We start from the raw sequence: 472,550 nt of genomic DNA on the forward strand, positions 1-472,550 counted from the left end.
ATCTAGCATGAAAGTAGAAGCCATTAATAAACATAAATAAAGCTTACAACTATATATTATGTGCAGCAGAAACAGCGTTAGCAACAAGAATTAACCAAAATTGCGACACGTGGTGGCGTCTTTGTGTCAACCGTCATATATTTACAGCGGCTTGTTCACGCTAGCTCATGCGCGTGTTATATAAATCTGCTTAAACTAGGCACATTTTCTCCTGTAGCGAAGGCATATCTGGTTCGTACTACCAGTCAACATGTTGTATATATTTTGCTGCATGGATGGTGAACCTTCATGGACGCACGAAGTTCCATAACACTGGTGTGTGCAAGACCGCTTGCTGTGGATTTCGGCCTCTAGAATGTCTTTTCTTTCCTCACTACAAATGAGTATATTACAGCTAATCTGTTGGCCTCTAGTTGGTCGGGATTTTTCGCGCGCTCGTTCTGTGCTCACCCAAAAACAGTACCTCCATCTAGCGTCCGCGGCCACTCAGACAGACCTCAAACGGCCGCTGGAAAAGGGCTTCGTTTTTTTGAGTTTACGCGTAACAATTGTATTTACTCGCATATTCGATTTACAATCCAAAGCTACCATGTCTGCAGCTTGTGTGTAAGTCGTACTTTACAAGTTTGCTGACGCAATTTGCTTTGAGAAATTCAATTGGCTCAATAACGCACCTGCGCTTAGTGGAGGGCCTATAGGAAAATGAGGATGTATATGCTGCACTTCGGCACACGTGCGTGCGCGCGTGATGTACGTCGCTTGTGGTGGTGGTGCTTGTCTAACGTCAGTTGTGCTTGTCTAACGTCGGCAACAGCTTCGCTGTAGATCTACTTTCACACTGTGGAATGGAGGCGGTTTTTTATTTTTTATATTGTGGATTCAGCCGATGCCAAAAAGAGCAGCCGTCATCGTATAGGGTGACTGCCATCTGTTTCTTTTATTGTTATTTGAATATATAAAAAAAGAAACCGGTAACACTGGCACACCACGAATTCTGCATTACCTTCAGTAAAAAAATACTTCCAAATTATAAAATGCAGCAAAACAAAAAGAAAAAAAAACGGGAAAAGAAACGAGTGCGTGTCACCTATTATTACGACGGGAAACACCATTAATATGGCAGAAAAGCAGGGTGACACATGCAGTTCTGAAAATTGAAAGCGAGGGAAAGCGATACGAGCAGAACATATTCAATAACACCTCAGTCGGCACAAAGATGCCTGTTTCGATGCGAATGAAATTATCACGGAAAAAAAGAGAGAAAAGTCGAAGCACTTCCGCATGAAGAACACGCATAATGTGTCAACGTTATGCAGAATAAAAGCTGGAACGGACGAGGGCTGATTGTAAGCCGGACTTGTTTTGCAAGACTGCCGTTGTTTATTAGTCACCAGGCTTCCGTGTGAAGGCCAGAGTTTCTAACTACACAGAATGCAAACCCGGCGTATTATCAAATTGCATGTTGTGTAAGATTTGGCCTGCCTTACGTATTGTACTCAGCTTCAGCTTAATTAGGAAAGTGGCATAATATGTTCGAAATAATGACATAATAAAAAGGAAGCATAAAACTCTTGATAGTGTAAAATGTTAGGCGATGAAGTTGCATACATAGAAAGGAACAAAGAGAGCTACTACGGAAATGGCTTCCTTTAATTTTTATTTCTTTCTTTCTTTTTATTTGGTACCCATAGTGCCCATGCAGGCGTTATAATGGAGGAGGAGGAGGAGGGGGGGGAGGGGTAGAAAATAAATAAAAATACATAAATTGCAGAATGCAAATTGATAACGTAAACACTGCTGTAAAAGTTCTGTGTTCAGTCACATATTTGACGGTGGACAAAGACGCGAAAGTGCAAATTAATCAAGGACATAATGACGGGAAATGGACTGTGCGCTGAAGAAATAACACTGAACCACACTGATCACGCATACAAAAGGCCACAAGGCATCACGCACAGTGGCCATCGCTAACCAGGCGCTATTTTTTAGACGCATCACAACCAGGCCAGATTTTTGCACATATCCTTCCAAACAACGGATCGTTACCGACTGGCTTCCCAAAACATGAATCATCACGTCAGCATCATATCAGGTTACCCCCCCCCCCCCCAAAAAAAAAAAAAAGTTTACATCAGCACTATATCTAAAGTGTGAGATTTGATGCAAACATTAATGAACGTGCGACAGAATACCTTCAAATTATTATGTTGGTGTGGTTCTGACTGTTACACTCACTCGAAATTACGGCAGCGTTCACTACAATTTTCTTACTTTAACAGATGCGGCACCCCTGCGCAATCTTAAGCGCTATTGAATGTGCTGCGCAAAACAATGCGTAAACATCGACGACAGTAAGAGCATAATTTCGGTGCAGAACGAAGACTTGTTCACTTAAACACGTTACGGAAGGCTTCTTCGACGCATTACCGTAACATGAAGTCGCGTTCCCCTTGTCCGCTACGAGCGAATAAAACGAAAAAAAAATTCAACGCCCTTTGGCAACGAGCCTCGCTGTACAAGATTTTGCTGCTCCGCAAATTACCGTCCTCTTAAGACGAAGACAATTTAAGGAAGGGAGCGCCAGAGAGGGCTAATGGGATTGCACTCATAGCACGGGAATCGCGCCCAGCCTCCGGGTTAGAGGTTCTGCGGTGTTTCAGTGGGGTAGAGAATTTTCGCTTTACGCAACGGGCTGTTTTAACGAGCGCGCGCGACTGTTGCGTAATGGAAGTTGCACTCCGCGATTTATAACTCGTGACTTTCACGGGCAAGGCCGTCCGTGTATACGCCATCTGCAGCTTTGACGTTCTCGCGCTAATTTAACGTCAACACATCGCTGTTTGAAGATGAGGGGACACCTTCTAAGTAAATTAGATTTCCAGTTACTCTCGGCTCTTTCAGTTCCGGTAACGAGCCATTACGGTGAACCAGAGTGGTCGTAACCTGCACCCCTAATTTGACGTTGAAGCACGCTCTTGTTCGACGAACAGGGAAACGTAAATTCGTGAGTAAATCCGTTACGAGAAAAACCTGAGCCCCGCACCTAAACGCTGGCCACCCTTCCTATTGTCACATCAACCTTGTATTTAGGACAAAATGAGCCGTGCACTTATTTGCGCCTAATTTGCATATACCATGCATGCTGACGAAATGCAGAGCAGAAAGTTCCAGTTTCTGAAATCTATGAGTAAATCTATAATAAAATATTTTATGTTTTGCTCATAGACAAATAAAAAAGAGAAAACAATATATTTCAAAAAATATTTGGTGGATTTTTTCGCAATACATCAAAGGCCTCCGCCACGCCACGTAGATTGAGTAATTAAGTTTACTGCATGTCACTCACGACTTTTGAACATCCTAGGTTCGTCATCATAACTGTGAGAAATAATGATGAACAATTATTATTGGGTTTTTCTTGCCGCATGTAGCTCGTTGACATGACACTCAGCATACTGCAATAACGCGTCACCGGCCTAACTTCGACGACTCCCGGAATTTGGAAAACTTCAAATAACACTACTTTTACTTGCGGTACCAGGCCAACGTATATTAGGCTAATTAACTTGCCGGCGTCATAATGCTGGCGCTCAATATAATCATTGTTGCCCAGTGTGCAAAAAGAACACATCACCAGTGCTCGTTGATGTGTGCGAAAGCTTCCACAAGCAATCTTGTCGCAAGAAATATGAACCACAAATTCTAGTAGCTCTTATATCCATGGAACAGTTGTCGAAGTGCAGCTCGTAGTTAATTCCTCCGTTCACCTCCTTGTTTATTGCCAACTTAAACCAGCAGCGTAGAAGATATAAGTCAAGCTTGTTTAAAAAAGAAATTATGGGGTTTTACGTTCTGAAATCACGATCTGATTATGAGGCACGCCGTAGTGGAAGACTCTGGTATAATTTGGACCACCTGGGTTTCACGAAGCAGCTGCGTTCATAGCATGGCCAACAACAAAAGATGAGCCTCTTTAACCTCTGCCTACATTTATTTTCCCACGCGGAAACAGCTCCTAAACCATCTCGGAGTCAGTATCTCTAATTATTTGGTGTCCATAGCATGTAAGCGGCTCACGTCACGTGTCAGGTGCCCGAGTGGGCGTCGCACTAAATAAAATTACGTACGTCATCACACTGGAACGGGATGTCTTCCTGTGAGTATTATTAGTGTCCAACCACTTTCGCTGACGTGCAGTGGTCGCCCAACAGGTATTGCCTCAGTCGAATCAGAATCTAATAATGCCACGGCGTCAACTCGACGCCAGTGAGGGTATCTTTGGTCTCACTTCACGTGGGCGCAAATGCCATTGTAGACTGCGCCTTTTTCTTTTTCTTTTTTTTTAGCCGCTTTGCAGAGATTTCCATTGTTGATCAGTCAAGAAGTTTTCGAGCGGTTGTGAAGAGGGTAGAAGGGCGGCTCAAAAATGAGTTTTTGGAGCTCTGGAAACAGAACGAAACGTGCACAGTAGCATCGCGTTTTTTATTGTTCAGCGCTGTTCTCATGCAAAGTTTTGACCAGGCCGGAGGCCGACACATTGAAACTAACCCGCAATGAGACCTCAAGCAAAATAGAAGTTGAAATGTCAGCGCCTAATAATAATAATTCGTGAGGCGTCCCGGCTGTTCGTTTGTTGTCTGTGTCTCGTGGTCACAACGCTCTCCACCGCTTTTGTCCATCTGCAGGATGGACCTGAAACATCGTGCTGATCATATCGTAAAGGTCACGAATGGCGCGCCCAGCGCGCCAGTGGCTGCGTTCTTTCCGCCGCGGCTTCCGCATTTACGCTGCGTTCATCCCGACCAAATAATACTAACGACAAATGACTGCCAGGCCCGCCCGAAAGCAGATGTTTTGCTGTTACATCGTTGAGATCAACACTTAATCTTTTTTTGACGTTTCTTAATGTTTCCCTCCCCTTACTTTTTACCCCGGTGCACCGTATAGTCAACCAGTATAGTCAAACAGTTTAACCTCCCTGCCTTTCATTTGTGTTTTCATTTGTCCTTCCATTTCTCTCTTTCTACATGTCTTCCGGCCTTCTTATACGATGTCCCAACAAGAAATCAGACACGCGAGTAAACAGCACATGTTGTGCAGCGTCCCGGAGCCGTAATATGCAACGTTTCTTTTCATATGCCATTCCAATGCCTCCTCAATTTTTTCGAAAAAAAAATAGAGGAGGCGCTGGCCATTCCTTTAGTCCTTTAGCCGACGTACGCCACGCCTACGTTGTCGCCGGTATAGGCTATTCGTTGCAATGGTCGACGAGAAAAAAATGCGACAGAGGTGCGCGTATATCAACTTTTTCGAATAAGGCATACTAAATATCGAATACTAAATATCGCATATTGAATTCAATATCGAATAACTGAACGCAGACAAGCAATCTTGTCGCAAGAAATATGAACCACAAATTGTAGTAGCTCTTATATTTATGGAGCAGTTATAGATATATGGGGTGGTTTATTTTATCGCTAACAGAATTTTTAAAACTCGCCCGTGGCAAGTAGCACAATTCTACTAAATGAGGTAGGTTACTCTCCAAGGCAGACATTATTTGTAAAAAAAAATAAAAGAATATTTAACTAATTATCCATTTGCTAATTAACCTTTATTAATTAGTTTATACCAGCCACGTATTGGCAATTTATGAATTGCCGTCCGCGTCCTTTCAAGTCATATATATCCACTGGCAACGAATCTTGAGGTTGACATCAGTTTCGAGATATGCGTTCCTAAAGTTTGCGACGAAATGGCTTGGTGTTCCAGTAGCTTTTGAGCTTCAATGCATAAAAAGGCGTTTTGTCAAAAAAGTTAGTTTGATTGCACTTAACTAACACTGGTGCTAGTGTAAACATTCGTTCCAAGTGGAAGCGGCTTGTGAAATCACTGACTTCAATTCGTTATTGCAATACGTGCGCTAAAGTATTTAGTTGAAAAGTAAGTTGTGAAATTTTCCTAATTATTCAATTATGCGTATTTACATTTAATGTACGTATTGTGTACTTTTTTGAATATTTTGAGTGGAGGAAGACATTTGAAGTGATAATAGGCTATTGCAGAAATTCTTTTCTGCAAAAAGTACTTCGATGCGTCCAACAGAAGCGTAGTTATTGGCAATCAAACACGGCCTCCGCCCCTACACCCATTCCTTCTTCAGTGCTTTGCACTGCGAAGGCTACGGCGGAGTGGGGAGGGCCACAACACTCCGCCTTCGAAATGTCACCGTGGCGCGCAGTTCAAATTTCATTTTGGATGTTAACGTAGACGCCACCACTTCCGATTTTGGTGCCGACGTCGCGCTGAACCTTAGCCAAACAAGTTGTCCTCAGCGAGCCGCAGTGCACTTAGCCAGTGGGCTTGTGGCGGCACCCCTCGGCGGCCGCGGTATCTATACGCTACCCTGCCGACCGCAGCTACCAATAGCAGCCGCGTAGGGAATTCGCTTTATTAGGATATAAAGCGCCCAGAAAAGGGTAAGGAACGTGGCTTCTGTAGAAAACAGAGCGTTTGAGAGAAAGGTGACTTCGCGCTCCACTTGCGAGATCCACGCGCAGCATACGACAGCAAAACTTGGCTGAGATGTTCATAGAAGCGTATGATACCCGCGCACTATGTTATTTCACCAAACCCGAGGGGTGGTTTAGGGCCCCTCTAACATATTTACAGCCTGGTTGCGAACAAGCTTTTCTAACAATGAATGGCTCTTGTATAAATGGCTTTACAAACATGCCTAATAAATGGTTGTCGAACAACATCAGAGGTTGTGGGAAAAAGAGAAGCTGCTTTAGGATTTGTGTGCTATAAACACATGAAAAAATGCAGAGCCCTTCCCCTGTCTAGAAAATGGGGATAAGCGAAGCTTGAGGCAAGACGACGCTGTCGCAGGCATTCCGCTTCAGTTGCCCAAAACTCAGGGTCGGCGGCTATTCGCCGACGTTTGGCCTCAACATTGCGCTCCCACAACTCGGGGTCTGCTGCTTTTCGCAGACATTTCGCCTGGGCTTCGGAAGCCCTCACGCTAGAATCGGCACGTCGACAATGAGCCCTTTCCCGAGCGAGTTCACGGTGCCGTGTGTTGCTCAAACGCCGTCTACTCCTCGGCGGAACGCAACACGCGCGGCCTTCCCATCTCCCGCCGAAACTGGGGCGCTATGACGTAAAGTGATTCCAAACTGTTTTGATTCCAATTTCTGCAATCAGCCTCCATGATTGGTCAAAACATTTTCGGACCACTCCCAACTTCACCTGTCTGTCACGCGACGTCTCGAAAACCACGATAGCTCCGTATCTGATATAATGTGTACACATTGATTATGCATAATCAAACCAAACAAAAGAAAAATTATCATTCCTGATTCGACGCCTTCTCACCATTAGTCCTCTGCTATTGGTCCAGTGTTTTCTGGCTACGCCCACTTGGCTGTCTGTCACGCGACCTCACAAAACCGCGAAAACTCACCACGTCAAAGTGACGTGTACGCGAAAAAGATGCATTAATATGCCGAACAAAACTGAAAAAGTTTCTGAATAGCCACAGACTGCCCCGTTCCGAAAGGAATAGAAGATGGCTGCTCGCCGATTGCTCAGGCCCTCGCTACTCGCACCTGCCGGTGAGCATGTATTTATTAGCGCATGATAAACCTTTTTGCGTGGCAGTAAAACGTTATCGAGCCCTTTCGGCATGCATACGACATCGCTCTGTCAACTCTTCCTTGCTAAAGATCCGTTTCAGCGGCATTCTTATCCTTCCGTTGCATGCCGCCGCGATGTTCGACCAGCCACCGCAAGTAAGGCGAAGCGGACCAATTGGAGAAGCCGGCACCACCTTCTTCATGAGGTAATCTATTTTTACTGTGCTGGCTCGGCCCCATCAAAACCCTTCCCACTATAGCGTGCTCCTCGCCTCTTGTCAGCCAATTAGATAAGAATAACCGCTGAGTGCAGTCAATGTTATTGGTTTTGAAAGCGAACAAAGGGCTCTTTAACGTAAAATGATTCCAAACTGTTTTGATTCCCAACTCCTGACGTCAAATTTACGTAACCACCGACGCAAGCATCGGGCGGTGACCCGCAGCGTTGCCTGAACAACCCAATCAAACACTCTCCTCGTTTATAGGAGGTCACCTTTGTTCGCTTTCAAAACCAATAACAGCTGGTGATTTTTCTTTCTTTCTTTCTTTCTTTCTTTCTTTCTTTCTTTCTTTCTTTCTTTCTTTCTTTCTTTCTTTCTTTCTTTCTTCCTTTCTTTCTTTCTTTCTTTCTTTCTTTCATTCTTCCTTTCATTCTTTCTTTCTTTCTTTCTTTCTTTCTTTCATGTCCCTAGCTCATACCCGCATATCCCTGGCTCATACACGTATATCCAATGCGGGTATGCGCCACACGTGATTTTAATATTGTTAATCGTGACGTGACAGACGAGCATGTGATGTTATTGATGTCATGACCTCTCAGTCATGTTAGTCATACATTCGTACCTTTCCATGCTAATTTTGGTGTATACCAAATGAACAACAGGTGAGTTTTCGACCGCTTTTCGATAGGGTTTTATCGTGACACCACCACTACCACCACCACCAGCGCCGCCGACACTTGCGTGGCAATACAAGGTTCGCCCGAAAAAGGTCCCGTTGCAAGTAAAATATCTCTGATTGTAGCGTAAAGGAAAGCTGCTACATTATTAGACCACCAAATCATGAGACTACAAGCAAAAATCACAGGTTGTCAGATAAACTTCTGCCACAAAACCAAAAACCGCGCTTGCCCTACACACTTTGTTTCTGCATTGCTTCTAAAACTTTCGTCTTCGTTTCACTTCTGATAATTCGCGACGCTTTGTTTAGTATACGGAGAACGGTACGACACTTTATTGGTCAATTCTTTCGAAATGAGCTGTTAGATTCGAATATGCGAAACTACCGAATGGTTGGTTTTCTAATACGATTACGAAAAGTGAGTGGGTAAGATTCGATTCATATGCGATACTCCGAATATTCGCCCACCTTTAATAAATGATGGACACCAATTGTCACATAACACGACCTCTGACCACGGCTTTATTTCACCTTATTTTCGGTGCGCATCAATGAGGTCCAACAGTCTGACCTTGCCCATATGTTTAATGTTTTCAACAGCAGTGCTAAACCATTAATGCGTTTCTAATTCTAAAAAAAACTATATGTATATCAATGTCTCGCGTGACAGGGAGCTTCTTGCACACTTCGACGATTTTTTGCTGTTTTTATTTATTGAAGACTTCTAGCAAATGATCGGGTGATGAAATTTCAGGTTCTGAACGATCGCGGTAGGACGAGGAGTATCGCAGTGCATACAAAGTGCCAGCTAAAATAGCGCTTGTTGAAAAGAAAAAGGGTTTCGGCTATCCGTGCACGCACTGCTCTCAATGTCTCGTGGCATAAGCTTGCCTGGGAAGCTGAAACGTCCTTCATTTAGAAACATTGCTTTGGCCGACAGGATGCCTTTATTAACTGTTTCACCAAGTGTGTTACAGCGCGAGACTGCACGAAAGACAATCCTGGTTTGAGCGTTTCCCAGAATATATCCGGTACAGACTATCACCCGTATTCTAGAGCGCTCCTCCATTCAACACTTCACATCGTCTCAACTAAGTGGACGGCAGAGCTGCCCCTTGACAAAGTGGTCATTTCAGTTCGTTGACACTTCAGGAATACTTCTGAGAAGCATGGCGCCTTCTTCAGTCGAGGGACGGCGCTTAGAGGAAGAGCTTAGTGTTGAGGATGGTTTGAGAATACGCGGTTAACTTTTTTTACTGCGAATTTTCGGGGTCATTTTTGTGTACCGGTGGAATGCATACTTTATCCGGTGTGCCCAATCAGACGCAGTGGTTGCCGGTGTGAAAGGTCTGAACGGCTTCTCCTATCCATTCGGTAGCGACACACACCGGGATTGTTCTGAGCACTCATTCGAGAAAATTCATTTTATATCTGCATTGCCCCTCCAAAGACTTGTAATGTTGTGAGCTGTCTTTGAAGAGAGAACTGACAAAGTGACAGCGGTTGTTCTTAGGAAGCTTTATAGGATATAAATAAATTTATAGCCCGACCACAGCTGCATTAACGGGAGTGCGCTGCTCTGTTATTCTGTTGTAGTCATTTAATGCTTATTAGTAAATGACAGAAAAAAAAAGTTCACGGCAGAAGAACAATCGATGTACCATGTCTTCGAAAATACAGCACCACCCACCCGGAAAGAAGCGCTTAGAACCATTCGGCAGCATCCTCGCATAGCAACAGTTTCGTCAGCTGGGCCTTAAATAGACTCACTTAAACCTAGCGACAGGGAAATCAATTCGCGAAATATAGTGCCCGAGAAGAGACTATAGTGTGACGTTAAGGGAGCTGTAGACGTCACTGTAGACTTTCTTGCGAACGTGGTTGGTCCAGTCAGCGATGGACCGGCACATCGTCACTAATATCGGCGCCGCTACCGTTTCGTTCTTTATAGCCACCGCCGATTGCTCAACGAGGATAAAGATCCACTGGTATACGTTTGTGGAGCGTGCGTCCGGCATGCTCGAAATGGGAAGCCTTGCTGTGGAGAGATGCGGAAAGAATAGGTTATCGTAAAGCAGCGTTGCCATAACGACAGCACTGCTACGTCGAGTAAAGGCCGCGACTACTTTCTGCTGCTGCGCCATCAAAAAGACCTGAGATGCGCTCGAGAAAATTATGATTGTGGTCGAATGACGCTGGTATCCTGCCATTACATGACTGCAGAACCTCTACAATGCAATAAGCTCCTTGGCTTCTGCAGTATTGAATTGAATTGAATTTTATTTCTCGTTCATTCAAACGAGGGTAGACTGAGACTAAAGGCATAAAGCCTGACAAAGGGCTCAGCCCCCACGAACGACAGGTTTGACAGCAGATCACACACATATGCACAATTTTGCGCGTTACAACAGCGTTGGTAACTGTGAAAGTTCATGGTTGCACTGTACATGGTCATTAGACTCTTCAAATTTATAAAAAATGTACAGCAACAGCTAAGTGCAACTAACATTTCAGATTCTAATGGTGCGATATAACTGTACAATTATACACAAAATAAACGTCAGCGAATTTATAGAGTAATATAGAGCAACAACATGCGCAAAAAAAAACGCATCCTAATTGTGTGCCAAAAATAAAAAAATATTAAAAACTGGAAACAGGACGTGGATGCAAACATATTTGTGTTAATACGAGACGCAGTTATTAGTATAAACGTCTCCGACTGAACGACATCAGGGGATGTAGTGCATGATGCAGGTAAGTTTGCAAGCGAACGTAGGTTGTAGGCAACATACAATTCCCCTATAAGATACTACATTCATGCTTCTGTACTGATGATTTGTGGTAGTTATTTGATGTTCATGTCTTTACCTTACGGTAAATTTTACCTCTCTCAGGTTTACCCCGTAGATTCAGAAGACGTCTGGCAGCCAATCCATATTTTCATGGCTTAGAGCTTTGCAAAACAAGTGGAGAAAATGAGAAAAACGAGGTGAAATAGCGCTCCCAAAGAAACGTTGGAGAACAAAGAAAAGTTCGCGAAATATGCGCTTCTTTTGCCTGATCTAACCAGACTTGTCGCAGTTGTGTATGCCCAAATCACAGGAAGCTTTGCTAGGTGCTAAAAACACTGATGCAAAAAGAGAACTTTAGTCAATATGAATTCAACGCAAAGCAATCTCTAAAGCGTTCAGGATTCAGCGAAAGCCAACTTATGTCATGGGAACAAAAACATGCTACGGAAATTCTGAGGATTCTCTACTAATGCTCGGCTGTTACTTCGCGTTTGCTGACTTATTTAGCTAGCTTAGGCATGGCTACCCATTTCTACCAATCACCTATTATTATACTATTAGAGCAAATACATGTGTTAACTTGATCAATTATTCATTTATTTAGCTGATATATCACATCAGCTGAGCCGAAACATCGTCACAACCGCTTTAATTGCCGCACTACAGCTCTTTTTTATTTTCTTTTTTTTTCCTCTTTGTTACGACCTTGACGCGGCGACGGCGATGTCCCCAGGTTTTTTTTTTTTTTTTTTCTAGCGTTACACTATTACACTATTACAACGATTACATGTGTCAACTTCTTTATTTTCCTTTTTTTACGACCTTGACGGGGTGACGGTGACGTAACCAGTTATTTTTTTCTGACGCTAGCAATCACCTAATATTACATTATTATAACTATTACATGTGTTAACTTGATCAATCATGCATTCATTTAGCTGATATATCACATCAACTGAGCCGAAACGCCGTCACAACCGCTTTAATTGCCGCACTACAGCTCTTTTTTATTTTCCTTTATTTTTCCCTCTTTGTTACGACCTGGACGCGGCGACGGCGACGTCACCAGTTTTATTATTTTTTTCTAACGCTACCAACCATCTGCTATTACACTATTATAACTATTACATGTGATAAAGTCTTTATCTTCCTTTTTTCGTGAGCACTTTGACGTGGCGACGACTACATAACCAGTTCTTTTTTCTTTTTTTCTTCTTCTTTTTTGCTAACCCTACTAAACATCTACTACCACACTATTATAACGATTACATGCGTTAACTTCTTTATTTTCCTTTTTTTGTTACGACCTTGACGCGACGAAGGTGACGTGACCAACTGTCTGTCTATTTTCTTTTTTTTTAACTCCACCAATCACTATTACAGACATCCGCCAGCCACGCTGAGGTCCACGGTTGGAATCCTGGTCAGAAGTATTTTTTTTTCTAAGGCTACCAATAATCTACTATTACACTATTATAACGATTACGTGCGCTAACTTGGCCAATTATGCATTTATTTTGCAAATATAAGGCGTCACGGGATGGACAGATCTTGCTGGGGTACTCGCCAAAGAATATTTCTCGATTAAAAACAAAAAAAGAAGAGAAAAAAAAAAGAAAAGTGAGCCTTAGCCGAGTAGCATATATGCCAGAGCAGCTAAACAGGATCTCGAACAAATGCAGCTTGTTTACACAGTCTACCAATCCTTATATTTTCTCCCGTTTTTCTTCATTACACTTCCAGAAGACATTTCTGGCACCTTGAAGTTATTCGGTGGAAAATTATACGAACAGTCATGTACCAAGTTAAGATGAAAGTGTGTGCTCGAACGCGTGGTTCGTCCTTCTTAGGATGTCTCTTAATTCCACACTTTCTATGCACGCAACCTTACTAAGTTATCGAGCTCTCCGCCTCCACGTTGTACGATAATAATGTCCCCACGTAGGCCTATTTAACAAACTCACAGAAAAGGTACCTAATACGAAGGACAATGTAAATATGGAAGACAGCTAGGACACTTGCACCGAGACTATAGACTACACAGCGTTTACTGAAACACGCAAGAAATTGCAACCGAAATATGCGTGGCCAGCTCGTTACTCTCTTAAAATTATTTGCTTATTGGCAGGAGGTCTTCCTTCAAGAACTGAAGTTTGAAAAGCTGCCATTTTATTCCTGTTCCGGTCAAGCACGATTGCAGTTGGTCTTCCTGAGCACCTGCGGAGGCAAACCTCTCCCCAGCACCAAAAAAAAAAGACAGAGAGAGAGAGAGAAAGAGAGTCATCCTCCTTATTTGATTTATCGTGCTAGTCAATCACTATCCTTGCCGCAGCTAGCTGGCTTCGCTCTTCAATCGCCTCTGCCAGTGATCCAGCTGACGGCAATCGTTGCACTGCGTCGGCATCGTTGGTGCCAACCCGTCCGCTGTGCTGGCTCGGCGGGTTATTGCGCTCTATAAATTGCGGGACCGAGGCCCAGCAACCGCTTCTGCCTTGCTTCTCAACGTCAAGCCATCGCGCCGACAGGAAACTTGCTCCACCTACTTTGCCTTCTCTGCGGCGTTTCGCTTGACCCGGAAAATGTCACGCAATATACCAGAGGGGAAATTAGGGGACGGTTGTTTAGAGAATAAATGTATATACAGCAATTTGGAGGAGGGGGGGGGGGGGCTGCTGTCTAAATAATGATCGGATTCTTGTCATTAATCCGCTAATTGCAATGACTTTATAGATATAGGTAACCTGAGCGAAGGTCTCGCCGGTGCACTTTCGAGATTCGAGATAATCAAATTTCAGTAATTTAGAAGAACAAACATTATTTCTTAGTCATCTGTTTTCTTTTTCGTAAGTGGTACATCGATTCTAGTCTGTTCTATATTTGGCTACTTAGCTCTCTGTCCACTTCTGAGATTATAACGGACATTTGCATTAAAGTGGTATATGTAACCGGCCGCAAACATGTTCATGAAAGCGTGCACGCTTTCGTAACTCATAATGAGCTTTACGTAAACTTGTCTTCTCCACAAAAACCTGGTGTTTGAGATGAAGCCTGCTTCATAATTTTTTTTTTTCATTTTGACTGCGTGCATTAGATAATTTCAAGCGGGCTTGTAAATGAACCAGCAACCATTCTATCAATAAATTAGGTTACATATACAAAGAAACTAAAAACAAGTGACCTGAAAAAGGCAAATCCAAGAAGCATCGACTTTGGTCATTTGTACTGCAGTTCTGAGAGGGAGAGAAAATGACATTATTTTAGAAACAGCTCTTTGTCTAGCCGTTTCTTGCTGGTAACGCACACTCTAAAAAGGTTTACACTCTTTAGGGAGAATCTCGTCCCCAAACAATATTCGTCATCTGTCTCGCGTGCGTTTACTTTCTTGAGAACTCTGTGCTCGCAACTTTCCTTTCAAAAATGCCATGTCATGCTAATAAAGCGCAAGTCGTATGCGAACATGGAAGTGCCACGCGCACACCCTTAAAGAAAGGAAAGTCACGCAAAATAGATGCCAAATATTATTTGGGACTTAATAAGCCCCAAAGGGTGCAACATTTTTTTTTTTTTTTTGGGGGGGGGGGGGGGGGGGGGAGGCGTGGCATGTGTTGCTTTGAACTGAGGAAGTTCCCTGGAAGTGCAGCCGAAGGCTTCGTCAGAGCATGCGGCGGAGGTGTTCTGCTGGAGTGGTCCAGCTAGCTCGCCCACTAGTGAAAAATGGATGGAGGCAGAAAGAAAGAATGGTGGCCGCATCTCACCGTATTCTCTGCAAATCAAAGTACATCTCATCTCAAGTGACAGGCTCCGCACGTACACGAACCTTTCCGTAAGTTGAGATCTGTAATCTCACGCATATGCTGCTGAAAGGGCACGGAAAGTTTATAAACATAAATCTACAAGATCAAGTGTTTCGCTAAGGATAATAGCAACGAGACACCAGGTTCCTACGAGTGCTACGACTTTCTACTGCGTCATATCAATGCGTGCGCTGAGAGGGAAGCGTGCCGCACGCGGACACCAAGTGCCGCTTCCATAAGAGACAGAAGGCGAGCACTCAAGATTTCGCTACTGAGAGGAATGCGTGCATGCATCTGAAGTTTGCCTCGACTATGAAGGTCAATAACCGACATTTAAGAAATAAATCCGAATGCTGTAAAATAAACAGTTTTTTTTTGTCACCTAATCATTCACCCATGCACCTATGCACCCACCCACCCGCCGACCTTCCCACCCAAGCCCACGCACCCACCAATGGTCAGGGATAATCGTTCTGCTAGTTTTTGTCGCATGAATTACACTTTTCGTTCGGACTTTACAATGCTCAATGATTCGAGATTTGCGAGTGTCTGGTTTTCACTGAAAAGCATGACATTTTGCGAAGTTTTGTATACCATCGTGTAACATCAATATCATAACTTCTCTTGATCAAGAGAGTAGGGTAGCACTCGGGACCCCACTCCTGCCTTTCCCCTTTCTTCTGTCTCTCTCTGTGTTGATCAAGAAAGCCTCTACGTTATATACATAACGAGAGATGGAAAGAAATGCCTCAAAGCCTTGCACAACCACTACTTGTTACGCCTGCTCTGCAGGCATTGTTTCACGTCCTTCCCACTCACTTATAAGGTTCGGTGTCGTAAACGAGAAAAAACAAGATAAGTGAAATGCGCATCAAAGTTACCGAAATATTTCTAGAAGCTTTTCACACGCACAAAAGAAAGTGTCGCATAACAAGAAGCCATAAGCCGTCACGAAGTCGGGACGATACGAAAAGGTAAGGGCACTGCCATGAAGAGTAATCTTGTTTATAGAAGCATTGCACGCCGGTCAATGTTCCGGCGTCTCGAGGAGCGCGACAATGAGCTGCATTCCATTACCGTGTGCAATGAGATTTACAAAACTCGAGATCCTTAAGCTATATACCTGGGTATCGTGAAGAAAGAGCTCGATATTCGATCAGCGCATCAGCGCTGAAAGATAAAAACTTGAGAAAATCGATTACCTTGATAGCTGTAGTTATCCAAAAAAATATGCATATACAACGCACATGTTGTAATCTATGTGAAGCGACGCTTTCATGAAACGGTTAATAAAAAACTATAAAATTTTCAATTCGTTCCATCGTCTTTGGCGTAAAGGAAACTGGCGCATGCTTTCGTTCACCCGTGCTATACGCAACGCGACGAATCATATAATGGATTGTAATTCCTCATTTCTTCTTATTTATTTTAAATATACTGGCCGCTTCTAGACAATCGCCCGCTGTAGGTACGCGCCAACGAATGAAAATCATAACCATCATTAACAACGTGTGAATGCGCTTCGTACCCGATGCCCCGTTGTGGGTATGTACCCATAGCATGAAAATCATCATCATAATCAACATGGCGCAACCATCTGAACGATCTAGTTGATGTTGGCACAAGAGAAGTCTGGCAGCGGGCGTGTTTTTTTTTTTTTTTTTTTTGAAGTGAAGTTGAATCTACTACGCCAGAACCGGACCAGCGACCGACGGACCGACAGAGTGCTAACTGACCCAGACCAAACCATGGGATGGTCGACAAAGGAAGATTCACTTGAAAACGTTGAATATTCTTGGTGTGGTCTTTGTTATCCTTGCCGTGTGTCTGGCATGTGTTCATAGCTGTGTGCGTACAGCTTATACGGCGTTGCATGTTACCGACCTGCCAGTCGCGCTTAAAGCGCGCCTGCTGTTGTAATTCAATATTGTTGCATTAGCATACTGCTGTGAGTTCTCGATATGCCCGAATAATGGAGTGACGGCCGTGTCCTATCGTGTATGGCTTCGCAAAGGATGGTCATTCATTCGAGAGGCGAAGAGGAGAGTAATGAGGGAAATGCAGGGATGTTAAGGCTCAGCCCAGCTGGCTACCCTGTTCTAGGTAAGCATGAAAGGTCTAAAATACTGATAGTATTACGTAAATACGGCAGCATGTACTGTATATGCGAGCTCGGATGCAGTTTCGAAACTTTTTGTGTGTGCATAGCCAACAACTTTTGTCAAGGCTAGCATCTACGCAATTATAGTCTTTGTGGGGACGCAGATGCCTTCTAATGAGGCATTAGAAGAAACTTGAGCCTGCGTTCTTTGGCTTGAAGTGCTAATAATTCTGGCTAGCCCAACTTAGCACATATATTGATTTACTTTGCATTGATGATTATGTGTAGGTTTGATGAACGAGCGGTAATTCAAACCCTAGTCGCTATATTCTTGTGGCATGAAACGTTGCCTCTTCAGCATATTTTCTTTTCCTTGCTCAAAAAAAGCTAGCGTGTGCGAGCTCTCTATTCAGTGGTGATTGTCCTCAGCGTTCGTAAGTCTCTTTCGTGACGTTTTAGTTTTTTGGTTGGCATAGATTACCAAGGTGTCCTATTCACTTGATAAGCTCTACATTTCGGCTAGTAAAACACCAGCGTGTCTTCTTTCAGAGTGGCGTGCTCCGTATTTTATGAAAGAAATAACAGCTCAGGGTGCGCTATTGAAACTGGGAACATTCTGTGAAATGTGCTTTTACCGGTTGAAATTTGCTTTTAACTAGAGTTATCAGGCCATGAAAGGGCGTCTTTTCTTTTTCGCTCGGGCATTACTTGTCGCAAAGAGTTACAGCTTTCCTCGCAGTAACGACGTACCGCATTTTCAGGAGTTGAATGGTTTCGCTTTATTTGCAAGGAAGCGTAAGAAAGTTTCATTCTTTTTTTACCTCGACATCTCGACCTTTCGCATCCACTGGCGCAGAATCTCGTCTGGCAAGAAGCATGATGGACAAACAAAGCGTTGAATTATTTTGATGACTATACCATTGACGCGAAGGCATAAAATATTTTTTCCTAGTTTATTACTCTTGGGCCTCTCTAACGCTCATCCCGTCGTATGATCACAGGTTCTCACACAATGCCTTTTCTAGCTATTATAAACTTTTCACACTTCAATTATAACTAACCTGTCACAGGGGCCTACCTGGCAAGCGCAAGTCGTTCACGATAAATTGCAAGAATTGCTTTCGTAAGGTAAATTATGTAAACGCTATTAAATAGCTAAATGGTCAAAGCCGACCCGAGCTCTTCATTGCTGCTCCTGTTAGCCGTATTTTTGTTTAGTATACCCTAACTACTGTTTGTCAATGAACGAATCAAAATTGACTCGCCTAATATTCAGTCCGGTTCAGTTCAATTTATTATGTCGAAGATCACTGCGCGAGGCCCAACTTAAAGGGCTGAATAAAATGGAGCATGAAGTCTTCCACGTGTCAATGCGCGTGCACTCAGAGGAGTTGAATTCCAGCATTTTAGTTTATTGAGAAGCGCTGACGGTGGCACCAAAAATAAAAGAAAATACAAACGGGCTTTATTCGATCAGAATCATTCTTTCATTTGCCATAAAATGCTAATACGAATGCCAGACCAGGTCTGAGCTATTCGTTGCTGTGAATAACCACTTAGATCCCCTTAGCGAGTGCACCATGCTCACTTATTCAAGAATACGTAAAGGCCATGCCGGGTTGCATATAAAGGGAATCTTACGTAAGCTTCAGTAGAACCTAACTGCGCCGATGTCACGCTAAAACGATGAGACAATGCACAAAAGCAAGAAATGTTTCAAACGTCTTAGACATAATATAGCGTGGACAAGCTATAGAGTAGAGAGAGATGGTGAGGAAGGCAGGGAGCTTAACCAGATGTTAGAATCCGGTTGGCTACCTGCACTGGGGTAGGAAAATAGGGGTTAGAAAAATGACAGAGATAGAGTGAGAAAGAAAAGAAAACACACACAGCGCAGCTTGTGACCACTGCGGCAATGAAGAATCGATAGAAGATATCTTGTGCGACTGCCCGCAGTAGAGTGCGCCGAGACAATCTCTTAACAACGTGTTCAACCAATTGGACGACCGGCCTCTGTCGGAAGGAAGAATCCTCCACCACGGACTGGACTTAACGTCACAGAAGAAGGCCGTGCAGGCGCTTCTGCACTTCTTGCGAGCCACCGGCCTATCTGAACGACTGTGATTAGAACGCTCTTCCGGCGTGTGTGGACAAGCTATAACAATTGTAAAAGGTATATGTGATGGTGTATGGCAAAAGACCCAAGTTAGACAAAATAAATTAGGTATACATTTAAGCTCGGTGCATGAATTTGGCACAAATTTAAAGCGAGTAAATACGTGTATACTCTTAGCAGAAAGGTAATGGTGGCCTGGCGATGTCGAAATTTCATAAAACAAGTTTTGTTTTAGCTCTTTTCAGAACTGACAAGGCCGGCCTTTCACACACACTAGGCAAGAATAAAGGACATCTAAAGAAATATTAGGAATATCAAGAATAAATGTGATGGAAAAAGCTCGTTTTCAATATTAAACGATGACTGTTGGGACGGTGAAGTTGGTGTAATTAGCTGATGTATTGCCTCCCAGTGACTTGTATTAATTACAACACACGCGAGAATACGCTATCGGAATGCCATCAGTTGGCGAGAGAAAGGATCGACAGTGATATTAACTAATGCCTTCACATTCAGCGGTGTTCGAGGGCTAATAATTAGTTAGCGATGTATGCAGGAGAGGATACGGTGCCTCGTGGCTTTCTGTTATTCGCCGGGAGGCGGTGAAGATACAGAGCCATCAGGCAGAAAATTGCTGTCTAAGCTATACAATATGGCTTTACGGCTAGTAGTGCAACGTTCAGATAAAGTAATGTGCTTTCAAAAGTGTATACTTTGATGAAACCGAAAACGAGTTGTGACTGTGTTTTGACGGCTTTAGCGCTAACGCTTGGAAGCGGTTACGATAGGTGTGTTCGTATACGAACTTATCAAGTGTCCGAGAGTGGGCCAGGGAAATATATGATGGTTTCTTTTCCTGAAGTGCTTTATGAGAGCATCACAATATCAGTGGTCGGTATGCGACGCGCTTCGACGATGTTCAGTGTCCACTAAATTTATTCTTGTCGACGTCTTGCTACGTTACACCGTAAATCTGTAGAGAAAGGATTCGGTCGCCTAAGAGAAGACAGGCCTAAATTATAAATTTTACGATCTGAATTTCCATGCCCAATTTCGGCGTGTACAGTTGTTAGCTGCGTCTAACTGGCAATGACTCCTGCAGGGGCGAGCTGCTTTGCTTGTCTGGGCTGAGAGGCAAATGTGAGGCGACAGACATTAGCGAGAAGAAAAGCTGTAAAACTACGCTTAGCATACTTGTGGCCTTGAAACATTGCGGGATTCTATTCTTAAAAGCAGCAAGGCAACCTGTTCTGAAAAGTGGCATTCGCTCATTTTTTTAAAGAAATGTTTATAGGAAAGGCAATGCGCTTCCTATACCAACATCTCATTGCTTTCATCTCCGTACGTGCTGAAAAATAGTATTAAACATTTATTTTATTCCTTCAGTCACTCGTTTTATTCGCAAGTGGTCACTTGAGTCGCGAATCTGTGCCGCAATGAAGGCTGCGTAGAATTTAGTCGGCCGGAATTGAAACGTCGGAATGGTTGAGCACCAGCCGTTTCCGTTTACATTCTCAACAAAGCGGGCTAAGTTCCTGGCCAAGTTCTTATACTTGAGACACCAGCTTTGCATTTCGCAGCTCAACAGGTGCCTAGCTTTCGTCACTGGGGTTACATTATACCAAATATGAAAAAAAAAAACCATGTTGCACTGCACCATTGCATTTTCGAAGCCATAAGTTTGCATGTACGTGGGACGGTAGCTAGGTTTTCACAGGAACCCATTATTTCTTAAATTAAAAGTAGACTGTTGTGCTGTTTGAAGTTTTAATCTCCCTTAGAATATGTGATGGTTAACCTAAATCAAATCGCTAATCGGCTTCTTAAGTGCAGACGATTTCCTTGAACAAGTAGCAATGTTGCTTTATTGTTACAATGGCAGTCCTTTAACAGGCAACGCTTCCATTTTTTTTTCTTTTTTTTTTGGTGCAACTTATAGAATTTCAGCAAACGAAAAGAACATGTAAGATCAATTACATTTCAATCAACTAAGAGGAAAATGAAGTAGTACAGTTATAGGAACTTGTGAATAGACAACACACAACAGCTAATATTGGCAACTTGTAAAGCATTAAAAATTATGCCGGATCCAATGCACTTGTTGGACTGTACGGTAAGTGGAGCTGAGATCATTTCAATTGAAGGTTACCGAAATAGGCACATAATGTGTGCAATTTTATTTTATTTCCAACTTGTGTCATTGTTAACACACATATTACTTAAATGCACACACGTTCACATGGCCGACACGGATACTGGATGAATCACCGGTTGCGATTGGTGAACGAAGCATTAAGAGCAAAGGCGCATGTACAGAGAAGTATTAAACATATCGATACATGTATAAGGCTTCAGCATCTATGATGAACACGTCATAAATCAACCACCACTACCCCGCCAACCGCGCGACCACAGAGTACTATCCGACTGATAGACCTGGGTCCATCTGTAGAGAGGTCATTTGTCCCTAATAAATGCCATTTGTCCTGTAAATGTAATTTGTGCGTACTTTTTCCGTGACACTGCTTTGTAGAGAAGCCCCCGCTACGTGTGCTCGACGAGACCCCGACGCCAAATCAGTGAAATTTGAAACAAGGAGCAATGAAGCTGTAGGTCCGCATGTGCTGCACAAGAGCAACTGTAATGTGACTGCATTGTCAGCATTATCAGGATTGCACTGCCAGAAAGATTGGCTCGCATTACAACCCCTAATCAATTTATTGGAAGGACATATATTGTGGACTGGTGTAAGGATCGGCCCACCAAATCACTACCGTTGTTTACAGAACCTCCGTGATAGGCCCCGTTTCGATTACATCATGTCGAGGATTGACTTTTTCTAGTACACTGGCTGCGCGGTTGGCCCAGGTTTAATTACACCATCGCCGCAGCAAACCCAGCATTTAGTACAGCCCCTCCAAGGTCGGCCCACTTTACTCGCCAACAAACCAAAGTAAGAATGCGAAACGTAAAAAAAAAAGAAAAAAGAAGAAGAAAAAAGACAAATTTTTGTGAATCGGTGATCAAAATCTTTCTTTAATGTTTCCTTATGTTTCTTCTTAACGTTAGCCCTAGCATTTTTTGTTCCATCGCTCTTTGTGCAGTCCATACCTTGTTCTCGAGCTTCTTTGTTGACTTCCAAGTTCCTGCCCCAGATGTTAGCACATGTAGAATGCAATGGTTGTACATTTTTTTTTTTTTCAATGGCAGTAGTAAGCTCCGTTAAGAGACATGAAGAGAGCGGTGTGGATCAGAGAGTAAACGGGGATAGCAGATATTCTAGTTGACATTAAGAGACAAAAAAAAATGGAGCTTAGCAGGCCATGTAATGCGTAGGATGGGTATCCAGCGGGCCATAGAGTTACAGAATGGATACCGAAAGGAGGCAAGCGCAATCAAGGACCGCAGAAAACTAGGTGGGGTGATGAAGTTAGGAAGTTTGCAGGCTCAAATTGGAATCAGCTAGCGTAAGACAGGGGTAATTGGAGATCGCAGGGAGAGGCCTTCGTCCTGTAGCGGACATAAATATAGGCTGCTGATGATGATGATGTTTCTTCACTTCACTTCACTTTAATTTTTTTTTTTTTTTGCCAGCTCAACACTCGTGGCTCAATGCACGCTCCGGTCCCATTCTGTTCCCCTCACTTCTTTCTCCCCGCTTGGCTGCTTCTGGTGCCGACTTCTTCACTACTTGCCTCTTGTATCTTATTGTCTATTCGGGCAACCTATCCATTGGCGCGTATCGATTTTGAGAGATTGGCCAAGAATGTGCGCCCAGCCAGTGGCCCGCGCCCGGTTGCGCAAACCCAGTGTCCCAAGTTTTGTCTATTTGGGCCCATACCCGGTCCCAAGTGCCTATAGTGGCGAATACTCCGTGGCCCAAGTTGCTGCATACTCAGCACGACAGCAGTCAACAGCCAACAGTCAATAGCAAGCAGCCAGCTCCCGCAAAGTGGAGGCAAGCGGCAAAGAAAGATTCGCATTACAAATATTTCAAATCTCTGTGGAGTTTGTTTATTTGCAACCTAGTGAAAGTGAAAGTGAATATCTAAGCGGGCTGACTATTTCCGTCTACTGAATGGCTAATATTTCTACCGACGATGTACGAGTAGTGTAAAGCTAGGGTTCATGGCCACGCACTCAATAAGAGTGTATTAGCGCCAACCGCCCGGGTGTCTCAGTTGCTATGGCGTTGCTTCACGTCACGGCTTTGATTTCCACCCCCGACGGCCACATATCAATGGGGGCGGAATGAAAGAGAGAGAGAGAAAGGGGCCGGTGTGCTTAGATTTAGGGACACGTTAAAGAAGAGCCTAGATAGACAAATTTAAGACGGATCCCTACACTATGGCTCCCCAGTGTTGATATTTCAAGTTCAATTCAAATAAAATTTTATCTTAATATCTTGGATGCTGAAGGTCGTAGTGAAAGAACCGCTATACACCTGCTCGATTATCACCGCCACCCATTCGGGACTTTAGACCGATCCGAATAAATAAATTAATTAACTAATGGCGTCTAAGCACACCTTCAAGATGGAACATTTATCCCTACATCCGCTTGAACAATGTTGGCCTTCTGACGTGCGCTGGTCAAGGAGTGAAAACGCAGAATTCCTGCGCAGAGCAGATGGCGGAGCTACTTCCCGCTGTTCAACCGCCATGTTGATTGGAATAGTGTAACACAAAAGAAAGTATTCGCCAGCGAGCGGAGCTACTCATGAAGGGTCTCGACACCACCAGTCAACCTTTCGGTTCCCGACAAGAAAGGAGAAACAAACACAGATCAGAAAAGTATAAAATATACGTTGGTGACAGTGATCGTTACCGCGGTCCTAGCGGCGACAGAGGCGCCGATGGGCTGACAGGAATGAAGAGCGCAACAAATGCACGTGTGGAAGCAATGGAGGGCGACCCATGCATAGGAGCACGAGCCTATGTAAGCTGCCAGTTTGCCGCCTTCTTGGCACCTGCTGACTCAGCGACTGGTTCCCTTGATAAAGCTGTAGTAAACACCTTCTCTGGGAAGAAAGAAGAAAGGCGAACTGTGCGATGAGAATGAGGAGCCCTGAAACAATTTCTTTTAATTATACAAAGAAAATGAGATAAAAATATAAAGAGCAAAAGAAACTATGACGGTGTAACGCTATCAAAGCCTGCACAGGGAAACGTGAACTGAAATATAAAGGATGGAAAGAAGGGTGATACACCTAGTGCTTCGTTCCTCCGCAATCGATCGACAAAGACTTCGAGGTAATCCATTGGGCTGTCCAGTTTGCTTGCTACGCAACATAGACATCAATAAAGAGCTGGAGGATTACCAGGTTTACTTACTTCCAGCGTCTCCGCAATCCTCGCAACTGGAGGGCGTAAAAAGATCCGACGGGGTGTTATAGATCCCTGGCCCACTCTCGAAGGAAATGAAGGATAAGGTAGAGACGATTGCAACAGCCAAAAAGACAAAGGAAAAGGGGTCAGGACTGGCAGACAAACTACGGTAAAGATTCACTCTTTTTATCTTCGGAGAGTGATGGAAGTACGATTCCCCGCCCTTTACATGACATGGTAATTTAGCGCCTTAGAAGATTCGGAACGACGAGAGGATCCCTCTTCTATCACTGTTTGTAAAAGTTTCGAGGATAATTCTCTAAGGCAGTGATCTGAGTTTCACAGAGCCCGGTATCGAACAGAGCTGTTAGAAGCAGGCTTGATTGCGAGAGGCCCACGTAGCTGCAGTTTTATCGATAAAATTCATGTGAAAGCTCCGTCGTTATTATTTAGTACTGCGTGACTTTGTTTGTAACCGTGCAGAAGTTGGGGATGTTTTATGAGTATAATTCGCTTCGAAATTCATTGTCAAAAACGATCCATCAAGCACTCCACAAATGCCGCAGGATAGTTGAAACAGCATAGCAGCTCGTCTCATTTCGCGTATACAGCACCGTGTAACTGCTCTCGGAGGCCTTATTGCTCGTTTTTAACATATCGAAAGCCTAGTATTTCGACTCGCTTCCTGTTTGTTTTCTTTTTTTTTTTTTTTTGGGGGGGGGGGGGCTTTTTTAACTATGTTATTAAACAACTAACCCTAACGGATTGAGAGTGTCTGCTTATACGCCGAAATTTGTTTTCGTCTTTTAAAAAGCAAGAACAACAAGGGAAACCAATGAACTCAATTTTTTGCTGGATGTTGGTTACAACCACACAATTACGAGAGATAATGTAGCCAAAGTAAGGATAGGATAGTGGACTGTGCTCTTAATTGAAACGTAGAAATTCTAAGGAAAAGAGAAGTGAAAGTGGATGAAACGACAACTTGCCGCCGGAAGAAGCCGAACCCACATCTTCCGCATTGCAGGGGCAATTACCATCGAACTACAGCGGGAGCTGTCCCCCCCCCCCCCCCCCCCCATTCCATTCCCTTTCATTTTCACGGGTATCTGCTTATAAGCGTATCAAATCTCGCCTCTACTTCTTGGAAGAACAGCCAGCTCGACCGTTCTGCTCGTCCCCCATATTTCGCTATCACAACGTCTCTCGCTATCACAAGCTTCATAAATTTCAGGAGTAGGCGGGCCCCGGTACATGCGCAACATAGGCGCCTGGTGAAAGAAAGGCGTGCACCCGCATTCGGCGCAATGAATAGCCTGATTGCTGCCTGTCTTCAAGTTATTGGCGTGCTCTCGCAGACGGCCATTAAGGCAACGACCCGTTTGTCCGACGCATGAGGTACAGCCTGGCGTGGGGATATCATACACGACTTCGCCCTTGCAGCGAACGAAGCGCGTGGAATGTTGTTTATTGCCGGCCTTGTTCTCGGAGTGGTTGGCGTTCACTCGCTTACACAGGGAATCTATTGTTGATATGCACCGAGTAGACTACTCGCACGCCTACACGCCCGGTCGCCTTTTTCACGCTGCGGGAAACACGGTGCACGTAGGCCACCATCCAACGCCACCTAGACTAGTTTACATTACGAGGCCCCCGCAGTCCCTACTCTCCCAACCCAGTGACGTCACCCCAGTGAGATGGGCGACGCAGCGGACGCAGCGGCGAGAATCGACCTCGCGGCTCTTCCAGGCCACTGCCGCAGGGCTTTGGGGGAGCAATATGCAATAGCTGTGAACGCTGTCCTTTATATTGAGATAGCTTTAGCTAAGCTTAGCTGTGAGTGGCCTGCCATCAAGCTTTTTGGCTTTCCTAACTAAAAGGAAGCACTTTGTTGCACTTATCCGTAGTGCCCTCGATGACTTCGGTCCCTTGACGTCTTTGATCATGGGCACTCTCCACAAGGCGCCATGCATAATGTTTTGAGTGCCATTGCAAACACTCTACTGAGGAACCTGTGCAAGTCAGCAAATGAGAAATTGCCCGTACCAAAAGACTGTTAGTAGTTGGTGTGAACGTGGATGCAGTATGTAATGACCTAAGCCCTACTTCTATTGTACTTTACAGTATTACGTTATTTTGTGTGCTACGGGTGTGTGCGACACACAGCTCTTGCCTTTCTACTCTTCACCACTGTTTTGCCCAAAGCATCTCAATAGGCTAACCTGTACCATACCTAAAATGACCGTGTGCTGTTTTATATATGTACCACTTTCGAACATTGCCATTTTACAAAAGCCGTGTACGTAATTTTATACACGTAAATTTTCTTTTCACATGACACTCAAGTAACACATGACACCATGACACTCACATGACACTCAATTGCCGACGTGCAGTAGGTATTTTAATAAAGCACACTGATTTTTTTAATTCATGTGTATGCCTTCGGTCATTTTTTTTTTTTTTTGTTCTGGAAGCTTTATTTCTTTTCAGTTTCCGCATTTCTTATGCATCTCTCGCGCGCTCAAATAAATTATTTGCTTGGAAACTCAGGTTTTGAAGTTTCATTCGGTGCTTCTGTTTCATAAATAGTTTTTCACAGACTGCTATCGTTCCCGTAGCTTCCAAGCGAATAAATCGTATGGATTTGATTGAACGTGCGTTAACGTGCTTAAACTTCGACTGCTTTGTTCCACAGCTTTTCCTAGCATCAATATAGAAGAACGAGCTGGAAAAAAATAATTGTAGCCGATAGCGTCTCAACCTTATGCGCACTAGCGTTCAGAGGCGGAAAAGAGCAAGGCGTGGGCGGACGGACCTCCAATGACCATCCAGCCGTGAAGACCCCCCCGCACGTCACCACAGCGTGCGGGGGGGTCTTGCAAATAGTCTAGGTGGTGTTGGATTAACGCTACCTTTGCCTTGTCCACTTCCGGCCGAACATTGTTCATTTGGATTCGGACCTTCGGTAAAGTGACTTCCGCGGGTCCCCACAAGAAGTGCGCTGGACACCCTGCCATCGTAAGCCATCGAACTTGCATGTTGAAACTTCGCGCTGCATGATGAGGGCATGAACAACCCAGGGCACTTAGTGAGCGCTTCACGAGCGTTGAATGTTGAGAAGTGAAAGGATCAGGTTCTTCGTGCGTGGGGCATACAGCCAGCAGGGGTGCCTACGGCCCAGGTGTGTAGCGTTAGGTTACAGTGTAGTTAGGTCATGAAAACGTAGTTGGCCATCCTGGGAATCCGAAAGCTTGTCTGAAATTCATGACAATCTCGTCAGCCTTTTCGATTACTTTATCGGGCTTGGCATTGAACAGAACAATGTAGCCATCAACAAAACGAAAAATTTGGAGGACGCTTAAGCTTCACCTTTAAGAGTGGAACGCAATAGCATTCAAAGATCCCTGACTGTTTGTCAGGCTTCCCGGCAACTGCGGCTTTCTTTTTTTTCTCTAACTTTGCCTCCGCATACGGATGCCTTAAAAGGCTGCCAAAGAGGCGAGCGCCATCTGGATGGTGTTCTTGCAGGGTACTCCGACCGGGGCGCGCCGCTGTATGAGTGGTTGAAAGGCTGCAAAATGGGTTTGTATTTGAGTTTCTGCGTAACGGAATTATGTTTTCTCGTGTATTAAAATTATCATCCGACGCTATCATACCTGTAGGTTGTGGTTAAGTCGTACTTTACGATTTTCATGACGCATTTTACTTTGAGAAATTTAATTATTTCATCGGCGCCTCTGGGCCACGCGGTGGGCCTGTGTCGTCGGGGTGGTTCGGGATGATTTTCTTGGCTACAGACGCTGCACGTCGAGACCGACACCGACACCGCATTTTCTGAGATGCGGGGCCCTTAACGCTATCGCGTTAAAATATTCACCCACCTCGCATACCTAAGGGGCTCCTGTAGATGCCTGTCGGAGCGCGATGAGAATTTCACTTAAGATCGGGGCGATGCACGAGCCGATGCATACTCCTGCTTTCCTGTCCTTTTTGCTCTTTCTTCTCCCGTGTTTTTCGCGATCTGCTTTCGCCGTGAAACACTACCAACAAGCTCAGGTCCAGACCCATTTAAGATATTCGGTAATACAGCTCTTTAAGGCGCACGTGCTGCGGAGCGAGAGCTTTGTGGCGTCTGAATGTTTACGCAGTCCGCCGTTGGTGTTCCACTGTGTCCTTTTTCTTCACTGCTCAATATTTCCTTGCTTTCCGGTCCGCGCTGTCGAAAGGCACTCTTATTCCATGTGGATAATAATGCACATTTCAATGTCATATGGATGCTATACCAATACTGTACTATACTGCTGTATAATATACTGTATTTTCTTGATATACCATACCAACAAACCTATTTGTGACACTACTTTCACTGTTCTTAATAGTACTAAGTGGCTGCGGTTTCTTCGGAAACATTGTGTAGCTCAGAAATCGAATAGTCTTATTTCCTTTCATTTGGGAGAAGCGTCTCATCGCCCCCATCCCCCTTCTTCCCTATTTAGCGTTCTTCATCACGTGACCTCCAAAATTATGGTACGCTCGAGTTCAGCGCGCCACAGTCCACCATCCTTCTCGACTCACCCTCGCACGCTTTCTCTCGCATCCATTGCAAACTGCGCAGGAGACACAATCTTCTTGAACTTGGACTTAACACAGAACCTCACGCCGGGGCACCGATGGCCATGACGACGGCGGAACTTTGCCTTCAGTGTGCACATAATTTCAAAGAGAAAGTTATATGCACGATGCTATAGCAGTACATTATTGAAAAAGAGTTGGAAGTTTACTCTAGTTGATATGTCAATCTTCCTCAGCAATGACGGAGGTGAGAATGGGGTGTATGAACTAAATAATTTATTGTGAGGCCAGCAGCGTCTGAAACGACCATGTCTGCACCTTCGATTATGAGGCGTAGCGCCTCTAGCGCTCAACGCTAGCAGTCATGTGGGAAGATTGCGAGAACGCTCTACTTACCACCGGTACCACCACACGGCTGTACCGCCACTATGCAGTACTACTGCACGATGGTACCACCGCTACCGATACCACTTGGAGCACCGATACCAGCAATATCATTCGTACCACCACCGGTAAAAATACCTCCAGTACCGATACCACCGATACCGCACGGGTAACACCGGCACTGATGCCATTGGAAGCACCGGTACCACAGGTTCCAGACCTATCTGCCAGATCCACGCACATTTTTATATTCCCCAGTCTCCGAGATCGGCCCAAGAAAAAGGCTAGAAACATAGTTACCCGATACGGAATGGGAGGGACAATGCCCCTACAAGGCCTTCGCCTTATAATTAATATGAGCAGACGTGATGATCTCAAAAGGTATTATTTTTTCCTCCGATCTGGAGGCTACTCGGGCACACTACCACACTCTAATGTGTCATCGCTTGAACAATGGATTTGACACCCGACACGAGCCAATGCTACTCGAGTCCTGCAGTCACTGTGGCATTTAGCCTGTGAAGCAGCAATCATCGCAAAGATAGAACTTTAAACTATTTATTGCGAAGCATTATTTTCCGAGTGCCGCCACATTTTTGCATGCGAGTGGGCGGGCGCGGTATGTCGTGGTTTTGTTGGGCTGATCCCGGTAACAGTGCAGTCTAGCTTGCCGATATCGGGGGTCGATCCCGGTGATAGCGCAGGCTAAAATTATGTGCCACAGGGGCGACTTCGTATGTGCACTGGCGCCACAAGGTATACGCTACTGGGTTTTTAGCTTGGGGACGTATTCTGAAACATTACACTTTGGCGATAGTTCCCCTAGGCGACAATTTTGTCTTCAGATGCGCGCCGATTGGCTAGTTGAGTAAAATTGGATGAGCTGTTTGGCTGGTTGAGCCCGACGTCATTCAATTTTGCTCAACCAGCCAATCAGCGCGCGCCTGAAGGCGAAATTGTCGCCAATGCGAACTATCGCCGAAGTGGAACGTTTCAGAATACGTCCCCTGGTTTCAATGTGATATATCTTGCACGTAGAAACAGTTCGTCTGATACAAATATTAACAATACAGCACATAATCTGTACATAACCGTTTGCTACACAACACTTACATTACTCATGGAACCGTGCGTAACAAATCATCAATGCTTCACATTACGTAGACGACAACTACAGTTGAGTGTGCTAAATTAGAGCGCAGCCCTTAGGCGCCTGTTCCTGCGTCCAGCGTCGGTCTCGGCGTAACCGGCAATACTAACGAGCACACTGAAGGATGAAAGGAGAGAACGAACGCGGAGCGCAGCGGAGCGCAGCGGAGGATGAAAGACGGCGATAGCGAAGAAAGCACCAGGATGAAAGCGGAGGAGGAGGGTGCAGCGGAAGCACGAGGAGTAAAGCGGAAGAAGAGAGTATGGCGAAATGGTGGGGAGGAAAGTTGAAGGCCACACGATACGTGTTCCACGGCGGCGACCCACTACGAGATGGCGCCATAGTAGCCTACGCAGTCACCCGGTCGCCGATGTTGTCATTGCTAAGGCATGCGGCGAGCGCGTCCACTGATACCATATATGGAAACAAAGTGCTGGCGTTGGCGTCGGGCCCACTGCGCTTGCGCTTCTTCCCCTGCGCTACCGCCGCCGGAGAATGCGCTCCGGGCGAACCACGCGTTCCCGTGTCCACGCTTTCATTCTGAGCAATGAGCGACGCAACCAGTGGAAGTGTTTCGTCTGCCGCTGTTGCTAAACGAGCTGGACCGAGCTCAGCGCCTCCGCTGAGAGGAGCCTGCCATTCAGATTCAAATTCTTTGCCCCTCAATACATTGCGAATTTAAAACACCTAAACAGCTGCGCTCAAATTTCGCATTTGGGAGTATCGTAATCGCCGGCGACTTTCTTTTTTTCTGTTCCCCCTTTCCCTAACATTGGCGAGCATGCCCTGGACTTGCATATGAAAGCTTTTTTCATTCAATTCCATTTTTCCACTTTCAGTGTGTGAAACGTTCAAGGTGACATTCAACGAACTACAATTTGCCTTGTTGTAGAACCGAACCGACGACATCTCACATCCTTCGCATCAAGACGCTGAGCTTGAACAAAATAATTGGACCTGAAACCGCTGACAACCGTCTGTAAGGCTTAGAGCGTAAGTTAGAAACGCACTCGGCAAGCGTGGGTTAAATGAAAGCAATCTAGAACGCAGATCACGATTCGGGAACTAGTTTGGAAGAAGAAAGAAGCGCGGTTCTCCTTATTGCGTAGACTGTTGCACGCAGCGTTCGATATACTTCGAAAGAAAATACGAAATATCTCCCAAGCGCCTTTTACCATCAGCTGCTCGTCTAATATGGGAGAACCAAAGGGAAGTTTTTCTGGCAACGTCAGCTTCACTTTTGAGGCACAGCTGTGTCGAAATTCCTGCCTGCAGTCATGGAAAGTTGTGGTTTCATACAAGAAGCAAAGTTTTTTTTTAGCAAATTTATTTGGCCCGTATGGGCAACAAACTCCCCACGAGTGGTGATGCAGTAGAGTTGCGATCTGGGTCAGTTGGTACATCTTATTGAGTATTAAACCAGTCAAAATACTGATTTTCCGGGGAGACGGGGTTTTTCAATAAAGCACAGTTGTTAGTCCAGTCGTTGTGCGTGCCACGTCTCTTCTCTGTCCTTCGTTTTTTGACTGGTTTGGTACTCAAGAGCGTAGATTTTTGGAGGTGAATATGATTTTCTTTGACGCTGTGCCCTTCCATCTGCCCTTAAAATTTGCATTTGCTCTAAAGTTTTGCAAGCAAGAAAACTGAGCAATCTGAACCAAATATGTCGGGTGAACTTGGGCGGCAGTTAAGTATTCGTTCCACCGTGAAGCTATTCAAAAACAGGCGCTGATATGAGAACGAAAAATTCTAGGCGAACAATTCTTGCCGTAAACAAACAAGATACCTTTTTTTGTGTTCTTTCGTGTTCTGTTTTTCGCTCTCTCTCTCTCTTTGCACTCTCTCCAACCCCTTTATCCCCCACCGCAGTTTAGGGTAGCAAACCGGAAACTCACTTCTGGTTAACCTCCCTGCCTTTCCTCCCTCACTTGCTCTGTCTCTCTCTTGAAAAGCATGGCGATTAAGTGGAGCGCACACGAAGATTCAATAGACCAAGCTGGTGCTTTGGGCAGTTTGGTATCCCATAATGTTTTCTTAAAGGAAACAAGAGAAACAAGAAGAAACAGGTGACAATAGGTGCGCATTAAGTTCCAACTGCTTTTTAAGTGGAACCTGTGAAACGCGTTCATACAAAGTGAACAAAATAACATCAAGCAAAACCTTATCCTATATGCGCCGGCAGAACAAGAAACGTCAATTCCTTGCTTGATAAAGCTATATAACAGCGAGATTACGCACAGCAACCCTCCAACAGATGTGATGTTATTGAACATTAGCAAAAAATCAGTGGACACGCCAAATAACAGAACCTGAAGCAATGGCAAGCTTTGGAGGGATGTGTGCAAGCTATATATATATATATATATATATATATATATATATATATATATATATATATATATATATATGAGCATGACCATCAAGTCACAACAATTCGTAGTGCCACGCACGCGTAATGCGGAGGTTTTGGATTCGGCTCCCACCGGCGGCAAGTTATCTAGTCGTCCACTTTCATTTTTCTTTTGTTTATTACTTTCTCTATTCTACGTTTAGATTTCAACCACATCTAATTTACACGATGCTTTCTTGGCTTCAACGTCTGTTGGCTTTATACGGTCATGGTTAACAAAAATCGAGCCCCTCGTATATATATATATATATATATATATATATATATATATACGAGAGAAGAAGGGAAACCGAGGGGCTCGATATATATATATATATATATATATAGATATGTATATGCGCATACAAACATGCACGCTCTTCCGCACTTCACGCACATACACTTTTTTCTACTTCGACTCTCCTAATTCTAACGCATTAAAACACACGCGGAAGAGCCTTGACAGCTGCCTTCTTCATTCTGTACGGAGACGGAAATAATTGTATTGTCTGGAACGAGAATGGGGACTGCGCTTCTCTATGTGTCAATTCGTTATACGTCTTATGGCAGTGGACAAATTAACCGCGAATCCTCCTAAGGTGGGAATGCTGTCACGTAAGCGACGAGATGTTGCGCAGCTTTGTAAAAGTTTGTCTTCATGGTACCCATTTTGGAATAAATAGCGCATCTCGCATAACAAATTGATTTCGCATAACATTCATCGTAGATATGACGTACATGTACGTATGCCACATGTGGATTTCTCTGGAAATTGCTTAATCATGTTCTTGCTGTCTGCTTTATGTCCTCCTGGTACCCATCTTGGAATAAATCGCGCATTTCGCTTAACAAAGTGATTTCGCATAACATCCCTCTTGGATACTCTTGAAAATGAAGTGCGTATACCACATGTGGAATTCTGTGGAAATGGGTTAATCATGTTCTTGCTGTCTCCTTCTGTGAAAATGTACACCAATTGTATCTAGACCATGGTGCGGTCCGAGACGACAGAAAACACCCGTCAAGTAATTGGTTAGAACACGATGAGATGACTTAAAGATCAAAGGCACAGCATCGACATGCCAACGTTCCCCATTATGTTACATTATCTCCATGTTAAGACAAAGAAAGAAATGCTCCTTTTATTACAGGACGCACGAGGAGATGGTTACTTAGTCCATCTACGTGGACGTGATGTTTTCAGCATCTAATCGCGGTTCAAAAAATCGATCTTTCCCGTTTCTAAACATACCAGTCGGTAATAAGACTTCAAGAACGATTATGCACTTCAGCTCTCTTCGGATTTCAGGAGGATATAAAGCATACGATATCAATGCAAGAAAGTGGACTAGATGTAGCCAGAATGGTTTCATTTGCCAGATTACTAACAAGGACGCAATTGCATTTTGTTTCAGACACATCGATTTGCGACACCGGCTGGCGTAATATGTCGGAGCCACCACTGATTGCGGAGACGTAGCGGAGTGTGCAGTCACAGGCACTGTAGTGACGTCATTGGGACATGGGAGGCGGCCGCTGCGGCCAGCGCGGACTGGGTGGTGTGCCGCTCCCGGGCACGGTGGCGAGCTGGACCAACGGGTCAGCCGAGGCCGTCGTGTTCCCGGACGCCGTGGTGTGGGACGCGTCCTTGGTACAACGCGTCGTCCCTCTGTCAGTCATCATGTTCTTCACGCTAGCGGGAAACGCAGCTATTGTGGCCGTGTTGGCTCGACCACGGGCTGCCAAGCGGGCATCACGTGTCAACCTCTTCATTCTGCACCTGGCTATCGGAGACCTGGCAGTTGGCCTCTTCACGCAGTCGTCCGAAATGCTCTTTGAGGTAAGCAAGCTGTACTTACTAAGCACGCTATGCAAATAACTCTACGTGTGAACTCGTGTTTAGCACGAGAAACATGAATAATGGTCGCCTGGACAAAGGCGTCTTCGCTGTGTCACTATTCTTGCCAGGCAGCACACCTGGCCACCGAGTGTTGAAAGTGAAGCGGGACCATCAGCCATAATGTCCTGTAACCGCTGAAAACGAAATGTTAATTGCGGGTGTGCAAACTATGGTTAAACCGAGATTATAGTATAATAACGGCTTAAAGGCTCGTGCGGTTCCCCTTGCGCTAAGTGTGCTCGCGCACGCACTTATTATAGCGTTAAGAAGTCCCGTACCGCAGGAAATCCGGTGTCGGCATTATGGCCGGTGTTGGCGCATTGTGAGCGAAAAGTGCCGTATGTAATCTATACGGCACTAAAGTTTTTCTGTCACCAAAGTTGATCATAACTTGTCTTGCATTCTTTACAAAGTTATTCCTCGAAATTTTGAGAATGACAGCCCACAAAAAAAAAATGTCGCGAAACAAAACACCAACAGCGCATGCCTTTTATGTAAAATTTTCTCAGACTGTAATATTAAAAGTGCGAAACAATAACAGAAGATCGGTCCACGCAAGAGGCCGCGTTTCTACCAGAAAGCTTGCCTTCGTGCATAGCGTTCGCCGCCAGCGTTTCCCGGTAAACATTGCAGAAGCTGCAGTTGCCGGGAAGTGTGAGACGCAGTTAGGGACCTTTGAAAGTTATCGCGTTCCACTCTTAAAAGCAAAGCGTTATCGTCCTCCAAATTTTTCTTATTTAGAAGAGGATGCAGGTATAGATCAAGTGTTAGAGAATTTCTTCATAAAAGTTACTAGCATAAACACAGCAGTTTATGCCTTCTCATCAGTGCCATGAACGTAAAAATATATACGATAGGCCCCAATCTCGCTTCCACTTGCTGGCTTGGGAACCGTCATGATGTAGACTGGCATACTTCGCGAACAACAAATACGAAGCACGATATCACATTGTTTTACGTCAAAATGTGAATGAACACTGAGCACTATACCTTTTGAACGTCAGCGAAGTAGGCAACTGAGCCATTGGTCATGGGGGAAGACTGGCTCGCCTATTCATGCTATCCTAAAGGGGTTTTCGCGGCCGTTCTTACATGGAATAACCGACCGAAACGACAATTTCATCCTTCTTCTCCTAATTTTTTAGATGACGTTCGAACCGTATATTGTTGAGAACACTGCTGTCTCAAGCAACCGACTGTAGGTGAGCCCGTGCGTTACTGTGATTCGCAGATCTCAGGAGGCTGGGTGCTGGGTGGCCCCGCGTGCAAGGCGGTCGTGTACGTACAGATGGTGACCCTTGCCTCGACCACGTTCATCCTGGCCTCGATGAGCTACGATCGGTACGCGGCCATCTGCCGACCCCTCGAGTCACGCTCGGGTCTGCGCCGCGCCAAGGCTATGGTAGCTGTCTCTTGGGCGCTGGCATTTCTGCTTGCCTTGCCACAGCTATTCATTTTCGTACAGGTATGTCTGCGCTTGCTTTGACAATATAATAGGTGTAATATGTGGCGCATAAATGTGAGTCAGGTAAATGTGGCTTGCTGACTCGTTTACATGCTAATTTCGCACAGAAGTATTTTGAGATGCGAATATCCCTCTCTCTCTCACACACACACTTTCTCTCTCTCTTTCTATATATATATATATACTAGGATATAGCATTTGACTGTTTCGTAAGGAATAAACGGAACAGGTAAAAGAAACAGGCAAAATTAATTCGGAGCTTCCGAACGATACGCGCAGATTGGCTTAGCAACAACCCGCCGTGGTTGCTCAGTGGCTATGGTGTTGGGCTGCTGAGCACGAGGTCGCGGGATCGAATTTTGGCTACGGCGGCCGCATTTCGATGGGGGCGAAATGCGAAAACACCCGTGTACTTAGATTTAGGTGCACTTTAAAGAACCCCAGGTGGTCAAAATTTCCGGAGTCCCCCACTACTGCGTGCCTCATGATCAGATCATGGTTTTGGCACGTAAAACCCCATAATTAATTAAATGCTTAGCAACGAAATGGTGGCGCCAACAGTAAGTGTTCAGATAATGGTACGCGGCACCGTGCATCGACAGAATGTTCAAGCTTCTACTTGTGCCTTCTATGAGTATCACTTTTAAATTATTTGCTAGTGTAAAAAAAAGCAATGCCACTTACAGCAGAACGAAAACAAGGTATAGCGGGACAGCTGTAGAATCCTTGTTTTCTTTCTTTTTTCTTTGTGCGTGCCGGATCACCAAAAAACTGCGGTCATCTGAGAAAGTGCCACGTACGTAGAGTGAGAATCAGGATATTTAGGGCAGGGTACCACTGGCACGTACCATTGGCAGACGAGGTCAAAAGTTGTCTGCGCTCCAGAAACAATAAAGTGGTATGGTATGGTATGGTATGTTATGATAAACTTTATTCAGGTCCTGAAGATCAACCCTTAGGATGACGCAGGCGGCTCCCACGTCGGGATAGTAAGGCTTAACCTTAGCGCCGTGTCGTGGGCCTTCTGGACGGCCTGTACCTGATCTAAAAGAACTCCACTGTGAAGCACTCGCCGCCACCAGTCTCCTTCCTTGTCGCAGTCTGTGAAAGCCACAGAACATTGCCAAAGCATATGATCTAGAGTAATGACGCCATTACACTTCTCGCAATTGATTGGTAGCTCTCTTTATGGATATAGCTTGTTAATAAAGTTTGGACTAGGATAAGTTCTTGTCTGTAACAATCTCTGAGTCACCGCTTGAGCTCTATTGAGCTTAGCGTGTAGCACTGGGAATTTCCTTCTGTTCATGTGGTAATGCTTCGTGACTTCATTATATGTAAGTAATCGGTCCCTGTTCCCCTCCTGCATATTATTGGGGTTCTGGTCGCGTAGTGCACGGATAGTAAGTCCTCGTGCAGCTGCGTTAGCCATCTCGTTCAAATTCCTCCGAGTTCGATCGACAGACCCCATGTGTGTAGGAAACCAGCGGATTTCGATCCCTTGGCTGTCCATCTCACCGATCAGCTGGGCAGCCCTTTTGGTTACAAAGCCTTTGGTAAAGTGTCTAATAGCCATCTTAGAGTCACTGTAAATTCGCGTCCACTTAGTATTCCTTAAAGCCAATGCTTTCGCTACGTGCTCCGCGACTGTCACTTCTTTAGTCATGATTGTAATAGCATCCCGAGTGAGTCCATCTGCATCTACTACTACTGCCATAAAGGCTTTTTTTCCTCTGACCCATGCAGCATCTACAAAAGCCTCATGTTCTCTGTTTTGTTCTTTCTCTTGCAGGAGAGCTTTGGCGCTTGCTTTTCTTCTTTCCAGGTTGTGCACTGGGTGCATATTTCTGGGAAAAGGAGTCGTCTTGATGATCTCTCTTATGCTATCTTTTGTTCTACTGTGTCTTCCGAATTTTTGGATTCGCTTGGGCACCACCTTACCTCTTCGAGTATTGCTCTACCTGACCTTGTTTCGGAAAGCCTCTCTCGGTGGGCAATTTGCTGAGCTTCAATTATTTCGGCTATTGTGTTGTGGAGCCCTAGTTTCATTAATTTATCATACGGTGTGCTAACCGGCAATCCCAATGTTGTTTTGACAAGCCTTTTAATTAATCTGTTGAACTTCTTTAGCTCTGTCTGTGTCCATCTAAGCATCCCTGCTACATATGAGAAGTGACACAAGGCGAAAGCGTGGACCAGTCTCAGTGGCGCTCTCCTCTCCCAACCCTCTGTGTCTGTTAGTGATTCTCCTTAGCAGTCTTATCACCTCCTCAGTCTTGCTTGTGATGTGTTGTATTGTTTTTTCGTTTGCCCCGGTTGCCTCCAGGAATAACCCTAAGACTCTAATGGATTCGACTTGCTTAATAGTCGAGGAAGAACCCAGGTTAGTACTAACCACGAAGGCAGACAATAAAGTGGTGCTAGCAAAAGTAACAGATGGACTCGTTCTTAAAGGCAGCTATAAGCTACAAATTCATACTTCACTTGTCGATACCACTCTTGTTGATGCTAATGCTTTTTCTGGTATCGGCGAACACCAAAAACGTCAAAGCTGCACTCAAGCCATCCCTATATGTTAGTGGCGCCACTACCACAGTTGCAAAGACGGCCGCTTCTCATTGGTTAGCCAACGATCCGGCAGACACAGAATATACAGGATGCTATGGTGTTATAATATACGGATTGCAACAAGGGGGACCTAATTCATGTTTCGTCCGCGTACTGCGCAGGTGCAGACAGGCGTGACGACGTCCGGCCGTCCACATTTCGAGTGCCTCAGCGTCGGCTACACTCGTCATTGGCAGAGGCAACTGTATTTCTCCTGGCTGACCCTGTATATCCTGGTGGCTCCGGGCATTCTCATCTCGGCCTGCTACCTGCGCCTCTTGCGTGCCGTGTGGGCGGCATCGGGCTCGGACGGCTCCAGCTGCCTCGTCGCCACAAGCACGTCGTCCCAGAGGAGCAAAGGAAGCGACAAAGCCAACGGGAAGTCGTCTCCACCCAGGCTTCGTCGATGCGCTCAAGGACATCCGCTACTGCCTAGAGCACGAGCGAAGACGCTTAAGCTCACAGGTATGCTTCAGTTGCTTCAAGGTTTAGTTCCCTCCTAACAAGGCTGTGATTGTTCATACTGAGGTTTGCGCTCCATGTTAAATATTGTGTTGACCTTCAGTGAAACATACTTTCAGCAGTTTCTTGCAGCCGCTGTACTTCTGGATGCAGCTTGTAAAAGAAGCGAAGTTTGGTCATACACTTGACTTCAAAAAATAAATAAATAAATAAATAAATAAAACGTCTGTAAGCCACCTTTAATCAGCAAGCCACCTTGCACTATAAAGAGAGACAGGTGCTTTGAAGCCAACATCGAGCTAGCTTCAAAGCACCTGTAAAACGAAAACCTAAAAAAAAAAAAAAAAAAAACAGACACGCAAACAAAAAAGCTTTTCTTTCTCGTACATTTTTCCGTATAAGGGCGCATGACATTTTCGTTTGTACGACTTGGTTACGCAACTCGCTAAGTGTCTACTCACTATCATAAATTTACTATCAGCAGTTATTCAACAAATAAAAAGTTACAATCAAGCATTCGCGCTAGAAGTTTTCAATAATCCGTGGTAATGCCTGAATGGCGGACTAGATGCTCTGAGGTAAACGTTGCCACTGAGGCTGTACAATCCGTTAAATTTCTGTGATGAAAAATCCTCGTGTAACGAAAAACATCGCTAACGAAGACTGTTCGGCAAGTTGGCGCATTTTGGAATTCTAAGACAAACTTGTGATTGTGAGAGGAAGAAAAATCCAGCAAGCAACATCGTCTGCAGCCCGTAAAGGTTCTTCAGATGTCAAAAAAAGTGCACAAGGGACGGAACATACTCAAAACAATGGGCGCGCACATACGCTAAATCATGCCGCACTTTCCTTCCATGCTTTCACGCTTACCTTCCACGGGTTGTCGTCTGCCCCGCTATTGTGATGTAGAACAGCCCTCAAAAAGCTTGTGCAACGCTCTTTTGCCCCTGAACGCGGTTTGTAGGAGGAGCAGCTGGTATGATAATTTTTTTCTGTCCTTGTAGCTTCTGAGCATGCATTCGGGTGGCGTCTCATATTTCATCGCGTCGCGCAGCTCAATCTTATCGGTTTGCCTACATTACCGGCAGGAAGCCCTATAGTAAAAACTAGGCAGCCCTGCTCTTAGGCGGTGCTTTATCGTCGCCAGGACGCTGTCATTCATCGCTGCGATGGTCACCACTGCTCTGCCGGTGGCGCCTACGCTAGAAGGCTCTGACACGCTCTCCCGCGCTCTAGACAAGTGTGCCCGCGGCTGTACTCGACAATGAGGTTTTGTTCAGGGCTGTAAACTGTAGCAGTCGATAAGCGCCTTGCGTTAAAGCTTTGCACAGTGACAGCAGGGCCAGAAAATACGTCCTAGTGAGCGGTGGAAAGTGCGCAATGCCCATTCGCCATGACAAGTACGATCGCTCATCTTGAGGCAAGAGCGTCCGTGATCTGAAAACATCGAGAAGCCCATGCTTCACATGACTGGGCACGTCTTCGATCGGGACCATAAAGCGCGAACCCTGAAAAGCTTGATCTCAGCAAGGCTCAGCGCTTGCTTTTCAGAATGAGCGATCAAACTCAAGTCGTTGTCGTCTGAAGTGTCATTTCATTTTCTTCGTATCCCTAGCGGACACACACACACACACACACACACACACACACACACACACACACACACACACACACACACACACACACACACACACACACACACACACACACAAACTCTATGGTACAACCAGTATTAGCTCAGTTCCTTGCAATGAGAGCTTAGAAAGTTTGTTGTATTCGCTCTCCTAAGGTCACTTTCCTTCGTCCGGAAAGCACATCATTCAATATTTCCTGCGAGAACGCCGAGTGGTTTGTGGGAACCCTGCCTGAAACGACGACGATGAAAATTCTAAGGGAACGGGGTACGAGCCATGTTTTGCGGCAACAACAACAACAACACCACCACCACCACCACCACACAACAACAACAACAACAACGTCAGCTTCGTGGTTATTTCGACTTGAATATGCGTCTTGCTTTGCTTATCTCCTCCTAAATGTTTTGTTTACTGATTGTTGTAGTGCCCCTCACGTACTTGTCTGTCAAGAAACAAGCTCTGAGCCGTGCTCCCTCAAGGGCTGCCGAAGAGAGCGCCAACCTTTCCCTTCTCCATAAAAAACGACTTCACTTTGTCAAGAAACAATACTCACAAAAGCAGTTTATTTTTTATTGCGTATAGTCATGCGCGTTCCTAATAAGCTCAGGCTGCTCGTGTGGCTGTTTCGGGTTCATTCCCGCTATGAGGTTTCTTGGATCTTTTTGTCCCATGTGGCAAGTCTCCGCTTCTCTTCATGAGGTATACAAAGACAGTGAGAAAGAGATGTGTTGGTTTACAAACAATGAAACGCACTTACATGATGGTGGATATGGCTGTAAAAACCGCACGCACGCACGCACGCACGCGCACAAGCACGCACAGGGAAAGCTATGCAAAAGCATGACACAAAATTAATTCAGAGCAGGGTTCATTTCAATTGCCTTTTCTTTCGTTTTCGCATCGTCCCGTCAAAGCTAAAACACACATTCATTGTCGGCAAAAGTTGCTAAGACTTTCTTAAAGCGAAATCGTCACGATGCATTCAAAGCTTCGTTGATAATGACTTTCGAAGCGTCTTTGTTGTGACCGCTTCACGTATTATTCCACAACGAAATGCTCTCCTCCATTGAAAAACAGCGCAATAATTAGGTACCTGGTGAAAGTTAACTCGGAATCTCATAAAACTCACTTATTCCCTCTTTCTGCCTAGCTGTTTGACAGCTAGGACAACAGGGTGGTTCCGATTAACTTTTAAGACATTGCGCGCGAGTTGACTACATAATTAAGTCATCGCTTTATGGGTGGCTTCATCACTAAAAGCATTTGCACGTTTCGTTATGCCACCACAAAAGGCGCATACGTTAACCTTAATTGCTCGCTTTTGAAGAGCCAAGTGACCGATTTATATGCTATCGAGGGAAAGGGATGAACTATTCACGTGGATACAGACCTCTGGGTGGCCTCGAAGCCATACCATAATTTGTTTTGAGGTACCAGCGAAAGCAGTTCGTCAGACGGAAAAAAAATGGGCGTGGCTTTGCTATCGCAAACACCAATGACCAGCCGAGCTGAGGGGAAGCATCAGCAAAGTTGTGCAAAGCTAGGCGAAGAAGAGTTGGCTTCGAACACCTGCATCTTCTCTTCGGCAACGATTAGCTTCCACTCTCCCTTGCCCGTTGCTCGGGATCGGCTCTCCGTTTCCTAGCATGCTCATGAGCTGCTTCTCTATACGGCGTTCCAATCGAGCGGCTTCTTCTTCGGGAGTTCTAGCGGTCGGCTTCGCCATTGTGCTACGTCGAGAAAGTCCAGGGCGAGAAAGAGGCCCGCCGATGTGAGAGCACGCCTGCTACTCGGGAGCGCTGACGTCATAACTAGCGCCATACCACGTGCGCTCGGCGCGGCTGTGCATTGACTCCGCTCCTGCTCAACTCCGTCCTGCCACCTGTGCCGCCGGTCATCCCCTCCACTCACTTCCCTCCTCCCCCCTCGCCACACTCTCTGCCCTTTTGAGCTCTCGCTTATACACTTGCCCCTCTCCCGACTTGGCTATGCTGCGAACATCGCTGCGCACATGAATAAGCAAGCGAACTCGTAATTACTGGGGAAAGCGGTAGCGCGAAGCAAATGAGAATTGGAAGGTCGAGAGCTCATCCTTATTTGGCTCGCCATAGAATTGTTGTTTTGCTTTGCTCGCTCTACCCCTCTACCCAGTAATCATGGCATACCAACTAGCCCAAACCGCTGCCGTTTCAAGCAAACTCAATTGAAAACAGAAAAAAAAGAAAGTAAATATTGCACTGCCTGCCCCTGGCCGACTGCTTTGGCTACTAAGACGTTAGCAATCATGATTAAGTGAAGCCTGTCTTTAAACGCTTTAGAGTAGAAACTGAATATGCGTCCTTGCTTGTATTCAAACTTGGCAACATAAACAAATGAAGCTGTTACCTAGAACGATAAGGGACGGGTATATGGAACATTTGTAGCGAACTCTATAAGGATTACATTATAACTTGTTGTTTTGTACTGGAAATACAAGCATGCAACAAGTGCAGTATTTTCCTATCACACTGCTGTTCCAACTCGTAATTCGCCGCCTAAAATTACGGGGAAGCAGTGGATTTCATAAGCAAAAAAAAAAAACCTTGCGCTATACTTGTTACGTTAGACCTAGCTTATAGTATGCGGCAGTCATTCTGGACCTTCGCAAAAAAAAAAAGGAAAAAATAGAAAAAAAACAAAACAAAGACCATGTAGCAGGAAAGCGTCCAAAGAAGAGCACAGTATTCACGTGTGTGCTGGTATATGCAAGCATATTGTGGTGGCCGCAATAGACTGTCATGTGCATGTCAGTGCTATACATTCTAAGTTCTTTAGTTGTCCCCAGCTGCCGCTGTTTCTTCACGGTAAGAAAACTGGCAGCCTCTGTGTACCGCTTCCTATATCGTTTTTCCTTGGAGTAATCTAGTCCTGAGTAGACGCATCATGAGTCCGTAAGCTCGCTACATTCACAAATTCAATTATTGTGCTGCGCTCCTTACGCCAACATCCTCATCTTTCCAAATCGCAGGTTTGCATCATAGCAAGCTTCATGCTCTGCTGGATCCCGTACTTCACTGTGCATAACATACGCATCCACAGCCACTACTGCATCAAGGTGCCACGGGCCGCCATCGTCATCGCCGAGACGGTGGCCCTGCTGAACAGTGCCGTGAACCCGGTGTTCTACGGGCTCTTCAACGTGCACATACGCCGCGGCATCTGCGACATCCTGCCCTGCATCCGTGGTCACCGCCGTGGTCGGCGGTGCAGCGCTCGCGACTCGACGATGCGTCAGCGCACTGGCCTGCTCACCACGACGTCGTACGCACCCGATGCCGGTTCGGTGAACAGCCCCGCATTAAGTGGCAAGGGGCGTTCGCTCTGCCACCAAAGCGGGCGGCCTTGTGGCGACGTCACGACGATACCCATGGTTGCTATCAACGGGAGCGCTGTGGTGGCGTCTGTTGTGTAATCAAGTGCACACGTGGCCATTGGTTGGTGTGCATGTCTGGTGGTCACGCACGGAGAGCAGGGTTTCAAAATCCCCGATAGGTGTTTTGTTCGTGTGTGTCTCCGTTCCTCGCCATTGTAAATAGACTGGAAGAACCGAAGGTGTATAATATTTGCAAATGAGAAAAGCTCAGCGAGGGAAACTTGTGGTACAGCAGTGGTGATTCCACGGAGGCGGCGACAGTTGCGCTCAAGCGGAACATTTTGGCTACCGGTGATGTTTTATGATTGCCATTGTACGCTTGCGATTTCACTCGTATTGCGTCTATGTCTATGAGTGTCTCAGTGCCCAAGGACTGAGGGAGCCCTCACCGGTTGACTGCTGAATGTTTGCATCTTTCAACCCACCTGACATGTTGAATGATTGAACGAAACGGCTGCAACTATATGTCGTCGATATTCTGTCGGGTGAGCATGCGTCGCGATGTTGTCACTATGACACTGGTAATGCTTATGATGAACTGGAACAACGTGTATAAACTCAAGAGGGACGAAATTTTGAAGCCTGTGGGTTGTGTGCTTGTGCTGCTCCTGTTTTGATTGTTCGTCTTTTCACTGCGGGTATTACTTACAAAAAAAGAAAAGAAATCTTCACACCTGTTATGTGGTCCTGCGCCATTGCGACGTGCATGAAACAGGCATGCCGAACGCTTAGAGCTTGTAAATCATTCTTCGAGCACTGACATCGTGTATAGATATCATTTTACATTGCCGCCTCATCTGCAACACCAGCTCAAGAAGTTAATCTGTATGCTTGTGTAGTATTAATAACGCCGTCTTAACGGTATCATTTATGAAACCATAGTCAAATGCCTCTTCGATCTGTTTTACTGCGACTATACTTGATTAAATCGTCTACCTCTTTTCAGAACCAGACGTGTTTTAAAATATCACCGTTACAAAAACCACCTTTACAAATGCTTAAATGTGCAGTTCGGACAAATAATAAAAGTGGTTACACAAAACGTCCTTAGTCTATTCTGTCAATCACCTGTTTGTTTTATTGCGATAGCAATTAAATGGACACTCCAGGCGCATTCCTGCCGTCGCCGTCGTCATAAGGCTAAGTTTAAAGTACAAGGGTGATAAAAGTTTCTCCGCGCGCCGTATGCTGTATGTGCGAGTGAAATCAGTGCGAAAGTGAGCCGGCGATCGCGGCTCAATCTCGCGCACGCAAGGGAGGGAAGTGGGAAGGTAGCGCGCCGTCTTCAAGTCGCGCGCAACGCTCCGGAGGGAGGGCAGGGGCGTTCTACTTTAGGCGGCCCCAGCAGCCACGCGCACCCGCCGGGGCCGCAAGGCTCAGGGTAGAGGGTACGGAGGCTAGGGAGGGGCGAGGAGCGTTCTACGCCACGCACGCCCACCCGGGCGCGTATTTACAATTGCTAGTAGGTACAGCGTTTGACCGCTGACGCTACGCTGCGCCGCTCGCGCGTACCATGTTTGTAGCCGCCGCCGTTGGAACGGAGGAGGCGTTGACGGAGAAAACGCTGGGCTGGTGGTGACTAGCCTGCTGTTGGGATCGGTGGTATTATAAACGTATCACTGTTTTGATGATCCAAATATAATCTCACTATCAGGGAGGGAGCAGTCTACCTGACTGGAGCAGTATTTTTTTATTTGGGGTGTTGCCACGCTGCGCTCCGCAACACCCCAACGACCGCCGCTTCGCGTCGGCGCCCGGCACCACGGCTGCCGCCGTGGCGCCGGGGTTCAAGCGACCGCGCTGGCAAACAGTGAGAGAAAAAAAGGGAAAAGCGTGATATTAAAAAAAAATGTAGCCAGAGCGCGTTTCGAGCCCGCGTACGCAAGATCCCGAAGCGAGCGCCGTAACCACTCAGCCATACAGCCACTTTTTTTTTCTTACATGGTATTTATTGCATCACGTATATGCGAGAGAAATACTATTTGCGGAAAACGTGCAAGCCATACAGCCACGCTTCCATGGGTTGCATTCGTGCAAACCATATCATTGCGTTCGAGCGCCCTCGGTGAACGGAACCACCTAGAAACGCGGTACGTGCGAGCGGCGCAGCGTGGCGCCAGCGGTCAAACGCTGTACCTACTAGCAAATGTAGTGTTGCCACCCGGGCCGCTGTATCTGCGGCGGGGACAGAGTCCGCCCTGCGCTCTGTTTTCGCGGCTTAGTTCGCGTTGACGCGAGTGGCAGCACCAAGGTCAATTCGCTCGCTACTGCCTCGCTTACTCACTCCAAAGTTTTCACAGCCAGTTCCCGCGCTCGTCCAGTGCGATGCGTTCACGTTTGCTCGTGAGCGCGTGACATCATGCTTGTTAATGTAGTTAGCATGCCTATGTTTATAAATTTACACGGACGATAAAACTACTATCCTTACCTCGTATAGCTGTCCACTGGTTTGCTATCGCAATCAATGCTTCGCCATTCAGGCGAAACTGCGACTTCTTTGTTTACACCTTCGAGACTTCGGGCATGAACATTCAAAATGAATGTTTCACCATATCCTGCTGTGGCGTAAGCGTCGTGTTAGAATAATTTCGTGTAATTACTCCTCAAATCTACAGGAACACTTATTGAGGTAGTGGGCTGAAGAAGAAAATATATTTCCTGATTAACCAGAGTGGTACTGTTGCTGGCTAAGAATGTTTGCCGAAATGCTCCTTGCCTTGAATTGTTTAGATCTCTTTTGTAGCGTTAGCTACACTGGCCTAGCCAAGCCCGTTTCGCGCGGCACATCAACAGCCGTGCTGCGTATGCGCAAGGATCAGTGATGTCACACGGCTTGCGCGCCATCGGAGCCGGCACCTCTCGCGCACTCCGCCGCCGCCGGTCTGCGCATTCCAGAGGAGTGACGTCGTAGCCGTGGTAGACGCACTGGCGCCGGCGCGCGCTCGCTCGCTGTGCAGTCGCCGTCTGACACTGCGCTGGAGCCGCTGCGCTTCTGACTGGCGTTTGCCAGTGTGGTATAGCCATGGAGAAGGAGAGCGCAAATGCTGCTCAACAGCGCAGAAGAACGGAGAAGCTTGACTCATCGGATCCCGAAGTAGTTGCCTGGCAATTAGCGGTTGAGCGTAGGAGGAATGAATACATGTGCCACATAATACGTATACCGCGTGTGTGTCATTGGAGCAGCAGTAAGCATGACAATCAAGCTAATCCTTGACAATCTAGACAACCAGGAAAGCTAAGAATAATCAGCTGAACCTTTGCTAACGCTACGTATATCCTGGCATAGCCGAGCTAAGCCACTGCAACTTTTTTTTCTTTTCATTTATTATTACTATAATTTTTTGCGAGTGGCCCTTTCATACGTGGTCACCGTACAACGGAGGCTGTAGCCATAAATTCAGTTTTTGTCAAAAACGTTTGTGGCCACAGTCTGTGATGGGAACTGGACAGCTAGCAGCAGCCTATATACAACTTTATGTTTTGCTGGATACCTAGGTGTTGAGAGAGACTGAGCCTCTCACTTCTGAGTTTCGAAGAGATAATCTAAAGAGGCCTTGCTGCAGTCTCCGTTGACAGATTTTTGGTCTCGAGGAGTGATTTAAAAACGAGGAAGACTGCATAAGGTGAGGTCGCCTGTAACTACATCTAGTGCATAAGTATTTAGCGCAAAAGTTGTGACTTAAATATCAAGAGACGTACACAACACGAATAGTCAATTCCGTTCCCATCAGCTCTTGTGTTGCGGGCTCTACGCATGTTAACGCTGTATTCTGATACACACTTATGTTCATTGAAGAACAGAGGTATGTTTCATGGAGAGGAAGCACTTCTACATTTATGCAAGATTTTAAAAATAATTTTGGTAAGAAATATATAAGTACGTACATTTTTTATTGCCCATAATAGGCCATGTGCAAGACCATGAGAAGGCATTGGGCAAGTCGCAATGCTTGCGCTCCTCCTAAGTTTCCCGATGGGAAGTAAAAGACTACTTTTTTACAAACAGCTAACTGAAAACTTTGTGGACGCACTTACTCCTGCGTAACAGCGAACAAATGCAGAGTGCGGGTTCTGCGTATTCGCAATATCGCTTGCCTTGTTGCCTGAGTGCGGTATAAGCCACGTGAATCTGGTATTTCTCAAACTTTGTGAATGCTAATCTTTCCGTTGGTCCTCCTGGCGGGCACATATCTCGAAAGAAACGCCCCCTTCTCTGCCTCAAGGGGAAGAAAGTAACAGGACATGCCACTATGGCATAACTTTTTTTTTTTTTTTTTTTTTTTTTGCGCTCACTGACGGAGTCGGCGGCAAAAACTGCAACATCGGCATTAGCAGGCTTTACTTTTGCCCTCTCGCCGTTCTGAAAGCAAAACTGCCTCGCAGGCTCGCACTTTCGAAGTAAGCGTCTTTGCCTCTCTCTTTAGTGGGACGACCGGAAATTGGAACAGAAAGGGTGCGAACAGAAAAAGCAAACGAAGTAAGGGGAGAAGAACTTACCCGTGCGCGTGCCTCTCTTCCTTTTTCGCCGAGTGGTATCATGAACAGGATTGAAAAGCTAATGCGCTATGTGGGACGGCTGCCGACAAGTCTGTTTTCCTAGTGCTTTTAGCGCCACCCGTACATTCGTTCACGCATAACAATGGCCGTTGACAGCTGCGGCATCTGCGGCATGCGGCTTCAAGGAAGGGCTTTCATGCATGCCATGCCCGCGCTCTAGTGACCACGATATACCAGCTTCAGCACGTCGCATGAACTAGCACGAAGTTTGAAACAGCCCTCAGAAAGAATGATCTGCCACGAATGGAAATAATACAATATCTGCTCGGTAAGCGTACACACAACAAAAAAAAAAGATCAAAATGTTCTCCGTTCTCTCTGCGGAAACGATGAAAGTTAGTTTTCTTTCGCTGCCGTTAATGCGAAAGGTAAGGACGACTTTATGTTTAATGATAAACTGAAGAGATTTGGCTAGCGGGGAGCATTGCATGGCTGCGTCACAGTGATGCAATGAAATATGAAGTACGTGCCACACATAAAATCACCACATTCACACAACATACATACTCGGCCACCTCGGCGCATGCACGGGAATCTCCTTGCATACCCCACAACGTAGCCTTGACTGCGCAGCGCGCAGACCACTGATGCCTTATTGCCAGCGCCTGACACCCAGGCTTTCTTTTCGTGAAACAACCTTAGTCGGTCGCCTGTGGTCAGGCTTCGCGCTTACTAACGCTTACTCATTTCCTGAGTGCGAGGTTGCCGGTTCTACTCCCTTCCACAGCGGCCACATCCCGATGGGGGCGGAATGCAAAAATACCAGTGTGAAGCGCTTGGGGTACACGTTAAAAAAACAGGTGGTCAAAATTATTTCTCGATCGATGGTCGATGGTTCGGTAACTTAAAAAAGTGCATCTTTATGGTATAGAAGGCTTCGAAGAACTTACGTGCGAGTGCGTCATGAGTTACTACCATGGAGTTACAGTTCGTCCGATATTCGACGGGGTTTCGTTAATCATTGGTAATTCAGGTTCCCCCTGCTCGCTCAGTGATGAACCAGTCACTCGTGTTTAGGCAAACCATGGCACTTGTGAGGGGGATTTCCTAATCCGCTTTAACAATGCAGGCGACGTGCGGCTTGTCATGCTTCCTGCCACATGATCACTTCTCTCGTTTTGAGAATCGCGCGCATTAGCGAGCGAACTTTCGGGAACATGGTGTTCTATAGAATATCACTGGAGGCCCCACGTTAGCGCGACACAGCACGCAAGGCAACTTCTGCTGCGCACCAGAAACAGCCCCCCTGGCAGCTGTTAGGCGTCTCACAACGTGAACGTGATGAGGAGCGCCGAAACCGGCGTTACCAGCGTCGCACCTCAACGGTGTACGAGCTGAGACAGAAGAAAAGCCACCGGCGTTTTGTAGCTCAAAGCGTAATGTCCATTTCGCTCGGACGCACAGTTTTCTACAATAATTGTTTCGTAGCAAACTACGACCGCACGTACCACGGTGTGATATGCACACAGCTAAGCATCAGGAGCGCTAGTGTTTGCGGGCACAATGATCACGTGAGCAGCCGAGAGGGAAAGAGGGAGAGGAAGCTCTTTAATGAAATACAGAGAACTCAGCCCGCGTGTGCGTAAGCGCCTACACGCTACTCCGCATAGAGAAAGTGAAGGGGGACAGGAAGGTAGTACGCGCCATACATGGTATGTATACAGGTGACATAAATATGGTGATGGTATTGATGTAAATAGGGTAGAGTTTGCTAATTAGGTCGATGAACCAGCCACTCTAGGCAAATAGGCATCAAGCTCAGGCATTTTCGACCTCTGTCTCGGTTTTGCCCTCACCTCTTTCTTTCATCGGCCAGTTGAGCTGAATTACATTAAATAGCCAAGGTTTTCCGATGCTCATTTTGTCATGTGACTCGGCGGGTTGTCAAAATTTTAACTTTCAGGTGGTTGTCAAATAAACGTATATAACCAGAGCTTGCGGTTGCGCTGTCTTACATGCGCCTGTTTTTTGGTTTATTTTTTTCTTTTTATTCCGCGCGTATTTTGGGGCATTTAGTAATTCAACATGAAGCAAAAACGCGCCAAATAGGATACGGTGTATGGTAACTTCAGGAAAGAGTAGTAAACTGAAGCAAAATCATTTACCAATACTAGCCACTGTTATCGGGATAAGATGTATTAATTTTTTATTGATATTCATTGACTGATCGAACATTTGGCTTATTGGGTTCAACGTCCTAAACCTACAAAGGTAGATATGAGAGCCACCGTATACTGTGCAGGGCCACCGCCTTAATTTTGACGCCATGTTTTTTTTTTTTCTACGCGTATTCAAAACGTTAAACACGAGTTCTTTTTTTCTTGTTTCTACATTTTTTCCACATCGTAAGGTGGTCATGGCCGCTGGGAATCGCACCCGCGATCTCGAGCTTAGCAGGACACCGCCGATGCCACTCAGCCATAGTGCCTCTCCGGCTTAGATTGTGTCGAGGCTTAAGAAAACACCGCGTTCAATGAATCGGCTATTTAAAAGGGAATATCGCGTCACAACTTGTGTGACGAAGAAAACATACGTTGAAGTATACAACACAATCAATGCATTGCATTGGCTCTCGCCCCTTTCATTTGGAGGATTTCCGACATTCTCTTCGCAGTCCTACTGATAATTCACCGGAGTGTGACGACTATACGATAGTTCCGATCCATAAGTTCGGACAGGTGTTATCCCAGTACAGAATCTCTGCTTCTGTCCAACAAAGCATGAACCCTTCAAGGATTATGTGGACTGCTTTGCTTGAACAGCAACAAACAAATACCTGAGGAGGAGGCGGAGGAGGAGGAGGAAGGAAAGGCAGGGAGCTCAACCAGGCAGTGAGGATTACACATTGACGTATGAGGCAAGCTTATCTTGCTCAACATTTCTTGCGTTCTTTCCGGCTGGCCCGTTCGAAGTTCTCGTCGTCATCTTTCTTTAGTTAGGCACTAACACACTTTGTACGTGTATGCTTCTTTCGCGCATCTATCGTCCTCTATATCACACTATTTTTTTAAGTCTTCTAAGAGCGCTAGTATCAGCGCCAGCAGCCATTTTTTTTTCACTTGAACAAGCAATCAATATACTTCGCGCTGATTATTTTTGTCCAACATAATCCAGTAAGTTAAAACAGATCTTGAAGCCCTGGAAACAGAGCACATGTGTACGAAGTTGAGTAAGCGCTTCTGTAGTTCATTAAAACACAAGGATAATTAGGTGAGTTTATCAGTATTTCAACAAATGCTTATTCTTATTAAAATTTTACCCTGCAATTAGAACCTAACCCTAATGAACCTTTAATATTATTTATATTTCTTTATCATCACAGACGCCTAGATTGGCCTTTACGTTGCTGTGTGGTCTTCACAGTCGGCTAGTACCGCGTGGAAAAAAAACGTGAAGAGGATGCCACCAACAGCGGTTAAGGACACAAATGTGGGGCTCTCTGTATGTTGTCATCGTTATCCTTGAGGGTGGAACAACAGCAACAATGACGACGACGACGATGACAGTGCGCACACAAAGAACGAGATTCGCTTCGATGGCGCAAGGCAGCAGACGGGGGGAAAATTCTTTTCACATACAATTTGACTATATTTTTCCGAATAAGGCAAAACACCTACCTTACCGAATGTTAAGTGCTATGCACAGGATGACCTAATGAAATCACAAACAAATGTGGTCATAGCGACTAATGCCACGCAGAACCTAGAAAAATGTGGTATATTGGTATATTCCGCCCCTATTTTTGATTGGTCATTTCCCCTGCGGCTTCCAGATTTTGTACCATCTTCCCTGCAGAATTTTTAGTGGTAATACTGGCCTTTTCTAAATTAAGCCCAACAATAAATTATGTAGTCATTGAAACTGATTGTTTGTCCTTGTGTACTTACCTCTCCGCACCTAATGAATCTCAGGTATTGCGAGTGTTTAAATACTTATTACCTGCAACACTTAACTAATATGCATTTAGTTTGGGTACCTGAGCATACCGGCCTAGTTCTAAATGAAACGGACGATTCATTGGCGAAGGCATTGATAGACAACCCACCCATTCAAACTCTTCCTACATCAGCCTTGATCAAGGCTGCAAGATTTCGCAGGCAAATGATGCTGCGAGAATTCTTTGTACTATCTGTAACAAATTCCTGAAATTTTAAACACTTATTGTACCCCTGGAAGAGTAATCATGTCAATCGAGAGAAATTAAAGTAACTATAAGTAGACTTCGCTGTCGCATACCTTCTTAAAATTTTTATTTATGCATGATTGGTCTGGAACCCGTACTGATTTGTCATGTGTTGGGAAGATGACCAATAGAACAAATTTTTATTTTTTGTCGATGATTTATTAGCTGAAGAAAACGAACCTTAGAAACACCATTCCGCCTTCTTGGATTAGATTTAACTGTTCAAAACGTGCTATGTTTGGGTGCCTCTATACTTGGGTGTAGTGACGGGAAGGTTAGCGCTGCCATCCAAGTTTTTTTCTTTCTTTTTTTAGGATCAATGAGATTCCAACTTTGAATACAAAATTTTAGGGCTTTTTTTTTTCTTTCACCAAAATTGAATTTAAGTTGTTTTATGTTTACGGTTCGATCTGGTAGAATTTTCATTTTCATAAAATCATGCATGCTCTCCAATCTCTATTTTTCGACTGCAACTTACCTATCATAAAATTTTGACCTCTTATTTTACGCTTTAAATTAACCTACCCGATTACTGGCCAATCCCATAGAGTGGGCACGTGCCAGTAGATCACAGTTAAGGTTCTATACATCTACAGCAGGCGCCGCGCTCTTAAAGCAGCGCCCATTCTATAAGAAGTGGGAACGTGACAGCTATAATTTACCGAACAGATACTTACGAAAGCCACCTCTTCGCATCCCAGCAAAACGTTAGCTTTTTGTAACGCCATTATAGGCCATATAAGGGAAATATCATCAACCACCCGACGTAGCTCCTTTGGCAATGCGTGACATGTGCCGCTTGCAGTAATGGATGTCTCTAGCTGTACAGTTTCTGTTAGGGCAAAAAAAAATTATTTGTTTCACACAACGTCAGCGTCGAAGCTATATTAAGTTGAAGTTTTCTTAAACAAAAACTGGTAGGGTGCATCGGCATGGTGAAAGGACTGCTTCTCGCACGTTTTGTGATCCTCCTGAGACGCCTCGTACATACCTCGTACATTATTTTTGCACATTGCCGTCAATCTTTTTTTTTTTTAAGTTGACTCCAACACGAGTCGGTATATATTTATCCCGAATGGGAAGTCAGATGCCTACCAGATATCGTGGTATTATGTTTTGCACGTTCATAGCGTTCCAGTCGGTAATAAGAATCAACTTGGAAAGCGGTGATGACCTTGAGCTGCGTTCAGGCTTTAAAGGGATACGTGTATGTCAGCCAACTCTTTTTGCTGCGAAATAAAAGGGGCGAGATGCTGCGGAATGAATAAATGCTGTGCGCGTAAGAAGTAGCTGCTTGTTGTGTGATCCGATCGACTCTAATAAGCCGGACAGGTTGGTGGAAGTGATGGCGAGAAAGAAAGACAAATGTCACGTGCCGCGCTTCTAAGTGCTTCCGAAGTGCCTGCCTCTGCCATTATGCAGGGACTGTAACAACGGCAGTGTTGACTGGAATCTTACCTAATCCGTGTGTTTGCATATGTTATCGCAATTAACTGAAGTAGAGCCCAGCTCCTTGCCTGCATCAGTGCACGCACTGATGCAGGCAATTTTTTTTACAAACTTACTAAGCCTTGTCAGCTGTTTTTATCATCGTTCCTCATTCTATAATAGAGGCGCATGTTTTCAAACTTTGTGGACCTATGCGCGCTACTTTTCACTGTCAGGAGAAGTCAACGGAAAAGTTGAAACACCAGGTGGGGGGGGGGGGGGGGGGGGGCAGTACAAGCTAAGAAGGTTCTGACGAGTAATGATGATAATGAACAATAGCCGTCACGTGTGGAAGCGCATGGTCCTCTTTACAAAAAACCTTGAACCTGCCGCTTCATTGTCTTCCTTGGAAAGGTTAAGGACTAAGAATGCCTTTCTCCCTCTTGTCTATAGAGAGCCACTTGCAGTGAACAAAAATTGATCTTGCTTGTCTCCAGACCTCACGCTTATGTCAGATGCAGCACATTGGCCACATAATACGGAGATCGTACCGACAGCGTATATTCAATGGGAGCCCTGTCGGGTAGAAACAGCAGCCTTCCTCATACTGTCACAAGCACCTGCTTTCCAGAACATGGATGGAGCTATAAAGTGAGTTTGCACGTCAATAGACATGAGGATTCATAATGTTCAGTCCATGTAGGCAGACAAAGAGCGTTACTATACATTCTTTTTAATGTCGTGAAAGTAAGACACCAGTGCTTCTGTGTGGACGCCTTGGCGCCATTAGAGACAGCAAAAAAAGCGCCATTAAAAAGACAGTATATTAAAGCACACCAAAGTGTCCAGGAATACGTCCTTTGGAAAGAGAAAGAGATAATGTTGAAGAATGCCAACGTGAGAATACCTGCCACAAGCAGGCCACGGGTCCGTCCCTATAATGCGGCAAACATCCGTGCCATGTCCGTTATGGTGGCGGCCTGGTGAAATTGTCTTGGTAACCTACATATACGGCAGCGCAGAAAGGCGACGTTGCTATTTATTCTAGCGTATAACGAGTCTACAAACGAAGCCAATACAAGTTATTTAAGATTCCACAGGGTTCCAACTCAGTTTTATTTCATCGATGTTCAAGATTATTTCTTATCCGGCGACATTTTTTTATTAGACTGCGAAGGCTATATTTCTTAAAAAATGGCCAGCTTTCTTGGCTTGTAGCTCGTGCCCTCTTTCTGTGGTGTTTCAATTTTCCAAAGCCTCTATATGATTCACTGCGAGATGGCTAGACAACCTCCCTCCTCGCGCATAATAAGCAACGGTGGCGTTGCGTATATCCTTTATTCTCTTTTCATTGAGCCGTCCATGAAATCTTATCGCCAAGATTGAGCCAGATCTGAATGACAGCAATGCGAGAGCAGCCTCACGCCGTATTACACGAGTTATTACACCTCAAAGGACGGAAATGAAATCCAGAGGATAGTTCTCACGATTTCTTGCGGTTTCAAGTTACGCCCGTGGGTTACGCAAAAAGAATAAAGGCTATAGCAACGTACTTACAAAGGAAGAAGACAATGCGGAGGTTTTACGTGCCAAAACAACAATCCTGTTATGAGGCAAGCCGTAGTGAGGGACTCCGGAAAAACTTTTGACCACCTGGGGTTTTTAACGTGCACGCATGCACGGTACGCGAATGTTTCTGCATTATAGCCTACATGGAAATGCGGCTGCCGCTGCGGGAATCGAACTCCCGACCTCCTGCATAGCAGCGCAACGCAATAGCCGGTAAGCCATTACTGCGCATATATGTACTTTCAAAAGCTTAGGATCTTCACAAGGAATCAACAAGAAAAAAAAGAGAGAGAGAGAGAGAAGGAACTACATTTACGCAGCGGCGTAAGAAGGTCTCTTTTTACTTCTTTCAAGCAAAATCGCTGGCGTCGCTCCCAAGGCCCGACTGCTTCTTTGAAGCTGTGCACTGTTGCTGAAGGTGCCACAAGCTTCATTTAGCTCGAGCCATTTGCCGCGCTGGAGGATGACACGTTGAAAGCACAACGCGCAGTATTTCAAGCGAATTTATGGCCTCGTGTGCGCCTTGTGCGGCATCGGCGCAACCTAGGGGTGGGGTCACAAATGCACGTCCCGGTCATAATACGGCTGGACCAGTCTAAAGGGTCCAGTTGTCCCTTCAGCCCTTGACACGCCGGACAAGAGCGGAATTATTGCATCTGCATGCACCATGCTTTGAGATCTAAAAAGATAATAATAAAAAATACAACACGATATGGCGATGCTTGAGCAGAGGTCCTGGCTAACCGTCATTTCTTATAGACAGAAACAAGTGTGCGCATGAACCGACCTTCTTTATTGCTTCATATTTATGATGAATCGACGCCATCGCCAAGATAGACTCTTATTCTGTGTCTAGAAGAGCAAGTATTCATGCAAAGAGGTCCTTAGGGGTCTTATTCTGTATTGATCTAATTCCTTTTGCATTATTTTCTGATCATCTTCAGGCTTATCCTGAAGACATCATGTATGTGTACGTATGTGTGTGCGTTCGGGTGCGTGTGAGCTTGGGTGCATCCGTCCGTGCATCCGTGCTTTAAGCTTACTGGAGTGAGTGGACTTTTGTGCTTACAATATGTAATCCAGAAGTTGGTGTGCAAACTAAAGGGCACGTGATTTTGATGGTAAGAAAATATTGACAATTGCAATAGCTGTAAACTTTGGTCCTCAGTCCACAAGAGATCGGCTGATTGGACTTGACACATAGCAAAGAGGTGCGTCGCAGACACGTAATAGATCACTTGCGTTGACCCAGCATGCGCATCTCGGCCGATGATGGGAGGCAGGGCAAGAAAAAAAATACTGTGTTGGATTTACGAGGGGGAGACTGCAAGCGATGCGTGCATAGTGAAGAAACTTAAGATAGCCTAGTGAGATTGCATGTTACCGCTGAAAAGAAGCGAGCAGAGAGAGGAAAAGGAGGGCCTTGCTTGGAAGCTATTTACATATGTTTTGCATGTGCATATGCTTGCATATGATGCTCTCCGCCGTCGAAGCCGGAAGGCTGGTAAAACCGTGGCCACGCGGGAAGTCGGGATGCACGCGCATGTATACGTATAGAACTCGCTGGTGTTGGTCTTATGCGAGCGTCATTTCTTTGACACCACATGATTCAAGAATAAAATATCAACCTAGATATGCCATTGTAGGAGCTCCCAACATCTGGGGAAACTCTGCAAAAGTATGCACGAGGCGTTACGGTGAGCTTCCTCAGCGTTTTCTTTCTCACGCTGGCGTCCATAGTTCAGTGGTTTTCTTCTTTTCTTTTTTTTCCCTCTCGTTTTTTCCCAAGTGCATGGAATGGCTGTAGAACGATAGAAAAAAATTCGATTTTTTTATGCGTCTGGCACCGCAATATTGTAGAGATTATTTTTCTGATGCGATTTCTTTTCGCGCTTTTCCTCTTGGTCAGCTATGGCCCGCGTTATCAGTGGGAGCAGCCGGTCGCGAGGGGTGGACGGTAAGATTGGCATTGAAGCAAATGAAAAGCATCGCTTCAAAATCACCGCCGTGGAGGGCTTAGTCGTATTATCACATATATAACTGGAATCCTGACTGTAGCCTCATATTTTTTTTTTTTTTAAACCAGGCATCCTTTGTTTCTTGCCTCGCAAACCGTATGATCACTTCCATGTACTTTTCCTGCCCGTGCAGCTATATCCTGCGAAGGGGTGTGATGTTAGTTTTAGCAAGAATGTGTAGGCCAAGTTTTTCCGACATGTCATTACCTTTCAGAGATTCACCCCTCCTGAAAGAGCGACTCCATAAATAACACTCTTGAAACGCCCACTGCGCTACTCGAAATCTTCGATGTCTAACTTGTCTGAATTATGTCATCTGCGTCGCCTTCTTTTTTATTTTTGTCGGCATGATCCCTCATATCTTTTATGTATTTCCCGTGTGCATTCATATGTTATTAGATGCGATAGAATTGGTCGGATATCAGTTGAATTGGCTGCTCAATGCCATGAACCTTGTAGCTTAGAGGAACGAGAGAGGTCAGCTTGCAGTTTGTTTCAGTGAACAAACCTAATAGACCAGTATACCCTTCATATTCAAGGTGTTTCATTCACGAATTTTTTTGTTCGTAAGTGCTGCTTGCCATTTGTCAGCCGCCTTCACCAATGTTTCATCTTACATCCCAATTGGTGGCATTAGCTCTTACGAACTGTAACAACGTAAGCACTTTTGGTGACTACGGGCCCAGGTTTAAAACGCCGCCTTTCGCACCACCGTGTGACATGCTTCGCATTTATAGTTCTAATTGCTTTACCTTCTCTTAGCATCGCATGTTTCCTCATTTAGCACAGCGGAAGTGACGAAAACTGAACCTAGGAAAAGTGCATGCAACCTAATTTACTTCATCACGAATGAGGAAACGGCAAGCGTTGCAGCCAGTCATGTTTTTGCCAATCAAATTCACGCAAGCAACTGCAATTTCATTCAAGCTGGCAGCAGCCGCAGCAAATTGAAATATTGAGAAAGGAAAATGTAGAAATATAAAGGGTGAGGCATACCTGCAGTAAACCACGAGAATCATTTCGCAAGTGGGCGCTGCCGCTGCATCCAAAATGTGAAGCCGTGGAATCGGAACACGCCCTTCACAGCAATGTTCGAGCATGTAAGTGTTGCCAGCCGCAGTTTTCGGGTGTCCGCAAAAAAACAGCCTTCTTTCCTTTTGCTTGCCAAATGGGGCGATAGGAAACATGCGACGTACTGGTAGGAGGCCGGGCATATTTTGGGTGTTTATGAACTTTTCCACAGTAACCGAACCGCCTTCAATACCCGTCTATTTCCAGCATTTTCAGTGTTTCCAGCTTTCTGTTGACCCTGTGAACATTCGTTTCGTTGCTAGCACGCTGAGTGTTTCATTCATTTTCTGATGTCTTGTTTTGCAGCGTCGCCAGCTCCACTTACTCACAGAACTCCACTGTCGTGTCTAGCGTAAGGTTCTTCCCGCGCAGGAGACAGGCGAGCAGCTTCTTGTCACGTATACCGTAAACAAACTCGTCTCGAAACATCCTAATCGCGCAAGTCACCAAAGTGGCACGTCCTTGGCTTGAGCTACACATCGCGCGGAAACTGTTCTAAGGGCTCAGCTTCTTGTTGGCACGAAAGGAACACGTAACGTTCGTACGTTGCGTTCGTCTTGGGGATGCAGCAGTATTCAAATGCCGCTGAAAATAGCATCGTAGTCTTCACGATGTGCTTCCGAAAAACGGGAAGTGCTAAGCACACAGATAGCTTGGGTCCCGCGACGTGCAAGAAAACGGTGAATTTATGGCCTTACGTGCGCTTCTTGCCTGGAGCCACCAAGCGCTTCTTGCCTGTTGAAAGCGTTTACAATTCTTCGCGGCGCCTTCGGAGAGCACGTAGCGTTCAGAAGGCGGCTGCCTTTCCATATTCAGCGGAGGTGAGCTGCTGCCAAACAGCACGGCGGGTCACACTTCTGACACCGGATGCAGGACATGTGCTATGTGCAAAAAAAAAAAAAAAAACAATCTATTTGCCTCGTTCTGCAAGAGCTCCACGGTTCATTAAGTTACAGCTGGACGTTGGCGTAAATGCGCTTAAAAGACGAGGATAATAGGTGAATATGAGGCACAAATAGGGCTATGTGTGTCTCGTCTTCACCTATCGTCCTTGTATTTAAAGCGCATTTACAGCATCGTCATGTTCAACAAACTCGCCCAACTATGGTGACTGCACAACTGCACACTCGGGGAGGGCGGTACAGAGCGACAAGCAGGCGACTCACCGGAAGACTTTGACATTATGAAAGTGCGAATTGACAAATCAGCGAGACTGGATAGTGAACGGTCACTTGGCTGAACTCCATACGCAGCTGAAGGTACACATAGGAACACTGGAAAATGTCCTGCTGTATGCAGAAAACTTCTCCGCCCATTCAACACTGTGCTGACGAACTACGACATAAATACCATAGAACACTTTGGAGAGGGGATACTGACTCTTCGCCTTTAAAAGAAGCAAGAAAACGTAACCCCCCCCCCTTTTTTTTTTTTTTAGTAAGAAAGTGTTCCTCGGCCTGAAGTCATGTGAACGCTTTGGATTCCTCTCGCCAGTCCACGACATTGGCAGGGCCGAGCAGGACTATCTTGAAGAGTTTCTTTCCCTGGTTCAGAGCTAAGGGTGTGCTCGGAATCCGTACAACCTTGACCTGAGCGAGGATGCATGACCTGTTGCCGTGCCTCCCCGGCGAATGCCCTACGCACTCAGGGAACCGCTTCGGAAAGCGCTTGCTCGGATGAGGGCGGAAGGAATTATCATCACGATAACTGAGCCCTCGAACTAAGTAAGTCATCTGGTCATAGATTGCAAGGATGGCAGGCTGATAATCTGCATGGACCCGGCCGTCAGTTCAACCGGAACTTAAACCATGAGCGCTACCACTCCCACGACGAGAGGAGATCTAAGCTGAATTAGCTGGTGCTACCCTATTGATCAAACTAGTCGCCAACAGTGGGTTTCATCAGATCCCTCTCGAAGAGAGATACTCGTTGACATGCACGCTCACCACCCGATTTAGGAGATATTGGTTCCTGCGCCTGCCCTGTGGGATTGCGTCTGCCCTCAAAGTGTCCCAAAGAACGATGACCGAAATATTCAACTGACTGCCGGGAAGCCGAGTCTATATCGATGATATCCGTGCCAGGGTAGTGGCGAAAGAGCAGCATGATGGGCGTCTTAGAGCGGCATTAGAAGCGGCAACGAATACAGGACTAGCCCTAAATAAGGGCAAATGTGAGTTCGTCAGCGATGAAGGGAGGTTCTTTGGCGATCGCATAAGCAAATCTGGGATCACGAGTGAGCCTTATCTAATCAGCTGTATTGCTAACATGCCCCGTCCTTCAAGCAAGCAAGATGTTGAAAGGTTTCTGGGGGTGGTGATCTACTTCGGGAAATTTTGCCGAATCTCTCGCTGAAAATTGAGGCTTTGAAATCCCTGATAGAACAAGAAAATGCGTTTGTAAGGTAAGCCCATCATGACCGGGAATGGAACAATCAAATTGATATGCTCATATGAGCGTGCGTGGTTTTCGACCTAGCGAAACCGACAAAGGTCTCGGCGGACGCGTCAAGTTTTGCTTTCGGCGTATAGCTCTACGTCAACAGCACGAACAAGACTGGCTTATATGCTTTACGAGTGTTGTATATAGTGTCGCAGCGAAGTACGCAGAAATTGAGGAAAAAACTCTTGCCATATAAATTTTTTGTACATATGTCTCGTGGCTAGTGTACCGAAATAAAAAGAAATATAAAGAAAAGCGCTTGCCGTGAGCTTTGCTCACGGGCAAAGGTCGCCACACAGCATCCAGCCGGTAGAACACTGCCGTCATAGCTGCTGGTCGGGCGCAGTATCTTAGTGTCTCTTTCACGGCATATGCCTCTGCAGTATAGCCCAAAAGGACGAGTTAACAAAAGTGTTGCAGCCTCAGCCACCGCGGCTATTGTGTGAATATTTCTCAAGTGCCGAATTGGCATATGCGGAGTGCGAGGTATACATATGTGATACAAGAAAAAGTCGAATGCTTCACGCAAAGCTAGAGGATTTCTATGCACATTGCATGAATACACACAATACGAGGCATCACTTCTTTACAATAAGTGGCTAATGACGACAACTGGCGAGGAAAAAAAAGCACGCAGATAGAGGCCGCAATACCCTTTGTACAGCATTTGTTTTATAGAGCGCGTACGTTCTATGTGAATGGCGTAAAGTGCACTTGCACACTCCAAACCTTTCATTAAACCTGCAATATCTCCCTATTATGGGCGGAACCTAGGCGTTAATGTTTACGACCGGTGGAACAAGTTTGCTAAGATCAACGCGACTCATTAATACGGAAGCGTATCTTCGTTTGCGATAGAAGCACAGATGGCTGTAGCAATTTCCTTCCCGTCACCTAATCCAGTGGACTGCAGTGATTTTGGAACACCACTGTATATGCTACCTATAAAGATCCGAGTAGAGGAGGTGAAAAAGAAAGGGATCTGCGTATAGTCGGGTCATATCTGTACACCGCTCTCGAGCTCATGTGCAGCCGGAGACTCCCACGCTCTCTCATCAGCCCCCGTCTTCACGCAGGGCATTGTTGCTGGTGAACACGGGCAGCAAACGAGACAGGAGGTATACGCTCAACGTGGCATTGTTTGCTTTTCCGACAAAGAATTCCTGCAGTACGCACGTAGCGCTGACGCAGTGAAGAGCCTGACCGTTGTACAAGAAAGGTCACGTCTCGCCACCACGGTAATATGCACTGCAAATGTTCCTGCACCCATATAGTCAGTGCGTCAGAACATACTGGAAAAAAGAAAGTAAAAAAAACTTTCAATTGCGCTTCCAAAATCATTTCTGTAACACTAGAATGCGAAAAAAAATTAAATTGTATACTTTTAGATAAAATTAACCTTCTTGCTTTTACAGGGGGCTTGCCCAACAAGGACCATAGATGACATTTTATTTCAGTTTCCGGTCAGGAATTGTTGTAACAAATCATGGAACGCGAAAACTTTGTATGGATGAAACATATCGGAGAACCGGTATTCTAAGAAAGGAACAGCACAAAGTAAATCAGGTTCTCAATGGAAGGTGCATGATGTTCTTACTAATAAGCCCCAATTGGGATGTAGCGCACATCGTATGTCGACATAAAAGGATTTTGTATGGATTTTCGGCACGTAACGCCGTCTGTTCTTGTTGTGGACAGTACAGCTTTCAAGAAATGTTACCAGATGGCGCTTGACTAAAGATAACATTTAAACAGACGGACCACTGAGCAATAGGTGGAGACAGGTGACTGAGGGACGGAACTGGCGAACGGGTAGCAGTTTGCGGTGGCTTGCCGAGAGAAGGCTCACGGCAGTTGATTTGTAAATACATGGCGGTGTGGTGCCGCTTTTTACATTTTCCATTTGTATGTTAACTCGGATTCCTTCACTTATTTGTTGTCTAAGTAAAAATTTCGCTTCATGTTTGCCTTGCCTCTGTGACTCCGTACCGGGGAAAGAAGAACTACTTCAAACTCCGGATCAGCTGGTTTAAGGACTATTACCAACGTGTACATTGTACGCTGCTCCGCAAGAAACACCCTGGACAGTATATGTTGGCTCTGATTCACGGACACATAAAAAAAAAAGAAAGGTAGTGTGGGTCAAAAGTTTTCTGCATCATCTCCGATTCCCTCGGTTTCTGCTGCTTCTTTTTTCCCAGCTTTCCTTAATCTAACCTTACACTGACAATGGGAAATGTTCACTGCCACAGCACAACTATCTGCTTTGTATACACCCTGCTTGCTGTGGTTTCTGGATGGGTGCGCACGGTTGGTGTTTCTATAATATATGCGGTTGCGGTGACGTCGCACACTCATGTAAAATGTAAATGACAGTGATATTAGTGATTGAGTGAATAGTGGGAATCTTACGTGATTCCCCAGTCAGCTTATATTGTGTTTAAACTGAGGTAACATGACGGAAGAAAAACACATCGACATATGACACATTTGGGACTATCTCTGGTCATAAGCGATTATAAACGTGAGGAAAGAGTTTATATTACCTACGCCTTGCTTATTTCGGTAATTTAATTGATTCGCATACTTACTTTGCGACATATGAGACGCTGATTTTAATTTAAGGGCAGTGTTAGTTCACGGCGCACACTGCTGCAGACGGCCACTCTTCGCCACGTTCCCTTGAACCACAAGATTGCCGACATATGACAGCTAACTTTGCATAAGGTATATTCCGTAGTCACCATTTACTACGAGCTCTTCTTCGGTTTACTTGCGGAAACCTTACTGAGCCTCCTCATATACTTCCCTGCGCTGCCCACCTGAGGAGAGAGAGATATATATAGGGTAACGTTTATTGGATTCAGACCCCTTGACTGGGGCTACTGGGTTTTGGGGTGATGGTGAAAACAGACAGCAGACGGAGGCGAAGGTGTGACGTTGATCTTTTCGCTGTTTGATTAGGATTGGTCCGCTTTCTCTGGCATGGCGGTCCCAAAGGCAGTGTTAGCCTGATTTGCCGCTGCCAGGTTGGCCGGTGTTGGGTCAGTCTCACGTCGAAGGAAATGAAAAGGCGCACCTTATTGTCCGCGCAAACATCCCGGGGCCCTCTTCCCAGTGGACAAAGCTGTTCACACCTCGTGTGAAAGATGCCGTGTTGCCTTCTTTGAGCTGCCGAATGCAAGTGACACTGATTCCCTTGCCTAAAAAGAAGGACCGGTGTTTGTAGCACTTTATGGCTTCACTTTACAGAATCATTGTTTTTTATTATGGTTAGTGAAAAGTGTTGTGATTTGACATATATGAAATTCGCGCAGACGTGAAAATATAAGTGCGGGTGTGAATTTTAAAAATGAAGGGTTGGCGCTAGAAAGAGCTTACGAGAAGCATTTTTTCTTCGATACAGAAATTGAGATAGCATATAGGACCCAAAGTATTCGGTCCTGCTAGTGCAATTTAGCAATTTAGCGTTTACCTTTCGTGTCCCTTGAGGCTTCGAATTCATCCTCTGCTCGAAAAGGACAACATGTTATGACGCAAATAAAAGTGTGTTGACCTTACACCACCCAGTTCTTAATTTAAAAAAAGAAAAAAAAAATGCTTTCTTGCTCCCATAAATGAATTTCTCAATGGCATAAAGCTCGAATTTTTTAAACGCCTCTCATGTGAGTAACGTTGCTCGCCTTGTTTAAAGTGAGTAGCTATCGAGAGAATACTGAACAAGTACAATTTAGAAATTGCACAGCGGGGTAAATTTTCCCGTCTGAATCGGGCTAAAGGCGAAAGCGACCTGTAAGATTCATCGAACTTTCCACTGTGCCTGCATGGCAAAATCTCTCGGCTTGGCGAACTGCCTTTTGCCACCACAAAAAAAAAAAGAAAAAAAAATCTTGCTTCGTCTAGACGTTTCTCAGTCTAGACGTATACTATTAAACGCACGTCTCACTCGTTCAGAAGCAAAACATGGGCTGTGAAGTAGCAAAGCTGTTCTATCATGACTAACACATAGTGTTTAGCATTTCCTTTGCGTTCTGCTTGGAGGCGCACATTTACACTTCAAGTGTACTACTGAAAAGAAACAGCTGTCTTTGCGGTATGGCTGCTTCGTTTTCTGTATTCCTGCATTTAGAATAAGCTTATTTTTTGTTCACCCTGTAGGAGTTTCGATTATTCCTGCAGGGCTGAATTGACGCATTCGCCTCCTAAGTTACTCGCGTAACCCAACGAAATTCTGCTTCCTTGTGGGCACGTGGGTCCGCAAAAGGAAGCTCGCTGATAATGAAACGTCGGGAAGTCTGTATCAGGGACGCAGCCGCAGTTGGGTACGTGAAACGTCTTGGATGCGCTGCAGATGGTGTTTTGGCACGAGGGTACAGAAGTGACGTAATAAAATACACAAGTCACATGTATTCACGCATTAGAACGCTTACATGCATAATTTATGGTACAGCAAGTGGGGGGTCTTACGGCCTCATTTTGCAATCTTGCTTGCTCCCTATTTTTAGTGGGCTCGTTTGTTTTCCAGAGTGTGTTCGAGTACTAGGGTAAAGAAATGGGGAGCTCTCTATTGGTGGTGCCCGAGACCGCCCGGCACAGCTCGAGTCAGCCGCACTCGTAGACGGTTGTGGCTTCTGCGCTTTCCTGAATCTCTTGCGCTTGTGATCAAAGAGGTTGAATATCTTTCTATCTTACTGCCCGAGTCGCTTCACGCCATTTCTGGACCGTACGCGTCAAACGCAGAGGTACCAGTTGTGAAATGTCTGCACCAACTTGCTCACCTGTAAGCCTTACAACCACTGATGAGCACCAGCCTGAGCTTCATGATTTTTACCGGATTGACAAACTTACTGCTGAGCTACGCCGCTGTGATCGTCACGCGTAGGCCAAATTTAGCTCCAATTGCGTCATTAGTGGCGCGACAGCGTCGCCATCTGCGCATGCGACACATGCATGATCGAGTAATGGCGGCTTCCCTCTATACAATGATAGCGAAGTAAGGCGCGTAGCATACTTACAGTTGCGAAGGTATAAGCGATAAGGCAATACCATGTTTTAGTTGCATGCGGTTTTAGCAAGTGACTCCTTCTGACAGATTTTAAAAGTGTTTCATGTCAAAGCGTTTCTTCTGGAGAATTGTAGCGTAAGGGTCACCGCAATAACCCTTCTTGGAAGGCAAAACACAACTACCATTGTTTGATTATTTGCAAGTGGCATTATCGCTCAATGATACTGAAGAAAAAGGCTGCAACACTACCTTTTTTATTTTTCTTCCGCGGTTTATATTAAGGCGGGAGCCATTTAAGGCATCACGGTACGGCACTGCGCAGGGGAACTGTAAACGGTCACCGAGGCTGGTGCACTTAAAAAAAAGGAAGGTATAAATTGAAGGTAAAGCGGACAGATTGGTATACGAGCTACGATGCCCTTGCCAGAAATTTTTAGGTGCGCAGCACCTTATGCGCCCGGGCTGTCGGCGTCTCCTGTCGTCGTCGTTACGCTAAGCAAGCGTCTTGTGCTCACGCTCGGCACGCGCTCGTTCCACTGCTCCCGCGTTCGTCGTAACAATGAGTGGCGACGCAGCCAGCTGTGGAAGACGACGATGACGACGAACGCGGGAGCAGTGGCACAAGCGCATGCCGAGCGCGAGCACGAGCCGCTTACTTTGGAAGACGACGACGACTATACGAACGCGGGAGCAGTGGCACAAGCGCGTGCCGAGCACGAGCACGATCCGCTTGCTTTGGAAGACGACGACGACTATACGAACGCGGGAGCAGTGGCACGTACAAGCGCGTGCCGAGCACGAGCCGCTTGCTTACCTTAACTACGACGACGGCGACAGAAGACGCCGACAGCCCAGGCGCATAAGGTGCTTCGCACCTAAAACTGCCCTACAATGGGCGAATATCTTTTGCGCCAGCAACAAATACAGCCATGGCTTCAGTATTCTATATATAGACTCAGAAAATTGTTCGTACTCCAGCCAGCTTAAATTTGTCTGGAGAGAGAGGCGCATGGTTGCCGCTGCGTGCGCGCAGTGCTCGCCCTTTCCCACTTTTCCCCTCTATATTATCCCTCTCCCTTACTCCTGGTAGCAAACCAGACGCTCATCTGCAGAGTAGACCCTCCCTATCTATATATCCTTATATACAGACCTATGTCTTTAAATATCTGTCTATATATTAAGAGAAGAGATATCGTTGGATATCGCCGACGTAGTGACAGTTTTCTGCTCTATATCACAGATGGTCCTAAGTCCAGATCACAGACGGTCACTCAATCCGGTAGCCTTCAAAAATTCCGCTCAAGGATTACAGATACGCTACCAGCCACAGAAAAAAAATCTTCCATCCTAAAAAAAAAATGCACCCGTGTATTCATTCACTAAAACGCGTCGCAAGCCGTTTCACAAACATATGAAAACATACAAGCAATGAAACAAGCAATAAAAATATTGTATTGTTCGCATATTTTTGGATATGTTTATGCACGTGCTTATGACGCATTCTGGCCAATAATGTAAGTGCAGTTGCTGTCCAAATACAAACAGTTGGACGTTAGCGCCGTGTGTTTGTATTTGTGTCTGCTAGGGGGGGGGGGGGGGGGGAGGCACATGTGTACTTGCACCACTAGAATTCCTCGCGACGTGATACCACCAAGCCCTCATTGCAACTCTGCTCACGGCTCACTTCATTACAATTGGCTCGCGTTTATGCGGCAAACGTCAGCTAATATTTCTTTTTTTTTTTTTTTTTGCTATTCTACCACCCATATCGCTCCAAAGCATTCTTCTACCTGTTTAGCCCTTGTTCCAGTGATTTACTTTCTATCTTTCGTTACCTTTTATCCTTTCCGTTTTTGATCTTCCTCAGTGCTTGTAGAAAACCGGATATTCCCATTTGGTCAACGCCTAGCTTTCCCTTTATTCCTGTATTTGTCATTTTCTTTTCGCCCCATAACCCTTTCCCCCTGCGTAGGGTAGCAAACCGGGCACGTGCCTGATTGACTTACCTAGCTACCTTTCCTTCATTTCCTCCTCTTCCTCCTTCTCCTTCTTAGCATACCGCTATAAACGGCTTTTGCTATTTATTACTACATTGTGAATGGTAATTAATTTTTAAATGTACGTCTATCCGAAGCCAGCAAGCCAGGTGAAATTTGAAATGATATTAGCCGTTATAGGTGCACTTAACAAAGAGATGTGCGAAACCCTAATTTCACTAGCAAGCTGAATAGGAACGTGTCGTACTTTTCCAATATAATTACAGTCAGTTATTTTACAATAGCAGCCATAGGAAAGAAAAAAAAAAAGTGGTGCTTGCACCATTATGAGGTATATCAAAAAACACTACAGTACCTAAAAAACTTTTGTGTCGGTTTCAGTTGTTGCTCAAAGCGCGGCAACAACGAAAAAAAAAAAAGCGCGTTTGGAATGCTATCACAGTTGCCTCAATACTCAAGTCTTACTTTTGACAAACTTTCTGTTGAGCTTTACAAGATTTAGTGCATTCCTCGACTCTCTATTCTCGAGAGTTCGCGAATTTTGATTCCGGTCCATTGCCTTGATGGGGAAGAGTGCGTTGTTCACCTAAATGGTTTCCGGACGCTCTCTGCAGGTGACTGCCGTTATTTTCTTGAGTTTGTATATTTGCAGCTCGCTGCCCACTCTTTGACGCTCCCAGATATACGCACCCACATGAGCTCAAAACATTGCTCTTTCGTGCTTACGAGTGTTCCGAAGCTGCGCTACTGCATCCCATTTTCTTGCATTTCGTAGCTTTTCTCGGTGAAAACCAAAGAGAACTAGCCTTCTTTATGAAGCGTTCTCTTCGTCGCGTTTCATCATCCGAATCCAGAAAAACTTCTCCCATTCAGTCAAGGGTGCGGTGAAAATGTTGCTATGATTTTATTTTGGTTCAGACTTTGTAGCTTATTTTGTTTCCGGTTTATCGTCGGAACTTCAAAGGCCACAAGTCGGTAGTGGTTGGCGAACGAGTTATTTGACATCGTCATTGTTGTGTAGTGTCTATGGTTCTCAGAGGCATTTTCCTTTTGTTGAAGATACACTCGTGTGAGCATTTTCTAGGCATTCTCTCTTCTTGCTGTTAAAGAAGTAAACACGGTAAATATTCTGCATCAACCGAACTTTTAGCCTGGGATTGAGGCAAGCGGTCCACTAAAGTTTGAAAACATTAAAGCCTATCGGAACAAGCAGAACACAAAAGAGTAATTTTAACGCAACGCGGGGTTCTTCAAAATGTCTTGCGTCGCATTTTTTCCGAAGGTTCAAGCTTCTCAAAAAATGTCTGAACTCCACATCTTATCTTTTGGCCGGTAATCAAGTCCTGAAATTAAAACCTGGCGACGTGACCTTAATACTGAAATTTCAGCTTCTCGTGAGTTCACTGAAGAAGAAAGCGTTCCTCCTGGAGCAGAACGGAACACGTGTAGCCAGCTAGATTTGGCTTCCTATTGATACACTGCCCTGACTGCATGAATATACACCCACTTTAACGCAGCCGTCCCTTAGAGTTTCGCATGATTCTGCACATCATATTATGCAACCTTCGTTGCCTGTAGCCACTCGTTCCACAACGCGCTGCATTTACTGCCAGGTTTCGTTTAGTGGTAGTCAAATACCCCAGCGTAGACAACTGGCATCTTTCCCACATTCTTTCACACAGCCAGTTGTTCCCACTCCAAAACGCACGCTTGAGTGGCTTCACACATTTGTTCTTGAGACACACTGAAGTGAGGCTGAAAAAACTTGTTTCGCAAGGGGGTGGTCCTCTGTGAAACTGCCGAGTCGTACAAAGCTGTGGTCTGGGCCCTTTGTTGAATATATTCTGTGCGTCTTACATGCTCTGGTGGCTACAGGATTACCCCTACATGATTCCGACAGCACTTTCCGCATGCCAAATAAGCGGTTTTGAATTGAAGTGTACGCTCAGCGGGTCTTCAAAGATTCAACGTTTTTGTGTTGCTGATGTTCATTGATGTCTTTCGTTCATATTACTGGAAAGCTTCCCCTCCATAACACGAGACTTTGGCCAGACGCTCGCAGCTGTGTGCCTGGATGCTAATATCAGCCGTGCCCGTCGCGCGACACCTGCAGTTGTAGTTATCATAGGAATTGTGGTGGAATTATGCCTTTGTCTGTTGTATGTTTTGGTTTGCTTGCGTGCTTGTTTTTCAAACCATAGCGCTTACCCACTACGGGGATCAGACAAGACACTGGTGGTTATAGGGTGTAAGAAAGCTACACGTTTAGGCAATAGAGAATGCAATACAATGAAAAGTCCAAATTGTACAAATATTTTTGTGCGTACTAATTACGATAAGTCTGACAGCAGTGAGGAAGACCTATTCTCTTCTAAAGGACATCAAATTTATACGTAATAATTTTCAAATATAATCGGAAGTTTTGAGAAGGATCCAATTATTATTTGAGGAAAATAACGAGGTTGAAAAGTGGCACATATTACAAATCCTATGTCGCGGAAAAATTCACTTTTCTATCTATATGTTTCTCTATTTCTGAAGTTAATTAAAATTTTCACTTAAACACCTTGAATATGTTGCCTTACTGTGGAACAGTAACACGGTTTAATAAAGTTTCATAATAGTAGGGCTTAATATTAAACCTTGTCGGGATACTCTCGACCTTCGACATTAACTAGAGCCTTAATTAACTCTATCCTAATTACCGTGCCATAACTTCGCCCTAATTAACAACAAAGGTCGTGGGTTCGACTCCCACTAATGGACGTGGGTTCAAGGGCAGTAATGAACAATATCCTAATTAAGCATGCCTTATTTACCTTTGCCGTAATTCACTCGGCCTTAATTAACTTTGCTTTACTTGACGACATCAACTGCCTCGATTGGCTGACTTGGACTCGCTTGACTTTTGGGCCCATTGTGCGGCCCCGCCAACGCCGCGATTTTCCGCCTCATGAGGCGTATAATGCTTTCGCATTATTAAACGTTTGGAAGAAAAACAACAAAAATTAAGGGCCGATGTCGCGCGAAGTTGATGCGACATTTATTTAGTGCCATGCGCAAGTTATGATGCTCATAGAATTAGCGCGGTTAAACGAAGAGGAGTATGCAATAGATATAGTTCGGTTTCCCTTGTAGCAAAGTGCTAACTTGGGCTGGTTGGAGCATGTTGTATAAAAAAACGACTAACAGCGCTAGACATAGGGCATAAGAAAGAGACGCACAGCGAGCGCATCGTACGTCTCCTACTTGTGTCCTTCGTCTTGCGCTGTTACTCGTTCCTTTGTGGCTTCGTGATACAGTCGAGTGCATGAAAATGTTTCCCTTCCTTGTTGGCGCCTCAACACATGTCTCAATCTGCGAGGGCCATTGGCCGCACTGATGGTAACCAAAAATACAAACAAACAACAACACCACCTCCAACAAAATACAATATAAAGGAGACAACTTAAGCGTAACAATTATTATTATTATTATTATTATTATTATTATTATTATTATTATTATTATTATTATTATTATTATTATTATTATTATTATTATTTAGAAAGACGTATGTATCCGAAAACTGCGCAGCGTCACCGTGAACTGGTCGTTTGTTTTATCTCCACTACTTTTCACTCCGCGTCTACATTGTTTTTAAAGAAAGAGAAAAAAAAAAACGAGAAAAGGCAGGGAGCAACGTTACTAGAATAGTCTAGTATTGTTGGCAGGGAGTTTAAACATAGAGACTTCCGGTTGGCTATCGTGCACGACGGAACGTGGAATGAGGGGTTGAAAGGCAGGAAGTAAAGAAACTTTATTTATTTCAAAAATAAATTTAGGCGAGCGTAGTTGGGCCCTTAGTCCAAGGCTCCACTGGCGCGAGCGGCTCGCTGGGCTTGGTCCAGGAGAGCCACGTGGCTCTCCGTCACCTCGTCCACAAGCCATGCCTCCCACGGCCTATTTAACATGAGTGGTTGTGCTATTATATATGGGCTAGCAATGCGTGAAGGCCTTTCCAGGCGCTCCCACGTAATATGTTGTAGTGTGGGTATGTTAGAACACCATGAACAGACGTCAAGAAATCTAGTTTGGCTTATTTTACTGAGGTGATGCAGGTTGGGGAAGCGGTTTGTTTGAATGCGTCGCCAGTCCCTGCTCTGCTGTCTGTTAGGGGCCTTGTGTGAATGACTGCAGACTGCGTTCCTCCCGTTGTTGTCAAAGAATATAACGAGTGCTTGGAAGAAATTCCGCGTTAGGCCTGGCCGCAGCTCGGTTGTTGAATCCTCGAGCTATACGCTCTGCGGCAATGTTACCACCCAATCCCTCGGGAGCCGGACAGCAGATAATGTCGTGCTGTTCTGTCAAGGTCCTGTCCCAGAATTCTGCATACCATTTTGGGTGCCATCGCACTGAGAAACAGGCGGCATGCGTCTGTGAGTCGGACAGAATGACTGCCGACTCGTTTTTGTGTTCCGCGTCTGCAATGACCATGGCTATTGCAGCCGCTTTGGCCGCGCACGTGCATCGAGTTACGACTGTGGCCGTTATGATGCCTTGTTGTTGGGTAACCACTAGCGTGTGAGTCTCTCTAATGGCTATGCTAGCATCTGTGTAGTACGCGGTCGAACCTTTCCCAAAACGATTCCGCAGGGTTACAGCTCGTGCTCGTCTTCTTCTGGCATGGTATGCTGGGCGCATATATTATGGTATCGGTGCCACCATGGTATGAGATCTCGTCTCCCTCTCCAGTAGCACTCTATCCTCGTCGCAGTATAGTGGTCGCGATGTGAGACCCACCTTTTCTAGAACTGCACGTTCCTGGTTCGTCGAGCAGAGCCGCTCTCTTTGATCTATGGGGACCGCGCTTGCGTATTCCTCGAAGGTGTTATAGAGGCATAGTTTCTTGACTTTCTCGTTGTTAGCATTTTCGGAGATGCTAAGAGCTGCCTTGAAGGCTTTCTGTACGATTTTGGTGACTTGTTTCATCTCCTGGTTTTTTAGTGCTTGGTTCGGGAGTGATCACGTCACCCTGATAATTATAAAAGCGTGGGCCAGCCTGATCGTTTCTACTTCAGTTAGCGCATCTTCACTGTTAGCTATCCTTCTTATACGGGATATGTTCCCTGCTGTTCCTCTCAACGTTTGGATGGTGTGTGTGGTGCTTGTGTTCTGTTGTACCCGCGTTCCAACAATGCGATTGAAAGAAAGGCTGAAAATGCCAAGCAAGAGAAGAGAGAGTTCACGTGCACAGTAATATATCTATACAGGGTTTCTAAAAGCATCGCCTCTGGTGCGTGGTTCTTACGAGTCGTTTGAGCTTGCGTATATAGTCTCCTTCTTAGGCTAGTGTAGGTCATTTATTGTTTTGGTCATATCGGAGTTCTGGAGTTCTATAGACTATTTTCATGCTCACATAAAGCTGCTTGTAGCCCTTTAAGCATGCCCAATATTTAGCGGGTAACGAAGAGAGTAGCACGTTTCAATAGATAGTAAATATGCATGCCCCTCTCTTTAACTGTCGCCAGTTTTCTACGAACGCAGATTGATAAATTAATTGGCACTCACTATAGTGAAGGGCCCCCTCATAGTACTTTAATTACGACGGGCCCGTTCACCGTATAGTTGCTAAAGTGAGGGGGGCCCTTTATTTCATCGCATGATATGTGCACAGACTTTTGCTATTGAATGGTTGGGGCCATTTCACTGGGGATCACAGTAGCAACGTAACAATGCGTCATTATCGATTGGTCTGCTGCCGCTTCAGCGGCATTTACCTAAAGCCCCCATGCCCCTTCCTCTGGTCTACGCAACGGCTCGTTTCGCTTTCCTTGGCAGGAGCCCTCCGTGTCATTCATGGTGGTGAAACGTAGCACAAAACAACAAATAGTGTAGAAGTCAAACGAAGAAAATAATTAGGCAGCAATGTTAAAAAAAAGCAATGAAAAAAATCATGAGCCATTCCACTCTGTGAAGGTGGACGACCAGCGAAGCTGTTTAGCACACGACACAGAGGTGACACAGAAATTTGAACAAAGGTACAAGCACATTTATTGTCTTGATCTGTGGTCATCGTGACGATAGGTACGTACACACATTCTCGCATCACCTCTCTTATTATTATATTATTACTATCCCGAGGAGGAACGCGCCTACGGAAATCGACGGAACAGGAAGAAGAATGCAATCGTCACCGGCGGGCGGCAAGCGCCACCGATGAAGATCGTGCACAAGAAAGTCGCAGTTTCACTCGAAAGGCGAAGCATCGATTGCGATAGCAAATTAGTAGACAGCTATACGAAGCAAGGATAGTAGTTTAATGGACCGTATAAAGTTGTAAACATTCGCTTACTGACTGAATAGACAAGCACGGTGTCACGCGCGCACAGGTAAACATGAAAACATCTCGCTCGATGACCGCGACAACTCACTGTGAAAACAACAGCGTGAGAAAGCGTGCCAGAAGCAGCGGGCAAATTTACCTTCGCGCTGTCTCTCGTCTCACTTAAACGCGAACTAAACGTGGAAAGCACAGCGCATACGAAGCTACCGGCACTCGGCGCAGGCACTTTGTCCCCATCGTTGATTGCTTTGAAGATGAGGCCTGCCTGCACGTGCGCTTCGCCCACACCACAGATCGCTTTCAAGATACGGCCCCGCGCGGCCGCGCTGTGATCAGCAACGGAACAGAACTCGTCCCCCCCCTCTCCCTCTCCATCACCTCGCCCCCGCGCCTCGCGCGCGAGAGAACGCGCGCTTCCGGCATGCCTTTCACCCTCGCGTGCGCTACATTGAGCCACGATTGCCTGCTCAACCTCGTACGCTTTCACTCGCACACACAGCGTACGGCGAGCGGTGACGATTTTGTTGCCGTTGGACTTCGTCGACGAGTTGCTCCTCGGGAGTCTGGACTATACACGGCCTCCCCATTACGACGATGGAAGGGTAGTGAAATTCAAAATAGAAAACGGCAACTTGTCTTCCTGGTTTTTTTATATGCACTCGCGTGAATGACGGGACCACCGCCGCGAGGAGCCAGAGGAAACTAGACAAGCTTGACGCTTCGACGGCACCACCACCACGGGAGAGCGGAAGGAAAGAAAGGAAGGCACGCTTGGAACGCCGACAAAGAGAGGGCGGTGCGACTGTAGACGTTGCCGACGCGGGTTCATCTTTTGAGCTAGGATCTGATCCTGTCGCTCTGGTTTCATGGCACTGCGTAAAAGCGTTAGGCTCATGACTGACGGTTACTTTGTTCAAATCGCGTCTTCGTCAATTTTAATAGTGACGCTGTTGGTGGCAAGAGTTCCGAGCATTTTTGTTCTCTGTCAACAAATATGTGGGATGGTCAGGGTGGTAGTGCTAACCTCATCGAACAGTCCCCAATATTTAGCGGGTAAGGAAGAGAATAGCAAGTGCCAATAGAAGGTTAAACATGCACGACCCTCTAGCTGCCAGCAGTTTTCTACGAACGCAGATTTATAAATTTATTGGCAGTTTCATTGGACTGTTGTGTTCATTATGATTGCTTTCTCCATTTCTTTCTTTTCGTTTTTTCTGATCTAAAGAACTGATCTTTTCGTTTTTTGAAGAACTGAAGAACTGAAGTTGAAGAACTGATCTTCTTATCTTTTCGTTTTTCTGATCTTTTTTTCTGACCTAAAGAACATAAAAATAATTTAAAAATTACGGGCGATGCTTAGAACTTTCTAAGAATGCGAAGGCGAAAGCCTAGTTGGACCCATAGCGATGTGGAATTAAGCTCCGAGCCCACGCGGCGACGTACACAAGGCACGCGAACGTGCGCCGCCGTTTCCAGAACGTTCTACGGGCGCCGCCGCTGACATTTCCCTCTTCCCCAGCGCCGACGCCACGCTTGCCCTCAACGCCCCTACTGCGCTGCTGCTGACATTTCCCTCCTCCTCCCCAGCGCCACCATTGCTCTTTCCGTAAACGCCCTGCCCTCCTACCGCTGATATTTTCCTCCTCCTCCCCAGCGCCGCTGTTGCCCTGGGCTTTGAGCGCGAGGGACAGTATGGGAACGCTGGCCTGATGAGCGGCGTCGGAGCCAGCTGGGGAAGAAGACAATGACCGCACGAGCAGTGGCACGAGCGTGAGGCAACTGAGAGGCGCGAGGCGAGCTCACTCACTTTTTCTGCACCTCACAGCTACCTTGACAGAGAGAGAGAGAAATAACATATATTTCTGCCAGTCAATTAACGCCGCAGAAGATGGTCTTTCTGAAACAGAGATTTAAGGCTTGCGCCTTAAAACCTCTGTTCTTACTGTTGTGTCTGGGATCTCCTTGGGTACCAGGTGTGACAAGGGTAGTTCAAGGGCGCGTTACAGGTCATAAAGCCCACCACCAGTTGCCCACAGGGGTATGTGCCATTGCGCTTGGACCCTTACTGCACAGTCACCAGGATCGGCCCACATTTTTGTTGACGGAGAACAAAAATGCACGGACCCTAGCCATAAAAATCTACGCTGTAAATATTTCCCTCCCCCCCCCTAGCGCTACGGTTGGCCTTTCCGTCCACGCCCTCCCACCCCGCCGCTGACATTTAAACCCTCCTCCCAAGCGCCACCGTTGCCCTTTCCATCCACGCCCTCTCGCCCCACCGCTGACATTTACATCCTCCTCCCCAGCGCCACCGTTACCCTTTCCGTCAACGCACTCCCGCCCCACCGCTGGCATTTGAACCGAGGAACCGACAATCATGAACATAACGCTTTTACGCAGCCTCCCGAAACCAGAGGACAGGTCTGTTTTTACACAGCTCTTGCATCGGCTGCTACTACACCATAACTATAGTGTTGGCTATAGTGAAGCGCCCCTTCACTATAGTCAGTGACTGTTTCATACACGAGATCGATGCACTAGGCATGCTTGAACACAACATGTACGTATAGTTGAACAACAGACAAAATACATGTTTCTTCACAAACGAGCTTACCCAAGAAAGTTTAAATCAAGTTTTATACACGCACACACTGACACAGAACATGGCTAAAAGTGGCTGTGCATTACTATATTGTGTGCGGTAAAGAGATCACGAACAAGAGAAGATACAGGATGGGCGCAGGTTCGCGATGCTGTTTTTTTTTTCTTTTTTTTTACAATGTACAACATAAACCAACACGTTAGGTTTTCAGTTCAACTTTACACTTCACGCAAAGCCACTTTTGTGCCGGATACTGCAACAAGGCCGATAACGTCAAAGATAAGTAATTGCCCAACTCGGACAATTTACGAACGCTGTACGGTGCTGCAGAGTTTAGCGGTGAAGTAGTACATACACCTTGATAGCGTAGACTTCACCCATCCGTCACTTCCCTTACGGAGTAAGAATGCTGCTCACCGGAGCAATTGCTCACTGCCCCATGCACAAAACGCGTGCCGCTTCCGCACTCTCTAGCAATCTGGGCTAAACTACAGCGGTCGCAGTAAATAGAAAAGCCACGACACAAGGACGAATCCGCTTTTATAACGGCGTCATTACACACGGCCGTGGTCCTGGAAAACCATGGACAACAAGTACATCAGCTGGCTGCAGGGTTCCGCGCGCCACTTGGGCTGAACCCACGTCATTGAGCTGTTCAGCAGAACAACTTTCTTTTCTGCTTCCGTGTATAGAGGCCATTCTTCTGTAGCGGAAATATGCCCCGGATTCCTGTAAACAGATAAGGCCGTACATTATCATCTCCTAGCACATGTAGACATTACATGCCTCCACAAGCTTCTATGGCAGTATCCGTGAATGTGAAAAAGAAGAAACTCCAATTTGCATAGGTAGTCCTAAGGTTACATACTGTGCATACTGTGAACTTTATTGCTGTGCCTCCCGCCGATCCTATATACACGAGGTATTTCAGCTTATCGGCAGCGCCCGCAAACAAAGGTCTTGGGTGTATGTTGGGTATTAAGCCTGTCCATCACCCACGAATGCGCCAACAAAACCTTCCCAGTACGTTTGTTGCAGGGCTTTAATGTGCTATAAAACAGGCTTCATACCGAAAGCAGCGGCCATGTTCATCTCTATAAAATAAAGAACATGCCTGAAGGCAGTAGCGAGACCTCGGGAACCCGTTCAAAACCCCACCCTGACCTCTTGAGAAGAGCGGCGGAAAGACACGATGGTGACTGGTCAGCAACGGCTGGTCGACCGTGCCGAAGCGGTGGCTGCTACCTATGGGGCTCCGGACTAAGGGCTCCACCTTCGAGGCACAACTGGTCTCCAGAATATGTCAATAAAGTTTATTCTCTCTCTCAGGAAAGCGAAAAGTGCCCTGAGTAGGGCTCCATCAAATGAAACCAGAAATTCATTGCTCTGGTCCTGCGACCGCAACCACACCTTCGGTGGATTAAACGACTGTGCTACAAGCGGTGGGGACAAAACGCGTTTGCGGCTTCGTTAGGCAGCAGCCTACAAGCGCGAACGTAGCTGTTCTTGCGCTGCGTGGCTGCAGTTATGCGGCATTTATATTTTGGAAACAGAGAGCCAGACGGTTGCACCAAGGACGTGAGCGAAGCATACCACGCAATGCGCGGTAAGTCATGGTCGAATGAAGCCCGTTAACGGTTGTAGATAACTGTGGTCCCAAAACAAACACGGCGCGTAAAGCGAACTGAACATTGACAACGCGTTCGTCCTTACCCTGATCTCGCGAACGCCGCCACGTAACCTATCATGGTGTGGGACAGCCTGGTCTGGGCAGTCGTTAAACTCTGGTCAGTCTGGTCACCCGACAGCAAGCGCAGGTCATCCCCGTACGTGGCGATCCCATCGCCGGTGGCGACCCCGTGGCCGATGGTGACCCCGTGGCCGATGGATCGATCAATAGCGGCCATCTTCTCTTCTGCCAAAACCATGAAGTGGACGTTCGCACCGCCCTTCGCCGCTTCTGTCGCATACTGCAGCATGGGGCACTGGAACGCCCCCTTCGTGAACAGATCGTTCAGCTTCTCCAATTTCTCGGACCGGGATGTGCTCTCGTCGTCGAGGCCCAAATACGCACTTAAGTATTTCAGCACTGTATCTTCCGGAAAGCCGTTCTGGCGCGCCAAGAACTTGATGATGTCGTTCACCCCACTGTCTGACAGGTTCTGCAACTCTATGCCCAGTGCCAACACGCGGTCGGCCTCGTGAAGCGTGTTCCCGAGCAACAGTTCTCTGCCGGCGAAAAAGCTCCGGTCATCAGGAAGTGCACTGGAATGGGCGAAAAGGAAAGGTTTGCCCTCGAGGTTTATCTGCGCCAACGAAAATCTTAACTCTAACAAGGTCACCAAGTCCGCCGCTGGAAGGAGAGCCAGGCATCGGACGTATACTGTAACGAGAACAAGAACGATCGCCGTTATCAGTATTTCACGGATTAGCTGGTGTGATTATCTTTAGCTTGGACGTATCACCTGGCACGAGCGCTTGCGCTTTCGCAAGGTAATTTAGTTCGAAAGACATTCAGCCCGAAGTCGGCTCGAAACCTTTTGTCTCAAACAGCACAAGCTGACGGCCCTCCGTGGTAGCCCAGAGGCTATTGCGTCGTACTGCTGGTCCTGCGACCGGTCGCAGGATTGTTCGCTGGATCGCTCCTGGCTGGGGCAGCCACATTCCGATGGGTGCGGAATACCGTAATGCTCGTGTACCGTGCAGTGGGTGCACGTTAAAGGACTCCAGGTAGTCAAAGTTAGTCCGGAGCGCTCCCCCCCCCCCCCCCCCCCGCCCCGCCCTTCTACTGCGTGCCTCGTAATCAGACCGGGGTTATAGCATATAAAACCCAAGTTATCTTTGGTCAAGCTGGCAGCGGCAAAAAGTGTTCTGCCACGTGTTGCAGACAAGAAAAAGTGAAAACGGGGGACGGAGTAAGATACACGCCATCCATGCGTGCGCCCTTTTTATAAAACAAACTTTTATTTCTATGCCTGATATTTATGAGCAAACACATAACACATTAAACAGTATCTAGAACCTAAAACGCAGAGATAGGAATCTAAATGCACGCCATTACAAGATCTGGGAGATGCCATGGGCAAGATATATTTACACTTACTAAATGTTGTGCTTTAGAGCAAAAAAAAAATCTACATTGTCTAACATTCGTTATTGCGCTTTTTTTCTTCCACAAAAATGGAAAAATTGCGTTTTTTGTTTCGCTGTAGTTGCCGAATTGTACATTGTGCTTTGTAGTATATATCGCGTAAAACATTTGCTGATTTCATTTATGTATAATGTGCATTCGTGATTAGCGGTATTTCTTTTTTTATGCTTCAATTTTAATCCTACAGACGTGCACTTAATATGCGCTATATATGCATTAATAAAATTATGGGGTTTTACGTGCCAAAACTACGATCTGATTATGAGGCATGCTGCAGTGGAGGACTCCGGAATAATTTCGACCACCTGGGGTTCTTTAACGTCTACCTAAATCTAAGTACACGGATATTTTTGCATTTCGCCCCCCATCGAAATGCGGCCGCCGCAGCCGGGATTCGATCTCACGACCTCGTGCTCAGGAGCCCAACACCATAGTCACTGAGCAGCCACGGCGGATTATGTTTCACTTTTATTCAGTATGTTGGTCGTTCATCTTATTGGTACTACGATGACTACTGAATAAGTAACAGCTCCCCTTATGCACTGCTAACTGCCTGTCAAAAATGGCTGCGGACCATGTCACGGCTTCGAAGGCTTTTAGAGCGTAAGCTGTTATGGGCTCATTCTTATAGCCGTTTCGGATCGCGTTGTTGTCCGCCGCCGCCGCGCCGCGTAAGTGCTATCGCCCGAAATGCGAAAAAAAAATAAGTACCAGTCTCCGCCGGGATCAAAATCAGTCTCGCTGCGTGGGAGTCGGATACTTCACCAATAAGCCACGCAAGTGCTTGATATCAGCGCCAGAAAAAGGCCCTATAAACGCGCCCTAGGCAGGCGTGCTGGCGCAGACGACTCGAGCCCTCGCCAGTGTGGTGGCGCCATCTAGTTAAGGCACCTGCGAAAGCCGCATGCACAGGCGCAGACGACGAGAAGCGATTCAGACGAGACGCGCAATAAACGCGATCCCGATGTGAGATGTGCGCGACGTATTCTCGGTACCTCTTCGATACCCGTTATGGCGTCTCCTCGCAAGGTACGAACCGCTGCTGAAGAAGCGAATCGTAGAGCTACGTGCGCGGCTACAACTAAGCATCATCGGGCTCAGCAGACTGCTGTGCAGAGAGTATTACAAACCACAGCTCGCCGTCGACGCCGGGCGGACAGTTCAGATCGCTCTCGTCAAAACGACGCGAAGAGACTTTGCCGCGAAGACCCTGTTGTGCGTGGTTCCGAAATTGCTACTCTTAAGCCGCTCGCTCCACCAGCTTACGCTGTGACTGTGCTGTGTGTGCAGCGCAGGCCTGTGACTTTTTATTCGAGGTGCCCAACATGCTGGTTATGAAAAAAAGTGAATTGAATTGAGTAAGCAGGAGCGCCGATTCACCTAATAAGGCGTTCTAACTTGTATTCCGGTGATCCAGCTGTTTTGTGGCACAAATCATAGATGGCGTTAGAACTTGCTACTAGCTAGAGTCACTGTATACGCTCCCCTTGGGGAGCTGGTGGAGCATCTGATTGAACGCGCCGTTTGCACCCCTATTCGCGAAATCTGGTCACATGCGCAAAAAATGGCATTTTCTGGGAAAGCCAGCTTCACAGCTGCGCCTGCATCATAGTGTTTATATGGCCTGCACTGCCGGCCGCCGCGCCACCGTCGTCGCGAGCCTCTGTGCGCTACCGCCCGCCATGCCACCGCTTTCAGGGAATGAAGGAGCAAGCACACTCTGCAGCTGAGCCGCACCGTATTAGGCATTCAAGTGGCTTTTCTGCTTAACACGGATGCGTCGGCGGGCAAGATGGCAGACCTATGCGCAACTCTGCTCGCGTAGGGAGCATATACACTAACTCTACTACTAGCAACCAGAGGTTCGTCGCCTGCAGCGGCGCAAGCCCTGTGTGGTGTGCAGCAGGCATAGTGGACTTTGTTTGTTGAGTAGTTCCTTTGTTGTAAAGAAATGCGCGCATTTCCGCAATTGCCCGCGGAGAGCTCTGTGTGCGCACGCTAGCGGGTGCCAATGTCCTCTATGGAAGTCCCATATTGAAGTCCCCTGTTGCGGATACATATCGCACTAGTGATGCCAAGCATGCGAAGCTGATCAGTGCGAATGAAATCTTCATTATAAATCAACATAAATGAGTTCAAATCCGCGGTGGACAGCCTTTTTGTGGGGAATTGAATCCTTCGCACCTGTACACGTTATTTATGCGACAACTGAGACTGAAGCTGAGTACGTGTTGCAGCTAGCGTTGATAATGGAAAATGAGGGTGCATCGCCTTACTTCCGCACAGTCGTTTTCTTACTTATTATTCAACGATTGCGTACCAAAGTTATTCGGTACTGAGAAACTGCCATTGGGATATCTGCAGAGATGTAGATTTCATTTATCATTAAAGTACCCAGAAAGAAAGAAACGCACGCAAATGTTTACATTCGCTGCTTCCCGTATAGCATCAGCGCTGTGATAAGGAAAGAATGCGAATTACCAATCAACATGTTGAGGGCGCGGTAAATTAAAACTTGCCTGGAATTGACCGCTCTGCGGCGCAGGACGACTTCTCGCAGCAAAGTTCACCGAGGTACTCGGTTTTGCGCACTCCTTTCACTCCACTGTTATCCGGAGATACAGTGAGCATGCTCTGTGCCAGAATCACCGACCGGTTCACATCGAGCAGTTCAGGTCTAGCAAGCAAGGCGGAGACTACAAAGCCGCCACTCGAGTGACCCAACGGCACCACGTTGCTGGCGTTGCCACCGAACGACGCGATGTGCTCCTTGGTCCAACGCCAGGCGAGCAGGATGTCCTCTACGCCCACGTTCTCCGGGCCGGTTCCGTTGCGGTGCAGGAAGCCGGGAGCGCCGATCCGGAAGTTAGGGGACACCACGATCACGCGGCCATGGCTCGCCATGCTGCTCCAGTCGAAGAGGCCGTTCCAGCTGACGATGTGGAACATCCAGCCACCCAGGAAAAACAGTACCGGCAGTGACTCCTCTTGCTCCATCGAGCAGCGGCTGGGAGCCCAGACGTCCAGGGTGAGGCAATTGTCCGACATGACCGTGACCGGCCGCAGTACCGGGACGTGTATTGACGGCTGCAAGCATGCTGCCGGATAAAGGCCATGTTAAAGCGTTGCTATACCGTTCCACGTTGGTAGCTTTGGCCGAGTGCGTTACTTTATAGCCATCGCAATTATATGGACATTCGCTTGAAGGAAATGAAAATAATAAAGAGCTAGGAGAGAGCGTCACGGGACAATCACGAAGCCCAGAGATAAATAACAAACAAAAAAAAGTTGCAGTGGCTTAGCTCGGCTATGCCAGGATATACGTAGCGTTAGCAAGGTTCAGCTGATTATTCTTAGCTTATTCTTAAGATTATTCTTAAGATAAGATTATTCTTATGAGTCAAGCTTCTCCGTTCTTCTGCGCTGTTGAGCAGCATTTGCGCTCTCCTTCTCCATGGCTATACCACACTGGCAAACGCCAGTCAGAAGCGCAGCGGCTCCAGCGCAGTGTCAGACGGCGACTGCACAGCGAGCGCGCGCCGGCGCCAGTGCGTCTACCACGGCTACGACGTCACTCCTCTGGAATGCGCAGACCGGCGGCGGTGAGTCACGCGCGGCGGCGGCGGAGTGCGCGAGAGGTGCCGGCTCCGGTGGCTCCGGTGCGCAAGCCGTGTGACATCACTGATCCTTGCGCATGCGCAGCATGGCTCTTGATGTGCCGCGCGAAACGGGCTTGGCTAGGCCAGTGTAGCTAACGCTACAAAAGGAATTGAAGGCCCTTGTCACGTGATACGCAACAGGTTTCTTCTAGTTGTCTTTCAGTACGTCTACTGTGGTGTTTTTAAGTCGTTTCTTTTTTTTTAGGTTCGAAGTCAATGGGTTGGAAATTAGCAAGAAAAATGCACCGAAGCTCAACGTACAATGCGCCTAATATGAACCTTAAAAAGTGCGCAACTTGGTTAGACCACGCTTGGGCGTTCTGTACGGGCTACGAGGCGAGTGCGCGGTCAGCTGCATTAACCCTGGCGGTAAGCGCGAGTGATGCATTGAAAACTGTATGGTCTGGCGCCAGGTTCCCTAGCTTTCCTCCATACATCAAGGCAATACACGTGAAGCATAGTGCGAAGCGCATGGCCCTTAACAACCATCCTCCATGCTTGTGAGTGTGATGGTAGGCGCCCCACCATAGTTAGTCCCTTGAATGATTTGAAAACAAAAACCAAGTTCCCAAGAGCCATCGCGCCGATAGGCCGTGGAGAGAGGGAGGGTTCATCCATGGTCATCACCACTACACATGGTCCCCAAGCCCTCCGGTGACTGGAAACCGTGTGACGACGACTACCGTGCCCTCAACAAAGGGACCGTACCAGACCGGTACCCCATCCCACACATTCTGGACTTTACCGCGTTGCTGCACGGGTGCACAATATTGAGCAAGATAGACCTCGTCAAGGCGTACCACCAAATCAGTGTGGAGTCTCCTGACGTATACCAAAGGCAGCCATAATAACACCTTTTGACATGTTTGAGTACTTCCGGACGCCATTCGGTCTGCGAAACGCAGTATACGAAACGCATTAACGGTTTGTCGATCAGGTTCTTCGTGGTTTAAACTGCTGTTTCGCATACATCGACGACATCCTCGTCTTGAGTGCTTCATGCAGACTAACACGCGCTTCACCTGCGCCATGTGTTCGAACGATTACGCAAGTACGAGTTGGTCGTGAACGGCCCGAAGAGCGAGTTTGGTGTCGGTGCTCTGGACTTCCTGGGCCATCGCGTCGAGGCACGCGGGATATCTCCTCCTGCCACTCGTGCGGAAGCCATAGTGCAGTTTTCACGAGTATCAACCACCAAGCAACTATGACAATTCCTTGGGCTTGCCAATTATTACCGGCGGTTCATCCCTGAAGCAATCTGTAGACGGTGGGGAATAAAGTAAACAGGCTGGAAATAGGCAAGCATGGAAGTTCCAAAAAAGGCCGGAAAATAGTGCAGGTGCAACGGGCAGAGTCAAAAGGAAAATCATTTAGGAATGGCATGTGGAAGAATTCAGTTTTCGGAAATGGGGATAGACAGAAAGTGTTGAAACAGTACCTACGTTTAAGATAGATGTTCACTTCGGATAACTTCGATCTAGTGTGAAACGTCAAATAGAGTGTATATTGGATTTGGAGTACTGTGAAATATGTTTAATAACCTTACACACTTCCGTGTATAAAGTGTGTAAAGTGTTTGGAACATTGAACTAGTGAACATTACGAAGAGTTGAGTGCTGTGTAAGATGTGGCGAAATGTGAAATGTGCGCAACAGTGTGGTGGTGAGTAGTGAGCGACGATTACACGAGGAAAAGTACGCAAGTCACCGCAGAAGAGTCCAGTTCGCAGCAGAGAAGGCCGACAGAAAGCAGTTTTTCGATAAAAAACTGTTGAAGAGGGGGCCAATGTCATGAGTAAAGGGACAACACACGCGGAAGAACGACGACGACGAAGAGAGCACGCGGTGCTCCAAACAACACGAGCGCTCAAGACGCGTGACCCGAGCCGTGATCGAGAGAAAACCAGCGATGAGCTGTTATCGACGTGGCTGTGGGCCAAGAAGGTTGCATCGTCAGCATCGCACTGGCGACGGGAGCCATGGAGCTTCGTTCAAGACCATGACGTTGGCAGTCCAGGGTGTGGCGGTCGACCTCAGAGACGTTCGAGCGAGGCTCCTTGGACCGGCTGCAGCCTCTCACGGCAGTGCCGGGCATTCTAGGAAGGCTCCCCTTCAGCGTAAGACCAGCATGTACGATAGTCCCCGGGACGCCACGTCGGCACTTGAGTAAGGCGCCGGACGGAAGAAGCGGCCGAACCCGTCGCTAGGCCCAACCCGTCGGGCCTCTCTGCCACATGAGCGACGGCGACCAGGATACACAGGCGTCTACCAAGGCGACGAAACCTTCAGGATCGTCGGTAGTAGCAACTCCGGAAGAGAGGCGATGCGACTTGGACGAAGATCCACATGAGTTAGCGTCAACGACGTGAGAACATACCACGTAAGAAGCGACGCAGCCCGATAGGCTAAAGTAGAGCACTGCACGGGCTCGGGCTTACCCGAAAGCCCGGGCCCGGCCCGGCCCGTGGGCTGGGCCGGGCCGGGTAGAGGAGTTTTTTCACGGGCTCGGGCCGGGCTTGGGCACGGCGTGTGCTTTTTGACCCGGGCCCGGGCCGGGCTCGGGTTTTTTGACGCGGGCCCGGGCCGGGCTCAGGCTTTCTGCGAGTTATTCTCGGGCTTCTCAACTCTGAAAAACATGTATTTTTCGGTCTCGGGCCGGGTTCGGGCCGGTTTCGAGTCGGGCTCGGACCGGGCTCGGGCTTAAGGTAAAGGGGTGGCGGGCCGGGCCGGGCGGGTAACATAGATTATTTCCGGGCCCGGGCCGGGCCCGGGTCTCGCCATAAAGGTTTTGATCGGGCTCGGGCGGGCCGGCCAATGAAAAAACGGGCCCGGGCCGGGCCCGGGCCGCAAAAATCGGCCCGTGCAGTGCTCTAGGCTAAAGGTGTCAGACTGTTAGAAGTGTAGAGGCACAGTGCTTAGAATATACTTACAAAGTATATTCTAGGCACTGTAGTAGAGGATAAGACTGGGTCAAAGTACAGCCTAATTAGCTGAAGTTTTGTGTGCGACTGAGAGCCGCCTGTATATGTTACACTTATTTTGTTTGTTATTATTAGTTACTTTTTATTGGGAATGTTTGCTTTTTGGGTTTGTTTCATTAAATCTTGTGTGCTGTGCCGTCATACGTCTCAGTCCATCTCTTAAACATCCGCGCCCCCGAGATCTGTGACACCAGCCGACGACAAACCACTTCGATGAAGCTCGTTCATTTCACCAACACACACACAAAAAAAATGCGTCGCTCTGCTATCGCAAACGCCAGAAACCAGCGGAGCTGGGGAAATCTTAGTAAAGTAGTGGCAAACCAGGTCGTTGCATGTTGCGAAAGTTCCTGAGCACCCGCAACCCATGATCTTCCAGTCTCCTCTGTTTCTTCGCGAAGAATTCAACCGGCCACGTTCACGAGCCGCTGGATCTTTATTTCTTCGCCTACGGCACGGAGCAGGAAACCTTTAGGAGTGGAAACTCCGCCAGTTGCGGTGACCAGAAAATGTCACATGCCCGCGGTGCCACTATCATGCTGGTGGCACCTGGCGGCCGAGAAAAAATTATTGCCGTCTTGGGTTCCCAAAGGATGGTGTCTCCCAAAGCCAACCGGCCTACTGATCTTTGGTTAACTTCACAACCCGACAATATATCTGATTTTAAGCATAGAATAGCATTTGCGAATGTTAGCGCTGGCACCATTGCTCCTTTCCAGATTACACGCACCACCGCATACTTATTGTGGCCACACAGTGCTCAGTGTTTCATTATTGCTGCATTCCGCTTCCCCTTTATTATCAGGTTATCTTGGTGGTTGTATGAGTAATTTATGTGTACGCCGAGGTACTTATATTGCTTCACTATGGGTATTACTTGCTGTTGAATTGACACCACAAAGTTACTCGTCTCTTCATTAAAGATAATAATTCCTGATTTCTCTGTGCTAAACTTAAGGCCTAGATTTGTCGCTGCATTGCCACAGATATTCGCAAGTATCTGTAAATCTTTTTATTTGTCCGCTAGTAGCACAATGTCTTCAGCGTACATCAGTCCAGGGACCTTCCGTTGCACCATTTGTTCATTACGCATGTAGGATAAATCAAAACCTAATTCGCTGTTTGCCAGTCGTATTTCTATACCATTAACGTAAAGCATGAACAACCATGGTGACAGAGGACATCCTTGCTTCAATCCTTGGTGAATTCCCACCGTTTCATTACCTCTTTTCGACCTTCCCATACCACTTGTACTTGGTTTTCTCTATATATCTCCCTCAGCAACTCCACGAAATCGTCATCTATGCCTTCGTGCTGAAGAATGTCCCATAACAATTCCCTGTCTACGTTGTCATAAGCTCCTTTAATATCTAGAAATGCTATTGATAAAGGTCTTTTATGAGCGACTGAAATCTCTATGCACTGAGTTAGTACAAACATATCCTCTAAGCGTCTGCCTGGCCTAAACCCATTGTGTAGTTCTCCCAATACATCGTTTTTCTCCACCCACTTCGACAGTTCTAATTTTATGGCTTGCATTGTCATTCTATATATCGTCGACGTTGCTGTAACTGGCCTGTACGAGCTCGTCTTATCCTTATCTCCTTTGCCTTTGTAGATGAGGTTTATCCTGCTTTCACGCCATCCAAAGGGAATTTCATTTGTTCTAATCACTTGCTCTATGGCATTAGTCAGCAGTGCCTTGCTTTTTGGACCGAGGTTTTTGATTAGCAGTATTGGGATTTCATCGGGTCCTGCTGCCGTGTTATTAGGGACATCTTCTGCTGCATTTTTTGCAATAAAAGCTTTCTATGCTAAATTTTGATCTCTCAGGCCTCTCTGCTGTTGCTGTATATGTTGTCTGAAGTACGCTTTTTCTCGTGCCGAAGTTAGCCCTAATAACGTCTGTGATGTGCCGCCGCGCATCGTCTCCTTCGTAGATGTTACCGTCTTCATCACTTATAGCCGTTTGCGAGTTTTTAGTTGGAGCTCCGAGTGCTTTTATATGGTTCCAGAATCTTTTTTGGGGCGCCTTTGTCTCTTTTGTGAATGTTATGCACCCAGCGTTCACTTGCGCACTTAATTTTCTCTTGCACGAGCTCACTCGCCACCCGTTTCTTTTCTCGGTATCTATTCCATCTAAGGAGCACCTCTTCTTGTAATTCCAACTTTTTGGCTTCTCGATGAGCCCTAGATGCCTCTTTACGCTCTTCTATAGCTTGTTTTATTTCCTCGTTCCACCACTTACGTGGTTTCCTCTTCCCAATCCAACAATTGTTTTGTCGTGTCTGCCTTGTTTAATGCTGCATAACGTCTACCAGTTCCTTATATTCACAGACTGCTGAAGGAAAACCCTCAATTTTCTTCTATATTCTTATTGCGATCTCGGTTATTTGCTCTTCATTCATTTCTAAAAATTATGAGGCTATAGGTTCGTATTCTGCGTTGGTATCTCTCCCCAACTTTAATTCTAAACGCCTATGATCGCTTCCCAGGCTATTTGTTTTTCATTTTCGTCTATTAACATTTGGTCTCATTGTTCGTAGACCATTTATGAGACTAAGGCGTAGTCGTGTTTCCGCATTGCGTTACCTGTCCATGACACTTATTCTCCCTGTTAACTACTACAAGGTTCTATTCATCACACAAATCCGGGACTAGAGAGCCGTTGTAATCAGTATATCCGTCTAAATCGTCCATGTGTGCGTTCATATCTCCCACTAATATCACCTGGCCCCATTTACTGAACTCCTTAATATCGCTTCTAATGCAATCAAACAATTCCTTATTTTTTTCTCTGCTATCACTACCTGTCCATGGGTAAGCTACTCCCAGCCACGTCGTTTTGCCTTGCCATGTGCCGCTCATACATTAATGCTCTTTACATGTCTCGTTTACCCTTCGCCACTTCAGACCTCGTCTAATTAGTACGCCTACGCCTCCGTCTTTCGTTGACCTGATAGTGAGAACTTCGCTGGGCGAAACCAAGGGAGCCGCCGTTGAGACCAGCAAGGTCTCAACCAGCCGAGGATGCGAGCGCCATCTCGATATGGCGTACCCGAGCACGCCGATGTTGGTATAGTAGCAACTGCTGGAAAAGGGGTTTGTGTTTGAGTTTCCTTGTAACAGAATTATGTGTCTCGCGCATTCAAATTACAATCCGACGCTACCAGTGTCTGTAGGTTGTGGTTAAGTCATATTTTAGCATTTTTCGGACGGATTTCACTGTGAGAAATTCAATTTTGGTTCACTAACACCTTGCGCCACGCGGACGGCCTGCACGGTCGGGGTGTTTGGGGATGATTTTCTTCGCCACGGACGCCGACATCTACGCCGACACTGACGCCTACGCCGGATTTTCTACGACACGGGGTCCTTAACGCTATCGCGTTAAAACCGCCCCTTTGTGGTACTGGAATGAAAATCGAGGAATACAATGACAGTGCGTACCGGGACCTTGCTTCACCGCCGCGAAGGGAGAGCGCAGCTTGGTGACCTTACTGGCGAGGTCGAAGCGCCGGGCTCCTGTCGTGCCTTCGCCGAAGGGAATGCCGAGGAAGACGCGTGCGCGCAGGCCACTCCTGGTCTCAACAGCGGCTCCCTTGATTTCGCCCAGCGAAGTTTTCACGAACAGCTGCTCCTCGGTGTCAGAGCAGGTACCTCTTGGCTGGCTCGCCTCTTGACCGCGCGGAAGCATGAGGACGATAAGCACGGAGAAGAAGACTGCAGTGGCGAGGCAGAGTATCAAAATATGTTTAGTCCCAAACTTTGACCTCTTGTCTGTTTGGGAGGCCGGGCCAGAGCCATCGGTGGTTCCAGATTTAGCGAGGGAAGGAGCCGTTGGTGCGGCGGCAAGTGCAGCATTGGGATCCGGCGGAGAGGCGGTGCGGGCTATTTCTCCCGAGTTGACCCCTGAGCCAGCGTGCTCATGACCAGGTGAAGTCTGCATCGCTTCAGGCTGCAAGGAAGCAAAAGTAGTGCAGCGGTGCAGGTTAAACGCCGTTGCATGCGGCGCGCTGCAACAACAGTTGCTCCCGGTGAGCATAAAGTGATATTAAATATAACACAAACGCAGAACCTGTCATGGTACACTTTCGCCAAGTGGAGAGCGCTTTCTCTTTCGCAAGCATAAAGGGTAATTTACAACGAATGTTCCACAAATAATTTATTAAGTGTTATCACTGAATGCCTCAAAATACCGCGGCATCAAAATGTTAACGTAGGACTATACAATCGTGGCTGTCGCCAGTAAATCAGATGTCCCACTTAGCATGAAGCACATTTGAAGCACCTCTCTGTGCGAATGAAACTGCATGTTTTTAGCGACCTTCTGAACAAGCCGCCTGTAAATCTGCATCTTAGAGCGGAGCTCTTAAGCGCCCGTTTCCGCGGCGAGCGTTGTCGGTGTCAGCGGCGTAACCGAGCGAAAGAGCACAGCGAAAGATTAAAGCGAACACAGTGCGCAGCGGGGGTATGAAAGACGGGAGGAGGAAAGCGGATAGGTGGGTGCAGCTCAACCAGGAGGGGGAAAGCTGAGGAGTGTTCGGCGAAAGGGTGAAGAGGAAAGCGGAGTGCCGGCGGCGAACACGCATGCAGCAATGGCGGACACAAAACGCTGGCGTGGGCTTCGGACCTATTGCGCATGCGCTACATCGCCTGCGGCGCCACCGCCGCTAAAGAATGCGCTCCGCGCGAGCCACGCGTTCCCGTGTTCAGGCTTTCTTTCTGAACAATGAGCGACGCAACCGGTAGAAGTGCCTTGTCTGCCGCTGCTGCTAAACGAGCTGCTCGAGAAGAGGCTCAGCGACGTCGCTGAGATGACCCTGCTATTCAGAATCAAATTTGTTGCCATATTATATCGCGAATTCAAAACACCTAAACAGCTGCGCTTGAAATTCGCATTTGGGAGTATCGTAATCATCGGTGAATTGTGTATATTTTTGTCTTCTTAACATAAAAAGTCGCAGTTTCGCCGTCGATAGGCGAAGCATCAATTGCGACAGCAAATTAATAGAGAGCTATACGGAGTAAGGATAGTAATATTATCGGCTTTATAAACTTGGATACATTCGCTAACTAACTGAATTAACAAGAATGGTGTCAGCGCGCACAAGCAAACATAAATAGATCACACTCGATGAGCGCAGACAACCGCTGTCAAAACGCTGGCGTGAGCAGGCGCGCTGCAGCAGCGAGCGAAGGATCGTGCGGTCTACCGCTTCACTGGAAACTGAGCGGTGAAAGCGCAGCCCATACGAAGGTAGGAGCCGTGTGCTGATCGCTTTCAAGATACCGTGCGCGCGACCGATCGCAGCCGTGCAAAGTACAAGTACGCAGTTGGTCGCAGAGTGGAAGCCGCACCCCCTCCCTCCCGCGCTGCCTTCCCGCTTTCCTCCTTTCGCGTACGAAATTGAGTCTCCAGCTCCAGCTGCGCCCGGTGGCAAGATACGCAGTAGGTGCCGCAGCACAGCGTCACCCCTCCTCCCTCCCATCCCCCCGCGGATTTTCGCATGAGAGAAGTCGCGTTTCCGTGAAAGCGTGCGTCCCAAACACGCTTTCACTCGCACATACAGCTTACGGCACGCGGCGACGATTTTATCGCTCCCTGGACTTCCTATGGAACCTCACGGCGACGACGACGGCAGAAATCCGCTTGGAGTGTCCAAATAATTGCTATCGCAATAAAAGCATTAGTAGTTATTACTCAGAAATATTTTAAATTCGCAACATTTTGATCACAATCTTAATGCAAGGAAACTTGTAGAGCACCTTCAAAAATATCGCTTTCTGTTTTTGACACGTTACCATATGCGCAACTCTTATCGTTAAACGAAAGCCCGCGAAACCATTAAAAAGCCGCTGCAGTCTACCGCTTGCATACCCTCCGCGGTGGCTTTCATTTAATCTCGGTAAACATAGCTAGACAAACAGTAACATCTCGCAAAATTGGTGCGTTTGAATGTGATCGACAAACTTCGCACTTACATTTTTGGCCGTAAACTGAAAATCTCAATATGTTGTTAAACAAGCAGCACTAATTACTCTTTTCATAGGAATGCAAAACATACCCGAGCCTTCTCCAGGAGGTTATTAACACGATACAGTCCGTTTCATCGGCAAAGACAGCTTTTTTTTTTTTTTTTTACTTAGAACTTCATGTTAGTTGCGATACATATTGCGAATTATAAGAACCATCTAGACATTTATATTCGGTTTAATCGTGAAACCACGGTAAGCCGTTGACTAAGACTGACCTGACCAAACAAGTATTGAGTGCGTTCGTACAGAACAGCAGATCAACTAGCTCGCGGTTCTGCTTTCGGTAACATATTAAGTGCGCTTCACGCACATATGAAAACAGTCACGAGTTAAAACTTAGCCTATGGAAATGAGAGAATAAGCACATGAAAGACTAGTGGTATACATTCGGCTGGTTCCTATCGAGCTCTTACTTCGACTGAAACGATGCGGAACCCACTCTAGGTAATAGAAAGCAAGCCAGAGCCTTACCCTAGGGAGCGCGGGAGCAGAAACGCGTCAGCGTTTTTTCTGTTGTGAACAAACAAGTCGCGCAGCTGCCAAATGCAGCCGGCCGCTACCGCACAGCAGACTCCACGGAAGTTGCAGGAGCCATGCGACCGTAACTTTGACAGATCTCGGCTTCCAAGCGCTCTCACCTGGAGCAGGGCGCTGTCCAAGAGCCATACCGGTGTGTTCCGAGCTCTCGAATCCCGAGAGTCGAAGGTAACGCGCGCTACCACGAGCGCCCACAAACGACCAGCCGAATGTATTGTAACATCGTAAAATTGGTGCTTACGCTGCTTTCGTTCTGAGCTCCGACTCCAGGTAGTAGAAACCTTGGGCAGGTGGAGAGGCCGTTTGCTGGAGCGGACGCAGTAGTCTGGTGGAGCAGGGCGAAAAGCGGCGGACCAGCGAACAGAGGCCGTTGCGAGCGAACCTTCTTCTGTTAGGACTCGTCACGAGCGGCCGCTGACACGCGCTCCTTAAGCGCCACCCGGTGTGGCTCCACGCCACTTTTACAACGAAAAAGTTGAAGATCGAACTTAAAATTATGCAGTCATGGAGAATTATCAATAGGTTGTTGCAGATGTTTTCATAACCGTCCATAACTTCACCTGGTTAGCCTTAAGGTGTGCAGGCAAAGGGAAGGCCGCTCACCACATTGGAATTGAATTTTATCCTGGGCTGTTACGAGCCAAAATTAGGGTTTGTTTATGTGGCACACCGTAGTGGGGGACTCCCTATTAATTTTAGTCACCAGAGGATCATTAACATGCCCACAATGCACGGGACACGGGCTTTCTTGATATTCGCCCCATTCGATCCCGCGAACTCGTGGTTGGCAGCGCCAAACCATAGCTGCTAAGCCACCGCGGCGTGCGCTCACCACACTTGCGACTTATTGTGAAAAAAAAAAAGAGAGAGTATACAAAACGCGGAAACGAAAAGCAATTATTTAGTTTTATTTGCGGTACTTTTTTCATTCGGGACGAGGGGATGTAATAAAATATTTAAATTATCGCTTCCGTGATAAAATACGAGATAGAAGTGAGATCTTCCTTGGCGGGATGTTACGTCCAGGTATCCAGTTTTCTGTGCTGTCCCTCGTACTTTTCTCTAACCTCATTTAGAACCGTGTGAATCAAGAATGGATGTCTCAAATCTTCTGTGCCGCTGTCGAATCTGACGCAGATTAATTTGGTTGTTGCAGAGTAGTGTTCCAAAACTCAAGCAGGCAACAAACCATCCTTTTGTTTTATATTTATTGATTCATTATTTGTGCTGTGGTACGAGCATATGGGAAAACCTTTCATTCACAGCAAGCCTTCAGTAAAGTTATTTAGGAATTGATTTTTTTTATTTTGATTTTCTAAGTTATACCTACTGCTTTTTTGTGTCGCCTTGAACTATGCATCATGTACTAGGTAACGGTTTCCACTCATCAAGCTTCTTTAAAGGAGTGTTGAAAATTATTTATCAACACTAACTTATCTATAAACTGCAGCACATGCTTCCCACACGTAAACGAATCACACTTAAGTTGTAATTTCTTTTTCGGTACTAAAGTTCACCTTAAATATGACAGACCTGGAGTCGTCGAAATTGTCGGGGAGTTAGGACACGGAGCAATGCTGGCGCACGCGAAGTAGTGACTAGGCTACGTATGATGTAGTTAATTGAAAATAATAATATTAGTGTACTCATGAACGTGCAATGGCGCTATTAGATTGCAATATTTAGCATTTTAAGATGGTTAGCTAATGTTTTCGTTGGCATAATTTTGGATGCAATAGTCAATTCCAGGAGGCCTATCAAAGCTGGTAAAATAATTTAAGTCTTGTTTCCATCGCAGCCGCTCGCATCAAAACAAATACCAAAGGTGCACGATCATTACAATACAGGGTCGTTAGAACAAAGAAAGTTGACGTGCTTGTGAATTAATTATAGCGTGTTAGTAAAACTGTCAGGAAATCTACTTATTTAGCGCTGTGTCACTGGTGAATTCATTGTAAACATTCTTAATGTCATTGTTAAGGAGAAAAGAGGTAGAAGATGCGGGGAGGCACGAGCTGATCTTGCGAACCTGTTGTCCTTGTGCGTTGATTGAATAAATACATTTATTACAATGAGGATGGCTCGACGGCCTAGTTTTTTGAAAGGAAGTAAGGAGGGAGAAAAAAAGAAAAAACAAAAAAAAAAAAACATTCCGCGGTAGACGCTGGTTGTGTGCACGAAGGCCAATGCATGAAGAGTCGTGTGTGGATTCTTTAACTTTGTTGTTGTTGTCGCCTCAACACATGACTCAATCCGCGATGCGTATTGGCCACACTGAAGGCAACTAAAAAAAATACAATAAAAAGGAGACACTGCGCAACTTAAGCGTAGCAATTATCACTATTAGTATTTAGAAAGACTTATGTATCAGAAAATGCGAACGGCGCAGCGTCACCCTAAGGTGGTCGTTTTGTTTTATCTCCGCTACATTTCGATGCCAGTCTACTTTGTCTTTAAAACGGAGGATAATTGAGAACAGGCAGGAAGCAACGTTACTAGACTAGTCTAATAACTTTGGCAGGGTGTTTAAACAGTTTACGTCCACAGTAATATATACAGGGTGTCTAAAAGCATATCCTCAGGTGGGTCGTCCAGGACTGGTTAGAGCTGTCTTATCTATTCATTCTTTGGCTAGTGTAGGTCATTGTTTTGGTCATGCCGCAGTTTTGTAGACTATTTTCATGTTCACACAGAGCTCTTCGAAGGCCTTTAGAACAGCCCTCATTATTTAGCAGGAAACGAAGAGAATATCAAGTTCTAGTAGAAACTAAATATGAGCGACTCTCTAGGTGCCACCAGTTTTCTACGAACGTAGATGGATAAATTATTTGGCACTTACTACGAGGAGGGGTCCCGTCTAATTACTACGGGCCCCCTCACCGTACAGTTTAGAAGTGAGAGAAGGGCCCCTTTAATTCCATCGCAAGTTATAGGCACAGAGGTTTGCTATTTACAGGTTGGGCCTAACTCACTGAGTCGCGCTGTAGCAACGTAACAACGAGTCATTATCCACTGGTCTGCATTCGCTAAAGCGGCAGTTACCCAAGGCCCCCTGTTCCCTCCCTCTGGGCTACGAAACGGCTCGTTTCGCTTCCCTGGACAGGAGCCCTTGGTCTAGAAAATGACAAGTACTGCAGGCGTCAGGCTTAGGGAAATAATTAAGCAGCTATGTTAATAAAGAAAAAAAATTAAAAAAAAAACACTATCGCAGAAGACGCTATCTGAACGGCGGAACCGACAACGAGCCTAAATCTTTTTCTCAGCGTCACAAAAGCAGACGGGATAGGTCTGCTATCACACAGGTTTTGCATAGGCATTACCCCGTAACTATAGTGTTAAGGCTACAGTGAAGGGCTCCCTGACTATAGTGACTCCCAAATTAACTCCGAAACGCAAAATACTGCTGCATACACCTATACACGAGATCGATGGACTAGGCTTGTTTTAACACATCAAGGACATGTACCTATAGTAGCAGTGTTTGTTAACAAACACGGCTACCAAAACAATTTAACTGACATTTAATTTAAAAAAAAGGCCATTGGAAGTTTTCTGGGATAATACGCACAGCAATGCTGCCAGAGAACGAATAAAACCGTCTATGCATTACTATATTGTATTCGGAAAGAACCGTATCACTAACAGACGACGCATGTAGAGGAAAAAATACTAACATGGGTTCGCAATGCTCTTTTTTTACAATGTACAACATAAACCAACTTGTCCAATTTTCACTTCGACTTTACATTTAACACAAAGCCGCTTATGTGCCGGATATTTCCTGCAACAAGGCAGCTATCGTCAAAGTTATTGATTGCCCAATTTGGACAATTTACAAACGATTTACGGTGCTGCAGAGTTACCGTGGTTATGTATAGTACCTACAACTTGATAGGGTAGGCCTTAAGCCCAGAATACATGGAGCGAACTTTCTCGAAGAACTTCACGTGTCAAGTAACGACGCGGCGACACGACGCAGGATGTTCGCTGTGTCTTGATACATGCGGCGAACGCCGCCGCGCGTTGGCCGCCGTGTTGGCGGCGGTCCCGGCCGCCCGCTTCGAACTGAATTTGGCATTGTCCTTGTAGAATTCACTTCGTTGGTAGCAAATGACTGCGGAAACAGCTTTCGCTTAGTCTCAGGCCGCTTCGACGACAGAGTATTATGGATAACCTTGAGTAGTTTTCGAGATCGCTTCTCGTTTCGAACGCGTCTAAGCCTAACGAAAGAGATATCCGATGCCAGTGCCATCTATCGGGGAAGTCGAGAGATAGGCATGACGACAGCATGCGGCCTCTGAGATCAGAAGATTTCTGTTGAGGGTTATTGTAGAGAGTTTGCACTGTTTCTCTGTTTCCCCGCAGATCAGCGGATATGGGATGTACAAATACAACGCGATTCCCGAGAGATCACATTGGGAAGTACTCAATCAGTGCAGAGACATGCAGACACGGCAACACCAACGCGATTGCAGACGATAGGAAAAGGCACGCGCACGCGAAACACCAGCATGCATTGCGACCGGAACTAGTGCCTCCTGATTCGCTGTCGTCCACCGCTGCGCGCTAGACGCTTCCGGCGGCGGCGTTCGCCCGACGAAATTGTCTGGACAGGCAGATCGGCTGCGGACGGCAAATTTCTTGACGCCGGCCGTCTGACGTTCGCCGCCCGACGAAGTTCGTTGCTCGGACGCCGGTTATTCGCTCCATGTACTCCGGCCTTTACCCAGCGCCTTACACATCCGCCACATCCCGAACGGAGTAAAAATGCTGCTAACCGGAGCACTTGCCTTTCGCTACTCTCCCAGTATTCTTGGCTAAACTACAGCTGTCGCACAAAAAAGAAAAGCCAGGAGACGAGGCCGAATCGCTTTTAATAACGGCGTGCGTGGTTATACATCGCCGTCGTCCTGGAAAACCTTGGATAACACGTTCATCAGCTGGCCGCAGGGTTCTTCGCGCCACTTGGCCTCAGCCCACGTCATTGAGCTGTTCAGCAGAACAACTTTCTTGTCGGCTTCCATGTATAGAGGCCACTCTTCTCTTGCCGAAATATGTCCCGGATTCCTGCAAACAGATACGGCAGTCTATTATCTCTTAACACACGTGGGACATCATATGCCTCCACGAGCTTCTATGGCAGTTTGAGTGAATTTTGACTTTTATTGCTGTGCATCACGCCGATCCTATACCCGCAAGGGATTTCAGCTTATCGCCAATGCCCGCATGCTGAAGAGACTTGGGTGCATGATGGGCATTAAACCCGTCCGTCACTCACCCAAGCTACAGCAAACTTTTTCGCAGTACTTCCATTGCAGGGCTTTAATGTGCTAGAAAACAGTCTTGGTAGGCAATTATCGGCAGTGTTCATCCCGACAAAATAAAGAACATGCCTGACGGTATTAGCGAGACCTCGGGAAGCGAAAAGTGCCCTAGGCAGGGCTCTACCAAATGAAACGCGAAAGTGATTGCTCTGGTCCTGCGACCGCTACTACAACTCCGGTGGATTAAACGGCCGTGCTACAATGTCACAAAAGTGCGCATAATCAAAGCGCGCCGCGTATCGCTCAAGCCAGCGAAGGAGCACGTCGACCCCGTGGCAGCTTCGACAGAGGGAAAGAGCGCATATACGCCACAGACCGCTGAAGCGATCAACGGAGACTATAGAAGCTTCGACAAGATACGCGAAGTAGCATTGCGGTATTAATACACAGGAGGGAGCCGGCGCGCGCTGAAACACCCTCTCCGACCCCGAAACACGGCGAGCTGCGCGAAAGAAGGGGGGCTACCACCCGGGCGTGCCCCAACGGATGAGTCAACACCCTCCTCGAAGACATTTCGGCAGCCGCGGTCGAAAACGCGCGAAATGTCTAGAACTAGATTCCTAATCTTTGTTCGTGTAATGGGAGCCCGACTCCGTCAGAAAGTTCGAGAAACGCCGGCGAAGGCGATCAAAGCGCCGACCGGGAATCACTAACTAGGATCAGACCGCGCCCGTGAAATGTGAGGTGAAGACCGACCATCTGCAGAAAAAGGGGATTCCCCGGCAGGCTAGTCCACGAGTTCCTCGAGCGTCTGCATTTCCGGAAGAAGTTCCTTCTTCGAGTTTGCCTCGATCTACGCCGAGGTCGGCCAGGTCAAGACCAGCACGGGTGAATACGAGTGGACACTGTTCCTATTAACGCGATAGCGCTAGGGGCCTCGCCCCGTGTCGCAGAAAATCCAGTGTCGGCGTCGGAGCCGGCGTGGGTGTCGGCGTCAGTGGCGAAAAAAAATCATCCCCAACCACCCCGACCGCGCAGGCCCTGCGCGTGGCGCAAGGTGTTAGTGAAGGAGAAAATCATCCCGAACCACCTCGACCGCGTAGGCCCTCCACGTGGTGCAGGGTGAACACCACGTGGAGGGCCGCGGTGAACAAAAGTTGAATTTCTCAGTGAAACTCGTCACAAAAATGGTGAAGTACGACTTTACCACCACCTACAGACATGGTGGCGTCGGACGGTAATTTGAATGTACGAGAAAACAAATCTGTTACGAGGAAACTCCTTTTCCAGCATTTCTACCATACCAACAGAGCACGTTCGGGTTATTGGCCTACCCAATGAGTTTTGGACACGCGCGCGTGTCGGGGCAATAGCAAAGAATAAAATAATAAAAAAGGTGCTTGGGCCTTCACATTATATTATAAGACGAGTTATATTGCCGTAGCTGGAAAAACGTCTTCCCAGCAATAATTTCCGCTTAAAAGTAAAGCCCACTTTAAGGGCATCGGTGTAAGCTTGCTCGTTGTAAGCTTGCTTTCCACGTTCTGTGTTGAGGTGAAGCCCACTGAAACAAAAATGCGATGCGAACGGGGCCCGACTACGCTGTCGCGTTCCACTCCTTAAGGCGAAGCTTAAGCGTCCTCCAATATTTCATTCTGTACTGCACGTGTTGAACTCTTGGTGCTTGTCGTCAATTATTTTCCGGAGGTTTATTAACACAGATCTGAATTGCATTGTGATGTGCCTAGCCGAAGTGTGCATGTGTGTATGTAGCTGCCTTATTTGAAGAATATACTTTGTAGCGTTATGAATACTTTGGGCTCTGACTCGGTCTTTGGACCACAACCGACGTTCACTAACGCACCAGAAGGCCCCGATCAATTGTCCATGCTATCGTGAAGTTATTTTCGGAAGCTGATAAGTTGGCTTTAGAATTTGGCCCAGCATTGGCGCCTCGTTCACGGGGTGTGTGACATACAAGCTGTGGGGACGAAGTCCGCGTTCGCGCTATAGTTACTCAGCAGTCTACACGCGTGAACGTAGCTGTTCCTGCGCCGCGTGGCTCCTCCTATTCGGCATTATCGCTGCTCCGATGTTTCGGAAACCGAGAGCCAGGCTGGTGTACTTAGGACGTAAGCGAAGGTTACGATTCAATGCACGCTAAGTAACGGTCAATAAAACCCGTTAACGGCGGTCTATAACTATGGTCCCGACACAGACGCGGCACGTAAAGCGAACAGAAGAAATGTCCACAACGCGTTCCGCCTTACCCTGAGCTCGCGAACGCCGCCACGTAATCCATCATGGTGTGCGACAGCCTGCTCTGGGCGGTCGTTAAACTCTGGTCTGCAGGGTCACCCGACAGCAACCGCAGGTCATCCCCGTACGTGGCGATCCCGTCGCCAGTTGAGATGCTGTCGCCCGTGGCGTGATCAATAGGTGTCATCATCTCCTCTGCCAAAACCATGAAGCGGACGTTCGCACCGCCCTTCGCCGCTTCTGTCGCATACTGCAGCATGGGGCACTGGAACACCGCCGTCGTGAACAGTTCGTTCAGCTTCTCCAATTTCTCGGACCGGGATGAACTGTCGTCGTCGAGGCCCAAATAGGAGCCCAAGTATTTCAGGACTTTTGCCTCCGAAAAGCCGTTCAGGCGCACAAGGTACTTGATGATGTCGTCCACCCCACTGTTCGTCAGGTTCTCCAACTCTATGCCCAGTGCGATCACGCGGTCCGCCTCGTGAAGCGTGTTCCCGAGCAAGAGATCTCTGCCGGCGAAAAACCTACGGTCATCCGGAAGTCTTTTGGCATTGGCGAAAAAGAAAGGTCCGCCCTCGAGGTTTATCTGCGCCAACGAAAATCTTAACTCCAACAAGTGCACCAGCTCCGCCGCTGGAAGGAGGGCCAAGCATTGGACGTATTCTGTAACGAGAACAAGAACGATCGCTGTTATCAGTATTTCATAGCCGCTGTGATTTCTCGCGCACCACGCATCTACTTCAATTATTGGGGAATTGCAAATTTCCATCTGCTGCATCAGAAATATCTCTAGTAGCAACGTATCACCTTGCACGTGTTCTTGCGCTTTCGCAAGGTAATTCCATACAGCCCGAAGTCAGCTCGAAATCTTTTGTCTCAAACAGCGTAAGCTGGCGGCCATCCGCGGTAGCCCAGAGGCTATAGTGCTCGTGCTGCTGAGGTAGAGGTCACTGGTTCGATCCCGGCCGGGCAGCCGCATTCCGATGGGAGCGGGATGCCATAACCCTCGTGTACCGTGCAGTGGGTGATCGTTAAAGGACTCCAGGTGGCGAAAGTTTGTCCGGAGCCCCCTTTGCACTACGTCGTGCGTCGTAGTCAGATCGTCGTTATGACACATAAAAGCCGACAATGTATATAACTCAAGCTGGCAGCTGAAAAAGGCGATGTACCACGTCTTGTAGTCGAGAAAAAGTGAAAGCGCAGAGCACAGAGTGAGAAACACGGCATCCATAGGCACCTCTTTGTAAACAACAAAATTTCATTCCTGTGGCTCCTATTTATGAGCCAGCACGAATTAACCGGTGTAAGAGAGGTATTGATAGAAATAAAAACAATTTAAACATTTTCTAGAACCTAAAACAAAGTGAGAGGAAGATCAATGCATGCTATTGCAAGCTCTAGGACATGCCGTGCACAAGGACTAATTACTCACTAAATGTTGCTCTTTAGACTACCATCTTGTGTAAACAAAATCTACATTGTCTAACGTTCGTTATCGTGTCTTTTCCTTTTATTTTTTCCACGAAAATGAAAAAAATTCGTTTTTTGGTGCGGTGTACTTGCCGAATTGTACATTTGTGCATTGTAGTAAATATCATGTGACACATTTGCTGATTTCATTTATGTGTAATGTGCACTGGTAATTAGCGCTATTTCCTTTCCATTTTGTTTAAATTTTATCAGAACACCTGCATTTTGTATGTTCTAAATATGCATTATATTTCACCTATATTCATTCTGTATATGTGCATTATGTTTGTCGCTCATCTTTTGCGGCTACGATGACTATGCAACAGCTCCCTTATGCTCTGCTAACTGTCCGTCAAAAAGGGCCGTGGACCACGTCAAGCCATGAAAAGGCTTTTTGTTCGAGCTCCTTAATATTCTGGTGTTGAAATAAAGTGAATTGAATAAACAGGAGTGCCGACTGGCTGAATAAGGCGTTCCAACTCATGTCCCAGCGAGCCATTTGTTTCTGGCGCAAATCATAGCCCGGTGTGGTGGGCAGTGAGTTCATTTGTTGTAGAGATATGCGCCCATTTTCGCTATTACCCCCGAGGAGCTCTGTGTGTGCGCACACTAACGGGTACCTCTGTCCCCTGTGGAAGTCCCCCATTGTAGATAAATCATGACCCATTCCACTCTGTTAAGGTGCATGACCGGCGAAGCTGTTTAGCACATGATACAGAGGTGACAAAGAATGGGGAGGTCGCGTATAACCAGGACTCACAAGGAGCAACGCGCCTATAGACGACGAGCGACGGCAGCAACAGAGACGGGAATGCAATAGTAGCCGGGAGTGCACTACACGTGGCCTCCCCATTACGCCGAGAGAAGAGAAGTGAAACTGAAAACGGAAAACGGCATGTTGTCTTATATACATGCGTGACGGTGGCACCATCCTGGGAGAGCGACAGGAAACTAAGCACGCAAGCGGTTGGAACGCCGACAAAAAGAGGGCGGTGCGAACCTAGACATGCCCGACGGGGGTCGGCCTTTTGGGCTAAGATCCGATCGTGTTGCCACCCTGCATGCGGCCAGCAGTGACGTCCCAGCTACCCCATCTGAGGAGCAGTCAGCAATTCCTGCTGCAGCAAGTCCTGCTGCAGTCAGCGTCGCCGGTGGCAGAGGCGCGCAGCTTCGCGGTCGTCGATTGGCCCGTCCGTTGAGCGGTGGGCGGTGCGCCGGCCGAACTGCAGTGTACTTTGGACACCTCTCGCGCGGCAGACGTTCTACAGCACTGGGGGCCGGTTCGCCGTCGGTGTATTTGCCGCTATCCCAGACGTGCCTTAACCGGAAGTGGACTTTGTTTTGAGAAGGGCGTTGGCAATGACGTATGTCACGTGACATTTGGAGGAGCACTCGGCGAGGAGGAGAGACCAGCCGACGAGGAGAGTAGCGAAGGAAAGAGCGAAACGAGCGAGGGCCGTGTTGCGACCATCAAACGCGTGCAACTCCGCTATTACGGCACCATTTCGAAAAATTGTCGCAGCTACGTGTTCGTTGTAAACTCGCGCACAACTGCAACACCACAACTAAATTTAAACCACTGGGTGGTTTAGGGGCCCTTTCACAGATACATTGCTGTCCCCCTTCCTGACACCCCTGGATCTATCGCGGGAGATGTGCCAGGACCAACTGACAGTACGTGCGGCGACAGACCCGGATCATATTGCCCTTGATGACGTTGATGACGGCTCGCCAAGTACATACATCTCCGATACCACCAGACTGCTTCGTGATCAGGCCTCCACGCGGCGGCTCCTCACCAGAGAGCCCCCTTTTCCTGAGGGTTGGAAGAGGGACATGCAGGTCTGGGGCGAGGCCATGAACATCGTGGCCAGGGCAGTCAAGCTGCCTCCAGCCTCTGGCGACCGCCCCCCGCGTCCCTTCAACCCTCACAACGCGCGGGACATCATGAGGCTCTACAGGCGCAACCGGAAGCGTGCCGTCCGACTCATCTTTGACGACCCACCCCAACTTTGTCCAATCCCGCTCGCAACCCTGGAGGACCATTTCGAGATTACCTGTTCCCGGAGGTCCACAAACACCCCCATCCTTCTCGCGCGGACCCCTGCTGCCGATGAGATCAACCTAAATTTTTGATCCATTCACGGCAGAGGAGGTTGCCTTCCGGCTCAGGCACTCCGAGAACACAACACCCCGGGATGACCACCTGGGACCTTTGGGTCCCAGGTGTGACAAGGGTAGTTCAAGGGCGTGTTACAGGTCCCGGAGCCCACCACCCGGAGTCCACAGGGGTATGCGCCATTACGCTTGGACCCTCTCTGCACAACCACCAGGATCGGCCCACATTTTTGCACACGTACACGAAAAATGCACGGAAGCCTAGCCATAAAAGCTTCGCTAAAATACATATCGCACTCTTGATGCCACGAATGGGAAGCTGGTGAGTGCAAATGAAATCTTCAATAGAAATAAACAAAGATGAGTTCACCCTTCTTGCAAATAAATCCGCGGTGGACAGTCTTTTGTAGTGAATTCAATCTTTCGCACCTGTACACGGTATACTTAATCGATAAAGGAGACTGGAGCCGAGTGCTTCTTGCACCGAGCGTTCATAATAGAAAATGATGCAACGACCGCTTACTTCCACGCAGTCATTTCTCACTTAATTTTCAGCAATAGCGAACCAAAGGCATTCGGGATTGGAGAACGGCCACTGATAAATTTGTAGGTATACGTAGATGTTCAGCATTAAGCGTAGAGAATCATTCATCATTAAAGTGCCGAGAAAGAAACAGACACGTAAATGTTTCCATTCGTTTCTTCCCGAGGCATCTGCGTTGTGGAAAGGAAATAGTGTAAATTACTAATTAACATGTTCAGGGCAAAGTAATTTAAAACTTGCCTGGAATTGTCCGCTCTGCGGCACACGACGACTTCTCACAGCAAAGTTCTCCTAGGTACTCGGTTTTGCGCACTCCTTTCACTCCACTGTTATCCGGAGTTACGGTGAACATGCTCTGCGCCAGAATCACCGACCGGTTCACATCCAGTAGTTCAGGTCTGGCGAGCAAGGCGGAGACTACAACGCCGCCACTCGAGTGACCCAAGGGCACCACGTTGCTGGAATTGCCACCGAACGACGCGATGTGCTCCTTGGTCCAACGCCAGGCGAGCAGGATGTCCTCGACGCCCACGTTGTCCGGGCCAGTTCCGTTGCGGTGTAGGAAGCCGGGCGCCCCGAGCCGGAAGTTAGGGGACACTACGACCACGCGGCCATGGCTGGCCATGCTGCTCCAGTCGAAGAGGCCGTTCCAACTGGCAGAGTGAAACATCCAGCCGCCAATGAAAAACAGCACCGGCAACGACTCCCCTTCCTCCATCGAGCAGCGGCTGGGAGCCCAGACGTTCAGGGTGAGGCAGCTGTCCGACATGACGGTGACCGACCTCAGTACCGGGGCGTCTATTGACGGCTGCAAGCATGCTGCCGGATAAAGGGCATTTTAAACCTTTGTAATACTGTTCGACGTTGGTAGATTTGGTTGAGCGCGTTAATTTATAACGATCGAAATTATATGGACACTCATTTGAACAAAATTAAAATAAAATTCCTTCCCCTGTCGAGAAAATGGGGGTAAGCGAATTAAACTTACGGCAATACGACGCTGTCGCAGGCGTTCCGCTTCGTTCCCCCTAAACTCATGGTCGGCGGCTCTTCGCTGACGTTTCGCCTGGACTTCGGAGGCCCTCACGCTAGAATCGGCATGCTAGAAATCGGACGACAAGCTTCGCTTGCCCCCATGTTCTTGACAGGGGAAGGGCTGGTGATTTTTGTCGTTGGGTCCCCCGTGTGACAAGGGTACTTAAGGGCGCGTTACAGGTCCCCGAGCCTGTTTCTGCACTATCACTAGGATTGGCCCACATGGCAGGGGTATGTGCCATTCAGAATGGACCCTTTCTGCACTATCGCCAGAATCGGCCCCCTTTTCAGCATGACACAACCACCACTACCGCCCCCACCATCGCCACCGCCGCCGCCACCACCACCACAGCCGACCCTTGTCAGGCAATACAAGCTTCGTTTAAAAAAATGCAGCCAGTTCCACGAAGTGAAATCTGTCGAAACAGTGGAGCTGTGGTCTTTCTGTTTCTGCGATTGTCGCGTATGTTTCTCTTAAATGCGTAAGCATTTCTATGGTTACCCAACCAGAAATCTGTTCGTCCGTTTTCAAGTTTTCAAGATGGAGCTACCAGCAATGTGTTACCACAAAAGTTGCTCACACGTTACCTTGCATTATTTACAAACTTATTCCCTCGTATTTTTGAGTATGAGATCTCACAAACAAATATCAATAAACAAAACACTGGCAGCGCATGCCTACGTTAAATCTTCTTGAAATAAATATTAAAAGTGCGAAACAAAAAATTTGCATTACTTTATCATACGTCACACAGGGTGAAGGCGAAAGCCTGCATGTTCAAGAGACATTAATTAAATTACCTGACATTCTTATTCGAATGCATTTTTACTTCTTATTTTTTTAAATGGGTAACCATTTCTATGATTACGCAGCGAGAAAACTGTCCGTGCGTCCGGCCATCTGTCGTATAAGACGATCACTTTCAAGATAGAGGCCCCAGCAACGTTTTCGCCAGCTGTGGAAGAAGACGAACGCGCGAGAAGTAGCACAAGCGAGTCTCTGAGAAGGATGCGCTTCTGCACAGTGCAAACCTTCAAGACCAAATCCTGATCGTCCAGCATGCGCGACAGGGCCGGTAGGCTAGACCTGCCGGTCCCCACGTAGGAGTAGGCGGCTTTCACTGGGCAACCCTGCACTAGAGTTTGCTTGCCTCATCAGTTCACGTTGCACTGCCTTCCGCAGCAGTTCGTGCCGCTGCCATTTCGTCGCCGCAGCGCTGTCACATAAACCGTAATGGCGCCATGACGACCGCAGCCGCTGAGCAGTGCTAGGATTACCAAAAGTGCTAAGCGTGAACACTCAACACCACGTCGTTAGTATGAAAGGCTTACGTATAATCAAGATAACTCCCTTAGGAGATTGTACGTAATTTTTTTTTGCTGTGGTAGTCTTCGTTTTAGACTGAAGAAACGACCACATATCGGCTCTTTCGACAGTTTTCACTTCGTGGCACGTGTTGTGGACGCCGCTCGTGCTTCGTGGCCTATGGACGCCCCTCGCGGCGAGCGGCGTCCATCGTGCGAAGAGTGCGTGCGCGAACACCTGCTATTATACCCCGGCGCCTCTCCTCCTCCTTCACAGCGCGCGCTCCGATTAGTCGGCTCCTTTCCTCCCGGCGAGCGGGTCACGTGACCTCTGCGGCTCTGCTCCTGCGTGACGGCGCCGTCGTCGACGGCACACGCTCGACTAAGAACAGCACCGCGATTAAAAAAAGGGCTAGGAGAGAGCGTCACGTGACGATCATGGAAGCGCCGATATAAAAAAACAAGAACGAAATGGAGGCCCTCGATACGTTATACGCAAGAGATATATTCTAGTCGTCTCGCTTTGAGTACGTTTACTGTGGTGTTTTATGTCGTTTCATTTTAGGTTCGAAGGCAGTGGGATGAAAATTAGCAAGAAAATATGCACCGCGGCTCAAGGTGCAATTGAGCTAATTTGACGAGCCTTTAAGAGTGCGCAACAAGCTTAGACCACGCTCCGGCCGTTCTGTACGGGCTACGAGGTGAGGGCGTGGTCAAGTGCAGTAACCGTGGCGGTAAGCATGGTTGGGCGTCAGATGCCCTAGCCTTCTCCTACATCAAGGCAATACACTTGAAGGATAGTGCGAAGCGCGTGGGCCTAAAAACTAGTATGTTCTTTCCTACATGCTTGTGAGTCTGACGGTAGGCGCCCCACTAAGGTAACCATGAACCGAACAATCCCTTGAATGGCCCGGTAACAATGAAAGAACAAGTTCCCAAAAGCCAACGCGCCGATAGGCTGGGGAGAGACGGAGGGGTGGCGTCAGGGGAGGTTGACTTGCCGAGGCTAGCTATCTGACGTCACCATCCATTTGCGAGTTAAATTTTGTTGTCTGGAACAACTATTTGGTGACTAAATTATGGGGGTTTTACGTGCCAAAACCAGTTCTGATTATGAGGCACGCCGTAGTGGGGGACTCCGGAAATTTGGACCACCTGGGGTTCTTTAACGTGCACCTAAATCTAAGTGTATACACGGGTGTTTTCGCATTTCGCCCCCATCGAAATGCGGCCGCCGTGGCCGGGATTACTATTTGGTGACTATCTGGCAACTATCTCACTTTTTGCTTAGGTCAATGCAGCAGGTCATGAAGCACATAAAAGTCTGCCAGTCTCGAAGATAGAGAAATCTAAAAAATACAGCTCGATCGTGAAGATTGTGCAGTCTAAAAAATTCCGAGCCCTTCCACTACTCTGAAGATGGAAGCCAGCGAAGCTGTGGCATTGGTGGGTCTGCTATAGTGAATATTGTCCCCACGATGAGAATGGGCGTATGGTCGTTGGGCATCATCCAACTGAACATGTTTTATCGTGAACGTTTTGATGTCTTTCATAGGCGTTGCAGGGGGAACGTACACAGTCGCGATCACCGTTCCGTAAACGCATTTTATTAAAGAAGGCTATGCCAATCGCGGCCCGCACGCAAGCGCTATCGCGGTCACGTGGTCGCCGTGGTGACCTACGTCACGTAATGAAGAAGCAAACGTAAGATCCAACGATAATCGTGGTATAACGCGCACTTTTTACAATCCTAAGTTTGAAAACGCGCAGCTGAGCACACGTTTGATTCCTTTCAGCTGCAAGCGCACCGTTGGATAAATCCGAAAACACTCCTACGGTGAGCTGCTGGGATGCGTTGTAAGCGGAAAGGCTAACGTTGAGTGTTTGTATTCGGTAATTCGCAAGACCATTTGTTGATGTGAGACGTAAACCATGCTTAAATTCATTGCAACCGAACCATTTTTTAGCGACTACAGCGTTGGTGACCTCTCTCATCACTATCTCCACAATATAACAAAAATATCATTCCACGCTGCTGAAATTCAGCGAAGGTAACCCGGCTTTTACCCTGATGTTGACGATTGCTGATTAGTTAAGAGAGAACATAGAAAACCTCGATTGTCATCTGGGTGCAAAACGTCTCCTCAATGTATGGTTACTGAATAGCGTAAAGCCTTAATTTAATGACAGGACAAGGAAGAGGCGACTCTACACACGACTGTCCTCCTAGCCATGTGTCGCGTCGCCTCTTCTTTGTGCTCTCCGAAAATTTAGGTTGTAAGCTACCATATCGATGCTTAAACCAAGAACCTCAGACTAAACCAGTTCTAGCAGCTTCGTGCCGGCGCTCGCATCAATGCGATCTTAGCCGCGAAAACACAACGAGGGCGGACTCTGCCCCCGCTGCAGATGGCTGTCTAGATACAGCCGCGCTGGCAGGCGCTCGCGTTGCAAAACGCACCCCCCCCCCCCCCTCACCCTGCCCGTCGAGCCTTGAGCCCCTACGTGAGCACTCAGGCACAGTAAAGCGCGGCCCTTCCATCTTCCTACCCTGTGGCCGGAGCTTTGTGCGCGACTGGAAGACTGCGCGCTTCCTTCCCGCTTGCCGCCCTTGCGTGCGCGAGTCGCGATGTCCGGCTCACCATCGCCTGCGTTCCCTCCTACATACAGCGTACGGCGTGCGGCGACGATTTTATCGCCCGTGGAGTTTATACAGAACCTCACGGCAACGGTGGCGGCACAGATACGCCTGGAGTGTCCATATAGTTGCTATCGTAATAAAAAGAAACGAATATAAATATCCACGTGGATAAGAAAACCACTGCTATGCGGCACTGGAATCAAAATCAAAGAATATATTGACAATGCGTACCGGGACCTTGCTTCACCGCCGCGAAAGGAGAGCGTAGCTTGGTGACCTTACTGGCGAGGTCGAAGCGTCGGGCTCCTGTCGTGCCTTGGCCGAAGGGAATGCCGAGGAAGACGCGCGCGCGCTGGCCATTGCTGGTCTCAACGGCGGCTCCCTTGATTTCGCCCAGCGAGGTTTTCACGAACAGCTGCTCGTCGGTGTCAGAGCAGGCCCTTCTTGGGCGGCTCGCCTCTTGACCTCGCAGTAGCGTGAGGACGATCAGCAGGGAGAAAAAGGCTGCAGTGGCGAGGCAGAGTATCAAAATATGTTTAGCCCCAAACTTTAGCCTCTTTCCTGCTTGGGAGGCTGGGCCAGAGCCGTCGGTGGTTCTAGATTTAGCGAGGGAAGAAGGCGTTGGCGCAGTGGCAAGCGCAAGATTGGTATGGGACGGAGAGGCGGTGCGGGTAATTTCTTGCGAGATGGCCGCTGATCCGGCGTGCTTATGACCAGTTGACGTCTGCATCGCTTCAGGCTGGAAGAAAGCAAAAGCAGTGCAGCGGTTCAACAATTGTTCGCGATGAGCATAAAGCGATATCAAAAATAAATTATCGCAGAACCTGTCATGGTTCACTTGCGCCAAGTGGAGGCAACGTTATCTTTCACAAGCATGAGGGGTAATTTAGAACGAACGTTGCGGAAATAATTTAAAAAGTGTGACCTCCCAATACCACGGCATCAAAATGCTAACGTAGGGCTATACAATCGTGGCTGTCGCCAGTACATCAGGTGACCGAGTTAGCATGAACCAAGTTTCAAAAAGAAAAAAAAAAGAAAAGAAAAAATAGCGCACCTTTCTGTGCGACTGAAACTGCATGTTTTTAGCGACCTCCTGAAGAAGTCGTCTGTACATCTGTATTTCTGTCTCTTCTAATGTAAAAACATGATTTAAAAATACCTTACAGGCCTGAATTGAGGCATTGAGTAAGGAGGGAACTACACAGAAAACACACAGAAAATACATAGAATATATGACAGCTATTACCACTTACATGACAGTAGCTATTACTTCGATATATTTTAAATTTCTAACTTTTCAATGCAAGGAAACTTAATGTATGGGGTTTTAGGTGCAAAACCACGATCTGATTAAGAGGCACGCCATGGTGGGGGACTCCGGACTAATTTAGACCCCCTGGGGTTCTTTAACGTGCACCTAAATCTAAGTACACGGGTGCTTTCGCATCTCGCCCCCATCGGAATGCGGCCGCCGTGGCCGAGTTCGATCCCGTGACCTCATGCTTAGCATCCCAACACCATGGCCACTAAGAAACCACGGCTGGTAACGCAAGGAAATTTGAATACATTGGAAAATATCACCTTGTGTTGTTTTCTGACACGTTACCATATGCGCAACCTCTTATTTGTGTGCACGAAAATCCCGCGAAACCAATAAAAAGCCGCCGCAGTTCACTGTTTGCATTGAGGCCGCAGTGGCTTTCATTTAAGCACGGTAATACGTCGCAAAAGTGGTGTGTTTGAACGTGATTTACAAATGTTGAAATTTCATTTTTGGACGTAAAGTGAAAATATGAATATGCTGTTAAGCAAGCAGCCCTAATACAAAAATACCGCAGCCTTCTCCAGGAGGTTACTAACACCTTACACTTACTTAAAAAACAGCGCTTCCGACGCAGGACACCGAAAACAGTGGTCACACATGCAAACTGACTGTGTACTGTGTCGGTAGCGCTGTTTTTTTAAGTAACATGGAACACCAACTGGCTCAGTCAGACGTTCTTCTACCGTACTGTTAGCTTCGTCAGCAAAAGCCAACTTCTTTCTTTAACTTAGGGCACGGATACTGCGAAGTGCAAGACACATCTTGACATTCACATTCATTTGAATCATGAAACCACGGTATGCTGTCGACTAAGACGACCTGACCAGACAAGTCCTGAGTGCGTTCGTATGTGTCACCCGATCAACTAGCTCGCGGTTCCACTTTCGGTAACATATTTAAGTGCGCTTCAAGCAGATGATATGAAAACATAGCGACGAGTTAAAGAAGCTTAGCCTATGGAAATGAGAGAACAAGGACATGAAAGACTAATCACATACATTCCGATTTCTACGATGCGGAACCCACTCTAAGTCAGAGAAAGAAAGCCCGAGCCTCGGGAACGCTCGCCAGTGCAATCGGAGGGGAGAAGCAGAAACGCGCCAGCGTTTATTCTGTTGTGAACAAACAAGTCGCGCAGCTGCCAAATGAAGCCGGCCGCTACCGCCACAGCAGAGTCCACGGAAGCTGAAGGAGCCATGCGACCGGAATTTCACCAGATCTCGGCCTCCAAACACTCTCATCTGGAGCGCTGCGCTGTGCAAGAGCCATACCGGTGTGTTCCGAGCGTTCGATTTCCGAGTGTCGAAGGTAACGCGCGCTACCATGAGCGCCCACAATCGACCAGCCGAATGTATTGCAACATCGTAAAATCGGTGCTTACGCTGCTCTCGTTCTGAGCTCCGACTCCAGGTAGTAGAAGCCTTGGGCAGGTGGAGAGGCCGTCTGCTGGAGCGGACGCAGTAGTCTGGTGGAGCAGGGCGAAAAGCGGCGGACCAGCGAAAAGAGGCCGTTGCGAGCGAACCTTCTTCTGTTAGGACTCGTCACGAGCGGCCGCCGACACGCGCTCCTTAAGCGCCACCCAGTGTGGCTCCACGCCACTTTTACAACGAAAAAGTTGAAGATCGAACTTAAAATTATGCAGTCATGGAGAATTATCAATAGGTTGTTGCAGATGTTTTCATAACCGTCCATAACTTCACCTGGTTAGCCTTAAGGTGTGCAGGCATTGCAAAGGGAAGGCCGCTCACCACATTGGAATTGAATTTTATCCTGGGCTGTTACGAGCCAAAATTACGATTTGTTTATGTGACACACCGTAGTGGGGGACTCCGGATTAATTTTAGTCACCACAGGATCATTAACATGCCCCCAATGCACGGGACACGGGCTTTCTTGATTTTCGCCCCCATTCGATCCCGCAACCTCGTGCCTAGCAGCGCCAAACCACAGCTGCTAAGCCACCGTGGCGTGTGCTCACCACACTTGCGACTGATTGTGAAAAAAAAAGCGAGAGAGTATACAAAACACGGAAACGAAAAGCAATTATTCAGTTTTATTTGCGCTACTTTTTTCATTCGGGACGAGGGGATGTAATAAAATATTGAAATTATCGCTTCCGTGACAAAATACGTGATAGCAGTTAGATCTTCCTTGGCGGGATGTTACGTCCAGGAATCCAGTGTTCTGTGCTCTCCCTCGTACTTTTCTTTAACCTGATTTAGAACCTTGTAAACCAAGAATGTATATTTCAAATCTTCTCTGCCGCTGTCGAATCTGAAGCAGATTAATTTGGTTTTGCTGAGTCGTCTTCCAAGACCCAAGAAGGCCACAAGCCATCCTTTTGATTTATATTTATTCATTAATTAATTTGTGCTGTCGTACGACCGTATGGGAACACCTTTCATGCACAGCAAGCCTGCAGTATAATTACTTAAAAGGTGCTTTTTTGTCTTGATGTTCTAAGGTATACCTACTGCTCTTCTGTGTCGCCTTGAACGATGCATCATATACTAGGTAACGGTTTCCACTCGTCAAGCTTCTTTAGAGGAGAGCTGAAAATTATTTATCAGCACTCACTCAGCTATAAACTGCACCAAATGCTTCCCTGCACACGTAAACGAATCACACTTCAGTTGAAGTTTTTTTTTTTCGGTAATAAATTGCACCTTAAAAATGACAGACCTGGAGTCGTCGACATTGTCGGGGCGTCAGAACGCGGAGCAAACTTGGCGTACGCCGAGTAGCGACTAGGCTACGTATGATTATGTCATCATCATCATCATCAGCCTGTTTTATGTCCACTGCAGGACGAAGGCCTCTCCCTGCGATCTCCAATTACCCCTGTCTTGCGCTAGCGTATTCCAACTTGCGCCTGCAAATTTCCTAACTTCATCATCCCATCTGGTTTTCTGCCGATCTCGACTGCGCTTCCCTTCTCTTGGTATCCATTCTGTAACCCTAATGGTCCACGTACTGGTTATCCATCCTACGCATTACATGGCCTGCCCAGCTGCATTTCTTTCGCTTAATGTCAACTAGAATATCGGCTATCCCCGTTTGTTTTCTGATCCACACCTCTCTCTTCCTGTCTCTTAACGTTAGTCCTAAGATTTTTCGTCCCATCGCTCTTTGTGCAGTCCTTAACTTGTTCTCGAGCTTCTTTGTTAACCTCCAAGTTTCTGTCCCATATGTTAGCACCGGTAGAATGCAATGATTGTACACTTTTCTTTTCAACGACAGTGGAAAGATCCCAGTTAGGAATTGGCGATGCCTGCCGTATGCACTACAACCCAATTTTATTCTTCTGTAAATTTATTTCTCGGGATCAGGGTCCCCTGTGAGTAATTGACCTAGATAAACGTACTCCTTCACAGACTCTAGAGGCTGACTGGCGATCCTGAATTCTTGTTCCCTTGCTAGGCTATTGAACATTATCTTTGTCTTCTGCATATTAATCTTCAACCCCACTCTTACACTTTATCGGTTAAGGTCCTCAATCATTTGCTGTAGTTCGTCTCCATTGTTGCTGAATAGGACAATGTCATCAGTAAATCGGAGGTTGCTGAGATATTCATCGTTGATCCTCACTCCTAAGCTTTACCACTCTAAGAGCTTGAATACTTCTTCTAGGCATGCATTGGAGAGATTGTGTCTCCTTGCCTGACCCCTTTCTTTATAGGTAACTTTTTACTTTTCTTGTGGAGAACCAAGGTAGCTGTGGAATCCTTGTAGATGTTTGCTAAGATATTCACGTATGCCTCCTGTACTCCTTGGTTACGCAATGCCTCTATGACTACTGGTATCTCTACTGAATCAAATGCCTTTTCATAGTCTATGAAAGCCATATAGAGAGGTTGAGAGAGGTTGAAAGCCATATATATATAGAGAGAGGTGAATCTGTTGTAGCGTGTTAGTATAACTGCCAGGAAATCTACTTATTTAGCGCTGTGTCACTGGTGAATTCATTGTTAACATTCTTAATGTCATTGTTAAGGAGAAAAGAGGTAGAAGATGCGGGGAGGCACGAGCTGATCTTGCGAACCTGTTGTCCTTGTGCGTTGATTGAATAAATCCATTTATTACAATGAGGATGGCTCAACGGCCTAGTTATTTGAAAGGAAGGGGGGAGAAAAAAATAGAAAACAAATAACACATTCCGCGGTAGACACTGGTTGTGTGCGCGAAGGCCACAGCATGAAGAGTCGTGTGTCGATTCTTTAAGGTTGTTGTTGTTGTCGCCTCAACACATGACTGAATCCGCGAAGGGTATTGGCCACACGGAAGGTAACCAAAAAATACAAAAAATACAATAAAAAAGGAGACACTGCAGAACTTAAGCGTAACAATTATCATTATTAGTATTTAGAAAGGCGTATGTACCAGAAAATGCGAACGGCGCAGCGTCTGCAACAAGCAGCTACGACTACTGCATTGGGCCGGGCTGCGAGGAGCATTAAAACGCTCACACAAGAATGGGAACACTACGCATCGTTTATTCAGCGACAACCTTTTTAACCAGTTATCAAGCAGCTATAGGACATGTGATGACGTCAGCCCGATGTCACGGCAAACGCGGCTTTCTGTCGTCGTTATCGCTTTCACTTTGCAGCAATTGTTATTTAGATAGACTTATCCGAAAATGCGAACGGCGCAGCATCACCGTGAGATGGTCGTTTCTTTTAGGTCCGCTTCATTTCGATGACTGTCTACTTTGTCCTTAAAACAGAGAATAATTGAGAAAAGGCCGAGAGCAACGTTACTAGACTGGTCTGGTCATTTTTGCCGGGAGTTTAAACAGTTCACGTGCACAGTAATATATACAGGGTGTCTAAAATCATCTCCTCAGGTGGGTTGTCCAGGAGTCGTTAGAGCTGTCTTATCTATTCTCATTCTTTGGCTAGTGTAGGTCATTGTTTTGGTCACGCCGCAGTTCTATAGACTATTTTCACGTTTACACAGAGCTCCTCGAACCCCTTTAGAACAGCCCTCATTATTTAGCAGGTAACGAAGAGAATTGCAAGTTCCTCTAGAAAGTAAATATGAGCGACTCTCTAGGTGCCACCACTTTTCTACGAACGCAGATTGATAAATTGGCACTCACTACGGTAAGGGGCCCCGTCTAATTACGACGGGCCCCCTCAACGTACAGTTGCTAAAGTACCGGGGCCCCTTTAATTCTATCGAAGTTACGTGCACAGGGGTTTGCTATTTACTGGTTGGGCCTAACTCACTGAGTCGCCCAGTAGCAACGTAACGCGTCAATATCCATTGGTCTGCAGCCGCTAAAGCGGCACTTACCTACGGCCCCCACTTCCGTCCCTCTGGCTACGCAACGTCTCGTTTCGTTTCTCCGGGCAGGAGCCCTCGGTGTAGAAAAGAATAATAAAATTTACTATGTACAACATAAACCAACTCGTCCATTTTTTACTTCGACTTTACATTTCACACAAAGCCGCTCATGCACCGGATATTTGCTGCAACAAGGCAGCTATTGTCAATGATACTTGATACGAATGATTTGCAGTGCTGCAGAATTCCGTGGTTATGTGTAGTACCTACAACTTGATAGGGTAGGCCTTACCCGGCGCCCGAACGGAGTAAGAATTCACTCTCCCAGTATTCTGGGCTAAACTACAGCTGTCACAGTAAAGAGAAAAGCCAGGAGACGAGGCCGAATCGGTTTTTATAACGGCATGGTTACACACCGCCGCCGTCCTGGAAAACGTTGGATAACACGTTCATCAGCTGGCTGCAGGGCTGTGCGCGCCACTTGGCCTCAGCCCACGTCATTGAGCTGTTCAGCAGAACAACTTTCTTGTCGGCTTCCGTGTATAGAGGCCACTCTTCTCTTGCCGAAATATGCCCCGGATTCCTGCAAACAGATACGGCAGGTTCTATGGCAGTACGAGTGAATGTTGAAAAAAAAAAACAATTTGGAATTTTATTGCTGTGCCTAACGAAGATTCTATAACCGCAAGGTACTTCAGCTTATCGCTAATGCCCGCATGCTGAAGGGTCTTGGGTGCATGATGGGTATTAAGCCGGTCCGTCACCCACGCATGCGATAGCAAAACTTTTCACAGTACTTTGGTTGCAGGGCTTTAACGTGATAGAAAACAGTCGTGATAGCGAAATTATGGGCAGTGTTCATCCCAAAGAAAGTGCCTGTAGGTAGCAGCGAGACCTCGCGAAGCGAAATGTCCTCTAGGCGGGGCTCTATCAAATGAATGGATAAAGTGATTGCTGTGGTCCTGCGACCGCTATACACATCCGGTGAAAAACGGCCGGGCTAAAATGTCACAAAAGTCCACATAATTAAAGCGCGCGCCGCGAATCACTTTAAGCCAGCGAAGGAGCCTGTAGACCCCGCAGAATCTTCGACAGAGGTAGAGAGCGCATACACCACAGACAGCCGACGCGATCAACGGAGACTACAAGCTTCGACAAGATACGCGAAGTAGTGTTACGTTATTAATACAGAGGAGAGAGAGGACGCGCGCCGACACCAAGACATGGCGAGCTGAGCGATAGAAGGAGGGCGACCACTCCAGGGTGCCCCAACGGATGAGTGGCCCCGCTCCTAGAAGATGCTTCGGTGGCCGCGGTCAAAAATGTCAGGAGATTCATACTATGGGAGCCCGACTCCGTCGGAAAGTTCGACAAACGCCCGCGAAGGCGATAAACGCGCCGAGCGGGAATCAGTAAGGAGGGTCAGACCGCGACCGTGAAATGGAACGTGAAGACCAACCGTCTCCAGAAGACGGGGATTCCCTGAAGCATCTGCATTTCCGGAAGGGGTTTCTTCTTGAGATTTGCCTCGAGCTATATACGCCGAGGTCGTCCAGCTCAGTAGCAGCATGGGTGGATACGCGTAGACACTTTGTGTTCCTATTAATTCTGTATTGCACGTGTTGAACTCTTAGTGCTTGTCGTGAGATTTGTCGTGAAGATTTATTAACACCCATCTGAATTGCATTGTGATGTGCTTAGCCGAAGTGTGCATGTGTGCAAGTAACTGCCTTACTTGAAGAATATATTTTGTTGTGTTTTGACAACTTTCGGCTCTGACTCGGTCATTGGACCACAACCGGCGTTCGCTGGTGCAACAGAAAACATCTCATTAATTGTCCGGACTATCGTGGAGTTATTTTCGGAGGCTGATAAGTCGGCTTTGTAATTTGGCCCGGCGTTGGCGCCTCTTTCACGGGGTGTGTGACATAGAAGCAGTGGGCACAAAGGCCGCGTTCGCGCTATAGTTACTCAGCAGTCTACACGCCTGAACGTATCTGTTCCTGCGCCGCGTGGCACCACGTATTTGGCATTCTCGCTGCTCCGATGTTTCGGAAACCGAGAGCCAGACTGGTGTACCGAGGACGTAAGCGAAGCTTACCATGCAATGCACGATAACTAACGGTGGACAAAACCCGTTAATTATGATCGATAACTGTGGTCTCGGCATAGACGCGGTGCGTAAAGTGAACAGAACAAATGTTCACAACGCGTTCCGCCTTACCCTGAGCTCGCGAACGCCGCCACGTAACCCATCATGGTGTGGGATAGCCTGATCTGGGCGGTCGTTAAAGTCTGGTCTGCAGGGTCACCCGACAGCAACCGCAGGTCGTCCCCGTACGTGGCGATACCGTCGCCGGTGTCGATCCCGTGGGCGCTGGAGGTCCCGTCGTTTGTGGCGTGATCAATAGCCGTCATCTTCTCCTCTGCCAAAACCATGAAGCGGACGTTCGCACCGCCCTTCGCCGCTTCTGTCGCGTACAGCAGCATGGGGCACTGGAACACCGCCCTCGTGAACAGATCGTTCAGCTTCTCCAATTTCTCGGACCGGGATGTGCTGTCATCGTCGAGGCCCAAATAGACGCCCAAGTATTTCAGGACTTTTTCTTCCGAAAAGCCGTTCTGGCGTGCCAGGAACTTGATGATGTCGTCCACCCCACTGTCCGTCAGGTTCTCCAACTCTATGCCAAGTGCCATCACGCGGTCTGCCTCGTGAAGCGTGTTCCCGAGCAACAGATCTCTGCCAGCGAAAAAGCTCCGGTCATCCGGAAGTCTTTTAGCATCGGCAAAAAAGAACGGTCCGCCCTCGAGGTTTATCTGCGCCAACGAAAATCTGAACTCCAACAAGTTCACCAGCTCCGCCGCTGGGAGGAGAGCCAGGCATCGGACGTATTCTGCAACGAGAACAAGAACGATCGCTGTTATCTGTATTGCATAGATAGCTGCTGTGATTTTTTGCTTGCCACGCATATACTTCAATAACTGTGTAATTGTAAATTTCCATCTCCTGCGTCTGAAAGATACCTGGTAGGAACGTATCAAGTTGCACGTGTTCCTGTGCTATTCGGAAGGTAATTTAGTTTGAAAGACATCCAGCTCGAAGTCAGCTCGAAACTTTTTGTCTCAAAGAGCATAAGCAGGCGGTCATCCGGGGTAGCCCAGAGGCTATTGCATCGCGCTGCTGAGGTAGAGGTCGCTGGTTCGATCCTGGCCGGGGCAGCCGCATTCCGATGGGAGCGGGATGTCGTAACGCTCCTGCACCCTGCAGTGGGTGCACGTTAAAGGACTCCAGGTGGCCAAAGTTAGTGCGGAGCTCCCTATGCACTACTTCGTGCCTCGTAGTCAGATCGTGGTTATGACACCACATAAAACCCGACAATGTATTTAACTCAGGCTGGCAGCTGAAATAGGCGATCTACCACGTCTTGTAGTCGAGAAAAAGTGAAAGCGCAGAACACGGAGTAAGAAACACGGCATCCATACGTGCCTCTTTTTAAACAACAAAATTTCATTCATGTGCCTGATATTTATGAGCCAGCACGAATTCACCGGTATAAGAGAGATATGTTGATAGAAATAAAAACACTTTAAACATTTTCTAGAACCTAAAATAAAGAGAGAGGAAGCTCAATGCATGCAATTGCAAGCTCTAGGGGATGCCGTGGGAAGGACTAATTACACTCACTAAATGTTGCGCTTTAGACTACCATCTTGTGTATACAAAATCTACCATCTTGTGTAAACAAAATCTACATTGTCTAACATTCGTTACCGTGCTTTTTCTTTTTATTGTTTCCAAAAACATGAAAACATTGCGTTTGTTGTTGCGGTGTATTTGCCAAATTGTAACATTGTGTACTGTAGTAAGTATCACGTGACACATTTGCTGATTTATTTTATGTGTAATGTGCACTGGTGATTAGCGCTATTTTCTTTCCCTTTCTATTTTAATTTTATCACTACACACGTGCATTTTGTATGCTCTAAATATGCATTAAGTTTCACCTATATGCATTCTGTATATGTGCATTTTGTTTGTCGCTCAATTTGAGACTGATGACTCTACTGAATAAGTAACAGCTCTGCTGTTATATATGGTATGCCCTTATGCTCTGCTAAACGTATGTCAAAAAGGGTCGCGGACCACCGTCAAGCCATGAAAAATGCTTTTTTTTTTTCAAAGTCCTCAATATCCTGGTGTTGAATTAAAGGGAACTGAATAAACAGGAGCGCCGACTGGCCGAATAAGGCGCTCTAACTCTTGTCCCAGCGAGCCATCTGTTTCTGGCGCAAATTATAGCCCCGTGTGGTGGGCAGCGAGACATAGTGAACTTTGTTTGATGAGTAGTTCCTTTGCTGTAGAGATATACGCGCCTTTCCACTATTGCCCCTGGGAGCTCTGTGTGCGCAGGCTAGCTGGTACCACTGTCCCATGTGGAAGTCCCTTACCCTATACCACTATCCCATTTAGAACTGCAGTAGGGTTTCCGCTTGGGCTTGTTGGTTTTCCATATAAAAGTGTGTAGCATGGCACGCAAACAACATGGACAAAAGGAGGAACACGTTTTATACACACGAAGCGCAAACTAACAGCAGTTTATTGCGAGAAGAATGGGACCATATTTGCACCTAGCCACAGGCAGTACTGCGCATGACACCAAGGGCGGAACCACGCCGACAAAAAAATGTCACCACGTGCGTGTCGTGCCATTCAAATACGCTATTTCCTTAGCTGATAATGTGTTAGAGGCCATGCTAATAGACCTTCACTTTAAAGTTGTGAAGCAGTGGGCCTCAAAATGAGGCGTGTAATCTCATTATTCGACTTTTCAATGATCATGCGCTCTTTGAGCCTTGGTCTGCAGCCGTATTCATCACAGTGAAGTGCCAGCCACCGTCCCAGGGGATTAGTTATTCTGTATTCAAACAGCGATACCTCTTAGCATGTATACCCGTCTTGTTCTTTACGTTGTTTGCTTGCTCGCGGAGTCGGTCGATGATGCAACGGCCCGTTTGTCCGACACAAAAACGCTTACACGATAAAGGTATCTTATACACCACGCCTACACTACATTTCACCAATTCGTTTTTGTTTGTGAACATCTTACCCATACCATCTATGTACTCTCACTCTCTATTCACTGCCTTCGCGTCCTTTCGTAGGGTTTCTTACCCTTTCTGTTTTTTATGAACATCTGAATAAAACCCTCTGTTGTGTCCCTTGTTTCTACGACCTCTTTGGGTACCACGTGTGACAAGGGTAGTTCAAGGGCGCGTTACAGGTCCCGGAGCCCACCACCCGGAGTCCACAGGGGTTTGTGCCATTACACTTGGACCCTCTCGGCACAATCACCTGGATCGGCCCACATTTTTGCACACGTACACGAAAAATGCCCGGAAGCCTAGCCATAAAAGCTTCGCTGTAATAGATATCGCACTTGTGATGCCACGCATGGGAAGCTGATCAGTGCGAATAAAATCTTCATTAAAAAATCGACAAGGATGAGTTCATCCTTCTTGCAAATAAATCCGGGTGAACAGTCTTTTGTAGTGAATTCAATCCTTCGCACCTGTACACGGTATACTTAATCGATAGAGGAGACTGGAGCCGAGTTCTTCTTGCACCGAGCGTTGATAATAGAAAATGATGCAACGACACCTGACTTCCGCGCAGTCGTTTCTCACTTAATATTCAGCAATAGCGAACCAAAAACATTCGGGATTGGATAACTGTATGCCACTGGGACATCTGCAGGTATACGTAGATGTTCAGCATTAAGCGTAGAGAATCATTCATCATTAAAGTGCCGAAAAAGGAACAGACATACGCAAATGTTTCCAATCGTTACTTCCCCAAGCATCTGCGTTGTGAAAAGGAAAAAAATGCAAATTACGAATGAACATGTCGAGGGCCCGGTAATTTAAAACTTGCCTGGAATTGTCCGCTTAGCGGCACACGACGACTTCTCGCAGCAAAGTTCCCCTAGGTACTCGGTTTTGCGCACTCCTTTCGCTCCACTGTTATCCGAAGTTACAGTGAACATGCTCTGCGCCAGAATCACCGACCGGTTCACATCCAGCAGTTCAGGTCTGGCGAGCAAGGCGGAGAATACAAAGCCGCCACTCGAGTGACCCAACGGCACCACGTTGCTGGAGTTGCCACCGAATGACGCGATGTGCTCCTTGGTCCAACGCCAGGCGAGCAGGAGGTCCTCTACGCCCACGTTCTCCGGGCCGGTTCCGTTGCGGTGCAGGAAGCCGGGCGCCCCGAGTCGGAAGTTAGGGGACACCACGACCACGCGGCCATGACTGGCCATGCTGCTCCAGTCGAAGAGGCCAGTTCCAAGCTGGCGGAGTGGAACATCCAGCCGCCAAGAAAAAACAGCACCGGCAATGACTCCCCTTCCTCCATCGAGCAGCGGCTGGGAGCCCAGATGTTCAGGGTGAGGCAGCTGTCCGACATGACGGTGACCGACCTCAGTACCGGGGCGTCTATTGACGGCTGCAAGCATGCTGCCGGATAAAGGTCATGTTAAAGCTTTGTAATACTGTTCGACGTTGGCAGCTTTGGACGAGTGCGTTGCCTTATAGCGACCAAAATTAGACGGACACTCGCTTGAAGAAAATGAAAAAAAAAAAAAAGTAAGGATCCCTTGCCCTGTCGAGAAAATAGGGGTAAGCGAAGCTTGTGGCAAGACGACGCTGTGGCAGGCGTTCCGCTTCGTTTCCCCGAAAATCATGGTCGGCGGCTCTTCGCTGACGTTTCGCCTGGGCTTCGGAGGCCCTCACGCTAGAATCGGCAGTCTGGAATCGGACGACAAGTTTCGCTTGCCCCCATGTTCTTGACAGCGGAAGGGCTGGTGATGTTCTGTCTTTGGGTCCCACGTATCACAAGGGTAGTTCAAGGGCGCGCTACAGTTCCCCCAGCCCATTTCTGCACTATCACCAGGATTGGATCATATGGCAGGGTGTGTGCCACTGAGCTTGAATCCTTTCTGCACTATCGCCAGAATTGGCCGACTATTCGGCGTGAAACCACCACCACCACCGGCACCACCATCGCCACCGCCGCCACCATCACCACCATCACCACCGCCGACACTTGTGAGGCAATACAAGCTTCGTTTAAAAAAATGCAGCCAGTTCCACGAAGTGAAATCTGTCGAAACAGTGGAGCTGTGGTCTTTCTGTTTCTGTGATTGTCGCGTATGTTTATTTTAAATGCGTAAGCGTTTATATTGTTACCCAACGAGAAATCCGCCCGTCCGTCCTTCGCGTAGGACGATCGCTTTCAAGCTTTCAAGCTAGAGCTGCCAGCAATGTTTAACCAAAAATTGCTCACACCATATCTTGCATTATTTAAAAACTTATTCCTCGGATTTTTGAGTATGAAAGCCTCCAAACAAATATCATAAAACAAAACACCCTCAGCGCATGCCTTTTATGTTAAATATTCACAAACTATTAAAAGTGCGAAAAAAATACAGTAACTTTAGCATACGCCGAAGAGGGTGAAGGCGAAAGCCTGCGCGCTCAAGAGACATTCATTAAATTACTTGACATTCTCATTCGAATGCGTTGTTACTTCTTATTACTTGTCTCAAAAGCGTAAGCATTTCTATGGTCACGCAGCGAGAAAACTGTCCGTGGGTCCGGCCATCCGTCGCATAAGACGATCACTTTCAAGATAGAACCCGCAGCAATGTTTTCGCCTGCTGTGGAAGAAGACGACGAATGCGCGAGCAGTAGCACAAGCGCGTCTCTTATACCCGTGCCACACGGGCAAAGTAAAGTGCACTTGGAGCGAGTGCACTTCAGCGCGCTGAGTATCACTTTGGCGGTGCGCTGCTACACGAGAAAGAAAAGTGTTCTTTCAAATTGATGGTCATGGCAACCGGGAGTCAGACGGGAAAGCATATATTTATTAATATAAAAATGTGTGCACAAAAACAGTTTATTATTGTTAGAAACAACATTTACAATCCACCTTTATAAGCGCCGGCAACGACGGCAACTTGACTAGCAACAGTCAATACTACTCGATCCGCCAAACAACTGCGCAGTCATTATCTGGCGTGGTCGTGAACAGCCCGAGAGCGAGAGTTTTTTTGCTGTTCTTGCAATTTTTTTTTTGCAGTGTGGCACATTTTCTTATCTTGTAACGTTAGCAATTTAAAACAATGTTGTTAAAAATTACTCCTGACCCTTCTTTCAATATCACTTAATGTATCTTCTAAGCATTGCTAACGAGGCTACACACTTCGCCGCCGCGAAGTGAGTTCGCCGAACACACTCGCCGGCGAGTGCACTCTGCAGTGAGTGTCACTAAGCGTTCCCGTGTGGCAGCCTGCGAATGACACTAGCCGCGAAGTGCACTCGCTCAAAGTGCACTCTACTTTGCCCGTGTGGCACGGGTATTAGTGGGATGCGCTTCTGCACAGCGCAAACCTTCAAGACCAAATCCTGGAGGTCCAACGCGCCCGCTACAGGGCCGGTAGGCTAGACCTGCCGGTCCCCACGTGGGCGTAGACGGGTGGCGCGGGACAACCTCCACGCCTGCACTTGACCCTAATAAATTTGTACTCACTCACTAATTTACCACGTGACGTGTGCAATCAGGCACGCACTAGTCAAACCTTTAGTAAGCCAGAACTGTGGAGCAGCCGTGGCTTCGGATCGAAACGTCATTAGCGCACCCCGCGCCGCCACCTGCAGTAATTAAAATTAAATTATGGGGTTTTACGTGCCAAAACCAGTTCTGATTATGAGGCACGCCGTAGTGGGGGACTCCGGAAATTTGGACCACCTGGGGTTCTTTAACGCCACCTGCAGTAGTTTGCTCGCCTAATAAGTTCACGTTGCGTCGCCTTCCGCAGCAGTTCGTGTTGCCGCCATTTGGTCGCCGCAGCGCGGTCGCATTTACCGTGACGGCGCCAAGACGACTGCAGCCCGCTGAGCAGTGCAAGGATTACCAGCAATGTTGAGTGTTAGCACTCAACACCACGCCGTTACTACGAAATGCTTACGCATCATTCAGATCACTCCCTTAGGAGATTCTACAGAAAATTTTTTTCGCTTTGGCCGTCCTGGTTTTACACCGAAGGAAAGACCACATCTCCGCTATGTCGACAGTCTTCACTTCGTGGCACGTGTTCTGGACGCCGCTCGTGCTTCGTGGCCGATGGACGCCCCTCGCTCCGAGTGGCGTCCATCGTGCGAAGAGCGCTCGGCGCAAACACCTTCTATTATACCCCGGCGCCTCTCCTCCCCCCCCTCCCCCCCCCCACCCCGGCGCGCTTTCCGATTAGTCGGCTCTCTTCGAGGCGAGCGGGTCACGTGACCTCTCCGGCTTGCTCCTGCGCGACGGAGCCGTCATCGACGGCGCACGCTCAACTAAGAACAGCTCCGTGGTTAAAAATTGGCCTAGGAGCTAGCGTCACGTGACAATCATGAAGCGCAGATATATATATATATATATATATATATATATAATGTCACAGTTTCGCCCTAGGGGCGAAGCAATGAATGCGATAGCAACACAGCAATGTGACACGAAGTAAGGTGAGCGGCTCTGGTAGCAATATGAATTGTAGTAAACATGAGCTGATTAAGTAAGCAGGTGTGCTGCGGCGTAAGTAGACCGACATGAAGAGAGACTCGATGATCACGAGAAGGCGCGTGTAAAACGGTGGTGTTGATGAGAAGCGCTGCCCGTGATCAGCGCGTGCGAAGGGACACACCTGTAGCGCTGCACTGCCGATCCGGGCAGCATTGCATGTGTAGCGTGCGTTGGAAAATGTGGACCATTACTAACTGAATGAACAAGCGTGGTGTGAGCGTGCACAAGCAAACATAAATAGATCACACTGAATGACCGCAGACAACGACTTTCAAAACGCTGGCAGCAAGCGCATATACGTCGCAGCGGGCGAAGGCACGTGCGGTCTATCGCTTCAACGGAAACTGAGCGGCGAATGCACAGCGCATAGAAAAGGTCAGAGCCGTGTGGAGATAAGAGACAGTGCGGCCGGCGAGCGACGAGCGCGGTTGTTGGTAGAGTAGAAGTGCGCCCCCCCCCCCCCCCCCCCCGCTCCCTCCGGCGCTGCCGTCCCGCTTCCTTGCTTGCGCGTGGGAGATGGAGTGGGAAGTTCCCCTTGCACCCGGTTGCAAGATAGGCCTTTGGTGCCGGAGCGCAGCGTCGCCCCAGCCTCCCTCCCTCCCTCCCTCCCTCCCTCCCATAACCCTACGCGCGACGGTCGCGTTTGCTTTCCGCCGTGCGTTCGCTCTCCGTGGTAGCGCGCGTCCCCCGCACGCTACCGCTCGGGCATAACGGCGCGCGGCGATGATGTTATCTATACGGAACCTCACGGCGACGGCGACGACGACAGCGACGCCGACGGCAGAAATCCAGTTTAAGTGTCCATATAATTGCTATCGCAATAAAAAAAGGGAAAGATAGGCCCTCGTCACGTTATACGCAGGAGATATCTACGAGTTTTCTTGATTTGAGTACGTCTACTGTGGTGTTTTTACGCTGTTTCATTTTAGGTTCGAAGGCAGCGAGATGAAAATTAACAAGAAAATATGCGCCGCAGCTCAAGGTGCAATTCGGCTGATTTGACGAGCGTTTAAGAGTGCGCAACAAGCTTAGACCACGCTCGGGCGTTCTGTACGTGCTACGAGGGGAGCGCGCGGTAACCGTGGCGGTAAGCGCAAGTGATACCTTGAAAACTGCATGGTTGGGCGCCAGATGCCCTAGCCTTCCTCCATGCATCAAGGCAAGACATTTGAAGCATAGGGCGAAGCGCGTGTCCCTAAAAACTAGTATGTTCCTTCCTACATGCTTGTGAGTCTGACGGTAGGTGCCCCACTAAAGTAACCATGAACCGAACAATCCCTTTAATGGTCCGGCAACAATGAAAGACCAAGATTCCAGGAGCGAACGCGCCGATAGGCTGGGGAGAGAAGGAGGGGTGGCGTCAGGGGAGGTTGACTTGCCGAGGCTAGCTTTCTGACGTCGCCATCCATTGGCGAGTTCAATTTAGTTTTCTGGAACAACTATTTGGCGACCATCTCGCAACTATCTGACTTCTTGCCTAGGCCAATGCAGCAGGTCATGCAGCACAAAAAAGTCGGCCAGTCCAGAAGATAGAGAAATCTAAAAAATACAGCTCGATCGTGAAGATTGTGCAGTCTAAAAAATTCAGAGCCCTTCCACTACTGCGAAGATGGAAGCCAGCGAAGCTGTGACTTTGGTAGGTCTGCTATATAGTGAATATTGTCCCCACGAGGAGAATGGGCGTATCGTCGTTGGCCATTACCGAACCGAACATGTTTATCATGAACGTTTTGATGTCTTTCGTAGGCGTTGCAGGGGGAACGTACACAGTACTCAGTTCTCAGTACGTACTACATAAAATTGTTTTTTCGAGCGTGAAAGAAGCCCGCGAATTGACGCAAAGTGCCTCGAGGGACCAGTCGCGCGGCAATTCTGCGTGTATTCGCGGGCTCCTTTCGCGCTCGGAAAAACACATTTATGTAGCACGTACTGAGCCACAGAAAGCTGTATCGGGGGGTTTTCATGTAGCTCTACAATTTTCTCATGTACACTTTGACAATTAGTACAGTACTTCTCGAGTTAGATAATGAATTGCAATTAGCTAATTAAATCTCAGTAACGAAAAAAAAATTACTGGTGGCTACTAAGTTGTACCGGAAACAATACGCACAAGCTTTCGTTCGCTTAACGCCGTTCCTCTTATATAAAATCTTGATAGCTGGGACACCCTGATGTGCCGCGCGAAACGGGCTTGGCTAGGCCAGTAATGTGGATAAGAAAACCACTCCTATGTGGCACTGCAATCAAAATTGAAGAATACATTGACAATGCGTACCAGGACCTTGCTTCACCGCCACGAACGGAGAGCGTAGCTTGGTGACCTTACTGGCGAGGTCGAAGCGCCGGGATCCTGTCGTGCCTTGGCCGAAGGGAATGCCGAGGAAGACGCGCGCGCGCTGGGCATTGCTAGTCTCAACGGCAGCTCCCTTTATTTCGCCCAGCGAGGTTTTCACAAACAGCTGCTCCTCGGTGTCAGAGCAGGTACCTCTTGGCTGGCTCGCCTCTTGACCTCGCCGTAGGATGAGGAAGATCAGCACGGAGAAAACGGCTGCAGTGGCGAGGCAGAGTATCAAAATATGCTTAGTCCCAAACTTTGACCTCTTGTCTGTTTGGGAGGCCGGACCAGAGCCGTCGGTGGTTCTAGCCTTAGCGAGGGATGAAGCCGGCGGCGCGGCTGTGAGCGCAGCATTGGTATGCGACGGAGAGGCGGTGCGGGTAATTTCTGGCGAGATGGCCGCTGAACCGGCGTGCTTATGACCAGGTGACGTCCGCATCGCTTCAGGCTGCAAGGAAGCAAACGTAGTGCAGTGGTGCCGCAACAGTTGTTCGCGATGAGAATAAAGTGATATCAAAAAAAATCTGGTTGATCCCTCTTATATAGGAATCGGTATAGAACACGAAAGTGAAACGTGTCTTCACAGAAGTAGTGTAATGTTTATTGCACATTGATATATAATGTCTATTGGTGTTTTGTGGCTAAAGCGCCCTTAGGCGTTGTTGCACCCACGCTGACGCCTGGTGGCACGTCTCCTCCATCACGACTACCAACGTCGATGACCATGAGCAACCGTCGTGCATATGGAAGCTGCACTACGCTGCACACGCTAGCACAACGCGAAAGACGAAGCACGTAACTGACACACTAATACAACGCGCAAGACAAAGCACGTAACTGAATCGTCACCGAGTCAAATCAGCGCGTACAGCGCGTCGTAATTGCAGCCTCCGCGATCAACTTCAGAAACATTTTCAGAGCTAATTGCGGAGGCCACGCTCCGCTGTGCTGAGTACGGTGAACGCCACCTAGGTGGCGTTGGTAGTGCTTCTTGATGCCAGCGTCCCTTCGAATGCTGGCATCGAGGCGTCGTAGTGCTGAGACCACCGAAGCGTTCACTGTCGGTGCGCGTTAGTGTCATAATGCAGTACTTCTCTTTTCTGCTCGTAGGCGGCGGCACCGCCCCGAGCAAGAGCGCGGGTACACGGAGGAGTGTTAGATATATAAGGCGCGTCTGTGTAGCTCTCTGCAAATGCGTTTGTGGCGCAATGGGTTAAACGCTCGGCGATCTATCGTCGCGGACCGAGAGGTCGTGGGTTCGATTTCCAAATTTTGCATGTTTGTGGAACTTTTTCTTCTGGTTTCTTTCTTTGTATTATGTTCTATGACGTATTTCCGTGACGGAAATACGTCAGTGAAGTCTTGGTGGACCCCGGCATAAAACACTTTCGTGTTAATAAAAATTATTGGAGAACCTGTCATGGTTCACTTGCGCCAAGTGGTGTCCACGTTATCTTTCGCAAGCATAAGGAGTAATTAACAACGAATGTTCTGAAAATATTTTAATAAGTGTGACCAGTGAATTCCTCCAAATACCGCGGCAACAAAAGTTAACGTAGGGCTATAAAATCGTGGCTGTCGCCAGTACATCAGGTGGCCGAGTTAGCATGAATCATGTTTGAAAAAAAAAGAAAGCGCAGCTTTCTGCGCGAATGAACTGCATGTTGTTAGCGACCTCGTGAACAAGCCGCCTGTACTTCTGTATTTTTGTCTGTTCTTAATGTAAAAAACATTAGTATTTATTACTTAGCAATATTTTCAATTTCTAACTTTTGGATCACAATGTTTCCAAAAACACCGCATATCCACGGGGTGAATGATGATGAGTGGGCGAAGCTCCGGAGGGAATCATCGGTAAACCGTGAATCTTCCGTGTAATTCGCCCAGTCTCGCCGCACTAAATCGAACGATTGACTTCCACCAATGACACGCGCCATATGTGACGTCATTCCTATTTTATAACAGCGCCCTTCATTATAATTGCACCATCTCCCGCTTAAGGGGACGCTAGCACAAACGCGTTAGAAACGTGCAGTACTCTCTAGTAAGGAGGAGAGGCACAGCGTCTTACGCAGCCGTTTACACATGCCGGAACGTGCACCGCGTTTGCCGACGCCATCACATGACTGCTGAGAGAGTATAACCCCCGTATTCATAAACGCTCCTCGACTTGAATTTGACTTGCCACCGCCTTCAACGCGTTTCGAACGCGCTGCCCAAGGCGGTGGCAAGTCAAGTTCAAGTCGAGGAGCGTTTATGAATACGGGGTAAGGCGGAGAGGCCACAGCGTCTTACACCAGCTTCTTACACGGGCCGTAACGCGCTAGCACAAACGCGTTAGAAACGCGCAGTCTTTCGTTAATGTTGGGTATTTATTGTCATCGTGGTGCGTGTGTTCATGTGCGTTTCGTGTCGTAGTGGCTAGCGCCGCGCGTTCGGAAGCGAGGGGTCCCTGGTTCGATTCCGCGCCATGGACACAACTTCCGGAATTTTTTTTTCATAAAAGTAGACGTGGCTACCTACTACGACGACTACTACTACTACATACTACAGAGGAGGGACAGACCCACACCCTATGGAGCTTGGCCCCTAAAAAAAAAAAGAGCTAGCCAAACAGTAACACATCGCAAAAGTGCTGTGTTTGATTGTGATTTACAAATGTTGCAATTACATTTTTGGCCGTAAAGTGAAAATCTGAATATGCTGTTAAACAAGCAGGCCTAATTGCTCCATTAAGATGATGATAAGTGGTTCTTGAGGGAAAGGGAAAGGTTGGCGCTATCTTCTGCAGCCCTTGAGGGAGCACGGCTCAGCGCCAACCATCGGCCATACCATGCTGAATACGCCGGTTCTCGTCCGATCCCCGAAGCTCCATTAAGAGGAACACAAAAAATACCGCATCCTTCTCCAGGAGAATACAAACTTTGTACAGTTACTTAAAAAACCGCGCTCCCGACACAGGACACAGAAAAGAGAGTGGCAACTCACGCAAGCTGAGTGGTTACTGTGTCGGTAGCGCTGTTTTTCAAGAAACATTTAACCGCAACTCGCCCAGTCAGACGTTCTTCTATCGTACTCCTAGTTTCATCATCAAAGGCGGCTTTTCTTGAACTTAGGGCATGGATATTGTGAAGTGTAAGACACATCTTGACATTCACATTCGGTTCAATCGTGAAACCAGGGTATGCTGTGGATTAAGACTTACGTGGCCAAGCAATTACCGAGTGTGTTCGTACGCATCAGCAGATCAACTATAGCTCGCGGTTCCACTTTCGGTAAAGTATTTAAGCGCGCTTCAAGCAGATGCTATGAAAACATAGTCAGGAGTTAAAGAAACTTAGCCTATGGAAATGAGAGAACAAGCATACGAAAGTCTAATGGTATACATTCGGCTGGTTCCCATCGAGCTCCGACTCCGATTGCAACGATGCGGTTCCTCCTCTAGATCAGAAATTCCGCAAACCCGAGACCTGCCCTCGGGAGCACTCGCCAGTGCGATCGGAGGCGAAAAGCGGAAACGCGTCTGCGTTTACGCTATTGCGAACAAGCAAGTCGCGCAGCTGCCAAATGCACCCGACCGCTACCGCCAAGGCAGACTCCACGGAAGCTGCAGGAGCCATGCGCCCGGAAGGTCGCCAGATCTCGGCCTCCGAGCGCTCTCAGCTGGAGCAGGGCGCTGTCCAAGAGTCATACCGGTGCGTTCCGAGTGCGCGAATTCGGAGATTCGAATGTAACGCGCGCTGGCATGAGCGCCGCAGTGCGCCCAGAATCGACCAGCCGAATGTAATATAACGTTGTAAAATCGGTGCTTACGCTGCTCTCGTTCCGAGCTTCCGAGTCCAGGTACGATAGAAACCTTGGGCAGGCAGAGAGGCTCTTTACTGGAGCGGACGCAGTAGTCTGGCGGAGCAGGGCGAAAAGCGGCGGACCAGCGAACAGTGGGCGTTACGAGCGAACCTTCTTCTGTTAGGACCCGTCACGAGCAGATGCCGACACGCGCTCCTTAAGCGCCACCCGGTGGGGCTCCACGCCACTATTAAGACAGAAAAGTTGAAGATCGAACTGAAAATTATGCAGTCTTGGAGAATTATCAATCGTTGTTGCAGACGTCTTTATATATCCACCCATAACTTCACCTGGTTAGCTTGAAGTTTTGCAGGCGACGTGAAGGCCGCTCACCACATTTGAATTGAATTTAATGCTGGGGTGTTACGAGCCACAGTCACGATTTGATTATGTTGCACGCCGAAGTGGGGGACTCCGGATTAATTTTGACCACCAGGGGATCATTAACGTGCCCCGAATGCTCGTGAAGCGGGCGTTCTTGATTTTCGCCCCCGAAAGACAGCGTACAAAAAAAAAAAAAAAGAAAACGGAAACGAAAAGCAAATATTCAGTTTTATTTGTGGTGCTTTTATTACAGCGAAGCTATTATAGGCTATGTTCCAGGAAATCGCGTCCGGCAACAGACCGGAAGTAAATAGATCGGAAGTAGATCAACACTTTAGACGCGTCGAGCCACCTTTTGCGTTGTATGAAAACGTCGCGATGGCGGCGTTCTTAAACTTTGGGATCGCATAAAAATTTGCATTACACCGCGATAAACAATTCTGACGCCGTACTCTTGGTAGCCCTGAAGAACCGCCTTGAGGTTCTTCCCGCCGTCATTCCACTCCTCTGCAACCACAGCCTCGTCTAAGTACGCCTGGACGCCAAGCAATCCGTTCAGCACGTTGGCCATTGTTCGCTGAAAAATAGCTGGGGCAGAATACACCAAATGGCAGGCTATTATATCAGAATAATCCCCGATGTGTGTTAACGACAGTCCGCTTCTTTAACTGCTCATCCAGGGGAACCTGGTTGTAGGCGTCTCGAAGGTCCGATGTGCTGTAAACGTCACTCTCGTGCAGTGCAACAAAAAGGTAATTGATTACCGGGAGTAGGTACTGCTCTGTCACACAGCTGATATTTACCGTTAGCTTGTAATCGCCACATAATCGAACTGTTCCGCCTTTCTTCATTACGGGAACTATCGGCGTCGCCCACTCCGAGTGAGCCACTGGGGACAGTGTTTCAGATTCACCAAGCCTGTCATGCTCGTTAGAAACCTTTTCTCGCATGGTATACGGAAGTGACCTGGCTTTGAAAAACTTTGGAACCGCATCCTCCTTCATGTATAGATGGGCGGGTGGAAACTTGAACCGACCCAGTTCCGGTAGAAACACGTCCTCTTTCTCACAGAGGATTGCTTGCAAGTTTTGCTCCTGTTCCTTAACGCTGGACATGCTAAAAACGGCAGCTCCTTCGTTGTTCAGTGCCTGGGAGAGATCATGGTCGCACAGGCTCTGTCGGCAGACGCGAACTATGGTCAGTGACGCCATGATAGTCGTGCCGCAGTATGAAACCGGAAGCATTAGATTCCCAGCTATAGGCAACGGCCCAAAGTAGCATGACAACTTCAAGCTGCAGTATTCAAGGCAGGGCCATCTTGTGCGACGTTGGCAGTAAACATCCCAGGACACCTCGCAGATGGGTGAACCGGTATGACTCTCCATCACGATGTCGGCTCCGCCCCAGCCAAAATTGCGTCGTATGGGACTGGCGAGTCCATCGTCTGTCTTTGGTTCTGGCTTTAGTGTATACAACTACGTGGAAAGCTCAGTTTCGGCATTTTCCTTTGAGCCGCGGCTCAATGCCAAGCTCTGCTGCGGTTGCTCTCCTTTAGATCGACACGCGGTAGCTGAAGAGAGAATTCACATGCGCAGTAATATATACAGGGTGTCTAAAAGCATCTACTCAGGTGCGTTGTTCTTAGGGGTCGTTAGAGCTGTCGCATCTATTCTCCTTTTTAGGCTAGTGTAGGTCATTTAATATTTTAGCAATACCGCAGTTTTATAGACTATTTTCATGTTTATACAGAGCTGGTTGAAGTTCTTTAGAACAGCCCCCCAATATTTAGCGGGTAGCGAAGAGAATAGCCAGTTCCAATAGAAGGTTAAATATGCACGACCCTCTAGCTGTCCCCAGTTTTCTACGAACGCAGATTGATATATTAATTCGCACTCACTACGGAGAGGGGCCCTGTCATAATAGTCAACGACAGGCCCCCTCGTCGTATAGTTGCCAAAGTTAGGGGGCCCTTTAATTCCATCGCATGTTATGTGACAGAGTTTTGCTATTCACTGGTTGGGCTCATCTCACTGGGGCGCACAGTAGCAACTTAACAACGCGTCATCATTCATTGGTCTGTTGCCGCTAAAGTCGCATTTACCTTAGGCCCCCACCCCCCTTCAACTGGGCTACGTAACGGCTTGTTTCGCTTCCCGTGGCAGGAGCTTTCCGTCCACAAATTAACATGCACTGAAGGAGTCAACCATGGAAAATAATTATGCAGCAACGTTAAACAAAAGAAAAAAAGACATGAAGGAAAACTGCCGACGAGGCGATTTGAACCGAAGAACCGACAACGAGCCTAATGCTTTTACGCAGCGACATGCAACCAGACGGACAGCTCTGCCATTGTACAGGTTTTGCATCGGCTGCTATTGCCCCGTAACTATAGTGTGAAGGTCATAGTGAAGGACCCCCTCACTGCAGTTAGCTCCAAATTGACTCCAAAACGCAAAAGAGAGCTGCATACACCTATACAACAGATAGATGCACTAGGTGTGTTTGAACGCATCAAGGACATGCACCTATATTTGCATACCAGACAAAACACTTCATGTTTGTTCACAAACGCGGCTCCCCCCAAAATTTAACTGAAATTAAATTTGACAAGAAATCACCATTGGAAATTTTCTGGGATAATACGCATACATTGCTGCCAGACAACTAATAAAAGTGCATATGCATTACTGCATGTATTCTGAAAGGCAAAAACAGTATTGCATCCGCCGTGATTGCTTAGTGGCTTGGGGTTGGGCTGTTATAAGCAAGAGGTGGTGGGATCGAATCACGGCCGCGGCGGCCGCATTTCGATGGGGGCGAAATGCGAAAATACCCGATTTAGGTGCACGTTAAAGAACTCCAGGTGGTTCAAATTTTCCGGAGTCCGCCACTACGGCATGCCTCATAGTTAGATTGTGGTTTCGGCACGTAAACCCCCATAATTTAAACACAGTCTCGTGAACAGAAGACGCTTGGAGAGGAAAAAATACAGGATCAGCGTTCGACTTTGCACTTCACGCAAAACCTATTTTGTGCCCTATGTCTGCTGGGACAAGGCCGCTAACGTCAAAGACACGTAATTTGACAATTTGTGAACGACTTACGGTGCTGCAGATTTAAGTGGAGATGCACACACAGCTTGATAGGTTAGGCCTTACCCAGCGCCTAACCCATCCGCCACTTCCCGTACTGAGTAATATGACGCTGCTCACCGGAGCACTTGATCGCATGCACACGCGTGCTGCTCTACTCTCGCTTCGCTACTCTCCCAGTATTCTGAGCTAAGCAACAGCTGTCGAGGTTAAAGAGAAAAGCCAGGAGACGAGGCCAAATCGCTTTTAATAATGGCGTGCGTGGTTATACATCGCCGTCGTCCTGGAAAACCTTGGATAACACGTTCATCAGCTGGCTGCAGGGTTGTTCGTGCCACTTGGCCTCAGCCCACGTCATTGAGCTGTTCAGCAGAACAACTTTCTTGTCGGCTTTCATGTATAGAGGCCACTCTTCTCTTGCCGAAATATGTCCCGGATTCCTGCAAACAGATAAGGCAGTCCATTACCATCTCTTAACACACGTAGGCATTATATGTCCCACTTGTTCCTATGGCAGGGTGAGCGAATGACGAATAGAAAAAAAATTAAGCCAGTTCCACGCTTGTGAAATCTGATGAAACAGCGGAGCTCTGCAAGCGTGGGTGTATATCGTAGTGGCTATCACGCTGGCCTTCGGACCGTGAGTCCCTGGGTTCAAATCCCGCCTCTCTCTCTCTTTCTCTCCATCTATGTTTGTCTCTCGCACTCTCATTTTCTCTTTCTCTCGCCCATAGCAAGTTCTTAGGACCGAGGGTGCCCGGGCTCGAATGCCGCGTCGCTAAGCAAGTTTATTTTGTTTTATTATTTCTCTCGCTCTGTCTTTCTTTCTCTCGACCTCCTCTCCTCATTTCCCTCTCTCCACTTCACTCGGAACTGCGAACACCATCGCTCCGTAGGGATCAACCTCGACCTTAAACAGCTCCGCTGTTAAAAAAAAGTCGCCGTTTTGCCCGAAAGGCGAAGCATCGATTCCGATAGCAAACGAGTGGACAGCTATACGCAGTGATAGTAGCCTTATCGGCCGTATGAACTTGTAAACTTAGGCATACTAACTAAATCAACAAGCATGGTGTCACGCGCGCACAAGCAAATATGAAGGCATCTTCCATTAGATGACTGCGGAAGCTCACTATCAAAACGCTGTAGTGAGTAAGGGCGGAAGCAGGAGCGAGCGCATTGACCTTCGTACCGAAAACATAGCGCAGGGAGGAAGGACTCTGCCCCCGTCGCAGATGGCTTTCCAGATACAGCCGCGCGGGCGACAGCGCGCGTGTCATACGTGGCCTCCCATCTCCCCCTGGAGCTTGCTGCTCGGCGGGCGTGCGCGGTCGCTCGGGCGGCGCGGAGTAAAACGCCCATCCTACCCTCCCTCTCGAGCGTAGCACACGACTGTGAGACGCTGCGCTTTCTTCTGGTTTTGTTGGCTTGCGTGCGGGAGACTGAGCCGCGATCGCCGGCTTACCCTCGCATGCCTTCACTCGCGCATAGAGCTTACGGCACGATGCGACGATACTAGAGAGTATTAGCTTGTCCGGTAATCGGGTAAACGCGAGCGGGCCGGGCGTTGGGGCGGTTTGCCGGAACCGTAAACGTGAGCGGCCTGCATGGTGCTACCACCTGGTGGCGCAGAAATCAAACAGACAAAAACAGCCTATATTGCAGTAACCAAGTGTATTCTACTTCGCTGCTGGTGTAAATGTTCGACAGTGGCGTAATCGTGTTGCCGCCGAACATTTACACCAGCAGAGAAGTAGAATACACATGGTTACTGCAATATTAGCTGTTTTTTGTCTGTTTGATTTCTGCGCCACCAGGTGGTAGCACCATGCAGGCCGCTCACGTTTACAGTTCCGGCAAACCGCCCCAACGCCCGGCCCGCTCGCGTTTACCCTATTACCGGACAAGCTAATACTCTCTATTATCGAAAGTGGACTTTACGTGGAACCTCACGGCGACGACGACGCCGACGGCAGAAATGCGCCTCAGTGTCCATATAATTGCTATTGCAATAAAGACTATTCTGAATTTTATTGCAGTGTCCGCATTCTGAAAGGTCCTGAGAGCATGATGGGTATTAAGCCCGTCCGGCACACACGCATGGGACAACAAAACTTTTCGCACTACTTTGGTTGCAGAGCTTTAATATGCAAGCCTTGATAACGAAAATATGGACCATGTTCATCTCTACAAAAAAGAGAAAAGGAAAAAAAAAAGAAAGAACGTGCCTGAAGGTAGTAACGACACCTCGGGAAGCGAAAAGTGCCCTATTAAATAAAATCACAAAGTCATTGCTCTGCGAGCGCTACCATAAATCCGGTGGGTTAAACGACACTAATATAAGTTGTGGAGACAGAGACCGCGTTCGCGTTGTAGTTACTCTGTAGTCTACACGCGCGAACATAGCTGTTATTGCGCCGCGTGGCTCCACTTATGTGGCATTCTCGCTGCTCCTGTGCTTCGGAAACCGAGAGCCAGACTGGTGCACCAAGGACGTAAGCGAAGCTTACCATGCAATGCACGATAACTAACGGTGGACAAAACCCGTTAATTATGATCGATAACTGTGGTCTCGGCATAGACGCGGTGCGTAAAGCGAACAGAAGAAATGTTCACAACGCGTTCCGCCTTACCCTGAGCTCGCGAACGCCGCCATGTAACCCATCATGGTGTGGGATAGCCTGATCTGGGCGGTCGTTAAACTCTGGTCTGCAGGGTCACCCGACAGCAACCGCAGGTCGTCCCCGTACGTGGCGATACCGTCGCCGGTGTCGATCCCGTGGGCGCTGGAGATCCCGTCGTTTGTGGCGTGATCAAGAGCTGTCATCTCCTCCTCTGCCAAAACTATGAAGCGGACGTTCGCACCACCCTTCGCCGCTTCTGTCGCATACTGCAGCATGGGGCACTGGAACACCGCCCTCGTGAACAGTTCGTTCAGCTTCTCCAATTTATCGGACCGGGATGTGCTGTCGTCGTCGAGGCCCAAATAGGAGCCTAAGTATTTCAGGACTTTTCCTTCCGGAAAACCGTTCAGGCGCGCAAGGTACTTGATGATGTCGGCCACCCCGCTGTCCGTGAGGTTCTCCAACTCTATGCCAAGTGCGATCACGCGGTCCGCCTCGTGAAGCGTGTTCTCGAGCAACAGATCTCTGCCTGCGAAAAAGCTTCGGTCATCCGGAAGTCTTTTGGCATCGGCGAAAAGGAAAGGTCCGCCCTCGAGGTTTATCTGTGCCAACGAAAATCTCATCTCTAACAAGTGCACCAGCTCCGCCGCTGGAAGGAGAGCCAGGCATCGGACGTATTCTGCAACGATAACAAGAACGATCGCTGTTATCACTATTTCATAGCTGCTGTGATTTCTCGCGTGCCACGCATCAACGTAATTCAATAATTGTTGAATTTTAAATTTTCATCTTCTGCGTCCGAAATATATCTGGTGGGAAGGAGTCACATTCCACGTGTTCTTGCGCTTTCGGAAGGTATTTTAGTTTGAAAGACATTCAGCCCGAAGTCAGCTCGAAAGCTGGGGTGCTATGCAGGATGCCCCGAGTTTGGCGAAACTCGGGATCTTCACGAGCTCTGGCGACGCCCCAAGATCAAAGAACAAATGGTAACAAGACGAAGTTTGTCCATCGGCACACCTCCAATTTCCTTGGTTTATCAAGATTCACTCTGGGTGGCTATTAAAAAAAAATTAAATTATGGGGTTTTACGTGCCAAAACCAGTTCTGATTATGAGGCACGCCGTAGTGGGGGACTCCGGAAATTTCGACCACCTGGGGTTCTTTAACGTGCACCTAAATCTAAGTACACGGGTGTTTTCGCATTTCGCTCCCATCGAAATGCGGCCGCCGTGGCCGGGATTCGATCCCGCGACCTCGTGCTCAGCAGCCCAACACCATAGCCACTGAGCAACCACGGCGGGTGATCTGGGTGGCTATTATCCCTTGGGCGTTGCCATATGGGCGGTCGACAAACTGGGGCTCACGTGATCATACGGTCGGTGCATGGTCGTGCCTTCTTTCACTTGTTTGTCGTTCCACCGAGTGCAATACAGGCACAAGCAAGTTATAAAATAAATTCATTTAGTACAATATTATTAGTCACATTAACGTGGGTTGTAAGCATTTTAATGTTTCCACGATGTACACGGAATGTGTATTAGACTAATTTGTATTTAAATACGTTTCGCGTTATGCCACGAGGGGACGCTCGCCCCCCTCTTTTTTTTCTGGATTCGATTGGCACGGCTCGATACGTGCTTGCTCTAGCATTTCCGAGCACCGATTGGTGTGCGCTTGCTTTTCTCACTGGGTTTCCAACAGATCGCTCGTTGCTCCTTTGCTCTAGATTGGATTGGTGCGGCTCGCTACGTGCTTGCGCTCCCATTTCCGAGCAGAGATTGGTGTGCGCCTGGTTTTCACACTGGGCTTTTAACAGATCGCTCGTTGCTCGCGCTAAAGAAAAGCTGCGAGTAGCGCGCGCATCCAGCTACAAGACGAAGTGAGCGTCGGCTAGCGCATAAGTGGTTTGCCGCGCGCTTACCGTGTAAGCACACAGGAATGCCGGAAAGCACACATACAAGGGTCAGAAAACTACGCTTTATTTTCTTTTACTTTGCGATACACCTCCATACTGGCAAGCGTCGAGCGATGGCTTCTAACAACCGCAGGAAAGAGTCTTTGTAGTGGCTAGCCCGAGCGATCCGTGGCTTCTAACAAACGCACGAAAGGGTATTTGCAGCGCACGTGGATGTTGACTGCCACCACATGCATCCCAGGTGGGACTCCAGCATCGGTGCAGTTACCCTGTACCCATCGCTGACGAGGGAGCGCTCCACTTTTTGACAATAACTTTCTTTTTTTGCGTGTGAACGCCCGTGATGGGGTCCACAAAGTGCACGCTTTGGTTGACTGTCTACCAATGCGGATTGAGGCATAGCCCCGTTAGCATCCACTAAATTTGGGATACATTTGTATGCGGCCAATTCGTCACTATGAATAATGGTCCCCGGTTGAACATTGGCTGCAATAATGGCGCCTAGCGTCGCCGCCTTTCGTCGGTAGACTTTGAAAGTCGCAACACCCCTCTGGTCGTGCAGAACATGCTGAAGACCCAAGGGCCCCCAACTTTAACACCACCGTAATTTTGGCGGCTGGCGGAAAGTTGTCGCCCGTTATTAGGCGGCCTCGATTGTATACTTTTTCTCGCCGCGAAGAAGGCACTCATCAATTTGCGCTATCTACCCGGGGTACCAAATGGAGGTCGCGCCAGCAGCTCGTCCCTCGTGACCTTACGGGGGTAGTTCGTCCTGTCGGCGATGGTGTGCTCCTATAGAGGAAACAAGTCGCCGGTCATCTCCTTCAACAGCCATATGTCTACGCTTTTGCTCACGCAGTACGTGAGCCAAATCATTTGCCGCCTGGAGAGGTGGTCGTTCGGATGGCCGAGGCGGTCCGTGTTGGCGAAGTAACGTCCTTCGCCTCTCTGACCGTGCAGTGCAGCTTTACCGTGTAACTGCGAAAACTTATTTCGGCACCTGTTGCATCGGAAGGCAGCCCGGCTTCCATTCTGAGTCTTCCAATATAATGTGACCACTTCGCCTACGCAGGTTGGTTGGCCCGGGTTGAACCCCAGGTGCTCATAGGTGCCCCAGTACTCCGATGACGACGCCGGACCTGGCCTGGGGCTAGGGCGCGGTGGACGAGCAGCGCTTGAAACAGGAGAGAGCCGAAGCGATCGCAAGAACTTTTCCTCCGCAGCCTAGTCACATCAGTCTGTGCTCGGAAAGCATAATATGCCCGCCACGCAGTCTCCGCAGACAAGGGCGCTCGCCTAACTCGTCACACAGCCAGCGCACTGACGTTTTGGAAAGGCAAAAACGACGCTGAAACTCTACGTCGGTCATGTAGCTGAACGGGTCCAGATGGTCATATTGACGCTTGCCGCGATTGATGCGATGACACAGGCTGCTGCTGCCGCCGCCATGCTCCCGAGTTTAACTCGAGGGGGGTTTCGCGATGTACGAGTTTGGCCCGAGTTCGCGTGTCAATCAAAACCATAGGTCACGCCCCGAGCGAGGCATGTAACTCTTGTGCGCGCCCACCACGGTTGGGCCACGCCCAACTTATTTTTCGACAACAGCGACGTGGTGCGGAACTGAGAGGCATTAACAATCTTGACCGGCGAAACAAAACACGCTCAACGCACTGTCATCGGTGATGTACTCAGCACCACTATATAAAAAAAGCGTCGACTTTCGCTGCCTTATGCATATGTCTTCTTGGGCTGTGATGACCCCACAACACGGTTCATTGCCTGCGTTGTGGCTACGTAGCGCACAGCAAATAATTATCCGCACTTCACTGTAGCTGCTTGCAAGGCGTCGATGCGCCGTGGTGGACGACGATCTTGAGCAGTGCGTAGTGTTTTCCAACGACTACGTATCGCAGCTGTCATTTGAGATGGCTGCTCTGTCAGTGATATAATGCAGCAAACACGGTCAGCGGTCAGCGCAAACACACCCAGTGCAATGGCATTTTGTCATCACAAGCACGGCACACTAAACAATTGCAACACCTTCCTGCGTTCGAAGTCTAATTTTCTAACTGCACACAAGAGCCCTCATCCACCAAAATGCGATTGCTGCGCTGTCGTTACGATATCCATCTGCGATCGCTGTTAGCTCAGCAGCAGAGGCAATCGGCAAGCAGATTGGAGTGAACAACACACTCAAATTCTGCGCACATGCGCAAGGAGGCACCTTCAATGGGCAAGCGGTGACAAGCGATGAACTGTGTCGCTGGGCAGCACGCTCGTGTTCGCAATGCATCGCGGAGACTTCGCGCACGCAGATAAACTGGTGCATTTTCATTGTGCTGCGTCGCTACGGACCCAGAATACCGCACAGCCATTTTGCAGCGACAGCCGTTGCTCCTGTCTCTATGGCTAAAGTGTCGTTTCAGTTGGTAAAGCGGCGGCCTTAATAGCCGGCGCAGTGAAGCACCTGCGGTGAACAGCCATGCCGCAGCGCTGCGTTGCCATTCCCCTATTAGACAGGGAATGGGCAGATCGTTGTCATGACTGCAGCGCCCCTGGCGACTGCTCACCGCATGAACTCCCTCGTGCGTGTGACCCTCTAGAATGTATCCGCTTGTAAGCTTTCGCCTCACTGTCGCCACTCGCGGCAAAAAAGTACAAAATTTAATAATTCATTATATGTCCGTTTGTCATCACAAATTTACAGCATTCAAAAAAAAAAAAAACGATACTTTAAGAAGTAAAATGTTGGTTATTTTATTTGTTGTATTTCAACGTATTCGATTGAGGGAAAGTATAGGTGCAAGAATGCACCGCATGTGCCCTGTTCGCATTCGACGGAGGATAGAAAGATAATGCCCGAAAAAGGAGGCACGCCCTTGACGCGCCCAAGAAAGGCGTGGCAAGCGGCTCACGGCAAGTGTGCAGACAGACAGCGGGACAGTGACGGTATTGCTAAATTGCGATAATACGTTGACAACAATACGCGGCGCTGGCGCGTTTTGTTGCGCAGTCCTCTGTGCTTGAAGCCCGGCAGCACTGTGCCGCGCAGGGTGCGCGCATGTTGTCATACGCGGCTTTATCTCGACATTTCTTTTTGCCTGCTGTTATTGCACGTTCCTTGCTATCTCCGTTCACTGACTGCCATCGAGCAAACTCGGGTAAAACTCGGGTGAACGAGAAACTCGGCGCATCCTGCATAGCACCCCTGCCGGATCATACAGCACAAGCTGGCTAAACTCCGCGGTAGCGCAGAGGCTATTGCGTCGCGCTGCTGAGGTAGAGGTCGCTGGTTCGATCCCGGCCGCGGCGGCCGCATGCCGATGGGGTCTGGATGCAATCACGCTCGTGTATGGTGCATTGGGTGCAGGTTAAAAACCTCCAGGTGGACAAAGGTAGTCCGAAGCCCCCCCCCCTACTACGGCGTGCCTGGTAATCAGATCGTGGTTATGGCATATAAAACCCGATAATGTATTTTAGCTCAAGTTGGCAGCTGAAAAAAGCTGTCTGCCACGTGTTGCAGACGAGAAGAAGTGAAAGAACAGTGCACGAAAGAAGATACGCGGCACATACGCGCCCCCTTAAAAAAAAAAAAAAAAAAAGGCGATAGCTTGCACTAGGCTGCGCAAAGTTCAAGACACAACGAGGCTGGCCGATTGATTGCGTCTTTTGGTTGTAGCTAGGTTATCTCTCTCTCTTTCTTTCTTTATCTCTCTTTCTTTCTCTATTTCTTTCTTTTTCTTTCGCTCTCTCTCTCATTTTCTCTTTCTCTCTCCCAAAGGAACTTGTGTTGCAATCGCCAGTACAATGCAACCATCTAGTTCCCATAAATGCACGTTCTGCAAGCGTGGTTGTGTGGCGCACATGAAAAAAAAAAAAAAAAAACGGTCAGCCCCTCCACTGGGGTGGAGATGGAAGACCAGAGAAGCTGTACTACGGTGGGAATTATGTATTTCGAATTATGACTATTAAGATGTGATGATGTAATTGGGTATTTGAACTATTAAAGAATGAGAAATATATATGATCCGGTCGCTTTCATTTATGTAGTGACCACAGGGACCACGGCGTTATGGTCGCTACGGCCCACCGCCATAGGGCGTACGGCAAAGGTTGGCACCTTCTTCATAAACACGTCACCAACGCCGGCGCGTTCGGTGCGAACGGGGGCAAAACGCCGCCGCCATCGACAACATTTGTGCGCGTTGTTTGTGTGCCCGCACACAACTGCTGTAAAAACGCTGGCTACGTGACGCAGAGAGAGAGAGAGAGAGAGAGAGAGATTGTGGTTGTGAAGAGACACGATCGGCTAAACGCCGTTGTCGACACTGTTAAGGGCAAGATATAGTCCGGCTTAACGGGTGCGCGCGGCCACGTGTGGCTCGGTTAGGCAACGCTGATGACAGAGTTTCTCACTGTAACATCTAGAGGGTAATCTGGCGCCGCCGTCTATGCGAGTTTCTTAAAGGGTGCCGTGCCCTCATGGGAATGACGGGATATGTGTCAGCGAGGCTTGTCTTGGCTGGTGTTGAACGGGGGTTCGTCTAAAACGTGGATATGGCTGCACAAATACCGCGTTCCTAAAATAAAATCTACATAAACGGCTTTCATTCACCCATATTACATCTCTCAATAAAGTTTACTCACCTACAATGCAGGATCAAGCGAAGAAAAGCAAGAACAGACAAGTTGTTCGAAAGCGAGCGATAATCTTGTCTGCCCTCCAACTTTAGCGGCCAGCTGATACTTTTTACGTTTCATATAATTGTGCATCGTATAGTAAGTCCTCAAAACTAATCAAAACGTGTTTTTGTGTAATAATAAAGCTAAAGCAGTTTTTTACGTGCTGTGTTAGCAGAAAATGAATCATTGTGAGAGACGGAACGGTGCTAGCCAGGCGCGTCTTCAAGGCTTTCATGGCTCTCCGAGAACGATGCCAATCCGAAGTCACAAATATATACCGGCATTCCCATAGATACCACAGCGCAGCAGCGCCAGTTTTCCCTCTAGGTAATATAGTGAAAAGCTCTATGGCCGGTGAAAAGTGCACAATTTACAGTCTGACGTCACGGCGTAGCCGGCGTACCCAGCTGCGTCGGGCGCGCTCAGCGCCGCCGGCGCATGTTCTATCTCACGCGGCTGCCGCTAGACCAGAATGCACTGCGCGCTGTAGGGGCAGTGGGCAGAAGACAAAATGGCGGCTTGTGGCGCTCGTAGTGAAAGCGCGGCTGTGGCTAAGTCCGTGGACGATGACAGCGCAAGTGAGGATGTATTGACATAGTCCGCTTCCGCTTTTGACGTAGCCGACGCACTAGCAATAGTAGTGCGATCTTCTGGCTGTCAGGATAAGTTAACGCCATGCCGTGAAGGCAGTCAAACAGCACGCGGAGCGAGAGCTGTGTATAAGGTATTTTTTTGTGTGTTTGCGATGTAAAAAATCACGATGTGCTTTCTTTTCGAACTTATGTTCATATTTTATGCATGACTGGCTATCCAGGTGTCTGCATCATGCCTAACCATATTCATGGTAATGCATGACTGGTTATTTATTGCCTAGCTTCGCCCCCACAGCCGCGCGGGGGCGAAGATAGGCAATGACGACTAAATCAAGGGGCTTTATTGACGACACTTCAGACTATATAGCTCCGCCTCGACGAGGCGCAGGGACACACTTTGCCACGTGAGTTCGCGCCGAGCACATGGGTCGTCCGAAGAAGATCGTCACGCCCGAAGAAGAGGAGCGGCGCGAAAAGCGCCGCACTATCACTCGAGAGCGACTCCGAAGACTTCGCACCGATCCAGAGTTTCCCGGGCACTACCACCTAAAGCCTAGAAAAGTCAAGCTAATAGAAAGGCCAAGTTAAATCTAATGAAAAGGTCAAGTAAAAGCCAGGGAAGGGCCACCAGCTTCACTGTTTGCTCAGCCTTCGCACCACTAGTGTGAAGCTGCCCGCATTTTTTTTTTTTTTTTTGCGTCCTCAACATTCTGGTGTTGAAATAAAGCGACTTGAATAAACAGTAGCGCTGACTCGCCGAATAAGGCGCTCCATCTCGCGTCCCAGCGAGCCAGAAGTTTGTGGCGCAAATCATAGATGGCGTTGAAACTTGCTACTAGCACCCAGAGCTGCGCCGCCTGCAGCGGCGCAAGCCCGGCGTAGTGTGCACCGAGGCATAGTGAATTTTGTTTGTTGGGTAGTTTCTTTGTTGTAGAGATATTCGCGGAAACGACTTCTGCGCAGTCGTTTCTCACTTAATTTTCAGCAATAGTGAACCAAAGACATTCGGGATTGGAGAACTGCCACTGGGACATCCGCAGGTATACGTACATGTTCAGCATTAAGCGTAGAGAATCATTCATCATTAAAGTGCCGAGAACGGAACAGACACACGTAAATGTTTCCATTCGTTTCCTCCCGTAGCATCTGCGTTGTGGAAAGGAAATAATGCAAATTACTAATTAACATATCGAGGGTGCGGTAAATTAAAACTTGCCGGGAATTGAGCGCTCAGCGGTGCAGGACGACTTCTCGCAGCAAAGTTCTCCGAGGTACTCGGTTTTGCGCACTCCTTTCACTCCACTGTTATCCGGAGTTACAGTGAACATGCTCTGCGCCAGAATCACCGACCGGTTCACATCCAGCAGTTCAGGTCTGGCGGGCAAGGCGGAGACTACAACGCCGCCGCTCGAGTGACCCAACGGCACCACGTTGCTGGAGTTGCCACCGAACGACGCGATGTGCTCCTTGGTCCAACGCCAGGCGAGCAGGATATCCTCGACGCCTACGTTCTCCGGGCCGGTTCCGTTGCGGTGCAGGAAGCCGGAAGCGCCGAGCCGGAAGTTAGGGGACACCACGACCACGCGGCCATAGCTGGCCATTCTGCTCCAGTCGAAGAGGCCGTTCCAGCTGGCGGAGTGAAACATCCAGCCGCCAATGAAAAAGAGCACCGGCAACGACTCCCCTTCCTCCATCGAGCAGCGGCTGGGAGCCCAGACGTTCAGGGTGAGGCAGTTGTCAGACATGATGGTGACCGACCGCAGTACCGGGGCGTCTATTGACGGCTGCAAGCATGCTGCCGGATAAAGGCCATGTTAAAGCTTTGTAATACTGTTCGAAGTTGGTAGCTTTGCACGAGTGCGTTACCTTATAGCGATCGAAATTACAGGGACACTCGCTTGAAGAAAATGAAAAAAATTTTCCCCTGTCGAGAAAAGGGGGGTAAGCGAAGCTTGTGGTAAGACGACGCTGTCGCAGGCGTTCCGTTTCGTTTCCCCTAAACTCAGGGTCGGCGGCTCTTCGCTGACATTTGGCCTCAACACTGTGCTCCCACCACTCGGGGTCCGCGGCTCTTCGCTGACGTTTCGCGCGGGCTTCGGAGGCCCTCACGCTAAAATCGGGAGTCTAGAATCGGACGACACGCTTTGCTTGCCCCCACTTTCTCGACAGGGAAAGGGCTGGTGATTTTTTATCTTTGGGTCTCACGTGTGACAAGGGTAGTTCAAGGGCGCGCTACAGGTCCCCGAGCCCATTTCTGCATTATCACCAGGATTGAACCACATGGCAGGGGTGTGTGCCAATGAGCTTGGACCCTTTCTGCACTATAGCCAGAATGGGCTTCCCATTCAGCGTGGTAGCACCACCACCACCACCACCATCGGCACCGCCGCTACCATCACCACCACCGCTGACACTTGTGAGGCAACGAGCTTCGCTTGAAATTATTAAGCCTTTCCGGCCATTTTCCTTCACTTATAAAAGATATATATATATATATATATATATATATATATATATATAGAAAAGAAACAGCGATATAAAAATAGAGGCCGATCGTGAAAATTGTACAGTCGAAAAAAGTTGCAGTATTGCAAAAAAAAACAAAAAAAAAAACAAGTGATTGCTAGTAAAGGCAAATGTTAGACAGATACGAAAATGTTCTTAGGTTTATAGGACATATAAATCGCATTGCACATGATATAACGTGATATACAACCAGGGGTTTATCCAGAATTTCGATTTTTTTTTTGGGGGGGGGGGGTGTTACCAGAACGCGAGGGGGGGGGGGGAGGGTAGTGGATACGAAGTTCTTGGTTATATCTTTTTTGAGCGAAAGGCGGGGGGGGGGGGGGGGGGAGGAGGTCCGTGGGGCTGGCGCTCTTTTTAGCATGTTGTTTTATTTAAGGCGGAACGCTCTTTTACTTTTCAACAAATGGTGGCGGAAAAGCTGCTACTTAGCAGAAGTACGCTAATAAACCTTTTAAGCAAGCATATAACACTATATATTACAAGGGAGTTCGTCCTTGTTGGTGCATGTCGAGCTATGTTGTTTCACAGACAATACTACCACGAAGGTGCAGACAGGCAGGCACGAGAAGAGGCCGAAATGTGTGCCTCGTTTTTCGCAATTTTAAATTCAATACTATATGTAAACACCAATGGCATTCTGTCACTACGTTTGAAAATTGTATTAACATAAGGGACAGCGTTTCGAGTTTTCATTCGATTGCACAAAGTTTATTCTTTTTTTCTATGCAGAAAAAAGTTAAGCAAATTCCTAATCTAGAAGTCTTGAATGAACAAAGTGCAGACGTTTTCAAAACTAAGTATTCACAATGAAGCAAGTTCTTAATCTACAAGTCTTGAAAGAACAAAGTGCAGACGTTTTCAAAACTAAGTACAGGATCACCTTGCACGAGAAAAAAAAAAGATACCAAGCTCAATAGACACGGAGCAGCCATATACCTTAAATAATAAAGTTAAAATATAACAACTAAGAACAAAAAGTACATATGCGCATGATGACCGCTACAATCCGGTACGTACAATATCCAAAGAAGCTACTAGGCCAGCTGTGGCTGCCACATTCACGAAATAATAATAACAATAAAACTGGGACTACACAAACTCTGCAGTTGCACCGTGTCACCTCGCACGTATCTACAATACCCGACGTGGTTTGTGGGCCCGCATCATGCAGGCTCGGTCCACAAACTTCAAGTATTCCTCCTCTTCTTCGTCTGTTGCGTTCCCAATATGAGGATACTTGGAGCTTCGATAGAAATTTTCATCAGCGCATCGACATGGGCCGGCGTCATGTGACATATCTATCTGATGTTAGGATCCTGTTCATGCTGGAAACACTTTTATTGCGATAGTAATTATATGGACACTTCAACCGGATTTCTGCCGTCGGCGTCGCCGTCGCCGTCGCCGTGAGGTTCCCTATAGATAAAATCTTCGCCGCGCGCCGTATGCCCGAGCGGAAGCGTGCGGGACGCGCGCTATCACGGAGAGCGAACGCACTCAATCTCCCACGCGCAAGCAAGGAAGCGGGAAGCCAGCGCCGGAGGGAGCGGGGGGGGGGGGGGGGGGCGCACTTCCACTCTGCCAACAACCGCGCTCGTCGCTCGCTCGCACCATCTTTTATCTTAAAGCGCCGTGCATTCGCCGCTCAGTTTCCGTTGAAGCGATAGACCGCACGTACCTTCGCCGCTGCGGCGCATGCTTGCTGCCAGCGTTTTGACAGTCGTTGTCTGCAGTCATTCAGTGTGATCTATTCGTGTTTGTTTGTGCGCGCTCAAACCGCGCTTGTTCATTCAGTTAGTAATAGTCGGGTCACATTTTCCAACGCACGGTACACATGCAATGCTGCCCGGATCGGCAGTGCAGCGCTACAGGTGTGTCCCTTCGCACGCGCTGCCCACGGGAAGCGCTTCTCATCAACACCACCGTTTCACACGCGCCTTCTCGTGGTCATCGAGTCTCTCTTCATATCGGTCTACTTACGCCGCAGCACACCTGCTATACTTAATCAGCTCATGTTTACTACAATTCATATTGCTACCAAAGCCGCTCACCTTACTTCGTATGACATTGCTGTGTTGCTATCGCATTCATTGCTTCGCCCTTAGGGCGAAACTGTGACATTTTTTTCAACGGTAACAGTTCCTACGCGAAGAAGCAATATCTTGATTGCGGTTGGTGACAAAGCAGGGAACACTCTTTTTCTCTCGACCTCGCACGCAAGCATTACCAGTGCTTGCTGTGAAGCCAGCTCTCCACGATACCGTCTGTAAATTCTACTCCTTCCCCAGTCTGGTCATTCGGAGCTTAAAGGGGTTGAGACATCGAATTTGTGGCTTGTGCGTTCTTTGTTTCAAACGCTTCTTATTGCTCCAGGAAGCATGATACACGCTCGAACATTCCTATATTCTCGGTAAATAATTTAATATCGCATTATTTATGTGAACGATTTTCGGTTTCGGTTTCTGGGCGCCGATTGGGACAGTGACGTCGCTCTCTAGGAAGCTTGGTCACGTGGGCCCACAAAGGTGTGACGCACGCACTGCTGCATCGTCTGCTCTCCCACACGCGTTCTGTACCAGCGCAGGCAAACAAAACCACGCCGACAGTTGTCATGGCTAGCTGCGGCAGCTCAGATTCCGACTCTACATCTGAGTCCGATGCGGCTCACTGTACGCTAGACTCGAGGCTCTCTAAGGCTTGCCCGGCACTGCGGGTCACCGCTCGTTGTACGTCACTCTAATGTGGTAAGACGTCACTAAAACTTTCGTTACGCTTCCAACATAGTGACGTTGGCGTCAATCGCGATAGCGATGAGTCTCGATCGCGAGAACGAGCATTTAGGCACTCTTTGGAAGCGAATTAAAATATATTTTAAACGTTTGCTGTGCCCAACACTTCATGTTGAGTGTCCTTGCATACAGAAGAAGCCTACAGCATGCTTTTTATAGCCTAAAAATTTGGTGTCTCAACCCCTTTAACGATAACGAGAGAAATGTGCCACATTGTAAATTTTACGACTAAGCACAGGGGTAGTGCTCGTACTGTACATATTGTGCGTACGTTGACATAAATATGGAAAGATATAAAGACCAAACATGCATCTCCCATCTCATCCATGAGCAAGCGTTTACCGCGACGTCAAGGTTTAACCGCTTCTTGCAGGTCGCAGTGTAGCACTGTCGTCTGCGCCCTCAACATCGAAATTGGGCCTCAAAATTAGGGTCACGTAGCGTCCACCTCCACAAATAGTAAAGTGATTACCACAGTGCATGGATTCAGCTTCATTTTTGTCCAATATGAGTACCTCTCTGTAAGAGGGTAGGGGGGGGGGGGGTTGGTCCGGAATAACTTTTTGGAAGGGGTCCAGATATTCCTGGAGGGGTGTTGGGGGGGGGGGGGGAGGGTGTTAGGGGGTGTGTATAAATCCCTGTCTCCCAACAATAGGTGTGCGTGAAAGCAGCACACGAGAAGCCACTAGCCATCTCGTCTCGCCGAACTTTGCTCCTATCGCAAATGACCACCAAGACGCGCGCTCAACAACGCATCCCACAAGTTCTCTTGGGGCAGGACTATATAGGCTGCGAATCTAGTACGCGCAAGTCTTGCCACTCGCTCGGCTAACAAGCGCGTTTTGCTGGCGGCAGGGAAAGTGCGGGAGAGACAGGACGCACACACTTGCTGCTCGCTCTGCTCAAACCGGGGACTTGGTTCGGCGTCGTTGTGTGGCTTTTAAGCAGCGCGGGAGTCTATGCCGTGCTGCCGTCACGCGTATTGAGGTCGCGCCGATGGACGAAGTGCTTTCAACGCGACACACCATCCGTCCCCTCTCAGGATTACCCAACCGAAGATAGTGCAGTCTAAAATATGTACCATTGTAGAACGGCAGTGGCCACAAAGTATTTGCCACTCCATGAGTATGTATACTACTGGGTATGTGGCGCTCTCCAATGAACCTCTTTGACGGCAATTTGTGACACCGGCTATCACAAGCACACACAACACCATGCGCGGCACTCCGCATCAGTTCGCAACACGTCGCAATAGCATTGCCGTTCACTGCAAAAGAGTTATTTGATTCATATGCACAGTTCTTTACCAAGCTGTAACGGCTTCACATCACGAGTGTCAAAGCGGGAAAGAAAGTAGGTATAGGAAGTGTGAGAAGTCGGTCACGTGGTAGAGAGGAGATGGGAGAGCTTAGTAGAGCGTGATATATATATATATATATATATATATATATATATATTGTTACTTGAGGTGGTCTGCTACGGACGATCGTCAGTTGTACTTCACACCTCGAAGGGGCAGGACGTGCGTCGAGTGAGCTGAACAATACTTTGCAATGTGGTAAACGCGGCAAACTCCGGACCTCAAGGAGCTGCGACGTAATTCTGACGGATTTCTCTCGCATTTACCGCTAAATCACCATTGATTTTCTTTCCTTCCTTGATGGATACTCGAGGCGCTTTCGCGTCGTCAGCGCCGGTGGCGCCGCCGCGCTGTGAGGCTATCAACAGTGTACGCGCGACCCTTGCGTGAAGAGTTAGAAGCCACCCATAGACGCGAGTGAAGCGCAATGCGTTTAGGTACGAAAACGACGAAGCCACGTGGACTCAACGTCAGGCTGCACTAAATCAGCTCTGCATTTGTGCCAGGCGGCGTTCGGCCTGCACCTGCTGGCATGAGCGTTGTGCGTAAAATGCTATAGTCTTCCTGCCGATCCCCTGTGCGCATATATGTATATATATATATACCACACCGTGGAGCGTACATTGGCCCGAGTGGCACCAACAGTATACACTTCAAGCTACACACGCTGATGGTATTCTTCCGCGGTCGCGCACCTCGTGCCTCGGTGAGCCGCGGCGCCTGTAACGCCGGTGGCGGCGCTGCTCATCGCGCCAGCGTTGTGGGACGCCTGGTAGTTGTCAGAGGGGCTGTTTCAGGCGCGTAGCACAAGTTGCCTCGCACGCTGTGTCACGCCAACATGTCGACACCGGGTATTTTCAGAACACCGTCTGAGGAGCTTTAGCGAAACGCTAATCCTTGCTGCCGCTTTTCGTGCTTCGCCCTTCGGGCAAGACTGTCCAGTTATCTTGATTTGTGAAGTGCATTCTCACAAATGGACAGGTGACACGAGCGCTGCGACAGTATACACTGAAAGGAGCACTCGCCGGGTGCCATCACTATCTCCACGAGATGGGCCGATCAAGCGAGAAAGAAAAATATCATTCCGCGCTACTGAAAGTCGGCGAAGGTAACCCGGCTTTTACACTGATTATGACGTGTGTCCATTAGTAAGAGAGGATAACGAAGAGCTCGATTCTCACCTGCGTCCTACTGGCCTGCGTCACCTGCGTCCTACGTCCTACTGTCCGAGCCAAGCATCGTGTCACCTCTTCGTTGTGCTTTCCGTAAATTTAGGCTGTAAGCTACAATAGCTATGTGCAAAACAACTACCTAAACCGTTGTAGCAGCTCCATTTCGTGGCCAGCGAAATACCCGGTCATCACATTTTGCCAACGGCACAGTCGTTACTGACGCTGCTAATTCATCCAATCATCCCGCGGCTGTAAGATGCCAGCGCAATATGTTTGCATCACGGCAGAGTGATAATGTGAGCTAGTTTTGTCACAAACTGCAACCTCTTTAAAATTCAAAGACAGCAGCTGCGAAGTGATAAAAGGTTGAGCTTAAAACTGGTTCAGCTTGGTCTAGTAACTCTTTCTTGTAAATTACATTGTAAATGAGGTAAATTACGTGGCACAGAATTTAGACAACGCATGTTTTTGTTGTAATTTATGCGGCGAGGAATTTTTTATTGTCTTTTTGTCTACGTGACGTTGCGTAGTCCCATGCGCCTCTGGGACGCCACAGCACTTGACATATCGCACACCGCAATCTTTTCTTTTTTTCTTTCCTTACAGCAAGAGGCTGACAGTCCCGAACAAGTCAGTACAAGGTGAGTAGGTATAAGAGCTTTTGAGTTGAATATGTTACCATATTTTTTCGCTTATATTTGTCTGAAACGTGGGTTATTTTGAGCAAGTCTGACAATAAAGAAAACATGAATAGCTGGTGTCATCTGTAGGCGCCAACAAATTTAGTTTAATTTCATTTATGGTCTACTCGAGGTTCCCATGGCGTTACACGATGCGAGGCATCCCCTTCTTTTTAAATAGCTCAGAAAATTAGGACAATAAAAAATAACACAAACAATCCGAAATGCAAGAATGCATGTTTGTATAATTATATATTACTAGTCAAAGACTTTTCTAATTCGCCATATATATTATACAGGGCTTACTTAACAGTATTGATAAACATGAAAAGTGGAACATACAACAATTTGCACAGGATTTGAGGTATGTGCACAGTGCACATTGTGTGTGCTGTATCTTATCTTGCGATATGTGCCATCATTTTCCGTGATTTCTGGCGGTTTGTACATGCGACAATATTGATTGGAAGAGATCTAGTGTCATTCGTAGCGAGTTTCAACATTTTTTGAGGCCAGACTAAAAAAATGTCGCAGTTTCGCCCGAAAGGCGAAGCATCAATTGCGATAGCAAATTACTACAGGGCTATAAGGAGTAGGGATAGTAGTTTTATCGGCTGCATAAACTTGACACATTCGCTTACTAACTGAATTAACAAGCGTGGTGTCAGTGCGCACAAGCAAATATGAATAGATCACACTCGATGACCGCAGACAACCACTGTGAAAACGCTGGCGTGGGGAAGCGCGGCGGCCGCAGCGAGCGAAGGTTCGCGCGGTCTCTCGCTCCAACGGAAACTGAGCGGCGAATGCACAGCGCATACAAAGGCCAGAGCCGTGTGGACATCGCTTGCAAGATACGGTGCGCGTGACAACACCGAGAGCCCAACAGCCTGTACCGGGGCAAAGTACAAGAACGCATTTGTTGGCAGAGTAGAAGATACCCCTCCCTCTCGCGCTGCCTTCCCGCTTTGCTCCTTTCGCGTGGGAGATTGCGTCGCCAGTTCCCCTTACGCCCGGTGCAAGATACGTATTTGGTGGCGCAGCACAGCGTCTCCCCCCCCTCCCTCCCTACCTCCCATACCCCACGGCATTTCGCGCCACGGAAGTCGCGTTTACTCTCCGCCGTGCGTTCGCTCTCCGTGAGAGCGCGCGCTCCCCGCGCGCCTTCACTCGCACATACGGCGCACGGCGACGATATTATCGCTCTTGGACTTTATACGGAACCTCACGACGACGGCGATGGCGACGCCGACGGCAAAAATACACTTAAAGTGTCCATATAATTGCTATCGCAATAAAACGAAACGAATTTAAATGTTCACGCGGATAAATGTGGCACTGGAATCCAAATGGATGAATAAATTGACAATGCGTACCGGGACCTTGCTTCACCGCCGCGAAAGGAGAGCGTAGCTTGGTGACCTTACTGGCGAGGTCGAAGCGCCGGGATCCTGTCGTGCCTTGGCCGAAGGGAATGCCGAGGAAGACGCGTGCGCGCTGGCCATTGCTGGTCTCAACGGCGGCTCCCTTGATTTCGCCCAACGAGGTTTTCACGAACAGCTGCTCCTCCGTGTCAGCGCAGGCCCTTCTTGGGTGGCTCGCCTCTTGACGGCGCAGTAGGCTGAGGGTGATCAGCACGGAGAAGAAAGCTGCCGTGGCGAGGCAGAGTATCAAAATATGTTTAGCCCCAATCTTTGGCCTCTTGTGTGTTTGGGAGGCCGGGCCAGAGCCGTCGGTGGTTCTAGATTTAGCGATGGATGAAGCCGGCGGCGCGGCGGCAAGCACTGCATTGGGATGCGGCGGAGAGGCTGTGTGGGCAATTTCTCGCGAGTTGGCCGCTGAACCAGCGTGCTCACGACCACGTGAAGTCTTCATCAGTTCAGGCTGCAAGGAAGCAAAAGTAGTGCAGTGGTGAAGGTTAAACACCGCTGCAAGCGCTGCAGCAGCAGTTGCTCCCCGTGGGCATAAATTGATATTAAAAATAACACAAATTCTTGCAGAACCTGTCATGGTTCACTTTAGCCAAGTGGAGACCACGTCATCTTTCGCACGCATCAAGGGTAATTTACAACGAATGTTCCACAAATAATCTAATAAGTGTGACCACTGAATTCCTAAAAATTCCGCGGCATCAAAATAAAGTGTGTTAGATAAGTTTGACAACGCTAAAAAAATAGAAAAGCGCAGCTTTCTGGTCGTATGAAACTGCATGGTGTTAGCGACATCCTTAACATGCCATCTGTAATTATGTATTTTATAGCACAGCTCTTGAGCGCCCGTTCCTGCGGCTAACTTCGGCGGTGTTGGCGTCGTAACCGAGCGAAAGAGCACAGTGAAAGATGAAAGCGAACGCGGAGTGGAGCGGGGAGGATGAAAGACGCGAGGAGTAAAGTGGAGAGGAGGGTGCAGCTCAACCAGGAGGCGAAAAGCGGAGGAGGGTATGGCGAAAGGGTGAGGAAGAAAGCGGAGTGCCGTCGACGAACAGGCATGCGGCGAACGCGTAAACAAAGTGCTGGCGTGGACTTTGGACCCAGTGCGCATGCGCTACATCGCCTGCGGCGCCGCCGCCGCTAAAGAACACGCTCCGCGCTAGCCACGCGTTCCCGTGTTCGCGTTTCTTTCTGTACCATGAGCGATGCAACCGGTGGAAGTGGTTCGTGTGCCGCTGCTGCTAACTAAACGAGCTGCCCCTGCAGAGGCTCAGCGCCACCGCCGAAAGGACCCTGTTGTTCAGAATCGAATTGCTTACGATAATATATCGCAACTTTTATTTCCGTGGATAAATGAAAGCACGCGAAACCATTAAAACGCCCCCGCAGTCCACCGCTTGCATGCCCTCCGCCGTGGCTTTCATTTAAGCAAAGTAAAAAAGAGCTAGAGAAACGGCAACACCTCGCAAAATTGGTGTGTTTGAATGCGATCTACAAACTTCGCACTTGCATTTTTGGCTGTAAAATGAAAATCTCATGTTGTTAAACAAGCAGCACTAATTACTCCTTTCATAGGAATAAAAAAAATACCGGAGCCTTGTCCAGGAGGTTACTAGCTAACACCGTACAGTTAGTTTCATCAGCAAAGGCGGCTTTTTTTCTAAAACTTAGAACATGGTTCATGTTAGATGGGACAGTCTGGATATTGCGAATTATAAGAATCATCTTGACTTTCATATTCGGTTGAACCGTGAAACCACGGGATGCCATCGACTAAGACTGACCTGACCAAACATGTAATGAGTGCGTTCGTACGGATCAGCAGATCAACTAGCTCGCGGTTCCGCTTTCGGTAACGTATTTAGGTGCGCTTCAAGCAGATTATATGAAAACATAGCGACGAGTTAAAGAAACTTAGTATATGGAAATGAGAGAATAAGCACATGAAAGACTATTGGTATACATTCGGCTGGTTCCTATCACTCTATGATTCCGATTTCTACGATGCGGAACCCACTCTACGTCAGAGAAAGCAAGCCGAAGCCTTGCCCTCGCTAGTGCTCGCCGGTGCGATCGGAGGCGAAAACGGAAACGCTTCAGCATTTATTCTTTTGCGAACAAACAAGTCGCGCAGCTGCCAAATGCACCCAGCCGCTACCGCCAAGGCAGACTCCACGAAAGCTGCAGGAGCCATGCGGCAGGAACTCCGCCAGATCTCTGTCTCTGAGCGCTGTCAGCTGGAGCGCTGCGCTGTGCAAGAACCATACCAAAGTGTTCCGAGCGCTCGAATTCGGAGAGTCGAATGTAACGCGCGCTGCCGTGAGTGCCCTAGAGCGCCCACAAACGACCAGCGGAATGCATTACAACGTCGCAAAATCGGTGCTTACGCTGCTCTCATTCTGAGCTTCGAGTCCAGGTACTAGAAACCTTGGGCAGGCGGAGAGGCCGTTTGCTGGAGCTGACGCAGTAGTCTGGTGGAGCAGGGCGAAAAGCGGCGGACCAGCGAACAGTGGCCGTTGCGAGCGAACCTTCTTCTGTTAGGACTCGTCACGAGCGGCCGCCGACACGCGCTACTTAAGCGCCACCCGGTGGGACTCCACGCCAGTATTAAGACGACAACGTTGAAGAAGATCGGACCAAGAATTATGCGATTGAGGAGAATTATCAATAGGTTGTTGCCGACGTCCTTATAACCACCCGTAATTCCGCCAGGTTAGCTTTAAGGCGTGCAGGCAACTTGCAGGCCGGTCCCCATATTTGCAACTGATTTAAAAGGAATGAAAGAGAGATTATAAATAAATGGATAGGAAATACGATCATTGCGTTTTGTTTGTGATGCTTTTTTTTGTTGTTGAGAAGGAGGGGGGGGGGATGTAATGAAATATTTGATAACCGTTTCCGTGACAAAATACGAGATAGCAGTGAGATCTTCCTTGACGGGATTTTACGTCCAGGAATCTTGGGCAAAATTCCCAAAAACGTTCTTGCGCTAAAACTGTTCGTAGAGGCAGGTGTCAGCCAATCGTGGTGCTGGACATATATCATTAGCGAAGGCGGCTGGCGAATGGCTAGCAGCACTCACGAACGAAAAGCTTTGTGAATTCGGTCCCTTAGTGTTCTGTAACTTTTCTCGATCTAACCTAATTTAGAACCTCGCACACCAAGAATAGATGTTTCAAGTCTGCTGTGCCACTGTCGCATCTGAAACAGATTGCTTTGGTTGTTGCTGAGTCGTTTTTAAATACGCAAGCAGGCCACAAACCATCCTTTTGTTTAATAAATATTTATGCGTTCGTTCATTTGTGCTGTCATACCAGCGTACGGGAAAAGCTTTTATTTAAATCAAGCCTTAAGTATAACAATTTGGATGGTGTTTTTTGTTTCGACATTCCAAGCTACCTGGTTCTCTTTTGTAAGGACTTGAACGATGTATGATATACTAGGTAACGGTTGCCGCTCGTCAGACCTCCTTGAAGGAGGGGTGAAAATTATTTGTCAGCACTCACTCAGCACTAAACTGTAGCACATGCTTGCGATACGTAAACGAATCACACTTATGTTGGGAACATCTTTCTTTTTTTAAAAAAAATTATTTGGTACTAAAGTTCACCTTAAAATGCCAGACCTGGTGTCGTTGACATTGTCGGATAGCCACTACACGAAGCAATGTTTGCGCACGCCATGTAGTGACTAGGCTAGGTATGATGACCTTGCTTACTGGCAATAATAATTATAATAAATGAACATGTGCGCTGTGCTAGTTTTTTTTATGGTGGCACCTATGTGCATCGGCCGCAGCGATTTCGGCAACTTGTCCAGCTAATGTATAATACCGTCATGACGCATCCACCTGTCGGGTATTAAATGTGAAATTGCGACAGAATTCCCAAAAAATTTTAGTACGGTTCTTTGCTATTGAATGGCTGTGTTCGCTAATATGTCCGGCATCAGGATTCGCTTGAATTTTCTCTTCCCGACAATTCTAATATTTTTTTTGTGAATATGGGCCCTGGTTGGCAGAGAAAAAAAAAAGGTCTTCTAAATTATTTAGGGTGCTTCGGCGCTTGTCAGTATTTCTTGCTAGTTTGGAGTGTTCATACCTTCAGTTAAATCAGTAATATGACCAGAGTCTAAAATGTCACTAGAGATGATGTATTTTCTGCATCAAATATATGACCAGAGTCTAAAATGTCACTAGAGATGATGTATTTTCTGCATCATTGCCCGCGTTCTCCTTTAACGAGAATGATTGAGTGAGTGTTGTTAATGTTCTGCACATCACGTTCCTGTTTTAGTGAATGCGTTCAAAGCCACAGGATCGAATCAATGAAGTCTGTTGATATTGTCTAAATTAACAGCGTCGCTCACACGTGTGTGCATCGAAGTGGAGTTACGAACAGCGGTAAAAGCGCGGTGAAATAGTTTTAGCTCGTTTCTCCGGCTCTTGCTTTCTGCCTCTCACACCCAAAGATGAAGGAATAGCTTCTCACAAATGGCTACTTTCATTGCATTTAACTTATAACTACAGCTCGCGGCCAAACCAGCCTTGCCCCAGTATGTGTTTTTGTTCCGTTTTCATAAATATTATTATTATTATTATTATTATTATTATTATTATTATTATTATTATTATTATTATTATTATTTTGGGAATACGTGTTCACAACAACTTGGCAACGTTTTCAAACGTCTCGTGATTCCCCATTATGCTTTGCAACGGGGCGGACCTCGCCGCAACTTGCAGTGCACGACTTTAATTTGTTTCGATGGTCTTTGACGTCACTCTGATGCCGTTAGGCAAAAATAGTGATTCAGCCGCGAACTTAACTACATACTTTGATTTAGTTGGTAGCTTATGTTGGTCAGATAATTTCAGAGCGTCCATATATATGACACCTGCTGTCGAGCACGTGGTCACGGATTCGATTCCAGGCCGCGATGCTGGCATTTGCGATAGGGGCGAAATGAACAAAAAAAAAAGAAAAAAAAAAGAAAAGAAAAGAAATTAAAATCGGATAGAGACACTGAAGACTGCGTACGTGTTCGAATGCGAAAGCATTACGCCGTTTGTAGACCATGAAACGTCATGAATGCGCTCATTTTATACATTCACGACGTGGTGCCACATCCTCCGCACTGTGTGTGCCTTCACGGGTCCAAGGACGCACTCACTAGGCCACACCTTTAGTAATCCAGAACCATGGAGCTGGCATCGAGTCGGAGAGGCGGGCTCATCTCGCACTCCAGACGCCCGGTTTTTATTCCCACCCAGACCGAAACGTACTAAATGTACTTTTCAAAGCGATTAATTTACTTTGTTGACAGGAACCTCCCTGAGAAATGTGACGGCACTCTGAGCATTTCTTGACGTGTTTTTACTCTTTGTGGCGTCGGTCATTTTTGGTACCACCTTTTGATCACGCCAACGAATTTTCGCGTAATGGGAAATGTAATGCTCTTGCAGTAAAAAAGAAAAAAAAAGAAACACTCGTGTACTCGGAATAAGTCGCACGTTATTGCACCCCGGGTGGTCAAAATTAATGAGGAGTCACTGCTGCGGCGTGCCTCATTTTCAGATCATGGTTTTGGCTCGTAAATACCTAAAATTTAATTTTAAATTTTAAATAGTGAATTCCATATTTTTCCAGAGTACATAAAGATATAAAAAATATATAAGAAATAATGCAACTATTTATCAGTTGAAGGTGACCGCTGCAGTCTGGAATAAGCGCGGGACAGTAATTTCATGAGAAACCTTATTAGCGAATTTTTGTTACATGGACGAGTGTGTATTTCAGTTTCTCGTGGATTTCCGCCTGTTTGGGTAATTCAGCTCGATGACTAGAATAGTGCCATCTGCCGCAAGCGATGTTTGAAGGTTTCATTCCGTTGAAATATATATACAACGTGATGAGGAAAGCGAAGACTTTACTCTCGCGATTCGTATTTTTCTTTCGTTTTTTTTCCTTTTTATCACTGTGCATGCCGCACATGAAGCAGCCGCTAGGGAACGAACCCCTTGTGTCGATTCTTGTACAGAAAAAGAACCGAAGCGGCTCGTAACAAATCAGGGCAACGACCTTTTCTGAACCCCCAGCCTAAGTTTATTACGCTCTCAGAGAATTTAAGCTCGTAACGAAAGGGGCGGGGTAAAAGGTGGAGAAGCTGCAAGAAGGATAAATGCTTAGTGTGGCAGAACAAAAAAACATTGGAAAACAACGTAAAGGCATTTCAGGCATTCCAAAAACTGGCATTGTGAGAGTCTGAAGTCGTTATTCCACATATTTACATAAGGTAAATTACGTAAAGCGTGCCAATACATCGTTTCTCTGTGCCTCTTACGCGGTGCGTTTTGAGAACTTCGAGCGTGAGGTCATGGGAATGGTACTTTCCCGTACTATATTTAAGATAAAACCTTTTAACCTTTTAATCTTAATCTTTCTGTCAGTGAACCCCCCCCCCCCCTCCCCCCTTTGTCCCACCCTAGGACTGCAGTGACCATTAGTCGCACGTTTTCCCCTGCGCCCTCTTTATTATAATAATTTTACCTTAAACCGTAGAGGTGGAGAGAAGGGGGGGGGGGGGGCAGGGAGTGTAGATGTTGGGTTAAGCACATAATAATTATGGCGAACCTTCCTAGACTATTTCTAAAGCTTTACAATGCACAACAACCATGAAACAAGTTATATGAAAGCAGTCAAATTTTTGTAGCCGCAGTATCAATGACTTCACAACTTGGCGCTCTCACTTCATTATTAAGAATGGTTCACTATGAAAAACACGTACCTTGCCAGGAAATAATCCTAAGAAGCCTCCAGTTTAGCCACGAGCTGTTTCTACCTTATTAGTAAGCGCGGAAGAATAACCTGTATTGTTTTCTTAAATTGAGCAAAAAAAAAAAAAAAAATCAACAACTGCATTGTACGATACATAGTCAAGTATCCCTATTTATAATGTGCGTGCTTATCAAGCAGGCTGCAAGAAGTTGACCTATAAAGAAGTTTCTACAATGCAATATGCCTAATCCTCACAATTCTACTGTTAGGTGAGGTAGCCAGCCATGAGCTTGTGGTAAATAAAGGACGTTGAGTTGAATTTTGTGTAAATGAGTAGACAGCCTACACGCACACTAAAATAGTAATGACAAAGTAAACCCACTCATCTTTTTTGCACGTGTGACCTCGTCTTAAATATTGTTTTCTTCGCCCTCGCTTTATCTTTTTTTTGCAACTACCACCTAACATCAGTGCACCTGAGGCCGCGAAAAAAGTTTGAAATCAGAACTATCCTAACGAAAGAAAAGAGTGCGAACCACGCGCCTTCTTGCTTAACCGCAATGTTCCTGCTGCACTCGACAAGAATGGGAAGTGGAAAAGGGGAACGGTGTTCACAAGTTTTTCTAAGGGGAGCAGAAGAAGAAGCTCTTGATGTTACGGTCATTGCACGGTTTGCTTTAGGCGATTGGTCATGATCGATCCAATTGCTGAGAACTTTAAAAGCCTTGTATCCTTTATTGAAGCCCATTACTTTATATTGTGTATTTCTTAGCACGCTACTCTGGGTCCGCATTCACAAAAAGCTCTTACTATAGAATAGTTCATAAGAGGGAATTGCAGTCAATCCAGTTAATTCAATTCCAATCGAGGGAATCATTATTATTGATGGCGGCCGGCCTAGGGCAAAAAGCATTTACGTAATGAAAGCTTTGCGAATTCGGCCTCTGGAGTGTTACATGTATCTCATTTCTTGTCACTTTGTCGTGCCCTTTACTTCTGTCATTTCTTGATGCTTTTCTTCCGACAAATAACAAGGAGATGAAGCCATTTTTAACCAGTGTCTCGGCTACCATCGAACACAAGGAAGCGTTAAGCCTCAGAACTGAATACGTTGAACGAACCTCCCACTTTCGCGGTTAGTGAGCGGTTACAACAGCTGGTTAGCGCAGTCGAGCCTGTTTATTTAAGCGACGCGAGTTGTGTCGTGGCTGGTACGACACGGTTATCTTCGAAACTAGCTCGAGGCAATACACTGAAAACGCGAGACCGTAAATTGTAGGTTTAAATTATTACGTCGTGGGAAACGTCATGGGGCCTCAACCTAGGTGGAGCAGACGACTCTGGCTGAGTTGCTATTTTCTACCGCTTGATCATTACGTCAGAAAGAACCTCACACCCTGCCATAAAGATTTCGAGGCGTGCATGTTTAGTTACTTTCGCCCACCATTTTAATGAGCAAGTGCAAGCGAGACGAGTGAGATAAAAGAATGCGGATTGATGGAACAAGGAAGTTGAATTCCCGTTAGAGCATGTCATTGTGGTGCAAAAGAGAGAATAATTTTCATAATAGTCGCGCAGGTGCCTCCGAAATGTCTATTTTTAATTCTGCGTCGACCCTCTCCACTTATTGCACTGCAATAAATTTTCTGTAAAGCTGATTTAACAGCGCTGTTTTACATCTTACCAGGTGGCACCCCGGTTGCTTAGGTCTCCAAAGCTGTCGGAAGATGCCATGAGTGTAGCCTGAGAATAGAGCTTTTGAAATGGAGCTTTTGAAAATTTAAGATGGACTTGCCATACACCATGGTTAGTGAGCGGCTATGACGCTGTACTGCTGAGAACAACGTGGCGAGTTGGGGCCTAAATTCATGGCCTAAATGGTTGCAATAGAACGCAGTAGAATGTTATAAGTGTGCGGGATGAGATTACGGGGTACGCTGAAGAGTTGCAGAAAGTGAAAATTGGTGTACTTTCATTCGAGACCCAAGGTTTAGGTGTAATACCCAAAACAGCAACTAAACTTGTATTCACTCTGCGCAGTACCCGGTAATGAGAAGCCTGCAGTCGAAGAGCAAAATTAATTGTGTGTTTCAATGCGAAGCACCTAATGCTTTCCATATACACGCGAACAATTCTACGCTGATAAAATTATCACTTGAGGATCAGTACGTATGATCACTACAAATGATCACTAAACGTTCGATTCTCAAACAAATAATATCCTGTGGTTCGCTGGCATCTAGTGTCCCTCGCTATGTGAATCCAACATTGTCTTTTCAATTATCGCTTACCTTAGCATGAAGCAAGATATTTAATCCGGATTTAAAAATACACTTTCGGTGTCAATGCACAGAAAACGTCAAAGATAAAACAAAACAAAGTAAAATGAGATTTTGTGCCGAATAGATTCAATGTGAGGTCGAATGAAAGAAAAGGAAAGGGAATTCGATCGTGGAACTTCAAACACGCCCAAATCTGAAAGTTATGAAGGACAGGAGAAGGGCACGGTCACCCTGTAATATCGTTGAAGCGGCTTTCATTAGAGCCGCTTCGTCGCCCCATTCACGCTGGCAGCAGTTCATTCCTCCTAATGGCCTCAAACGAAGTTCTTTTTTGAGCTTCCTCGTTATGGCGCCCTACTTGGACTTGCAGGCGCGACTGCAGCATGAGGTAGAACGACCTAAAGGAACGTGGCGACCGCTCTTTAAATTGAAGCCTCAGAACTATTATTTGTCAGGATCTGACGTCAGGCTCTAAACGGCCGTATACTTTGCTCGTACGAATGCTGGGCACGTGGACCAGAGCCGGAGGTGCTCAAGCTCGGCCGCCGTCTTTTTGGTTTCTGCTATATCTTACTGCGACCATTGTTGTGGGCTCTTGAATCCCTTTAATTATACAGCGGAGTCGGCAATTGCGGAGTCATTGCCGGCGTGTGTCTTAACGGGTTCATATTAAATGTATGTGGATACAGGAGTAAAGAGCGTCTAAATAATAGCCCATCAATGTTTTCTGAGCAGTATAGGTAAAACTTTCACGTGAACCTTGCTCGTCACTAACGATTAACCCCCTACATGGTTGTGCGCGACACTTGTCCTCTTGACAGCGCTCGGGATTTAGGATGCTTGTGAAAAGTAACGGCAAGGCACCAAAGAAGGCAGGAAAGTCGGCATGTGTGCTCACAGAAACGGTGGATAAACCATTCGCGGAGCAGAGCATTCGGAGCTGTAGAAGTGAACCGAAGCCTAAAACAGCCGCTGTTGGCACGTACAACCCTGGGGCTAGTAATACGAGGGTGGTCAAAAAAAAAAAGAAAGAAAGGAAGAAAGAATGATAACATACCACCTAAAATATTTGGAGGACAAAGAGGAGAAAAAAATCTTCTCAATTAAGAAATAAAATCGACAAGAAGATCAAGATTCACCAGTGGTTGATGGTTGAGAGTTTGGGAAGCTGTCTCCGCTTCTAACTATGACAAAACTGCAAATTTTGATTTTGGTTGACGTCTAAACTGTACACATCAGGCTTATCCATAATGCCATCACTGAATGGGCTATATCAGCTGCATGCGCTATGACAGCGGCTACGAGAAATATGAACACATATATCAACACACACGCCGGTTTCGTTATGTTCACATGATAACTCAACCCTTTTCGTCATAAAAATGTAATAATACTTGTCCTGTAACTACGGGTAGCATGCAAAAGTTGATTAAACCATTTTGTAATATTTAAACAACTAGGTGTAGTCTTATAATCGGCCTGCGGTGTCCACTAATGGGACAAAACCGATATTACGAAGTAAAGTTTTCTGATCATATTCAAAACAAAAGTACTTAATATTCACCATCGAGAACAGCAGGAAGCTAGAGGAGATATTGGAGGAACTAAAAAATAGAATTGAGTGAATTTATTTTGTCTCTTAGCATTCGGTTCCTGAATATGGACTCCTGCCCTAGAAAGCACAAATTTTATTATTGAATTGTTCGGAACTTCGATGCTAAACATTACCAACTCCTCTATCTTTCTCTTTTTATTTTTTTATAGGGCTATATGCAGCGAAACTACCGGCGCCAAGCGAAGTAAACACAAGGAGACGTAAAAAAACCTTTTCTCAATGTTAACTGCTTTAAGCTGAAAATGTTAAAGCAAAAGAGTACCATATAGACTCCTGAATAGCATGCAAAATACAGGACGCAGGCTTTCCATTAGGACAAAGAGAGTCATAAATTTTCCAAACCTTTCTTCCTGCATTGCGGACACATTAACTTTATTTGATCTTTTGTGAACATTGCTGGTAATAGTTGTGAAGTTCGTGCTTTTTCCTTCCCTGCTTACCTGTGAAGCGCACTTTCTGCGACGCGCTTTAAAATGATTTTGGTTTCGTGGGACAAAAAAAAAAAATCAGTGAAACCACAATTATTATTATTGCGATAGCAATTATATGGACACTTCAACCGGATTTCTGCCGTCGGCGTCGCCGTCGTCGTCGCCGTCGCCGTCGCCGTGAGGTTCCCTATAGATAAAATCTTCGCCGCGCGCCGTATGCCCGAGCGGAAGCGTGCGGGGACGCGCGCTATCACGGAGAGCGAACGCACTCAATCTCCCACGCGCAAGCAAGGAAGCAGGAAGCCAGCGCCGGAGGGAGCAAGGGGGGGGGGGGGGGGCGCACTTCTCTGCCAACAACCGCGCTCGTCGCTCGCTCGCACCGTCTCTTATCTCCACACGGCTCTGACCTTTATGCGCCGTGCATTCGCCGCTCAGTTTCCGTTGAAGCGATAGACCGCACGTACCTTCGCCCGCTGCGGCGTATGCTTGCTGCCAGCGTTTTGACAGTCGTTGTCTGCTGTCATTCAGTGTGATCCCTTCGTGTTTGTGCGCGCTCACACCACGCTTGTTCATTCAGTTCGTAATAGTCGGGCCACATTTTCCAACGCACGCTACACATGCAATGCTGCCCGGATCGGCAGTGCAGCGCTACAGGTGTGTCCCTTCGCACGCGCTGCCCACGGGAAGCGCTTCTCATCAACACCACCGTTTCACACGCGCCTTCTCGTGGTCATCGAGTCTCTCTTCATGTCGGTCTACTTACGCCGCAGCACACCTGCTTACTTAATCAGCTCATGTTTACTACAATTCATATTGCTACCAAAGCCGCTCACCTTACTTCGTATGACATTGCTGTGTTGCTATCGCATTCATTGCTTCGCCCTTAGGGCGAAACTGTGACATTTTTTTCTGAACCCAGCAACATTTTCAACTGTTTTACAGTGAATGCCAGCAGTAGGAATCACCCAATCTTACACAGAATGCCACCCTCCACACAAGCTCATGAGCTACAGAAAGGAGTTTGTGATCTGTGGACAGCACATTGACTATATCATCAGCCCTCACAATGCCTTATGGTGTTTTTTTGTCAGCAATTCTTCGTTGTCTCTGAAAATGCGTGGAATTTCAACAGAGCGGTAACACACTAGTAGGCGCCGCTTACTTGCAGAAAAATGTTTATTGGCTTCAAAGAGCTTTCTTCTTTTTGTCCCTTGCGCAAGGTCAAGCAACAGTCGAAGCTCGTCTAACAATTCCTCGCGGGCAACAACACCGGGATGCCGTATCTTCTGCCTGCTAGCGGCTTTACTGCCACACATTTCTGAGCGCAGTCATTTCAGAAGCGCGCGAGAGCTCTGCACACAACCAAACCAAATGAAAGTGGAAGGAACCTCGTCGTCTCTATTCCCACAACAGCCGTCATTTGGCGTTCTGCACTGGTGATTTCAGTGTTGTTTTTTCCCCCCTTTATTGAGTTGCGGATTAGGTCCCCGCAGACGAAAGAGATTGCGTGAACGGATATTGTGTCTTGCGGTGAGTGATTCAGACCATGGGCGTAGGAAATGGGGATGCCGCAGTACCGACAGGCTTTCGTCGTCTGCAGGAAAATAAAATAAAATGTGTAAGCCACATGAATAACAGAGAAACAGCATTGATGTGACTACTGACATAGAAGGGAACAGCCGGTGAGACGGATATGGGACAGAAGGCCCGATAGCAGAAATATACCTACACCAATAGAAGACGAGCTTGCAAGATATGAACACCCCCGCATGGAAGCATTCCATGTAAGATGGGCATATGTTCACCAAATTGCACCAGCGCATACAACAATGGCGGTAGGAAAAAGATTGCAAAATACGTGTTAGTACATGCTAATATATAAATCTTTAGATATATTTCACGGTGCGAAAGCTACCATCCTTGAGAAACCTCTGCTAGCCATAGAGTCAGTATGTTAACTCTATACCACTACCGTTGACTATTCATACCGGTTTACGCTACCTGCAATGGTGTCACTAACCGTAAAGGTTAGCGACTGAAAATGTGGTGGCAGGGTGAAATGATTATTCTTTTTTTGTGGTATTTGATACTGCTGACAGAAAAGGATATAATTAGTTATGTGTTTTTATTTGGAAGCGATGACGTGCCTTGAACATAATAAAGGCTGCCGATAATGATTGTCATCATAATCAATGGGAATCAACGATAATTAGGAAGTGGATGAAGCAGCATGTCATTTAATATAAGAAAACTCTCTGAACACTGACACGTATGGCAATATTCGACGTCGGATAGCTTGAAGGCCACCGAAAAAAAACTAGTTCAGAACTCAGCAGCGCAAACTCTTCAAGTATGCGATAGCATATTTAGGTGCGATGATTGTGACGTGTCGACAGCGGCGCGCCAGTGCACAATGGGCGACCTCGCACACTATTATTTTGTCATTATAGTATGGCTGATATTTTATTGCGAATACTCGAAGCGCATTTCTGCCGTCGTCGTCACCATCGCCGTGATGTTGCGTATTAAGTCCAAGGGTGATAGCATAGTTGCCGCACGCCGTATGCTGTATGTGCGAGTGAAAGCATGCTAGGGTGAGGCGAAAATTGTGGCTCAACCTCGCGCGCGCCAGGGAGGATAGCAGGGAGGAAGCGCGCTGTCTTCCGTCGCGAGCAATAGGCACCGGGGCTAAGGGAGAGGAGGGGAGGCGTTTTACTGCGGTGGCGGCTGCGTATTGCGCGACCGCGGGGACTCAGTCTTGAAAGTGAGCTGCGATGAGGCCAGCATGCGCGGAGTGCTGATAACTTCGTGTGCGCTGTGTTCTCGCCGCTTAGTTCGCGCTGAAGCATGCGGCAGCACGAAGGTCAATTAGCTCGCTGCTGCTGCAGCGCTTTCTCATTCCAGCGTTTTCACGACGGCGAGTGCTGCGCGGTCATCGAGGGATATGTGTTCATGTCTGCTGGTGCGTGCGTGACACCATGCTTAGTTTAGTTATAGTAAGCGAATGTTTACAAGTTCATACAGCCGATAAAGCTACTATCCTTACTTCGTATAGCTATCGACTTATCTGCTATCGCGCTTTCCCCTTTTGGGCGAAACTGCGACTTTTTATACAAACTTGCCGGTTCGTGCACACTGTGACACAGCTCATGTGCGCTAAACGCACCTCGAGTTTTAAGTTACTAGATACCTCCAAAGTGGGTGAAGTCCGCATACGACACTATTAACCCTTTTCGCGGAGCAGTTTGTTCTCCAGAAACCAGATGGTGCTTTTGGCTGCGCGCCATACGTTTCCTCGGCGAAAGCGCACGAATACGAAACCATTGCCACTTCTTCCCTGTTTCCGTGCGATTAGCTGTCGGAAATGCAACTGGGTTTTCGCTCACGTACTGTGCTCCATTCATACTGCAAAATGTGGAGCGGTGGATTGAAGACGGGTGCAGTAATTGGCTGCAAAAATAGTGACTGGTATATTAATGAGTGGAATGAATATGTGTGATGAAGTTCACGGAGGGTTGCTACATAGAGACAGCCTGTGTTGCCGGACCTCTTCAATGCACGACTTTCCTCGTGGATAAGAAAAAAAAAATTCACTCATCCGCAACGCCGCTGAACTTGCGCGCCGCTGGCGTTGAAAAAGATGGCAGTTAAGTGATTAATGCACTGCATCTGCCTTGTGAACGTCGCTATTGGAAATGACAGAAGAAATCAGACAAAAGAAAACCATCGGTGCTTGTCGGCGTCCAAATAAAGTACTGTACATACATTTAGCTTGATGTTCCCTGAACGTTCCGCTCATCACACCACAGTATGCACCACGGTGTGCTATGCACGCAAATGTTCAGCAGAAACGTTAATGTGCGTCCCAACAACGCTCACGCCAGAAATGGAAGCCAGAACTTTGCCTGCCCTGGCTCTACATTACAATACATTATAGGGTTTTACGTGCCAAAACCACCGTCTGATTATGAGGCTCGCCGTAGGGGGGGACTCCGGATTAATTTAGACCACCTGGGGCTCTTTAGCATTCACCTAAATCTAAGCACACGGGTGTTTTCTGCATTTCGCCCCCATCGAGATGTGGCCGCCGTGGCCGGGATACGATCCCGCGACCTCGTGCTCAGCAGCCCAACACCTTATCCACTGAGCAATCACGGTGGGTAGCCCTGGCTCTGCCAGGGCCGACTCAGCCGAGCATGACGGTGGTGCCACTTGGCTTCATAGCTCTTGGAGCCAAACACACTGGGTGTTTCTCAAGGCCGTCTAATCCTCCACACGCTGGCCGCGCACGCACCGTCGATAGCAGGACAGCATGGCAACACCAAAGCCAACGGCGGCACCAACAGGTGACGGCGCAATTGAAATGCGCCTCGATCAGCCTGTGTAATCACTTTCACAATAATAACGCACTTTGACGTGTTATGGTTAAATAAGCTTGCAAGTCAGAGAGATGCGCCGAGGCTGATCGGTGTGGTAGACGCACACGTCCTTCCCCTCTTGAGTATCTGAACCATGATCATCAAATCACCTTTCAATAGCGCGTTGTACAAAGCACATCTTGTGCCACAAATTTATAAAAAAAATGCGTTTATTCGTCAATAATACGGTAGAAATGCTGGCTCTTCCGTAATCGAGAGTAGATGTAAGCATGAAATGTCTACCATGTGGCGTATTTTGTTGCCTGTGGTGCCGCTGCCTTCAACCACTTTTCTTCTTCCAACAGTGCAGCGCGCTCAGCGTCTGTCGCTACTTTTTTCTTCTTGTCGCGCACCGCTCACAGCTCACGGACCGCTGGCGTTCAAAAACGCACAGAGAATACCTCTCTATCTCCCTTTTGAACGTCGCTATTGGAAATGGCAAATAAAACTTCAGCGTACTAGAAGTTACAGCTTCAGTGATATTGTGAACAAACATTGGGAAGAAGTCGAAAACAACATTTTTTTTGTAACTTGTCTGGCAAGTACCTAGCGTATGTAATGAGGTCCTGTACAAAGTGTAGGGGGGCAGAGACCGCACTTTCCTAACTTTTGTCTGGTTGCGCGGAGGATCTTCCTTTGTTCTAGCAACGATGCGCGAGACATTATTAGCTGTATTAAAGCACAGTCGGAAGCAGTGACTGCATCGCCACTGCCGCTAGCAGAAAGGGCTTTCTTTATTAAGAATGTATTGTGCAGTAAACTGTGGTTTGCTGCAAGAGTGGCTCTTCCGGCGTCACCAACAGTACGCGTAGTAAACAATATTATTAAAGACGATAGTCTTTCTTGGGGAACTTAAACGCTGAAATTTGTTCTGTCTGCTGTCCTGTCTGGTCTGTCTGTCGTCTGTCCCTTTCTCTGTCTGTCTGTCGCGTCTGTCTGTCTGTCTGTCTGTCTGTCTGTCTGTCTGTCTGTCTGTCGCTGTCTGCTGTCTGTCTGTCTGCTGTCTGTCTGTCTGTCTGTTCTTGCTGCTTGTCTGTCTGTCTGTCTGTCTGTCTGTCGTCTTGTCTGTCTGTCTGTCTGTCTGTCGTCTGTCTGTCTGTCTGTCTGTCTGTCTGTCTGTCTCTGTCTGTCTGTCTGTCTGTCTCTGTCTGTCTGTCTGTCTGTCTGTCTGTCTGTCTGTCTGTCTGTCTGTCTGTCTGTCTGTCTGTCTGTCTGTCTGTCTGTCTGTCTGTCTGTCTGTCTGTCTGTCTGTCTGTCTGTCTGTCTGTCTGTCTGTCTGTCTGTCTGTCTGTCTGTCTGTCTGTCTGTCTGTCTGTCTGTCTGTCTGTCTGTCTGTCTGTCTGTCTGTCTGTCTGTCTGTCTGTCTGTCTGTCTGTCTGTCTGTCTGTCTGTCTGTCTGTCTGTCTGTCTGTCTGTCTGTCTGTCTGTCTGTCTGTCTGTCTGTCTGTCTGTCTGTCTGTCTGTCTGTCTGTCTGTCTGTCTGTCTGTCTGTCTGTCTGTCTGTCTGTCTGTCTGTCTGTCTGTCTGTCTGTCTGTCTGTCTGTCTGTCTGTCTGTCTGTCTGTCTGTCTGTCTGTCTGTCTGTCTGTCTGTCTGTCTGTCTGTCTGTCTGTCTGTCTGTCTGTCTGTCTGTCTGTCTGTCTGTCTGTCTGTCTGTCTGTCTGTCTGTCTGTCTGTCTGTCTGTCTGTCTGTCTGTCTGTCTGTCTGTCTGTCTGTCTGTCTGTCTGTCTGTCTGTCTGTCTGTCTGTCTGTCTGTCTGTCTGTCTGTCTGTCTGTCTGTCACCTGATTCAGCCTCCCGGCCAAAGTTGGACCACTTGCTTACCGCCTACACTACTTAAACTGGTACGGCTGTTCATACTTGTGAACGTTATCGATCACAAAGTAAATATTACGCATATCTGAGGCGCAACATCACTAGGTAAGTATTAGGAGGTGTGTTCCTTTAATATAAAATACATAGATACGTAACTCTAAAGACCCTAGTTTCTTAAGCTGCGCTGAAAATGCCATGCTATGCGCGCCGACGAACGACGTTCCCCGACTGCGCGCCGACGAGCGCCCTCGGCCATGGAGGAAGAAAACCCTCTGCACAAGCTCATGTTTCCCGATGTATTGCCAGATGGCGTCCATGTCTCACGCAGCGCCTCCTCAATTTTATCAATGCCAGCCAGATGCGGCCAATTCAACATAAAGGAAGCGCTGTCTGAGGCAGGGCAAAACATAAGTGGCCGCTTGATGAAATAATGCGGTAAAATGAAATCTGTTCAAACAAACCTTCATGCCAGTACGGAAATGGTACGAGAACAGCATCACGGGTGGCCGCGGATCAGACCAGCACTCATGTAGTACGGCCGGCAGAAGACTATCGTCTTTCGACGACATTTGCAGCGAAGCACGCAGATACGCGGCAAATTTTTTTCTCATGGTTCTGGCTAAACAAGACACAATACGTAGCACAACAATTTATGCGTCTGCCGAAAGCCAGCGGAGGATGGAGCTTGCCGTGTATAGTTACATTTGGTGGGCTGCTGTGCACTAAGAGTACATGTGACCTACTTGATGATGATGAGCAAACAGGTAGGTCACTTCTCCTTTATTGGCTGGGTCATTAACGTCGAACGCTCATGCAGCAAAGTTCAGGCAACTTGCTTCCGACAGCGGTAACGCCAGCACCGCAGTATGCGGCGGCTGCGCGCTTACAGAGCCAGCTTGTGCAAGTAAGGAGTACAAAGTGGCGTACGACACCAGTTTCAAGGTTTTGTGAAATGTTGTGTGAGACGGCTGTGCCTTAAGGGACAGCTACTACAAAAACATGGACAGCCGTTTCTTCACCTGATTTGCCTTCTAAAGTGAAGGATTTTCACTGGAAATATTAGTGGGGCATTCTACCTACAAGAGACAGGCTTGAACGCTGCGATATGGTAGCGAATGATAAATGCATACATCGCGCACAAACAGAGACCAACACACATGTAGTAAAGGAGTGCGTTGTAGCGCGCACCTTCTGGAAGCTGGTTGGAAGATTATTTGGAATATCCATCGTGCGGGCACCACGGCGGCGAGATCGGTTTGCGAGTCTCGTCTACTACAGCGTTAGCTACGTTTTGTGGTGCTTCCGCAACATTGCAGAACGATCCCGGCAGCCAAATAGAGCCATGTACCCCGGAGTGCGCAAAACACGGGTGATTATATGGGGTCATCTTGAAGAACAGCTCTTCAAGGTCGGTGAAGCCGAGTTTCTTCGCCGCCGGTCTACGCGGTACCTAACCGTGTTTCGAGGCAAAGTTTTGCTACAGCCAGAATAATGCCCAAATTTTGTTTGCCTGAGTAGAAACTGTACTTGTGTGTGCTTCGGGTGTCGTTCATGAATCCGAGGCTGACATTTATTATTTTGCATGTAGTACACTGTCGTAGTGTTTTTGATGTGTGGCAAAGTCAATGTCAAGCAGACGCAATTTACTATTTTGTTTGTTCATCTGTTCTGTTTATATCAAGTACCATGCATTGCATGTGTGGTACGTTATATTGTACTCTACGTTCATACAACAGTTGTACGCGTGCCTACGGGTAAATAAATTTCCTTGTCAGCAACGATGCGCGGATGTTCTCGTTTGAGTGCCCGGATAACGGCCCTGGCTTTTGGCTCAAGGTCACTTGAAGGTCGCCGATAACGGGAGCTAAAACCATTTCATGCTTAAATATACTTTGTCATTCGTACAGCAATCGTTCGTGTGAGAATGTCTCTATCAACCTATGACCCATCACTGAGAAATATATTAACCCCTCGGAATTAATAACGCATAAGCTTCGCGACTTCAGAAATAATGAGACTGCAGAGGGAATCCACATAAGCGGAGACCGGATGAAAGAAGTCCCTTCGGCGCAACGCGATGCGAAATTGAATGCGTTTAAACTCTCGATAGTGAATCATGCGAACGACGCTCATACCGGCTCACTGTGCATTCATCTGGTTGCATAATAAAGCTGAGTTTGTATTCGTACGTTACCAATGGCTCATACATTCACGTAAGGCTTCGCGTTTGGTAGCACCTATGCGGGCTACATGGACGATGGAACTCATATGGCTTGCTTATATAGCATAAGAATCTAAGGCTGTGCGAGGTAATCAGTGAGATTCATATCAGCCTTTTCGCTTGAAACCCGACCTGCTTATGCAGTTTCAGTATTGTATTGCCATTCCAATAACTTGAATATGAAGCACTGGTACTTTCAAAATTGTCGAAATTGGCCAGGAGTTTGAATTAAATATGTGTATATGCATGTCGAAGAGGCGCAGCATTCGTGATAGCACATGCCCGAGTTATTCGAACCCAGCAAGACTACCTCACCCACTAGCAGTAAGGCGTGTTCAGCACCTGAACTGAATAAGGCATGCACAAAGTAAATATGGGCGCATTATTAGATGGCTGGATTGTAGATCTGTTCTGCTAAAGCAAATTCGAATATTTTCCTCCGTGTTAAAATAAGCGTTTTTGCCGTTATAGAAAAAGAATGTTCACGTTTTACCTCCAAACTTTTTCCTTGCCGTGTGTATGCCCTGAAGACAGATCCACGAAAGATGGGTGCTAGAATAATCACTGGCGTTTTCTCAGATCGATTGATGGGAAATGAAAGAGTCTTTGGTCGGCGTTTACTGAGCCACACGGAGCCGTCAAACTGGACAACGTCGCTGTGTGATAAAAAAATTGTCAAAAAGCCTTGACACACTTTGTTAGAAATCATTTATAGGGAGGGTTGAACAGCAGAACGTATGAATCCCTTCTCATTGCCGCCGGGTGCATGCTGTCAAGAGAAATGCATACATACTATGGATGGCGATTTTAACCTTTCTGGTAGTGAAACTTCTGGCAGACGCGAAAATGATTACGCGTACATAGTACTTTGATTTCAAAAGTCATCAAGCTTTCACACGCGTCCTAAGGAAGCGAACCAGAAACAACCCGCGTGAAATGTTCTTCTTTCCTTTCTTCCAAAATGTTCCCGTCAAGCATGAGAAAGACTGCGAAACCTTGAAGTGAGGTGCGTAGTATCTTCCCTTGATTGGCTTTTGGCATTGTGCTTCATAGAAAACAAAAAGCTAATCGAACGGATGTCTAAGGCTCTTTGATTTATCTGGAGTAATACGAAAGGTCTCTTTCGAGTCCTTTTCGAAGCAGGGAACATAATATAAAAGAAAAACGGGACCCTTGATCAGGGTAAGAAAAGTAAAATGTTGAAGAATTGCTCCTGCTTCAACAGTTTTAATCATCAGCCTCGAAGAAGAGGCCGATGATTACGTTTACATAAAGTTTGGTGCACTGCGCAACGATCGACCCATGGACAACGTAGGTATAATTCTCTAAAGCATCATATAACATACGGGATCGCATGCGCTTTTTCAATAAAGAACCAATAAAAATGTATACTATCTGCTATGAGAAACGACATTATGCGGTCGTTACAGCGATTATGTGTTTTAATACGGAAGTCAGTTCTTGCGTGATAATAGTGATTGATATTGTTAACAAAACACGCGTATTAACCCTTCAGTGTCCAGGAGGGAAAAAAAAGATGTTATGGAGAGGCGCATATAAGACTCTTCTTTTGCGTCAGTTTTTGGAGCATATCGAATTGCATCTTTCGGTGTCGAGTGCCTAAGCAACGAGTGGGCTCTGTTGACAATAAACAAGGCCATTACACCACCTCGTGTATAATGACCGGGAGTGGCCCATCGCTAATCGGTTTATCGCGCTTATGAGCCATTCCCTTCTTTGTGATGAATAGATCAGTGGCGTTAGTTCAGCAAGCTTCCTTTTCATTCGTGGTTATCGGATTTTGTTTCAGAACGATGGCTCTTAAGGTACTACGTTTGCCGCAGAAGTTGCCAGGCGAAAGCGCTCACTGTCAGGCCAGCCTTAAACATGCGAAACGGCGCTGCGGTCCCTTGCACGTGGCTTTCATGACAATATACAGGTGTCCAGGCTTCTATCTTTCGTTTGAATAAATAAAATTAGATGAGTACGCACTAGCGAACATAGGATCGTCGATTGACAATGTATCCAGCCTCGCACCAGTGCTCAGGCTTAGGTACCTTTTGCTGCAGATGGTAACAACTTCATCCACATTTCGTGGCACCAGTCGTTGGCGAAATCATTACGTTTTTCATATATGTGTCTTTCGCAGCATATATCTGTCACTAGAAATGAACGCTCCATTTGTACTGACCCGGGATTTGGACATTCGTCAACGACGCTTGACCAACCGTGCCGCAAAAGGCATTTGCCATGCGTGTTGCTTGCATTTCAGCCGGTTCTCGTAATATGTTACTCGCAATACTTTTACTGTATTTGGCAACTGGTGCAATATTCTCTTTACCGGTTAACGCTGATCGCATGACGGCGCCTTGTTAATGACCGCCGAACGTCTGCGGTGTCACTGATGTCGGCGACCACCGGGACAGTACCAAATCCGTTATCTCCGCCATCGAGCGATCGTTCGTTTAGCAGGCACTAGCTCGTAATATAGATAGCTGCCAACAATTTGACCCTGGCTTCCTCGCGCGCCTCTCCTGTCTTCGAGCTTGCCTGTTGTCAGAAGACATGCCATTCGTTGCTGGCGGTGAGTACACGAAACGAAACTAATTCGGGAAGCGTAGTACTGTACCTTGGGTTGGAACGATGAAACCACTAGAGGCTATACACTTTACTCCAGCAGTTTGTCTCGTCATGGGGACGTGATTAACCTCAGCTGCTGTCCCTGCCCCTCCCTTCTCTCTCTCTCTCTGCCTTTTTTTTACTCCCCCTTCCATTCCACACGATGTCGGGTCTGGTTAACTTTCCCGCGCCTTTCATCTCGCTCCCTTCTCTCTCGCTTGACAGGAAATTTGGCAGGCGGACTAGACTCGCGAAGTCACAAGCAAACTGTAAATACACAGGGCGAAAACGTGTGTATTCCACTAAAGAAAAGGACAATTCGGTGACGACGATAGCGTCTCGCACTTTCGGCGGTAGCCATAAAGACACGATGTTGTGCAATCTCACCTCTGGTTTACAACGCGTCGTCTTACGTTCTGATTAAGCGGCGGATGTTGCATCATTTGCAGAATGGTACAAGCACCCCGGTGAACAAACACGTTGGCATAGCGAGTGTGCTTTGGTGTTGGGGAGTGTAAGTGGGCGTTACTATGAACGTGAATGAGGGCTGATGAAAGTGAGCACACGCGAGGGTCAGTACATACGTATGAGAGAGAGCAGAGCGCCTGCGAAAATATTGGTTAGTGACTATGATTGAGCGTTAGCCTAACGTGTCGACCTATGGCGCCAACTTTACATCGAAAAATGAAAAAAAAAAAAGGTTTATGGTCCTGAAAGACATTCGTTCGAACACGGACACAACTAAAACAAAAAAAAAAAAAACAGCATAAAGACTGTTCTATAGTTGTGTTGATGTTTCCATGCCAGCCTTTCAGTTCGATGAATCCTTATGAACTTGCTAAAGGTCCAGTTGTTCAAGGTTAACCCTTGATCGATGCAATACGAGGGCGAACCACAGCATGTATAAATGAGAAGAATGAGAACAAAGGAGACCAATTTTCATTAGTTACAACAATATAAAGCAACAAATAATGAAGCCAAGGAAAGCATGGGAGAAACTATTTGTAATTTTAAGTGAATTGCAGGAACAATAAGGTAATAGGATATGAAAATGGACGAAAAAACAACTTGATGCTTGTGGGAGCCGAACGGACAGCCTCGGCATCATGTAATAACGCATTGCCAGTGTGTTCTTGATGAGGTATTTTTCACGAAGTAGCAAATGTGAGAATTGAGAATGACTTATTTGGCATCTTTAAATAAATTTAAACGCAGAAAGGACAATGACAACCGTGAAGAACACGCGGGTATTATATGGGACTTATATAGACTGTGGGGATAAATGCTACTACTTTCTCCACGATAGAGAGAGAGAAAGAGAAAGGAAAGACAAGGAGAGTAACCAGAAGCAGATCTCCGGTTTGCTATTCGGCACGTCGGTTGGGGGAAAAGGGTATCAAAAAAGAAAAAAAAGGCAGGGGAGAAGAGTTTCGCCTCTCCTCCACAGGTTCTTGAGGTGAAACTGTAGGCTAATAATAGACAACACATTATTTGTAGACGTGAGTTGATTTGATTTGTAACGTCTTTATTTAGAAAAGAAAGAATAAAAAGAAACCACAATTGTCTTAAGGATCAGAGGCATGGGCGAATGCACCCTAGGGAGGCCTTTGTTTTTGGTATCTTCGTGGGCGGTTCCTAATGAAGCGATGACCTGGTCCGTCTTCATCATAGATGAATTCGGCGAGCTTCATCCACAAAAAGGACGCGTCTTTCTGATTGCTGTAGCGAGCTCGAATCCAGTCATGCCATATGACTAGCTAGATTTCTTGATGTATTCCTTCCTTGAGGCGCTTACTAATTGCCTCGTGTCTAGGAAAATCTCACATAAAATGTCTTGTAGTGGCTTGTTGCCGCCATGTCGCGCAAATCCCTTCGTTTGGCTCGTCACCACAGATGTCTCTTGAGGGGGGGGGGACATTATTGTATTTGTGGCCAGCTTTCTCACAAGTACTTGTGTACCCCGTGGTAGCTGCCTCGGCATTTGCAAGAAAGGGGCATTGCATCGCGATTATAATTCCTGACTTGCCCTACGAAGTCGCGTGCTGGTGCACTGCTTTAGTATTGGTGAGTGAACATGGGTAATGCGTACATGTTGCGTCCAAAACAGATTGCCGTCGAAGGGCCACTCGGGCCTTGCTGTCAGCCCATTATTTCCAAATAGTCCGGAATGTGCTGGTACCCACTTAATTCGGAGCTGACTTCCGCGTGTTTGCAATAATTTGCAGCCGATATGTTGAATTGCCTCACCAATCGGCACGTGAATTCTTTGTAGGCTAGAGCAGAGCACGCATTGTATGCTGATTACAAGTTGGTGTAAATGTGAACGCTGTTATTTGTATTGAAAGGCTTAATAATGTTGTTCTGCCCATCGATCTGCTTGGACCATGACTGCCAACGCCCCGATAGTAGTGTCCGCGGCCAAATATCCTTCTATTCTGGCCAAATGGGCTTCGAGAACAAGGCGTGCCACCTACGATACCGCTGCTACTCCTTTTCCCCTGCTTCAGAGGAAATCTTAGTCGCGTCTGTATAAATGATGGCGAATTCTCCGGCATTTTCGTAGCAGAGCGCCCGCTCATGGGCTCATTCGCCTGTCGGTGTCTTCTTTCTGCGTTTTTCTTTCCAACATTTTGCGGCGCAGGTTTGCCGTCAATGATGGCTATACCATTTTTTTTGTTTAAATGTAGAAGCGTGGAAAGGTAGGCTATGTCAGAGCCATCTATCCCAAAATCTCAAATTCGGCACTCCAGGGGAAGCAAACAAGAAAAAAAGCAGAAATATTAAAAAGTGCATTACACTCGAATATACGGGCACAAAAATTGTCTCGTCTAGGGGCACCCACAGCAAAAGCACAGTCGCGTAACTATGGGATGGTCGCTCATTACACAGGAGTAAAGGAGTCCACACAATTTTTTTTTCATACACACATAAGGACAACACCACCGCGAGATCAATTCGTTAAAAAAGGTGCACATTGTAGGAGACACAACACAAATTATAGGCAGTCTATAAGATTACCTTCCAGTAAAAAAATCGCGAAGGGCACTTATAGCACGTGTGTCCTTATCAGAGCATGACCACACTCCAATCACTTTGCTCACTGTGAAAGGACGTCTGTCAAGGGTGTTCAAAGGGTTACACAGGAGAGCACACTGTTGGTCGTGTTGAGTGAATGCTATGATAATATACTCCACTGAAGCGTGGGAGTTATCAAAGTAACTACGATGGGGGGACGCTCGTCTATTGATGCGACGCAAGTGAGGCGTGTAGTCTACACCTAAGCGTAAATTTAAACGATCGGGAGAAGCGTGTCGAACATGCGGTCAATCCTTTGGTTGGGTGAAAACCACAAGAATATTGCAGCATTCCAACTAGGAGCCCTCGCGGTTGTCGAGTACCCGAGGATTGTCGCCGAATATAGCCAGGCTTGGCGAGAATCTCTCGTCCTGATGAGGTAGTTCGCACATCATTAATTTGTGCCTGTTTTGCTTCATCGGCGGGAGCTCTCCGAATGTGCTCGAGTTCCTTTGTTTGTACAGGTCTTTCTGCTTCGTGTGCATGGGCATTGCTGTGGCGAGCCGCCTGCCTTTGCGATGTAATTTTTCCCATCTGTTCTGTTCGTCTCGAAAGCAGGCTGTGCAAGTTGTGCCCGTTGCAGTATACATTGATGCTGTTGTTGTTTTGGGCAACGTTAGGCTAGGCCTAACGAGTGCAATTCCCGTCTGTCTCACATCATAATCTCCCGTCTTTCGCGCTTCACCGAACTCAAATATGCATCACCAACTGGCCCAAAATTCCGCCCTTCTTAGTCTTGGCCGGGTATATACGAGTATATTTTCACACCTATCAATGAACGCAGGTAAATCCTAAATTGCAAATCACCCAAAGCAGCCACAACAACAACAACCGAAAAAAAGCTCAAGGCAGTCGTCAGCAGACGTGCAGATAATTATTAAATAATTTTTAATTGAATTAGGGAGCTCCTATTTTGAACGTACTCATATGAGGGAGGGTGCATGGCCTCAGGGCTTTCGTATACCCTGACTTTTAATGCAGAAAAATAGAAATTTTGTTCGACAGAGCCTTCGTTTATTGTAGCAGCGGTGCGACCTCTTACGCACATCCCTTCTCTCCCGTCTTTACCGACGCCGCGGGGCATTGACGATCTGATAAATAAAACAGGAAAAGAAAATACTGACTAGTGCCATTTCGACAGTGAGTGCATTATCATTTAGGTCCGTTCTTCATTTTGTAAAATGTATGAAGTAAGCGGCCACTGCTTTTATATGCGAGTTCGTCTCGGTGCTTTCGCCAGTGAACGAAAAAAAAACAAACGAATACCAAGAATTGTCGTGAATTTTCCCAGAAGGGTCACACAGTGACATGCTGGATAACTTTTGTTTCTACTTCTTTTTTGCTATTACTTTCCTTTTTTTTTACAATAACGGGGAGGCACTCGAGCACTTTCGCAGCTGCGTTTAGAGCGAGTGTTTCCATGCGGAAGAGAGCGAAGACAAAGACATTTGGGCCTGCGCATCCGAAGTTGACGACAAATCTGCCTCTTCAGCAGAACTAGTCTGCAAGACGAGTACTCGTCGTTAAAACAAGGAACTAAGGCACATACACACGCACCTATTTTGCGAATGGCCTCGTTCGGGAGCGGAATATCTCTGCTTCGGAAACCGCATAATGGGAACTGCCAAACTTTCTACCAGTTTGAGGAGCTGAGAGCTCCATCGTCTCGTCTCGTTTTATTCCACACCGACCCCGCTGTCACGCAAATCTGGCCATCGTCAACAGACAGAGAGACATGGAAATAAAGAGAACGCTCGTTCTCTTAGTGCCATTATAGATAGGACGGAACCGGATCCCCTTTAGGCACAGCCCGTATTGTTAGCAGATGGAACTCGCGAAAGTGGCAAATTATAAATATCATTTTGTGCGCTTCGACTTGTATTTCAGCGCAGAAACATTCAATGAAAGCAGCTCACCTCTTGAGTTTTCGCAATTCGAAAAGGGACTGAGAAACACGGTTCTTCACCTTTTACTTCAGATCAGTCCTTCGTGGCACCTCGTATGTTTCTTTTCCATTTTTTATTTACCTCGCGACGACGCGCATTACTGCCATTGTGCATTTGAATATGAAAGGCCGCTTTGGGCGGGTTGGTTTGAACGTTTGAGGGAAATATGCCCGTCTTGTGGCTCGTAAGAAAGAAAAAATGTATCAGGCAGGGCTTTTCATTAATGCGAAGGTGCACCTCTTCAAGGGCGAAGGAAGCTGGCGGGAGAAGACGGCGAACAGCAAAGTTGACGAGAGTTATTGCAGGGTGGCTCTCGTTTAAGGACACGAGCTTAAAAGCCTTTCAGTTCGAAATTAAATTTCTCGAACCCAACACAGGGTGCGCTTTATAGAAATTTTGAAGGTGCTACCATAAAAAGGATGAGCGGAGAACCAGCTGCTATACTCTCGTGAGGAATCGACAGAAGGCATTGGCTCTACAATAAATCATTTAGATTTCTCGACTCTTTTCGTCCAACTCTTCTGATCCATCGGTGAGGGGCTCCAAATATTAAAAATTCGGAATTTGATGTGCGCGTGTTCTTACTCTTGTAAAGCAATGATTTTAATGCGTACGAAAGGTCCGCCGAATATTTTCAGTGGTGTGGCTGAAAGGAGCTACATTGGCGTGCGCGCACATTTAGCCATCGGCTCTCCTAGGGCTATAAGTAGAGGTTCCATATTCAAGATTTGTCGCATTGGTGGGTGTCTGGGTGCATTGTCCGAATATCGCCTTAACTTCGATTTCTTGGAGACAAGGAAATTGCAGACAATTGCTAACAACAAAAATTTCCGTAGCTTGCACAATAGGCGCAAGGCAAAAGAAACAGCATAGCTGATCGGCATCTAGCATTACCAAGTCATCCCCAGCATTTCCCGGAATTTATTGATAATTTATCGATTATCGATTAGCTATTGATTGGCTATCGATTAGCTATCGCAAGGTATTGGCCACGTATTGGAGCCATAGGCTATGCACTACCAAGTCATCCCCAGCATTTTCCAGAATTTATTTTATTATTGATCGATTATCAATTAGCTATCGATTGGCTATCGATTAGCTATCGCAAAGTATTGGCCACGTATTTGGGCAGGGCTTAAACACCCTCGCTAGTTCCCATGGAGGGGTATGTGCCATTGCGCTTGCAACCTTTCTGCACTACCACCAGGATCGGCCCACAATTTCTGTTCGCATGTTACGGACTAACGCTCCGCCTAAACAGCTCCGCTGTTAAAACTGCCAAAGTGTTGTGGCCTCCCCAAAATGCGGGCAAATACCGACTACGCCATTGTAATAACCTGCGTGGAGCGCATGATACTTGCGCAAAAAACCAAGCTTCCAAGCTTCGTCATATAGCGTGATATGTATATATATATATATATATATATATATATATATATATATATACTAGCGCAAATTATAACATATAGCGTGATATTCACGTATACTGAGAATGTCACTGCGCCCTCACCTTCTCCTATATTACGAGGTACGCCAAGGACGTCACCCCATTCATTTCTTACAGCTGGGCGAGCTGAGTGGGGCCACAGAAATATCTCCGCTAGCCTTGGTGGCTGCACCTGAGGTGTCACATCCACCACATGCAGGAGTCGACGTCCCCCAATGCTATTTCATCACCGGGAAGTGCCAGCTCAACGAACAAAGAGGACTCTGACTATACGATTGGTCATTTAATAAAGCTTTCTTCTTTATCCCAAATTCACTATTTTCATACGGTCATGAAATTAAATCTTAGTGGTGAAAGGAAAAAATCGTCCTCCACCCGACTGTAACAGGAAGTTACAAAGGAAACCCACGCACGTTTCTGAGAAAGGAAGCTGCGAAGTTGAAGGAAAAGTCGTCCTTGTTCTGGGATCAAACGCATGCAGAACCAGCGCCATTCGGGGGCGGTTGGTCCACCATATGATCTAACCAGGATGCTTGGATCACAGAGCAAGTCCGAAATAAGCGAATACTCGAACTCAACAGTATTACAATTTTTCCATTTCATGGATGTTCGTCCACCTTGCGGGCTTGCGCAAAGCTGACTTGCCAGATCTCAGTGGTGGTGAGCAAGGTTTCTTCTTCTACGCCCTAAGGTGAGACTGAACCTGACAAGCTGGCCTGACAACGATGACACGATAATGATGACAACGACGCCATAAAGACGACGGCCGTTATCATCGGCCTAGTGGAAATGCCGGACGCAGAGATAGGCGGACAGCAAACTCCGTTTCTAGTATAATAATAGCAACAGTTTAATAACATGTTACGTAAAGTACAATTTCTGTCCATGGTATTAGCACATTTTTAAATTTTATTGCTAAATGTTATTGTCAGTTCACTTGCCATTGACTTAAAAATTGATGCAGATAACAAGAACCCTCAAAGGCAACTTAGAGCGACTATTTCTTGCGATCACTAGTTATAATAATGCTACCAAACGAGCACTTTCTGAGCGTGAGTGAGCAGGCTGGCCAAGTTCTCGCTTCCGTCTTGCTGGTATGGCACATATCAAGGCATAGCATATTGCTCAGCACTTCTCCACTTACAACCGCGAGAATCCCCTTTCTGTGTTCAAAGGGGGAGGGGGGGGGAGGCACCACTTCGCGGCCAGCTACTGAAACCCATATAGTTGGCAGATTAATAGCTGGGCTGACTGCCCCTAAATAAACTTTTTTGAGCTGACCGCTGCACACTATTATTCGAATAATAGGCATAATAATAATAAAAATTCGCGCACACTTAGATGAGCACTGTCTGCCTTCCGAATCACTTATCACCTGTCCAAGCTTGCGCCTTTTGTGAGATCTGTTTATAGCTCTTCAGCGTTGTTTCTTTTGTTAAGATTTGAACAAGCTTGCATAGGAAACTGTTCAAACTTGAACATAGAACTTTATTCCGCTTTCGTACAGCATGCAGATGACAGAGACACAGATACAAGGCCACTGATTCGGCTTTACTTTGTCTGTGTCTCCTACTGATAGTTGGTAAGACGTAGCATGTCAAATTTGCATACACGATAACTAGGTTCATAGAGACGAAATACATGGCATCACCTCTACAGGAGATGACAGGTCTTGCATCCAAAATACATCATAAAGGAAGCTAAGATCTCGTAACAAGTGCCGATTAGTCAGACACGACTACAGACTACTGACTGTGTTTCCGCGTTCTCGGTCGTGACCTTTATACGGTCGAGACTCTTTTCCTAGCGTGCCAGAAGCTTCAGAATTATATTTAAACAAGAGCATTCACGAAAATAGATTGGTTCATTGAGTTTAAAGTCCCAAGGCAACACTGCGGCTATGACAGGCGCCGCCGTAGTGGGCTCCGGATGAATTGCGACCACCTAGGGTTCGTTAACGTGAACCTTATTCTAAGCACACGCACGTTGTTTCCATTTGGACCCCATCGAAATGTGGCCGCCGCATCGGGGGATCGAACGCGCGACCTCATGCTCGACAGCAGAAAGTCATCGCCACTCCGCCACCGCGGCGGGTATGTGCAAAAAAAAAAAAAGTTGTCGCAGTTTCACCTGAAAGGCGAAGCATCAATTGCGATAGCAAATTTGTAGAGAGCTATACGGAGTAATGATATTAGCTTTATCAGCTGTATAAACTTGGACATGCAGCAGCACCGGCAACACGCAGAACTGTTGTCGACGCCGTCGGCGTTTTGCCCACGTTCGCTCAAAATGCGTGCGGCGTTGGTGACTGTTGCCGGAGCCTCTGATATAAATAGGCACTTGGTGCCGCAGCTAAACGTCGCCTCCCTTCCCTCCCCCTCCCCCACGGCCTCTCGCGCGTCGGAAGAAGGCGCGTTTGCTCTACATATATGGTGATGTAATGGATAAAGGAGAAAAGAGACGCCTACTTCTGCAGCCCTTAAGCGAGCACGGCGCAGAACGCGCGTTTGTTCTCCGCCGTGCGTTCACTCCCCGTGAAAGACGCGCCCCTCGCGCCCTTTCACTCGCACATACAGCGTTCGGCGCGCGGCGACGATTTCATCTCCAAATGACGTCATACGAAACCTCACGGCGACGGCGACGGCGACGCCGACGGCAGAAATCTGCTTTTGAGTGTCCATATAATTGCTATCGCAATAAAAGAGACGCCTACTTCTGCAGCCCTTAAGGGAGCACGGCGCAGAACGCGCGTTTGTTCTCCGCCGTGCGTTCACTCCCCGTGAAAGCGCGCGCCCCTCGCGCCCTTTCACTCGCACATACAGCGTTCGGCGCGCGGCGACGATTTCATCTCCATTGACGTCATACGGAACCTAGCGGCGACGGCGACGGCGACGCCGACGGCAGAAATCTGCTTTTGAGTGTCCATATAATTGCTATCGCAATAAAAGAGACGCCTACTTCTGCAGCCCTTAAGGGAGCACGGCGCAGAACGCGCGTTTGTTCTCCGCCGTGCGTTCACTCCCCGTGAAAGACGCGCCCCTCGCGCCCTTTCACTCGCACATACAGCGTTCGGCGCGCGGCGACGATTTCATCTCCAAATGACGTCATACGAAACCTCACGGCGACGGCGACGGCGACGCCGATGGCAGAAATCTGCTTTTGAGTGTCCATATAATTGCTATCGCAATAAAAGAGACGCCTACTTCTGCAGCCCTTAAGGGAGCACGGCGCAGAACGCGCGTTTGTTCTCCGCCGTGCGTTCACTCCCCGTGAAAGCGCGCGCCCCTCGCGCCCTTTCACTCGCACATACAGCGTTCGGCGCGCGGCGACGATTTCATCTACAAATGACGTCATACGAAACCTCACGGCGACGGCGACGGCGACGCCGACGGCAGAAATCTGCTTTTGAGTGTCCATATAATTGCTATCGCAATAAAAGAGACGCCTACTTCTGCAGCCCTTAAGGGAGCACGGCGCAGAACGCGCGTTTGTTCTCCGCCGTGCGTTCACTCCCCGTGAAAGCGCGCGCCCCTCGCGCCCTTTCACTCGCACATACAGCGTTCGGCGCGCGGCGACGATTTCATCTCCATTGACGTCATACGGAACCTAGCGGCGACGGCGACGGCGACGCCGACGGCAGAAATCTGCTTTTGAGTGTCCATATAATTGCTATCGCAATAAAAGAGACGCCTACTTCTGCAGCCCTTAAGGGAGCACGGCGCAGAACGCGCGTTTGTTCTCCGCCGTGCGTTCACTCCCCGTGAAAGACGCGCCCCTCGCGCCCTTTCACTCGCACATACAGCGTTCGGCGCGCGGCGACGATTTCATCTCCAAATGACGTCATACGAAACCTCACGGCGACGGCGACGGCGACGCCGACGGCAGAAATCTGCTTTTGAGTGTCCATATAATTGCTATCGCAATAAAAGAGACGCCTACTTCTGCAGCCCTTAAGGGAGCACGGCGCAGAACGCGCGTTTGTTCTCCGCCGTGCGTTCACTCCCCGTGAAAGCGCGCGCCCCTCGCGCCCTCTCACTCGCACATACAGCGTTCGGCGCGCGGCGACGATTTCATCTCCAAATGACGTCATACGAAACCTCACGGCGACGGCGACGGCGACGCCGACGGCAGAAATCTGCTTTTGAGTGTCCATATAATTGCTATCGCAATAAAAGAGACGCCTACTTCTGCAGCCCTTAAGGGAGCACGGCGCAGAACGCGCGTTTGTTCTCCGCCGTGCGTTCACTCCCCGTGAAAGCGCGCGCCCCTCGCGCCCTTTCACTCGCACATACAGCGTTCGGCGCGCGGCGACGATTTCATCTCCATTGACGTCATACGGAACCTAGCGGCGACGGCGACGGCGACGCCGACGGCAGAAATCTGCTTTTGAGTGTCCATATAATTGCTATCGCAATAAAAAGAAAGGCGGCTGAAACACTAGATGAATCGCTTGGCAAGCTGAAAATGCACTAAATTACACGGCGAGAAAGAGCACATATACGGAAGAAAACTAGCTGACGAGAATACGAGCCTGTGAACAGGACGACGAAAGCGGCTGATTAAAAAATATCAAGATCAGCTAAAAATGTATTGTAAAAATTTTGAATTCACAGACAGCAAAATGTTTGCTGTTACAAGCAGGAACGAAGAACGGCCAGTGCTCCCTTGTGGCCTTCTACGAAATCTGAGGCGCTACATAATTAGGTAGCTCAGCACAGTTCAGGTTTCCGTGAAGGAGCTTATACAAAAACAGAATGTCGGCGCGAATAGGCCGCCAGGTAATGGAGGCTAGTGAGGTTGAAGCGCAAGGGCTACAAGATTGTCCAATTCCAGCTCAAAAGTGATGGCCGTAAATTGCTACGAACTTTTCGTGAACTCTTTCTAGTCTATCACTGTGGAATTTGGAAGTTCCATTGCACACCACAACGCGTATTCGAATTGGGAAAGACATCCAGCCTGATAAAGGAGTGCGAGATTTGAATTCCCGTGAGAGGCGGCAAACAAAACCTAGAGAGCGGAGAACACACATAGCAATGCTTTCAGTATGAGATGAAAAGCTTAACGAGGCATTAAAGGGTACACTAAGATCACTGACCTCAGGAACTATACTCAGCGGAAAAGAATTCACGGAATAAGAAAGCAGCATAACTTCGGTATTGCGATTAAAATAATTTTGGTCTTAACTAGAGTTAAATACAGGGAAAACACTAGAAGTTTTCCAAATGCGTGGAGAGATGGAAGCATTTAGACAGCTGTTAAATGTAGCTGTAAATAGCAGTGCAAATTTATTGCCGTAAGCTTTTAAAATGACCGAGGGAATGCCATCTGGACCTCAAGACAATGAGAGTTTCAATCGTCGGATGAATTCATGGATGAACTTCTCCTCTAGCAACACCGTGTTAGGCATGGTAACTGAAGTCTGCTGCACTATCGTTGATATCAGAAGTTTTATTATATCGAAGAAAAATGAGCAGCAAAACAGTCATCAACCGCTGAGACTTCTATGCCATTTGACACAAGCAGGCGAAAAGGCTCTCCGCGTTTACGGGAGCGATTCCGGATATATTTACAAATATCAGCCGGCCGTTCAGAGGCGCTCTTTTCCAGGAACGCTATATAGAAACGGTGATCTTTCTAGGAAAGACGGTTGCAAAGAGCTCGAAAAGGACGCCCCCGATCATTATCTTGTAGTTCATTGCAAGATCATTATCAACGTAGTTCCCACGCTTGAAAGCAAAGCCGGGCAATCTGGTGATACTTATGCAGGTGCTGTGCCTAAGGACCGACAGAAAGGCTGGTATTTCTAGTGGCGAACTTCTCGGGCCGAACAGGAATGTTGGAACGGGACCCCTGTACATCCTGCGCATTCGTAAGGCATGCATCTATCACTCTGCCACATCAATTCATGATCGAATTATAATAACAGTAATAACCATATCAACCAATCAATGAATTATTTATTATAGTACCCAGGAACAGTTACGGAGCCTTCGTACTGGTGCCCTTAAAAAGTAATGCGAAAGACAGCCTGTACCGAGAAGACAGATGTGGTAGACAAAACAATGTGAGAAATAAATAAATAGAGAAACACAATACAAGGAGGCGGGCGTAAAACGGAGGTAATCACACAACATGGTTATTTACATATGTGAAAATCAACTGAAAAATGTCAGTACAGGCAGAATACTCATTACATGGTTTTGAAGTTAAGCCGTAGCACAGTTCTGATATGCAACAAGGCCACGCAGAAAACGTGGAATGCTGCCTGCTACACTTGCGGCACGGAAAATTGTCCATGGTCAAGAAGTTTTGGGCAACGTATAGTGCTGTGGACCAACTTATAGAGGAGCCAAAGTTCTGACTTATTGCGTCTTGATTTTAGAGGTGTGAGTTGAGGTATGTTTGAGAAGGCGGGGCTGTGGTCGCCAGAACGGCAAAAGCGGTGCTTGGAATTAGATATCACTGTAGTCTGCACTCGTTCAATGAGGTCAGAATTAGATGTGCACGTTCTTCGCAAGACAACAGAGGCATACCCTAGTAGCGTAAGGCACATTGCAGAATACAATTTTATAAATGCAGACGGGGAATGGAAGTCATGCGATGTACGACAAACAATTCCAAGAGCGCGAAGGGGACGTTGCTTCGTATATTTAGCGTGCGAAGCGAAGCATAGCGTTTTCATAGCCTTCATTGACGAGTGTTGCCTACAGGCAACATACCAGACAAAAAAGTATTTTCTTTCCAAGTTTCAGTATTGAGTACGAAGTTACCGGCTAAATGTCTTCGGCCGACACTGAATGATAGGCAGCAAGCGTCATTTGTTGGTTTACAGCAGGAACACGGAAGAGAAAGAATGTAGGAACGTGACTCACTGTGTTTATAAAGCAAGGTCAGAGGAGACAGGCCGATGCAAGATATCCAACTGCAGTGGTGTCACACATGTGATGCAAAGCAAATGAAATGTATACCTATGCTTCACATATGATGAGAGCTGTGTATATAAATTAAAAACGAAGCCTTAGGTGGCTAGGGGTGAAGCCCACTTACAGTTTCCTGCCTGGGGTTTTCCCCGTATTGCTGAAAAAATTTCCGCAAAATATTTTTTCTTTTTGTAGATTATGCCTATTCTGTATGTGTTTTGCAGATTTAGGTAGAAAATGAACATTTTTTTCTGAATTTTTATATGTCTCGTCATTAAACAGTTAAATAGCTTTACCTCGTCAGCATATAGAAGGAATGAAGAGTGTTAAATTGCTGACGAAATGTCATTTATGAATAGTAGGAAGAGCAGAGGACCAAAACCAGATGCTTGAGGAACTCCGCTCGTGACCTCATAGCTAACAGTGCTCTATCCATTATTGCCAATGAAGCGCGATCTATTGATTAGGTAAGTAGATACCTGGGCAGTAATGGAAGAAGGCACGTCCATTTGCGAGAGCTTTGTAATGAGGAGCTGGAAAACAACATGAAATGCCTTACTTGGTTCAGAGTAAGGAGCGTCGCATTGGCCCCTACTTTGTACTGCACTAAAAGCAGGGGTCATAAATGTGACCAAGTTCATTGTTGTGGAGTGCCCTGATACAAAGCCACCCTGTTCATCTACTAAAATGTTCTCAGCACTAACACAAAAGCAGGGAATGTAATGCAGATTCTGACACTTTGGACGCAGCGCACAGGATATAGGCCGTTAGCTAGTAAGTGCACTTCAGCTGCCAATTTGTGTACGGGCACTACTCGTGCTACCTTCCTAGCTCTAGGAAACGTACCCGACTTTAGGGATCTATTGAAAATGCTTGTGAAACAGGTACAAGTATGCTTCCATGCGTCTTAAGGGGTGCGGGAGAGATACCATCAGCGCCACAAGAAAGGGTAGGTTTGAGGCGCTTCATAGACTTGAAAACGACGTCTTCATTGACTGATAGCGTGCCCACTGTACCAGACTGAGAAGGAAGTTTACTTGAAGTAGAACATTTTTACATCAAGTACAACCATAATAATAGCGAATCAATCAATCAATCAATCAATCAATCAATCAATCAATCAGTTGCTTACTCACCATGCCCCGGAACAACCCTAAGGTCTGAGTGCTCGCGCTAAGGTAAAAAAATCAATAAATTATAAATACAAATACAAATACAGGAACAAAATTTGAAAACGAGATCGACAGTTATGAATGGGAAGAGTTTGGCCAACAAAGGCCAAGTTGAATTTGCAACAGAAAGACGGAGAAAGACACGAACAATGCGTGAGAGCCAACAAAAATGAATTACTCAATCCTGCCTTTAGATTATGTTCACAGGAAAAACCGTGAGGTTTTAATACTGGCGCACAGGTAATCTAACCAAAAGACATTGCACAGTTTAAAAAAAAAGATGAAAATATGCCTGTATTAGGGCGTAATATTGGCACACAACAAAGGACAAGGAAAGTTGCTAAAACAAGCTCTTATTTATCGACAAAGATAAGGTAAACCAAAAATGAACAGAAGATAGTGAGCAATGACAATGCAAAAAGAAAACCAGTACAGCTAAACATGCAAATGTAAGGAAAATGAACAAAGAAAGCGCAACGATTCAGGTAAAATACATGTAAATGCAATGCACCAAGAACATTAAATGTACAAGAAAAAAGAAAGAAAGGCAGCTGAAACATTGGACAAATCTCCTGGCAAGCTGAAAATGTACTAAATCACACGCCGAAATACAGCTCGTATACCGGGGAAAACTAGCACACGGCAATACGAAGCTGTGAACAGAATGACAAGAGCGACTGATGAAAAATATCAAGATCAGCGAAAAAGCATTATACACATTTTGAATGCTATACACAACAGAATGTCTGCACAAACGTAGAATGCTCGGTGCTCCCTTGTGATCTTCTGCTGAATCCGAAGCGCGACATAATTACGTAACTGAGCTCAGTTCAAGTTTCCGTGAAGGAGCTTATACAAAAACAGAAGGTCTGCGCGAATACGTCGGCAGGTGAGAGACGGTGGTGAGGGTAAAGTACAAAGGCTACAAAGTACACCAATGCCAGCGCAAAAACGGTAATAATTTAAATAATAATAGTAATAATAATAATGATGGTGATGATAATGAGAACTGTGCCGGTCGGTAGTGGTGCACTCCAATATCCATGGCTTTACTTCGCGCTCACAGCGGCCGCATCCCGACGTGGTGCAATGGGAAAGCGCTCATGTGTCGTTCTTTGGATGCACGTTATAGAACTCCGGGTGGTTGAGCCTCGACAATGGCGTTCTTTATTGTCCACTAGTGTCGCTTAGGGACTTTAAACACAAAGTGCAGTCTTACTCTTTCATACCAACCATTTAACCTCTCACGGCTGACCTTCAAGGCTTCAAGATCAGTCATGTAAGTCCTGTCTCTGTATTTTTAATGCCAGACTTCATACTTCTTCAAGATGAGATTTTTGTTCCCTGTTTTTACGTACTGCTTTTCCGAACCATGTCAGTCGTTTATACGTAATGAGATAATCTAGGCTTTTTAGTGGATTATATTGAAATTTGAACAGCGCCACTCAGAACAAGGGCAGAATGGGACCGCGCTGTTTGTGTTCTTTCCTTCTCTGCTCGTTTTATTTTGCTCTGTTCGAATTTACCCAATGTCGTTTTTGCCCTATCAGTGAACCTCACGCAAAACTGAAACTGCAATCTTTCTTTTCCTGGTCGACATTGAAATCATAGCAGCGCTTCGCCCCCAATTTTGATGTCTTTCAGGAGCCAATGCTAGTCTAAGCAACAAGCGCGTCGAAGACATACAGAAACAAAAGAAACCTATCAGGATTGGAAATGGACAAGAACGTCCCGGATTACAAATCTTGAAACCGCTCGTCGATTTGAATTATGGTTATCAGTACAGTATACTGCCGTCGAATGAAAGGCAAGTCATACAGCCGCAAAAATAGGGCTTCTGCAACGGGGTATCAGCGAGAAAGCGCTGCGGCATACCAAGTCTGCCGCAAATCATATTAGAAAGCTCGCCTTGCCTGATGTATGCGACGTGAAAGTAGAGCTGGTGTCCGTCTCAGCGTACGTCATTATCTTCAACCCTTGAGAACGGAGATTTCGTTGTTTGCAAAATCATGATCAATACTAATATTGTGAAAGAGATCAGTTAACCACTGGGAACATAAACCCACCGACAAGTATGAGTCCTTTCTAACAAACACCTGTAGCAGTGAGAATATGCCAATTCGTCCCTTAATTTTTTTTCTGTTTACATAGCGTTAACGTACCACTAACTCCAATCAAATCTTCGAAGAAGGGCTGTTTCTTTGGCTAATTGCTTTGTAGTCCATATTGCCAGGATGGTTCATAAATTTCTGAAGAAGTAAGCAGTCGTAACGCGCATAAAGGAGATTGTAAAAAAAAATTAGTAGATGCCTTTTCGCTTACATGACTTCTGTATTCAGAACCATTTCTCGTCTATCAGAGGGCGCAGGAGCCTGCATTGTATTGGCGACTCCAAGTAAATGCTCGCTGCCTGGCGCCACGCCGAGAAACATCCAATCCACGATCAGGTTTCAAGTGAAAGAGGGTGTCCTATCACGAGCGTGTGCTGAATGCCTGGTAGTTCTCTTAATTGTCGTGATGCCGCCATGCACAAGACCGAAAATGAAAAAAAAGACGGACGTCGAAAGACATTTGTTGCGTACCATTATGCGTGTCATCGCGATGGAAACACAGCAATGTGGGATTTCATCGTTTGTAGAAAGAAGCAGACGACGCGCATCGGAGAGCGACTTGGATATCAAACTTCCGCATTGGAAAAAGGTGATGATACTATACGTCGTATACCGGCTTGTTCAAAACCCTTCATTCGGGTCGACTTCTTTATTCAAGGCGAGTAGACCATTGTCTTCCTTTTGTTTATATTACATCTCTTGCTGGTGTTTCAAATCGCGGGGTATACTTTCTTCAAATTCTAGTGATGTACGCTTAGGCTTCATTTGGTTTTTGCTCGTTTAGAGTTTTCTGCCCCAGCGTTAGTGTTACTAATGCTTTAAGCAGCAGGATTATTCTCGCTAATGTTCATTTGTATGCAGGCATGGTAGCAGAAATGATAACTAGCATGCGTTTGTTGAGCGCTATATACAAGCATAGGATGCTGTTTTCTCAGTCCACGCGCTGAGCTTTCCGTTTATTTGCTCGTAAGAAATTTAGAAGCAACTGCAAACAGTGTTCGTCCCTGTTTTGGAGCGTTCGACCTGCACACAGCGCCGATAGTTTTCTTCCCGGCACTGTGTACACAGCTAAATTCCATTAGAACTGGATCAATTCGTTCACAAGTCATGCATTTGCACTAATACAACTTACTTTCCAGAAGAAAACCCTCGCTAAATTTGGAACCCTGTTGGAAGAAACTCAACTTGTTTCGATTTGTTGTTATTTTTCACGTTTCACCAGGTTTGACTATTTCTATGGGCGGCAGGTGTTCGTTGCATTCCCAAGCCGGGCCCTATAACTCGGACACTGCGTAGCGCGAGCATGAACAAGCGCCAGTGACCGGACGCAGACGACCTTATCACACGTATAAGCTAACTATAAAAAGAAGGTGCACTCCGACTCGCAAACGTAACTCTCATTTGTTTTTCTGCCAAGGTGCACTGACCAGCTAACTTTACAGTTTTTAGCCTCGTTCAGTCATTGCACACTATCTGTATATAGCTAGTGAACGCACGATAAAGGTTACTGCCTATATATTGTGAGATGCTATTTGTGATATACTGAAAGACGAGTCTCAATGTGGTGTTGACTATGATGGTCTAAAACAGCCAAAGCAGTGGTTCAATGCCGCGAACAAGTGCTTACACGTTTTGGAGGCCTGCCAAGCGCAACCACTTCCTTTTTTTTTAACCTCCGGCTTGTTTAAAAGGCTCTTTGTCTTTAAAAAATATCTGATGCGGCTCGCTGGGCAGTCCGGCCGTTTGCACGGACAGCGCAACTATTTCCGTGATTGGTCGCACAGATCCCTGAGGCCTACCAAAGTCAGACGAGCGGCAGCCCTTTCGGCTTCCACAAAACACCTCGATTCGACGCCAAAGGAAAGAAACGTGACCACAGCACCAGGCGAAAGAGCCGCCGTGATTCTGGATGTCGTAGCCATCTTTGTTTATTTGGACAGTATTGCCCAATGAAATAGCAGATTCTGGAGTTGCCAATATGAGTGAAAATGTGATGGCGAGGGGAAAAAAAAACAAGGAAAAAAGCAGAAAAAAAGTTGTGTCTTGTTCATTTTTACGCAGCCCCAACTGATCTGCTTTTTGCATATTTGTGATGAGCAGATTTTCTCTGTTTCCTTCCTCAGTTTGCCTCGATACAGAACTGCCAGCTACAAATATAAATTCGTAAAACTTCTTATGCGCAATTTACAAAATGGCAGGGAACGCAACCGGAAGTAAATAACGCAAGCTGCATAGCGTACATTTCTCAATAGAATGTGTGTTTTTCTTCTAGCATTTACAACGTTTACAGCTGTTCAGAATTTCCTTCCCTTACTGCATTTGTATAAGGATTTTTTTTGAATTTTTTTTTATATGGAGGCACATGTCGCCAGAAAAAGAATGTTTCTTGTATACTTACGTATACGTATACTTTTTTTTCTTTTCGACAACCCTAAAATTATCCTTTTGATATGTTCAGATTCCTATTATGTGCGGGTTTCTTGCACGAATTATTCAATGGCACGACGTATCATGATGTGCATCAGCAAAATAAAAACCGCATACTTTCAATTCTGTCGTTGTAAATTTTTACTTCCTAGTTTTGTGTGCCGACAAGTGGATGTCTAAGCTTGTATCATGACAGTGCAGGAAATGCAGAACCGATGCTTTCGCTATAGCTTAAGTGGCCGTATTCGACGCGACAGGGACCCCATAAAAACCGCAAATCTCACCTGGGGATCGAAAGGAAGATGCTGCGTGGAGTCATTACGCGTTGAGTGCAGCCGGATCGTTCCAACTTTGACGACCCCATAACACGGCTCGTCTAAAGAGCGTATAACCCGAAATGGTCAGGGCTTTCCGTCGGGTCCCACGAGCGAACTGGGTCTGGTTATCTTGGTACTCGAAAAGAGCCTCTTTTACTTACGTATGCAAGGCCAGCAATAAAGACTAAGTGATCGACACGGCATTTTATGATGCGGGACCCAAGATTTTACAGAAAACGACAAGCATTCCTGTAGAAGTCATGCCTTGCTCTCTCTTTCTCTCTGTAAAATGACAATATCTTTTGGTATTGTATACGTTACCATAATTTACAGAGGAGTACGAAGAAGGCTGCGCTGAGAGAACGTGATTCTCATTTTTATTTCGCTTCTAAGGTGCCGTACGGAAGGCCGCATTTGCAGCGCTTTTCATTTGTGAGAAATGCCTCGGTCTGTCTCGCGCCTTCGCCTATGTTTTGCTACAGCGACAACGACCACGTGCGACCGTTCTTACAAAACTAGCAGTGCTGTACGCGTGAAGTGCAGGAACCGTTCTCAGGGCTCCTTCCAATTGTTCTATAAATATACCTAATCCCGACCTCCACTGAATTGATTTAAACATTGGTAGGGCTGCTTTTTGCAAGAGAAAACGTGGCACAGTTAACCATAATTCCGCAATCATCACGTGTGCAAAATCAATCATAGAGCGCAGTAATATTGCCGCCACGCGCACCTATCATTTTCGCAATTTTTTTTTTCCTGGTCAACTCACGCGCGTCTCCCGGAAGTCAGAAAATTGTACCTCCTAGTTTCTGCTTGCGAAGTTCGACACTTGCCTTCATCTTCTGACTGTAGATAAAAACAGTTTCACATTCAACACAACCTGCCAAGAAAATCCCAACGCTTGGGCCATAATGTATCGGCGATATTTTGTTTCGCTCTGTAGGAACGCTTTCTGCTGTAATGTGAATGAACGACTAGAACGGCAGCAAGTATCAGTTCTATACTTTGTCGGAATCTATCGCGAAATCAGCGACAAAGAACGTTAAGTCACATCACCAAACTACCCTGTGTAGTTGTTTCGCGATATAGTGATTAAAAAACGTATTAAAATTGATTTGACGAAACACTACGCATAGAAAATCGAAATGCACTGGGCACGTTCAGAACTTGCAGCGCGAGTATAGTCAAGCTTCGTCTTTGTAAACAAGAAAGCTATGACGACGCTAGTGCGCAGGCGCATAGGCGGATAAGAAAAGAAAAAAAAAACTTTTTTTTTGCTATTTCTCAGCGAGCCATTTCAATTCGTGGTGCAATAATTTGTGGCTTCCTGTACAACGATAAAAAGCTCAGGACCAATCGAATCATGTGCATCTACAAGAACAAGCAGGCTCGCGGTAGGTAATGGCGGGAAGCTATGCGTATGACGTCATGACCTGGAGCAAGCCTATATTGATTTAAAGGAAACAAAAGAAATGCCCACATAGAATAAATTGTTCCATGCACAATAGAAGAAAAACACACAGAGAGAGAGAGAGGGGAAAGACAGGGAGATTAACCAGAGTAGACTTTGCGTTTGCTACCCTGCAATTGGGGTGGAGGATATAGGGCGTGGAAAAAGGGCAAGGAGAGAGAGAGACAGAAGAAAAAGAAGAAAACGGAACTGGTCACAGAAAACGCGTTCCCGTTCACATAGGCCGGTAGATCTCAAGAAGTGCCGTAGCGCTTGCATGGCCTTCTGATGTGATCGATGTAAAATTCTTTGTTCCGACAGAGGATGATTGTTCAACTGGTTCAGCATGACGGAAAACGTTTGTCTCGGCACACTGTACTGCGGGCAAAGGCAAAGAACAGGCCGAATTGGTTCCACGTCTCCACAATCGCCACATGCTGCGGTGTCGGCCATCGGCCATCCCTGTCCGGAACGCGTAGGCATTGGTAAACGTGACGGCCAACCATAGCCTACACAAAAGGTTCGCATCTCTTTGAGGAAATCTTGCTGGAAGTCTAAGGCTTAAGGTTGGAACCAGGGTTTATAAATTAGCGCGGTTCATTCCGCTCTGATGTAGTGCATTCTGGTGCAAGTATAGGCGGAGCATCCTTGCAGCATCTGTCCTAGACAGCGGGATCGATAGGCGGTTGTCTTCTGCATGAGCTGAACGAGCAGCTTGATCGGCACGTTCACTGCCGATGATTCCACAGTGATTTGGTAGCCACTGACAAATTATTTCATGTCCTTTCTCTGTCAGGTGGTGTATGGCCTCTGATTTCAAATACCAACTTTCATGCGGACCGCACCGTAAGGCTGACAGTAAACACAGCAGTGCCATCTTCGAGTCGCAGAAAATAGACCATTTGTGTGTGGGTTCGTCATTAATAAAGCTGGTAGATCCCACGCCCTGTGGGACTTGATGTTATGCGAAGCAGTGTGCGGGGATCCTACCCAGTTAACGAAACGACCATGAGAGCACCAAGACGTAGGCGACTGTTTCATGACCTACATGACACGCATGTCATGACATTCATGTCATGAGTTCCTCAGGTGTCTCTTTAGCCAGGCCTAAGAGAGCTTAGTCGTGCTCATGACAATGACTTCGACCATCATCCTTTAGTGTTTCTTTAACTTAGCACCCACGACAGAACCAATTTCAGTGGGTTCTGAGCGTTAATGTTTTCTCGCCGAGTCATTGCCATTCTTGCTGAGTCATGCTCATGACTATGACTTATAGCATCATCATTTAGTGTTGCCTTCACTTGGAACCCACGTCCGAACCCATTTCAATGGTTTTTCAGTGTTAATATTTTTTCGCTGGGTCATTGTCATTTTAGGCGGTGGTTTATGACCTACATGGCAGGCATGTCATGACATTCATGTCATGTCATGACCTACCATTTCTGTTCGTCATACGCTGTTGTCATACTATGCTAATTTTGGTACCTACCAAGTTAAGGAAACGACCATGAGAGCACCAAGACGCAGACAGCTGTTTCATGACGTTCATGACATACATGTTATGCTATTCAATGAATGTCATGATCTATGATTTATATTCAGCCTACACTCTTGCCATAGTATGCCGATTTCGGTAATTATCAAGTTATGACCATGAGAGCACCAAGACGTAGGCGGCTAGATAGATAGATAGATAGATAGATAGATAGATAGATAGATAGATAGATAGATAGATAGATAGATAGATAGATAGATAGATAGATAGACTCGAAGCGCGGCGAGTTACGCTGTCGTGGACTTTGTCAAGTGAGTCGTTTTCAACTTGATAGTGGTTGTTTTTGCAGGAATGACGACTGCTGCGGTAGAGCTGCTCGGCAGGACGGAGCCATCTGTGTATATATGTGGGTGTAATTGCAATACTTCTCATATAATAGGAGTAACGTAAGCTGTTTGAGAGCTGGCGATGACATATCTGCTTTTTTTCTGGGCGCCAGGTATTGTCAGGTTGATCTTACCCTGAATGAGGCACCATAGCACAGGCCCAAAGGACGGATGGTGTAAGGGCCGGCCCAGTCCCTATATAGTCTCCGAATAGCGATTTCTCACGTCCGAACAAAAAAAGACGACTGCAGGAAGCAGACACATGGACGGATTAAGGCATGTGAGTCCCGAAGCAGAAGTCTTTGGGCTAAAAGGAGAGACCAGAGATCTGTAGAGACTGTATCAGGAGGGATATCTGTTTCGCAAGTATGGTGTGAATTTATGCACGCTAAATTGCTGTACCTGTTCTGACCACGTCCCTGCCCTTACCACTGTACTACATTGTCGATGAACGGGGAAGACCTGCAAAATTGTATAGGCGTTCGGATATTTGTGGCGTCTTCCAAACTTACTTGAATCTCTGTATACAATGCATATATAGTGATGTGCACAGCTCAATGTCCTATCGTTAATGCCATTAGCAGTTCATTCTTTGCCAGCTTCAGATATCTATCTATTTATCTAGCCTCTTACAGTTGACCCAGTGACCCAAGTTTTCTGATAGTTTGGGCCACTAATATTGTGCTTGTGGTCGTGATGGCATCGCGGTCGTTCAATCATCGTCATTCCGGCTTCGTAATCCGATTCCATTCATGCCATCATCCCATCATCGTCGTCATACCGCCGTTGCCATCCAATTGTCATCATTGCGTGAATGCTAATAGCATTAACGTCGACAGTAACTGTGAGATGGGTTCTGCCGGGACTTTTTGTATTTCACCACTAGCTGAATACAAATTAAACTTCCGTCTGGAGGTATTCAAAATGCTGTTGACAGTCCCCAGTTTCGAGCGCTGGAAACGAGACAACGAGTGGAATGGCGCAGCATTTCTTGCTTATTAAGTTTATCAAGCTTGCATGACAGCTCCGCAAGGTAACTATCGTAATGAATCTGGTGCATTAACGCTTATGAAGCCAGGATAAAACCTGGATATAATTAGTTGGAAATAGCTTAAACGACGTCTCTTACCTGTGCCTTTGCAAGTACAAGTTTTCATAAAATCACTCTCGTTACAGGAAAGTTCGAAGTCGTTAACCATTTTTACCAGTATTATAGTTGAGCCTCTGAAGCCTCTCCCAAAATATGCAAATTTCATTATGTGGTAGGAAGCCTGACGTGTCTTTTGTTGCTCTTAATAAATAATCAAGACGCCTTGTCACTCTTTCTTTTTTAAATCTCAACGTTCCGTCCAACTTTCCTTGGTGTCGCAGAGCAACCAAAGAAGAAACTGTTCGCGGCCTTCAGCAAGACCAATTTATAACCACTGTTTGCTCAAGGACACAATCAAGGTGTACCAGGCTTCTATGCCTGAATAATGGAAAGATGGAAGAGCTCGGCATGGAAATTAATTAACGCCTGATGTCCCCGTAAAGGACCGGTGCTGCATCTGCAGTTGACGCTTACAAAGTGAAGTGAAAGTGCAACGTTGTCTTGCTTATAATAACGTGCTTGTACGACGTACGTACCAGACTCCTAAGAGACTGCACTGAAAATGATTGTCTGTAGTTGCTGCTGCTTATGTATTACGTGTTTGCTTACTTCAATGTCACAGACTTAGTTTGTTTTGCACTGTTCCGTGTAACTTCAAATTTCACTCGTGAATAGCAATAAAGTTGTTGTAACAAATCTTGGGAATTTCAGCGTTTCTGAGATCGGTTCTTAAACGCTGATAGCCCAAGGGGAACATGCGAAGGTTTTGTCAGATATAAAGACATATTAGGGACATGAACAGCATTAGCACTGCAGAATCGGACATTTAGGGCCATAAAAGAATTCTTGAAAGGGACCAGAACTGCGTAGAATTACTAGAACGATGTACGTTCTGCATTACCTATTTTGGTGGCATATTCCTTTGATGCAATGGTGCTCATTCGAGTTTTATGTGAGGAGACAGTCGAATGTGCTTCAACTATATTTTATTGCGATAGCAATTATATGGACGCCGAGCACAAGCACAGAGGCTGCTCATCAATCCCGAACGCGAGTATTCTGCACCCATATCTGTTGGAGAGAAGGCACCAGGACATGTATAACGTCATATGCGCTCACGAGCCACGACTGCATTATAAGGGCATACACAAACACTGAAACACGCTTTCAGCAGGTGCATTAATATTTAATAGAAACTAATGAGGTCATTGTACACGAGAAGAGCAAGGTTCTGAGAGCGAATCTTTGTTTAGCTCAGGGCGCGCTAAGAGTTCGTCGCATATGGTCCACCCTAAGTGCCTCGCAAACAAACGGGCACTTTCCAAACACTCTCCGAAGGTATACATGCAGCAGAATGCACACTCGCATGGGACCTAACTATATTTTATCAAGGACACCGGTATGAAGCAGCTGGGTCTGCATTCCTATTATTAGTACGCGTTTGCGTATTAATTATGCGAAGCTGAACGAAGACATTCTCTAAGGCATCCTCGCTCCTCGACCAGCACACTTCTTACTACGAACTACGCATTGCAAAATAAGTAACTAAAGTGTTAGGAACGCCGAGCAGACTCTTTAGGCTACACGAAGGGCTAAGACAGCGAGAGAAAGTTTAGGGGAGGTCGATGGCCTGACTCGTCAAATATGAAGCGGGTGCGCTATCGTTAGCACTCAGTATCTGAGAACCGAAAGCTTTTTAATGACATTAATGAGACGCCTGAAACATTTACCTCGCCCTTTACGGCAGCCTACTCGGGCCCTCAGCTTTGCAGACGGAGTCTATTCGCTTCCTGTAGAATAAAAAGTCGCTGCGGCCTTTTCATGTGCACGGAAAGTGAGTTAAGCGCTTTGAAGGCTTAGGTGTTCTGCTTGTGTCATAAGTGTAGTACAAGTGGAGAATGAGGGAGATGTGGAGGGGGTCAGGGTGACATGCGATGTAATGCTGAGGGCTTCTCAAGGCTTTCGTCGATCATGAGGGTACTCGCAAACTGAATGAATTTCTTCAATTAGACCGGATGGGAAAAACACGACGAGCTCAAACTTTTCGGCAACACAGTAATGCCGGGCTTAATAGCTTCATTGGTTATTCATACTCGAAATTGTTAATACAGGTTCTTGATTTTTTTGGTGCATTGGAGGAAGAATTATTCCTATTAATTGCATTCATGATACGTTACATTCGTTCTCGTAATCGGGTCAATAAAATAAGCAAAGCTCATTCGTAAAGTCGGACTTTGCTGTATTGTTTTTGTGTTTTACCACGGAAGAGAGCACATTGGGACCTTTGACTAGGGCATCATTCACACGCAAAACCATTAGAGCCCTGATGCACTTAAAAAAAAATGACTGCTCTGTGCGACCGCCTTTTAACGCGCAGTGAACATGGATGTGTGCGCACACATCACATCTGCTCGCTTTCCCTTTTGCCCTTTTCTTCCCCCGCCGCTAATGCAGGGTAGCAAACAAAATTTGTTAAACTTTCCTGCCTTTCCAGCTCTCTCTTCCTCTTTCTAATTTATATATTTTATCATGTTGCGACACATTGCGTTTCGTTAATATTTCAGAAATGGTTAATGCGTTAACATAGTTTTGAGGGAACATAATGCGGTCGTTCCTTACTGCCGGTGGCCCTGCAGGAAAACAAAATTAAGCTGTCGGCGCTAGTCAGTGAAGCCGACGCGAGACTTGTCGAAAGAGCAGCTGAGAAAGGTATGCAAGGACACAATTCCTACAATGAATGGTTGGCGACCTTCAACCATTCCGCAATTTTCAAGCATCGAAGGGATGATTGGATGCTGTGATTTTATTGTACTATACATGATCATTTCTTAGTTCCCATCCCCTTACTGAATTCGCCTAATACGCCTAGAGCTATGAAATAGATATATTATTCTCTCTTTCTTGGTGATAAGCTTTGCTTGGTGATAAACTTCGGGTGGTCCGGAACATGCTACTGTGTAAAAATGGCTGCAATTTATCATGGTTAATAGTCTCAGGATCGTCACGTAAGCGTTAGTTAACGTAAATTAATTCTGGTGCAAGTGAATATAAAAAAAAACTATTTGCCACAGGTGGGACCCGGTCTCATCTCTTCACAGATTTAGCATCGCACAATAACGCAAGTATGAGCAAAAAAAGTTACCCTGTGTTGATACAATAAAAAAAAGGATCAGGATGTCATCTGGTGCCAACGTATTGACTCTACTATGAAAGTTTTCGCAAAAGCTTCTCTTTAATAATTGGAAGTTTCATTTTATTTTCGTTATTTACTATAAATGTAAAAGTTTAAGTACGCTAACAATAATTTGTATAACAGATTCTCTGTTATTGTAGTTCATAATACTTTTAACTGTTAAGCGTTTCAACCGTCATTGCACTGTCACTGTCACGGCCGCTGGATAAAAAAAAAAAAAAAAAGGTGCGGCCTGCCGCGTGCTTCTTGCAGGCAATCGCCGCAAGAAGCACTCCGCGATCGGCCATTTTGCTTGTACACTGTCTTGAGGGGCAGCCAACTTTGCTATTTTCTTATCTCAGAAGGTCATTCCACGTAATGAGAAACTGACCGAGCAGACGTGCGAAACCTCGAGACAGGAGGCACAGATAGCCTCGCTGAAATTATGCGCCTGAATGCGTGTAGCGTTGCACTGAAGATATTTAGGTACCGTTTGTTGTTTCATTGCCTTGCCCATTCTGTTGACAACGGAGTCGGAAACCGGCACATCTGTAGAGGTAGTACCAATGGGGCTACGTATAAGGTCATTCCTTATATATGGGCGCGGTCCTGTGTATGAGCTATTAGGCGAGACAGCAGCAGCGGCAGCATCAGAAGCATCCACGGTTAGGCGATTCTGGGAGTGTTCACAAAAAAATGTCACAGTTTCGCCCTAAGGGCGAAGCAATGAATGCGATAGCAACACAGCAATGTCATACGAAGTAAGGTGAGCGGCTTTGGTAGCAACAACACGCAGAACTGTTGTCGACGCCATCGGCGTTTTGCCCGCGTTAGCTCAAAATGCGTGCGGCGTTGGTGACTGTTGCTGGAGCCTCTGATATAAATAGGCACTTGGTGCCGCAGCTAAACGTCGCCTCCCTTCCCTCCCCCTCCCCCACGGCCTCTCGCGCGTCTGAAGAAGGCGCGTTTGCTCTACATATATGGTGATTGTAAAGGAGAAAAGAGACGCCTACTTCTGCAGCCCTTAAGCGAGCACGGCGCAGAACGCGCGTTTGTTCTCCGCCGCGCGTTCACTCCCTGTGAAAGACGCGCCCCTCGCGCCCTTTCACTCGCACATACAGCGTCCGGCGCGCGGCGACGATTTCATCTCCAAATGACGTCATACGGAACCTCACGGCGACGGCGACGGCGACGGCAACGGCGACAGCGACGGCGACGGCGACGCCGACGGCAGAAATCTGCTTTTGAGTGTCCATATAATTGCTATCGCAATAAAATTAGGGGTGATGCTTAGAACTTTCTAAGTGTGTGAAGGCGAAAGCATATAGTTGGACCCATAGCGACGTGGAATGAAGCTCTGAGCCTATGCGGCGACGTATACAAGGCGCGCGAGCGCGCTGCGAGCGTGCTGCCGCCGTTTCCAGAACGTTCTGTAGGCGCCGCCGCTGACATTTCGCTCCTCCTCTCCAGCACCGCCACCGCTCTTGCCCTCAGCGCCCCTACTGCGCTGCTGCTGACAATTCCCTCCTCCTCCCCAGTGCCACCACTGCCCTTTCCCTCAACCGCCTCCTGCGCCACAACTAATATTTTCCTCCTCCTCCCCAGCAACGCTGTTGCCCTTTCCCTCAACGCCTTGAGCGCGTGGGGCAGTATGGGAACGCTAGCACAAAATTGCATTTGCAAACGTTAGCGCGGGCCCCATTACGCCTTTCCAAATTCTGCGCACCGCCTCATATTTGCTGCAGCCCCCAAAGTCGTATATGTTGCCTTATTGCTGCATGCAACTTCCCCTTTATTTTATGATGAGCGGCGTCGGAATCAGCTTTGGAAGAAGACTACGAATGCACGACCAGTGGCACGAGCGCGAGGTGCGAGGCGTGCTCCCTCTTAACGCGCTGGCGTTAAGGGCCCCTGTCGCCGAAAATCCGGCGTTGGCGTCGGTGTCGGCGTGGGCACGGGCGCGCCGGCGTCGTTTGCGGTAATAATCATCCCTAACCACCCGACCACGCAGGCCCTCCACGTGCCGCAAGGTGGCAGTGAATAAAATTGAATTTCTCAAAGTAAAACCCATAAGAAAAATCGTAAAGTACGACTTAACCACAACCTTCAGACGTGACAGCGTCGGATTGTAATTTGAATATACGAGAAAACATAATTATCTTATACCGAAACTGAAACACAAATCCTTTTCCAGCATTTCTACAATTCGTACAGCGGTGCGCCGCGGTTTCTTCCTTGCAAATACACCATCCCGATGGCGCTCGCCACCTCGGCAGCCGTGCGCACGGAGGCGAAGTTGGACAAAAAAAGCTGCAGTTGTCGGGAATCCTGATAAGCAGCCAAGGATCTTTGAATGCTATCGCGTTCCACTCATAAAGGCGAAGCTTAAGCGTCCTCCGCAATATTTCTGTACCTCACAGCGAGCTTGAAACACAGAGATTTAAGGCTTTCACCTTAAAAAACACTTCGCTTTAATCATTATCGCATCCTTTTTAATGTCAGTTCCACTATTGTGCCTCGTAACAGACGAACGAAAGTTCCACGAAACTGGAGGAAAGCGAGCTTATCCGCCACTCGAGGCGCAAAACCAGATGCGCATGAAGAGGCCGAGAAAATAGGATCAGCCTTACTGGCGGTCGTTGCTCTTTTGCGCATCTTTGTAATCGTATTCCGGGAAACTGCATGAATTTCAGGCTAAATACGCTGCAAGTTCCCATACTTCTTCAGTAGTCTTCTCGCGAATGGCCGACAACGCAATTCTGATTTCATAGAAAGAATTAGGCGGCGCAAGAGTATACTGTTTATTGCCCTGGACGTGGCGAAGAGCAGTGTCATACAAGCTAGAACGGATTGCACATCTACACTAGAAAATGCTTCGAGCGCTATATACTTCCCAGATAGACATCTCGCAAATGCAATTGTAAACAACAAAAGGAAGAATTCCATCACTGTGCTGTCACGTGGTCCATAGGCAAAATGAGGAAATAAGAAAACTCAACCCCATCTGGTTCCTGATGGAGGGCAAACAGGTGCGCGTCACAGAGCAGTATATTGCCACGTAGGTGTTGAAACACTCGGGGCGCACCCAATATCGTTCAGAGAGTTAATAAAACAGCAGAAAATTTGTTTCATTAAGCTTACACGTCAACCCGCCGACACGGTTTTTGTGCAAGACTATTAAGATTACGCAAACTCATTGCCTTGCTGCAGACTCCGCGCGAGCTGGATTCAGTTTCTCTCCTGCATTCTTTGTTTTTTGATCAGCCTGATACGCAAATAGCTTGCGTGGCTCCAAATGCGTAGAACCGAAAGTTTTGCAAAGTAGTAACCCTTGCAAGGTAGAGGAAATGAATATAATGTGTGTATGTTTTTACTACCTCCATAAGAGTTACTATGCCTATGTGAACCGATATAGGGATACCTCATTATTTTATTGATTTTAATAATATTTTTAATTATTGTATTTCATGAATGCGTTGTTCAGAATAGGTGTCTGGCGCCTTTATTGTGAACTGCTTCGAAAATGCAGACGGCTCTATAGTGACTAAATATGCCTTGCAAAATCGCATGAGGGGAAGGTCTCAACGTAAGAGCGAAAGCGCCCGCCCCCGACATTGGTTATAACGCAACCTAACGTTCAGGGATCACGGATGCAGTGGTGGGCTCTCTTTTCCTACGTATCTGGTTTCCATTTCAATGTCACGCGCGTTACCCAACGCTGGGGTCTGGGATGTTTCGCGTAACGTCTCGGTTGTCTTTAATTTTGAAGGAATATTCTTTGCGCACAGTCTACGATAAAAACCGGCTGCGATATTTGGCGCTTGTGCTCATTACCGGGTTCTTCACCATAATGTGGCTGATTCGTCGAAGGCGAAAACGTCTTTATCTGCGCTTCGCATGGCATTAGATATGAAGGACGTGTAATCAAAGGGGGATCAAGGCTGATGTCATCGTAAGTCACCGTGAGGGCTTATTCGCACACCTCTCCAGTTTTCCGGGATAACTGGTGGAACAGTTTCTTCTCATGCTTTTTTTTCCCGTTTTTTTTCTCTTTTTTGTTTTTTCTGTTGTTTTTTATTCCCAACGACGTAATGGACGGACTGGAAAATTTAAAAGGCAGAATTTACGATATGAGGATGCCAAATTCCGAATGAATATTCGCTTACCTATAGCCTGTTTGCTGTACAATAATAGAATAGTATACACTTTCTAAGCAAAAGCGTGCCGCGAGGGATAGAAGTTGAACGATACCTTTTTTTAAGACGATTTTATATCTATTTTTATTCAGTATGGAATCAACCAACAAAAGTACGCTTACAATTTTTTTCATGAATTAACTTTTGAGCTCACCAAAGCACTATCCTGAGAACGACATAGAAAGAGGCGGAATGACAGATTTTCAGGACAAATGCATATTCTGCAGTGTTGCCCACGTGTTCAATAAAACGCATTTCAGCGCGTTTGTCTCTAATTCGACTAACTTGTAGCGCAGCCGACTCGAGCCATCGCGACATCCCAGGAAGAAGCAGCACCTAAAGCTGGGCGATATCTAGAAGCCCGACACCACTTCCTCTGGTACTGCCGCCCCAATCCAATTTTTTCATCACCTTCAACGTGAGCAGCCATCGGTGAGGTCACACGTCATTCTATACCGTTCCACCCCATATGTGCGGCGCTCCTTGCTAAGCACTGCTGACTTCCGTTGAGACAGCCCTTAGGCGATGTGATTATTCAGCAATAATTGGATTGGGGATGATGGTTAGTACATGAATTTGCCTTACATAATTTGCCTTGGCAATAATTATGGTGTGGTTAATAATTACACTTAAGCTTTCTAAGTTTCCAAGAACTCGTACGTATGTAAACTACGAGTGCGTGAAAATTTACAAAGACTGATTTTTGCGGGTTATAAACAACGCACGGCAATTAGTGTTTGTGCACACGCGTGACCGTAGCGAATCGTATATTTCGTTGAAAACTGCCAATCTGCAATGTCACAAGGCTGCTTGAAGCCAGAAGGGCGAAGTTGAGACCAATACATGGGTACTTCGTTCCTACGCTGGCTGAAGCGCTGCATCTACAGCTCCAATTAACACCCAGTTCCTTCAAGTGATATTTTTGTAGGCAATTCGATGCTTCATGCATCTGACCACCGCGCTTCGCCTCCTTCCAGTACTTCTACACCGTTCTGTTTCTTGCCAACTGACGCCGCGTTCTCTCTTCCACGTCACCGGCTCTCTAACGCATGCCCTGCTATGATTTAGAGCAGAAACACTCTTAATTACTTTTAACTTCTTCAAGCGGCTGTTGAGACCCACGTCCGAATGTGCAGAGCTTCAACTAGCGTGGCACAATATTTAAGCCGCCACCACATTACTCCTCCCTGCATCAATCGTTCACAAACTGCGCTTACTTCTGTGCTAGGTACATAGATGGGATCACAATTGTTTTACACACATGGAAGCTTTAGCGTTCTTGTTTTGCTCGTTCTAACTGCCCACCTCGTCTCTATTGGTTGCAGTCTCCAGAGTTCTATCTGTCGCATTTGTTCGGAATTGTTGAGCAAGTTGCGGAGGCTCTGCGGGCATGCGCTAGAGACGGACGCGGGTCGTGGCAGACACGGCTTGAAACTTGTACTAAGGGATGACACGCTGTTTCGTGATGCGGAATTAGCTTGCGATTAGTAAAATTTAGCAGACAAATTTAAGGGGCCTGTGTCAAAAGGTTAAAGTGGATGGCTAGGGGGGGGGGGGGGGTGGCATAGTGCGCTCTATGGTCTGAAACTAAGAGCTTGCGCCCTGTTTCGCCCCGCAGTGAACGTCGTCTTATTCACGCTTGCTGTGCTTCGCTCCTGAATGGTCCAGTGCGTTACCATTCAATCTAGTTCTTGCTTTTCTGAAGCTTTCCCGAAGGACGGCGCTCGGGCAGAGGAACTGCTGGGTAATATCGCAAACCGGGATCAGCCTGTAGCCAACATCCCCCTACCTTCCTCCTTCTCCTCTTAAGGCTCTGAAGTTACGCAAGCTTTCGAGGGAAGGCACAAGTTTATCATTGAAACGTCAGCTTCTGAATTGCATATTGCGTTAGTGTAATTATGCGCGTATTTTTTTTCACATTCTCTCAATACGGCGCGTTGACTCAATAACGCTACAAGTTTCGCAATTCACTGCTGCCGGTATTCAAGCTCCTAGTATGCGAGAGCACCGCTTAAATAGGACTGTGACGTCCTACCTTGCAGTGATCGATAAAGATAGAGCGTTAACTTGATTAGAAAGGGAGATAATTTATTATAGGAAAAGCACGGCGGTCGGCCAGAGCTTGTATGCTCTGGCCAGCTGGAAGAAAATGAGCAGGTAAGTTATGAGCTCCCGACTCCCGGAAAGACCAACCAACCTTGTGAGGCACGCGAGGCAATCTCATCCCCTCGACCAACATAGAAGTGCCGCTTCGCTTAGCTGAATCCCAATGTGCTTTCGAGAAGCTTCGTAATCACGTTTATCGCGAGGCGTGCGGTGCAGCCATCTTAGCTGTGCTCCGCATGAAATCAACATTCATAAAGCCTTATGGGTGCAGAGACATAGCACGCGCTCTAGCAATGAGACAGCTACTTTTATATATGCTAATTAGTGTAAGATCGATATGCGCATTTTATATCTCAGTAAAGTGGGACACTTCCTTCGCATACTTATTTCGCTGCCACATGAAACGTTCTTTGCTTGTGTAAAATTTAACTCGTTCCTAAAGAGCGACGATTTGCTCAGCCGTCGATATGCAAGCCTACAAAAAAGATTGAAAATGCAGAAGTAGGCAGACAAATGCATGTTGGCTTTTAAATGTATATATTGTTATTCGTTCGCATGTCTTCTGAATATCGTAATCAAGGGTTGAATCAGGATGCAAACGCTGATTCCCTACAAGCGGGCCTGTGCGCTTCTGAATAGTCTTGACTATACGGGGTTAGGTATGTTCCAAACTAAATTAAAATTACTTAGCTGGATGTCAACTTTGGTATTGCAAACAAAATTTTTAAACAGGGAATGAAGCGCAGGAATAAAAAAATGGAGGATGTTTAAGCTTCGCCTTTAAAAGTAGAACGCGATAGCGTTATCGGGACCCGTTCGCATCGCATCGTTCGCATACGGCAAGTAGGCTTCATTCACTGCAACACTGAACGTGGGAAAGCCAGCTTACAAAGACCAAGCTTACACTGATCCCCTTAAAGTGGGCTTCACTTTTAAACTGAAATGCATTGCCCAAAAGAAGTTTTCCCAGGGGCAATATAAGTGGTCTTATATTAAAATGCGAAGGCTCTAGCACCTTTTTTATTATTTCTTTATTTGTTTGCTATTGCCCCGACGCGTGCAGGTCTGGTAGAAATGCTGGAAAAGGGGTTTATGTTTGAGTTTCCTCGTAGCAGAATTAGGTTTTCTCGTACATTCAAATTACAATCCGACGCCGATTGGTAAACAATCCAACGGCAAATCCGACGCCGACTGGTAAAGTCGTACTTCACCATTTTTCTGACGGATTTCACTGTGAGAAATTCAATTTTTGTTCACCATATCATTGCACCACGTGGAGGGCCTGCGCGGTCGATGTGGTTGGATGACTTTCTCCACACCCACGATCACGAGCCGATCACGAGCCGGATTTTCTGCGACACGGGGCCCTAAACGCTATGGCGTTAAAAAGATGCGCACATTTCTTAAAGAATTATTTCGTTCTCCAGCCATACAGTGCGGAGTATTATTTACCCATACACTGCGCTCTGTTGTCGATGCTCCGTGAAATTCGCACCGAAGTATGCAAAGGAAAGTTCTTGCCTGTAACATGTAACAAATGTAAAACACGCAGAAAATGTAGTAAATGCAGCAAATTTAAACAAGTGCAATAGTTATAACGAATGCTACGTGTTTTTGATGGCCTTCAGGATCGTATGAAGAAGATTTTTTCTTATATCTTTGTGCGTCACTTTAGCTGCAACAACATTCATTTCGTGTTCTCTCTCTCCTCTAAGTTGGAATCCCATTAAGGATCAAGCTGCCGATTATGTCAGCAGTCAGCAGTCAGCAGACCGGTGGACCATTAGAGTTACAGAATGGATACCAAGAGAAGAGAAGAGTCAGCGGCACTGATTCACGCATACCATAAAAGCACCGCATGCCTACGGTACTGTTCAAATTGTGATACCATGGAGATCACTTCGTGCTGCAAATATATGTTTAGCAGTTAGTCTCCAATGCTATTCACTGCATGCTTAGAAGAAGTATTCAAGCTCTTAGACTGGGAAGGCTTATGAGTGAAGATCAATGGCGAATATCTCAGCGACCTTCGGTTTGCAGAGGACATTGTCTATTCAGCAACAATGGGGACGAATTACAACACATGATGGAGGATTTTAACTGAAGAATATTAATATGCAGAAGACAAAGGTAATGTTTAGTAGCCTGGCAAGGGAACAAGAATTCAGGATCGCCAGTCAGCCTCTAGAGTCTGTAAAGGAGTACGTTTATCTAGTTACTCACAGGGGACCCTGATCTTGACAAATAAATTTACAGATGAATAAAATTGGGTTGGAGTGCATACGGCAGGCATTGCCAAATCTTGACTGGGAGCTTACTACTGTCGTTGAAAAGAAAAATGCACAATCATTGCATTCTACCGGTACTAACATAAGGGTCAGAAACTTGGAGGTTAACAAAGAAGCTTGAGAACAAGTTAAGGACCGCACAAAGAGCGATGGAACGAAAAATGTTAGGCCTAACGTTAAGAGACAGCAAGAGAGCGGTGTGGATCAGAGAGGAAACAGGGATAGCCGATATTCTAGTTGACATTAAGAGGAAAAAATGGAGCTGGGCAGGCTATGTAATGCGTTGGATGAATAACCGGTGGACCATTAGAGTTTCAGAATTGATACCAAGAGAAGAGAAGCGCAGTCGAGAACGGCAGAAAACTAGGTGGGGTGAAGAATTCAGGAAATTTGCAGGCGCAAGTTGGAATCAGCTAGCGCCAGACAGGGGTAATTGGAGATCACGGGGAGAGGCCTTCGTCCTGCAGTGGACATAAATATAGGCTGATGATGAATTATGTAGTTAAGCGCGTACAAGAATTAGTATGACTTGCTCCAAGCCACGCGAAACATTACCCTGGTTCTGTCCAGCTACGTGGCACTTGCATATTTTTACATTTTAGCACAAGCTACTTGGGACAAATGATATGTAGTCCCTGCGTTGAAATAAATCCGCAAAATTCTTATCGTCATTTCCTGAAATTTATTTTTAGGCACAATTCTTTGAAGTCCAGTGTACGGGATAATACCGCTTGAGTGCGAGCATGACAAGCGAGGGCTATGTGTGCGCAAGCTACTTGAACGGCTGCTGTCACTTAATTAAGAAGGCTTAAACTTAATGGACACGTTGCACCGCCTGCCGGTAAACTGCAAGACCTAGACAGTGGCTTGAGAGCCTCGGAGATTCAAAGTTCAGCGAAAATCCCGGAGAGGCGCGAAGAAATCGATGCGTCGAGAATCTCGAAGCGTACACGGAGTCTTAGAAACCATGGTCTCGGAGGTGATGTATGCGATTACTCGACCACAGGCGCCCTCTACGGGCAGCCTGCGCCACCATCTCGCTATCTCTCAGAGCGCTACACTTGAGGGCGCTGTCGCCCTTTGCGTGATGAAATACCCAAATGAAGTAAAAAAAAAAAAAAAAAAAATGGCGTTCTTCAGCTACTCCCTTCTACGCTAGGTTTTCACGCTCCGGAACCTCGACCTCGACTTTGGCGCCGCCAACACTGTTGCAACGTAGCAAACCATCCGATGTACAGGGTTAGCCTGAATGATTCTTCGGGTTTCAAAGCACTGTTTATCTACAAGTATTCGACGTACAATGACGGGTGATACATGAAAAGATACATACACTCACAAAACTTCTGGTACATTCTAGAAATGTTAAATGGGTGCGCCCTTGGTCACCCGGAACACATCCAAACAGTAATCCAGTTCCGCCCATGCATTCACTAGCATGTTTCCGTCAATGTCCGCCTAAGCAGCAGTGATGCGTTCCTGCAGTTCTTGCAGCGTTGTTGGTATTGGGGGTACATAAACAGGCGAGGCATGATCGTGGCGGGCTTTTAAAACTTGGTGAGTATCTTTTCATGTATCACCCGTCTTTGTATGTCGTATACTTGTAAATAAACAGTGCTTTGAAACCCGATGAATCAATTAGGCTAACCCTGTAGTATACTCTCATTCAAGCCGAATGATGATTTCGACTTGCATGCTGGTAATTTCACAATGGTTTTCTTCGTTTTTTTGTTTTTATTTTCTTCGGAAGTTATCTGTAGGAAGTTTACTTAGGCATAACCCCACAAGGCCCAATGTATCATTTCTAGAATGCGGTGATACCTCAAAATCCTGGTTTAGGCCCTTGAAACCGCGTTGTTGATACTTTGGAGCCAAATTACAGCTGTGTATAGTCCAACAAATCAATTACTACATAAATAATTACCCTACTAATAATGGTTTTTCAACTACTGGTTAGCCTTTAAATAAAGTCACTACGATAGGCACACTCTGAAGTGTCCTTACTCTAATCAGAAATTGCCTATCTGTCAGGGAAAAGAAGCTGTTATATTGCCAACCCTTACTATATGCTGATGATACTATACTATCTTTACTACTGACAGGTCCATAGCAGTAGAACGAATAAACCTAGCACTAATTAATCGAGAAGACACACACCAAACTGGTGCACATCTAATGGCCTAGAAAAGATCCCAAGACCTGTAGGGTAGCCTAGTGGTCTATTCTCTCTCCCCCCCCCCCCTCACCCCCCTTACAGCCATTCCACAAGAAATAAGTTTTCGAGCCTTTCTTATTCCAAATAGGTTGACAGCAGAGTGCCAGCTACGTATGTTAATCCAACACATATTTACGCCAACGACCGCGAGAACATAAAAGGGAAAGACATCTGCAATATAATGATGACCTCGGGAACACCTTCTCTTTTGCCTACTTCTTTTCATTTTACGTGCGCGATTTTGGACAGAAAAACAATTACGCGACGCCAGCACTATTTCAGAGATTGTTCAGAGGCAGATCTAAAAATTTGATCAACCGTGGTCTAACAAAGAAAGCGCCCACCTGGAGCCGACGTTTCGACGAGGTGCTTTCAATTCGTGAAGGTCCCCTGCCCACTGTGTATGTTTGTGTCCTGTTACGCAATTCCAGGACAGCTGTGATTCTCGCTCTTATTTTTTTTTCGATGTAAAAACAGTTTACAGTGGAACCCCCATGCTCTCTTTCGCGCGCACTGTGACTCTTCGACAGTTGTATTGAATGAATTCTTGCTACGGGGCGTACTAGTCAAGAACTAACATTTTTTTTTCCTAATTTGATTTTTCATTATTCTTTTTTTGCCGTTCAATCTTTTTAGCATTGTTGTGTTATTACGGTCTTTACCTTTAAAAATTAAACGAACAGGTCTGAAGCATGTTTTTTATTTTGCTTCTATACATCCGGTACCTCAAGCTAAACGTATCCAAAAAAAAAAAAAAAAAAGGTATACTGCACATTTTTTTCTACATACATATTATAGTTGTCCAATGGAAGAATAACCTTTCAGCTCCTGCACTAGACGAACTGGCTATCAAAATGCTATCTCCAAAGTAGAAATCCAAGGCATTACAATAATACTTCGTAATACAAGTATTAAAGAGCTGCGGACTATGATGCAAACGGGATTTCTTCGGCTTGCGTACCCTAAACTAAATATCTGAATTACCGTGTAAAGAAAAAATAAATTAAAATGTGCGTGCGTCACAGTCGATGATACATCTCTTGCACCATGCGATAAAGCGGACAAGATGTAAACAAGACGAGATATAAACAAGACAGGGAAGTCGCTGCCGTAATAGTTAGCACACAGATATCAGCTCTACATAAACAAGCAGAAAGATGGGTTTGACTATAGTGGCCTAAATGAAGGAGAAATGAAGATGGAGATAAGATAGCAAAGGAAGAAAATAAAACCGGGGATCTCCTTTCTTCTCAGTCCACTCCTTCACTGCCTCACTTGCATCTAGCGAGACACGCCAAAAGTAATTCTGCAATTCACACCTTTCATTATATAAATATACGTGTAGGTAAAGTTGACTGTCATCATGAGTAATGCAGGCTACAACTTCTCGCTTAGCTGAACCATAGATATCAAAGATAGGCCAGGCTCGAAGAAAAAAAACGAAAGAAAGAGAGAAAGAAGGAAAGAAATGAAAACAGAAACCAAACAAACGAACAGGCTAACTAAAAAGAATAATTGACTTCGGTTCCATTACCTCCATCATTGAATGATATCACAATCACTCAGAAGGGCACAAAAGCTGCTATTGATAGTCCTTTTAACAGATTTGCTCCCGGTAAAGACAGAATCTGTCAAAAACTACTAAAAATAACTGAACCAGTGATATCTCGCATTTTTGCGTGTCATATTGAACAATATATTGATTCAGGATGCGTTCCTGACGGATGGAAAATAGCTAAAATAATTCGAATCTTTAAGTCCGGTGACCCATGATATTTCTCGAAGTACAGACCCATTTTATTGAGCAATATTCCATGTAAACTATTACAACAAATTGTATCATCAGCAAATATGAAATTCCTATCAGAGCACAATTTTCTCTTCATTAACCAACACGGGTTGCAACAGGACCGCTCACGCGAGATGCAGTTATTCGAGCTAGTCCCCCACTTATACCAAGCTATGAACGATTAATCACAAATAGGTTCCCTATTTATAGATTTTGCGAAGGCTTTCGAAAAGGTAGCTCATAGACGTTTATTAATGAAACTTCCCTATTTTAATATAAATAACAGGACTAAGAATTGAATTAGTAACTTTTTAACTAAGCGGTACCAATTTAACTCCTAATGAATTTTCTTATCCACGATCACTAGTAAAATCCGGGGTGCCGCAGGGCTCTATATTGGGGCCGATTTTATTCCTGCTATACGTCAACGACATCAGCAATAATATTCAATCTACAAGACTGTTTGCAGACGATTGCGAGGTCACCGTTCCTTATTTATTGTACCCTTAAAGGTTCCGTCAGGGACAGTGCATAAGGGGGGGGGGGGGGGGGGGGAGGCAGGAGTGTGAAGCGGTCATACATAGGCATGGGAAAACAGAATGCGAAAAACAGCATAATTATAACAAGAAGAATAACAAAAGGGGTAAGTATCACAAACAAAGCAGCAGTATATAAAAGCAAAAAATCTCGCCATGCGGCCAAGCCGTCACTAATGTTATTTTAGGGCAAGCTTGATGACGTCTTTTACCATGAAGTATTAGCGAAACCATTGTAATTTTGTTTGACTCCCTCAGCAATTTGGCCATTATGGACGCCTTTCCTACTGTTTTAGTTTTTATTAGTTATTACAGTTAGCACGAGTTAAATCATAGGCTCGCTTTGAGCGGTGAATTAAATTTTATGCGTAAGTGTCAAATGACCCATTGAGCGAAATGCAACTCCACTAACGTGAAACCTGGGGAGGTGCGAAGCACGCAGGGATGCACCGCTAATGGGCCCGTAACCCCGTAAACCCCGTAAACGCGGCCTCCCCATTACGACGTCAGAAGAGAAGTGAAATTTTACTCTGGAATGAAGAGCGGCAACGCAGTCAGCTGTGGAAGACGACGACGACGACGAACGCGGCAGCAGTGGCACGAGCGCGTGGCGAGCGCAAGCACGAGCAGCTTGCTTACCGTGACGACGACGACGACACTGCAGGACACACCGACAGCCCGGGCGCATAAGAAGATTCGCGCCCAAAAAAAGAACAGAATCGTTTCAATTTCATCAGTGCTGGGAGAACTCAAACCAGCGTCATATATATTGAGACAATCTTGTCTAGCCGGCGCTAGAAATGCGCAGCGTGTCCTGAAGAAAACGCGAGAAAGCAGCCTTGCGTCATATACACGCCTCATACATTCCTCATGCATGATGCGTTTCAGATGCGAGATAACTGAAATGCCACGTGTGAAACTGGAATTTTGTTCAATGTATTAGGAACATACCTGCGTTTCGTTACTCGTGAGAACTCTTAAAGATCGAATTGACATTTTCTTTTCTGTATTTGTTTGCGAAATATAATGACACTGGAACATTGTCTTGCTGCCATCGCTGCCATCGCATTACCACTCAGCATCGCAATATATTTCAATGTTGCCACATACTCTACAAGGAAAGATCTTGTCTAATCAGATACCGCGCGGGACGCAAATTCTGTTGTACGTTCTCGAACGTAGGCGAGCCCCAGCAATTCGTCTCGATTGTGCGGCAGAACACGAAATATAGCGGACGGAGTTGACCCGAGAAATTAAAATTTGAAGACCGACGACTGTACTTGCCGCTATTGTTGTGTTTCGAGGGCTGCTTATATTTCTGGGCACAAGTTCCTCCAATAAAAAGATAAATTTTTAAGCTGACGCTTCTGGCGGCGTTTAATTCTTCGCCACCACTGCAACGTGACGTCCGAGTAAAACTGCGTACGGATGACAAGATATCTCTTATCCATGCACACTTCAACACTCAACAATTTTAGTTAGACATATGGCAATACATCTGCTTGGACTCCAATGTTGCTTTCACTATTATAAAGCGATAAGTGCTTATACTTTCTGGGTCTCTGAAACGCTAAGCGAAATGAAAAAAAGGGGGGATAGTTACAGGTGGCCCGTAATAGCGAATTCATAGGAGGCCTGATACTTTCGAGCTGTTTGTAGAGTATCTGCCTTCACGGCACCACCACAAAGCTTAAGGAAGGCATAGGAAAGTGGGCCCAGCGTCATTTCTCTGGAAGAGAAATGACTTATTTCTCTTCCAGAGATCGATTTCAGCGCGTTTGAGAGACGGCAAACTGTACTCATCGAATGGTTTTGTCGGCTGATTGAGAGTGAAGGGGTTGGAAAACGAAGTGATAGTTGCGGGTCTGCCTTTGGCTGCTGTATTTCGGCACCGAGTTCTTTGATGTCCACTTGAAGACACCCTATACTGATTAAAATCTAGAGGTATACATGTTAATTCGTAGTTCCCTCGAGAATAGGTGTAGGAGTTGAGAGAGACAATCACCTTTCCGATGTTCCGGTATAATGTGTTTCAGGGTCCTTTTAAGGCATTTCCGTAAGGATAATTAGAGCGAGCTGATGATCGTGGCATTGCCGTCCACTTAGTTTGACTTCTAACTTCGAGTAAATACATGACAAAATGGGTGTTCAGATAAGGACAGACTAAAGGGTGTCTCGACTATATTTAGTTTTCAGCGAAATGTTGCTATAACGTGGGAAAATGTCTGTCCAGAAAGAAATCGACCTTAGTTTTGCGAAACTTGGCACGGATTTCTTGAAAAAAATTCTTATTTAACTAAAGGCGGAAAATAGCGTTTTAACGATGTTCAAATTTTACAAATTAGAAGACCTGTCAGTAAAATTATCACGTTGTACACCGGCAATATTTTTTTTCAGTAAATGTACACTATTATTACTATTTGCCGGCGGGAAGCTATATTTATGTCGCCCAGAACATGTTTTTCTAAAATTGACAAACTTGGTTTTTGAGCAACTCCTCTGACTGACCCCGAAATTGAGGGCTTATTTTGAGCCATTTAAGCAAAGCCGATGAAGCTGAAATAATTTGACAAATCTTCAAAAGGTTTCTTGCAAACTGGAAAGTATGGAACTACACCACATATTTATTTCGTTATAAAATGCCAAAAACGCAAAAATAACAAGAAATAGCGAGAATTGGAATATTTTAGAGATTTTAAAAATAAAATAATCACCGCTGATTTTGATGAAAATGTTATAGAATACTGACTCAGGACTGAAAAATTCAGTACTGCAAACACAACTTGCATTATTTTATTGTGGGAAAATTGAACCTATTATAAGACCTATGTGCAGACATCCCAACGATGTTTCTCGTTCTATTAAGAAAATAAAAATCACATTCATATAAGATTCTGACCCCATTCTTATTCTTGTAGTAAAAAAGAGACTCAGAGTGCGTTACTTTTGCATCTCTTTACCCATGAAATGTGTTCGACGTAAGTTTTCAGTGCTCCTGCATCCGTATTGCTGCTATTAAGGAAACAAGCACGCGAGAGCGTACAGCAAGTTTTTTTAAGAATAGTCGGGATAACCTATTCCTGGCATTGATCTCTAATTATATCTGCTATCAGAAATGCTCCTCGGGTACATGAACGATGCACTGGCCTAGTTGGAAAGCGCAATGACGCCATTGTAGTGGATGAGGCAGCTGGGTAGGTTCAGATCAGGACAGGCGCAAAACGGGTCCCGAATGTTTTTCATTGTCACTTTAATTTTTATATTAGGCATAAAAATCATTCCACATCACAGAACTGCAACTACTTTAACAACACACCATTTTTTTTCGCACAAGAAATCTTAACGGAGACGAAGTGCAAAAATCTCGTTATCGAGCCGCTAAACGTTGCAAACCTTAAAAACGCGTCGTATAGAGAACATGGTTTTCTACACGTTGACCAGTTTACTCCAGACACATTTTTACTCGACAGCATCAGGCGCGCATACGCCGTGACATAATCGAGCCAGCTTACTCACCGCGCAGAGCCCGCTTGGCCAGTGATGTGCCACACAGTAATGTGCGCAACTATATTGTTCAGAAAGTTCGGCGCATAAGTTTGGCGCGTCGCATACACGTTGGAGACCTAAATGGTTCCCGTTCGCCGTTCGCGCGATGAATTTCGTCCGCGGAAATGAGAATTGCACTGCGCAGCCCGCGCATGCCGAGGCAGACGCAGCACGTAATCACTTCAGGCGCCGGCAGCAATCTAACATCGCCAAGCGGCGATGCTCGCGCAGTGAAACACTTTGTGTGCCCGCTTTCTCCGCCACATGCGAAAGAATAAATGCTCTTTACAGAAGCCGTCCGGAAAAGGCGTGGCGTCGCCAGCGAATCGCTGTGGCGAAATGATCAGCCTCCGTGCCAAGCCGTCGCGCTCAGCTCTCGCGCTATACTGAGGACATCACGCAATGTATAGCCCTGAAACGGAAAGAAGAGTGGGCTGTGAATCTCGGGAATGCTCCGCAGTCACACCCAAACCGCACCACTCTGTGGCCTCCATACGCGACGTGAATCATTGCCAGGTTGCAGCGTATAGCTTGGAAATTTCCCTAGCTATGACATTCGTGGGAAATGAATGAATGAATAAAGCCTTTATTTTAAGGAAGGGGACGGCTCTCGACCGCTGTTGGGGATTAGGGGGGAAAGGAATGTAGGTTCCTGGATTGTTGGTAGAGGCACATCTCCATCTCAGTCTTTGATCTTCCGCTTCATGCAGACTCTGGTATTACTAGGTGCATGTTCAATTCCGTCGTTCTCGCATGGGCTGGTCGACCTCTCCTACACTACTCGAAACAAGGCACTTTGTCTGCCATATGTCGCAATGGCTTTCTGTGTTTCAGGATAAATAAAGACCGTAAGGGGACTGAGAAACGCAGGGAAATTAATCCACTTGTGGGAACCCCCGTTAGGCAAAGCTTTGTTGAAATGGTTCAGTTAAACGTCATGCAAGGAGACACGTGATGCACGCAATTTTATTTGCTTTCCAACTATACATACAAAGAAAGAAACCAGAAGAAAAAGTTCCACAAACATGCAAAATTTAGGAATCGAACCCACGACCTCTCGGTCCGCGACGATAGATCGCCGAGCGTTTAACCCATTGCGCCACAAACGCATTTGCAGAGAGCTACACAGACGCGCCTTATATATCTAACACTCCTCCGTGTACCCGCGCTCTTGCTCGGGGCGGTGCCGCCGCCTACGAGCAGAAAAGAGAAGTACTGCATTATGACACTAAAGCCCGGGATACATGGAGCGAACTTTCTCGACGAACTTCACGCGTCAAGTAACGACGCGGCGACACGACGCAGGATGTTTGCTGTGTTGCAATACATGCGGCGAACGCCGCCGCGCGTTGGCCGCCGTGTTGGCGGCGGTCCCGGCCGCCCGCTTCGAACTGAATTTGGCGTTGTCCTTGTAGAATTCACTTAGTTGGAAGCAAATGACTGCGTAAACGGCTTTCGCTTAGTCTCAGGCCGCTTCGACGACAGAGTATTATGGATAACCTTGAGTAGTTTTCGAGATCGCTTCTCGTTTCGAACGCGTCTAAGCCTAGCGAAAGAAATATCCGATGCCAGCGCCATCTATCGGGGAAGTCGGGAGATAGGCATGACGACAGCATGTGGCCTCTGAGATCAGAAGATTTCTGTTGAAGGTTGTTGTAGAGAGCTTGCACTGCTTGTCTGTTTCCTCGCAGATCAGCGGATATGGGATGTACAAATACAACGCGATTCCTGAGAGATCATACTAGGAACTACTCAATCGGTGCAGAGACATGCAGACACGGCAACACCAACGCGATTGCAGACGACGCGAAAAGGCGCGCGCGCGCGAAACACCAGCATGCATTGCGACCGGAACTAGTGCCTCCTGATTGGCTGTCGTCCACCGCTGCGCGCTAGACGCTTCCGGCGGCGGCGTTCACCCGACGAAAATGTTTGGACAGGCAGATCGGCTGCGGACGGCAAATTTCTTGACGCCGGCCGTCGGACGTTCGCCGCCCGACGAAGTTCTTCGCTCGGACGCCGGTTATTCGCTTCATGTATTCCGGCCTTAACGCGCACCGACAGTGAACGCTATGCACGCAATTTTATTTGCTTTCCAACTATACGCGCAAAAAGCTGTTAACTTTATTCTCTCATCGCAGAATACCTTTGTCATTTGGCTTCGAGGTAACACGCTTCCACTAACTGTCCTGTTGTGCATCGCGTCTTTCCATTGTCGTTCTTAGACACTCTTTCCAGCCCACGCGCACACACGACAACGCAACCGCGGAGACCCTTACCCAGCGACCAACGTGAGAGTCGCGACCTGATATTACAATCTCCAGGATCGGCCCCGTTTAGATAACGAGCAATTCTTCCCTGCAACATTCATTCACCTATTCATTACACATCTATATATAATATTTAGACACTGAGGATATTTAACGGGGATATTTAGTTGCCATTTCTTCTGGAATTGCGCAATTTCGCAGAGAAGAGTGCTGGTCACCCGCGCATCTGCAGCGCCAGTAGAGATCGATATCTAAGCCGATTCGTCAGCCACGAGACTGTTCCACCATCTCCTCGGCGAGAAACCGTTACACGCAAAACACCGGAGGGGCAAGCAAATAAATCTTCGCTTAAAAAAGAAAAAAAAATATGTGACGTGCGAAAGCGTATCTTCGAATGTTATAAGGGCGTCGTCTTGCAATAGCTTTCATTGCTTACCATACTCTGTCGACTCTCGCTCCAGGACTCTCGCACCGGCCTTTACATTCGTCACAAATGAAGTCGGTCAAACGCACTACATAGTTCTTAAGATCGAGTGGCTAGTGCACGCGACTACGGCACTACAAATAAGGAGCATTATTTTGTGGGAATGCGTTTTTTATCCCCTCATTTTTCGATCCTTGTGTCTATTCACCCTCCTGCTCTGGAATTGGGTAGCGAACCGGATCCTTCCATGCGGTTAACCTCCCTGCCTTTCCCCTTACATTGTTTTGGTTCTTCTCTATGAGGAAATTGCTAACGCCGGCTAATAGATGTATTTGATTGAATGATGCTTCAACTGACAATAATAAAATTCCTGTTCCGAACAAAACATCACGTGAAGCGCGTCATCTTTAACTCCGCTTCAGCCCGAGATGTTTGGAACTAGATAATCGTCCGTCCGTCCGTTTATTTAATTTATTTATTGATTTATTTATTGATTTATTTATTTATTTATTTATTTATTTATTTATTATTTATTTATTTATTTATTTATTTATTATTATTTATTTATTTATTTATTATTATTTATTATTTATTTCATTTATTTATTCATTTATTCATTCATTCATTCATTTATTTATTTATTTATTTATTTATTTATTTATTTATTTATTTATTTATTTATTTATTCATTCATTCATTCATTCATTCATTGACAACAGGGAGAGATGGAGTAGCCGATGTCCGTCTAGCGAGCACCAAAAACATGGCCCATGGAGCGTTTGCGCATTCTACTGCAAATCGAATTGCGGTCTCCGGAACCAGAAATCCAATCCGCGACTGTTGTGGTCCGTAGCAAAACGACACAGCCAGCGAGCCAATATATTTCTTCCGGAAAAAAAATGAGGGAGAAATCGGTAGGGTTTGTAAACAGACGAGATTCAATGAAATCAAGGATGGTATTACTTGAAGGCTCGCGTATCAAATTACTGCGGAGCGCCAATCAGCTGCACTGTTTTTCTCTTCAGCTGGTCGTTCGCTTCCGCTCTCGCTGCATCTGAGTGCGCGGACGGCAGTCATCGCTCAACTAAGCGGACTTGACATTTAAGACACGCGAGAGATCTTGGTAAGAACACACGTGCTGCTTTCTTCCAGTCACTTCGCCACATTGAATGACTGAATGAAACGCTAGGGCGAGAAAACAAATCAAAGGCGAAGGCACACTTTCGTTTCCACATTCGTCACTGCGAGCGATATTTGTGCCAATCATTCATACGTACGTTTAGTTTAGGACCAAAACGAATTTCGCGCTCAGTTACGACGCCGCGATTACGCATCGCGAATACAAGTGAGCACGAGTTGTGCGGGTGCGCGTGCGTGGGTGCGTGTGGTGTGTTTTCTGTATACAGGCTGGTTTAGCCTAGCTAGCGATTGAGGCCGACAATACATCCGCCTGAGCGTCTCTTGGAGTGTGACTGAGGCGTTTACCACACGTTCATCAAATCACTGTTTCTGAGGAATGCGAGAAGGCGTGAACCTTCCTTGCGCAATGGCCTGTGTGTAACCATCTTTATCAGTCCATGTACATCATGACAAAATGCTGTTGCCTTTCATTTTAATTTTTTTTGTGCTTTTACAGATTTTTTGTTTTATGTAGAGTGATCCCTATCAAATCGGGAAGTGTTTTTTATGCCCCTCCCCTCTACAATGCTGCAAAACTTTGAGGGTACAGTAAGTAAATCAAATAAATAAATAAATAAATAAATAAATAATACAAGTACGATGTAGTGCGAGTGAAAAAAAAAGTAAAAAAAGAGGGGGGAAAAAGACCACAACATGCCGTACATAATAATATAGTAACACAACATGAGCAATGAACATAGAACAACACATATCTGGGATTATGGGCTCTCAGACTTCCTCTCGAGAAGTGTTCGAGTTTCTTTCAGTTCTTGCTTCGTTCCGACGTGATAGTGCGTTCATCGGCACGTATAACTCGCCTGTTATCGCGATACGCGCCGAGCTCGTTGCTCGTTGTTCAGCACGTAAACGCCCGGCAAAAAAACACTCCAACTTTATACTCCGCGCTCACCACCAACCGAATGTATTCAGCGACGCTGCTCCATAGGTGCAGGACGGTTTTTGTTTTAGCGCCTCTAGAAAACGGACGACCAAAACGTGCCGTATACACTCGGCGCACAAGCCACTTCTCTTACCTACACGTAAGCAGAAAGAGAAGCAGATCGTGCATAGTTTATGCAATGTCCTGTCCGTGTTCTCGGCCCTTTGGCCATGTTATCACTTTGTGTTCGTTTTTTTCATCTTCGTTTTATTCCGTGGACACTCGTTTCCGCTAGGTCCAGTTTGCCCGGATGTGTGGTCGATATCTTGGCCAGTCCGGCGTGTGTCTTCCACAAGCTGTATCCGGTTACCGACGCCGCGTATCTTTCTTTGAATATTTTACACGAAGTAGGAGAGAATCCGAAGAAAACTTTATGCTCACCTCCCTCAGCGTAATGTTCAGAGGAAGACATCCACAGATTTTCGCAAAGGGCAGGTGTGGAATTCTGTGTGAGCTGTTCAGTTTATTTTCCTACGCATGCACATTACACGTGCACATTTGGGGGTATCGCCGCGTATACGATTTGCGATAAGCAAAGGTGTTGGACTAGCCGGTCACGTATAAGGAACTAAAATGCACATTGAGGACCAGCTTGAACGTAAAAGAAATTCTGCGGCAGGGCACTTTGAAAAACTAAGGTCGAAAAAGCAGCGAGCCGTCATAATATTCGCGGTACGCACTTACCACAAATTTATGGAAACGCAATACACATCCTGGAAATTATGTGAAGTGAAGCTTCAATGAAGAGGTTAAAAAATGCTTTACAACGGTGCATACAATGGCGTTGGAAAGAAACCAACACAAGAACAATCTCCCGCAATGCTTAGGTAAATGAACTTATAGGTCCATAACTCTACTTCATTATTTCATGCAATATTAATGCTTATACAGTACAGTGCTAACAAGCTATGCGAAAACGAAAACCCCAGTTGACGCGAATGAACAGTGTAGGACGTATACGCAGCGATGTCACAAGGACGAAAGCAATGCATTATGCTTGTTGTGGGAAGTATGGGGATGAAATCTGTACGAAACAGACGTACGAGAGATATCTTATGTTTGAGGATTCTGTGTACCTTGTGTGACAGTGGCACATACCCATGGACTTAATTAAGCATCGGGTATGCAAGTGTTTATTTTAATTATTAAAAGAAAACAAGCTGTTGAACAATTACGCGACAGCTTCGCTTTACCGAAAGTGGGCATAACTAAAGTCACCCTCTTGATCATGCGTTTCTGCCGGACCATATGCTCAAGGGCATTAGTTCTAGGCCAGAACGTTAAGTAAGTGTTCAGTTACGCAAGCCCTTCTTACATACTTGTAAGTGCTGTTAATATCACCAAAATCGATGTAATCTACGACGCGCGTCGAGTTTCCCCCGTTTTCTCTTCTAAGCTGGTGATACCGCAATTTATTACTCAGTTATAAACTGAAAACTTGCCACCTAAGTTTGTGTTGTTTATTTCAATTGTGCATTTTTCAAAGTGTTTGAAAACTAACGGCCAAATGAAAACTTGCGTGCGACAGATTTCTCCCGCTTTTCTTCTTTTTTACTTTTTTCGGAGTGTCAAGTGCGTACGAATTTCCACAGGTTCTGAATTCTTTCAGAAGATGACAAGGACCGCGTCAGCGTGGCGTATAATTAAGATACGTGACGCAGCACTAACTTTCTCTCGGGTAAATCTGGCGCAATCTCAATGAACTCCTAAGAACAATTTAACTGTCGTTGCCAAAGATAAAGACAAGCGAGATGAAGAAAAAGGATGGTAGCGCTTCTATGCAGGGATGTATCATGCAGAACCAGGTTTACACGTCACTCGCACATTCCTTTCTGTCACTTAAGCTTGGGCACATGAAAAACGAGTCACGCGCCGCGGACACGGAGGAATTTCTAAATTAAGAGCGAGGAACTGTGTGGCGCTAGTTTTAACGACCGTTCCTTGCACTTTCATCTCTCCTCTGCAACAAATAAAGCGTGGAAGGACTTTCATTCTACTAACAGGACAAGATGGGTGCACCTTAGTACGCAAACAATTTCGTGAAAGAGTCTGCAACGAACGTCAATATACATGCATGCTGGCCGAAGCAGTAAACAGGACATTAGACGCAAAGCTGAACACTGCATCTTTTGGGCACTGAGTTATGCGGCTGCGCTCGACTCGTTATTATCATAGTGAACCTTTCTTTCAAGTTCAGGTATGCAAAGCATTGTTTGCTAGGAGTCATTACCAGCGTTCAGAACTAATTTATAAACGCGACATGGCGTGACGTTTTTTTTTGTTTATTTTTTTAAGCTTTTGAGTACTAGCATTTCGCCTTCATTGGGGCAGTCATGAGTAGCTAAAAATCAGCAGACTTTAACGACTGATGCTGCTGTGACCTTATTTTTTTTTTGCAACCGCATCAGGTTCTCGCCGCAGATATCACCATTTGATGGTGATAATTACGAGCCTTCAAAACATGACACCTATACCCACATTGTTGTTGGATAGTGCAGGAACAAAGGACGAACTGTAAAAAGTGAATATGGGAACAAAAAGCGCGTGTAGCTGACAAGTCACAACACATCAATAGATGATTACATTTGAAAGAAGCCAGCGTTTACTCAAGAACAATGTACAATTTCCTCTTTCTTTCTTCTTTTTTTTGGTCGATTCACAGAGCGACGCCTTCAACCACTGCAGTGTTGTTTCTTGTTGTGTCTGAAATACATGAAATGAAGATCCTAGGACCATGGTCATACGCGTTGATGGGACAGAAAGCCACAAAAGCGTTGTTGCAATACCTTAAGTCGACAGGTCATGGTGACCGTGCGTAGACTCAATGCTAACTTCCAAATGTGATCGGAACAGTGCTCTCTCTATATCCTCTCTCTTTTAATCCCTATACCCTTTTCCCCCAGTGCAGGGTAGCAAACCGGAAGTGCGTCTGGTTAACTTCCCCGCCTTTCCTCTCTTCTATTTCTCTCTCTCTCTCTCTGAAATTCATGCGCAGACGCCACCTCTCCCACAATACGGATTCGGTGAATTAACATTTCTTATTTGTCAACCGCACAACGCCGTTCTTGTCCGCTGCAGCAATTTTTGTTGTTGTGGCCTCGGAAGAACGTGCACAGACGCAGACACTCTCAGAGTGCACGCGCTGTAAATATCCCCTACAAATTGCCAAGTACCAAAGCTGCGTGATATCACAGTGACCTGAGTGTGCGGCTTCTGTTCCCTCCTTACTGAGAAGTAGGATGGCTTTGTATCCCTTCCGGTGGCAGTTGCCAGCCCGATCCTTGATTTCATTTCTGCTTTTCATGTGTGTATAAGTTTTCAAACAAACAAAAAACAAACAAACAAACAAGAACAAGCAAACAAACAGAGAGACAGATCAACAAAGTAATAAGCAAACAAACTAACTAATTACCGAACAACGAAGAAACTAACAATATAGAACAACCGAGGCTATAGCATGATTTGATTAGGACAGATGAAACTAATGTAGCCGCCCTGAATTTCTGCATCGCAACATTTCACTGAAGATAACAAGTGTCTTCACTTCGCATGTATGGTTAGGGACTCTGAATGGAACGCCATACGAGGACAGTGATTAGAAATTAAAAAAAGGAAAATTTGGAACATTATGAGTGTTTTTATGCTCTATGTGCTTCTTGCACCAGGGTGGTAGTTTGGGCACGTTGGCATTCCATAAGGACGAATAAAAAAGCGCGAACTACATGGTATGTGCATGTGTAATGTGTGCGTATGTGCTTTTTTTTTTCTATGTCTACTTCGCGTTTCTTTAGTCGCTCTTGTTGCACCACCTTTCAGGAGGCGACCTACAGGTCTCAACAAAGTCCTGTCATTGAATTGCAAATATTAAGCAGCTCACTTTGACGGGACTGAATCGGAGGCACTGACGTGTGTATAAGGCACACGGTAGTGCCTCATACACTGTCAAAGCGCCCGCGCTCACGCCTGTAGGATTCGGTGACAGCTGCTCTTATGCCATTGCGGAATTCTCCTGTCATGAAATTCTTCCGCCCAGACGGCACAGGCGGTGCTGTGTGAAGCTTGCTGTCCAATGCTTCATGCAGACACATTGACATTGGGGGTGTTACCATGCTGTATTGCATGATCGCAGCTGCTTCTTTGGTGTTTTGCGCAATTTGGTCCCCGTGTTGCGTTTTTTGTGGATTATTTTCGTACGTTGTGGTGGCCAGAACATGCTACGAAGTAATGCAAAGTGGACGTGGAAAAGAAAGTCTCAACGTAATCAGTCCATGGAGATATTTACCGGTAACTACAAGAGCAGCAACAACGACGTATGTCGTAGCGCGCGCTTTTAAAATATAGGTAAAAGTTCTCCATGTGGCAGTTTTCACGTCGCCGGAGGATAGACGACGGGGTTTCGTTTTATTGATGTTAGGATGCCTCGGGAATTTTTTCAATCACGTCCTGTGTGCAGGAAATGCAATAAAGGTGCGCTTCACCTGGAAGAAGACGGGGAGTTGAACAGGGCTAGGTCCTACATAAAATGGTGCGTTTCTCGGAAATGACATTTTTAAACGAATTTGATGTACCCTTTCTCGAAAAGTACTTATCCGATCACCGCGAAACACTTGCAGCTTAAAGTTCATTGTGTTGCCAACAACCTGATCCTCTAATATTGTAAGAGTATTAATATAAATTACCCAGAAAATAAATCTTCAGGTTCGGCTCTAATTAGACATAATGATGATGCATGCACAAATAAACATTTTTTAGGTTGCGCTTCAAGACAGCCATATATGAAATACAACTATCAATTTCGGCACTTACCCTGTTATTCATTACTGAGAAAAGTTACAGCTAAACATAAAACTCTAGCCAAAATTTGATAGTTATTTGCGAACATTGCTCAGAATTTTTTACCAAAAGACAGGTGGACATTAAGCCAAAATGCGTCCCCTTCCATCATGGGTATATTCATTTTGCTTTATTCAGTAGCTTTTACGATGGAACGCCTAAATATTCTCACTGCAGCAGATATATGCCTTCAAGCGCAATCATTCCTATATTAAAATGAATAGATTTCTAGAAGCGTTCGGCAACTCGCTTACATTCATAATCATCGTAGGTAGTTCCTGCGCATTTTTTTTATGGCTGATGTTGCGAAACATCTAATTGACATCTTAGAATATATTACGAAAACTCTCAGAAATTTTTAAACTATGATAACTGAAATTCCAAATTTACAACTCTCTCAGCAACAAACCCCGATATGCAGTTTTATGAACTAAAGTCTAGATAATTCAAAGCCCACGGCAGTGACCATAGAGCTCTTCACTCTGACCTGTCTCAGTAGTTCACGAACATGACTTTTGACAATGTCATGTCACCGTGGTATAATGAATATATTTAGTATTTCAGAATTTGGTTTTGTTGTGTTTAAGCCTCTGTATGCGGAGCAGTTTACAGACATGCGATATCCATCTCGTTTAGTTACGGAGTTACCTTAGCCACAAAGTTGGCGCCCAATTTCCTGTGTTTCGTAATATTCACCAGCTTTTCGAAGCTATTGAGTAGGTCTCATTCAAACTGTAATAAAGGTGAGCCTGTGTTCAGAAAGAAGTTCATACGCTAGAACTGTTCGTTATCATTAGCGAAGCTGGCAAGCCAATGGCAAACAGCTCTTGCAAACGAAAATGTTCCTGAATTTGGCCCCTGATAACTAGATCTCAACATCTGTCCTAAATTTAAAATATGCCATCATAACCCATTCAACATTGGCCTAATGACAGAAGAGAGCAATTATCCGTTTTACAAATGCAGAAAACGTAGTGCATAGAGGTTGAGGACCATTGCTTCCTGCTGCTCCACTTAACTTGTGTGCTGGTTAGGGGAGCTATGAGTGGTAATTAAGTTATTTGAAGGAAAAAAGATTTAAATCTACCGAAAGGTATAAAAAATGAAAGAAAAAGAAAAAAATGCTGATGACGCAGTGTCCCACCTAAGAAATTGTAGTTCGCGGCGGCCGCATTTCGATGGAGACGAAATGCAAAAACGTCCGTGTGCTTGCGTTGTAGTGCACGTTAAAGAACCTCAGGTGGTCCAAATTAATCCGGAGCCCTCCACTACGGCGTGCCTCATAATCAGAACTGGTTTTGGCACGTAAAACCCCAGAAAGAAGAAAAGAGAAGAAGAATAAATTGTAGTTGGGCCGGCGCTGAAGCTTCCTGTTAATACGTCACATGCTGGAAGCTGTTCGTGTATTTCTTTTGCTTCTTCCATAGAGGCAGAGCCATGAACAACAGTAACGCATAAAGTAACATATGGATTGCTCTTAGGTGACAAAGAAGCAATTGGGAAAACACAGTATACAAAGTAAAGGCAGCGAAAAAAAAAGACAGCGCTTTTATCGCACACATTTTTTATGTCTTCTTGGTGGAGAAGATGCCACGCAGTTCAATTCCAAGAGCCGTTGCATCAGGGTCGATAGGACAGACATGGATAAGCTCTTATGCGAAAGATACCGTGATGCCACCATATAGGCATGTCTTTCATTCTGTATTGGAATCGAAGAATGCTGATACATTTGACCTAGCAAAAAACGGCCGCAGGGAGCGCGAGCAACGACTCATTGTGTCGACCGACTCGAACAGTACTGCAGGGTTAAGGCTGCTGTTTCATTTCATTACCCTTAATACGTAGTTCGCGAAATGCGAAAACACTAATAAGCAAAGCTTGGTTGAATTCATCATTTTCAAAGTGCCAATTCTTCAGCGATTCGTACAGTGTGTAGAGAACTTCAGGCTATGTTTGCACTTTATTTCTTTAATACGTGGTGTACCAGGTGACTCGTAAGCAAACTTTTCTCCAATTATCCGTGCCAAAGTGGCAAATATTTTGTGGTTCGCATCGCGTGTGGCGGAGAACTGTTTATGAGCTGCAAGGATATAAAGCATGCTACCGGGGTTACTTCGTTGTACAGGATGGAAATTGATCACGCATGTCTACGTATATATTCTTCTTTCCCTTGTCTTGTTGCCAGGCTTTAATTTTGCAGCAAGGATACAGTTGACCTTTGCAAACGTTATGAGGATCCGCAACCACCATGAATTATGCCCGCAGACAAAAGTTTCGGCAGAGATCGAAGGTATGAACAGGAAATATGAAGGTTTCTACCTTACTTTCTTACAGATTGCTTTGATTCATCTTAACGAGAAGCATAAAGTAGAAAACAAATTTTCTCAGACGGGTCTCGTATTCACTATGCCTCAGCGGGCGTCATTGTAACTCGAGCCTAAGACGAGCAACGTCTACTCAACATTTCTTGACATCCGCAGGCACAGCACATATTCGTGCCATATTGGAAGCAACGAACTTCAATACCGAAAATTACGAGTGTGAGAACTGTGGGCTGCGCTCGGACTCGAACTCGACACAGAAGCTTCTTGATAACATACACGCCCGGAGTTCATACAATGCGACAATTGTTTCGATCGCAAACTGATCCGGTAGCTGAACTAAAATTTGTACTATCTGTTAAACTCACTGAGAGGTCGTTGAAACTGTTTCATCGACATCGACTGTGTGTAGAGGAAGTAACATATTTGGAAGAAGAAAAAAAAAGAAAGAATGGAAAGGAGGGGGTAAAATTGCGTATGGTAGACACAAGTGTTAGTGCGGCAAGTAAGGCCCAAAAGCAAAAACAAACTGGGGTTCCAATGTTTTTCAACGGTAACCTTTTCTTCGAAGCTTGATCAATAACAGCTGTAATTTCCCTATTTGTTTGGCAAGGCAGCCGTCTCTTATGCTCTCCTCTGTTGCCCTTTTTCAGGACATAAAAAAATAATTTGTTTTGGCGTTGGATATTACAAACTTTGAGGAGATCTGTGAAGCTTTCAACAGCGGCAAATTACGCTCAAAAATAGCAGTTTGCGCTCACCACAATAAGCTTGCTGTTGAAGGACGCCGTCGACCCCCTCCGTAGGCCCCCACCTTAAGTTTCACTTCCCTGAAGCTCTTTTAAATTCTTGGTTTCTGCATGCCAAAACCGCGATTTGATTGTGGGGCACGCCGTATAGAGGGCGACTCCGGAGTAATTTTGACCACCTGGGGGTTCTTAACCGTGCGTCTAGAAGTTTTCGCATTTCGCCCCCATCGAAAAGCTGCCACCGCAACCGGGATTGCATCCATGACCTTAAACTCAGCAGCGCAACGCAATAGCCACTAAGCTACCACCAACGATTATAGATATCTATTAATGTTGGCTACAATGGCGGGCCCTGAAGCTCTCTATCGTGCGCCGTATCGTACACTTCCTAGTTTAGTCGGATAAGGTTGGAAGTGGTGCGTCCAAGAACGTGTATTTACTCTGCTTATGACTTTTACGAGTCAGTTCGCTTTCAGCATGCACCACTAGGTCGGCAACTTATCACTAAGCACTTATTTCGCTCTACACGTGGCGCGAACTTTTTGTTTAAACCACACCAAGGTTTACTCAGCAGTTGCCAAGCTGCAAAAAGTAGGCCGGATGCGTCACTGGGCTTTGCCAATCGCTCTCCGCGGTGGCCATCTTAGCACCCTAACAGTGCGAATACATTGCTTAGTCCACGGTTTTTGCGCTCTACACCAGTGAGCTGGGTTATACGCGTGGTGTTCTTGAATTCTGCGTCCTACTAATTACGGCTGGTAATTGAACTTTCGACCTTGTTCATTGCAGCATAGAACGCTATAGAAGCTTTTTTATCGTTATTATTAATGATATTATTATCATCGTCATCATCATCAGTGCTCAAGGAGATGCTTGTGCCTGTTAGACGAAGTCAGCTTCTCTTTTCTAATTCATTGATTAGCTCAAAAGTGTCATAAAGAGAATAGAGAAAATAATATATAGTGACAAAAGTTTAAACTTCACGCATACACACATTAAATATACAAAGACTTAGTCACTGCAGCGAATCCGACTACGCAAATGAAATCTAAATGGCTGGCATGATCGCTATAGCGGAGCAATACATTTCAGAGGTTGATAATAAACTTAGCACTCTCAATTTCCACATATTTCCACATTTAATTCGCCGCATGAACACGGGAGCCTAGATTCATTACATAATGGTCAATAACAACAAAAACCATAAGGGAATAATCACTGCGACTCTTCCAGGTCTTCAGATTTACGAGGCTGCGTGATCGTCAATAGTAGGCAATTTTGTTCAAACACTTAGGTTGGACGTCTTTTACAACAGCAGGAAGTGCAAGATAAGCTTTGTGCAGGCAACAACATGACATTCATATTCTTTCGCGGGCTTCCCTGTGATTACCTGATAGCTCGTGTTGGCGCCAGATTTTTGGCTAAGTCGCTTTGCTAGCTCACGTGGCTTTTGCTGCCTGGAGAACAAAGGCGTTACATTATACGAAGTGATCTACTTTGAGAAAGAGGTAGTGGGACGAACGCGCTGTTATGTTATGAGACCATGTAACATTAAATGCGCTACACAGTCCTTTCTTTAAGCTTATGTGATATGCGTTCCGTCAGAGGGATCGTACAGTGGCGCCGTATTTGCGTACGTGTCACACAAGATATGTCCCATCAGCGCAAATCCGTAAGCAGGCCATTTGCTATATAACAGCTTGAGAGGTACGCCCGGATGAGTCGCTCAACGAGCTTACAGGGCAAGCGGAGGTTATCTTTCAGAAACACGCGGCAAGGCAACTTTATGCAAGCGAGTTGGAAGGCATGCTTATCGCTTGTGCTATGTGGGTTCCGTGCTCGGTTTCACAGCGGCATCAGCGACACTCTGCGATTAGTCATACGCAGATTCGAAGCATCGGCCACGGGCGGCCATAGTAGGCAAAACTAGATGTGAGCTATTTCATCGTAGCCTTAAGGAACATGTTATGCTTTTAAAACAGAATGACTTGTGATTGCGACATTCAGTTCAAGGAAAATATTTTCGCCGTAGCCAAAAAAACCAATATAAAAGTGCGCCGTATTAGATTTGAAATGATGTCCTGAGAACAGTGGCATGGTTCGGCGCTATTTCGCGGATGTACATGCGCCCTGCGCCTTACACTCTTTCTTTAGAAATTCTTGTTCTTTCCAGAGCTCTTTTCATGATATTTTTTTTATCTCTAGGGTCTTAATGTATGTTTAACCATTTAGCGCTGTTTTGTTCACAGTATATTTTGGTGTTCTTTTCTTTTTTTTCTATCGGGATGCTTCTAGGCTGTCATGAGCACATCATATGTTGTGGGTTAAGTGTTCAATGGTATCAGGGTTATGTATAAGCTGTTTAGTAGCAGATTTGCAAAAAAACTAACCATTTATGAGCAAGGAGAAACTGCCGCCGCAATCGTGCCCCCACAGCTCTCTTTATCATGTAAATAAAGAGTAGCCAACTAAACCTAATGCCTTTTATAATCATGTGTTGCAATGCTTCGAGTCTATTGAGAATTATAGGCCTTCGCTCCACCAATGAACATGCTTCTATGCCATAAAACTGCAACTCCGTTTTCCTCGGGTGATTGGTAACCATACGCAGATACTGAGAAAACGCGCAAATACATCTCCGACATATCCGCCTTTTCTACTCAACTGTGTGTGAAATGCCGAATTGCTCCCAAGAAGAAAGCGCTGAACAGGTTTCAATAAAATTTCATGTATAAGAAAAGCTAAATCTAAATGTTAACATTTAGACAACACTTCAATTTGGGGCCTGAAAATTCTGAAAAAGATTTCGCTAGCTCTCTATATAAAGAAACAACAACATCAAAGTACGATGTTCACAGCATTGTATACTGCCAGCTAAAATATTGTAAATATTGTAAACTGTATCGCAGAGCATGGTCTAGAGTCGGACAGTTTTAATTTATAATACGCCACTCTTCGCCAAGTGCTCGGTAGCGGCACCTTGCGCGTAAGTTGTTCGTACTACCAGGGTTTTACTAAACTCGCTTAGTTTCATAATGTTAATGAAGAACCCTGGTTCTACTCGATAATAATATACTGATATAAAGCACTTCTGAAAACAGCGTAGTTAGCTTTGACTCATTAGCACAAGCAGGTTTCAACTCACTGTACGAGGTTTAACAACTCAATGAGATTATTTGGCTAAACTTCGCTACCACGAGCGGGTTAAAAATTTTAGTTGACACGGCGCAAGTGCGTCCAATGTTGTTGTTGTTATTGTCTCAAAACATGGCTCGTACTGCAATGTCACAGATGATTTCTCTAATCCTATTCTTCACTTGTAACACGCACGACTTCTTTGTTTTCTAAACCGCATTAGAAATTGATCTCAAACAGGATAATGGGCGCCAGATCAAGGTGCTCACGTAGTAATTCTACTTGTTACGACCAGAATGTTGGCGTTTAAAGGCACAAAAAAGGGAAAATACTAAGCCAAGTTAGATCAATAGATTATTCTCATAGACGTCTGTCATCGTTGTCTGCGTTCCAATATATAACTTTATTGCGTAGACAATTGCTACCGAAGGTCCCGCAGCTGTTTATCTAATTAAATAGTCCGTTTCCAAACAGACGAGTTGGCGCAATTCTCACCTGACGTCCCATCTCTGCCACTCTATATGAATCGGTCATTGATAGCGTCACATAAGAGGTGTCATAGTACAGAATAGGTTGCACGTAGATATTTTTTTGTCCTTTTCTCGTTAACAAAAACTCTTCCCGCTATCAATGACAAATTCGTTAATATACAGAAACCTCATTGTTCAATCGAGCTCAACCCAATATTTCAGTTTAGTGTCCCTGTAAGCACTCGCTGACTCGCTGTGTTCAAACACCATAATTATCTATCTTTCCGTTTGCCGCGGCAACACTCTTACAAAAACTTCAACTGGCAGTCCTACAGTGGGGTGAAGCGTTTAGCAACGTCTTGTATTGCAAATGATAACGCAAACAACATGCACAACCAATCAAGCTAGTTCTTTCCTTAGCCATGTTGCCGGCACTCATTGACCCTGTAGCGATACGTCAGTCCGCAACCGTATAATGTTGAGGACCCCTCAAGCGTCTGTTTTGAGCTCATCTTTACGCTAAACCCCACGGCAAGTAATTGAGTATTTACCCCAAAATTATAATGTACAACGCCTCTTATTGAGTGGAAACACCCTGCTGAATACAGATATCGTTTATGCAATAATTGGTAATTAATTAAGAGCGTTATCCCTAACGTGAGAACATTTCTCATCTTTTGCTGAACTAAGCATACATAAACAAGTTGAAGCTCTACGTGCTTCCTTCTCCTGAGAAGACAGCGCGCGGAGAACGCCCCCGAAGAGGCCTTTTATCATGAAAGGTACCAAGTCGGTTGAGTGTTAACCAGTGGTCGATAGCATCCGGCAAAATGAGGAGCAGCCTGTAGTTTTTCTTTCACTTACGTTAGCAGTCTCCTTCCGATTTTGTCGTTCCTTCGGAAAGCAAATTAAATTACCCGTTTACGCCCAGCTTTAAGAAGTAAAAAGAGAGCGGTGTGAATTTTAGAGAGCGCCCCCACGCTAATGACCGCGGCTGCTTAATGACGAGCGCCGCTCCGCTCTAAGCAGGTGAGCGTGGAGGTCGGGAGGAAATGAGACGAGGTGATGCCAGGGCGACGACCGTGGCTTCGGCAAGAGGGTATAGGTCGTGGGTTAAGCGCTATAGGCTCGTCTGGATTTATACACAAAATAGCATATTGCCCTAAATAATTTCTCGCGAATGTCTGTTCGCCTTAACAACGTTTGCCGTTCCACGCTTTGTGTGTGAAGAGAAATTTTGGCGGCCGAAAGGCGGCGGACTTTTTTCACTTCACCCGCGAAAGACCTACGTAAATGTTGTGTCGGATGTTGAGGCCGATAAGTGTACAAAAAAAAAAAAAGAAAAGAGAAGAGCAGGATAGAGTAATGCGAGGAGTCGCTTTGAAGGCCAGTCCGCTTGGTCGAGCAGCTAATTAGCCGCGAAGGATTAGGAAGTTTGCGCAAGTATCGCAGCTCCATGGGGAAAAAAAAAAAAACAAAGGTGGCAACTTGAGCGCGAAGAAGGTGTGAAAATGAAAAAAAAAAGATATGCATATATACAACAGCTTCAATTTAACTTTGTCGCTATCTTCATATACAACGTCTGTGACCACGCCTTTTCGCTTTATGTTTTGTTTTGTCTGAAAATTAGCTCGGAATGGTGTTTTGTTAACAGCTTGTAATTTAGGAAGCTAACTTCTGTCTGTGCCAATAATGTAACAAATAACGCCAACTTTTCCAGCAGGATAGAAAAGGATCTTTCACTTTTTTACTGGGACGCTTCACCTGTCACGTTGCAATATTTAGTGGAGTCGGCTCAAAAGCGCTACAGGCATAGAAGGCGTGAGCACAATTCTTGCACAATGCGTGCACATGACGGCAATGCAAAGTGCCGTATGACCTTAAGATAGAAGGCATGTAAGTACGGGAAAAAATGAAGAAAGCCATTCGCTGGAATTGATGTTTCAGTTATATGAGTATCATACACCCGCAGGCTTAACAGTGTACTTGAAGACTACAAAACAAAAAGAAAAAAAAAAAGAAACACAGGAGACAGAAGGCGAAATAACAAAAGAATGTGAATTTTTTCGTGTCTCTCGCTATGCAGCTGATGTGGTAAATTGGAATACAGGCGTGTTCGAGTTCTAGGAGGTGGAAATGAAGTATTTGTAAATGTGACCATATTTGTAATAAATCTGGATGAAATGTGTTTAGCTGTGATACGAAATTCATTATGAGATAAGCGGAAGACCAGAGTGGTTGTAGGACAAAAAAATAAAACATAATATATTGCAACTTTTATAATTGCGAGTATCTGTGCAAAATTGAGACATGACAAGACTTTTCATAAGGTGGTGCGACATAATACCTACAGCTTCTCAGTGTTTCTATACATGCCATTAAGCTTAAACAAGTCCTTATAGAGTAACATCCTATTTGAAGCTGTTGCACAATTGCTGCGTCCGGGAGTTACAATAGTATGGACACTTTCATCGAGCGTTAACATCATGGTATCAAAAAGCAAGTACTGTAGAAACCTTAAACTTCGTAGCTAGAGCACCCTTTTGACCAGGCACTGCTATGCTTTATTTGTAATCACTAATACTATGTTTAATCAATTGAAATGACTGCAGTATATGTATGAAGCAATAACGCAGAGCTGCGGTTAAATTGCATGCTTGTCGAAGTGCACATGAATACATTCAACAGTGAATATTTTCAAAGCGCAGGTGAAACCTTCGAGACACAGTACGCTGATGCAGCTAGCAACTATTTTTTTTGACGCTACATGTAGATCAGGACTGCATTCACTCGCTTCACTGCACTTTCGACAAACGTGCACACCGCTACAATCTGGCGGCTGTCCTGCTCTATAGTGCCGCTCATATTATACGACTGCTAGAACTACGAGAGATCAAGACTCAGCACTAATCAAGATTTCCTCGCGGGTGAGCGACTAATGCTGTCTTTATTCTCTGCCTGCAAGGCAACGCATTCACGAGAATGCATCAGCCTCTCCTGGCGCAAAAAAAAGAAGAGTCCCGTTGTTCTGGGCCAGCGATCTCAGCCACAAGCGCTCGGCCACCCACACCATGAAGGGCGGAAGCACAGCGAGAGGTTCCTCATAAGCACTATTCCCGGAGAAGGCAAAGCGACGGCATTTGTCACAGGTGGCTCGCTGCGTTAATATCGGTAATCAGAGCTCGCCGACCCGGTTCCGTGAACCTGCTTTCCTTCGCAGAAGACTCCGTCCCACCGCTAGGTCTCCGAGCAAATACACTCGCAGCGGCTTCACCGTGGAGAATGCATGCTTGGTGAAGCAGACGAGAGAAATAAGCAGATGGACCGAATGAACGGGATAACTAGAAGAAAGTCGCTGGTTTGTGGAGGCAAGCAGTTTCCTTGGTCGCTTGTGTAGAGCAGGGAAGGGCATAATTTTAGAAAGAAGCGCGGGGCGGTTCTGCCAGAAAGCACAGATGGAAACAAAAATGCGTTGCGGCAATCGTGGCGTCCTAAACGTCTCAATAGCTTCGTGATAGAAAAGCATTTGGGAGGAAATATCTCTGAGAGCCAAGAACTGTGAGAAGGTTCAGTGTTGGTTGAAACTTAGAGATAGGAATCCTACCCAGCAGAAATATTTGTCGTGTTCCTGCGCTACAGTCTGAAAACGAACAAAATGATTGATGTTTGTTCTGTCGAGAATAGAGAATATAGCTTATGACCTGTCAACTATATCTGAACGTGCAGTACAGTACAGTCATTATTGTAGCTTCTCTCTCTTTCTTATTGTCAATGCTTAATATGATCACCCGTGATGACTGAATCAGCGAAGACAGTCCGCAAAGAAGACAGCAGTTCTGCATGCGCATACGATGCACTTCTTGTAGTTCTTTCTTATCTGAAATCACGAAAAGAAGGGGGCGAACATTAAGTAGTAGGCTGTCTTACTTTCCTTTTGAATACAGACATGCAAGAAAAATGAGTTTGAAGAGACATAACACGTGTTTTGTAGCAGACCATGATACACGAGTTTTATCCATCTATTTCAAGTCATTGACTTCATTCAGTGGTTGTCGTGCTCGTGCGAGCGCTTTTGACTCTGTAGTGCTGTCGGTGCACGTCGCTCTACCTCCATCCCTCTCCCTTCCTTCTCTCTCTTCCCCTTGTTCCTTCCCCCAGCGTAGGGTAGCCAACCGCACTCTTGAGTGGTTAACATCGCTGCCTTCCTTTCATCTGTCTCTCTCCCGAGCCTTCCTGCACAAGCAATTTTTAAATTTCGTTCCTGCAACAAATGCTGACTTCAATATGTATTATAGAGCACTAGTAGTAAACGCTAATATCAGTCACCTTCCAGCCTTGGGCAAGGCTGGGAGCGTCAGTCTGATTTAGACGTGGCTCATAAAATAACGGCTCATAATCCAACCGTCTTGAGACATACGGCCTTATTTCTCACAGCTGCTTCATCACTGAGAACGCTTTCTGGTGCTGCCTTGGCTGTCGCAAACATATTGGACATATTACAGCTCCTAGAAACGTCCAGGCACGTGTGTTATGAGTGTATTACGTCGGAACAAAAAGCGGGTTTTAGGTTGTTCTGAAGTGCGGAAGACCTCTTTCTTTTGCGTTTTCAGATAAAAGAAAGACGAATAATGCCTAGAGACTAATACTTAGATTTTTTTGTATAGCTTGCGACAACTTTGACTTGTTAAATTATGATCATGTACCGAAAAACATTGTTCAATATCTGCAGGCTTCTGTTCTAACGCACTATTGCTACTCACCCCTGTCGTTTTTGCCCATTAACTTTAGTGGCAATGTCATTGGGCAAAACTGGAAGCCACTCAGTGCCTTGTTTGTTAACAGCGAAAGGGTCTATAAAAGGGGGAGACGGGGTTTGCTATCACATGACGAGAAATGTGACTGTAGAGTTCTAGCTTAAGCGTGTATCATGATGTCAGGGTTGCGAAGAGGAAAACAAATTTGCCACCTGCTCTCCCTCTAGATGACTTAGACGCACTACTAACATAGATCGTCCCTAAGAAAATGTTCTAGAGGAACTTCTTATCCTTCCCTTCTTTCTCTATTATTCTGGAAGCTTACTTGTTGTTGCATTTCGATGTCGGGCTCTGTGATTGCCGAACTTACTTGAACTGACTAAATCCTAGAACGAGATTTTGAAGATCATGTCTCCTTCAAGTCTATTACTCTGGTAGAGCTGTAGTACGGTGGACACTTTCAGCACCTTAAAGGATGGTAAAACGGAATACCGATTCAATATGTCTACGCCCATAATATCGATCTTAGCTCCATCTTGGAAAAAAAGTCAGCGTCATAAAAGTGACAGCTGTGCGTGTGCACTCCTTCGAGAAAAAACGAAAAAACTGGGTTCTTCTAGCACAAAGAAAACGTGCCATGGAGCTGATCATCTTCAGAGCAAAAGAATAGTTTTCATAATCGGTAGGTAAAATTATGAATCAGGGAGTGAGTAACAAAGTTAATTATCACACAGTTCCACAGAGTTTCACGTAGCCGACCAAAGCATCTTTGTGCAAAGATAGTTCTTTGTGTTCCTTTTTATCTCGTTATGCTGGAATGTCATAGGTCATCTTTCCCGTGCTTCAAATTTGCCGAAAAAAAGAGTTTATTTTCGTCTTATGTTCATGATGCCTTAGAAAATTTAGGGAATTTTGCACCCGTAGCAATACCACACTATAGTGGCATAGAGAAAAAAAAACTGCCGAACAGTCTAGGGGCTGAAATAAAAAGAAGCTCTTAGTTTGTTAGTGCTATTTTGTTCTTGGACGGGCGCCTCCGCTAATAATATTCTTACGGTGAAGGGAAAGAAGAAAGCGACACGAACTAGAGGAAGACGAAGACTATGGCCGTTGCCTGAACGCCATATATATCAGTTGCAATATACATTATTCTACACTCGGTGGGCCTGCTTATGCAGGCTGGCATGTTCTATTGCGAAGTATTTTAGTGCAAGGAGCTGGTCTGTAAATAAAGGCCTCGGTAACTGAATGAGACGTCGAATCAGACAAAACAAAAATAACGATCATCACAGAGCGGAATCTTTAATTAACAGCACACCTCATGTTGAAGTGCTCAATTGCACTGCACAGCAAACATTTTTTAGCTATGTCTGGAGCACAGTCAGTTGTGCAGTTTCGAGCCCTGTAATGCACCTTCATGGATACGTATCGCCCCAGTTCCGCAGTACTTTGAACTACAGTACTGCCACCGTTGCCCAAATCTACAGAGGGCAGCATGGTATCGTGAAGAAAACTCATCTTATTAAACGCTGCGTGTCGCTCAATTGAAAGGTCAGAGTGACAGGCCATACCTTATTTCAATCCGCACACTCCAAGTGCGAAGTGACAGAAGTTTGCCGGCTCAATGTTACGTTTTCAGCAACAGTTGTAAGACGTATAGTGCTTGGCACATCTGTGACGTTCGAATTCAATATCGCTTTCGAAAGACTAGAGCATTCGAAACACGTTTCAGGTCCTTTATTGACCGGGTTCTCCAAGCGTATTGTTGCGCGCATTTGGCCCCGTGTCGGTATTGTATTTATTTCATATTGCTCTGCCTTCTTATATTAAAGAATCAGTGGGAAGTGACATCAAGACCAAGACAAAGAGCAAAAGGTCGGACTTTCAGCAAACTGCTAAGCTGTCTAACGGTTCATCTCACAAAAGAAATGAAAGCGGGTGAGTTTCGGGATTGAGCGATTTTGCTAAGCTATATGTGATCGACGCTGTTGTACTTAACTTCGCACTTGAATTCAATATTCTAACACAAAAAAAAAGGTGTGGCACAGGTGCTGTGTGCCGTAGAGTTCGAGACAGTGTCAGTGAAAAGACACGCGGACGCACTTTGTAAACATTATGATAACCATGCACGAAAAGTGCGCACTTGTAGCGCTTGCAGCTGAAGTTGTCACACGTTGACCGGCATACGCACAGTCACCGATTGGGGTCATCTTGAACTCTTGACGGCTGTTAAGCAACTCTAAAATAGCAGTTTTACAATTTTCCTACACGAGGAGTAGACTGCAAGACATTTGATGTCATCCCCTCATTCTCACACTTAATTGAGAATAAAAAAAAATGTCGCAGTTTTGCTCGAAAGGCAAAGCATCGATTGCGATAGCAAATTAGTAGAGAGCTATTCGGAGTAGGGATAGTAGTTTTATGGTGCGCATAAACGTGGACACATTGCATGGCTTACTAACTGAAATAACAATCATGGTGTCAGTGCGCACAATCAAACATGAATAGATCACGCTGAATGACCGCAGACAACGACTGTCAAAACGCTGGCAGCAAGCGCAGCCAGCCGCTGCAGGGGGCGAAGAATCATGCGGTCTATCGCTTCAACGGAAACTGAGCGGCGAATGCACACCGCATAGAAAGGTCAGAGCCGTGTGGAGATAAGAGACGGTGCGGGAGACCGGCACCGCCAGGCAAACGGCAAAGAAGAAGTTGTTGGCAGAGGAGAAGCTGCGCCCCCCCTCCCCCCTCTCTTCTCGTTTGTTGCTTACGCGTGGGAGATTGAGTGGCAAGATACGCCTTTGGTGCCGGAGCACAGCGCCGCCCCGCCTCCCTCCCTGCCATACCCCCTCGGCTTTTCGAGCGACGATCGCGTTTGCTTTCCACCGTGCGTTCGCTCTCGGTGATAGCGCGCGGGGGAGTTCACCCTCCGTGATAGCGTGCGTCCTCCGCGCGCTTTTGCTCGCGCATACGGCGTGCGGCGACGATTTTATCGCCCTTGGAATCTATACGGAACCTCACGGCGACGGTGACGACGACGGTGACGGCGACGCCGACGGCAGAAATCCGGTTGAAGTGTCCATATAATTGCTATCGCAATAAAATTATAAAAAAACGATTAACTACCGCATTCTTATTGATTGCGGTATGCATTACCGGGGAAGTCGGTGTCGCAACATATAAAGAACTGTGAGATAGAGAACTGCGCCATAGAAAGAAGAAATTTAGGATGATACGAAACAGCAGTTACAAGAAATTTTATGCATGTACTTCAAATTAAATTTTTATTCGGAAGGAGGAAAGTAAGAAGGCAGCGATGTTAACCAGAAATGCTTATTTGATAAAAACATCTATTTCACTATACACTTATTCGGTTATCCCTTCTTTCTGGGGTCTTAATTACGTGCCAAAACCAGTGCTGATTATGAGGCACGCCGTAGTGGAGGGCTCCGGATTAATTTTGACCACCCGGGGTTCTTTAACGTGCACTACAACGCAAGCACACGGGCGTTTTTTCATTTCGCCTCCATCGAAATGCGGCCGCCGCGGCCGGGATTCGATCCCGCGATCTCGTGCTCAGCAGCGCAACGCCTTAGCTGACTGAGCCACCCCGGCGGGTATTCGGTTATCCCTGCTGCATTAAAACAAAATTACAATTAAGGAAGAGGCAGAAACGTGGCCGGTCTTCAGTTATTTAAAAAAAATTTGAAGGCTCCACTGTTTTTGGCGTGGTATACTTGAACTTCACGATGCGCTTTAGGAGGCAAAGTGGGCCTGACTGATGGAACAAACTGGCATGTTGTTTACATTGTCATATATAAAGTAAATAAAATATGGCTGTATTGTTCTCAACAATACATGAAATAATTGCCATTTTTATTTATGAAAAGCAATACGATATAAATTGGATGCCAAATAAAGCATTTTTTTTCTTCCAACTAGACAGATTGATCTTTTCTCTTAAACACCTCGGTAATGTTCAACTTGAAGTAAATGAACTCAAACGAATGTCACATCAGCGCTCGCGAACGAAAATGAAAAGCCAGTCCTCGGTGGGCATCAGATGCTTGGGTATCAACTTCAAAAGTACTGTAAGAGGAGTCGGTGCGAAGGAAGATAAAGTACCATCTGATGTGCCCGCGAACGGTCACCTGAAAGAATAATAAAAAAAAAACTTAAAACTAACGGCCTCAGAACACGGCGACATACGATGTCTTAGGAAAGATGAACAAGGCGAAGATCAAGAAAAATAAGAAGCAAGATATCGAGGCAAAAGTTTGCGCTGAATCCAAACGCGAAAAGAAGTGGCAGAGAAGTCTGTAGCCCCAAGCGAGCTCTGGCAGTTTATTTCCCTCGAAAAAAAAAAAAACTTTCATCCTCGAAGCTGGCAGGCTGTGAAGAGCCTCGGCGGGCAGCGTAACGGATGTGTGGGGCGAAGAAGAGTGAGCGTTGAAATGCGAACGGGAGGGAAGAAGATGTGGGTGGGTGGAGGACGTTATACAGCCTGGCTCGAGGAACGCCACCCGCTCGAAGGTGCGTGTGTTGATAGCTCCTTTGCGCCACGGGCAGTCATGCCGCGGAGGCCTGAGCAGGCGCAGAAGGCGGAGGCAGCGAGAAAACTTTACCAAAGCATGGCAGCTGCTGGGCGAAGGCTTTGCCAGACTATATGCCATGTCTGGCTCCGCAATCTCCATCGCCGCCGTTTCGTCGCGCACTCCGTTACGCCGACCGCGGAAGAGGCCCAAGACACGCGTCTGGGACGACGCTGATAAAAGCGGCCCTGATAGATGGTGCGGCTGGGAAATACTGCCGTGCAACCCTGCATCTGGCAGTGAAGAGGCCGTTGTGTGACCACGCAAGAAGAACGCCGCTGGGAGGTTGTCTTTCTTCCTGGAAACCGCGCGCAATAACGTACCCTCATTAACGAGAAAGCACAAGGCAGAGCGTGCTTCGTGCGTAGATCGGGCTGTGGATAAGACAGGCTGGTGTAATGAGCTTCTTGTAGAAAGAAGACTACTGAAGATGGCAGAGTGGTCTTCAGAGTGGCGTTATCACGCTGATCGCTATGATGCGTGTTGGGCGTCCGAACGCCAGCCAATCAGGACATTATCTTCCGTAAGAGGTGTGCTGGCGCATGAAGTAGCTCTCGAAAGTTGTTAGAGTACATGGCACACTGGAAGTCCAAGAGTAATATTGTGACGCATAGCTATGTAGTCGAATTTACTCTTCCGAAATGTGTAAAATAATCTCAGCAAATTAATAAACGATTGGCTTCGCACGAATAAGTATATTCGACCAACTTAGCGGCAGTTATCTTGTGTACTGTTAGAGGCAAAGTATATTAGAAAGCTATTTCACTTTCAGCTTTCTCGTTACTATGCTGCTTACGTTAAGCGCCGCTTCGATAAGCGGTTGCTTGTATCCACCAAAGCTGCCCTGCACCATGGTGCTAGTGCAGAGCAGCATGGTGTTGATGTGTCAGGGTGCTGTTGTAAGCCCAGACGAGACAGGTGCTACTGATGACAGCGGTGGACGTGTTTTTTTCTAACCGTTCTATCGTTTAGCAGTCAAAATGCGATTCAGTGATGGCGTCCCCTCTTCTGGATCAGCCAGTGCTCTCCCTCCTTACGTACGTGCTGGTGGCATTGCTACGGCCGGGGTAGCCTGACAGTCGGTGCGGGCACGACAAGTGTTCCGTCTGAGTGAGGCGATCCAGAGCACATATCGCTCCACCATTGAAATCAGATTAAATATGTGTGATCTAATGACGGACTTAAGAGTGAAACACGTATGGGCGGTAAATATTTGATATATCTGCCTGTTAAGTTTAATACACTAAGGTTTTAATGATTTCTTTATGTTTATTAGCTCAGGTAACAAACAAGAATACGACAAGGATATAATAAAGAACTGTTATGGGGAGCAAGAATGAGGCCACTAAGTGGAAAAACGCACACAAACCTCAGTTTGCTCAACAGCATCCTTTAAAAATTATTTCGCTCTAAATAATAGAAAAGGCTACTGCGCAAAACGCAATGAAATAAAGCATACTGAGCACAGCACAAGCAAAATAAATTGCGCAAGTGAAGGTCAATGCAAGTTCTAGAGTGTTGCAATCTGTGCCTGAAGGCAGTTTTTAAATCAGCTGCTATGGATCTGGTGCTGCAAAGCCGGCCACTCAAGACACGTAGGATAAAAGGCTGACAGAAAAGACATACAGTAGCAGCGTACACCATTGTTCAGTGGCTGCCCAGATTCTTTAGTGCCAAAAGAACTAAAGAAAAGAGAAGGGAGGGCACAATCTGACAAGGCCTGGTGATCTCCTAAACCGAACAGGAGAATGCACGGGCTGTCAGTGCATACAATATGTCAGCTTGAGGTACGAGGCCTGTCCGAAAAGTGCATGCAGTACTTTTTAAACAAATTCGTTGCACCATCTTCAGTTACATTTAGTGTGCTGACCTTTAAATATTACCCATTAGACGCAATGCACCGGTCCCACCTCTACTCTCATTGCTGGAAGCACTCTTGGAAGCCTCTTTCCTTTTTAAGTGCGAATCACTTCAGGGGCCCGGGCTGTCGGCGTCTAATGTGATGTCATGTCGTCGTGGTCCCGCGCAAAAACACGATCTGCCGAAAACTCGCGTCTCGTTCACTTGGAATGTGCCAAAATTGCCATGGAAGCTAACGAATGTATGACTAACATGACTGATAGGTTATGACATCAATAACATCACATGCTCGTCAGTTACGTCACGATTAACGATAATAAAATCACGTGTGGCGCATACCCGCATTGGATATGCGGGTACGAGCCAGGGGATATGCGGGAATTAGCTGAAACTCGTGAAAATCACTTCCGAAACGCCAGTCTTGTACCAGCGCAGCGCAAGAGAGGGCTCCACCACCCCACAATTGCTCGATTCCTCTTTACTTGTGCAAGATTAACACAAGAAGAACATAAGAAAAGCGGGAAAACACCGGTGCATCACTGCTTCGCACTTCCCCAGGTTTCACAATAGAGGAGCTGCATTACCGCTGGATTTGAATTACACAAGCGCAGAATTTGAATCCAGCGCTTAATGTAGCCCCAATCCTGCTCAAATCCTGCGCTTGTGTAGTTCAAACCAACGGTGAGTTAACATAAGGGAAACACCGGTGCATCCCTGCTTCGCACTTCCCCAGGTTTGACGTTAGTGGAGCTGCATTAGCGCTGGATTTGAACTACACAAGCGCAGAACTTGAGCAGGATTGGAGCTACGTACATTAAGCGCAGGATTTGAGCAGCGTTTAAACAACACAAGCGCAGGATTTTATTGTTAGAAACTTTAGCAGTGGTGTCGTTTTCTCTTGCGTTGTCATATCTCTGAAATGCCCCTCCCGGAGCACTGGCGTGCACTTGGGGAACAAAAAAAAAATAATAAAAAAGAAGAGTTCTCCGAGAGTCAATAAGGAGGGTGTTCCAACACAGTGACTACATCGCGTGCCAAGAGTCCACGCATTTATAACGCAGGGTGCACAGGGGTATTATCGCGGTGCAGAATACAGCACCCCTCATTCGACATATTTGACCACATGCAGCGCACACGATCCTTCAGACTCTTCAGGACCTCCGTGTAGTAAGCTGCATTGGGAGTTTGACCTTCCGGTGCAAATTTGTGGTGCACAATTCTATGGCATTTAAAAACACGTTCGACATGACGAATTTTTGCATTGATCTTCCGTGCTTTTTATGGCCTTAGGCCATCTTTCTTTTCCCTGTGCGATTTAAAAGCTCGACGTCGCATTTGTCAATCCAAATTTGGTCGCCGGGGACGGCCCTTGTCCAGAATTCACCTCTGTCTTTGGAAGTTTTCCATTTAATGCAACATTCTCTCCGTCACAAGTCTTTCATAGGAGTCAGCAGTTTGGGCACCATCTCTGCGCAAACCTTCATTTCTAAATTTCCATTAAAGATCAGGCGAACGGACAGCTTTTTCAAAACAAGTGCTTCTTGTATCATGCTAAGAGTCCTTTGGCGGTCACTGAGCTCAAGAGAACGCACGAAATCGGCGTTTTCATCTTCGCACGAGGTGGAGAGGCACCCTGATCTGCATCGTGTTCTGGGTTTTCATAGCCTTCTCGGAAACACTGGACCCACTTGAACACGGTTATTTTCTTCAGGGCATCCTTTTGATAGGCCTTTTGCAACGTTTGATGAATTTCTGAATCGCTCTTGCATAATTTCAGAAGAAATTTGAGTTTGATCCATTGTTCGGTCTCTCCGCCTATCTCCATTTCAAGAAAGACTAAAAATGAATTACACAAAAAGCTTACGCATAAAGTTCTGCCTTGTCATACAACAGTTACGGTCATACTAGTGGTCAGCCGAGTTCTTTCGAGGGGAGAGAAGGAAAGAGCGTTCCCTCTGCACGCTCTTCGATGTTTTTGCTGACACACTGTATAATTTTTTGGGACAGACTTCAACACCCAACGACCGTACTTATTTTTTCCCACCCGCTGCAATTCACTATTAGGGAGTCGATCCGTTGGCGGAAGTCATACCATCTGAGCTATTTAGCACAGTAAACAAATGACACCTCTCCGTATGTATTCATTTTCAGATCTCCACACGTGTTAGGAATACTTTCCTTACCAGTGAAGTAGTTCAGAGCATAATTACTGCTTGCTGGTTACGTGTTCCCTCTCTGTAACACGACAGTGACAAGGAATGGGGGTAAATGTAGACTGAGCTCAGATGGCCACGCTATGTTGTGAAAGGTGCAGGGCAGTATAGACGAAGGTGCTTTATCGGCATATTTGGAAAATTTTTTTCAAAGCATTGAGCATGAGGCAAAGCATTCACGTTTGCCTCAGGTTAAAAAAAAAATAGTTGAGTGCACTTGAGAAATAACGTTCCTGTATGGCGTGGCAAACTTTCTTCGTGCAGTTTTTTAACAGAAATACGCCCATATTTACTTCAAGCTGATTACTACGAGGGGCTGGTATACTTCTGCTAATAAATACGTTGAAAACCTGCGGAGTTTGCTTATGTGAGCGAAGAAACGCATTTCATCAAAACTAGAAGCAAGATATTCGCATCTAAGACTCAGATAACAGAAAAGATATCACTGATTTGATCTATTTTGGCTTCTATCGGGTGACATGACCTATAACTCCAAAATATTGCGCGGCGGCAGCGACGGTATATGTGATCATTTCACTTTCAGAGCTTGTCAATTCATTCCTTTTTTGGAACAGCAAAAAATGATGACCTTTCTCGTTTCTCATTACAGGCGTGGACCAGAAAACCAAGTTGTTGGACGGGGGACATGGTTCTCAGAGAAAGCATAGTCAATGTCTGAACATATATTAGAAAATAATGAGAACTACTAAAAAGAGGTTTCGGAATCATCTACATGTTGATAAAGTCACCAACGGGCTGCGTATACTGCACCTAACAAAACTGAAAGAAAACTGTTCGAAAGTTAGGGCGAAGAACGTTTTTGCAGACGGGAACAGAGTTCATGAGAGTGGCTTGTTGGGCTAGTGGGTACATGGTTATACTAGGAGAATGCCAGCAAACAGTCTTTCGAGAGAAGCAACCACTATGGTCGTCCCTCCATTTTCTCCATCTATATGTACACAACCTGCCTGAAGTGACACGAAGAACGTTGTTACCCTTTAAGGTTTATAAGCTGTTCGGAATAACGCCGTAGTCATTTGGTTCGTATATCATTGGTCCTCAGCAACTGTGTCACGGATATACTGCACACAGATGCCAGCATCGTAAACATGATACAATAGCGCGGGTATCAGGTGTGCTTGTGTCGACATTCTCAATAGGCGTTTATATCACGCGCCTGATGTCTAACAAAAAGAGGGCCCTGATTTTACTTACGTCCCACGCTTTCTTGAGGATACGCTTCCCCAAAGTTCATTATTGAGCTAATTTACATCGAGACCACTCGATCTTTCAAAGTTGGCTGTTGTTTGTGCCTAAACGAATGTGTTAAATGATCTCCATGGGCGGAGTGCGGAGTTGTCACTTGCTATTAAATAACCATTGAGTATAATCAGCATTCGCGGTAAACCTCTAAATGTAGAGGACAAAATAATCGCTTAACATGGCACCGTTATGAAGGAGCATCGACCGAAAATTGCAGCAGCACACAAATACGCACCTGCCCACGGTACCCTTCAGGTGACGACAGTTTATGCCAACTGAATTTCAGCAAACGCTATTGCGTGGTTTTGTTCAGCTGTATCATTTAGACTGTTGTGTATCCTGTATCCCAATATTTTGCTACGAAAAGTGTTGCAGTTCAGTTCACACACAACACAACACACACGCATGCAAACACACACACAAACACACACACGCACGCACGCAAGCACGCACGCAAACATGCACGCAAGCACGCACGCAAGCACGCACGCAAGCACGCAAACATGCACGCAAACACGCACGCACGCACATTGTGGTCCTTGCTAGAAGTTTATGACAGACGAAAAGATGGAAAAGGAACTTGCTAGCAGCAGCAGTTTCTCGTAGGCTTTGTCGAATTTTCACTGAATACCGTCCTTGTGCGGCGCGCAATCATTGATCTCCTAACGTTGTCTCACCTCGAAAGAGCGTCTCGAAACGAGGGCCGTAATTAGGGGCCTTTGCTGCGAACGTGCCAGCGTTCAATCGTTATACGAGAGGGCTGGTTTTCGCAGTTCGTTTCTCCCTCGCTATTTCGTTTTTTTTTCTCCTCTCGCCCATCTGCACCCGAATTAGAGCGGCATACGGCTCGTTTGCGGCGATCAACATCGAGCGAACACTGTTTAGCTTGGTGGCCGTGCCCTTCGCCTTGCGCAGTACTTCCTGCATGTCGAGCCACGTGGCTGCGAAATTGCGCGGTATGACCTTATGCCCCAAGTGGTGACAGACTCAGGCTCAGGCTTCATCTATAGCAAGAACCAATCAAGATAGAGACTAAGCAATTGAGGACGTACTCAACGACGAAGATGATTTATTCGATGAACCGACCGATCGTCTCTTTTGGTTTATGGTCGTTCTGTCGTAACTTCCTGGCTTAGCCCCAGAAAGCCCAACGTACTATATTTGGTACGCTGAGTATGATACCTGAAACGTTTTAATAAAGGGCGGGAAATTTAGCACAAAAAACCATAGTATATTCGCATTTCTGATTTACTTGAGCGAGTTTCGGTTGTGCATTCTTCAGCGATGCAAATACAGGAATATAAATTACGAAATTAATGACTTTTGCTGAAATAGCACGTTCTTTTTTTTTACTCCCGAAGAATGCGCATTCTCCATTACCATAAATAAAAGTTAAAATGTTTATTTTCTTGATGGAAAAGTGCGCTTGGATTTTTTCACTTTGTCTGCATTGAAACAAGATTGTGTTTCTGTTGACTGAAAAACTTGTCTTCACTAATTAAAGTTCGTGAGATAAATGCTTCGTTCGTGGAATGTCACTGTATTGCCTGTAAAAGAAATGTTAGGCGTGCTAGTGTGCGAATGTAAAGAACGTAAGGCAAACGTGCAGGCAAATGTTCCAAATACAGATTTTGCATGCTTCAAACCCTGTTGCAAATCAGTCATAGGCCATTCCCGTCAGAATATTATCCGCATATTCGCATGCCAAACCGAGTGCTGCAGAACTAAAATGTTTCCTATTCTATATACGCTTAATTGAACGAGCAAGAAAATACCGCAGCACAGAATTTTATCAATAGAACAACATTGCGTGCGGATGTCGTATTTAACAACGGATCATCTATATTCAGAGCACGAGACAGCGAAAGTCAGTATAACGTGATTGGATTGCGAATTGTGTGAACTAGTAACAGCCAGAATGTGGATGTACAAGTAGCCGACAAGCTAAACGTTTTCTTCCAGCATATTCCTGGAACTCTTGCCTGCTTAACAGACGATTGTCACTGCCCAAACTGCGCTCCCCATATTTTTAATTTGTTCATTTCCATAACCCATCTGATAAGCATAAGCTACATTATAAAGCGCAGCTATTCTAGAAATGGTCGTGATCTTTTCATCGATGGTATTAAACTCATTCATTGCCCACTCTTCATTGCGCATACGCTGGCAAACGAAGACAAGCTGCAAGTTTTCGTTCTGACCTATTTGGGACGTATGAATGGATAAAAGTTATTGAAAGCCATGATTCGCCCGTAGCTAGAACGTCCTTCCTCCTCATATTATTCAGATCTGACGTAGCAGAAGGCATTCAAGGAATTGATTTAATAAAAAACGTAGGTACAAAACGCATTGTTTAGTAGAATAAAAATGTGAGGCAATATTTCGTAACATATCTTTCGTTCAATTTCAAGCATGTCTAATCAATTCTCTTGCCTCGTGGCGTATGGCAACGACAAAGGGCAAGAATTTAGGACAACGAGAAGAATGGCAACAATACTCACATGGGAGCGAATTTTAAATCTTTCAAAATCACTTTGTTTGTTTCATAAAGAACAGAAGGTGGACCCCTGATTGCCAGATAATGTGCAAGGTATTCTACGCAAGAACGTTAAACTAAATGCGTGACCCGTTACGAATAGCACATCGGGAGGTGTTTCGTAATGATTGTCTTCCTTTTCCATTGTTTTTAATTTTCGTCGTTGGTTTGCACAAAACCTAGCCCACGATAGCTCTGCGATCGTCCACTTAACGTGTTGTTTAGATAAAATGACTTCTGTACACTCTGCTACCCTACCTACTTTTCTCTCGAATACCGTGACTGTCCTTTCAAGCAACATGATGTTCTGGGCTCGTATTCACAAAACGCGTTTTTATGGCAAAAAGTTTCGTAAGAACAGGTTTCAGTCAATCGTGATGCGGGACACATTATTAGCCAAGGCGGCTGGTCAAAGGAAGACAGCTCTTACCAACACAAAGACTTGTGAGTTCGACCCCAGGTTCTTTGCTATCACATTACTAGAGACGTATTAAAAATTAGAATATTGAGTCCATTAAATTAAGCCTTTGTAAATTAAAAAAAACGAGCCTCAATTGAGGGTGTCACAGGGGTTCGCATGCGTCTTCCTGCAGGCGATTAGATCATAGATGCAAGCAGAAAACGAGAAGCTTTAGGCTCTGCTTCGGATTTCGGGCACGTTGTGGTTTAGTGCTACAGAAGAATTTTCGTCTTAACTAGAAAAGCGAAATGCACATATACGCGATTGCACGAGGGCCCGATTACTTGTTGTATTGTTTATGTTATAGGATATACCACCATAAACCGTGTAAAGATCTTCTCATGACATCCTGTTCCGCATTTTCTCTTTTCTGCGACGAAGGATAGCACAGTTTCTAGCTGTGAACGTATGCGTAGAAGGCATCACATCAAAGGGGACGTTATTATACACCGGCGTCCTTATGGAGCGTCATAAGACGCACAGGTCCTAAGGGGTGAATTTAATTATTAATTATACAGAGAGTGACAACGACCTAATCTGGAAGAAACTAGAGTGTCGCTGCGTCAGTGCCACTGCTAAAAAGAATAAAATAAAACTTGGAGCAAACTATTCGGTAAACGCTCTAGCTGAACATCGAGGAGATGAATCAACTAAATACAAATAAAAAAGCCGCAACCGTAAGACGCAGCATCACATGTAATCGATTTAAGTGGGCACTATAAGCCCGGGCGGAATGGCGCAGGAAAGGATCAGTTTGGCTGCCGTGAGGGCGGGTAGCCGGCAATACCGAACGAGTGTTCGCGTCCACCACAAGGCCTACTTACAATCGAGACGGGAGGTTGTGCAGATTCCTTTAGAACCACCAGATTCCAAACCATGGCTTTAAATTAGGATGGTTGCTTCAATGGGATGGCCTCAGTAATTCCTTTCGAGACAGGCAATTTATATTACAGCCTTCCATCTCTGCCTTTCCTCTCGTGAGTGAAACCTTCTCTCTACCTTGAAGACAAGCGACCACGGCTAGAACAGAAAGCCGGACGTTCGTAGCATGGAAGTGCTTGGCTGAGCATAGGAGTAAAGGCAGACATTTATCGACAAGAAGGTGATGCACGAACAAACGCGACAGTAACACACGATTTGAAAGACTACAGATGCCGTTTTTTAACTATGAAGACATGACCGTTCTTGTGCAGTGGGCGGTGGTCACTGATGCCGCTATCTGACCCACAATCGAAAAGTGCAGGGAAGAGGCGGTCCTTCTGGCAGAGCACTGGAAGGAAGATTTCTTATTTGTTGAGGGATTCCTAACTTGTGGCTTTTAAATTTGTAGTCGGCAATCGCAGGTATGTGCTTTTTGGTGATCTCGATTGACTCAAAGGGCTGATGGATATCATCTTGTATTTTTTTGAGTTAATTCTAAAAGCAATGGGAAGAAATAAAGTTAAGTGCTTCACTGGGACTCCATCAGCAATCTTTGCTGTCATTCTGCTGAACTGTTTTAGGGATACTAATGCAAAAAGCAGAAGAAGAAAGGAATCACTTCTGATGCTATCACCCTCTGGAGTGCAGTCTTCGGCATGATCATTTCAAAACACTTTGTTTTAGTAAGAAGCCTCAACAACACGTCCCCGCACACTCGGTTGCTTTATGATTTTTTTTTTGCTGGTCAATATAGGAATAACAGAACGGTACCGTGCATTGCGGATAGTTAGGATAATAAGATGGGCTATTTGGTTTTTGTTGAAATGCATGTTTACTAGATCAACAAGCTCACACACAGGTCACAGACGCAATTGACAAACGCTAGACTTTCACATATTAAATTTACAAGTGGAAGCAACATCCTATAAGTACAGCAAGCACTTGCAACAAAATGAAAAATACAGATGCGACTACGCATGGGTACCAGGCATAGCTTGACGGAGATCTGTCTCTCAGAGATATTGAGGCCATGCTTACACACTTGTCTATAATTCTTGGTGGATACTTAACGCCTCGAATATTTCTCTTTCCGATTCCTCCGCATGTGTTCGTTGCACGCGTGTAGCTACAAGTTCCGGAGTATACCCACATTTTCGGAAATGAGCGGCTAGATGTCCCTTCGCCATCTGCGCCTTTGCGGATGCGCAATACTCCCTGAGCCTATCCTTGAAGCAGCGTCCCGTCTCTCCGATATGAGCCTTTCCACAGGAGAGTATCATGAATACCACCCGTGTTGCACAAGCGGCAAACATTGCACTATGCCTGTTTTCTTTAGCCGGTTTTCCAGCCACTTTATTTACTTTTGGGCACACTTTCGCTAGCTTTCCCAGTGCTGAAAACACGACAGGCAGATAGCTTTGCCATGTTGTAAGCAACATATAAAACGGTCCTTGCAAAGGTCAAGTTAGAAAGTCTCTAGATAGTCAACAAACTTCAACTAGACAGCTTTGTTTTCCCATAGACAGGTCTTTATGGCAATAAAAAGTACACGACTGTTCGCGCTTCAATTTCCTGAGCAAGTCTTCGGTCTTATGCACGAAAAAATAAGTATTTCTTAAATGTGTTTTTAGCTCTTGCATGCTGAACTCTTAGGGTCCGCAGATATTAAACGCTCCCTTAGTTCTTCAGGAACGTGGGGATGATACACCACACTGCTCATAAGTGAGATGGCGGTTCGAGAGGTAGCATACCCGGTGCGATTCGCGAGGTGCTTTTATTTTGGTCGACCTATGCCGTCATAGCCACCGCATGGTGCGTACATTTGCAATCAGTGTGCCTATTGTCACGCCTTCATTTTTGCGCGAACCTTAATCAGGGTGTGAGGCGGGAAGCGGAGACGTAGTTTTATCTCTATCTCTTTGTCCTTATCTCCTTTCCTCAGGGCAGAAAGCAGACATGACGTGCTAGTTCGTAACCTCCCTGCCTTTCCTCTTGAAGCCAAGCTTTCTTTCCCGACGCCATCAGGGGTTTCCTGGTCTCCCGTCAGTTTCTTGCCAAGTAACGTGAGTCGATCACGAAGACTGCGTGGTAGTAATGTGGATCGATAACGTAAATGATTTAATAGTACGCTTAACCTAGCCGCGATATTGTATCATCAAGACTACGCCGACTTCTGAGGTGATGTTCTCAAAACTGGGCCAATTCAGGAGACTGTGTAATTAAAGGTGGGCCGATCGCAGGCACAAGTTGAAATCAGCTAGCGCAAGACAGGGGTAATTGGAGATCACAGGGAGAGGCCTTCGTCCTGCAGTGGACATAAATGTTGGCTCATGATGATCCTTACACAAGTGCAAAATAACTGTCTTCGCAAGGGTTTGAATGTTGTTTGTAACATGATTTGACTATGCGGGTAATGCAATCCGAATAATCCTAATAACGCGAACTCATTACAGTAGCTCAGGTGTAACATATGAACACAGCTTCTTAGTCCTTTCCTTGGGGTTTCGCATCACTCGCTCTCCGAGTAGACGTTGCGGGGGCTCTTCCACAAAGGTGTGGAAAGGAGAGGTAGAGTAAAAACAGATTTACAGAACAAAGGACTTTTATGGCGGACAAAGTACATCCACCGTAGACGTTCGGCAGGTCTGCGTGCTCACGTGTGTCACTTGAGTCATGTGGTAGGAGGGATTGACTGATCTCGGGTTCGTGTCACACGCGCTGAAGTATTCAGCAGGCATCCTAACAATTTATATTTCTCAGAACACGCACGTCTGCTCTTAGTACTTCGATCACTCCTCGGAAAACATCTTATTAGCCTGCAAGTCCTCACAGCATCCACGTCTCACACCAAGAAGCCATGCGAACTTGTGTTTCCGTTTAAGCACAAGGCGTAAACAATTAGTCAAACTGGAAATAAAGCACAAGTACACGCATCACGTCTGTTTTTACATACCATTTCATATAACTGGTTTAATAAAGTTTCACCGAAAGTAGATTTCAACAAGTTCGTTGGATCTGTAATAAATTTATTCTCTATTTTTCTGCCTGTCATGTTGGTAATGACTTCGGTACTGAAATTCAGTGGCACGACAATTTCGGTAATCATTATGTGTCACTCTGTCTTTCCGCTAAGTGACACCTTTATTTTCTTTTCCCTTTCTTCTTTTCTTCGTCCGCTGCTGCCGCTCAAGTTATAGTGGTTTATTTATATCCGTCATGGAATACAATATCTGTGTAAAAAAAAAAAGAACTCTGACTTCCGGCAATGTGGTACACGTTTGCTGTTAGGATCAATGCATGCTTCCTAAGCCTTTCAGTCCGCAGTCCGCACATTGGAAAGCGTAAAAAAGGAGCGACCGAATGCCCTTGCTTCTTTACGCCTGCCTAAATAACAGATAAAAATGGCTCTGATTTTTAATCCCGCCTATAGGTGCGCTTTTGTCAGATTTCCAGCGGTGCCTACCAGATGCTAAAGCCATGACATTCTTCCTTGGATATACGACTGCATTGCAAGGCAGAAACAGAAATAAAGGAATGATACGAAGGGTGCACCTGATCCTACGCACTACGTTTCTGTGGCACTGCCTTATCTCCACCAGTCGTATCCGGGAACTCTTCCGGAAACTAATAGCGTACGTGGCAATTCGCGAATAAAAGACGCCGCCCGAGGGCGTATATTTTGATCACGACGGCGTATCAATACTCGCAAGTTGGGGCGAAGGAAATGATGCAGCTAAAGCTTTGTGCTTGTGTTGTCCCTGTTCTATTCACCGCGAACATTTTTTTTTCTTACCACTATATTCCAATTCTTATTTTAACTTGAAATTTGTGGGTGGTAGAACGTACAGATTACTTAAAGCCATGCATTAGCGAACGTGATGCTAATCAACGAAAGAACTTCGGCGAAACAACTGACGAAAGAATAAAATGTACGAGAAATGGGGACGAGCGCTTTCAGGGTAAAATCTTCGAGAATGAATAGGTGTGCTTGTTGAGGCTGAATGTAATCTCATATATTCTGTGCGAGACGTACAAACAATGTCCCAGTTGTTACTGTAGTTTCCGTTCTCGTAAGCTACACAATTTTATCCGGCTAGTTTGTTGCCTTCCACTGAATGATCGTCGGCGATGTTGGTTGGAATACTTGGTCAGATTCACAGCACAACGCAATGGCAAAGGCTCGATTGCGAGTTCTTTGTTTACAGCACACAGTGCAACGGTAACAAACATTCAATGCTTGAAGAACACGCCCTGAATGCCTGAGGTCTCACTTCTTGCATTCGATGTTTATCTTGATGAAGGTCGGGCTTGTGCCGGCAAATGTTAGCGAGAAGTGTTCCTGAATCGTAGTGAAAATCATCACGCTGCGAATGTCCTCCGAAAATTTAAATATGCATTAAAAACCACATGAAGCCTACAAACATTACAGCGAAGAAAGCATATGAGGATATAACTTTTTTTAAATAGAAATACAGAAGTAAAGATGGGAAAATTAAATAAACGTCGATGAAAAGGCAACTTGCTCGCTGGTGAGAGCCGAACCCACCTCTTCAGCGTTACGCGTGTAATGCTCTACCGATTGAGTGAGCTACGCCAGCTGCTAGTGAACACTTCAGCGAAGAAAGAGCGTTTCTGAAGGAACCAGACGCAGCAACGACCAATACAGCATTCGTCTCTACCTGTGTCCCTTTCTAAAGCGCTGTTTTTTTGTTTTTTTGTTTTTTGATCAAGTATGTATCTTACGCCCCAAGTTAGCGCACTGTTAACGCAAGTCAACATACACAAATATCCAAGATAGTGGACGGGCATACAACAACCGCCGTAGTTTCATTGTTAATGCATCGCACGTGCAATCTGAAAGACATGGGGTTGGCTCCCACTAGTCGCAAGCTACCTTTTAACGGACTTTATAATTTCCCATTTTCATATTTCTACATTTAAATTAACAGTGAACAGCTTTTTCCTCTGCACTCTCCTTCTCTTCATTGTCTGTTGACTCCATTCGGTTGTAAGCAACAAAATACTAAGCTCCTCGATTTCACTTGTTCTTTCCGCATGTTTTAAGTACTCTGTGTCTCACACAAAGACTGCGAAACTCGAAAAGGCCCCAGTAAACATAAAGGTAACACGTGGAAACGCTTATAATGAGCTTGCCCTGGTTTCGTATTTCTTCTGACTTACTATTTTGGAACAACGTGTCTCCAATGTTATTTTTCCCCAAATTACTTTAGATTACTATTGAACAATTCGCCAAGTTAAATATCTCTTATCTTTCGCTTGGCTTATGTTGTGCGGTTGACACAAGTGAAGTCAGATTTACAGGTTCCAGATGTTTAGTCGGGTCTTTTGCGCATTGTGGGACACAGTTGCCCTACAAACGTGACCCGGGAAGAGACGAACAACAGCAGCTGTTTCTTTATTAATTTTTTTCTTTTATTTGGCAGACCATTCGGAACGTCTAGCATCTTCGACTACTGCAGAAAGTGCCGCAATTGCTGCTTCTTTTCACAGAATAGAATGGCCCCACACAGAATGCCGTCATACTCTCGGATCCTCGCGGACTCGAAGTCAGCAAGTCAGCAACTCTCTCGTGGGGTGCCTCCGAACAAGTTATGTCGTCAGTTACTGGCTACATTTTAAGAAGTCGCCAAGAAAGGGTTTGGGACAACGTTTCAGCGGATTCTCATTCGCATGTTGGTGTCACTGGCAACGAAATAGCAGATGCCCTCGCCAATGAAGTGCATTTAAAAGGCAGCCAACACTGAGACCTCCGGGGTATACCCAACTTAATGTAGAGCCAATTTTCTGCCACTTCCTTTCGCTTTGGAAACCACCGCATCAGCCCTGTGTAGTAAATTGACTTACACGCATGGAAGCCACCCTCCTACGCATAGTAAGAACAGGATCAGCCTACACTACTGCATAGATGTTCCAAGTCAGCGATGCTGTTCCTCCATCTTGCACTGAGGTTGGTGACATAGAAGATTACATCAGGTCATGCAAGCGCTTGTCTTGAAAGGAGGAGGCCTCTGGACAGCATGGAAAGAAATGGGTATCCTAATTAAAGAGTAGAACAGTTAGTTTTCCCGGAAGGAGCGCGGATAGTGCACGGGGAAGTGTTGCGCATTGTTCTCAGATTTCTGTACGTGATTGGATTGATTGACTCATGGTGACATATTTGACGCGGAAAGAGACGCACAGGCGGAGCGATTACCGGCCAGGTCTGCAAGGCAAACCCCGCCTATAGTAACATCATCACCACCACCACCACCGCCAACAGGCCTTCATGCTGAGTTTGAAAATTAAGATGGATTGCTCTAGTCTCATGGACAGTGTTTACCAGACCAGACTTAATCTAATCGACATGCTGGATATCATCAAGGCTGCGTGCTTGTTGGATGAGCGATATTTATCTATGGCCTTATACCTTCTTCCTTTTTTTCTAAGCTCTTGTGCTTGCTCGTGGGATATTACTGAGCAATTGTTCAAGAAAACATTTTGCTCTTTCAGGATTCTCGTCATGCCAAATTTCCAGATCAAAAATAAGCTAATGGTGCGTCAGCCAGTAAGTTTGCGTGCTAGTAAATCTGGTAAACTTGGGCACCAAGTGCCTCTTACGCTATTATTGCGATAGCAATTATATGGACACTCAAAAGCAGATTTCTGCCGTCGGCGTCGCCGTCGCCGTCGCCGTGAGGTTCCGTATGACGTCATGGAGAAGAAATCGTCGCCGCGCGCCGAACGCTGTATGTGCGAGTGAAAGGGCGCGAGGGGCGCGTCTTTCACGGGGAGTGAACGCACGGCGGAGAACAAACGCGCGTTCTGCGCCGTGCTCGCTTAAGGGCTGCAGAAGTAGGCGTCTCTGTTCTCCTTCACAATCACCATGTATGTAGAGCAAACGCGTCTTCTTCCGACGAGCGAGAGGCCGTGGGGGAGGGGGAGGGAAGGGAGGCGACGTTTAGCTGCGGCACGCAGTGCCTATTTATATCAGAGGCTCCGGCAACAGTCACCAACGCCGCACGCATTTTGAGCGAACGCGGACAAAACGCCGATGGCGTCGACAACAGTTCTGCGTGTTGTCGATGCTGCTGCATGTCCAAGTTTATACAGCTGATAAAGCTAATATCATTACTCCGTATAGCTCTCTACAAGTTTGCTATCGCAATTGATGCTTCTCCTTTCAGGTGAAACTGCGACAACTTTATAGAACGTTTCTTAAGAAGTGGCGCCTGTCAAGCATGACATATGGTGGCCAGCTATAGTGACAAACAGTCTATAAACGAACATTTCCCTGAGTTAAGCTTCCGTGACGAAGACGATGACAATCACAACAAAATTATTAATAATATCAATAATATTATGATGAAGATGAGGACTGTAAAAAATAAATCTGACAAAAGGTGACAAACGGAAGATAACAAATTGTACTTAAACAGCACAGCAAAATGTGCTTGGCAGTTGTGGCGTGATTTCATTGTTTCATTTTTTTAGAGTGCCACATTTCACACTCTTAAAGAAAATGTCGGTGCTAAATGTAGGGCTTTATTGATTGATTTCGTGTCAATTCCTTTCAACCGATGTAGCAATATGAAGCCAAAAATAAAAGTTTGCATAAGAAAAGTGTAGGTACACACTAGAGCACTGCACGGGCTCGGGCTTACCCGAAAGCCCGGGCACGGGCCGTGCCGGGCCGGGTAGAGCAGTTCTTTCTCAGGCTCGGGCCGGGCACGGCGTGTGCTTTTTGACCCGGGCCCGGGCCGGGCTCGGGTTTTTTGACGCGGGCCCAGGCCAGGCTTTCTGGTGGTGTGCATGTAACGTGCAGCGAGTTATTCTCGGGCGTCTCAACTCTGAAAAACATATTTTTCCGTCTCGGGCCGGGTTCGGGCTGGTTTCGAGCCGGGCTTGGGCCTAAGGTAAAGTGGTGGCGGGCCGGGCCGGGCGGGTAACGTAGATTATTTCCGGGCCCGGGCCGGGCCCGGGTCTTGCCATAACAGTTTTGATCGGGCTCGGGCGGGCAGCCCAACGTAAAAATGGGCCCGTGCAGTGCTCTAGTACAGACTACGCTATCCTTCGGGTGATCCATCTTTCTTGAAACGAGGAAAGGTATAGCTGCGGAAAGAACATTGACGCGTTGCCTTTTGTTATAATAAACTACAAAAACCATTAATGCCCCCCTATAAAAGGACACCTTTTCCCCCGTATGACTCATTCCTATACGATAAAGCGGCACATTTGCTAGTACCAAAGTTATTTGCAAGTGTTTGGAAGCTTATTACTGGGGTAGTGTTGGTCCTGCATCCTGTGGCAGATTTAGCGGGAAAAAGAACGTGGTTCCGGAGGAAGGATGAAAAGCCAGAGATAAAAAGAAAATGGTGGGGCCGACAATTTAAAAAAAATACTCAAGAAAATAAAGCTGCAAAATTATTTGGAAAGTGCTGACACGGTCATAAGAAAACAATGTTTGCAGAGGCCGACGACATATAAGAAGCAACAACAGTGCGACAGAGCACCTGATCGATCATTTTGCCTCTGGCACATTTCTTAGTATATTTTCTTCATGAATGATCCGCAGCAAACATGATAAGCGCGTTATTAAATTACATGGGCGCAGCATGATTGATTAAAGCACGTTTCCGCCAAGCTGGCCTCTGGGGGTGAAACAACGGCTTAACAGAGTGTCCACCTAATTTCCTTATTTCCAGCACGAATGAACACATTTTGCATGCAGTGTGAATACAAATGTCGAAAACTTTAAGCTAATAACTGTATTCTGTTAACTTCAACTCGTCACGTGAAATTAATAAGTACTTGGACTCTTTCGCGCTTTCTTTTTATGGAGCGGTTTGAAAACACAGGGCGCTTTTCTACAAGTATCTGCAAATGGCGAGCCTGAGATACTCAAGTTAAACAAAAGCAGCAAATAACCATCCTTTTTGTCACTTTCCTTAGTTCTTTTGTTCTTTAACTTTGTGCAGAACTTAGACATTTCATTTCGAGAACACTGTTGTTTTGAAGCCCTTGTTTTAATACTGCATATTTACAGGCATTTCCTAATGGACTCCTTGGTGTGCCAGCATCGCAACTAGTTCACGTGGAGGGTGTCATTTTCTCCCGACGAAACCAGAGTCGAGTCGTGGCCGGATCGCTTTCTGTGGAATGAGCGCAGGGAGCTGCACTGAGCGGCCGTTTGAAATGGATTATTCCGAAAAAAAAAGGTACTGAGGTAGGAAGAGTCTGAATGGACCATTTAGTTTCTGCGCTGGGACAATCAACGAAGCACAGCGCTGGTTTCTTGCGTCATTAGTTGAGAGGAACGGGTCGTCGCAGTATAGGAGACGAAGAAGGCATATATACCGACAAACATTAGCACCACCGACGAAAAAGTAATACTGAACAAAAGAATCGAAGCTTTCGGAAAGTAGTTTCACTGAAGTAAACGAGTGTCTTGTAAGATTTCGACGTGTACTTACGTGCTTACATATTCCTATGGCTGTTTGTTTAATACTGGAAAATTTTTGGTGTTGATATTATAGGAAGGGTGCGCCGCGTCTTTGGTATAAATGGGAAAAAGAGACCACGTGAATACATATACAGCTAATGACAGCAATCGAAACTGTCTTATGAAAACTAGCATTGTCAGCAAATATTATAGCAAGTGTAACAGGTGATATTGCGCCTTTGAACAGATTTCCTACGCATACACATAAGACAACGAGAAAGAAAAAAAGGGCACATTAGACGAGTGTTCCAGAGGAAGATGGAGGCCTCACATGGTGTTTAGTGAGCAAACAAGCAATGTATAAGGAAGGAGTCATGAGGAAGGAGTCAATAGATGGAGACAAGAAAAACAGGCTTTCTCCGGACATGGGCAACACTGCAGTACACTGCTATGTCACTAACTTAAAAAAAAGAGTGACAAGAAAAGAACGAGTCATTCACTACGTAGCAACGTCGTTGCGAATTGATGACGACAAATAATAAGTTGGTACACACTGAAGCAGCATGTTTATTTGGCGTGTTTGTCTATATCGGTTCCAGCTTTTCCGTACGTTACATAATCCTTCCCACCGTTTCTGCATACACTTTAGTCAATATACCACGTTACCCTATAAAATGACGGGAGCGAAAGCTAAGTCCACAAGCTCTACATGCTACAATTGCTATTTTCGCTTGAATATCAGAAGGAGAAAAAAAGTTTCAGAATAAAGGTGCATTTCTTTTTGACATCATACATTCTTGCTTTGTTCCTGGATACAAAGTTCGTTATAAGTCATAATATTTAAAAGCATTATCCAAGTATTAGAAATCGCAGTTCACTCTAGTGGCAAGTTCTCATAGCCCTACAATTCATGATCAGGTTAACTAAACGAGACAAGTCGATAGAAGTTAACAGCAAGCTTCAGGCTTTCTGTGGATATGCACCGGAATGTTTCTCATGACGGGTGGTGTATGAGATGTTCTTTTCGTAAAAAGTGACTCTGTATTGGTGTTTTAGAGCATTTATTTGACAATAATGAGCGGTCATTAGTAGTAACTTTAGAAGATCTGATTTTCGGAAACCTGCGCCCAATTCACAAAGCCTTTATTACCTAAGTTGTTTTTGTCACTCGCTTCCTGCCTTCGCTAATAATTCGTGCAGCTCCACGGTTCGCTGACATTCTCTTACGAACAATTAAAACATCAATACTTTCTGGGAAGTGTGAATTGCCGATTCGCAAAGCACTAACACTAAGACGCCTCGTGAGAATAAAGAAAGGCTAATACTGATAGGTGCAACTTGGAATCAGCTAGCGCAAGACAGGGGAAATTGGATATCGCAGGGAGAGGCTTTCGTCCTGCAGTGGACATAAATATAGGCTGATGATGAATGCTGATTGATAACATATTTTAAGCCAACGTAGCCGGTCTGGGACAAAGACTACCTACTCACGAAAACCTTTGTTTATCCCGCCACTAGTTATTGGCAACAACTGGTCAGCGAGCACTGATTACAGTCCTAAACGCACTTTCAGAGCAAAAAAGGATTATCATGCAATACAAAGAAGGAGCCCGAAACTTTTCACGCGGTCCTGGGGCAATTCTCGCTTGCAATATACAGTTTTTTTGCCCCCCAGCAATTTTCACACACCGGGAGCATAAAACTGCCATTCAAGCAGAAAGAGCGGGGCTATACATAGAGGCTACGAAAATGCGAACAACGCAGGGATGAAAACAAAAAACCACGTTAGCCCGGCGTGAAGTGTGTAGTGTCGTCGCCGAAGAAAAGAAAGCCATCGCCAGCAGAAAGAAGCCGTTTCTATAATCTATGGTTCGCAGATGGCGCCACCATAGAGAGGAGAAAAAGAAAAGATCGAGAAGAAGTATGACTACAGGTTCGCAAGAAAGCGAATATATATACAACAAAAAAAAATGAAACAAAGAAAACTTGCCCACGAGTTTCCATGTGCTCGCACCGCTGCCCCACCTATAGAACCGGCAGCGTTAGCGATGATTCCCGCGCGCCGCCTTTCTTGCGAGCTCGCCTTCCCTCCTCATCCAATAGGGAGAGAGCAAAAGTAAAGTTGAACAGGGAAGCGAGGGATCCTCGGGAAGCGGGGACTCGCGAACGCGGGAGCGCAGACCGCTTCGCCGCGCCGAAAGAGGCACGTTGCCGGGCAAGCGTCGTAGCTCACGTTCCGTTTCTGCGCTACCCGTGCCACGCGGTTGCCACGTTCTGACGCTGGCCCCGTCGGCTTCTGGCTGAGCTGTCGACATTACTTGCTGTTCTTCAGTCAGTGCGTGGGAGATACGTGCAGTGCGAGAACTTCACCAGCGGCTGGTCGTGGCTTAGCCTCCCTTCCAGTAGTGCGCAAAAAGCTGCCCTCCGGATGGCATGTCTTAGCTGTGGTCACGTTAAGGGTTGCGCGTGACTCACTCTTAACATTCGATGGTACGTATGCCGTTAGTAAGGCGTCAGCTGCGGCAGTAGGCTTCAATGGCCAGTCTTAGCGTGCATGTATGTTATTTAGACACTCGTTGTTGTGCAGCTGCCGAACACTGTAAATGTAACACGCCTTTTTAGCAGCTAGCGGAGGACTAGAATATCGCTTGGTGTTACAATAACTGATGGGCATGTCATTCAAGCGTGCTCTATTTCATGTTCATGATATACATCACTTGCGTGGCGGGGTTCCTAATTTCCCGTCGTTAGCCTAGCCCTTAGCTAACTCCGATCTGTTCACGAATGTGGCGCGTGAACAATGTGTGGTAATGGTGTTAAAATTGCCAGAAACCGATTTCGGTCTTGACAACATGGCCAGAGACTTAAGTCGTTCGATGGGCACTTGTATACATGGCAGCATTCGTGCGTGTGAGTGGAGACTGAACTAACAGACCAAAGTTTCTCGGACACTGTTGCGAATGACCATGTTCCGGTGGCGAAGTGGATGTCAACGGCTGTTTCCCAGTGACCACAAGATGAGAGACTTCGTTGTTTTCGCAGCGTGCTTGTGCTGGTTTCCACATTTTGGTGAGTTGTTTTTGCCATCGTTGATTCGCACGTGAAACAACGCGTTTGCCGTATTTGACGAGGAACATACTGGGACCCCCTTTGTTATGGGAAAGAGAGTGAATTGACAAAGATTTTTGTTCCTAAGAGCTGTTTACTGTTCTTGAGCCACCATCGTTTGTAGTAAGTCTCTAACCACTGGTTTGCAGAACAGTTCTAACGTAAGAGCGTTTTTTTTTAATATGGGCCCTTATTCGTATTCGAAGAAATCCAGTTTCTACATTCATTAGCCGTTAAGAGAGAAGCCGTGTGCTATACGTAACTTAACACAAATGCCTAACAAAGGCCGCTTCTTTGCGCCTAAATAATGATATGATGTTTTCCCTAAGAGTGTCCGACCGCGTACCTCAGGCGATACTCAGCGTCAAGGGCTGAGTTTGAGGCTTTGGTTTTGCCTTTGGTAGGAAGCGGTACGCTCGACTTTGCGTTCGACATTGGTGATTTAGTGATCGCGATGTGCTGGCATCTACTGCAGGAAAAAAAAATAAAAGACAAACGAAAAACACGCTTAAACGATGTCTTCTAACTGGACGTATGCAAAAAGTTGGTAAAAAGGGTGTGATACATGAAAAAGGCTGCATCTTTGCAGCAGGTGCGCTGGGATACAAATCTGTAAATTGGTTGTAGTTAATAGACGTAAAAAGATTGTCGCAGTGTCACCCGAAAGGCAATGCATCAATTGTGATAGCAAATTGGTACAGAGCTATACGGAGTAAAGATAGTAGTTTTATCAGCTGTATAAACTTGGACATGCAGCAGCACCAGTAACGCACAGAACTGTTGTCGACGCCGTCGGCGTTTTGCCCGCGTTCGCACCGAACGCGCGTGGCGTTTTTATATAAATACGCATTTAGTGCCGCAGCTAAACGTCGCCCCCCCCCCCCCTCCCCCTCCCGTCCCCCGACGGCCTTTCGGGCGACGGAAAAAGTCTCGTTTGCTCTCTATGTATGGTGATTGTAAAGGAGGAAGGAGACGCTTAATTCTGCAGCCCTTCAGGGAGCACGGCGCAGAACGCGCATTTTGTCTCTGACGTGCGTTCGCTCCCCGTGAAAGCGCGCGTCTCTCGCGCCCTTTCACTCGCACATACAGCGTCCGGAGCGCGGCGATGATTTCATCGCCATTGACGTCATACGGAACCTCACGGCGACGACTACGCCGACGGCAGAAATCCGCTTTGGCGTGTCCATATAATTGCTATCGCAATAAAAGAATGTGTCATGACATGATGGTGAATCTTCGTCAATGCGTGGAAACATTTGAAAAGAGCGTTATTACGAAACTTCACTGCTGTAATTATTTCGTCACATTCATTTACGCTTTCCGCTTTCAGTAGTTCTCCCTATAGCGTGCACAATGTGATGTCATGCTAAGCGCCCACGAGAGACGCGTGCATTAAAGTTCTGAAAAAAAAAACGGTTGCTGTTGCGCACAGCCCATTTAACGCCCATTTTCCTTGTTCAAAGCTATATTTGTTAGTATATACAGTCAACCTTAAATGGCGCACAGTGCTACGTGCCAGTCTAACAGCTTGTAATTTCGGTTGAGTGAGAATTCTCGGTACATTTTCTTCGTGTCCAAAGCATAAAAGCAGCAACACACCAGCATTATTCGTACATTTCCTCAGCACCTGCAAAACACAGCACGACACGTTTTCAGCGCCATGTTCTGTACTTCAGGAAAGTAAAAAGAAAGTGTCAGCACAGCAAGTTATCTTAGCATCACCGGTGCCAGCTCTTACCACGAACACAGCACTTGTCTTCCCCTAAATGTCCATCACTCCGAGGCCCATCTTTGTGACCGAGTATAGTCAAACTGTTATTGTGCGAAAAATTCCGAAATTTTTTTAACCGGGGCGGCATAAAAAATTGTTTCGGTGAATATAGGAATTCATACCATACAGCACCAAAAATAACACCATCATCTGATGAAACCTAGGAGTTCCGCCTTCCCGTACGCTGTTCAAGCTGCTGCGTAGCTAAGGCCAGCCGTTCTGCAATGTACTCGAAAAACATCAACCACGATATGATTTTGAGGCACGCCGTAGTGGGGAGCTCGGGATTAACTTTGACCACCTGACATTCTTCACCGCGCATCCAATTCCCGGTTCACCTGCGTTCTTGCATTTATTCCTCATCGAAATGCGGCCGCCGCGGCCTGCATTCGATTTCGCCCCCTAGGGCTTTGCAGCGCAGTGCCAAAGCCTCTACTCCACCACAGCGGGTAATGTACTAGAAGCCAAAGCTAGTTTCGAATGTTCACGGTTCTATACACTCTTCTAGCCCCTGAAATTGAGATTTGAGATGGGATATTTTGGTTTATTTCACCACATAAGTGCATCAGTACACAACAGAATGTATATAAATAGGGAGGACCGCGGGAAAAAAGCATCTGTTAGTTTGAAGTTACTTAGCACTCTGTGGAGATAATGCTGTAGAAATTGCAGTCCATATCTGGTACGTGGTCATGGAATGTGCCAACGATCGGTATGTCCTGTTAAGCGTGAGGATGAACTAGAAGGTAAATTTGCTAAAGTTCGTATGTGGCGGCCAATTTCAAATATTTCGGACCTAAACGTCCAAATCATTTCAAAAAGGCCATGTACCAGGTGACACTCATACCTGGTTGTAAATTTAGAACTTTCAATTTAACAAATAATTCGGACGTAAGCGCTATTGCACAGTATATAGACCCACAAAGCCGCGCAATGAGTATTTTTTAATATGGCTAACTTGTGCATTGATTTCTTGGTACCTGTAGCCCAAACTAGATGAGAGTAACGCAGATGAGGAGAGAGGAAAGCATGGTATAAAATTTTTTGCCGCTCTGGCAGTATACGCCTACATTTTTGTAGGATACACATGACTCAGCAAAGTTTATTACGTAATCTGTATGGCGTTCCCAGGACATATACTTGTGAAACACAGCACCCAGTGTCCTTGCAGGACGTCGACACTTCTATGTTGACATTATTAGGTATATAGGGCGATAAGCATTTTGCAAGATATGAATAGGGCCAGTCCTTTTATGTATAACATAAACGGACTGAGTATACGTATAACATATACTCATGTATAACAAATTATTTACTGTCCACTTGTGTAGTCTGTTCAGTGTGTCCTTCGCCGACACTATGATGTTATCAACATTTGTTCCTGAAGAAAAAAGTAAACTCGTGTCGTCTGCATAAATTACAAATTGTATTGAATTGTCCATTCCTAGATTGTAATTTATAAATGTAATAAACAGGGACGGGCAGAGCATACTGCCCTATGGTACACACCTATAGTGCGCACAGTTTTTTTTTAGAGATACATTGGTACTGATCAAACAAGCCTGATCAAACAAGCACTAAATTTTAAGACAACAACGTGGATTCCGTAGCAATTTTGATTTTGCAGTAACGTTAGGTGGTTAATTGCATGAAATGCCTTGAAAAAACTATGTTAACGCCTAAATGTTTAAGAATAATACTTTTTTGATAAAGTAACGTGCTTTGTGTTGAAAGGCCTGGTACGTCTAAACCCATACTGTGATGGCGTTAAAACCGAGTGTTCGCCAAACATTTAGACAGTCTCGTGAATATAATCTTCTTTAGACCCTATGAGAATACTGGCAATAATAAAACTGGCCTATAGTTACCCAAGGTATTTTTGCCAATTCCCTTGTATATTACGGTTACTCTGGCAGTCTTCATGCGCTGAGAAGGTCGATAACAAAAATATTAGGCTGTTGTTTTAAACCGACGGTGTCCTTCCTTCTGCTCACCTTAAAGGTGTCTGAACATATTGATTACCTTTTGTTCAAACGTTGGTTCAGAAAAAAAAATTCAGAAAAGGAAGAACCAGCGCGCTAGACCAGACAGACAAACAGGGGCTAGCGCCTGTTTCTGTGTCTGCTCTTTTAGTACGATGGATTTTGTTTTCCTTTATTTTTAGCTAAAAAAATTATGCCTTATAGTAAACATCAACTCGCCCAGGAAGAAGTTACATTGCTGTAATTAGAAATTCTGCTTGGAACGCGTAGGTAAAGAGCGGTCGTCATTACATGTACTTTCAAATAGTGCAGTAAAATGCTTATAGAATTCGTTAGCTAATTCTATTCCTTTGCACGCTTCATTGCCTATTACAAGTTCATCTATATTCTTAACAAGTGCCCTTGCTAGCATGACTGCGTTCAACGTGTTCCATATTTCTTTCGAATTTCGATACCCGGAAACAAGGCGACGTTTGCAGGTGTTGTATGCGTATGGTAGACAAAGAACTGACGCAGAAGCGAAGTCACCGGTAATAGTCCATGGAAGATTTACAGCTTCTAAAGCTAGGTATTATAATTTATAGATGATTTTCGTTCACTGCCGTATCCACAAAAAAGTCGCAGTTTCACCTGAAAGGCGAAGCATCAATTGCGATAGCAAATTTGAAGAGAGCTATACGGAGTAATGATAGCAGCTTTATCAGCTGTATAAACTTGCACATGCAGCAGCACCGGCAACACGCAGAACTGTTGTCGACGCCCTCGGCGTTTTGCCCGCGTTCGCTCAAAATGCGTGCGGCGTTGGTGACTGTTGCCGGATCCTCTCATATAAATAGGCACTTGGTGCCGCAGGTAAACGTCGCCTCCCTTCCCTCCCCCTCCCCCACGTCCTTTCGCCCGTCGGAAGAAGGCACGTTTGTTCTACATATATGGTGATTGTAGAGGAGGAAAGAGACGCCTACTTCTGCAGCCCTTAAGGGAGCACAGCGCAGAACGCGCGTTTGTTCTCCGCCGTGCGTTCACTCCCGTAAGCGCGCCTCGCGCATGACCGCGTTCATGCGTGATTTCGTTCAACTGCGGTACCCACAAAAAGCAGCGCTTTGTTCGACCAAGCATACACAGGTCAGCGAAGCCAGCAAGCTGTTTTGGGCCGTAGCAAAAAGCAGATCGAACTACAGGCAGCGGTAACGAATAGAAAAATATCAGCACGTAGACCATGCGCGTTGCTGGGTTGTGGTAGATATAGGACGACGAGTAACATTGTTTCTTTGATTGCACAAGAGTTGCTGAACAGCGAAGGTCTCTGATTAACAAACTAAAGGGTGCACAGCCTCCGTATTTACGAGATATGTTTCTTACATTCATCCCGCCAGGTAATTTGAATTTGGAAACAGAATGTATCACCTCTTAGTGTAGTTTCCGGGGAACCTTAGTTTCTGACTTAATTTTCAGCAAGGACGATGAAGCCGAACAGTTTGCCAATGAATCACAGATTGGCTTGACGGGGCACAGACTACCGCTGTGACTCACTGTGTACGGACATGGGAGGAACGCAGGACAAGCGTTCTTCATGTTTACTTCGCGCTGTTTTTTCAACAATGGATTCGTACCAACTATCTCGCATTCATACCCTTTAAAGTCACTGAGTCTATTTGCCTTTCCCGTGTCGTAGTTGCTGATGCGGAACGATAGGTGATCCAACTGGTAAAGGAAAAAGGCAGCGTTCTAGTGCGAAAACATTGCTGGGCAAACCGCATAGTAACATCAAAATTTTAGCGGGAAGGGGGGGGGGGGGGAGTGCCCCCCCCCTCTCTTCTTTCGAGGCTACGCCACTGTCCTCGCGTACAAACCGAGATAAAGGACGTATTCGCTTCCTGCATCAATGTTATTGCTCTTACAGCGCCGCAGTTCATCCAGCTTCGAATTTTAGAACTACAGCGTTACCGACGCTGACGTAAGTGACGTCGAGGCAATGCGTACTTCCTACCTCTAGCTTAAAATGCCGTCGCAAGCTTTTTTTTTTTGCATCATTTCTCTCCCGGGTGTATCGTTTAGTGCGGCCTATAACTTCGACGCCCTGCTATAACTCTTAGCGCCGTGTAACGGCGATTGGTGGTTGCGTTGCACCAAACCCAGCAACGAAACCGAGCGCTCGACTTTTATATACGATTCGAGGCTCTTATCGTCTCAGTTCGAAAAGTCCTTACTTCACCACGCGAAGAGGGAAGAGAGGAGGAAAGCAATGGGCAATTTATAGAGAGCGCCTGGTGCCGACAATCTCGTCGAGATGTCGGTGGATGATCTGTCCTTTATTGCCTCGTTACAATGTTCCACGTCGCAAAAAGAAGCAAATAATCAACGCGCTACGAATTCACTGGTAGTGCAGACATCGATTTCGGCGCGGTTGTGAAATGGGCAGCGCCACTTGTCGAAGCTTATTGAAATCTCTGTTGGTGAAAGGAAAGCACGGTGGCGATAGAAAATAAAAAGTAATAAATTGAGAGTTTACTGACCTGATTTCACCGAGGGTCCAAGGCCCGCTTTTTATACACGAGGCACGCTCGAAGACACTAAAAAAAATCTGAAATTCGCTCCACTCTGAAGCGCTATATACGCCGTCGGGCTTTTCATGAGAGTTGTACGAGCGGCGAACCTCGTCGTGAACTTTCATTGAAAAGTTTATGCCGGTCGCCGTTGCGTAAAAATCGGCGTCTGGGTTACTCCTACGAGGCTTTGAATATCAGACAAAATTCTGTGTATTTGAGTGCTTTTCTGCGCTTTAATTTATTGTGGGACGAGTAGTAGCGAGATAAACCTAAAGGCGTGAACCTCTTCTTTAAAAGATAAGGCGCTAGCAATAAATGTTTCTTTCCATTTGTATATATATATAGGGACATTTATTGAGCTGGTATTGCAAGTGACGTCAGCGTATAATTTTACGCCTTTCCGCAAAGTCATTTTCTGCTAGTCCTCGACAAGGAAGCCCCCGAAATTCAGAATAGGTGTGTCTAATAAATTTCACACGCCAGGCAGGCAATCATCTGTTCTTACAAAAAAAAAATAAGACAGATCATACACCACCCGTGCGTGCCGAGGTCTAAGTAACGTTAGCAAGCCTAGGCAGACTCGCCGTGGAGGCTTAGCAGCTATGCCGTTGCGTCGCTAAACACGATGTCGCGGATTTGATTCCCAGCCCCGGCGGCCGAATTTTAAGGCACCGAAATGCGAAAGCGCTCGGTATGCTCAGATTTACGTGCACAACAAAGCACCCCAGCAGGTCAAAATTAATGCGGAGTCCCCACTACAGCGGGTCTCATTATTGTATGGTGATCGTGTAACATATGAGTCCAGAATTTAAATTTTAACCCTAGGCATAACCGCTTCATCTTTTGGAAGTGCGTCTGAGTCGAAGGTGTGTTATTCCATTTACGCTCGATGACTGACATTTAGCCTGATATTTACGCGCGCAAATCAATGACACATGACTGCTTGTGCCCATAAGCTTATTTCTCCGGCGTGCTGTTGAGTTCGCAACGCACAAGCAGTTTGATAGCTACAAGGGACGGTTGATGTTAAGTTAAACGTGCAAGACCGCTTCACGGTCCCCTAAAGAAACAAGCGTTCGTAAAGAAACAAGCGTATCGGAAACGCCAGGCTGTGTTTTGCAGGCTCAGGGTCTTTCCTAAATTTGCGGCCTCGTCCACTAAACTGAACTTATCAAACAATTAAAACACCTACCAGTGCTCAGTGAGACGAACTCAGCTCCTCTCACGTTTTGCTTGGAAGGTTATTTCAACGCGGAGCGGTAATACTTCATACGGATATCGGATGTGTTCTTGTTTCTTGTAGACTATTTTCCCATAGACCATCATAATGAACTACCAGCACGAGAGGGAAAATCTAACTGAAATGCCTTTACTTGCTAAATCTTCAAAGTGCGAGAGTATTTGTAAGTTCTACAACAAATGGTGTGGTAATTTCGAGAATAATGGCGCTGCGACGCGATCTCTAAAGTTCTAAACTAGCAGTCTTATATTCATAATTTAACCTATCAATTGTTTGGCGTTTATTAGGTGTGACAGCAGGGGACCTAAGATACCTCATTCTCAGAATTATACGGGATCACCTTTTTTTAGTTTTTCAGAATTTTTCACAATCGCCATTGGCAGATAGGATAATTCTTGTACTTGAGCTGGATTAGTCTACGAGGCAGACGTTAATAGCAGGAGAAATCTAAACAAATATTCAGGTAATTGAAAGAAATACACAAGTAAACTTCTTAATATTTTACGCACATGCTGCAATTTACGAACTGCAGATGGTGCGTTTGCAAGACGTATCTACTTGAAATGAATCTCCAGGATCCCACCAGTTTCGAGATATTATTTCTGAAAGTGTGGAATGAAATACATGCGCGTTCCAGTTATTTTTGTGCTTCAACAAATAAAAGAGAACTTCGTTAAAAATGTAAGCGGAACAAAAGTGCATGTCTCGAAACTGGTGTCATTCTGGAAATTCGTTTCAAGGGAATCCACCGTCCAAGCACAACGGCTAATATTTGTGAATTGCAATATGTGCCTTAAAGTAATTAATTAGGACGTTAATTGGTGATTTTATTTAATTCGTTGAAGAATTGTTCGATTTCTCCTAGAAGTGACGTCTGCCTCTGAATAATCCAGCTCAAGGACTAGAACCATGTTATATGCGACAGGCTATTTTTAAAAAATTCAGCAAAACCTAAATATGATCACCCCATAGGTAAACACACACAACAAACGCTAAAGGAAGCAGCAATATAAAAAGAAAAGAAAAGAAATTGTCAAAAGCTTTCACAATCGCTTATAATTAAAGAAACGTGCAACATGCATTCTATAAACTTTCGACGAGCTTGGCATGAAGTTGCTCGTCTATACAAATCAAGCGCAATGCAAAGTCGGCGTATGAACTGCGACAATCACGAGTAGTTCCTGCTATGTTGAATTAGTTCGAAGGAAAGCGCATAAGCCGGCACTAACGAGGAAAACCTACGATAATAAGCTCAGATGACAGAAATTGTTCTTCGTTTTCGTTAATTGATATATCAGGAGAGGCTGCAGTCTAGCCGCTGGCACACACAAGTACAACAACAAGGCTTCTACAGATCTCTGTGAAACATTGAAGCTGTTTTTGTTGTTATTTTTTATGATTATATACGCCATGTTGTTGACAAAGGAAAAGCTGTTACGTGCTATCTATCCAGCCTCAGCACGCCGCGGTGCTGTTTTTGCAGCTGCTACAAGGACAATCAGCTCCTGGAAGCTCTGCTTACATCTGCAAACTTTTGTTCGTTCTTATTTCGACGTGTGCGTAGATCGAATCCCACTGTTTCTGTGAATAATTTGTATAAAAGGGGCGTGAGTGAGTAACCATAGCACTCAGGCCAGAGATAGACGTTGTTACCGGGAGGTTGCTTTTTTCTTTTTGTTTCTCGGGCGGTACCACCTACTTTCTACCAGGACGTATATCCTGCGACGCTACTTATCTTGCTGCCCAGAAGTGCCGGGCGAAAGAGAAGTATACTTGAAGTGGTGGTGGTTGTGAGCGTATTGCACTCAGCTTCTTCGGCAACGAGATATACCGAACCGTGTGATGGAGGCTTAGTACGCCGTCCGAGGATACTGAGGTGAGCGCGTGTGCAAGCAGCGACACAGCCGCAAGGTGCATGCATACATTATGCAACGCGCTGTCCATCTTTCTACACCGGCACTGCGGTGCCAGGCTCTGTTTCCCGTCATTTGCTTTCTTCATTTTCTGCGCTTGTCCCGATTCTCGTTTCTGCCGCGCCTGCGCGGTCGATATCTCGCCCAGCCCTGCGCGCAGTACGCCTGCATATCCCATATCGTTTCTCCGCGGTCACGTATCTCGTTTTGAAAGTTTTAAACAAAGACGGAGAAAATGGCGAACACTGGTTTTCTTCGCGGTCGTACAGGCCATCCACGTGATGTCCAAGGGAGGGATCTCGGTAGGTTGACCGCTATGGGCAGGTGTGAAATTTATATATTTATGCAATCGCTTCATTCTTCTCTACAATCTTCACTTATGTATGCGCAGATGCAGGCAGCGAATGCTTGGTGATCAGAGCAGGTGTCCAGGAAAGGTCATCACCAACGCAAAAGAATGGGCAATGCACGCGATTGCGAGGAAATGAACTCCACTGCATTTTTAAACATTTCTAATCTTTCACAGATCAAATGTCGATGATGATCCACGTACATGTTAGATTCTCAACCTCATATTCTTCACAAAGGCTGGCCAGGTTCCCTTTTTGGTAAAAATAAATGACAGAAAAAGGCAGACAGTTATGGCCCAATCTCTGTTTTATACTCCGCACTCGAACAAATAATATATCTGAAAAGGCAAACAACTAACGCGGAATGCAAATATTCGTGCTTCACTATTCTCTGTTCTGACTGGGAGAAGCGCCCTGTAAATCAATTACAAATTCATCTGCAGCGTCGTATAGTCTCCACGCTCGCTCCGCGAGCTTCGCGACCGAGTCAAGACGGCGGTGCAATTTCAACAAACGTCGCGCAGCCTTTATCTTATTTTCCTGCGAACGCTTGCTTCAAGCTCAATCAATTCCGGAGAACAATTTAGCTGTCATTCAGGAAGTGAGAACGTTAACGAAAAATAAGAAGAAAAAATGAATGTTTGCTATAACATGGTGTATCCACATCGAAAAGACACGTTCACGCATGTAACACGCGCAAGCAAAAAAAAAAAAAAAAAAAAACAGGACGCCAGGCTTCACGGTCACCGAGGAATTTCTAAATGAAGCGCACGTATATAGTGAAACGGAAGGCTTAACGACCATTTCTTCTCACCGGCATCACCCCACAAAAACAGATGCGTGCCACGGCAAACTTTCATTTTACAAACGGCGACAGGATCGGCTGCGTACAAGCGCGAGAACAAACTCGCGACTGCTTGCGCGAGGGAAACAACGAACGCATGCGTTATTGCATGCGCGAGTGCCACAGAAATGTGCCGTCGGCACTGAATGGAGAGCACAGTGCGCAGCATTCGTGAATTGTTTGTGCATTGCCGGCGCAGCGCACGCAATTTGCGTTCTAAATGTACATATCCTCCTCTTTCATTCGCGTGACGCTTCCCGTAATGTTTGCTCAAAGCGCTATCTGAAGCGCTTCGTTCAAATTTATGTATGCGTGGCGTACGCATCAGTCTTCTCGCTCTGTTTATTTGCGGTATTTCCGTTTCGTGCTTAAACAGCATCCCCAGGAGAAATCGGTCGATGAGTTAATTATGAGGTAAATCTAAAATGGCAGACTTCATTCTGTAAAAAAAAATGCTCTGATTGCGCACGTCCTCCCCCAGTAAGCACTATATGGCTGAAAACGTGCCTTGTAAGTGTGAATGAATTGCGAGATGGTATTGATATAGAGCAAATATCTTGCTTTCCTCATGCAATGCATGTATATGTTGAGTCAAAGAGAACGTAGCTCCATTACAAGGTTAAACGGACAAAAGAGCTGGCAGTTACAAGAATTACTGGCGTGAACTTGGCTGTCCAACGTCGCAAGCGAGCTCACTGAAACGACGGCTACGCTTAAATTCGATGTCCTTGAAACTATAGGCTGTAGCACGGAGCATAAATTAAGAGTATTACATGTATCACACGCCCCAGCTTTTCGTGGTTCTACTGGAAAGCAGCGAAGTAGGGGCTGAAATGAGAATGCTTTTTGTTCGTAATAGCCCTGGGCTATTGGCTGGGGACCTTCGCTATAATAAGCTCAACATCATGCTTGGCTGGCAGCTGATCTTACAGTTTCACGGGTAAGAATGTTTTTAATGCCGAAGCATTCTCTGCGTCATTCCACCCATATTGTGGGAGGTTGACTTTGTAACATTCCCTTCGTAACAGAAATAAATGTATGACCGAGAGTGGAGTCGAACGTCCGCCTTCAAGAAGACATTCGAGTTGAAGCCCAAGGCTTTAACTACTAGGCCCCGGTCACACATACACTTCTCTCGTGCCAAAGACGACTAGGTCTTTGAGACGTTTGGCGCGTGTGTCACGTGTCAGTTTCCTGTGTTCTCTCCTCGTGACAACTCGTGCTTTGCTTTCTTAGACTGCACGATCTCCGGGATCGGCTCGTATTCTCCATGTACTTCCCTCGAAGCACCTAACGCTACGTAGAACCTGTGGGACCCTGTACCGTCTTCGTGATCGGCACAGATCGAACAGTTTTTAACGTTTCATGGTCGGAGTGCAAATGCCATCGTCGGTTTAACATACACGACATATGACATATCCGTAGGTATACGTACGATTGTATAACACGTAGTCGTTGATGTTGTCACATTCGGCGTTTCTCGATTACGGTCTCAAATAGTCCCTATATATAGAACCGAACACTCTGTATGTCGTAAGCTCGCGTTGAATGGCTGGAGTAGAAATCATGCCGTCGGCGTCACATGATCGTCGTCATTGTCGTCTTGCTGCGGGCCTCACACGTGGCGAGGTTGTGAGGCCCGTCAGACGCGTCAGACACACAGCTGCTCGCCTGACACAAATACCTTAGCCCACCCGGTTACGCTCTGCGTTATTCCAAACAATGATTGGTAATCAGCTACCAGCAAAATGTGTCGCATAACATTGATTCCCACAGTGCGTGGGATCTGCCTCATCTTTTGTTAATGTGGGTCTAGGTGATTTATAAAAGAATAGTGCAAAGGATTATGAGTGTGTTTTACTAGTATTTTACCAATGTTTTTGGATAGCAAGGACTGCTTCTATGTGTTTTTGAGAAAAAAGTCACAGTTTCGCCAGAAAGGCGAAGCATCAATTGCGATAGCAAATTAGTAGAGAGCTAGACGGAGTAAGGACAGTAGTTTTATAGGCTGCCTAAAGTTGGACACATTCGCTTACTAACTGAATTAACAAACATGGTGTCAGCGCGCACAAGCAAACATGAATAGATCACACTCGATGACCGCAGACAACCATTGTCAAAACGCTGGCGTGAGCAAGTGCGGTGGCAGCAGCAAGCGAAGGTTCGTGCGGTCTATCGCTTTAACGGAAACTGAGCGGCGAAAGCACAGCGCACACAAAGGTCAGAGCCGTGTGGAGATCGCTTTCAAGATACGGTGCGTACGAGAGCCCGCAGCCGCGCAAAGTACAAGTACGCATTTGGTGCTGCAGCTAAATGTCGCCTCCCCCTCCCTCCCCCTCCCTCCATTCTCCTACGGCCTTTCGCCCGACGGAAGATGTCGCGTTTGCTCTCCGCCGTGCATTCGCTCTCCGTGAAAGCGCGCGTTCCTCGCGAACTTTTACTCGCACATACAGCATACGCCATGCGGCGACTATTTTATCGCCCGTGGACTTTATACGGAACCTCATGGTGACGGCGACGATGACGATGCCGACGGCAGCAATCTGCTTGAAGTGTCGATATAATTGCTATCGCAATAAAACAACTGTCAATTCCCAATTCCCAGCGAAGACGCTGCAGCGATTATATTAATTGTACGAGTAGTCTGATTTCATTGTAAAGCTCTAGGTTAATTTACGTAGTGGCATTTCCACCGAAAGTGACAACAAAACGCTGGCGTTGACAGCCCACGTATACATACCAGTAAAGTGGAGGCACCTCTACGGTGATCATTATATATTATATACAGGCTAAGATACTGTTACATATGATATCATTGATTCTGAAGAGCGGGTCGTGCTTTTCTTTAACTCTGAGCTGTTTTTGCGTCATAAATGAAGCACGCTGCATCGCACTTTTCGAACAGTTGCGGTCACGACGAATCAGAATAGTATACGAAGGCCAAATTTGTGGGAAAAAATATCGTCATCATCATCATCATTATTCGCAGCAGCAGAAGTCAATTTTTACGTCTACTGCAGCACGAAGGCGATCTCAATTACCCCTGTCTTGCGCTATCTGATTCCAACTTGCACCTGAAAATTTCTTGATTTCATCACCCCACCTAATTTTCTGCCGTCCTCGACTGCGCTTCCCTTCTCATGGTATCCATTCTGTAACTGCAATCGCCCACCGTTTATCTGCACTACGCTATAAATGGCCTGCCAACTCCATTTTTTTTCTCCTCATGTCAACTAGAATATCGGCTATCCCCGTTTTCTCTCTGATCCACACCACTCTCTCTCTATGTCTTAATGTTACGCCTAAGATTTTTCGTTGCATCGCTCTTTGCGCATCCTTAACGTGTTCTCGAGCTTCATTGTTAAGGTCCAAGTCTTTCCCCCATATGTGAGCACTGGTAGAATACAATGATTGTACAGTTTTCTTTTCGCCGACAGTGGAAAGCTCCGACTCACGATTTGGTAATGCCTGCCGTATTCAATCCAAATCATTTTTTTTCTTTTTATAAATTTCGTTCTCATAATAAGGAACCCCTGTGAGTAATTGGCCTAAATAAACGTACGCCGGCACAGACTCTATAGAGGCTTAATAAAACTTCTCGGGCAAGTTGGTGCGATTCGGGAAACATGATTTTAGGGCACAAAAGAGACACACGCAAGGGAGAAACACACACAGACACACATAATGCCAACTACGTGTTGATTTATACAAATACAAGATGCGGCATAGTGCAGTTCCTGCGCATGCGCAACACAAGAGATATGACGTGACACTGAAGGATTATCTCTGCGGTTTCATCTGTGCGTAAAATCTAGAAGCTCAAAAACTCGTTTTGACCAATTTCCTGATGAACCATAATATAACTAAAAGAGGAAAGGACTAGCTGGTGAAACGTTTACCTGGCGCTCTGTGCTTCATAAGTTAAAAACTTACAAGCGATTGTTCGAAGCATTAACAAAACATGCAAATTTGGGGAGGCTAAGTACCCACGGGGACGAACTGACCTGGGCGGCATGGCTGCCGTTGACACCTAAGGCTGCCTTGGATGACATTATCGGATGTCATAGATGGCTCGTTGCTCCTTGTGCTGTTGTAGGCAATTGTGGGAAATTCAAAGGTTGCTTAGTGATTCTAGCGAAGTGGTAGCCTGGACGTATGGATGATATACGTACGAAGGGCACACAAAGACGATATATAAAATAACACGTATTTCCATCACGTGTATATATCCACGTGTGTAATTATACTTGTAATGTTTCGGGCACGAATCTAAAGAGCAAATGTCAATTTAAATGCCTCCCACGCAAAGGAGCACGACGTTGTCTATGCTAACCGGCATTTCTTTGCCGACACATGATTCCGCAATTCACGACTTGATCGTAAACATGCGGCTTTTACATGTTTAACAAGAGAAGCGGTCGAATCTCTAAATGCATCTCGCGAATTCACGCAGGAGGCCGCTCTCATTCAATGAGAGGCGTCAATGGTATTGGCTCTGAAATTCCTCACACAAAGCGCCTGGCCGCATCGCGTTGAGCCCTTGCCATTTCTTTTCACATATATTGTATCCATGGAAACAAGCGCCTATTTGTCGACAACTTTCTAAGAAAGAGACAGAGGATTAGGGGCAAGAATAACAACAGCGTGCGTTGATGAATGGAGGTTAGTTGGTTGTTGGCACACAACTTCCCTAAGCGTGAAAGTCCAGCTAAGTCCAGGTCTTCCATATGGCGCTCTTGTCGCCTCATGTTAAGAGTCTTCGAGATGCCACCTCAAGTGCGACAAGCTCGCTGCCATAACGCTCCACCAATGTTCCGCGTCGCGTGCCTTACATGTGGCTTTACGCAAGCGGATCCTGATGTTCCTTTCACGCAAGGCGTCTCCGAACGTATTTAGAAGCCCTGCGCCCATCGCTGTCGCTTTCGTAGAGTGTGGCTTTATTTTTACTTTTTACTCGTTCATCGTTTCTCAAGTGCTGGCGAAATAGTTGGCCTAGATAGAAGCACTCTTTCGCCTCCTAACGAGGCCGCTTGTCAGATAAGAACGCGCTGTGATAGAGAAGCGCTTGTTGGAGCTTCAATTCTCGGCCACGTGACGGAAATATATGCTAGCGCTTAAGAACTTTCCGAAAAAAAAGGCAAGTACGAAACGGGGGACAAATACAACTTGTGGAGACACTATACTGCAAGCTCTAGACGACAAGAATGTAGTTCGATTTTCAAGAAAAATGCTGCCGGTATTTATGGACTTCATGTTCTCATCGGTATTCAAGAGTAGTAGTTTTTGATAGAGCCTTGCGGTATATTGTAAGAATAAAAAAAAAATGGCCGGAACTGCTTTGACGAACAAGATGTCAGATTCTGCGATGCAACTATGGTAGCGAAAAAGACCCATTTCACCATGTTCCGAGCATGTGCGCAGTGACCCTGCTGGTGCTATTAAAGCAGGAGTCCTCGCCGCTTTGCGCTTTACTTGGGTTGAAAGCTCGCATTGAAGGGAATGCCGAAAACAATGCTATCGCAGACTTTTCCAGGAAATTTTAAGCGGAAGTTTAGTGGGTGCGTTGGTTGAACCCCGCTTTTACCGAATCTTTTCATTCTCACATCTATGTTTTTTTGAGCTCTAGGGCCAAGTGGGCTTATGGTGGTACAAACACAACATGCTTCATACCAGAGTTGCCCTTCAACTCGCTAAGTACTACTACAACCAGCATTCCTTGCGGCAGCGGTGGTGTAATGAAAGTCGTCGGGAAATTGTTCTATTCAGGCATGACGGTGCTACAAATATAAACAGAAGAATTAGAGCGGCTTGCCGTCGGGTAGAAGTGCACCCCTTAGCCCGAGCCTTCCGAATTTCAGCAGCTTCTCATATCGCATCAATTAAGGTTACGGAGTACTTAAAAAAATGGTGGTCCCAATTCCGCTTCGAACAACCTTTCTTCAATAATTTACTTCATTTTAACATAATCATATTCAATGTTTGTTGAGTTATCAGCAATATTCCAAATCTGCTCACCAATGTGTACGCCTACTAATGATTTAGGACACTGAATATAATGTTTACATGCATGAATTAAAACTATTTAAATATTGAGGCACGTCTGACGGAAACAATGCTTATAACACTTCCAGACAAAGTGGAATTTTTTGAATATTTATTGCCTCTTAAGTACTTCTGACGCTCATCTGGTTGACTTCCGTACGTTTCCTTTCCTGGCTTTATTTCTATCTCTCAAATATAACACGACCCGTGATGCTTGTACAGGACATCCTCGCTAAACTCAGAGCACCTTGTCACAGTAGCCCACTTTGGTGCAGCGAGTGGCCTAGCGCGCGCAATCTATTGGGTGCTTGTTTACCTCACCCTGCATTCTCTTCCCCAATCACGACCTGCGATTCTACTTTGGTCGATAAATGAATTTATTGTTGCTATTTTAAAACAAATTCTCTTTGCGAACCCACCCAGACTTTTCTGACTGATTGGTAGGTATTGCTGCTCTCTTTGCCAAATAGCCAATGCGCTGGAAAGCACTACCATCTTTACTACCCTTATAGGTGTCCTGGATGCAGGCCTAGTTTTCTGCAGAATTATCAAGGATAATAAAACAAATGATGCCTAAATATCATCATTCTAGCACATCACTGTCATCAAGAGCACATTTTCGTTAAACAAAATCACCGCCCCTTCCACTCTGTGAAGATGGTCGAACAGCGAAGCTGTGTTATAATTATAGTAGTTACACCGAGTGTTACAAGTGTTAAATTATTTTTCATTGTGGTGTTTTACGTGCCAAAATCACGATCTGATTATGAGGTACGCCGCAGTGGGGGACGCCGCAAATTTTGATAACCTGGGGTTCTTAACGTGCACCTAAATCTAAGTACACGGGTGCTTTCGCATTTCGCCCCCATCGAAATGCGGCTGCCATGGCCGGGATTCTATCCCGCGACCTGACAACTGTTACATGTGTATGTGTTGCACGTGATGCAATTGCGTAAACAAAAGTAAACACAGGTGTACAACAGGAACTTATATTAAATTGAAACCTTGCGAGGCGAGAAGAGGCAGCGACTTCCCCGGCTACTCGACGAGTGTCCAGTTCTCTGGTGAAAACCTGCCGAGCCGCCGCCAGAGGCATCGGCTACAGTCACAGAAACATGCGCGTTTTCGGTGCGAACACGGGGAAACGCGCACGGCGTTGGTAGCAGCTCTACGCGTTGCGCGTTATGCGAAAGGGCGCGCCGCACAGAAACACCTCTTGTAGCCTCTCCTCCTCGCGCCCAGTGCAGCCTCTCATTGTCACCTCCTCCCCCCCAGCGTGCACCCTCTCATTGGTCGCCTCATCCCTCAGTGCGCATCTCCCCGTCTGTTGGTCACGTGACCTGCCCTCCCCCGGCGCGGCTATCATCCTGTCCTGATCACGTGACCTGCGTGACGCCGGAAAGACGGCGAAGGGTAGAATAAGACAGCTCCGCTGTTAAAATACCAATCTTTTTATGCCTAATCTCCTAGGGAGGACTTGTTCGGCTAGTTCATGTTTGCTTAACGACATATTGTAGTGCGAAGGCACATGCCGCATGCGCCTGTGACGTGTGTCTGTGCGTTTCTTTGTTATTGTGCCTTCCCGCTACAATATGTCGTTATACTTTTCCAGGGTTTGACACCACTATTTGGGCGGTCTTTCGCTGAGCAGTTTGCTATTGCACGATCTCCAGGATCGGCCCGCCCTAGTTGCAGCGCCGACCCTGGATACAGTGTCATAGAAAAGGGGGCCGATCCTGCACAACATTAGATAGCACAAGGCCCGTTCACTCCGATCCATGACGTGATGACACCTGGCCCCGACTGCCATTTAATCTAATGGGGATGCTCCCGAACAAGCAACAGTGGTTTTGACGTCACCGCTTTCGTCACGCCAGCCTTGGCAATGGAAATTTTGGGCCACGTAGCATGACTGTCATGTACCGGAGTGAACAGGCCTTGTGCTATCTAGGTGGTGTTGGCCGATCCCGGAGATGCGTGGTCCCGTGGGCCTCGTGGTGGGCGTCTCCAAGTCTTGCCGTCTTCTCTGGCAGGCAGGTAATCGCTATTGTGGAAAACGATGAAGAATGTAATCAGTTGCATCGCATTTATTTATCCGTTTTGCTTCTGAGATTGGGTTGAATCTGCATATTTTTAGTACCTCATGTGGCTAATCAAGTGGTCATTCGGAACCCACCGAAGCTGCATCATTCAGTGAGATCCACCTCATCAAATAGCATTGCAGCGCCGTGATCTATCGTGATACCGGCCGGGACCCTAGCACGTAGGCGACACGGGCACTAAAAAACCGAGAAGGGCGAGGTCCTCAAAATTTCCACCATCCTTGTCGTGTCTCTCTATGTCCACGTCGTTTAAGCGCTATGGTGCCAGTATCAGCAACAGGCCAGCTAGACCAAAATATCCCTGATATTTCATGAAACTACCCTGAGGTATGTAGAGCTCCGCCAGGTTTCGAACAAACAGCTCACATGCTATGCATAGTTGCTCCTCGTAACTATCAGCGCGAACGTTCAGCAAATGAAACCAAGCTTAAAAAATCAAGCCCATAAAAACTGAGGCAAAATGACACGTATAAGATCCAGCCATTTTCAGGCAGGGAGAAGCGGGGTGCAGCGAGCGGAAGGTCAGGGAGAATCTTTGCTTCCCGCGGAGGCAGCTTCGCACGTGTTTTATTCATTTTTATTTTTATTGATCGATGGGGGCACACGTCGTCGACGCCTTCGTCCGGCACCCGGTGGTAGAGACCCAACAGCTTCCTCGGAGGCTGCGGAGAAGATGGGAGCTGTTTCTTTACCGCTCGGGGTCGGAAGAAGGGGCGAGTGGAAGTTCGGTACCGGCTATTATTGGTGAAATCAATCAGAGCTGGAACGACTTCCGTGGCCCTCTGCACGTCCACACGTCTTCTCCGAGCGAACTTGCCGCCACCAGCGCTAGAAATGGCCGGGGGAGACGTTGCCGAGGCCCGAATTAAGTCATCGCTCAGCGGTCAGTTCACTTCTCAAAGGGCGTCGTTCCTGATGTTCAGGCGCGTCTGCATCTGTTTCCTTTTTTTTTTCGCTGTTGCTTTGTCCTGTACTATATACGATACAGTTTGTGGCATTCTGTTTTTCCCCCTTTGCTTTTCTTTCCGTCTGTTTTTTCCCCCTTTAGCGCTTGCATTGCGCTGTGAACGTTTGTGGCAACGAGAAAGAGCGAATCGGGAAATTCTAACTGTGCTTTTCTTTGACCGATGCTGGAACGCTTGAGCGCAACCGGGGGCCACGGGCCATTTAGTAACCTTTGTGGACCGCGCGACCGTGCAGCCATGCAGTGATTTATGTATGTCGTCTGCTGGTGACGCACGAAGAATATACACGCAAACACAAAAGCAAGAATGTGTACGAAAATATATATATAGATGTATAGGTATGCATGGCAAAGAGCTTCAGTGCAGAAGCGAGGATCGAAAGGCTGTCGCGAGATAGGGCCATTGTGAAATACGCGAGACAGTGAACGGACCTGGTTCAAGCTATAACACTGGAACTCAAAGGTCGAAACGATGGAACGGTAAAGGCGAGATGTTTTGCAGCTAGGAGTTTAATACATTGTCTGGGCAAAATTTTATTGCGAGCAGAACTACATATATACAGGGCTGTTGGTAAGATTATTCTGCCAAGGATGCAGAACTTCCGAAGGTTTTCGTCCTTGGTTAACCACCCTACCTTTCCCCTTTCGTGTCTCTCTCTCGAGGCTGTAGTGACTGTAATCCTATTGCTTCTTTTGTGACGAATTGTGGTAAAGACGAGAATTATAATAAACATGGAATGTACACGTCTGTAGAGAAGCACGTTTCCCACTGCTGTTGCACGACAGGCATACATATGCATATGTATTATATTTGTAGCCTAAACATGAGCTTAGGCAGTTCGCCATCCTGATTTTCTCGATGTACTATGCTTAGAACGGTGTGTGTAGGTGTGGGCGTTTGTGTGTGCTGCCGCCGCACACCGATGATGTCAGCTGAATTCAAAACTTGCATGATTTTCGAATATTTCAGCCTGTGTTCGAGAACTACATACCACATGCGTCTGTCCAACCCGTCAATGAACAATCTCTGTCAATCAATCAATCAACGACATCCAGACCCTCTAAAAATTACGTTCATGGATCAAATGCTCAAGTGCTGCACCAAGGCACCAACAAAGTTCCAAGAAAACGCAGAGGCATGTTGCCGCAGCAGTTCTGGACAAAGCAAAACATCAGAGCCGTACATGCCGCCAAGCTTGCGCACACGTCAAACGCAGAGCATCTGCGATGCGCCAGACAGCAGCTTAACGCCGTGCCGCCTGCACCAGCGGGGCGGAAGTTTGCGACAGAAGGGGTGGGAGAGCGGCTGTCACACCATCGCGGACAAGCGCGAATCTCAGACAGGCTGCCAATAAAAGCGGTCGCCTTCAAGTAGCAGTCGGACAGAGTTTGACGCAGCGTTCGAGCGCCGGCATCGTCCTCGCCTTCGGGATTCTTACGATTGACCAAGGGGTCATTGTACCATTGGACCCGCAGCCGTGGCCCAGTGAGTAGAATGCCTGGCTCGGCGGCGGGAGGTGAGTGGCTCGATACCCACCGCCAAACTACCATCGGTTTATGCAACGCCTACCACGGCCAGGCGTCCGGCTTTTCCGGTGTGCGTTGCTTGGGACGCTGTCACATAGAGCGCTACGCTTGCTGTGCAAGAATTAAACACACAAAGCAACACGTCACTGTCAACAAACCAGTCTGACTGAGCTTTGATGCATATCTGAAAGGCCCCGCAACGCTCTCTAATTAAAAAAATTATTACTTGTCATGGACCCTGGAACTCAACTACTGAGTTCTGGGTTCCCTGCAACTATGTATATATATTTCATGAATGAATCGATAAACTTTTTCGTCTTCTTCACTTCTTGCCCTCTTCTGGAATGCGCTAGTGTTAGGCAATGTGCTCCTCCATCAAAGTGATGGATAAGTAAACAATATTCTTATCCATAGCTGCCATCCTACTGGTTAAATATAAAATGTTCCAAAACAACAGTATAAATGTAATTCGCCAAATCTGTATGCTACGCGCATATGAACAGTAAATATGGGCATATGCGCAGCGTGAGCAATGCGTAGACCTCTCGTAAGGTTTCAGGCAGTTTTAAAACTGTCGTAGGCTTGTATTAGGCTTTTATTCGACTAAATACCAGCGGCGACAGAGGAGAGAAAAGTTAAAAGCTTTCTAGGTGACCTCTCGTGAATGTAAAGCGAAGAGCGGCCACTTCAAGTCAGTCACACTACTACGCAGGAAGTATAAGACAAGCGACATTTCAAATGAACCTGCTGAGTACGGACTCACCACTGGCGAAACCAGACAAGGGAAGCGCTCCGTACGTTATCTGTCGTCCTCTTCACGATGGTTTTATCTGCGCTCAATATGTTCATTTGCGATTATCATTAACGAGCCCTAAGCCATGTCGTTCTGGTTATGCAATACGTTCAGCAGAAATACCGAACTCTCTGACGAGCTCGGTGAGGTACTGTGAAGCTGTACAGCTGTAAGTAAATTGTGACATTAAAGTAAACTGCTTTGTTAGCACAAAAACACGAAATAATGATCACATGCGTCGGCGTGCATTGGTACCAGTGGATTACTGATGATATTGTTTTTACTTGCCTTTACTAATAAAGTGCAGCACAATTGTTGCGAACGTAACGTCCACCATAGTTGAGCAAACTGAGGGATGCGTATTAAGTTAGGCATGCGGCGATACAACATTTTCCCCGTAATTATCTCAATAAAATGAAATTATCACAAATTCGACCTTCCTATTGATTTATGTCCACTAAACTATAGAATATATTTCATTTTCCTCGTATTTTTCAATGACTTCATTGTCTGTTTGCTTATTGTGGTTGTTAGGAGACTCTAAATCGAAGCCTTCCATTTTCCTTATTTTCCTCGCATATTTCATGTGCGCCATTGCTGACCTGAGTAATGACAAAGCCTAGACCCTCTTTTTCACCCCTTTCTTTCTCACTTCGGGAACTTCTCCATATGTTTAACCTTCTTTCGTCAGTCGCAAAGAGTAACATGCGAAATGGTGTAGCTTTCATTTACGTCACAAGCGCAACTCATTGTTACATCGATGTGTCCTCTGTTTTATCGGATCAGTAAATAAGGACAGGGTTGACCATCCCTCTAAGAAATATTAGGTGGCATGAGCAAATATATACGAGAACGGAGGCGCCGGTTGCCGGATCTGGTAACATGGACGAAGGGGGGGCTATACCAGACAAGACTTGCGTGTGGGCCGTTCATGCATACACCCTTACTTACGATGGTGGGAAATCTTTATCTGCATTGTGTGGCGCCTAATTGTGAAACCACAAATACTTGTCTCCAACAGCATAGCTTGCGAAGAGGTCGTATCTTTAAACTTTGGAGCTGAAATGTACCCCGATAACTGGATGAAATGTTATTTTATTACAAAGTAAAAGCGCAAAAGTGCGACGAACAGACTGCCTGAATTTGCATAGCCCACAGCCATGTATGTCTTGTGTGGAGAAGCCATGACCCAAACGAAATGACGATCAAACTTTCCACCATTAAAGTAGCGTAAGCAAGATTTAAACAAGATGATGAGAGCATGTATAGATAAAAAAGAAGATTACGACAACTCCTTTAACAAACTAATGTGGGAGAAAAGTACACAACCGCAACGGGCGCAGGAATGAATATCTAGAATGGGCAAGGTTACTGGAACATATAACAAAGAAGACTCTCGAAGAATAAGGTTGAAGCATAAACAGTATTTATCGAAGTATGTAGTTAGTTTTCTGAGAAATTATTCTGATCGAATAATTTCTTTTTTTTTTTTGCTCAATGTATCATTCGATGAAACGATCTTAAGAAAATTTGCAATTTTTGTACTCCGACCCGCTGCTGCAGCTCAGTGGCTTCGGCATTGTCACTGAGCAGTGAGCACTAGGACGAGGGCTCAATTCCCAGCCACGGCGGCCGCATTGAGATAAGGGAGGAATGCAAAAAACGCTCATCTACGTGTTCGGCACTGTTAAACATTTTACTCCCTTAAAAGCCAAGAAGGGTGTAAATACATCTGTAACTCACCCCCTTACACCCTATAAGGGTGTAGAGTTGTAGACCGATCTACACCCTCTCTCTCTCTCTCTCTTTTTTTTTTTTTGCTTTAAGTGTGAAAACTATTAACGTGCGGTGCAGTTTTGGGACGCAAAAACCAGACAATTGTTTTTTTGCTCTCGCTGGAATTCTACAATGCGTATTCACACTTGCCTCAGCTTACAAGGGCATACGAACTAACTGTTATATTGCAAGAGAAATCGGTATTACGCAATAGGTGCTCTTTTCGCGTGAAGGCCATTTGCTATGGCTTTCTCATAAAAGAAAATCGTTTTTTTTTCTTACCAAAAAGAGATTCAGCCCGCGCTACTGCAGCGTCTGAACTGATATATGGAAGCGGCTTAGGCGACGGAGACGCTATTGTAGGCGCCGTGCACTCACACGAAGAGCGATGAAAACGGAGCCAGGAAAGGAAACAATAAAAACAGGAAACGAAATTCCCCCGTCTTTTAGTTACATAGATCAGTCATTTCGTAGTCGAAGAAACGATCTCGAAGTTCAATTCGAAGACACGCTGTCTCGGAATCGATAGTCGAGACGCGCGGAAGCTCTTGCGCGAGGTTTAATGGGATGCGGGTATAGGCATTCATTCTTTTTGTTTGTTTTCTTTTTGCACCGTAAGAACAGGCCTTTTTCAGTTCAGAAAAAAAAGTAGCTAAAAAAGGGCAAAGGACTATATTTCGATCAGTCGAGATGGAAACGATTTTCGTGGCCCTCCCCCACCACACTAGAACTTACTTTTTGTCCTTTATGCGCCCTTGCCGAGGCCTTGAACAAAGAAACTTGTTCTGTCAATGCACTTTATCACCCTCGACAAGCACACTTGTGAACAATCTTTGCAAAGTGGTGCCGTCATACGCATTGTTCGTTAAATTTCGAGGCGTATATTGGTTCGTTTGAAGTGGCAGCGAAGATTGTTTTGAAATGTTCTTGGCTAGAGCGAGAACACCGTACAGAAATCTTATATTTCAGGATTTTTTTTTTCGGATGTGAACGTCCTCGTAGACGCAGCCCTCTAATACAAATGCGAGGCTCATACAACATTTTTCAAGCATGCGCGGGGACCAGTAAGAGCGCGCAGAAACAGCACGAAAATGTGCATGTGGCATCCCAGAGATTGCGAACCCTTTCAATGGGGATCACTCGTGTGTGATAATAATTTCACTTGATTATTTTTTGCGTACTCTAATTGCGTAAATGCGAATTCATGTGCTTTTATAAACACTACTACGAAAAACGTGTAAGCTCGACTTAATATATGAGTATTTAGTTTTATTAAAGCGAGAGCGTTAAGGGCGCTGTCTCGCAGGAGATCCGATGTCAGTGTCGGCGTCGGCGGTTGTCCGCAAACGCTCATTACACTAGGCCTACACGACACCGATTTGGTCTGCCGACTGTTGGCATCAGCGTTTTCCGTTCTGTAAACTGCTGTCGCCAACAGTCGGCGGACCAAAATCGCTGTCGTGTCGGCCTAGTGTGAATGAGCCTTTAGAGAAAATTATACTGAGGTATGTATATATGCCACGCCTTGCTATATGACATGCGGTTCATGATCATGCTCAAGTTGCTCATACCTTGTCTGACATTTTGGACAAAGTTATTCCTCGGAATTTGGAGAATGCCTAGCCCAGAAACAAATGTCACGAAACAAAACACCAACAGCGCATGCCATTTATGTTAAATCTTCTCAGATTGAAATATTAAAACTGCGAAAGAATAACAAAAATCTGAAAATGATGTAATCTTTTTCTGCGGCTGTGCACTATCTCCGGGATCGGCCCACGCAAGAGGCCATGTTTCAACCAGAATGCTCGTTTTCGTGCATAGCGTTCGCCGCCAGAGCTTCCTGGTAAACATTACGGTTACAAAAGTTGCAGTTCCCGGGATGCGTGAGAAGCAGTAAGGCATTTTTGAATGTTATCGCGTTCCGCTCTTAAAGGCGAACCTCTAACGCAGACACATATATACCTGTGTGCGCGTGTGCGTGCGTGCGTGTGTGCGTGTGTGTGTGTCCGCGCACGCATGGCAAGCAGGAAAACGCAGCTATCTTTGTGCACTTCATATAGCCCTCTGCGAAGATTTCAAACTCGACGTTATGAGCACAAAAAAGAAATAAAGAAGCATTTACACGAACAGCGCTAGACGACTAAATGAAGTTTATCCTGTTTCACTTTGCCTCATAAGTACATGATCAGAAGCTAACGATAAACTAACTGTCCCGGGTAGAGAAAGAAAGGGCTCTTAGAAAAGGAAACGGTCGGACGAAGAAAGCTGAGTGCAATTCGGTGCCACTCCACAAATGGATCCGTTTCTCTCTCGTCGTACTTTCGCTGATTGTGCTATCAATCTACCTGAGCCTTCTGGCAGCCGCGTTGTCTGCTATCTTTATTTACTTGCGGACTCGTTCGGTTGTTTCACTTGAGAGAGTTAGTGCAGCGAAAGAAGCCGCAAATAAACCAGCGCGCCACTTCATTTCTCGTAAACGCTCCCTCCTCCCCCACGACCCCTCTTCACAATCAACAATGGCATTGTCTTTGTGACACAAGTGTTATCCTTTAGCTCTGTACGTTGGTGCTTTTTTTCAGTTATTTAAATACTAAATGTAATTACTGCTCGAACACCCGCAATTCCCCATCGCTTACAAATAAATTCTTATAGCAGAAAAAAAAATGTCCGAAAGGTGAAAACTAGTGCACACTTTCCTGCTCTCTTGCGTCTGTCTGTCTGTCTGTGCCTGCGTGTGTGTGTGTGTGTGTGTGTGTGTGTGTGGAGGGAGGGAGGGAGTCCACGTTGTGCACATTCAGCGAAATTCCGAAGTAATTCACATGCAGAAGAACCAAAGGAACTGCACATTCTATTAGTATATGCGCACACAGCGAACGGCAAAAAAAAAAATGTCGCAGTTTCGCCCTGAAAGGCGGAGCATCGATTGCGATAGCAAATTAGTAGACAGCTGTACGAAATAAGGAGAGTAGTTTTATCGGCCGTATAAAGTTGTAAATATTCGCTTACTAACTAAATAAACAAGCACGGTGTCATGCGCGCACAGGTAAACATGAACACATCTCGCTCGATGACCGCGGAAACTCGTCGAAACGCTGGAGCTTGCCAGCGGCAGCGAGCAGACTGACCTTCGCGCTGGCTCTCGATTCAACGCGAACTAAACGTCGAAAGCGCAGCGCGTACGAAGCTACCGGCACTCGGCGAATGCACTTTGGCCCATCGCAGATCGCTTTGAAGATGAGGCACACGCGGGCGCACACTTCGGCCGTGTCGCAGATCGCTTTGAAGATAGCTCCGTGAGCAGCAGCCGCGTAAGCAGAACGCACCCTCCCCCCTCTTGTGTCCGTCGCCTCCTCCCCGTGCCTCGCGCGTGAACGAAGACCGTGCGATTCCGGCCGCCTTCCTCTCTCGCGTGCGCGAGATAAAGCTGCGATTTCCGACTCACCCTCGCACGCTTTCACTCGCACACACAACGGACGTCACGCGGCGACGATTTCATCGCCGTTGGACTTTATACGGAACATCACTACGACGGCGACGGCAAAAAATGCGGTTGGAGTGTCCATATAATTGCTATCGCAATAAAACGCTTTCACAGAACCGCCGCGAGGTGTTGATGGACAATCGCCAACCCTACGCGCCATGCTGCTTTCATAAAAATTCATGGGGCCGCAACATTCATATAAGGATGGATTACTAGTGAAGCTATTTAGGCTGCATGCATGAGCTGCGTACAACATGAAATCACACATTTGTTTTTCTTCATACGGCACCAAATTACACCAACACAAGCGCCACCATGGTCACCGCACCTCCCATGCATCTGCCGCAACCACTGATGCAGCTGCGCCGGCAGCTCCGACGCGCGTGACGGTATAACCACAGAAGCGCAGGCCACGTGGACAGCAGCCATCGCCACATTCTTTCGACCTATCATTCGTCAAAGAGGATTTAAAACAACTAAACCGCATGAAGGCCAACCTGCTACACTAAGTGCACTTTCTTATATATATATATATATATATATATATATATATATTATATATATAGTACTTTTCTTACGACGCCGAATTTATGTGGTTCTATTTGGACCCAAGGTATGAAACTTATGTTTGGAAGTTGGCGGAGTGCTTGAAGCCTGCGTCACCTGCGCCGCGGGTCGGCCCGGTATTGCACAATCTCCGGGATCGGCCCACGCATTCCTGGCCCACACGGACGTAAACCGGCCAGGGTATCCCCCTGGGAATGGTTGCGGGGGACGCATACGGGGGTTAGAGGTAAACAGCTTCGCTGTAAAGAACTGTACCTTCAAAGCGTGCAGGCTGTTCACTTCTTATATAAACCACTGTGTAAACTTCGTATTCAAATGTCTGTATGTGGAAAGCTTACTTCGAAGCAGTGCACCTAATTTCGATAACTTCCAATGGCGATGTTACTTGAGACAAAGCTAATGTAGTATGGCTGCTTGAATGCTCAACGTACAATGTGCAATGCATATGCAAAACAGAAACTAGTTATCACTTTCGTCTTAACACAGGGCGCAGGCTAGGAGCATCCCTAATCTTCCGGTTTCGAAGCACGTTAACGAGCCTGGCCAATCCTTTGACGATATTAAAGCCACAATTTTGCAGTCAGGCTTTCAATGGCCTTCCGAAGTTGGTGATAATGGCTCGCTCTTACACACAAATTAATGACCATTCATTAGGTTGTCAGTGCAAACATGGGAAAAACAGCCCAGTTTTCACTTCTGTCATTGAGACTGATGTTCGCAATTTTATTTGTGCTCTTACAAGGCGCCTTTCTATCTCGCATAAGATACGCTTTTCTTTTTCATATTTTTTTAATCTCCGTCGGGTGGTTACTTCATTTTTATGTTTCCTAATGGTCACGCTACTCACGAAACCTGTTTTCAGTTTTATAGTTTCTGTATCGCTCAATCTAATCGCCTTCGCCATTCGTTCACTATATGATACGCGGTACCTTTAACTGCAATTCTTGCTTGTACACCGTAAAAAATGGCTGTAACACGCAATAATACCCTTATAAGCGGTCTTTGCAGCCGCAAGTTGGAATACGCTAGCGCAAGACAGGGGTAAGTGGAGATCGCAGGGAGAGGCCTTCTTCCTGCAGTGGACATAAAATATAAGCTGATGATGATGATGAAGCGGTCTCCTGTGTAACGCTGCTAACTCTGATTAATACCATAGCACTGCTGCAACGTTATTTCAAGATAATTTTTGCCTTATGTGTGCTAATTCTCTTAATTATATATATATATATATATATATATATATATATATATATTTGTTTTAGCTGTGCAAATACCCACATATGCTTAACAATCGACTGAACTGTTTTCTGTGCAGTGACGGCGCCGAGTCCCGTCCTGAAAGGTGACGAAGCATATGGCCCCCGACTGCTCCTGGAACCTCCAAGCATGGTGCGCTTTTCGAGCGACGCTGGCACTGTCCTGCAGTGCACGGCCGATGGTCGGCCCACGCCCACCATCTCGTGGGAAATGGCCGACGGCAGCCCAGCGCATGCGGTAAGGGAGGACCCGAAGCCGTTATTTCAAAGCTGAATATTTCCGGCGCTTTTACGAAAGAAAATCAAGAGAACATATAGAATGAACGCTGTTCTTCACCTGTAATATGTAATTTTCGGCTTGTGACTTCAGTGCGAACAATGTTGTCTCAGTAGAACGTTAGGTCGTAGTGTTTTACGCCCCAAATCTTGGCGATGAATTCAGGGGAACGCCGTTGCGAAAGGCTCCGCACTAATTTTGACAACCAGGGTTTCGTTAACGTAGATTCAGTGTACGGAACAAGAGCGTTCCTGAATTCTGTTCTAATTGGAATATGGCCACCACAACCGGGCATCGATCCCTCGACCTGTTGCTGTGCAGCTGAACGCCACAGGGTCTGACCCACGACGGCGGGTGCATAGAACGTTCAGAGCAACATCTAAATAAATACATGCGCTGACAGCTGCACATTTCTCGTTATGTAAAACAACAAAGAGCGAGTCAGAGGCCGCTCACACAATGTCGAAGCCTAAGCTATTCAAGAGCAGAGAAAAGACTCGGTAAAATCAACTAGCTCAGTTCCCCTGAGGAAGCCACGCGTTTTTTTTTTATTCAGCACTTTCACGTGGCCAAAGCGTGTCGCGCTGACGTGTCCTGAAAGCTTGCTCCCTGTTCGCGCAGGTTCCGGGCATTCGGGAGTTCCGCTCGGACGGATCGCTGGTTCTGCGACCGTTCGGAAGTTCGCAGTTCCTCGCCGAAGTGCACTCGGCTACCTACCGCTGCTTGGCTTCCAACAACCAAGGGCGCGTCAAAGGCCGCTTGGTACACGTCCGTGGCGGTGAGCGCCAATAAGTCTGCGTTCAAATGTCATGACATTCCAAGGCGTGTTTCGTTCTAAAACTTAAATAACACAGTGGACCTCTATAAAAGAACGTATATGCTACAGAGTGGCCTATGAAGAAGCGTACGTATCCCGATCGCGCACAGGCATTTTAGGTAATTGTAGCTCCGACAGCTTCCCTTGGGCTCATGCACAGCGCGCATGTACGTGCATGTGATATGGAAGCTAGGAAAAGTGAACGTTCGAGGAGAAGGAATAATTGCAGTTATCCTAGCAATCGCAGTTCATAGTTTGTGTATTTTTATGATTATGATGATTCTTGAACCTAGATTTGCCTTACACGTGAAAATGGGGTCATTTTCTTGGAATTGGTGACTTGCAGCGCTTTCTGCCGTTGGTGATCCTTACGGATCACTACTAACAATAACAAAAAGAAAAAAATAGATTCAGTCACTGCGAGTCAAAGACACCGCTAAGCACTCTCATTGTGATGTACGCCTGCATATGACCTAGCGACCCTAGACATTTACCGGAACTAATGTTTACATAAGCAATGCCTAAGATTGGTCCTCCCTATATACTTGATTGGCTAAGTGAACTGTTCGAGAGAAGAAGGGTAACCGAGGGGCTCGATTTTTGTTAATCATGACCATATCGATCCCCTCTGTTTCCCTTCTCTCGTTAATTCATAGTGAGAGTCTTGAATCTCGCAGCGTTGATGTCATTAGGCAGCATACGAGGGTTTCTTAGCACACGTGTTACGTGACGCAATCGGGCAAAAAAAGGATGTTCCACATCCACCCACCATGTCTCTGAGCGGCACTGGTTAACACTCCCAGGGCTAGATCAAGTATACATAAATACCTAAGTTAGTGGACGGATTGATAACCGTCGCCCAAGCACAATTGGTAGTGCAACGCACGCGTAATGCATAGGTTGTGGGTTCGTCTCCCACCGGCGACACGTTATCTGTTCGTCCACTTTCATTTACCCTTTCTTTATTATTTTATGCGTTTAAATTTTAACCACATCTAATTCAATTATCCCTATATATATCCTCATTTCTCGCGCTTTCATTATGTATTTACGTTAAAAGAAAAAAAAACGCGTGTCCAGCGGAACGCAATGGCAACTGTCATCGGAGCCTGCGGTTAATTCATACTACTTCTTTCTCGCAAATGAAAGCCTGCGATTAAAATTTAACCCAAAAGTCATTCTAATTGGAGCATAGACTGGGGACAGAAATTATACATTAACTGTTTGCTTTCCGACGAAAAGGAATAAGGAGGAAGAGGGGCGAAGTTCGCGAGTACGCAACGCTAACGACGGTAGCAGCTTAATGACGAGCACCTGCTCAGCTACAAGCAGGTGAAAATAGAGGTACGCGGGAAATGAAACGAGAAATGTTCAAGCCGGGGACAGCGCTTTCCGCATGGAGAAACGCGTTAGCCATACGCACGGCTTGTCTCTCTCTAAACAAAAGTGGTCTCCCATGTTGTGCTCAATTTAACCGAACGTCTATTCGTTCTTTCTGCCGTAGTATTGTCGCCCACTGGAAGAAGTGTCTATTTCTATACAGCGCCACTAGGGGTCTCCCTCACCCTCTTCACGCAACCACCTCCTCCTGGGCTATAAAACTTTCCAGCTCAGGAGCTCCCGTCGATAATAAGCAAGAAAGAACAGAAAACAACGCGATAAGTTGTCCAAACAGTGGATCGCTTGGGTGGCCAACTAATTAGCCGTGAAGCTTCATGAAGTTTCACCAATATATAAATAAATGTAGACGGGGTCCCATTGAAAAAAAAAAGACAAGTGGAGGTGCCAACTTCAGTTAACAAAAACAGAACGATGCAGGATTGACCATACCGGCAACTAATAGAATACAGTGCAGTAGACGTAGTGAAGCTCTTAAACGAAAACACCAAAACTTGTCGGGAATAAAGTATTACACAAGCTACTACCACATGATTTGGACATTTTTTAGATGCTAAAAAGGAAGAAAACTGACATACAAGAGCACGTCGTTTACATACCGGCATGAAGAAAAGGTTCTCGCCCGGGTGATGCTGCATTAATATTATACGTCGGATTAATGATGTTTTTCTTTCGTAACAGATTTTCTTTACTTCTCAACCACCTTCGTTGTTCGCTGTCACTGTTGTCTGTTGCGTGTTCTTTTTTTCTGTAATAATTGTGTGCGTAGAGAATGTTATGAATCTTTGTGGCACACGAACTTTCATACAAAGTGCTTGTATTTACTCAGTTATCAATGAAAGACTGTGAGGACATGACAGTGGCCTGTCTTCGAAAACGCTGCTACGCGATTCCTCTGCTGTGATCTCTCAATCACACACTTTTAGTGACTACTGGAGAATACTGGAGCGTATCTCGCGTGCCAGGCGCACACGTTTAGAGCGCCATTCACCGTTAAGGACTTCGTTAAGCCTACACCAGTAGTTCTTTTCCTTAAGATCGGGTAACTCGGTTGGCCGCGCTGCACTGAGTGAAAGTTACTTGGCGATATCGTGCAAATGCTGTGTCAATGAAGCCGCTAGACTACAACGTATAGTTAGCAGGAAGGACTTCATTTGATACACGAGGACAAATATAGATTGCTGACTTTCTAGGGCCCTGACCTAAAAGCGGGTATGCTATGCGACGCGCGGAGGTCTTGCTATTACTGTGAATAGCATTCGTTGCCTCCTTCAGCCATTATTTCATGGTCACTGCGTCAGCGTAACACGGTCGTCTTCACGGTTACATGCTCATGGCCGAACTTGGCAAGCGAGCGCCATAACAAAGTAGGACAGTATCGGAGTATGGAGGGGGGGGGGGATACAACCGAATCATCGAAAGTCTCAGAATTACCACTACGCGTGTTAAATCAACGGGACTTTAGGAATATGGTCTGTTGCTACATTGTCGCTACATTGCTCGACTGATATTCGCATTACCGCCGACAGACATCGTGAGACGAGTTTCTGCCGTAATTTCTATACTTTCCCATTGAGGAACTAAATACATTATTTTACCTTTTGTCCGTCCTCTGGGCTTGATTCGTTAGTTCATTCTTAGTTTTCATTTTTCGCAATTATTCATTTTTCTCTTCCCTTCATGTATATCTCAGACTCCTCATCTCATGTAGCCAGCCCTGCATATATAACAAGGTTGACATGTTCAGTTTCCATCGAACTACCTATTTCTTTATAGAGGGTGGAAGTGGGCAATTCTACCCTTCAATTGTCAAGCGATCATCTCAATTGACACCATGCAACGGTACATCAACAAACAATAACGCAGAACGAAAGTAATCTTTCTGCCATCAGTACGCTGGGCGGAGCAGCTTAGGTTTCAATTACTGCTAGATCTGCATGTGTATAACGATGCGGCTGCGATGACCAACCTCCTAAGACCGGAAAGACGTCCTGCTCGCAGTACTGATATACAGTAACATTGGATGCTCGTCAAGATTTCTGCTCAGCCAACGCGCGAATGCTGTCGTTATTCTCTGCCCTTTAGTCGAGTACGCGTCAGCGTTTTTCTCGCACAAAGGCGGTCCAGTTGTTCTGGGCCAGCGACCCGACTGCGCCAAACAAAACAAGACGCGAAACGAAAGGTCCCTTTCACATCCTCGGTGCCGAGGTTGGGTCAGCATTTGTCACAGGTCGCTTGGCGTACTAACATGAGTAATCAGAGCCCTACCGAGCCGGCTCCTAGGCAGCACTTCCGCGCTAGAAAGAATCCGTCTCTAGTCCGCATCAGTGAGCGTTGCTGCGAAGGGACGACGAGGCTCTCTCGGACGGAAGCGACAAAAAAAAAAAAATTGAGCAGCCAGTCCCTCTCACCTTTAACCGGCAGATGGTTTTTGCTGTTGTCTCAACTGCTGCTGCTGCTGCTGTTGTTGTCAGCGTCGCGTTTTAAATGTAGCTTGTATCCAAGAAGGGTGATTGGTAAAGGTTCGCCATGGAAAGTGCTCGAGATTTCTATCGGGCGCAAACTTTAAGGTAAATAATATCAATATAAAAAGATCACGTGAAATAATTGAAAAGTTAAGAGGCCAATTTTCGATGGAGCCACTAGAGCAAACAAAAAAAATCAAAGCAAATATAACGTGTGTTTTTAATGTGAAAAGAGCGTTTAACGTGTTAGCCTCTGGTAGGGACCATGTAGTCACACACAAACTCACAAACATCCTTTCGGGTACCACCCCGGCTGGTTGCACGAAAAGATAACATAAGAGCAGAGGAGGTAAGACCAATACGGCCAAAGGATAGCTCAAAGAATATATTTGCGAAGCAAATTATTGTCGATGACCAGGCCCTCTGAATCTTTTTCCTAGCTGTCATTATGTCCCCAGAACTGTTTATAGCTCGATAGAGATGTATTTTTTATTTCAGATGTAGAAAATTTGAAAGGTATGCTTCACAAATATACACTATTCGGGCAAGAGTAAAGATGACAAAGACAACAAGAACAAAATAACAACAACGACAATGAACACGAACAGAATTACCCACCATAGAAACAGCAGCGCCATGAATACATCATCATGTAATCAACAACAAGAACAACAACACAGCAACAGCAACAAGACCAGGGGCCGAGTCGACTTAACAGTTTTTCGTTGGTAAGTATTCTTATCCAATGGTTGGCCACCTTCACTAATGGTATGTGCAGCATCAGAAAAGGCTGGAACTTCTTACGAACAAAAATAGTGTAAGAGATTTTTATGAATGCAGTCTCTGTTTACATTGTGTAGGTGATATCGTGCTTGTACTAACGTTGCTATGTTTAGAACAACTGGTTGACATCGCATAAACAGCTGTTCACAATGGAAGATGCCGAAGGCTATGACAAGAACAGATCTGCTAGAAGGATCCCGTTGGCTTTTTTTTAGGGTTATTTTGCTCGCGTACATGAAAAGGAAGTAGGCGTGAGGGGGTGGGCTTCAAATAGAAGATCCCTAAGACGGTTGGTCAAGAAAATAGATGAAATGGTCCGAGGCAATCACTGCAGCGTACACGACTCGACGTCTTTTTGATGGAATGACATCTGGACGAAAGAGACCTGCGTAAGAAATGCGAGCCGACAAGCGCAGCGCCTGCTCAAGCTGACAGATTATCGCGGAAAGCCCCAAGGAAACTGGGTTTCCCTGTAAAATACTCGAAGCACATGGTGGTGACAGCTGTTCTTTTTTTTTCTTTCTTTGTTTGTTATTAGCAAAAGTACAAAGAGCAGATAAGCACGAAACAGATACACACGAAGCGTTTGTCTGCAGTGTGCCATTACGGAGAGCCATACTTTTTCCGAATGTTTTTCTTCTATTCGTTCTTTGCGAGGAAACGGACTACAATACTGTTCCTACTCTAGACGACTAGGTAACATTGCAAGCAATAAAGAGAGAAAGCAAGGAGAGGAAAGGCAGGGAGGTCAACCAGACGAACCGTCCCGTTTGAAAGCAATAAAATCTTTTGAACAAACTCGGGAGCTGCTATAAGCTAGTCTGAGCCGAGCTCTGGCAAAATATTGTCGCTGCTGCCAATTTTTTTTTGCTTTATTTTATTGGTACCTGGAAGTGCGAAAGTGTGGTGAGGGACATTTCGTTTTCTTGAGTACGTTATAGACTATCAACTTGTCCAAACCGCCACTCTTGTGCACATTATCTGGATTGACATGCATTTCATATTGTTTCGCTTAGATTGTTTATTGGATTGTGATTGGTTACAAAAAATATAAAAGTGCCAAAAGCACAATCTATGCCATAGTTGACTAATGTTTGACCACTGGAGTTCTTTAACATGCGCCCGATCGACCGGTACACAAGCGCTCTTGCACTCCGCCCCCATTGGAATATAGCCACCTAACCTAACTTAACCTAACCTGGGACCATCATACGAGGCTCAGGTTAGCCACTGAGTTACTATACAACTTTTCTCCTGATCGCTGACGAGGCACAGCCACATTTCTGATATAAAATGCTGCAAAACTACGCAGACAGCATTAACGCTTACTTCGTTTATGTCAGCCGTTATAGACTCCCAGAACTTGGTCAGAGTAATCGGTTTTGGGGATTTCATGAGTGAGCTAAAATTGGCAGCTATGAATATCTATAACATAGATTCAGGGTAAAACATTTCTGGCACTGTCAAATTACTTCTCCTGTAATGTCACTTAGTTATGTCTCTCTGTCAAAGGATAAAGCTCTTGTCGATGAATATAACATGTAGTGTAAATAAAATTGTTAAAAAATGAATCCCTATAAAGTGAACAGAAGGAAAAAATGAATAAGATAATTTTTCATTTGCGTATAAAACAGCCTCAAATCTTTTTTTTTTGTCTTAAATGCACGTAAAGGCCTGATAACAACGACGCAAGTGGCATCTAATAACTTTACAAAGACTATCGTCACTTGTTTGCGCGCAGCCGAGCTGTCAATGAATACCTTACATACAATCGGCACATTTTACTTAATCCGTCTTCTGCCCTTCCTCGAGTTCATTCTCAATTTTTTGCGTTAAGCGATGACTGCGTGAGACAGCGAGCGAGCTTGTCAGGAGGAGCTTCCGCTGAATGTGCCAATAAAGATAGCATTAAACCTGATACTTACTGTCGCAGATAAATTAACAATTGAGTGGTCATCCTTTAATGCGCCGACAGGCTCCGTTGAGAGCGAGCGAGTGAGCAAGAGAGCAAAAGTGCACGCGAGCGCGGGTGTGCGTGTGTACGTGTATGCGCGCATTTCTGCGTGTGTGCGTGCGTGTGCGTGTGTGCGTGTGGCGTGCCGCAGGGCACACTTACTGTTTGCCAAAATGTCCTCAGCAGCGCAAAACCATACCCATCGATACACCGTGGTGGGTCACACTACTATTCAGAAGCGTGCTGTGTAAATACGCCTCAACGCAAGTGCTGTGCCTACGCGTTCAATATCACTTTAGGCAATCTTGAAGTGTTCGAAACATAGCTCTAGCTTCGTATCGATCTCGCGTCCAGGCCGCCTTGAGTGCCCATCTCTTCCCTCTTAGTTTACATGTGTCGTTCTTATTTCCTTTCATGTCGTCTTTCTCTTTAGAACTCACCAAGTGAGGAATAGTTTCAAAGGAAAAGTGCTCCAAACAATCCGTGAACCTTTGAAACTGTTCAGCCGGCAAAAGAAATTAAAGTGGATAGATTTTCGCATTGACCGATCACTCTGCATGACAGTCGAAGCTGCCGTGTGCAAGTTTTATCCAGTAAATGTAGATGTGAAGATTAGCAAGATAACAAGCTCTCTATGCGACACAGCACGAGAGGGCAAGAATGGAGTAATTAAAAAAAAAACACTTTTTTTAGTGTCTTATGTCACGATTACGGTGCACTTGAAGAATAAGAGAAATATGTTTTAGGTGGCATCAATGTTTTGTTAGCTTCGAAGCTAATGAGATCAGATTATATAAATAAATTTTGAAATATAACGTCCCACAAAACTGAATATTGGGCTGGACGCCGTAGCGAAGAGCTCCGAATTAGTTTTGACCACCTGGGTTTTTTTATAACGTGCCGGAATATCTGAATACAGAGTAAATCCAGAATAAATAGGGGCGTGGTAGTAGTTTTTTATGTCTAGTTTTTTATTGTTATTAGAAGGCCAATTTGTGTGCATTAAGCTCCAACATTGGTTTCTTGAAGGTAGTATGTGGCAGAATGAGCCACACAGCCGCACTGCGTCGGTACGACTGGCTATGAGAGCATTCGTGGTTGTTAAATTAAGCGCATACAGTTTTCGTCTATTAGCCTGATCAGATTACCCAATCGCGTAAATATGAAAGGTGCCTATCGAAAGGTCACTAAGATATGAGGTTTCCTTTCTTACTAGCGAACGCACATGGCGTCACTTCAGCGGAAGCTATCAGCGCCTACACTGGTAGTCCTAATTATATTGAGCAAAATACGATGATAATTACTCAGAAAGTGCAAGAATATTCCATGAATGATACGTTTAGGCCAGGTTCCTTTTAAAAATCCGAATTTCATTATTATGGATCGAATATTAGTGGAACAACCATGTAATTAAATAGACGTCTTTAAATTTTTTATTGTTTTTAGGCACAGAAGGCAAACAACATGCCATATGGTCCTATTATTTCGTTCGAGACGTCTGAAAAATAAATTATCGTTTAGTATTTGCAAGTGATGAGTGTCTACGTTGTTTACCTCTTCTTAGAAGTCGCTATATCAGCATTTGCGCAAGACCAAGAAAAAAAAAGAAAAAAGAACTAAAGAAGAAAAGAAACACAAGCAGACGGCGACTTGGAGTGATTTTTGGCAGGACATTAAAGGACAGCAAACAAATATGAAAAAAAAGAGTAATGTACAAAGCAACGACGAACATAAAATAACAGAGTACGAACGGTCGATTCGAAAACGAAAGCAGTCAAAAGACGTAACCTTTTGTTACACAGCAGTATTGGCTACGTAAGCACGAAACAGAAATGCTTAAAGAACGGGGAAAATGTGCTGATCAAAGTTGGTGTCAAGCTCCAAACACGAAAGTGAACTTGCGAAAAATGTGGTGGCTCCTGCAGGCTAAGGCAGTTTTTATTGCACAGAGGGACAATTTTCATTTTTGGGAAGCCGCGGGCAGGCACCAAATCTCTGTGTGGATGCAGCAGACGCGCAGGCAAATACGCGCAAGCTGTAAAAGTGGGGCTGAAAGTGTAGGCTTATATGGTACACATATGCGAGGGTCAGTGCTGCATATAGTCACGCCTCTAACCTGGAGGTGTGTTGATAGCGCCTTTCGTCTGCGGACCCTTCTTTCAAAAAAAAAAAAAAAAAAGGCTTGTCAAGCACGCCAGCTATAGCCCCGGTAAAAGAAGTGGTTTGCCTCAGCTTGGCTCGTCTTGGCTATATATGGGAGCTCCGCAATCTCCCTCGCCGCCGTTTGGTCGTAGGGTCCGTTCCGCCGACCGCGAAGGAAGCGAGGCAGGCGTCTGCGTCGAGGCTGATAAAAGCTGCCCTGATAGATGGTGCGGCTAGCAAAAGATCGCGCGCTAAAGAAAAAAAGGCGCGTTTATATAAGCCAAGCAGCACAGTGGGAAGGCAGCCTATCCCCTTGAAGGGCCACAGGGAGCAGTTGCCCGCTTTAATCAGCCACGACAGAATAAACAAACAATATCAGGTCTGTAGATCCTCCAGTGGATAAGGGTGACTGATTTAATTAGCGCGTCGCGAGAACTTGCAGCGTTGTAGCTCTAGAACTGATGGCCATCGTAAAACCTCCCAAAAGATGAAAAAAGAAAGCATTGCGCTACTCAGCTGCTCAGGAAGCTACCTGATCATGGCGCCGAAGATTAAAGACCTAATTACCTTCATATAATTCTTATCGCTCTTGATCAACTGGAGTATGTTTGTAACAACAAGTGCGTGGTTAGCAAGTTTGTAAAAAAAATCATCAGAAAGCTTTAGTTTTGGCATGCAGGCTGCTCTTTATAGACGTTTAACATAGTAGATCTACCTCTCTTTGTCACATGCGTGCCCCGTTGGCATCCCCCAACTGGCGTCCTCTCGATTTTCGTTTCATTGTGTAAAGTCGAAATTTTCAATAATTCAGCATGGACAGGGATATACAGGTATATCGGCTTAAGCTTAGAAGACAGTTGATAAAGCTTCAAATGCAAGTGATGTAAAACTGACACCCGCCATTCGTTAGCAATGTTGCAAGAAGCATTAAAACATCGGAGGGTGTCCTTGGGTGAATTTAACCACGCTGACGTTTAACTCCGAGAGTTAAATTTTGTATGCTTAATTAAAAGAATCCTCGCAGACAAGAAAGTATAGAGCTGTCGACAAAAACCTGTGCAGAGAGTGAATAGATCCGGCCCAGACTATATGGAGCCCAATCATAGATTGACTCGTAGTTCATTAAAATTTAATAACTTATCTACCAGAAAATTTTGGTTGTATTTGGAAATTATTGCAGGCCTTAGGGGCCTTAGTGGTTTGCTTTCATATGAGAATCCCATCAACATTTTCCAAGCGTTTACATAGATCTGATAAATGTTTTTTTATTGTTTTCGTATGACCGTGTGCGCATTCTGTGTGCCTCTGTCAATGGCTAAGCATCTAATAGCTCAATCAACCAACCAATCAATCAATCAATCAATCAATATGTTATTGAATTGACGAATGGAATACTTATTAATTACCAATTAGCTTTCATTCATGCAATTTCCACAAATACATGGTACGTGAGAGTATACAGAAAGAGGTCTCAGAGCACGAGCCTGCAAAGGGACCTGATGTTACTGAATAAGATGGCAAGTTACCGTGACTAAGTCATACATTAACTAATAGCGAAAGACGAAACGTTCAACGCAAGTAAGGCTGCATCTATACTGTTCCGAATGTACTACAAATCTATAGAGTACTGCTATATATGAGCGTAATTGTATCACTGGAACGAGTTACGACGGCGCTACAGTTCTTTCAGTGGAGCATGACCATCGCCGTACCGGAAACAAGCACGCATCCTACACGTGTTCGGCGAGATAATAGAGGCGGCAGAAGAAAACCACTATGCTAACGTTGCATATACTGTCTTCCACAAAGGCGTTCGTAGTCTTCCATTCACATTGGCGAAGGCACATCCTTTGCACAACTTTAAAAAAACTCAGTTACAGTGGCCAGCGACCTCACAGCGACGTAATGCGAAGTCATATTGTATTCCGCCTGCAACGTGCGTATATGAGGTTTCATGAAACGTCGCATATTAGAAAGCAAGGCATACTCTTGGCAGTCATTTAAGAAAATAAATATTTTATGTTAAATAAATGCAAAAACCAAAAGAAAAGAGTGGTCTGCGTGTAATTTACAGACTTTGCATATAATGTGAAAGGCCTTGACAGCTGCAGTAGCAGCAGTTCATTCTTTGCATTGTGTTACTTCGGCGCTTCTGTAAGTTCTGGCCCTGACAGCAGCGATGTAAACCGTAAATGAGCTGCGATAATCGACGGCGCGGCTTTCTTGGATTCGTCAACCCCGGAAATTGTGTCTACGTGAGCCAGTGAAGAAGCCACCCGATGGAAGGCAGACTCATTCTTTCTGGTGAGGTCTTTTGCTTATTTCGCGAACAAAAGCCTCCCTCTATTGCATTTAAGCGATCAGGTGGGCGGCTACGAAATGAGTTTTATTGCGAGACGCTTCCTGTCCTTAATGTACTCGCAATGACATCTTCCCTGGTTATCAGCAACGCACGCCATTCGGACAAAAGTGAAGAACCATGTTTCACCGCAAAATAGCAATCCAAACTTTATCTTTCATTAAAGGGACACTAAAGGTAAATATTACGTGAACGTGGACTTAAAATACCATTCCAGGAACCTCGCAAGGCTTGTTTCGTGCTAAGAAAAGACATAGTTGAAGAGAAAGTAGCGTCAGAAGGGTTTGCACAAGTGTAGCGCAAAAAGTTTAGCATGACGTCCATGCCAACAAATGCACTGGATCTGCCGTAATTTCTTCCTCTGTATGCTTTTCAACGATGAAATTTGTAAATAAATGTTCACGCGAAACTGTTCCTTCCAACAGCAACCGACCCTACTTCCAGCTCGCGGCATTGTGAATGACATTAAATCCTGTAGAAACTTTTGAAAACTGCTGCGCCGCCTAATTCTTACCCTCTGCCTTTGTATTTCCTCTCGCAGTGGCACCGGAGAACCTCGTAGTCTCTGTACCGGATGTCTACGCCATTCGAGGAAATGCAGCCGTTCTACGTTGCCACTTGCCGACTTCGGTGAGAGATTACGTCACAGTGACATCGTGGATCCGCAGTGATGGTCTCGCAGTGGCAAACACGGCCCCCATCGGGCAACGGAGTAAGTGAAAGTGCGTACAAGAACTTCCCCGACAAAGAGAAAGAGGCGAGTGAGAGTAATTCCGTTGTTCAGAGCCCTCATTGCCGGACCAAATTGTGATGAGCGCCTATAAGCTTATGGCTGAAAGCGAAATAGTAGTACTGGTTCTTACATTCACTATAAAAAATAAAAAAGTCAGTTCATGAGGACGAAATGCAGTAATCGCGAAAAAAGTATAGTGATTAAGAGCATTAAATTTTGGATGAAAATATAAATTGAGGTACAGTAAAAATAGTAAACTAGAGTGTTGCGTAAGCCCACACAATGCAATTCGCATTCACCAGTGTCAATTGTTTATCTCCAAAATACAAAAGGACAATTATATATACCTATTTACACCGGCCGCAACATCTCGTGCTCGCAACATCAGTCTACGCCGACAGTGCTATGTGATACGCATCTGCCATCGTAATAGCTGGCGCTAGCGTTTATAATGGCTCTACCTATAGGAACACTGTTACACCGAGACGAACGCAAACAGAGCGAACTTTTTTGCACAGCCACTTTGTATCCGTACAGTGTCGTTATGAAACAAAACACACAATACTTCGAGTGCAAAATGCTCGGCACAACAGCAGATTGTTATTGACAGCAGATGGTCGGCACTGTTTCGCGAGAAGCTTCAGGAAGCCCGCTTCCGATTTTTCGCTCGAAGGCAGCCTGCCGCGATCATTGATCTTCTCAGTCCGTCTCACCTCGAAAGAGCGTCTCGAAACGAGCGCCGTAATTAGGTGTTTCTGCTCCAAACGCGGAACGCTCAATCGTTACGAGCGAGATGGTTCTCGCGCCTGTTTTGTTCTCTTCATTCTCCTCACGCTCGTCTACTTCGTATAACATCGGCGCGTGGCTGGTTTCCGGCGATCAACTTCGAGCTAACCTCGATGGGTCCGGCAGGCGTGTCGTTCGCTCTGCCAGTTCGCTTGTTCCGACGCATCGAGCCAACCGGCTGAGAAAATGGTCGGCAGCCTTATGCTATACGAAGGCTTGCAGGCAGAAAGCGTTCCGAGAGGATCAATAAGAAAAATCGACCAAGGCGAAGCGCTCGATACGAAGCTGCCATCATGAGTGACGTTTAGTCTTATAAAAGCCGATTGGTGCTTCATTTTCTTTTTTGCCTCTGGAATGCTGTACATGTTTGCCGTGACTGTCCGTCAGAAGCGATTTGCCAGATCTTGAAAGCAACGAGCAGGCAAGATTGTGAACGGATCGAGGCCGGCTAGGTACGTCCAAGCATCGTGGAATGCCTAGATTAAATATTTAAATTAAGGGGAAAATTTTTTGGCAGCTCCCGATGTTAGTATGCGAGTGGACTGAACACAGCGAAAAGTTCAAGGTGCATTGAATATATTTACCTGGCTTTATGAACGAGTCGAAATATGAATTTTTACGTGTTTTCTCATTCAGCCAAGAGAAAACTATTGGTCCAGCAGGAACGCAGTAGCTTGTGCAAACATGAGGGTGCAATTTGTAGTAGGGGCTGAATCGACGGGGAAGCATAACTGATAGAGTACCTGTGAAACTTCGCTGGAGTTTATGCTATGGGAAGTCTTCAAGAGCTGCTGTTCACACAAGCCACGACCCAGAAGAGGAGGGTTTTTCGTTATATTACATGTCCTATGGTAGCCAAAAAGTTAAAGTGATACACTTCTTCCGTGCCAAATGGGTAAACTTGTTCTCCATTTATTGCAACTGGGGATAAGTTTAAGAAAATTATTCAGGAAATAGAGTTGTTTTCAGTTTGTCCTTCGGGAAAGTGGTAAGCTCGTAAGCTCACGACAATCACAATCTGGGGTTCCTGAGATCTGGGTATCTGGCAACTTTCGTCTAGTCAAATGATTTAATGCCTTCTTGTGCACGTACGACAACAAAAAAGTCGTCAAATGAAGCATTGAACTGAAAATATACCAAGTTAGCATAAAGCTATCATCGTTCTGCTGCCCTGTGGCAGGAGATTAGTGGAAACAAGGCACACACGACAAGTGGGAAAAAATTAAATTACGGGGTTTTATGTGCCACAACCACGATCTGATTATGAGGCACGCTGTAGTGGGGGTCTCCAGAAAATTTCGACCAGTTGGGGTTCTTTAACGTGCACCTAAATCGAAGTACGCGGGTGTTTTAGCATTTCGCCCCCATCGAAATGTGGCCGCCGTGGCCAGGATTCGATCATGTGACCTCGTGCTCGGCAGCCCAACACCATAGCAACTAAGCAACCACGGCGGGTCATACGACAAGTGAACCGCAAACTGTCAACTAAGCATTATTCGAAACGAAAGAACAATTTATGCGCGTAACAGCAACCACCCGATGCGGTGTATGCGTTAAGCTCTGTACGGAGCATTAAGAATGCCCGAGTCAGTTCACTCCGCACTGTTATTGTGCACTTTTATTTTCCAGGCTTTAAAAATATCGCAGGAGGCGTGTTTCCAAACGAGATCCGACATGAAGGTGCAGTTAGAGACAACTGAACTGAACCACGGAGTAAGTGAACGGAGCTAATCAGCTAAGTTCACAATGAAAATAAAAATTATCTGACCAGCCCCGGACAACAGAGATAAATATATCGCTGACCATATCCTCTAACGACGTGTCACTTTCATTTTGGTTAATTTGATTCTGGCTACGTAAAATGAACTACATGAGTGTGCAACGGTGAAACGCTATGCCGACATTCGTGAGCATCACTAAAAATGACTAGAAAACAAAAATAACTTGAATTCTTGCATCAGTACTCATTGCTAGGAAATGACTGATGAGTTTACGTGGTTCAAGGATGCTCGCGTAGGCAGCGAACGTCGCGCATGTTCTCTGCAGCGCAATAAACGCAGCCGTGAGCACTTGGGCGACGGCTCTGTGGTTAGAGTGACTTGTAAGTGCGGGCCCTAAGTCCAGGAGAGGATGCCGCGGCTATAGTTTTGCTCTATGCGCAAGAGTTTCAGACAGGTTGCGATGTCGTGTACGCCCCCACGGTAATTGTTTATATCAAAGTAATGTTCAGGTCTTTAAATTCGCTCAATAACAAGAACAGCAATTACCTTGCACTGGTAGTAACGGCTTTTAGGTAGTAACGCACTGCACTGGTAGTAACGGCATTTAGGCCAAATGACGGCGCCAACAAGACGTTATTCTGTGCCGGCATGCTTCCGTACGCAGCAAACTGAAAAAGAAAGTTCCTGTGCTGCTAAGCTCACAATGAAATATTACAGATAATAAAATCGATAATAACCTGACAAGCCATAAAGAAACTATCCATCGTAACCACCCTTCGGATGTATGAACTAAACGCACTAAAATGTGCACCAAGCCAAAAAAAAAAAAAAGGAAGGCGTTCAAGGCGCACAGCCAAGTAATCAGTCTAAGTGGACTACCCACACAACACTGAGGAAACGTGGAGAAACGGATGGGGTCTGATGCTGAGATTGCAGGCTGCCGGCGATCCACAACAACTGCCTCAGTTCGCTGTGGGACCAATACTTGCTGTCTACACAGAACATTACACTATTTTTTTTACAACCACCAGACCCCAGCCAACGGCTTGAAACGAGAAGGACATTCACTTCAATGGGGTGGCTCCGGTCGTTTCATGTGTGCCAGGCAATCACTTTTACAGCCTGCCATCCTCACCGCTTTCTGTAGAATTTGAAACCTTTGTCTCTGCATTCAAAACAGAGAGACCATCGCAGGAATTGAAAGTAGGACGCTGGCAGTAAGCAAGCGTACAAACTGAGATCGGGTTACAAGGCTAGACATTCGAGTTACGAAGGGGCATCGTAGGACTCTAAACAGCTGTGAAATACCGAGTGAGATATGGATTACGCGTTGGCCACCCGTAATTGCACCACGACCGTTGTTACGCATCCGATGACAACGAACGATGCTGTGAGGTGGTGACCCATTTTGTGAAGAAAGGGGGATGCGGCGCCTCTCGGTAGTGTAGCACTAATATTTATTGCTTCTTTTTTAAAGTCACGCTCCGGGAAATTTTGATGTGTTGCGGCCATTATAGGCTACTGCCGTTATTGCAACCAAACGCTTTCAGCGATATTGAACGGATGCCAGGCAGGATGCTTTCGTAATAATCGAGAAAGTTATGAGTACGAGAAATCGGGAGTGCCAGTATTTACGCTCGAAACGTAGATAAGATACCTTATGCTTGCTGTTTTGCATTTGATTTGATGTTTTGTTCCTCATCATTTTCGGGAAGTATCTGATATCGTGGTGTAACGCAAATACAAGGTAGCAAAGTTAGTAGCAGCTGTTTTTCACTTGCTGCTTGAACCGCTAGCCACCTTTTCCCTCGAAACATACGATCATTACAAAGGCGAACTTTCGCAACTCAATCAGTAGATTTTGCTGCGAAATGCCCAATGCCGTATATAGGCATTCGCTACTATAGCAGCTCATTTTGTAGATTTTTTAGTTGTCATAAGTTCTAGCAAATATGCCTAATCATGATATGATGGCATTTCAAAAGTATATCATTATTAGTTCACCTTAGATACCACTCAACTTTCACATAATCATCACTTCACAAAACGGGTACGTTTCTAGCTACACAGTAGGAATTATGCCTCATGTTCTCTTGTGAATCCTATTGAATAAGCTTGTATCGAAACCTCTCTAAAAGGAAATTTACAGCGTTTTAGCCAGAAGCGCTATATGGGCAAGTTAGTCACTCACTGACCCTAATAATAACATTTCCACTTGTGTACGATTTCATCCTTAGTAAAAATTCCATTTCGGTTGTGCCTAACAAAGTGATGATTATCTTATGCACGCAAGCTTCCCAGCGGTGGTAACAGAATGACCCCAATGAGGATTTAAGTGCAAGTCACTCAAATTGTCTTGAGTTGGCTACCTGTAGCGAGAAACTCATTCGCTCTAATTTTGTGCGCCTCTCATTTTTGATCAACAGGTTCGGAAAGCAAATATGTGATGCTACCAACGGGTGAGCTGATCATCCGCGAGGTGTCAGCCTCTGAAGCATTCCACAGCTACCGTTGCCAGGTGCATGACGCTCTCACTGGTCAGAGCCACCTAAGCAGCACTGCCGGAAAAGTGATCGTCACAGGTGAGTTCGGACGCATAATTATCTAACATAAGTCGTGGAATACTTATTTTACGCATTTAGTTCGACTTCGCAGTAAAGTAGGTTCACTCATCTTGTGCGGAGGTGGAGAAAACATACTTCATTCAAGGGCGGAAGTATTCGCGATTAATTATTTATCAGGAAGAAGTGGTTAGTGCAACTACACTCTCGGACAGAAGTGCAACTACACTCTCGGACAGATAGAAGTTGCGAGTGCTTACTTCAATTTTAGAGCACAAAACGGGAAGCAATGAAATAAAGGAAGACACGACGAATATTCAAGGTAACCTGGTTCGAGGTCAACGCAGAATTACCTGGGAAATCGTCCTTTTATGTAGAAAATCTGATTTTCATGGACAGAAGGGACAATGCAGAGCTGTATTTTGAGAGGCTTTATAATTTTTTTTAATGAGAGAGATAGCGTTTTCATGCATTGAAGCATTTATTGTTTCTATAGTATTTAAAAAAATACTTTTTGTTGTCTTCAGTGTTGATATTGTGCATCATGTTGGGAAACAGCGTAACTTCGTTTCGTGATGCATTCGGTGGTTTCTGTTCAACAGAAGCAAGCGAGGAACGTGCTGACATTTTTTTGTGTGTGTACCCTAATTCAAAACAGTTCATGTCCTCAGAATTATTCGATCTTTATTATTACTGGATCAAGAACTTATATCCGTGGCGATTTTCGTCCAGCCATATGAACTGGAGAACACGCCATTTTGTTGCTGTGTTTCTTTTTCTCCTACAATAATATTACAGTTGACGCACGTTTGTCAAAACTGTTGTCTTGCCAGAAAAGGTTGCCAGAAATGCCTTTCGCCTCATGCCATCATCACACCATATTTATTGAACAATATATCAAGTATATGAAGAAACCGTGGGCAAAGTCGTTCCCAACAATTGCAACTAAACAAAAATAAATATGTTACTGGCAGAAAACGCAATGAAATGATCTTGCCACGCAGATTCTCACCCAGACGCACAGCCGCCACTCTCCGTGCCTTATGTGGTGCTTCAAAAATAATGACAGAACCAGCAAGATTGTGCGTACGCGCTAAGTGAAATGCTAACTTTTCGTGTCATATGGGCTATTTTTGTGTTGCTACAAGGCAGTTTTTTTTCATGCATATTTTTGCAACAAAACATATCGACCTGGGAATAAGATTGATTAGCTAACACACTTTGTTTTCGCGCGGTTTACTTTATGTTAAGGTGGAATAAAGAATTAAATGCATAACGGAAACTTGCGTATGAGAAATAGAGGCACCTACTCGTCTTAGAGGTGATCCATCATTTCCGAGAGGAACAGAGCTGCTGCCATAAAACAAAAGATCGTGCTGCGTAAATTTTTTCACCATAATGGAGAACGATGACCTAGCAACGAATTGCGTAGACGAAAGAAAACGGTTAAACGTCTTAATGCTACCCTTTCTTGCAAAGGGTGTACAAGTGCGGGCGTGCGATAATTGACAAGTCAGCAAACATGCCTACTAACGGTCACGCATTGAGTAGGAATGCGTTTTGACGAAAACGTTACAGCCCACCGACTTACATGCGGAAAAAAAGAAGCAGTAACGATTGAGTGAGCACAAACTTTGCTGACACACACACACATTGTTCAAAGAGGACGCAGCTTTGAGGGGTCGATATGAAAGAAGGGTACTGGAACGCGGAAGCGTGCCACTTGATCGATCACTCAGCTTCCGGTAGATTCCTTATTTTTTTTTCATGTAGCTGACTTATTCACCCGAAACATGATAAGTACGGTATTAAGTTAGTTCCAGAATGGATGATTGATCACTCTCAAGTTTCTGACAAGCATACCAGTGGCGCTCAAACAAGCGCAAACATAGTGTCCGTGAGACTGGCTTATTAACCGACGAGGCTGGTTGATTGATAAGGCATATCATAAGCGTTCAAATCAGGCGTGGGAAAACAGTCATAGAGATGCAGGTAATGTAACGCGGATATTGTGAGAGAGCGATATAGCAAGGCTATGTATTGCCTGACTCTTCTTTTCGAGCAGATGTGCGGCCCAGTGTTCGAAGTCCTTGACTTACCACTTCTCTTTTGAGTACTTTTATTTATTTATTCATTTATTTATTTGATTATTTACTTACTTATTTATTTACTCCTTTATTTATCGTACCTTAAAGGCTCCTGTGTGGGACACGGAGTAAGAGGAGTAAACAAAACATGAGGAAAAGATTACACTTGGTGACAAACAATATTAGCAATAAAAGAAGAGCGGAATGGATATAAATCGGGGTCACAGTAAAATATAGGTAATCATCAGCAGAAGTGGTGTACTTACGTGGTCTTTCCTGGCCGAATGCTTCCGGAGACGCCAAACGCACCTCCACACTGCCGTCTGCAGCAAGTGAAGGATAGTACTGGCAGAGTGTAAGCAGGGCAAACTGGCCTCTGGCTAGAGTCTATAAAAATACAAAATAGAGAGCCAGGTAATCCAAAATTTTTATTACAGTAAGTGTGCAGATTACGTGAGCTGAATGCAGACCCAGTTCTTATGTAAACTACGGATAAAGTATTGAACATGTTCCCATTTTCTTGAAACAAAGGCTGGCTACAGCTTCTTTCTGCACTGAACCTCTATATTTGCTACTTTTTCTTGGTCAATGAATGAGGAACTGAAATATTGCAACATTTTTTTGTTTTAGTTCCGTCTGCTACACCCAAGAAAAAAATCAAGAAAAAATACAGCAAGTGCACTAAAGGCTTCGCAGTAGCGAAATCCAATGCATTCTCGTCGTTTACATGCAATTATTTGAAAAAAAAAATAACTTGCATGTTAAGCTACATATCACCCATTGCTAACAAACACTTACCGTGACACATACGAGACAGTGATTCAGAGGAGACGGAGGTGACTGTGCCGGGGTCGCTTTCTGGAAGGACGGAAGAAATAAGTAACACTTAAGCTTCCCTATTGCACAATTGCTTGAACAAATCTCAAAATTGTTCTCGTAAAATAGTGCTATCAATTCATGCAGTTCAGTTCTGATTATATTTTGTTGCAGGATTTCATCTAGAAATATGCCCCGAAAATTTAATAAGCAATGTTCCAAGTTTTAGTGCTACTATACAGTCATGAAGCATGTTAAGCATTGCTGGTTTCTGAATAGCTGGCTGGGAATATGAGACATCGATGTTTTAGAGCTAGTTTTCTTGATCGATGAACTATTTTTGATTCATCTTGTCAAGGATTAGAAGAGTTTTATTTATTTTGACATGATGTTTCTGCAAAATTTCCATAAGAGGAAAACTAACTTCCAGTGGTTTAAAGCTGCTGGGCAACTGAGCACTGCAATTTTTGCTCCTGCAGAAATTCTGCTACAGAGTGGCAAGCAAACTCAGGGATAGCTTTGCAGCGCGTGTCAAGAACTGGCTTCGCTGTGTAGTAGCACCAAGCGCAGCGCGACTTTATAAGAACATGAATTTGCTTGTTATCAGCGAAAACTGTTCGGATTTTTAGTTTAGCCTAATAATCGGACACATCGCGCACTGCAGTTGAGCAACCGATAAAGGGAAGCTAACCTGCACGCTTTCTTGGCGCACGCAGAGTAAATTGCACTGTGTAACGTCACATGGCACCCGGCGCCGTAGCAGATGACGTAGAAAAGACAGCGCTCGTCGTGCTCTTTGCACTTGCGCCGTGCATTGCCAATTGGTTTCGGTACGAAAATAATCAACTACAGAAGCACATATATTCGCGACCACTAATCACTTGTTCTCCTTGCCTTCATCGATGAGGGACGGCTCTTTCACCCCAACAGTAGGCACAGCTGGCCGACCACAACAGTCTATTTTTGGCTGGGTTGGCATTGTCCCCTTCTTTGAAGTGGCCCGAGCACAGGCGGTAGCCGTTTTACACCTTTTCCCATGTCAGCCCTGCCAGGTCTCCCCTTTTAGCCTAATTTCGGCGTATGTAACATCTGGAAAATCGGTAAATTACCGCGTGGTCATGATTAAAGAACACTTCAAAGCGAAACCAAAGTTGAAAGTATGAAGAAGCGATGAAAAAGTTATCTCCTAGGCACAGGCTGAACAGTGAAGCACACCTCGGAAGTCCCGCAGGTAGCTGCAACTTCTTGTTATAATTTAAAACGCAAGCGGTCACTGCTCCATAAATAAATTTCTTTTGGCTTCTACCGTGTTCATGAACATTCAAGGTTGGGTAATGCCACAACAACACACTGGTCAGCGGAATGTCCTCGAGCGTAACCGGTTTGTGCTGCAAGCATTCCAATGTCTTCCGTAAATATAAATTGCAAGTTTTCTATTCCTGGAAAATATGAAAACTAACCGCTGACATATATTCAAACGAAATTTCCAGCTGCGCGTCAACTGGCATCAATGGGCTCATGAACAACTTTCAACAGGTATGTTCAGTTTCTTACAACATGGCAGTAAAATGCGCCGCACCAAACATAAACGATATTCACTATATATAGAATGAAACCGCGGAAGCTCTTTCGTTTCGTCCTGTAGCGGTTTTCATATAGATAGCGCTCGTTTCCTTCATAATGAATGGAGAAAAAGTGTGCTTACCTGTCCTTCTCTGGAAACCGGAAAAATGTCGCCTTGCTCTTCCTCCCGAGTTGCTGCACGACGCAGCCGCGCAGCACACCTTATGCCCTTTCCTCGGCTTTGCGACATTGCTGGAACATTCTGTGGCACAGAAGAAAAATCTTTAGCCGCAGAGCATAAGAACAAACGTGCACGTGTATAGAAAGTGGCAGGAGCAGACGAACAGAATGACAGCCGAAGCGATAACAGTGATAGCGCCACCCCTTGGCGCAACAAATGAATCGACTAAATACAAATATGGGACGTCAAAAAAAATAGCAACAAAACATTTTATTTCTAAGCTATATTGCATAACTTTACTTTAATAATGTGTAGACTGAAAACATCGAGCCGAGCAAGCAAAATTTCTTGAATATCCCGTCGGCTACCAGGAAAATGGCAACGCTTTTTGCGAATACCGAGACTAGCCAAACTGTCCCCCTCTGGTGGTGTCTTGCCCCGGAGGAACGAGCAGTCAGTAGGCGTTTATATTTTATATCCCGCTCCGCCTCCGCTGATAGCATCCCAGATTAACGGCGAAGAACCACGTTGCTAAGTGGGCGGGAAGAAAGTGGTCACACTTGGCGGAGCGATGGGTTCCGAAGCCCCGACTGTAGAATGGGTGCCCGAGCCGCACGGCGCCAACTCAGGAGCCGAGCCTCTGAAGGCAAACAGTAGTGCAGTCTGGAAAAGTAGCGGCGGTAAGCGCACCATCCTGGCAGTGGTGTCGTGCCCCTTTTCTTTTGAGTATTTTTTTTTTCTGGCGTATAGTCGTGACTTATGACTAAACTTTAGTGCGATTTTCTGGCTAAGATGAACAGTGGAGGCTTCCAAAAAAGTGCAAACAAAGATAAAATGGGATGCGGTGCAATTGCAACGGCTTAGGTTTAGGAGAGAGAGAGAGAAAGATAAAGTGCGAGGATTCAGGGTAATTTGTGACCAACTTGCCGTTTGCAGAAGACATTGCAACCTTGGAGATACCTTACAACAAGTGATTGAAGATCATAAATAAGGAATGTTAAAGGTTATGTTTGAAGATCAATATGCGAACGACTCAGACAGTTTTCGAAAGCCTGGCAAGAAACAACACTTCGTGATTGGTAGTCACTCACTGGAACCTCTTCAAGATTGCATTTTATTAGTCGGATGGGAACCGGATCATGACAAGGAAATTTTCAGTTGAATAGAAATGTGCTGCAGTGCGCATGACAGACACTCAAAGGTCACAACCAGAAGCCCAATAATATGCGAGAAAAAAATGCGCCTAGGTCTTCATCTGTGCTTAATGCCTAACTGTTGGTCCTAAATATAGACGCTGCCATAGAAACTTCTGAAAAAATTTGAAAAAGGACCACGCAGCGAACGGAAGAAGGAGAAATAATGAGTGTAACATAGAGAAACAGAAAGATTAGAGAGCAAGCAAGTGGAGCTGATTTTACAGACGACTTTAAGGGAAGACGCGTACTTGGGCAGGTCAGGCCTACTTGGGTAGACAACCAGTCGTCTTCAAGAACAACTTAATGGGTGACAAGTGAAGGGAAACGCGGTCAAGAACGACAGAGGATTAGGTGGTGCGATGAGAACAGGAGGTTTGCAGGAATAGATGAGAGCCCTCTGACGGGCGAAGCAGGAGTAACGAAAATGATTGGGAACAGCGTACTTCCTGCAATGAACATGGCATTTATTATATTATAATATTAGTTGTAGTAGTAGTAGTAGTAGTAGTAGTAGTAGTAGTAGTAGTAGTAGTAGTAGTAGTAGTAGTAGTAGTGGTAGCAGAAGTAGTAGTAATAGAAGTAGTAGTAGTTAGTAGTAGTAGCAGTAGTACAGTTCTGATTCCTGAAGCCCATAACCCAGGTAATCGCGCCTGTCATCTCACTACCGGGGCGGTCAAATACGTTTGCGTGACGAACTCAAAGGCAAGGGCAATAGTTAAAGACTACGGAGGCCCTCAGCGTCGCATAGATCAATGCTAATAGGAAGGTAAAATCTATTTCGACCTTTCAGCCAAGCGTACTGATTGTTCTTCAGGAGAAAGCGTATTGCAAGAAAAATAGCCTATCCGGTGTGCTTGCAAATGAGAGTTCTTTTTTTTTTCGTCTGATAAAATTAACGAATATGTGACGAAAAGTTGTGAATCAATTTTTTACGCCTATCGATACCGAACGAAAAATGTTTGGGCATCAAATCGTTAATAGCCCAAATATATTGGCATGTCTTAATGAGTTCTACGCCCTCTGTGCCAAATGCCATAAAGTGCCATTTTCCATAGATCAGACCTGGGCACAGCAGCTGACTGTGCTTAGTTAAACGAAGGCACCCATCTCCTCTGCGTGGTCGTTTCAAATGGATTTCTTGAAAGGACCTGCTGCGGAGAATGGGTCCGAGCGGACCATTTGGCTTTCATGGAGAGACTATCAACGAAGCGCTATCTTGGATTCTGGTGTCATTAGTTGAAGGGAAGCTTTTCTTTTTTTGCTCGGAAACATACGGAAGAATTCGCTTACGGGAAACTCGCTATACCTGCATAAGAAGAGATTAAACTAAACGACTGAGGAGCAGCGGAGTTCACGAGGGCATTTCACTGCACTAGAATACCCTTTGAAGCAACGGTTTGACTTCAAATCTTTTTTTCCTTCTTCTTCTTTTTCTTTTTTTGCTGCCAACAGATGCTTTTTCTTTCTTGTAAAAGAAAAAAAGGGGGGGGGGGAGAAATACTCCATGCAGGAGAATGTTAGCTTTGGTATTCATGGTATTCACGTGTAGTAACAAAAAGGATCTGAATGTCTATGTAAATGTCAAAAAACGAAAAAAATAACATTAAAAAACAAAGCCGATAGCAAATAATAAATAGTAAGGAGGTGAACGGAGCATACAACCGGTGGCCTATCCTATGCTTAGGATAGGCCACGTTGAAAGGGGTTGCTTAGGAAAGGGATGAAATAATGAGAAGATGAATTGGCGATAGGGATGACGCCGCAAGATCAAGAAAAAAAGAGGACGTTACTTCTGCTTGTTTCTTTTTTTTTTGTTTATCCGTCTATAATTGAATTTCTGTTCGACCAAAGTTGGTCCAAGCCGCGGAAGGTGTCTTCTGCGTGCATCGGGTCACCTGGTCACTTTATATGACTTGGGCATCTTGGAAGGATGCAAGACATATTGATTTATACGGCAATTTCCTTGTGATAGCTATAAGAATATCCCAAACAAGGTGATATGATAAAGTCAAAGTCAGGAACAAAAAAAAACACATAACGCCGCCCCAGCAGCGAGGTCATCTTGTGTAAGAAAAAAAAGGACCAGCGATTTGCAGGCGCTTCCACACACACACACACACACACACACACACACACACACACACACACACACACACACACACACACACACACACACACACACACACACACACACACACACACACACACACACACACGCACGCACGCACACGCACACGCACACGCACACGCACACGCACACACACACACACACACACACGCACACACGCACACACGCACACACGCACACACGCACACACGCACGCACGCACGCACCAATAAATTTTAATAAATACCAATGCTCGAAAACGGTTTTGCTATTCCATATAATGCAGCTTCTTTTTTCATGCTAAATTTTACCGTAAACCATTTCGGCGTAGTGCTAGCCTTGCCATTTAACAGTTGACGCATCGTAGTAGTATAGCGATAGTAGTAGCAGTAGCAGTAGTAGTATTGCATCGCAGTGGCACATGCCCGTTATGGGAGATTAGCGAAGAACGGCCACAGATAGAAAGCCACGTGCCTAGTTCCTTCTACTCAGTGACCCAACTTGCCCACTCGGGCACATACCCAGTGGCCCAAGCTGTCTCTTCGAGCAAATACCTAGCTGGCCCCTTCATTCGCTTTGTCCATTGTTCGCAGGGCCTTTTCGAAAAGGCACATATCTAGTGGTATATAGCCAGTGATCCAAATAATACACTCGGCAAGACAGCAGCCAGTATCTGCAAAATTGCCGAGAAGCGGCAGGAAAAGCTTCGGTGTAATATTTGTAGTCATATATGGAGTCTTATATGGAGTCTCATATGTGACGCAAAGTTTTACTACCGCAAAGGGAGTTGTCTTAAAGAGCAGATGAAGGGTCAAAAATGCTTAGAGTCAGAATAAAGTGCATGAATTAATGTCTGAGGAAGGCAGAGCGTTTTTACCAGTAACGGAAACAAGTGGATGTTTGCTTGTTGCAGAGCCTCTGGGCAAGCTTGCACCCCGTATGATGGAGTCCCGTAGGGCGACGCAAGCGCAACAGGGCAAGCAAGCGGTTCTGCCCTGCGTTGCCCAGGGTCATCCGTCCCCTCGGTACTCTTGGTTTCGCCTCCCGAGCGACTATAAGGGTACGGTAGCCCAGAGTCACGACAGCGAGATCCAGATGCCCGTGAAGCCCTCCGAGAAGGTGTCCCTGTTGTCGGGGGGTGCCGTGCTGATGATTTACGCAGCTGTACCAGAAGACGAAGGAAGATACCTCTGCTTTGCCAACAACTCGGCCGGACAAGATAAAGCCTACACGGACCTCTTCGTGACAGGTAGGTTGTGCGGGATGGGAGTTTTGATGAATAGTAAAAAAAAAAAGAATCATGACTTTTGTGACTCTTTACGACTGAACACCGCGACGAAAAGCTCTTCAGCGGTAGTTTTATGCACCGTAATATATTGGTTCCCCTTAGTGAAAGTGGCTGTCATTTACAGATCAGAATCGGAGATTTGGTCCTGTGTATAAAATTGGTCCACAAATGGGGATATACACGACGGACGAGTTGTCAATTCAATCAGCGGAGTAGGGTTCAGACAAGTGAGCGGCATCCTCACGAGTGAGGATGGTGATCGCTGCGGCCGGATATGCTTGCAAAGGCATGCCGGCAATTGCTGCGCCTGAACCTTTCCTTTTAAAGGGCAGATATAAATATGCCACAGAGTTAATCGCCGCGTGAGCAGGTATAACACTTCCAAGACCATCAAGGCAATTATACGGCGCTGAGATAAAACGCTACCACTACACCAAGTACTCACTCAGTAACACCTCCTATATCAAATGCGATTGGCGACGTTTAGCAAGTAATGTTATACGTAACCACATGACATTAAGGAGCTTCAAGAGAAGGGGAAACAACTCGCTCATGAAAATCAAGTGTCCCCGCGAGAACATAACGGCAACACACTGCATAATGTTGAAAGCATATGCTTGCCACTGTACTTTCGGTGTGATGAGGTGCGACGTACATCCTATTACACTGGCGGAAATAATACATGCTGTTCCTTCTTGCAATACAGAACGCTGTACTTTTCTTCTGACTTTCTTTTTGTCCAGCCCCTCTGTCGGCAACCATCGATCCTCCTGTTCAGCTAGTGGACGCGGGCAGGAGCGCCAACTTGAGCTGCAGGGTGGCTGGGCGTCCAGTAGAGGAAGTTTTGTGGATGCACAATGGCGTGCCTCTCTTTGCTTCTTCCTCGCCATCCGGCAGCACTGGAACCGGAAGTGGCAAGATTACTTCCGTTTCTGGATCTGCAAATGTGGCCCTGCTGTCGCGTGACGTGCTGCGTGTCGCACCAGTGGAGCGCAGGGACAGCGGAATGTACCAGTGCCTCGTCTACAACAGGCAAGACTCAGCGCAGGGAACAGCTCAAATCCTCGTTACAGGTTCGTCTGTCAACGGCAGTATATTTATCGTTTCTCGTGTTTTTGTTTGTTTTTTTGCATGACTTGACCGTCGAAGCATCTTTAAAACACCAGGCTGCAGACACCTATTGTAGAAACTATCAACCTGGACGCTCTCATTCATGAAAACCAACATGGCCCACCCGCAAGCACGAAATAGGAGAGAGGTAGAAAAAGAGCAAATAAAGAGTTGAGAACCAGATGCGAGCTCTCGGTTTGCTACCCTGCACTGGCGTGGGGAAGCCCCGATGGTGATCTGACAGTGTGTACTATACTCTCCGCCCCAGTAAACATAGGATGCCACCAAGTTTTAAAGAAAAGTGACGCCTTCTACGCGAGTGAACTACATGTTGGCAGCGTATTGGCATGGGGTTCAAGTCAACAAAATAACGTTCATTCAAATAGGCATATTGCATTTATAGCTTTACGCATGTGGTGAAGATAGCTACATATGATTGTTCGTATTGGCGCATGCGCAAATTGGGCAGACTTGTCAAGTACGGTACAATCAGTAGCCTAAAGAAAAGCATCCATTCTAAAAAGCCGATCCAGCTTTCCGCTAGCGCACCGCTGCAGTGATGACCCTAAACACGCTCCGAACAAACTGTTTGCACCTATCTAATGGGCAAATTCTGTCATAAATATTACACGTCGCCTTTCTTCGAGGTGACTGCTACATTCACGCCCACGTTTGAGTTGGCTTCACATGAAAAATTGATAAACATCTTAACTAACGGCTGATTGCGAGGTCCCAGAACGTGGACCGAGCTCAAGACATTCTGGAATGAGGCCACATCTACAAATCTACATTAACATAATAAAGATGCTTATTCTCTCTCTCTCTCTCTCTTTTTGGGGACAAGTTTTGCCCAATAAACACTTATACGACGATTTTGGCACAGACCCACAGCTCTGGCAATGTTCGGTACTTCAACGTCGCTACAATGCGACATCTGGTGGAAGTTGTGCAACACACTGAAAGTTCGACACGTCAATAAATAAATAAAACGTTAATCCTCACTAACCTTCCCGAGGAATCGACCTTCCTCAGAACTCCTATTATGACATTTCATGCGTGCTTGATGATGCTTTGATGCATACAACTCAGCGATCGAAATAAAACAAGCACTCGCAAAAGGTCGAAAGAAATAAACATATAATTGAAGTTTCCGGGGCCACTGCCGTTCTCTTGTGCGCAATGAAAATGAACGCGGTAGGCTTAGGCAGGGTCATCCCTCTCAAGTTCGTCGAACCCTTTGGACACGAACGTGTACATATTCGTATCCTATACCGTCTATTTTAATCCTCACTCCTCATAGCCATCTTTTCCTATAGTCTTCCCCTTCCTTCTGAACAGAGTACCTGGCTAAAGGACTGTTATCCCTGGCGGACCTCCCCCTGTTTCCTCCATAAGTTCTCCTATCTCTCTCTATCTCGGGATGCAAATTCTAGCCACTTGCTAATGCAATCGCCTTATTTGTAACATTCTTGCGATCACTGAAGCAAGAGCACGTGTGCTTGCTAAAGTTGCCGGAGTCAGTTTGGCAAACGTAAACCACCAGTACAAAAAGTAACCCCAATTTTAATGTTATTTTTATACGATACGCGCTCCGGCACCGCACTTCCCTCTCAATATCCAGCGTGAACTTTACTTATGCATATTTATGACATTGAAGTTGGCACGCCGGTATTAGTGCTTTCAAGCGCTGCGTCATTTTAGCTGTTATGCCGACCAAATCAGACACGCCTGAGTGGTTGCCCCCTCCAGTCTCACTCCATTTTGTCTGGTGCTGCTCGGCGCGCTCAACTACACAAATCCTGGGCGTAGTGTCACCAAAGCGAAGCGCGCTGCCGTGTGGCAAGACAGTCTCACGAAGGCGCCGATGGGCTGGAAGAGTAGCGAGGCTGTGCTCAGTCGAGCGTCTCAGTTTTTTTTCTTATAGTTATTTCGCTCCCTCCTTCTGTCACTGAGAAGTGAAGCTCTCGCCTCTACATTGCACTGAACCGTAGCTAATCGAATTTGCAATTTAGGCAGCTCAAGTTGTTTTTTATGCGAAGCAGACTTGTGTCTGGCCCCACATTAGCCTTTTCCGTCGGGAGTGAGCGAGACAACAAGATTAGCCGCGGTGCTAGGGTGCTGAAACAGTCGGTTGCTTCAGCCGTGTTAGTTTTACTGGAACACAGACAGGTCGTAGGAGCGGTCGCTACACAGCGAGGGTTCAGCAACTTGTCTATTGCTTACGGGCAGCTGCCAGCGTACGTGCGAAGATGTGAGAAGATGGCATCCCGTATAGCGAGGGGCATGCATCGTGTGCGGCGTCCGCTAACCACTATCGATGTTCTTTATAAATGATAGTAAAAGAGTTACTCGTGCAAACAGGTAATTAGTGCTTGGTTTCAACATCCTAAAGCTACAGCTTGGTTATGAGGAAGCCGTAATAAGAGACACAGTATTATCTTTGATTACTTTGAGTCCTTTAACGTGAATCAAAATTTTGTGACTCGGGCGCTTTCCCATTCTGCGACGGAGTCGGACTTCGAAGGCGCGTGGAACACCGCAGTCACTTGAGACTCCGCTGGAGATATAAATAGAATTAAATAGACGCAAAACAGGAAAACAGGAACAAAGAGTTAGGCTGGCAAAGAAAACTAAGCAATGCCTAATGATTAAACAGAGAACAAACAAGAAATAAGCAACAATAGGCAATATACAAATAATGAGAATGCTCTAATGAAGCAACGAATAAAGTGGACGTGGAAAAGTCATCGGTATGTAGAGAAAAAGAATGTCGACAGCGTAAGGCACCTGCAGTGACTACGCGTCTACGCCTGCAGCATACTTCGAGATCCAACGGGGGTAGGCGATGCTCTACCAGACCGAAAGAGAAAGAAATAGAGATGAGTAGACCATGTAATGCGTAGGGCAGATAACCGGTGGTTTATTACAGTTCCAAATGGGTGCCACGGAAAGGGACCGTGGTCTGGGATTATAGAAAACTAGGCGGTCTCATGAGGTCAGTAATGCAGAAAATAATGACTCTAAAAGAACAGGTAAATATTTAAAGCATGCACGAGTTATCGCTACGCGTAACCGAGTAACCGATGTCTTAACGTAATTTCATAAATAAAATTATAAGTTTATTCGCGAGTATATACAACTCAATGCTAAACATTTCATTTTTTCTTTTAGCTCCTGAGCAGAAGACCATTCCACCAGCGTTAGAGTATTGGTTGTTTTTATACTTCGCGCGGAATACATTATTCCGTACACGGTTGAAGCCGATGTTGCTGCTGAAAATTTTATGCTCCTTGAGCTTGGGAAAAAGTATATCAAGTGGGATGCAGACAGCTTGGCTCGGGGCACTACTTATGGTGATGTATGCTTTCACTCTTCGCGATATAAGTCAGTCTTCGCAAAAGCATGTCGCTCTACTTTACAGTGAAAGCTCTTAAACAAAAACATGTAGTCGCGCTTAAAATATGTCATGTTAACGCACAAAAAAGAAACAATACTAGACAGGACCTGCTGACTCGCACAACAACAACATTTGAAGCACGTCGTGACTGGAGGAAAAGCTTCTAACGACAGATTTCTGGCAGCGATACGAGTAACGCTTAGCAATGTCGCATAGTACGCCCGTATGAATTTCTTTCTGTTCATTATTTGAAACATGTATTATATATTCTGCACAGAAAGACCTCATTTTTCTGTTTCTTCATTGGTATTGCCATAATTTTACTGTAGGCAATTTTGAGACCAGAATATACAGAACTTTTATCTTTTGTTGCTTCCGTTTGTTTATTATGTTCAGCACGGTCTTCTCAGATTCAACCCTTTCGGTAAGAGTCTGGGCACTGCGTACAAAAAACGCGTTTCTCCAACTGCAGGAAGTAATTTTCCGTCGTGTCTTTTTACTCTTACAACTTGACGATATTGCACTACACCGCCTTGGTAACCTGGATTCCTTTTTTTTTTGCGAACTTCTGCAGTTTGCCTGCGCCAAAGAACACGGACAAGAGAGAACACGGGACGAGCGCTGTCCCTATAGCGCAACTAGCGCAAGACAGGGTGAATGGGAGATCGCTGGCAAATGCCTTCGTCCTGCCATGCATAAAGTTTTCTACAAAAATTACCCGAGGGAACTGTAGCTGAAATTGTACTATGGGAACTGTGTCGTACATTGGACATAAATAATAGGCGGACGAAGAAGATCATGATGAAGAAGAAGAGCAGTTGTGAGCTCCTTCACTGACTAGTTGAGCCTCCTATAGGAAACAGGAAGCGGGAATTAGGCCCAATCGCTGTGCCTTCTAGGCACATGCGTGACAAACCCCTGCGACACGGAGTGATTGTTGGCTAAGGCAACTCTCGTTTTTTTATCAACGTTCCGAGTGTTACTCTGCTCACACCTTGCATAACGTTTGCGTAGACTGCAGAACACGTAGCAACTTTTGAGCAATAAGTATTATGAAAATCACGTGAATAAAAGGTAACAACGCATAGGTGCATACAAACGCACAGAGATGTCATACATGCACTATATTAGAAATAAAGGCACTACACCGGTGCGAATCTGTAGGCATTGTGACACGATTCTCTCGTGACAATTTTTGTGGTTTCGAGTAGGAGAAAGTTCGGTGCATCTTACTACGAATGATGCCACCACCGTCAAACATAAAAACTACGCACACACTCAAACTATATACGTAAGGGCTCGTAGTACTTTCGTACTATCTACGTATCAGATAACACCGGTAAAAAGAAGGCACAAGAAAGGGCATCAGTGCCACCGTGAACAGCGGCACATATTCCCCGCTACAGTCTTGGATCATGTATTTGCTGCTTGTTTCTATAGAATTTCGCTACGTATATCCTTTTTATGTACGACACAAGAGTTCTAATGAATGCCCTCAGATTCAACTGCTAACTCTTACGCATCATTTTGCTTCGTTTTTCTGACAGAGGATGCTCCAGTACTAGAACACGCGTTTCCCGAGATCCAGGTTGCTCCTGGTAGCAGTGCGTCCCTCAAGTGCTCCGCGTCGGGGAATCCCCTGCCCCAGGTGACGTGGACACTCGATGGAGAGGTGGTTCCGGAGCATTATCATGTCCGAATTGGAGACTACGTCAGCAGTGAACGGTATATCTGTTATTCCCATAGTCTGCATGCCATATCGTATGATCGAAGGTGTGCACTGAGTGTCTATAAACGCAATATTGGTATTAAAACTCAAATATTCTCAGCGTAAGTTCGTTATAACGCTAAAAACAAATAAAAATTGGGTATGGTGTGCTTAGTTTAGTTGACTCATCCAAAGAATCCATGGTATTTCGATTTGCAACTGAATTTTTGCTGAGGAACGAATTGTCATGCAATATAAGCACTTACATTTTTGCTTTCCTTGAGTGATGAGCCAAAGAAATAAGTGTATGACAAGAGGTGATGAGATGAAAATACCTCGTTTTCCTGTCTTCTATTACTCGCCGCGTTCAAGGTAAACTTTGCGACACATCAGGGGGAAGTGCAAAAGTTTCGTTCGAAAGTTTGTTAACTTTCGAAAGCCGTTGCTGTGAAGAAATTTAGGGTTCTATTTTTTGAATATATGTATTGCCCTCCTTACGGTTGTTAGCGTAATGGTCTTTGAGGACATGATTATAAAAAATTGTCCCGCCTCCGTAATCATGCGTCACACCGGTCTCTTTATTCACCGTACCAATCGCCCACACATACTTGTGCGCAGTTACAGGAGTCAGTCAGGTGCGTCTTCCCAGCCTTTAAAATATCGGCTCGTGGTATCATTGCACTGCGTCTTTGAAAACCTACTTTACTTTTATGCACTAAGCTGAATTGCTTTTAGTTGTAAAGAATCGTTCGTCGTGCACGTTTCCTTATTTCGCGCTGCGAATTTTACAGCAGTCTCTTACTATAGACCACCGAAAATTCTATAAACTTTCCCTTACTGCTCATAAAGCCCAACCTCAGTGTTGATACTACAACGTTCAGCGCCCATTAAGCATGCAGGGACTGCTGAGCATGTTGTCTTCGAATAGTTCAGCAACTGATACTCAAAGGCGAGTACCTCTTCTACACAATAAGCTATGTGTTTCTCGCCTTGCGCTCTTTCGCCCGTTCAGCCTCGTTCACAGTTACGTGAACTTGACCAGCGTGCGCGTGGAGGACGGTGGCCTCTACTCGTGCGTAGCGCGCAACAGCGCCGGCCAGGCATCGCACTCAGCGCGTCTCGTCGTACCGGGAAAGCCCGTGGCACGGAGGCCGACGGCGAACGTCACGGCGCTGGCAGGCCGCACAGTTCGCCTGTACTGCCCCGTGGCAGGGTACCCCATCCACAGCATCGCTTGGCAGAAAGGTGCGTATGCCACGGAGACGCTTAATGAAGTTTGAAAACACGAAGAGTTGAGCATATCGTATGCCCCTGTGAAGGGCCGGAGATTAAGTCTTGCAAACTTTGTAAAAAGTTAGCTTTAGCTGTATAAGTGCGTTTTGTATTAGTTTTATAAAGTTGGAGTAAGGTTAGCATCCGTACCCAACATATGTACCGAGAGTTGCTGCTTTCTCTTTCGCGATTTCCCAACTTGTTCCAGTTGTATTGAGCACTAATGAAGCACGTTTCACAGCCTATGCATACGCTATTTAAGAGCCATTAAGAGCAATTAAACTGGCTGGATGTATTGCTGCAGGTCTCTAGATATTTTGTACGTTAGGGTACTGCCCTAACGCAGCAGTTTGCTTTCTGCACTACCCTAACGACCAGCAGTTTGCTTTCTGCACTACTTCATTTCGTGGCAAGATCTTCTTTTGAGTGAAATGAACCGCTGTGACGTCCTCGCGCCGTGGTGGCTTAGCGGCTATATGGTGTTGCACTGCTAAGCACGAGGTCTCGGGATCAAAGCCCAGCGGCGGCGGCCACATTTTATGGGGGCAACATGCAAGAACGTCCGTGTCCTGTGCATTGATGTCCCTTTAAAGATGCCCTGGTGGTCAAAATTAATCCGGAGAACCCCCCCCCCTCCCTCTATGGCGTGTGTCATAATCAAATCGCAGTTTTGGCAGGTAAACCCACAGAATTCCATTCAATTCAGTGACGTCTAGGGGGGTGCTTCACCTGCAATTAATTTGCTTTGTGTCCTTGAACTTTTTAGGCTCTTATTCCGCTACATTACTAGTTCAATTTGTCAGAAAGCTGCGGGTGGTATTTGCAGCTCTTGCAGCATGAATGTTATCAAATTAAATACTTCGAACTTTTTTTATGTTGAGCGTCTTAAAATGTCCTGACCAGCCATAAGCGAATACAAAGCGTAATGAAGCACTATAGTCTTGCCTTCAAGGGCGAATACTGTGGCCATAAGCCCTAAACGCTTTCTGTATAGTATAACAGCCTGTATACCTATAGCTGCTTTTTTCGCTTTGTTTTTGCGTCAGACAACAACCTTTTTCACACAAATAGCAGTTTCTCAGTCGAAAAATACAATTGGGGGCTTCGAGCCCTTTTAGGTAAAAGAAATACAGACAATATTGACTCTAAAAACAGGTAAATATTTAAAGCATGTACATGATTAATCGCTACGCGTAACTGAGTAACCGATGTCTTCAAGGTAATTTCATAAATAAGATTCGCGAGTATATACAACTCAATTTCAAGCAATTCCTTTTTCTTTTAGTTGCTGAGCTGGAGACCATTACACACAGCGTTAGAGTCATTGGTTGTTCTTATACTTCGTGTGGAATACATTTTTGCATACACGGTTGAAGCCGAAGTTCCTGCTGAAAATTTTGATGCTCCTTGAGCTTGGGTAAAAGTATATCAAGTGGGATGCAGACAGCATGACTTGGGGCAGCTACTTATGTTTAAATATACTTTTACCCTTCGCGATATAAGTCAGTCTTCGCAAAAACATGTCGCTCTACTTTACAGCGAAAGCTCTTACACAAAAACATCTACTCGCGCTTAAAATACATCATGTTAACGCACACAAAAGAAACAATACTAGACAGGACCCGCTCACTCGCACAACTACAACCTTTGAAGCACGCCGTGACGGGAGGGAAAGCTTCTAACGACAGATTTCTGGCAGCGATAGCAGTCACGCTTAGCAAATGTCCCATAATACGCTCCGTATGAATTTCTTTCCTGTTCGTTATTTGAAACATGTATCATATATTCTGCGCAGAAAGACCTCATTTTTCTGTTTCTTCATTGGTATTACCCTAATTTTACTGTTGGCAATTTCGAGACCAGAATATAGAGAACTTCCATCATTTGTTGCTTCCGTTTGTTCAGTATGTTCAGTACGGTCTTCTCAGATTCAGCCCTTTCGGTAAGAGGCTGGGCGCAGCGTGCAAAAAAACGCGTTTCTCCAACTGCAGGAAGTAATTTTCCGTCGTGCCTTTTTACTCTTGCAACTTCACGATATTGCACTATGCCGCCTTGGCAACCTGGATTCCTTTTTTTTTGCGAACTTCTGCAGTTTGCCTGCGGCGTAAGTAAATATCAGCATCAACATATGGTTGCTTTCTACAGCCTGGTGCTTACTGGTGTACTGCATCTTTCTTTCATGTAATTCATGCATGTCTCTTGCCTTACTTTCTCGACCGTGTGTACACAATACAAAACGTAATCATCCTTTTAATATTAACGTGTCTTTTCTTTGTGTGTGTACTTTTTATTGGTCTTTGAAAGAGAAACGCGTGCCAGCAAGTGACTCTAAACTATGGAGCTTGTGCACTTGTTTATGTAATTTAAAAATTGTGTTCGCACCGAGAGCAACTCTGCCGGGCGACTCCTTTCAGCGCGTCAACAGTGTAATCACAGGCTGAAGTTGCGCTACTGTTTTGTTTGAATTGAGGGGCATGTGTGACCCATTTAGCATCAGTTTTGCATCAGTTTTGCCTTTGTGTAGCTACAGAAATACTATTCTCTGTGGAACTAAGTTAAATATAAAAACAGTTTATTTCTTTCACAGGCGTTACAGCCACAGCCAGCATTTCCGAACTGGGAAACTTCAACCACATGATGTAGCCCTTGCTTGTAGGTGGTAGTAAACCTTTCTTTTTGCTGTATAAGACTGCTACCATAGAGATGACGCGATTGAGCGAAAAGTGTGCGTGTGAGCGAACGCATGATGGGACTTGAGCTTTCTGTGAACGCACCTGTGTTTAGAGCTTCGCGTTTCTCCTACTTCACTCCTTCTAGGCCCGCCTTCTGTACCTTTCTTTCTTGAGGGTAGCAACCGCCGATCTCATATTGCATAACCTCACTGCTTTGGTTTCTTTCATGTTTTTAAAAGCCTTATGAGAAAATTCGCTCATGTTGCCAAACCAGGTGAGCGGGTTAATTTGATGCAGAGAGAGTAAGGAGATCGATCTTCATTGTGTAATTGTTATCTGGAAGTATTTCGTTGGAATTTGTACGGATTGTTTAGTGTCACCTTGGCGTTATGCCGCTTCTCTTTCCGTCTTTTCAACGGCGTATTGGCGGCGTCCTCGTGCACAGACGGCCGCTGGCTTCCGCAGAATCATCGGCAACGCAGCTTTCCCAACGGCACCCTGGTGGTGACGCAAGTGCAGCGTAGCCAGGACACAGGCTGGTACGAATGCACGGCTCGCGACGCGCAAGGGAACACCGCACGAGGACAGCTGGCCGTGCGTGTCATGAGTAAGTCGCCAAGGATCGCGAGCAGTGAACTGTGGACATTGAACCTCCTTTTCCGGTGGTTATGATGTGTTCAGCACGGATCCTGTGACATTAAGGAGACTAAGACTAGCACAGTTGACAGTTTGAGTGTTTACATGGGTGATCGAGCTTGATCAGCAATACGTCTCTTTCGTGCCATCGCGTGCGACCTCTCTTGAGCGTTCATGCCCACAAACGCATCCTATCAAAAGCGTCCTGGTGAGCTGACTTATCTCTATTATTTTACTACGTATTAAGTCAACGCTGTGAACAATGACAGCTCCATGCACCTGCTCCGGCCTATTTCATTGCAACGAACGGGAGCTTATCAAATACGGACATCACGGCCCTAGTAACTCGTCAGGTGGTGACCATTAAGAAGGTGGTATGGGGGAGTCGTGAAAGCTAACCTCTCAACTCTCTTGTTTACATGTCTGCCAGCCAGCAGAAGTATATCGCATTAGTAATAATCAAGTTTCGTCGAGGCGCCCCTGACGTCATGGATTTATTTTTCGGCGCTATATAACGCAAGTCTAGTTTAGTGGCGTTGTGCTTCAGACAAACCAGCCATCGGATTGACCACGATTTTCATTTGGGATACGAAACTGGCCAACGACCTCTATTTCGCTAAAACACTTGTCTGATGTCTGCTCCAATGAAGCGTCCTTGCGCATAAGAGCGGCTTTGGGCAATTGTGACCGTAGTTTTGACATAAATTGAGGCAAGACACAGCATTTGCGTACTATGGGGGCAACTTGCGGTGAAGAGGTTTCCATATTTGAAAACCGGCAAGGTGAATAACTAAACCTGCTACTGCCAACCAAAGTTCGACGTTTCCATTAATTCAAAAGAAGGCGATGTCCGCCTGATAAATAGCGACAGTGTAGTCAAAGAAAAACAGCATACCCAATGCACCGAAGACAAACGTTTAACAACACCACAGCCGGCAGCCGGGAGTGAGCTGCCTCCTGTTTTGTTCAGCACTGTGTATGTACCTCTAAATATACTGTGAAAATAACATGAGTATGATCACGAATAATGTACCAGAGTAACGTTAATGTAAGTGCAGAGAAGTTCCTCAGGATGCTGGGAAGTTTACGGAGCTTCACTGCACAGTACTTCATGTACGGTACAGTATTTCGTGCACGGTATTTCGTTTGAGTACGTCGTTCATTATAAATTCAAGTAATAAGTAGAAGCTTTATCTTATGACCAGAGTAGGGCATGCGTTACATCAAAGTGATTTTCTGAGGGCATAGCTGCTTAACTGAAGCTTCTGCGCTGCTGCGTCGTAGAAAACATGCGTGAGTGCATTTACTCTGTGAATCGACGCCTTTGTAAACGTCACAGGAGAGATTTATAAATAATCCATTAGCCCTCTATAATTACTTCAGGACGTTTCCTTGTCTGAAAACCATCAAATGCAAACAGCACGTACAAAGTGCTCGATGAATTCGGCTGGACGTCGCGTTCGTCAACCTTCATTGCTTTCTTTTCGTGGAGTGAGTGGGGAATTTGCCATAATATTTGCCAGGCTCAAATGTACACATTCGCAAGCTTTATTTTGAAGGACAGCTCTTCATTTGCAATTTCACATGACCCTAAAACACAAGTACTCAAGACCGACGTGAGAGAACCTTTGAAGCTGGTCAACACAAGATTTTCATGCACTTTGCCCGGGCTTCTAAATATATATACGTGTAATTCTCTTTCGTGTAGATTCGTTATGCTGACTTCCAAAGCGTTAACCAACAAAGGAAGAGGTCACTACCATAATTTTATATTGTTTTACCTGCTATTTATTACAAGCAACAACATGAAGCTAGCGAAATGGTGGCGCAGCCATTTACAGATCACCTCGAATTGCACCCACTTGCTTTCACTCACTCACTCACTCACTCACTCACTCACTCACTCACTCACTCACTCACTCACTCACTCACTCACTCACTCACTCACTCACTCACTCACTCACTCACTCACTCACTCACTCACTCGCTCGCTCGCTCTCATTCTCATGTCCCACCTTTACGCGCCTGGTGTGTTAACGAGACGTTCTTGGCACAATATGCCTCAGCATTCCGACTAAGTAGGTGTTCTTGCCAAATACTGGCTTATATGCCTACGGCTGCTTACTATTGCTCCTCGGATAAAAGTTTACGACGCAGTGTCATCTATCATGTAACCCCTGTCTAAAAAACAGTGCGAATAATCGTTGATGATGAAAGTGATCATGATCATGGCGATTGCGATTCATTGGCATCCTCATCGAAACGGTGAAGCGACCAATTATTCACCAAGCCTGCTTGAGCTAATCAAGTAATCTATAGATGTTTATCAGTCTACCATTTTGTCTATGACTCCTTTATCTTTTCTGTCTTCCTCAACACCTCTATATCAACCTTGTATAGTCGCGTATGCCTGTAATTGCAATGCAATGTAATTGCAGCGCCGCCTGTGGTGAGCCCGTTCAATTTTCCGGACGACCTGACTGAAGGCAAGCGAGCGGGTGCAGCCTGCATTGTGTCCGATGGGGACCCGCCCATCTCCATCGGATGGCTCAAGGACGGACGGCCCCTGGACGAGAAGGCGTTGGGCGCCACCGCATCACGAACGAACGATTACACGTCCTTCTTGTCAATCATCGCGGTTCGCCAGGAGCTCCATCGGGGCCTGTACACCTGCGTCGCTTCCAATCCGGCAGCTTCGGCCAACTACACGGCACCTATGTTGGTTCGCGGTGAGTGCGTGCCTACGCCGTATCTATGGAGACGTAAACTGCCACCGATAGAGTACTTCGGCTTGAACTTAAACTTACTACTAAAATCTAAGAATTTATTTAATTTACAATTGGCTGTTGTCTACGCATGTAATTTCGTTTCATTCTTTTACCCTTGTTCTTCCTTTTTAGTTCGTGAACTTATATAGATAGTGTTATGTTTATCGGTTAGCTCATTCATTCTTCCAGTCTTTCTTGGCTAAGAGTTTGGGATGGCAGGTCCTTTCAGTGGCCAAGATTCTTATTTCTCGCAGCTAGTAAAAAAGAGAAATCAATAGTATGTAGTGCTTTGATATATTAAAGCACAAGGAAACTGTGTATTTATAAAGGTTAGTTGCTCTTGGCAAACGAGAATACCAGATCTCGCTCGTAGATTGGCATAAATATGCTATTAATAGAGCGTTTGCAGATTATTAGGCACTGTAAACACATTATGGTGGAGCTCTGGGTCTGCCGGCGACCGCGTTACCTTCAAAGGCGAAAGTCACCGCGCAGTGAAAGAGCACAGAACCGATTTAATGAACCGGGGAGCACCCGGTGCATAAGCGCGAGCCAGCAGGTCGTTAGGAACAAATGAAATGATGATGAGTTGCCGTCTGCTGAAGGTGCGAGAAATACGTTCCAGCACGCGTTATTAAAGTAAACGCGCTTGTGGTCGCAGAACTTATGGAAATAATGTTTTTTTTTCGGCTTTAATTCGGTCACAAAGTATAGATTTGGCAACCCTACATTTTATACATTTATTCATATCACCCTACAGGCTCTTAAAGCAGCATTGCGCCGGTGCGTAGTGTAAAGTATATATATATATATATATATATATATATATATACATTTAAACAGTAAGAGTACAATAAATAATATCAAACAATAATGACATCAAAGATATTCCCATTCGCTCGAACTGGCGATTATCTTTATACAAAAAAAATAACAGAATATGAAAAGCAGAAGTTTCTTTGCTTTTTTTCTTATTTTTTTGTTCTTTAATTTGAATGTGCCAACTTGTACGATATTGCAATGTGCTCTCTTTTAGAAGTGGACGAGTTTAACATGCGAAGAATTGTTATTTTAAATAGTGTGGCAAACTATTTGCGATTTTCTTTCTTCTTTGTGGTCAGGACAGGTGCCCAATGTTTTCTTCGCTATTTTTAGGCTATTTCTTGGATATTTCAAGTCTATCACCATCGAATATTTTTTTAATTTCATCTGTGCTCTGCAGTTGGCCCGCGGTGGCAGCACGAACCTGAAGACAAAGCCGCCATACTGGGTCAGCCTCTAATGTTTCACTGTCAAGCGCATGGATTCCCGATCCCAGTTATCCGATGGAAGAAAGAACGCTGTAAGTATTGTTACTAATCAATCAGTATTTATATCAACAGGTATTTTAGAGCAGGGGAAAAGTAAATAAAGATCTTCGAAATGAAGGCCGGTTTGGTGGCGACGCAATGAACCGATTGTACTGAATAATATCGGTGCCAACAGAAACCATTTACGCAGTGAACATAATTTTTATGTTAAGGAAATACATTTTAGAAGCAGGGTTCAGACAGCTTGGTATGCATTTTTCTATTCCTGACATGCTTTCTCTGTGACCCTCCTCTCTTGTACAGGGTCGACCACATCTAAGGTGAACACCTCATTAGTATTCAAGTCGGTAAAACTACAGCGTTTATTCTACTTCACGAGTGAAATGTTCGTTATACGATGTGTAATCATGGTGTCGATAAACACAATAATGATTTTTCGAGACATGTACTGAGTATGAGCTTCTATGATGTCTTTAATACTAATGAGGTGTTCACCTAAGATGTGGTCGACCCTGTACCTTGTCGTATGGATGCTTGCTCTGCCGTGAAAGAATTATTTATGATGTTGTTTATTATTCATTTATTCCCCGAAATTTTCAGTATTTTCAGTAATCACTAAATGTGTTTAATGCCATCGGACTCTTGGTGAATTCCCCCTTATGGTTATGCCCAGCCATCAGTAGAGGAAAACCAAACCAAATTAAGCCGAGGCTTGGCTTGCTTTGTTACCAGCTGAGACTGGCCCGTTGAAGTAGTCCTTTGTCAAGTGTCGTGAAGACGGTTCCTTAACGAATGACTTCGTTGACACTATTTCAGTGAATGGAAAAGAGATATGTCACTTTTTTAGCTACTTAGGAATTTGAAACCGGAAGTGACAAAGTCACATGCAAGTAGTATAAAAGAAAAAAAGCTAAAAAATATCTTATAGTCTGACAAACAGGGGTCTGACGTATAGACTTGAAAAAGTATCCCTCTTATATTCGCTCGCATTTCACAAACAATTCACATCCAGTCGCTTTAAATAAGGAAACCATGGAAACATTCACATAACATGTCATTACCCTTCATTCTTTGCGAAATTAACCTTGTGGAAAAGTCGGCGACATACTATACTTCTACCCAACATTTGCAGTTCACAATATTTCAATAAATAAATTAATAACATTTTTACCACTACGCACCAAATTTATCATTTTCATCAATTCTTCCTTGCATGCTGCCAAACAATTATTTCATTTTACCTCAACAAGCAACGTCATTTATTGCTTATCTTGAAGAATCAGCTTCCAATTAAGGAAGGTTTGACTTTGGGCATTTTGGCCTGTGCATGTAAAAGCAACCCTTAGGAGGTATCCTAGAACATCACTAATAGAAGTTGTCACCATTACGAAAACAAAAATGCAAACCACAGGAATTAGCCCCTTTCGATACCGACCGATGAGATGCAGTCTGTACGGCAATATGGTACTACACATCAAGCGCGTGCTGGAGTGAACTTGAGTGTATAACAAGATCATACAATAATTAGTATGGAAGCTTAGTTAACGTTTCAATTATACCACGTATCTTTAGGCTCATCACACGCTAGAAATCTTCTATAGCTACACAATGAATTCACTGTTAGAGCAAAAATTATTTTCTCAGCGGTGACCACGCGCTTCACTAGTTGGACTATCGAGAAAGTCACTGCAGCCACCGCTGCACCTTTCGTTTAAATGGTTCCCTAAAACTTATAACCGCCGCATATCAAATATAATTGACATAAAACGCATTGACAGCTTATGTATTTTTTACACTTATTTACTATGAGCAAACGTGTATAGGAAACAGTCTATTTTAAGGTACTGTCAGTTTCCTGTGCAGCTGTAAGTGTTCGTCTTATAGTTTTGTCTTCTTCTTGCTTGGCAATGTTAAAATCAGAATATCTTCAAACAAGCCCAACTTCTAGCGATTAACACTTACTGCTAATTCGCAATCATACGAACTATCTAAGCAGATAAATAGTCATAATTCAGTACACCAGACAAAAAAAGGAAGAAGAGAGTAGCTTTGCGTCAAATATTTGTTTACTGTAGCGACGGATGGTGGGAGTCACCTGATACTACACAGAACCTCACAAAGACGGCAGCGCAGGCTACTCCGATTGTGGATCTCGACTTTAATACTACAATGATGATGGTTTGTTTGTTTGTTTAAACAAAAATAATGATTGTTTATACAACGAAGTCAAGCTGCTTAAATCAGCCTGAAAGAAAATTAAGAACACTTACCGACTCAGAAACTCTGCCTCAATGTGAACAGCTGCAGCATTTTCTTCGCTTGCCATTTGCAGAGACTTTTTTTTTCAGCAATTACCTATGCCTTCTCGCCATGATTACATTGTTCTCATAGAAAATTTACACCCATGTCGAAACTAGGCGGAGAAACAGCTTCCTCAGTCGAAGGTGGCGCCCCGGTCCTGGGCCCGTATTCACAAAATGCTCTTACGCTAGAAGTGTTCGTAAGAGCACATTCCAGCCAGTCTTGATGTGGAGGTGTTATTAGCGAAGGCGTTCAGTGAATAGCAAAGATCAGTTTCGAGTTACAAGCTCTGTGAATTCGGTCCCTGTCACGGCGGCCCTTTGTAACTTCTTTCTGTAATTCGGAAGAAGCTCTGGGACGCGGCTGAAAGTGGCAATGAACAGTGCTCAGATAGGACGGGAAGAAGTAGCAGGCTCTTCGTCGTCGTCGTCATCATCATAACCTTTCTTGTTAGATCATACTTTGGTATCTCGCGCAGATTTGCCCGCGTCAGCACACTTCTGCAAGTCGTCGTCCGCGAACAACCCGCGCACTGGCTCGTTGGCGCCCCTCGGCACAGCCGCGCGAACCCGCTCGTGACACTGCTCACGCGTTCGTCGTCATCGTGTTCTATCTATAACTATCGTCGCGCAATAGTGCATGACGATAGTTAAGCAATATCAAATCAAAAACAATGATAAAATAATTGATGTTTGAAATATGTCGCACATACCCTCAAAGCACTTCTGATTCGGCCTGTCCTGCAAGTTTTAATAATATTTTTACAATGTTTTGCTAAAGATAGACCCAATGGGTGTTCACTCTCAGTGGCAGTGTGTCGTCAAGTAGTGGTTTTACTTCTTTCCTTACCGCTCACAATATTGTTCGTGAACCACATGTTTCAAGGAGCTGTATACGTGTTTTTCAAATATGCTAGACGTGAAATAGTTATGCACTCATATCTGACGTTGCTGTTGTGAGTTATGGCGTAGAGTTTACATAAACATGAAATAAAAATTGCTGAATATTTCTAAGTCCACTCTGCGGTTGGACACTTTATTTTATTCTGAAGCCGCATGAAAATTGCTGACACTAAATTTTGAATGGACAGCATTTGTTTACGCCTAAAGGCGACTTAATTGTGTGTGTGTATGTGTGTGTGTGTGTGTGTGCGTGCGTGCGTGCGTGCGGGCGGGCGTGCGTGCGTGCGGGCGTGCGTGCGTGTGCGTGTGCATGTGCGTGCGTGTGTGTGTGTGTGTGTGTGTGTGTGTGTGTGTGTGGGTGTGGGTGTGGGTGGGTGGGTGTGTGGTGTGTGTGTGTGGGTGGGTGGGTGTCATTGTTGGATACACCTCTGTTTTATTCTATGTGAGCTAATTGCAGCACTTATGTTTTGACTTTTGTTCTTGCCTTTTTGTGTGTGTGTGTTCTTGGCTCCAGTGTCCGATGACGGCAGCCGCCAGTTCGCAACCATCACCAGCAGTTCCCGCTCCCGTGTGCTGGAGAATGGCTCGCTCGTCATCAACGAAGTTGAGCGCTCGGACGCCGGGCGCTACCTGTGTCAGATTCAGAATGGTGTCGGATCTGGCATCTCAACCGTAGTCAAGCTTGACGTGCACGGTATGTTCCCAATGTGTAGCTACATTTTAGTGGTCATCTTCGTTAGTGCGTCAAGCAGTGTTTCGTAGTTACTAAGGTTTCTATCTTTTCGACGCGAGCTATTTTTTTTTTTTTTTGGTTATGGTGCATTACCTAGATGCGCAGAAAGAAAAGTGCTGTGTCTGTTGACATTTCGTTAAACTTTCCAGTGCTTGGCTCTTATATTTAAGCTCTCAAACTTTTGCACCTCATATTGTTTCTGTTTTACCAACTTCCGATGAAACATTGCTGGTATACTTTCGACACAAGGTACTAATTCTTACAATACCCATGACACCAATCTACGCCAATCAAAGCAATAACATAAACCAGTGCGACTTCAGCAGTGTCACTGAATATTATCGAGTGTCATCAAGCACGAGCACCGATTTCGACCCACGGCTCAGAGTGCAAGTGCGTGAATGTTCGCTAATCTTTGTAGTGAAGGGCTTTTTACGCAAACGTAGCAACTCAAGGCGTATGGAAAGTTTATTGGAGACACTGCTTCGGTAGATTGTCGAGTCGACGTAGCGTGGTAGCTAAGTGTTTACCGCCTCCGCCTCCTAACTGCACATTTTTGAAAGGACGCAAGTGATGTACCTAGCGACGGAGGTCTCCAAAGTTTTGTGTTTCTTCGTCATGAGGGGGAGGTGAAGCTCAGGTTGAGAAGGTAGCCCAACAACACGACGACGACAAGGATGGTGGCATTGATGACTACAGAGTAACCGAAAGGACGGACAGACCGACGGACAACCGCGCTTGAGCGCTTAGCTGCTGTCACAGCCATAAAAAAATAAAGGAACGGAATGCGAGCGTGTACGTCAACAAACATCGTACAAGAATCCGGCTTCATGCGGCCCCCCTCTTCTAGCGGTTCTAAAAAGTGGGTCAACGCGTAGCAGCAGCAGCAGCTGAACTGAACTTTATTCATCGGCATTATGCGAGAGTTCACGGCGCCGTTCTGTACTGTTAGCATGTCCATGAATTTACTGCATACGTTTTTCGTTCCTATCTTATTTTTTATTTTTTTATTTTAATTTTCTTGTTTCTTTTTTGTTCTGCGCACAATTTAACATCTTCAACATCGTAGCCCAATGTCAGGAAACGTCGTCCAATTATGCCAGCACCCTGTTTTCGATTCCCGCGTTGGTTCTATTTGTTTGATGCGGAGAGCGAAATGTTTTATCACGGCAGAGATGGAAGGCTGTAAAGGAAATTACCCTTCTTAGACGAAATGACCGAAGACGCTACGGTCGTGGGGACGCCCTTCTAGTTTGAAGTCGTATACGCTGACATTAAATGGGAGCTCAAGGAATGCACTGTGCCGCCTGTAAGTAGGTCCCATGACGCGCGGAGACGGCTGTTGTGGTATTGACGGCTGACCGCCCTCTCAGAAACAAAACCCATCGGATTCCCAGTCGTTCTGGCAAGTTTATATTGCTCACTTAAACTGATTACATTCGCGCCATTCCTTGAGCACTTCTTTTTGTTTTTGTTGTTGGATCTGCTTACCGCGTTTGGGAAAGAGAGTGAGGTTGTAGGTTCTCCCTGGCTCCTCTCTTCCTGCATGGTGAAGTTTATTGTTCGTATTGTCTACTGCTGCGTTAGTGCCTCATAAACGAAGATTTTTACGACTGTCATTAAGTTTGCCAATGTTGACGAGCGTCTCTATCTGTGCGTCGCCGCTTCCTTCAAAGCACGGCCACTGCGAGGCAACTCACTACCCTTCCTCATATACACGGGAAATGGCAAATGCGTAAGAATTCATATTGCGGCACCCTTTCCACGCGTTTACGACCCTGCAACATTTCTTCGAAAACGTTACGGGATAAAAAATTGCGCTAAATCACGACTTCCTCGCAGCGCTCGCTGTACTCTTTCAAATTTCGTTGGTGTTGCCACGTATACATGCGACGCGCTCTTTTCGCTCCATGTTTCCCTGTTTTATATGAATAACGTCAATCGTTAATGAGTGTTCTAAGATTCAAGCGCGACAACACTGCTATTGTGCATCTTTCATACTAAGTCCTATCACCCCGGACCTGACACAAATAGCCAAGATAGCGGGTGTTTCCGTACTCGTTGAATAAAACGTGGAGTGTTTTTTTAAATGAACTTTCATAGAAGCTGATTGAGGATAGTGAGGCTGCATGAGTCAGAAGAAAAGCTGGAATAATAAAATGAATACGTGAGCAGAAAGCAGAAAATAATATTGCAGGGCAATACCATCAAGAAACATTAAGGTGGTGGTTGCAACTATAGCCATAAAATGTAACACCGATAGGAAGAAAGCATGCGCAAATACTGTCAGGTATGACACAATCCCCGTCCGGTAGCGTTTCAGAAATCGAAGTTGGACTCGCCATTCTATTAACTGAGTGTTGAGCTCGTTATGCTAAACTAGCCTGACTACTACAGCCTAAAGCGTTTTGAAAATATCCCAGCAGTTTCGTTCTGATGGCCCTTCAATGCTAACATAACCCCCGGTCCCAAGGAACTGCCGTTTTAGGCCATACAGCACATGACCTCCAATAAACTATGTTGAATGAACTGTATTACACGCCTGTGTTTTTCGTCGTGTGGGTAGTTAAACTCACGACTGGGGGGCGGGGGGAGGGGGATAAGCGATCCTACCGTCGATCACATGGAAAGTCGTAGTCTAAAATAATGCCTCAACAAAATAACTTTCTGTGTCTATTTAACTAAAAAAATGAAATGACGTTAACGTAAGAAAACGTGTCAAATAGTCATGTTGTACAGCACTGGTGCTAGCAAGCCGAGGAAGATGAGGGACAATCGTATGGCGACGTAAAGGGGAATTCATTTTGCAGTTCCATTTAAATAAAAGCGGCACCCTTAATTGCTAGAAGAACAGCAAGCAGAAGTCATACTTATTAGTCTAAAGGTTGTCATATGCTTCGCGAAAACCTGGAAGACGGTCTATTACTGCACGAAATAGAAAAATAAAGAAGGTGCATTCTGTGTTACCGCAAATTGTCTTGCAAGTTCAGGTGACGACGAAATTTCCTCATGCGGAAGAAAAGTGTGACATCAAATTCCCGTGAATGGGAACAGTATGATCTTGCTTTAAAAAATCATTCTCCCCCTGGCATAGATATTGTTACACTAGCATATTCTTGCCATCACGGACAATGATAGAGTAAATTGGAAGTCTTGGCAACTGTAACTGCAGCCTAAATGTTTTTATTTCTTTTTCTATTTCACTCATTTGAAAAAAAAAAATGGACGCTCAATAAGCTTCATGATCATCTCTACTTTGTGTTGCGTTGCGCGAAATGTGCTTTGCCGTTTCCGCTCTGATACGCACCAGATCGTTGATGGCGGTGAAAATAGGCACTGTGCTTCGCTTATTGTTTTTTCGCATAAAATTACATCGAAAATCACCCGCTCGTCACGCGATCTGCAAGAGATACTTGTATAACAGCGCGCATTTAGTGCGTAAGGGAAAGAACAAAAACGTTGCTGAACATGTTCCGCAAGGTGAATTGTCGAAGAACTTAAGGCATCACACAGCTGGTGCAATGGTGGCTTATATTTTTCTTTTCCAATAGGCATCGATCTGCGTTCACTATTTTTATGAAGTACGTTTTTAACAAAAGGGGAACATACAAGCCGAATCAGCGAGGTCCTACTCAAGCTGTTGCAGATGGAAAAAAAAGGTCAAAAGCGAGAAATAAAGAAGAAAGGGGAAAGGCAGGAAGGTTAACCAGAAGGCAAAATCTGGTGTTCTAAACCATGGTCGGGGATGGAGGAGGTAGAAGGATAAGGAAGTAGATAGTGATAAAAAGGGAGCACAATCGTAATGACCAAAAGGGACAAAATTCTAACGCAGCTGCGTGGAACTTCAATTGGGCCAATAGTACACACTCAAATCTAAAAAGTGTAGTTCTGTCGTCTAAAGAGCAGCTGAAAAAGCACCTGCGTGTGTTTCATAGGAGAGCTATAAAGCACGAACCACTGGTGAGATAAAAAAACATCACCGGCCCTTCCACTCCGTGAAGATGGTCGAACTGGGAAGCTCTGTTAGTTACACCGAGTGTTACGAGTGTTACACGTGCATGTGTTGCACGTGATGAAATTGCGTAAACACAAGTAAACACAGATCTACAACATGAACTTATATTGAAACCTTGCGAGGCGAGAAAAGGCAGTGACTTCTGACGCTACTCGACATGTGTTCCGTTCTCTGGTCAAAACTAAAGTCCCTAGATTTTCTGCTCTCAAAAAAATATCTACGGACTTTAGTCAAAACCTGCCGAGCCGCCGCCAGAGGCATCGGCTGCCGTCAAAGACACCGCGCGCGTTAGGGGCGAACGCGGGGAAACGCGGACGGCGTCGGCAGCAGCTCTACACGTTGTGCGTTATCCGAAAGGGCGCGCCGCACAGAAACACCTCTTATCGCCTCTCCTCCTCGCGACCAGCGTGGCCTCTCATTGGTCGTGTCCTCCCCTCAGCACGTGCGTTCTTATTGGTCCCCTCTTCCTCCAGCACGCATCTCCTCCTGTGCTGGTCACGTGACCTGCCCTCCCCCAGCGCGGCTCTCATCCTCTCCTGTTCACGTGACCTGCGTGAAACCGGACAGACGGCAAAGAGTCGACTAACCGCCGTATTCAAGAACACAACTTAAGTTGAGGCCCTCATCTGAGTGACGCCTGATGTGAACTTTCCCAGGATGCACATTGCCTTTCCTCCGGCACGTTCACGACAGTCGTCATTTAAATCAAGTCAAGCATGGGATTGAACTTAAAGTGGCGTTCTTGAATACGGGCCTTAAGAACAGCTCTGCTGTTAAAAGAAGCATGCCACCGAGTAAGTGAAAACAGTTTACATACGTCAGCACTGATGAGATCGTGATTTACGTTGGTTTTCAATTTAGTTTTTATTTTATTATTCATAAATCCCCTACGGTGATATGATAACCGTGTCAGGGGGGATGGGTTAATGTACAGAAAAATGCAACGCATGTAATAATGCAGCAAGGACATAAAGTTGAACAGAAATTGTGAGATCTAATCAAACTTATGTGCCCAAATACAATGTAAATGCTGCATCGCGACTATATATGTAAAAACATATTACAATACTTTTAATAAGGGCACAACGTCAAAGCGCACACATACTTCTTCAGCTGTAGTTACTCTCTCTAAGATAGCCTAAAAGAAAGGCCAGGCCTGCGCGGCACACGCAGCACAGTCACAGCGTAAGCTACACGAGCGTTTCGGCAGTACTACCTAGTAATTTGCGTGAACGCGTCAGGAACGAGCTTGGGACGCCGTCGCGCGTGCAAGCCGACGCGTTCCATCGCCTATGGCTAGCGCCGTTCGGCCCAGCCAAGTAGCCGACAATGCAACTACGTGTGTCACATTTCCTCCCATTGCAACGCGCCCGACGCGGGCTGCTTGGGACACCGTCGCGCGTGCAAGCCGACGCGTTCCATCGCCGATGGCTAGCGCCGTTCGGCACAGCCAAGCATCCGACAATGCAACTACGGCTGTCACATTCGCTCTTATTGCAACACGCCCAATCTAGCGCAATCAACGTGATCCCGAGCGTCCGTCGGTATGTTAGCGCCATCTAGTTAAGGCGCCAGCAAAATTTACAGTGTCTGAAAGGTTGCGTTTGCCGGCGCTTTAACTAGAAGGAGCCACCATACCGGCGGAGGCTTGGGACCGCGTTGTTTGCGTTCCGCGTCTGAATCGCATCAAAAAAGCGCTCCCACTCAGCGGGCCTGGGTTCGATCGCGGCGGAGAGTGGGCACTTTTTTTCGCATGCGATAGCGGCTACGGGGCGGCGGCGGCAGCATCATCGCGACCCGAAACGGCTATTAAAATGAGCCCATAACAGCTTACGCTGTAAAATGATCCAAACTTGTGCATGAACGTGTCCGGGTCAGTAATAGAAACAAGACTTTGGACGGGAATTCACTCTTTAATGGCCGGATTCAGAAAATAAAAAAAGTCACAGGCCTACGCAGCACATGCAGCACAGTCACAGCGTAAGCTGGTTTAGCGGCGCAAGAGTAGCTCCAATTTCGGCACCACGCACAACAAGGTCTTCGCGGCAAAGGGTCTTCGCCTCGATTTTGACAAAAACGATCCGAACTGTCCGCCCGGCGTCGGCGTCGACGGCGAGCTGCGGCTTCTAATGCTCTCTGCACAGCAGTCTGCTTAGCCCGATGATGCCTGGTTGTAGCCGCGCACGTAGCTCTATACAATTCGCTTCTTCAGAAGCGGTTCCTACCTTGCGAGGAGACGCCATAACGTGTACCGAAGAGGTACCCAGAATACGTGGCGCACATCTAACATCGGGATAGCATTGATTGCGCGTCTCGTCTGAATCGCATCTCGTCGCACGAGGTGGTTGCAGGCACGTTAACTATAGATGGCGCCACCATACCGGCGGAGGCTCGAGTCCTCTGCGCCTGCGCGCGCAGGCGCATAGGCGCAGGGCACGTATAAAGGGATTTTTTCTTCTGCCTGATAGCAAGTGCTTGCATGGCTCAGTGGTAAGGTATCCGACTCCCACCCAGCGGGCCTGGGCTCGATCCCGGCGAAGAGCGGGAACTTTTTAAATGCGAATGCATTTCTTAGTCGGGGCATGTCCGGCGTCTGTCGGTGTCCGCGCGCCGGCAGGTGTTATCTCTCCGCTCTCACTCCCTCTCCCATAGCAACAGCTGCGGGCACGCGCGCTTATCCTCGCCCCTAGCAACCGGATCTGGTGGTGCGGGCGGAGTAGCGGAGAGTGAGTGGAGAGGAGGAGCGCGCTCTGGCGTGTGAGGGCGCTCGCATCGCGGGAACTCTAGGGAGCCTACATGCAACGCCGTTTTAGGGTGGTGACAACACCAAGATTTTGACCGCTATATACCACCAAATTTGGTGGGTAGCCATTTTGGTCCCCAGTCTTCCTGTCTTTTTTTGTCACGCTCTGGTGTTCTAATTTTGGCACGCGATCTATTAAATTTCTTTAATTTAGTTTTGCGCCAATGCGCACAAGAAACCTGCATACATCTTTAACATACTAGTTGCATTTTCCTTTTATTTTAACACATCAAACTTCTTTTTCTATTGCATGTCTATCGACAAATGTAAAGCAACAAGTTATAAGGCAAGATGGCGTGCTCGTGGTAGCATTATCTCCCGCCAAGAACGTGAACTGTATTAAGCATTGTCGTTGCCTTCCAGTTCGACATAATATATAAAGGGTGCTTTTCGAAGTGTGCTGTAATAAAGACTGTCCTTACTAGCCTGTTTAACTAAAACGTAGATTTGCCGTGTACGGCGCTCAGACGCGCCATTTGTGTCTGGCTGCTGAGGCCAAAGTTTATTAAAAGAAGTTAATTAATTTCACGTCACCAAGGGTTACGGGAAATGTGATCTGTCGGATGGTCCTTCGCCATTTTGTGACCCAGGAAGACAAGGCTGCGAAGCGAAGAGCGCGTGATGCCGAACGCAAGCGAGCGAAGCGAGCTGCCGATACCGAACTCCGTGCTCGGGAAGCCGCTGCGAAACGCCGAGCCGAAGATCCGGAAATGTGTCATTAAAGAACATCGTCTTTGAAACTGCGTTGAGAGCAATCGCCAACTGCAGAGGATTAACACAAACAGGTGCTGATGAATGTGTAAATGAATGGTTACGGTACAAATCCTCGTCTCGTCATTAATTTACGCCATTAAAATTACTACGCCGTGTACTCTCGGCGCAAGAAATGCATTCGCATTTCCTCACGATTCCCTTCGGGGAGGTGGGGGCAATTTTTTTTTTCGCATTTCCGGCGATAGCGGATACGGGGCGGCGGCGGCATGATCGCGACCAGAAACGGCTATTTGAATTGCGCCATAACAGCTTACGCTGTAAAAATGTGGGCAGCTTGCACTAGTGGTGCAAGGCTGGAGTAAACAGCGGAGCTGATGATCGACCTAGCTTATTCCAGGTTTTACTAGGCTTGGCGAAGTTTTCCTAGGAAATGCTAAGTGCTGCTAGGCACGGTATTCCGAATCGGCTCGCCGCCGACCCGCAGGTTCTCGCTTGGCCGCGCGACGTGCTTCAAGATGAGCGGCGTCTTCTTCGGGTGTCCGGATCTTCTTTGGTCGTCCCATGTCAAGGCTACATGTGCTCGCCACTGAGTCACCGAGAGTTCAGCCGCCGTCACGGTGGCTCCGAGCTTTGTCTACCTGGTGACGTCACGGCCGAGCTGCGCCACCACACTAGCCGGGATGTGGCTGGTCGAAACCTGCCGAGCCGCTCTCAGAGGCGCCGGCTGCAGTCACGGACACCGCGCGCATTCGGCGCGAACGCGGGGAAACGCGGACGGCGTCGGCAGCAGCTCTGTGCGTTGGCTCGTTGGTGCTGCTACAATTTCTTCTCTCTCTCGCTTATGTCCGCTTATGTGCCCATTAGGTGTTGTGATCCATTGATGGCATGCGGATATGGAGCAGGTTACGTAAGAACGCTATCGCGGCACGACTTTGACAATATTCTTCGATGATTTCAGCCACAATTTTTCAGCCCTGCACTGCCAGTTGCACGGAAAATTCAGTTTTGCACCACCGCAAAACGTTGCTGCGTTGCATCGTGCACTACTTACAGTTGTGTGTACATAAATTTTTTTGACAGCGGAGCTGTTTAAGCCGGCCGTAATGTGTGCCGCCTGCCACTGCGTTGCCTAGCAACCACCTCGCGAAGCGTTGCACGCTATGCTCGGGAGAAAGAGAAAATGAGAGGAAGAGAGAGTGCGCGTTTGGGCGCTATGATCGGGAGAGAGAAAGAGAAAATGAGAGCAAGAAAGAGAGTGCGCGCGTCGAGCGCTATGCTCGGGAGAGAGAAAGAGAAAATGAGAGGGAGAGAGACTGCGCGCGTCGCGTGCTATGCTCGGGAGAGAGAAAGAGAAAATGAGAGCGAGCGAGAGAGAGAAACAAATTGTAGCAGCACCAACGAGGCAACGCGCAGTGGTGCTGCCGACGCCATCCGCGCTTCTCCGCTTCCCCGCATTAGCGCCGAACGCTCGCGGTGTCCGTGACAGCAGCAGGCGCCTCTGGCGGCGGCTCGGCTGAGCTCCCACCAGCTGCGCGCTACTGCACATGAGCCGTGACGTCATCTCGGCGTGTCGTCTGCTGCGCGCCGCCCATACACGGTGCATAGCTTTCTCCCCACTTCCCCTATGTGGGCTTGGACTGCAAGTGCTTCGCGAGGCGTTCGCTGATGCCATGGACCACGAGGAACTGCTTATACACTTCGTATAACTTAGCATCACTTGTCATTACTTCGTATAACTTAGCATCACTTCGTATGGCCAGGACCAGCTAGGAACCGATCAGGTCCGCTGTGTCTTTAGCCTTGCGCCACTAGTGCAAGCTACACCCCAATTTTTCCGTAGCAAATAAAAGAAAAACAAAATAACCATCATGGAAGAAGCTTTGTGAATAGGGGAAAAAAAGCAACAACCAGTGACCTTAACGGTAATGCTCTACGTTGACTATCGAGATTATCCACCGAATAAATTGATTGAGTACGCTTCGCCGCAAAACCGTATTTGTTTTGTATATACTGCTGAATTGAAGGCATCGCCAACCACTCAGCAGGTATTACTTTGCTGCCTTGCGCAATAATCTATTGGAGCCACAACTGCAAGGCCCTCTATATCAAATCAACGCCTGCAGCGTTGCCTCATCGCTGAGGTCCAACTGGGCATCGGGGCGATTATCTACAATAGAAATACGTCAACCGGCTTTTAGGATAAAGCATCCATGGTGATGGATACGTCGTGTCGTACACTTTGCTTGGGTAGATTCTTTTCATTGATCCACCAGAAGTTCCTGCCGGTTTGTACAACACATGGTTGCCTTGCAACATCGCAGCCGCACGGCTCGATGGACCGAAACAAGCAAACTGCACAGAGCGAAGACACGCTTTGCCGCTCCCTTCCCTTGATGGCCCGAAGTTTACGGCGAGAAACGACTCATATAACGGTCTTATAGAGCAGACAAACCAACGCAAAAGAAAATAGCTCGAAACAGACCAACAGAACCGCCTCGCTCGCAACGATTTAGTGCTCCAGGTTTCGAGTAACAGCCCCTAATTACGACTCTCTTTTCGAAACACTTGCTAAAGGTGAAACAGCGTCGGCAAGATGGATGACTGAACCTACCACAAGGCCTCCGCTAAACGATCGTTATATAAACATCTTGATTATGAACTGCACGCAGAAGTGTGGAGTCCATGCCGTCCTGTTTTGTTCCGCAGTGTAAAGCAAAAAATAGGTTTCATTTTTTCTTTCCCTACGGTAGCCGAGGAAAGTATCCAGTTGGTTGTACCAGTAAAACCTGTGACGCTCTTTCTCGTTTTGGGTATTTCGACATGTCGACTAATCGGACCTCGGTCATATAAGGAGAGACCCATTCATGGTGCGTCATAATTCAACGACTCCATTAAAATTGAATCGTGCGACACCATAAGCTCCAGCTACAACAAGCTTCACAATTATACTAAAACTAGTTAAGATCTAATTTATGTTTCTGCTTGGCAGTGCCTAGATTGTTATAGGTTTTCGGGACAAGCTATTCGGATATGAGCGTGAGTGTGTGTGTCGTGTATATATATATATATATATATATATATATATATATATATATATATATATATATATAGTATATCGTCCACTTTCGTTTCCGTTCATTGGTCATTTCTGTAATTCACTCAGGAACTATACAACTAATTCGCCCTATGCAGTCCTTGGTGTCATTGCTTGTGGGCTTCTTATGATATGACTATATATATATATATCTATATATGAAGGAAATCGTTCCTCCTATAATGACGAGATAGGAAAATGAATATTTTTCCGTCTGTTTAATACACTTGCTAACGGTTATAGCTGCCATCTCATATATAGAATGTGTACGAAGCTACTTGCATATTTCTGCATCATTTAATAGAACTTATTCTCCTTCGTCTGTTACATTTACGTTCAATGCTTGACTTTGTCGTCTAATGTTTCAGTAATTTTTTAATTTTATTTTTCATACAGGCATAGATTGTCTAAAAAACAGTTTGCCAACAATGCAATGGAATGCAGTTCGCGGAACTCAGAGGATAGTGGAGGTCACAGTATGGGTGCCATATAACCAAGTGGCGGTGTATTGGCCGTCTTCGTGGTCTCACAACCGTTTCAGTAATTTCAAATACAGAATAACACAAACACTCTTCTGGCATGCTCTATGCTAGCATGTGACTCCTCTCCCTTGCATAGCACTGGCGGCGTCTTTCTATCTTATATTTCTCACGCCACTCCCTTGTGATAAGTGCAATGGCATCATTACTCTTGACCACATGCTTTGGCAGTGCCCCGCGGTCTTCACAGACTGTGACAAGGAACAAAAATGGTGGCGGAAAATGCTACACAGTGAATCACTCTCTGACCAATTACGGGCAGTCCAGAAGGCCCGCGATGTGGCTGAAGGGCTCGGCCTGACAGTCCCAACGTGGGAGCGGCCCACGTCAACCCAGGGTTGACCTTCAGGACTCAATAAAGTTCTTCATACCATACCATGCCATATTTCCTTGTGGACGCCACTAATTGTACCGTATACGCGTGTTTGTGTTCACAGGCTACTTACGTTTTTTTTCCTTTCTTAATATGCTCCATCTTTACAGAAACAATGTATAACTTGAGCTCTGGGTGCTTCAGTCTCACTCTTGATGAAGGCCGGACTCCGGCTGAAACGTCGGAATTAAATGCTTGTTTTTGCTTTTCTACGTGCGTCTGCGCTTCTTTCGATATATGTATACATACAGGGTGTTTCATGTAAACTGTGCCAAATTTTAAAAATAGACAAATGCCACGTAGCTGGACCGAACTAAGGTAATGTTGTTTGCCGCCGCTTGGAGGTACTCAGATTATTTTTTAAATTCCGTCTGATTAGATACTACGTATTAATTATTTATTTATATTTTCTAAATAATACAATTAGATGAAAAGTGTCTATGAGAAAATTTCAGAGCAACATGAAAGACTCGATGCAGCTTTCTGCTGCTCAATACGTGTTACATAAGGGTGTTTTTCCGAGCGCGAAATTGCCGCGCGACTGGCCGCTCGAGGCCTGTTGCGTGTATTCGCGGGCATCGTTCACGCTCGGAAAATTACTGTCAATTTGTATTATTTGAAAAGTTTATTAATTAATTAGGACTAATTATCTAATCAGGTGGAATGCAAAAAATATTCTGAGTATCTCCAAGCGACGGCGAACAATATTACCATCGTTCGGTTCCGCTACGTAACGTTGTACATTTATAAAGCTTGGCCCAAGTGAAGTGAAACACCCTGTATTGTTACGTCTAAACCCAGAAAAGCACATTCCTTCAAAGCTTCCCACGAGTCAGTCTATTTATCGGGGGGCCGCACCGACAGCGACCGAACGTGTCATAGACTGTGATGCGTGAGCAAAGGAACTCCCGTCGAGGCAGCAACAACCACCGCCATCCGTGAATACGGTTATTACCGTGAAGACCACTTTATCTAATCCTGATCTTGACAAGTGGACCGTCACGCAGAGCCGATTAATTGATGAAAGGGGCGAACGTCGACCCACAGCGTGGAACCGCGTCGAGCTTCGATTTCCCAAATGGCAACGCAGGTTCTAGAATGCGAGGGTGAGGGTGCGACATCGGAGGAGGGCCCGGCGGATTGTTTCGTCAACATGGGAGGGATATTTTGACGGATTCGCAGATTGTGATTGGCCGAGATACCGTCATCAGATTACCTAGTGCCAGTCTCCTAGAGAAGAAGACGGTATTAAAAGCGAAGACCTCTGGTGCAGTGAGGGTGGTTCTGACGTGTCCTGATGTGAAATCAGACGTTTATTATGCTCCTGATGGAGGCGGCTTCCGTACCAGGTGCCAGTGCAAATAACCTAAATTAAACCCCACTTCCTTCGTTCCTACTACCGGACGTACTCATCAATGGGCTTGGTGGATCCAACGCCACCTCGAGCCACAACAGTATATATATTATATATATATATATATATATATATATATATTCACACACACACACACATGTGTGTGTGTGTGTGAGTGAGTGTTTGTCAAAGAGACTCGGTGTGGACACTTCTAATGGTGTTTGTATTCCATGATGTTTGTCATCACATTTAACGTTCAGTATGCTAATTTTGCATGCAGAGGCAGAAGTCTCAACAGAAGGATTAATACCCTCCCCACTCCTAGTGATGTAACTCATTTTGTACATCACGCTAGTTGAGCTCCTGCTCTCGAGTGATAAAGGCAAGAGTGGCTTTCACCTTCACCCCGCGCACTCATCTGCCTCACATACATACATACGTACATACATACATACATACATACATACATACATACATACATACATACATACATACATACATACATACATACATACATACATACATACATACATACATACATACATACATTAAAAATTATGGGGTTTTACGTGCCAAAACCAGTTCTGATTATGAGGCACGCCGTAGTGGGGGACTCCGGAAATTTGGACCACCTGGGGTTCTTTAACGTGCACCTAAATCTAAGTACACGGGTGTTTTCGCATTTCGCCCCCATCGAAATGCGGCCGCCGTGACCGGGATTCGATCCCGCGACCTCGTGCTCAGCAGCCCAACACCATAGCCACTGAGCAACCACGGCGGGTATACATACATACATACATACATACATACATACATACATACATCTCTATTTCAGCAGCTCACAACTTATTACAGATATCGTGCCCGCATAAGCGCAAGTCGCTTGTGGGCGGGTCATGGCAGACTTGAGGTGCAGCTAGCAAAAAGAAGTACAAAGTATATTATTAAGACTTAGAGATTGACTCCAACCAAATAAGTAAATTTACTAGCCCGACGTTTCGGAAGCAATTCGGCTCCTTCTTCAGGGGGTATTCTTCGGAGGTGGCGGCCGCCACCTCCGAAGTCTTACCTCAAGTTTTAATCAATTTTCCCAACCAGACAGCTAATTCTCTCGAAATGTTTAGCTTCAAAGTATATTATGCATATCGCAATAGCTTGAAAAGAACACTAAACATAAATATTTTAATTTGTTAGTAGCGTGATTAAAAAAAAATAATAATAAAAAATAAAAAAATTCCCGCTATTTCTTCGGGAAAAAGGTAAAAAATGAAAGGAATAGATATATTAAAAGAAAGCAATCTTTTTATTTACAAGACATTAGTGAAAATAAGGATAGGAACTGTTTATATATATATATATATATATATATATATACACGCACACAATACATGTCAAATACTTTGACGAAAAAGTAACCATGCTTTAATTTGTTCTTTGGCCTCTTTTTGGGAATGCTGTTGAATTATTTCTTTCGGCAACTGGTGGTGGAGTTGGTATTTATCATGAGATTCCTGCCTCTGAATGAGAAATTAGCGTACTGAACGTCAAATTTGATGCCGAATATCTCGGAACGCAAAAGGTTTAGAACTCCAAAATAAAATGTAGTTGCCCTCGAATTCAATTTCTAAATGAAAATATACCATAATCGCGAAATTTATTAACTTAGTGAACAAATTATTTTTAATTATGTACTTTATGACATTAAACATTCGCGAAAATTATGTCCGCCAGAGGGCATAGACCACCTGTGTGATCAGCATTTGTCTGGTAAGCAAAGCCTTTCTTTTTAAATGAATTAGAATTTAACTTTGAGGCCACTACAGTAATAGATGAACTCTTACCGCGTGAGTATAAATGCCTACTAGCCGTAAGCACGTATATTTGTCTATCGCACTCGTCGATTCAGAGCGTGTTCGCCAAACATATGTAAATACTCGTGCAGTAATAAATTAATGAACAGCGCGCCTGGCCCGCAAATTAAATTTCTTGCTCTGTTTCTCTAGATCACATATCCAGAGGAATCACAAAACAAGGGTGTAGTGTCGACGCTTTGTTGTTTGGTTTCGTTTGAGACTCGATGTACAGTTCCACAACATTCAGGGCTACAAGAATGAACTCTACAACGCAGCTATGGTTTCCTATGCGTCTTCTTGCATTGGCACTATTGCTCTGCCGCCTCCCCGGGACCGGTAGCAATAAATGAATGTACGGCCACTATGGGAATCGCTGGCTGCCACGCTGGAACTCATTTTTAGTCTGCAGCTCTGTGTCTCAGTTATCTTCTAGTTCGAAATACAACAAATGTTCTTTTTTTTTTCATTGGACCATTCAATTAGGGAGAAAAGATGCGTTCGTATTCATTCTTTTTCCTTTTGGCTACTCAATTAGATTTCTCCCAATATCAACATTTAAAAACCGCAAAGAGACTACGCAGGAAACCCTTTATGTTGAACTAATTCAGGTTATGACCCTTTAGTATATCGCATATTCGATGAAGTGTTAGATCCATATTCTTCCTCGTGATAATGGTGCAGTGTGCTTGCCCAAGAAGCCCATCTTCATTTTGATTTCTCCGGGTAGTTTCCTACAAACTGTTAATCAAGCCAACCAGTGCTCTCCCTACTTACCCGACCTCCTATCTAGACGGTGCAGCGTGCACGCGCTGCTTGCTCAGCTGACTGTGTTGCCGGTTTATTTAGAGGGGGTCACCTTACTGGCGTATCAAAAAAAGAAATACGACCTCCTCATTGCTGTCATTTTGCATGCACGTAGACAACTTTTTCGCCGCAAGACCTTAGGCGCGTGGTCGTTCCCCACTGGCGTCATCTATCAGGACTGCTTTTATCAGCGTCCTCCCAGACGCAAGCGAACGTCCTCTCTCGCTGACCGTGGAAACTCTGTGCTCGACTAAACAGCGACCACAGAGATTGCGGCACCCGTGTTAACTTTGAGAGCAGTGAAGTCGTTACTGAAGCGAGATTTCGCCTCAGCGGGAATCGTGCGCTCGGCCAGCTTCGTTGAGAGTGAATTCGTGGCACTGAGAGACTGTGTGAGCGCACAGAGTCAGGTTATAGATGCTTGCGCCTGCCGAAACACCGTCAACATTCGTCCAGCTTACATTTCGGCAACCGCTTTCTCCCTTCTCAAACCGTTTGTACATCCGGCCGTTACAATATAAATGTATATGTACCGCAGGCCTACATTTAAAGCTGTGAAAGAGCCGAGAGAAGACGAACGTCTCCTATACAGTCATCCTATACTGACACCTGATACTCCTTCTTTTTCTCTATAGATATGTGTAGTGTGAAGCGTGGAGTGTTAGGTTATATATATATATATATATATATATATATATATATATATATATATATATATATATATATATATAATGCCACTACCGGAGGTCTACTCCGGCCCACCGTCAGTTACAATCCGAAGATGTTGTACGTCTGTCGAGTCAGCTCCTGAGCAACAGTTTAGTTTGCAATGTGAACGCGGTTTAAGTAATCGATCCGGGACACCAAACAGATACGACGTAATGCTCAAGCAATTCTCTCGCATTTACCACTAAATCACCAGTGAATTTTATACTACTTTGCGCGTTTTGAAGGTTTACGTGGAGATAGGTGGCTTTCATATTTTGGTTGCTTTGTATGACACGTGCTTGGGCTTCGCTGTATTATTTAGCTCATTTGTCCCTCGAAGCACTTTATAAGTTGCCCCTTGTTCGTTTTTGTTTTCCGATCAGCTGACTAATGTTGGGCAGTCTGATTGTATTCGATCTTCAGTCATACAGTCACTTCTATGTTTTGTTTTGCGGAAGAAATGGGGACTAAGATACAGCTCTTATTTCTCATTTAAGTTTGTTTTTCCTGTGTGTTGTTCTACTCCTCACCTGCCACCTCTCTCTGCAAGTAAACGCTCACGAGAGTAGTCCATACAGGCTGACTGGAGTATATATTAAAGTTTTGATGAATTGATTTCTTCGAAAGCTACTTTTGCATTGAGTAGATTCGCACATGGGTTTGACACTGTCAACGACTGAGTCATTTCTTGAAGAACACGATAGAAGTGAATTTTAATAATCGATTTGGTTGAGGCTCCCCATTTCGTGCCTGCAATATAGTGCGCCGAACATTTACAGTGCGATTAACGCGCTCTTTAGGAGACGAGTAGAGAGCGGTCCACTAAATTGTTCGGACAAAAATAATTCCAATAAACCTTGAGCTTGCACCACAGGTACTGCAGTCTCGTTGGCTGTAAGCAGGAGGCTATAGAGACTAGCGATTCTGACTTCTCGGCAGAAGCATTCATGTAACATTCTAATAAAACTCGAGTAGTGATGCATATTTTTTGTTTGTAAATGTGCTAAACGTATGTGCCTATAGGCAGATATCATTCGTGTAGATTAATATTTCCGCTGTAGATGGCAAAAAGACAGACACTTACCAGATCACGACAATAAATAGTACTGCGTTCAGGACGCTGCCTTGAGGCACGCGCTCTTTCAATTAAATTTATGTGCTCTTCCGATTCCTAATCATCATATAAACTCGTCCATCAGAAAGGAAACGAGGCTACAGATTTCTACTAGCTCTCCGTTTTTTCTGGGCAACTGCACACATGTCGAAGTCGTTATTTATCCGTAGATTATTTGCAACAGCGGATTTTCGGTTAACCGACCGAACACCGTGTTTACAACGACTACAACACTTTTTGTGATGTTCTGCTTTCAAATTTTCCGTTCGCAACTTGATATTTCATACAGGCGCGTGAATTGTCCTTCACAGCTTTGTTTCAAAGTCAAAATCTATTCACTCCAATTCATATCGTAGCCGACGGTATGGTTTCGAAGTTTATTCGCTTGATCGAGACAACTTTTCTTCTTAAGTTTGTTCTCACGCATCTTCTTTAGTACGAGAGACGGGCGATGCCATTGGAAAAGTATAAAATGCGCAGTGACGCCAAAACGCGCTCACGATGGCGCCCAGACGGCGAGATCAATACGAGGCCCAGAACCGTGTTTTGAATGATCTCGCATTTCTTCAGCGATATTGAATTTGAACGGGCAGCGATATGGAGCGTCACGTCACGCAGCTTCTTCAGAATAACAACGATCCTGCCATTGTGAAAGTAAAATCCTACGGCTTCGCAGAGACAGGACGCAAGCTCGAATGAACGCTTGGCCTGGCCGCTTGGGCGCAGCGCCGGAGGTTTACGATTGCGTTGGGCGAGGGTTTTCACAAGGCGCGAGCTACGCACAAGCAGAAAGCTTCTGTACTATGAGCTAAACATGAGAGCAGCTGTTACTTCAGCAAAGTTAGACAAATTTCGTAGTGTTTGTGCGTTCATTCAAGTTTCTTAAAAATGATGCTCATGAAACTATGAGAATATTAAGTGAAATGTAGAAATACTAATAGCAACAGGGTTGCAAGCACTGGACTGCAACGAGATATTCCATGGTGATGCTCTGGATCCGACGAGACGCACTACTTGGACAGGAGAAACCCAATAAAACGTGCGAGGACTTCAGGTCAGTAGCTAAGACTGACAAGAAAGATTTTGGTACCCCGCACTGTAGTCAATCAGCCTAAATGACCAAAGCATTCCCACGTCTTCTCATCTGTCTAAATTTTTTCTTTCTTCCGCCCAGAAGATTTACTTCGTGTTACGTGACAGCAACTGTCACTAATTGTTCGAGCATTTTCCTTATTCGGGCTCCCATTATTCGGTCCATGTTCAGCCATGGTTTTCCTTGCTGCACGAGCGAGTGACCATATTGCTTCGGATAGAAAACCAGCAACTTCTCTCTGTTGGCTTTTTCTCTACATATACAACTGCTGTTCTCGATACCATTTTCTGAGTCAAAGATGCTGGAAGCGCGGCCATGTCCAGCGCTGGCGCAAAAAAGCAATTTGTGTACAATAGCGCAGGTGTCGAAGTACACCAGGCTGAGTGACCGTTTACAGTTTCCCTGTCCATCCTCCCACGTGCATGGAGTACTAGCTCCCACCCTCATTTCCTTTTTCTATTCCTCTTTTCCCACGGCCCCAGGCCAGGGTAGCAACCCCGGATGCTCCTCTGGTTGATCCCTCCCCGGTTCCTATCCTTGCGTTCGCTGTCACTTCTCTCCCAGTCCAAGGAAGAGTCGCAGTGATGGCGCCGTCAGGGTCCGACAGGAATAATGCACCCGGCACGGAGCCTCGCTTAATTCTGAGAAAGTGTGGCATCGCGATTGGATCAGTGCTATCTGATTACTGATATCGACGCAGGAAGTGCACTGTGACAAATGATACCTTTTCTGAAGGGACAATACTCATGTAAAATTGTTATTGTTTTTTATTGTTTTTCCTTTTTTTTTGTGCGCACAGTCAGAACTACTGGCCAGAAAAAGAGCGTTCCTTCTTGGCCAGAACTTGCTAATGCAGTTTCGCCGAGTGGGCAGAGAATAACAACATTAGCGTTTCGCGAGCGGGAAAGCTTGATGAGCTTCGAATGTTGATCACCGTCGGTTCTCCCAAGAGCTATTTTTGCAGTTCTAAGAGAGGCGCGCAAAGCGGTAGCCGCTTCTATCTGGCGGGAAGCTACGACGGCGCGTGAATGTTGTATTTTCCTTAGCAACGTGTGTTCTTGGGCGAGTTGGTACATGTTCATGAATACGAAAACACGAGCACCAAGCACGACAAAATCAGGCAAGAGGGCAGCAAGATTTTCCTACGCTCACTCCGTTGTGCCTGTGGTGGTCGGTATGTATTTGAAGATATTTCTGTAAAGGCTTGAGAAATGGCTGCCTCCTGTAAAAGCCTCCTCGTTTAGGAGTTTCTTTGTATTTTTAATGAGAGAGAGAGAGAAGCTCTTTATTGGAAGGCACAAATTTTTGCCGGTGTGCATTGCCCTCTGACATCCACCCACCTGCATATGGAGGGGGAAGAAAATTAAAAGATTTTATCATCCTTGAATGTTTAGAGAATTCTTTTATTGATAGTATAGTCCGCAGTTCAATTAGCCTGTGCTTCTCTTTTCCTAATATCATGTGTCATGTAATAATAGTTGCATTTCATATTTTAGTCCAGCAATACCCTAAATTGCGGTTTCTTTACGCGTGCGGGTTCTGTAGAGGAAAAAAATGCTATTTTGGACACCTATTGCTGTCACTTGACGAAAAACCGTGTTCAATAAAGAGAACTGTTGAGCAGTCGCGATCTTAAACCATAAGAAGTTACATAATAAGCGTATTACGTATACGTATCTCGCTAACATAGACTTCAAGATAATTCAACATATCACCCACAAAAGCACGCAGAAATTAAAATATCAACATGGCTTCATTTTTTTCGTCTTCCTGTGGCAAAGGGAAACGACGTCCAACGAATAAAAGGCTTGCAACGTCACATTGAGGAATACAGCTAGACCAAAAGTACTGTAACATTAGGTAAGCTGGTGCGAAGTCAAAATACACGGAGCTCGACGTAATTTGTAGCAAACGAAGAGAGCATGGAGCATGTTTGATAAAAAGTGGTCTTTTGTGCGTTTGTTAGGAGAAGACCTCTCATTGTAGGGACCTTCAAATTGCGAAATTCATCGGGCATTTATTTAATCGCTTCGTCGTAAACTACTTCGTTGTTTGTTCCTTTTCGCGCCTGCTTGCATCTTTCCCGGCCTTTCATTCTGCCACACACGTAACGCATGCCTTTGGCGAAACGTCCTTCTATGCAACAATCGATACTTCCCTCAGAAAAGTTTTCAGCGTCTTTTTTTTTTTTCTGGTTTAGATAGGAATTCGTACTACGTTTATATCCATACATTGCGCATGAAATATTTTCACATTCTGTTGGAGATCCTTCTTTGTCAGAATCTCCAGACAGAAACTGCATATAAGCGATGAGCACAGGCGAAGATGTTCCAAATAGAAATAAGAATATTCGAAGGCTTCTCGTCGCGTACTCATAGGATTTCTGCAATGCGCAGTGCCGTGGCTCTGGCGATTCCATTTTGCGCCATTCAAAGGCCTACACTCTGCGCCTCTTTTCCTGATCTACGACCGACCTACGAAATTGCCACACTCAAGGATGCGGCTCGGTGTTTGACTGTTGAACGGCAGACTTCTTTTACCTCCGTCTTTTCATCTCAGAAGCGCGGTGGCTTGAAGGAAACCTGTGGCCGTTATTCACAAAACTTCTCTTACGTGTCAGAATTGGCAATCGTCTCGACAATCACTTATCGTCATCCCGACAATCACTACCAGAAGTGGCAGGCACCAAACCAGTTCAGTGAAGAAATGCTCTCACATAAGAGATGAGAAACAAGTAGAGATACAAAAGAGGTATTAAAGGTTGTGAGGTTAACCAGAATAACTGTCGATTCGGCTCCTCTGTACAAAGGAGGTCGAACGTGAGGCGGTAGAAAAGATGAAGAGAAAAAAAAAACGAGAAAAAGCACTTGACAATGACTACAGCCTTCCATGCAGATCCGATGGTTTGAAAAAAAAAAAAGCACAGTAGTGTTTTTAGTGCAATTAGAGCTGATGGCGGCTTGGACCAGGGCCCAGGATTTCGTTTTTTCTTAAGGGGATGGTTGTGAAGCTTGTCGAGCGAGCTGCATATAGTCTTTTCGTTGCTCATTTAACTGAGAACAATCACACCAAAGACACGCAATCTTCTCTTCGCACCCGCAAACTTCTCATTCCCGACTTCTGGTCATTCCTATGAGCTAGGAGAAACGTTTAGTGCACACGGATCGTGACTTTTGACTGAGACCAATATGGTTGAAGAAGGCAGTCCAAGTTTTTTTTTTCTAGCGTACTAATCATTGTGGCATATCGTAAATCACCCTGCCGCTCGGATTTCATCTCTATAAGTACGCACGCTCCTCGTGTGTACTTCACCACAGACTTCATTATAATTTCCTTGCCCACTGACTGCATAGCCATAGGGTTCACAACGCTTGCAGACAGTTTCATTGGACGTTTCTAAAATTCGAGTATTATTTGAGGCAGTGGAGCTTAAATATCAACCAAAGTGAAAGCCTCGCTTTCTAGCGCGCAAGCTTTCTTTCTTTTTTTAAGTGTGGGAAGAAGAACTATTCTAATCTTATGCTGTTTGTCGTGTAATTGTCAACCAATGTCATAAAAAGATACTGACGACAAGACACTTGCAAAAGCGGTCGTCCAGGTTGATGCACTCTTTGTTACGTGCATGAATTGTACATGCATTCCTCAGTGGATGGAAGGTAAACTTGCCTGCCGTAACTCCCATCTTTAATGGAAACAGAGCCGACTTAAAGTGTTTCCTTTCCTTACTAAGCCGCCCAAGTTATTCCTTAGTCTCCTAAGGTGCGTGTTCGTGCAAGCTTCTTAAGCCTTCACGGCTAATTAGCTCCTCGTTGGAGCAATACGCTAGCTAGGATTCTGCTTGCATATCGGACGACCTGGTCGGATTCCGCATAACGGGTTTGGTGAACAGTGACGCGAATTAGAGTGCTGGTAGCTCTCGAAACATTCAGGAAATAAAATAATGCAACTATTGCACTTCAGAAATGATAAGTACAACAATTGCGATTCGGAAATAATAATTAAACTCAACTTACTTAATTAAAAGTATTTTACGATTGGATTGTAACACATCGACAAACGCCTTAGCTGAGCATGTGCAAGCACCTGAACATACCGTAAATTGTTGATTGACCAAAATATGTCATCACGGCTTCATCTGTAGTGACTCAGTGTTCAAACTGTCAAACTACTGACAACGCTCTCAACAGAATGGATGGCAATCTTCACCACATCTCTGCAAATTCAGTTTATCACATCGTCCAAACTAGTTAGGCCATTTCAGCTGTGATTTTGCTGCATTCTGTACAAGATGCGCCTACAAGCCCCGAATAATCAGTTTTGTTATTGTTTGGTCAGTGTCAAGATTTATAACTGCTAAGCTACTGTACATGGCACAGGACACTAGCCTTGCATCTAGGCGTTTGACATTCTAAAAAAAAAACGCACACAGTTCTGACACACTCACGGGCAAACCGAAAAAAAAAAGAAAAAAACAGCATGGCATGACGAAGTTGTGATTGTCGCGGGAGAAGCCAAGCATTTAGCTAGCGGATTTCTCACCTGTGACAGACAGCCATGGCTTACGAAGTCATCTTGCACAAATTCGCTCCGGCCTTCGTGCTTATTTGCCCGGGGTATGCAGGTAGCGTTCATTATATAGCAGCAGTTATTGCTTTTGTTACGTAAGTATACTCTGGAATGGGATCGTTGATAGTAGTGTTGGTGGCGTACTACTTAAATTAGTTTTTTGGTATACCCTCGGGGTTGAAGCATTACAGGGGGGAATAGTTTACAGCAGACTAACAAGCTATGCAGCACATGCTAACAGAACACGAAAGTAGAATAACAGAAAGAAGCCTAAGAAAGAATAAAGTTGTGTTACTATTGTATAATTAAATATGCGAAGGAATGAAGATACTGGTCGAAGTGAGCGTTCTAGACAGTGGCAGATCTTGTCTTTAGCACGAAAATATTATTAATGTTAAGTAAACTGAAATATTCATACCCCAAGTTCTTTTTATTTGCTGGTGGCGATGTATTATATAAAAAAAACTGATCTTTAGTTTCTCTCTTTCTGTTGTTGTGCTCGTGTTACTGAATATTCACGACAATGCTGTCCGCAAGTTTTGCTCCCTTTACAGACGGTACGCTAGTACCAGTTCGGAAGGCATGAGACACTATCTTAAAACGGGATTTGAAATGCCAAAGTCTTCCTTCAGGTCAACGTCTGACTGCTTGCATTGTCCTGTGTTATAAAAGACATTCAAGCACGTAATCGCAAACGCAAACATCGAATTAGTATTTGCGTACGCACGTACAAGCACAATGAGAACAATGGGGTCTAACATCAGACGAGACGTCTGTTTCAGTAAGATAACTTCCGTCGCAACTATGACACTCCCTGAGGGGACGCTGTGCAGTGGGAGTCGTGTTAACAGCACGGTGTGAGTTCCGATAAGAGGTAACTTTGAATTCGTTGTTATCTAAAGTTCGGCACCTCGCAAACAGAAATGAAACGCCTGCTGTATCTGGCCGAGTCCAGTGTTCTTAGTTAAGATCACAGCGAAAGCTTAACTGTGTAGAGAAAAATGCTCCTATAAATGTTCTGTCGGCGTGGTAACGAAGCCGTAATTTTTCCGCTGAAATCATTTATTTCGTCAGGAGCATGTTTGGGCTGTTGAACTTGTTTTAATGCCGACCGAAGCGGTGGACTTCAATTCCAGCAGCCGGCATGCAAGGATCTGAAAGCAGCTGAACATAAACGTAATCAAGTGACTGTGAGATTTTCTAACCAAGTCATTTCTTGGAATTTGCTAGAGATTGCAGCGAAGCTTAATCAGGCACGATTGAGTAACAAAGAGAGAGAACGATTTTATTTACAGATAAGGTTCGGTAGCTGTCACAGTCGCTGTCAGGGAAAGACATGATTGACCTGAGGTAGTGCACTCCATGGTCTGCTACTCTGCACTGGGGAAGACAGAAGGGGAGTGAAAGTATAGGGATGATTGATGATGAGGAGAACTGAAGGAGTGAATGCTTAAGTACATTAGGCAGCGGCCCTGCTAAAGCTGCCCGTCTAGTCAGTCCCGTTTGATGCTGGGGATTCCACAACCATTTGGTTGACTGCCTCGCAGCTGCAGCATCAGGCCATAGAATTACACCTTCCTACAGGGGTTGCGGGACAATTCTGGCTGGAAACCGGCGCATACGTGCTGGGCAATCACATAACACGTTCCCCAGTGCTTCAGGCGTCTATTAGTGTTCACAGTAAGGGTGATTCGACAGGCCGATAAGGTATGCTTGGAGCGGGTGAAAGCAACGCCCAGCCAAATCGTGCGCAGTAATGGCGCTTGACTCCTCGTAACATTTGGAGGCATACGGAATGATTCGGACCCTTCATGAAAGTAAGATATTGAACAAATTAGGGTGGTACCTGCACCGCGGCTTACCCAGTATAAGTGAGGTGCTTGAATTGTGGTTCATTCAGGAAGGTGTATTTGTAATTATGCACTGCATAACTGCGGGTGGGAATGGGTATACTTTTAAATGTTTGGACTTTTAGTTCAGTGGCTTCGTTGCTTTGTCAGTTCGTTCATTTTGAATCTCCACGGGGTGCCCTAGTAACGTAAAAAATGAACGCGACATGCGCGTGTCATATAACTGCAGTCAAAAAAGTGCCAGCCATGTAGCCAGAACTGCCAGTATTTCATACATCTATCTCCCACAATTCACAGACGTTACAATAAACGGAGTAGTGAAATATTCAATGCATCACTAAATTAACTCTGAATGCCTATTCATGTCACTACTCAAATGAGAGCGCATCTGTCACTGGATTATATTTCTTTGTATTTCCGTTAAATTTAATTTTACGAGAAGCTGCATCCGTCAGCGGGGCTAGGCGGTTGTAGCACTCCGCTGCATAAAGTGACACCCCAGGCTGAATCGCTCGTGACAGCGGCCCCGTTTCCGACTGGAATGAAAGAGGTATACAGAAAAAAGAGAAACTTCTGCGCATTAGTACATATCGCACTTTAATGAGCCTAAATCAAGCCGGAGTACTCCACTACACTGCTATGCTCATGGTCCGTACCTCAGGTGTAGCTTTGGGGCATCAATTCCAACGTGTCAACCAATAAAAGCCAATGGCGCTTAACTTTGAAAAGCGTGAGTTACGCTACACGGCGAATTAAATGAAATTGTGGCTCTCAAAACGCAACCACGAGAACGGCAGGTTCACCGTCAAAGAGGAACTCCTTACCAATAAATTTCCGGTATCACTCGCTCCATCGGCGCTATAATCTAGAATAAAACTGAAAAAAAAAAACACATCGTAAGAAGTAAGCACAACGCTGCCGCCGAAAGGCTCGAGTAGATGGATAGCACAATCAGCGAAAGTAAGTGGAGCGAAAAGGGGGCTCATGGGGGGAATGGCACTGACTTCCCATCACAGTATGTTTTGCTAGAAAATTATTTTCCAATGACTCGCATGGCCAGCTGGCCCTTGCAGTTTATCGAGCAGCTTTAGGTTATTTATTTGTGAGTGGAGCAAAGTCCTTATGGTGCTAAGGTTCGTTTCAAAAGGCTGTTTAATTGAGACTCACTTCCTTTATTTTCAGACGTAATTTAGCTAACGTGTTTCCAGGAAAGATACATACACTGTAAACCAAAAAAAAATGTAAGTGTGTAAGTTATCCAATCTCTAGCTTTTCTGTTATTTTACAGTGTGGAATCTCAAAAGAAAAGTTGCGGTCTATAAACCACAACCTTACAAAAAAGGGTTTATGAGTGTGAGTTATTCCCTTTTATGCTTGTAAGTTATTGTACAGTGTATAATCGCAAAAAAATTGACTATTTCAATAGGCAAGCCTCAAAGCTGCTGTTCGCTTATCTCCTTCTTCTAAATAGATTTCAGGTAAACACTCCTTACTGTCACATAATACTTTATTGACAGTGATAATGGCGAATTAAACGAAACGAGAAAGCAGCTTCGTCAATCAATTCTAAGTTCTTGGGCAGCACTTTTTCAGCCACAGAACGTTAAGCCGAAATCGCATTCATAAATTATGTGTGTGTGTGCGTGTGTGCTTGAGAATGAGAGACGAATATATACAAAGATAAAGCGGATACTTTGGTTTTCTTTAGGCTCACCGCCTTTCCGCCACAATTGCGTTCGTAGATGAGTCCTCTCATAAGTTTTCAAACATATCTGTTTGCGGAATATTTTAGAGCAACATCGGCAAGAGGCTGCCGAACATGGACCGTCATCGCCAGCGAAAAGCTTTCTGGATCGTCTGATTGGGTGAACGTTCACATGACTACTTAGAAGTGGGACGGTAATATTTTAGTCCTGTCTTTTAAAGGACCCTTCACTATAGACAGTGACGACAATGCTCTATTCGAAAGGTCCCGTTGCTCCACCCCATGAACTTTTCAATGGTGTTGAGCTGAGATAGAAGCGAATGAAATGTGAGGAGATGGTGGCAGTGGTGTGTGGGAACGCGAGCTTGCTCCGAATGTGTACATGAAAATGACAAGGCAATATTTTTTGCCGTCACTTGGAGATACCCATATTCTATTGCGCATTCCGTCTAGTTACATAATTAACTTAATCAATTAATTGATAATTATAATTGACTTCTCAAATATTATAATTACATGAAAAGCGTCAACGGGAAAATTGTAGAGCAACATGAAAAACTACCGATACAGCTTTCTGTTGCCCAATACGTGCTACATAAAGTAATAAAGGTATTTTTCCCAGCGTGCAAGAAGCCCGCGTATACACGCAACCTTACCGCGCGACCAGCCGCTCGAGGCACTTTTCGTGTATTCTCGTCTTTCACGCTGGGAAGAACAATTTTATGCAGCACGTATTGAGCGGGAGATTTTCGTGTTGCTCTACAACTTTGTCATTGACACTTTTCATCTAAATATAATATTTGAGAAGTTGGATTAATTAACTAAGAATAATTATGTAATTAAAAAGAATGCCAAGAATAATCTGAGCATCTCTAAGCGACGGTAACCAACATCACCTCGGTTCTGTACAGCTACGCGGCATTTGCTCATTTATTTAAGTTTGGCTAAAGTTACGTGCCCCTGTATAGCGTGCCAATCTTGCGATATTGCTATATTGCGTCGATAACAATAAGTGACGTTGGCGCTTAACAATGGCCAGCCTTCTTGCTTTAGCTCGAAATTTTATTCAAATCACTTTGTTCTTGCTTTTTTTTTCCAAAATTACATTGGAAATTGTTTGCTCCGTTCGGGGGTTCCACGCTGTTTGTTCGCGGACTCCATCGAACAAACTCAGGCGAGTGAGAAACTCGGGGCATCCGGAATTGTTTCTGCTCTTAGTAGAATTGCGATACCAAACTGATGTAATTAAACTTTGCGCGATGTTGTAGAACTAGTGGTATTTGCACGGGCGAGTTTTTTTTTTTCAATACTTGGTAGCAGCACTACTTAGGAAAAACATCTCGAAGTGCAGACTCTAGGACAGACGCACAAAAAAACGAGTGCTTTGCTGTTGCCCTTCTCGCGCCGAGTCTCCTCATTGCTCTGTTAGTCATTACCTTATTGCCGCGTCAAAAAGCAAACTGCTCTCACAGCGCTGTTCTCTTTCATGCGTATTAGTTGCACCGAAGATTGAGACTTCGAAACTAAAAGAGAGGACAGTTAAGAGAGACGTGGTAAGGACGTGGTCATGTCTATATACGAATGGACTCTTGAATGGCCATCTCAAATCTGAACGGCGCCTTGTCCTCCCCCCCCCCCCCCTCTACCTATTTTCAGAATGGATCGATATATTGTGATTTCGGGCCACGTAACGGAAAACTATTCCAATCCGTTATTATTCCAATCTCCTGAGGTCAAACGTACGTAACCGCCGACGTAAGCATCGGGTGGTGACCCGCAGCGTTGTTTTAGCCGCCCGACCAAACACTCTCCTCCTTTATAGGAGGTCACTGGGGTTTGATCTCAAAGCGAATAACATCCCCTACTTTGACAGCTTTTTTTTTATCTAATGGGTTGGGAAGAGGGGAGGAGCACGCCGAAATGGAGAGGGTTTCGATGGTGCTGAGCTAGTGCAGTGAAAGAAGATAACCGGCAGAGGAGGGGGGTTGCTGGCGTCTGGGATTGGCCCGCTTCCTCCTGCTTAGCTTGTGGTGGCTGGTTGAAAATCGTGGCGGCGTTCACCGGACGGTTAAAAGTGCCGCTAAAAGGGATCCTCAGCGAAAAATAATTGGCAGAGCGATGCCGTATACTTGACGAAAGGGCTCCACAACGTTATACTGCCACGCAAAAATGTTTACTGTATGCAAATAAATTCTTGCTTTCCTTTATCTAAGTGCAACCTAGTGTCCGTGTGATCGGTAGACAGACATCTTATATGCCTTTCGGGTCGGGGCAGTCTCCGACTATTTCGAAGCAAAAGAATCTGTTTAGTTCGGCATAATATCGCATCTTTATGCGTACAAGTCACTTTCACGCGCTGAGCTTTAGCGGTTTTGTGACGTCGCGTGACGGACAGGAGAAGTGGGCCGAGCGTGAAAACGTTTGACCAAATATCGGACGGTTAATGTAAAAAAAGATTGGCGTAGAATCACAAATAGAATTTTTCTTTGTTTGCTCTAGTTATGCAAAATCAATGCGTACACGTCATATGAGATGGAGAGGTTTTCGTGAAGTGCAGTGACAGATAGGCAGAGTGGGTTTGGCCCGAAAAATGCTTCACCAATCGTGGAGAGCTGATTGCTGAAATGGAATAGAAACAGTTTGGAATAGCTTTACGTTTTAGCGCCCTTGCATCGCGCTTCTACAGCCTCTTCTTAAAAGAAAACTACGCCTTTTATGGGTGCGCAAGAAACAATCAAACAAAAAAGAAACGTCCCTTTGCGTTGTACTAGAACTCGCATACAGCAACTCCTTCATCTGTGCATCTGCTATTGATCGTCCCGTGGCGGCTCCTCGAATTGAACTTCAAGATCGTTTCGACGAGCAAGAAATGAGTGATGCGTGGCTTAAAAGCGCAGAATTCTCTCGTTTCCTCATCCCAGTCTTGTATCGCATTATTTCTTGAACGGCCGGCGCCTACAATGGCCTCTCCGTCGCCTAAGACATCCCCATGTATAAAATGTGTTTGGTCCTACAGTACTGTGCATTGCGAACTCTGTCGCAAAGAAAAATATGGGCGTACAAGTTTCGTCTCGTATGCCATTGAGCCCAACAAAATATTTTTTGAGAAAAAGAGAAGGAATGAAGATAAAATATGTGCACGCCCCCCTAAGCGTCCTAAGACTATATTTTCGGCTTCTTTCGGTGTGACCATCTGAATGCACAGAAGGAGGTTGTGGTGCTTAGTATGAGCATTTGTCTTACTGCGCGAAAAGTAAAAAAAAAAGCAAAAATGAATAGCATGTGCTTCTAGGTCTGTTGTCTGAGTATAAGTAGGGACATTTCAAATATTGCTAATAATAAACACCACGGCTGTAAGTCTGAATTACCAATTATCGACCCATTTGCGACCCAACGTTCAGCTCAGCGGGTCCACCGTTTCCGCACTGCCTTTTACAGGTGCCTTCATTTTTCTTCCCAGACACCTTTTTGTGCGTGCGGTAATTTTCTGAGACATTTAAATCGCTTTACCCACTTGCGCCTTGAGCCACTGTCTTCTCTTTGCTATTCCTAGAAAGTCTTGAGTATCACGAAGGCAGTCGAAAGCCATACGCATGCAATAAAACGCGCCTTCCTTCTGATTCAATGGTGTCGCTATATATAAGGCCGAGACGCGCCTGTGGAGACTAGTGAAAGCCGTATAAATAAGGCGAAGCTTCTTCTGCTACTATTAGCCCTGTATTCTGACCCATAACGTAGGACCAGTGAATGCAGTTCTGTTATATGCAATACAGGAATCAATCACGGTCTGAAACCTGCGAATGTAAGGTGGGTTCACAGGTTTCGCTAAAGCTCACAGACTTCTTAATAGAAGATTGCATATTGAATGGCTTGTTTGTTTTCCTCAAATTTGTCTAATTTCGATTACACCATTCTTTGATCGTCCATTAGCTATACGTATCTGCTGTTTGGCATCTGCCGCTCCGTACGTGTTGATTTTTGGCCAATTCCTCAAAATTAGGTAGACTTCCAAACTGTATTTCTGAAATGTATCAGTTACATTCTCGAAACCATTGCTGGCATCGACGTTATCTTATCACCGGCAGGCCGTCTCTTCATGCCCATCTTTTACCGTCGCCATATTGCAAGGGAAATACAAGTTGTCCACAACCACTACCACTATGATTCGAACTCATGCATCAATGTGCAATTGAGAGCCGAGAGCGCTAACCACTCGGCTGTCGCGCGGCCACAGTGCTGAACAAGTACTGCAGCGCATTTTGCACTCCACATTGAGGTATTTCGGAGGCACGAACATGCATTAATGTAGTGGACGAGGATAACATTTTGTGCATCGTGTAGAAGTTGTTCAAGGTGTGCTGGCGAGAAATTGTTTGTCCTCATGCTCGTCAAAAGAGTCAGTAACACAAAGGAGGCATACATGACAGCGATGACGATCAGCCTCAAAAATGGCACATACACAAAATAGAGCACCCGCCAAAAATTAGGTGGTTGGTGGAAAGCTACATAGCAAGCGTCGACGGCGTCAGCGCGAACAACTACGTCACAATGACAACGCCGCATGTAGTTTTTTACAGAGTAGGTCAGAGGATTTATAGCTGCCATGTGCCCAATATAGACGGCGCTGCAATCATAGAGCAAAAAAAAAAAAATAAAGCGTTTGCTTGAAACTTGTATGTGGTGCTGTGTGATTTAACTCGTGATATCCATTATAGTAGTTGTGGCCTCAGAGATAATTTTAATTTCTCGCCAGGGCGTCCAAAACGACTAATCGAGCCTGACAAGCAAGAAATCTTAACACAGCAACTACCTCAGCACAGGTGTCTTAAAATTTGATTTACACATAAAGTTGAATCTCAGCAATTATGTAAAGAATAATATATTAACTAAATAAATCTGGTGTACACGGGGATTCGTACACGGGGATTCTTAGATCGCTAAAGTATGTCCATGTACATCGAATTCCACAACATTGAAAAAAGTAAGTTGCGTACATCACAAAGACGATAAACTCGAAACTTAGTTGTCTAAACAGCACTTTTTAACCCCCTCCCCTTGCCAACTTACAGCCCTATAACCACTGATTTGTTTTCTATTCCCCCGTATAGCGTGAGCGCTGTTATTTGTCAAAACGGCAGGCAAGCAAAAGAAAACAAAACTTTTGTCTTCCATTTGGGAGAATACTATTGTCGCATTAAATACTTATGCTCTGAACCCAATACATCGCTGATGTCTGCTGTTATTTTTTATTTTTTTTTTGGGGGGGGGGGGGGAAGGGGCATCGATGGTTTAAAAAGTGCGTGATAAAGGGCGAATGCAACATTTTTTAAACGACAGAAAGTTATTTATAATATAATCTATTAAGAGGAAATATTCAAGAAGAGAGCATGTTTGCGCACGGCTAGCCAAATAATTTAGCTTGCGGGAAGATAAGATGCTCAATGCACCCAGATATTATATGATAAATAAATTTATGTTCACGACTTACACTTCCTTCTGCATTCCTAGTTACAGTTTTACTATTTAAAGCAGGATAAAAAATCGCCACATTATTGGCCTGGTTTATGAATTCCTATACTTATCAACTCTACCCGCATCGTAGCCATAGCCAAAAATACGTTATGGTGTTAGCGTCACCACTTCTTTTCTTTAATGTTACTGTAACGACTCGTACACACAGCGTCCTTTCCTAAGAGTTGCCACTACACCACCGAATAAAGCTTCCCAGGATACAAGGTGATACAAAATTGCAGCTCGCACGCTGCGTACATAAATTGATACCAAGCGCTGGTAATGACTCTTCGAGCAAGCCGTGCAACGGCCGCTTACAACGGAAAAAGGAGAAAGACGCATGGAGAAAAACAAACAGTTACCGCAGCTTCGAGACGGGATCTGTGCGTAGCGGTCCCACTGCGCAAAAAGGGTTACGCACAGCCGCATTCCGCCATCTACCCGAGCTGTCTACATTATTCCTGCAGCAGGCATGTGTAATGACACTGCGCTCCGTCTTTCGTTGCATGCCCCGTCGAGAATTTGTTTACACGCGTGGATCGTGTCCCACTTTGCAAGAAGGAAGCTTCCAGAGGCAAGGATGGACTCAGGAGAGGGGATTCCGGCTCGGGGAACACTCGTTAAGCCTTGCCTGAACTGTTATCGTGCTTAATTTAGAAATTCCTCGGCGAGTGGCGAACGAGCCACGCGTACTTGTCTTTTTATTTTGTCTTTGACAAAACGATGTGCGTCTGTGGCTGTGTGCCGGCGTAAACCTTCTGGTGCGCGTTGCTCACACCAGCGCAGACAGCGCTTTTAATTTTTCGCCAGGAAGAAAACGGCTAAATTCCCGCCTCCCCCAAAGTAAATGAGATTCGCTGCAGAGAAACAAAGGAAGCCGCACGACAACGATTTATTTCCTAATTTATGAATAACGCTATCTCTTCTTGGTCGTCTAAGTATAGCGGGGTTAGAGTGTACATTATGGTGGATAATAATCTGCATCCAATTTGCGAGGCCATTATTGAATCAAAAGCAAAACCTCAGCCATAGAGAGAAGTTAGTAATTGGGTTGAACAAATCTTGCGCATAAACTTTCAACGAGTACTAATATAGTGTGCAAGGATACACGTTAAACCACGTTTCTTTAGCGCTTAAACAACCTCAATCATGGCGTGTGCCGACAAAACAAGTATAGCGCTCCGCTCAGACGTTCCTTTCAAGTCAAATACGATTTTGCTTTAACGTTTATCCGTTGAAGTAATTATGCTCAACATTAAGCGCAACATCGACATTCTCTTACTCTTGAACCTTGCAAGACGTGCCTATTCTCCTTCATTTAGCCGGGCTGCGCCTAATACTGAAGAGATTTCCTTATGGCGAAAGGTACGCAACAGCAGTGTGTCACGTGCGAATGAAATAAGTGCACGCACAAAGTGACGTATACAGGAGATACCGCAATGTATATATTCCACAGGTACCTCAGAACCTTATTGTGAGCTCCTTCCAATCTAAATACGAAGTCAGCCTTTATCAATGTCCTCGCTGTTTCTATACGACCTAGCGCCCGACATTCAATACGAGGCACGCGTCGAGAAAAAGTTCATGCACTTCCTAGAGCAGTCTTGAAGGCAAACCAAGATGTCTGCCGTGCACTCAGATCCTCAACCATTGAAGGTTCTCTGTACAAAGAAGCAAACTGAAATCTCACGGGTGGCAGCCAAGGACGGACACGGCCCATGTATTAAGTATTCATGTGTTCGCTGTGTCGCTTCTTCTATCTTGGTAACGCTCGCAGCCGGCGCGCAGAATCTGTATCGCATCAAGCTTGTATAGAGCGTTGTTCGAGGAGCATTAGAAAGCCAGTCGGGGCCACGAAGTAGGGACTGAGTATACGGGGACAAGGAGGTGAATTTTGCAGGAAATATTTGGCGAGGCTTTTGTCTTGTGGTCACGTCTGCGCGGAAGGCATGAAATGAAGTAAATTCTATAACAAAAAATCCATGTATCTAGGATGGAGCGCAGCAGATTGAGACAACGGTGTAGTGATGAGTTTTCCAGACGTAACTCCGTTAACTTTGATTGATTGCGCATATGGGTACGTGACTCACCTTTTGTTACATATACGGTTTCCGTATGAGGAGTATTACCGTGTGCATAGAAATCACTAGCCATAACCGTGGGAAATGTATTTAAAAAAAAAGCTCCCACTGGCCACCATTGCGGATGGCTGTACAAAATACCCGAAATTGTTTAATATGTATTTAGAGGAGTAATATGCAATATCGCGGAATGAAAGTAAGTATTCCACATTGTTTTCTCGCAAGTCCAGTCATGCGTATTCTTCATTGTTCTTCATAAATTGAAAGTACGTTTACGAAACACGTGTCTCACTATGTTAACAAGTCTTTTGTGTCGTCTACTGTATACCGGGAGTTTCAGCGAAGACTTTCAAGCATGTTTAAAAATTGCCTGTGGCAGATAGCAGAATTATAAGTGCACGAACTGGTGTATTAGCTGAGGCGGACATTACTTGCAAACGTAAATGAAATGCATAGTCGACTAATCAACAAAAATTCACGAATTAAATTTTTAACTTATTATATTATGGCACATATTGCAATTTACAAATTCTAGCCGGGCAGTTCGCACTCAATGCAGCTTTACTCTGCTGATTTTGCGACAGAAGTGAGACACAAATATTTACTGACTTGCGGTTCCTTTTTCGGAGCTGCTGGTCATTGTGTTTAGCACAATGCGTTGGCGGACTAGTTGGTGCGAATCCGTAATTACTTTCTTTAGCGCAAAATAACGGACACAAAATAGAAGCGCCTTATTCCTGTGGTATTTCTTGTGTCCATTGTGTTGGGCTAAACAAAGCAATTATGGTCATTGTGTGTTTGGGTGAGGCGGGGTGAGACCAAGGTGAGGGAGCGACTTTAATGGCGTTCTTTTCTGATCGGGATTGCTCTTCCTTGTATCGCATTTTCTTTTTTTTTTACCGAGCTTGAATTATGCGTCCGTATAAAACTAGTTACGTTTCTTAAATTATTCATCATATTATTAGCTGGCGAGAACATTTTGTTTACGTCATCAATCGCAGATAAAACGCCTACTACGCGTATTTCCTTCATCGCAAGGCACGTGACCTTAATGATAACCTACCACAGTGGCATAGCTACAGATCTATTTTGAACGACTCGAGAATTTTGCTAATAACTTCATAGTTTTATAAGCTAGCCTCCACAACCACGAGGTAATTAGAACATTAAAAATGCGAATGCTGTAGTGAAATTTCAGATATTTATGTCAGCGAGGTTTATGATTGTTGAATGTTGATTGCAATGGTGTAACATCCATTTTAAGCAGACTTTCTGTTTGTTACTTAACCATGGGATATGTACCTTTCTGTGCCTGACATCATGTGTCTGTCTTGGTGCTGAATTCGTGCCTGTGTATTTTTTCTTTTGTGACCCGACTTTGGGTTTATGTGTTTAGCTTGCTTTTTTATTCCTGAGGTAATTATTTTTGGCAGTGTCATCTGTTCTTTAATTATGTCGCATGTACTCAATCTTTGTGAGAAGAAGTAGCCGGTGCCATGGTCACCAAAATATAACGCATAAATAGAAACACTCAGACGTAGGCTTTGAAGCGGCGCAAAGGCGACGAAGCACATTGGGTTGCGATAATAAAACGGTGTTAGCAAAAAAAAAAAGAAATCTCGTAAGGTCAGTGTTTATGCTGTAACCTCACAAACCTAAGCGTCAGCGATGGAAAGCAAGAGAGAGAGCGAGCGAGCGAGTGAGTTTCGCGAAACTTTGCCTCGGTATAATGTTTCACGGCACATCATCAGCGCAAATGGACTGCGCGAAACCGAAGCATTCCTCAGACCCACTGCCGGTCTTTCCGCCATGGAGTTGCGCTGAAGCTCCGAGCTAAAACCCGAGGACTGCCCGGCCGCCAGGCCACTAATTTGACCAAAACGTTGCGCTGGAAACTCCACAACCCTCGGGTGCCGTGCCGGTAATGAAGCTTTGTCTGTCTGCGGGGACGCAAGCGGGCGCGCGAAACGTTTCACTTTGCGCTCATCTCCGCTTAGCACAGTTGAGCCATATCGTTGCTCAGTATACAGCGCCCGCGCTTGCGTGCGACTCGACGCTTGGAAATACACTCAGTCGCTATATGCGATCCTCATTTCCGTAGCTAAATGTCGCCACGCGAAAGGAAACACGCGGTCTCTTTCCCCCTCACCCGCGCTGCGAACGCGACGTGGTGTTTCAGATGTTGATGCGAAGCTGTCGCGGTATAGCTAACTGAGCGTGCAGTGCATGTTAGGCAGGGGTGCTGCACTGAAATTGCGTACACGCATTATTCGCACTGCAAGCACGTCGCAAACTGTACACTCGGTCCGTTTGCATCGTGTGGTTCCTGTGCCTTGCGTATACAGTTCATAAAAGGGGAAACATTCTCACGCAACCGATTGTTGCGCGAAGGTAAAAAAAGTACAATTTTCTTCTTTGATTAACCTTCTTTCATCTTGCGGGGCTACCGCCAAATTAATTTGCCATATTCTGGGTCCCTATGCATGGAGTTGTCGACTCATTCCGTCTCGCACGGCGATCTGCTATCCTCTTGGTTTGCTGTGACGCTACAGCGGCTGATCCGGAAAGGCTTTGATTCCAGGTTCCATGCTCGAACCAGGATTAATTTTTCTTCAGTAAAGCTTCATTTCTTAAAAACCCATTTTGTGTTTTCTTTGTGACATCATGCTACAGCTAAGTGGATGAAAACGTTTCCTTTTCCTGTACCTACCTCAACCTTGTGACCTTCCGCAGAACTTATTCGCGCATGCGAGTGCATATCCGATGATTCGAAGGTGCTGCAGCACTACGTGGTCGCTTTAAGAAGTGCGTAAAAATGGGTTGCTTGATTACTGTGCATGGCGCATATGACTGCAATGCGGCCAGGATCATGTAACGCAGCGAAGTAGGACAAGGCTGCTATGTTGGTTTGACTTGCTGTGCTTTGCCCAAACTTAACTGCCAATGAAAACGAAAGTTTTCGATGTGTACGCAGAGGCAGCCCACTTCGAGAGGCGTTTCCGTGCCGTGACGGCACGGCGTGGAGATCCGGTAAGCCTGGCGTGCAAGGCTCAGGGCGAGTCGCCAATTAAGCTTACCTGGACACGAGACGGCCACCACTTCAATCCGACGCAGGAGTCAAGGTTAGTGTGAGCTGCGGCAAAGAAAAATAATTCTCGTCTAACAGTGCTTAAGGGATGCCCATACCGTATGCTGATGATACATTGTGAATTCTCTTGGTCCAAATATAGTTCAGAATCATGCGCTCTGCTCTGTTTCTTTTATTTACGACAGCATCTTATGCTTCTTCAAAATTAATATGGCGGCTCATCTGGAATATTAAATCAGGGATGACGATATCAATTGGGAAGATGACTTTGTAGCCACTATTACGCATACCCTATTAAATCGGTAGTCAATGCATAAAAATGATTCTTTACTAGGAGCTATTGTCACATTCAATGTATCTAATTGATAGATTTCTTGATTGGTGTTTGTATGGTTGGTGAGAAAAGCAGGCAGGTTATTATATATTGTGAGCAACAGTTTCTAATTTGCGTCACTGAATCTGTAATTGTGCGACCAGTACGTAAGAGTTAGTCGGCAACACATGTACCACCAACATAAATTGAAATGCGAACAGAAAATAACTAATCCGGACTCCGGTTATGCCTAAATACACGAAAGTGAGACGCGTTATCGCTCTGTGGCCAGTTTCTAAGCATGGAGTAATCCCAAGTTTACATTTTGGAGTCTAAATATTTTGAGTCCCACTGCTACAAATGCAGGCGTACATGGATACAGAACAGTGCATTTGAATACTTATAAAATTGATCGCGTTTCAATCGGTGCTGGTAGTGGTTCTCAGAGTTGCCAGAGAGGTACTGAATCAGGTGTGTACAAGCTGTGCACGAGCCCCGTGAAAAGTCCCAAGAGAAAAGCGGCACAGGTCGGCATCATGAAAATGTTCCCTGACTCGTTCACCCACATAGCACAGGAAAGCGGGTGATCACAAAAAAAAATATATAAGACGAATATGATGCACATAGGTGCTGAAGTCCGCATAAAATGCACACGAAGATCCTAATACAAGCATATCTCAGGATGTATACATGCGTGCGCGTACATCTTCTGACCTGTAATGGGGACAATTAAAGTAGGTTAAAAAGAAGAACGACTGCAAACGTTCACAGTATGTATACGTTTAAGAATTCGGGCATGTTTGTCTTGGGCACCTGTTTTGAGCACAAGCATTCATACCTTGCCTTCAGTATGCAGCGCCTTAAATGAAACGCTTTTAACGAAACGCGTTGAAGCTCATTGCTATATCACTTTTGAAAGGTGTGAACGCGGCGTTATTTGCGTACCGCCGGGCTCTTTGTAATGTTCAGTGCTGTTTCGGCCACAGATATCTGGTCCAAGAAAACTCGGGCGACGGGTGGTCGGAATCTGTGCTGCGCCTCACCAACTCGGACCGACGGGACTCGGCTGCCCTCACCTGTCACGCTGAGAACGCTTACGGTGGCGACGACACTGTCTTCCAGCTCATTGTTCAGGGTACGTGTCACGAGCCTGAACTGTTTTGAAGGTCGAGCAGGAGGTGCTAGCAAGTGGGCCCAATGGGCAAATTTTGTGTACGTGTTGGCATTTCAAGGTACAGGTAATAAATAAAGAAAGACCTTGATAACTTTTGTGATCCAGTGTGCTCTAATTGTTCATCAATATAGAAAATAAATGTAGAGCTGAAGTTATTATAACAATGCGCAGCTCAATATATCTATTGGCAATTCCACAATTCCTTACTTGTGACAAAACTGTGCAAATGAACGTTTCTCACGTTTCTCGTTTGTGGCGTCGAATCGAGGTGTTTCGTAAAAGCCGAGAGGGTCCTTGCTATCGACCACCTTATTTAGATAGGTCTCAAGGATTTCAGCGAGGAGACCGCGGAAATAGTTGCACTGTGTGTGCAAACGTCTGGCCTGTCCAGCGAGCCACATCATATCTTTAATTCGCAGCATTCTTTGGTTGGATACCAGGGCTCATTTTCTGCTTCGTATCATTCGGCCCTCTGTCTCGTGTCGCAAAAAAACCCGTACCTCCATCGAGGCTAATTTTTGTCTACACGCCAACCGCCATCTACTTATCACCGCACGAACCTCCGACGCGATATTTTGGGAGCCTGCATGGCAGTGATGGCAAGTATATATAAGGACACGAGCCTGCAGGCAAGCAAATTATGCCAGAAAAAAACCCAACATTTCTTTCATTTACCAAACACAGTATTGCTGGTAATAGCGAGTTTACTGTTGAGATCACCATAGTGTGCGTGCATATACGCTTTGGATTTGCTTATCTTTTAAAATACGGCAGTATTGGTAGGCTTCATAGTATAGTAGTATAGGCTTCGAAAGTAATGATTACAAGGAATCTTACGCACTGTATGACAATCGCCAGTGGGAATTTTCGGACCTAATTTTTGTAGAAAAGAGAGAGAACAGCCACAGTGTAGTTCTTTTCGTGGAACGGTCCACAGCGCTTCACTGAACCGACACGTTTGCTTAAATCATGCATAATATTCAATTAAATATCAACCGATAACATATTGAGCGCCGCAAACAGCCAATAAAACGCAACATGTTTCATAGGGTGGCTTCTTTAATGACAAAGAGTCTTTCGAGCAAGCAGGAGGTTAAAAAAAGGAAAGTGTTTGTGCGTATCGGGCCCCCGATAGGTGCAAACAGTTGTTCGCGGCATTGTTCCACTGCTACAGGTACAGGAGACTGTTTTCGACCTTCATAGGCAACTCCGTACTGCGACTCGTGTTGTATATCACATATAGCATCTCACATTATATAATCAGTAACGTCTGTCCTGATTTCAGAAGCTAAATATGGATATTCTGCACTCATAGAACAAGGCTGATTACTGTAAAGTTACCTGGTCAGTGTGGCTTGAGGTAAAAACAAATGAGAGTTCCGTTTGTGAGTCGGGGTGCACATTTCTTTTTATAGTTAGCTGATACGTGTAATAAGGTCGTCTGCGTCCGATGACTGGCGCTTGTTCATGCTCGCCGTACGCAGTGTTCGAGGTAGCGCCAGGGCTTTCGAACACAGCAGACACCTGCCGCCCGTAGGAATTCTCTAACCCCGGTAAAACGGGAGAAGTGAATAACAACCAATCGGACAAAGATGAGCTTCTTCCAGCAGGGCTCCAAAGTTTAGCAAGAGTTTTCTTTTGGGCAAAATAACTCGCGTAAGTCTAATTGCATGACATGGGCACGAATTGAACCAGTTGGAAGGGAATTTAGCTGTGTGCACATTGTCGGAAAGCAAACTTGCGGCGCTGTGCAAATCTAGGCCGAACGCTTCAAAGCTAGAAAGAGCGTGGTTTGTTGTCGCTTTGTAATTTCTTGCGCGCAAATACACTCACAACTCAACGCGTTGAATGACAAAACAGCATCTTCTACTTGCGCCACCTAACTAAAGCATGCTACGAAAACGACATGTCGCCTAGCGGCGTAATGTGCGTCATGATCAACTTCAGAGTTTCCGAGGTAGTTATCATTCCTGCTACCGTGCCTGTAGACAAAAGTACATTATCAAGAATCAAATAACACTAATTGTGGAGCACAAAAACTACAGAAAACTATAAACGAACAACAACAAGTGAAGCTGAAGCGTACATCACAATAATTTATTAAAGCGCCTGCCTAAACAAAGTACACATCGTAGTTTTAAACGCCCAGCAAGGTATTTGAAATAAACAAAACAAAAAAAGCAATGCAATACTCGACGGGAAAAAAGAAGTCGTCCAGAGCAAAGTGTTTTGAAGAAACTAGTATAGTATCAGTCACCTTTCCCAATGCGGAAGTTCCTTATCCAAGCCGCACTCCGACGCGCTTCGTCTGCTTATTTCGGGAAAAGATGTAATCATACATTGCTTTTTTTTTTCTCCGCGATGACACTACTAATGATACTATGGCGAGCCGTCAGCGTCTCGACGACGACGACGATGTTGCGCCTTCGGCTGCTCCGCGCGTTCGAGCTGAGCGCTAGAGAGAACGCGACAAAACGCCAAGAAGAACGGCGGCAAGAGCAACAGCGTCTGTGAGGGGCATATAATAAATGTGGGCAACAAAACGCCATCAAGTCTCCCCACAATACAACACAAGCCCAGCACAAAGGTCTTTCGACATCCATATTTTTTTTTTCCATTTTCGGACTTGTGCGCGGAGGCATCACGACGATTTGAGAACTACGAGGCATTCAGCGCGTGCCGTGATAGGAGACCATCTTTCGCTTCAAGCTTGAACCTGAATCGGCTGTTTCTCGGCGCGGCCGCCAGATGGCCAGCATTTTTAGGTGGAGTCGCGAATACACCTACATGTTGCGTGGCTCACTCCGCGTCAAAACAATACATCCTAAAAAAATGTTCACAACATTTGGGACGTGTCTTGTCGCCAACTAGTAATAGTCATTCGTCTTGATTGCGTTTTTTTTTTCTCGAAAAGTCAGCGCTCGGTAGTTTCCTGTCGATAATACTATTTCACGCTGATAATTTGCGTACTGTTCATGACCTGTAAGTATCGGGCGCACAGCGTTAAAGAAAGAAAACGCGCGAAATATAGATGAGTACGTAATATAGTGATAATTTGCGTACTGTTCATGACCTGTAAATATCGGGCGCGCAGCGTTAAAGAAAGAAAACGCGCGAAATATAGATGAGTACGTAATATAGTTTGGGGACAGCATAAGAGACTCAAACGGGGTAAACGTTTCTTTTTTTTTTTTTTTTTTTGGAGTGACAGTATAGCGCTCTTGCATGACGTAGTGCAAAATAACGGCAAAAAATTTCTAATTGGCAGTACTTTCTGGATTTTAACAAAATGAGCTACATTTTACAACTCCCCTGCTTCTACTGCAAAATTGCAACATGGAGGCACAAAGTACGTAATTCAGTGGTGAATATTAGACTCATTTTATGGCGACGATTGGAACGTCGAAATTTATGGCGCAGTTAATGTGCTTCTCTTCAACAATTACACCTCTATAGATGAAATCCCGGTTTTGGCGCCAATCGATTTTGTAAAGAAACGTCTTTCTAGAATAATTATAAAAACTCGAATAAAATGTGATGAGGGCATATGGAGATTGCAGTAATATAAAAATCGCTGCAGTTATAAATGAAACAGCAGAGTAACTATTGATACTAACCATGAAACCGATCATGGTGATGCATAAATTATAGGTTTACAAAAAAGACAGAAATGAAACCGCCCTGAAAGAAGCATTGAGTATATAATGTATATAGGTTGTTGTGTTATACAGGGTGTCCCAATTGTGCGAATACACGCAGAATTGCTGCGCGACTGGCCGCTCGAGGCACTTTGCGTGCATTTGCGGGCTTCTTACACACTCGGAAAAACATTTTTATGTAGCACGTATTGAGCAGCAGAAAGCTGTATCGGTAGTTTTTCATGTTGCTCTACAACTTTCTCATTGACACTTTGAGAGTTAGGACAGCACTTCTCAAGTTAGATAATTACAGTTACCTAATTAAATCTCAGTAACGAAAAAATTACTGGCGGCAACTCCACTGTACTGGAAACAATACACACTAGGTTTGCTTCGCGTAACGCCATTCCTCTTTTTTTTAATCGTGCTGCGTGATAGCTGAGACACCTTGTATATAAGGTTCGTTCGTTTTCTCTAGTAATGATGTCACTATGAGTATTGTTATCTTTCTTGGCACAATGCCATTGCTACTATACGTAGTGTAAGTAGAAATTTGCACCGGATGCCAGCGTAACCTTCGTGTTTTTTTTTTGTTTTTTTCATCCATATGTTGTCGCGAATCATTCCTTCTTCTAATAGTCAGCAGCGTATTTACTTTGCAAACAGAGCCACCGGGGAAGCCTCAGGGTTTGGAGACAATTCAGACGACGAGCCGCACCGTGACGCTTGCCTGGTTGGCACCCTTCTCTGGAAATAGCCCGGTGGTGAAGTACCTGCTCGAGCACAAGTCTTCAACCGGTAAAAAGAGAATGCAGCCGCGTATAAGATTCATTGATTACAAATTTGGAACACACCTTTGTCGCACGCTATCCATGCATGCTAAGTAATCGGAGTGCCCCGATGGCATCACTGCTGCGAGATAAAATCATTTCCAGGACAAGAAGCTTCCGTTGTAGTGGACTGGCTTTGAGTGCTTTTAAAGTTTGGCAATATTCACTTTAAGGTCACAACAGTTCACTATGTGTTCGGTGTAACGTAATTTTGTGCCAGTGAAGTACTTCTTGAAACTGAAACGTAGATTATGTTTGGACCGGATTGCACCTCTGAGTGAACAGAAGCGGCAGACCAAGCTTTATGCTCTTCATTGTGACTGTTCTGCGATGTTGAGTTGCAGTACCCAATTGTGTTTTAACAATTTCGTGCGAATGATAGCATTATTCTTTGAACAAATGTAGTTCTTGAATGCGTACTTCAGTTAAAAACATAAATCGTTGCATGGCAAATTTTTGGGGACGAACTGCATAGTTTGGAAGGGTCAAGCTACCACGCTACAATGTTGACTCTAGCCAGAAATGGTCCTTCTAAATTACGAGAGTATGCTATCGCGTTAACTGGCTAAGAACTAGGGCCACTTAAATTATAGAAGACATGGAACTGGAAGGAATTATTAATTTTTAGTAGGGTTCACAGAATAGCAACTTTTTTTTTTTTGTTGAGCAAACCACTTTCACTCATTTGCTTTTCTGCCTTGTATTGCTTGAGGTTCTTGGGAGTACGACACGCAGCTGTCACCTGAGGACACCAGCAAGCTCTCGTACCTGGTGACTGGTTTGCGGCCAGCAACCAAGTACGAGTTCAGGATCCGCGCTGGAAACGCGCTCGGACTAAGTGACCACAGCGACCCCCTGGTGGTCACCACTGACCAAGAAGGTACTTACACAATCCCCAAACACTAGAAATTGTCATGGGAATTAGAAAAGCTGTGCCCTCGGCGTTTTGGCTCTTTTCTACGAGACGCTTCTGGTCAAAGCCTTGATTCGATGTCTTTTTCAGTGATCCCGTAGACACGAATGCTCGTTGGGTAGGCCACCAACCCTTACAAAGGCTTATAGATGTTATATTGCGTTTTTGCGAATTTTAGTTGTCTATAATCCAAACTCGAGAAGGGGGTCAACAGATGGAGTAGCACACTGTTATATAAATTTTATAGACAGGGATAAGGTGCCTCAGAAAAGCTGGCCTGCGTTACGATAAAAGGACCTACCTTCGTCAAAGGCAGCCTGTCATCCTCGGTGGGTTGGCTTGAACTGAACATAGGCCAGCCTTTCTGATGCATCGTGTCCCTGTTGATTCAAAAATGCATCAATTCTATTGATAGAAAAATTAAAATTACACTTGTTTTTTGCAAGAACACTGATGGCAGAGAGGGGAGCCAAGATCCCTGTTAATGTAATTACAAGAGACCAATGAAGGAAATTGTTGTTAGCGGGGACGTTTATATATAGTCATAGTGAACTCTGATCATGGGTGGAATGAGAAGGAAACAGATGTTAGACATTCTTACAAAAAGATTGACTGGTTTATTTGAAGGGCGAGTAAACAGGCAAATTTCTAAAGCTATTTTCGCAGGTTCGTATGCTCTGTATGCTAAAATCAATAAAAAATTACAAGCTTTCCTAGGTACGTGCAAAATGTGAGCAAGCGTTTGTTTTGCTGCCTAGCTCCAAGCGGTACCCCTCAGGAGATCCAAGTGACGCCGACTGGTTCTCGTAGTCTACACGTCACGTGGAAGGTAAGAACTTTATACTGCTCTATGGTATAAGCTCTAATGGTAACGGTAAACGCTTGCAAGCAGGCGTTTCTTTTACAAGCGCCTATTTATTTCTCATTGTAATGGGCAGGCAGTGGCAGTTGTAACACAAGGGCATAGAAGAAACCCTAAAAGGACCATTGTGTGGCTGCCCATCATATGAAGACGAGAGGATTGTCCTTCCGAGTGCTTTAGGGCAACTACATGAAAGGCCTTTTGCAGAAGAAAATGTTCTGAGATGGTGGCCTCGTGCGTCGGGGCCCTACGAAGCCAGAAAATCGCTGCAATGTTTCTTGAGATGTACCAACCTATATGACAGCTTGTGACAAACTTGACAATGAACGGTTTTTTTTGCATGGACATGTGCGCATGCTGTCAACGTTCCTTCCCTCCTCCTTCTCATTTTTCAGTCCCTCTTCCAGGTGATTCTGCTGTTGGTATAGTACTCTGCATGAAGGTAAAATAATATTTCATGTCTATGTTCACTGCACCCACCAATGAATTTGAGCCGTGGGATCCATCTTTCTGTCTAGAAATAGTACACAGTACAAGAAAACTAGTACCAATGATCGTTGACTGAGGAGCTCAAAGAAATGCGGGCGCTAAAGAAAGTTATAGAAAAAGCATTTTTAATAATAAGTTTTTTTTTTCACGGTAGTGGCACATGCACGACATTTTGAAGATGCAAAAACGGTGTTATACAAGATAAAAATTATGACACAGTGGAATGACCTCTTTGAAAAAAAGCGTCTGCACAAAGAATGGCCGCATATGTTGGCGGCAGAAAGGGAGCAACATATACCAAAAGCAGCAAACCGCAACGATCTAATTGCGCCATCTTTATCGAAATAGTTGCGAATAAAACCTACTGCAAATATATGCTCCTCTCTGCATAGCCGAGAGCTTATACTTTCTCAGAATATTGTTAGCTGATTGCAATGCTTCATGAAACATTGCATATTTTGTCGATTGCAGGATGCTACAGGGCGAAAAGAGCGTGATTAGTGGTTTTCAAGACTTTCAGAGATGTTAGCACCTGACACAGGTAGTAGGAGCTAAGTAATACGTGTCTGTGCGAACAGCGCTATTCACGTGTCATCAGCTGTTCCATTCCGAAATTTCGGTTCGAACGCATCCTGTTCAGGTGTCATCAACCATATCGTTATGAAAGGTATCTTTTGATGCGATGCTTTAAATATTTGGATCCAAGTCAGTTTACTTGTAGCGGCGACTCAGCTCAATTTAAATGCGATGGTCTCACTTTTACGAACCACGGCAAACGTTGCTTGTTATATTTAAAGATATGCCACCATCTTTCGACACGTACAACGCTTTCCATGCGTCATCGAAAGTGATATGCTGATCAGTAGGATGAAAATCAACACCAACGTCATTTTAGAGGCCATTATTGATTGGTTCCGATGTGTGGGAATATTTATGCTAGAATAACACGTTCTGTGGTAGTTACCATTAAAATATTTTGACATTACATTAATGACATTTTGTTTCCTTAAGTTGATCCGCATGTGCCTGCCATGAACTGCTGAGTTGCGCATCCCGCTTTTAAAATGAATGAATGCAAACCATGCACAGCAGTCTTGGAGAGCCACTCGAATAGTACTTCTTGACCTTGGCATGCCGTTTTTTAAGAGCACTTCCAGCACTATTATCGAATGTGCATTTCTCCTTAACCTAGTAAGCTCAAAGTGCTCCTTATTTTGTCTTCAGGGGAAAGGATCGCACTCAGCTGCCCTTTGATCTGATTCGCTCGTGTACAAAAAAAAAAGGAACTTACGCGAAATTATGAAAGAAGTTGGTAATTAAATCTTTCTTCCAACGGGAGACACCAAACACAAAGTGTACTATTATTCGGTATGGCTCCGTCTTTGTTTAGACTCTCGTTTATGTCTCGTCGGCTCATTTATATTTTTGGAGCACTTTCTATGTCGTATCCTTGTCGTAGTAGAGCACAATTTCTTGGAAATATTTCGTACATTCGAAGATAAGCTACATTATATTTACAGCAGTAGATATTGCTTATTATTTCAAAAAGCTGAGTGATAGGTCTGAAGAAACACAGACTCATACAGGAACAGAGCAAATAACTCGTATGTGAGCAGAGTCAAAAGCTACTCACTGTCGTCGTGTACCTATGGCTCTAGGAGTAGCTGAACGCGCCACGAAAATGTTGTATTGCTGTATTGTGTGGCATCAAAATTTCTAGCGTACAGTCAATTTTTTTTCTGGATCACAGACAGGCAGCCATGCTTTATCTACACATACGGCAAGTGGGTGTCTGAGGTGAATGGCAAAGCTTGCGTGCTAACTTGCTCATAAGTTATTCGTTGGATGCTCCCGCTGCTGCTAGCATGCTATCGTTTTCGGCATTCCAATCTACCGTCATCCGGAAGGTTTATGCATGACATGTCCCTCTATAGGGTATTATTCATTGCTTAGATCAGTACGATGGCCTAAGGAGTGAACACACTATACTCGTGGACAACTTTCTGTGGCAATGAAGGGGAAGCTACAGAGGCAAAGCGCGCACAAATGACAGCGCTTCTGAAAAAAGTTCCGTGTTTTAATCCACGTTGGTTTAGGCTGGGGAAGAGAAAACATAAGCAGTTTATTAGCAACAGTTAAATAAGACAGAACACACCAGTGAAAGTAAAAGTTTGCTCATTTGGCGGCTTTTCCCTTCCGCGTCTGGGCAAACGCTAAACCGTCGCACGTGGAAGCTGCGTCGATTCAGCGTCTGTTCCGAGCAACCAAAAGCACTGTCAAACGCTGACCGACTACTAGGCGCGGTAACACATGTGCAGCATCCACGCACCTGTACCTTTCCTTTCATTTCCACAGAAAGTTGTCCGCGAGTATATATTGCTATGTAACTCATCGAAAGATCCCATTATTGGACAGAACCCGTAGCGTCCTACCCGGGAACCGCACTGGTGTTACTTCCCCTGCAAGATAATAATTACTGATTTGCCATATTTCTTTGATTAATAAACAAGCGTATATAGGAATGCACGAAATGACACGTGGTCATCGTGAGCGAGTGCTACCATGCATGCTAAAGGCGTGTTTATCTTACTGATATGCAGCTTGCGGCATTAGTGTGGCCGGTGTCCTTGTATTGCTGCGCTTTATAGTGGCATCCGGGCATTCTTCGCATCCGGCCGTGTAATAGCAGCCATTTCAGTGCTTTCTTGATCACCCGTGCGCAAGCAAATTATTCCCAGGAAGGGAGAACTGTTGAGAGGCCGGAACTGAGCGCCGGAAACAGCCCGTAATAAACTTCCTTTTCCTGACTTCAAGCTCGAAAGAAGGGGTAATTTGCGTGCAAGTTGGAGCATGTATTTGGCGAGCTAGCTTTTGTGGCCATTGCAACAGTCATGACAATTATTATCGATGGACGAGAAAAATTATAATCTCCCATTGCTACATTGACACGCTATTACCAGTTTACGAAGAGCAGATTTTCTATAATTGTAAGGTAAAAACTACTGTGACGACTAGCGAGTTCCCACGTATGCAACCTGTGCATTATCGGTTCTTAATTCGATAATATTATCTTTGTTCAGGGTCGTATCAACACTATAGCATTTCACAGCTGCTTGCACACACACGCACACGCACGCACACGTACACGCACGCACACGCACACGCACACGCACACGCACGCGCACGCAAACGCACGCACACGCGCACGCACGCACACGCACACGCACACTCACACACACACACAGAGCACACATCATCAACATGTGCGATAATCATAGCGTAACCAGTTAAGCGTTGGAAGCTTATGTCCTTAGGCTGGGAGCTTTCTTATAAGAAAAGCCTAGGTAAGTACAATAGAACATAGAAATGAATGAACGTTCGGTAAACTTTAGTTTTTTGGCTTGTAGACACAACAAGTTTTACTCGATTCTGTACAGGGGTCGTCTAATGAGTGCATTTCAGCGTTTCGCTCGCATTCTATGAGCAAACTAGAGTATGCGCCAACCTAAAATCTTCCCTTAAAATGTGTAAGTTCATACCTATGTGACTCGTACCTGCAGCAAACAAGTGGTTTACAGTGAGCTTTACATGTTCTGAGTAACCGTGGTTCCAAGTTTAGCATAGAAATGCATACAATAGAGTACACAACCACAACCTTAAAATTAAGTGATATGGTTTGGCAACCTGCATCATGCGCATTTACACGCAAGGAAATGCAGGAGCTGCATTCTCGCGCGCGCGTTCACCAAATATCGGGAAACGTGTTGCAGCGTAAGTATATACTTCTGTTGTCCGTTGCGTTGCGTTCTTTATGACGACCTCCTAATTTTCCTGAATGCTAACTTCAAGCTTGTACACGCAGAAAGAGCTAGAATGCGTGTTTTACACGGTGCGTATAAGCGCCACAAGAGAGCAGTACTATTTTCTCCGACGAAATAATACTTTAGTGAGGGTTCGCGTTTTCTGCGAGGCGCACGCGTCAACATCCGCCGAGGCGGCGATCGGGGGCGCTGATTGTTCCGGCGGTCCCAACTCCGAAGAGCGTATTCCCATCCTGCTGCGCGAACAAGCTGCCGAAGCACCGCCGTCTCCGGTCCGCTACTCTGCTTTCGTTATCGCTGCTCACCGAGCCCGTTGCCCGGTCTCGTGTTACTCGGTTTTGCCGCTATGGCTTCTTGCTAAGCAGTGCAAGCTCATAGAGACGGCCATGCGACGTGGAGTGCGGCCGAGCCTGGCATTGCCCTTGCGGTCAACGTACACTACAAGGTTGTGCCGGTGCGGGACGCGCGTTCACTTCCGTTTGTGGCCGATGTGCAATCGGGGTTGTTGCACTGAACTATGCGGACGTCGCAAAATTACAAGATACCCCTGCAGGCGGCTTGCCCGCGTGGCTTGTCATCTAGAGGTAAGTGAATGTGATGTATACCAATGTAGTGCATGAAATTCGTCAGGAGATAGGCGTTTGCTGAGCCTGAGTACGTGCACGGGCCACATTAGAAAATAAATATTTTGTGTCCTTTTTGGTAGCCAAAAATACTTTTTTTTACCTATATTCACATGATAAGATTCTGACGTACTAGTACGGCGCCAGCTACTCCTTACTTCATAGCTTACAAATCTAAGTATGAAGCTGCAGCAACGAGATCCAGGAAATTTGTGAGCCTCATCTGAACACGCCGACAACAAATATGGTTCTAGATCCGCTTGAACTGTGTGCATCAAAAACTTATGGAGGCATCACAGAACGCACGCAGAAACGTTGTATGAAATCCGCATATACTAATTCGCACACTTAACAGAGCATGCGAAATTCGCAGTTTCCTTCATTCCACTATAGAAACTGCAAACTTAGTGTTCAGGTCACGTGCACGTGTTCCGCCCTGTTGACGGTCTTCCCTAGGTCGTTGACTCTTGTACCTTGCATCTCATCCCTATAATAGCACGATACTGCATTAAAAGCGGGATCAGTGTTTGTAATAAAGCCCTGGACGTGTCAGTATCAGAATACACACACATACTATACTCTATCACCAGGAGCGATGTAGTGGTACTCTGTTCGGAGGTGAGATCACACAAAAGCACGCACACCTCTCATGGTTTTTGTCCACCTTTTGTGTTCAGCTCAGAAGTCAAGCAACTACAGATACACTGCAGTTTCATTGGTATGAAGTCATTGGTATTTTTTTTCCTTTTTCACGACAAACCTTCCCTTGTTTTGCACAAATTGCTTTGCCCACCGAAGTGGCACTGCGGTGTGGGATTTTGCTTAGTGCGAAGTCATACGTGACGGCGACACTGATAGACCTATAACAGCACAAATGCCATCGTGACGATACCCGTCCTGTTTTAGGTCTATCTTGTTTGTCCGTGCTTTTAGCATGCCATCGTTCTGGTACAGGATATTTTTTGTATTACGCTCCATCGGAAAGCAGCGGCGCTAGGCGGGAGTCCAGCTCGTGACCTTCTGCCCAGCAGACGGACGCCATAGACACTGCGCCACCACGGCGGGTACTATAGCACAACATTCGCGTTTAAGAATAACAAGTGGCCCAAACAAACAGGGCACTTCCCTTATAGCCCACCTCTCTCTTTCTGTCGCTATGCATGCGATCTTTGTTTCGCTCATCCGATGTCATGTTTACAGCAAGCGATATCCGAAGCATAGAAAAAATTTCGTGATCCATTTTCCCACGTAGGCTTTGGAGGCAGATAGCACACACTAATTTCCTTCTTGTTTACAAGTGTCCTACTTTGGGCTTCTTCAAAAACCACGTATTGTAGTTTTGTGCACGTCCGTATGATTTCCCCTATTATGTTGTAGCTTTACAGTGATTTACATCTAATGGAGCGTTCATATATGCTTTCTTTTCAGTGAGAGTGGCTGCCCTAATCGCAATCATTTGCGCCCTCTGCCTGCTCGTAATACCTCGTCGTGGTGGACTGAGGACCGTTCTGGAATCCGCGAAATACAAAGGCATCCACAACAAAGTGCTGTCTATCCGTGACCGCTCCAGCAGGATGGATAACTATGCGACCTCACACGAAGTGGCAAAAGAGGTGTCAATGGGAACAGTGCCTAAAAAATCCTTTCATGTGATAACACCACCCAACACGCACGCCCTGAACGAGCGCTTCGTTGTGAACACAGCCCAATGCAAGATCCCAAACTTGGATCCTTTCGACCCGTCGATAGTGGAGTTTGTGAACAAGATGCCACCCGTGGACTGTTCCTCAGATTTTCCGAACATCACATTTGTAAAGGTATGCGCATTGGTCTTTACATGGAGCCAGCAACGATCAGTTAAGCTTGTGTTTATTTTATCTTAGGAAAGATGAATGATTTCTTAAGTTAGGACGCATATCTCATTAGTGGTATTCCATGTGTCTTCCTTCCTGGAGTCCACCTCAATGTTTTCCGCTGAATATCATTTTAGAAAATGCTTCAAGTGCTGTAATCCGGCCCAATATTAGGCATGAATTTTTTGCCCATTTTTATTCTCTATACATAGACTACGAAGTTTTTTTTTTTTTTTAATGCTATCTTGCTGGTTCATTTCATACCCGCGTCGATTATGAAACGGTTTTGTTACTTATTCGTATTCCTGCCGTTCATTGCATTAAATCAATGTCATCCTGATTCAGTAATCACGTCCTCGTGCCAGAGATACGCTCCGGTATTGTCGTGCTTCTACCCTGTCACATGTGAAAATGGCTGACTTAATTGCTGTTTTGTGTCCTAGGCTTGAATGTTAGCACGAATAGCTGGGTCCATAGACATGACATATCTATGTCGTGACACTCAGTTTGATTCGAAACCATAGTATCGAAACTTTTATTAAAGAGTAAGAGCCGCGATGTACTCTTCTATATTGGTCAATTTGCAGGATTCTTCAACGATGGCGTTTGTAGTAAAAAAGGTATCCTACATAAACAATTATATTTGACACATTGTACTAATTGCCTTGTTAGAACAAATAGCTTAAGTGCTAATTATGCTGAACGATTCTGCTAGTGAATAAATACAACCCAATCAATTGGCCATGGTCATCGCAGATCTTTCTGGCTGCTTTAAACGTTTTCTTATCCTTTTTTTTTCTAGGACAAACGGATATATATCAATGCAGCTATCTTGCCGCGAGTACTTCGACAGCACACTCTGGAAAAATTTCATTGCTGCTACCGGCCATTCTTCAGGAATCTGAAGCCCCAAAGCGACGATGACATTGTGTGAGCACTTTTATTCACTAATACATGTTTGCTCTCTGTTTCCAAATGTAGATTACTAGTCGCCTGGTGCAAATAAGGGCCTTCCTGAAATGAAGCTCCAACGTCCAATGAGGACTGAACAAAAATTAATGACCAGCAAGAACTCTAAATACCATTAACAAGCGTAAAAAATGAACAATGCCTAGGATGCAATTTAGAACAATAAGTATATAGAACTGCTGATAACAGTAAATGAACATTCATTAAAAGCGGTGGGAAAATATTACTGTTGAGACGAGTATGATAATTAAGAATTACTAACACCATTAAAAATTGACAGTTGCATACGCAAATGAAAGTACCTATCTTATTGATACAGGCACAGGTTCTTGAAACAACTTGCCTAAAACAAAGTGGGAGAAAGACCGATGGCACAACTTTTTTTGTTGATGAGAATGGTAAATTGGGAATGTTGTCGTTGTAGAAATATTAACTTTCGTGTGTTTTGCAGGTTCCAAGCTGAATGCATCCGCCTTCAGGACGGAGCTAAGGTACCTTACGAATTCGTGAAAGTGGAATGCTACAACGGAGATGCTCTGTTCTACGTCAACTACCACGCGTTTGTTTACCCCAAGAAATCGTACCAGCGCCGATTCAAAGAAATTTACGAACCAGAACACCCCGGGTACCAGTATAGCGTCCTCATAATTGGAGTCGACGGAGTATCCCGTCTGAATGCTCACCGCCAATTTCCGGAAACACTGCGATACCTCAAAGAACGCATGGGTGCCGTCGAAATGTACGGCTATACTAAGGTGGGCGACAACACCTTCCCCAATCTCGTACCACTGCTGACGGGTCTCACAGAAAAGGAGTTGGCCTTCGGAGTCTGGACCGAGGACGAATACCTCGACAGTCTTCCCATGCTATGGAAGTCCTTCGCCTCGAAGGGCTGGAGCACGTTCTATGCCGAAGACAATCCGACACTCTCGACCTTCAACTACGTCAAGCAAGGCTTTCTCGTGCAGCCTACAGATTACTATTTCAGGCCTTTCTTAAGCAGCTGCGAACGCGAAGTCGGTCACCGAAAACCTCTTAACTGTTACCACTGCGTAGGCGCCCAGTCCGAAACTGAAGTCGTGCTTGATTGGCTTCGTTCATACAAGGAACTAATGCTCAAGTGGCCTTCCTTCGCATTTGTCTGGATTAATAGCGCCACTCACGACGATTTCAACGGTGGATCAACGGTGGACCATCTCTACAGGTTCGCAATTTTACATAAATAGCAGATGCGAAAGTAGACAACACGATCCTAGCGATTTGTAAAGCTTGCATTTCGAGCACCGCTGACAAAACACCGACTGACAATAGAGATGGTGTAATTACTTTAGCGCACAATGTATTGGGAATACTACATTTTATTCAGTAAGAGCTTTAAGTTTTGTTTTCGGAATATTATTTCTCCAACCCTTTTTTCCGTTCTTTGATCTAGTTATATTTGTTTTATATAGTTTTAAAATAACATATCTGCCGATAGACAGCATTAGGCCCGTCTATTTCTGTCAGTCTGTATTCTTTGTTCTCTGCTAAAAATGGTGCGGACTGGGCAGCGAAGTCTGTAGGCGTCCTTGCACATTTTTGCCTTCGTAGTCAGAGTTACTTAAGTTGTGCTTCCTGGAAAGTTTCAAATAATAATAAAATAAAAAATGATAAACGCAACCATTGCCAGATTATGAGCACAAACGGTAGATATAGGCAATCGGACAGTTTGTAAGCGTATTATCGTTTTGTTCCAAACCATGCCAGGTAAGTGAATTCACCACTTTAATTCATTAGCTGCTTCCCAGCGTCCTTTTACTGAGTTTTGCAACTTGGGCTTGTATTCGGAAGATGTCTTCATTTTATAACTGTTCGTAAGAGCAGGTGCCGCTGAATCTTAATGTTAGAAATATTGGAGAGTTTTAGCGTGTTCGGTATTCCGGTAAACTCAAGCGGGCTGGCCGTTTTACCTGATGAGCTTAGACGCTAACGTTAACGGACTGCACGGTGCAGCCACCTGGTGGTGCAGAGCTCAACCAGACAAACATAGGTAATATTGCAGTAAGTAAGTGTATTTTACTGTGATTATTATGTAAATTTTCGGCAGCAACACGATTACGCCGCTACTGAAAATTTACAACAGCAGCGAACTTGAATACACTTGGTTGCTGCAATATTAGCTGTGCTTGTCTGGTTGAGCTCTGCGCCACCGGGTGGCTGGGAACTGTGCAGGCCGTCGACATTTGCGCTTCCATTCATCCGGTAAAACGCGTAGTCTACTTGCGTTTACCGGAACACCGGACCCGCTAAAACTCTCTACGAACGAAGTTGGAAGGCAAATGGGGAAGAGAACATACGAACGAAAAGCTTAGTGAATAAGGTTCCTGGAGATCTGCTTTAACGCATTCACTCTCACGAACAAGTAGTTTACACCAGTATACAATCTAATTCGCAGAGAGGTAGTCACAAGTAGCGACAGCTATGAGCGCTGCACAATCTATAAAGGAAGCAACCAAAGGACTGCCACGAATATCAGGGAAAATTTTTTCTCGCGGAAGCTTTGCTAACTAAAGTGGCGTCGTAAACGATGTGTAACTATCATCGTGTTTAAATATCGATATCTCCCAACTGTTTCAGGTCTTTCTTGGAAACCCTTCACCAGGGAGCCTACTTGCACAACACAATCGTACTCTTCATGAGCGACCACGGGTTTCGCTGGAGTCCTATAAGAGCGACGCATGCCGGAATGCTCGAAGACAGGCTTCCCTCTCTGTTCATTAGCTTTCCCCCTACGTTCCGACGCCATCACCCGGACCTAATGAGGAACGTTCACGTCAACGCCAGGCGTCTAACGACACCGTTCGACCTACACACCACACTAGCGAGTCTGGGAAACTTCGACGGCAAGCCGAGGCCCCTGGACGTGGACGACTATCCAGACCATCTTCACTCAGCCGTGCTGGAAAGGGCGGTCAACCTCTTCGGCGAAGTTCCGTACAACAGGACGTGCGAGGATGCCGGCATCGATGGGCATTGGTGCGGGTGCCGAGAGAGCGCAGCCGAGGATCCTAGAAGTGACACTGTGGCCCGAGTCGCGTCGGTATTGATCGACGGCATTAACGTATTCACAGGGCCTCACAGGAACCGCTGTGCGCGCCTCAAGCTAGCGGCTGTGAAAAGCGCTCGTGTGTACCTCCGAGACTCGTCCGCCACCTCGCTCGACTATGTGTTAAACGTAGAGACGACGCCAGGAGGCGCGATTTTTGAAGGAACTGTGCGAACTTATAACAACGGGAATCCTTCTAAGTTACTTGGGGACGTATCTAGATTAAACTTGTACAAAGGGGCGGCGGATTGCATGGAAATTGCACACCTAAAGAAGTTTTGCTCTTGTACCTCGCTGCTCAAGGAACCACTAAAATTAAATAATGTTAGATAAAAACTAAGAGGACGTGTTTCCCTCGGGCGAACCTAGCGATTAAATAACGATCATCGAAATGGAAGCTCCCCGCGGTATTAACGCATGAGAAACTCTTGAGAAATGTGTAATATTTACATGATACTTAATCTGTATATTTCCCACGTACCCACAATTTCACTTTCCTCACTTTCATTTTGCACCGCTACTTTCAATTTAGTGTATTTGCGCACGCGAAACTTCCTGACTACACTTTCGACGAGTTTATAAATAGCAATAATTCTTAACTGGCGAATGTAGATCTGGTATGTATAAGGGGAAGTATTGGCGACATCCCAGCGCTGCTGAGAACAACCAAACAAAGCATAGTTACGGGCATGTTCGCCTCAGTTATTGATGCAGCCAGATCTTTCTGTACGCATCGTGGGAATAATGCCTGTGGAGATGAGCACACAAACGTGGTTTTCATTCCGAATGCGACATAGATCTTACGACCTTGCATCATATACCTCGCATATAGCAGAACGACAGGAAATATTCTAAATACCTCCTATACCTGACAGCTGTTCCAGGGAGAGGAAGAAAAGTTTGAAAACAACAATGATGTTACTAGTAGCATGCTATGAGCATGTTAGTGCGTAGTGCCTTCTTAATTCCCTTTAGCGATTGACAACCCTATCTTGCACATTAGTCTGTGCGGACCAACGGTTTCGTTGTGGCTTCCGATAATATCAATGCACTAGGCATAATTAACGTCCAGTCATTGGCATACTTCCTCCCTGGACGCGCGACACTAGCCGCAGACAGTGAGGAATGGCTTGTGACCAGCTTTCGGGAAGTCAATGCTATAGAGAACATTCATTCGCCGCGTATTTCGCTGTAACTTCATCACTGCAACTTGCACATTTATTGTAAGTGCTATGCCCCATTCTTGGATGCGCTCCATGGTATGTAGTACCTTTCCACATGGCTCACACGAATCACATGGCCCACGCGTCTCGTGGCAGGTAGTAAATCTGAAGGGCTGTCGCGTGTTAATAAGATGGGGTTGGAAGAGGCATGGCAACACAGCAAGCAGATTTTTAATCACACTCAAACTCAAAAACCTCAAACTAAGAACTCACTCAAACTAGCACACACTTAACTAAAACACAATGAATAAATAAATGTTAACAAAACTATACAACCTAATGAATCAATCAACGTGCCCTTAACTTCGCCTGCGTTAGTTCTGGGCGTTTTCTTCACGAAAGTTAGTCAACTCTGGCCTACTGTTATCTTACTACAAGAATGGATCGTCCTTACTCAGTTCGTCCTTGTTGCTCGTATTCTCCCGGCGGGAATCTCGTTGGGCCTTTCTTAAAGTCGTTGCTTTCGTCGACTATCGCATAATCGTAGCTGCCTTGTAGTCGGACCGTCAAGTTGAAGTTTAACTTGGTAGAAGCCCGTAACCTGGTCGCTGTTGCTGACGTGGCATGGGAGGCTCGACGGGTTAGGCCTAGCGACGTGTTCGGCCGAAACTTCCGTCCAGCTTCTTTTTCAATGTGCCGACGTGGAGTACCGGGGATCATCGAACGCGCTGGTCTGCCGAAGAAGGGGGATTCTATCTGGAGTGCCCGGCCATGCCGTGGGATGCTGCAGCTGGTCGAAGCCTCGCTCGAATGTCTCCGAGGTCGACGGCTGCACCTCGGACTGCCCGCGTCACGGACGCAGCCGGACCTCCAAGTCTCCCGTCGCCAGAGCGTAGCTGACGATGCGAGCTTCCTGGCCCGGAGCCACGTCGATAATGCTCGAACCGTGCTGTTTCTCCCTCGATCACAGCTTGGTTCACGCGCCTCGCGGTCTCGTGCCGTTTGGGACGCTCCGTTCACATTGTCTTTTTATTTTTTTCGCCGCCGGTCTCTTACTCATGACAAGGGCACACCTGCTTCCATGTTTGATCCAACAAAGTTCCGCGTGCATGAAGATTCCAGAGACATTGTGGATGTGCAAAGAGCTTTGCATAACCTTGACGCTGTGGCATCCTACCACCCAGAGATGGGGAACGCTTTTTCCTGCTTTAGAAACATTCACACTGCGGCGGTTTGAAATGACAACGAGGTCATCCTGGTGCCCGGCCTGCAACGTAAAACTATTCCAATCTGTTTTCATTACAATCTCCCGACGTCAAACCTACGTAACCGCCGACGTAAGGATCGGGTGGTGACCCCCCGCGTTGTTTTAACCGCCCAACCAAGCGCTCACCTCTTTTATAGGAGGCCACTTTAGTTTCATTTCAAAGCATTCCCTACTTTGACAGGTTTTTCTCATCTGATTCGTTGGGAAGAGGCGTGGAGCAAGCCGAAATGGAGAGGGTTTCGGTGGGGCTGAGCTAGCGCAGTGAAAGTAGATAACCGGATGAGGAGGGGGGTGTTGGCGTCTGGGATTGGCCCGCTTCCCCTTGCTTCGGTTGCGGTGGCTGTTCAAAAGTCGCGGTGGCGTGCAACGGAAGTTTAAAAATGTCGCTAAAGCGGATACTCAGCCAAGAAAAATTGGCAAAACGATGTCGTATACGTGCCGAAAGGGCTCCAAAACGTTACACTGCGACGTAAGTTTTTATTATACTCAAATAAATCCTTTCTCACCGGCCGCTCCGAGTAGCTAGTGCCAGAACGATCAGTAGGCAGATGTCTTCTATTCCTTTCGAAACTGGGCAGTCTCCGGCTATTCTGAAAAGCGTTCAGTTTTGTTCGACTTGATGTATCCTTATTGCGTACATGTCACTTTAACGTACAGGGTCGTCCAGTGTAAGAGGGAACGCCTCATTAGTATTCAGGCTGGTATAACTTCAACATGCCTTCCACTTCGCGGGGGAAATGATGATACCGATAAATGAAATAATCGTTTCCTTTATTTTGTGCTGAACATCAACTGCTATAGGCTCTTGAATACTAATGAGGTGTTCACCCTAAAAGTGGCGGGCCCTGTATGTGCTGAGTTTTCGCGGTTTTGTGACGTAGCGTGACAGGAAGGCGAAGTGGGCGCAGCCCGAAAGCTTTTGGCCAATAGCGGAGGGTTAATTGCAATACAGGTCTCAAATCAGAAATATTTTTGTTCTGTATAATAATGCATAATCACTGTACACACGTCATATCGCATGCGGAGTTCTTGGAGTTATTGCGGTTTTCGTGACGTCACGTGACAGACAGGCGAATTGGATGTAGCCCGAAATATTTTAACCAATCGAGGAGGCCTATTGCATAAACGGATTGAAAACAGTATGGAAGAGCTTTACGTTATAACACACCCTGGTCTGTGCCCTGTTCCCTAGCTCAAGTGGGGCTAGTGTGCCGCTATTGACCTCTATACCCAGTCAATAAACAAGGTTCTGCCTGCGTGCTTAACGTACCATCGCGCTAATTATCAGCTATATGACACGACAGCCCGTACTCCAGGGGGCCCCGAGACTACATGGCGGGGTCGACATACGAAAACCTTGGGATATAAATACCCCTAATGGGAACGGCGTTTAGTTCTCAAATTTTTTGTATATCGGCGCGGCCGTGCCGTCTCGAAGTCCCTTGGACCACGGGCTCCCATGTTGTAGCTCATATTGAGCGCGATAGTACATGGTGAAACTTGAGTTCACAGGTCTGTTTGGCCATACACTGCGTAAGAGAATAATTAAACAAGGCATGCTGCATCCACCATTTGTCCATCCCAGCCGTAACGTATAGAGTGCTACGAATCATTTCTTGTTTCCCCAGAACTATAGCAACGTCGCGGAGCTTTAGGTAAGTATCGCTTAACTAAGACTAGGTACGAATGTTGGAGAGAAAGGTCTCCTACACACACAAAGAAAAAATTACAAAATACGCCTTGTGCATACAAGCGGTGAAGAGTTTGCTCTTACGACTGAGATTTTCTCTCTGCGTGTTCTACATGTGCAAATTCATGCGTGGTGACACGGCACCGGAGTTTATATTGGGCTTCAGATTTTCTCGCCGTCAGTGTGGTTTGCCAGTTTGCCCAGCTTTAGACTAGAGGAGGAGGCGCCACCTGCGCGTAGTGATAGAAGACGCGGAGCTATATATCTCATTGGTCGGCGCAGTGACATCACAGCTTAGCTCTGCCTTGCGCCGCCGCGGCAACCACTCCGCACGGCGCGGTGACATCATGGCTCGGCAAAGCTCACGAGGCGGCGCGCGCGATTAGAGACCGCGCGGCTTCACCCGACCACTCGGAGAACAAGGACGTCACCACTACATGCAGTGAAATCACTACACACTACTAACTAGAACGCAGAGGGTATAGCACGCCACACCGCACACTTACTCGAGCAAGCTTAAGCGGTTACACTCAGAATGCTACAAACAGACACATACCCCGCGCAAAACAAACTACACCACTACATGCCTGAGCTGTACGACGTCTTATTGCATCAATTGCAATACATCCCTTAGCGTCCATAATTTACACTGGCCGTGCTCGCAAGCTCACATAAACTCCGAACCGACAAGCGCAAGTTTGAAGAAGCAATGCGGACCCCGCCATGTAGTCTCGGGGCCCCCTGGAGTACGGGCTTTCGTGTCATAGCTGATAATTAACGCGATGGTACGTTTAGCACGCAGGCAGAACCTTGTTTATTGACTGGGTATAGAGGTCAATAGCGGCACACTAGCCCCACTTGAGCTAGGGAACAGGGCACAGACCAGGGTGTGTTAGAACGTAAAGCTCTTCCATACTGTTTTCAATCCGTTTATGCAATAGGCCTCCCCAACTTTGGGCCGTCCAGCAGGTCCACGACACCGCCAGGAAACTCAACCTCCCGAGTCCGTCGTGGGAAACGCCTACTCCATGAGAGCCCCAAAGCTCTCGTGGTCTGCAGGACCTTGAATAAAGTTGATTTCCTTCCTTCCTAAGGCAAGCGATGCGGCGCACGCGAAGCCTGTTAGATGCTGCGCGTCACGTATAAAAAAAGTTTGGGGCAGCTTCACACTAGTGGTGCGAAGACTGCGCAAACAGCTAAGCTGGCTACCCCACCTAGCTTTATCTCGGTTCGGCTAAGTATTTGGGAGGTTATGCTTCGAGACGCGGCCACGTTTTGCGCAAGATCACGCCGGAATCATCGACAGCCCAAGGAGCAACGAACACTCAATAAAGTATCTTGACGCTTCTGGATGCTCAAACACTTTTGCTTGGTTTCGTGGGCTTGTAACTCCGGATCTTCTGCGAATCGCCGACGTTTCGCCGCCGCTTCGGCGGCGCGATCGGACCGAAGTCGTCTCACGCGTTCTCGAGTAGCGGCGCGGCGGCTTTCGCGCCCCGCTTCCTCTTCTTCGGCCACCCCATCTTCGCGGCGATGGGCTCGGCGCGGAGACGGCGGCGGGGCTTTAGTCTCGCTGCGGCGGCGACGCGGAGCTATATATCCCGTGGGTCGGCGCAGTGACGCCACGGCTTAGCTCCGCCTCTTCGCAGATGCGGCAACCACTCCGCACGGCGCGGTGACGTGATGGCTCGGCAAAGCTAAGGCGAAGCGATGCGGCACTCACGATGACGTCACGGCTGACGCAGCTGTGGCGAGGCTCGACGCGGTCGGCGCAACTGGGGCGAGGTGTTACTAGGCGACGCATGGTGACATCATCGCCAGGCGGAGGTTTCGCGGCGTACACTCGATGGACCATCCTCGAGCTTAAACAGCTTCGCTAGGTCACAGGGTATATGTGCCATTGCACTTGGACCATTTCTGCGAAACCACCAGGATCGGCCCACATTTCGGCGTTACACCTGACGGCAAATGCCCAGGTTAAAATTCAAGGGATACTTAGTTATCCCTACGCGGATGAATGCGAAAGCACAATAAAGTTGTTTCCATCCATGAATAAAGTTGTTTCCATGCGAAAGCATGGCGACCACGTGACTCGGGCGGCCACCTCATCAGAAGCGCCATGACGTCACGTGACCAACGGTGTTCGTCACAAGTTGCGCACAACGCAAGGATTGGGGTTCGACTCCCAGCATAGGTCGTGGGTGCGAATGCCTTAATTACCTCTATATTTTTTAACTCTATCCTAATAAAGACAGCATTTGGCTTTCTTCGAGAACCAAGGCCGTACTCAGATGTAGGAGCACGCAGCTCCATGCTGGTGCGTTCGAGAGCGTGGCCGTGTGAGAACTAACCGTGATTTTTCGTGTCTAACCGTTTTCCTGGGCTGATCCCGAAGGTTGTGCAGCCTGCCACCCGGATGAATACTGCGTGGTGGTACGGTACCACCGTTTAATGGTACTGGTAGTACTGGTGGTGCCATGCGCTGGCATGGTGATAAGGAGAGCGCTCTTGCTTTCTTTCCTCGTGACCGCTGGTGTTTTCATACGCTGTCATTGAGACGCGGCGCCTTTGGTTGAAGAAGCTGCACGGGGTTCCGAACTGGTCCTTGAGGCAGGGGACTATCAAGAATACGAGAATGCAATGGCAGTTAAGCGTTACGGGGCGTTAACACACGTTTCATAAAATTGTATACCTTTATTGTGACAGACATTATACGTTATGTGGGATGTCTCATATACATCATATACAACTTTAGGCGCTACTTCCAAATGTTACCGTCAAAACTACTATTTAACAATAGGACCGTTTTTTATTTTTTTTGTGTGTGGGCAATATGTGACTGGTGGTAGTTATACACACCGCGCTTTCCTGGTCCTTCGTAAGCTAGTGCATGTGGTGTATTGACTATTGACTGTGCAATGCTCGCATACAATGTCACTCACGTGTGAGACAATGAATGGCATGCGTGAAAGCGAGCGAGGGAGAAAGAGAAACGGGCTGGGAACGGCAGGGAGGTTAACTCGAAGATATTCTGGCTTGCTACTCTGCACTACGCGAAAGGTAAGGGGAAATGAAAGACAGAAAGAATAGTGGAGAGAAAAAGCAGTCACTAAAAAATAAATAAAAAGATGAAATCTGGTTGTAGAATAGTGGTAGAGTGATCATATCAAAGCCATGGGGCTCTTTACCCACAACCAATGTAAGGTGTTAACTTTTTCGTTATTCTATGATGGTACATTTTTACCTACCTATTTCTTTATAGCTGCACAGGTATGACTATGGACGTTAATTGTATAGGCAAAAAAAAATAAACTATAATGCCCAGAGTCGAGGCCAGATATACATTCAGAAAAGTGGGCAGGGACATGCAGGAAAATGCTCTTATATCCCTCTGAAGACTGAAAACAACTCATGAACACAATCGCTTTTCATGGCGGTTTTTATTAGATACGGGTATGTTACAAAATTGAAAACTCATTTTGTTTAGTTGAAATATCAAGCGTAGTTGCCAAAGCAATTTCTCTATGTACGTGAAAAATGTGACCATTCCATCATATTTGTTATGATAAAAAGTTCGAGCAGAACCCACCTACGATGAGTATACAAGTATGCGAAAAACGTTCTTTTGAGACGAAAAAGAGCTTGAAGAGACGGTAAAGCATTTTTTAAATCCTGAGTGCCGTGAACGAAGTTAGCCCATATTTGTAAACTGCGCGACCTTCATCATCGGCCCACATGTTTACACCACACTATTTTTGGGAACAGCCCATGAAAACAGATAGATAGCCGCAAAGAAAACTGGCCTGACAGTGCCAAAAATGCTATTCGCAAAAAAAAACTACCTTTCAATGCCTAACCACCGTGATGAAAATATAACATGCATTGGGCAATTGGTTGGCACGTTGAAACTACATATACTAAGTTTTCATATCATCTCGCATTATTAAAACTGCACTTAAAGGTCACTTGTTGTCGTCTGCGACCGTACAACTGTCTAAATCAAAATAGTGCAAATTTTCTCGAAAGCTAACGGCAGGCATTTGACTAAGCCACTTCCATACAGTTCCCCTGTGTCCGAATTCATGTGTACGTGATGCATGTTTAACCTAGTCGCTTCCGAGTTGTATTGAGTTAGAAAACGAAAAAAGAGAGATAGGATAGACAGCAATATGTAGTTTGTACAAGGAGTATCAGGAGAATAAAATAAGAATATCACCCATCATTCTTAATGTTTTCATCAACCGCACCCAGGAACCACCGGAGGAGGAAACGAATGGTCCCGTGCAAGGTTACTACGTGGGCTATCGCGTTCGTGGCAGCGGCCTACCGTATTCGTACAAGACTCTGCAAAGCGCTGCTCCATCGTCGCCTGCCCAGCCGCAGCACCAAGAATGCCACCTGCGTGAATTACGGCCCCGGACCCGATACGGCATCGTCGTACAGGCCTTCAACGCCAAAGGTGCCGGACCGGCATCGGAAGAGGTGGCCGCGCAGACGCTGGACTTTGGTGAGCTTCTAGGCGCTCGTGCGCAGGTCCGTGTTTAGAATGCGAGTTACAACAACGATATGTATAGTGACATGACACTGCTATTGGCATCAAAATGTTTCCCGCGATTTGCAAGTGTCTTATGTTGTTGTTCAAAGTAATTCTTGAGAGACTAACAAGTTCAGCATAATTGTGACACTTATTACAGTCGAGCCCGCTATACCGGGTCAACGTAGAGTGGACTCTCACTCAAAACATTTGTTTTAATCCCTACGCAAGACATCTGCCTATATTTTCACTGTTCGATGTTCTTTTTTATTTTTAATTTTTTGCTTATTCCTCACAGGCTATGTATACGGAATGAATACGCCTAATAAAACCTAATAGCATAATAAACCTAATACGCATAAAACCTAATAACCTAATAATAAAGCAAATAACCTAATAGCAAGAAACCTAATAAGCATAAAGCAATAATAATAATGAAAATACTTTCGAAACACTTTTATTAAGGCTGTAACAAATTATAAATGATTGAAAATTCAAGAGGTGGCCGAAGCGCATGTTTAATTCAATGAGGAGCACATTTCAGGCTCTTAAGGGGCTACTTCAACTTCCTATACGTCAGTTGCTATTTGCATTTGACACTCGCGAATTATTGCATGAACAGGGATTGTAAAACCTTCTGGAGTCTGACAAAGTGACGATTAGCGGGAAATGAGAGAAAAGGTAATTATTACATGGAGCCAAGTTGTGTGATGTTCACGTACCAGAAATCATCCGACAAATAGTCTGCAACGTAGAAACCAAAGCCGCGATAGCGTGCGTCCTACAAACGCTAAGATTCTTCATTCCCCGAATACGAGCACCCATATTTACAAAAGTATTCTAACGCTAGAACTGTTCGCAAGAGCTGATGTCAACCATTCATGATGCCGCACATATATATTACCAAAGCCACCCGGCCCACGGTGAACCGTGAGCTTTGTGAATTCGGCCACAGATGCCTTGGCGGAAATATTTATGAAATAAATCCGATGTTCCACGCGTGATAGTAAAGTACTGTGTACCAAACATATTTTGATAATATACGTAGGATACATGGCTAAAAAATCGCATCGTATATCGGGATGCGAGTACATTCCGCACATACTGAGAGTCTGCTCTTGTCCACCAAACAGAAGGCGTTGTCTAATAAGTAGGGCGCTCAAGTTTGTGTTATGCTTGTCATTTTACTCCTCTCCTTCGGTTGGCAGCACCAAAATACAACATATTGATTGATTGATTGATTGACTGATTGATTGATTGATTGATTGATCGGGATCAAAAGTATAGAAACATGTCCACTGAGCATTCAGGGCAGGTAGAATGAGGTTATACAACCGTATTGTTAGCCTAATAATGACAATAAAGCTCATTTAGCCTAACCCTGAACGCAGAAGGGGGAATGGGTGCTAACGTAGAATATATACAATATGCATCTTGGAAAAACTGAAATCTGCCATGTTTTTATGCATTAACTTTACAGTCAAAGCCCCATCAATGCACACTTTCATGCCTATTTTTGTTATACATATTCTTTTTCCTTCATTAGAAAGCATGCATGTAACCTGCTATTCAACGTTCGTCGTCTGTTGACGCCTTTTTTAACGGAGAGATGAACAGATTCATTTAATTGAACAACTGATACTGTCAACGTGTGTCATCTTTGGATTTCCCGACAAATGTTTTCGCAGATCGCCCCGCTTCTCCTCGGCTAAAGCTGGTGTCGTCGACTTCGTCCTCCATAAACCTCAGCTGGGATGTGACTGACGACCAGCCCGTCGACGGTGAGACCACCGGAAGGATCATTGTGTTCGTTTACACTTTTGTTTATTTGGTTCGTCTAGTTTTTCTTTCTTAGTACAGATCTCGCTTGCTGAAGCAGACCATATGCAAGGCGTTTAACTTGCAGCAGTAATTATTGATGAATATTTGCAGTTGAGGGCTCTGTAAAACCGCTCATCTATGTGCGGTGTAGATACACTGGGAAATTGAAGACATGTGCTTTGATATACGCCTAATGTGTACTAAAAATGCTGCAAGAATGATTTTTTTTTCATTTTCTTGTTTCTATAACGATCGACGTAATTAGGAAATCTCTACAGAGTGGCCAATCGTGGACGGTGTTTATATATATAAGAGAATTCTTGTGAATACGAGCGCTTGAATTTTTGTTTGCCCTAGTGCCATTGTAACTCTTATACAACGCCTTCTTTGAAATGAAGCCCAATTTTCTGGGCATCTATTTTGCTGTTTATTGTATTCTCCTGCATCATTCGCTCCGACGTGTATCAGCTGCCGCCGCGGCGCTGTTATTGTTGAGAATAGTAACTAGGCTCACCGTGTGATAAGAAGACCCGGCAATGCAATGCAGTGTTAACGAAAATAGCCGTTCTGCTTCTCTTCGCGTAATTAACTTTTTGAGAAAAAAAGTAATTTTTTCATCTCCCCATGATCCTAGTAGATTTAATTGTTAGACTATTTAGTTTCGCATCGTGGAAGAGGGAAATTAACACAATAAAGGACACAGACACAAGAAAGGGGGGCAAGAACAACCGCTACTCACAACTGTTTAATGACAGGGAAGGATTCTACATATATATCCTTTTGTCACGTATGCGTGTACAGAACAGCATGAATGGGCACGTCGGTTGCGCAAGACGTCAAACTCAGAATCAAGTAATGCGATAGACAGCTCACTTACACACCGATCTCTGTTCTTGATAAAGAAGGCCTCCTGTACAAGTCCTAAATGAAGCGTTAACGCTCAGAGACAACCATTCTAGGCAGGAGCGGTAACGCTTCATCTAGACATGCAAGAAGGTATTCTTTATCAAGAAGAACAGAGATCGGCGTGTAAGTGAGACGTCTATATAAGTGAGTCGTCTAAGTCTAGATGAAGCGTTAGCGTTCGGAGACGAACATTCTAGGCAGGAGCGATAACGCTTCATTTAGACATGCACTCAAGGTCTTCTTTATGAAGAAAAGAGGTCGGTGTGTGAGTGAGCCGTCTATCGCATTAGCTTGATTCTGAGTTCAACGTCTTGCGCAACCACCTTTGATGTACACGTGCCCATTCATACTGTTCTGTATGCGCATGCGTGACAAGATTATATATATGCAGAATCCTTCACTGTCATTAAACAGTTCTGAGTAGCGGTTGTACTTTCCTCCCTTTCCTGTGTCTGTGACCTTTATCGCGCTAATTTTCCTCTTCAACTCCCCACCACTTCAGATTCACTAGTTAACCCAAGAATATTACTGATGGTGGAGAGAACAGATGTAAAACCACGCAGCATTGAAAATATTCCAGGCGTTGCAGTATAGTAATGTTACATCGCGTGACGTGCGAAATATTGATCCACGTTTCTCTATTTCTTGCCGTGTCCTCTGCGAGACACCCTGTGCCTAACAGCGGTTTGTCCCTTCCTGGTATTTCAATTCGCGCAGTATTTCAGCTTTGGAGACATATTCTTTAAAATTCAAACAATTGTTCAAAAGACGATATTCAAAGCCACTCGTTTCGTTCTTCTGATGAGCAAAATACTTTCACCGACCTGTCATCGAAACAGAGGGTAAAAGTGCCGTAGAATGGCTTCAATTGTCGGCTGAGTATCGCTGCTCCTCAATGTCCTGCGCCGTTACTAAGCCAGTACATGGTTTGCAGCGGATAATACAGATAGAAAGGAAAGAAGTGATTTGGAGAGAGAGAGAAAAATGAGATGCGAAAGGCAAGGGGGTAACCGGAAGACAAATATTAATTTGATCCTACACTGCGGGATGTAAAAGGTGAGACAAAGAGGCGTAGGACAGCGGAGAGCGTAAGTCTATCAGCAAAAAGAGAGTGTGAGCGCAAGCATGCACACCCACCTACCAAAAAAAAAAAAAAAAAGCGAGAGTGTTGAAGCCGTTCAAATGTGCCACTTCAACGTAGGACTTTCGCTAGCGCCTTATTGACATGCCGGTGTGAAGACCGTATAAGCCGGTATTTCGATCAAGATCTTCTGCTCCGAAAGCGGCAGGTCGTAGAGGCATGCTTGCGCTGTCGTGCGTGACCATCTCTGCCAGCTGAAGTGAGGACAATGGCAAATAACATGCACGATAGTTTCCTCACTGTTGCAATCGTCCCAAACAACACGGTTGGCCATTCCCATGCGGAAAAAAATACAAGCTTTCGTAAACGCAAGACCAAGTCACAGTCGCGAAAGAATAGTTGTCTCGGTTCGAGAAGTCCCGATGGCAGACGGCGGTGAAGAGATGGGTGCAGGTGATACAGACGGATGTGCCAGAAACTGGTGTGCTGTGTGTTCCAAATGAACCTTATGGCATCACGCTCGAGCATGTGCACCTTTGTTGATGTATATGTTTTTGCCGAGCTCGGTTCCTGCATGCCACCTTCGTGTTGCTTAGCAGGTTAGCATTGCTTAGCAGGTTATGTGGCATGTTGGTTGCCGTTGACGGCACAGAGGCCAGGAGAGGAACAATAGTATCGGCAATAGCCATTGCAGGATGCCTTGAAATCAGCTTTAAGCCTAAGATTTCAGCCATGTTTTTGGTAAATTGGTGGTCATGTGTGATAACACATGACCATTGATTCATGCACAACATATGTAACAACATATGTAAAGCGTTGAATTTCGTTTCTCCAGGCTACCTCCTTTTCAACAAAGCCGAACCGGGCCCAGAACGACGATCTCCCGCTACTGAGACAGCGCCGTCTTCAGACTGGTCCTCCGTGCAGACAGACGCCGAGCGGTCGACGCACGCATTTCGTGGTTTGGGCTGCGGCCGAAGTTACGCGTTCTACGTGGTGGCCTTCAATGGCGCCGGCCGAGGAGCCCGAAGCAACGTCGTCTTGGCCAAGACGGATGGGTCAGGTAAATGCCAGGGATGTAACCTACAGCACTCGCGCTGGTGAACTTTGTTGCAAGAAACACTGAATGCACACGAAGCTTAAACATTTGATAAAAAAATGAACTTGCGTGTTAGGGAAGTGGCAAGCACATTACGTGCTGGCAGACTGTACTTTCTTAGCACAGATAAAATCGTCTCTGACAGCAAACTGATAGCGCAGTTCATTCTGAAAGCCGGCTTTTCTTGCAGAGCTGCGTATGACCATAAGCAAGCCGCGATTTATTGGTCTTTAGTACTGAAAGCCTACATAAAAAGGCTAAAGACTGTAACGCGCACTCTATATACTTCCATAGTTTGGTATTATTATTATACTTCTTTCGATTGAGGCCCTTTGATCGGCCACTTTCACTATATATTTTACATACATTCAAGCATCGATCACTTGCTCGCACACATACACATAGTATACATACTTGCATACAGATCCATGACAAACGGAACCATTTGGAAACCAGTCACTATTCCTTAAATCTTGTGTTCTCTTGCAGCCTGCGGTCATTAAAGCGCGACAGTGGTCTTGCCATAAGTTTAATTTGACGCGGTAAGCACAAGAGATATGCTCACCGATGACTTGTGCATCTCGACGCTGGCAACGCTTACAGTTCCCGTGGCGCCGGACATGCGGGAGTTCGTTGCCGCCAACGTGACGTGGGCGACCCTTCGGCTGGGCACGTGGAGAAGCGGAGGCTGTCCCATCTCGTCCTTCACCGTTCTCTACAAGCGGCAGTCGTCATCTGACTGGACACCGGCGGCAACGAGGCATGTTTCCGAGCTTGGGTTGCCGCACCACCCCCACGTGACTATTGACGATCTGGCGCCGGCAACTTGGTACCAGTTGCTCGTCACAGCGCACAGTGAAGCTGGCTCCACGGAGGCCGAATATGTCTTCGCCACGCTCACTTTAGCGGGAGGTATGCCACAATTTCCGTGCAATAAAGTTGCGAAACCTGCTGGCAAAGCATGCGGGCACGCGTTCTTAAACACGAGTTTCGCGTGCATGAGCAACTATTGAACACCACTGTATCTTAAGAAACATGCTCAGTATTCACAATGCTTTCCATTCATAAGTGCACCTTGCCAGTGGTCGGCCACGTTCGATAATAACTTGTCCAAGGATTTGGCTGGCCTTTATTTTTTCCAATAGAGACTTGCCCTTAAGGCATAATTCTTGATGTGTATAGCTGTAATATATGTGTGCAGTGAGGTCTGTCATGTGTATGAATTGAAGCAGTGTTTTGCAGAATCTGTTGTCATGTATCCAGCGGTCATAGCTGGTTAGACACTGTAGCGGAGGCCGGCTTGTAGTAGGAGACGCGAGCGTTCCGATTGTAAGCCGGGACATGTCCATATTAGGTGGTACGCATCTGCCTCCATCACTGGGACGGCGCAGTATCGACACGTAGCACCCAGTGGTAAATGAGACCAGTTTCACGTTGAGATCACAGCCGGTGTAAGGGCCACCCCGACCCGAAGCCTCCTAAGCACAACTTCCTCCGCCCTAATGAGGTGAAGGGGGAGGGAGCAGACACACGGTGGGATAAGAGTGCGTGTGTCCTGCCGGAGAAAATTTTTTGCGGGCTCGGACTGAGTTAAGAGCTTGAGATGGGAGGGGAATGGACGGAAGATCTGGATTAAGAGGGTAGTGTGCCTGCAGGTCAGCAGCAATGTTGTGAGGGTTTGCAGCATGGCCTTGAATCCAGTGTACCTTGACGCAAGTAACTGTTTTACTATTCATAGTGTGCAACGTCTTGCAGATTTCCATCGCCTTTTCAACCTTCTTGAGGTCTTGAATAGCCGCTAAAGAATCAGTGAAGATATCTAGCTGTTTGATTGTAGGCAGCTTAGATGTGGCATCGTGCACAGCGTCGTGGATGGCTTGAAGCTTCATTACTAGAGCGCTGGCATTTGCTCTTGCGAACTATTCTAGCATTCTAATTTTCTGTGAATACGGGTCAATATCCTTAGTAGTCTTCAGCTGTCATGCTTTGTATCTGCCGTACATTGTTGACACTTACGTCAAAAAAAAAAAAAAACTAATGCAGCTACCACTGTTCGGATCTGAATGCGTAAAATAAACATTGAGCACTTATTCTGTTTCATTGTCGCATGTTCACAGCATCCTAAAAACCTTAACGCAAGCACGGAGTTAAGAAATACAGGCCCTTGCCAGAAATATGGGCTAGCTTGACAACGATATCTCATTGGACTTCTCCTACACCACGCAGACGTTCGTGCACCGCGACGATATAGCGCGCCATTCAGAAAACGTTTTGTTCATAACTGTACAACCGCTCTTGCTTACGGTAGGTTTGCTTTATCACGATTGGCCGTTTCCGGGTCGCACAAATTGCTATTGTGCGCCGGAATCTTTGCAGTACAGTCTTACACGTACGTCACTCTCGAGTACAAAGTTTGTAAATATCGGCCCAGGCGGAGACGTTTCTCAATCCAATGTTTGCGAACTTTCGTGCAGGCACCGTTCCCCCACCACACTGGATACAAGTGATCGAATCTCAGCGACGCAGAATCCACGTTATCGTGCCTGTCGTATGTTTCCTGGTCGTTACGCTTCTCGTCGCCGTGGTCGTAGGTTGCACCGTCTCAAGAAGGAGGCTTGCAGCGCTTCACCGGCGCCGTCTGCGTAAGTTCACTCATTGTGAATTGACTGAGTTATTGTGGCTTGACTTGGTTCATCCGTTTAATATCCGAAGAGTTCGCAATTCGGTCGCCATAGTTGCGCTTATATACCGCGTCTGCTCACACCCATCGCCCGGTGGAAAACAGCGAGATGGAATATTACTACTCTGGTATTGTGTCATAATACAGTAACATTACTACTCTTGCCTACTAGAATGCTGCAAAATGTATAAATACGTAACCACGCATACACCATGCGCACGTACATGTGCGCCCATACACACGTAAATGGAGGACCACTGTGTCCTTTTGGCCTTAGCGACGGGTGTTCAAAATAATGCGCAACATTTATGAGACGAGTTCGGTTTGTGCACCACTCAAGTTAATAAAAAAGTATTGTTACCTCCACCTATAGAACAATGACCACCGTCTACTTCCACACATTACCGCTTGCGTAATGCCGATGGTTAGCATCAGGTGTGGTATGCAATCAACTAACCTGAATGGTGTGAGACGTCGATGCTTTGACGCTAGCTTATCGCACAGCTATATCCTGCCCGTATACCTCATCCTTACTCAAGCAAACTGCCCACTCCTGTAAGTGAAGAGAGTGATAAAAAAAATGTGGTTGATCCCTCTTATATAGGAATCGGTATAGAACACGAAAGTGAAACGTGTCTTCACAGAAGTAGTGTAATGTTTATTGCACATTGATATATAATGTCTATTGGTGTTTTGTGGCTAAAGCGCCCTTAGGCGTTGATGCACCCACGCTGACGCCTGGTGGCACGTCTCCTCCATCACGACTACCAACGTCGATGACCATGAGCAACCGTCGTGCATATGGAAGCTGCACTACGCTGCACACGCTAGCACAACGCGAAAGACGAAGCACGTAACTGACACACTAATACAACGCGCAAGACAAAGCACGTAACTGAATCGTCACCGAGTCAAATCAGCGCGTACAGCGCGTCGTAATTGCAGCCTCCGCGATCAACTTCAGAAACATTTTCAGAGCTAATTGCGGAGGCCACGCTCCGCTGTGCTGAGTACGGTGAACGCCACTACCAACGCCACCTAGGTGGCGTTGGTAGTGCTTCTTGATGCCAGCCTCCCTTCGAATGCTGGCATCGAGGCGTCGTAGTGCTGAGACCACCGAAGCGTTCACTGTCGGTGCGCGTTAGTGTCATAATGCAGTACTTCTCTTTTCTGCTCGTAGGCGGCGGCACCGCCCCGAGCAAGAGCGCGGGTACACGGAGGAGTGTTAGATATATAAGGCGCGTCTGTGTAGCTCTCTGCAAATGCGTTTGTGGCGCAATGGGTTAAACGCTCGGCGATCTATCGTCGCGGACCGAGAGGTCGTGGGTTCGATTTCGAAATTTTGCATGTTTGTGGAACTTTTTCTTCTGGTTTCTTTCTTTGTATTATGTTCTATGACGTATTTCCGTGACGGAAATACGTCAGTGAAGTCTTGGTGGACCCCGGCATAAAACACTTTCGTGTTAATATAAAGCAGATACAGGAATGTTAACTATATTCCCTTGAGAAGTTCCCTTCAGCACTGTGGACGCTACCGGGCCCTCAGCCAATAGGACGGGCGACTAGCCCCTGCACGTGTATTCCTCCGCGCTGCGTCGTCTGCTCAGCGTCTCCACGGCGTCTGCTCGTCGCGCTGTCGATAGACGTTCATTGCAGTTATTGTGGCTGGCTTATTAACCTAAAAAATACTAGAAAACAAGGAAACAAGCAAATACGTCGGAATTTCGAGGAAGTGTGGCAACTTTAACGTTACTAGTTATGACGACGAACGAAGAGCGCACATTCGAGCAGACGACAACGCTGGAGTCGAATACATGGCGGTACCACCCGGAGACAGTACCTTCCATCTCGAACCTACGAAGTCGTCGTCGTGCGCTTTGTGGCCCGTAAGCTTCAAACTGACCCTTGTATTTGCTTCAGATTTGTGTTCTGACGCTTCAACAGCAATGGTTTCGTAACTATATTGCACTATTTCCGAGAACCACTACCAAATTCTAGGCGCATTAGGCTTAGCAGGCGTGGCAAAAAAAAAAAAAAAACCTGATCTCGCAAATAACTACAAAATGTACCTGATGCTTTGTCTTCAGCGAGAGATGAAACAAACCGATGGCCGATTTCACCATTTATTTATTGCTGTTGGTGCAGTGCGCGTGCAGCAAGCGCAAGTTCGGGTCGAAGCGGGCGGTCCGTTCTGCGTGGGTGCTGCATGCCATCTTGATTTGTAACCAGAGTTGCTGGCGTTTACCGGTGCAACCGTTAAAAGCATACGACGCACATGTGAAGTAGAATAAACGTATTATCTCTTTGTGACGTGACACGTGCTAAAAAAGCGCGGATGCCTCAACCCTGTCAATTACAAGGCTGTTACATATGTTTTGCTACGCAAGCATGCGGCTTGCTTACACCCCGTAGCTTTGGGAGTGCTCAACGGTAGTGGCGAGATGAGTATAGAGTGAAACAGGTAATGAGTACTTAGGCTATAACAAAACGCACACACACGTCACGTGAACCCGACGTGCAGCTTCTTCGTATACCGAATAGCGCACCTTCATCATACAGTCAACTAGTTAAAAATTGCATCTTGTATTGACTTTTTGTCTTGCTCTAGTCTACTCTTAGCTTCACAGCAGTGTGTGTACCACTGTGCCATCTGTAAGCTCTCTCTTCGCTCTTGTTCAGTATGGCGGCCAGAAGAAGCTGATGGCGCTCCCCGGACGACTACGAAGTGTATTGACACCGTGCCCATGACGGTGTGGAAAAAGGCAGGACTCGAACAGCCAAAGTCGGGACCTCGCACAGAGAAGCTCTACTGGCCGTCACCACTGCGTTCCCGAGCCATGTCACGCGACGTCGAAGCAGATGGCGATGGTGCGCGCTGCAAGGCGTGGGCACGCAGTCTGGCCACCATCCACGAAGACTACAAAGTGGAAGCGGAAGCGAGCGGCGGGAAGAAGGCGGAGCACACGTACGCCGTGCCTTTCGCGCCAAGCAACACAGTGCAAAAGGTGAGTGGGCGGCAAATGTGAATAAGGGCTCGAAAAGGTTTATTTATTATTTATTTACTATAACTGTTGTAAATTAAAATGCGGAAGCGGTATAGAGGTAAGCTATATGCTATAAAGCCGGTATATAGCAGATGATATTGCTTGTACAAACCCGCAAAAAAATGCCCAGAAATCATCGGCAATGTGTGTCAGCGTAACCGGATAGCCTCAGGCTCTTAGAAGGCTATTCGCTTTATTCAAGGAATGATCCTGCTGAAGGACTATATTTGTTGCAGTGATGTCATTTAGGTAGGGTTTGTTGTTTCATTGCGATAATTCCATGGAGAACAGAGTCGTTAACTAGCACATGTGCAGCGGTGCCGGTGCCCTCTTCTGCATTCGCCACAGAGGGCGTGGGAAGAAGCGCGGGGCACTCTTTTTTGCGAGCACTCCGTACCACATCATCTAAATCTTCAGGCACCTCAAAGCTTATGCGCGACAGGGCGTGTCGTGACGCCCAGCTATTCTTACCGTCGACGTATGTATTTGTCTGACAGACTCAAATCAGGCGAAGTCTCATTTTGCATTGTCACCCATTTCCAATGTCCACAACCTCCGGAACAGCCCCCGTTGCTTAATGAAATTGGAGGGGATATTACGTTTACCGTTGCGAAGGCCATATCTAGAACTCATATCTTTGCAATAACTTCTTTCACATCGAACGCGCCCCACAACCCGGTTGCGCGAAAGCACGCGCCTTATGTATCGGCGGTGAAATCACCGGCTGCTATTACCAACGACCACGAAAACTGGCGATAGAGCCAGAGAAAGTATTCGGTAAAAAAAAAAATGCCCTCGGCGCTAATGCAATGGCAAACTCGGCAATAATGCAGTTCCACTCAACGTGGAAGGTGGGGAAGTGCGGAGCAGTGATTCGCTGGTGTTTATCTTCTTTTATCCTGAGCTTATCTTCTGTAGACGGTGTCCACAGCTGGTGAGCAGCTTTTGTTTGGGCCTTCACCATTTTGAGATTAGCTTGCCTGCGCTGGCGATCAACTTCAGCTTCTCGGGCGCGCACCGCTTGATCAGCCCTGCGTCGGCGCTGTCTTTCACGGGCGACCGACCGCTCTCGCTCCAAGCGTGCTTGCTACTAGTACGGCGTCCATGGCGGGAAAGAGCGTCCCGGAGCGCGGAAACGGTTTTTCTAGGCGCGCTCCTCCTCTCCTGCCAGATTTCGCGCGCTGATTGGACGCTGGAGCGGCGGCGCGGCGAGTGAAATCCTTCCGCTTTTCACCTCACTCACTTGCATTGCACGATCGCTTCAGCTAACTGCTTGCCCATTTACGGTGGCTCCCTCTCTTGCGCTGTGCCGGTATCATCCGGGCATGTTAGAAGCGTGGTGGCGCCCTCTTTTGCGCTGCGCCTGAATTAGCCAGGCGTGTCAGAAGTGATTTGAACGAATTTCTGTTAATTCGATTATTCATGAGTATTCCTGTATTTTATATTATTCTGAACCTAGTCAGTTGAATTTTACCCGGTTTTGCGCTGGTATTGGCATGCTTTGGCCCTGTTTTGTGCGTGTGTTTTCTGAACCTGACGACTAGACACATTAGACGCCGACAGCCCGGGCCCCTAAAGTGCTCCGCACTTAAAAGTGCGCGTAAGCATGTAAAGTATAGCGTACGGCACGGAATAAAAAAAATCAGAAAGCTTAAGTGGGACAATAAGCTAATAAACGAACTAATAACCTGCGAAAATGAAACTGCAAAGCCGTGAGGACGCTCCTGACGTCTAGTGACTATACGCTATGCAAAATCTTGGGTTAAAATAACTTATTTGCTCTTGAGAGCGACGGAATGTTTATGCGTATAAATGAGTTAATTATTATTATAACAATCGTTATCGCTGTCACCGACTACCCTGTTTACGCATTTTACACGACGAAGGCGACCTCGCTGACATCTTTACTTAGCGACTTCATATTATGCCTGCAAGTTTCCTCATCTCATCTAGCGCTTCGTGTTCTGCCGCCCTGAACGGCGCTTGTCGTCCCTCAGAAAGCCTTCGGTTCCTACTCGATCGGCAGCTTCGTATGCGCAGTGCTTTCGACGAGTTCGCGTTGAAGCGAGAGCCAGCGCTAAGGTCAATTTGCTCACTGCCGCTGGCGCGCTTTCTCACTCCAGCGTTTCGACGAGTTTCCGCGGTCATCGAGCGAGATGTGTTCATGTTTACCAGTGCACGCGTGACACCGTGCTTGTTTATTTAGTTAGTAAGCGAATATTTACATCTTTACACGGCCGATAAAACTACTATCCATACTTCGCATAGCTGTCTACTAATTTGCTATCGCAATCGATGCTTCGCCTTTCGGACGAAACTGCGACTTTTTTTATAACTCTGATGTATTTTGTTGTCCTTGAAAGAACGTTCATGCATTTTGTAATTTTTTGTTACAATTTCTGTCGTTCTTCAGCTAGAAGAGCGGGATGACCTCCTCGCCTCTGCTGAAAGGCTGGCGAGCTGCATGTCGCCGAGACAAGGTAAGTAAGGAATGAGATAGTGCCAAACATTCCTAGGATATGAATACATCATTTTTGAGACTATATTAGGGCTTATATTCTGAAGCTCTCATTTCTTCACTAATGAAGCCCTGATTGTGGTTATGCCGCCATACATGAATTCCGGAAGCGTCCTTACGCAGGAGCCCCTATATAGTGAAGCGTTCCTTGGTGCTTCCTTACTGTAAGGCAGCCCTTACTTTTCACCTGGACAAGCACTTCCCCTCGTTCATGTGCATTGCATGATCGCTTCACCTAACTGCTTGCCTATGTAAGCTCGTCTACGTTTGCACGCTAGCACCTGTTGTTAGCAGGTGGCCAGTGTGAAACGCAAGCGCGGTGTGAAAGACGAAAAGAGTATATCACATAACTACTGGCTTAGTATATGGCAAAATGTTTTAGTTATCGTGAGACGAAAGGCTAACGCTACGTTGCAGAGCGCGGAGCGAAGTTGTCTTTTAGAAAAGTGGAACCGAGCAGAACGGTAACGCAAATACTTGGGACACATACGGTAGCGACGCCATGTAGATGTAAATGTTCAAAAGGTAGAAGTTATCCAAATGCACACTACATGTCAGCCTAGTTTAGTGCTATATGCACATTATCGGCAGCCACCAACCAAGGCGGCACCAACCACACTTTGATTTCCCTCGGTTGCTAATGATGATGATCATGAAACGCAGTTTGTGATTTCCTTCATACAAAGTAAAACGTGCAAGCATACTTAACCATGTATGTTCCCTGATATCAGACAACTCGCGTGGCTTGCCGCATGCGCTTCCAAATCTCTGAAGTCATGTACAGATAGCACGGCCTTTCTTGTTAAGAAGGCATCTCAGCCAGCGCCCAGCGGAGACCAATACCTTGATGTCATAGCATCAAGACAGAAACTAAAAGCAAATGCGACCATCAATTAGAAACGAATGGGCCAAACAAGGCTGTATACGACGACTTCGTAATTCGCGAGTGAGCGGCACCCCGTTAGACGGATGCCGCCATGCTCCCTCTACGCAAGGTGTCGTTACGTGCGATAGCGTTGAACTCAAAAGATGAACAATTCTAAAAAAAAATATTTGATGAACTTCTTTGATTTTGCGGAATAAAGGCGTTCTCAGGTGACTTATGACTGGTACCTTCCAAACCAGGCACGTGACATTCGTTCCTAATTTAACGAACGCCGTGAGGCTTATAGCGCGTGAAAAGTCAAGGACGAAGAGAGAGGTGACACACGCAGGCGCTAACTTGCAACAATATTTACTTCGAGAAAAGGACCCACACATATATACAACTTTTTCGCATACATCATCGTGCATGCGCCGTTTACAAAAATACCTTACACACCATTACGAAGGTAAGCTAACTCTTTGCGGGAAAGGGCAATTGATGGTTGTGAAATGCAGTTATCCCCGAGCCTATCAATCATTTCTGCTTCGATAATTTTGCGTGTTAATCTTCCTCGTGCTCTTCCCAGGATGGAGCAGTCTCTGTGTGCTGGAGCACACGTCGAGCGGTCCTTACGAACGAACGCGTTCCTTACGTGAGGACGGGTGAAGGGAGCTTTTAGAATATACTTGCTTCTTCCATACTTCATGGTCAGGAGGCATGAAGTGCGACTCATGTAAGGTTAGGAAGTGACCCAAAGAAAGGAATGTCTCCAACCCAAGGAAGGCGTTTTTGTTTTTTCCCCTATAATTGCTACCAGTAAAAGTGAATCACAGAAAATGAATTCTTCATTATTCAGTCCCGTTATTTGAGAACAGAGCGAAACAAATGTTCTGATTTTCATGTTGTACCGTAACTTATTAGTCCCATTCCCCATGGGAAAGTAAGGCGCTTCCACAAATTGAAAAGCAATCGCAGCTAATGAATTTCGTGCATTGTACTCAACAGATTTATCGCATGCCACAGCCAGCCTTGAAGCACGGAGGGAGACTGCCGAAACGGACAGCAGATAGCCCTGCATCACCGGTCACTGTAAGTTGCGCCTTGCAGTGACCACCAAGTCTCAACTCCTTAATGCGCCTTGCAGTACGTAGCGACACAGCAGCACTCAAATCGAACCTGCGTCTTTCTGCCTCTATTGTTTCAGGTGTGAGTGAGCTGCCAGCCTCTTCTGTGGAATGAATGGAACGAACATTTTTTTTTCAACCACACAACGTCGACATTTGCGACAGTTACCAAGACGGAGTGCCTTAGAGAATCGCCACGGACAGAAGACGAACAGAAAAACGAGTAGGCGATGATTTTTGTTCTTTTGATATCTGATATACGCAAAGATAAATTATTAAATTGTCCTGCCAAGGCAGGATACATTCGTGCTGCAATTGCGCAGTGGTGTCGGCGTTACCACCAACCTACGATAGTGCGCATGCGTAATAAGAATTAAATGTTTGAATCAATTTACTTATGCCGGAACACAACAATTATCGAAATACATTGGGGACGACCCGCAGGTGCACAGTTAGACAGCACGCGCAGGAGAGCATAAGCACTTAAAAAGTGGTCTCTGTTTTGAACTGTCAAAGGCGTAGCTGAGCGTAGAGCACTGCACGGGCTCGGGCTTACCCGAAAGGCCGGGCCGGGTAGAACAGTTCTATTCACGGGCTCGGGCCGGGCTCGGGCACGGCGTGTGCTTTTTCACCCGGGCCCGGGCCGGGCTCGGGTTTTTTGACGCGGGCCCGGGCTGGGCTCGGGCTTTCTGGTGGTGTGCATGTGACGTGCAGCGAGTTATTCTCGGGCGTCTCAACTCCGAAAAACATTATTTTTCGGTCTCGGGCCGGGCTCGGGCCTAAGGTAAAGGGGTGGCGGGCCGGGCCGGGCGGGTAACAGATTAGGCCCGGGCCCGGGTCTCGCCATAAAGTTTTGATCGGCTCGGGCGGGCCACCCAACGTAAATACGGGCCCGGGCCGGGCCCGGGCTGAAAAAATTTTTCGGTTTCGGGCCGGGTTCGGGCCGGTTTCGAGTCGGGCTCGGGCCGGGCTCGGGCCTAAGGTAAAGGGGTGGCGGGCCGGGCCGGGCGGGTAACAGATTATTTCCGGGCCCGGGCCGGGCCCGGGTCTCGCCATAAAAGTTTTGATCGGGCTCGGGCGGGCCACCCAACGTAAATACGGGCCCGGGCCGGGCCCGGGCTGAAAAAATCGGCCCGTGCAGTGCTCTAGCTGAGCGTACACCGGTGGACCACAGGATAGCCAATAAGTTCATGAACTTGGAAAGAAGGTCAGCGAATGATATAATCATACTCATAATTAGATCATAATCGTAATCATATAGTGGTGTTGGCACGTAAAACCGCATAATCTATCTATCTATCTATCTATCTATCTATCTATCTATCTATCTATCTATCTATCTATCTATCTATCTATCTATCTATCTATCTATCTATCTATCTATCTATCTATCTATCTATCTATCTATCTATCTATCTATCTATCTATCTATCTATCTATCTAGCCCTGCCTTCTATTTTCAGTGGCAACACAGCAGCTCACGTAAGATTCTGGCGTCTCGCAAAGTGTTTGAAAAATGTACGATTCAAGTGAGCATCAGTACCTGTAGGCGCTTTCTAAATTCAAGTATGCTTAGTTAACAAGTATCCCTGGACACCCTTCTTGTATAGGGTAGCAAACCGGATGAGCGTCTGGTTTACATCCCTGCCTTTCCTCTCTCTCTGTCCCTTTTTGCTCGCTCTCCTACACATCCGAACACTTTCAACCTATACTTGTAGAGGCGTGTGATCTTTCATTGTCCGTTAATTTGACTTTACTATTTTACCTTTTTGTCATCGCTGTTTGCCCTGCTTGTAGGATTGTGCTTTGCTTGCGCTCAAAGCAGCTCTTTCGAGATGTGCAGAAGTTTTCTAGGGGTTTCTTCCCACCCAACGTTACAGGATGCGTATGTGCAAGGTACTTCGTTCCGAATAGCGAAGATATACATACAGGGGTATACAAAGACACAACTCAGTGTTCGTAGTTTTTCTGTTCTATCCTATACTTTTAGACGCTTCCTGTATTCGAGGGTCACAAAACTTCCTAAATTCCTTTCGAGCTACACCTTCTTTCCATCTGTTTATTTAGTGTAAAATGTATCTGATAGCAAAAACAACCACTAAAAACGTGGTTAACGGGGGTCGCTTTTAATACGCACCAAACACTCCTTTTTATCATTTGCATGAGAACAGTGAGTGGACGCTTCCTATCATACTCAAGTATACAGTCAAAGCAAAAATTTGACAATTGTGATTTTTATTCTGTCCTCTTCCTTCTTGCAGGTGTGCTGTGGTGGAAAGCAGTGTCGCTGCGGTTTGGATGCTGAACTACTCACCGAATACTTTTTAAGAAGTTGAAGCCCCGAACAGCTACTTTGCAAAGAAATTTGACATTGACCTCAACGTCAAACTTCAAGTGCATTCAAGGCGACAATGATGTGAGAGACGCTGACAAATAGTTCGACGTGTTCACGGGAGGCTTGCATGCCATAATTTATCATTGCTTTACCAGTTGTCTCCATTGAAGTGAAAATCAGGACAATTCTTAAACCTACAATGGTGGCAGCTACTCTTTTTCGTTTAGGGATACCTATTATCCAAAGCCATCTACGCCTACGTAACCTGCCTCAGACAATGTTGTTTTACCCCTCCATGCGTCCCTCAAGACTTTCAAGGTGTACCAAGAGAAACAGTCACTTGTAGCTATGATTAGAGAATATGCCGACTAGTGCCTTGGGACGAGATGGTCTTCGACAACATGCACTTCACGTAAAACAAAAAAAAAATATTTTGTTTTTCTGGAAGAATGGATCTGCACTTCCTCCGATAGACAAAGTGATGCCTCCACCGAAACAATAGGGTCGGCAAACAGCGTACACTGCAACGTGTTCCTACAGAACGACTTCCGGCATGGCTTGAAGACGGCAGCAACCGTTGTATCCCCACGATCACGTGCATCTCGCTGGACTTGAAACAGTGACTTGTCTTTTGTATGCGCAAGTTACGCGTCGCCGTAGTCTAGAATAAACATTCGGGCCAATAGAAAACCTATTTCATTGCCAATAGAAAACGTATATTCACGGTCCTGTGCGCTTCACAAAGCATCCACTGTATCGCAACAGTGGTAGAGCGCTTTCATCGACTTTTCAATATGCAGAAGATGAAAGTAAATATGCCGAATTCGTCATGATTACAGTGATAAACTCTCGAGCGGAAAGAAACATATAGCACGTTGCACAGGGCTAATTCGGGCTGAAAAACAACGGCTGTCTTGTTTTTCCATAAGCATTTGTTCGCTCAGTTTCTGGACATATAACCTTCAAAAGCGAAGCCGCTGAGCGGAAGGGGCGATGCAACATTAAATCTATAGAATACTCATCCCCTAATTCAATATTTCTTTGCTAGTTGGAACCACATGATTTCAGCCGACAGTTAAGCGAGGAAAAAAAATAAAACCACAGCGTCAGTCAGCTGCTTTACTTTAATTAAAATGTAGAAATATTAATTGAAAGGAACATGAAAGTGGACGAAAAGACAATACTCCGTATTAAGCGTGCGGCCCTCCAACACGTAGCTACCGCGGTGGTCGTCCTCTCGTCAGCTTTCTTTGGTAATTTGTACAGTGTACTACATCTAGCCCTAGAAGTGTCAGCCACTACTACTGGCGGCCATGGCGGTGAATGAGGAACATTTTTTGAACTGCAGGCGGTCGTGATCTACCGCCGTGGCAGTGAGTGGCGTTGGTTAACGCTCAGAAATTACGAAGCTGACAGTAGAACCGAACGCCGCGGTAGCTCAATCATAGACTACATCACACACGAAAAGCAGAAAATGATAGTCCAGTTCCCACAACATGCCGGTTGTTTTTTTCGTCATATTTGATTTGCCTTTTCCCTACTAAGGCAAAATTTCACTGAAAAAAGAAATCAGATTCTGCCTACGCTTTTTTTTTCTTGCTTCATTGTCTCTTGGTATTAAGCGGTCGTAAAAAAGAAAATATCGACCCATCAAGTCCCATTGATCTACAAGTTCAATTTTTAATTTTTGAGTTGCTTGTACGAAGATAGATGTCTCCTCAATATCGTTTTCTTTGTTTCTCTCGGCTCCTAAATACAATGTATACTTAAACAAATGCGGAACCTGTAAACCAAGTGCTAACATACAAAAGCGCAGTAGATATCAACAGTGTAACTGCTTAGTGAAAAAGTGAGGAAAGTGAGCAGAAGTCTTCGGCAAACTGTAGTATTTTTTACTGTGATATATGTAAACCTTAATAGCCGAAATAATTTCACCAATTTTTGCTTGGCAGCGAACAGTTACGCTGACGCCTAGTCACTTTTATGCGGTCGCAATGTCAGCCATTTAGTAGAGTGAATTTTATGTATCCTCCTGTTAAGATCATGGGCTTTCTCTCACGTTGCTTTTTGTGTGTTTATTTTGAGCAGCAAAGAAATTGACGAGGTAAAAAAAGGAAGCAGGCTGAAAATTTTTATTTTAGCTAATTAACTGGTTTAACATAGCAGAATACTCCAGTTTGCAGAAGAGTTCTGCTGACAAAACACCATTAGTCCCATCTTCGTACCTATTATTCTGTTTTCCTAATAGCTTGGCCCAAATTAGCTGGGACACCCTGTAAGTATATGCTTGTGCTCGAGAAAAATTCTGCTCTTTTCGATGGCGAGTTACAAGGGAATCAATGTTGTGTACACAGAATGGCGGCAATTGCAAATACTTGATTCTGTTCCTTAATCCCTAGGTGGATTTGTACTTTTGGAATTTTGCATGTCCAAGACAACGTCAGAAATTACGATAGGGCTTGAGATTGGATTGTAATTCAAATAACAAACTTTAACCACGTTCACACTTTTGTTATATTTTAAGAATGCCATTGCATTAGTCATTTCAAATAAAGTGTGGTAGACCTGAACATGATCACGAATTTGAAGTAATGAGATTGACAAGTATTTTAAGCTGGTTTTCTTCGCGCCATTTGTCTCTCAAGGTAGGTAAATAAAACCTAAGGGTGTGTAACTGGAACAAGTTACACTTCTTCGGATATACGAATGTTATGTGTTTTATACAGTTAATGTGTGCGTGTGTGTCTTGTTGTCTCATGCTAGCGCATCCAGATATGCGCTTGCTTAAATAGTTGCCTAGGTTTATCTGGATGTCTGTGCCGAAGAAGGTCGGCAAGTTTTCCGAAATGAATGCGAATTATGTCACTCACGAAACCGTTCGAAACGACTCAAAGGGGTGCCGCGGGGCGGATCAGTGGTCGTTCCTGCGGAATTTGCTGACAATAAAGAACAATAAAAACCAGTCACGTTCCTTGATCTTTTCCTGAATGCCCTATTCATACTCATACTTGTGTAACAAAAGGCACGAACGAAAACGACGCGATTGTCCAGCATTGATAACGACATTTTAGTTGAATTTTAGCCGCTAAAAACCAGGTATTCCGCAAAACTCCATACTACATCGGACATGAAAGGCTTCCGTGCGCTGCTTTCAAATATTCTTCACGCACAAATTTCGGCCTGCTGCAGCAAGAAGCTACAGATCTCTCCCAGCGATCTTCAGTTGCACGTCTTAAGTAAGTCTACTCCATCTTATTCCTGAAAGTTTCCTCGTAACATCACTTAATTTCTTGTCGCCCTTGACCGCAGTTTACTTCCTTGGCGCGCGTTCTGTAAAATAAATTAAAACACTGGCTTTCACCTAACCGCTAGTAAGGTGCACGAAGCTCGCAAAAAATATATATATCTAATCTTCAAGCGTCCATCGGCAAAAGTGGGCGTCTGCGGAGCCTTGCTGCGGACACACCCATGTGTCGATGCGTAGACGCTTCTACATTTGCGGATGCGTTACCTTTAACCATTCCTCCGATTTCACTATTTGATGTCACGTCGCAATAGAATACGTGCCGCTTTCTGGCGCGAGGGTACCCAGTCGCACACAGCGCGCAACCAGCCGGGCAGCCAAGCTCGAGACTCTCCGAGCTCGCGTTGGTGCTGCCCTCACACGGCTATTCGGCTTACTACGTTTCTGCTTGCTGCCACACTATGCAAAGGGGGGCGCGAGCAGTCACGATGTGCATCCAGCCGAGTGCGTTGTAGCAAACGCCACTTCGGCTGTTCCGTTTAGTGCCGCAGACGCCGGATATGACAGCCCGACCCGCGACAGCTTACCACTAAGTGCATTGAAAGAGGCAGCCTTGAAGCAAGCAGGATGCTCTTTTTCAATGTAATACAGCATATTGTACACAAAGTGGCAGGTCTGTGGCGACTCAGATGTTTTTGAGGTTGCTCGTACACAAAAAAAGAAAATTTGAAGGTCATTTAGTAAAATCCAATCAAATTCATTTAATCGATCGTCCGGGCGACACTTTGTCACTACTTGGACGAAGGGACGAGCTCCCAACCCTTAATTAACTGTCTCAATGTTGCCCTACTTTCGCTTTCATAAAATTTTATATCATGCCACACTCCACGACGACCTAGCACTGGGACATCAGTACGTTTAAAATTGATTCGATCACTGTAATAGGGCAGCCAGTGGTGGATGCTACACGAAGTCATTTCTTTCATTCCTTCATCCCATGTACTACCCAGGAATGGAACTACCACGTTTCCCCAGGTATCGTAGTCATCACTGATAACAAACTTGTTCGTGAAGCATTAGCTACGGTTGTATAATCAGGAGTATCTTTATGTAATTAAAAAGCTTACGCCTGGGCATTGCATTCATCAATACATATACATTTTTTATTGGAATGGCCGACAGCGGCGAGTGCAGTGCCTGCAGTGTCGAGGAGACTATAGAACACCTCCAGTGCTACTTCCCATCCTATGAATATAAAGACATGACCTCTCCACAGCTCTAAATCAGCTGTACAGAAAACCATTCACCTTGAAGAAGATCTTGGGACCGTGGCCTCACATGTCAAAGCTATACAAAAGGCAACAAAAATGCTGCTGCGATTTCTGAAGGCTGTCGGACTGAGTGACCGTATGTGATCCCAACTGAGTGACCCTCTGTGATATAGAACAGAGAACTGTTACTACGTCGGCGATATCCACAGCGGACTTTCTCTTCTTCTCTTAATCTTTCCATCCCCTTTTCCCTTCCCCCGGTACAGCATAGACAACACGGATCGATCCTGGTTAACCTCGCTGCCTTTAATTTATCCTTTTCCTCTGTCTCTCTCACTGTACTTGTTTTTTATACTATTATTTTGTGACCCCTCCCCTCTTCATTGCCATATGGCACTGAATGTATCATAAATAAATAAATAAATAAATAAATAAATAAATAAATAAATAAATAAATAAATAAATAAATAAATAAATAAATGGAAATGAGGAGGGGTGGTGCATGTGATCATCATAATACATGCAGGACACATAGTAGTATCATGGACTTCGCAGTCGTTGCACTCCAGGCACGACAATCGTTGCCCCATTGATAATGTTGGCAGCCGCAGGGAACACTAGACGCAAGGTACGCAAGAAAGAAAACCAGATGGTCTCAAATGTTAGGCAAAGCAGCTGGCAAAACTTCAAACGGAACATGCTTCTGAATGAAGCATGTGCGCCATGCATGGATTAATTTTATCCGGGGAAATAAGGGAGCCCAGAAACAACCGATCGTCACAGCTGATTTATCCCTTGAAATAGAGGTGCCACTCTGTACATGTCGCTGGTACCGGAAAAGTGGAATGGTAAGCGGTTTTTTTTTTTAATCGCAAAAATAAAGTGCACACTGTGAGACCTTTCGCAATCTTCTCGGCTGCAACCTTACTAGGCATTCATCAATGGATACATACGCTACCGCATGCCAGTGCTCAAAAACATGCGCCATTCCTGTCGGTGTACATTGGAGAATCTTGAAGCACAAGCGCTACATTATAAAAAAGAAGAAAAAATTTATTTAACGACACACCACGATGATAACAGTTCTGTGCAGCTTGACCCTCCTAATAAGTGTAGAGACAGATCTTACATGCGAAGTCAATCTATCCTAACATCTGAAAAAGAAACGTACAGCGGCTCACCGGGCCAGTCAGTGCCACTCAGACCTTGGCTATGTATCCTTGTGGGGTTGTTACTTACTGTGCGTCGTAAAGTGCCCAGTGCCTAGTAGCTTCTAAAAGGCTAATTATCTGTACAAGCTGAGATCAGTTTGAACCGTATTGCAGCATTTCGCGCATTCACGCATTTTCAAAGCAGTGCTATAACATGTATCCATGATTGTTTGGTTTTGTTGGTTTGTTCTGTAAATTACGTAATCAGCCAGGTATTGCTCACTACAAATGTTACGCCATATGAAATATTACGGATTGTCCCTTTTCCCATCTCTTCCGTTTTCTATAGTTACGAATGTAAAGGAGGGTACATTTTATCAGCAGGTTTCACCGTAACCAAGTGAATTGTTTTTAAGTGTACGTACATGCCCTAAATCTTCCGCGTACCACGTGAACCAGTGGTATCATTGGTATCATTGGTAGTGGTATCATTGCTGAAGCACGTGCTTGTTTCATTGCTGGCTATGCGACATAGGACGCTCTTCCTCTCCCAATCATACCTGCGGCTGATTACAGTACATCCGTTATCTCATGTCATCGCATCCTAAGGGCAACCCTCAGTGCAGCTTCCCAGTAGCTATAATATTATTTGCATGAAACGAATGCATACAAGATACGCCCCTGCTGTGTTTCCCGTAGAAAGCCTCCATGTGCTCTACGAAGACTGTGTTCTCAGCTCCAAATACCCGTAATCAAGAAGAAATAACGTGTTCCATCCCTCAGCCTTCAGCAGCTCACCTAATGCCACATAACTACATCTGTACAGACGGCTCAGTCACAATAACTGCCGCAGCGCAGCTTTTGACATCTCGCCACGAGGAACAACGTGGCCGTTCAAGCTGGACCACAGCTCTACATCAGCTGCCGCAGAAATGGTTGCTATTCGGGAGGCATTTAGATTCATTCACCACCAACTGCTTCGAGCGTGAACAGTGCTATTGCTACTCTCAAAGCCAACTTTACAAATCATCGAAAGCACGAAAACCTATCGCATTTTGGTCCTCCGCAATGCAGGGTTTACGGACATCGAGCAGCAAAGTGGCCACAAAATTAAATTTTAGTGGCTTCCGTTGCATTGCTGTCTGGAAGGCAAATGACTTGCGTGCACCGAAGCAGTAGCTGTCTTGTGTGATTGAACCGAAGCGTCCATTGATTCTTCAAGATCAGACACAAACTCCATGCTTGTTTCCGTTATATCCCACTGACACCTGACGACAGCTTAAAGTCATGATAGCTTCTCAAGTAAGTTCTTATTACCAAGTTGTATGTTATAAATATGAAAAAAAAATTTGGTGTTCAACAACACGATTAGAAACTGAAAGCAGCATATGCATATATAGGTGGAAAAATTACCCATCTCCTCAAATTGTTTGTCGTAAAAAGAAAAAAGAGAAAAGCGAATACCTTTGTTCACAAGAACACATCGGCGAAGGTTTAACACCGTGTAGTGGGCTGCCACGTTGAGGCTGAATCCTGGATTTTCATTCGAGACGCACTTCGTATACGTGTTTTTCGTCGTCATTGACGACGCAATGGGCAGAATTAATTTTGTAGAAACTTGCTGAGTAATTGACACAAAAAATTTAATTAAACCACTTCCAAAGAGTACCATATGCACCTGACTTCATTTTCGGGACGAATATGTTGAACTATTTCCTTACGAGTGAATATTTAAAAGGATTGAAGGCAATGGGTACATATAACGTATGGCAGCTATCAGGAGGATATCGAACTTCGAGTTCGATCACTGGGCTCAACCAAACCGACAGCACGGGCGGCCCGTCCTTCAACTCCACACAGACAAAGTTTCGTATGCCACCAAAACTCTAATGCTGTGGCATGTATTAGGGGCGCAAGATACTACTTGGTGTGGCATTCACATGGCGCTATGTGCATCTTATGGACCCTGAGAGCAGCCCTCATAGCGACCACATCATGTAGCAGAGACTCAAACACACTTACTTAGTGTTTGCCCAACATACAGAAATCAGCGACGAACGTCATTCTCTGCTATGGCAAACATCGACGTTAGGCTATTCTCAGATAACTTTCCTTTGGATTGTTAGCGTCACAGGAGATAAGAGCAAGGACCACGCTACAATTTTTACATGACACAGGACTAAACTGAATACTTCAATTATGCCACCGTGTTGACGGCCAACGTCATCTCACTTATCGTTTGGTCATCATCGTGTTACATCTCTTTTTATTTCGCCGTTTCTCTTTCTACAGTGCAGAGTAGCAGGTTAGAGCGTGCAAGCTCTGCCTGACTTCGTTGCATTTCTATAAATGAATACCACTACTAATACTTAACAAGTAGCCATAATTATCGGACAAACATGACAAATCATGAACGCGCAAAGGTCGACTCGTGCGTCGCTAGAATATAGCCCTAGATTCCTAATGCGCACCACATTGGAAGAGAAACATTGGAGAATGCTGACTCTGACACATGGCTAGATGTGGCAAGCAGAAGCTGCAGCAGTGCGTGTTTGAGTGCGGGGAGACACGGGACAGGGCAGGAAACCTGTAATGACTCGCAGATTGCCTAGTAGGAAAAGAAGCATGCGCCACCTTTTGTATAATCCGGAATGGAAACAACGCAGCCTCAGAGATTAAGCTACTTCCTGGCGTCAGAACAATGTTATAAGTTTCGGAGGCTCTGCAAACAGAAAGCGCAGTTGGAAAAGACGCCGATAGACAGCAGCACCGACGTAGTTTAAGCGAACACAGGTGACAGGTGGGACCCTATCGGGAAATCGTGTCCGGTGGCTGCTTCCACAAACCATTTCGCACATTGCATATTTATTAGGGTAATGCGAATATTCTAGATTTCGAATACAAATTTATTAGCCCTTGGTATTCGATTCGTATTTATGATTTGAAATTGGGGAATATTAATTTCTGTTCGAATATAAGGGTGACCACCTTTACTGGAGCCAAAAAGGAAAAATAACATCGGTGGAAGTCAGGACCGTTCCTATTGGTTATGTTGCAGGAAAGCTGCAGTTCTTACGCATAGGCATGAATCTGAGCAAATTCACTCAGTAAATAACTACGCCTCCAAAATTACCAATCATTCAATATCACTGCATCGACTTTAGGCCACCTAAACACAATTTAATTCCATTTACATTTTAATCCCTTTAAAACAATGTCCTACTGTAGTATCACACTTACGTATATTGTTCAATGATAATAGCAATCTACGTGCGTCAGGTGACGTGGTGTTCTTTTGTTCCTGTACTGTCAAATAAATTAAGAGTTGTTTCTCATTTACCAGATACAGAGTTGCGAACGAAATTATATGTACGTCCAATAATTAAAAGCAACCTAATTTGTTGCCAAACAGGCTCCACACAAGCTTTATATGCGACTATCTTTAGAAATTAGAAAATATTCGATACTCGATTCGATATTCGAAAATTTTCGATTATTCGAGTTTAAGTCGATTCGGAAATTTCAGTATTTGAACTCCTCTAATGTTTACCGATCAGCTACTTCAGCGGTAGATGCCATGGCTGCGCACCATTACCGACACGTCCATATGCTTCTTATCCATACCTTAAGGCTCAGTGCGCGAACCTACATGTCTTAATGTGCACCAACCGATCCTTATGCATCTACTGTGGTGGCTTCGTAAATATCCTGGGAGGTTGTATAACAGTTTGATGAACACTACTAGCACCCGCAAACTAATAGCAGTAACTAAAATTTGGTACTACAGTAGATGTGACAACCATTACCATTTTCGCTGTACAGATCTCAATGAGGCATCAACTGCAAATGTAATGAGGCCCAAAAGCAATTTTAACTGAAGCGGACTTGTGCGTCCCTATTAAAAAAAAATGCCACTAGAGTAGTGCGAAATAGAACCGTACACTCTCTAGTCTAATGCATGCGTACATTGCTTAAAGGGACACTAAAGGGACAAATTATTTCTTCTGTATCAGTAGATTACCCTTCCACAATACCGAAAACACCCCTCTTAACGCGAGAGGCCGCTTGGTAAGCCAGAAAGAAACGAAAAACACAGAGGCGAGTGGCGACGCCACCTGGAAGTTCCTGCACCAGCTCACCGTGACGTCATAGATTTTGACTGCGTCTTCAAGGTCCCAGTTAATTTTTTAGCGGTAAAGATTGACTACATTGTGTTCTAAAGGAGGCCAAGACTGAATATGGAAAGTTTCGCGAACTTTAACGAAGCCAACTTGGCCCAAATACGTAAAATTACTTTAGAAGTCGTGACGTCATACTGAAGTGCTGACGTCGGGGTTACCACGCGAAATATAAAAAATTGCTTTGAGCTTCATTTTCTTTTATAATAATTGACCTTTTGCAGTGTAATTAACGGCAGCAGAGTTTTTGAAGAATACTTTATCAGTCTAAGTTCATTAAAGTCTGTGAAATAGACAATAACAAAGAGGGTCGCCAAAGCAGAACCTTGGATTCTCCCCGTTCATCCTGCTTTACGGCCGTGAACTTTCCTCCTTCATGGACACTATCCTACCCTATCGCCCTGATGCCTCCGAAGCCACTACACTATCTGAAGTAGCTGCCCATGTTGAGGAATGCCGCCAGCTCGCGCGCTCACTTACCTCACAAGTCCAGGCCAGCCATAAAGACTGTAACGACCGTAACACCTCTTCGCCGTCATAATCGACTGGTACAATGGTGTAGCTCCGCGTTCCCTTCTCCGCTACCGGCCTTTCCTCAAAGCTGCTCCCTAACTATGACGGTCCTTACCAGGTTCTACGTCAGACGTCCCCTGTCAACTGCGTCATTGAGCCCCTCCAGCCATCTACGGACCAACGGTGGCGCGTCCGCGAAACGGCTCACGTCGAACGGCGGAAACCACACTACGACCCGCCAGTATCGCCGTTTCCTCAGGTCGCCAGGGTGGCTCCATTTTGCACCGGGGGGGGGGGGGGGGGGGGGGGAGGAGGGTTGATTGTAGTGGTATATACGAACACCAGCAAAAGACGTTAAAGAAGAACGTTGTTGACGCTCGCGCTCGCCCTGCTTGGCCGCTGATCGGAGTACTTTCGCTTGCCTTTATCTCTGCGATAAACCGCGTCTATACCTAAACGTGTGCCTGCAGTGCCACATTTACGCGGAAACTCCTGCCACCTGGCCTTCAGGCTATGAATAAGGTAAGAATGCCGACAACCAACTCATAGTTCAATGTCAGTGAACCATATAGGCAATGTTGAACGCGGGAATAGCTAATCTACACTACTATGGATTGCGACACCCAGGCTCCCGTTGAGCGGCATTTGAAATGACATTTGGCATGAAAAAAAAAAACAATCCCCGACGATTACGGTAATTCCTAATGCGAAATTTGAGCGCCCCTCTATACGTGTGTCCATTTCGCGATATATTGGATGGCGCGGACAATCTGCCTCATGCGGCGCGTTGAAAACGATCGAAGTGTGGCGCGACTGCCTCGCATAATTTGGAGATCGTGAGGGCCAGCGTGTGGGTGACGCGTGAGTCCGATTAAGACCTGCTGCCGCCGACAGACCTCCCAGACGACGCGTGCTACTCTGCCCATACCTACTTCACCGTAGCCTCTTGCACTTTCCTTCTCGCGTCTTTCATTACCCCGCGTCGCTCCGCGTTCGCTCTTTCATACTTTGCTCGTTCGCACGGTTACGCCGCCGGAAAACGCCGACGCTGGCCGCAGGAACGGGCGCCTAATTAAGAGCTGTGCTCTGAAAAAATTGGATGATGGAGATGCTAGGTGGTTTAATGCTTTCAATAAATGGTCGGTTGTCCATTTTCCGCATTCAATCGTTCAGACCTGTTCCATTGAACCATTAAAAGAGGTTTACAAGCATCATTGTGTTTTTCGCTTGCCTTGTTCTGTAACATAGCGTACCGAATTCCTTGTAAACATAATTCAATTCAAAGTGCTCGGTTAAATTGAAGTCCCGTGTAAAAACAAAACAAATTTTAAAAACTCCTTAGTTAGACTCAATACATTGCGACATTCCGTGTTGCGGCACAAAGCGTGTCTGGCGTTTTACAGCCCCGTAGCTGAGCGTGATGGTGACCTTATTCTTCCCAATAAACTATGCATTGCATTGAAACCTGGCAGATCGGACACTCATTACTTGCCCGCGTGCCTTCTGCGATGATTCCCCGTTCTCTTCCCTGGCTCTTCTCTCCTGCTGCTCGTTGTTCGGTGGTTTCACGCATGTGTCTGGGCACATGATATTTGGACTGAGTACCACAAATAATTGCACCATGCTTAAGTTTCCGGAAGTGGAGCGAAAAGAAATCGCTGCTTTCTGACCTTATCATAAAACTCGATTTAAGAAAAAAAGTGACGCAAAGCATGTTTTTCGCGCCACGCAGCGTCAAGAGGCAAGGTGCAGAGAGTGGCGCGCTCCGAACGCTGCCAGTGTATATGAAGTGTTTTCGTCACGATATGACGACATCATCACTCGGGCGATTCGACGGTGACTGTAGCAGCGACACCTTGCGCTCTCTCACGCGTTCCGGTGCGCGCGCGGTGGAAGCGTGCGAACTAGCAGGCTGGCAAGTAAGAAAGGACATGCGTGCGCAGTACGCGCTCTCGAACTTCGACGCGCAGCCGTCAGAAGGCGCAGCCATGCAGTTCAGTCGCCGCTCCCGTGGTCTCCAATATTTTGTACTTGACTGTACATACAGGGTGTCCCCACTATCATGCACTAAGATTTAAAAATACGCAAATGCCACGTAGCTCGACCGAACCAAAATAATGTTGTTCGTCGTCGCTTGGCGATATACTCAGATTATATTTTGCATTCCGCCTAATGACACAATTAGCCTTAGTTAAGTAACTTCTCAAATATTATATTTAGATGAAAAGTGTCAATGGGAAAATTGGGGAGCAGCATGAAAAACTCCCGATGCAGCTTTATGTTGTTAAATAGGCAATACATGAAAGTGTTTTGCCGAGCATGAAATAAGCCCGCGAATACACGCAATATTGCCGCGCGACTGGCCGCTCCAGGTACTTTGCGTGTAATCACGGCCTTATTTCAAGCTCGGAAAACAAAACAAAAAAAACACTTTTTATGTATCACGTATTCAGCAAGAGAAAGCTGTATCGGGAGTTTTTCATGTTGCTTTACAATTTTCTCATTGAAAGTTTTCATGTACCTATAATATTTGAGAAGTTGATAAATAATTAAGACTAATTATGCAATTAGGTAGAATCCAAAAATTAATATGAGTCTTTCTGAGAGACGGCAAACAACATTACTTTGGTTCTGTCCAGCTACGTGGAATTTGCATATCTTTATATCTTGGTGTATGATAGTTGGGACACGCTGTATATAGATACTCGTATACCAATTTAGTAGCAACAAGCGTGCCCTTCACCCGCAATTTATTGCAAAAATACCGAAGTGGCCCGTCTGGTATTCACGTCACGCGCCCACACAAGCCACCGGACAACTTGAACCAAAATTAGTCAATTATTCACAATCAATGCGGCGGTTCCGGTTTCTCTCTAACTTTGACAATCTCTACTGGCAGCGTACATGTGTTAGTGAAAAGCGGCTCTCTAAACGCCAATCGTTTAGAACATTTGTTGGTCGCAATTAAATCCTTTTCAGTCTCTTTCCTCGAAACAGCCGTGAAACTAAGGGGTCTCCAATGAACATGTCGGCCTTGATGTCTGCGAAAAGTCACATTCACTGCTCAGCCATTTAAGTTTAATCACACTCAGGCATCTCTCATAATCCCGCTCCTCTCCTGCTTTTTTTTTTTCATTGCCTTTAGGGCAAGCAATAATGTGTACAAGGGTTAACTTTAATTTTCTGAGCGCACACGAGCAAGCTTCAGTTGGTGTGATGTCTTTCTTGCGTTTCCAACGGAAATTAACTGAACCACTGTTTAGGAAGTGCAGATGCCATTTGGCAGGGATTGGCTCGGATGTGTTAATTTTCCACCGCTTCGGTTTTCTTCCGGATCCGCGCTCCCGGATGGGGCCTAGCTCCATGACAGCGATTCCGCGCCGAAGACTAGAATGCGCTGAAGCACGCGCCAAATTTAACGGAAGATAGTCTGTACGCTAGCTGCGAACTTCAAATCCCGAAGTCCCGACTGTTACGGTACGTGGAAAGCGGAAACAAACAGAAATTCCTGATCATGCATTGTGCCTACTCTGTAGGCATACTATTCGTCGGCGCGGAAGCGGTTTAGCTCGGAAACGACAGCGATAGAAATTCCGCCCTGAAATTGGCGCGGACTACCGAGCATACCGAACAATATAATGACGTCGGAGATTCGGATAGGCAAACGAAGCAGAAGCCTGCACTTATGCGTATGCGCTATTAACGGAGAGAGCGCGAATTATCGGCCGTTACGCTACTCTTTGATTAGAGCGGGCACATATGCGCAACAGCGCAAGATTACTATACTATCTATCGTATCTATTATCGTATACTATAATCACACGCTCTAGTGTGATTATAGTATACCGAAGTGAGAGAAACAAACTATACTACGTATTTTGAACGGTTTGCCAAAGTATTTTTTTAAATGAATTGTTCTACTATAGCTTTATTACGTTGCCTAATACAATCAAATGACTTTGGAGTCGGCATCGTCTCAGAACCCTACAATATTCTTTTAACTACGAGGGCCTAAGGACGTGAAATATGCAGTGTAGGATGCATTAGAGGCGCCTAAAAGGAGGAGGCTGTATTGATGTTTGCCCCACAAGACCCTTTAACAGGAACGTTCTCTAAGTGCATATAGTTACGCTAAGCCAATACACGTTTCAGTCAGTGCTAAGCCACGGCTCAACAAGGTGTACTTGGTTAGCTTAAACTTGAAGTACGAGCGGTCTAACAAAAGGTCAGCAGACCAGTGCAAATGGCCCAGTGTGTGTTTGTTTAGATTTCGATCACATTTAGATTAAACTTATTTTACAATACTCCAGTTTTCACTTACCAACAGAGCGCCATAACTACTAGGGCACCTTTGCGGGTTCTGCCTATATTATGAGGCGTTCATTCCAGCAGCACTCCTGCTCAGAGATGCGCCGACTAAGGTATGCGGAAATAAGATTCGTGCAGGCATTCGATGTTTGTTTAACACATCTTTTACGGCCGAGAAACAAAGACGATAGAGTCGGTTTCGACTCCGTGGGAGAGTGTGTAGGTGTGCCGTGCTCCAACTCTCATCAGCTCTGTCAGCCTCTACAGCCTAGCCGCGAAATTAGCATTAACCGCAAAGGCTCTTCTGAGAGAGTGTATAGAACAGCTGCGGAACATGACGTCACAGAGACTTGTCAGTGCAGCAGGATGTTTTTCTCTACCCAAAAGAAAAACAAACCATCCATGAAACGAGACGTGCGTTAAGGAGCCTGCGAGCCATTCATAGCACAAATACAAACAACATTGATGAAATTTACCTTTATTACTTACAAGGCAAACTAATGTACGGGGGTGAGTTGGAAGTGGTTCAGCTGATAATTATGTCTAAACAGGAGGAAGTAGATAAAGAATCTGTGAGTCAACTTATCAGCAACAGAGTGTATAGCTTGACATCTTGTTACGATTGATGATTGCGAATTGCAAATGACATGGCTTCATATTTTCATCGTTTGTTTAGATGTGAAGCAGCTTATGGCAGGGGCTATGACCATCCCTCCCGCGGCGTTCCACACCCCCACAGCGCATGCGCGTCTCCTCCCCCTCTCTATCCTCACCTACGCTCCCCCCTTTCTCTCCTCTAGGAATCCTCTACTGTACGGACGGCGCCCGCGTGCCACAACCCCACAGCGCATGCGGGTCCCCTCCCCCTATCTCTGCTCTCCTACGCTCCCCCCCTTTCTCTCCTCTAGGAATCAGGAGCGGCGCGCACTGACAGGTGGTGCGACAGCTGTATACTCCGCTGGGGGCGCCACGGTAGTTCCGCGGTATGAAAATGACGGAGCGCGCGCGCCTCATTCTCTCTCCTGTGCAGCGCCAGCGATGAGCGCTCGGGCCGCTGCCGCGAAACCATCTCCCGCTAAAGCTAACCATCTCCCCGCTGCTTCGCATCCACACATGGTTCTCTTTAGCGGGAGATGGAGTGATTTTGTTGTTACCACTTCGCACGCTGACTCTACAGGTGTCCTCAAAAGTTGCACCGTTGACCAGCTCAGCCAATCCGGGAAAAACTTTGTCATATCCTATGGGTGATCAAAATAATACATTTAGCATCTGCTGAAACACAATGACATGAAGGTTGTTTGATTACCGGTTCAAATCATTACAGTCCTAGGTGCGAGAAAAAAGAAGCTCAAGTCTATAGCTGTGGCGAAAAAGAAAACAATTTTGTACCTAACTATACACCCAATATTATCAAGCGATGAGCGCCTTAAAACAGCGTTCCCGGAGGTACCAAGGGTCACGTGTCAACGCAATAGACATTTTAAGCCATGTTAGTTCATACTAAAGTAAGCCCTCAATGTGCCGTCAACATGCAGACTGTTTGTGTGCCGGGTGTAAGACCTGTAACCATCTTCAAAATTACATAAAATTAACAGTACAAGTAATTATGTGTATGATATTAAATCTAGAATTACTCGCACGAGTTCTTACATCCTTTAATTGCTGCCCAATGTTCGTTCTGCCACAAGCAATCTATAGGCAAAACAGGACAGCCAATCAATGTTAGATTAAATGACATTATGCGGACATGGATAAAAAACTTCAGAAAGCAGTCACACAGCATCTTAAAAGACCAGGTCACTATTTAAACGAACTTTAACGTCATATCCTACAGTCACACTTTTGTTCTCCCAGAGACAGAAAATACAGAGAATTAAATCTACTTTAAAGCAGAATACACTGCAATCACCAAGCCTAAATGTTTCAATTGATCCGTTCCTCCAACGGCAGGAATAAAACCAGCAGCTCTTAATTTTTTGTGCTCTTACACCTGGCTAGACAAGAGCTGATCACATCCCCTGTCCCAGTTTATTATTGCGATCGCCATTATATGGACACTTCAAGCGGATTTCGGCAGTCGCCGTCGCCGTGAGGTTCCGTATAAAGTTCAAGGACGATAAAAATCGTCGCCGCGCGCCGTATATGCCAGTGAAAGTGCGCGGGAGACGCGTGGTATCACGGAGCGCGAACGGACGGCGGAGAGCAAACGAGACTTCTGCGCGCGAAAGGCCTTGGGGGTATAGGAGGGAGGGAGGGGGAGGCGACCCTGTGCTGCGGCACCAAATGTGTATCTTTTAACCGGGCGCAAGGGGAACTGGCGACGCAAACTTCCACGCGAAAGGAGGAAAGCGGGAAGGCAGTGCGAGAGGAAGGGGGGGGGGGCTTTGACTTTGTCAACAAACGCGTTATTGTACTTTGCGCCGGTACGGGCTGCCGGTGTGGTCACGCGCACCGTATCTTGCAAGCGATCTCCACACGGCTCTGACCTTTGTATGCGCCGTGCATTCGGCCGCTCAGTTTCCGCTGAAGCGATAGACCGCACGAACCTTCGCTCGCTGCGGTGGCTGCGCTTGCTGCCAGCGTTTTGACAGTGGTTGTCTGCGGTCATCGTGTGTGATCTATTCATGTTTGCTTGTGCGCGCTGACACCACGCTTGTTTATTCAGTTAGTAAGCGAATGTGTCCAAGTTTATGCAGCCAATGAAACTACTATCCCCACTCCGAACAGCTCTCTACTAATTTGCTATCGCAATTGATGCTTCGCCTTTTGGGCGAAACTGCGACATTTTACAACATATCTTTATTTGAATATATTTTCTTGGAAGCCATGTATTAGTAATCTATTATCTTACCCAATATCAGTACATTGTTTTATTTATTTATATTTGGTCAATGTCGGCCGCGACATTGTAGCGATGCCTTTTCGATGCTATTACATTTAACGCTTTTTGCGCTTCGTCAGGGCTAGGAGCGATGCTCTGCTAACGCTGTTAATATAGGATCAGCCAGCCGGGAACGGTGGATGATAAAAGTGGCACCGAGTCGAGTGGAAGGCATTGCTACAACACCGTGGCCCTCGTTCCTCTCTCAAAAGGGGCGTATTCGTTCTTCTTTCTGGGGTTTTACGTGCAAAACCAGTTCTGATTATGAGGCACGCCGTAGTGGAGGGCTCCGGGTTAATGTTGACCACTTGGGGTTCTTTAACGTGCACTACAACGCAAGCACACGGGAGTTTTCGCATTTAGCCTCCATCGAAATGCGGCCGTCGCGGCCGGGATTCGATTCGTACTTTTACTCCCAACTGAACACGTTTTGGTAAAACTCAGTTTCTTCTACAAATTTAAGTTTGTAGCGAGAGTTACATTGACCGTATTCTCGCCGTTTCGCTGCGGCCGGTGGCTGCACCGCGAGCTCAGCCGTTGCCTAGCAACCGCCGCAGCTGGCAGTGCCACTCGCCGCGCCATCTGGCATGACGTCAGAGGAAGAGCCGGTGAAACCGCGAGCTGAACCGTTGCCTAGCAAGCGCCGGGTTGCATCGGCGTTGCCGGCGTTGCATCGCCGGAGGAGCCGGCGTTGCATCGTATATATAGAAGGGGCGGCTCGGTGGGATTCGTCGGCAGATATGAAAAGTGAGTCGGAGAGACTGAAAGAAGCCAGGCTTCGTCGTCGGATCGAATCCAAGAGGAGGCAGCGAGCCGAGGAGACGGAGGAAGAACGAGCCGCACGCTTCGAGAAGCGTCGTAAGTACGAAGCGGCCAGGCGAGTGCATTCAGATGAGGATTATTCATGGTCTAGTTCGGCATCTCGTGCCAGGGCCGCGGATTAACGACAGAATGAAACAAAGAGGAGGCAAGGAGCTGCGGGGACAGAAGAAGAACGTGCTCAGAGTATTGAACAGAGACGGCAGAGTGATGCAGCTCGGAGAGCGCCGCGCCTAGCCGCCGATACAATGCAGTTGGAGGACGTGAAGGCTCGCCGTGTGACGGACCATGTGATTCGATTGGCTCAAAGTTTAAGTGCGACGCGCATGTTCCAAACGGACTTACAGACAATCCGTTTGGATTTGCCTGTGACGTTTGCGAAAGACTTTGGCCTATGCGAGATTTGAGTCCGGTGAGAAGCGCAATGCGTGAAACACTTGGTTTAGCCGTACCTATTGGGGTGAGGAAGGAGGACCCGTGGCGAGTGTTTGTGCTACGTGTAGGAACTTTCTACAGAAGCAGAAGATCCGCTTTACAGCGTGAGTAACGGCTATCGTTGCCTCTCGCTACGCACACCCAGGCATAACTGAGCTAAGCCACAGCCAATTTTTCTCTTTCTTTTTGTTTCCGCATGTTCGAATATTAGATTTTATTGCTTGTTCTGCGGGGAGATGAGCCCACCGTATTGTCAGCGCATGTTTGCACATTTGGATCCGTTTCCGTTTATACCAGCCCTGCTTCTAAAGCAACAGCTGTCCCTCTTGCCTTTGCCTCTTTGTAGCAACTAAACATTGCATCATCATCTTTAGTCTATGTACATCTGCTGTAGTACAAATACCCGTCTAAGCAATCTCCGGCTAAATTTTTTCCGCATCAGGCAGCTACAACAGTATTGTCAAAGGAAATTTCCTAATTTTGAAGACTTCATCTAAAACCCGGCACAACTCAAGGCGTTTCTCTTCCTTATAGGCACCTGCTCTGTCAGTCTAAGGAACCATCGGCTTGTGCTGCAGCTGAGATTACAAGAAGTATGAGCCATACGTGAAAACTTAAAGAGCAGGTTTGCGAGTGGTAGAGTGAAGAAGGCTCATGGGCGCCACATGGCGCCATAAACACAAACAAAGCAGTGATTAACACAAACAAAAGCAGAGACAGCCAGATCTATAGGTATAGGGTGACAATATGTCTTGTCCGTAGCTGTCTGTCTTGGTTTCTTTATCGCCTTTGTGCTATTGTGCATATGCCGCTAGATGTATTTGTATGACAGCCCGTCCATTCATTGTTACAACTAATAAATGACCCTGCAATTTCACGCTTTCAAAAACAGTTGATGTCCCGAAGCTTATATAAGTAGCATTGTGTGCAATATGGCAAAACAGGAAATCTGCGAAAAGAAGCCTAATTTGCGAATAAGTAATTTGGATTACGTGCTTCAAATTTAGCGAACAATTTCTTATTTATTCTTTATTTAGTTACATTACTGCAGCCCTAATGTAGGACTGTAGGAGGAGTGGGAAATGTTACAGATAACCAGTAAAACACAACAGAGTAAATGCAAGGATATATTTGACCCAATAGTCATTGAAAAACAAACACATACAGAAAACGAACAGTAATACAGATAAAGCAATTTACACGTTAGCAAGGCGTTCGCCAATGGCAACTAAAAAGTCGTATAATGTAAGAAACGAATGTTAACGGGCAGGTAATTCCAAAGTTCTATTATGCGCGAAAAAAAAACTATTTTAATCTGTTGAAACGCGCGAAAAAAAGTGTTATGTTCAAAGCGTGGGAGCTACTGGTAAAGTTTTATTTTGTAAATGGGATATGGTTACAATCACAGAGACCAGAGGTGGAGTTACTAACTGCATATAAAATTTCAGAGCTTCGATATGATAACGCAAGAGCAGTGGTTATATGTTCAGTGACGGTAGAACCTGTGCTGGTGAGAAACTGCAAATGTAGCTTTAATTGGCGAATAACACGAGTGGGTTTTCTTTGAACGTTTTCAAGTGCGCTTTTTTCCGTGTTTGCCGGGGTACCAAGTAGCGGACGCATAATCAAGAACAGGGCAAACTTCTGTTTTATATAAAAGCTGTTTAGTGTCAAATAGCCTAGTCTTTTTTAGAGCTTTTCCGTTTACATATTTCATTTACATATTCCAATTAAGAATGAATTCAATAGATGAGCGGCAGGGAAGTCTGTCCTTAGGACATTGAGGAATCGGCGATGAGCATTCAGCTGTTTATAGTTTACCGTAGACTTAAGAAGAAAAAAAAAAACTAAGGCAAGGAAAGGGGGGGGGGGGGGTGTTGAGGCTATGCGTTGGATTTTTTTCGCAATATTCCTAAGCAAGATTATCATACTGGGTAGATTAAAAGAAATACTCTGCATACCGTCATGGAGTAGAAGTGACAAGCCTGAATTCTGGTAAGTACCACCAACGTGCTCATAAAATTTAACGTCAATAAAGATGTATATTTGGCAACAGAGACCTTGCTCTCGATCGAGAAATTTCTTAGCAGGATTTTTTGTGCCCCCGAGCAACAGGGCAGCTAAGTTCTTTGAGTGCTCGCGCCAGTGCCAGTCATGCAGACTATGCAACGACTGATTCGGAAAGCACTTGCTCTAATCTGCTATCAAACTCATTACGAAAGGAGATTTTCCGAAGCGCGGGACCTATTGTTCGCGTACACGGCCTTGGCAGAAACAAAGGAGGCTCAGCGTAGTCGCCCTCGAACTGAATGCGAGAAAACTTTGAGCACTTTCGGCCGGCGGGCGGGTTTGAATGGCGATGCCTTTGAGAGCGCCACTAGGAAATGGCCCTCGGCTGGGATTTGGCGCAGCAGGGTCCGTCTCCTCCGTCTCTTGGGGCAGTGTCATTCTAAACGCGCGTTTCGGACTTAGTTTGTTTATCTGTCGTATTTAGAGCACATGGAGTTTGAAGGAAAGTAGGCTCTTCGAAGAAAACAATGAACACTTTCTGCATCGTCTATTTGATTTTGAATGTGCGTCAATCAGTGGGTGGCATTCGTATGTGTGCTTTAAATGGACGAATTACGCGTTATCGCCGAGGCCTATAGTGTCCGTAAGTCAAGAGACGTTTCTGTGGATTCAGTGACGGCTGTTAATGCTTAGGAGGAAGGGTTTAGTTTGTTGTTACGCTCTGATTGATCGATCAATCAATCTGTCACGGCACACACACACGCACGCATGCGCGTGCACACACACACATAATACATACATACATACATACATACATACATACATACATACATACATACATACATACATACATACATACATACATACGTACATTTGTGACCAATGAGAGGGAGCACCGGGTTGTTTTTAAGCACGATTACGTGTGATGTACGGATTAGTATCTGAAACCTTAATATATAGATTACAGCTCTCCTGTCAGACAGTTAGTGGCATTGACAAGTTTTGTACAGGGCTTCTGTGCTCAGCTACAGCGAATTCTGGATATTAATTTGGTTGTTACCTTTCATATTGCTCGAGGGGACTGCACAGTTGAAAACTCGCATGTGACATTCAGCGCAGATTTGATGTGCGAGTATATTTTTGCATAAGGGGGTGAAACTTACTGCTTGATTGATTCGTCGAGTGAACCGTTTCAAAACAACGCCAAGGTCATAAAGACCTTGGCGTTGTTTGCGGTTGGTTCTTGACTAATTTTGACTACCTGAGGCTCAATATAGTGCACTCAAATCTAAGGTAACATGCGCTCTTATATTTCGCATGTTTGAAATTTATCCCCCGCGGCCGGGAGAATCGAATGTGCAACCACGTGCCTTGTAGCAGAGTTCCATAGCGAATACGGCGCAGCGGTGGGTCGGTCAAACTTGTAAGAGATATATATGGGCATTAACGTTCTCATGTGTTAGGGTAAGGACGTTTCAAATACATATTTTACCGTGTGTTTTCTAATTTCAATCAGATTTAGCGAAGTATTCATGCGAAACTGCCTAGAGATAATCTTGGAAGGGTCGGGTGATTAAACTATGCATATCTGGGGCGCTATAACGTAAAATGATTCCAAACTGTTTTGATTCCAAACTCCTGACGTCAAATTTACGTAACCATCGACGCAAGCATCGGGCGGTGACCCGCAGTGGTGTCTGAACTACCCAATCAAACATTCTCCTCGTTTATAGGAGGTCACCTTTGTTTGCTTTCAAAACCAATAACATTGCCTACACTCAGCAGTTTTTCGTATCTAATTGGCTGAGAAGAGTCGAGGAGCACGCTCTAGTGGAGAGGGTTTCAATGGAGCCGAGCCAGCTCACTGAAAATAGATAACCGCATGAAGAGGGTGGTGCCGGCTTCCCCGATTGGTCCGCTTCGCCTTACTTAGCTTGCGGTGGCTGGTCGAAAATCGCGGCTGCATGCAACGGAAGGATAAGAATGCCGCTAAAACGGATCCTCAGCAAGTAAGAGTTGGCAGAGCGATGTCGTATACGTGCCGAAAGGGCTCGATAACGTCTTACTGCCAGGCAAAAAGGTTTATCATGCGCAAATAAATACATGCTGACCGGCAGGTGCGAGTAGCGAGGGCCTGAGCGATCGGCGGGCAGCCATCTTCTATTCCTTTCGGAACGGGGCAGTCTGTGGCTATTCAGACAAATTTTCAGTTTTGTTCGGCATATAATGCATTTTTTTTCGCGTACACATCACTTTGACGTGGTGAGTTTTCGCGGTTTTGTGAGGTGGCGTGACAGACAGGCGAAGTGGGCATAGCCAGAAAACATTGGACCAATAGCAGAGGGCTAATGGTGAAAAGGCGTCAAATCAGGAATGATTATTTTTCTTTTGTGCGGTTTAATCATGCATAATCAGTGTATATACGTTATATCAGACTGGGGAACTATCGCGGTTTTCGAGACGTCGCGTGACATACAGGCGAAGTTGGGAGTGACCTAAAAATGTTTTGACCAATCGTGGAGGTTGATTGCAGAAATTGGAATCAAAACAGTTTGGAATAATTTGACGTTATAGCGCCCCTGTGCTATAATAAGTTGGTGCGACGCTTCTAGTGGTGGAAATAATCATCGCATAATCGCCACAGAGAGTTTACCAGCGAACGTCAGGATTATTATAATTTATCCGCATACTTAGGTGCACTGCCAGCATAATAATTTACATGGACGCTGTTATTTCAAAAACGTTTATAAATCAATCGAGACTGCAAACCCCACCATTTCTTTTACAGGTGTATACGTAGAATAGTCTAGAATTCTGTGCAAGTACCGGCTTAATTCGTCGTGAAAAATCGCCTACGTTTGTATTGTCAACCCAAGTAAAAACGCGCGAGACGCAAGGCACTCGTAGTCACCGACGTTCTATACTTGCTGCGCTCTCTCTCCTATAGGATCGTACAACGGCGAGAATGCTTTGCGGATTGCATCGCGACAGCAGGACTGCACTGTAATCCTCGCCACTGGCACGAACGCGCCCCTGTTCCAAGCTAGCGCCTGTTGCAACAATTTGAGTGTCGCGTAGGCATCCAAGGTATTCGGGTCATCATCACCGGACTGCGCGTTGACAGTGACATAGAGGTTGTGCCCCACTGGATGTTCCCACGAGGTTTCCGTGTTTCGCAGCACCTCCAGCCTGAGTTGGCATTAATTAGCTGACAGCGGCGGCTGTTACAGGAAGTTGGTCTTAGCTACGAGGGGCAGAGATGAATCTTCTGCTGACACTGCAACTGTCTCGACTCGAGACGGCCACATGACCTACGCGTGTTCCGCGCGAGTACTGTTACACACTTATGTGCATGGCCATGGAAGTTGGAGGGGTGGTTTGCGGCGATATGCGTTATATGTCCCAACTTTGCAGGAAGACGATTGGACTTGTTGGCATCTTTATGATTATTTCGTGGTCTTGACGTATTGGGAACAGGTTGCATTGGGATGAGCATACAATTTCTACCATCTTCCACTGGTGACAGATGGCACCACTCGTTTATATAATGAGGCAGCACTCTAGGATCGGGATTCGCCTATGCGGCCCTACTTGTGAGTGGAATTCTATGGCGGCAACGCTCCTCAAACGAAGAGAAACGTAAAAAAAAAAAACTGCACACGCGCTGCTTCGTTTCATACCGGCTGTATTCGTATTAGTAGCGCTGCCACCATACAGTGGACGTTGACCAACTTGCCCAGTTTATTATTCTTGTGTGAGCGACAGTCGTATTTCACCTCAGGGCTTCACCACATCTCACCACATTCTGCTACTTTTCTCGGGCGTTTCAAGCACTTGGAAAGTAAGCGAAAGTTTCATGCTTTTCTGAATTGTCGCTTTGACAACACTGGCATACGCGAAACATCGTATGCAGTTCTCAGTTAAAAACAATCACCCGCGGATTGACCTTTAAGTATTTTACTGGGAGTATATAAGAAATTGCACGCCAGTAAATATTGGTTCCTTTATTTCTGCTTCTGCTTTATTGGTCCCAAATTATCGGTCGACCATGTTTGAGTGCATGGAAAATGAAATGAAACACAGAACGTCCACCACTTTATCAATTTAAAATTTAAGGAATTTAGGTTTTGAACTCCTGTGCTCGGTTTGTTCGGCACCTTGCACAGATGCTTCGCAAAGAGCCCTATTGATACACATACAGACGAAAAGAAATACATGTGTTCTGTACAGTGCAATTGCTCCACGTTAACTCATCATCATCGTCATCATAATCGTCATTCGTCATGGTGCTTTACTTCAGCTGCATGATGAAGGCCTCTCCTAGCAATGTCCAATCACCATCAGCTGACTGCATCCTAAACCTGTATATTTCCTCATTTCATCACACCACTTAATTCATGTCATCCTCTACTGCGCTTCCCTTCCCTTGGTAGCCATTATGTAGTTTAAATAGACCGACATGTATCTGTTCTACTCCCTAAGTGGCTTGCCCAACTTCATAAATGGCAGCGGCGTTTAGAAGAAGGGTCAAACGTTTGATGTTAGTACTCCACAGTCATTGCTCTTAACGATACGAGCATTTGAAAGCAACACACAAGCCACATTTCTGTGGGAAATATAGGAAAATCCAGAGCTGGTAATTGTAAGGCAGTCATGTTTTGTGGCCACAATATAAGGTCTACAATATTTTTGAGGTGCCGGTGAAACGATCAACCATCTTGCACCGACATTGGCGCGTCGTTTCCTTAACTTGTAATAGGAAAAATGAGACAAAAGCGCACTTACACGCACATTTTTTGTCAATATCGCTACCGGCGTAGCCCACTTAATGTGTGTACGGGCTTTTCAAAAATGACCGGAATCATTGTGATATGGCAATGTCATTTGCGACCTGCCCAAAGAAAAAACATTGGTATACATAGAAAGGTACGAATACCATGAATAGCCTTGAACAAGACGGCACAAGTTACACGAACAACGTATCATTTAGAAGAAAAATAAAGCTATTGCATGCATGGGAGGAACAACATTAACGTTGGAAAGTTATTGCGTTCGTTAAAAAAAAGGACCCACGCTACAAACGCCCATCGCCTGCATACCGGCTTCTATCAGCGAGCCAAGCCGCTGTGTAAACTAAGTGGAAGCACCGAACTTGACCGGGAAGTTTTCCAGCCTGTAGAAGTCAGCGGTGTTTTGAGAGGGTCGAGATCCTGACGCGTTGCGGAAGTTCTCTGCCAGGAAGAATTTTTGCAGGTGTTGTCTGTATATATGGACGTGCGGTCGGCCACGTGTTGTTTGGCGATGGCGGAAAGGAAGGAGCTAGTTGAAGAAACTTCGGCGGTAACTGTAGAGCTAAGAGAGAAAAAAACAGACCAAAATATACAAAAAGGACGACGGGTTCTGTTCTGGAACCGTGGCGTAATAAAGACATGAAGTAAGGAAAGAAAACACGTTCTAGAGCATTACCATTCAATAATTATATTTTTTTTCGCACATCGCTTGGTACTGCATATGAAGCAGACATTTTGTGGTACGGAATTTCTTGCTCTTCGGCGTTAAAAATACTGTGGACTTAGGAATTATCATATAGAAAAAAAAGGCGTCGTGAAAGAAAAAGTGAATACACACAAAAAAACATGACCAAAAGTTATTCATGTGCAGCGGGTTCTCGGTTTTTTCTAAGTTCGAAGCCTAACTTTTGAAACACAGCACGGTAATCACCTTACGTGACGAAAAAACAAGGTCCAGGCTATACGCGGTGGGTGGAAGTACCGGGCAGATATTTCATTATCAACTTGTGCCTATAGCTGCAGCTATTCTGTGTAAAGAGACGGCAAACAAGCGCAGTAAAAAAAAAAAAATGTCAGCACAGCACCGACTACGTTATCAACTCAGACGATAGGGCACTGGTAATGAAGTGACTTCCTTTTTTCAACTTTCATAACGTTTATTTCTTCGCTACTAAAGTGTATAGAAAATTCGGCAATCACAGAGAGACCTTTGATGCTAACGAGTGCGAAAACTCAGAAAACGTACGAGAAAACGTGTAGCGTAAGTGTACATCCCATTTTTCGTGCACCACAGTTCATCATCTCATGTATTTTGTGGTTTCTTGTCATATAGATTATGGTGAAATCTATCTAGCGAAATTGTTGATACCTTGCTGCACATCGTGAGGTATTGCAAGTACAGCAATCCACTTGCAAGAGATATTACGGCGTGACGTACCTAATTTTCGTCAGGAATGAACACGCGCTGCAGCATGCTGTAGAGTCTCAAACACGTGGCTTGATGTTTGCTGTCCTCGTGTGCAGCTTACGTGAGCTTCTTGTCCTGTCATTCCCTATACCGAAGGCTGTAAGAGGCCCTCATCTTCGATAGTTAAAGTGACATACCCAGGTACGTAATACCCAGGAATTTATTGAAATAATTAATTATGTTGTGGTAATTCATAGCAACATTACCGAGCTACCACTTTATTCCGCTAGGGGACCCTTATATAAATTGTAAGGCGCATTTCAAAGGGGGTGCCAATAAATATTATTCATCATCATGACAATCATCATCAGGCACAGTGAAGAATCCTAACCTCCATTCTAGCATGAAAATTGAAGGAAGTTGACACCAGTACAGACCGATGTTCAAAGAATGCCCTCGTACGATGGAAGTTCGTGCTGATTAAAACACAGTCGCATTCGTTAAATAAGTTAATCATAAATTGATCCATGGGCGTTCACCAAAACAGCACGAAGCAACACTGTAACTCAATGAGCGCCGCGCAACCTCTAATCAATAGAGTGATAAAAACAAAGTGACTATACCAGGGCAAACGAAAAACAACTTGTGTCACGTCGAAAACTAGATATCTAGCAGACTCCAGAAGCACTAATCCAGGTCTGCTTGCCTCGCTTGTCAGGCTGTTCAGTCGGGCAAAGTGCAAGTTCTTTCTTCCTACGCGTCTTTCGGCCATTTTGCTCTTTTCGCCTCTAGGCAGCTAGACATCGGCAAGTGTCTTACTGTGTGTTGCATTCTCCAATTCTATTCTTCTCATTCTTCTCTTAAGTGCCTTCTCGATTTTCTGCTCTGCATCGCCACTAAACACGCGCCAGTGTTTCTGGCTCCATAAATCAGGTTTTAGCCCGAGTGTGCCCCTACATACTCACTGCAGCCCCCTAACTTTCTCGACCAAGCAACGAGCTGCCTTTCCGAGGCCAGCATCAATCAAGTGCTGTCATTAGGGCGGCGTGACCTGGACGCACGAACCTCCTTAATAATACCGGCTGCAAGCAGCAGTCGATACAGAAACTAGTGGTAAGCAGTCTGCATCGAGCACGGCAGTCAGACTGCCAGGCTAGATTCGTAACTGCATTCCTTGGTGTTCGGTCACTGGGCGTTATGTGATCTTGGTGCTTCCGTTCACCGGCAAAAAGAGAGATAAGAAAGAAAGGAACGAGAAGAAAGGGAACCGAGGGACGTAATTTTCGTTTGCCACAACCACATGAAGCCAGGAAAGCATATGACAAATTATTTGTTGTGTTTAATTAAAATGCAGAAATTATACGCTGAAGAAAAATTAATGTTCGCAAAAAGAAACAACTTATTGCTACCGGTAGGAGTCAAACACATTACCGCCACATTACGCGTTTGTTGCTATACTAATTCAGCTACGGCGGCGGGGGCTCGCGCGTTTGCATTGTTGGATATTTTAGCATGTCTACAACATCTAACCTAGGAAATGTTAGCCAGGGCCACTGATCACCATGGCAGTGGATTTTGAACATTATTTTGACCGAAGAAAGAAAGATGCCACAAATTGACATGGTATCTGCGCTGTACGACGTTGGGTGGGTTTGAGCCGGAAACTTTAGGGGTATATACGCCCACAAACCGCTCAGATATACAGGTGAGTATAAAGCACACGTTTCGTGATATTGGCATCACTATTGGCCCACTAGAGTATTCATTTTGTGTTTTTTGCAAAAAGGGATCCGGTTTCGCCGCATCGCTTGATCAGTTCAAAAGCTTAAAGGTGTTCGTTGTTGTAAAAGCTACGTTCACGATTCAAGTTACACAAGCAGGAACGTCTTGCTCTGCCACGAAATATTTGCCTCTACCCTCGTACGATTGCAAAACTAAAGTGCTCACTAGCAAAATTATTCTTGAATGGCTGCAGCCGTGATGTTGCGAATATTCTCCAAAAAGGCGTTTGCTCTCGAAGGGAAGAAAAAAAATGTAGAAGCTGCAACAAGCATTTCGAGACCACTAAGAAATCATTCTTTTTTTCCTTCCTCATCTTCTTTCAGGTACTTAACAGCAAAGGCCTGGAGACCCCGGTATCAACAAAATGTTTAATTTCTTCTAGTACATCCGCACAGTGTGGAATTGTCTCAATGGAACAAAACTGGTCAAAGAGTACGTACTATCTGCAGAAATTGAAAGCTTAACATGTTTAAAGCGACTACAAAGCCTCGCTGCGCTTTCACGTTCACCGTTGTTTAAACATAAAACATCTGCATGCTACAAAAAGCGCGTTTAGGACTACAGAGTACTAAATCCAACCGCGGAGCAATCGCCATTTGCATTCCTGTGTAATTACACGTAAAAGGTGCCCTCGTTGTTCCGTTACTCATTTCGTCTGAACATACCCTGATGGTATATCCTACTTTTTTAAGTCTCGTGTGCGTGCATGTTGTCTGAACTCGGTGGCTGTTAGCACATAGGCGCCCTTAAAATTGCTCTAATTTGTACCCGTCGTTAGGCTCCGAGAGAAAGGCGCGTGGACAACTTAGCCATTCTCAATTAAAGTAGGTCCTTGCTTCGCGCAATGAAGCCGAACATACAGGTTCCGTGGAGCGCCGTGTTCGTGGTCCCTGATGAGCGGTCTTGCTCCTGTGTTTCAATTAAAGCTCTATAACCCGATGGCTCTATGCTTAGTGCGCTACAAGTAAGCGCGCGAAAGAAAGAGTGCACCGTTCTTAGAAGCTCTCTCATTTATAATGCAGCTTAATCTGCGCCAGAGAACCTGTGAGCCACGCTGAGCACCATGACGAAGCCGTTGTTCTTGCTTAAACATAATTGATCTCGTTCTTCTCTTTATAGGTTATGGTGAAACTCACATCTCAACAAGCTATATGATAACATTTTAATATAAGCAATACTCGCCTGTTAAAATTGAGGTCACGATGAGCAGTCGCTTATTTTTCGAGATGTTATTACAGTAAAACGTGTACGAGTCATTTAGACCAAGTTCCGCGTGCGATCTCGATGCCACGGATTCATTGTTTTTAAGACATATACATATTTTGCTCGAACTACCGTTATCAGAGACCAAGAAATGAAAGAAAAATGCAGGTGTTCTCTTTAGTGCATAAGCGTGGTGCTACACCAAAAGATGGCATAGACGCGAGTGCAGATCCCATAGCAACACCAACACGAGGTTTCGTTACGCACTAGAAATGGCCACATTAGAAGACACAACACGGCGAGTTTTATGTTCCTGGACGCATGACAGAAATTTTACAAGTTTATCGCACGTATTTTACCGTATGTGTTGCAAAGTTACACTCACTTATTCAATAAACACATCTTGTTGACAAAAATTTGAACTGGGCAGACGTTCAACGTCTGCAATCGTGTGCTATGTGCATTGTCTGCACAAGTGTTGAAAGTGGTTACTGCGCATCACTTATTTTTCCTACAGGGGAATTACAATATTCGCTGACTCCCGAAGGAAATGCGCGGGTCTTATTACTCTTTTCAGCAAAATGTGCAGAAGTCAACGAAAGACCTACTTAGAAAATTAGCAAATTACCACAGCCGTCCCAAACTTTAACATGAATCATTCACCATATCTGCAGCTGCTTATGCAGGACAGCTAAACAAATTACATTTATGAGCATTTTTCATGAAAGCTATTGAGATACCGTCATTTCGGTTGAAAAGAAATGTCCCGTGAACTCCTCAGAACGGTGCAGAATCGCCGAGCGCCATTTTATTGGCTTCCAGTGAAGTGAAATCACCTTTGCTAGCTCACAGAAAACAGTGATGCAAGCAGATGACGAAACAATGAGATAATGACAATTCAACTAGTGTGTTTTGCTTATAACGTTGTCAAGGTGGTGTACAGTCTTCTGCTGGCTACGTTCTTAAACGCGAGAACAGGATGTTCCTCCCGGGAGGAGCACTCGCATCGACCTAATGCTAGAGTTTACGTAATACTTATACGTTGCGCAACCGAGAATCCTAGATTCTCGTGTTAACATTGCTCGCCCCGGAGGTACTGCTAGGTCCAACCAAACCGGCTTATATAGCACAGTATTCTTTACCACCGAAGCAGTGCCACCGAAGCAGTGCCATTTCCTTCGCAATAAACCAAAATAATAATATTTATAGTTATAGCCCACATCAAATGCAAAGGTAGAGGAATCGGCTAGGCCTGCAAGTTTACACTAGACTTGGCTCTCATTGCCTGGCGGGCAGCAAGAAGTGGCTGCGATTACTACAAATCAGGCACGCACAAAAAAAAAAAAAAACGAAGAAGAGTGGTGTACACAGTAATGTCAAAACTAGAGATAACTGAAAACAAATGCCAAGGAAAACACAAATTGTAGTAGCGACTTTCACAAAATCTCATGAATCTCCCCTACGCAAAAAATGTGACGGTATTGATGGAATCTGCGGGGCGAATCAGTGTGTAAGGCAGGCCGACCTCTCGGCCTTCCTTCAAGTAAATTATCTCTCTCTCTTGATTGTAGCGAAGAAGAGAGACGCTAGTTGGTCGAGCGCTCTTGATTGGCAAAAGATCTCGTGCTTGGAAGCAGTTACTGCGCTGACCGCTGACGTTGCGCTACTCCAAGCTCTGCCGAATAAACACCCTTAGAATACAAATAAATAAATAAATAAATAAATAAATAAATAAATAAATAAATAAATAAATAAATAAATAAATAAATAAATAAATAAATAAATAAATAAATAAATAAATATTCCAAGTTTCAATGCAAAGGCGGTCAGCAGCCCTGGATTCATGAACGAAACAACCCAATTGGCTGTTACCGACGTGCATGGCGCTAATTAAAGAGCGAGCCCCTCGATTCTCAGCACCTCTTGAATACCTAAAGGTGCTATGCATTCATACAGGGACGATTTGAGGACACTGAGATCAAGACAAGCAGGCGGGTAGTCACGTGTCTATTATAATTTATTTACCTTTGAGGGGTAAATACCAAACCTACCCCCTATAAGATATTACAAAGGGGGAGGGGGGTCAGTCATCAGAAATGAACAAGGGCCACTTTTACAATAAAAAATATCGTCAGGACAAAAACAAATAACATGAACACAAGGACAAAGAAGCAACATATGTAATTGAGACAACACAATTACACACACAGGCCATTACACAGCAGTATCACGCAACAGAAATATGGTGACATGGTAGGGTGTGGTTGACTGCATGGATACTACGAAAATGCTTCCCGGAAACGAGCATGGGTTACGTTCCCTTACTATTGATTTATGCAATGCATTCCAATAAATGGGAACTTGAAGAAAGGACTGGTTAGAAGCGTTAGTCGAACCATGTAATCGTTCTACGCTTAAATAATTAAATTGGCGGCGCGAAGTTCAATGCGGTGGAAGACGTACTGTTTCACCTAGGCCCGGGGAATTGTAGAACAGCTTATAGAAAAGGTACAGACCTGAAATTTTGCCACGTTATGCTCATGTGGAAACTCCAAGGGTTGTTTTTATATCGCATAGGGTACAGTATATAGTCGTACTTAGAAACAATAAAGCGAGTCGCGTTATTTTTAACAGCTTCTAAGGCATCGGTTAAGTAATCTTGGTCAGGGTTCAGTACTGAAGCGGTATAATCTAGTTTAGTACGTACAAAGGTTTCGTACGCAAGTTTACGTTCGCAGAGCGGCGAAAGCTAGCGAGATCGTCTGATAAATCCAAGTGATTTAGAAGCATCAGCTACTGTTGTAATATATGATTAGACCGTGTTTAATGTACTTGTGATGATAACGCTAATGTACTTGTAGGATGTGACTTGTTCAAGATTAACTCAGCTTAAAGTAAAATGGTGGGTGAGGTTAGTGTACTTGCGTGAACTAGCACTTGGAGACGTTGAAGAGCATGAACCACGGGGCACACCAGTCTTCTATAATTGTAAGGCCCTTTTGAAGCATTATTTGGTCGTTTCGAGAGGAAATGCGACGGTCGCCTTGGTGAAAAGACGGGTGATCGATGTGATACTATATAGATGGAAAATCATTTATGAAGATTAAGAACAGCAGTGGGCCGAGCGCAGACCCTTGCGGCACGCCCGAGGTTACTTTACTAAACGCAGAGTTAATTCTTCCGATCCCTGTGTGTTGCCAATTGTCTGTGACCAATCAGAAAATCTAAGGATAGGACAAATGGGTCAATGGGAAGGAGTGAAAGTATCATCAACAGTCATTGTTGAGGAACCCAGTCGAACGCTGTCGAAAAGTCGAGATATATTACGTCGGTTTGGAAAAGAGAATCTAGGGGCCCTATAACGTAAAACTATTCCAATCTGTTTTTATTCTAATCTCCTGTCGTAAAATTTGCGCCACCACGAACGCAAGCATCGGGCGGTGACCGGCAACATTATTTGCCGGGTTCTTCTTATCTAATTTGCTGACAAGTGGCGAGGAATACACAGAAGTAGAGAGGGTGTCGGTAGGGACGAGCTAGCGCAGTGAAATAGAGGAGGAAGGTGGTGCCGGTGCCTGCGATTGGCCAGTTGCCCTTACCAAGCTTGCGGTGGCTAGTCCAAAATGGCGGCATCGGCGTGCAACGGAAGGTTAAAAATGCTGAAGGGTAAATTTAATGTGCAACGGAAGGGGAAAAACTTAAAAATAAATATTATACGGAAATAAATTCATTCTCCCTGGCAGCTCCGAGTAGCCAGTGCCAAAGTGATCGGCAGGCAGTGATCTTACTACATTCGGAACTGGGCACTCTTCGGCTATTCCAAAAGTAAGTTCCGTTTTGCTCGGAATAATAATGCATATTCACTGCGTATACGTAACTTTGACGTGATCCGTTTTCGTCGTTTTGTGACGTCGCGTGACATACAAGCGAAGTGGGCGCAGCCCCCCCCCCCCCTAAAAATATATATATATATATATTACCATTAACGGGCTAATGTAAAGAAACACGTAGAATGGGAAATAATTACTTTTCTTTTGTTAGGTACAATCGTGCATAATCAGTGGGCTCACTTCATATCAGATGAGAAGTTTTCACGGTTTTCGCGACGTTTCGTGACAGACAGGCAAATCGGAGGTAGCCTGAAATTTTTCACCAATCTTGGAGGCCTTATTACAGGAATGGAATAGGAACAGTTTGGCATAGCTTTACGTTATAGCGCTTGAGGTTTAGGTGTAATTCAGTAGTAAGCTCGAAAAGACGTGTCTCGCTTCAAAAATATACTGGAATTCCTGGTGATTTCTAAAAAAGAAAAAAAATACTGTCAAGATTTGATGGGACGTGTGAATTATGTATCCAAGAGCTTACACGGGATGCAGAATAATGAGATTGGGCGATAACTCGAAGGGTCTGTGCGGTCCCCAGACTTGAATACTGCTACTACGTTACTCTTTTCCTTGATTTTAAAGTTTAGCGGGCTTTCTTTATTCCGCCGAAAAAATAATTTCGTAATAGCTACTAAACTAAAACGTTCCGAATATGGCATTGCCTTGAGCGCTCTACAACTGTCGCATTGGCATCGTTTTCTAAATTCAAGACTTTCTGAGCTAATCAATACTGTGTATTATGAAATTAGAAAACCAAAATATTGTGACATGCTTCTTAACGTAACTGGCAACATTCATTTATTGTCTTCGACCTACAGCGCTTCGGCATAGTTTTAAGCTATTACTAAAATTATAGTGACACACACACACCAACGCACAACATGCCCCTCTCCCCAAAACATACGCACACACACACATACACTAGAGAATTTTTTTAGCAAGAAGGCGACAGATCCTCAAGCGGGAATCAAGGTGTTCCTGTGGACTTCATAGAAACAGGGCAAGAGGGAATAAATGATAAGGCACCCTCTAGATTATAAGAGTGCCCGATAGTGGGAAGAATAAAGAGGAATTATTTCAGGATGTTGTCATGCCATTCGGCGTACCAATTTGCATGCTCGAATATGTGATATATTATTGTAAAAATGTGGATGAGCGCGCTAAGTTGGACGGATATCTCGTAAGTCATTCTATAAAATATACTTTCTTCAGGCTCCGGAAACCATTTTGCATTCGTAGAGAGGGATGAAACGATACCCGTACTGCCGACAGTTTTGACTGACTACAAAAACAGTGCGACTTAACAGATAGGAGTATTACGTAACATGAGAAACATGTTTGTGCCTTAACTTGTCCTAAGTGCTACATAAGAGTGATACCGTTCTTATCATCCATATTTCACAACCAGCCGATCACGCTGACAGTATGGGCAGTGCAACGCTGATACCACTGAATAAGCACGATGAGGAATAAAATTTTAATAGGATCGCTATAAGTATTATCCCCGCCCTATTTTCAAAAAATTCAGACATGGTAACTATTTAAGATGGGACACGGCAATGAGAGGCAGCGCTGTCCAGTTCCGACTCGACGGACCAGCTCAACCTGGTCAACCGAGTGTGAAAGGCAGCTGGACTCCTGGACTGAGGGGACCCACCCACTGCAGAGTGGAGGAGCTACCTACGCTCGCGTGCTTTTTGCATAAAGTTTATTCCCTCTCTCTCTCTCTCGGCTTCTGCAAATTGAACTTAGCATTATGAATAACACTGAACACTATGAAACTAAGCGTTTTCTTTAACGTATAGCGTTAACTTTTCTTTAACGTATGGCGATCAGTAGGCACAGGTGAAAGCTGTATGAGTGAAACTCTCGTGTAAACTGAACGACTTCAAACTATTTGACTTCTTGGTATTTTTCATGGCAGAGGTCAGTGGCTAATGAAGTTGTCGGGTTTTTTTTTTTTAGATGGGTTAAAGATAGATACAATGGATAGCTACGAGACATCCCTGAACGAAAAATGTGTCCCCTCTTAAAATGTTACTATGTCGGAAATTTTTTAAAATAGGGCGGGGATAATACTTATAATGATCCTATTAAACTTTTATTCCTCATCGTGCTAATTCAGTGGTATCAGCGGTGGACTGCCCATACTGTCAGCGTGATCGGCTGGTTGTGAACGATGGATGATAAGAAAGGAATATAATAAAATTCCGACAAAAGAATCCTTAACTTATACAGACTTAGCTTTCTCAGGTTAACTTAGGGGCCAGTAAGACAATCGCATCAAACAGAAAATTTATAGTACTTTGGCAAGGACGAGTACCGTAATTCACGTGTCGATGTAGTGGAGCTCTAAGGCTCTGATAACTAATTTTGCGATCCCTATGCACTGCGCGCCACCAGGAAGAAATGGAGTGAAAGAGTATAGCTCTATTCATTAGTTACAACAGCCACTTCCCAGTTATATACATTACTATCAGATGTTGCCACGTGTTCTTAAAGAGGTCTGCCTTCATGAAATATGTAACCGCGTATCCAAGCCACATCGTCTAGACTAATGGTTTCTCTTCCATACGTCTATCTAGTCTAGAATATAACGCGCAGATGTCTGAGCTGTGTTTTCGGAGCACACATGAGGACAAATGCCCTGTGAATTAATATAAAGGTAGGTTGTACTTGTATCATATAATGAAGACGTTAACTTAATATTGTGGCACTTAGTTTGTGTATATGTTGTTATTTATTTCGAAACCCCCAGATGGATCAAACACACAGGAAAGAAAAATGACATATACAGCGGCAACAGTTAGGAAGCATATATTCTTATAAATATATATTGGCTATAGTGTAAGCCTACGGCGCGCTTAGAGGAGCCTGCATAGTTATCATGCGCTATGTATTGGGACCGCATCTTTCTTCGGGCAATTCTCCCCACACAAATTATATACCGGGCGGCATTCATTAGTGTGGTTGGTAAGAAAAGAAAATATAAGCATCAGTGTACTTTGCGATTCTCGCGAGAAACATCTTGGGCACAGCGATGTTTTTTGGACAGTGATAGTGTTATTCTGCATTCTCAACGGGGACCTTGCTAAGGAGTGACTGTCTCTGATCTTTCTTGCCGTAATGCATTTTCACTCCGGAAGTGGTGCTTACCTACCTAGCAACTGACAGGACACTCTTTCACGGGCTTTGATTCATTCCACTACCACATGCACTTTGCTAAGACGCCCACGACGTGTATGCTGAGCTTTGACAGGATACTAAAGTGGCATCTGACCACCATCACAAAAAAAAACACCCTTCTCTGCTCGTAACAAGTGGTGTTCGGAAAGCTTCGTGCCTGAGTGCCAACAAAAATTCCCCTAGTTGCATTGATGCGTTACACTGCATCAACGTGTCCAACTCTACAGCGTCAACAATCTTCCACGTTTGGTACACTTTGATGTCACAGGCGGTCACCGTGTTCTAGTCACCAATGGGTATCTAAACATTTAGTGCATCCATAAATTGCGCTGCATAACTTGCACTGCGTCAACAATTCTCTATGTTTAGTACACTTTGCTGTGACAGACGGCTACACGCATAGTAAATGAACATTGACAGTTTTTGTCGTGACCCTATGAGTTCTCTGACCTGCTCATATATCTACTATCGTGAGCAATATGAATGGGAACACGCGAACGCGTGGCAAATAGCCTCGAAACCGAGCTAGAGGGATACGCAGATGGCGCTGTCGAAAACATAGGGGAAAGGGGGACGATCTTCCGCTAACTGTTAGCACTTCCATCGCGCCTGCGTTTGTCGAAAACGGCAGCTTACGGCGTTTCACTGGCCGCCGAAAGCCGGCTATGTGCCGCAGTGAAACAGACCGATGGTGGGAGTACCAACAGTTATTGTTGGTACTTTAGAACAGCGTCCCCCTTTCCACATTGTTTCCGACGGCGGCCGCCGCCTATCGCCATAGCAGGGTTCGAGGTTATCTTACACGCACTCCTGTGTTCCCTTTAATATTGCTCACGGTAGTACGTATATGGCCGAGCAGAAACATGAGAATGCGAGCATGTGATCTGACACTGGCTTAGGTCCAGAGCAAACATCAAATATTTTGGTTCTGAATGCTTCTTTTTCCACAAAATTATTACATAGAAACAGTGTCTCATTTTGTTTTGTCCCCCTTACCAAGCAGCGCCTGTAATTGCAGACATGAGCGTTGTACTAACACGGTGACTTGTTGCGGAATTCACATCAAGGTTTCTGTCAAACGAACATCTGTTGCATGCATGAGACAGTGCTACATTACGAAAATATTCGCCTTCGCCTTCCATTACGTGTCATGGAAGGCGAAGACATCCAAAACTCGAAGCAAGAATCGCGGTTTGTCAAACGAACGAAGATAGAATGGAGAGCAAAATTATGTCGTACTGCTGTGCTACTCTTGCTACTTATGGTCGTGACTTTAGAAGAAGAAAAACAAAAAAGAAAAGAAGCTCGCACGAATTTTTTTAATCAGTTCTGAGTGCTCACCGATTCGTTTTTTGTTCTTTTGTTTTTCGGGACGGTGCTATGAAGTTTCTGTCGCACAGGCACGCAACCCCGAGGCACTTGCTTCTTTCTTCACTCAATTCGTGACTCGCTCGCAATGGCCAAAACACAACTCAATTTTGTTGCCGTCAAGAACAGCAAGCTTTCGCTCAATGTTAAACCCGGAAAAAAATACGTTTTTGTTAGAAAATATGGCACTGAAGCCGTTGACTTACGCTACCTTTCCATTAGTATGTCATAACTAAAGACCAGTCGTTCCGTGCACTCCATGTACTGCTCTTTCATGTCAACCCAGCACAAAATAAGCAGTTTGTACTTGGAGTTTCTGGTGAATAATATTATTACAGTCAGTGTAGCCACATGAATGGAAGGCGAAGGAGTGTCAGCGGGGAAGACGAGAAAGAGAACGTGTTTGCCTGTCTGAGGCTCGCCCTGAAGCCTGTTCAATAAACCCCGTTTTTCTCATGTCGTAACAGTTTTTGGTGGAAGGTGCTGGGTATGTCCCTTCTAATTGTCATATCCTCATACCTGCGATGAAAATATGAGGAAACTCCATTAATGGCTTTATTGAAAACAGCGTAATTTTGGAACAGTTTCACGTTAGGCTAGTAGTACCTTCGTGGTGACAAATTGCGGAGGACAAAAAGCGTTCCGGCGATAATTTCCATCTATCCACGTAAATAATAACTTTAGACAATGATTAGCGGAATTTGTCAGTAATGAGCCTTGCATTTATCTACCACCCAAAATACCAATACACTTACCAACTTCAATAATGTTGCAAAAATTACTGTCTGAGCACTAATTCCGAGAACTGGCTGTGCCACTTTTTTTTACGTCTTTCGTGTACACAGTTTTTTTTTTTCTCTACAGTGTTATCATGCAGCAATTATTTGTTATTGATGCTTGATGTTTGTAAATTGTAGAATATCTTAATTTCACTATATTGTTATTCTTTAGATATTGTGCAGTTTGTTTACATCAATATAATACTAAATAGTATTTTTATCACTTTTTTATTTCTTGTCGCAGCTAAACAGCTTCCCTGTATTATGTGCGAATCAGTGTGGTAAGTGAAGTTGTTTTCGTATAGTTAGTGACACGAAGACGTTCTCGGAAAATAGGCCACCTAGGTGCACGCCCTGCGAATCATTAAGTCTATGCTCAACTGCCTGAAAATCTGCAAAAAAAGAGAACAAGGAACCAATAACTAGCCTCCAGCTATTGGCCCGACAAGTACTGGCCTTTTTTTCGACGTTGATCTTTAAAAAAAATTATCAAATATGTAGTGAGATCCAGGTCCCCTGAAACTGAGATTTAATGCGAAAAACCTAGGAAGAACTGCCTCCCAATGCAATACACTCTATACCTTACCAACCGAAGGAATTTCTTTCAACTTGCATAGGAAGTAAGTTTATCACCGTTAAAAAAAAAAAAAAAAAAAAAAAACGAGGACGCGATGCAGCGCAAAAGAACAAGAAAAAAACTAGCACTTCCGAAGGAAAAAAAAACGACGAATGAGAAAGTACGAAAAACAACTGAAAAGCGCCTTGCTCATTAGAGAAAAAAAATCATTTTTCTACAAAATAAGGAGGTCGCTGATAGTCAGATATAAAGAGATTTACTGATATGATTCTTCGTGCGTTGTTTAAAAGGCCAAAGTTATTCACATCCATATACGCAGTAAGGCACGTCAGAGCAAAGTCTATTGAGCCGCAGCCGACGGTATACTGCAGCTTTACAAGGATTGGCGGGAACGCCACCAAGACACAAAACTTCTCTCGGCTATCCGAACGAGTGAATTCCACGAGAATTCCACGTTACCGTTTTATGGTCGCGGTTACCAACCTTCAAGGCATTCTGAAGCGTGCATGAGCGTCAGAGTATACTGCGTGTAAGGTGGTTAGCAGGTGCGTACGTGCAGGCTGGATCAGAATAAGGTGGCGACAGCAGCGACAAAGCACCAACGTTTTCCTATAAAGCCATTGCCTTCTGTATTACAGCGATGCTGTTTATGGCTAGGCTCCCCTGAGAGTATCACGTGCGTGAGCAGAAATTCCGGCCTCGTGGGTCGATCACGGAGCTGAAAAAGAAAGAGTCCAAAAGAAATGGCACATACCTTTGTGGACTTCGGGTAGTGGGCTCCGAGACCTGTAACGCGCCCTTGAACTACCCTTCTCACACCTGGAACACAAAGAGGTCCCAGGCACATGGGTTAGAACAGATTTATCCAATGTTCTTGACACAAGCAACGAACAGAAAGTCGAGTGCTACAAGAAGAAATGGTGAAAGAATATATAGACACATAGACGTCCATGTAAAGTCCATAGGCTCAAGCGCCACCACTGAGACACTGGCGCAGGTATACCTCGCGTGATACGATCGGCAATTAGCCCAAAAGGCCGACCCACGTCAGCCATGTCTACGTTCGCACCGCCCTCTCTTTGTCGGCGTTCCAAGCGCTTGCGTATCTAGTTTCCTTTCCTTCCGCTCTCCTGTGGTGGCGGTGCGTCGAAACGTCACGCGTGTTTAGTTTCCTCCGGCTCCTCGGGGCGGCGGTGCCGTCTTCCACGCAAATGTATATAAGCAATCGGAAATACAAGTTACCGTTCGCTTGGCGTTGTATGCACGATCTTCATCGGTGGTGGTGTTAGCCGCCCGCCGGTGACGATTGCATTCTCGTCTCAGTTCCTGTCGTCGCTCTTCGTAGGTGCGTTGCTCCTCTTGAGTCCGGACTGTTCGTGAATATCATGGAATTATTATAATAATAACAGAGGTGATATCAGAATGTATGTGTCGTCCCGATGACCACCGATCAAGACAATAAATGTGTTCGTACCTTTGTTAAAAATTTTGTGCCACCTCTGTGTCGTGTGCTAAACAGCTTCGCTGGTCGTCCACCTTTTCAGAGTGGAATTGCGCTCATGATGTTTCCTGTTGCTTACAGCTCAGACATTCGAATTACATTGCGGCTCTTTTATTGTCACCAAAGTAATAAAAAAGTGGGAACAGGAAAGCCCGCACATTTCGCCGTCCAAGTTACTCCCTCCTGCGTCCCGGATATCTGCTGCGTCCCTGATACCTGATACCTGCTTCACGGTACCGGACACCGAGCTGCATCTTGTACCCGTCAGCATCGCCACAGGCCTGGTAAAGCCAGGGCGCAGACCTGACATCGATGCTCTGAGTGAAACAAGCGCTGCCACATCCCAACCGGTGGCTAGTTCGTATATGCAACCCTGCTATAAGAGGCAACCCCCACATGCAAGCGTACAAGAATGCATCCTCGACTTTGCCCCTCTTTTCCGCCTGCATGGATTAAAACCTGCAACCTCTCATAGCCATGACACGAGTATGTTGTCTGTTAGACGGTCACTGCTGTTGGCCACTGCTAGGGTGATCATCGAAAGATCGAACGAGGCATATATCTTAGAGCCGACGACGTTCGTATTGAAAGGTATAAACGAATAAAACAATCTGCTTGATGCGATTAACATCACACTTGCTACAGTAATAGAATGCGTTCTCTTTTCCTTATCATGCTCCGTATTTTGGGAAGAAATGAAGAAGCTGTGACCGCCCGACTTTCTAGCTTACTATAAGATCACCACACAAGTATTTCGCGATTGATGCAAGGAAGGCTATCGAACACCTAATGGCCATACAATCATCACGGCGTATTACATTGTTAGTAGGCGTTGAGCAAAAATTGTGATCGTCGAAGTATTGCAAGATATATAGACCTTCCTGGTCTAGTGGACTACTCACGTAGGCTTGCTGAAAACCACGTTATCTCCCCGTGGAATCTTTTTCTATACCAAGAGGATAATACGCGCAACGTAAGCACGAAGCAGTAGTTCTCATCTTGTTTTCTTTATCTCTACAATGGTCTTTGGGGAGCGTGATATCTCTCATTCGATAAAGGAACCATGCTTTCCCCATTTCTCGAGGATTCTTCTCTGTGCTCATTCCGTGCTACGTGTCTTCTATGCTGATTCTGCCACGATATATACTTTGCGTCTGTGCACTCAAATCTACAGCACACTGTTAGGACGTAACTCTCACATGAAGGTTAGGCTATAATTCAGCATGATGGATGAAGGCCTTGGCTCCTATATGGCAAGGATCAGGCCATTGCCGAGAGGTCTAGCTGCAGACGATTCGTTATACAAAGTTATACAAGTGTTTGTGAAATATCGCGTATAACTTTTCTTCTGAGTACTTGGATGCCGAGAAAATTGGATGCAACAGTGACACCGGCAAGAAGGTGACAAATCGCGTAGGTGGAGGTAGCAAGAAAGCAATAAATTAAGCAATGAAGTAGCAGACACATTCCAAGCGTAGATACTCGTGAAGATGTGTGCACCGGCATGAGAAATATTCTCTGCGACTTAGCGGCACGAGTGCAAAGGATTTACGAAGGTAAATCCATCGCGCTTTCTTTTAAGAATGTCCCTACCGCGAGAAAACGAGGGAGTCAATTACCGGGCGCTATGCCACTGCTAGTAGAGGTTGTGGCTACGCGCCTATTTGCTTTCAACTGCTGAAAGGGAAGATGTCGGCCGCGAGAGACGTGCTTGTGACAGAGTATATGGTATTGCGCTACCGCCAGAGAAGTTGCGTCAACATGCCGCTTTCTGGGCTGCCAACGACTCCGCTAATGGCGGGTCTCAAGAAATGGCCGCGGAGGTTATATCTCTCTGGACTACCTCCAAGTGTTCAAAGCAGATGCGTAGGAGGGGGAGCAGTAGGCGATGAATATAGTCCCTCCTCTAGCAAAGACAAGTTATACATGTATTCCTTGTATTTCGGTGTGATCTGGAGGCGCTGAACAAAAATACGGGACTTTACCCAAGAGTATGAAGCCTAGTGCTTCACACTACCTCTATTTTGACATGACATGACCTTGACATCAAGCTTGACAACGCAACAGATGGCCGCCTTTGCGTGAGCCAGCAGCGGGCGCCTGTGAAAAGCCACGATTACAAAAAACGATACATTCTCTGTCATAACTGTAAAAACGAAAGAAAATAATAAGTACAATTAAGTAGCAAAGGAACAATTTAATATATACATAAGGTAAACAGCATTGAATCAAGCCTTCTGTTGAATACTCGGGAACTTTCTCGTGAAATGTTTTCTAAGTATATGCACTAATAGTTAATTAGTTATGCTTGGCTAACTATCCAAATACTAGAATGCAAAAATTCGCTAGGGTGACCAAAAAGCTTTTGAATGTGTCATCCGATAACTATGTGTGCACTGCTTGTAAACACACGCTAGATATGCAAAGCTTATACATAAACCTCAAAGTCCGACTACCAGCTGTATATTCTTGTAAAATCATCAGAGCCTGTATTTACTTGTTTGTTCTTAGCTTCTTTTTCTTTCATCCCTCCAGAATGCTGGAAAGCTTGTCAGACTAAACAGTTGCAAGTTACGGTAAAACCTAGTTGTATGTACCTAAAACGCTGAGACGGGTCTATTACTGACGACCCATCTGGGTGAACTGTCGTATTGAATTATAGTCCTCATCAAACAGTTGTAATATCCTCTCGAAAATCACACGCTAAAGCATAACACTACTTTGTATTTGAGCATCGGGAAAGAATATTACGGAAAAAGAATTATGGACCTGAACTAACAGCCTCTCTATAGCGCCAATGGAACAGAAACAGGAGCGGTTTTTGTGTGGTTTCGCGCGAATAACTCATCCGCAGAAAATACCGATTTTGGAAGTCACTCATATTGCGGTGAAATACTAGGATAAGAAATGCATGCAAGTTGTATCTGGTGAAATAGCACTGTATATATAGGGTGTTTCACTTAATTTTTGCATACATTTGCATACTTTTAGCCAAACGCTAAAAGTATGCAATGCTACGTGCTAGACACAACCTAGGTTAATTTGCTGGCCATCGCTTCGAAAAATTCAGATAATTTTTTGCAATCCGCCTAATAAGATAATTATTCCAAATTATTTATCAGCTTCTGAATTATTATAATTAGATGAAAAGTATCAATGAGAAATTGTATAGCAACTTGATAAATTTCCGTACAGCTTTCTGTTACTCAATACGAACTACACAAAAGTGTTTTTCTCAGTGCGAAAAAAACGCGCGAATAGACGCAAAGTTACCGTGTGATTGGCGGCTCGAGTCACTTTGCGTGTATATGAGGGACACCTTTCACGCTCGTAAGACACCTTTATATAGCACGTATTGAGCACCAGAAAGCTGCATCCGGGAGATTCTCATGCTGCTCAACAATTGCATCATTGGCACTTTCAACGAATTTAATAACTGAGAGGTTGATTAACTATTGACACTAATTATTTAATTAGAGAGATTGCAACAAAAATAATCTGAGATCTCCAAGCGACGGCAAACAACATTACCCTGGTTCTCTCCACCTACGTGGCATTTGCATATTTTAAAGTTTAACCCAATATAAGTAAAACACCCTGTATATGCACTGTACGTACTTTTCTTTTCAGGGACAGTATCTGTCTCTGTGTTGCACTTGTAACGTGGCTGCGGCATTTATTGCCTAAATTCAAAATCTCTTTCTTACCTTCGTCCCATTGCGTGACGCATTTCCATTTCATCCATGTAGCCAGCACCATCTGTTGGTGCATCTTTTGGTGCGGACATATCCTCACTTATTCACGTAAATATACAATTGCTCAACAGTTTTCTCATTGACACTTTTCGTCTAATTATGATATTTGAGAAGTCAAAATAATTAAGACTAATTATGTAATTAGGCAGAATACAAGAAATATTCTGAATATCTCCAAGCGATGGCAAACAACATTGCCTTGGTTCTGTCCAGCTAAGTGGCATTTCTATATTTTTAAAGCATGGTGCATTATAGTTGGAACACCCTTTATATTAAAAAAGATAGAAAATACATTTTACAATCGCGTCCTAACCCCACAACATCAGTACTATTTATCGCGGCTGCAAGCAAGTCCAAACTTGGCACGTGAAGCTAATGCAAAATGTCACCCATTGGCTGCACGAATGTTCTAAACCACCTCTGGCATCATTAAGGTAATTTTCAATGGTGCATAGCGAGGCGGGGAAGCCTGCAAGTTGAATTCGAATCTGTCAAAATTGCCTAAGTTGGGAATATTTTTGATACACTAAGTAATAAACTGGAGCGAACACGCTCAAAGCTAACGAA

General features: G+C 45.7%; 8 protein-coding genes and 1 non-coding gene across 9 annotated transcripts in view; 5 read left to right on the forward strand and 4 right to left on the reverse strand.

Moving 5' to 3' along the window:
- LOC119448618 (vasopressin V1a receptor) overlaps positions 1 to 42,397 on the forward strand; it is a 65,191-nt gene extending 22,794 nt beyond the window's left edge. The window contains exons 2-5 of the mRNA XM_037711849.2: positions 34,584 to 35,008; positions 36,300 to 36,533; positions 39,263 to 39,605; positions 42,390 to 42,397. Of these exons, the coding sequence (XP_037567777.1) occupies positions 34,691 to 35,008; positions 36,300 to 36,533; positions 39,263 to 39,605; positions 42,390 to 42,397 (903 nt within the window). The 5' untranslated portion in view covers positions 34,584 to 34,690. The remainder of the gene's footprint in view (positions 1 to 34,583; positions 35,009 to 36,299; positions 36,534 to 39,262; positions 39,606 to 42,389) is intronic.
- Positions 42,398 to 44,251: 1,854 nt separating this feature from the next.
- Positions 44,252 to 45,688, forward strand: LOC119448124 (uncharacterized). The gene has a single exon (XM_037711593.2). The coding sequence runs from the start codon at positions 44,268 to 44,270 to the stop codon at positions 44,688 to 44,690; it is 423 nt and encodes a 140-aa protein (XP_037567521.1). The 5' UTR covers positions 44,252 to 44,267; the 3' UTR covers positions 44,691 to 45,688.
- A 32,702-nt stretch (positions 45,689 to 78,390) lies between these two features.
- On the reverse strand, positions 78,391 to 120,360 carry LOC119448619 (cholinesterase). Its single transcript, XM_049666435.1, has 6 exons — positions 119,691 to 120,360; positions 99,113 to 99,281; positions 91,089 to 91,596; positions 83,519 to 84,097; positions 79,562 to 80,231; positions 78,391 to 78,577 (listed from the first exon to the last, which is right to left on the reverse strand). Exons 1-6 carry the CDS (start codon positions 120,161 to 120,163, stop codon positions 78,403 to 78,405), a joined length of 2,574 nt encoding a protein of 857 aa, XP_049522392.1. The 5' UTR covers positions 120,164 to 120,360; the 3' UTR covers positions 78,391 to 78,402.
- A 3,027-nt stretch (positions 120,361 to 123,387) lies between these two features.
- On the reverse strand, positions 123,388 to 134,161 carry LOC125944963 (para-nitrobenzyl esterase-like). The gene is made up of 4 exons (XM_049666436.1): positions 134,036 to 134,161; positions 129,361 to 129,868; positions 123,855 to 123,979; positions 123,388 to 123,813 (listed from the first exon to the last, which is right to left on the reverse strand). The coding sequence occupies exons 1-4, from the start codon at positions 134,159 to 134,161 to the stop codon at positions 123,388 to 123,390; spliced, it is 1,185 nt and encodes a 394-aa protein (XP_049522393.1).
- Positions 134,162 to 134,213: 52 nt separating this feature from the next.
- On the reverse strand, positions 134,214 to 134,801 carry LOC125944964 (uncharacterized protein K02A2.6-like). The gene has a single exon (XM_049666437.1). It carries the CDS (start codon positions 134,799 to 134,801, stop codon positions 134,214 to 134,216), a length of 588 nt encoding a protein of 195 aa, XP_049522394.1.
- Positions 134,802 to 136,947: 2,146 nt separating this feature from the next.
- Positions 136,948 to 284,476, reverse strand: LOC119448623 (carboxylesterase 3-like). The gene is made up of 5 exons (XM_037711855.2): positions 284,429 to 284,476; positions 156,401 to 156,908; positions 147,711 to 148,289; positions 139,313 to 139,982; positions 136,948 to 137,122 (listed from the first exon to the last, which is right to left on the reverse strand). The coding sequence occupies exons 1-5, from the start codon at positions 284,474 to 284,476 to the stop codon at positions 136,948 to 136,950; spliced, it is 1,980 nt and encodes a 659-aa protein (XP_037567783.2).
- A 6,551-nt stretch (positions 284,477 to 291,027) lies between these two features.
- On the forward strand, positions 291,028 to 429,896 carry LOC119448624 (Down syndrome cell adhesion molecule-like protein Dscam2). The gene is made up of 28 exons (XM_049666438.1): positions 291,028 to 291,049; positions 298,995 to 299,173; positions 299,834 to 299,990; positions 311,672 to 311,842; positions 316,797 to 316,952; positions 325,795 to 326,130; positions 326,913 to 327,242; positions 332,224 to 332,401; positions 333,397 to 333,629; positions 336,774 to 336,935; positions 339,403 to 339,693; positions 340,955 to 341,074; positions 344,733 to 344,939; positions 382,130 to 382,277; positions 383,543 to 383,691; positions 388,035 to 388,166; positions 388,911 to 389,078; positions 389,870 to 389,940; positions 409,185 to 409,440; positions 411,156 to 411,248; positions 414,111 to 414,338; positions 414,978 to 415,286; positions 416,849 to 417,016; positions 419,734 to 420,059; positions 422,512 to 422,578; positions 424,487 to 424,570; positions 424,686 to 424,828; positions 426,867 to 429,896. The coding sequence occupies exons 1-26, from the start codon at positions 291,028 to 291,030 to the stop codon at positions 424,549 to 424,551; spliced, it is 4,722 nt and encodes a 1,573-aa protein (XP_049522395.1). The 3' UTR covers positions 424,552 to 424,570; positions 424,686 to 424,828; positions 426,867 to 429,896.
- LOC119451165 (U2 spliceosomal RNA) lies at positions 297,644 to 297,829 on the forward strand. Its single transcript, XR_005191705.1, has one exon. It is a non-coding gene; the product is annotated as a U2 spliceosomal RNA (small nuclear RNA).
- Positions 394,525 to 401,867, forward strand: LOC119450087 (uncharacterized). The gene is made up of 5 exons (XM_037713446.2): positions 394,525 to 394,867; positions 396,335 to 396,723; positions 397,562 to 397,689; positions 398,180 to 398,932; positions 400,345 to 401,867. The coding sequence occupies exons 1-5, from the start codon at positions 394,801 to 394,803 to the stop codon at positions 401,144 to 401,146; spliced, it is 2,139 nt and encodes a 712-aa protein (XP_037569374.1). The 5' UTR covers positions 394,525 to 394,800; the 3' UTR covers positions 401,147 to 401,867.
- Positions 429,897 to 472,550: the final 42,654 nt, after the last annotated feature.

The sequence above is a fragment of the Dermacentor silvarum genome, chromosome 4 (assembly GCF_013339745.2).
Source record: "Dermacentor silvarum isolate Dsil-2018 chromosome 4, BIME_Dsil_1.4, whole genome shotgun sequence".
NCBI lineage: Eukaryota > Metazoa > Arthropoda > Arachnida > Ixodida > Ixodidae > Dermacentor > Dermacentor silvarum.

Bases quoted from the DNA above. Each gene is read 5' to 3' on its own strand.
- LOC119448623 (XM_037711855.2), bottom strand. From the start codon at position 284,476: ATGTCATCCAAGGCAGCCTTAGGTGTCAACGGCAGCCATGCCGCCCAG. The intron at 156,909-284,428 runs GTCAGTTCGTCC...GCTTCCTTGCAG, and splicing joins ACGGCAGCCATGCCGCCCAG to CCTGAACTGATGAAGACTTC. The intron at 139,983-147,710 runs GCAAGTTTTAAT...TTATCGTTGCAG, and splicing joins CGCTGAGCGCTCAATTCCCG to AATACGTCCGATGCCTGGCT.
- LOC119448124 (XM_037711593.2), top strand. From the start codon at position 44,268: ATGCTCTGCTGGATCCCGTACTTCACTGTGCATAACATACGCATCCAC.
- LOC119448619 (XM_049666435.1), bottom strand. From the start codon at position 120,163: ATGGCACTTGGCATAGAGTTGGAGAACCTGACGGACAGTGGGGTGGAC. The intron at 91,597-99,112 runs GTATAACCACGC...GCTTCCTTGCAG, and splicing joins TTTTCCAGGACGACGGCGAT to CCTGAAGCGATGCAGACTTC. The intron at 84,098-91,088 runs GTACGCACTGTC...TTTATCCGGCAG, and splicing joins GGCGGTGAAGCAAGGTCCCG to CATGCTTGCAGCCGTCAATA.
- LOC119450087 (XM_037713446.2), top strand. From the start codon at position 394,801: ATGCGGACGTCGCAAAATTACAAGATACCCCTGCAGGCGGCTTGCCCG. The intron at 396,724-397,561 runs GTATGCGCATTG...TTTTTTTTCTAG, and splicing joins CGAACATCACATTTGTAAAG to GACAAACGGATATATATCAA. The intron at 398,933-400,344 runs GTTCGCAATTTT...CAACTGTTTCAG, and splicing joins ACGGTGGACCATCTCTACAG to GTCTTTCTTGGAAACCCTTC.
- LOC125944963 (XM_049666436.1), bottom strand. From the start codon at position 134,161: ATGGCCAACGTGCTGAACGGATTGCTTGGCGTCCAGGCGTACTTAGAC. The intron at 129,869-134,035 runs GTCAGAATTGTT...GCTTCCTTGCAG, and splicing joins AGGGCTACCAAGAGTACGGC to CCTGAAGCGATGCGGACGTC. The intron at 123,980-129,360 runs GTACGCATTGTC...TTTATCCGGCAG, and splicing joins GGCGGTGAAGCAAGGTCCTG to CATGCTTGCAGCCGTCAATA.
- LOC119448624 (XM_049666438.1), top strand. From the start codon at position 291,028: ATGCCTGGCTCGGCGGCGGGAG. The intron at 327,243-332,223 runs GTTCGTCTGTCA...TTTTTCTGACAG, and splicing joins AGCTCAAATCCTCGTTACAG to AGGATGCTCCAGTACTAGAA. The intron at 339,694-340,954 runs GTGAGTGCGTGC...TGTGCTCTGCAG, and splicing joins GGCACCTATGTTGGTTCGCG to TTGGCCCGCGGTGGCAGCAC.
- LOC125944964 (XM_049666437.1), bottom strand. From the start codon at position 134,801: ATGGCGTCACTGACCATAGTTCGCGTCTGCCGACAGAGCCTGTGCGAC.